General features: G+C 44.5%; 4 protein-coding genes across 7 annotated transcripts in view; 2 read left to right on the top strand and 2 right to left on the bottom strand.

Moving 5' to 3' along the window:
- The window catches only part of CADPS (calcium dependent secretion activator), a gene marked incomplete at both ends in the record, with an annotated part of 221,813 nt that extends 158,342 nt beyond the window's left edge, over positions 1–63,471 (top strand). For 2 of the 4 annotated variants that reach the window (XM_082487723.1, XM_082487724.1), the window contains 12 exons: positions 7,400–7,506; positions 13,082–13,238; positions 14,230–14,371; positions 21,027–21,173; positions 24,317–24,472; positions 27,357–27,504; positions 33,092–33,166; positions 34,233–34,316; positions 39,082–39,114; positions 42,237–42,344; positions 61,398–61,502; positions 63,292–63,471. In XM_082487723.1, coding sequence (XP_082343849.1) covers positions 7,400–7,506; positions 13,082–13,238; positions 14,230–14,371; positions 21,027–21,173; positions 24,317–24,472; positions 27,357–27,504; positions 33,092–33,166; positions 34,233–34,316; positions 39,082–39,114; positions 42,237–42,344; positions 61,398–61,502; positions 63,292–63,471 — 1,442 coding nt within the window. The remainder of the gene's footprint in view (positions 1–7,399; positions 7,507–13,081; positions 13,239–14,229; positions 14,372–21,026; positions 21,174–24,316; positions 24,473–27,356; positions 27,505–33,091; positions 33,167–34,232; positions 34,317–39,081; positions 39,115–42,236; positions 42,345–61,397; positions 61,503–63,291) is intronic. The other 2 variants (XM_082487726.1, XM_082487725.1) reach the window with 1 other exon arrangement.
- Positions 63,472–76,119: 12,648 nt separating this feature from the next.
- Positions 76,120–78,115, top strand: FEZF2 (FEZ family zinc finger 2; the record flags this gene model as incomplete). The annotated part of the gene is made up of 4 exons (XM_082487595.1): positions 76,120–76,920; positions 77,019–77,153; positions 77,262–77,394; positions 77,853–78,115. The coding sequence occupies 4 exons, from the start codon at positions 76,120–76,122 to the stop codon at positions 78,113–78,115; spliced, it is 1,332 nt and encodes a 443-aa protein (XP_082343721.1).
- An 11,811-nt stretch (positions 78,116–89,926) lies between these two features.
- Positions 89,927–100,240, bottom strand: CEP15 (centrosomal protein 15; the record flags this gene model as incomplete). Its single annotated transcript, XM_082487899.1, has 5 exons — positions 100,162–100,240; positions 98,458–98,539; positions 97,599–97,722; positions 92,743–92,817; positions 89,927–90,070 (listed from the first exon to the last, which is right to left on the bottom strand). The coding sequence occupies exons 2-5, from the start codon at positions 98,508–98,510 to the stop codon at positions 89,927–89,929; spliced, it is 396 nt and encodes a 131-aa protein (XP_082344025.1). The 5' UTR covers positions 98,511–98,539; positions 100,162–100,240.
- Positions 100,241–127,089: 26,849 nt separating this feature from the next.
- PTPRG (protein tyrosine phosphatase receptor type G) lies at positions 127,090–542,205 on the bottom strand (the record flags this gene model as incomplete). The annotated part of the gene is made up of 29 exons (XM_082487722.1): positions 127,090–128,340; positions 129,072–129,207; positions 132,328–132,470; positions 133,280–133,426; positions 135,769–135,897; positions 136,326–136,402; positions 137,689–137,782; positions 139,631–139,777; positions 140,118–140,253; positions 141,293–141,465; positions 141,871–142,005; positions 142,239–142,373; positions 142,601–142,683; positions 144,344–144,440; positions 154,502–154,593; positions 167,220–167,311; positions 194,279–194,411; positions 203,414–204,212; positions 206,622–206,671; positions 208,409–208,517; positions 210,541–210,725; positions 224,193–224,385; positions 229,095–229,252; positions 240,706–240,772; positions 266,803–266,898; positions 311,130–311,278; positions 316,289–316,468; positions 447,500–447,604; positions 542,121–542,205. The coding sequence occupies 29 exons, from the start codon at positions 542,203–542,205 to the stop codon at positions 128,194–128,196; spliced, it is 4,272 nt and encodes a 1,423-aa protein (XP_082343848.1). The 3' UTR covers positions 127,090–128,193.
- Positions 542,206–542,822: the final 617 nt, after the last annotated feature.

Here is a 542,822-nt window from a genome sequence, read left to right as displayed (position 1 = left end):
GAAATCAGCTACTCTTGGGCTATCCAGAAACGTCAGGTTTTTGCTTGTCCGGCAGCCGCCCCAGCCCCTGTCCCGGGAAGCGGGGCTCCGGGGCGCAGCATCGCACCACGCCGCGCCGCTGGCGTCCACCGTCTCCCCCAGGTCTGTCCCTCCAGGCCAGGCTGGCGGGGAAGCCTGCCTTCCCTCGAAAATGCACCGACCGTGGTGCTGGGGTGGGTGCCAAGCCAAAACCCGATCAGTGCCGGGGTGGGACCTGCCCACGGAGCGGTGAGGGGCGGCCGCGGTGCCTGTGCGGGTCCCTCTCAGGTGCCGGGGTCAGGCGGGGGACGGGGGGGAGAGGGGCCGAGCGCGGCGGCTTCGGCTGCGGCACCGGCCGTGGGGCGTCTTGCACGGAGCACTCACCCCAGCAGGCGTGAAAGGCGTCCTCGGCCGAGGAAGAGGGCGCAGAAGAGGTCGGGTTTTGACGAGAGCGATACAGCAGGTTGTTGAGAATGTCCCCGTGCTGACTTTACGTCACTCGCCTTCCCTGTCTCTGGATCCCCGCCTGGGAAGCTCTGTGCGCGTATCCGCATCTCTTTGTGAGCGCAGCGGAGGATCGGGGGCTGAGCTGCCCGTTGATTAACCTGGCCCGAGACGAGGGGAGGTCCTGTGCGGTGTGTCAGCCCAGCCACCGCCGGGCAGTCGCTCCCAGCATTTGTGGTAAACCACAGTGCTTAAAAAGAAAGTAAAATTACATTCTGCAAATAAATATGGACGCGAAAAGTATGAAAACATCAGTCTTGGTATGTGGGAGTGGAGACCGAAGCCATCGATAAATCATGCACTTTAACTCAGGCATGACTACAACCTGTATTCGTGTGCTGCCGAACTGCTGCTTTATTTGTTTCATCCCTTGAAATGGCATTCGGTTGTGTTTAGCGAAGAATCCTTATGCAGCTTTCGAGATTTCCTCTCACCCTCTCCGAGGCAGTGCTTAAAGCAGTATCGAAGTTATTACAAGAGCTTCAGAAATCACAAAGATCTGCATTGTGCCGTTATCTTTCCGCAAGTCGCTTACCAACTGCGGAGCAACTTGCTGCCTGAGGCGTGAGAGACGATTCAGACGGGCAAAAATTCTTCACTGGGCTGAAAGATCATCAGAAAGTCGGAAGATCAGTTCTCTTTTCAGTATGTTGAGTTTTGAGAGCTGAATTAGGGTCTCGTTGTGAGTTGAAAAAAAAAGCATTTCTATGAATTTTTCTTACTTTAAAGATAATACATCCTATTTGGAAAGAAAAAAAAATATAATCGCTGAAATCCCTTTCAGATACATGCAAATTCATTTCAGGAATATAATAAAAGGCTGCTCTGCCTCGTCCTCAGGCTAAGTCGATCATTCTTTATAGTTATCTTGAGAACAGCAGCTCTTTTTGTCATTTTCATGATTGGCTTGCAAATGAACGCACACAGAACACTTACATACCAAAGCCTTTGGCAGGGGTCGTATATTTTTAATTATTACAAGGAGATCATTGAGTCGGTGGCTGCGCTTTTAAAAAATATGAAAAGTCAATAATACTCTTCTATCGCAAGGGTAATTCTCACCGTTGCTGATGTGTTAGTAGCCCATCTAGCAGAAATCACGGTGCTGATTGCGAAATACATAGTTTGAAAATCTTCCATTCGGTAAAGAGTCGCACAGAATAAATTTTATGCAATGTGCGTACCCAAAGTAGCCCAGAGGTTTTAACAGACCTGTTATACTTGTTGCAGGCTGAAGCTGATTGCAAGAACGACCCCAGAATTTGCCAAGTAATTCGAGTTTCTGCGAGTATTTCATTTGCAAGTATCGCGCAGAAGAGTAAAAACCTTGGGCAGAAGTTTGTCCAGGAGGGCATTTTGTCAGGTTGTTACTAAGGCAGAAGCCGCTCCCGCCTCTGATGTCAGTGATGGAGGTGTTTAAATCTTATGCGCTTGACACACGTGAGCAAGGAATACAGGAGCATCTCTGATGCTAAACTGGCTGTGGCGAGGGATTAGAGAGGAGAAGGACAGGGAAGAAGGAAAAGCCGAAGTGACACAAAACCTGCCACACGCGCTGCAGCTGCTCGCTGGCAAGTGCCATAAACCCCATCCAGCGTTACGCGTCTCCCTCGCTCCCAGCAGGAGCCGAGACACCCTGTGAAAGGCGCCTCGTGTGTCCTCTCCGAGACCCGGACCCAGCGAAGCACATAAACTCACAGGGCGTTACAGTCACAGCCCCGTTTGTATTTAAATTTACGGATGAGATGAATCACTTTCCTTAGCCAGACCTTAATCTTTTAGATTTTCTTGCAATAAAGAGGCAATAAGGAAAAGTGTGGATTGGGGCTTACGAGGCGTTCGGCGCCCCGAGGAAGGGCGAGAGCTCTTCATCTCCTCTCCCCTCCTTCGGCTCCAGGTGGTGGTGCAGCCATCGTGCAGGAGCCCTGGATTTGGGTCTGAAACACTTAAATGAACAAAAGAGCTGAATATGTGTGCAGATTGGGCCAGATCAGAATTCTACGCAGAGTATTTTGCTTAACCTGCTGTAATCCCCTGTGGAAGCTCGTTTCTGAGAGCCGGCGGAGAGGTGCCAGAGGCAGGGTTGAGGCACGGGGGGGATCTCTCGCAGGGCCCCCGGAGAAGTGAAGGCCACCCTGGGGCACTGTGCTGACAGCTGCAGAGCGGGAGCCTCCTCCCAGCGGTTTCCTACGAGCTGCACTCGCCATTCCTGAAGCCCCCATGCTGCTGCACCTCTGCCTCTTCCTCCTCTTCCCTCTCGGCTAGTGACTTGTCCCTAGGGCAGGGAGCACTTGCACCACTCGGGCCCATTCTACGCCACGGGGTCTGGTCGTCGGTGAGGTCTGAAATCTGTTTTTGGAGGGGTAGCTGTTGGCGACGCAGGGGCTGGAATCACATTTAAGGGAGCTTGAGGGTCGCGGCGCTGAGAGGGGCGGTGGGATGCAGTTCTGGGATGCGATTTTCCCAGTAAATCTGTGACGCTCTTAGGAGGAGCTCTGTCTCTGACTCTCCCAACTTTGGAGGCTGACAGAGGGACCTGGGTGGCGAGGGCTCCCCACCGAACGGGTGCCGGGTGCGGGTGGGAGATGTGGGGTCCCCTCTCCCCACAGTCCCTTCCCCTCCGGGGACCTTGGCACAAGCTGCTCTCCATAGGGATGGGCAGGAAAACACTCTTCCTGCTTCTACACATTGAGCTCAGGAGCCATCAGCGAGTGGCCGAATTGAATTCTTGCTTGTGTTTTAAATTAGAGTGAAAGTCATTAGGCCGATGCCCAAAAAGCGGTTATTTTAGTCACTTGAGGCTGAAAGATTTGTTTCTAGGGACAAAGCCACCCTTGGTAAACCCTGAACCAGGATCAGGGTGCCTCCAGAGATGAACGAGTAGGCTTGCTTTTCCTGTTATCAGAAAACAACAACAAAAAAAGCCAGAAAGCAGTAGCTCGAATCTAAGAGTCTGAATTAAATTGTTACACAGCTTAAGAGACTAAAATTATGTGTGTGTGTGTGTGTGCGCGCGTGTGCACGTGCGCGTTGTACGTGTGTTTATGTACGTATGTATACCTATCTCTGTGTACGGAGAGGAGAACAAACCTAACTCATACTCTTTAACTAACGGTTTACTCAAATATTCTTTATTATACTTGGATAAGTGTTATAATTCTCCGAGAATTACAAGCAATCAGAAATCTACTTTGCACAAGCCAACTGATTTTTTTTTCCCCCACTGGAAAATGCAAGCGAAATGGCAAGGACTTTTGGCAATAGAATGTCCAGATAAATATGCCAGATTCCTTCCAAATGGCATTATTAAAAATAGTCACAATGCTGCTAAAAAGTGTTATTAAATGAAATAGAAACTATTGTGTTAATGTATTCACGGTATTTAATTTATTCTCTGAGTGAATGTAAAAGGAAAGGCTATTTTCTTTGAATTTTTCCTATGCCGATATTGTAAACTATATGACAGATGGGTCAAGTCCTGATTGCAGTATTCTAACATTTGGAATAGCAAGTAACATATTTGATAGAGCTGGCAAGTTTTTATATATGATTCAACCCAGAATATAAAAGCCACTAGAATTCCAAGTTGAAAATAATTAAATGAGCTGGAAACGATCAGGAACCACACATTTTTAAGTGACAGATTTTTTTACATGTTTAAATTGCACAAGAATATTTTATAGCTCCCTTTAACCAACAGTGACGTTTAATTCTGAAATGTGTAATTGATATTTGCACAGCAATTAATTCCTGCGGCTCGTTATTCTATTGCTAAATGTACCTAAGCGCCGGGGCGCTGACTTAAAGTCATCTTTTTCAGTTCACCTTTTCCGAATTCCGGAGTTTTAACTGAATTAGCCAATTTCGGTTTCCTCGCGTGGCTGCCTGAAGTGCAGTTTCGTGCTCGCCTTGCATTTTTCGCTTTCTGATTGCACGGTACCGTAGGGTGTTGGAATCTGCTGGCTTCTAGAGTACGTGTTGTCAAATGGTGTCATTACCGTGTAATAGTTCAAGTACCGATAAGCAAAAACCCAGCAGCTTCTTCCATTTGTATTTGATCGTTTCTGCTTATGTTCCTTTCAAAGTTTCCATCTTTTTGTCACTGTTTATGAAGTCATTTGTCTCTTTACTTTTGGCGTCTCTCTCTGTCATGCACAAGCAGCCCGTCCGCCCAAGCCTAAGCCGCCGGCTGGGCCACCACCGTCTCCTCAAACGCAGACTAACATGATAAATCATATGCTCAAAGGCATGGCCAAACAGCCGCCAAGTACTGTAATAGTCTTTCTTCCTTTTATTCAGTGGTTTTCTAGTCTAGCGGTGGCTTGCGTAGCAGTAGAAAGCTAGTTCTCACGTGCAGCTTTACACCAAATACCTAGCGCGACGTGGTAGGTTTTAGAGCTTTAGAGGTAGCATTTCTTTCAAAATGTCCACATTTTTTTGTCTAGCGATGTCTGACATATGCAACATTTTCAAATATCAACGTCAGCACAAAATAACATTGTTGTTGCATAACATTTTGCATGAAAACTATAAATATGTATGAGCTTTACATGATGTTGGATGAAATGTTTGATAAGTATATCGTATACGTTTCATGTAACTGTCAGTGCTCCAGCTATCTTAGCAGAATATTCTGATGTATAGTAACTTAACCAGGGAAATATTTAAAATAAGAAGAAAAAAAATTAAGATTGACATCTGCTGGCTGCCAAAGTTGTATAAGCATCAATATTTTCTTTAAAGACAGCATCTCTGAGCAGTTGTTCTTATTAACACTTTTGTCTTTTAGTTGTATTCGAGAGCAGATCAGTGTTGCAAATGAGAATGGGCCTGATGCTGCTCCGATCAGTGGAAAGCTTCCCCTTGGCTTCCGAGGGGCAGAGTCAACCAGAGCTTACTAAGGGACGTGTCTTTGGACTCCTTTTGCAAAAGGAAGAGGTTCCCACTTCTGGTAGCCGGTGAGGTGCTGGGTTGAAGCGGAGAAAGAATGAGGAGTTAAGCAGCAGTTCTCCCATTTCAGTGTTGGCCCAATAAATTATCCTCGGGGGAACCTGCGTTTTTTTGTTTGTTTGGAAAAGGAAAACTGGAAAGGAAACCCCCAAAGCCCCTGTTTGTGGCATAAATCGGCAAAAAACGTAGAGTTTATTTGCATGGTGCATCACCAGGCTGCATCTCTCAGCCGAGCGAGCGGAGGACCTGCAATGCCACATTTCCCCTGGCCGGCTCGCGGAGCTCCTCTGAAACCCGCCCGCGTACCCCTCACTCGAGCCCCAGAGATGTGGCCATTCTGAAAAACACGGCTTTCCTTTCCGTGGGAAATTGTTTTACCTCTAAACGGGTGTTCAGGGGAAACAAGGAGCCGGCCGGGTTGTGAGGGGGAGAACTAAGTCCTGGAAGCTCGCCGAGCCTTCGGCAAGGCAGGGATTTCTGCCTGGGTGACGTGGTGGAGCCGAGTGTTGCCATCCGCCGGCAACCGCAGGGCTCTGTCCCATCGGTACAGAAGACCTGAACGCTAGCAAAAAGCCGAGGAGGTGCAGAAGGCCGGAGCGAGGCGCCCGGCCAGCCCCTCGCCTGTCGCCACCAGCCAAGCTGCTGGTTTAGCGGGGCCCCTTTGGGCATGCCGGGGGGGGGGGCTGCTCGTAACGCCGCCGCAGTGCTCGCGCTGCTGCCGTTCTGCTGTGTCTGTTGTACGCTGCTAATTGCAGACCGCTTTGGCTATTTGGGTGGGTTCTGAACCCGTTTCTGAATTCTCCAGCTTTGATGTCATGGAGAGGATACAGCGAAGGTCAGTGCGGAGGTACGACTGGGCTGGCGTAGCTGCCCAAGCGCCGTGCCGCTCTCTGCCCTAGCTGCGCCGGAGAGCCGGGATCGGCACCCGGTCGTTAACCGCGGGGCCACGTCTGTGGTTAACGCGGTGAGGTGCTGCGGCGCGGGTGGGTTCCCCTCAGGAAGAGGGGAGACATCGCACACCTCTGGGCGGCGCTCAGCCGGCCCTGCGGGGCCTGTCGCTCAGCGGAAACGTGCCTGTTTTCTTTTTCCCCTATACTATTTCTAGCAAAACGCTCTAAACGTTCCAGATCGTTACCATCTCCGATCTTCACTATGTTATTTAGTAATATAAATTACCTAGAAGGATACCATTTAATTCTTTTCGAAAAGTCTGCAGGAAACGCTGCAAAACAGCTCGACGTAGCTAAACACCAAGCTCCAGGATTTAAACTCTTTGGTTTGTTTGCGGGGTTTTTGCTGTAAAGTTGCATCTCTTCTCCCATATGAATCTTAGCTATGAACGCCTTAGCGGGATTTAGCACTTCCCACTCCCTCCAGCATGCGTAACCCCTTGACCCTTGTGGAGTTAAATCCTGGAGCGAGGCAGACCTGCACATTTTGCTTTCAGTAGCAGGTGACGTTTGAATTGCTCAAGTCTGACAATCTATTGAAAGTACAGGCAGACTTGTTTGAATTGGTCTTCTTAAAAGAATTTGAAAATAAAACGCACGTGATTTCTATAATAGCATCGTCTACATTGAAGGATACGTACTGTTCGTGTATTAGTGGCCAGATGCTGTCTTTAGGGAATGCGATGTTCGTACTTGAGCTAAGAGCGTGCCGCCATCTCACCATAAAGCAAAACAACTCTGACAGTATTGTGAAATTTGGAGCTGGAGCACTGTATTTTCATAGTATAATAACGAATGTGGCTTTCTGGTTTGCTCAGTACTAATTATATAAGCATTTTAACATATGCATGAAAAGATCTTTAAAGCTGTAGAGTATTATGGGATTTTTTTTTTTTTTTTTTAAACCTCTAAAATAACTTACTGTACGTCTAGCTTTTCATTCTGCCTCCCTTTTAACTCGAGTTCTTGTACTACAGAAAATGTAGGCCGGTTAGTCACACCAGCTAAAAAGTTAGAAGACACAATCCGTCTGGCAGAATTGGTAATTGAAGTCCTGCAGCAGAACGAAGAGCACCACGCGGAGGTGAGCAGCGGCGCCCTGCGAGGTCGTGTCCCCCAGGTCTCCCGCCGGCTCCGGCGGCTTGCCGGCAGCTTTGTCCATTCCTGTGATGCCTTCCCAACTGGTGCTGGGTTACATCTTCTTTAAGCATTCTTAAATAATGGTGCCCGAGGGCCATGAAGGCGAAGTTCAGTTCGGGAAGACTGCTTTGGCAGAGGGGAGGGAGGGCGAAAGGAGGGATTAGTTAAGTTCTGCTCTCCTCTATGTCGGGCTGCAGCCTTTCATACAGCGCCAGCAGGAGCCGAATCTGGCCAAACGTATTCACCGCCAACTACATACAAGCGCAAGCCTGTCCACTTTTGGCAAGGGTCCTATTTCCAAAAAATGCCATGCGTTTGTGCCTCCGGACAGCATTAGCGGGGTCCCTGCAGCAGCGCACCGCTCCTGCTGTCCGGAACTGGAGCAAGGAAAACCATCGCAAAACAAAACCTTTTTTTTTTTTTTCTTTTTTTCCCTTTCTGAGCGTTCAGGTTGTTTCCAGGGGTTTCCCTGGGCCCCTGCGGTACATGATTAACTCACCTGGTGCCCTGCTGGCCTCTTCTGCCTTGGCTTGTTGGGAACACCTCCATTCCTAACTGTGGAGGTTAGGATGAATTGTTCTCATTATTTGGGTTATCTAAGCCTAATACAACCACTCTTAACTCTTCGAAGCACTTTAATGGAAAGATTAATGTTTTAAAACCACTGAAACCGTGTCATGGTCAAACATAGACCAGAAAGTCATGAGGCTTGATCCTGGAAACGCTTGACCCCGCAGGCAGCTGACGTTGCTGGCTGTGGTCCCGCTCTCAGCACGTCGGGACATTTCTGCCCGAGCGAGTGTCGTTGCGGACCCGCGTAAGTATTTGCAGGATTGAGCCCTCTGTCCTCTGTAGATCTGGTGCTCTCGGATGCGTACTGAAAAGTGAATTGGTTTGAAATTCAGAGTGAACGGTTTGTGTTTATGACTGTAGGTAATGTAACACTCATTCGCTATTTTCTCTTTTCCTTCCCGTTGATATATATATATTCTCACTATATTTTGCATTAAGAGCATTTGATAAATAATTTCACGATCACCTAAAAATCATTCCGGTGTATATTAAATTTGCAGTATAATTTAAGTTATTGATAATCCACAACAATCCGCAACACCCAACTAATGCCTGATTGCATATTTAAATTTCCTCCCTGTTTTTCTACTGTTCATTCAATCTTGGATGATCCTGGCAGGGGAAAGAGGTATGTGACTAAACCGAATGAAACGAGTCACTCCTGTCATATTTCGTGCATGCCCTCTCAGTGCCATGTTTCCTACTGGGATTTTACCCGGGTTGCCCTCGCTTCCGTAACTTTGACCGAGGAATGTAACAGCAACTTCGAGTCGGCTGCTTGCGGAGCGGGTAGCCCGACACAGGAGGGTAAATGTGGCATAGCAGTCCGGTCCATGCATGTAGCAATGGGTATATTTTACGAGCGCTGCAGTTACATCCCAACACAACCCTACCTGCCTGGACTCTCCTCAGCCTGTCGTTACCTCTGTCGTTTTGCATTCACCCGACCTCTAGTACACTGTGGTGGAGATGGACTAAGTACTACACCGGTGCCCAGAATGGTAGCGGTCTTCCTCTGGTTTTGTCTGTATGTGCCTTGTACTGGATATACAGTATCTATATGTAGAGAGAGAATATACGGGGTGAAGAGTGAAATAAACGTCATTTTTACAAAAGCGAGGGGGTGCTCGAGAGCGCTGCGCTTGCGCACAAAGAACCTGTCCGAGGATAACCGAGTGCCTTATTCCACTCCTCACCAGCACAGGCTGGGCGCGCAACCAGCCGGGAAGGAGCCGTTATTAAAACGCAGGTTACTTTGACAATAGTAGACTTCTGAAGGAAGCGGTTCCGGGGCGGTCGCGTGCAGCCAGCCACGCTGCCCACATCCTCACCAGGAGGAAGACTCAAAACTGTTCTCCAGCATCTTTTGTGTCACGAGGCTTTGATTAGAGACAGAAGGTTAATGCCAACACGCGTAGGAGGCATCCCGGTCCCTTGTTCTGAACGGTGACCTGGAAGGGTGAAATTCATCTCTCTCCAGAAGCCCGGCACGCTGTCGGTACGCTATTGAATCCCTGTCCTGAGGGTGGCTGTGGCATTTCAGCAGTGCGCAGGCAGCTGGCCAGCTCTCTGCACACTTTGAATTGCACCCAAAGGAGGAGAGAGAAGAGGCTGGGTGGTTTATCACCGATTTGTATTACGCACTGAGCCACGTGATGCTCTCACTGTGCAATGAGGATTGCTGAGGTGTTGCACTTATTTTTTTTTCTCAAATTATTCCAGGTGAGGTGTTTTTTGACATGTTGTCCATTCACCTGGAGAAAGTTCAACCTGAGAGGTGCAACTCTTTGGTCTACTTTGGATGTTCAGCAGAGAATTAAATTGCTCCGCTTACTGAAGAAATGCCTCGATTTACCGCAAACCAACAGTTTTTGCAATTAAAACATGCCCCTTTTTTCCCCACATGGACATCCAGGCAGAGTCCCTAAAGAGAACCCGGAAAATAATATTCAGAGCATGGAAAACGTTCAGAAAACCTTACGACAGAAGTACTGTGTCTAGTCAGTTGGGTTTGTCTTACCCGTAAGGAGGAGGCAAAGCAGCGCAGGCAGCGATGCGGCAGAAACCGTGTGCCTACGTCTGTAATCTGGGAGAGCGGGAGGTCTCTGTCATTGTGTCATCTCTCCCATCAGATGTCTCCCACCCTTTCCCTTCCTCTGGATGACTGATGACAAATGCCAGAGACGATGCCATTCGCCTATTTTTAAACTGGCGTTTTCTCTCTCTATGTATACGTATGTGTATATGTATATATGTATTTTAACTCCTTGAGCTCATACATATATACATGTGTATCCATGTGTAAAATATACAATAATAGGTGTGTTTGGCTAGAAAGCACACTTCCCCCCCTCCCCTTTACCTCGTGTTTTGAGCAAAGCAGGTAAGTAGATGGTAAACAAATGAAATGTTACCATCTTGAAGGAGATTTCCAAAGTATGGTGTTACTGCTCCCACCGCAGGAAGGCCCTGCTCGCCGAGACTAGGGAGGAGGAGGCTGAGGATCCTGCCATAAGTTAGAGACTTACAGAGCTAAAATTTGACTTTTCCAGCAAAAGGGAAACTGTGACTGGTTTGGGCATTATTTTTTTTTTTTCCCCCCCAAATGATCACATGCTTTTCTTCACAATAGCTTTTTTTTTTTTCTCCTTTTTGATGGAAGCAGGTTTTTATTGCAGGACTCTGAAGTGTTTATGTTGGCATTTGTTGCGGAAGATATTCTTTGGCCTCCCCTCTTTTCCCGCCCCGCAAAACGCCGATTGCCGTTGGCCCTTCGTAGCGATCGCTGTTTGCCCGCGGACCTGTGGGCAGTGTCTGATGGGGACACAGCCCGGCAGGCTCTTGGCAGGCAGAGGCACCGCCGGAGGAACCACATCCAGGCAAGGACAGCCCCGGCATCTTCCTTGAAAACCACAGGCAGGAGCTACTAATTTTAAGAGGCCCCTCCCCACCCCCGTGGCTCAGCATCCGCTGGTTTCCCACCTGCGCTTTGGGGAGAAGGTTTGAGCAGAGCTGGGGCTTGATGTTTGCGGTTCCTGTGTGGTTTTGCAGCGATTCGACGCCTCCCGAAGCAGCGTTCCCAGGTGCCCAGCCGTGCGCTCGGTTGGACACCAGCACCAAACGTGGGAAGAGCTGAAGAGCATCGCCACACGTGCTCACCCCTCTGGGCTCCCTCATCAGTTTCGGCTTTCCCAGAGTGACGCCTCTGCAAACACCCAGGGCCACCGTCGCATCTGAGACTGAGCTTTCCAAGCACCCCAGGGCAGGTGTGGCCACCTTGTCCCCACACCGTGACCACGGGGACACCGTAACCTGCTGGTGTTGCCTCTTCGGGCACAGCATTTGCCCAGGGCATGGCCCACCTCGTCCACAGCTTCACCCCCAGGACCGGGCAGGCCCAACACTAAGATTAGTTTGGGGGTTATTCAGTTATTTTGCTTGTTTTACATCTCGGATGTGCTCTGCTCTGAGCGCATAACGCCCAGCGCCACGTCCAACCTACGTATGTCTTAGCACCAGGTTTGTGTCAACTCGTGGAATAATAGCAGGGCAATGTCAGTCTGCTTTCTGTTTTGGGGGGATGAAGGAGTGGAAATAGTCCCAAAGACCCCCTGCCGATATCACTGGCAGCTGAGAAGTCAGGCCAAAATGGGAAGGATTAAAGGGGTCCATGGCGGTAACCTGGCTGTGGGGCTCTGCTCCCTCTCCGTGGCCGAGTGAACCAGCAGCTGGAGTTGTGCACGTCGGTGCGGTTCTTCATCCGTGAATCAAAACTGAACCCTGAGAAAGTGAAAGTCCGTTCTGCTTATTCACGTCTGCTGAAATCTGCAAAAAATACCTCTCCCTGACCGGCAATTCCTCTTTGAACTGATTCATCAGTTCCCAGTCTTACCCGTTTCATCCCCAGTCTTGTGCCTATGCTAGAGCTTTCTTTTTCTTGCAAAGTGCCGGAAAGCTGTTTCTTAGATCCTTTTGAGTCCCTGAGTAATTTCCTATCACTTCAAAATGACAGCACATGGTCCTAACGACAGCACTTCTCATATTGCATGTTCCCAGCCAGAAGCGATTACTAAACACGCATGCATGCGTTTGCAGCATTCACATCTGAGCCATGTATGATGTGAATGTCGCGTCAGAGAGCCCGAACACTGAATTTTAAGGACCCATGTGCATGAGAATGAGTTACTTCAGTGATATTTTTTGGCTTTCAAGTTTAGATCTCTTTTTTTCCTGCCTCTACGAAAATCTAGGCTTGCCGTAGATATTTTTGTTTTCATCTTGGCATGTTGATAATAGAGCTTTGTAATCGGTTTCCTAATCAGTAGCATTATGAAGGTGGTAGTGTGTTTCTATGGATGTGTATAGCTAACCATGTAAAACGAACAGTGCTGTAATAACTTTTGCTGGTGATGCTTGAAATATTTCTAAAGAGGAGCGCGAGTGATTTAGGACAGATTTTAATGTCGTAGGCTTCTAGTTTTTCAAGACAAATAGAAGTAGCGAATCCAACTAAAATTTAAACTGTTGAAAAGTGCAGCAGGAAACCCACAAGCACAGTGAAGAAACTCCCAAATTTCTATACTTTAGAATAAGAATTAGTTGATTTTTCCGATAATTAGCATAATTAAAGATGAATGAAGTCATTTATTGTAAATTGAACAGCCGAAACCTTCTCTGCCATGCTACAGCTGCACGCCTTTACGGCGGAGCTCTGAACAGATCCTCTACAAGAAACCTTTGTACGAAAGTAGCGGTGCCTAATTCCTGCGATTAGCACTCTCTGTGCAGGCTAGCACGTTAAAGCACTGTTCTCTTTACAATAAAGGTAGTTCCCATGGGATGCACTTTTGGGTTTTGTTCTTTGAGATAATGTGGCCTAACGCCTTTCCCTGTGCTTTATTAGAACTAATCTATTTCTTTGTTATCTTTTTCTACCAACTCTGAAGGCCTTTGCTTGGTGGTCAGACTTAATGGTTGAGCATGCGGAGACCTTCCTGTCACTGTTTGCAGTGGATATGGATGCTGCGCTAGAGGTGCAACCCCCAGACACCTGGGACAGCTTTCCGCTCTTCCAGCTTCTAAACGATTCCCTCCGTAGTGACTGTATGTATTGTATTTTGATCGTTTCTTTTTCCGTGGGCAGCTCAGGTTACTGATGATACTTTCAGCCTCTCCGTGCCACGCAGAGGACTGAGATGGGTAGAGATGTACGCTGTGTGTTCTTTTAGCATCAGCTGGATTTTGTTCCGTTTCCACTAGAAAAAGAGGCACGCAGACACCCCTTAGATCAAATGCCTCAGTCGAAGGTGAGAAGTTGAACTTCTATTTTGCTTCATCTTCTCACGTCTCTTGGTAACGGCTGCCTGATAAGCAGGGAATTAGGTACTCTATCGCACTGTCATTAAATGTGCGTATCGTTTTCTGTGTGTGTACTGCATTGGTTTAACACGGAGTTAAACGGTCCCTGCTTTAAAAGGTTTTATTGAAGGGAGGAAAAAATTAAACGGAAGCAGTAGTTCAGAAGAACAGTGCTTTGTGAAATAAGGGTCTTCCCCGAAGCACGTGAGCCCGCGCCTTAAAAGCCGTCGGGGCTGTGGCACTCTGCCGGGTGGTGCTGCCGCTGCCCGGGGACCCGGTGGCAGAATTGGCATTGCCTTCAGCTGGGTCCCAGCCCCGGCCCCGGTCCGCTTTCTGAGACCACGTGAAAAAGCCGGGGGCTCGTCCTCAGAGCGCAATTTCCAGCATCGTGGTGGCGAGTAACCGAAGAAGAAATGATTCTCCTACCTGCTAAAGCCATGATGTTTGCCATGCTGTATTTCTTGCATCCGTTTGATTCACGGGAAGTAATAATGTATTTGTAAGTTTGACATTAATGGAGAAGAAGATTTGTTGTCTGTTTATTTGTTTGGAGTAAGAAGCCATTCCTGCTGTCTGTGTCGTGAGCATTGGTGCCTGGTGCCAGCTCCTGTTATGTTCTTGAAGTTTCTTCTTGTTCGCTGACAAATTCGTTGTGTAATGAAGTGCCACGCTGTGGTTTGTTACAGAGCTTTTAGTAACAGTAGTGTCTTACTATACTTTTATTTATCTATTCTAGATAATTTGTGCAATGGAAAATTCCACAAACACCTCCAAGACCTGTTTGCTCCACTTGTTGTTAGATATGTCGATCTGATGGAGTCCTCAATTGCACAGTCAATTCACAGGGGCTTTGAGCGGGAGTCATGGGAGCCAGTAAAGTAAGGAAACCTCCTTTGATACAATCAGAATTTGGGTGCAAATGGATGGAGATTCGTACAGAGATGAATTAGCAAACGTTAGACTGGACATGCAGAAAGTGCTTTAGATTTTCTAGTTTAATGCTACAAACAGAAGGCCTGATCTCTTCAGGGTTTTCAAGTTAATGGTGAGGGAAATGGTATTTGCTTTTTGAAATGCATTGCTGCCACAGTTTCAACCGTGTGCCTTTGGACATGGAAGCGTGAAAATGTGAAAACCTTCTTAGCTGGCATGGCTTTTTGGATCCCGTTCCAGAAGGCCTTTTCCAGTGCTGCTTTTGAACTCAAATAGCTCTTTTCAGAACACAAAAAAAAACCCCAAACCCCTTGCTTCAGTGTGCTCAGTCCAGCCCGATAACCTGTGTGAGTCATTGCTGTACTTACTCTTCCCAACACTCATTTTTTCCTCCACCACCACCCCCCACCATGGAGGGAAAGTGCCGCTTTGCGCTTCTCGCGTCAGCCCCGCGGCTCGCGGCTGCGCCCGTCCCCGGCTGCCGGGGCAGCTCTGCCGGCTCCCCGCTCCCTGGCCTGGAGGATTAAACGTGCGAAAACCAGAGTGAAACACAAGCCAGGTGATTCAAGCAGAATCAGTCACTAAATTTAGAGAGCCGGGAATTTACCAGCAAGAAATGAGTAGCCTGAGAAAAAACCAAATTGAACTCCAGAGCTGGTGAATGATAAAATTGTGGCGTGTGCTTTGGATTACTGTTGTTATTTCACAGGTTTGGAAGCATTGCCGAACCCTGTCAGGCTAGCTCTAAAGAGCCAAGTGGGATCCTACAAAGGAAAAGAACTGACTTTTCCTTCCAATAAAGGTATTAAAAGAGAAAGATCGACCCTTTGCAAAGAGCGTGAGTCTGGCGGTGGCTCAGACAGGGGATTCGGACCAGCTGACCCCTGGAAAGACTATTTTCCCTGCTTTTTCTGTGATTCTCGGGGCAAAGTCGAGTGGCGCTGCGCTCTCAGAGGTTGCTGTGTAAAAGAACGCGTGGTCTTTCAGGGCTTTTCACACCAAATATGTTCCGTTTACAAGGAAAAGAGATTTTGTTCGGCAGCCAGCCTCCCATATGCAACCTGGAGTCTGAGTACCCAGGTTTTTCCCTTTCTTTCTTGTGCATCCTCAGCAGCCGTAAGGGTTCTGCCTGCCAAATCTCGGGCCTTTTCCTGACACCTGACCATCCCCTCTGTTCTGAGGGGGGTTAAGTGGCTGGCATTCGGCATGCTCTCTCACTTTCCATTTGCTGGCTTTGGTCTGCAGGCTAACAGGATTAAAAATCCTAAAAAATCTTGTTTCAAATAAGCAGATGTGACCCAGAAAACATACAAGAAATAGATCTTCCGAGTAGGAGAATGCCATTTTTACAGCCACTCCTTCAAGCAGAACTGCACTTCGAAGTTAGCATTAACTTTCGTTTCAGAGCTCTGCTTCAGTAATGAATAGGTTTCTATTTCCTTGTCTGCTTCGAAACGGAGGCAGTTAACTCCCTGTACCTGTCCGCCTCAGGCAAGCGGTCAATAAGCAATTTGTTCTGCTTTTTTCTTTTGTCAGAAGCTGCCATCGTCTTGGCTTCTACTGACTTTTGTGGCTTAACTGTAGATGTCCGTGAGTACTTGACTGTGGTACTTGCCTGTCAAAATGCTTTATCGCCGGGTGTGCCGTTATCTATCATTTTCAAGTTAGCTTCGATAGTTATAAAAGATCTTTTCGCAGTTCTCTTGTAATGATTATTCCCTTCTGGAGTTCCAGTTGCAGAGTGCTTTGAGCGTTGCAGTTTCAAGCGAAAGCCCAGGATGGACTGTCTGTCTTACGGACTTGGGTATTTAAAAGATTTCTTCCAGCAGGAAAGTGGGTGCTCTTCACAAGAAGCTTGTGTCCATCTGGTGAAAAGATGCACTCCGGGGTTGGTTTTTTTTCACTAGTTGGTATTTTGTTCTTGTGTCTCGCGCACAAGAGTGCGAGTTGCAAATGCTGGCTTAACGCGAGGTGACCCGGTGAAGGCAGATGCCAGCGAACGCGCAGAGGGTGGCACCTACTGTGTGAGGGAAGAGAGGGGTGTCATTCCTAGGATCGAATGACAGTTTGGATGCGCTGTTCAGAACTAAATGTTAAGGCATCTTCATCTTTTGCCTCCTGGGCAGACCACCTGCTCCTCTTTGTCTGATCGACAGCGAACTTGCAGGAAAGCTCAGGTCAGAGACTTCCTTTGTTTGATTTTCCCTCATGTATCTACCTCCTTCTCCCCCATATGTCCATACTGCAGCACAGCTGAGCTGCTCAAACGCTTTGGACCGGCCAGGTCCCATCCAAGTCCCGGCCTTCCATTGCCGCCTCTCCAGCAAAGCTTCTGGGGAATTGGGAACACTGTGCAGTATGTTTTTCTACGGCTTTCCTCCGCTTTGAAGCAAGCCCTTCAGGTTGGCCAGAATCAGTAGATCATCGTGGCTCTCTGTTCCACCAAGCTTACTGTTGTCCTGCTTTGGATCTCTACAGTGAATTGTGAGAAGGAAATCTCATTATCTCCTGCTAACCGAGAAATTATTCCACAACGTGGAGTCTTTTGAAAGGGTTTCTCTATGCTTGTGCTTGCAATCAAGGCTGAAATACGTAGCCCTCCATAACCTGACCAGATGGCAGTTTGCAAGCATGTATTTCTTCTATTTTCATTGCTGAATACTCTGCACCTTATGCTACGAGGAGTTAGGTATAGAAATCGCAAACGGTGAAAGAGATACTGTTAAGTATTGAAGACATGGAGGGGGGGAAGCATCGATGCAATGTGCTCATGAGGGCTATGTATCTGCCTCTGCAGAGCTGCTGAATTTGCAGGGGGTCCGTGCCCTATAGCTCGAGCAGCTGGTGTGCTTGTATGAATCCACGCAGAGAAACGTGGAACGCTTGTCCTTCGCACAGTCATCCAAATACGCAGGATACAGAGTAGGTCTGTTCTCTGGTGAGTTGAGAGGTCTTGGACAAGTAGGGGTTGCAGTAGGGTTGGGTTTTTTTCGTGCTAGCTTCTCAGAGAGCGCTGATTTATCTTGCAGCCAGCAGACACGTACGTGTGTGTGTGCGTCTCTGTGTGTGTGTCTGTGTTGAAAGATCTTTTTGAGCAAATGCTAAAGCCGGCGGCGCAATGGCAACCAATTTCAATCGCTTGACTAGGACGTTACTCATTGACCTGTGGCTGTCTCTACCGCACTGTAGTCCTGGCTTTAGCATCTATTAATTGCTCGCTAACCCTTTGCAAGCTATTTATAAATGTATCATTAATATAAATGTAAGAACTTAAACAGTATGATTATACTAATCATTTGATGAAGTGGTACTCCTACAAAATGCTAGTGAAAAACGTTTCCCCTTAAAAGAAGCACCGTTGTAGTGAAAATGAGTATTTTTTGTTACTATTCTGGGTGTCAGTCAGAGGAAGAGCACAGATTTGACTGCCTACTTCACTATCAAGCTCTTTGCTGCACATCAAGGCTTTCACGGAAAGATTTGCTCTTGAGCATTCGCTCAGCCTAGGCAGTGAGGTTGTGAGCGTTTATAGTGATGGAAGAGACAGGCGTTTGCATCTTCCATCACTAAACCATTTCAGGCATCCCGCAGGAACCGAGCAGCTAAGTACGGACAAGGCCCTCGTCTAGCTCTGTTCTGAAGCCAGGACACAACTCAGTAAAAATACGGTGATTTTCCTGCCCTCCTTCCAGTACTAGGGCAGCTCTGCAGGAGCAGCCCCGGTGCAACGGGACTTGTTTTCTGTGGTCGGTGCTACGGTGCAGCGCGAGCCGCGGGATGTCGTCCAGGGCTATGTTGCCAGGCTGTTTGCACTGCAGGTTTCCCAGCAGACAGCACAGGTGAGAGCCATGTACAGAGCTACCAGGCGCACACGGGGGTGAATCAGAAGAAGCCAGGAAAACAAGCAATACAGCTCCAGAGAATGCGTCTTTTCCCAAACGTGTCAGGATCCAGTCCCGAAGCTGAGTCGTCTTAAATCAGACAGCCCTCATCTTGTTGATGCAAATGCCCACGTTCCCTGCCTGATGGCTGAGGTTATATTTAGCCATCTATATTAAATAGGCATGGCTGGCTTCTAGAAGCAGTTTCTCATCTTGGACCTGTAGTTTTATGGTCTGAGCAACTGCAGGCTGGAACATTTGTTGGGAATATTAATCATTTCTTACGGGTCTCACTGCAACTGTTAGTCAGATAATTAGATTGGTTGAACCTGCAAAACTGTGCATGTCAATTCAGGAGAATATTTTTAAAATTAGTTACTGTATGTTAACATAATATACTCCATTATTTTGCTGTTTTGTTTTGTTTTAAGAGTACTAACTTATTCTTGCAACATAGCCTTGCATCAGCAAAATAATGTGTTGTATAAAAGAAATATGTTTCCGTGTGAATATAGTATACTGTTTACTCTAGAAGTCATATTTTATTAATACAGTGTTTTTATTAATATAACACTGTCACTTCTTGAATTTTAATATTAAAACCAAAGGTCCTCTGATTTATGTATTTACCATCTGGCTAAGTTATTTAAGTTGCTTTTCCTTATACATTTATATGTTGTCCACCTCTTACTATTTCTTTATTTATTCCATATCGGTATCTAACCACATGCACTGCCATTTCTGAAGATTTAACACTCTCTCAATCACTATGGAGTCTGTGTCTCATTCAATAATCATACCATCTCAACAGCGGATACAGTATGAATGGAAACAATGGACAGCTTTGTTACGTTAGTAAATTCTCATCTCTGCTTACTGCCTCACAAAGAGAACAAGCAGATAGCGGGAAGTCAAATCTACTAAGAATCATAGAAACAAAAGAAAACAAGAACGTACCTTTTTTTTTTTTCCACTAGGAAGACTCTGGATTGCCATTTTCCTCCCCAACAAGAGATTTTATTCACAAAGGCAGAATGAGGATAAAGTCCATTCCCTAAGACTTGCCACCAATGACAAGCTGAGCTCTTGCAGAGATGTGGTCCAAATCTTCTGTTGCGTTAGGAAACATCTGTTCAGTATAGCCAGCTCAATTCCATTGCTCTGGTTCTTGATGTACAAAACTGCCAGTACGAAATGGAGTTCAAAATATGACTCAAGGAAGTTGCTAAGACTTTAATATTCCTTGGAAGACATAGTGTAGCATTTGATAGTTTTCCAAGAGTCCGGGTAATGGTGCCTGTAGAGGAATTTCGTCCACGCAGACCTCCTGTGGTGGCAAGTCCCGCTGCCCCCCTGAGGACAGGGTAGTTTGAACGCTGAAGCTGTGCCCGTGCACATCCGTTGAAAAGCTTTCGGTAGCTCCAGCAGTGCAGGGTGAAGCTGAAATCCTGAACTCCTGATTCCCCTTTCCCTGAGCCCAAATAAAGATCCAGTGAAAACGGTGTCAAAGCCTCAAATGGGACAGCGAAAACCGTCTATGGACTGCGTCCCTGTGTGCCACGTAGTATTACTGGGTCAAGGCAGAAACGAGATGCACTTATGAAACTGGCTTCTGATTCGCAAATCCCATGACATTTTTATTTTGCGTGTAAAATATAACGGTGATGAGGTATTTATTAGAACAGAATTAGACCCAGTATAACAACTAGAGACCTGGCACACTAAAACAGATCAGGGTGTTTTGCAAACTTTGGGCATGCGGTGCTGTTACGCCGCACGCTGTTTCAGGAGAGTACGTCACATTAAATTAATACGCTGGCCCACTTTTAAAAGATTATTTATTTTTTTTTTGCATAACAGTTGCATGGCTGAAGATATTTGTTGAAGTCATAATGCCCAGGCGTACATGCTTCATAAACTGACCTTTGAACGTCTTAGTCACCCCATGGCTCATTTCCAGCCAAGAAGCGTTCCCGTACCAGTCCTGGATTTATGAAATGCGATTGGTTGGCAGCGCACGTGCAGAGCTGGGCAGCCTGCGGGACCCCTTTTCTCCGCACCCAGGAACGCGAGGGCAGGCTCAGGGCACGAGTCCTCACTGAGGAAGAACCTTGCGGTTCACCGTTCCCTTGCTCCGGCTCAGCCCGTCCTTGTTGTTGGCAGAGTATAGGATAAACAGAGAGGTTTTGGAGCGAAATCCTGACGAGCTGAATTTGGTGGCAAGAAAAACTCTTACGGACTTCTGCAGGGCTGGAATTTCAAACTCTCTGTTTATTATTTTGAATCCCAATTCCCTAGTAGATCTCTTAGTTTAGCTCTTTCATCCAGCCTGAGCGTGTAAGAGCCGAGACTCGCTTCCTTATGAGAGAGAGATTTTTCCGAGGAAACGCTGCTCTCTGCACTCTGAAATGGTATCAGGACTTGAAGGTGGAGTTATTTGCTGTGGGCATTTGAAAGCTCTGTTAATTTCCTACTTTGTGATTCTTCTTCTTTTCATTCTGTTCTTTTTTATTTAAGTAACTTGCTTTTTACTGCAGACTGCGAACCCAGTACACTTAAGCTTCCATACTCATGCTTCTTCCTGAAGTGTTTTGCTTTAGTTTTTTAACTGTCCTCGTGCTGTGAACTTTGCAGATTTGTTTATGAGTGTCACGTGCTTCTGCTACATCTGCATTGTCACTGTTATGGTATTTTTTCTTTCTGTCTGTTTCTTCCACAGGAGTTTAACAAGTAATCTGCCCAATGTGAATCTACCAAATGTGAATCTCCCTAAAGTACCAAATCTACCAGTTAACATCCCACTAGGCATCCCACAAATGCCTAGCTTTTCCGCACCGTCATGGATGGCTGCTATTTATGATTCTGAGTGTGTATTCAGTTCAAATTAGATCTCATTTAAATTTAAAGTAATCTTGGCATGGATATGTATTGTTTGTTTCTGTGCATTATATAAAACTTTAAAGAGTGATACGGTTAATTAGACGCTTTCTGAATGAGACACTAGTGAATTTCTGGCATGTGTCTTTTGAGGGTTTTTTGGTATAAATCTTGAAAATTTGTCTTACTCCCACTGAGAGTTTGAGCAAGTCTCTTGCTTTACAAAATAGCTGTCGACAATGGGACGTGGTCTGAACAGCGTACGAACCACGCAGCTTATAATGCGACATTGTGTGTCTCGGCAAAGAGTTTTGTCCAAAAGAGAAGATGAACCAATTTCAATGCCAGTCAACCAATTTCTGTGGACCAGATGTAGATCTAAAAGTGAATTATTTAATGCAAGCTCCGCGTTTCCCAGATGATAATTTTTGTCTTGATTTTGATGAAACAGTTCAACAAAGAGGAACACCCTGCAACGGTTTTTATTCATGTTGGGGGAGCCCCCAGAGAGCAACTGAAGCTCCGTAGCCATCATTACAGCCTGAATAATGCCGTGAGCGACTAAAGAAAGGTATTTTCAACGTGAGCTCTAGATTAGGGCCTGGAAAATCCGGCACAGCCTCAAAGCTGTCGATCTGTAGGAGCCTCGTGCTCCCAGGTCCCCGTCCGAGCGTGCCGGGGTGCACAGGGGGAGCTCAGGGTGGACGTATAGCAAATCCTGAGCACAGATTAGGCAACTTCTGTTTTTACAGCAGATTCCCCTTAACAGTCCCGGCCGCCAAGCAGCGTGGAGGATGGTACGCCGTGGGCTCAACCCGAGTCTCGGCATTTGAGGTTGCTCGTCTCCCGAGATGCCCCAGCACAGGAATGGAGATCTTGCCAGTTCTCCGTCCGAATTCCCAGAGGGTTATTTGGGGCTGGCATGGGCTGATCTCAGCCAGCGCTACACAGATGGCTTGCTTTTTCCCTACCTTCTCACTTCAAAGGTAAAACTGAAGAAGCCCCCCCCAAACTACCCCCGTCACTGTTACTGAAACACCCTCGATTACATCTACACCTGGAGTCCACCAAAATGCCGCTGCCAGCAGCCTCGCGCAGGCTGTACGGCAGAGCAGTGGCAACGAACCAGAAGTAAAACAAACACTGATGTTTGATTTTTTTAACGGATTTTTAAAACCTTTTCGATATGAGCACGGTCGTTTATCTTTCAAAGCTATACAACTCATATTCATGCTAAGATAGCTGTATTAAAGGCTAGCTTAGGCAGTTGTCTGTAAAGAGTACTTGAAAGTTTTACTCTTTCTCTGTGCATGCTTTGTGGTATTGCCCTTGAAAAGATAAGAATCATGTCATGGCAGAAAATCGAATAATCCCTCTGAAAATGCTTGAGCATCGATGGTGTATTGCAAGCTGCCTGCGGGATTAAGTAACTGCGGTGCTCACAAGCAAAGTATCAACAGTGCGTCTTGGCAATTGATATACTATATTGTCTACTTGCACGGAGCCCTAATCAAAAGTGAGAAAAACGCCAAGAATAATACTTCAAAAATTTTGCAACCAAATGGGTGACATAATGTTGCTGTAGTAGATACCAATTGTTGTATTTGTACGTATTTAATTATTTAAAACATAAATTCATGCCGTTCCAAAACGGGACTTAGACTGTTAAAGCTCACTGATACCCAAGCACAGGTCTGAACCAGGCGAAGCTGAAAACTGGCGGTAGATGAGCACTTGAGACCGTTGCACAAACCGGCCCCCTGGTTAAAGGAAATGCCTGATTCTTTATCTTTTCATCTCCCCGGTTTCCTCTTACTCACCCTTCCCCTCCATCAAGGGCGTGTTACCTGTTGCTTAGTGTCAGATACGTTTCTCCTACAACCGAGGCGGTTCATCCTTTATCTCGTTAACTCCGTTAGCGCAGGACCCCGCAGGACCCCTCTAGCATGTTGGGACTACGGTTCTCACCCCGCAGTAGCCGTGTCTGCATTAGCTCCGACCTCCTCTAGCATTAACTCAATGCAGCTGGCATCTGTCACAATAGAAACACCCTCCCTCATCTGTTTCTATAGATGATGTCAGCACGAGTGGTAATGCATGGTGTGTTAAATATCTTCTAAATTACCGTGTTAGCACTAGTGGTATGCGAGGAGGGGGTTGAAACTCTTGAAGCTCCCTTGGTAATTGTTCTGGAAAAAAAAGTGAGGGAGAAGGAGGGAGGGAGAGAAGGGGGTTATGGCTGCATAAATTTCTCTCACAAACAGAGCGCAATCCAGTTCTGTATTTTTATTCTGTAAGTGGAGGTTTGAGATGTAATTATACTGTGAAAAGAGCCGGTGTAGCTACACACTGCAGGACCAGAGACTTCCATCTGGGCAGGGGTGTGGGTACGAGAATATACACTTGGGAGAGAAATTCAGAGTTTTGTCACAGAACAAAGATGTTGCAAAATAATTTTTTTTTAAAAACGGAAATTCGTTGTCCTATAGATGCCTTTGCAAGAGGCAGATCTGTGAAAAGGTACAGCGGTCGGTCCTGCTGAAACTCCTGGATATGAGATGTCTAGTGCCCTTAGCTCAATTGACTTACCCCGATTTTTTTTCAGCTGTTCAAGAGATAAAGCGTGTCCTCGCTCACCACTTGTTAGCACTGTCCCTTACCTGGAAACGGGGGCCTCACTGGGGGGGGGCAAGGCAAACTCAAGGTATAATTTGGAGGGGGGTGAATTGCATGAAACCCTAAAACTTAATAACTGCATACGGTCTAGTATGGCAGTTATTATCGATCGAGGATTTTCTACCCCAATTTCTGGCCTTAATTCTTAATAATCACATACATTAATGTGGTTATTAACTAAGGCTGATTTTTACCATACACACATTCTTCCTGTTAATATGTGTAACTCATAATGTTGTCTTACTCATCTGGTCTGGAAAGTTTTGTGGGTGATGACAGCAAGGTAGATTAGGCAACTGTATGGTAAAACTCAAAATCCTGATGGTGGAGATTGCCAGCGTTGTCCTGTGTATGAAACTACTGTCTGCTCTACACTTGTTGCAGGAATGGTCTCCACATCAGGTTACCAAGAGCCTGATGCCCCTTATGACTTTTGTTCTCATTTTGCCCTGCCAGCAATGGATCAGGCACCTCGGAAGATCTGTTCTGGAAACTTGATGCCCTGCAGACCTTCATTCGGGATTTGCACTGGCCTGAGGAGGAGTTTGGAAAACACTTAGAGCAACGCTTGAAGCTTATGGCGAGTGACATGATTGAGTCCTGCGTGAAAAGGTACGTGCCCATGAGCGAACTGGTCACGTTTCTCATAGGAGCTCACAGGATGCAGTGAATGGTTTTTTCTGTCGTATTGTCAATGAAGCTTCACTTCAACCACCGTTTATTGGTGACGCCAGCTCACCTCTGCCCAGCACAGACGGGGTGGAAAGCCACCCGGTTGCTGTGACCTGGGGGCTCTGCCAGGCAAGCACTTCTCTGTTGAGGCTCTGGAGAGTGCATATGGAAAGTAAGGCAACAAATCACCCATTCTTTCAAGCTGTATAGTTACTATAGAGTTACTTATTTTTGGTGCCACGCATGAGGTGAAGTCTTTGTAAATGCAGTTTGCTGTCGACGAGGTTGAGTGACAGCCCTAAGTAAGATCCCAGCACCCACCTGAAAAACACAGATCCGTGGAAAAGCAAGCAAAAAAGTGAAAAAGGGGATAGCGTGTAGCGTGTAGCGTGGCACACAGGTCTCACATCTGCCGCTGACTGAGGAAAGGTGGTGTATCATCAGCCCCATTATAGGATATTCACCTGCAGACATTTTTTTAAAAAACTTCTAAACATACAGGCAGCTGTCATTTTGAAAGCAAAATGTTGCCGTTAAATTTCCAACCTTTCTGCAGTAATTTATGTCCATTTGGAATCAGAGATGACGAGGCAGAAGGAAGGAATGAACTTTGCATTCCATTGTGCAGAAATTAATAGACAAAGAGGCGAACCAAAGGAAAACCGGGTGCCAAATACAGCTGGTAGATGCTAATATTAGCTGCGATGTGTGATGTGGCTGTTCTGTACCACAATTGCCTGGCCGCTCTGCAAGTGCGAGCGCGGCATTTATCGTTCACACGTTCCTCACAGTCTGGATGCGCGACGTCACCGTAGGAGAAGGCGCGTTGAGTCCCCGAGGTGTAGGCAGGAGGCTCGCCCGCTGGAAGGCAGGCAGCTCCAGGCTTGCTCTCTCACCGTTCTGGAATAAGCCCCCGTGCATTTTAAGTGCAGTGAGGTGGCCGTGATGGCTTTGGCATTAGGCAAGTCCCCCTTTACTGCAGCAGCTCAACTGGCTGAGCGTCAGTTGCCCTCCAGTTGTCAGACCATCCTTGAGGAGCAAAGCCAGTGCTGGAGCTCTGCTCCCTGCTCTTCCCCCAGCACCACCAGCAAAACACTTATTTTCTCTTTCTTTTTTTTCTTTTTTTTTTTAAATTGGAGCCACGGCACCTTTGCTACACCTGCAGTGCAGTTATAGCTGCGCTGACCTATAGAAGTCAGACCAGGTCAGCTCGGCTGAGGTGACTGGGAAAAATAAGCAAGTTCCCAGGTACATCTGAAGAAGAGCTTGTGTGCCTGAAAGCCGGGGTTTTTCTTCCCAACTGCTTCAACCTTTCTACAAATATGTTGGCCCTCTGTAAAAACCTGGCCCAGCTTGCAATGGTGTGACTATATATAATGGTTCTGAGCATAAGTAAGTAGGAACATGCTCATCTCTGCAAGGAGATGGAAAATCCCAGCCACTTTGGGTCCTTTCAGTAATTATCAAGATTCTAGTCCCCGAGTCCAGGCTAAATCTGGCACTGGTAATTAAATCAGTTCAAATGCCACTGCTGATGTAAACCAATATGCTGCCTTCCCTATTTATATCACCTGCAAACAGGGCCTGGCTAAGGTTTCTTTAGCAATTTCAGTTTGACACAACATTTTTCTGCGCGTCTGTCTCTGAACCGTTGAATACCATGGAGGAGCCACCCCGCCTTCCGCACTCGGTTGTATTTCGGTGCTGTCAGGGAAGCAGCCCTCGCAAGGGAGGCCCGTTTCGCTAATAAATCCGGGCAGGAGGACCTACCTACCAGCTCAGATCTCATCCCAAGAACAGGAGGTTCACATTTGTAAATGAGTTTTCATTTGCATAACCCTTGGGGGGATCTTTCAAGATCGGAGTTATTCCTGAGCTGCAGCTGATATTATTTGTTATTTCTGAATTGAAGCTCCTCGGTTAATTTGCTGGCAGATTCTGCTCGATGTGATAATTGTTCTGTGTTGGGTTGGATTAGCGAAGTACCTCAGGAATCTGCAGAGGGGCTCCAGAGGAAGGCAAGGCCATGCCCCCCCTACTGCAGAGTGATCCCCACGTCCGAGCCGCGGCTGCCTTGGGATTTCAAAATACGACGCGGCGTCAAATCCTGTAGTCTTTGGCCCGACAAAGCTCGTGGTGTAACGCGGTTTGTAACTGCCAGGGGTGTCAAATTTGAGCACAGAGAAACCTCAGGATTGCGGAGAGGTGCGGGCTGGTGCGCTGCGGGTGCGTGTGTTCGTACGCGCCCCACGGCGCCCGTGCACGTCTTGCAGATGTATTGTGGTGAGCGCACGTGCTTCAGAGAAGCCACGTCTGTGAGCTTCTGAGACGATTAGGAACTTCCAGCAAGCAAATAAAATCATGTAGACCTAAAAGTGCAATGATCTGGCAAAGTCCTTTCAGTCAAGCGATGAACATGCTTCTGTTATTTGTAGTTGATATCATGGAGCACCGGGAGCTTCCTTTAATGCGTCAGGCTTGCCACTTGGCTGTGGTTATAAATCAGCTAATGCAACCAAATTATAGGTGTACATTGACACTGCTGTTTGTAACATCATCACACTGTTTATCAAGCATGAGAAAGTCATAGTTTCCCTGAAACCGTTGCACACTTTATAAATAGGGTGTATTCTGGAAAGCGGATTTCTTTTTAAACTGGAAAATCATTTTTAGAAAAAGCACATCTGTAACAATTGCACTATAACGCTCCCAGCAGCACGCGGCTTTCTGGTTTGTTGAACTCTTCTCAGTACTGTTTCACATTATTATTAGCTTCGGTAGGTTTAAAAGCAACTGAAACGTCTTTTTCTACTTCCCTTAACAGAACCAGGATTGCATTTGAAGTAAAGCTGCAGAAAACCAGCCGGTCAACAGATTTCCGAGTCCCTCAATCAATATGCACCATGTTTAATGTCATGGTGGATGCCAAAGCTCAGTCAACAAAGCTTTGCAGTATGGAAATGGGCCAAGAGGTAAAAATGCAGGTTCTTCCTTTCACAGCTTTTTAAGGCAATGTCGTGAAATCTCCCGTTGTGCTAGTTTCAGAGGCATTATATCAGTTGTGGATTTAGCCTTCCGTATAGAGCGTGCAGATGAATATGCAGGAGGTTGCTCTCAAATGAATGTAACGGATATAAGCATTCGGAATCCCGGGCACGTAGGAGTGACTTTTTGCAAGGACTGTGGTGTGTGTAAGGTATCTCTTAAGCTTGGTTGGCGCATGATGACCGTATATATGGAGCCTGCAATTAACTGCACCTTGGAGCCAGGTGTCGGCAACACACTTTCTGTGTATGACTGTTTTCTGTAGACAAACATAAGGAAAATGGAAGTGCCAAGTTGTTGTTGTGATGCTTGTAAGGAAAAAAAAAAACACAAACAAAAGAACAAAACACCAAAATAGATAACTTCCAAAAGTAGATTGAAATTCCAGCTGCTGTGACTTCCTTGAGTACTGGCTATAATCAGCACGCTTGATGATCCTGCATTTCCAGGTCCTTAATGACTCGAGTTGCCAAACAACAAGCCTGTTTTAATTAACTGCTGAGAGATTAGGTTTTTTTCTGAAGCCATAGTTGCGGGTTGAAGTTTCTGTGAATTGATCTATGAATGAGAAAGACATGGGAAATTGGACTAGATCAAATGCATTGTAATGATCATTTTGCTGCAGTGGCTTCAGGCCAAATTAGATATTCGTATACCAGTCTAGAATAAATTCACAAATACTGTTGGGCTCTCCTGTCCTGCTGCCTATCAGCATTTCCTAGATAAGCCCTTTCGCCACAACTTTCCGTGGTCAGATTTTGCAGTGAATCATTGCAAGTTGTTGGGGTTTTTTTAGTCGTTTACCTCACCCTGTTCCTCAGGGAGGACTTGCTCCAAAGGCCACTGGATGCAGCAGGGATTCTTGCCCTGATGTCAGTGGTGTTTGGACCAGACCCAGCTGTTCTTTTTCTTTTTCTTACACGTTTCAGTTATAACATTTTATTTGTGACAATCACCTTGCAAGAGAGGTTTCGAGCTGCCCATCATCAGGTTCTTCCTTCGTCCTCCAGGTCCGCTGAGGCAGATGTTGAGTGGGCTTTTGTTGTCCGAGCCTGGGCATGAACTTCTCCACCATTTTCTATTCCATATTCATCCCCATTTATCTCTCCAAATCCCTCAGCCCTCAGCTGCTGCAGCATCTGCCCTGGCAGGGCCCCGGCAGCCGGGAAGGGCCACGGTTGCGATGATCCCCACAGCAAACCAGGATCAAACCCTTGTGCGTTATACTAGCACAGTCCCTGGGGACCGGGATGTTGTGGACATCAAGCAGACTCCAATATTGTGACAAAGCAAGCTCATTACATTCATAAAATTGTCGGGTTAAGTATTCAGATGGCACGAGACTGGTACCGTCAGCTGCGTCTGGATATCGCGTGACCAGGCACTCACTGCATCTTTCCGTGCGAGCTTGTGGTGCTCCGTGCTTGCCACAGTTCCCTCCGCATTTAGAGCATCGGTCCCGTTGCACTGAGTCAAACTGCAAGTGAGAGGGGAGCGGGCGGCAGCGCGGTTGTTTCTCCGCTGGTCTCAGCTGCGGTCGGGATCAGCTCTGCAAATCTGCCTGAGCCGCTTCCAGGAGGTGTTTGGTACGGCAGCGCGGAGACAGCCTCTCCTGTGGCAAGCGGCACTTGCTGGGGCATGAGGTGTTTAACAGATAGCTGAACTGATAGACCTGTAAAGCAGATGTAAATTATCGGTGCATAAGTTACCATTTAGGGCTGCAGTATTTTATACGCCATCCGCCATCCCTTTTTCTTTTCTTCTTTTTAATCAGTGTTCCTACCTCGCCCTCCATTCGCTCATGCCACTTCGCATTTCGGCTGCCTCCATCTCCTCTTCTTGAAGCTGTGCGCTGAGATGGTCATGCTGGTGGGGGGGTAAAAGTTAAGATATAGATCTGTCATCACAGCCCACGGGGGGAGGACAAAATGCCACCCCACCTCTTCCCATCCCCAGTGGAAACGATGAGACAGTCAGATAGACAGCAGAGGGATGAGAAACCGGGTTTCGTGCCTGTGTCTTCCTCCGTAATTCCGGGGGCTGGGTCTGTGCGTGGCTGAGTCCCTCTGTCCCCGTCCCTGGTGCACGGGGACGGACGGGGAGGAGGGATGGATGCTCCTCGCTGAGGGACCCTCGCTCAGTGCCACTGCCACCGCCTGGCTCCTAAAATACGTGGTGCCTTTGCAGACAGTTCAAAAGCAGCAAAAGGGGCCCAAATTGCCCTCCGCGGTGCGCAGGCGGGGGCGTTTGCCCAGACCTCGCTGGAGAAGACATTTGGATTAGAAACAAACCACTGATTTTTCCGACGGCCCAGGCTGTACGTGAGCGGAGACTCTCTCGACGCGGTGTTTGACCTCACTCCCGCAGTGTCCCTCCCACCCCGATGGCCGTCCCTTTAAGACTACCTTCGGTGACACTTTGACAGATACTTGAATACATTTTGCGAGCATTACCCTGCGAAACAAACACCCATCATTTCATTTCCATTTCCTTGTCTCTAAAGGCAGCTGTTAAAACATTTGGTAAACATACTTTACCATCTTAAATATTTATTTTTCCTCTGAATTTTTAATACATCTAAGGGGATAAATGTATGTATTAAATGTTTCTCAGTTGGTCTAGTATGTTTCTATTTAATATCTAAGGTCAGATGGTCCTTAGAGAAATACAACGTACACACAATCTGTTACATGACAAGGCAAGATACTCATCACATAAAGTCAAGTTGAATCATTGTGGTGCACTGATTATGGATTGTAATAATTGAGCTAATAGAAAGCTGCGATGAACTCAACCGAAAGCAGGGGCTACGCTGGGTAAAGCGAACCAGTTATGCGATCTTTAACCTTGGCCGTTCTCATAAGACATGTGGAAGGAGCTGTTGGAGACGCTGGTTTACGAGCCAGGCGTCTGGGAAAGCAGCACCAGGCAGCGGGTTTCCCAAACCGCTGTCTCCTCCGGCCCCGTCCTGGCCGAGGCTCGTCTTCCCGAGCTGGAACTGGGGCCACGGGGCGGCCGGCGCTGGGCGCCCATCGCTGGGGCAGGACCCACGGCCTCACGGGCCCTATTCTGCGCAGCCGCTGGCCCCGGCACCGGGTCTGAGTCTGCCCCGGGGACTGCGGCCGCAATGGGAACGAGCGGTCAGAGTCCTGCCAACACCGCCTCGGTGCCCGCACAGGGTCCTCTCCCGCTCTCACAGCTGCGGTTTTATTCCATCGGGGCGCTTACTTGCTTTTTAAACAAGCTTTTAGTTGAAAATGCATTGGTCAGTGTGTTTCACAGTGTGTTGTTTTGCACGTAGCGAGCCATTTTTGAGTGAAAACTCACGATGCACCCAAGGAAAGCAGTTAGTTAGCTAAATCTTTGGTTGCGAGGTCTTCCACGCACACCGAAAACGCAGCAGCAGCAGAAAAACATCATGGGAAAGACACCCCCAATACCCACACACAATCCCTTCTTCATCTCCCTTCGGAGGTCCTGCCTGCATGTGCCGAGGACACCCGCGGCTCCTGCCCATGGCCAGCTGTTACAGGTCCCCGTCAGCCCACAGCTATATCTCCAGCTGTGCTGGGAACGGCCAGGGCAATCCTGGGGGCTGATAAGGGCTAACTCTGCGTTAAACAGATCCATCCTAGCGATGGTCCCTGTCAGGGGCTCATATGTGTCTCAGCCTGCAAAGCAGGACATGGAAATGCCTCCTGCAAATGCAAATATCACTCACTTGCTGATGTGTGGTTTTTCCCGGCCGTGGCGTGGGGCTGCCAGCCTGTCCCCCCGCCGGCGTGAGGCTCCGCGCGGCCCCAGACAGGTCCTTGGCCCCTGCGCTGCCGCAGGGCTCGCTCCCGGGCACCTCCTGGTGACGGGTGTGCAGCAGCCCCGGTGCCGAACCCTGCCTGTCAACGGCCGGTCGCCTTCCCCTTCGGGGCGAAATAAGGCCATAAGGGACTGCCCGCAGTTGGCTGCAGTCCCGTCCCTTCCCCCTGTTTTACTGCCTGCAAATACTGCAGGTAGCGATCTCCGATGTTTCGGTGAAAGGAGGTTTTGATCACGTTTCGTTTTCCATTGCTTATTGTTTCTGTGCATGATGCTGCTGTTCTCATATGTCCCTTATTTTTCAACGATTTTGGTTTATTTATTGTTTATCTTCATATGTTCTTTTTCCTGTCTTTTGCACTTTCGTCTTTATTTCTGTCCCCAATCATCTGAAAAGTTTGCTAAAGAGTGGGTAAGTGTGTCCTACTTTTATTTTCTTTTTCCAAATCCCTGTTTTAATATGTTACTGTCGTAGAAAAAAATCCCTCAACCGTAGAGCAGTTCAGAGACTACTGATCAGACACTGAGACCAACATCTAGCATTTGTGAAGCCCTCGCAGTCTTCCTTCCCAAAGTCTGATTAGTATTTAAAGCAGATTTGTCTCTTTCAATGTGATTTGATGTTAACATTTTAAAACAATATTAATGCCAAGTGGTAATGAATATAGTGACTAGCACCAGTGCTTGAAATGTTTGACTGAAAAATCAAATGTTTTGTGTTGGAAAGCAGTCATAATCAGTATTTTCTCAGTCCATTGAAAATAAGAATATACTGTATGTTTTCACTAATTAAATCTTGTATTGGAAACAGGTCTTTTCTAAATTAGTAGAAGACTGTATTTTAGTACCTATTCTAGCCATATTGCAGCTGATTGCATCAGAGCTCCCAAGCTAAGCAAGGTTTGGCATGTGCAGAAAAAATTGGGCTGAAGACGCAGAAAGAGGGATGCTGCAGTCACTGGCGCTGGTCAGCCGGTTCGGAGCTCTGCTGCCGCCCGGGGCTGGGGCCGCCCTGCCTGCTGGCTTTCGCGTGGGACAGAAAGGCTCAGCTTGGTTCATTGGGGGCTTTTAAATCTGTCTTACAGTCACCGAGCAAAGTGTTTAAACGAGTGCTTGATTGGCACCGTGAGCCTGCCGAACCCAGCGCGTGCTGTGCGTTTCGGGTGCCTTGCTGCAGGGGATGGGGAGTGCACAGCATCATCATCCCCAGTGGTTCGACGCACTGGCAGCTGCCCTGGAGCAGCACATCCCCCTCCCGAGGGCCGGGCGGTTTGCACAGCCCTCAGCAGGTGCAGCGCAGTGTCAGGTGTGATCCCCGTGTGAAACGAACAGGATCGTGCCCGCAGAACTGAAGCAAAAGGACTTTGGGGTCTGTAGGAGCACTGGGTGCCAGCGCTCTCGGGCATGGCGAAGCCTCCCCTCCGACGTGTGCCGGTGGCTCCCGGAGCTGCGGGCACATAGAAGAGGGCAGGGTTTGCCCGTGCTTCGCAAACTGATGTCAGATTCTCCCGAATTCAAGGTCTGTCCGGCAAGTGTAAGTAATCACCGGCCGCTGTAGTGGAGCACAGGGTAATAAGCTGCATAATTCTTGGGTTTAATACTGCACGTTGTGGTTTGCCAAGGGAAGAGGCTGACAACCGTAGAGCTCTTGCCTGGGATCAATGCTAATATTTTCCTCCCCCTCTTTTTATTTTTCTTTAGCACCAGTACCATTCAAAAATAGATGAACTAATTGAGGAAACCGTCAAAGAAATGATAACACTCCTAGTGGCAAAGGTAACCTTCGGCTCCAGGTGAAGTGATTCACTGTTAACATTGTGGTTTTTGATATGTGCGTTTCCATTAAAATGTGACACATTAAGATGTTGAATTGGCTTCTTGTTTCTCACAGGCAAGATCGTACATCTCCCAGTCCTTTCGTGGTGACTCTTTGATGATTAGGAACTGCGTGAGATGTAATATGCTGCTAGCAGGATTGCCGTGCTGGGCCAGGAGGGGTTTTAAGGAACGGGTGTTATCTTGATGGGGTAACGCCCATGGTCAGCTTCACCCCACGGCACCGAGGGTAGCTGCAGTCAGGGGGTGGCACTGCTAAATGCTGCTGCGTAGACGTTGGGGTGGCACGCCGAGGTGGTCACCACTCCTACGCATAAGGTTGTGTGGACAGAATAACTCATCTGGTGCAAGATCGCCATATGCTCTTCTAAGAAATTAATTTAGAGGTGACGGTAGTGGGAAACACATTCCAAAATGTCAGGTTTAATTGTTTGGAAATTGTTTTTCGTCAGAGCTGGCTCCTCTAGCTGAGCTGCCAGCATTCCCCATGGGTTGTTGTGTAGGTCTGCCGTGCTGCGCTAACACGGAGGGGAATTGGTACGTAGGGAGAAAGATGGTGGCGTGTGTTTTCCTCTAGTTTCAAACTTTCTGAGAACAAGTCATCCCTATTATACAGTGGAGACCTTTAAACATAATCCGCCAACATATGCCGGTTCGATTCTTCTGCAAGAATACCCAGCGAGCTGCGTGTTTGACACTGTGTACTGGGAGCAGGCACCACCAGCTTCCCCGTCCGGAGAGGCTGCGCGGGCTTCCCGGCGCGCTGCAGCCACCTCCTGTCCCCAGCATCGCCCACAGCACCGAGGGGTGATTCCCACCCAGCGAGACGTAGCGCCCGAAAGGCAGCGCTCCTTTCTCCCCGCTCCCCGGCCTGCTGCGCTCGGGGACAGGTTGTCCCTTCCTTTGGCAATGCTGAGAGCTCCACTGACTTCTTTGAAGCTGACGCTGATTTCTACGCCCTTGTTCAATTATTAAAAATAATTGCAGTATTTTTTTGTCTTCATAGTTTGTCACCATTTTGGAAGGAGTCTTGGCCAAACTGTCTAGATACGATGAAGGAACTTTGTTTTCTTCTTTCCTGTCATTTACTGTAAGTACAGACAATGTTCTCCTTTCTTCTTTTTTTTTTTTTCCCCTGAGTTGTAATCTCCTGCTCTCCCGGGACTAAATCAGCTACATAATAATTCTGACATTCTGTGATGTTTGAGCACTGTAACCCCCACAGAAAAACACATCCTCTATGCAGATACACAGTACATAAACACCCAAGATGCATAGGCCATCTTATACGTAGCACAGTGTGAAGCTATCTCTAGTCATCAATCAGGCTGTTAAGGATGAAAAAATCCTGGAAAAAATAATCATTGCACTGTACACGCAGTTTGCTTAACTGAAGAAGTTGCTTCGTTGGCACCTTGCGTGACAGGTGTGTTCCTTTCATTCTTCTGGCCGTAAGAGTGACCATCTTAAGAAGTAAAAAACAAAATAAGGGAGGTCAAGGAGTGCCTTTGTGTTTCTAAAAGAGAACAAGGTGAGGGAAATGCCATGAGGTCACTCAGCACAAGGTGCCTCTCATGACACATTTCTCCCTGACATTGCAGAACCAATCCACAGCTCATCCCATTGCATATTTCCTAGTAAAGTACAGGACAAGAACAATATCCGTGCAAAATTGGCCTCGCTGTCCACAAGGGTTTAGCAGTCTGAGCTGTAGTCCAGAAAAGTGTTCCAACAGCTTCTTAGGACAAACAGCAGCCGATTTTCAAAGGTCTTCTGAAAATGCATGCCAGAAAGTTTACAAGGGTGTCTGTTGGCAAGCGTGGCTTCCCTTAGCTCAGCTCACAGGCAGGTGTGCGCCCAAATGCAGAAGGCACTGCTCTGCAAACTGGGGAGGGTTTCCAAAATCTCTTTCAGGCGTTGTCTTAGCTACGTGCGACTGTCTGGTGTTTGCTGCTCTTGGGCCCTGTGCTGAGTTTGAGGCAGTTTTGTAGGATCCGTTTGGAATGGGGACGGTAAGAATGGATGTAGGAATGGCTATAGGTAAGAAGCTCTGCTCGCAGGCAGCTGCCTGCGCACACGGTCTGGCAGCTCATCTGCACTGCCGTGGGGTTCAAACTGAGCGTCACAGCTCCTCAGGTGTGCTGGAGGCACTTTGTTCTTCGGAGAAGGAGGGAAAAAGAGGGTGTCCCACTCGCTGCCCCGCAGTGCAGCCCTCCTCCCAGGACAGCCCCTGCGTGGTTACAGCCCCGGGGCTGCGCTCGCCCCGCTCGGGGGGACGCAGGGGATGGCTTGGGGAGGATCCCTTCCTGCATTCCAGTGCTGCTGGGGGTTAGGAGATGCTCGCGTGCCAGCAGCAGAGGATGTGGAGGCGGCAGCTTTTCAGGCATCGGAAGCACCGGCATCAGCCCGGGTAGACGGTGTAATGCGCAGCCCTTCCTTCTCCCTGAATCCAGGCTGCTCCTCGGTCGGTGCTGCGTTGCTCCCACCACATCCTACTGTTTACGCTGCTGAGTGCTGTTCCCTTTGGTTGCTGAGCAAAGCCCCCAGCGGTGCTCAGGCTCCGGGCGCCGCTGAGGAGGCAGCACGTAGGTGCATGGGCACCGAGCGGCCTCACTCTGCTGCTCCGCAGACGCTTACTCAATTAACCGCCCCAGCAGCAGCAAAATGGTCCGTACCGCTCCAACGGCCCCGCAGCCTTTGAGCCCAGCTCCACAGCTTCAGTTGCCCGAATTTCCAGCCGGGAAGGGGTGTGCATCCAAATAGTTACTGTGCGTGGTGTGTGCCCGTCCCCAGGAAGGTGCTGAGCCCTCGCCCCAGCACGGAGCTGGGTGCACTGCGGAGGAGCAAGATTGCTCCTTTCTGGGCAAGGGATGGTTCTCGCTTTGGCCCGCTTGTTTACTGGGAGCCACCAGCGGCAAGAGGAGGCAGAGGAACAGCCCTGACCCCTCTGCCGCTGGGCTCGGCAACTCTCCCTTCCCTGCAGTAGTAATGGCATTTGCTGTGTTTAGTCCCTGCAACGATAAATAGAGAAACTCTCTATGTTACAGCATGCTGGCACCACCTCCCACGTTTTCCCCGTCTGAACAAATACAACAAAGTGTGATGGTCCAAGCCGCTGAGCTCTAGAAAGCATTAGTCTCCCACCCCCTTCCACCGACTTCTTTCGTGGCGCGTTTTCCAGGCGCTCTGCGAGTGACATGTAATCGGGGGGTCTTGTGACAGACAGTTTTATCACCTAGTAGGATATCCTCATTTCCAATTCCTGCCTCGAAATTCAAGATAAAATTAACGCATCTGTTGTCCTAATAAATTCTCACTAGCCACTTCTCCTTGCAGAGCACTTTGAGAGGAAAATACCCTTCTAAATTTGGCCAGACTTTTTTTTTTTTTTTTTTTGTTCTGTTTGTTGCTCCATTTCAGTGCATCTCAGCGGCAGCAGCCCAGGCCCTGGCTGGGCGTCCGCGGGTGCGGATCCACTGAGTCACAGGAATGACAGCTGCTAAAATTCCCTTTAATCTGGATGGCCTCTGTAGGCGGAGAATTACACCTACGGTAATTAAAACTAAAGACTGCATATTACCCGAGGGAGACAGAAGTAAAAGATCTTATTTTTGTTCTGCGCAAAATTTGTATGGTAAACTGAGACGTTTCATGGCAAAGTCACATACTTTGTGAAAAACGGCAGCCTAGCGAAAATCACACAACATCCGGCAGTTTGGAAATTTCACTAAATGTAGCCAAATCTGAGTTTAAAGAAAAACAAGTAATTATTCTGATTAAAGGGGAGTGGGCAGGAGAAGCAGCTCAGTTTTTTTGTGGGAGGAGGGGGGGGGAGAGCGCAGGAAGCCGACTGAGTTATTCTCGTCGCCTCTTGGCTTTGGGGAAGAAGGCAGCTCGAGCCGGTGGCGCTAGGCCGGGCCTACGGGCGCTAAATCCACGCTCAGCTCGCAGTTCTCCCGGGGCGCCGCTGCAGTGATTCTGTGCCTTGTGTGATGTTTGACGGTACGGGTGCACGGCTGAGCGCGGCCCCCCCGTTTCCGTGCTGCGGGCTGCGGAGCCGCATCGTTTTCCGAGTTTGCCTCCAGCTTGCTTTAGCTTTGCCGCTGGGAAAAAAGAGCTCGTTTGGAGAGAGCCCGGGTAGCCGGCGTGGCTGTGCCGTGAGTGCCGGCTCCTCCGGAGCTGCCGCCGGGGGCCGGGCTCCGGCTGCCTTCACGCGTGGAGGCCGGGGCTCCTCCGCTCCCCTTCGGCAGAAGCAAAGCATGGCGCTTCGCTGCCTCCCCAGAAAGTTGTGAGGGTAAAACGCAGTGACAGGGCGAGGTGGCGAGGCGTGCGGCCGGCCAGCCGGCCCGCTGGAAACGGGGATACCTGGAGGAGAGGCGAGCGCTGTTTTTGCTTCCTCCTTCGTAAACGCCTGTGCTGGGACGTGCCCCGGCCCCCTCCGGCCCCTCGGAGAGCCAGGCCCCGGCGGCCGGCGCTCGGTGCCCTCCTCCTGCCCTCCCCTCGCTTCTTGCCCCCGGCTCGGCAGCCCGGGCGCTGCCATTACTTTTGCAGCGTTCACCTCGGCAATTACCACCAGTCTGGTCTTTTGTATCGCCTCATTGTGCTTAATTATGCGCCCCCCACACACACCATATGAGTGCTTCCACCCACTCTCACATTCTGTCTCACACATACATTCATTCTCTCATTCGGGACACATAATTTATTCATCCCAAGATGCAACTGTGTGCGTGTTATATTTAGGCTGTTTTAATGGTAGCTTTAGAAATATTTAAAAGCAGGTGAGCTTTTACACCCAAACAAAGATGGCCGGCAACGCTTCCCCTAATTAAAAGCAGAAGCGTTGCGGAAAATCCCAGCCGTACTCTTTCGAGACAGGGTGCCTTATGCTACAGTGGGAAAAAAGGTCTCTCTGGCCAGCTGGGCGCTGCTCAGTTGGAAGAGTTGGCCCCGCCGTCGGGGGCCACCTCGCCTCCCCTGCCAGGCGATGCGCACCCTGCTGCGCGGCGGACCGGAGACAAAGTGCGTTTGGGGTCTTGCAGCCCCCGCCGGCTTGTGAGGACACCGCAGAGAGCGACATCCTCCCTCTGGTGGCCTCCCTCAAGTCACATCTTTTAAAGGGGGGGGGGAGTGGGGAAGTCATAGGGAACTCCAGTGTAGCTGTTGTAGTCTGGGAAGCAGAAACGCTTTGGGGCACTTCTCCGTGGCGTGGCGTGAGCACGCTGCCCCGACACGGTCTGCGAGCTCCTGCCAGCGTCAGGGCCGGCAAGAAAAGGAGAAAATAACGCCCCAGGCTGCAGCATGCAAGGCCGGGGGAAGGACGCCACGTGGGGGACTATAGACAGGGGGTGAAATTAGGGCCCTCTGGGCACTTTCTGGTGGCCACCCTGGTGTGGGCGCCTGCCAGCCCCGCCGGGCCGTTGTGCCCACGCTGCCGGGGTCTCCCGCAGTCCCCGGGATGCGGCTCCCGACGGGAGAGACACGCGATGCCTTCGGAGACACGTGGCATCGGGCGGAGAACGAGGCCTCCCAAGAAAATAGCGATGTCTACTTACGAACCCCGTCTTCCCCCGCTCGCTGAAGTAGAAGAGGGAGAAGCACAACTCCCACACTATCATCTGTTGCTATTAGAGCTTTAGCAGCAGCAAAGTTACCTCTCCAAAACAACAACAACAAAAATACCACCCTTGCCTATTCTTTTAGACAGGAAACGTAGTTTTTATCACCCTTTTTCCCCCACTCAGCATTACATTGTCTCAAGTCTTGGCTGGAGAAGCTCTTACAGGTGTTTAAAGAAAAAGCAAAGGCCTGAAAACGTACTGATGGTGTAAACTCTCTTCTTGTTCCTTTTACAGGTGAAGGCTGCTTCCAAATACGTGGATGTACCCGTAAGCACAATTTAAACAACTTCTGTCATAGTAATTTGCATTATGCTTTGGTTTATGGCATGTGTAGCAACCCACGTTATGCATTAACAGCCAGGATTGAACCGTGGGCCTTCACGCTTCTAACATTTGAACTGGAAAGAGTATCTCCATGACGTTAATAATGAGCAGTTACCCTCTTATGGAGACCCACAAGGCTGTTTAGGCAATAATTTGCAGATGGTGTCAAAAAGGTACCAGATTTATGCAATTGGCTTGAATCACATTTTAAAAAAATGGGAGCAGTGCATTCTGTTAATTCTTCATTTGGACTTGTACAAATACAGTATAATTTCCAAACAAAAAGGTCCAGACATGTTAGAACTGAGCCAACACACATCTAACACATTAGCTAATCTATTTTATTTTTGTTCTTCTAATTGTTGGTTTATTTTACTCTTTCAGAAAATGACTTTTTTATTACTTTGGGGAAATGGTGATGAGCTAGCAACATGTGTTTGGGAAATTGTTAATGAAAATAATTTTTTCCATTTTTCTGTAATTGGTATAGGAAAACTGTACATCGTCTCCTCTAATTAGACCTTGATTCATAAGGAAAAGAGCCCTTAACGTTCTTAGACAGAGCACTTAACTTGCCAGAAATTTACATTTAAATTGAGTTGAAGTGTAATATATGAATGTTGGCTGGAATAAGGGGTTACTGTAACATTTACAGGCGGAGAGATCCTGAGCAATTATAAGTCAAAAAAGAGTAGATTTTAATATACCACAGCAGTTCCTGAATCCAGTTAGACTGGGCAGCGTAAATCAAGAGTAACTCAGTTGCGTTTGCTGACCTGTATGTATAATGCATATGTACGTACATTTAATGCAGACACCATTGCTCTGCATGTTCTCACGTGACAATACGTGATTCATTTATCAGACATCTTGGACCACATCACCTGCGTTTGGTGTTTCCATCTCTTTAGCCTAAGATAAACCTTGCCTACAAAATTACCCTATCTTGAGCCCAGCGTGGAGACGACAAACCCTTGAACAGTAAGAGATCTCGCTTGGTTTAAAATATCCCAGTGCAGAGATCGGCATCCTGTTGTCTCTGAGGAATAGAAACGAGATATCGAGAGCATTAGAAAGAGGGGCTCTGAGTTCATTTCTAGCCTAGAAAATGTGGACATCCTTCAGTTGAAGCTCCTAGTCATTCGAGTGCATCTTAAATATTTAGTCATCAGGAATTTGAGCACAGAACAGTTATTTTTAAGTAACTTTTAGGGCAAAGCATGGCCTTCTCTGAAGCCTCTACGTTTCTGGAAAGTAAAGCATCTCCAGGGAAGTGGTCTCGGTAAAATGCTATATAACCCTTTCAGGCTTTTCCAAAAGCATGTTCTCATTGTTCCTGGGAGACCCTTGGGAGGTCCGTGGCATCGCGGCTGTGCGGGAGGAGCAAGGCTTGGCTCCCGGCCTCGCACCCACTCAGACACTCCGGTGCTTTGCGTAAAATAGAGCAGAAATCATTCGTCTGGGTTATTTTATGATTGTTTCCCCACCTCCCGCTGGAAACGAAGCCACGTTACAACGGCTTCCTTGACAGCCCCAAAATTTTTGATTAAATCAGCCACCAGCTCCGCACAGCTCCCAGACCTTTGCGGGAGGCCACCCCGCGGTCCGTGAGCCGCTGCCGTTCTGGGGGAAGGAGAAAGAAAAACTTGTTTGATTAGAGGCTCTGCTTTTAGGGGACGGAGGGGAAATGCTGGTGTTGAACAGAAAGCCATCGGTTAAATCTAATTCCGCAAACGTTGTTGCAATTGTCTGGGTACAAACCAATCCGTTTAATGCCACCTTGAAATGGGCACGATCGGAGTGCTGAAAATTGCTTGAAAGTGTAACACTTGACTACTGCCACGTTTGTGTTGTCCTCATTGTTTTTCAAATTAATACCTTGTCATTGTTGCAGTAGGTGTTAAGAAATGTTACTGGCTTCCCAAGGGCCAAGCACTGGCCCTTTGCTTGATAATTGTTTGCTTTGTATTAAAAAACTCCCTTCCCACTGCTTTCCAAACTGTCCTCATTTTCACCCTGGAAATTACACAGATGTGTTAACTAACTTCAATTTACAGCGGCTGACAATCGTATCTTGCAGAGAAATGATACTCTGTGATCTGAGGTAAATCACAGTAATGGAAACTAATGACACTAGTTATTAACAAACTTACAATGTGCCATGGAAATTTAAGATTTTGTGGCAGCTCTTGTAATGACTCGTGTTACAGTATTTTAATGGGTTTCCTTTGAGGTAAGTTTGATTCCAATATATCAAGCAATGTGAACTCAAACAAGATTATTTTTTTTTAAAGTAATTTCCCTTCCACCTGCTTCAGTTCCCATTTTCTTTAAGGAAATGCCGTTGTCCCCAAAGTCTTGCACGCTTGTAGTTTGCTGTTTAAAATCAGTTAAATTCTGCAGAGAGCCGTAGAGATGTGACAGCGCGGGGAAGCTTCCTGCAGTTTGGCAGCAGCTTAAACGTTCATGTAGACATACATTCCCTGACTTACCATTTACCCAATTTATTCTTAAGCGCAGCACTAAAGGTGCGCTAATGTCGGGGGTCTAAACAGAAAAAGAAAGGTGATTGTGGCATGCCTCCTGCAACGCCAGCTGCTTTCCGCACACATCCTCACACCGTAGAAGAAGCAGCAAGAGCCCAGCTCTGGCCATTAGCTTTCGACCCGCAGAAACCAGAGGGCTTGCATAGAGAAGATGACCCAAGAAAACAAGAAATCCCCATCCCAGCTTGCTGGTTCACTCGTTAGGTCAGCAGCACCAAAGGCAGCAAGACAACTTCCCGGCATCGGTATGTCGAGGAGGAGCTCTATTCCTCCGGCCGGCTTCGCTCTAGGCGAAAGAAGAGAAAGAGCAAGTGTCTTTGCGTGATCTTGTGCTGCGCGCAGTATTTTGTTGGGCAAAGCAGCGGGACTCGGTGTCCGTCAGGTAAGAAAAGGGCGAACTGCAGGAGGACAGCAGGAGATGGAGGAGAAGGAAAAGCAGCGACGAGGCTACGCAGAGGAGCTCTCCCCTCCACCACTATTCATGTTTCTCTCTCTCTTCTTCTTCTCTCCCCCATGCAGAAGCCGGGGATGGATGTTGCTGATGCCTATGTGACATTTGTCCGCCACTCTCAGGATGTCCTGCGTGATAAGGTCAATGAGGAGATGTATATAGAAAGGTTATTTGATGTAAGTAAATGCCTTCTCCTCCTTGGACACCAAGCAGGAGAGACCCAAAATGTGACAAAATAAGACAGGAGGATAAGTCACATTTTGAGAAAATTTATTGGTTATAGCTTTAAAAAATAAATAAATCTTTCCTTTCTTTCTGACTAAGGCTCGTATCTGCTCTCTGCCTGCTTTAAATCTCTACTCTAGTCTACTGTGTCTTGGTCTGTCTGTGCGTGGATTTTAAGGGAACAGCATCTTCTAAGAGAGCCCTTTACTATGTTTAAGCTTGTGGAAAATCTCTCTCTGTAACAGAACATCTTGGTCATTGTTCTCGCTGTTAAAATTTGAGCCGGGTTTTTGGCAGATGCGCTTGCTAAGGGCCATCTCTTCCGCACATTCTGCGGTGTGTTTCATTGACAAGCACTCCAAAACTGACAGTGAATTAAGTGCACTAAATTTTAATTTTAAAAGCTAACCAAAACAGAGCTGATTAGGAATAGACTTCCGTATTTCAGGAGGACCATGTTGTGGTGTCTGACACCGAAGGTAAAGTCGAGACGTGGTCTCCTTGATGAAGATGGCATGGTAGGAACTGACCCAGATGCTCAGAGCTGTTTTTCTGTTGCGCGAGAGAAATTCATTGGACTGTAAGAGAACAGTGACCTGTGATGCCTGTTTGTTTTGGATTTGGATGCATGTTAACCGATATCTCTGTTTCTGTTGCTCTTGTTGCGTTATAGCCTTTCTGTCCTCGTAGCTGTTCTATAGCGAAGGTTTTCTGTTGACGGCCAGCCTGTAGCATTAGTGTTTCAGTCTCCCTTAGGGTATTTGTCCATATATCGATTTCTGTTTGAAGCAGCTTCTGTTCCTACTTTCCTTCCTTTCATCTCTCAGCAGTGCCATTTCTCAGTCTCCCAGCTCTGGAACTGTAACAGCCTTCCTCGCTTTCTTTACTCGCTCCTTTGCTTCCTCAGTGTGCAGGGAAAGCTGCTTTTTTTCCCAACCAGCCTCCTCCTTCACGCGATACCTCTCTTTCTGCGCATTACCTGTCCCTTAGAAACCTCTTCCTCCTTTACAATTCCCACTCTTTCTTTCCCCCATCCCTAATCAGATTAAAATGGAACTTATCTCTCATGTCAAATGTTTTATCACATTATATCAAGTGGCATGAATTAGAGTCAAATAATCTTACTGTGTACATCTACTAGCATGACCCATATCCACTGAGAATGCCTCATTCATGCGCGGAGCACGGCAGTGCCTCCTCCGGGCGCCGCGCGGGCTCGCTCCGGGGAGAGTTTGCAGCGCAGAGCACCAGACGCAAATCACCCATCAAGCAGGCACGGGGAGAAAAAACAAAACATAAAACAAAAGACTGTCGCTTCCATCTGCAGCGGGCCTGCGAGTGCATTGCTCGTTTGTGTTGAAATTTATTCCATGAGCAGTTAAATTTCCAGAGCTCATCTGGACTGTTCTTTTCAATGCCTACACCGCCTTTCCCTCATCCTTTCCCTATGAATCACAGTTGGTGTGTTTGTACCCTTTGGGCCATTATTTCCAATTTTCAAAAGGCTGTAATTAGCACAAATATTGGTTTCGGTTTGATCCGCTCGTACTTAGTTTTACCAAGCCGTATCTTAAACAAATTAACAGTTGACATGAAAAAAAAAAAGAAGAGCAGCTACCTTGGTGGCGAGCAAAAACTGCAAACCCTTTCTTTCCCTCCCTGCTTTCCTCGAGTCTCCTTGGTCCGTGTGGAGTAAAATAATCCAAGAGTAGGGCTTTTACATTGCTCCGCCTGTTCTGACCCACGCCGGCTGCTGGCGGGAGCCGCAGCGTGTGGGAGCTGTTTCCGTTCCCATTCCCATTCCCGTTCCCGTTCCCTTTCCCTGCGTTGGCGGGGTGGCACTGGGACCCAATACCGGCAGCATCTTCGCCCGTGTCTCACGTACGGGAGCGTGGGCCCGCGAGCGGGGCGAGCTGCGGGGCCCTTGGGTGGCGGGGAGGGGGGGGACGCGCCGAGCCCCAGCCACCCGAAAACAGGAGTCGTGTTTAGAGCGGTCGTGTGTGGTCTTTGCCAGGCTGCCGCTGAAGAAGCGAGTTGCCCCTGCGGTCGGCTCTCGGCACGGCTGAGGTGCTGCTGGCAGGGTTTATGAGTACACGGGGGTCACCCGCCACCGTGACTGGTGCTGTGTCCATCTGCGTTTTGCTAAGGACAGGAGCAAATGCGTAACGGTGTTGTCCCCAGCTCGATCGCAGCCCTTTGCCCCCCTCACCTAACGCAGCGAAGCGGCGCGGCCACGGGGTCTTTAAGCTCCTTTGGTCTCTGCACTGATGGTCGTGTTTTCCAAGGACGCTTTAGGTGCTAGCTGCCTTTTTAATATGAAAGAGGGACAATCAAAAATGGTCTTTTTGATGCTGAATCAGACTTGGGCCTGACTTTGTTCTGGCTTCCCCCGGCGTGGCAGAGGAGCAATCCTCTTAGCTGCAGAGTTTCTCCAGGCAAGGAGATTATTAACACTTCGGAGGGCAGCTCCTCCCCTGGCTTCGTGCAGCCATGCTGGCTTACCCCAGCCAAAAGCTTACTCCAGTTTTAGGATGTTATACCTTAATACGTGCGGCAATGGCAGGTAAACAGCGTAAATCTGCCTGCAGGCAGTTCCTCTGCTCTCAGCGTGATCGCTCTAGAGACACTCGCAATATAGGGCTAAATCCCCTTTCTGTGCAGTCTGGAAAAGGCTTTTTTTTTTTTTTTTTTTTGCTGTGAGTAGCGCAAGAGCAGAGTTGCCCAGTGCGAGGCTGCCTGTCGCATGTTCGGTGGTGTGTGCAGCTCCCGGGATGTTCCTAATCCCCACATTTCTCCGCGGTCCTGCCCGGCGCTTCCACTCGTTTCCCCTTTGTTTCCTCGGAGGAGCGGAGGCTGCAGAGTGCGTTGGGCCGTCTCCCAACAGAAGCTGGGTTAACGCGTCTCTTTTGGTATTTGCCATGATTTCTTAGCTCAGACAGCATCTCTCTCCCCCTGCATTGCGTGCCCTGCTCGCACCTGCAGAACCGGCCGGTGGTCTTCGGGAGATCCCGGTGTTCGTGGAATATTAGTGTAATATTTCTGTGTGGTCTGTGTGTTAATCCTCTTAATTCTGCAAATTAGTCGGGGGGGGGGGGGGGGATGGGGTTTTCCCCCCCTGAAATAGAGTCATCTTCATTTCAAAAATCTATATTCTTGGGATCATTGAGTGAACAGATTGATGGTGGAGTTCTGGTGGTGATCAAAACCTAACTAGCTTTTTGGCAGTGCTGTTTACTGCAGGGTAACATGACTTATTTGCTTGGCCTGGCTCACTAATTTGATAACATTTAAAGCTAAAACACTGTAATGAGGCCCGTTGGTAGAGAGCAGTGGTAACAGAAGAGTTTCAGAACAGCAGCACAGCGTCCGCTCCCTGCGATCCCGCGCGTGGCTGAGTGCTTTAGGATTTAAACCGCTGTGATGCTCTGCACGCAACGTAGAAGCATCGCGAACCCTGTGTAGCGCCTGGCGGAAAGTAAAATTTTGTCACTTTTTCCCGGGAAAGGGGGCAGAGTTGACATGCAGAATGTGACTGTTTATAGGAACGATGGGGCAGAGGCGGGCGGGTGTATCTTAAACATGGGAAAATACTTGCAGAGTGATCTCGAGTCTTCAGACCAATCCTGCCAAATTCAGGTCTCCTTTGGCTCAGGACACTCAGAATTTTGTAGGATCAGAGGTTATAAATCCGTAATTTTGTATGAAGGCAGTGGGAGTTTTACTTGTAAGGGTTATGCTCTTTGGTGGAAGTTATTTATACATATTTGTACGTGTGTATATCTTTACACACACCCTTAGATAGTCACAGTATAGGTTTCGACCTGTCAGAACATATGCGATCCAGCAAGTCGATGATTGACTAGTAGATAGCGTGAATGCCAACCTTTCTTCCTCATAAATTGGTAAACAGTAATGTAAAACACAGCGAGAATATTTCCTCCCCAGCCGCAGGCGAGTAGCACGTACACAAAAGGGTACTGAACGTCGAGTGAGCTCCCCGAGATCCTGCGAATTCCAGCATCCTGATGCAGTCCTTAAATAGCGCAGATGGCATTTTTCTCTCTGATGATTAATTCAATATCTTACCGAAAAAAAACAAAAACATGCTTTTGATATGAGAGATCAAAACACCAAGAGAAGCTCCTAAGATTGCGAGGACCTAAAAAAAAATTAATTTATTTTTTTCCTCCTTGTACTTCTTGAAGACACCAGCCTGAGTAGAAGATAAGGATTAAAACAGATGTGCTTAGTGCTCGTTCATCTGCTTAAATCTAGCAGTCTCTGAGATCAGTGATTAAAAAGCCATCTCTAACTTTGATGAAATCCACTGCAATAGTAATACTGTGTCTCTGATCGCTTTCTTACGGGCCTCATGTCTGCCTAAACCGGACATAGAAAACATTTCACTGGAGATGATACATGGATTATATGGGTCAATTATACACTTAATCTGCCTTCGGGGGATTAAATGTGCATAGATTGACCCTGCGTATTTGGCTTGTCCTTGGCAGTTATCAGATCAGGAAGGTTGCCTTTACCAAAAAGTCTGGTAAGAACTTAATGCCGCAGTGATACAGCCCGCTGAGGTGGCAGCAGTCACCGTGCTTTTTGCAGAAGGCAGTTTTACCACTTCACTGTCACTGTGTATGTTCGCCTTCCTCGAAGGTCTGTGTCACAGCCGGGATACCAGACGGAGTCTTTTCTCCTGAAACGAGAAAGCGAGCCCGTTCCTGCCCGTTCTCTGCAAGACGGAGGTGGTTTCTTTGCCTTGACGGCAGGCTGGGATGGTTTGGGGTCCGGGCGGGCGTAGCGGGGAGGGCGATGGGGGAGATGGGGGCTTTGCTCTGCCCTGTGCCGTCCCTGGTGCAGAGGGACGGTCACTCCAGGTCCTCTCCCAGCAGCGAAGGAGAAGCCGTGGCTCAAGTGTTAGGGGAGCCAGCATCTCCTTCCCCGCGCCCTCGGGGAGGCCGGAGCCCTCGGCTGGGGCTCTGGCGCCGGGTCCCGTCCCTCGGGCTCAGCTCCGTTGGGTTTTTAGAAAGCCCGGGCGATATCCCGAGGCTGATGTTGCAGCTGGTGGAGTTTTGTTGCCGTTCCCCAGCCCAGAGCCCAGCAGGAGGGCTGAGGACGTGGCTCAGGACTGTCCTTGTATTTCCGAAGGTGGCCGCCCTCGCTGGTAACGGACTGCTGAGTATGAGGGATATTGAGTAACAAGGATGCGGGGCACTGTGCGAGTCTCAGACTTCAGGAAAATCCTTCTACAAATTTGCAGGAACCTGACTGAGCACTTCTCGCTGGTTTACTGGAGGATCCACAGGCAGCTCAGCATATGTTTCAGTACCTACTGATTTGGAACCTGCTATCACACCTGAGCGCGCAGAAAATATTACAAAACACAGACTGACAACTATACCAGTCAATTCAGCAAGTCCTCTGCAGCCATTAAGGCATGAGCTTATTCTTAAAAATCGAAGCTTTCGACTTCAGTGAGGTTACCCACTTGAACGTTGGCAGCTCCTTCAAGGCGCGCTCGCAGGATCGTGGCATTTCTTGCTAGAGTGTAAGCCTGTCACAGGCACAATCAAATGCCAAGAGAGAGCCCTTCGCACCCTCCCTTCTCCTTCCCCTCCTCGAACCCAAAAGCCTGGTCGTGAGTCAGTGGAGCTACTCGCTGTGAGTTAGAATTACTCACAGGAGGACGGGTTGCAGGATCAGGGGAAGAACGGATATCAGACTGTGCGCCGGGCTCCCATCTAATATCTGCTCGCAGCCGCACTCACCGCTTTCTCTGAGACAGACAACAACCTGTTTCCCTCCTACACAGCTAGACTGCTCATTAGGGCACTAACTCTCTCCCACTCCCATCCTGATATGGCCTCCACTGAGCTATTTCTTCTGCGTTGTTTTCTGCTTTTTTTTTTTTCTTTCTTTTTCCCCCCTCTCCCCCCTTCCCGAGTGAGTTGTGAAATGAAGACAATTAGGCAGATTGATCTCAAGGAAGTGCAGCTTGCTTTCCCCCCCCCCCCCCCCCCTCTCCATGCATCCCTGGGAGAGCCGGAGCAGCACCGCTTTTGCTGCAGAGGCTGCCGCAGCCCTTGGCTGGTTCGGCAGGACCCGGACCCGGACCTGGACTCAGTCCCGCTGCGGGGAGGGACCTTTGCTGGGAGAAAAGTAAAACTGTGATGGCATTTATCCATATAACTTCTAGGAGGGGGCAAATTCTCCCTGTCCTGAGGGGGCACAGCGTGCACCATCCTTCCGTCGCCTCTCCCCACGTGCCTGCTCGGAGCCGTGCAGGAGCGGGGAGAGGAGCTTAGCACGGACATCGCTCACCGGAGCCATCCCTCGTCCTGTTTTACTCCCATACGTGAGCTTCACACGGCAGCAAGCACGCGCTCGTGCGTGGCCTCCCGCCTCTCCTGCATTCCCCTTAGCAAGGTTTCTTTTCTGAAGTGCTCATTTAAGTAGGCTCCATTTAATTTATTTTGGGGAGAGCCTTAATAAAATAAGTCCTAGATCTGTCACTGGATTTTACATGTCGTAAGGGTTTTTTTTTCCCTCCTAAATGTCTTTATCAGAACAGCTTTTCATGTTCCAGTAGACATTTGGTTGAAGACAGTTAATTTGATTTCTTTTCCAGAGGAGATTTTCCATTAATCGTTCTAAGAAGGCAGACTGATTGCTCCGTTACGTTAAGGTCAGCATGGGCTTGCTAACATCATCCACACAGTGCTTTTGAGCGTCGCAGATGTTTGTTTTAGGGCAGGCGCTGTGTGAAAGATCATTTATTTCCCGGTAGACGTGAGTAGCCGAGGTAGGTTTTGGGGAAGAGGTGCCATCGTGCTGTATCGCGGGCAGCGAGGCATCCTCCATCCATCCAGAGAGAGCTTTTTTCTGAGCAGCCTCTCCTCTCCCGGACCGGGAGCTGCCTGTGCACACGTATAACTGCGTACGAGTCGCGTCGTGCGCTCTGAGCTGCAGCTGCCTTCCAGCTCCGTCGAGGGGTCCTTAGCTAATCGGCGCTCCAGTCTTGTGGGTCGTCAGGGCCTGAAGGGGCTGGATTTCCCTGTGAACCCCAACCCGCGCGGGTGCCAGCTGAGGCCGGGGGGTGCGAGGAGCGCGGGAAGGGCCGGGACGCCCCGGTGCACGCAGATGTGCGGGGCTGACCCCCCCCGGCCCGCCGGGGCCACGGCTGCCAGCAGCTCCGCTCCCCCCCTCCGGGCTGCGCAAAGGGCCTTTGCCCAGAGAAACTCACGGTGCGCGCAGGGGTGCGCCGACGGCCCCTGCGCGGACAATGACAAATTGTCTGCTTTCCAGCGGCGCCTTCGACCCCTCTTTGCCTTTCCCCCCCCTGCAATCCCGCCCCACACAATCGCTGCCGTTGCCCGCGCCAGCCGGCGGTGCGTGCGAGATTAGCCGTCCCAGGTCACTTCGTTTCTCTTGATCTGCGGCTCTTTCCTTTCCCGGCGCTCCTTTAAACCTCGCCCTGGGTGTATGATATCAGCATTCAAAAATGCTGGGCAGGACTCGGGCAGGGAGCGCGTTTTCCCCAGCGTGTAACCCCAGGGATGATACAGGGGAGCTGCTCCCTCCCGCCCTCAGGACTGAGATGCCCCGGCAGCCTCTAGCTGCTTTCTTTTGAATTTGCAGGCTATAAAAGAGCCAGCTAAGGTCTATCGACTTCATGACAGCTTTCAATTCAACCTGATAACAAGTATAATTAACGTATTCCGTAGCACGCATTACGGTATCGCGTCTTATTGAGCACCTTTGCATCCAGTGACACCGTCGCTGCCGTGCACTAACGGGGCCCTGGAATGGGGACAGGAAAAAAGCAGCGCGCTGTGGGGATACTGTGTTTTACTCAGCTGCTTTATATAGAAACTGAGATTTTAACATGTCAACTTGATTTCTTTTTTGAAAAATGGAAATAAGCAGAGAATATTTCATAGGTTAAAAAAAGTGTTTGAGAACAGGCACCCATACAGAAGTGGGTTTGTGTGCGCGTGTGTGCGCGCGCCTTTATCATTTTTTATGCAGAAGCTCTTTCGTGTAGAAAAACCGTGGTCTGCAAAATCCTGCGAAGCAGCAGGTGTTTTTGAGGGGGTTTTATTTGGCGGTTCCCAGCGAGCGCTGTGCACTTTGCTGAGGTGTATCCACAGTGAAGGGAGAGAGGCTCCAGCACCCAGAGCCATCCCGAGGGTGCACCCAGGGCGCCGTGGGGAGCTGAGTCCCCTGCCGGCAGGTACGTGGGGTGCCGTGTACCAGCACACCCTGCACAGGCGGGGACGCGCGTAGCCGGGGCGGGCTGAAAGGCAGTGCCTTCTGCAGATGTATAAGGCGGTGCCCGAGGATTGGGGCTGTCCCGTCTCGGGGAGGAAAGGAGGCACCCACTGCGGCTCTCAGCCCGCAGGTCTAAGCAGGTGGGGTGTCCCTGGTTTGATGATGTTGTGAATGAGAGCGAATGTAGAGGTGCTGCCAGGACCGATGTCAGCGGCTCTCCTTCCTGGATCACCGTGAGCATCGGCTGCTGCATCCCCCCCGCACCCTGCCGCGGATAAATAGCTGCTCCCACGCAGGTCTCCCTCGCAGTTTTCTCTGCCTGCTGCCCTCCATCCCGCCCGGACCAGCGCGCGGATGGAGAGGAGTGCCCCGCTCCCAGCGAGTGTAGCAGCACCTGGCCGGGGTTTCTTCGGAGGTGGTCGGCGCGCCGGCTGGCGCCGCAGTTTGCTCCCAGCAAACCCCAGCGTGCTCAGACCGGGGCGTCCCCGGCTGTAGGAGGCGGTGAGCCAACGTAGCAGTAGCTCTTTCAACGAGATCCCCCCCAGGGGAGGGAGCTCAGGGAGACACTGGCGTGCCCACCTGTGGCTCGTCCCCAGCGCCACCCTGCCCTCAGCTCTGCCAGGGGTGTGAGTACGTGGCTCTTGCCCAGGCAGAGACTTTGGCATCTGGCTGGCGGGGCAGACCGCCCTGACGCGCAGCTTGGGGACGGCTGAGTAAGTCCAAGCCGTTGTACCCCCCGCAGCAGGGTTCCTCCTCCTCCGGGGAAGGTGCAGGAGCATCTGCAGGTCCCTTTCTGCCTCGTGTCTGGCTGTGTACCTGCGGTGGGAAGCCTTTGCTTGTGTGACGAGAGCGCAGGGATTGCCTGCAAAGCCACTGACGGGCAGAGTAAACGGACCTTCGCCCTCCGCGGCGTGTGGATTGCAGCTGCACGACCGCGTGTAGGCGTTAACCGGTTTTGTGCAGCACGGAAAGCAGAGAGCGTTAGAGATGATGTTCTTGGATATCTGTTTGCTGGGGACCTTAGCCCCACTGGCACGAAAGATGCCGATCCTCCTCTACCTCCTCCAAAAGGAGCAAAATGAAGGGCGGAGAGAAATTTGCAGCGTGCAGGATGAGTTGTGCCCCTTTGGTGAGCGAGGGGTTTGTGCACTCCCACCAGCACAGGCAGAGGACGTGCCCACAAGGAGCCCCGCGCCTCTCCCTCCCATTAACACCCGTGGCACCGACCTGCCGAGCCCCGTCGGGTCCGACTTCCAGCCAATTAAGGGGGAAGCGCCAGCCTGAGCGCACCCTGCTGCCGAGATCCCCAAACAGTGGGTGATCGCAGGTACCATATGTACTGCAAAAAAGCGTGCGGCACTTCAATGCGCCGGGGTCTGCGTTTCAGCTTTCATTCTGAATTCTCTTCCCTGTTTGAAGGCAGAGCGCTTACGCGATTCAAAGTTTTTTTGTGGTTTATTTTGGGGAAGAGAAAAGGGGGGGGGGGGGGGCGAAGATAATGTAATTCGGTGATGCCATTTGCATCCTAGACAGATGATGAGTCGCTCTGGCTAGCAGCTTAACCCTATTATGCAACGCTGGGACTGTGACTTTATTAAATAATAATACAAATTATTTTAATATCGAGCCCCTTTGACTTTGTAAGTTCCTCATGTAGCTACATTGTCAGTGTGAATGAAATTTCATAGTTAAGGAATACAAAGTAGAGTAAAAGGCATGCAGATGCCACAGCAGCGGGGTGGATGTTGAAGAATACACTGCGTGTAGTTACAGTGATAGTGTTATAGCGATACGAAAAATCCCAGTGTGGCCGTTTATTTCAGTAATAGCTCAGTGTGAGTGTGACCTGGGAGACTCTAGACAGATTCAGGAGGCTTTGATAGAATAAAGTAACATAATTCAGGAAAAAAAAAAAAAAAAAGACCCTGGGGTTTCAAGGGATTTTTCTTAAATCGTTAGCACTTTACTAGATCTCTAGAATTTAATGTAGAGTTTAATAGAGGGGTTTGATTCGGAAAACGAGGGGCATGTTGCCTCTTGCGAGGAGTGCTTGCCCGGGCGTAGGCAGAGCCCAGCACGGCTGCTGGGGGATTTGCTCGTGCAGGCAAGAGGCAAGTGTAGAGTCCAGAGTTTGGCAAAGAGTTCACATATCCCAAACACTTCGGATTTGTGCGCGCTGCTTCTGAGCGTCCCAAGCCAAAGACCCCACGGGGGAGTTAAATTAGCCCACTGCGATCTGTTACCAAAACTTCAATTTGTTTTCTGAAAGAGAAGATACTTTCAAAAGTGTGTGAATTTGAGGGGGAATTACCTTTCTAACAGCAAAGCGAGGGCTGCCCGGACCCCTCGCGGTGCTTTGCTGTTGTGCGCTCCGTAGAGCTGCACCAAAAGACCTACTTTTGATGTCGGCTTTCGCATAACTAACGAGAGTGTACACACTTAAAGAATTGCGTGCACGAGAAAAGCTACCTAATGATCGGACAGTGTTATTATCTGGCATGCGGCGGCGTAGCGGGACGATAACTATTTATTTACTCTTTGTGGATAATGTTCTGTTATTTTCTAGTCTTTGGCAATAGCAAGAGAGCATCTGATATATACAATATTGGTGTGTATCCAATTGTTTGTGAACATCCCAAGTTTTGAAACATGGTTGTGAGAGAGGAATATAAGCTTAAGCTTGAAAGGCTAAAAAGCAGAAAGCCCCACACGTAAATGCTATTATGCACTTAATGAGGCAGGGTTTAAAAAAAAAAATCAGCCACACAAGTTGGTTTTATCAAAGAAAATGTATAAATAACAACCAGTGATTCAAACTGCCTCACAAAGGGAAAAGCAGGGACGGGAAGCTAGCACTTCACTCGTGGCATTCAGATAATAGTATTTACTACACTAATCTTTTGGACTTAGCAATTGACAATCAATATATTATTATCAACAAGCGTTAACGCAAACAAAAAGCTTCCATTTCTTTTTTAACTGTGTTCCCTTAAGTCCCTTAAATTTAATTAAAACCAGACAGCTCTCCCTCTAGTACAAATTAGAGTTAAAATCATATTAAATATTTGTTCTATGGGAAAACAAAAGTGTCGGCTTGTGCTACTGGGTTTGGCTGCCTTTTTTTTTTTTTCTTTTTCTTTTTTTTTTTTTACACACAGAGGGGAAAAAAAAAAATACCAGCTACTCAAAGTTAAAATAAAGTCTCTCTCCCTCCCTCCCCGTCTCCCAAGACTACTGTCTATAACATGTTGTTCCTTATAGAAAGTGGGATATGGTGGCATTTGCTTGATTAACTTGCTCGACAAAAGTGACAGCTGCTGTGGGTGCATGTAGCTAAGCTGCACAGCGCAGTTCCGCCTTTGTACATCTGTCAGCAAAAAAGGAGGAATAAAGAGTGAAAAGAGACAAATTGGTCCCAAAAGGCAATCCATTCAACTCAGGAGGTTTGCTCTATTCAAGCACTCGCTGGGAATCTCAAGTGCTAGGTAGCTTATTCAATTTCATTCATTCTTTAGAATGAGCCCACAAGTGTTTAATTTCTTATTCTGTTGAATAAAAAGGGGGAGCGCTTTTTTTTTTTTTTATTGGAAGCATTAATTGTAAGACTAGCTGATCAATGCCTGTGATATTAACTCATTGCTTATTTTCTGGTTAGCTGTGTGCTCTTAGATCGCAGCCGGTAAACTTCATTTCTGTAACGTGGGCAATGTCACACCAATTTCTCTGCTTCCAGGCGTGCTCGGAGGTGCAATGTGGGGTCCCCTGAGCCTTGGCCCCTGCAAGGCTTGGGGGAAGGGGCCAAATCCTCGGCAGGTGTAAATCCAGAATGTCGCGGGTTTATTATCGATGCCACCCGTGGCCACGGCCGGGACACAACTGAGCCAGATGCTCTTTGCCTGTGGGGCTGAGCCCCTGACCCCGCTGCAGGTTTGGTCCTCTGCGCCGGAGGAGGTTTTACGGCTCAGAATGCTGAGCTGCCTTTGGATGGCCCTGCGGGTCCCCCAGCGAACGGCAGGGAAGGGGGAGACCGACAGCGGGGCGTTGTGGAGTGATACCCGGCACAGAGGACGGGTTTTGTTGAGTAGTGGGAAGAGAAGTTGGTGAGCGCGTGGGCTGGGGACTGCTGTGTGGGCAGGTCTCTGCTCGCCATCCAGAAAATGTATGCTTGCAGGGCAGACAGGTGCCTCTTCCTTCTTCATCGTGTGGCAGTTCTGTCCCCATCTCCTCATCAGCAGCGGGGACCTGAGCTGTGGGTGCGCCTGAGGGACCACAGCTCTTCACTCTCCTCGGCTGTGCCACGTCCTCCTCTGGGGCCACCACCATGTATCAGCTCAAGGGTTTCAGACAAACGTGTGTCACCAAGGCTCTGTCCCCACTATTTCCTCACCCTCCCGGCTGTGGGTCAGCCTGGGGGATGGCCCATCACCTTCTGCAGCAAACAAAGCCCGGGACCAAACTGGGATTGTGTACGCTACTGTGTATGTTCAGGCTTGCTGGGAACCTCTCTTTTTTTTTTTTTTTGAGTAGGAAACTGTATTGTCCGTGAGGCTCTGTGCTTCATGCTTACTGTCTTTACCAAGTTTTTGTAATTGCAAAGACCGCCTGGGATCAACAGCGAAAGAAACATTGAGGGAAGGTGGAGAGGAACACCTTGGTGGCCACGGAAGACCAGAGGGAGAAGAGTGGTCGTTCCAGCAGCCTGGTTGCAGGCTGTGTGTACAAACGTGGCTGCGTGAGCGTACGGGGCGCACCATGAGCAAGGGCAGGAGCAGGCGCTGGTCCCACGGGCAGGCGGCCTTCACCAGAAGAGCTCCTGCTCCCATCCCCCAGCGAGTCCGCGCAGCGCTGGCAGCTGCCCGAGCAGAGGTGGTCCCCGGAAAGCGTGGTCCTGAGCCGCCGTGCCTGCGCCCCCACCTTCCCTGCGGAGACAACACCTGCCAAGGGGAGGTGGCTGCCGTGGATGCATGTGACAATGCCGAATACCGAATTTGATCTCAAGAGCCACCCAGGGTGGGGATGGACACGGCCGCGTTGGCTGCCACGTACTGTCGGCAGTGCTGAATCAGCACAGCCCCGCTGTGCTTCCCACCAGCTCAGCTCCTGGCCCACTGGACGGCGACGCAGACACCAGATACAAAGAGTCGGTAATTTTTTACTCCTTTTTTTGGTGTGTTGTTTTTTGTTTTTTTTTTTTTCCTGACTGATGGAGTCACTCTGAGAGAGGGCTGTTGCCTGAGAGCGGGTTCCGTTTTCCTTTGGGCAGCAAGACTCGCAGTCGGCCCGTTCCTCTCTCCCTCCCCGCCGCTGTGGTCCCCTGGCTCCGTGCCGGCTGGGGGATGCTGCGGAGGCAGCCGCCCGGCGCCCAGTCCCTCACCTTTGGAACACCTTGAATTCGGGGCTTCATTGCAAAGCCGCCTTTCAGCATTTCAAAACAAGTCCGTGTCCCGGACAAAGAGAGGGAGGCAGCCGGCGTTCGGAGCCTCCTGCTGCAGTGTGTGTCGCAGTTTTAAATAGATTTGCCCTGCTTGGATTGGTTCTGGTTGGAAAGCGAGTACTGAAATGAGAGGTCATAGGGGAGAGTTACTATGGTAATTGAGTAGTATCACCAGTAGTTTTGCTCTTATGAGCATTAAAGCGCGTAATAATAGACAAACAACAGTGGTTAAAGCAAGCAGGTAGGATTACTATGTTCTTTTGTCAGAAGTATATAATGTCTTGTAGTCAGTTTTAAAGACTTCTCAACCCCCAAATCCACCCAGCAGTCACCTGCTGAGTAATTTTGTATGCCTAATCTCTAGCCCTTAACTACAAGCTTTCTGCTAATTTGAGGCAAATGGGTATTTTTGACACTAAATAGGGCAGTAAAGAATCCCTGACCTAGAAAAACTCCATTCCAAGGCACTGAGAGCAGAAAAATATTCTTTCAGCATCCTTGTGAGACCTTTGGAATGACATAAAATAGCTTTGACTAAACTGCGCCGCAGCCTTCGATTAATGGTTCGCAGAAACTTGCTGAACATCCCTGCTACAACTTCCCCCATAAAACTTGTCACTTCAGATTGCCATCAGCCACCACAACAATAATCATTTCATGCCTATTGCTAATTGCAAGCACAGCTGAGGCTCAGCGGGGTGCTCTTGCACAGTCCCAGGCCTTTATACCAGCCTCAATCTGTTGTATGGCACTTGTTCACACACAAAAAAACTACCAGTAAAGGCAGAAAGAGGCAGAGTCACAGGTTTCTTGTAATCCCTCCGCTACCCTGCTGACAACCCGGCCCTATAAGCATTCCTGGTTTTGTCCCACTCTTTACAAAAGCTGAAGTGACCTTAAGCTACTAGTATGTAAGCTTTTGAATGAAGAATACGGCTCCTTCAGGTGCCTTAAGAAGCAGTGTTGCATCTGGCTTACGAGATTCTGTTTGCAGCACCCCTGGGGTGAGCTGTGGCTTCCTGTAACATGTAAAATATGAGTGTGAACTCAAGGTTCATGGCAAGGAACAGGAGGTCATGCTTCCATTCAGCTCACACCAAAGAAGACGGGGCTTTGCAGATGTTCCTGGGTATGTGTAATGACACCACCTCCCGGAAAGCGCAGAAACCCAGCACAGGGCTTTTTTTTTTTTTTTTTTTTTTTTTTTTGATGAAATGTGCCACACTCAGTGTGTTACTTGCAGATTTATTCATATCAATTTTTGCAATTTATGTATTCAGAGACAAACTTGCTATTTCAGCAACTTATTGATCATGCCTTTGCATTCAAAAAAAAAAAAAAAGGCTGGAAGGGAGGAGGAACCTTCTTGCCTGAGGTGGTTGGGGCGTTGCATGGGCAGCCATGGATGGAGGCCCACCCCTTGGCATGCTGCAGCTCCTCTAATGCCAGCCCAGGAGCATCCCGGCCAGCCCAAGGCGATGGCAATGAGGGTTGCTGTGAAAGACAGGCAGGGAACAGGAAAACTAACCTTAAAGAGGGACTAAATTCCTGGCCGTGCAAATACGGTATCTGCTTGCTGTTGCTGGGTTCTCGGAGCATCTAAAGAGCGTCTGTTTGCATTTCCTCTGCTGCTGGCCAGGTCACACCGCGCAGCAGGGGCTGCGGCATGCCTCCACGGGAGCCCTCGTCCCTTCCCTGCTGATGTCCCAGTGGATGCGTAGCATCCACCAGGATGCACCCTGCGCAGCTGCCCCTCACCCCGTGTCCCCAGACTGAGTGTAATTGTCCTCGGAGCGCTGGACGGGGATGCCAGCTAGCATCAGTAACGTGTGTGTGCAGCAGCGAGTTGTATGTGCAGTTGGGTCCACGGGCCCGGCAGCATCGATGCGGTCTACTCATTCTTCACAACCAGATGGGAGGAGTTTGGAGCGTAGCTGGCCCTGGGGCTCCAGAAATGTGCCTGAAGTGTGTTGCAGCCCCATGGCACAGCCCCAGAGTTCAGCACTTGGGCTGTGCCCTCTGCACCTTGCCTACGGGGACAAGCCGCAGGGCTGGCGCCGGCGCCCCGAGGATCCCCGCGTCCCCGGCGTGCTCCCCACTGCCCGTCGGGGAGCGGCAGCCCCGCACGGGGGGAGCGAGGCGGCCGGTGCCCCGACAGGACCACACTGCGCTCTTTTGTCTGAAATCGTCGCGTTTCCGTTTCAGAGCATTTGGCTTTGTTGTTGTTTTTTTAATAATATAATCATATGCAAATGTTATCTTCTTTGGTAGGTTAGTCATGAATCAGAGGGCTTGTGCGTCTTATAGCACATCAACACTAGTGATAGCTAAAGGGAACATTTAATTTATGGGCTAACTTATTTTTATGAATATGCAGGGCTTAAATTCAGCAGTTGGTGCGTGCTCTATGAAGTGACGTGACGGTTTTGTGTATCAAGATCAATGAATTAGACTTTGTCTTTTTCTCATAAAGCAGAAAGTCTTTGGAGTAACTTAGCTTTGAGAAAGAGAGCTCCTTTCATGCAGCCGAGCAATACGCCTGGCTGAGCCCTTGTCAGCCGGTGCGCAAGAGGAGAGCTGTTCAATTTGGATTCGGCTCGGCAGAGTCTGCGACTCCCCAGAATCCAGCGTGCTGGAGCGCCTACCAGAAACACAGCAAAATGTTTAATTTAGCTAATCTGAAGGTCTCAGGGCAGCAAAGTCACCTTCCCGATAACTTCCAGGCAGAGGCTATCATTTCTGTTCCGGATCCGTACAGCCGTGTAGGGGTGTGTGGCACAAACAGAAATGGCAGGACCGGGCCCCGACAGGGACTTCTCCTCTGATTTAGAGGTGACATAAACGCCCGGCAGATCGTTTCGTGGAAGGTGAGAGGCAGCAGTGGAAGGGAGAGGGAGAGCATATGTAACATAGGGGCGCTTCGTTCCTCCATGGGTTTTGATTTAAAGAGGTGGTGGAAGGAGGTGTTTGGGTGACCTGGGCGTCCGTGTGCCAGCACGGCCCTGGGTCACAGCTAGTGTCACTCAAGAGCATGATTCAGTAAGCAGGTCGGTTGCACAAAATGTTACATTATAAACATGAACGATTTCTCTCTGTTTTGCCCGCGTGGGCCCGCAGCATCACAAGGGAACCCAGCCAGACCCCCCCAGTGACAGCGGTCGCATCGTGCCACCCCCCCGATGGACGCTGTGTCCTGAGAGGTTTTCCCAGCACCCGCAGGCAGCCGGGACTCTCTGGGGGATATCCAGGGATGCTCTGGCCTCTCAGACTAGTCTGAGGGATTGGAAGGTGTAAAGACCCACCAGACCTTCCCATCTGTTCTTTTGGGCGGGCCTACACCAGCTAACCAGGGTGCTTCACTCACAGTTCAACCCCAGTCTGACGCCAGGACCTCAAGCGTCCGCTAACAGTAGCTGAGCTTGATTTCTGTTACAGATTTCTGCTTTCCTACTGGAATTAGTTTCATTCGAGCTCTTAGCTCCTGCCGGGTCTCCGTCCTGGAGGTGCAGGGCCGGCAGGAACCCCTGCCACAAGTCGCGCAGGGTGTACGCGTCGAGCAAGAGAGCACCACGTGCCATTTCTCTGGTGCCTCTTCCGTCCCTTTATTTCCTCCATTTTATTAAGAGGTGGTGTAGGAATAGAAGTACGGGAACATCTTCATTGAAGTGGGGGAAAAACCCTTCCCCGTGCAGCTCGACTAACCTCTGCTCTCTGCTCCTGGGGAAGGATGGCAGCTCCCGGGTGCGTTACCGCATGGTTCAACGCGTGTTGAGCCCACATTTTTTTTTGTGCCACTGGGCTGGTTTGGCTCGGACTCCATTTTCGGCTCTGGTCAGCCTTGTGCCAGCTCACACACTTGGCCCGTGGGTGCTCCGGGACGGCGGCGCCCGCGGGCGCTGGTGCTGCCAGCTGAGCCCCATGCAGGGACAGGTTACGGGGCCGGAGCCGCAGTGCCAGCAGTGCCAGCAGCGCCAGCCTCACCATGCCCGCAGCCACGCGCCGGCGCCGCACACGAGGTTGGAGGGTGGAGGGTAACGAGTCACCGGCCGCGGTTTTGTGATTGCAGAGTACTCTGTTGTCTTCATTTGCCGGCAGATTCAGCAACCAGAGGGACGAGGGCACGTTTCTGCGTCAGAGCCCCCTGCCCGAAGGGGCGGTGACGGGAGTTAGACTGGTGCGAGGGTTTAGCGGGGAGGGAGCGGCATTGCAGCCTAACCTGCAATGCGTTTGATCAGGATTTTTATAAACTGGTACGGTATTATTATTTTTTTTGCCTTTAACTGGTTCTAGCTGAATTGCAGCGGGTCTGCAGGGTAGGCTTTAATCTGTGTGTAAGAGAGATGGTGAGGTGAAAGGTGCACAGAGAGGCGTGATGGGTTTCTGTCCGCAGACTACTTTGCAACCAACCCTTGTGCTGAGCGCCGTGGGGAGATATTTGTGATTCCCCCCCCCGCCCCCCATCCCCTCGCCACAGCCCCTGCTTTTCCTTCTCTCGAGGGCTCGCTGCTCGTCTGTGTGGCGTCAGACGTGCAATGCTGGCCCTGCGTGAGCAGGGCGCTGATCCCACCGGAGCCTTCCCGCGCTGCGGGGCTGGCAGGCTGCTGCCACACAGCTGCAAGCCTTTTTTTCACCGACAAGCAGGAAAATTTCAGCCCCTGGAGGGGCCCTGTGAGTTCAGCAGCCTGAAACGAGCTCATTTGTTTGCTGCTTTTCCATCTTTCATACTTGTGAGAGTGAAACCAAAGCATTTCCCGCGCAGCCCGTAGGTGCTCACAGCAGCATCCCCACCCGCAGCCAAACCTTGTCCCGCACGAGCCTCCCCTCCGCCCGCCGTCAGGGCGCCCGACTCGCCCCCGCGGCTGGTTATGTTTGAATTGCAAGCCGGTAAGTAGCTTGAGTGTGGGTCTGACACACTTAAAGGCAGGACTGTGCTCTCACTGGGGCGGGGAACGGGTAAAATAAAAAAAATAATGGATTGGGCCAAGCACACACCGCTGCCGGCGAGTCCCGTCAACGGCAAAATCGGACTACAAAAACCCTGCGGTGTTGCTGGTGGCCGTTACCCCTCCTGAGAAGTTTGTTGCTGTTGTTATTAAAATTTAAAAGCTCATGCATGGAAATTCTGTGTGAAAGAGGGTGCCTGCGTCCCCCTCTAAGTCTGTCATGTCCCACGGAGGGGCGGCTGGTGGGAAGGGTCGGTGCTGGCTGTATGGGGGGTGCAGCCCGTGTTATTCGGGGCACAGCGCGCAGCCCTAACGTGGTGGCTGGAGAAGTCCTGTCTCTCTTGCAGCAATGGTACACCAGCTCGATGAATGTTGTCTGCACCTGGCTGACAGACCGCATGGACCTGCAGCTTCACATTTACCAACTGAAAACTCTCATTAGGATAGTAAAGGTAATCGTCCGATGTGTTTTCGATACAGTTGTGCTGTCGGAAGGAGCGTGTGTGTGCCTGCGTGTGTGCGGCGTGTTCTCTTAGGCAAACTGTTGCCGGCAAATAAATTGAGCCATTCATTGAAATTCTTTAAAATTAAAATACTTGAGTGTATGGCACGTAGCGAAGGCTAAACAGGAACTTGAAATGCATAGAGATGCAAAATACAGGTGTGCAAATCAGAACAAAGTAACTGCTTGCATGAAAAAAAGGAGAATCTATTGCAATTCGACCCTGCCTGTATAATAAAAGCGCACCAAAATTAGCCTTTTTGTGGACAAACACGTTGATCACACCAATGAACTCCAGTGTTAAAATGGGTTAAATCAAACCAGAAGTTCTTAACATTGTTTTACTAGAAACATTTAAGCCCAGCTATGGCTTGTGATTATTGTCAGAATGCAAATGAGGATTGTTCTCATAGTTAATTGAAGTTGTTTCTTTTACAATGGGTGTATATAATCAACTCTAAGAGATCACAAAGGTGAGATAACATACCCCGAAAGTAACATTTTTTTCCTTGAGTGCACGTGTATGTGTATATGTGTGTGTGTGCGTGCCTTGGACTAATGATAATTATTTCAGTGTGAAATCGCAGTGGTTTACATGAAATAATAAGATCACAGAAGGGGGTAAATATATTTTTGATCATTTTAGGTTCTATCTAATGCTTTTTGGTCTAGTATTTTATAATGTTTATGGTCTTGTGTGCAGCGAACACATTGAAGGCATGAATAAATTAAAAGTGAAATGTATTAAATGTGCTTTTCATAACCGAAAACAACAGGCACAGGCAAATTATTTCTACTTGTCAGCTAGCTGAGGAAAGCTTTCTTCCTTGTGCTTTATTTATACCAATATTACATTCAGAAGCAGCTACAACAAATCCAAGGACTTTCTGAAATAGCAGAACAGTAAATAGTCTGCACACAGAGCGCAGAGCAGAATTAAATGAACTATGAGGCCAGAGTTCTATCTCGCACTCGAAAAGTTTTTAAACGTAAATTCAAATGAGAGATATTAATCGTAATAACAAGGGAAATATAGCCAACTATGGAAATATAACCCCAGTTTCAGAATTAGGTGAAGAAAGAGAGATTTAAGAAACACATGCCATGTGCTTATGTTTATACATCAACAATTTTCCCCGGTCTCCTGGACTTAGCTTATTTAATCCCGATACTGTAGGTGGGATTATTTAATACAGAGCATTCCGGGAACGTGTAATCACGTCTGCGGTTACAGGCAATAAGCGTTCTGCTGCGTGAAGAAAAATAACTGACGTTACAGGCAGATGAATGCATCCAGGAGCAATGAAAGTTAGTTGGGGCAGAGCCCCCATCTGTTGTTTCGACGTCTTTTTAGACCCCAACCTACCATCCGCAAGGGAGCAGCCCCCAGCACATCCCTGCTTTGAAACCTTTACCAGCCGCACAGCCCGGCCCCCCTGCAAAGGCAGGGCTGGAGTCGCAGAGCTGTGGTTTCTTGCTCAAGGCACCCTAAAGGGACCTCTGCCACGGCAAAGCGGTGGCCGGCAGAGACACCCACCCCCGCTGTGGCCTCTGTGCTGCCCAGGGCAATGCCACATGCCTGCGGGGCTGGGACTTCCTGGCATCCCAGCCTCTTCCATTAGTGGCCCCAAACTCCAGGCATGGGGACACGGGCTGAGCCCCGCGGTGAGCAGGGGAGCCGGTGTCGGCCCTCACCTCTGTGCTGTCTCCTTCCTCCGTGCCTCTCCCCGCTGCTTTAGAAAACGTACCGGGATTTCCGATTGCAAGGCGTGCTGGACTCCACCTTGAACAGCAAAACCTACGAGACCATCCGGAACCGGCTGACGGTAGAGGAGGCCACAGCGTCGGTCAGCGAAGGCGGAGGGCTCCAGGGCATCACCATGAAGGACAGCGATGAGGAAGACGAAGAGGACGACTGAGGAAGCTGGCCTGGAGGACCGGCTGGGGGTCGCCTGGTATCCGTGCATGTACCTCGTCTGTAACTCAGTTAGCCACATTAGGAATTTTTATGTCAGCTCTAAATGCCCATGAGAAGTTTACCAATACAAATGCCATGTTAGCTGTGTGGTAATAAGATTAGCACCTCTCTTTGATTCGTCGGTTTCCTAATTTCATATCTATATGTTCATAAGCAATATGGAGCACCATTGTTTAATACTGTTAATGGAAAAACTACATAGAAAACATGCTAGGTGTGTCCCTGTTATAATTAAAGTTTAAACAATGCTTCATTAATGTACTGTATATACATTGATGGTAAATTGTTGTGAAGATGAGTGAATCGAGTCCTTTCATTTCTTTGTTTCTCTTCTGTGGATGCCAACTGCTTAAAATTAATAAATAAAAAAAAACAGCTTTGTTTTTAAAAGAAGAATGAGGCAATTACAAATGATTTTTTTGTTCTCTCTGTTCATTTAAAAACCAGAAAACAAACAAACCCAGACAGCCGTTTGAATCACTCTGCATCCTTGTTAATGTACCAGGCTCTTCCCTTCAATATGCAGTTAACTCCATAGAGGCTACATCCCAAAGGATTAGTCATTCTAATTGCCACACCAGATTAATCCTATCATTATGGATATATCATGCCACATTACAAGTCCAAAGCAGTTGTTTTATGTTGACGTTTGCTCCTCTAAATGTTACATTTTTGTTTAAATTTCAAATAACCGTGTATGTACAAAGACAACTTTAATTACAATCTTAGACTATACAAACGTGTTTATAATAATATATTGAATATTTATTTCGGTAGATTGTAACCATAATTTACAATTCCTCTGTTTCACAATGGTTTTTATATATGTCATGTACATTGCATTTTGACCAGTAACTGCATGTCCATCAGTCGCCCCTCCGGAGCTTTTACTTTCTGTGTAAAATAGTGATCCATCTTGCTTTTTTTGCCTTATACAAGCCGACAGTTGTAAAAGTGTGAGAACTGTGGCTTCTCAATAAATAACTATTCAGATGTCCTAAGAATAAATTACGGAGTCTTTTTATGTCTGCCTTAGAAAAAAAGAAATTACAAGCTGAGATGTAAGAGCCCCCACCTCTCAGAATAAAGGCATTTTCTTTTCTCATGGGTGTTTTTACAGTTTATTAATTAAGAAGGTGGTTTCCTGATTTTCTCCTAAAGGTCAGGGTGGGACCAGACTGACTGTTCCCCAGGTACAAGGGCATTGCTGCTGTCACCCCCGCAGTTTTTTCCAGCGTTATCTGCTCTCTCCATCCTGTGATCTGTCTCTGGACGTCTAATTGACAGTCTGCTCTGGTACAGCCCCTGTTGTTACATGGTCATCAGTCTCGCCCAACACTTACCTTCCACTGAAAGGCTTCAGTTTGTATTTTAACTTCTCCCAAAGCTGCCAATTGCAGCAGCCTGCGGGGCACTTACAAACACACGGCCGGGGCAGACCCCTAGCTGAAATTAAAAAGCAGGCTGGTTTGATGGAAACCATGTTAGGTTGGGAGTTTTCTGAGAGGTTTTGCAGTCACTCCCTCCCAGCAGCCAACTGAAACCAAAAATGATTCCTGGCTAGCCCAAGTTTCAGTCATTTGAGAGAGAAGCAGAAGAGCTGATGTCCTTCACCCCCAGGCACGGCAACCTGTTGCCACCCTGGGGAACAAGGAAAAGCGTTCACCACCCACAAATAAAAGATGGGCAAATGTTGGAAAAATATCCAGCCTGGACGAACCTGCCTGACATAATGAACCATTAAACTAAACCATCTTCCAATGCCCAAGAGCCACTCCCTGGACTTATGGGAGGAGGAGGAGGAGGAGACCTCAGGGAACAGCCTGTGAATGGGGTGTTGAGTCCCAAATTGGGGCTGAGATAGTGATGGAGCCTGGAGAACATTCACCTGCAATGGTGGATTTTTGGGTCCCTTCTCTCTGTGGCAGAGTTTAGCACCTGGCTCTGGAGGTGGTCTCTAGCCCCGTCTGGATGACCACATCCTACACATTCAACGCCCACCTACCCGTGGTGACCTGTGTACACCATCTTCCTTGGAACAGGGACATTAGCAGGGTCTTTAAGAGTGGGTGGTAGGCATGCACATTTATCACCATTGATGTGTTGATAAGCCATTTGATGCACTAGGATAGACAAGTTTTGAAACCTGACTGCAGCCCAGCAGACCACTTCTTGGGTTTTGTCTTGCTCCATGATGCGGGTAGAGGGAAGCATTACCAGGAAAAGCCACATCTCGGGACTTAGACAGGAACGTGGCCTTGTGGCCACTGACACGGGAAGCTCTTCCCCCTTCTTACTCACCCTCCAGCTGTGCAAATACTTGGTGCTAAATCCCTGGAGGAACTGAGGTAGCAATAGAGTGTTTAAGTCACATTGAGTCCACCAAAACCAGTTCAGGTGCCTCTCCAGGTGTGTCATTGGGATGCATACAAAAACCATCCATATCCTGACCGTTATACTTGGAGCCTTCAATCACACCCTGAAGCCCTCACAGGACTTGCCTGACAAAACAAGGCTCATAAGACATAAAGCAATGAACAATCCACAGGCACCACCTGATCACCTTTCTAGGTGGCTGAGAACCACTTGAGACCCATACGCATACTGATGCATAGTTGTGCTTATGCCTTCTTCGTCCTCTCCCTCAGCTGTATCAAATATTTATATGAAGGGCAACAGCTCCAAGAGGAAGCACTGGGAAAGCCTTTCCTGGGGTGGTCACCAGGCTGGTAGCAAAGAGCACTGGGGGGGACCCAAATTTGTAGCTCTGCTCCCAGTCAAGCAGAGCAGAGCTGGAGAAACAGCTTGATTCTGCTCTGGAACTGGCTCCCTCTTTTTTTTTTTTTTTTTAACATGAAATATTTATTGGATAAAAACACAGCCCACTTCCACCTGCCACCTTTCAAAATAGTGAGCCCTGCTCAGTTTTTTGAATGAAAGAATGTGGGCGCAGCCTTCAGGAGATGATCCTTGGCTGTGCATCACTAACACGCATAGGTGCCCCCCTAACACACATAGCTGCCTCCCCGAAACAGCAGTGATGGACACCCTTGTCTGAGCTTCTCTGTCATTAGCAATGACTCTATGGCCTGTGACAGCTTTTCGCACGTCCTCAAACCCTGGTAAAGCACCTCAGAGACTCTGTAACAACTCTGAGGATACGTCAGGCTTGACCACACATTCAAAACAAGGAACATTAGCCAGCTAACTTCTTTTAAGGAGTGTGGACCCAAATGATGAGCTTCAAGTTACATATTTTAGTGTGAGCAGAGAGAATTCCTCATGTACGAGCAATGCTGCAAAGCAGGATTTAACTCCCACTCCTCAGCCTCCAGCCTGTGGTCGAGCAAAGGAGCGCATTGTACCCTGATCTCCGCTGCCTTTAACCCTGCGCATGGTTATGTGGGTGCTGGCAGCCCGACCCTGTCCTGCATGGGTGCTGCACCATGGTAGCAGGAGCAAGAAGTGCCGGCTTGGGTTAATCCTGCAGAAATGTTGAATCCAAAATGGTTTGGTTTTGTCTGAAAAACATAAATCCGGGTTTAAAGCCCTCCTGGTCACAGACTACACTTTGGACAGGACTCAGGCTCCCGCAGAGCAAAGCTACACCTCGGGCGGCATCTAAAAGGGCTGCTGATGGATGGGAGCACTCTGGCAAACCCCGCTGAGGAAAGTCAAGGTCTGCTGCTGGTTTCGCTTCAACCCATTGCTGCTATGGAACGAGCTCCAACAGTCAAAGGACTTTCTGCCAGTACAACTGCACCTAGATGAAGAATCTGCCAGTACAGTTATGTCAATCAGTTTTGGGGAAAGAGGAAAATTGCATTCCTCTGCCAGCAAAATCTTAAATGATAGATCAGGCCAAAACTTCTCTCATATTTACAGGGAAGTCCAGCGAAAATATCCTTTTTTTGACAGACTTACTTAAAGCATGTGGCATGGAGACTGAAAATGCTATCAACTATTTGACTGACAAGTGTCAGCAGCTGTTCATCCAATTTGTTTTATATTTCAGCAACTAACAGATTCTTTCCCCTCTGCTGTAATGCATGTCTCCTGGCCCATAGGCATCTTAGAAATTGCTTTTCTGCCTCTCTAGTGACCAAAACGTCAAAAATATTAGAAGACAATTTGTGTTCAGAAGCATAAACAGGCACGCAGCAAAGCAAAGATGATTTTGTCAATGTTCAGGCTGTGTTCTTTTTTAAAAAAGTCACAGCAAACCTAAGGCAAAAATTACTTCTCTAAGCTTTGAAAGAAAAGCTAAAGCAAACAAAGCACCCGATAAATCAGCACAGGTTAAACCATCAGCGACCAAGGGAAAAATCACTCATCTAACGGCCAACCAAACCGCAGCTGAGCCATATTTCAATCATCTCTGCACTTTTAGCCTGTGAAGTTCGTGACTCTGTAGTACCACCACCGTCACCAATGTTTGTTCAAAAACCGGCTCCGCGGTGTCACCATTCAAAAGAGCCACCGCTGCGTCAAGCCGAGTCCAGCTAGGACAGTTCCTTAAGCCATTGACAAACCCCAGCCTTCTTCATCTTAGGTCTAGCAATGCTTTCAGAAACCGCATACAATGTAAGTTACAATTATTGCAGTTGCCACCCATTCGGAGCTTGCTGGACTAAAAAGGCCGCGTGACACCTCTCTCCAGTGACCAGTATTCAGCCCTAGCTCCTTTATTCAAGCACATTTAGGCTCTTGAGCTAAACCTGAAGCGATATTTTCCTCAGCCTTTCTAAAAGATGCATATTCCATTTCAAGTTGTAAATCTGCATTTGTTGTAACTATGCAAAATATGGGAGAAAAAAAGTGCAGAGATTATATGCAATCTGCCAGCAGAGTTGTGTGCCATGAGGAAAATGCCTCACAGGTCAAAACAAAGAAAAACACTGAGCAACAAATTAGTTGCAGGCAGTAGCTAATATGGAGATCAAAAGATTAAAATCAACATGCAACGATGAAATCACTGGAATAATAGGAGCACTTAAGAAGATTAAGTCAATAACAAAGTCCAGTAGTACAAAAATAAGATTTTGATTATACTGTAAAATTTGATATTGGGAGAGCAAAAGCAATTACAACCACAACATGCTTCGCTCTCCCCGCCTTAGACCATCTTGGCTCATTTCCTATGCAAGGAATACAGTTGTTGAAATAAACAGAAATGTTATGACTCGAGTGCTCGATTCAAAAACAAACCAGGTGGTCAGATCAGATTGGGGACTGACAAGACGGGGTCTGCAAAGGAGGACTTGTTGCGGATCGTGGAGGATACGACAGCTGGGGGGAACAAAGGCCACACCGTTTAGGACTGCTTTCGGCAGAGAGAGCTCCACAAGCAGCCGATCTCGGGGGGCTGTCCCGGGCTGTCAGCTGGAGAGGAGAGGCAGGCACTGGAGGGGAGGAAGGAGGAGAGGCTCAAAGGCTTGAAGTGAATGTGGTGGTGAACTCTGATACCAGGGATGGGATTCTGCTATCCAGCTAAAACAGCAAAGATTGCAGGTTTGGTTTTGCAACGTACATCAGAGGCAGAGCACGTGGGAGCCTCCAAGCCCATCTGGACCCTCACAGAAGGGACAGAGACATGTCCTGGAGACACGTTCACCAGCGCTGGGGGTCACCAATGGGGACAGGAAGGATGACCCGCTGAGGGGCAGCTAATGCTCACCACAACAGATCTACCTTTAGTCAACCCAGGTGTGTAAGCAGGAAGAGGCTAGCCAGTCCCTCCAACACACACTGGCCATGGCCATGGGACACCAGCCTCATCCATGGACTGCAGAGCCAAAGGCCTATAGCTCCCTCAGGGAGAAACCCCCTGGTAGGGGCCTCCTCACCCGAGAAGTCTCAGAGCCCTTGGTGGGTTCTGCAACGCTCCGCATTTCGTAAGGAAGAGCCTAAGTAGCTCCCCTGCTCCCCAGAGCTGATGACTCGCCTGGGCTTTCTCTAAATTGGTTTTTCAGCATCACCAACTCCAGCCCTGGCCCCACCCCAAAATCACAAGCTAGGCTCATAATTAAATCAAATAAATAAATTATCAGCTATTTTTACAGAATTTGTGGGTGTTCTTGAACATTCAGGGAATACTTGGGTCATGCATTGAAGATTTTTCCTGCAATAACGAGGTCTGGATTTTTAGTTTGGGCTCTGATTGTTGGGGGAATTTTTAGTGATTCTTATAGATCATATCTTCTGAAGTGAAACCGGCACTTTTCTTGTGCCCAAGTGGCAAAGCAACAGTTTCATGAGTCAACCTGGAAGTCCTGCCAGGCTCTCTCCAACTTAGCCACCACGACCAGGGACAAGGATGCTGCAGCCCAGCTGGTCCCGCGTGGTCCAGAGGAAGGAGGTACCTTGCTGCCGTCCACTGTCCCCTTGGTACCTTGCAGCCCACAAAGTCCTGCTCTGCAGCAGATGGGGACAGCTGCAACAACCGTTCAAACAAGGGCACATACAAATCTTGAACAATGGAACATGTGGCATAGCCAGAAAGACCGGTGAACACCGAGTGGAGAGTGAGCTGCAAAAAGATGGTGGAAAGATAGGCTTTGGGAAGATTCTCACTCTATTTGATTTTTTTCATTGAAAAAGCAAGTAATTTTGAAAAGTAGATGTTTTTCTGTCTCATTAAAGGGAGAATAATTCAAAACACGTGGGGTTTGTCCCACTTATTTTTTTTGGCCATCCTTCTTTCAAGCAAAAAAGGGAAGGAATATAAACACAAAACTGAAGTGGGCTTCTACCCATTTTCACTGCTTTTTGCTCCTTTTCCTGAAACGTTTTCAGTAGGAAAGTGAGAACAAGGCCATCCCCCCATTATATTCTCCTTCTCTACTTCCTCCCACCTTTTCTCCTAAATAGAAAATAAGGGGAAAAAAAACCCACAAAACCAGAAAAAATTCAAAGCTCCCACTCTTCCAAAACAAAAAAGTACAACATTTCAAAACATTAGGAAGGGACATCTTTCAGTTTCAGCATTCAGAAATGATATGCAGCATTGCTCCATTACTGCAACGTGAAGAATGACTATTTCCGACAATAAGGACGGAGAACAGCAGCTCACCCCTTCAACAATTTCTTGCTTGCCTTACTGGCCTTACTGACTTCGGACACGATGTGGACTCCGCCAACTCCTTGATTTGCCTCCTGGGCCAGACCAGACTCGCACCAGGAACTAGACTTCACCCATGATGTCTCTCTCCACTCCTCGCAGGCAGTGTTTTTGGGGCATAAAGCCTGGCTGGGATCGAGCCGTTAGTTACCATTCCTGTTGACAGGCAAACTAGAATAGGCTCTGGCTCACTTTCTCCGAGCTGCGGAAGGAGGAATGAGCCGAGAAAAGAGTTCATTCAATTGCTTCTGTTTGGCAGCTCTGCAGGACTCTCCGCATAGACAGAAAGATGTGGCAAGTGAAGAGTTGCCATTTTTAGAATTACATAAGCCAGTTTGATTGCCATCGAGGCACTCCGTGCAGCTCCTGCCACAGTGCCCTGCCGGTTGCTCTGCAGCGGGGCTAGATTTCAAACAGCTTTAGGAGCACGTCAGACACCAGCTCTTAAAATTAGACTCAGGTTAAAAATGCCAATGTTACTCCTGCCATCACTGACAAAGTCAACCAGTACAGCCATGTAAGGACATTGGGCCAGTGCACTTCCAAAATTCCACTAACTACATTTGCTCTGGGAGCCATGCAGTGCTACAAAACCTAGCTCTCCAGCAGTGTTTCACTATGCCAAAAAAAAAAAAAAATCTAAATAAAATAAATTAAAATTATCTGCCTATGTATACGAGTAACGTGTGCATAACTCAGTGAACGAGCTGAAAAAAATAGTCTGGAGGGACTCACCACCTCTGCTGCAGCCAAGGTGCAGTGCATGGCAGCCATGTGCTGCCCCTATCCCATGCACAGTCGTGGCAGTCTCCATTGGGTGACACGGCAGCGGGGTCACCCCACCGACCCTAAGGGCCCTGCAGGATGAGAGAGACGGCCCGCGGGGGCTGAGGCATTGGTGCTGCTCCCATTACCTGAGGTACTGTAGTTTCAAAGGGTTAACAGGAAGCAGTCAAATAGGCAACAACCCCCTCTTCACCCCAGCCCCAAACTTTGCTATCCTGATTTCCCCATTCATCGCTTGCTAATTTGTCCAAAAAGTGTCTGTGTCTGACCGCTGCAAACCAATCTGGCCAAACACCTTGGGGCCATCCCCGGGCAGCGCTCTGAGGGTGTAATCGCCACCTTTCACCCAGGCAGACCCAAACCCCGCATAGTGGGGCCAGGGCCCAGGCAGCGCCGCAGCCCAGCTCTCCTCCCAGCCCGACCCTGCGCCCCTCTGCCGCACCTTGCACCAGCCACAAAGCCACAGCAGAAGCTGCTCACAAAAGGCAGTTCCATCCTAATTGCCTGCACTGGTGGCTTGCACAGTCGTCCATCACCTTAAAAAAAAAAAAAAAAAAGTATTGAAAAAATACATCTAAAAAAGCAAAGCAGCATAGAAATCAAAGCCACCATTTCAGAGAGATCGAAGCATAATGCTAATAACTTTCGGCAGCTTCCACTGTGGAGTTTAAGCAGCTGCCAAGTTAAATAACTAGGAGGATCCTAAGTTATCTCCCAGTGGACCATAAATGCTCAGCGCCGACTCTCCAGGCGCGGGCGGCCCGAGGGGTGCGGGGAGCCGGGCCGGGCCTGCGGGACCCTGCGCTGCTCGCCCGCCCGGCCGGGGCCCACCGGACGCATCCCCGGGAGATCCTCACCGAGGGGGTCCGGTTGTCGGAGGGCGAAAGGGAAACCCCCGCGCGTTTTCGATGTCAGCGGGGAGCGTTCGCGGCCGGGGCTGCAGGCAGGGCACGTACGGGACCAACTGATGAAAAGAGGCGTTCGATGAGCCCCGTGGGGAGCCCGGCGTGTTCACGGGGGGGGGGGGGACGACGACGACACACCGCAGTCGTTTTTCTGGGGGGAGTGGGGGGAGAGCAGCCGTGCAAAAAACACCCGTAAGAACGATCCTGCCTGCGTTGCGAGAGGCTTTGCGGCGTGCCCCTTCCGGGGAAAAATCCGCAAACCATTTCTCCCCTCTAAACGCCGGGGGTGGGATGGGGGGCGGTGGTGAAGGATTAAAACCCCACGGGAGAACAGCCTCCACGGGAGAGGCAGAAAGCGGCCGGCGCCGAGCCGGGACCTCGCAGCCCGTCCGACGTGCAGCCGTTCCTGCCGCCACTCAAAGCCGTTTCGGGCCACCTCGACCACCTCCCCAAACCCGCCGGCCCCGTTCAGGGCTCCCGGCGCGGAGAGGGGGCGAAGGCGCGGCGGTGGGCAGGGCGGCGTGGCGGGGGCAGCTGTCTTAAAGTCAGTCATTTGTAATATGCTTGCCGGAACAGCAGAAGTCGAATCGATAGAGACAGCCTCCAGCTGTGCCTAAACCTGCGATTTCAATTAAAATACTGAGCTCCGATGCCCGGGTCTTAGCTGGGATCCCAAAGCACTGATGCACAAGGCGAGCAGTAGCCCCGTTCCTCGCCGGCCGGGGAGGCAGCGGCACGGTACAGCCAAGGCCGGGAGCCGGTACCCGGCCTCGGGCTCCGCGGGGGCTTCTCCGGGCCGCGGGAAGGAGGCGGCGGCCCCGGGGATGCTGCACGGGGTCCCCGCCGCCGCTCCTCGCCCCCGGGAGCCCCGAGGCCTGCGGGACCCAGTGCCCCGAGCAGGGCCGGTGGGTGCGGAGCGGCGAGCCGGCAGCCGTCCCCTCGGCCAGGGAGGGAAGGAGGGAGAGGACCCGGCCCAGAAAACACCCCGGCAAGGACGAGGGCGGCGCGGGGAAGCTGGCAGCGAGCTCCCGGCCCCGGCTCCGCAGCCCTCTTTTATCCTGCCCGAAATCATCTCGTTTACAGAAAATATTTGTTTGCACTATTAGTTGGTACTGGAGTTAATTACTCAACGTGTGAGCGGGGAGTAATATGGATAAAAGCAGCCCCAGTGTTTATTGTGTGGGTGAGCTGTTGAGCGGTGCTTGAATAAACTGCAATTAGGGTTAGATAGAGATTAATTAACATGTGAGTGGCAAGGTGTAAAATAGTTCCCAACCCTCCACTCAGTATAATCTGCAGGCGAGGAAAAGAAGTTTGTGGAGGCTAATTAAATACTTTGCTAAAGCCGGCGAGCCCCGGGAGCGAGCGGAGCCCAGCCGCCGCCTGCCCGCTGCTCGCTGCCCGGCGGAGGCGCGGGCTGGGCGGGCGGCTCGGCTCGGCTCGGCTCGGCGCGGCTCCCCGGGGCTCAGCCGGGCTCTCCCGCAGCCCAAACCACTGCAGACGGATTATGCCGGTGCATGTGGGTTTCCACGGTCCCGTCCCACCCTCTCCCCCCAAAAAGCGGGACCTTTTCCTCCCTCTTTTGCGCGCTGACCCATCGCACCCAGGCGGGGAGGATGGAGCGGGAGGGGCTGGGGGGACGCCAACACCTGATGCTCCAGGCGGAGACACCCCCCGTCCCCATCCTCGTCCCCCGAGGCGGGGTGTCCACCCCCAACCCCGAGCGCAGCCCCGGGGCAGGGCGCTCCCCTCCGCTCGCCGGCAGCCCCCGCGGCGGTCGCCGCTTTCAAAGTTTGTTTCTGGAGCGTGTTGTGGTTCGCAGGTGAAAAAGCCTGTCTGCAAACAGCCGCCAGCGAGCTGCCCCGGCGGGGAGAGGAGGCGCGGCTTTGTCAGCGCCGCACAAAACCCCCCGAATTCCTCCAAACTTTCTTAGGCGTGCTAGGGAGGCGGACAAAAAAAAAAATATATAGGGGCCTTTTCATTGCTTGCTTTACCTCTGGTCAGGCTCAATCTAAAACCTTCTCTCCCCCCCGTCCCCCCCTCCCCCGGATAATCCTCCCCTTTATTTTAGAAACACACAAAACCAGGTTCCACGCAGCGCTATAGTGGCTACAAGTGAAAGAGAATTGAGCGCCCTGAATCGCTGGGGGAAAATTGGTTCGGCTGAATAGCCCCGGCGAGGGACGGGGCGGCTAATCAGGGCCAGGGGAGGTGCTGCCGCTGCAGCCGGGCCCCCCCAAAACAGGTGGGCACGGGACTCTCAATTACCGCGTCCTCGCATCTGAGGTTTCTGCAAATCCTCCCCTCCCGCATCCACTCGTTTTAATTAGAGAGAGGAAGGGAAGAACCCCCGGCGTCCAGGCGCTATAATGTAGCGTCGCCTATTTTTGGGGGGAGAGGAGGAGAAAGAGTGTGTGTGGGGGTGTACCATCAGGGCTAGAAGGGAAAGGGAGAGCCGCCCGGCTGCCCCCCAAGGAAGCGGGCGCCTTTCGGGGGTTACAATTTGCAAAACTCCCGTTCGCAGCGCACGGTTCCTTTTTTTTATTATTATTTTTTTTTTTTTTCTTTAAACAGCGAAAACCCAGCCCTGGACTCGACTCCCTCCGCGTTTATTTAAGGCTAATCACCAGCTACCCTGAGAGGGGAGGGGGGTGGAATTAAACTTAGTTTAATTAACATTAATACACTGTCCTAATTAATGGGTTGGCTATTAATTTATACATGCTGGGGAGGCTCGCAGATAAGTGACAATTTATTAATTATCTTCCAGCTCGGTTGCAACGGAGCTGATTGCAGATGGGTTGCCAAAATAACTCGAGCATGGTTGCGTGGTAGTTGCTTTTGGAAAAAAAAAATTCATTCTCCCTCTTCCTAAAAAAAAAAAAAAAAAAAAAAAAGAAGAAGGAAAAAAAAAATCCTCACGCTCACTCGGAGTGGCTCTTCTAACCCCAGCAAGAACTGGAGCACTCTTTTCCACCCAACTTGTGAATCGCACTTGCCTTCTAATTTGCCACATGCAAAACGATTCCTCTGCTTTGCAAGTTGCTTTTTAAGAAGGGAGAGAGAGAGGAAAAAACCCAGCTCGCACACGAGCGATTTGTGCGTCTTAAACTGGAAGGAAATTGTGCGTGGAGAGGGGGGGCTCCTCTTCCTCTCTCTGCCCCAACCCACCGCGCTCCAGCCCGGCGCCTCGGCTCGGGGAAGATCCATGGTGGCATCCCCATGTCATTCTGCTCGAAGTGACTTCATGTGATGTCAGCTTTAAATGTACGAGACCGTGATCTGACGCTCAGGAAGATGTTTGCTATCAAAATGTGACTGTGACCACACCGCGCTGCTTGGATGCGTCTCGCCGGCGCTGGGCAAAGGTAAGTGGTCCCAAGGCGAGTCCCGCCGCCCCTCGCCGTGCCCCCCCCCCCCGCCCCTGCCCCCGCATTTTCCGGACCGCGGCCATCGGTGGGGCTGGGCTGGGTGGCATTGGGCTGGGGGAGGTTTTTCTTTTTCTTTTTTTTTTTTTTTAAATACTAACAAGGTCTAGCTTGTATGTTACTTTAGCGTGTTCCGCTTAATGAGCAGTAATCTGGTACCCTACGTGCCATTGTTCTTGGATATGTTCATTTGAATGTAAATAGGGAGGGGGTGCCGGTGGGGGGGGGGGGACTGTGGGGGGAGAACAAGGTGCTTATTAAATTGATTTGTCTCCTGGCTTTTCTGGAATGCAGAGCCGAGAGCGGGAGCGAATCGCTGCTCACACCAAGTTCCCGCACGGCGGAGCGACATGGCGAGCTCGGGGTCGCTGGAGACGGTCATGCCTTCCTCCTGCCCCCGGCACGACGGCAGGGCCGCCGCCGCTAACCCCTCCAAGACCCTGGCCTTCTCCATCGAGCGGATCATGGCCAAGACGTCGGAGCCCAAGCCAGCCTTCGAGCAGAGGCACGGCGGGCCGGGGCCGGAGCCGGAGCCGGGCAAGAAGCCGTTGAGCCTGTGCTCGCCTCTGCCCTGCGTGATTCCCATCCCGCCGCTGGGCTACGAGGTGCCCTCCAAGACTCTCCTCAACTACTCGGAGCTGTGGAAGAGCAGCCTGCGGGGCAGCGCGGGGCTCTGCAAAGCCAACTGCGGCGTCTGCTGCAAGGCAGAGCTCGCCCTGGGCCAGCCCAGCGGCCGGCTCATCAAGCCGCAGGTCATCCATCAAGCGGGGGCCGTGCCGGCAGCCCCCCGTTCCCTCTACTACTTCAACTACCTGGACGCCGCGTACCACCCGGCCGACATCCTGCACGGACAGCTCTTCCCCGCCGGCCTGCTGGGCGCCCCGCCGCCGGGGGGGCTCTCGGCCCACCAGAAGCTTTTCCTGCTGGAGAACGCCAAACTGGCGGGGTTGGCGGCCGAGAAGCTGCCGCCGCCGCCGCCCTTCGCCCACAAGGAGCGGCTGCCGGGACACCTGGACCAGGTGATGAAGGAGGCGGCGGCGGCGGAGCGCGGCGGTCCCCCCAAGGGCCACGCCAAGCTGGGGGGCGGCGGCGGCGGCGGCGGGACGGCGGAGGGCAAACCGAAAAACTTCACCTGCGAGGTCTGCGGCAAGGTAAGGTGGGCGCCGGAGGGGGGAGCGGGGGGGCGGGAAGGGAGGGTGCCGGAGGGCCGTGCCGTGCCTGACCTCGCCTTGCCGGCGCTTCCCCGCAGGTGTTCAACGCGCACTACAACCTCACCCGCCACATGCCGGTGCACACGGGGGCCAGGCCGTTCGTGTGCAAGGTCTGCGGGAAGGGCTTCCGCCAGGCCAGCACCCTGTGCCGGCACAAAATCATCCACACACAGGTAGGTGGGGGGGGCAGCCGGGGTGCGGGAGGCGGCGGCCCCCCCTTCCACCCCCGGCTCTCCACGCAGTCTCCCCCCCTTGACCGGCCCTCTCGCCCTCCGGTGCAGGAGAAACCCCACAAGTGCAACCAGTGCGGGAAGGCGTTCAACAGGAGCTCCACGCTCAACACCCACATCCGCATCCACGCCGGCTACAAGCCCTTCGTCTGCGAGTTCTGCGGCAAGGGCTTCCACCAGAAAGGTGAGCCGGACCGAGCCGAGCCGGGGGGCCCCCGCGGGGCCCTCGCCCATCATTAGCGGGGATTAATCGCGGCGAGCCCTGCCCGGCTGGGGGAAAAGAGAGAGGCGCGGGCAGAGCCGCCGCGCTGCTCCCAATTACTTTTCCTCTAAGGCGGGCCGCATGGCCGGGGACTGCTGCTGACGGTTCTCCCTAAATGCTTTTTAAATGAGAGGTGCCGGGCCCTGGTCCTAATCCAGAGCCCTCCATTTGCCGCGGGTCAGCGGGCTGACCCTGCCTCTCATTTGTGCTGTGCCAGTTGTGCGCTGCTCCGCGGTGACACGGACCGAGTTTGACAAGTCGGACGGGGTGCGGGAGGGAGACACTTCCTAATGCCCCCCCCCCCCGTCCTGCCCTGCCTCACCTGTGTGCCCTGAACCCTCGGGTAACCCCCCCTTTTCCACCTTTTTCCTCTCTGGCAGGCAACTACAAGAACCACAAGCTGACCCACAGCGGAGAGAAGCAGTACAAGTGCACCATTTGCAACAAAGCCTTCCACCAGATCTATAACTTGACTTTCCACATGCACACCCACAATGACAAGAAGCCCTTTACGTGCGTCACTTGCGGGAAAGGATTTTGCAGAAACTTTGATTTAAAGAAGCACGTCCGAAAGTTGCACGACAGCGTCTCCAGCGCGCCGCCGCCGCCGCCGCGGGACCCTGGGCGCGGTGGGCAGAGCTAAGGGCCCGGCGCAGCCCCCCCCGTCCCCCCCGCCACTCGGACCTGCTCCACCGGGACAGCACTATTTATCCAAACCAGCCTTTGCTTCTCTGTCTTTTCCCCAGCGAGCTCAGCCGCCGGTAGCAAGCGATCCCGAGCCGCAGTTGTATATAAGAGGAATCTTATTTAACGGCGCCTTGCGCCGCCGGAGCGGGCCGGAGGGGGCCGGGCTGGCCGCCCCCCGCCCGGCGCCAGGACAGCGCTCTTTATACGTGTTCTGTAACTCTCCATTTTAAATGTACGCTCGAATAAGTGAGGAATATATATATATCTATATCTATCTATCATGGGACAATAAACCGGCCCTTCGCAGGTGTATCATTTCCCACCTCGGCCCCGGTCCGAGTGAGGACCGGGCTGAACGGCGACGTATAGATTCCCCGTGTAAACGTGGCTTGCGGGAGCTCCGGGAGCCGGGCCGGTGGCGGCGGGGAGCCGGGCCCTGCCGCTCCAGGGTCTGCCGAGTGCCCCGGAGGAAGCAAAAGGAGGGTGGGAGGGAACCGGGCGGCTTCAGAGGGCTGCTGTGCCCCCCCGGGAAAGGGGCAGCGCCGGTGCGGGACCCCCGGCCGGCAGCGCGAAGGGCGGCACGGAGTTTCCCAGCACTGCTCTCCCGGGTCGCTTCATTACGGCGTATTTAAGCTGCCCCTGAATGACTATCTTTCCCTGCATGCAGATGAAATGATCTCACGCTTGCTTTCCGAGTAATGACCCAAATTAAGAGAGAAAACACAGACCCTTCAAACCGCATTACATTAATCTAATCACTCCCAGCAGGCCTCAGAAACTCTTTTTGATCAGAATATGGATAATCAAGCACTTGGATTACACTAAATATTCCCTTCTCGCCTCCCCCCCTCCCTCACTTTTAATATGCAAGTGTCTATTCCGGCCACGTCGTTAGGAACAATATTATTCTAGCGGAGCAAGGAGAGGGAGCGGGCCGTGCGTGTGCGTGCTGCTCGGGCCGGGCTTGCCAATGAAGAGGGGAACGAGCGAGACACCAAAATGCCTGGGGACGGCGTAACGGGGAGTTCACCTTTCTCCGCTTAATTGAGTGGTTAAATGGTGGGAGGCGAGGACGAGCACAGCTCGCCGCCGAGCGCAGGAACGGGAGGCGACCCCTCGCTCCGGCTTTCTGGATTCATTATAATCGGCTGCGATGCTCCGCCGCTCCCCGAGGAGCGGGCTGGGGCCGGGGGGCTGCCGGGCGCCGTGCTCCCGCTGGAGGAACGGGGGCGATTTCAGAGTTTCTCGGGCTTTGCATTTTTAAGTGCCAGAAGTAGCGTTTCGATGGTTTGAGCCGGGTGAAGAGCGGGAAAGGATGCCCAGCGATGCTGGCGGTGGGGGAAGATCGTGCCGGAATTTGTTAAAAAGATTTTGGGAGAGTTTCAGGTTAAAAGGAAATAAATAATTAAAAAAAATGCAACCCCCGTCGCCATAAATCACCGCTCTAGGAAATACAGGCGAGGGGGGGACTGTCCCCCAAGCGAAGGGGCTGTAGTTCAAGCCCTTACAGGCGGGTCGCGGCGGCAAACCGCCGGCCAAGCCTGGCTCTCCCGCCGCCGTAACAGACGGGGCGGGACAGCCCACGGGCCGGGGGGTCGCGGGAAGGGACCCCCCTCTCCGTGAAGACACTGTGCGGGGGGAAGCCACAGCAGGACGAGGTGCTGGAGGAGGGGAGCGGGGCGCGGAGGCGAGCGGCGTATCCGGCGGGGGGTGCGCAGACGGTCCCGTTGCCGGGTCCGGGGGAAGCGGCGCTGCCTCCGTAAATCGGGCGCTGGGAAGCGGTCCGGGCTGCCAGCCGGGTGCCGAAAGCAGCAGCCCGGCGCGGCTGCGGGCCCCACAGACGGCGTCCCCAGCCCTCCTGATAGGCGACAGCAGTGCGAAACCTGCTCCCGGGAAGGGGATTAAGGAAGGGCGTTCTTTTCCTTTTTTTTTTTTTTTTTTTTTTTTTTTTTTTTATAAAAACCGACGTTGTTTACAGAGCCGTCTGCGAGAGGGGGAGCAGCATCCTCAGGGCACCCCGAAGGGCCGCGCCGGCCGGGTTTGGTGGCCTCGCCCCTCCTGGGGAGCGGCGGACAGCCCTCCCCGGGCCGGGTGTCGCTCCGGCTTCCCCCCCGACCTCGGGCGCAATGGGAAGGGGCCACCGCAGCGCACTGGCCACCGGCCGGCCCCGAACCCACCCTTCCCTCCCCCCCCGGGATCTCACCCGGATCCCGGCACACACAAGCCGCAGATCGCGGGGGAGGGGCGGCTCTGTCAGACACACACACGCCAGAGACTCCAATTATCTTCTCCCTCACAAGATGTTTCTGCTGTCCACGACTGCTCACACTTCGGCACTCTTGCCAGCAAGCCTCAATAATAACACAAAACCCGCACAAAAAAAAAAAAAAACCACCACAACCCTCTCTCGGCGCCGCAGCCGCGCACACAACAGATTGAGCGGTGCCGGTGCCTCGGGTGGTGGTGGTGGGGGGTTAGAGGTGCCTCCGCACAGACAGCGACGTGCCAGCGCCACCGGGCTTCCCCCCTCGGCCCGCCCGGCCCGGCCCGCCGCCTCCCCGGGCTCGGGACCGGGCGGCACCCAGGTGCGTCCCGCCGGACACCGGGAAGCGAACAACCCAAAGGCAGCTGCGTTGCCCTTTTCCCTGCACTCCGCTCTCCAAACGTCTGAGCAACCAGTTTGCTGCTAGAAACATGTTAATTGCCAACGGAGCTCATTAAGGCATGCACATGCAAAACACAGCGAGGGAGATTAAATGGACAAAAGCGCAATAATGAACTGTCAACAATCGGACCCATCTACACGACCAGGAGCACTCAAGAATGAGGCATTTAGAGGCAACAAAGGATTGTCTGGGACAGGAAGAAAGGACGACCTAGACTTTTGTTTAGTCAACACAATTGATTACAAATGAGAGATTAACAGGATAGCTTCAGAGTTTTTTTGAAGGAGGCAGAAGAGAAAAGTCCAATTAAGTGCACCGAATGTTAACTACATTGATTTCCACGGCCAGCCCTAGAGAAATTCTCATTAAACCATCCCTGGCGATCCCTTTTGGAAAGTAATTTGTCTCCCTGATGGAGCAGAGAAAGGGAGCCGTGTAAAGAGAAAGAAGCGCTAGTTCTTGGCACAATGAGCTTAGGAGACACACTGGAAAGAGCCAAAGGGGGAGTTAATGAGCATCTGACAAGCCGCTTGGACCCGGGCCTGGAGAGCAGCGATGAAAAGATGGAATTGGCCAACAACTATTCTTTATATCAAACATAAAAAGGCCAATCTGAAACAGGGCTGCTCAAAGCTGGTGGGGAAGAAAAGAAAGGCCCCCACTGGGGGGTGGAGTGGAGGGCTCAACTGCCCCATTGGGACAGGGGAAAAAAAAATAAAAATGCACTGGCATGTCCCTCTCCCGAGCGAGCGGAGCTGCCGGACCTCGGCACCAGCCCTGTGTCGGGCCCGGCCGATGGGTCCCAACAGCCCCGCTGCAGCCGCCCCCGGCCGGGAGGCGTTTGCACAGCCTGGTCTCGCCCCATACCCGCCCCCCGGGGAAAGCGGACCCCACGCCAGCCGAACTAGGTAGTTTTAAGAGGTTATATCCCATAGAGGTAGACCACCGGCCAGCCCCAGTCACACACACCCCCGGCTCTCCGCAGGAGACAGCGCCTCCTCGAAACCCGCTTTCCTCTTCCCCGGGGTTGCACTCACCCACCTGTGCCGACCCCCTCCGCTGCCCGGGGCTGCGGCCCCCCCGCGGACCGGGCACCGCGGAGCGCAGCGCAAGGCAACGCGCCTCCTCTCCCCTCGTGTAGACACGGCTCGCTCGGAGGCTCTTAAATCAGATTAGAGGTCGTTAATAACAATTTTGGCTTAAGTCTGTATTGACTTAGGTTTAGGAATGGCTTAGCACTTTCGCTTAAGTCAACACTACGGCTAAATTGACACATGCCTTTCCCAACCCGCCGGGTCCCCGCGGATGCCCAGGTGCCCACAGGACTTGTCCTTCTCCCGCTTTAAGCGGTTTTACAAGACTATTTGCATTATTTTATAGAGATCCCACCAGGCCTCGAGCGTGCCGGCCCGCCCCCGCGTGTCATACACGAGGCTCCCCCCCCCAGAAGGGCTTCCGTGGGGCCTCCCAGGGTCGGGGCACTGCTGTCCTTCAGGCTCTCGCCCCTCCCTAACACCTCCCCACCTCAGGCCCCCTCTTCCCCTTCAGATTTCGACCCTGGACACCCCCAGAGAGCCCGGGGCTGCACTGCCACCCGTGCCCGAGCTCCGCGGAGAGAGGATGGGGCCGGAGGCAGTTGCCCCCGCAGCCGAGTGAAAGGCGGCACGGCAGGTCCTGGCCCGGGCATCGTCCTTCGGCCAGCACTGACAGCTACCGGCTGCGTTTGACCCCAAGGAGCAGCCGCATGCGGACGGGACAGCGAGGGGCTGGGCAGGCAGAGGGGGCGAGCGGCGTGCCACGGCGGTGGGGGGGAAGGGCACCCGCCCCCGGGCATGGACAGGGTCACCCCGCGTCCTTCCTCTCCCGACGGCTCCTGTGGGCGGGTCTCACACCATGGCCAGCTTTGCCCTCTCACTGCCACCAGCCCTGCCACTCTCCAGGGCAGCCCCGGTGTTGCAGGTCCTGCCCTCCCGCAGGCACAGCGCTATTCTCCGACATCCCAACGGGGGTCTTCGGTAGACATATAAAGGGGGTGAAAAAAAGCTCTTACCAGCTCACCTCTACCGTTCTCCCTAACTCTCCAGGCGACCCTTCCCCTCTTTTTAACCCCACTCCTGGCCCACTCTCACCGCTAATCCTGCCAAAGCCTCGGGCTCGTATTATTCATATTTATCTCATTTACCTCTTGCAATTGCTTAATTGATTGAATCACGGAAAGGTGAGCCCAACACGTGCCCCTAATTAACAAAAAGAAAGGGGGGAAGGGGAGCATTTGGACTTCTGTGCTGCCTGTTTTGGAGCAGGCGACCTTTCTTTGCCAGGTGGACTGCAGGGAGGCACCGAGAACTCCAGCTTCCCTCTGGTCCCTCCTGCCCCTAGGCTGAGGGAGGACGAACTGCCTTTGAGTGCGGGTGCTAAAAGTCACCGGTGCTCTTAAAATCCGTTAAAATCTGCTTTAAAGCGATTCCGGTAAGCCACGAAAAAGTCTACTTGTCCCCAGCGGGGATGGGGACAAAACGCTGTCAAACACGGAGCTCAGAAAAAAAGGTGGTGTCACGGAGTTTATAAACCTGAAACAACACAAAACTTGTCTTTTCCTACAAATATTTTCATCTCTGCCGTGCTCTGCGTTTGCAGAAGACGTAGACTGATGATTAACTTTAAAAGCGATGTGGTGCCGGGGGCAAGAGTACTTCCAGCCGATGGGGCAGGGACCAGACACCTCGCCGGAGCCGCAGCGCTGCGGCGTAGGGCAGCACCACGGCTTCGCCTCTCCCGGCTCTTCGCCGAGCCTTTGGGAGCACCCCCGGCCCCCTCGGGCCGCCTCAGCCACCGGGCGAAACAAACAAACTGGCCCACAGCGGTGGTTATAGCGGGGCTCTGTCCCGGCCCGCCCCGCTGCTCCGCCAACGGCGGCCGGCGGCAAAACCCTCGCCCAAACGCAACGGGGATGGGGGTTCGGAACCGCTTAGGAAGACCGAGGCCACGGGAGCCAAATATTTCCCCAAATCGGCGCCGCTGCAATGGGCACGATTGTCCTTTGAAGGGCGCAGGCGTTTCGATAGTACAGAGAGCACCTGAGACCTCCTGCAGCCGCGTTCCCAAAGTCCCGCTAACTGTCTGATAACTCCTTCTACTGTCTTCCTCGCCGCTGCCAGTTGCCAAGATATTTCACATAAATAGAAGCTTTCTGATTTATAATCAGCCTCTTCCTTCTGATTCATTATGTTAATGAATTGAGATATTACCAACATTGGATTATCGCATCACTGAATGAATCCAGCAAAAGAAAGCTGATTATAGAGGAAAAAGCCAAGTGTACCCAGAAACTTAATAAAAAGAAACGTCCGAAAAATAGTGTAAAGCGACCGCAGTTGTTTAAGCTCACTCTAAACACCGTTCACAGATGACGGGGGGATGCGACAGTTTCGTTCACATATACCAACAATTCCCCTATGGATTTACGGATACGTTTTCCACCGTTACGGTTATTATCACACACGTTTCCGAGGAATCAGCCCCGCTGCCAGAGCTTCCCTGGGAATCTCGGCGGACACACACGAGGTGCTTCTCCTTCACTTTTCTCAGCAGCCCCACCGCCCCCAGAACGGCCGCCCGCCCGTCCTCCCACCCGGTCCTTCCCCGCTATCTCACTTCGCGCTGAGAAACGACAGAGAAATGCTCTTTTTCCCCCCCTCCTCCTCTCTCCCTTTCTCCCAGCGGCTTGGCCGGGGCTTTCCTCCGCCTGGAGCCGCCCTACCCCTCGGGCAGAGCCCGGAGCTGCCGGGGAAGCGCGCAGGTTAGATGGCGCTTAACAAAGCTGCGGACATGCGGTTCGCTTAAGCAAATTACCCTCCGGAAGCTTTTAGTGAGCAACAGTTAGAGCACCGTGAATGGAGCTATTGGGAACGCATACAAACTAAACGGGTAAAGAAATGCAAGTCTGGAAACTAAAATTACGTTTCCCAACACCGCTGTGAGGCAGGTACTAATTTACCGCGGCTTCAAGCTATGTAATTAGTCAAGGAGACTGTAATTTACTTAAGGGACGGCAAATTTTTCCTTTTATTAATTTGCAATATATTTGTAAAATAATCTTACGGCAGCTGGCTCTGCTTGAATCTGTTTCAAAAGTGTGATGTAAATACCGTCTCACACTATTTTGTTGCCTATTAGGGCTTTCTGGTAGGTGATACGACTGAGAGTAAGGAGAAAGCACACCACACATTTATTTTTAAGATCATCATCACTAGTGATAAAACTTATGGGAAGAAGCGAGCAGACTTCCTATCTGTATGCGTTAAAAACGTATGCAAAGTTACTCAAATTAAAAAGATACAACTGGAAGACTACATACACAGCGGGTACAATTTAGGGCGTTTTCAAGAGCTGTTTCAGCTGTGTTTAAAAGGAGCAGCAAATGCCCAAATTAAATCACCCTATTTACGGCAAAGACAAAGAGCTTCACACAGCAGGAGGATGCACTAAAGAACCGGGCTTTTTTTCCACCTGTTTCCTTCACAAGGGTTTAAGTATGTCTATCCAGATCTTGCTAGTAATCACGTATCTGAAATAATTTAGTACACAGCTATTGTGAAAAAATAGGAAGAGTGCAATTAATTGATCTGGGATTTGTTACATTTGGATTTTTCAGCAGCAAACTTCTGAGATTCTACTCTTCACGCAGCAGATTAATATTTCAGATCAGTGTCAGAGGAAAACTGAGGAAAATAAAACACCTTACCTAAGCAAAGTATTTATCACTGGTGTACTCACTGTCCACACACTTGGCTACAGCAGGCACCAATTTACATCCAGCTCACACATGCAATAACACTAAAATTCAAGAGGCAGTGATTACAGGATCAAAGCTTTATTCAGCTGTAACACATTATATCCATGGATTATAATCCTTGCGTAAACAGAATATTACAGTAATGAAGACCTTAGCATTACAAATATGTTAAAACAGCTTGCATTTGGGGTGATATTTAAGGTCAAGTTGTATCTGAACACAACTATTAAAATATTATGAAAATTACCATTATGGAGTAAATACTGTTTTCTTTCAGATATAACCTCTAAAAGTACATTCCATTTCAAATTTGGGTTTCCTATTTTTCAGTAACAACAAGCTCAAACTGAGCATCTACATCCCTGATCTGCTCTATGTGCATGAAAAAGACAGGAATGAAGAACTATAAGCTCAGCCTAAAAGCTAGCTCCCAACTTCTATGAAACATGACCCTGAATAAATACAATCAAGAGGATCCCATAGTAACTGTCAAATATCACACGTCTAAACCCTCTTATTATTTCATATGCACCCTCAAATTTAATTAATAGGCTTGAGAAAGATTCTGCAGAGTAAGAAATTTCTTATCCTAGGGAAAACTAACATGCCTTCTGCTACTGCCCCCACAGCCAGAATAACTGAGAAAGTAAAAAGCTCGGGAATGTGATGGTAGAGGTGACAAGATGGGTGAACAGGCTGTGCTCCTGGGTTAGTACTGCGGTTACTCATCTGTGCATAAACCTAAAAAAGGATGATTAATTATTTCTTCTTGGAAGATACTCAAAGATTAACTTACAAAGAGGAAAAACCTTTGCTTTTCCTTACTGCTCTTCTCAATTACTTTACCCCAGCCACCAGAAAAGCACAAGAAGCAACAGGCTCTTAGGACCATTGCAGCTTACACGTACACGTATTTTAACACAAAAGGGAGAGTAGCAAGTCAAGAATGCAGAGTAGCGGGTTATGTTCTGAGGAAAAACAAACATTTACCCAAGATGGGGAGGAAATTACATATGATATATATAATGTAATATATATGATATAAATTATATTCATACACATAGAAAAGCTAGGTATGAGATGGGGGATAACTACATAGAATCAGTATGTGTGAAGTAACAGCTTTGACTTGGTGAAGAATATCCATTCAAGATCTCACTTAAAGCAAACATTAAGCCCTACTGGTATCAATCAGTTTTGGGGATTTAAAAATATATATAAATAAAAAAAAATTAAAACCTTGGGTTTTTAAATACTTAAACTTAGCTAATATTTGCTTTCTCAAATTTATATCTATAGAAATGCAAGTGGCAAGCTAGCTCAGCCACAGTAAAAACTGTGCACTCAACAAATCTAACAGGAGATACCACATAATTATGTTCCCTGCCACTGCTTGCCCCGAGGTCTGTGCCAAATCAGGAAACGCTCACTCCTGTACCTTAATGGCCCTGCTGTGTGCCTCCTTGCCCCTACTGCTGTGCTGTTTCGCAGTCATATGTAATTGCATTTATTTATATCAGACCACAGAACAACATGACGGCTCTTGTCTCTGAGAGCAGTCACCTATACACATTCCTGCTTTAAATGTTTCTCTTGTTTTTTCCTTTTCTGGATATGTTCCTATATAATTTCCCATGCACTAGCTGCCCTATTGCTTCTAAAGTTATGCTGCAGGGAACAAAAAAAAAAAAAAAAGTAATTTCCTCCTTCAAAAGAAGATAATTTAATTTTAATCGCTTTTCCCAATAACAATATAATCAGAAACACAGTATCCGAGCAGATAACTGTGGCACAGAAACTACACTAACACCGCTTGCAGGTGCTTTTCACAGCACGCTACCAAATCCTCACCCGTCCAGCTGGCCATGCCCTCACAGTCCACACGCTTAGCTTTCCTTCCATGGGAAATCCAAAGGGGCAAGGAGATAGTAAGCATCTGCATTGTGTCCCAGTGTTTAGGCGGAGTCCAAAGAGATAAAGACCCAGATTATTCACACGTATAAAGTACTTAGGGGCCCAGATTTTAGTTTAAGTGATTTCCCTTTGGATGCAAAGACCAGGATGAATCCTAGTCTTTGTTAGCAACTAACTGCTCACCCATCCCTTCCTTTTGGGTAGTGTGCAATAGCTTTTCCCTTCTTGTCTGCTCAACTGATTCCAATTATTTGCTTTTTAAATGTGAACTCTACAATTCTAAGATCCATACACGTTCCCGCTAAATCAGATTGAGAACCACATTGTGATCTTACAGAAGAAAATATTACCAAGTTGTCTTTCTGACAGAACACTGAGTAGGTATAAAATTGCAATGGTCTCTATGCCAGTTTTTTTTTTTTAAATCTCTGCTTGTAAGATGAAAGCCTAATTTGATATTTTTGTAGTTATATAACAGTTCTAATATTTTGTGACATTTTGTATTGTGACACTATAGATGAAATTGTCATCGGACTGACACCCTTTACTGTTTATTCCTTAATTACAACTGTTAACAACACTGCAGAGAAGCGTGCTAATCTGCCATCACATATTATGAAAACAACGTTATTGTTACAAACACCAACACCCACTCAACAGGATATTTCTAAGATGGCAGTTTCTGTAAAAACTTATCAGTTTAATGGACACTTCAATAGAAAAAGTTTTAAATGAACTCTTAATATTCCCGTTGAAAACATACAACAATTTTATATCGCAGCTGAAGTTTTGATTTTATTGTACCAGTGATTCTCCAGCTAATTTCAATTCAGAAAAAACTGAGTGCCTAATTTCAGGGAGAACAGCATCTGCAGATGTTGGTACTTAAAAACTACCCAGACTTCCTATAGTTTTCAGCTAGTAGTTAGTTCTCTAGTTCTGACTGGACCATAAACTCATCAACAGCTGATCAGTGAATAACTTAACTGTGTTTAATTAACTAAATGAACACAAGCTTTTAGCACACAGATCCAAAGCAGTCGGGACATTTATAAGAAATGTTGCTATAAAGTACCTCAGTTTCAATAAAAGTCATTAAAACATCCCTACTATTAAAATATTTCTCTCTATGTACCATGGAGATGCACAGATCAGTTCACTAGCAGCCTAGCAAAATTTGTAATAATTACATTTTCATAACCTCAAACACTGGCAGAGGTAATTTTTTTTTTTTCCTCCTACTTCATGGTTGGAGGTACAAGTTTGTTGTTGTATATATGAGACCAAATTTTAACAATATATTAACTTAAGTCCAGGTTCTTAACTTCAAAAAATATATTTTTTTTTTTCTAGACTATCTTTGCTTAGGAAGGATGAATTTTTTGCAGGCCAAGTCACACACCTGGAAAGATCTTCCACTGAACTGATACTTTAAAAAGCACTGCACTAAAGCAGTGAAATTTTCATACCGAATTAATCCACTGTACAATCAAAACTCACTGATACTGCACCTCTGTGGGAGGAAGCTAAGGAGCTGTTCAATGGCTGAAAATATTTATCTCCTCAACTTCTATATATGCTTGGTTCTTGGACAGCCACTGCCAGCTACCTTTCCAGTTTGCTTCTTACAAACTTTGCATGCCTAAGCGAAAGTTCTCACTTGTAAATTATGTCTATGTAAAGCAAATAGCATCAAGAGCAGCTTAGAAGTAGCAAAAAACCCTAGAGATTTGTTTTGTTTTTCTTGTCTTTATCCACCCATTAGATGGGAAATACAAAGCAGGCAGCAGGAGGTTGGGAAAAGCAGCAGTGGTTACTGGAGTGAGGTGTAGAAGCGATGAAAGTGGCGACAAAACTCAGGGAAAACAAGATGTGGAAATTTAAGGTGTTCCTTCTACAACTGTTCTCAAGAAGGTAATTTACACAGGTTCCTGTTACTAAACCAAGGCTACTCTGCCCGATGCAAACAACCTGCCTTTCCCGTTAATGGTAAATTCCTCCCTTCTCCCTCATCCACAAAAAGAGACATACAGCACAGATGACTGCAGTAAAGAAAGATAATACATGAATCTGTCTTATCACACTTATTTGTAGAAGCAGACGATTAAAAATAGCATAAAACTCTTCTTATACTGCAAAAACAACTGCCTTGGTGGGTGTCTATACACCAGTGTTTCTCACCTTTGATCCTAAAAGCCCCTTTGAGGAGTGCTTCTCTAATACAGAATAAAGAATTGTGCACAATGCAACAATGGAAGCAAATTATCCAATATAGTTCATTTTCATTTAAATGATATACATTATAATTTAATGGCATGATATTCTGTTGCCTGATCTGGATGATCTTGTCTGCTTAAGTCATAAATTACAAAACAAAATGAACCTAGAGTGTTTATTTTTGTGAATCTTCTTTTGGGTAGCTTATGTTCTTTTTTGTAGTTTTCATTTTCGTAAAACCAATAGGAACTTCTGCTCTTCCCAAAAGAAACTGCTCCCACTTGGGAAGAGATTCTTTTATTGATGCCCAATAGAGAGTCTGAGAAAGATATAAGAAAAAATAATTACAAAATCTGTGTTAGCCTGTTTAAAAACAATATAGATAAGCAACGCGTTATTAAATCTCGCCTTACAAGTGAAGGATGAAATTTCAAATCTCTTGTATGATACAAGATACCAGCCTGGAAAGATTTCATTCTGCAGCATGAACTGTGAAGTGACTGAGTATGCCCTCTTGTGGTAAGCAATTAGTTTAGACCCTCACAGTATTTTTAATAAAATATTTTCAGTGATAATAAACTTTTCCAAAAGCAGCTTTTGTTAGTAGAATTTAATTTTGAAGTGGAAAAAAAATTTTAATGAAATAAACGAAAAGTGCTATGTAAATTGATTATCCTAGAAGAGTTTGCAGTAATATAGTTCAAAATATTTGAGTAAAATTTTAGGCGTGATCACTGACAAAGTAGTTGGCTCCAGTATTTGGATCACAAATTAAAAATAAAAAAAATAAATAAGAATCTGCATACTTATTCTGTGGTCTGGGAAAAGCACTACGGATTATGTATTATCTAACCCTTTCTCTGCATAACCCTGTGCCTCTGAGTAACAAATTTAACTTGTTTTTTATCTGTGGAATGGACATACCACTCATCATTTTTGTGCTCGTGTCCTAAGGATAACTTTGTTGTTGGTAGGATTTTGAAGAAAATTTGAAGTGCCATGTATCATTTTTTTTACCCCAAAATAACGTGATCAAAGAGCTGCATTAAGCAAACACTTTAATCCATCTACCAATGTAAGTATTTTTAGACATTGATGTCCATTCAGAAAAAAGTAATTTTGTAGTATATGGTACTTATGTACTGAGCCTTTTTTTCTTTACTTGTTTAAGTATGTAATATAGAAGCAGCGTACCACAAAACTGAACATCTCCCTCCAGAGTATTAGATTCCTGGCTAATCATTTTGATCTTTACATGTAACTCAGATATAACTATGGCTCTTGCAGATTTACAAAAATATTTTCTTCAACAGATTTACTCAAAGAATCTTTTTTGACAAGCATATGTGCTGTCACACAAAACTACTCCGACTTAGCAAGCTGGGGATCCATTATAGCCATAACTTTCAAAAGTATATTAATACAGACACATATATGGCTGAGTGAAATATGCTCAGAAGTGTTTTGGAACAAAGCACGCACAAGAATTTTGTACCATGAAAGAAAGTTTTCTTTTTCCACTATTTATAGCACTCTTCTCTAGAAGTATAAAAAAGGCTGAAATAGCATCTTCTCCTTCAAATAGTAGCTCTGTTCTCTCTAAAATTCAACCTCTGCTGCAGAGTGTAGACATCTCTGCAGCCATAAGCAATTGCTCTGCATTCTCCAATTTGTGTGGACTTTGGTCTATATGCCGCAAGCGGCTTAACACCTAACACAGGACAGAGGGAGAAACAGTCCAAAACTGATCCAAACAACTCTAGAGGTGTCTTGAAAGTCCTCGAGGAGTCTAAAACTACTTCTGAACGCAGTCAGAATAGGTTCAATATCAGTAGCTTGGCATCTTTCTTAGCATCATTCAAGATGTACTGATGACTACGAAAAAAATGTACCCTTTTGCCTAAAATTTCAAAAAAAGTTTTATTTTTTAAAATCACTGAATGGGCATACTCAGTGTGCATCCTGTCAGAGTGACAGGAATAGGCTATTTACAAAATGCAAAACCAGACAAAAACTTTAAACAGTAACCAGAACAAGAAGTGATGCCTCATTTAAGTAATAGCCTAAGCACTGCAACACTTGCCCAGCATGTGTGAAACTAATGTACAATACACCTCTCTTCACAGGCTGACAGCACTAAAATCTATACCTTTCCCCTCCTTTGACAGTGCCCTAGCACACAAACTAGTGTGGGACACCCCATGCTACTATGCCTGTGGAAACTAAGCAACCATACAACGAAGAACCTGCAAACCACTGGTGCAAGAAACACAAGTGGGAATCTGACTCAGTGGCCTTGTGTCATTAAGATGTTCGGTTTCCATCAGGAAGAGCTGTGCTCCAATTCCCGTTCCCAGGACTGTTGCTGTCATACATCACTGGGTAACACTGATAAAACAGTTTTGAGACTAGGGAACTGAACTGGGTATGTCGTGTCAGGATAATATTTAGTGATTTGCTGTTCAAAATCTTTATCTTTAAATACTATTTTAGGACTACAGGTTGAGAAGTAAAAAATCGAGTGTCCTTACTGTAGCAATACTTTTCATAAGTTCCCAGACCACCATAAAATAACCCTGAGAAGTAAAAATTTCTCTGTTCCTGCTGATAAACTGTTGACCCTGAAATGTAAAAATGACAGTCTGCGGCAAACTGAAAATGGGATGACCATATAAAACAAACTAAATAGATCTAACATAAACACAGTAATCTGATATTCACAATATCTATTTTCATATTTGACTTCATTTTTTAAACAGAAGTTCGTGTAGATCTGAAAGCTGCTAAATATTTCCACCAGAATGCTCCAGAATCTAGGGACCTTGCCCCAGAATTTAGGTTCAGCTTGCTACACAGTACACAGGCCTTTGGCTATACCAGTCACTGGATTTTAAAATCAATTATTTTCACTTTAAGAACATGCTTCAGGGAGAAAAAAAAAGCAAAATATTTGGTAAACAGCAAATGAAATGACAGAGTTCTAGGACTTACTTCTAACTTAACAGTATCGGGATGTGGAAGTAAATACACTCTTTCTTGCAGCTTTTTTTCTGCTGCTTCTATATCCTAAAACACAGGCAAAGTACATTTTAAAAACAAACACTGGGAATATTAAAAGGAAAATGTACACTCACATAAAGACATTCAACTAGATGAACTCATTACAACATTCAAATAAAAACACTGAAGTTCAAATCTTTCTGTTTAGTCATTCCAAAATCCAACTTGTACTAGTAAGACTAATATCCTACAGTTTCTAAATATGTTTGCTGTACCTTTTTGATACAAGAATAAATTTTGTGACCATATAAGACTGTTGCTGCAAAACACCCTTATTCTTTCTGGACACTAGGGTACATTACAGTTAAATTCTGTTCTCTAAAACTTACAAAAATGGGGGCGAACAGAATGGTTTTCTCTGTGCTGCATGAAGACTGAAGTATGTATTCTAGCTACTGTAACTGTAAAGTAACTAGGCAAATTATGTGCAAGATCTTTACTCCTCAAGACAAAGATGACTTGCTAATATGCATGCATAACATGTGCACAAAAATGTAGAGCTGCAGCAAGCTGTTCACCAGACAAACTTGGATGACAATGCACCTCGCATAGCTTTTTTACAAAAAAAAAAAAAAAATAAAAATCAGTATTTGGGTTTCTGCTTGTCCAGTGGATGCATGCTAGATTCACAAAGGCCTGAATATTTTTTTTTTTAAAAAGAAACAACCAAAAAACCAACATCAACAAACAAATCAAAACATCCCCCCAAACTAACCGCCCTCCCCCTTTAAAGTTCTGACCCATTCTTGTGGGCTTAGTTCCATACCCAAACATTGAAGAGATTGAGTGGTGGGCAGATGAAGAGAGACAGAAAGGGACGTGGGAGTGGGGTGTGAAGAAGCCAAAGCTGAACAGAGTGGAGGGGGAAAGAAAGTATAGCAGATGGCAGAGTTGGGAGCAGAGAGCGGGTGTGAAGAGTACAACAGAAAAACTAAATGAGAGAGGAAATTCCCCAAAGGGACTTCCCAAATATTCACCACCACTGCTGCTGAAAAGAAGAGTGAGATTCTGGAGGAGCGTATCCACAAGAGAGACCAAACATGATTACTGGTATTGAATAATAGCCAATCTGAATACATCAATAAGTAAACAGTGCTCGACTCAATTTTAGTTTGAAAAATATGACTCAAATTCAGTGGAGTATGATTAATAAAAGCAAAAAACAGCCTTACTGTTAGCTGAAGTTCAACTTAGTGATAGATACACTCATTTCATTCAATTTACAGTGTTCATTTTAATCTATTTCATTAATTACTTTTACAGCATGACTGTATTCTTTTTTACGTAAGTACAAACCAAATCCAAGCAAAACTGTTCTCCCTTTTCTACAGAAAAGTACATACCCTTGTAGGAAGCTAAAGGATGTCTGAGAAAGAGCAATCTGAAGTCTCAGATTTATCGAAATCCTCAGAAGCAGCAAGTGACTGCCCCTTTTCAGGTGAAAAAAGACTAACAGGGAGTAAATATAAAGGGGGGGATATGGGCAAAGAGGGAAGCCATTTGAAGTCACGATGTCAAAATAACAGAGGACAATACAGATTTAACTACCCTAAGCAAGGGATTTCTGTTGCATGTACTTAACACAGATATACCACAAAGAGCACCAAATGAAGCTAATTTCAGCTTCTCTCAGACCAAGTCTGGAAAAGTTATCACCATACTGAAAAGAAGGGTCAATCAGAAATATTCACTTCATATTCTTTCATAGGATTTTCCTCCTTTCTGATTCCTTCTTCCTAATTCCTGGAGGAATTTTCACAGGAAGGAAGAATACCAATCAAGATCATTATTTCTTTATATACTCTGCTAAGTCATTGGAATGTTTACGGTGATAGGAAATGAGTGTCTTTCAGGCAAGAAAGAAGACAGCAGTTGTGCATATATGTTTAGTAGAGAAGGTCACTTTGGCATAGCCTAGATATTGGATGTGTCTTTTTGTTGCTCACTCTAGTTTGTATGTTGTGCACCCTATTGTCATTCAGAATACTGATTTAATGACAGACAGTGAAAGAAATTTTTGCTGGAAGGTGTAGATGCTTTAGAAAATAACTGGAACTACTGAAAGATTAGATGGCACTTCTTGTGTGTCTATACAACTGGTAAGCTTTGTAGGGAAAAGAAATCCCCGTCACCAACATAGAAATAAATACATCAGCAGTGTAAACTTTGGAAAAAACAGCAAATCTAATATGTCACAATACTGAAAAAAGAGAGCATCTTACAATGCTTCCCCTAAAACCACAAGGACTTGAACAAAAACAATTCAAGACCCTTCCCCAGAGGTAAAATGGAATGCATGACACATACATCACTTTTAGGGGACCAAATTCAGCTGTCATTTATATTGATATCAGTCTGGCAGAATCCCACTTAAATAATTCTAGAATTACATGCCTGTGAAGGAAAGCAAATTTGGTCTAAATTACCCTCCCAATACTAACTACTATGTAGCATGTTCTTTATTTTCTATTTCATGTTATAAGTTGTTGCACGGTAATACATATCTCTAAACACAAGAGATATTACCAACAAACAAATGTCATAAATTAGATTATAAATCCTAGTCTAATTCCTGCTTTTATTAAAACAACATTATATAAGTACCAAATGATACAGATTTCCCTAATCTGCAGTCTCCCTCTAAAGACATCAAGGAAAATACTATGATAATTATGTTAAAATGCTGAACAAGTGTTTATAATGTTAAAATTTCAAAAAAAAAAATAAATATTTAGTTCCTTGCTTCCTACGGATTAGTTAATAAATTAATTTTGAAATGCTTTCCTGTGCATAAATATCAACTAGCACAGAGAAAGAAAAGTGTCTTTTGCTATGATCACATACTGAAAACAACTGATTCTGCTTACATGCAGGAAAAACAGAAATGCAAATAAAAAAATAACACTTCATCATGTCCATGTATTTTTGAGTAGGCCAAATCAACAACTCTCCACATGGTAACTGTGAAATGTACAGTGCCTGGTATCAGGAACAATATTCTGAAGCTGGCACATTAATCAGTCTTGTTTTCAAGCTTCTCATATATTATTCTGCATAGATTTTTTTTTTCCTGTTTTCTTCTGTTATCAGAAAGCATCTGCAGGAATGCATGCCTGTTAAAACTAGTATAAAATTAATAGATTTAAACTGATTTATGCTACTTTATCCTGCAACAGAATTTGTTTTGATACATATGTTTTTGCTTTTTTTCCCCTACAAACACCAACATTTTTGACACTTGAAAGGAACAATTTCGAGGATGTGACAGAAGATGGCAAATATCTGTTTAACTGCAAAAATATTTACACTCTGTATATGTCTGAGCTATTGTTAACATTTCCAATACAACAAGCTTTCAGCATGCATAAATATACCTGCATTTATTATGTCTGCCTGTATATGTTAACTGAGAATGCATTTATAAAATACAAATAATTTATACAAAAAAGATATTTATTAAATAAAAATGTTATAAAATGGATATGGAAAATGGGAGTCATAATGGCTCAAATTACTAGACCAACGGAGCATGAACTATGGACAAACTAAACAAGCCATCCACCTGTCCCCAGCCTCCCTCTGAAGCACCTACACTTGTCTATACCCACTACAGCATAGTTTGATTGCCCCAGCCCAGAATGCACCAGTTTACCAGAGTCCAAGTTGAAAATTCCTCCTTGTCTCAGAATAGTTAGGAAGGCATCCCTAATTAACTGTTCTGCCTTGTCTGCCACTCCCTAAATATAGCTTCAATCTAAATACAAAGTGGCCCTGCAATAGAATTAGAGCCATACAAAATGTGAACATTTTAAATCTTGACCAGGCTCTGCATGAAGAAACAAAAAATTTTCAGTGACACGAATTAGTATTGTAATTTTCCAGAGTAAAACTTATTGTTTCAGTAAACACAATACATGCAATATGGACCCTTAATAAGTAAGAGTTTAAAGAAAATGCACGAGAGGTATGGCTTTCTGCTGTTTCCTGAACAACCGACGAACATTTTTCAAATGCATGCTCATGTCAGTGGCCAAGTGCAATCTCTTCAAACTCAGATGCCTAAGCTAGGGGTTCCAGAAGAGGTTTCAGCATTCCAGTCCCTGCCATCAAACCTAGATCTTTTTAACTGCCCATTCTCAAACGTCTGCTGAAGGAATATGTCATATTTAGGTAAGATTTACATTTCCTATGTAAGACAACAGGTATGTAGAACAGCTATTAACATTATTAACAGTATCAGCAGTAGGAAGAGCCAGAAACACCAAACATTGCTTTTACAAACTTGCAAGTCAGATTCTTGAAGTCATTCTACACCTTTTCAAAGGAAAACATTAAACTGAGAACTTCTTCCATAGTTTCACACAACCATAGTGGCAGAATAGTTCTCACCCTGGACTAAAAACAATATATGGTCAGCCCCTATTTCCAAACGTATCCTGGGATTTTGAATCAAAGCGTAACGGTACTGTGAGTCTTGTGAGACTAAGTTCTCTTAGGCAGACATGTAATAGCATGTGTTGCATCTCTACATGTACTTAAAAAAAAAAAAGATAGTAGCAGCTGCTACCCTGCCACCACGAGGCTCATACAAGAAGGGCATGGGAAATAGGTAGTGATACCACCAGATAATAAAGACTTGTCATTTAATACTGTTGGTCAAGTTCCAGAAGAGGGAACTGTATATAGGAGAATTCAAGTGACAACTATAGAGCAAAAACTTTAAAAAATTCTTTAAGATACATAACCATGACATTTCAATGCGGTTCCTGGTACTTGCAGAAACTTACATTTAAAAGTGCTGCATTCCTTTTACGAGCTGCATCAGCTGCTTGAGTTTGCCATGTCTTTTTAGTCTTTTTGTCTCCTAGATAAGTCTCCATCTGCTGTAGCAGCTCTGATCTCTGAGACAGTCTACAAAGGAAAACATTTTGCTAAGTGGGTAGAACATTTTGCTCAGGAGCTAGAAAATAACCTTTTTACCTTACCCAGTTTTCTCAAAACTATGGGGCTAATTAAGCCGGCTGTAGGGTGGGTGTGCTGGGGGAGGGAAAAGGTACAGGCAGCCACCACCTGCTGTGCTTGTATGAAGCTATAATGTTGCAACCAGCAGTCCTCATATGCTAAGGTGCTTAGAAGCACTGTATCTCCCAGCACAGGAAAGGCAGGGTGGGTTGGGGTGACTTGATCACTACTACTCTTCCTCATGGGCAAGTACTAGTTGTTATAAGAAAACCAGATTTTTCTGAATCATTACTGTATTTGCTTCACAGTCTGAGTTTATAGGGCAACAAAGAAGCAATTCTGTAATTGAGGCATAGAGCAAGAGAATCCAATTACCTTCCCCAAATAGGGATTTAACGGTGACAGGAGGTTAACAATGGAGATCTTAAACCAGTACCACCATTGGAAGTCAAACCCCTCATCAACCTAAATACCCTTAACAGCAATGAAGGATGCTAATTCCAATAGTTCCTGAAGGAAGAGTGCCACCTCCTGGAACACCAACCCCTTGCTGAAATAGCACCGCGCCCTGTACAGAGCTCAGATTCACTGCACACAAGATGGTGGTGTGCAGTGAGGAGGGTCCCACAAGACCGCAACACGAACTGCTGTGGGGCAGGCTGCCGCACTGAAACAATTACTTACATCTCTTCATGTCTTCTAGCAAGGTGAACCTCCTGAGCCAAATAGGATGACATTTTCAGTTGTTTGCCCCGGTTTTGTCACTCTGTTAAAGGAAAACCAAGTGAAATGAAAATCTTCCAAAGACATACACGAATGTACACTTTTCAGCATTAAAGAATTCTGTGTTAAAAAGCTGCACACATGATATTCATGTATCGGCTATTTACACAAAACCTGCTATAAATTTCAATACTCACTACAAGATATTATTACATTATGCTTTAAATACATACACGCTACTAATGTTCACTATTTAGGAAAATCTTACTGGATTCTAACAATTTCTGAGAACTAAAATCTGACTTTCAAGTTTCAGCTTCCTCATTAAGTTTTCTCAGGTTTCAGATGCTTACAACCCCACACAGAAACTATATGCTTGCATAATTTGTGTATTACTCTTAACATTAGTGACTTCTGGCTTTTGGCGTGTTACTCTGAACACAAAGTTATACTTGCAAGGATCATTTATAACTACCTCTGACAGACAACAGTGCCCTGTTCATAGGACTCTGTTTAAGTATAGACAGGATTAAACCAAGTAACTTAAGCTACTAAAGCAGTTTAATTTTTGAGCACTTGAAAAAATAAGCAAAAACTTCTTGAGCTCAGCTCTTCAGCAGCGTGACACAGCACATGATGGGATACACACCTTAAACTGTTTAAATCTGATTTTTTTTTGAGATATGAAGGAAATCGACTGCCTACTGCATGTAAATCAAGATCCTACAGCACTTTTCAAAGGGCGGAAAGCGTTTTACAGTCTAATTTCTTTTTTTCACCTCAGCGGTGACTGTTGTCACGTTAATTAAAGAAAATTAAGACCCTATCACATGGTCACAATGTTGAAGGGTGGGAGAACTAAAGCATGTCACCAAGATAGGAGAGCATTAGGAAAGGCCACCTCTCTCTGAAGAGATTCACACGTACTTTGAAGCAAATTATTTACATGTGCACTCTACCTTCAGCAGAGCCCGTTTGCCAGGGGTGTGTGTTTCACCACACTCTGAAAACTATTTCTACACAATTGGCCTATTGCTTCCCCTTGTTTTAATTAAGAGCACATCCCCTCTGCGCTCTTCCCCTCAGCCCGGGAGCTCCATGCCCTTCGCCACGATCTCTGCTCATCCAGCAACGCCTTTACTGCCAACGGGAGAAACTAAAGTCCGGGGAGCACAACCGCACGCACCTCTTTTCTGTGGGGGCGCGTAGCTGACAGACAGCGGCGATAAACGAGCACCCGGTGCGGGCACCCGCAGCCCCGCGGGGCAACCGCTTCACACGCGGCTTCCCTGAGCAGCCGCCGAGGCGCGAGGCGAGCCGGCCTGGGCTGAGCTGGGCCGCTGCCGGGCTGAGCCTCCGCCAGCAGCCCCACGCTCACCCCCTGTCCGGTCAGAAGCCCTCAGGAGGCCCCTCAGAGCACGGGGGACGTGTGGGGATGGGCGTCCTCCCCCCCCCTCCCCTCAGGCCGGCAGCCCTTGAAGAGGCGGGAGAAGACCGGCCACAGGCGGCGCGCGCGGAGGGCAGGCCGGAGCCGCCCTTAGCCCTACCATTGGGAAAGGTGTATGGGGGGGGGGAACTGCGAGCCTGTCGGAATGTACCACTCTGTAGGATTGAGGGAGGAGAAGGCAAGGAAGAAAAATAAATAAATACGGAGACCTAGTTTACCTTCAGCCTCGCCGGCTTCGAAAAGGAAAGCAACCACCCACCATGGTCTCCACGACGCCTTAACCTCCCTTTCTCCCCCCTCCGCTGCCATGGAGACGGCCGGAAAGGTGGAGCCTAGCCGTAGGCGCTGATTGGCCCTGTCGCGCCCCGGTAGGCGGAACTAGGCGAGGTCGGGATCCTCCTTCGCCACTGTGATTGGAGGAGCGAGAGGAGGCAGGGCTCAATCATTGCCGGCGGGCGAGCTGGGGCTGGAGGGCTGGCTCGTGCGGTGACCGTTATCACTGAAGCGCCGCGTGGCTGTGGTGGGAGCCGGGGCGGGCCGGAGCCCGGCCGCGCCTCAGGCGCCGTCCGTGAAACGTATCGCTTGAACCGCCCCGCTCCCCTACGCACGCGCACGCCCGATTTTGCAATAGTTTGGGTAAGCTTTTTGGGTTTCGCAGCCCCAAAACGCTGATGGAAGAGCGAACCCGGTCAGAATGACGTTGATGGTTAGCATTGCCTGTTCTGGCTCCTTCCAGAGTGCTCGTCCCAATGCCATCGTGTTCTCTGGTGAGGGAGACTTCCACTTGAAGGCAATTGTTACTTTCCTGCACAAGGCACAGCGTTGCATTTTTGGCAGGGGAAGCGTGCTGCGCGCGCCAGCCGGGTTCTCCACGTGCATTTCCAAACCCTGCGGTGTGATCTTGCCCTCGGTATACTGGAGAGCAGAATTTCTTCCAGACCTCAGAGCTGAAGAGTTACTGAGGCTCACTCTAGTCCCCTACAGTCAAATTTCCATCAGAAGGTACTTTTTAAAAAAGCACAGTTAATCCACTTTTTGGTGAATGTGTTGTCCTTTGCAGAAACCATAAACCAAACAATTCTAAGCCAAATACAGCTGAAAGTTTATTTTTCTTCATTTTCTTCGTTCTTGCCTGATAGATTTACGCACGTTTGCAGCTGCGGGTGATTTCTAAAAGCTGCCCTGAAAGAGCTTGTCTTCCCCGTTTCCTTTCTAAACAGTCTCTGATCATAGCGTTTTAAGACACCTCATCAGGAGCCTTTCTTACTGCTGATCAGAATTTCTTTCTTGTGATTCTTCAGCTCTTTATCTTTTCCATTTTTTCTCTGCTTTTACATTTCTACAACAAACTCACATTAATTCACTTTATGACATATAATTAAGTAGAAATTCTTTAATGTACTTGTCAGCTTATTGCATATTGCAGCAGTCAGGATAAATAGTACTTAAAATCTTTTTTTTTTTTCTTTCCCCCATTGTGATTTAAAGACAAGACTTCCCAATAAATGATATGGAGAAATAGGAGCGTGTCCTCATTTTTAATGGTGTGAAAAGCTAATGGTTACGGTCTCACTAAATTTAACGGAAAGCCTAAGTGTTTTGCATATTCTACTTTGAGCTGCACCAGTTCTCTATAATGGTGGCGATCTTTCTTTCTTGTAGCATTTAATGAATTTCAGAAAGAATAGAGACAAATTGAAGTTTGGTTTACGTAAACCATTATATATACTGTTTGGGGAGAGAATGCAAAGAGCATTTTTTTTAAGCTACAGATACTATCAATTGTTCGGTGTTGCGGAAACAGACAGGATGGAAACCATAATTTCTTAATGACTGCTTTATGTGACAGTGGATGAAACACTCTGTAAGTTCATAGCTAATGAGCTATAAACTCTGCATTTAGTTTTTCAGTATTAATGTTCTTTTTTCATTAGAAGACCAACCTAACCTAGATCAGCTCCCAACTTGTCAAGAATATAGGCTTTACTTACTTTTTTTTTTTTAAAAAGACGACTGCTAGTAACAGCCAGAAATCCCTAATAGCCTACTGTTTTTAATAGGTGGTTCTTTGTATCTGCAAAGCACCCACAATGAAGTCAGTGATGGCCATTGCAGAAATGGGGCTTTATAGACAGGAGCCACTTACATGGGGAAAAGCATTCGCTTGTATATCTTAATGCATTGGCATCTAATTGTAGCGTGCTCTATAGATTGTTATGTCATCTGCCCCCTGCCCCCCAGTTTCCAGTTATACTGTGCATCTTACAGAAAAAAATGCTTAAAAGTTTTTATAAGTGTGTGTCTTCATTAAATACTTATATCTTTCTGTGAATTTACTGTTTGATCACTGGTATAAAAATTTGAAGACCTGTATTTACCGTCCAATTTTGCTAATTGTACACTTTAACACCAGAGTAGTCTCTCTGTTGCTTGGTCGCAGTTTGCAGTAGAAGTGTTTGGCCTGAGATTGTGTACTCCATGAGTGCCTAGACACGGATTAAGGACTTACTGTTAGCACTAAAATGTGGGCATTGTGACCCTAGGTTTTTCTTAAGCCCGCAATTTGGTTTTAGTCTGAAAATTTAGGAGGAAAGGGTGTTCTGAGAGAAACTGGTGAATTGTAACACTAGGTGGCACTTAAACACAGCTAACAAAGACTTTTAAATCTTGCAACACACAAAACCAGTCAAACACATTCTGTTCTAACACGCAGTTAATTATATCCTCAAAATGATGTCTTGGATTGATATTACTAAACAAACATGTATAAAATGTAATTACAGACAAGTGAAATAAATACTGTAGGCTTGTAATTGCAAGATATGTTTTTTGCTTGTAATATGCTACACACCTGTGCGTAGTTTATATAGCTAGTATTTTATTTTGTCATTTTTACTAACATTTAGAATGGTACGATTTAGCTTTATGTGCTTTTATTTACTGGTACCAATTTTTGCCGTATGTAAATTTTTAAAAAATGGAATGTTTTTATCTACTGGGCTTTTAAAACAGGAGTATCTCAAAGGGAAAACAATAAGAAGGGAATGTTTTTTTTATGAAACCACTTCAAAACTTTGTTTTAGAAATGCATATATTTTAGGTTTTTTCTACTTGCTTTGCTTTCCTCTTCTTTATTTGCTTTTTAGAGGTACACCTCTGGTGCTATAGTATGTTAATATTCACATGGAGATCCAAAGTCTATCTGTTCATAAATGTTTCTTAAGTGACACTGTTGGTAAAATATACCAGGCCTACAGAACAGTCTAAGAGCCATGAAATCCCATCAGAGCAGCTTGGGGCCATCACCTTGGGTTCTGGCAGTTTTTCCTATCAGCTGCAGAAGTGGCCTGCAGCATTTCAGTCAACTGCACAAGCCCTGTGTGAAGGTCCTTTAAGTTACAACAAGCTAAAAAGGCAAAGGCATGAAAGGAAATGTCCTCACAGTGCAGGAGCAAGCTAATAAAGCATCGAACCTAGAAAGTGCAAAAATGGACTTCTGGTTCCTCTTTCTTCTCATGTTCCAATATTCAGGGAGTTGCTCTCATCCTTACTGTTGGCAGGTCCCATACCATTTTCTGTTCAGGATTACAGTTGTCTTCTCTGTGGTAGTAAGATTAGAGCTGAGATGAAACTCATAAGTGGTAGGACGTTCCTGTATTTGCATTTCGTTATTTGGTAGCTAATGGTGTGTATTTGATGTGGGAAACACTGGTACATGTGTGGAAGTCACACTTTGTTGGAAGAAAATGGCCAGTGCATTCCTGTACGCTTAGACAAACTAATGAGAACAATCCGTGTGTGCTTGTTGGAATTGTCCCCAGACATCAGGACACCTGTTTCAGGTGACCCAGAACCCAAGCAACAGACTGGGATGGGCTGAGCACCCATCAGCCAGTGCAAAAATAGTTGTCCAAACTAGAGACAGCTGTGTCAAGTTCAGAACAAGAGTTGGAAGACCTGCAGGAAGAGTAAGAACCAACAGCTGTGGGTCCAAGGGCACAGAGGTGGTGGGACTCAAGCTGGTTCGTGCGCCACTGAAAGTGCAGTATAAAACTGTGGATTGGACCAGCCGAAACTCTGTCCAATGTCAAAGAAAAAAATAACAGTTGTGGTAAAAGGACATAAGGAAGAGAATATTTTCTTCATGCTTCAAGTAGAGATAAAAACCTGATAAAAAGGACAAAGCTAAGAAAATCGATATTCAGCTGCAATTTTTTGTTTTCCTTTTGAGAAAACCCTTTTTAGGTTCTGGAACGGTCTTTCCAGGTACTAGTAGATATAACTGTGAAATATAAACTAGCCTAGACAATACAGTTTACTGATACGCCCATTCAGTATCATCAAAGGGGTACATGCCCTAACAGGTGCTTTCCATCAGTAGTTTCTATGGCATAGCTACTCATTTTTGAAGATTTCAATAGTTTGGCCCTTGAGTAATAACATTAAGCCTTCTCTTAAAAAAAAAAAAAAAGAAATCTGCTGGCCTCGACTGACAGATGTACAGGTAGTAGAATGTTTTACAAGTAATTATAAAAACTATTTACAGTAATGAGCTTGAATCTAATTGCTTCTCAGCATGTTAGGATAGTAAATTACAGCTTTATTTCAAACAACTCCTGTTTTCTGTTTTCCCTGAACTGAACATAGGAAACCCAATAAAAACAAACACTTGGAGAAACCACCATTCTCAGCTCCTGTTTGAAGTATGTCGGATGGGGATGCTTAGCTTTGATCTCACGAGCAGCACTTCACTTACCTGTGTAGACTACATCTTTCTTCCCTTGCACACGGAGAATGCACTCCTCCTGGAAGCAGCAAGAGCATGCATGTGAACAAGAGGGACAGAAATACACCTTTTCGGCTCTTAAGTGAGAGGGTCACGTTGTATGATTTATACATGAGAAGGCTGATTTTCCAAAACTCCCTCCATAATCCGCGCAGAGACATAAGCTGTCCTCGACAGCGATGCAGAGCACAAGGCTGAACATTTGGAGTTGCTCTGAAGGGCCAGAGGTGTCTTTATGGGCTGTATAGGAAGCTTTGAGAAACTGGCTTCCTTGGATTGGTGCCTATAATTATGTACCTGATCAGTGTCTGATCATCTGCTTCAAAACTAACCACAGCTCATGTCGGTCACACCCTAGTGGAGGTTCACTGGGCTTCCTTGAGACTGATCTTGCCTGCCATGCGGACAGAGAGCCTGTCAGCTTTGGCCTGATTTGAGGTTCCTATTTGAAACTGTAGCAAATTTATTGAGGAGCAAGTCAGTGCCTGCTAATGTTCATGTGGATGTTATCTACCTGGATTTTTGCAAAGCTTTTGACACCATTTCCCACAGCATTCTCATGGAGAAACTGGCTGGTGATGGCCTGGACAGGTGTACTCTTCGCTGGGTAAAATACTGGCTGGATGGCCGTGTCCAGAGAGTGGTGGTGAATGGAGTTAAATCCAGTTAGTGTCCGGTCACAAGTGGTGTGCCCCAGGGCTTGGTGCTGGGGTCGGTTCTCTTTAATATCTTTATCAATGATCTGGATGAGGAGATTGAATGCAGCTTCAGTAATTTTGCAGATGACACTAAGCTAGGCGGGCGTGTTGATCTGCTTGAGGGTAGGATGGCTCTGCAGAGGGATCTGGACAGTCTGGACCGATGGGCCGAGGCCAATGGTATGAGGTTCAACAAGGCCAAGTGTTGGGTCCTGCACTTGGGTCACAACAACCCCATGCAGTGCTACAGGATTGGGCCAGAGTGGCTTGAAAGCTGCCCAGGAGAAAAGGCCCTGGGGGTGTTGGTGGATGGCTGTCTGAATATGAGCTTGCAGTGTGCCAAAGTGGCCAAAAAGGCCAACACCATCCTGGCCTGTATCAGGAATGGTGTGGTGAGCAGGACTGGGGCAGTAATCATCCCCCTGTACTCGGCACTGGTGAGGCCCCACCTCGAGTACTGCGTTCAGTTTGGGCCCCTCACTACAAGAAGGACACTGAGGTGTTGGAGCGTGTCCAGAGAAGGGCTACAAAGCCGGTGAGGGGTCTGGAGGACAAATCTTATGAGGAACGACTGAGGGACCTGGGGTTGTTCAGCCTGGAGAAGAGGAGGCTGAGGGGAGATCTCATCACCCTCTACAACTACCTGAAAGGAGGTTGTAGAGAGGTAGGGGCTGACCTCTTCTCCCTGGTGACAAGTGATAGGATGAGAGGAAATGGGTTCAAGTTATGTCAGGGGAGGTTTAGATTGGAGATTAGGAAACATCTTTTCACTGGAAGGGTTATTAAACATTGGAATAGGCTGCCCAGGGAGGGGGTGGATTCGCCATCCCTGGAGGTGTTTAAAAAAAGGGTAGATGTGGTACATGGGGACGTGGTTTAGAAGTGGTTTTTGTCAGGGTAGGTTAATGGTTGGACTTGATGACCTTAAAGGTCCCTTCCAACCTCAGCAATTGTATGGTTCTATGATTCTATGTGAATCCAATCACATGCAGGCACTGATGGTTATTAAAACAGTTTTCCAGCTGCTTTCCCATACTGCTTTGAACAGACTGGACAATTTAACTTTGTGTCCACTCTTGCTCTGAGTTGATGATAGACACCATCTTCAGTTTGAGTCTGTTTGCACTGGGTATAGAAGCCAGCCTATAGCTTTTATTTAGTGTAAGTAAGTAATGCTATTGCCATCTGGTCTTACATTAAAATTGTCTTATTCTGTAATGATGATACATCTACAGAAGCAAAAAGTACTTTGAATTTTAATATATGCATTTATGTGACTGTCAAGATGCCTGATATTAATAGCTTGACTTTTACTGTAAGCAGAGGTAGAAGAAATAACACCACCTTCACAATTCTGGCACAGTTTCCTTATGAGCTGAATTCTCAGCCCATAGTTTCTGTCTCTGTTTTTTGCCATACAAACCTGAGCAGGAGTGCTCTATTTTTTATTTCAGTTTAGATTTTGAATGCTTTTATTATGAGTTTCTTCAATCCTTGAGAGAAATTAGAGAGGCAACAATGCTTCTCTTATTGGATAACACCAACATTTATTGACAATAAAAATAACTGAACTTGCACAAGAAGCCAGTTTCTAATAAACCCTTTTACTAGGTTGTTGTTATGAAGGTTGTGCTTTTCATTTTTTACAAAAACCCCACTCTTTTTAAAGAAAGGTCAGTCAATCTTTATAGAAAGATTTAATAAATGACTTTTCCCACTTTACCAAATTTAGTCTTTTGTTGAATTGTTTCAGTTCCTATTAAAGCTTCACAAAAATGTACCTTCTATTATATTTCTTCTAATAGGTTTCTCAGCCTTATAACTATAATAAATTTGTCAGTCTAGCTTCACTGAACACTGGACTTGAAAATCCTACCACAACAGATTATAAATATAACCATTTCTAAACCTTTTCAAGAAGTTTTACCCTTTCTTTCGACACATTTTATGTACTCAGCAATTCAGTGAAAATAACCTTTCAGAGTCATTCTTTAAACTCTTTCCTGGTGATAGCCGAGTCAAGTCATTTGATCAGTCAGTCAGAAAACCCGAGTTCTGTTCCCATCTCTGCCGGGGTGGATAGTCTGCACCAACTCGCTTAAAGACAATGTTTTCTTAAGTGTTCATTCAGAGGAAATGACCAACTTGACCCATATAGGGCCTGATTTTCAGAGTAGCTGAGTGCTCAGAACTGCAATTTAAATCATTTTAAGTGGTGCCCTTAGCACTGCTAAAATAAAAAAAAAAAAAGTCTAATGGCTTCTTATTAGGTAACCAGAAATGAAGAAAGACCCTCAAAAGTAGCTTTTATACCAGATTTTAAAAGGTATGCCTTTTTTTTTTTTTTTTTATTTATTAATCTCTTTCCTCTATTTTGCTTCTATGAAATTTGGTTGTTGGTTTGGTTTGGTTTGTTTTTTTTTTTTTTTAGGAGAGAAGTTAGTTACTTTTTTGTAGAAACACAAAATACTGTTCTGATAAACAATTATTTTCAGGACGTTTTAAAGTTTGAATGAATGAATGTAAACAGAATGTAACAAAACCTTTAGAACATTAATAACCATACTAAAAGCAAAGAAGTAAACAGCATGGTCACATAAATCTAAGAAAAGCAAACAGAATCTAAATATCTCAAGCCCTGTGTCATAAAATGAATCAACTTGGCTTTATAACACTATGTAAAGAATAAATAACAATGCATCATATTTGCTTTGTATGGATGAATGGGAAACAGAGAGAGGCAAGGTTTATCTAAGTAATATAAAAGCATAATTAATACATGCTTCCAAGGGATGCAAATAATCTGCACTAATCCCAAATTACATCATATACTCTATCCTTCAATTTAAACATCCTTCTTGGGTCTACCCATAATCAGCAAATGGAGAAAAACATGGACTACCTCACCTCTCTCTCCTTTTGAGACAATTGTTCAGCTGAGCACCTTGCAAGTCTGTTACGGGTCATTCTACTTATTTGACCAGCTGTGATGGTTATGGTGTGTTTCTGGTCACCTGAGTTCAAGAAAAATGAAGAGGTATAGAAAAAGCTTTTAGCATGATCAAGCTAGTGGAGCAAGCTTGTTTTGTGAGAAGGGATTAAAATGTTTGTCTTATTTATCAAAACAAAAGCAGGAAGAGTATCTATTTGGTTTCTACTAATACTTGAGTAGTGTTAACATCAGAGAAAATAAACTTTTAATGCAAAAAGATAGACCTAGCAGAAGGACAAATAGATGTAATGAATAGACCTCTTGAACAGAGAAGTTTGAGGAAAGTGCTTGAGCATCAGACAAGTGAACTTCTAAGGCAGCCTCCCAGAAAGAGCAAGGAGGGAGGGAGAGCAAGAAAACGGTTTCATTTTAACACTGACCTTCATCAGTTTGTGACTGGGAGTCTGCAACTGGCTTTCTGCATGACCCTCAGAGGGAAGCCTGACTTGCAGACCCTTTCCAATGGCAAGTCTTTCGTAGCAGCCATGTTCCACTGAGCAGTGCTGGTGTAAATTCCAGAGTCACATCCCCAGCATCAATATTGTAATCAGCTGCTAGTCATCTTTGAGAGAAAACTCGGAAATTAAAGCTCCGAGTCACCTGCTGCTCTATGCCTCTGGCTATGAATAGTATTGCAGAGGGAAAAGTAGCGATAAACCATGTAATGCAGAACAACTGCAGTCTGCTTGGCTTTGCCTGCCAAACCAGCCTGCTTGCTGTTGACACCGATGCTCTGTAGGTGTGTGGAGTATCACTACACCATTCAGGCACTGAAAGGAGAATGTTTTTAACAAAATACCTCTGTGTTGTGACGATCTTTCTGTCTGTGTAGGTTTCCTAAGGTAAACTTCTGTTTGCTGTGATCTCACTATGAGCTTTATGTTACAAAGTCCTACATGACATAATTTGTAGTTGGCTGTTTCTCTGAACCTATTTCATAGCCTAAGGTACAGAAAGGCAGGTGAATTTAAATTTTAGCTTTCCAGTTGGTTTTCAAATGCTGTCAGTTTAAAATATTAAAATAACAGCAAGTTTTAACAGCATTTTCAGATTTTCTTGCCCAATTGACTGTCTTTGAGTTTCCTGAGCAGGGCTCTATTTGTGATCAGAGTTATGGACAGCACTATAGACTCCAGGCTTTAAAATAACTGGGTAAAAATGTCAGTGCTGCCATTGACGTGAAAAGGGTCAATGCTTAGTTTTCTGTCATTCGTGTCTCAGCTTAGCAATAATGTAGTAAAGAAGATTTTCTTTGGAAAGATGAAGCAGTAAGTTCATTAAGAAATATGAGAAAAGAAGTATATTCCAAGGAATGAGAAAATTACTTTCCTTTAGGGAGTATCATCTGTTTTCTTCATGAAACCATGTCACAGAAGGATATCAGTTGATAGTTAGCTCTTCAGTTTCTGAAAATGGACAGGACTGTGACAAAAGCTGTAGAGTTACAGCACTTTATATCAGTTTTTTTAAAAAGCATGTTTTCCTAGTTAAATGAGGTTTATGTGGTCATGCTCTGTGTGTGTGTATGTACATGTAGCTGCACGCGCATGCACACACACATTTTTCATGTCTCCCTTTTCAGTAATTTTTGAAGTTGAATAATTGCAGCCAAATTCAACACCAAGGTTGCCAGTGTCAAAGACATTGCTGTTTCAGAAGTTTTGTGAAAATAGATGGATACTCAGAGAAAAAGAAAGGCTATAAGGAGGGCTTACCATTTACTAGATGTTAGAAGGTCCATGTAGGACTTTTTGTTACCAACTCAAATCCATAGGAAACCATGCTCCTTGGTTCTCTTATTCATAGAGCTGCTTATCTACTTACAATTTTTCTGTACTTAAAGCAACTGAAATGAAATCAGTTTATATAAGCAATCAAACGATCTGTTGTTAAAATATGGGCTGCTGTATAAATCAAGCTGTTAGTGAGATGCTCTAAATTTCCTGTCTGGAAATGGCTCTCTGTAATTGGCTAATCTCTCAAAATAATTTGTGATACCTTTTTACACATTGTGCCAACTGGAATAATCAAACAGAGCTGATTAAAATTATGCTTCCCCAGTTCTGTTTAAAAAAAATGTAGTTCATAACTTGTATATACTTTGAATTGGCTTAGACTGTTAGACTCTGAGAAGGGACCGTTGTCTCTGTACTAGAGGACATATAGCCAAGTGAAGAAAATGGTTGTTAGTCACTGTTCATGTACAAGAGGCTATGGGTGTTACTTGTAGGAAGCATCACTGGGATCCACGGCCTCAATCCTGCACAGCATGCTGAAGGTAGCAAGGTACATCACAAGGTGCTGAAGGTACCTCACAAAAATGTAATCTGCTTGTTCATGTGATCATAATTATTTTTTTTTTTTACTAAAGTGACCTGGTTAAAAATGTAATTTCAAATGTAATCCTGGCACTAAAGGATCATTTTCAATGTAATCTGAGTATTAATTATCAAGTGCTCTTGGACAGTAGTAGAGTAATTTCTGGGGCATATCTCCCACTGTAGATATAGTAACAGCCACTTAAAATCAGACACCAGATGAAGAAAAGAAACTGTATAAGAATTCATTCTGAAAGGGAAGTGAGTATTTTTAATAAATAAAGAGCCAGCTAATTTAATCTGGGATAGTAAAATTGGAATGATACAAGTCAGGAGCTATTCAGTTACTGAATCTTTCTAGACATGCACTATGAGAGAGAACCAAAGTGAATCAGTAAAGACGATTTTTAAAGGACTTCAGCTCTACTCCATTGCTTTTGGCTATTCAGCTAACTGCTCTTTTCCATGTGCCTTCAGTCTTAGCCGGTGAGGTGGTAGGAGTGGAGAAGAGCATGCACCCCAAACCAGATACCCACACCAATACCCACTACCCATGCTGACCAGAAGCTGCAGCTGGTGATCCACTTTGTCATTCCACACCATCTAACACTAGTGTCTGTGTGTGTGATAAAAGCAATATATTGCTCTTTATCTTCATCCTTTTTTGTGCTCTCCATAATGCCCAAACCAAGGGAAGCCTTAAAGGCTAACAGCCACCAGTACTATGAACAGCAGGATGTACTTGGGACCACAGCTTGAGCAGCCCCTGGCCAGGCGATCCCTGTGCCTCCATGCGAGTCTGCAGAGCTGAGTGTGTGACCCCAGGCTGTGGGGCAGTGTCAGGAGTAGTTCTCATCATGAACTTGAACCAGCAGCTACTGCAGAATTTGTTCCTCTCAGCTAAGACAACATTAATTGCTACTGTTTAGAATAGAGCAGAAAGGAAATACCTATCTAAGGATGTGCTCTCCACCTTGTTATGACCCACCTTCCAAGCTGAGGTGCTTTGACTGCAGAACCCAAGTGCTCCTGTCTCAGCCTGATAAGTAACTAACGAACCAGGTGTTTGCAAGGCCCACACAAGTTCTAAGAAAAAAAAAAAAAGGAGGTATTTTTTTCCCCTGTAGTTTATTGAAAGTTTTTGTTTGTTCTCATTGCATATGCTTGCTATGAGGAAATACAGCCCTTTGGTAAGCTGGGAAGTTATGATAACTTACGCCTTCCTCCTCATCATCTTCCTGGTGTAGTCTGTGTTTAGATTTCATTCACTTGCTTATAGAAAAGCAATTGGATTAGTTTTAGAAAATGACTCAGCATGATATGGAGGGTGAGGAGGAAGGGAGACAGTGAAAGATCTCACAGCCACAAGATTGAGATTGACAATAAATGTGGCTTGGGAAAAGGATTTCTTTACTTTGAGTAAAATTTTTAAAAGGCAGTTAGATTACTAGCTGCGTTCTAGGCCAAAATATGTGCCTGAAAACCAGATTAATCTCAGTGGAAACGCTAAGTTAGAAATGGCATCATTCTTCTTAAACTGTCAAAATGTTCTACAAAGCCCCATTTGTAGTAATGAACAAATAAGACACACATCATAGAAGAGCTTTAGAAAGAACCATCCTTTTGCAGTCAGTGTGCGAATTCAGATCCATTTACCATGATACCACTGATGTTCCCAGCAGATCTTCCCAACATAACACAGGCAGTAAAATCTGTATTACTCAGAGTGTGGGAATATTCATAACGTATCCTGTTTCTAAGGAGGGACAATAGAGGATATCCAGGGAAAGTGATAAAGAGCAACAGACATTAATTCTTACCAGGCTCTGACAGTCTCCAGACTAGGAACATCCCGAACCAGAGATTGTATCCACATCTTTGTGTTTACTCCTCAGTTTAAACTCCTTTGCGTGAATGTCTGAGGATAAGGTAAAGAGCACCATACATAAATAAAGAGCAAACCTGTCTCTTTATTATGCATCCACACACTGCTACTGATGACGCACATGGGTCCGCAGCTAAGGTCCCAGGATACTACTACAACAGAATAATTACTATTCATCGTAAATATCTTTGTCGGAAGACTGAAATAGATATGCCTAAAATTGCTCAGGAAAATACGCAGAAATGCTGAAAGCCAAGAGATTTAGTGATAAGGTGACAGTAAAATCTTGGCTCCACTGAAGTCAGAATGACCCCAGTAAAGCCCAGATTTTTGCCTTGAGAATCTGCCCAGACCAGCTGCTCTTCCTAGATGTCCTGAGAGTGTCTCCTGCCTGAAGGGGCTCCAAGGAAAGGAGTGCTGTCATGAATTCAGAAAAATGGGTTTTAACAAGCATGTGTGCACCACGAACGGCTAGGCTACTCTGTTTGGGAGCAACCTACTCTTTCCAGCTTTGCTATTCATTTTCAAAAAGTCAGGTAATGCAGCTGAGCGTTCATGGTTGTCAGTGTTTGCATTCCACCTTGTGAGGGAGAACTGGCAAAAAACCATACAAGTACAGAGAATTTTGTGAAGAAAAAAAAAAGTTGGTTTACTATTTAGGTAACACTGGAAAGGGACTGTTGTGAAAAATGAGAGACTTGAGCATAAACCGCTTTTTTTTTTTCCCCCAAGCTTTCCATCTTCTGTACATACAAATCAGGAAAAGAACCACTCCCAGTCCTTCTTTGGCAATTTCTCAGGCCATTTTACAGCAAGTGCGCCTGCTTTTAGGTTTAGTACTTTATGTTGTGGCCATTTTAGTGGAATCAATCTATTAAGGGCACGTTTGACAGGGACAGGAAACACTGCCTAGTGTACTGGTGAAGCTGTATCTTCAGGCACTAGACAGAACTCCTGTGAAAGGAGGATTGAAGGTACCAGCTCAAAGATGGGGATGAGAGCAGTCCATCGCTGTGGCTTCACCACTGCACTCAGACCCACAAACCTGTGTAGAGCCCTGCTGACTTTGAAGACTATTGGCAAACTCTTGGTCTTGGTCCCAAATCTGCCTATACTGATACAACAGTAAGAGCTAAGCTTCTGCTACAGGTATCAGTTGCCGTGTGGGGAAATGCAGTACACAGATTACTGACAACCACGTCCTAGGAAGAACTGGAGCTTTCCAGAATATCAACAGCGTGTGATAAAATCTAAATGAGGAACGCATAATGAAGCTGGGATTAGCTGCACAGAGAAACCTCTTAGTGCTTGAGCACTGCCTGTTTGTGCTGTAATCCGTAGCAATCCATACTACAACCTTATAATGAGGTTAGTTTATAAATTATTAATAGATAATATGAGCACCTAACAGATAAGAATAACATGGGTTACAAGCTCATCAGCAGATAATGCTCTATTGTGATAATAATCAACCTGCTGAACTCTGTAATCACCTATAACAATTGAGATCTATTTGTGAAAATATGTATTAATTCTTACTAACTAGTATAAAAGGAAGTTTAATACAAAACATGGCAGTAATGGGCATATAATGTGAGATACCTTTTTTAATGCTATTTTGTCTTTCAGCGCTTGCTTATGCTTGACAAGATCCTTCTGTAAACAGGAAAAGTGTCAGCTAGAACTCAGGTGCGAGGAGAGGGAGAAATTTATTTTTCCTCTACCACTGCATTGTTAGGAAGCTCAAGTTTTGAGCTGGGTAGAGGCAATAATGGTTTCAGGAAGAAGAGCTTTGTTACAGCAGTGCATAGAACAGCTGTGCAAGTAAGCTGGGTGACGTGAAATGACATCCTCTGGAAGTCACCTTCCTTACAACAACTATTCCGTATCAATCAAATCGCATCCCTAAACTGTAGGTGGAGAGCTAGGGGCATCTAAGCGGGGCAATGGCTTCCTGTGCCAACCTGGTCACTAAGTACCTTGTACCCACCTTGCATCTCAGGTTCACCTGGATATCTGAGAAAGACTTAACACAAAATTCGTAATTGCAGGAAGGCTAAAAATCCGCTCAGCTGAGGCTCATTACCTTCTAAATTGCCCTTCAAATCTGGGACTCAAAACAGTGCTTTGGTGCTATAGCATAAGCTGTAAGTTGTAATGGCATGGTGTGAAACCAATCGTCATCCTGTTTTACACAAGTTGAAAATTAATTTTTAAACTCCAGCAAGAACTTAAGAGTAAAAATAAAATATCTGGAACTGACTTATTTGGAGGTCTGCTGCCATTCAGTTCAGGAAGGCTACGAATGTCCCCAGTGCTGTGGAGGTGTGACCCTCGAGAGGCTATGGATTTAGTGCCGCTATTTTCCAAACCCAGTGTGGAGGAGCTGACTATATAGCTTTACAGCTACGTATATATTCTCATCTCCTATGAGAAGCCAAACTGCAAGGGCGCTACCCGCTCTGCGCTACGGCTGGGACAGACACTCAGCTGTGTGGATGCAGCCTACCTTTAGCAGAGTAACTGTAGGACTTTCTTCATACTGCTCTGCAAAATTGCCTTGTATCCTTCACCGGAAACTGAAGTCAACAAAGGAATGGATAGGCAGGATTTTAGTGAATAAATTGGCTTATCTTCTGATATTATAGCAGTAGATAAAATTAAAGAGGAAAAAAACCCCAAACCCACAAAAACCAGAACAAACCCCTTCCCCCAAGCAATAGCATTTTCAGTCATTATGCTGGGAATAACATGCAACAATAGGATTATGATGACTGCAAATGTACCATACTGAAATAAAATTAGTTTAAAAGGCAGGAACAATATCATCATCAGGTAGCTTTCTTGCAAGGTGGAAAATAGCTTTAATAACTTTATTGGAACTAGTCTAAAAAATAATAAAGGCTCTACCCTCCCCCAATACAACAGTGATTGTGTTAAAAGCAAGACCTCTGGGTCTAGAGGGCTCTTTTGGTGTTCCTAGCCTATGAAAAATAAGGGCTATGACATGCAGCTGAAAATCAGGTATGCAGAGTGTTGAAATCTCATTCAGAGATGGGTGTATTTCAGAGTGCAGAACCAAATGGGAATATTCATTATATGGAAAGTTAATGCATCATGCTGCCTAGGAAGGATGCTGAGAGGTGGCACAGGAAAATCAATAAAGATTGAAGTCTCTATAAGTGCAGGCAGACTGTGGAATAAGAGCTCCAAAGGCAAGGAATCCAATTGCCAAAGTTAATATTACCTTTTGGGGACATGCTTTTTGGACTTAGTAAGAAGGAAATAACATAATGGGACTTTGCTCATACAGTGGAAAGGGACCACTGTATAGTCTGAGAAAGAAAAGAGGGTGAGAGATGATTCAGGCAGAAAATTTGGGTGGAAGGGCTCAGGAAGACGTCAGCCCTGATTAGGGCTGTTCATTACTGAGGCTGTGATTAAGTGCCTATTAGTAACAAATATCTGGTCAAAGCACCCAAAGTGGTGGGTTTTATGCCAGTTGTGAGAGAATGAACTTTCCTCATCTGATGTAAAGTCTGTGGGGACACAGCTTCCCCAAAACAATTTTTGGAACAAACTGGAAACCACCAGGAGGGCATTGGACTGGGTGAACAATTTGTGCCATGCATCTGTGACTTTGTGGTCATTTGCAAAATTAGCGTTATCATATTGTGGAACATGGTCTTCCTCCCAGTCATATGCAGTGGCAGGAGCATAAAACCAGGCAGGGATCACCTGAAAGAAATAACAGCATAAAAAGTGGCAGTGGGGGGACTACTAATATCCCTTGTTTGTGAACTTTGGTATAATTTGAACAACTTTATGCCATTTATATTAAATCACCGTGTCCTTTTCCCTTGTCATTTTGGAGCTTATTCTTTTTCTTTTTGTCATACCTTTTATGTGACAAACTCCAGCTTAATTTATTTTTTTGGCAGTTACATACTTAATCTTCCTGATTCCTGTGGATACCAACACAATAATGTGTTTCAGAAAATATTGGAGATGATGAATCAGAGGCCAGTCATTGATCTTTGCTGGGGACTGGAAGGTGCTGAGCCCTGGTTGATCAGGCACCCATGACTCAAGCTGGCGTATTAAGAGGAAAATTTTGTTAGATAGAGAAAACTGTGTTGCAACAGGCCTCTGCTCATCTGACCAGGTTATGTTGAATTAGTCATTTTTCCTACACAGTCATAAAATGTTCTCCCAGTTCACTGAGTGAATGTTATGACGGTATAATGACAGAAGAGCTGGCTATGCACTCTGCTATTGTGGAGCTGTTATGATTCAAGAAAGATACAGGATATTTTTTAACACATGTAAATTGTAAACATAAGTAAAGAAGTAAACAAATGTTGTAACACTCTTTAAACTGATACCCTGCATGAAACCAGTTAGGTATGTTTCTGGTGCACCTCATTCCTTCCAAATATGTTACACAGTAGACTACTATGAGATATGTAAACTTAGTAGATGAAGGAAACCCTGCCCATTGCAAATGTACTTGTGATGACAAAGAGCAAAGATTGAGAAGAATTTAAGTTTTTTGTTACATAGTGGCATTATCAACAAATGCAGTCATCTGAGCTTCATAATACAAGAGCCTACTGCTACAGATTTCAGAGGCTACATCATTACTAAGAGGTCAATAGCATTTCAAGTGCATACAGGATCTATAACCTCACAGTAGAACAGCCACCTGCATCCTTTTTATTTCAGAAAAAGAAAAGAAAATAGGGGAAAAAAAAAAGAACAAAGATTTACTTATAGCCAATTTCACAGGCTGCAATCAATTTCCAGGTCACTAGGAGACACTCAGGCAAAGGCGTAACATATGTCTAACAGGCTCAAAGTAAGAGGCTATCTAGAAAATTGGATTTAAGTAATAAGGAAGCTTATTTAAGAACTAAAATTCAGATGGCAGAGCCTTTCATAACCTAAGTTACTGAACTTTTAAGAGTTTTTATGATATCCCCCCCCGCACTAATGGTGTTTTTCAGCCGGAAGGCTAGTATTAAGCAAAGCTAAGGACATTCTTTGCTAGTTGCAAAATGAGATAACTTTTCTATACCTAGCTAAATAAAGTGTTAAATAGCTTAACCCTTTTATTCTGTGTCACCTATTTTTATACAGCTTGCTATGTTCCAGCTACAATAGCCAACAGCTTGTTTTGCTCACAGCCGCACCCACGGCATTTCAACACACCGACATTCTGCAACCTGATGTTCTCCACAAATGCCAATTCACAATGTCATGAGTGAAATTATATTAAATTTAAATTACATTAAACAATATTTTAAATTTAAAGTACAGCTTAGTTTCAGAATGTCCATCTGATGATTGGTCTCAGAGTTCGTCCAACAGTTCTGATACTGAGCCAGTCCTGTTAAAGATAATGATTTGAGCCTGTTGTTAGGAAAAATTCCTGTAGGGTGAAGCTGTGTGGTGCTGATGGTCCCATCAGACTGCATGTAATGAAGGCCTCAATTTATTGTTTTTCTATGGTTTTCTATTCTTCTTGATCATCTGCTGATGAAACCTGATAAGCACCTTGTTACAGAAAATTGCTCATTTATCTAGTACATGCAGGACATTCCATCCCTCTTGTGCACCATGTAGGAACCTCTTTGCAGAGAGAAAACACCCAGGCTTTCTTTAAGAGATCATAATTTTCTCCCATGCATTGGCTGAGAGAACACTAAAGATCTCATTTTATCCTGCAATCAACCTTGCCAGCTCTTCTCTCGTTTTTCCTTCTCAGCAAGGAGCTGAAGAGGATTGCAGTCTTCCCCTCTCACAGAAAGAAGGGGCATGCGGCATCTCAGAGCTCTGGTGCTGACCTCCAGAACTTGCTGTGCCATGTGCCAAATGGATATTATTTGAAATAGAGTTCTCCCTCCCTTAAGTCTCATTCTACAAAATTCATGGTGAATGTCATTGTCACCAGTATTTCCTGCCTCACTGTCTGTGTGAAGGAAGCACCTCAACCAATGGGTGAGAACATGCTGACCACCGTAGGTGACTGTGGGGCATGCTGATTTCTTACTCTTGGAGACTATCACGTCTTCATCTATGTCCCACGCACAGCCTACTGATTACCCAGTGAGAAGTTAGTAAAAATGGGCTGGTCAGATGTTACTGCTGTTTCCCCCCACATAGTTGCTGGAGTGGTCACGTGCTCCATAACAGCACACGGAGATGTGGCAGGCAGTTGGGCAATGGATGGTGCAGGGAGGGACCGTGGGTCTGTGTCATGCATGGCTGAGAAGCCACGGTTTCTCGATTAGGATATGAAAATATTTTTCAACAGTCTGCGCTGGATTTCTTACAGTGTCTGGGTTTTGTTTGGGGGTTCCCTCTGTTGTCTTAGTGTCTCATTCCCCCGGGTCTGGCTTGTGAGGGCTAGCCTGACACTAGCTAACAAGGCTGCACATCGCCTTCTGTACACACACGGTACCTATGACAAGAGCAGCAATGCATTTTATGGAGCAGTAGCAAAAGTAGCCATCAGCTGTCCCAAACCCATAGTAGGGCAAATTCACGTGTAGGAAAAGCTTTAGTGCTCTGTTCACTCCTGGCTGCTGGCGTTATCCCCTGATGGACCCAGAGAAAGCTGGGACCCATAGACCCTAAATACGGTGCAGAAAAACATCTACATTCCATAGGAGCCTGTGCAAGCAGAGCCTGCTGGCCCTCATCTTTCAGATGGGGCATCATTTTAGATCATGAAAAAACAGCAAAACAGCTGGTGGAGGGTTGTGCCACGTTCCCTTCTATCAAGCCGTGGGCTTCCAGCCAATAGCGCCATCCTTCCAACACAAAACACACATACCTTCTGGCTTTTTCTGATGTTGACTCAGAAACCCTCTCTTTCAGTGGCTCCCTAGATACAGGAACAAAGTATTTCTGATTAGATATTGTGCAAGAACATCCTGTGATATAGGACATATGACCAACAGGGTTTGAACTTGGGAGTGACAGAAATTGTGAGCCATACAGAAAGCGTGGCTCACAGACACAGAGACAGTGAAATATGAAACATTGGAAACCGCTGCCATAAGAGACATGGAACTGAAATGCAGAATCTTTTCAAAATTCAAAACCATAACATAAAACACCAGCAAAGGAGGCGTCAACTCCTAAACAAGGATTTCAAGACATAAGGAAGATAACAACTTTAGAAAAGAAAAGCGAGCCCAGTGACTGTCAGATTAATTGAACACAGTGTCAGGAAAGATTGCTTTGTGAAGTGTTGCTTCTTAAAGCATTACAAAGTCAGAAAGACATCAAAAACATTGATTGGCAGCAAAGGGAAACAGAATCCACAAGTGATCAATAAGGCAGCTGCCAGCAGGTGGGGGTGACACGTCAGTGCATGAAGCACTTCATGGAGCTTGAAGTGGCTAAGTAATAGGACTGGGACCAAACTATTGATCAAAATTATTTTTATGTTGCAAAAGGTCTTGAAAGTACACCTTCTGGCATTTGAATCCATTTAATAAAAATGCTGCTATTATTTGTGCCTGCTTAGCATGACTGCTAGCAGCCTCGGGAAGCCTTAAAGGCTAAATTCATTAGCTATTTATTCCAGAAGGAGTTGGGATCTCCTGAGACCACCAATTAATTCAGGCGTATTGTTAGGAGAGGGAAGTACTGGTAAATCATATCTTTGTTGCCACAGTATTAATGAACTACTTGCTATGTGTTTCCACTCTCTGTAGGTCTCAGCCAGGTTTCTTCCCCAGCACAAGCACAGAATCCAAGCACTTTCTCCAAGGCTTTGCCTTTCCTCCTGTCCTCCACTCCACTCCCGCCTTTGTTGCTCACCAAGATGGCTCGGGATGACCAGGGACTCAGACGCTACACTGCCAGAACAGTGACGAGGACTGCAGTGTAGAGGCTGCTGCAGAGCTCGGCTCAAGGCGAGGGTAAGTCAGAGAACAGCCACCCTGTACGCGCAGCGAGCTCTGCCCCGTGTTTCGTATGTGCGCACGATGATCTGGCCAGCAGCAGGGAAGGGGCCCCACTTCAGAGCTGCTGCTATCTAATGAAAATTTCTGTTTTTCATTTAAGGGGCTGCCTTGGGCTGTCCTGATTTCTGTAGATGCTACAGACAAATCTTTGTTGCATTACTGTCCCAGGCAACGTCCCCATTGCCCAACCCTTACCTTCCTTGTGGCTGTTCAAGCTTTATTTCTTGCCATATCAACCAGAGATGTTGGGACATTACACCCTTCCTTCAGGAGTGGTGTGCTACACACCAGGAGAGAAGCCCCACAGCCTCTCCTCCACCCCTGCCTCTCCCAGGCCACCCTGGCCACCATTTCACTAGGCAACATCCCAGTTCATCCTGTCCTTGCTCAGAGGATTTCCAGATCACTGACCATTCCCACTGCTCCCTTTTGGCCTGTCTTCAGTGCGGTTTCACTTTTTTTTCCTGTGTGGTTCTCCCTCCCTTCAAGTTTTAAACCTGCTGTGAGTAGGATGGGAGGTTTCCTTACCTGGTCCGCGGGTAGCCCGGCCCGAGCTGCGTTGGTCTTTCTCTTGCAGCAAGTGGTGTTGACTCCTCTTCAGCTCACCTTCAGCTCGCCATCAGCTCCATCTTTCAGGCACTTCCCAGACAAGGGGTCGTGATTTTAAACTAAAAGAGGGTAGATTTAGACTAGATATAAGGAAGAAATTTTTTACAATGAGGGTGGTGAAACACTGGGACAAGTTGCCCAGAGGGGTGGTAGGTGCCCCATCCCTGGAAGCATTCAAGGTCAGGTTGGACGGGGCTCTGAGCAACCCGATCTAGTTGAAGCTGTCTCTGCTCATTGCAGGGAAGGTTGGACTAGATGATCTTCAAAGGTCCCTTCCAACCCAAACCATTCTATGATTCCGTGAAGTGGTATTTAAGCAGCTTTCTCATACTGTTATGAAGTGCTATGATGTACCCACTTACCTGTGCGTGCAGGCGCTGCTGTCTTCTCCATGGAGATATGGCAGTCAAGCTGGGCAGAGGAGCCTTCCCCGGGTGCCCGGCCCCAGCTGCCTGCTCCTGGCCTGAAAGCCGTGCAGACGACACTGGGCTTTTCTTGCTGCTGTAGCATCCCCAGGGCAGGCCGGGCAGGCCGGGAAGCAGCTCCCTGCCCTCCCACCTTGGCTCCCTGAGCAGCAAGGCAGGTGGAACGTGCCTGTGGGACATCGTCGGGCTGTTACCGCGATGCAACATGAGGCAGTGACCTGGAACAAGGGCTGGAGGAAGCATGCTATGAAGTCAGGGACGTTGCAGGAACCAGCAGGCTGTGATGCTGGCACCGCGGTGTCAAGTAGTTATAGTCCCCATCTCGTGTCCCAGGCTCCTCCTTTCACCCAGTCAACCAGAACGTGGACCTTACAGGTAGAGACTTCAGCAACGCAAAAGGCAGCAGACATCTAGTGTATCATTTTTTAACCAGCAATGTTGTAGCAACAAGCAATTTGAGTTATTGATGTTTGTCCACGTGCAGGGTGGTGATCTAAGTACGGCCCCGGTCCCGCTGTGGAGGCTGTGTGCTGCCGTGTTTCTGGCGGCGCCGGCAGCTGCCCTGCCCGCACTGCAGGCAGGTGTGCCTCCGCGGCTCGCTGCTGGCAGCGGATCTGAATGAGAACATTTCCACAAACCTAAGCGGTTTTCCCACGGGAACAACAAAAAAAAAGCAACACAAGCACTCAGCGCAGCATCAGCACGGGAGGCGGTATGTGGAGCTGTCAAGGTTTTGTTGCGAAACACCGAGCATCGCTGGTGTAACACGTGCCCATTTCAATGACAGCTCTTGGCTCGGATGCAGCGGGGAGGTATGACGGCTAATGCGCTCCTCGGGGAATATTTGCTGCTTCATCTCTAGGATTTGGAACATCTGTCCCTCCCTCCCAGTCTGCCCGAGATGGGGATGAGTACTTCTGCTCTTCCTACCACTGCTCTGGGGTTAGTTGAGCAATGAGTAGATGCCGGTTATTGCAGTGAATCGGGCGACAGGGGCTTGGTGGAAGCCCCTGTTCCTCCAGGCAGACATTTGCTGATAAACCAGGATCAGCCCTACGGAAGGGAGCAGCCAAAGGAGCTGGCAATGAAGCTCAGGCTCTGGGGTCCCATTCTGAATGGAGAGCGTCCCCCTTCCAAAAGGGATCTGGACGGGTCACAACAGCCTGGGGAGGCCCAGTGATGGAGAGGGAAGGGGGTTACCGGCAGCTCTCCAATAGTCGGAGACAAATAAGAAGGGAACGCTGATCTCCACTGTCAAGTGACTGAGAGACAGTTCCCAGCTGAGTACTGCTTGGAAATTTGAGATCTAATTAAAGCAGGCCTTAGATCTCATCATTCTTCCTGCACGACTGGGACAATGAAATACTGACTTGCGCATCTGTTCTGTATGTGTACTTGATGCAAATAAGGAAGAAGTCTGTAAATACATCAAAAACCATACTTTATTTTATGTATAGCAATACAATTTACATATTAAATAACACTATAATAGAATGATTTGATATAGTTTTAACATAACAAAAAGAAGATTCTTCAAGTTACAAAAAAACCCCAAACAAAAACCAAAACAAAACGAACAAAAATTCTCCCTCAAAATACTCCCTCCCACCCTCTCCCAAAACCAAACACCACATTTTTTTTTTTTCTGAATGGATCAATGAGACAAACGTATCCAGTGACTGGCTAAGTCTAATTCCTATTGCACGCACTGACAATGGAATAAAAAAAAAGAATAGTCCAACTTTCACAATCACTGCCCCAAAGAAATGACATGTGTGGAAATCTTTTCTGGAGTGTGATGATGGTGTCTCACTACCTCGATACACAGAAGGTATGTATTCACATAGCCACCACAGAACTAGGAAGGAGGTGAAACTAGAAAAAAATTAGCTTTATATGAAAATATAAAATTCTATGATTATATACCATAGATACAAAGTTCCCAGAAGATGCTTATCCAAGCAACAAAATATTTACAGTTTTAATGACTTTGCTATCTTAAAAATGAAGGAAAAGAAAATAGGAGTACACATGAATGCTTCGGTCTTTAGAAACAATGGCTGCTTGCTAGTTTCAAATGTTCTAACAAAACAAAAAGAGTCACTACCCCAAATGTTGGAGAGTTGTGACATTGTATAAAATTGACTATCTCCTCTTTTGGAGACATGTTTATTCTTAAAACTCAAGACATTTTTCTTGAAATTAATTATCCTCTGTAGAAAATGCTTCCCTTTGCAAATAGTTAACAAAAACACTAAAAACAGCTTAACAGCTAAGACAAAGCAGAGGCCAAATCTCTTCATTACAGTTCCTTCTCTTTCTTTATTTTTGCATTCCTTCTCCTTTAATAAGTAAAGCCAATGTAGTTCACATTGTTAGAATGGCAACAAAGAGAAGAAGAGCAAAGGGGTAACAATAAGAGTTGAATTACGTCTGAAAAAAAAAAAAAGAAGAAAAAGAAGAAAAGCAATGCAGTGGATTAACAAATAGGCATTTTCCCTTCATATAAAAAATCACTGGCACCACTTCAGAACACAAGATCTGATGTCAAAAGACATGAATTTGAGACAGAGTGCTAAATCTTTAAGACAACTATGTTTTAATTTTTTCTTTTAAATTAAGTTGGTTTTGTTTTGCTGAGAATTAGTAGTATGTATCTTTGGTAGAATCGATATCTGTATTTTTTAGCTTTTAAATAAAATATATCAGCTTAAAAAAAGATTAATAAGAAGGCAATTGTGCTGTGTCATAAAGATTCTTCTCCTAATGTTCCAATGTATTACTCTGGGTTCAAGCAATTCAAGCAGTCAGAAACCGGAAAAACAACTGAAATTTTGCAGATCCCGTAAATGATTCTACTAAACTAGAACAGACCCACAGTACAGAAACAGTCACGCACAAGAAGTAGTTTAAGGGTTTGGGATTTTTCTTTTTCCTGTTCCTAAATTAATATTTGGAAACAGACACTGTGAAATACTAAGGACAAATGCTGTTTAAGGTGAATGTTCCTTAGACCTTGGTCCTGCAGAAGAGACGGTGCTTAGCCTGCCCGCCCGAGCAGTCCCACTGGCTCTCCCGCACCTGCCTACCGACGCCAAGTTCCTGGACAGGAGCGTTTGTGGGAGGGGGCGTTCAGCTGAGACTGTCACCCATTTTAGATGTTAAGATGACCCAGCGGCTTGCCAAGCACCCCCTCTTGGAAAGCTTGGCTGCTCTTATGGGCTCAACGCACAGAAGTCTTTTATGTCTTTCACATGGTCTGCGGGCGCAGTACACATGCAAGACATGGCGAAAAATATTTTCTAAATGTAGACACACGTGCACGTGTACTTCAGTCCTTTATTTCCTTATTTCTCAGGGCTGGTGCTGAGGACCACATTTTATAGCCATGTGATATACTCAGGTTCTTTTAACTTGCAGGCGTGCACATTGTCTGGCAACTCGTGATGCTTGAAAGACATCCCAACCAAATCCCAAAAAGTGGTTACAGCAGGGGGGGGGGGTTGGTGTGGCAAAGCAAGGTTGCGATGCAAAGAGCAGGACTGTGGCCAGAGAGACTCATGAGAGCATCTCTATGAGCACACACCTCTGAACACACACTCACTCCTTCTGCCCGTCTCGCTCAGCCCCGGGGAGAGGGTGCAAATCCACGTGAGAGAGCAGAACTGCAGCTGCGTACAGCGGGAGAGATTTGGCTCTTCCAGGCTCTTAATCCTGACCTTCACAAGCAATTCCTAGCTTCATCCACTTCAAGCCTAATGCATCGCTACGATCTACATTGGCTACCTGACTGTCAGCACAGCACTTAACACACAGCTTGAGCCTCCCGAAGAAAAAATCCATGGAGAACTCATAGAACATCAGTGTAAATTATTTCCCCATGGATTAAACCCCAAGCAAGTATTTCAGGTGTGGGAAAATGCCAATGCAAATGCATAGATTTCCAAAGCATCTACCGATGTTCAACCCCCACAGCCGCCTTTCATTGAATTTTACGACTTGTGAGAAGGTAAGGGATTAAACCAAGGATATGCAGGCAGCGTGTCACGAACCACAGTTATCTTCCATCATGCCACTGAAATGAAAAGTAATCAGCTGAAAGTACTGAACAAATCCAGCCCTCTTGATGCCTGCAGTAATCTTTGTGTCACTAAGTTCTTGTCAGGGTTTGACTTCTTAACTTCTCCCTACACCTTCCCAGGAGCTTAACTTCAGAGTGAACTGATCCAACTCATCAGAATCCCTTTGTGCCACCAGCCGGAATCGCCTGGGGCCAGAATCACTTGCATGGGGGCTCCCCAACCTCTAATGCGGATGGACACTGGCCAGCAGACCACTTGGCAAAACCTTCCAGCCCTGGCAGGCAGCAGTACTTGAAAACTTACTGAAACAATTCTTGTTATTGGGGTGTAGCGGCTGGAGAACCAGTCGTAACTCCTACCAGACATTAACTGACTCCCTCCTCCGTGCTGGGTTGTCCCAGTGCAAAGGGGATGCAAACTACAAAGCAATCGTTTGAAACATTTTGCACATTTTTTTATTTGGACTGGACATGGGATTTCCTTACTGAAACCACGGACGTATTGTACTGTTCAGCATTAGCAGTTATTTGGATCACTTGTATAGAGGGATTCAATAAACTGCGAAGTAAAAGGTGACTGTGTAAAGGGTTGCTGATGAATTCTTGAATACTTCGGTGTTGAATTAATCACGTGTGTTCATACTAGGAGATCTTTCCCTTATTAAAAATAAACGGCCAGATGTTAGCACATACCAGTTTGCATAGCTCCTCTGCTCTCAGTGAGGCCATATCATTTTGTACCTCGTGAGGTTCTGAACCAAAATACCTCCTCTCAATATAATTTTCAGCAGTTTGCTTTCAGCTTCCTTGCGTGTGAAAATGCACAGAACCTTGCCAAGTGTCTATATTTCAGCGAGAATAGACTGGCAGAAATTAATAGGTTTACATTTAAATGAAAAAATATGCTGTAACTTTTTGACAAGTCCTGAAAAATTACAATGCATGTTTTGTGCAATCGAAATTCAAAAGTAGAGAAATTAATGCTGTATGCAAGGGATAGTGCCTTTAACTGTATACCAAACGTCAGGATGGTTGAATCGACGTATTTCCTTTCCAGGGCACATTCAATAACCTCTCCCTACTCAGCCAAGCTATGAAGGACACGATTAGCTCCAATTGTCAGGAGAACTAAGTATGTGCTTACTTCTTTTGTTAAATGGGGATAGACCTTGTTGAATTGCGACCAAATACAAAAGAAAAAGGAGCCAGTGAAGATGTAGACTTAAATGCTCCAAACAGTAATTCAATTATTTATATAATCTGGGGGAGACCGTTTTATTGGTGTGGGAGGGGAAACACAATAAGCTAGGTTTGTGCTAAAGAATTAGTCTGGCAAAAAAAAAAGAGGGAGAATGTAAATTTATAGGTAGTTTTTTTATTAGTTTGCTTCACCAGTAAATATGGATCAGTACTTTATGTTTTAGCACTAAAGTATGAAAATTACACACCTGTAAAAATGGCATCTAACAGTTATGAAATTAAGAAACGCCTGTCATCATGTAACATACCATTAGGTGTGAGGTCATATTCAAGAAAGAGTAAGGAAATTAATGTGTTTAAAATATTGAATAGCTTAGTAATGTAAAATATTGCTACCTTCAATATATCTGCAAACAGGTCTGATTTTGGGTTGTAGTAGATTTCTCACTGTATTGGCTCTGATGAGAATAAAACCAAAATACTTTCCCATCATAGGGCTGTTTAAAAACTAAAATTGACATTTTTCTGAATACACGGGGAAACTTGGAAATCGTAAATTCAAAACCTATCACTGCTTCCTGCAAATGAATTGCATCTAATTTATAATTATATTGTATGTAATTTACATATTCCGTGTGAAGCAAGTCTTAGGCCTGCAAGTGTACAAAACAGCACTTTGAAACAATACAGAAAAAATTGTTTCAGCTCCACAAGGCTGTTACACCTTCACTGTAGCTAATAATCACCTGCCACGTTTTGTCAAGAAAGGATGAACGCTGCTCATCCACTCCACTGGAATGCAGAATACCGTAACCAAAACTGTGACATGATAATTAAAATAATAAATATGGTATGAAGGGGTACAGTATCTGTTGTGGAAAGAATCCATCTGGCCTAGCATTCAAGATTTAAGATTCGAGGGTCACTGTAGTTAGCAAAACTTCACTGCATTTAAACAAAACAGAAAAAGCGTACGTGTGTTGTCATGGAATGTCACATCAGGGCTTGTCTTGTATTAGAGTATTATAGGCAGTAACACTGATCATATAGTGCAAACTAGATAAAATTGCGTTTCACTGTGTGAAATAAACAGAGGTGCAAATGCTCAGTAGGATACCATTAAGACATAAAATGGCAAAAAATAAATATCAAAACTTTTATCAGTGTAAAAAAGTAATTGGGTTATTGTATAACCTAGAGTCTGGCAAAAAAGGCCTCAAAAAAGTTCACTCAGTCTTCAGAAGTTCTACAAATTAAGTGCCTTTTCAGGTTTCCAATTAGACAAGAGACTCCATGCTTTCTGCGGGATCAGACTCGTCACTGCCCATCACAGCACCATTTTTGTCCAGTGTCATGGGACCGTTTCCATTTTCCTTAGTGCTGACCAAGCTTAGCATTGCCTTGTAAAGAAACTGGTACTGTTCCTGGAAAAGAAAAGAGAAGTTATTTCAATCCCTTCAGTGTACATAAGCGAGTGGCACTTCAATTTGGCTTCTCCAGGGGAGGTCATCGATATTCATTACAAGACGCATACGTGTCACAAAGAAAAAGACTTAGAGACCAATTACCTCTGTTAATCTAGTTTAACCTCGTCAACCAAACATTCCACTTTGGGGTAGGTTACATTATTCCTGATACATTATTAAACACTCCAGGAGGGCAGGACAGTACCTGAGCCCACAGCTCAGCCCAGGCTGTGCCCTCGTCCCGGCCGAGCCGCGCACAGCGAGGCAGGGGTGCTGCTCTGGCTGCACACCGAGCGAAGAGCCCCTCTGGGGAAGCTTTATCTCCCCGCGGCTCTGCCTGCCCTGCTGCACCCTTTCGGACCACAACGTGCCAGGTTTAAATAGCAGAGCTTAACTTACGGGGCCGGCAGGGCGACGAGCTGGAAGGTCCTTCTCTGCTGGGGCTGCCTGTACAGGGCCCCCCCGACTGTGCGAGAAATCGGCTCAGCTGCCAATCAGAGCCTTACACTGTGGGTCTGAGATTTACCAAAAAATGACAACCATACCAAAAAAAAGCCCAAGTGCAAATTCTGCTCGGTAGAAGATGCAGTAGGGCTTGAGAACGTACGCAGTGCGTGTTTTAGTTCATGCTTTTGGTCTCAGATGAAAACCTTGCAAACTATCCATTTATACTCCATTTAAAGACTTACAATGTCTGTAAATACTCCAGGCCGCATAAGATTTATCATCTTTGCCACCTGGAAAACATCGACAGCATTTTCATTCTCCAGCTGCTGGGACAGAGTGGTAAGGGCACATAGCGTTCCTGCTGACACAGCTCCGTACCTGAAAAACCACACCAAAGTGATAACATACTCAGAAACACACCTGGGCACCGACACAGAGACATGAAAATGTTGGTATAGTCTTATTTGATTACTGTCGTTTATCTTTGTATCTATTAAACGCTTGTTTTATACTGGCTAATTTTCAGTCATTTTAATTTATAGAAGAAATTTGACAGTACACAGTCACCTCCGGATATCTGCAGTATTCAATACAAAGAACCGTATCAGCAGCAGAACGAGAGCCATTTAGAAATACCCAGCCTGAAGAGCATGACACTGAAATGGGTTCTCACGTGCCACGTGTACTGAAAGCACCTGCATTATAGCTGAGCGTATTTTAAATTCATTAGTGGGAGCTCAAGCAAAACATAAACGATTAGAAAGAAATGAGACTTTGCCTCTTCCTCCACATCTGACAATTATATAAAGCTAACAGGGATATGAGGTGCTCACAAGTAAATGGGGCACATCTCAAAGTGTTCCTTAGGTCTGATTCATCGGCAAAAGGCAACATCCCTGAGTTGGGCACCCAAGAGACATTACGGATTCTGAAGAGTTGAGCTGTGCTGTCATTTAGTAAGAACCTGAGCAACGGTTATTCGTCAGGAGCGTGAATCAATGTGTCCTTGAGATACCGGTCAGGTAGAAATCTCAGTGCTGCTAAATCTGTGGCTATGCTTGAATCATGAGTGCAGTTGTGGGGCACGGGAGAGAGGATGCTAAGCAACAGGGGCTCGTAACCGCTTCTGAGGAGCCTCAACTGTCCTCTGCTCTCCCAGCACTCAGGAGACTGAAATTCTGTCCTGGCTTTGCTATGGGTTTGCTCTGTGACTTTGAGAAAGTCTGTGTCTAAATGTCCCCAACCTGTAAAGGGGGACACTGGTGCTGACTGGCTCTCTAAACCGTTTGGAGAGCTGTACGTGAAAACTTAAATAATCGGCAAGTACTGCAAAGCCATCTGGTATCATAAGATTACCGCTAGGACTTTTTACAGCATTCCTGTGGAAATCAAGACATATGCTGACTTAATTTTGTATGATTTTTGCAAACTCAATTTGCCTAGAAATGGGAAGCAGAAATCAGATTACAATAGATCTGCTATATTTGATGAAAAGTCTACAGAAGAAGCAGAGCTTCTGCAGAACTATAGACATGGCTGGGACTGATCATCTACCGGGATAGTGGACACAGTGGTCAACGCTTGTGCCTGATGGGACACAACTAAATGCCTCTGAGGCTCTAATGGGCTCATTTTCACTTGGGCTGATAACCTCCAGCTCCCGAGAATCTGAAGGCTTTTCTCTCAGAAAATTATGCAGCAAATCTTTATTTAATCTTTAGTTGCCTACATATGGGCAGTTATATTTAAAAGTCTTGACAACTGTCTCACGTTGGAATTTCTGAACTTCGAAATGTTGTTATCAAGTTCATCCCACCATGTACTTCCTAAATACCACATGCACTTAGTATCTGCAAATTCATATATTTGGAATTAATCTGCAGTTGTAATTATTAGTGGATTATGTGATATAGTTGTTGCATGTAGTAAAGGGAAATTTTCATTTTCAGCTACATTTGCTTAGGCTCCAAGGAAAAGCAGGATCCACATTATGTATTAGGCATAAAAATAAAATCATTGAATATGACAAATAAACCAAAAAAGCAATTTACAGAAAGAATGACTCAGCACTGTTAGGAATGCGATTTTGATTTTTTTTTTTTTGGTCTAGCATGAAATGCCCAAATCAATAATGGTTCTAATTTTGTAAAACATAATCTTAAATACTGCAAGAGTAGCAAAACCTCACTTCAGACTACCCAAAGCATGAATATTAAACCTAGCCTGGAATTAATCAGTGCTGGCAAAAGGCAACAGAGCTTATGCTGTGCATTAGCAAGGCGGGAGACGGTGGGAGAAAAACTACTTGCTGCAGCCCCAGGCACCATTTGCAGGAGTCTGCTGGGAAAAACCTGCTGCAGCAGCAACACACCGGTGTGAAGTGAAAGCTCTTTCGGCAACGGCAGATACCAGCGTGCAATCGCCCATCAGCACAGAGGCTGATCTGACCACTCAAATCCCACAGTATGGTAATAACGCTTTTGCACGAAAGGTGAAGATTTCAAGACCTTCCCGCTAATTCTGCTTTGTAGCAGTGACAAAAAGCCAAACGGACTCGAGCGCGGGGGCGTTGCAGGTATAGCAGTCGTTTCTGCTGGCTTGAGGTTTGCTCTGAGGGCAATTCAAGCAGTGTCAGAAATTGGGCTTCCTTGGGGTTTTAAAGGCAGAATGACTCCAGGAAGCACTCTGCCCGCCAGGAAACAGTCCCTCCAAAGAGATCCTGTTACACCAAGGCTCCAGCTTCACTATAACGGTACTTTGCAGCTCCATAATGTGTGCAAAGTTATAATATGCGATGCAGTATTTAGCACCCTGTACATTTGGGCCTTCACGCCTACCTGGCAAGACAATGCTCACCGCTGCACTACGAAAGAGACAAGTGTTGGGCCACGCTGGCCCTGTGTTAGCAGGATCCCTCCCTCCCTCCCACTTGGCACCATGTGGGCCCCTTGGAGTGTTTTTGGGGAAACAGGAGGAGGAAAAATAAATCTGTTCTCATAAAACCTGGGCCCTTTGTCACAAGATACTTCTGCTGCTCGTCCTGAGACACATGTGCATGTCTTACATGGCACACTGAACCTGAGCTGTTAGACTGGAGCTCAGGGCTGTTTTGAAACTGGTTTCCATAAGCCCATATTGGGCTGCTTAGAGCCTTATCTAAACCAGGGCTCTGCAGCCTTCTGAAACAGGCTGTAGGATTTGTTTGGGATACTTCCAGGTGCAGAAGAACCCAAAGTGCTTACAAAGCAAACACAGCCTCACTTTCTAAGTCCACCTAAGATTATGACCAACATAAAATTGGCGTTAAGTAAAACATATTTGGCCTCAGATGCCAACTGAAACCTCATCCCTGGAAGTTTAAATACTCTGATCCTGTTCCCCAGACCACTAAACCCCATCTGCTCCATGCAAGAATGCACGTCGGTCCTAACAAGTGTCCTGTAGCCGAGTAACTCCTTGTACAACCTGCACACAAATGGAAGAAAAGAGATGACATACTCATCGTGAACTATGGTGGGGCCATCCCTTGTTAAGGCCTCTTCCTTGATTACGTTGATAAGTTCAAAGGTACTGCTTATGGGAGCGTCTGGGTTTGGCCATTTAGGACACTGAAAGTGGCGGACTTCCAGAACGTAGTCATCCTGCAATGAAAAACCAGCCCGGGCATTAGCTGCTTCAGTTCCACATCTATCCACTCCAGGTAGAGAGAGGGAAGAGCCTCACTACACACTGAAGAGAGACCTTCTTCTCCCAAACAGTTTATACAGAAAGATGACAGACACACAGCTTTTGTATCTCTGTAACAGTGATAAAATAATGCAACTTTAACAAAATGTGGAATTGATAAAAGATTTTGTATTTGAGTTCAGGGCTTATATCCATATAAACCTTCTCTCAGAGCCCTCATAGCTCAAAAGTCAAACAAGAGAAGAGGAACCAAGGAATTCCAATTCAAAAGGGCTTGCAAACTAATGTTTTGCAGCAAAATCCAGCTGCAATCCCGACAGCAAACTATAGGCAGGTTTACAGCTCAAAAGAAATGTGCATAAGTAAAACCCCTTAATTAAGACCCCCCCCCTAACAATTAAACTATAAATGCTGAGTTTTATAAGCAGAAATAGGACGATAAACGGTGGTGCACTTTACAAAGAACAATTCAATCTGCTTGTGTGATTTCAAAATGAAAAGCCAATGTCTTCACTTTCAAATAAGTCAAATAATTAATACTACGGTCTCAGTAGCTAGAGGAATCTACCCGGAAGTAGAAGAAGATATGAGAGGAAGAAGGAGCCAACAAGAATACACTTCCCCTGTGAGCGACACGCATGCACACGCATTTACAAGCAAATCCTTTTCAAAACTGTTTCTGAACTCTCCTTCTTCCGTATTTAAATGACACCAGTAGCATTTTGGTGAAAAGCCAAGACCCACATTTGGAGTTTTATTTTACCTGGGTAGCTTCAAGGATAAAGTCATGGATGATAATTTGCTCTTCGTTAGAGAGGCACAGTCTGTCTTTGCTGATAAGGGTCACAGTAAAGGCCTCACAGTTCATGGATTCCTCGCGACTTGGCCAGTACACAAACTCATCTTCTGCCTGGAGGAGTGAAACAACACACTACTGCAGCCTTTCAGATACCTCGTGTGTGACCGAAAAATCCAGTGGATCAAAAAATTGGTTTGATAAATAGAGATGATCAGGATCTGACCTTTAAAAACCGTTTCTGTCTAAACCAAATTTACTGTTACAGTAGGCAGCAAGCCTGCCAGATCCTTCCTCCGTGTGTCCAAACAGGTAACGTCTGCTTTTTAATTGGTTTCATAGGGAAATGGTTATCTTAGCTCACTCGTACTTAACCTTTGTGTTGTATCCCGGGCTTTATTACCTCCTGCCTACAGAGTTTTCTGTGGAAGTCGGATAGATGTTTAGAAAAAACTCATTGACCTTTAAAAATTAATTGCTTGTTATTTTTAATTTGTGTTTATTGTGGTCTACTCCAAAACTCAGAGTCTGTGGATCAGGTCTGGGTAGAAGACTGATGGATACTTATGTGGGGCTTGAATTTTTAGGAGCGAGGTGGGGATTGAGGAGGAAGGAAGAAACCCAAATACTCTTAGCCTTGAAGAAACCACTGGCTTAACTTAATGCAATTTCTCCAGCAAAACTCCTCTACCAAAGGGACACTATAAAATCTCACTGAGGCTATGAATGGTAGAAGCGGCTCAGTGCTGAAGCAGCCTAACTGACAGGGTGCAGGTACCATACTGTCAAAGCTGTTCTTTAAAAAATAACCGTGTATTCCTAATTCACTGCAGAGAAAGAAAATTAATCTCCGTAACCACGTGCATAGAACCATAGAATGGTTTAGGTTGGAAAGCCTGTTTCTCCTCCTGGCTTCAGAGGTCTACTGTCCCTGGAGCGTAAGCACAGAAGCGACCCTGGCAGCACCTCCGAACAACCTGGGTTTTACTCGTGAGAAAAAAAGAGCTACAAAGCCACTCATCCTGCTGCGCCCATGAGCATGTCTGTAAACCCAGATTGAGTTTGGTGGGCCTGGAGCCTTCATGCACATGATGTGCAAGATACCGTTGAGATTTGGGCCTTAAACATTTATTCTGAAAATTGGACTTAGGGTCCCAACTCCTCTGAGTGCTTTGAAAATCCTGCGCTCAGCGTGCAGAGATGCCAGCGAGCGGTGTAAGATTGCCGAACACCAGGGAAGTGACCTGTCCTGCCAAGTGACAGGTCCTCGTGCAGCAGTAGTGTACCGTATCATCTCATCCTTTGGCATTAGGCATTCAGCACCTTTCCAGGGTCTCAGCCCTGTGCCACCCCTCCTCGCCAGCCAACACCCCACACCGCACGCTGAGCCCGTGCACGGATGCTATTGCCCTGATGGCCAACCTCCCCCCTGGGAACGGTGAAGGCGAAGGCAGGGACCAGGCGTCCTTGCAAAGGCCGTGTTCGGCGTTCCTCCTTTACCCTTTAATCACTATTGTTCTGCAGAGCTATTTCATGTACTTGTAAAGACAAGATCAGCCTCTTCATTTCCACCTGACACGCTTTCATTTCATTAGTGCCTTCTGATTCGATTGGATTTCTCTGAACGCTCTTCGCCTTGCAGGGCCCGCAATCCCTTTCAGCGCGCCGCGCACAGGACGCGTATCGACTGCTGCCTCTTTAGTAGCCCCTCATGACTGCTATTTTCCTGCTGTAATGAAGGTGGTTTCTCTTCCACTCTCAGCTACAATCGTCTATTCACCTCAGTGATGCGTGCATGAAAAAATGAACCGTTTAGTTCTTAATCCTTTTCAACGCGCCCTCTCGAGACGCGCTAGTAAATCTGGAAGTAGCGATTAACACTTCACCTGTGCCTCCTTATTCTCTCTCTCTCTGTCTGTCTCATTATTTCCACTTAAATTAACATACATGTTTGCTTTTCACTTTCATCAAAAATAGCATGTGTAACCTTGCACAGACGTAGTCTTGCGTGGCCTGAGCTTTAAGTCCCCGGGCAAACAAGGAACTATCCTACCGTCCCTGCTTCATGTTTCTGCTCCTCCCCGAGTCTCTACCCGTGTCCCTGCCCACCCCGTGCCCTCAGTGCCTTGCCCCCTGCCAGCCGGGCAGCCCTCAGGAGCTTCGCAGAGGTCGTCATCACCGGCGGGCTGCCCGGGAGCCCTGTGGTCCGTCCAGCTCAGGGCGTCTTTCCCAGGGGGGAGGGCAGAAGGGGAGAGCAAAACAACCCACAACCCATGCCCACCATCTCAGAACTTGTCTTTTTGTAACATGCTTACGGCAAAGTTTGAGACGGTGGCCCAAAATTTGGCTTTGCTTTCAGTCGGAAAACAGCCATAGCATGTAACTAAGTGAGCCTGCGCCGGTGCGCAGGGGCGGAGTGACCGCGGTAGCGCGCGGGGGGGACGCCTTTGACTCACCAGGCTCTGGTTGTCCGGCAGCATGACGATGATCTGTGCATTGTGATCCCAGATCATTCGCCAGAAATCTTTAGTCGTATGTGGCAGCGGATGTTGGGTTATGATGAACTCGTTACTCCTGTAGTAGCCCTTTTGCAGCAAAACAAACCACACAGTTACTTACCGCCTTCGATACTTTTAAAGCATTAATTTCATCTCTGGGGACACATAATGACCCTATTTCATTTTATTCCACAATATTTTCACACAGAGTATAATTTTATAACTCCATTTCCACTCTGCAGAGTCCCTGTTGTTTTCATTTACTCTAAATCCCAGTATTTATTTGACGGTATCTCATGGAAATACACATTCCATCTAAATGCATCTTGTATTTAATTTTTCTAGGCAACAATCTTTAATAAAATACAGTTAATAGCTTTACATTATGGGGAAGGTGTTAAAATCTCATCTGTTAATACACAGCCATTACATACAGAATTAAGACAATTATAGGCATCTGGTATTTAGCACCTTAGAATTGATTTTACTTTGTAATTAGGTGTTGGCTTCCTCACCATGATATAAGAGGCATTAATGTAATCTGTTCCCTTCATTCCAGGCAGCGGTGCCAAGCCCACTCTAGCACGCTCAGCTATAAGATTAAAAAAAAACAGAGAGGAAAAAAAAAAAAGAAAAAAGATCAAAGCCTGGTCATGGCACAATGCGGAAAGTAAGAATTTCTCAGACGTTAACAAACCAAACAGTGTTCAGCTCCCATCTCCCACAGGAGCAGGCCAGCACTTTAACCGCGTTAAAGCATTGCCTGCTAACACAGGATATAAAAGAGAATGTTGCACAATATTCCCACAAGGACAAAGTAATTTCAAGAATCAAATTTTACTATAGCAAAGATTTTCACAGCAGGCTGAATTGCCAAATAACAGTATATGCAGTGATAACAGGGGATTTCAGGTAATTCGTGACTGTAGTGTTCCATTTGTCTCCAGCAGCACACAAACCCGGCTGATTTATTTTGTTTTCTCTACCACTCCGTAGCTCTACCATCACTCACTCCTCCCAGCTGGAGGGTGAGAGAACCTCCAGAGACAAAACCTTTCCCTCTGGGTAACCACCCAGAAGAGCGCGCGTGTGTTCTTCAGCAGATCTGCGCTCCCCCGTGTTCGAGGGTTGGGTTCAACATCATCCTCACACCAACTGACAGCTCCGAGCGCCGCGCTGAAATCACTGCAGCTACCTGACACAGTGAAAAGTTGTACAGACTATTTCTGCCCCCGTCACGTTTGCTTTTGAGATACACCCTGATGACTTCCCTTTTTATTAACAAACTTCACGATGGACTGTTTCTATGCCGTTATTACTTTGTGCTAGCCTGGCTCTCATCCGGCCTGTATGTGCTGTGCCCCGGGTAATGTGATGGGAATGACATTGTGCCCGTGCTTGGCCTGGTGCAAATCCACACCGCTTGGCAACCAGGCACAGATTCCATATTAATGACTGTGAAACTGTGTCCTTGGGCACTAAATACCCTCAAATCTAGGGAAGGCTCACAGGCAGAAATAGAGCGTAGTAGCTGAATTACAAACAACTTGTGCCAATCGCACTGGGAGATCTCACCTGAGCTGGGAGCGGTATCAAAGTAATTCTCCCAGTATTCCATAGATATATCCCCTACCTAATTATGCAAATTCTTAAGCACTTCAAATTAACATTTCACTCGGACAGTGTATCTGGCTGACACTGTAACTATTTTCTTTTGTTCGGTTTCATCAGGGTAATTCTGAAAGACAAGACAGCTTGGTCTGAACAAAAGATTACATTTCTCCTTCCTAGTGGCTATGCCTCTTCATGCATAACACCGGGAGAATTCAGTACAAAAAGTTACGCTAGGCAATAATCAAACCGAAGATGTGATCTTACACGGCACGACTGATGAGTTCCTGTTCTTCTCTTTGTTGCAGTCTTTCTGAGCACTGAAGCATTCCACGTATTTTGCATTACACTGTGTAACCAGCTGAAAGAGAATAAAGTAGTAAGTCAGTCCTCACACAGAGCTCTAAATGAAGAGAGGGGGTTTCTTTGCCAACTCCTGCGAAGATGCATCAGTAGAAGAATAAACTGCATTGTTAAACTTGTGTAAAGTACTCAAGATGCCAATGGAAATCGTCCTTTTCATACAACATGTTTAATGGATAAAAAGATCTCTGCAGCTCTCAGCTTCGAAACTCCCTGAAAATGAATTTCCATCAAAATGTATTTTCACAGAACACTACGTTTAGTTATCTTTGAGAATCTATTTCAAAGACTTGCAGATATGTTCAGTCAGAAGTGGGTCTCAAGGAAGAAAAGCTAGCAAAATAAAACAACAACAAAACTTTTATGTTTTCTTCTAAAATAAAAGCCAGATTATTCCTGCGGAACGCCTTTTTCTGCCAGGCCTTTGGGGAACCCACCACACCGGCATCTGAGGTCGGAGGCCATGGGTTACATTCTGTGGTCTGCCAAGTTCATTCTGGGCTGCTTATGAGGCACAAAGAAAAGTCAGGGAGGCAGATTTGTATTTGAATATTCCCCCAGTGTATGGGGAAACTCCACCAGAGCAAAAACGGCGAAGGCGGCTTTTTCGTCTCCCGCATTAGCCACTCAGTACTCAGCATCATTTTGCTCTAAGATGGCTGAATTTAACTACGGTACCAGGGCATGAGCACAAGTTATTTTCTGCTGGCTCTGTGGTAGCAGCAGAAACGAGGAAAGATTTAATAACTGCCGCTGGCCACGTCCCAGTTTCGAATGCACTCTAAACAAGATAGCACTCAACTCATCTATGTACTGGCGTAAGCCCCATTAGAAGTTATGGGGTTTCTAAATACCTGTGCAACGTTGGCAGAGAAAGTAATTTCTGAAAACGGCATTTACGTTTTTGAAATTTTGCAACAAGTCATCCGAAAACATCTTTATACATATAGTTCAGCATTGTTTGTAAAAGCGCAACATTTTTTTTTAAATAAGAAATCTTTTTCTCCTGCTGCATTTTGCGTGCATGCGCGCTTGCACTTGTTTCTTTAATTTAGTAATTAAGCATCTGGAATGTCTTGACTGATGGAGAAGTACTGAGATTTCTACAAGTGAATTCAGAGAAGAGCCTGTTCATTTTTTGAATCGCTTAGCACCTGGTATAATTTAACAGTTTCAGTTCCTTAGGTAGTTATCAACTGAGTGAGTTTAGCTGTGAAAACAGATGCCACGTATAATTTTCTTATGATACATAGTCTCACAGAATATGTTCAAATGCATTCAAATAAAATGCAATCAGAAAATCTTCGGTTTCAAATAGCAGATCTGGGCAAAAAAAATTTACTTTGGCCAGGCTGAAAGCAGCTATGACATAGCAGGGAAAAGCAACAAGCATAGTTATTAGCAATGAGAAAGGTATATTGTGTTTTCTGGTCTTAAAACATTTTTAATTCTTTATCTACAGAGCTGAAATAAGTAGGTGGTGCTAAGAACCTCATTTCACGCCTTTCTCCATATATGCGGGTGACAGCCACAGTTTGGAGGAAGACTTCCAGGCAAGCTAACCGCAGACTCGGGAACATCCAAGCCCCCTTGGGAACAGGGACACCAGCAGCACACTCCAAACCAGTGTCCGTGTCCCTCTTCTCACCTCTGACTCCAAGAGTGTTAGCGCTGATTTCCAGCGGTGCAGCCAAGACTGTTGAGGACCGAACTTCTCAAGATGCTGTGCTGTGCTAATCAAGCGTTCTGGTTTGCTTCCTTATCTATGACAACCGACAGTGAAGACAGACCGTACGAAAGAGAGGAGGGAAATTAAGTCCCTCTGGATGGCAGTGATAAGCCTTACCTTGAACTGTTTTTCTAGTCGTGTCTTCCCTCCTATGCCAGGTATGAGGATGCTGTTAACATAACTATGCAGCTGGTTTGCAGATACTTCAGTCTCCTTCCCAAGGATGGCTTCCAACAAGGCATCATGAATAAAAATGTACTGCTCCTAGAAAAATAACAGCATGTCACGTAGGCGCTTGGAATAAACTAAACAGCTGGCTTTAACCGAGGGGAAGAGCACACCAAAGGAAAGGGTGTGCAAAACAAGCCACCCATGCAAATACTGCCAAATCCAGAATAAACATTCTGTGTAGCACATACAACTCTGGATAAGTCAAAAGCAAAATCTGAAGTTTCTGGTCTAGAAAAAGAGAGACATTGCAGTGCAAAAACCACCTGGCGATATATTCCATTTTTACAGGGACGTAACTGAAAAATCCATTTTCTTTGTGATTACAACAAGAAAATGAACATGGCTTTAAATTCAACCCAACTGCATTCTTTACCTCTGTCTGGACGAGGTAGTTGCGCTGTGTCCTGATATGTTTCAGGAAACCCAGGACGTTGACTGTGCTTTTGTCTTTTATCTGTTGCAGCATACTGTCTATCACAATGTAGGTACCAGTTCTGCCAACACCAGCACTATGGAAGACATAAGAGAAAGCCCTGTAACGCAGCCGGACCAAAGTAAATGTTCACAACAGCAGAACAGAACAAGCAAATACTCCTGCTCACAGAGTTTCATTTCCACGCTAACCCCAACCGTGAGAGTTTCTAAACAAAATATTCTGGTTTTCTGGGAACTTTACCAGGTATATATTTCATGATCTGGCGCTTGGCTGTCCTGTCTCCACTGCTGTTGTTACTGGTGTTGGCTAGAAGAAGCCATAGAGAGATCCACCCGACGCCAAACTGCTGCTATCCTGGACCACCAAGGTTGCTCCAGGCTGTGGGTCTGCCCTGGTCGCCTTCAGCCTTGGGGTAAGGCTTACGCTCACAGTGGAGCTGTAATCCTGCTCTGGAAATGCAAGTGGTGCCAGCGCTACGGCAAGGTGTAAGAGGGGACTAATCCTGTGCAGGCAGGACTCCTTGAAGGGGAAGAGGGTGTTCCTGGGCCCAACACAGAGGGAGCAGAGGGGAACTGTTCGGAGCTCCTCAGTTTCTGCTCAGGAAGGAGCTCTAACCCCCACCATCCTCTCCTCTTCACTAGGGCGCTGTACGGCCCCCTCACCCACAGTGATGAAGACCACGTCCCTTAACTCGGTTAAGGGAAACCCTCTCTTGACCGCAAGTGCCGGCGGATGTGAGTGTGCTTCAGTGGCAACTGCACGCCCAGGTGCCCGTGTGGTCACAGGGCTGGTTGCCAGCAGAGGGGATCCTGCCCTGCCCTGCCCCGGCAGCCTACAAACAGGCTTCGAACAAGGAACTGCACAGCCACATCAGCGTAAAGCTCAGCAGCTCAGTATCCCGGCACGGGGTTTTGCTAATGCAGCTGGGAAGCTTTTGCATTGGAGCTGTCATGTGGGCAGATGTGGGCAAAGCAAGCTCGTGCCTCCCTGCGCTCCGCGGGGCTGGCACACTCCTCTTCATAACGTACGGCGTTTGTCGCAGCTGGCGGGTACGAGCACACGCCATGCGCTAGGTATGCTCGCCATGCAGTAGTTCCTCACACCCATCATACCTGCAGTGCACCACCACCGGTCCCATGTCCGGCGTTCTGGCCGCGGAGGATCTCCTAACGAAGGTTAGCACGGGCAGAGCGTACTCCGGCACACCCATGTCGGGCCACTGAGTGTAGTGGTACTGAATAACCGTTCTCTCGTTCTGCCGCCCTTTGGGGTTTCCCTTCTGACCCTGTGTGCAAAGCGTGCGCAGAAAGAAGAGAACGGTTAGGGAAGAGGAGCATGGAAAGGTCCTCGGTCCTGCTGGCTCGCTCAGCTGAACAGCGCGGGACTCTAACGGAAGAAATCTTCTGCAGCTCTGCCTCCTGCTAGGTGGAGACAGAGTTCAAGGAAAAATACATGTGGGAACAGGTAATAACAGCAATAACTGTGACACCAAAGCAGCAGTGAACTTGAGAAAAAGAACTGCAGGCTAAACCTTTCACCGGGTTCCCTCTAATCCCGGCTTTGTTTACTTATTTCCCATCCACCTGCTACTTCAAGTCGCGGCTGCAAACGCTGAGCTTCGCTCCCGGGTGCCTCGCATCCTACACAAACCAGAAGGCATCTGCAGGAGAACAGAGGCGGCTTTACTCACCTTTTTCATCTTTGTGTTCCTGACTGTGAAGCGGCGCACGGTGTAGCAGGCGTGAACGTTTGTGCTCTTCAGCGTGACGATTATGTTGCCATACTCCTCGCTGTTCTCCGACGGCCAGTACTGATCGCATTTTCTCTGAACAAAGACATAGTTGGGTGAGCAGGCTGAGGGTTTGAGCTGCTTCTTTACGTTTGTGTTTAGAGCATTTTAAAAAAGTAAAATTGTGGGTAGCTACGTATCCCTCTGTTACGTTCGTTATCTATTATACATCAATATATATCATCCCAAACCCTTTAAAACCAAATTCTGCCCACGTGATTTGGGGAGGTGGTAAGGGGCAACTGCTAACAAACTAGAAAATCTCTTACTCTTCCTTTTTCAACAAGGTTTGTGATCATGACAATGATTCCAGTATTTTGTTCCCAAATCATCCTCCAGAAATCTTCAAAGGTAGACTTTAAAGGTCCCTGGGTAGCAATGTAGGCTTTTGCTTTGTTGTAACCCTTCAAAGAAAACCATAATGCTAAGTGAGATGAAAGCAATATCATGGCAGACATATTAATATTTTAAAGGTAACAAAGAAAGGCGCCTTTCTCATTCAGAATAGCGAGGCATCTGTAGCAAAATTTTCAGGTGCACTTGGAAAACGCGACCACTTCACAAGCGGCAACACTTCCTCCTTGTGGAAGGATTCAGAGTTAGAGAAGGAAAAGCAATTTAACCAACTTACATCAACATAATTCGCGTTAATGTAGTCACTGTGCTTAGAATCTTTCCCTGGTAAAGGCCTTAGCTTCACCCTGCTGTGATCATCTGCAGGACAAAAAACAGCAGAGAAGCATTAAGGAACCACGGTGCAGAACTGCAGGTAATTATTTCCTAGGTACCAGAGTAGCCCTTATTAATACACGAAACAAATTGGCCTTGGATTGGTGTCAAGGGGGAGGCGGGAGTATCTGTTCTTGGTCATCTGTTCATGGTAGCAGGTCCTCAGGCTTCACATCCCTTAAAAGTACGTGGGTCGTGCTGGGACAGCGTCTCTTGAAAGAACACTGGAGCCTCGGAGGCACCATCTCTAGGATCACCCCCGTCACACTGTGTAGGGCGATTCCAACAGCCAGGACACCCCACAGGGCCGTGGAATGCCACGGGGAGACACCGGCTCGGCTCTCGCAGGCAGCAAAGCTGCCTTCACTTGGCTCAGTGTCTGAGCTCGTTACCCTCCGCTCGGTGCTGGGCTCAGACAGCTCTACTGGCTCTGGAGCTGAGCGAATGTCCTCACTGCTTCACCGCCCTCATCACACCGAGAGGTCGTGCTCTTTAGCTCCTCTTTTTGTTCCACCCAAACACTCGACTTCTGGCTTAAATCAGAAAAAACCTGCAGTCCTCCTCCGGCTCGTAGGCAGCAGCACTGGGCTGGGTGGTGCTTCCAACACACGCGGAGATGAGACATGTTGGGTAATTTTAAGCATGAAGAATCTGGTTTCAGTTGCCTTCCTTGAGCACCAATAGAGAGAGAGGTTCCTCCAGGGGCAATCTGGAGGACTGGAGTGCCTGCTCCAATTCTCCTCCAATGGTACTTCTCTCTCTGTGCCTAGAGGGACCAGACATCTGCGTCTACAATCAGAGTTGGGACAACCACAATGAATCCCCTTGCCCAAGGCCACACAGCAAGTCTTTTACAGGTCTGGAGCCGGCACCTTGATTACTTCTGAGAATCTGTTAAAGACACACATTTCCTTCCTATGCCATCATAAACATTCAAGATTTATTGCAATGCTTATGAACATTGTGAGCTTTTTATGGGCAGCTCTCCATCTTTGTTCCTAAACCCCAGCGACTGCTGTATCTGCCATTCGTTCTTCATCAGAGAACGATATGGGAAAAGTTACCCCATTTCCATCCCAGACCTGCAATAATTTGCATTCTAGAGCAGAGTCCAGATTTGCAGTTCTCAGAGGAATACAGGCAAAGCCTGCACCGTGCTACAAAGATCACTGTTTGTCCAAGTCATACACACAGCTGAAGCAGTTTGAAACACAGCAGATACATTCTGTAAGATTTAGCACCTTTGGGATTACAAGGGAATCCCAGGCATCATCAATAAAACTCTTTGCTCCACCATGCGCTTCCCTTAGGCCGGTTTTCAGACATTAGTGGGCAGAAGAGCTCTGATCAGCAATATCCCAGTTATTCCTCCACAAAGTTTCATACCAAAGTGATACTTCTAGAACAACACTTGGAACATCAGCTGCGAAATATTTTAAAGCAACGGCTGGAGTGGAATCCTGGCGCCAGCAAAGACACAACGTCCACCGCCTTTAGTAGGGAAATGATCTCCCAGCCACGCTTGTACACGGTTATTAATTACTGTGCAGTAACGTAACTTGAAGCCCCGTGCCTTTTCTGGTGACATACAGGCACAGGGTGACAGGAGCGTGCCCGTGTGGGTTGACTCACTGTGCTTACTTACAGGCGAGGATGTTGATGTATCTGTTCTTGTGCTTGTTGTCGGGGTGGTTGGAATGCTCTGCAGTGATGTTCATGTCGGCCGTACAGCGCTGCACTTCCTAGGCGTAAAAATTATTTGAATGGAAAATGCATCAGCCCCCAAAATTTAAGCTTTATCTCCTTTTGCAACAGCTTACAGAAATCATGCTTAAAATATCAGTATCTTAAGTGCTGGATTGAACGCGGAGTCCTTCAGTATTGTCCTGTATGACATGGTCTGCACAAACCGAGCCGGGTGAGCTGCCCCGTGGTGCGCGGTTGTGCTCCTCTCCACAGACGTGGTGACAGATGCACTCGGGGCACCCTGGGGGCTGACCGTCCCCCTGACCAGCAGTCCATCCGTCTTCCGGACTGCACCTCCTGTGATGCCCCACTCTGCCCTCTCTTGGGAAGGGAAAACAGAGTCCCTCAAAGGCAAGAGTGGCCACAGCAGTGTAAGAAACTACACTCAAAACCCACTTCAACGGAAGCCTTTGACCGCTGGACAACTCATCTGCTTATAACCTCTCAAAACAGGGTTTCTGACATTTAAGTTTGGCACTGACCTTTTGTTAGTCCTCTGCAGAGAGATGCCTTTTATAAAATATAAATAAAACAGATCTCTGAAGATAACAGCGAGAGCTTTAAATACCACTGCTTGGACACTGATTAACAGCCCGCGATACAGTGAAAAAGATAAAAGGTTGTACCCACGTATATGCACGATTACAAAGCAGAAAGAAGCCAGGCTCGCCAAGGCGTTCCCCAAGCGAGAGATGCAGATTGCTGTCTCGTTGAGGCTGTAGGTTAGATACCCAATTCCCATTGACTTTTTTAGTTCTTAACCTACCCCTTACTGACACTGTCCAACAACAGAATACGGGGCTATCAAAATGGGGCAATGGAGCGTCTGATCCTAGAGAAGAGCAGCTATTCCCCTTGTCCTAGTGAGCCACACACTTCAGAGACTCTTGCAAACAGAATCACTAAAACTCATGTGTGATACCACCTCCGAGATTTTTTTTTTTGGCATCTATTTAACCACAATCTTCCTGAAAAAGCTATCCCCCTTTTTATCACTAACATAAATGTTCTTAGTTTAAAAACAACTTTTTGAAAAATACATCAATATTTGGAGTTTACAAAGTTGTGGAAGAAACGATATTTATTCAAGTCTTTCGCAAGTCCCAGAAATCACACCAAACAGAACCAATTTTCCCCAAGGATATGTGGGGAAGTGCCAAATTACTTTGTACTTCAGGCTTTAAAAATAACAGTATAGAACCTGCCTAAGAGGGAAAGTCATTAGGAGCTCACAGCTGCTACAAAGACCACGAGCTAAGTGACAGAGAAAAATTATCAAGAGAAATGCTATACAAACAGCAGATGTAACAGAGTTCAGCATTATGCAGACATTTCACAAAGGACTTGCATAGCAATTTTGATATCTTCCCCAGCATTTACATTTTAAAAGTGCAAAGTATACTAAAACCTTGAACATTTTATAGCTTTTATATCCACATGACACTCCCAAATAACAATTGCTTCTCTATCCCCCCTCCCCTGCATAGGGAGAAATATGCTACATTCAAGGAGATGAGCTGAGCTGAGACAAAGAGGAATCAAGCAAAACTCTCAGCTGGCCCTAATAGAATTTTCATAGTTCCATTTCTATCACAGAAATAAAAAAACACATTAAAGTGTGCGCTTCCCCTAATTCTGCCTGTCAGCTCCAGTAAGCAAGGGACTTGTGATTACACAACGGGCAGGATCAGTTCAGCCTAAGTCATAACTGGAAAAGCAGCATTACTTACACGTTAGGTTGATTTAATGTAATTTCATTTTACCTTTTTTTTTTTTTTGCATTTAGAAATCATATAACATCACTGCTGTACCATTGGAGGTCGCTCCTAAAAAATAACCCCCCGCTTCTGAAAAGCCTCACGTCAAGCCCTACATCGCTACCAAATTCTTTTCAGAAGTTATTAGCATTGAAACATTTATGCCAAATGCTGTAGAATTTAATACAGATGAATCCAATAAGGTTCTGTGGAGAATACTCTAAAAAGTTATAGAATTTAATAGGGAATTACCTCCCTGCTAAGGAATTTTCTCTGACAGTTTAAATACTACATAGTAAATGTATCACTTTCTATTAAATTCTATAGGATTCTTCCATAAGGGAATTGTTGGTGAGGTTAATCATTTTAATTAACCTTTTTATGTTGATGCTGACTGTTTTCTCCACTGTACATGTTCCCAGCTGGCCCATATAAAGTTAATAGAAGAGGAAGATTAAGCTAAGACGGTGAAAAACACAGCGAGGGAAAAGGTCTGATGCTGTGAGAGCTGATCATCTGCAAATGGCTTTTCTTAACACATAACGTCTAAATGATTCTTAATACTCTGGAAAGCTGCTATAATGGTGGATTCCTATGTATGCACAGTGCGAAAGCAGGGCAAAAGGAGACTGTTCCAGAAAAGCCTCCCCCTTGCCAACGTGCCTCAACTATTTTTGTCTTTTTAAGAATCGACGTAGAACAATAAAAGGCTATTTTGACTTCGGCCCTCCCTCTTGCCCCCCGTCCAGGACACAGCCAACGCTTTGGAACACTGAAGCTGCCCACCAAGAAGGGGCCTGAGGACATCCTCCAGCTCTGTGTGGGCCACTGACAACGTTTGGCTGTGCCACGCGGAGAGATGAGGCTGCAGGCAGAGGGCGGTTATCCACGTTCCCTTACCCTCCTGTGTTCATCCCCCCAAATTCTAGTAGCACGTTACTAGACCACAGGCTCAGCCCACCAGACAGTAAGGCATAAGTTAGCATTCCTTTGTTATTAAAGCCAAGGTGGTTGTCTTTCATCAATGCACAAAATGCTGCAAGAAGACAGGACTAGTTGCAGCCTGTTATCTGTGCCTCTGTTCGGAGTATTATTTGTATTTCTGCCCTTTGGCAGAAGAGGTCAGCCCCGTGTTAATAAACACCACCCTGGAGAAAGTTCCAAAAAGTCAACATCCTAATTATGCCATTTTACCACATTTCTGTATGTTACATATTTACTTTCCCAGCATTTTCTATTGCTGATGCAATGAACAACCCGATTTCTAAATCTCACTGGCTACCAAGTCCTTCATTTGCCTTTAAAACATGGCCATGATTATATTCTTACTACACCTTAAGGCTGCAGGGAGGCCACCAGGTCAGGTCTGATCCCAGGCTGCTCATTGCAGCCTAAACAAACTCCTCTCCAATTAGCACAAAACCGCTACTGGCACCTCGGAGCGGGACAGATAGCGTCCGTAACACCACAGCCGTCATTCATCCACAAACTTCTCGGCTCTAGAGTCTTTTCTTTGGCTTCCCTTAATCCCGCTTAGTCTCTTCCGCCGATTCTAAGGGCAGCTGGCCAGCACACCGCCGCTCTTCATGTTTAACTTTGCAGAACACATTACTGTCCAAAGATGAATGGATACAGGCTCTTATTCTGTCCTTTCAACTTATCATTGACAACCCAAGAAACCAAAGTACATGGTTTCAATTGACCGTTAGTTACTGTAAAAAGTGTTCTAGTCTACGCTATTATGGCTAATTTACCTTTTAATTATATTGTCCATGCTAATGCTAATTGCAATTTGATACACCCAGGTTTAACGACCCGTTTTCATTGCCTTTCTGAAACAAGTTACAGATTAGTTTCTTCTAAACTTCAAAGAATTTCCATTTAAGTGTAAAATCAAACTGCTCCAGCGTCTTGCTGGCAATATTAGGTTCTGAGCAAGAATTTTTGCTACAGTGACTGAGCAGGAACTCGGTCTCTTGATTTGGCCTTACGCAGTGCTGCTGTTGTTTCCCATTACTTGAGTCTGATGTCCTGGCAGGGGCTGAACTGTGAAAGCCTATGAATAGCAATGAGGAGGAATCGTGAACAAAGAAAGGATCCTGACCTGAAGGACTAAATTAGACAAGATCCACAGCTACGTTTTGATATTACTGTGATATTTTTCAGCATGAAAGCAGCTAGTCCATCCATCCCTAAAATCGTTTTTGATCTATTATTTTAATCCCAAATTAGAGAATTCTGTGGTAGTGCTCTTGCTGTTTGTTTTATCACAGCAAACATGAAGACAGCATACCAACAGAGACAGAAGACAGTATTTGAAGATATCCCACAGGAATAGTGTAGATTTTTGCAATAATTTAGCACTAGTATAAACTCTCCGACAGCACTCAAGAGAGAGGTGAGCTGGGGACAGCCTGGAAAGAAGGAGAAAATAAACAAACCGAAAGGACTCAACACAGGAATAACAGTGGGGGAATCATGAACAGAGAGCTAAAAATGCATATAAACGAATGAGAGAGGAGAGGATGGCGGAGGACCGTTTGCTTGCAGTATCCTGCCCTTCATTAGGCAGGGAGGCGTCAGCGTCCGACTGAAGCCTTGGCATTGCCCCTGGGGGGCTACGGCTCCTCTGAGCGGGGCTTCCACGCAGAATCTTTGGGTATGGCTGCGGTACTATGGTTAGTAAGAGAAAGCCCATGTATCTGAACTTCTCTCGCTGCTTCTCTTCAAATTTCTCTCTTCATTCACAATACCATTTTCTTAGGGTAGGTCAAGCGGCGAGATAAGAATGGAGCGCTCCAGGAAGACCCTCTTCTGCAGCAATCCTTCCTCCTCCAGCTCCGCGGTGCTGCTTCCCTTTGGTTTCAGTACAGCAACGCACAGGCTGGGAATACCTCTAATTATGGCAGTTTGGGGCCAGGGTTATAAAACATCTCCCAGTGCAGTAATGTCTGCTAGCAGCATGCTTTTGAAATGGCATCTTTCTACTGCCAAATTCCTCGGTGTAGATGCAGTTGTAAGCATGTGTCTGGTGTAAGCTGTGTCTAATCTGTAAGGGATGCCAGTATAACTACACAGCGTTTTTAGTGTCTCAAGAAATGTGCAGAGGGCAGCGTTCTCTGTCTTCAATGCAGCCCTTCGCTAGAGAATAACATGCTGAGGTCAACGGTTAAAAAGAGCGAGTGACCCCTGCCCCAACCAGCAGCAGCCATGAGAGTAACGTTAGCAACTCCCTGCCACATCACTGAAGATATAGATTTATGTTATTTTCTTACATTTCAGGACATTTAGAAGAAGGTGCCACTGGAGTATAAAGATATTTTCAATTTATGTGATGAGGGAGCTAGACAGCCTGCCTCCAAGTTCAGCCAGCCTGTTCAGACTCCAAATTGGCAATGAATCATTACACTCACACGGCCACGGGCAGGAGAGGTCTGCGGAGATTGCATTCACCCACTCTAATCGCTCCCGCAGCAGCGCTGACCGACCCACTCCAGAATTAGGGAGGAGGGAAATAAAATTGTCTGATCTCAAAAACCCCAATACCGCATTATACCATAAAAATTCACAGTTCGCTTTGGGGATGGAGGGCGATTTCTTGGCTTAGCGTTCCTTTCTTAGAGCAAAAGGACACGGATACTCAAGAAACTTACTGTGTTATTCCAGTAAGCGGCCAGGGGGAGGGAGTGAAAAGCGTTACTGTGGGAGGTGGCACTTCACACTCTTTTTGAAACCAGAATTTGGAGGGCACCCTATATGGTCAGGCTATCAGGGGAACAGAAGATGACAAATGTGACATCAGTTTTTAAAATGAGATCCAGAAGGGATTTCAGGCACTACAGCCCACTCAATCTGACTTCTCTGTGGGGCAAACTGCTAGACGCTGTAATAAATAGCAGAGGTAGTGAACACCTCTAACACACTATGGAGAGGTCCCTGAAGAAGTCCGTAAGGAGTCTGAAAGAGAATAGCATATTGGGATTTCCAAAATGTTTGTGAAAAGGCCTCTCAGAAAACATTACTTAAAAAAACAGATCTGTCTTGGAGCAAAAGGAAAACTCGCCTTGTGTACCAACAGGTTAAAGGTGGGACTCACAGCCCAGGAATTGTCAGCGTTCGGATTTCACCAGTGGGAACTTAAGAGAACCCAATTCCATTCATATATGGACTGCAGAGGAGACAAAGTCTATTCGTGATACAAAATTATTCAGGATAATTAGAACAAAAGCTTTTTGTGAAGGGAAGCAGAACAATCTCGCAATACTGAGTGACTGAGTGATAAAATGGCAAATGAAATTCAATGTTGATAAATGCAAAGTGATGTACTTGGGAAAAACAGCCCTAACTATACATACGTACTGACAGGTTCCCAATTTGCTATTCCCATTCAGTGACGAGACCTTGGGGTCACAGCTGATAGTTTTCTGGAGGTGTCAGCTGAGTGCTCAGTAGTTGTTAAAAAACAAATAGTATGGTAGGAAGGAGGAAAGTAATAGAAAAACAAACAGAAAACACCACTTTGCTCCTGCAGAACTCTGCAGTAAACCCACTCATTAAATACTGTGCACGGTTTTGGCTTTCCCATCTCAAAAGGATACGGTAAAGGAAGAAAAAAAGGTACAGAAGGAACAAGTCATCGTGAGTCTAGAATGGCTTTCTCAACCAAACAAATTAAATAGTTCTTCAGATTTGAAAGCAGATGATTAAGGGGCAGACAGAGTGAGGCAGACAGAATCACGTGAGGCTTTTAAGTGAATAGGGATGTACTTTGTAATGCAAAAACTAGGAGGCACCCAGAGAAGTTATTAGGCATGAGTTAAAAGCAAAAGGAAGTCCGTTCTTGTGGAACAAATTGTAGAATTCATTGCCATGGGATGCCTTGCATGGGATGCAGAAGTCTAAAAGAGTTCAAGAGGCAATTAGAAATTTGTGGAAGATCTATCAAAGACTATTAAACATAATGATGCCAAGAGAATCTCTGGCTAGACAAGGAGCAGATATAATCTCTGGCTCCGGAAGCCTCTCAATCTCTGTTCAGTCTTGCCACTAAACCCTGCCCCAGCACTGCCCTGTAAAAATGTGGTTCCTCACCCTATATGCCATGGCAAGAGGGTGCTGGAGCTGCCCAAGAGCAAGCCAAAAACCTCCTTGAACTTTTTTCAGTATTTGGTTAAACAAATTCCAAGGTGGAATACAGAGTTATATGAGAGAACAGCACTGGCGATGCAGGATTGTGGACTTTATTTTAAAAAGCTATTTGTTGCTCAGTATTAAATTGGGCCTTATATTTCTAGTTTATATCAAAAATTGAAAAATCATAGGACTCAAAGGAAATCTTAACAATTCTGTATATACAAGAAAGCCCAGCTATCACCAGACAATAAAGCTGGCTACTTGCACTATGGTTACCCAAAGGGAATAAGGATTCATTTTGGATCTACTTTCCAAGGAAAGGTTTATGAGTTCGAAGTCCTTTTTTCCTCTGCACATAAATCGCTTCCTGAGCACATTCACAAAATATTTAGCTGTAATTACAGCTCATTTTAAGAGGAGGAGGGAGTATTCACACAATTTACCTTCAAAGGAATCTTCTTCATGTAAAAACCAACTCAATACAACCCACGACACGCTGCCAAAAACACAGGAAGAGACTTACACCAAAAACCAGCAACAAACAAATGGAGAATGTTTACTTTCTACATCGGGCAGAATAGGTGAGTGCGTAGCTTAGTCTTTCCTTCCACAGGCCCCACCATCAAACCTCCTCTCGCAGAAACTTCTGTAGAATTTTCTTGGTCCTTTTCTCATTTAAAAAAAATCCCATGCATTGGCTATCTTTGGGAAGTTCCATTTTGTCATTTTTCAGCATCTCCTTGCCATCCTCTTCTCTCTTCCTTTCAGATGTAAAGAGCAGATTTTTTTTTGTAAAAAGCTCAGATGACTGCAGAACCTAATACCTCTTTTCAGAAGTTCCCCGGGCATGAAGGCACGATAGGCTGTGGTACTTTCCACCCAAGGCTGCAGCCCTGTGACACCGCATTTTCTGCTTCAGCTGGAACCCTGCTGTTTCTCCCCAAAACATTAGCTAAGCCTTCACCCTAGCTGGCAGATACGATTCCAGCACATACGCCATGGCTGGATCTGACTGGACGTGAGAGGTAACACCACTAGCCGCTTCCAATAGCTGCTGTATAAATGTAACCTCAGGCTCCTCTACCCCTCAGCCACTTCTGAAACTGGGATTCTGATCTCTGAGTCAGTTTAGGCACCTGAGAAACATTTTACCCACAGGCTCTGTGAAAAACCCTGGTTTAACTCTTCTGTCCCATCACTGGACAAAAATCAGGCCCACGAGGCGTCAGCAGGGCAGAACATAAGCAATGAAAGGGAGCCGGATGGTTTACCCAGACAGGGATCATCTTGCTCCCAATCCTTCTCTTTGCTCTAGGAGGACATTTCATTTACTCTTTAGGAAGCCGAGTCCTCAGCCACGGAGAAATACACCTGGAGTAGCTATACTGACTTCAAAGGAGACGCTCCAAATTTTAAGCCAGCACAGAGAACAGAATGTGGTGTGTGCAGTGCAGTCGGTGGAGTTTAACTTCCTTTCAGAGGGGACCCCGCGCTCCCCAGAACAGGACTAATTGGCCAAAGCCATCCCTCCGACTGGCTGCCGCGGCCTGGCACACGCGGCAGGGAGCTCCAGGAGGAAGGGAAAAAATAGGGCCATTAAAGCTGTGTTTTTCTTTGCTAAAACACAGGCGGAAGGTGTCCAACATTTGTTAATAGCAGTGATTTTGCGACAGCTGAAGCAAAGCCTGCTTAAAGCCAGACCAAGTTTACAGATGTGTTGCTGATTATTTTGAATAATTAAATGGTGTAAAACCCAGCTGTGATGAATAGCACTGGGGTCGCCATTCATAAATAATTGAGAAGAGTGAGTCGCATTTGATCATCCTGATCAAATTCTACTCCCTGGAGAATAAATGTTTGTCCTGAATACCATCAACATTGTTAAATGCCTCAATATTCCTGCTCAGCCATCCAGCCAGCAGTCAATTGAACTAAATCACTTTAACACCTTACACATTTGCCTTCCTCATGAATACAAAATGTTTCTAACTTACACAACGGTTTTTGGGCATGAGACAAAGCAGCCACTCTTTATAGACAGTAACCAAACAGCAACAATAAATGTTTTAAATGATCCCATTAAAAACAATTCCTGCATACAGTCTTGTCTTTACTGCAGTAAGTGAAGCAGCCGTAGATATTAGGCCACCTATTGTGCTTCATTGCCTTGTTTGTAAGCAGAGCTGCCTCTCTGATCCACATGCATCGCACAAACACACCTCCTTTTGCTGGCGGGGATGCCGGCAGCGCAGTTTCCTGGGGCTCCTCCTGCTTCTCAATACCTCCAAAAGTTCAGCAGTGACTGTGATTACACTGAATGAAATAAATGCCTAAAATCTAGCCAGAGAATCCCAACCTCAGCTTATTAAGGCTTGACTCTGCAGCCCATCCGCACACTGCGGGATGTTTACTGTGCTTGTGCAATACCCGTTTGGTAACCCAGAGGTGGAAAACTGTTTACGCTTCATTGGAATTGCCTCCAATTTATAGCAGATTTAGAGGTCAGAATCTGTCCTAAACAGGTAACAAGATGCAAAGTTTAAAATAGTCTAATTAGGTAAATACTACCAACTAAATCCTGAAGCCTTTCTCCTTGGTTTTACGGGAACCAAACAAGCAATGACTTCAACAGCAATCTTTCCTGGCTGAACAAAGGATGAACAAGGACTCCAGGAACCGACCCATAGTTTGGGTTTTCAGAAAAGACCAAATTCTACTACTCTCACTTATAGTGAGCACTACTTTACTCCTTTTGGGCTACTCAAGAGGTATGTGACTTCTCAGTGTGATTAAGAGGAGCAAATTCTGGGCCAACAAGAGTAAAATAAGCTGCAGATTGTAAGAAAAGCCTGGAGTTAAAACCAACTGCTTTTATCTCCATGTCATTCCTGAGGGACTGCAGGCAGCTTTTCCTATTTAATAAAAACCTAGGAGGGCACCCCCTCACAGGCACCAAATCTGTGACGGATACAAAGCACCTGTAGAGGTCCAGTCCCACATTGCTTGTACCTGGTGGCAAATTGGTATTTCCCTATTTCTTCTGATACATTTGAGCATTGCATTTACCTGACGTGACAACATCACACAGATGTCGCGCTGTCCCTAACTATTAACAGACAATTAACTTTAGGAAAATAACATTTTATTGGTGGATCATTAAATCGTACCTCAAAGTCTTCCGAGAATCCATGCTGGTTATTAGAATACAGCTCACTGATGTGTTTAACAAACTGCTTGACTGGAATTGCTTCCATATCATCTGCAGAAAGAAAGAGAGATCAGAGTTGCTATTTGTTTCACACAAAAAGCTTCAGGAGAGAAAGTCTTCACTCAGTATCACTTAGATCTGAGTTTCCAGGGGCAGAGCTAGTTCAATAATAAGAAATCTCGATGAATCTGGCCCATTTTAAAGTAAACTCTTCATATTATATTTCTAATTCTGTGCACTGCAGTTATGGATACTGATAGTCTATTCCCCATGATGATAATTTACAAAGCCCAATTGAAGTTCAAGGATCATTTAGTTCTTGTTCGCAGTTCGAAGGTGGCTGCGGATGGCACGAAGAGGCCTCCTCTCCTTCCATGTTGCATAAAAAGAAGAGACCCAAAATATGAAAGTACAGTTGACAATTGCCCCCAGTAAGTTTTTACCAGACTGAGCAGAGACACAGGCTTTTCTCCTGAAAGTTATTAACGTTTTCCTTTTTACACAATGATGTACAATCCAAATGGACTTGTCACGAAACTGTCGCTGAGCAAAAGAACAGGCAACGCAACACCCACACTAATTTGAGTTCTCTCTCATGCCAGGCGCTATTCATAACGTTGAATATGTATTCCGCTGGACCATTTGTTCTTGCTCAGCACAGTGCAAATTCCACCCAATATACCAATAAATCACCCACAGACGTTTTTGTAAAAGAAAGAAGTCAAAGGCCTGAATTGAATTAAAGACAAACAAGACTGTTTTGAGCACCTGGGACTCCGGACAGATTCTAATAGAGCTGGGGTGGAGGACGGCTGCCTTATTTCTCTCTCTTTCTCGCTCTCAGAAAAGGCCTGGATGTTGTTATAAGCGCCACTGCAGTTGGTAGAAACACTGTGCTTGCCAAGATTCATTAGTTAATATTTTCAGTCTGGCATTTTGAAAATGTAAATTGCTATACAACTGTGATTAGTTTCAGCATGTGAAATAATCTATTGCCTGATGGCTACTATTGTCTGATTGCATGATTTTATGGCAATACTCTGGTATTTATATATCCCATTTAATATTCTTCTGAAGATCGCATCCAGTTTATGTTTACTTCCAGTAATTCAGTGGTGTATTTTTGCTCCCGTTTAGCAGCCATATGGTTTGGTGCTACAGCTGCATTATAATCTGGATTCTTTTACTTTTATACATCTACATTATGATAGAAAAAATCCAAATATTTCTACAGATACTTAGCAAAATTTAACGATAAATAAATAGATGTGACATTTACTGTATTCAGAGTGAAAGATCTTTGGCAGCTAAAACCTCTAAGCTGTCACATATGCTTTTCTTAGCAAAGGGTAGGAAGATCTGTATGTGTAAATGAGGTTCTACTTTGGCAAGAATTTTATAGATCCCTGACAATCTGATTTCTCTCCATCTGATGGCAGTTAATATTGACCATGTCATTACTTCTCTACTCTTATTTTATCAGGTAACGCTCTAAGGTGGCTTTTTGCGTCTACTGACGTTTTCCGATTTCAATCAACTCTCTTCTATTTTATTTACAAGAGCCAATTGCTAAAGATACGTTTGCAATCTGATCACCTCCCAGTATAGTAATGCTACTTTAATTAACCACATGCTCGTTTACTGAATAATAGAGAATTCAAAACATGATGAGTGTACGCTCATCTTAGCAAAAAGCTGCAGCATGCAGAAATGCTGGCATTTTACAATATTTAAGTGATAACATTTATTCTCTGTAATATTGAGAGCATCATCATCTCATAACGACATTTGTATTAATATTTTTGCAGCCAAGACACTTGAATGGAATGATCTATAGGAACTGCAGTCAATAGCGAGAGTCTGCAAAACAATCTTTCTTCTCCTGAAAAGCAACCCATACATCGTAGATTTCCTTGAAAATAACTTGTGCTATGATAGCAATTTCACATGCTCTCACAAGAAAAGTTCCATAGTTATCATTTGGTCTTTTTTTTCTTGAGTAGTCTAGCTCAACTGAGACCAACCAAGATCAAGGACTCACTGCAGCAGACCAGTCTGTCCAATTTAATTTTGCAGAAGGCAGAATTTAATTTTAATTGTGATCCGTGAGCCAAAAAATACATTAGAGATAACGTGCTCTCTGGTCCATTGAATTCCCACCAATTTCAAGGATGGGTCTGCACCAGAGATCCACGGCAAAATGTGGTTAGTTTTCCTTTCATCATCATCACTGCACGGTGGCAGTACGACTCCTCCGTCATAGCCACTGCTAATTCACTTCTCTGTGGTTCACTATCCTTTATTGTTTCTCCTCCCTTTTTCCTCTTCTGCATTCCCACTTCCGATTCCCTCCAGAAGCCTTAACCCAATGCAGTTTCTTGCCCTGCTTGATAACATGGGCAACAATTAAACGTTAAATAAGTTAAGTAGGGAATACTGTCAACATATGAACTCACTGGGGAGAGGAGGCTTATGTTGTTGAAGCCGCATGAGCGTAACTCGGGAAAACCGTGTTGGAGCACATGCAATTGCTTCATATTAGGAAGAATAAAATCAGAACCCCAAACGTCAGAAACGCAAAAAATCGCTGATGATTTCTAGCTTTCGAAGCGCTGGGATAACACGGCCCTGCTGACTGCGCAGGACGTGGCAGGGCCCGCGCGGCAGCCATGGGGAGGCCGCCCCCCGAGGCACAGGCCGCCCAGGGCAGCTCCCCGGCTGCCGGCCCGGCCTGCCCCTGCCCGTAGCCGCAGGAGAGCAGCTGCACCTACGCTACAGTCTGTTACACTGCCCAATGGAACAGAAACGTGCTAAAGTAATTTGGGCCTGCATTTTTCTGTTCGTGACCTCCGACTCCAAACTGCCAGCCGGGAACACAAATTACTTTAGCTGGGGTATCCGCATGCTTAGCCACGGGCAGCTTGTCAGGCCTCCGGTAAAAGATGTACTAATATACTCTGTACTCTTGAATGAGATCTGCTCTGACATTATCTGAAGATGGCTGTGACCTTCTCCAAGAAAACCAACAGATGTAGCTAGATGCACAGAATATGCTTTTTCCTTGCACTATCGTCAGCCCAAAGGCTTTGGTTAAGCCTTCTTTCCATCTTAAGACAAATAGACTTCGATGACTATAATTCTTTTAGTCGATTGAAGAGATTAATGGAATCCTATAATGGCTAATTAGGAGCTCTCATAGTTCTTCTGCGCATATTCCCTTTTGCACCATATACTTCTTCCCATCCAAAAGGTAGAGTGACATTTGATATTGTCAGTATGATACTTATGTTTTGCAAGACCTATACATCACTCAAAGAGAAGAGGGAAACGTTTTAATAACATACCTTCCCCTCTAACACCGCAGATATAATTACAGTTCTGCCTAGCTTGGGTTTCGCCATCTGTTTTATCAGTGTCAATAAAGTGATTCTGAATTTACACCGCTACAAAATATGAGCTGAATCTGGCACCGTACTAATGTACTCACCCTTTGTGTTATGCAGAGAAAGAAGTAATCTTAGATGGACAGGGGCAAAAGGCTCCAGAACTTTAAAATAATTGTGTGTATATAGAGTTATTACTATGAATAATATAACTGATAATAATATTCTTTGTAATGAGGCACTACTGAAGCTGACGGGTGGGGGTGTGCTCAATTACTGTGCTAGATATTTAACACTTTGGTGGCGTTGCCATCTTCACTGGCTGGTCCAAGACAAACACCTGAGAGGAGTATCAAACCCAAAAAACCGAAGGGGACCACAGTGCAGCTTATTTCCTGCCACAAAGGGAGAATGCCAAGAAGAAAGTCAAGTTTATTTAAAAAGCGATAGGAGAGGAAAACCGTCACTTACATTTTCTAAGAAACGGCAACTGACAAAGCAGAATACTTAATACATTCCTGCAGAAGACAGCCACCTTCAAAAGAAGCCCAAAGTGTATAGGAACAATAAAGTTCAAACGGGGCTACATTTAAAGTTTGGATAATTAGTAATCCTACCAGCAAGGATTTTCCCCTATCTCCCACTTAATAAGCTGCCTTTGTAATGTTAAAGCAATGGGGGCCAATTTCAAAAGAAAAATGGGATATTGTAGCAGAGATGGCATTTTCCACATAATAAGATCTCAGATTCATTTTGATTCATTTATAGCCTGAGAGCTCACTGGATAGTTTAGTGGCATTGGATTGGAATAGATGGGTTTGGGTCAGGAATTAATCCAGAAGGTCAAAACCAAAGTGTTTCCTCATATTACCTTTTCTAGTTTGGAGCTTTGGTGTTTCTGCAGACCAGATGTTTGACACACATGAAGAAGTCTTGGTAAGAAGATGCTCCCAGCTCTTTCATTCTGTTGGTAAATGCTTTCTGGTTTTCAGCTCTTATCTTACCCAGTCTACCAACTCCAATATACTCCTTGTATCTTATGCCTTACTTTTAACGTGAAAGCTTATTCCATTTGTTTGTTAGTCACCGCACTTCAGTCTCTCATTTGCAAAGCCACCTGGATTCATGTGCCATAGCTCTCACGTGGCTTGGCCCATCTGCTCCACCAGCAGCCACTTACTGTGCCGCTCAGCAACCCTGTGCCACCCCTTGCATCTCAGAAGCACCTCCATCAATTCTCAGCGTGCTCTTCACAGCTGGCTTCAGCCAAAGGACGAGGGGATTCTCCCACTCCCTCCTCCCTGCCTGCGGGGCTGAGCGGTGAACTGAATCCGTCTGCTGATCTGACCGATGACTATAAGAAAGGATTAATTGATTTGTGGGGAAGGGGAAGAAGGATTAGTTGTCAGTGGGGTAGATGGGTTGAGCCTACTCATTACCATGAGGTATAGTGAGGTGACATGGAAACCGCCCTTTCTGAAGGCGGCACAAACCTAACCTGGCTTATGACAGTCGTGAAACCGGTGACATTGTTAGTGACATTAATCCTGGAGAATCCACTCTCAATAGCATATCCTCACAGTTCTCATCTTCTGCAAAATAGTTTTCCCGATTGGAAAGAAATATCTACCAGTAGGCTCATAGTGGGACTGGATTTGACCTTTTAACTCACTGAAAAATAACATATCTGACAAATGTTTTCCCATATCCATAGCAAACGAGCACCTTTCTGTTCCCAGCAGCACTCAACCCTGGGATGTCGATTCATCTTCCACCCTCTTATTCTCCACTGCTGGAGAGAACATTGAATGCAATCCCAGGACTTTTTTTTTTTTTTTAAATATTTCTTTTATTGTTAACCACATTCACTGGGGTTCATGGATTTTTATTTTTTACAAAGAGGGTGGAAAAATCCTACAAGCAGCTGGAATACCTAGCATCAATATTTAGGATGCATATTACTTCAAACTGAGTTTAACAGCCATTCTATAAGCTACAACACGTATCAGAGTGAAGGCTGCAGAGCTATAGCAAAAGCTTGCCTTCTCAGGCAGCGCTGCAGCAGAACCATGTGGAGCGCAATTCCAACAGATTCATTCCACAACGAGCAATGGGGCACTCGTAGGATGGATTTAAATAGGGTCTATGCAGCTGTACCACGCAATGTGAGAGCGCACACAACGCACAGTACTCAATGGGGGTGTAAAGCCCAACTATGTCTGTACTCGGTCTGTCTCTAGAAGACTGGCTGATCATAAAGAATATTGCAAGGAATAATAACGCGCCCTCGGGTAAAATTCTGCCCCGGTAGAGATCACTGAAAAACTCCTATCAACTCTGCTGAGGTGAGGTGTTCACCTCTACAGAGAAGCTGAGACAAAAATCACTAAAGCTACAGATTGAGTGTACGCTCCGAAGTGCAGACACTAACAGGGGTCGGAAGCTTCACGGGCAGCTCAAGCTTTGGCCCTGATTGAATCTGAAATGTTTGAGCGGGACAGTCCGCAGCCAGATCCTGCCCTGACTCACGCGAATACTGGACTCCACGAGTAATTCCACACATCAAAAAGGGGGGTACCCAGCTTTCTGCAAACCATTTTAGATTCAATGCATTTGAATTATACACATTTATATAGTCGGAGCCTTTCATTCTTCATTATGCTGGCTTTCCTTGCTGAACTATTTAAAATAAGAACACAACTGAAGCCATCGTGTTTCATTTGGAATAATTAATTTTTCTGACTGATCACATTGTTTGCTGTATAAAAAATGGGCAGAAATACAAGAACAGTTTCATTCGTATAACATGAGTATCAATTAATTTGTAATAAAACAAAGTCATTTTAAACCCCTTAATATTGAGAAGGCGTCTGCTTTCTGTGGAGATCATATCTGCATAAATACTAAAAAGACAACATTGTAGGTTTCTTTCTAGGAGCTCAAACTCCCTGCTGAAACCCTTTAAGGCTGGCATCCTCCTGAAGGCACTGACCTCAGTAATTAAGACAAATTATAAATTAAAATAAATTAAGAAAATAATAAATTACTAAGAGTTGGACACTATTCCTCACGAATGCTCACATTTTTGTAATCACGTGTTTATGAAGTACCGGTTTTAATAAAAACCACCTTTCAACATGAAACGGCACAGAAAACACTTTGAATACATTTTAGAGCCCGGGGTAGGTGGGCACGTTGAGAGAAAACCACAGAAGTCCTTCCAGCAAGATAATTGCTATCTATTTGTTATAATCAAGTCAAATGAACACAAGGGCAGGTTTCTGATAAAGGGGAGACACATGAAAAAGCAGAATATGAAAAATCACCTGTGTGCTATTGTAGCTACATTCATCTCTTGCTTCAAGATTTAATCTACTACAATGCTATTAGCCATGTGTCAGTCAGCAATATAAAGATGTTAATGATAAAATTTTATGTGTGTCAAAATAAGAGCTCAGTTTAAATCTGCCTGTACAAATCTGCCTGTAGATTAGGTTATCGTTAATTATAAATGTAATAGCAATACACTTCTTCCCTTTAAGCAAAAAACCAATTTCAATCCAAGAGAATGAAATAATGTGAATTTTCCCTTAGCGCAGACATTAAACACGATCTTATTTGGTATTGCCTGCTAAGGAACACAATTTTCATCTCACACATTTCCATCCTCAGGTCCCAGTCGTGCCATCAATTACACACATGCCTTACATTTAAGCACATGGAGGTTCAACTCCAGGGCTCTCCGCAGCCCAGTGTGGTGGCTCTCAGAAAAGGATCTGTCCACATTTCACATAGCCACCATGAAAACACGTCTTCAGGTGATTTAGCCAACTCCTGAAGCTTCCATTACAAATATCATGATTAGATATAAACCCATAAATACTTCAGTGTGCTACAGAAGCAGGGTTGGTAGCAGATAAAAAAAGGAAGGTGGATGTTCCCTAAAATACCTTGATATTTTCTTGGCTTCAGAGAATGGCTGTGTTTGCAATATTGCATTCACGAATTTAATTGAAGCTGAAGATAGGTACAATTCACAATATGGTGCTGGAACATAAATCCGCAGGGAGCAGAAAGCAGAAATAAAGCCTTAAACAGCTGAAGAGCACTACCTCTGTGCTCAGTGAAGAGCTTCATGCCCTTGAGAAATAAGTCCTCAGCTGCAGTTAGGACTTTTCCCTGTACCTCGCCAGTCCATAGCACAGAGGATCACTGTGCTCAGGACGCTGTCACTGGAGTGGCCACAGACGTGCCCCGGCACTCTGCTCATTAGCTCTTGGGATGCAACTTGAGACAGCTACGTCTTAGCAGAAAGCAGTAAGATACTAAGCCCCTGTTGGGAACCTGCAGTTTCCTCATCAAATGAGATACCTCTTGTTAGAGACTCTTAATAGAAACAGTTTGTCACAGGGTGGATGCTACCAGACGATGCCATAAGTGCAGGAACTGAGCTTGTAAAAAACACATCAAGTCTAACCTCTGATGTTGATCAGGAAAGGCTCAAGGCAACCATGGTTACTGAAGGAATAAGGAAGAAGTTTTCAAAATTCTGCAGAGATTTAACAGAAGCTAAGAGTTAATAGGATGGACACTTGATGGGACTCTTTCTTGTAACCATGAGGAGACAAGGGGGAATAACGGAGGATAATGGCTGCACTGGCCTCCACGCCCCCGCATGACCGCATGAGGTGGTCAAGACACCCTTTCACTGCAACCTACTTGGCTACTCCACTATTTCCTGGGCTCATGCACCCACACTGACTCATTCTTGAAGATGCACAAGAATGTTTCTCCACCAGATTCTGCCACTAGTTCCTTTAAATACACTATTTATAAACTCCAGTACTAGTTAAAAAATGAATTTACTGCCATTTAAACCTAAAACTGCACACATCTTGATCCAAGAACTGGGAAGTGCCCCTTCATCTTGTAGTCTAGACACAGCTGAAATGACTGGAATCACATCTGAGGCATTTTACTTATACGAGAAATGGTGAAAGACATCTGGAATAATGTGCGAAACGAATCAGCTGCATTGGCCAGCCACTGCGTTGTGTATGAGCCACGTTTCTCTGGACTTTGGTGAAGACTATGCAGAGTTTTGAGTTTTGCTATAGGGTCAATCCTCAACTATCACTGTACTGATCTCACAACAAGCCCTGCTGACAGCAGTGCCACAGCATCCGTTGGAACCAGTAAAGCCCCAGCAAGATGCAGAACAATGCACCACCCAAGAGCAGGAAAGCTCTGGAACAAAGGAGAAGAGGAGGAGGGTAGAAGCGGAATTTGTGCTAGTTCCACTGTTTGATATCATCTAAGTTGCACAGAGGAGCACTTTGGCACTGCTGTTGCGGAGCAGGTCTTGTGATGAGAAAAAAGGGAAACTGATAAGGGATGCACTTTGTTTTGCAGTGCTGCAAAACATACGGGTATGCAGCTACGATGCAGACCTTGTTGAATAAGCTAACTTATTCAACTCTACCAAAAAGGATCAAGCCCAGAAATGTTTTAATCCGCTACTGACCCAGATAGAGAAAAAAAAATACCCTCACTGAACAGGAGCTGGTTTGCTGGGAAGAGATCTTGCCAAGACCTAATGATATAGTGAATAGATCCAGGCAAAGATGATATGGATGTGGCCAAAATTAACTGAGCGTAGAGGCAAAGAGAGAAGACAGGAGAAATAATGTTGTTGGGCTGAATGGCAGGGGAGTATCAGGAATCTGCCATTGATTATAGATGCACAAGGCTTATGTGAGTTTAGATTTATACCTCAGTTGTAATATCCAGTGGGTGACTCAGTTAATGATACCTCCTTTGTCCTGTGTTTCTCTAGATCAAGCAGTGCAGATAATTATGAATAATGATAATGATTTGGGTCTCAGAGCAAATTTGCACAGATAGGCACACGCCTATGGGTGGTGTGGCTTCATGCACAATAATTAAACACGTACGCCATGGGGAGTGAAATAGAAAATGAGTAAAATCATTCCTTTACAAGAAGATTTTTTTTTTTAGATTTTGGACCTGAAAAGTTGCACTATGTGCCTTCTGCAGGTAGCTGGCAGATTGATTTGAGAGTTCATAGACCTGAGAAAACAGGGGGCTTGCCCAAACAAGAGCAGAATGTGGCGCAGAAATAAACGCAGAAGCGCCCCCCGAGCGTGCCGACACGTCACGGAGCAGAGCGGCGGCACGCAGAGACACCGGCGCCGCTTGGGAAACCTCGCGAGCCGCGTCAGGACATCGCTGCGCCTGGCGCCCAGACACCTGGCAGAGCCACCCCACGCCTGGGCCAGGACCAGCCAACCCAAACCCGCTCAGCCTCCTCCACCCAGCACCTCACCGCACGCGGCAGATGGGCCCTGGCAAATCTGCTACACGTCCTCAGACACGCTGCTCTAAATTGCCGTCAGTGTGGTCGCTCGCACATAATTGAGAGTAGAAGTTGGTCCATTGAACTGGAGGAGGTGGGCGCATGGTTCCACGGGGATCTGCTCAAATTTCTTTTGTGAGGATAGGGTTTCACAAGATAACACGGTTACTTTGAAAAACTTGCCTTTGTGAAAATGCCACTTATATTTTGCTTCCAGGATCATCATGGCAAGTAAGACTTTCTCACACCCTCTGGCAGCTTCCAGAGGAAAAGTTCAGAGGCTTATCATTTCATCAGTTGCAATCAGTTCAAGGGAGAATTTTGTCATTTAATGTTTTTAAGGCATATCAGTGGGCTGCCTATGTGGGAGCAGCAGCTGACGTCAGAGAAGACTGTCATTTAGCAACAGGTATATGGGGGAAAACAGGCCTCTTCTACATCTCCAAACAAGGAAAATGTTTAGGAGAGCCTCAAGATCTTTCTAGGCAGTATCTCCCATCTTTGGAAAAAGCCAGCATAGCTGGGATTTATCCCTACTAAGTTTGAGCCTCATTACAGGTTCCGTTACAGACTCCCTGTACCGGTAATAGTAACAGAGAGACAGAGAGGCACTTCCAGAGGGTGAGTTGGTGGCCTCAATAGCTTTGCTGTCAGTGCCAAGATCTTCAAGTTCATCAGTTCATTCTCTCTTAACGCCTTCTGGGCATGATTCACCTTCAGACTAAGGCACCTCCATTTGGATGTCTGTATTCAGGTGTCTAAACATCCAAAAATCGTGTCATTAGATCAGGAATTTGAGGGCTGGATTCACCTTTGCATCCAACTAGACTAAGCCCCTGTCTAAGGCCCCGTTCTTCATATGCCTTAGAGCTCATCAGCCGTCCTTGCAGATTTTTAACTACAACGCTTCTCGAGGTGTCTTGCAGCACTTGCTCAGCAGGTGCCTTAATCCCCCGTGCCCGTTATCGGGGTGAGCACCTTGCTCAGAGCTCTGCCGAGCCTGAGCAGACCAGAGCATGCACTGCAGTGACGGTAGCATCACATCAGTCCCAAAGGTCCAACAAGACCAACAAAGACCCAAAGGTCCAAGCCAAGCTGTGGTCCAACAGCTTGGCTTGCTCTGGTCACAGGAAGATGTCCCCAAGTGGCAATGTTGTTCTGTTCTCCATCACTGCCTGCTGGAGAAGCGTTAGGGCACGTGCTGGCCTTATGGTACCTGCCACCTGCACAGTTTTCATGGAACTTCTTCAGCCTACGTTACAACTTAAATGAATGCTGTCCAGTCTTTAAAGGACTGACCATGAAAACATCCCTGCGAAACAGGAAGGAACCACTGTCTCGACAACACCGACCGCAGCATGAAAAGATGGAGCTTTCTGCTGGTTTCTTTATCTAAGAAAAAGCTGTCGCAATTACAGTAAAATACCTACACATTGGCCAAAGAGGCTTCTCTCTGGGGGGAGAATTTCTGTCCTCCCGCTGCCTTGTGCCCGTAATCCCCTGGGTTTTGGCACAGAGTCCATGTTAGCCCATCCTCCCCTTCCTCACAAGCTCTAAGGAGGTATCACAGGAGAGCAAGCACGGTGGGACCAGTAAACTGACCGCCAAAAGCAGACCCAACAGGGAAGCGCTCCTCCTGGTGTTAGAGTAGGAAGAACGGAGTTCTCCAGCTGTCTGGGTTCTTTCGTGAAAACTCATCGCAGGTGGTCTAAGACTAAGACCTCCCATCTCCTGTTACCCTAAAGGAGAAGGAGAAGGGTGGCTCCTTGCTGAGGAAGTGAAGTGGCAAGGACACGCAACTTCGTCTGCCACAGAAAGGAGAGGAGATGATAGCCTGTGTTCTTTTATTTTCAGTGGCACAGCATCAGACTGCAAGGCAAACTGCCTAACGTTTTCTGCAGCAGCGTAATAGCTAACCTTTCATATTAGTTCCCATGGGTACTTTGAAAGGCTGTCTAGAAAGGAGTTACACGTCTACTGAATAAAATCAAGGAAAATGTAACTGGATTCTTTCACTTTTCTCGGACAAGTGTTTCTTCAGCATCTCAGAGCTGGCTTTGAACTTTTTTTTGGTAAAATGAATCTAATTAGCTGCAGATTGAATCCTAGACCAATGACACACATTACAGAATATGACAAGGAAACTTAAAACACCTTGAAGCAACAAGTACAAGCGTTTGACAGACTGAGGTCAATACAACATTTTCGTTATCTTAATTCTGCCCGTGAAACTGAGCAACATCAAACAAGGCAGAGGCTGCAAAGGCCACTGTAGCACCCAGCTGCTCTCTGTCATCACGGCTTAGAGGGAGCTGGATCCTGCACTTAGTAATTCCCCGGGGAAAATGCCTTATGAAGAGAGCGTAGTGCTGAACTCGGCTTCCAGCTTCGCTCTCGATATAGCCGAGAGGAGAATTTGACCTTTGCTAACTTGATTAATACCAAATTAACAGATGGCTTTGGACTTTACTTGAGACCGTTTGCTTACCCTTGTGTCTCGCTTTTCCCCCCGAGAGCCAGCAGACCCCACTCTGCACGCGCTGGAAGTGAGGGGCAAGTCCCCCAGTCTCCAGAGAGCAGTGGAGCTGTACATCCCTCGTCCACAACCTGCCCTGATGAAGCAGCTGGCTTCACCCTGCATGCAATGCCTTATTGTATTTAAGAAGTGTTGCTCATGTTTTTGACATTTTGCAAAGGTTATTCTGAAATTTCTATTAAAATAATGTGGGAGAGGTGCCTATGGAAAAATACAGCATTGGCATTCAGAGCCTCATCGCAAAGCACCTTAAATTAAATGAAGCAGCACTGATACAACAAATTTCTACCAAACCCCCATGATTTATCACAAGCATAACCTTCTTTATGTAATTAAAACAGACTTCAAGTAGCACAAACGCCAGAGATTAAGCCCGTCTTACCTGGAATAGGTATAATGGGAATACTTTCATTGGGGACCACACGGGGGGAACTGCTGTCCTCCACATAGAAATGGGCAGTCTGAAAACACTTTCTGTTAAAGGAAAAAGAAGAAAAACAGATTCAGGGTGTGAAAAATTGCCCTCTCGAAAATCAGCCGAAAACATCTGCACGTGTTCTACTTCTCCATTTCTGTTCCATTTCTGCTCCATGCTTTCAGACGTTATAGTTTTAAAACATCGATGCGTGAAAAATTACAATTACAATCCCAATTCCAGATTCTGTTGTGCTCTAATTCATTGACATCTGACATCCACCCATCATAAATGCCTCTATATATTATTGCTAAGTACTATTGAATATGAAATTATACTCACAAAAGTTAGTGGCTGCAAAACAGGTTTCAAATACATCATTCAGAAAGAAACTTTGCACACAACAAACATACTCAGCATACAGTTCAAGCCAAAGTCCGCCTAAGACACGAGCATTTCCAGGGAAAATACCCTCACTGTAAAAGTTTCTGCTGTGTAACAGCCAATAGACAGTAACACAGCATCCGTAACTGCTGCACGTCATGATGTTCTGCCATGAAAGTTATCCTTCAAACATTACGGTTTTTCGTTTGTTTTTTTTTAACACTAAAGCCATATAACCCTCATCCCGTCCTCCTCCTGCAAACTCGTATACAGATGCTGCTACAGAAAAACGCAACAGACGCTTCGCGTGGGCCCCAGGACTCATCTCTGAAAAGGCCTATAAAGAACAGGAGAACTTAAATCCACCTGACTCTTTCTTTACCTGTATTTAATGCAAAGCAGGGAGCACAAGCTGGTCATCACAGACAAGGTACTGAGCAGAATAACATCAAGGGATCCGAGGAGACTCTGCATGGTGATGTACACTGAGGCAGGGTTTTCCAACACCGGCGTCACTGCTCATTGCTGACTTAATGAGCTGCTTGAGGCTGGAACTGAATATTTAATGAGTCTTGCTCGGTGTGAGCAGCTATTGTGGCAGGAGAAGGGTCTGCTCTCATCTGTCGGGGCGCTTAACAATAGCATCCCCGTTGCAGAAAGATCCCCCTCGTTGCAGCCCTTAATGAACTGCTCCTCAACACCTGGGCGAAGCTCGCAGGCGGCCTCGTGAGCGGAGCCCTCTGCCAGGTTGCCGGCTCCCTTTGCTGAGACACATTTGCACGTAGTGGCTTAGAAGTTGCTGCCTTGCAGTCTGCGTCTCCCTAATTCGGGCACTGTGCTCCCCACAGAGAGCCCGCCCCGCACAGCCGCCTTCCCGGGCCCGGTCAAAGCAATTTGTGCTCCCTTTGTTTTCAACATCCGTACACGCCAGAGAGCAACAAAAGTCACTGAAAATCAAACCACTCTCTCGGGCAAAACCAGAAACCGAAATAATGGCGGGCACTGGCATTCTATGCATTTGCGCTTTCCACTGCACAGTCCCAGTGCTTCATAAGGCAACCACATGCTGCGGCAGCACCAGTACAACTTAAGACAATGGCGAAGCAGAAGAGAGCGGATTTCACAGCATGGAGCAACTGTCTGGGAGCAGCTTTCTATTTTCAGGCCCGACGTCTTGCATTCTGCTGAAGTTATTTATTTAGTGAGCGTGCTTTTGTTAAGAAACACCATAAGGTGAATTCACACACGAGGACGCAGGACGTGCCATAGTCCCGCAGCATTTAAAAACGTCGGCTGAACTCCCCCCACCCTACTTGCTCCCTGTTCTCATTTTTTTTTTGGCAGCCTTTATTTTGGACAATGCACACCCTGGGGGCACGCAGCAGAATAAATCAGTCACACATAAAGAAGAAACTATGAATATGAAACAGGCAAAATGTTCCTGATTTTGATGTATTTGGGGCTCTTTCCCTTGAGTCAATACTACAAAAATCCTTGAACGGCTTCTCCCAGTAATGAAGGCCTGAAGAAGGTGTTTGATAAAAAGACAGACCTTTACGTAGGGATTTACAGGAATTTTTAAAGCTGATGATACTTAAGGAAAGCAATTATTTTTTGTAATTTGTTATTTTATACTCCGAGAGGCTCTGATAGGCTGGCATTATGGGGTTTTATGCAGCCATAAGACAGCTTTTTCTTAATAGCCTCAAAACATGTAATCGTGTCGGATAATCACATTGTGCGACATGTTAAGGCCCACGATGGTGATAGCTGAATACCCAGTCCGGCACATCTCTGCTGAGCACAATGTTGGAATAACAATGTATTAAATGAATATTTCACACAGTAAAGTTTTCTGCAATCATTAATGTCATTAACAATTCCGTATTTTATTCCTGGAAGATGTACTGTAGCTGTTTTAAAAAGGCAGTCACCATGGAATTTGACTAAAGGTTTTCTCAAGTCACAAACATCATGCAAAACCACACTCGTCTTACGTATATACGTCTATAATACAGCATACTTATTACTTTACAGTGCTGGATTCTGGCACGTTAGATGAAGACATGCCTCTCAAACCCTTTTTTTCTTTTCACTTGCTTGTAACTGCTGTAAATATTCCAAGTTTAGCCTCTACAGCTGAGCTCGCTGTGCACGGGCCATGGCATGCCTGTCCTGGTGACTCCCTCCATGTCTCAGGGGCTCCCGGTGACAGCAGAAGGCACCTCTGATGGGACTGTGCCACCTCAAAATTGAGAGCAGGATAAAGTGGATTGATCTTTAAAAGACCTTTTACGATAGGTTTCACAAAATCGCTGGATGCATTTTCCAGCAAGTTCTGCTCACTGGGTCCGTTTCCCGCTCTTGCACCTCTCAGCGCACGCGTCCCAGGGCACCAGGCAGGTGCCTCCAGGTCCCCAGTTTGGATAATGTCCTTTTTTCAGCCTGGGACTGACTGGGTGAGGAAATGCCTGGGCCCAAGAAGAGCCTTTTTCAAACTCTTGCCTAGTTTGTAGCAATAAATACTGATAGCTGGCATCAAGGCTACTGAAAGGCATTTCGGCCAATTTAGTATCTGCCTTCTCCCCCGCTTTAGAATGCTCCTTCCCATCCCCTGGCGTTTCCCCTACCCATTACCTTTCCCTCAGTATACGAACCTTAAGTGGCAGCAGTTGCTAAGGCTACGAGAGGCTGCAGTCAATCTGTGTGTATATGGGGAGGGCTGGCTGAGGAAAAGGAGAAGAGCAGAAAATTGCTTGTTTCGAGTCACTGGAGAAGCAGTGATGGAGAGGTGGGAGCGGATGCGGGGCTAGACAAGGTGCGAGTCTCCAACTGTTTGCACATGAGCACTTCAGCCCGTAACTTTTAACCCCAGTGTGTATACACGTGCAGGTGTTCGCACCTGTGTGCCCATTTGCTCAGGAAACCAACACCGCCAGCAGAAAAAAAGAAAAAGACTTTTTTCTGACAGAAGCGTTCCTTAGTGAATGAGCAATTGGGACTTGTCAATGGCATAAATGATTATTAAAATCTTAACAACCGAAACGCTAATTTTAGAATAATTTTTGCGTTTCTGCAGCACTGGTTGAGGAAAAGCAAATCACAGCCTCGATTTCACTTCCAGAATATTTCAGAGAGCCCACATCTTTTCCGCAAAATACCACAGAGTCTGTTGTCTCTGAAATACGCCTGTGTGCAGTGAAGCACACCGTTTTCTCTAGCCCCATATGTTTTTTTGGCTCCCCTTCCCTGGGGTACAATAACTGTGCGAGATTGTGGTGATCAGACACACGGTTGTCACATATGGACCAAAATGCAGTAAGTAAAACACTTCGAGATTAGCATCTCCCCCGAGAAGGAGCAGAGGCAGAGTCTGGAATGCAAAGCCGACAGGAGGGAGAGCATCCCCCTGCCCAGAATCTTTTTGCAGAGATACCAGCAGCGGGTTATTAAAGCAAACTAACAGGATGCAAAGTCCAGAGCAGCAGCACCTTATTATCGAGGCGCACGCATAAAATTATGCCAAGAGATGGTCCTGATTAGCCGGGTTAAATGCTTGTTCCATCTCCGCTGAGCAAAATACCGGATTAGCTTCTGTAGAAGAAGAGATGCCTCATGAGATTTTGACACTCAAAACAGGTTTCCTTGGTTATTAGTTAATAAACCTCAAGCAGCTTCTCCTTTATACTCATCTAAAAGCGAGCGGGAGAACCAGATCACATAATGGCCTGAAAGCATTTCATTTTCCTGTAGAAGATAGCGCCTTAGTGTTTAGTTAATGCTGCCTCCAATACAAACACACGGCGCGCGCGGCAGTCGATGGGCGCACTGGGAATAGCTCCGAGGGCGGCGTTTGGCCTTTACTCCTCCGCACTCCGTCTCGCACGGGCGGCATCCCCCGATCTGTGCTGACAGGAGAGGGATCTGCGCCGCTCCGGAGCAGCGGAGGGGGGGAGAGAAGGAGCAAGGGGTTATTGCGGAGGGGCAAGCGACGGCCTCTGCAGCGGCCGGCTGAAGCCACCGGGACACGGGCTGAGCACGTGAAATATCAAAGGGGGCCGCTTCGCTTTCTGGGGACGCCCAGGAGCCATGTCCGGCCTCACACGCTGAAGCGACTGGCGCACTCATCGCTCCCTTGTTCACTCGGGACCTACTCCTCCTTCCAGGCGCTGCTGTTGGCTGAAGCAGAGTGTATTCCCTCTCCAAGGCTAGCCCGATTTATACTACTTTATTTCTCTAATAGCATCTCGGAGCTCAAGGCTCCCGGTTTCTTGCAACTACTCTCTTCTTGGGTCATTACCTCCCAAAGCACGACCGCCGCAGGGGCAGATGGTTTGAAAGGGTCCTGGAGGCCTATTCACCACTGTCAGAGCAGGGCAAACCTTGTCCTCTGGGTACTCTTCCTCCAGGAACAGCCTCCAACAGACAGGAGCTCTGCAGAATGTACATTTATTAACAAAGAGGCCAACAGTCCCTGCAGCCACCCTACTTGCACACACAGTCCTCAGCTGGTGGGCAGAACAGGCAAGATCGAACAGGAGTCAAACCAGCACCTGTAACGGACCTCTAAACCGGGCTGCGCAGGGCATGGCTTAGTCTTCATCAGATGCAACCTGGATACGGGCGTTCACTCACCACGCTCCTCCATCGCGGCAGGGTCTGCAAATAACTCCCGAACAAGGACCCAAGGACAGGAAACGATCCCTTTCACTACCTCTGCACATTCATTCTCACTTTCAATAGAAGAAAAGATGCTTCAGATTCTCATTGAACTGTTTTGCATGTTTTCCAGGAGACACAATTAAGATTGGCTTCTGCTGGCACCAAAACCAGAGTATGTATGCAGTCAAGTGCACTGGTAACACATGGCTCCGCACTTTAAACTAGCTCCACTATGCCTTGGCAAGTATTTGTCACTGTCAGAATTGGCAATGACTCCTCAGAAAAGAGCCGCAGACTACGGAACAACAGAAGCGCTGCAAATCACGACCATGTCACCAGCAGAGCAGTGGATGGGAGCCTGGACAACAGCTGTCTGCAGTCTGCACTGCTCTAGCTGGGGTCATCAGTCACTGATTTTTATGAGCAATAAAACTGACTCAAGCGTTAAGAAGAAAAAGAGAAGAGAAAAAAACACACGAAAAAAGCCCATCTTATGAATATGAATAAGTGACCAGCATGGAGCAGGGATATTGCGTTCATTGTATCGAGGGGCATCTGCATTTACTCTTTTTGGCCAGAAAATGGCTTATATTGCCCCAATTTTCTACAATTATTTTCCTTCCCAGGTCTTAACGTTTAACGATCAGAATTCAAAAGCTGAGTTATAAAAGAACCTATGCTATGCTGGAGGAGTAAGGCAGTGAACGCTGACCGAACTTGAGCTATGGGAGGATATACAAAGCAGGAATGCATAAAAGCCAAGAGAATAAAGGAAAGCTGAAAAAGGAGGAAAATTTCCCTACAATAATGCTGATTCTCCTGCATATCCCTCCCGAAGATGATTCGCCTTCTCCCCACAAAGCAATTTCTGCCTGTGATCTTCTTGAGCAGTGTGAAGCATCGCACACACATGATAACTGGAAGGGTCTGACAGCGCATGGACAGGTTTCAGGAGTTCACAGCGCGCCAAGTCCTTGGCATCCTTTCCTAGACAGAACGGTGAAAAGTAGACTGTCCCTTTTCAGGGGACTTCCTCTGGGCTTTTTCACACTAGTGAGTCGCTGCGCACCCACACAGTCCCACAAAAGCTAAAAGCATCCAAATGCTAATCGCCAGTCCAACCACACATACTCACAAACCACGCATTCTGCAGTACCATGGAGAAATAAAGATGGGGAAAAGGCTGGGAAAAGGCAGATGGAGAAACAAGAAGGTGGACAAAGCTTTGAGACGGTATTTGTGATGAAGAACACACCACTAGTAAAATTGTCCATCTGAAAAACTAATCTACAAACGAGACGAGGGACTTTTGACACAGGAAGACAGCTAATTTAATATTTATGGCCTAAATTTGCCAGCTGACTACACAGCTCTCCACAAAATTAAAAATCCTCTTCTCCTCATCCTCTGAGATCCTATCTTGCACCAGAGACTAGACAACCCATTTACATCACACACGGTATTGTACTCAGACGCTATACAAGAAATAACAATTTTTAGAAGGGTATTCAAATAATTAAACAGTTAAGAAACGACAACACACACCAAGACGAGCTGCTTTCCAGTCCCCCCACCTTCATCAGCTGTGTGACCAGAAAGTGCCCAGGTGGCCAACGCAGAACGGCACTTAGAAAGCTCTTTAGCTGCAAATTGTAAGTGGATAAATCTTAGTTTAACTCAGCACAAACATTTTCCACGCTTCCTTGTCCCATCCTCCCGGTGTCCCTGGAGAAGAGCGAGGGCAATGGTGAAACCTTATTTGGGATGACACTTGGCCCTGTAACACTTGGTAGCTAATTACTCTCCGGGTGCCCTCTGACAGGGTTAGCAGCATCAGACCTCCCCCTCCTGCTTTAATCAATACTCACGACAGCTGTGTTGGATACACTCAGCAATTTTACAGATGACTGAAGGGGTTTACTCATCAGTATTTTCTACTGCAAGAGAACGAGCTCCCTGGTTATATGCATTACCACTCGAAACTTTAATGTCTTCAGGCAAAAACGGGGTAGAGAAACCTATAGGTGGTATCTTAAAATGGTTTAAAAATTAGACATGGTCTTAAAAACCAAAGGGAAGCCTGACGTATTCATTTTCCTCTCCCTGAGCCAACTATTTATTCAATGCAACATTCATAACAAAGACTGGAAAATCACAGAGGAAAACAAAGACATGCCTTTTCCAATCAAATAATACCTTAGGCAGTTCCTATAAAATGTGTTCTTCCAATGCCCTAAACATCATGTAATATTAAAAAGGAGCCTAAAACTTTCTCACAGAAGGAAGCTAAATTTAACCAAGTGAAGAGTTGTTCTGTAATCACAAGAACTGCGGCAATCAATGAAGATTGCCTCTTGCTAGAGAGGAGCTTTTAGTAGCACCTCTAAGAACTCAAAATTGGGCGTACTCGATATTATCATTTCAGGACACAAATTCCCTTTGGGACGAAGCTCAGGAAAGGAAAGCATAAAAAGAGGGTGACACACTGCGAGTTTAAAACACAGGTATTTTTAAGTGCAAAGTGTAATTCATCTGGATTGAAACTGTATTACAAGAAAAACAGTAGAGGAATGATCCCACCTAAGAGAGGACAGCAGAAACTGTGTCCCTCTTTGGAACATTCACGTAAACTTCCCTAATTACTCCCGCCTAATTACTCTCAAAATAAAAGAGCCCTTCTCTTCCCTTTGCAAAAATATTCTTTCCTTCCTCCAAATGGGACATCAGGACATTGAATTGACAATTATTTTAGGTATGCCAAGCCACAGCCTGGGACCTAAACGTAACACAAAAATGTGCTAAAAATTTAGGCATGTTTTTCCTCTGTTTTGATGGCCCTGCCCACCCTCTGGCAGGAATGCCAGTTTGTTAAATATAAGGAAATACTCCATGGGAAGCTCCCTCTTTCTCATCAGACATGTCCACGTGCAGCCGGGCTAAAGCTGCATGGCAGAACTAGGAAGATTTCCCAACACTGCTGGACATATTTCATGTTTGGCTTATTTGGGGCCAGGAGAAAAGATTTCAAGCGTGCTTATTTCCTTTCTCTTTTCATCACCGTGTATTTGGAGGGTGGGCTTTTTTCATTGGCCATTTCAAAAAGAAACAGCTACTTATAATTTTTTATAGTCTCCCTGTTAAGAACACAGAAACGGCACAAAAAGATACCTTTGGAAGCGCAGCACAAAGGAGAAGAAAAGAGCAGCTGGCACCGAGAGCAGAGAAGCAAATTATTTAGTACCTGGCAGATAATGAGAACACTGAAAATACACTACTTAATGCTAATGCTCTGACAGGGCTCCGCACGTCACCTCATCGTGCTAATACAGACAGACCGGGTGGCAGCCAGCTGGTCCTCCCTCCCCACCCATCTCCCTGAAAGCAAAGATTTGTAAGCCGCCAAATAATCAACCCGGACAGAAGTCTTGAGGATCATTAAGCTCGCTATCAATCAACCCATTTGGAGATTCGCGTCTTGCTGTCGCTGATACTAACGCGGTAGTGACTCGAGAGCTCTGGGGAAGCCTGGAGTACGCGTGCCTGAGGAATTGCTTTAATGAGTTTCTTGCATTCAAAGGTTAACAAATGTGACAAGGAAACACAAATATCAGAGACAATAAACTACCGTCCACTGAACCAAACCACCGAGAAATACCGTGCTGCGTATTCTGCTGTGGTATGCTGAGTACATCCCTAACTAGCTCTGTAAAAATACCCGGGTCAGACCCCAGTGACCTATCTCAGATGCCAGGAGAGATGCAGGCGTGTTGGCGAGAGCTCTGCCTGCTCCAATACTCCTTATCTGCCGGGCTAAGTACCTTGGGCATAGCTCTGCATTAATAGAGCTATACCGCAGAGAAGCAAGTTGTGCTCACTGAAGTGGCCTTCTGGTTAAATCGGACAATCGGTACGGTGCGAACATCTCCACTGGGCTCCCTTCGCTGAACACAATAGACCCACATCAATTAATACATCAGAATAAAAAGTCCCTGCATCAGTGGCATCCGTCCAGTAGCACTGCACTGTTTAAGAGTGCAGCATTTTCTGCGAGAATGTTTCTGAAAAAGAAATAGCAGCAACCGTAGCAATAATAGCAAGGAAATCCCAAGATAACTAATACTATAAGAAAAATCTAATTAATACCGAAAAGCGGTATTAAACATACTTAGGCATAATAAAGCAGCATAGAAAATAAAAACAATGTATGTTTCAAATTACCATCTCCCACAGACCAAATAAGCCATAATAAAAAAATCTAGGAATATTATAAGCAAGTAACGGAGGTAGAATCCACCACACCGAGCGGCAGAGGGAACTAGAAGGATGACCCTGAAACAAAGTGAGCTTGAAATGAAGTGAGGGAGAATTCCCTGTTCAAAATATTTATTAAGAAAAGGACACCTTTGAATTTTCCAGCTATAACCCATTCAAAGCTCTTTGAATTTTAGTGTCAGGGAAATACACATTCATTACACAAAAAAAGACTCAAAGTATGAGGCATACCAGAAAAGTTACCGTGAAGTCTATTAGCATGTCCCCAATTAGAGTCGAGAACTGAAAAGTCATAAAGTAACAGACGTAGAAGAGACTTTGCCTTTAAGAAATCAGTCAAAATTATTCTGAAAATTAGAAACTGCTTTCATCCTCATGACAAACTCTTTTTCAGTAAGTGTACACTCGGGCAAATGATCTATTGCTTTCCCGTTGCCTTAATCAGCGTGTAGAAACGTCTAATAACAAAACTAATCACAGCGAGGAGAACATTTTGATTCAAGATAAAAGTTCATCGCAGATAAGCGAAACAGGAGAAATTCAGTCAACCTGTTAATTATTAGATCCCTTAACACCAGATACAGTTTAATATATTTTCTATTTATAGACTCTCCTCTTTTATTTGCACTATTTCCAAAGCTTGAATCTACCTTTTATTAAGCTCTTTATAACCTTTCAGCGTTGATAAATGCGGGACTGGGGAAAAGGAGAAAAAAGCCCACAAGAATTGCAGTTTGCATCTTGAACGCTGCTTGAGGTATGAAGAAACGCGCCTGGATCCATCAGGCGCTTGCTCAGAAGCAGACACGTAAATTAAACACAAGCTCTTGGCTCCGTATTTCCTTGTCTTGTACAGCTCGGGAGGCGATGCGGCTGCACAGGCAGACACGCTGTCCTCGAGGAACGTGGGAGGTGTCTGCCCCTAGGTGAATCGTGCGGCGCCGACACCTCCAGCAATTCAGCTTCGTTTTCCTCCTACTGTATCCATGCATTTCATTTCCATGTTCTGATGCGATCTTCGGTGGTGCTTTTGCTGCCATGAGCGCAGCAATTCGACAGGGAGCTCGGGAGCAGACAAGACAGCAGCAATCCTCCCGGCCAGCAAGACACGGTCGGGTCCGCAGGCAAAGGGAGATGCCGGCGCCGGCCGGGGTCCCGCTGTCAGACCCACCGCAACTACTTCCAGCTCTGCTGGGAACTGTAGTAACAAGTTCCTGGTTTATTCCAGTATTTTAATTCAAGGAGCTTTGTGAGCTAAAAATGTTTAAAATGCAGCCTAAACAGCAGAGTATTTTGCCACTATTTCTGGTAGTTTTGTCCCAGACATTTGGTTTCAGATCTGTGATTTCCTGTCGAGAACACACAAGTGTGAAATCCTTGTTGATCCATTTATTCATTTGCCTCCTGGCTGATCATAGCCACTTTGACAGAATGGATAAATTGACTTGCTCTTTCTTGTTTCCCCCCCCCCCCGCTTCCCCGTCAGCCTGGAAGCGCCGCCCCAACTTCCCAGATGCGGTGCTTAGGCCTTTATTGCTCCCGCCCCCCCAGTTCATACCCCGCACCCCCCTTTCAGAGGCTCGCAAAGCCGATTTCACACAATACCCAGGTTATCTGGAACGCCACAAACTCTCGCTATAGCAGCTTCTGCAACTCCATCTGCCAGATGAAAGCTATTTAAACTATTTTTTTTTTTAACAATTCAAACCCAATGAACACTTCAGATCACTCTTTAGGACAGGAGATATACCTGTGACAACTGTATTTGGTTACTCCAGGCAGCATCTCACCATTTCTCTACGACGCATCTCAGCAAATCACCTATTTTTCCAAGTCAGGGACAAACCCTGCACTTTGGAAAGGGAACAGCTCTTGATCATTCTCGTTGAGGAAATGGCAAAGGTAACAGCTTCAAGTGATCAGGCAAAACCCGGGAACATCAGCGTAAGATTTGCAATGGAAAGTAATCTCAGCGGGCTAACGAATGAGTCACTTTTCTCCGACAGACATGTAGCAGAACACGGCGCATTTAATCGATGTGCCCTTTTATTGCAAAACATACTGTCTCCCCCCGGTTTGACTCGAGCAATGGGACGCAGCACTGCCAGCAAAGGGCTGAAGAATGCAAACTTGGCACCACAGAGTAACTAAATGTTGATCCACGGAAATTATGAGACATTCAAGGGGACAGGTCCCAGGCTCCAAATTATGCTCCACTCTTGTATTGCCCCCGTGTGATTATAGCAAGTTTGCTTATAATTTGCTGCTCACTCTTCTAATTGGATTCCTGCAAAGGGCAGTTCGCCGTGCCACGGGCTTGTCACTTTCTATCCTGCTTTAACTCCAAACCACTCAATTAATATTAAATTCCATTTATTATAAAAGCATTTGTTTCTACCCATACGATGCTATCAGCAGCCATCTCATTAATATTTATTTCCACAAAGCGGCCCACTGCCGTTAAGATCTCGGATACAGCTAGTATCTTTGAGAGGGGAAAATATGTGAAGCCAAAAGGGTCAAAACAGAACATGAGCTGTAACAGAAAACATCCAACCCCTATGAATTTAACTCCTTCGCAGAAAGCTGAGTAAATACAATAAGGTTGGCGGAGAGCAACGACAATGTTAAAGTTAATCCAGATACCAGGGAAAATCGAGCGAGGTCGCCAACGCATCTTCCCCTGGGGCGGGGAGTTGCTGTCTGGCGCACCAAGGAAAGAAAGATGCTGGAAGGAGGCACGGAAGGGGAACGCTCATCCGCTGCCTCGCTCCCCCGTGAGCTGAGCTGTCTATTTTCCAGGCTTCAGAAAACCCCCGAGACCTGTAGATAACGTCAAACCCTGGGCTAGGGTTGGATTAAAGCCCCTTTTCTTCAGCACCCTTTTCTGTGCTCAGCACACAGGGAACACAGCCCGTCCCAGCTTGACAGTGTGGAAGTCGATGGGACCCCGTACTCACCACCCAAGGAGTGAAGGAGGAGACGGCTGCAGATGCCTTAAGTGTTTTTAAAAAAGCTGGCATAAAGCGCAGGGATTCTCTTGCACGCTTTCAGTCCAAGGAAGCATTGCTAAGGAAAGAGACGACATCCAAGTGCAAGCTCAAATCCTACAGACAACACTGCAACCCACCGAAAACTCAGGGTCGCAATGAGGCACAGACTTTCCATTTCCCCCAGGCCGAGCTGCAGCTTGGATTCTCACAAATGCGGGAGAAATGGGAGCGTTCCTCGTACGTTCAGAGGCGCCCAGCTGCTTCTCACGCAGAACGCTCCTGAGAGTGAGATTACACATTCAGACACGGTGAGATGAAGCAGCTGCTGAGAATGTAGATAAAATACTGTGATTTCTTCTCTTCGGCTCTCTTATTCCGTGCACCGCGAATAAAACTATGCTGCGGGGACAACAGGTCTCTTTCTAGTAGTTTCCACCTATTCCTTTAAACTATACAACAGGGAACTTGTTCCATGTAGCTCTGTGGATAACAAAACCGGTGATGTTGAACTCTAACCTTCTGCTGCCACGAAGAGCTAAATTAATTCCCTACAGCACATCAGCACTGCTTTTGAAAAGGCCCAGACTCTGCAAAAACAGATGGAAACTAAACTTATGGGCCTTTAAAGATGTCAAGCATTTCCTCGCGGTGATGGCATAAGAATCGTTCTTCTTCCCATCAATTTTTTTATTAATCAGAGCACACATGGCAACTCCCTGTGTGGCACCACTCAGGGCTCACCCCATCAACATAAAACCCTGCGAAATTATCACCTCGGGTTTACCACTGGGATAACAGTGATTTTATACCTAGAATTAAAAAGATGAATTGTCACAGCCTGGCAAATCGATATGCAATGGCAGACACCTAACTCCACTACTATTTTGTCGCTCCTTTTCTTCCCACAGGTTGTTCCCACATTTGCTACAGGATCTGCCTCAGAGACCCGGAGAAAGGACTCCTACTGGAGTGTTGTCGCCTTCGTGCTTTTGCTTTCAGGACCAGCGTTTTGGAGACTTCGAAGCACAAATGCGTTCTGTACAGCAGCAAAGCCAAACCTGTGGGCTCCTGCTTTGACAGCCAAATGCACTCCAGAGAGCTGCAGAGCCCCCGCAGATCCCCAAATTCTCCTCTCCGCCACCACGCTAGGTGGAACACAAGACTCTCGATCACCCACTTTCTTGAAGTGATTTGTGTGAGGACCGGAGTCAAGTTACTCTTTCTCCCCCAAAGAGCTGAACTGGCATTTTTACCATCGAGAGGGTGGTGCGGTCGGGTCGTGAAGTGCCCAATCATTTCTGAAGAGACATCGGGGACCTGGTGCCAGGTCCTTATTCACAGACGACACTCATTACCATAAGCATAAGCAAAAGGGTTCTGCCCTCCCGACTGCAGCCAAGTGCTCCGCCTGAGTTGGCTTTGCAGTGATAAATGTCACGTTTACAACGGGTTTTGCAACATGAAAGTCCATAATTTGCTTTCCAGGGACCCATGCTTGATTATCAGGAGAGTTAGAAGCGTTCACTGAAGTCTAATGAATAGAATTAACACATCATTTAAACAGGGACTAATATGTATGCAAATGAGAAAAAGTTAAAAATAAGAGTTCAAGCCATAATTTCAGAAAATGTAGACTGCATCCTTATGAAATATGAATGTTTCAATTCACCTCATATCTTTACATCTATGTTAGCTGCTTTGCATGGGAACAATAGGGTGCATCAAGCCCATTTTGATTTTTATATTTGAACTTGGACTTATAAAATGGATTATACTGAAACATGAATAATATATATGCTAATTAAAGACTCCATTTAATGACATAAATAAAGACGAAGACCAACACAGGCTAATTTCCATTTGCAAATTTCCTCATTATTGTATTTTCCTTTGGAAAGCAGAAACTTTTTTTTTCCACGGTCTCAGAAAAAGAGAGAATATTTTCTTTGCTCAAATTATTTTAAAAATCTTTGCAACTTTTTTATTCTTTAGGATTGATCTCCACAGAGATACAATTGCTTTGTGTAGATAGGTTCAGTATTAAGTACCGCTCAAGTCAAATTATGGTGACTTGTGCACGCAAATGGTGTTACTTAATTATTACTAGATTTTTCTCTAATAAGGAATTATTGTTGATAAAGATATCACAATATCACAAAGCATGTTCAGAGTAACTCTGGCAGATGTAAACCAAGTAAATGTCCTTGATGTTTGATAGGCTGTTAATCTCTCTCTCCCTTCCTCTTCCCCGTCCCCAAAATTAGACAGAACAGGGGCACAGGACAAGCGTGCAGTCGTGGGGAGACAAGGCATCAGCAGGAAACATGACTACAACTTCTGTCATGCAAAGCCTACGGAAAAGCTTGCTGATGAATAAACAGATTGCAGGAAAAGCCCTTTTAGGTTAAAAGTCTCGTTTGTACCTATAACAGTGAGGAAAACGGTGAAAAATAGTTCATTCAAATGAATATGAAGCCTGTAATGATATCAGGGCCAGGAGAATCTTTTTTTTGCTGTTGTGTAAATGTTGGTTATGTGGATAAAGAAGCCTAGATTCAGCCTTAACTCACAAAACCAGCATTTGCAGGCTCTGAAGAGCAAACTGGGAAGCAAACCCATTTACTCCCTGATTGAAATAGCACCCTGAATGCTTCAAAAATAAGGAGCTGTATGAATGGGAAGAGACTAACCATTCTGGTACACTTATGTCCCAGGCTTTTATTAAAAAAAAAAAAATCCCCCAAATGACAGGCACGAGGACTGCATCTTCACAACTTTCCCTTTGTGTCTGTAATACCATTTGCTATTACCAACGAACACTGAAATTTAGGAAACTTCGACAACTCTGAAGAGCAAATGATCATCTTTCTGGGTTATGATGTGGTTGGAGGTCCTCCGCGCCCGCAGCACTGCTAGCGCTCTACAGCCGCTGCAATCCTCATCCGTGCCGCTGCCGGTCCCGCACCGCCACCCTCTGCCCTTGGGGTGCCCATCCGACCTCACTCCTCCTCTCAGCACTAGCGGAACCGGCTGGGAGAAATAAATGCCTTAAGGAACGCCGGAAGGCGGCTGGAAAGCTCGCAGGCCGGTTCACTTTGATCACTTCTCTAACAGCAGAAAATCCTCTTCGCTGACGAACCACTCGGCTCCTACTAAACGGTGAGGTTGGCAGCCGTAATTTCCCATGATGGGTTTGGGAGACGCGCTCCCTCTGCCCGCCTCGCAGAGGGCTCTTCTCTGACTCCCATTCAAACCCCACATTTATGCCGAATATCCGTCCGCGGGGTACACTCCATTCCCTGGCTCCGGCCACTGCTAGTGAGGGCTTTGCTCCAGCTGAGGAGCACCTCGTGCCTGTGCAAAAGGAAAGACGTCCCTTTACACGCAACTTGCACATGCCCCCATCCGCAGGGATTCAGCATCGGAGCCCCGAGTCCGAGCCGTGGCGTGGCAGAACGTGCCTCAGTCCGTAACGGCTTAAAACGTCTTTGACATGGGGGGAATAAGATAAGCGCGTGCTGCTACAAAACACGAGGAATTTTACCAGCGCTCACTAGGAACTTTCTGATAATGGTTAAAAAACGTTTTTTGAGAGTGAATCGCTGCACAGAAATATATCCATTTAACTGATAATTTGATCAGAAGGAAAATAAAAATCAGATTTGAGCCTTCAGGGAATAGAACATTTGTCATTATTGAGAAATGTTTTGATTTATTTTCTTTTTTTTTTTTTAACATTAACAGTGGTTTTAAAATTCAAATTGGGCTTATTTCTATTACTTTATAAATGCCACTTCATAGGGTATTTCAAAACATTTTTGTTCTATTTTGGAAAAGACAGGATTTCCAAAACATGAAACAACCCACCAACGAAGAACCAGGCATGCCACCTACGCCTGGTTCAGCTTAAAAGTTAGAACTCAGAGGGATTTTAACCTGTAAGTCAGTCGAGTAAAATACATGCTGTTCATAGGAACAGAGGTAATGTTTTGTTTTAAACAAACAAACTCAGCCTTCTACAATAAACTGAATGAATTCACATGCTTGCAACGTTTGTAATACCAACACAACGCGCGTTGTGCATTCCAAGGGGTTGTTTTTTCCCCAAACTGCACAGGTTTTAAGAAAAGGAAAATTAAGTCCACCCTTGCTCGTTACTGTTTAACTGGGCTGCTGATTCCTAGTATTTATCCGAGCAGTTAAGATTGCTGAATTGATTTAATATTCTTACCCTATAATTTTACACTCAGACCACATCCTGCTGTGAAATAGCTGGTGCTAATGATAGTCCAAAATGCTGCTGTGGGACTCAGGACAGCACAGGGCCCTTCAATAGCTATATTTTATGGTTACAAGGAGAGAGAAGAAATATAATTTATCTGGATGCTGTGGTTAATTCACAGTTTCACAGTAGAGGTATACTGTTCCCTCTGGGTACATCTACGTGTATTATAGGATATTTCTTTGACAGTTTGTCCGACGGATTCCTCTAGCTCTGAGCCTACCAATTTATGAGAGTGAATCTACTCCAGAGATACCTGTACACCCTTCAACACATACTCTTACACACTAAGAATGTTATAGAAAAGAGATAAACTAGCAACAGATCAAACGAGTTAATAAATTGTTTCTTTGAGCTGAGAAGCAGAACAGAAAAAGAATGCATCCACCTTCTTAAGAAAGAGTCTGTTTTTTACAGTGATTAAATTTCACAAAAAAGCATTTGTGAAATTTCTTTCTGTTTCAAAATACCTATCATAGCTTTAAAAGACAGAGTTCAAAAATTTTGAAGTTGTATAAAAGCTTCCTGTAGAATAGCTGAGAGAAGACCTAACCGATGAGTAGGAGAAGCCAGTGGTGCCAGGCATCCTCTACAGCCGTGCTTATCAGAAAAGCCACACTCCTCATGGCATACTGTTTCTCAGCACCCACAAACCAGTTCCTAACGCAGCTTAACTAAAACATTCGAATATCTACATAATATTCGTTCAAAATAATGCCTTGTAAACTACTACCTTTAATCCAGTTAAAATCTTGCTCTTTTCTTCAAGCCCTCACCATTACAGCAGCACTGGGGAAGGCATTTCCAGAAAAAAACAATGTCTGCAATTAATCCATTTAATTAGCTCCACAGAAACAAACCAGAAAGATCAATTGCAGCCGTGCCGCTGATCCCTCCTTGCCCGCCCCCAGCTGCCCTTGCCTGCTCCCCTTTGCTCTCTCTGCAGAAAGAAAGTACTTCTGGAAATGTCGGGGAGATGTTGTTACACCTCTAAACACAGCGGTGAGGAGTGTGGCAACAGCAGTTTTCCAACTTGCTGCCAAGACTTTGGCATAAACTTCATCCCCTTTAGGGACGGCCTGTGGGCAAAGCATCGCCTCAATGCCTCAGCTCTTTTGGGACACATCGTATAGCAAATTAAACATAAAGAAAATATACTTTTTCGTTTGGGAGTTTTCAAGGTCACCGACACGGTATTCTGAATTCTCGTCTTCCACAACTGAAGCACTTATTCTCCTGTTGTTTGACTTACGATTGCATGCCTGACGTTATCTTTTAAAATAAAGGTGATGCAGATCTGGGCTCCCGCTGAGTTCAATGGCCACAGCCACAAAAGTGCCCGCAGAAAAGTTGTTCACAGAACTGACCCACATGGTACGAACGTCCCAGGAGCTGAGGAACACGCACAGTTTCAGAGTGAGAGTTCTCATTTAAAGGGACTGTTAAAAATAATCACAATCCATCAAGCACCAGGACCGCCAGCACTGGGACGGGTGGTTTCACAGCTGTGAAATCTTGGTCCTTCGAGCAATCTCCATTGCCCGTTCCCTTTGCAAGAAAATACTCTCATCTAACAGCCTCTCCAGGGCTGTCTAGACTCGGTCTCCCTGGGTGCTTGCCCCCTGGGCACCAGGGGTGGCCTCACGTGGCACTCACTGCTGCTAACGGGGCAGTACTGACACGCGCGGTCGGGACGGCGCCTTAGGTAACGCGCAACGGGGGCAACAAACCCCAGCTATACCAACCCCTTCTCCTCCGTTTTGTTTTTAAACTTCAATTCATTGTTTTACTCTTAACTCTTCCCTACTCTTAGGCTCCCTGCTGCAGGAGAACAGATGGAACAAAACTCCAAACAGATTTTTTTTCCACCAACCTGTGGGTCTCCCGACACAGTTGTCCTCTGCAAGCTGCCTTTGCAGTTTCTTTCCTGCCCGTTTGTATCTTCCTTTCGCGCTCTCTCCAAAGCTGGAGCCCTCCCTCTCTCCTCCCCCCAATTCTTAGATGCGCTCTTTTACCGGCTTCGCGTTATTCACTTCAAACGTGATGCGTTTAAACTGTGTCTTCCAAGCGCTTTCCCAGGCTTCTAGTCTGTGATTCACAGGGCAGTTTATCACACTCCACCATTCCTCCTCTTTTCTCACACCTGCACGTGTGCTTTAAAGCTCGCCCCGCAGAGCTACGGAGATCGGGCCTCGCAGCTCCCGCGCAGGATCAACGACTCCTGCGGTGCTCCTGACGAACGGATGCTTAACCTTGTTTTGGAACCTAGAAATGATGGAAATTCTGTAGACCACCGCTTTCCTGTCTTTCCTCTGATGAGGCTTTTTCGAAAGTCAAACCTAATTTCTCTCTTGCTGCAGTTTAAGCCGAAGACTCCTCATCCCCGGCACAGTAAGTGCAGAAGATCACGTACTCCTTGCAGACGCCTTGAGAGCACGTGCTTGCCCGCTCTCTAACAACCCTGCCTGCCCCTCTGGTCTAACCAGCTTCCTCACAGGGAAGGTATATTGCACAAGAACATCCATAGTCCTCTCTTATTTACACCTGGAGATCCACCAGCCTGCTATACATCTGGATTTGCTTTTCCTTTACGGGACAGCCGAGAGGAGAACACTGCTTCCTGAAATTCAGATGAAGGCGGGACACGCGCGGCACAGGAAGAAGCTGCCTTCAAATACCTGGCAAGAATTCACTTGCTACTGCAACTGCATACTCTCGAGAGCCCATTTAAGGCGATACAGGTTCTTCAGTCACGTGGACTCAAGTTTACAAGGGCAAGGTCTGATTTAGCCGATACCAGTTATTCAGGAGTCGCTCTGTTAACATCAATGGGACCGCCCGGGTTTAGACTTGAAGCACAATCTAGACTGTGCTATTTCTTTGAAATGGGACGTTCCTGAGTCAAAATGTGCTTACTGACTTTGTGATGTTGCTCCTGACGCTGTATAATTAGAATGAAAAGTACTATTTTCTGAGCTTTGTAGATATCCTGACAGTTCTGGAAATCACCACTGATCTGCATTTAAGCTTGGCGAATCCCTCCCTAACTTCTTTCCTTTCTCAAGACCAAAACTGTTGGCTTGTAAAGCGGCAGCTCGCTCCTAGCCTCACCGCTGAGGAAATGGAAATCTTGCAGAATTCTGGTTTGCAAGAAAAAGTAAAACTAGTGTTAATTAAAGAAGAGTAAAAGTAACAGGCATATAATGAGAGAACATGCCCCTTTCCACAGTCTAGCTCTTAACAGATCATCCAGCATGCTTAAAAAGCAACTTTCCATCTGCAAATCTGTCTCTCTCTTTTTTTTTGTCTAATGAGCATGAGTTAGTCTGTTCAAAAGCCCAAATGGGCATCTCAGGGCCAATTCAGCAGCAGGGGGTCCGTTACTATAACAACTGACAACTCCTGCGATTTCTGAAAGGCCCTAAAGTAGCCATTTGGGAAATGATTATTGAGCGAGAAGGTGGGCAGGGACGGCCGTGCGGGGTGCGGGTCCGGCACCGCTGCGCTCGCCTACCTCAGCCCTTCATGCACAGAGAAGAACCCGGCGCCCCACCACCCTTGCGAACAGCCGGGACGGATTCGGCTCCCTAGAAGAGGAGAAGATGAAAGCCCACGAAGCGACGACGGGAGGAGCAGCAGCAGCACGCTCCGCTTTGGCGTTAGCGCATCTCCTCGAGGGCTCTTCCCCCCCTCGCCCCAGGCTGCACGTTGCCGGATGAAAGAGCAGAGATGCTGTCAGAGAAGTTTTCGTATTGATTTTCCTCATAATGGAAGAATGACAAGCGCTCAAAGGATACCAGGAGCTAGAACAAGTAACCGGCAGCTGCCCTAAGCTTCAGGCTTGAAAGCGAGCTGCCTGCCGTCGGCACAAAGGACGAGCGCGGTTCCCCACATGGCATAAGAGGGAGCTGATCACAGGCCCGCTCCCCTTTAACGAAAACGAGCAGCGCTTTGAGATACAGCACACAAAAGGGCCCGATATTTCAGTACCTTTACCTCCGGCACTGGCAAAATCAAATACAACCTGGATCTTCTGCAATAAAAGCTGAACTGCTTTCCCTGCATTGCCTGGGTTGAGGCAGGGAGATCAGAGGGCTCCGAATGAGGCTGGGCTGCATCCCACTTGCCAGGCAGTGATCTGCCCTGTCCCCATCCCTCTGAGGCTGTTTGTCATCAGACGAGACTAGACGCGGCCGTTCCCAGAGGAAAACCAAGGCATGCCCTGTTCAGGACGCGCAGGGCGCATCTGCTCACTAAGAAGGTGACAGAAGAGGTTTCAGCCACACCACTCACCTCCACGTTTTCCCTCGTCTCCCCGTGGCGTTTCCCGTCTCCCAGCTTAGGAGATCTCTTGCCCTCACCGGCTAATTCTCCTCTCTGCCTGTGATGACATGGGTTGTGCCCTGGGGCACTGCCGTCCCCAAGCTGAGCACAAGCGCCCGGAGGTGGTCCTCAGGCATCCCTGGGGGCAGCGTCAGCGCGAGCATCCCCATCCCTCCTGCTCATTCCTGCCTTGTGCTGGTCCCCCAGTTACGCTGGTACAACTCACTGTTTACCGCATGAACCAGCCTGGGAACTAATCTGGCTTAAATCAGGGGACGAAAGCCCCTCTCTTCTTTTTTTTTTTTTTTTTTTTTTTAAACGTGGATTATTTCTCAATCCAGCCCCTCACATGGTTGTACAAACATTTGCATTGGTATCACGAGGGCAGAACAAGGGCAGGAACAGAGGAGGCTGCTTGAGCTGTTGCTGCTGAAATAAATACTCATGCAACTGCACCTGAGGCGTTCTTAAAATCAACACACAGGCTCTCAGAAAATGGTACCACCTAGCATCCTCCACGAGGAGAAAATGAGCAGAATCACGAATGTTTTAGAGTAAGCTGAAAGCAGCTTTTTTCATTGTAAGCAAGCAATTTTACAATGGTCTGTAAATTTGCAATGTTGCTTTTTCAATCAGTACAGTAGATGAACAACACATTGTGTACTCATAAAATAAAACCTAGAGATAGGTTCAAATAACAATTTCAGCACTTTTTACAACCTGCTGCAGGCACAAGTTCTTTTTTTTTCCCCAGTGAAGTTTTAACACTGTCTTAGCTATGCAGCAGTGCGAGTTCCCTAGAATTTAACAGGAAAAGGCAGTTTTCCAAGGCATGGTTAGCAGACACGGTAACCACAACGGTCCCGGGTCTTACGTTGCAGCTTGCGTTTCTATATTGCAAACTGATTTACAAATACGACCGACCAGCCTTCTTCAGTACTGTTTTACCAGTGACAGAACTCAGGCGCTGAAATATTGAACACCTGAGCTTGCTCCCAGTGAGGTCTTTGCCACAGAGTTCAACAACAATACTGTCAGACCGTAAGTGACTTGGCCCCGGGTCACACCGAAAATCAATGACGGAGCCAGAGGAAGAACCCACACCTCCTGGCGCTCAGTGCCATTTCTTCTGCACAGAAAGGCACCGCCAGAGGAGTGTGAGGCTCTGCCACAGGACCCGTCCCAAGGATTCTGTTCAAGTCAACAGGACGCTTAACAAAAACCTAAGAAAACTCTTACTTTCTACTAAATTCCATAGGGTTTTGCCTAAGGAAAATTAAAGGCATCTTTTTCCCAAGCTGTCTCATATACACACATGACTATAAACAAGCAATGCAAGCTTGCTTGCTCTTTGAAAGGCAGCAGCTGTGTTGTTCCAAAAATCCCTCCTGAATGTAAACATATTAGCACTGTATAAACAGCATGATTTAATAAGAAATGCAATACAATATTCCTGCTTTGTCTTTGGGATCAAAATGTTGATGGCGGCAATAATTCAGAGGTGAATTATGATATCTGCTGAAAAGAAAGAAAAAGAAAACTCTCCAGCTATAGTTGTGAATTAATTTCTTCCTCTTAGCTGAAAATGAGAAATGGCTATAATTTAGTTCCCATTTAAAAGTTGCTGTTGGCTAAACTCTAAAATTTTAATTGCTTCTTAATATTCTCCGCTTATTTTTCCCTTTGAAACCACCTTCTATAGCATTATAGTGTTTAGATCAAAAATTAGAATGGAAAACAAACAGTGGAAGGTCACCAGTCACTCCTAAAATATGTTGGGTTTTTTTTTTCTAAAAAGACAGAAGTTAATGTGTATCAAAGTATTTTGGTTGATTTCCCAACTTTAGTCACCCTCCTGCACCTCTGCGAAAAAGTAAGTGGCACTGACCCTGGATTTCCCTTGAAGTGTCAATACTCGGGACTTGTTCAATTTTCAACCGAATATAGTAGAAGTGCTAGAAAAGACAGGTTTCAAGCCATATTATGGCTCAGCATGCTACAGGCACTTGCCTTGTTGCAAAAAAACTGAAGTCACACTCAATCCCTAAATAGTTTGGAGGTCACTACCAAACACACTCTGAAATTCTCGCAGCTCGTAGAAAAGGCTGTGAGAACAACAGTGGCAAAGACTGCAGACAATCCAAGTCAAATTTTAAACTGACCTTGAAGAACTGCAGAAGGATCTCACGATACCGAGTCTGGGTATAAAAAACACAGATGCAAAACAAACGCCCAGAAAGGCAAAAATACCGTGCTTGGGAAACCGCACCTTACGATGCACACGTTTTAACGGGCTCTTAGATGAGCCAGTAGCACTCCAGCGAAAGCTCCTAAAATCCCAGTGAATAGTTCTCAGAAATACTCAGGGGTTGCCCCTACAGCACACAATTTCAGGAACCAGTATGAAAGGAATGAAAGCAGAAAAAGAAATACCACTGTGCCACTGCAGAAGCAAACGGTGAATCCACATCTTGAGTAAAACGAGGATCTGGTCTCCTCACCTTAGCAGCCAGGACTGCTAACACTCGAATTCTCGACTCAATGCTAAAAGAAATCAGTTTCAAGCACTCGAGGTCCTGGGAGCAACCCTACCCTTCAGCGCGCCCATGGCAGCTCAAGGATCAGCCAGGCCAGCTTGTCCTCGCGAGGAATCAAAGACGCACAGAAGCAAAGTTAGATTACAGCCGCCACCGTCCCCCCTGCCCAGGAAGCCCAACTGCCAACCAGCCCCAGCGAACTTCGTGGCCCCTGGTCACCCCGCGATGGTGCTCCCGCATTGTTCTGGGATAAGAGGCAGCACAATTTTTGCAGCTTCATTATGCTGACCTAGTTTATTTTCCACTCTACCAACTTAAAATCACACGGCCCTCTTTGCACAGCAGTGCCATTAAAAGTACCGAACTCAGGAAACTTCAGTAGAAAGGTAATTCAGAGCTGCTGCTTGCCTGCAAGTTCCCATCCCTTTTCATTACTGAGATGGCCATCGTGCTGAAAAGACGGAAGTGACCCTTTCTCATCAACATCAATCATATTCTTTCGCCATTTGTCCAGGATCCACACAGAAAAGGAACTGAGAACAGCAAATTACCTCTGCAAATAAGGGAGTCTCGTTCAGAAACTGCACAGATCATTTCCAAATATATTCAATTACAAGAAGTCTCTAATGAACACAGCATGGAAGCTCAACAGATAAATGGAAAAGCTTCATCAAACAGTGACTGCTTCCTATCACTCTCCTTTTCAAGTAAAGGGAACAGAAAATGAAGCTTCCTTAAAACAAGACACCATCACAGAAGTTATTTCATTGCTGTATCGCCGAATGAGTTACGAAGGATCCAAACAGAGATAAATGCTTTGCCAAATCTTCACGAGCAATCTCCCCAACTCCTTATTTTGGTCCCTGGATAACAGGGCATCGATGCAATGCAAACAAGCAGAAGGCTTCGCTCTGCTTCATTGTTCTACTTATGTCACCTCTGGTCTCAAATCATCTAATCCCACAGATGCTCGAAACCACAAAAGTGAAAATATCATTTGTTTTACCCTCAAAATGTATTGCCAAAGGGTAACCGTGTCTCTTCTGCATTTCCTAGTTCTCTGAGTTTTGTTTCGTAATGCTTTTTCTCACACCAAAACAAAGAACTGCTGTGCAAGAAAAGACCCCTTGGTCCAACACGCCTGTCCCCTTGAGGGTTATCCTTTCATAACAAGTGTTTCTCTGCTGTGCACTTCAATACCATGTTTCCCTCACGGAAAAATCTGTCTCAAACTCGTTTTCATGCCATTTGCTTTGATGGTGTTATTTAGCAAATTATTCCATATGTTGCCCATTACATTTTAAGCTAAGTATTTCTTCCTGAAAATCCAGATCACTGTTCCTTTCAAACTCGTAAATTAGACTCCGCGGTGTTTGAGGATCTGTTTTTTCCTTACTTTAAAACACTCGCAGAGATAAACATTTTATTTTTCCTAAGGAAAGGTAATCACACTGAAAAGGGCACAAAAAAATGCTGCGTTGCCACTTCGATGAGACGGGCTGCACAACGTGAAATGTTACTGTGGACGATTTGTGTTCTAGCTGCTTGTTGATTTATCCAAAAACACCCACGTTGACATTTTTATACACTCTCAGTATTTGTTAAAAAATCCTCAGGACTCCAAAGGTAGACGCAGGAGATTATTTTCAAGCTAGTACACATGTGCTCTCGAGTTTGTTTATTCTTCCTCAATTTGTTGCTTCGGATTTTTCACAATCTTTTGACTGCTACAGGACATACTATCCATGTCTATGCTCATTTTTAATCTCCATCTTTTTTTAGTATCAATTATACACAAAAAATTGATCCGCTGCTGTCAAGGGTATTAATGACAACGCCTATAATATTACCAAAGCCACCGATGAATGTTAACTACTCATGTGTATTAAGGAGAGCAGATAAGAAACAATTGCTGTCCGTATACAAAGTAGCAAACATTACCGCAAAAGTAATTTGGTTTCAGTTAAAGTCTATTCCTTGATTTATGTGCATGTGTGTTATTGCGAAGCAAATAAAAATTTTACAGGGTGGTTGGTTAGGAAATTTGAGGATAAAAAGTATTTAACGGTAATTAACATATCATAATTTTAGACTTGAGTGGTACTATGATCTCTAATAAAAGCCAATATTTATCAAAAATTAGTCCCTAACGACTGGTCACTAAGTCAGTACTTTTCAACTTTAGTATCTTCACAGGGACAGTATTGTTACTCTTTGAGTGAATTAAACACTAATTTTGCAACTATTTCTCTCGATCCATTAGTGAGATGGCAGGAAATGGAAATGTTTTCCAAACAATGAGAGGCACCAACATTCTTCGTGATAATAGCAGTTAGCATTTTATTTCAAAGCCTTTCCTCCTTAGAAGAGCACTTGGTATCTATCAACACAAGGTAGATATTAGTAACCCCCCATTCCCGTGCTTCAGGATATACCATATCCTGCCGGGGCTTGCCTCGTGGGAATGCGACCAAGCGCAGTCCTTCGAATGAAGAAAACATATACTGAAGGACAGAGCACTACAACGGGATCTTCAGAACCTTTCCAATTTCAGCTTTTGTGCACATATCACTGCAATTTTGTTGATGTTAATTACTTGCAAATGTTAATAGAAATGATTTCCATAAGGCTATTGTCATCTGTTTATTAATATTCTTTCAAATGTTCCCAGCCTCAACAATTTGGCCAATTAATTGTCAGCAAAATGGGTGTACTGAAAAACAGCTTGGGAGTTTTTGAATTGATTCTGCAAATATAATGATCAATGGACTGCTATTTCTCACCAAAGCTACTTCTCTGTGTCCCACGTAATCAGATTTTGAAGTAATTCCTAAATACCTTCTAGGAGGCTAATCCCTGGGTAATTTTCACTGCCAGACAAACGAGGTGTCTCTGGGTTCTTGATCTGGCACAAGAAGGTGCTGCGGGTTTTAATTTACTCTAAATCGACCGGAGGTGGATTTGTTGATGCCAATCCCAGTCTCCACTACTGGACCAACGCCCGTCGGTGTAAAGGACAGTATCTCTGTAAGAGGCCATCTTCACTTTCAAGGCTTTGCAGGTTGTGCTTCTGAACACTTCACCCGTGCTAAAGAACTGCTACTCCGAGCATTGCCATGTAACGTAAAAAAGCTTATCCCCCTTCCTCGAAGTACAGTCAGAGGAAGAAAAGAGCTGCTTAAGACCACACAGCAAGTCGGCGGCAAAGCCACCCATGGAACTGAGTCCAGTCTCACTGGGCTTTTCTCCCACACCCGCCTTTCCTGAAGGCCAAGAAAAAGATACTTTTTTTATAGCTGTTTTAGAGGGACTAATTGTGAAAATATTTATTGGCACTACAGCTGGACTTACCGTTGCTAGAGCTCTACCAAGCTCATTGTCACGACACAAAAATCAGTATTTAAGACAGCTTAATAGTTAACCAACGGAGCTGTTCTAGCATCCAGAGTTATCTAATGCCGTCTCTCACCGTAACATCTAATAAACTATAAAACACAGGACCACATTAAAAAACACCACCTGAAAGGCGTTTTAAGTCATAATCAGTCTCCAAGCAAAAGGAAACAGGCTCACCTCCAGTAGACAAGCACAGCGATGAGAAGAATGAGGCACACGAAGGTCAGTGCTGAGACCACAATAAGCGGGATGATCCATTCCATTTTCCCAGGAGAAGGTCTCGTGGCCATGCTGGAGCTGTTCTTGTCGGCTGTGTGTTAAACACATAACAAAACCAATCACTAAATGGAAAGAGAATTACTGTATGGAAAAATGCGCAAGCAAAACAAATAGCTTGGCCATTTTACATGGTATGAGTAAACAGAGCAAAGATCTTCTAACTGCAGGGTGGGACTCCATTTGTCTTTAGTCTGAGACATGAGAGCACAGAAGTATGGTGTTTATTGCCACATATGGCTTGGATTTTACTACTGCCTGTAATTACAGTCTCATAGACAATTTTAGGACTCTATCATGCAAGCACCTATTATCAGATGTGGAGTACCCCACCGAGTCATTTCTCCACGGTAACAAAGTAAACGCTTTGCTCGGTCATCAGCGTTTGCAGATAAACCCGCTCCGTTTCTCAACACTACAGGACAGCCCTGTTTGCAAAGCTCAGGGTAATACTTTGCTTCAGAAATAAATTTCTTGGTAACTATCTTAAAATAAAAAATCCTCAACATGTTGGGTGTCATGTCACATCATTTGCGGAATTGTCACAATCTGGTGAGTTACTGCATACGAAAGCACTTTTTAGCATATGGATTGTCAAGATGGATGGATGAATGAATGGATAGGATGTGTTGTAACTGACAGAAGAAATCATTATGCCACAGCTTTTGAACAAAATTAAAGTTGGTCAATATCCTGAGATCCGGGCGAGTAACTCCGTTCCACTTTTCACATGACATCTTGTTAAAATTATAGAAGATGACCATCTAGAGGTTCTGCAAGTACCGGAGCCAATGAGCATAGACATCGCATCAACATATTTCAAAAGACATCTAATTTGTGCAAATTCATGTAGACTCGATGAATAAATTTTTTTAGACAGAATGATAAAAGAAAAATACAGAAGCGGATTCTGAATCTTGTTCGTGTTTCCTAACAAACAGGCAGGAGGTGATCAATACCCGTCAACTGGATGAAATGGGAAAAGATTAGTGTAAACAGCTTCAGATTTGAACGCGGATTGAAATGTACGCACTTGACTTCTGCTTTTTAGCCTACGTGAGTCCTTCCTTACCAATGTGCTTCCTTGCCCCCGTTCAGTATTGTATTATCGTATCTTCTGAAACTGCTGCAAATCCTACCAGAAGAACATAATTGCCTTTTCACCGTAGGCAGGCAAAACACAGATAATTGGAAGTCACCAGATGTCACATAATATGAAGTCATACTCTATTTTAATAGCATTTAGATTATACTCCTCCATAGGCAGGAGTAAAATTCAACTAACATGGAAGTAAAGGTTAATTGTAAATGCTTTTGCCTGACTGCTGAAAACAGAGCAAGGCTGCAGGCTGCTGCAAGCCCAGCAAGGAATCTTTCTAGTTTTAAGAACTAGGCTGATGGAGGTAATGCCCTTTAGCAAGCAGCCTAAATGAGGTGCTAATCAGAGGGATGTTTGTGGGAAGTGAGCGTGGACTGGGTATGGAAGGGATCAAAAGCGAGATGAGTAGCCAGTTGTCTCCACCTTCAGCAAGAAAGGCTGCCGAGGTTTCGGAAAGTGCCACTTTGCAGAACAGGCGCACAACACTGTACCCCGAGCACCTGGTGAGCTTTCATCTTCACCGCATACTAATAACATACAACATGCCGGCTTTAAGACAGGTCTTTGATTTCCTCGACTAGCAAAGAATAAGGAAAAGAACAACCCCAAAACCAGAGCAAAGGCTTAGTCCCTGCATTTGCCAAACTTGCAAAAATCATAAGCCCTGAGGCATCGGTTTTTATCAGTGCATTTCAAATCATTTAACAGCATGAAAAAATTAAGCCTGTTGAGGTAAGTGTTACTAATCAGAACGGTAAAAGGGACAAAGCAAAAAACCATGCAATGTAATAAACCTCAGGGGGAGAGCCAAACAGTCCCACCACCTCACATCCATTAGGGCGTTGCTTCATTTCTCTCCAAGGACAGTACTCTGTTTAGTTTCACCTCCACATATTTCGACACAAAAACATATGTTTCTGTTTGCACGGGAAGAAAATTAAATTCCATTGTAAGCACAGCATGGGCTGGAGGCCCGATGCACACTATTAAATTCTGCAGTGCTCACGATGCTCCTCGTACTCAGTCTGCTGTGGAGGGGACACTTATCTGACCCTGCCGACTCCCTGTACCGCAGCTGTGAGGATAAGAAAGCGCTCAGTGTGCCGAGTGCTAGAATAGCAAATGCCATTCCCACGTGCTGATGGTTGGCCCCGAAATTCCAGTCGGGAATGCCCGAGCAGCGATGTGCTTCAGAAAAAATGACACTGTTCTGTGCCGTCTCCAAAGAAAAAGTCTTAGGTGTTTTCCGCTGCTTAAGGGAAGCGTTGAGAGAGCTCAAACAAACCAACGCCAACAGAAATTGTACCAGAATGACAGCTGGGGCCAGAAGTACAGCCGCACAGCTGGAGCGCCGGCGCCTGTCTCTTGAGTGTCGTGGCAGAAGAGCCTACGAAAAGGCAGCACACTGGGTAGCTTGGAAAAAGAGTTGAAGAAAATACGCACACAAAACAAGACAGATCTGGGCCTTTAGAGCTTCCTGTTCTCCTACATAACAAAATATTATAAAATAAAAAATAGTCAGCATTTCACTCTTTTCCAAGAACGTTCAGCCTTGCTAGTGTCAACAGCATATCCTTGTAACGGTGCCCACCATACGCTGTACTTTGGGGGGGGGGGGGGGGGAGAAAAAAAAAAAAGCTTAAAAATGGACCAGGAAACTCCATTTTTGCTAAGAAATGTAAACAGTTTCCAGTGGCATATGCCTTCGTTGAATTAATTCAGTTTGCCTTTTACTGGCTTGGAATTCATCCCAGTAGGAAGGAACAAAAATTATTACAGCATCTCTGTTTCAGGAGGTCCCACATGATACAAGCCCTGGCACCGCTAAATCCACTCCTGCGTCTGGAAAAGTCCGTAACGCCCGTGAAGCGCCCATTCAGCAGCTCCATCCGGGCCCGGCAGGGATGAGGCCCTGGCACAGAGTAGGAGAGGGCCCGGGGCAGCGAGGGGCCTTCGGTAGTGCAACGCTTGCACAAAGGTCAAGGCACAAAAGAGGCATTCTACAACTTGTGAAATGTACTCTTTTTCCGCGTATTCTTGGTAATGGCTTCCTGAGAACAGAAACGTGTTTATTTTCCTTAAGTAACACTGCTTGCTATAATAAGCAACTGTCGCTGTAATATATAACCTACCGACCTTTATCACCCATTGCACAAACCGCCCGGACAAAGTTCTGTTTGTTGTACCGTTACAGATACCGTTAACTACGACAATATGCGTGTTCTGGGGGCCAAAAGAAAACCCCCCGCTGCCGAACTGCCGCGGATTATCCCGTCACTTAAAAGAAAGTCACCTGCTTATCTTTCCTTTGAGTACACAAAATTATGGAATTATACGAAGGTATTGATTAATTCTGGAACATAATATTGTCCATATTATTCAACTACGAAAAGGCAAAACCCTATGTTTTTCTAAAAAAGTATTACCTTTGATACAAGTCGCATGTCATTGTGCTGCTATTTCCTCCCTATTTCTTTGAAGCCATTCCTGCAGTAGTCTTATTCACAGGCCCCGCACAACTAAGCCCGGCTTTCCGCTGTTTTGTAAACAGATGCCAATCATGTTTAATCCCGATGTCAGATATCTGAAATTCATAGTGTTTGCAAACATCAAATAATTCAGTCCTTTTACTTTCAAGCCATTCTGCTGTTTGCTCCTCTAAGTCGCCATGCAAAATGGCTCAAGCGCCACATGAAAATACAGCTTAATAATCCTTGCCACGTATGGAGAAAGAAAGAATTACACAGATGTTTAATTATCTTAATGAGGTTATCCCCAAAAGGCTTCTGTAACCTCAGACCTGGCAAAGACTGTTCGAAAAACCAAAATTCGGCCTCTGCTAAAAGCATACAACGGGCTTGCAATTTAACCCTGCGCATCGCGATGTGTCTGCAAAGCGCCCTCATGGGAGGAACGCGGCAGACGCGGCTGAGCGCTGAGGGACGGGAGGACCTGGGTGAAGTTCGGACGGAGGGCCAAACCCACGGCTCTCTTCTCAGCCCTGGCCCATGCCTCAGGCAAAAGCCCCAACTGGACAGCTATTACTTTGCTCCCAACAGCTCATTCATTATCTCCTGCCAAATAGAAAGGATCTGTTTAATTGTCCGGCACAACAAAGCAAAATTCTGTGGGATAATATCTGCTCTAGCCTGATTTAACTGAATCATGCTGGTTTTCTTTTTTTTTTTTTCTTCCTGCTTTTTTTTTTTTTTTTGTGGTAGAGCATCGTTCTAATTGCTGTTTTTCTAATTTTCAGGTTTCAGAGTTGCGGACAATGCTGAGCAGCTGTGTGTGTAACAGTTGCAGATCAAAGGTACAATTAGTCTAATGTGGGCACCAAAACAGAGAAAAGGATGATCAGGAAAATGAAAGAGGAGAATGCAAGCAAGCGTTCAGTGACAGAAGAAAATCATTAGTGTTGGCCGATACCACCAGACAAGAAGAGGCCAATGCCATTTTGAAAATAATGACATGGCCTCAGGAGAGGTGTGTGTGTATGTGCGTGTGAAATAAGCACTAAAAGAAAATGAGCCTTGCTGTACTAATTGGCCTCGCACTTTCCCTGTAATTTCTCATGTGTTCCCTCTTCTCCTCTAATCATCCACACTCATGAGTACTTCCCCATTCAGTTATCTCCTTACAACTGCTAATTTGATGCTATATAATTAATTTTACAAGTGTACATTGTTATGAAACAATTTTCTACTCTTTAAAATGATTAAACTTTCTCCTCACAAAAACATTTTTGAAACCTTGACAGCTTTTTAAAACCTGCTTTCCTGGAGAAAAGACGCATCCAAAAAAGTTTCTGCCCTCTACGGGACACTGTCAGCTGCCGGGGTTCCTTCTGCTCACTTTGGCAGTGGCCGCCACCCTCTTGTAACTGCCCTGATGCTCAGGAATGATTCCAGACACTTCTGGCAATGTCCTCTTGGCTTCGCTGGTCCTTGTCTTGATTTCAGCTTTACCTCGTTAGGGAAAACCTTTAAGGCCCTTTCTCATAGGAAAAGGTCTTGCTTATGTCTCTAGTTTCCCCGAACTCAACTCCTTTCGTGAGCTAGGTCAGGTGTGTCTGCATGAATTGCAAATTTCTGTATTACTGTGGAAAGCAATTAAGCTGAAGCAACTAGTCTTACGCTTCACGCTGGTGTTTGATGGGCCAATTCACCATCTGTGGGTTTTGCTGGCATATGTTTTGGTAACCTAGATCCAGCCTGGAGGAAAGCTCCTTCTCCTGCATTCTCAAGAGTCTTCTTACAGGGGGAGAACTCCCAGCAGGCCAGTCAGGACTTACTCAGACACATCTAGGGCAGTATTTGGGCAAATTCCGGGTTAGGTAGACCTCAGCTATCCACTGCAGAAGCCTGGGGACAAAAGATGCAAAGAAAAGAAGGACTTGTCTGAAGAGACTTTGAAGGACAAGGTCCTCATACACAGAATCACAGCATGGTCGGGGTTGGAAGGGCCCTCTGGCGCTCCCCCAGTGCCACCCCCCGCCAGAGCAGGGGCACCTCCAGCAGTGGCACAGGACACATCCAGGTGGGTTTGGAATGGCTCCAGAGGGGGAGACTCCCCCCCTCTCTGGGCAGCTGTGCCAGTGCTCTGCCGCCCCCACAGGAGAGAAGTACCTTCTCATGTTTAGATGGAACTTCCTGTGTTCAAGTTTGTGCCTGTTGCCTCTTGTTCTATCACTGGGCACCACTCAAAAAAAGACTGTTCTCATCTACCTGGCACCCTCCCTTTAAGTATTTATAAGTATCGACAAGATCCCCCCTCAGTTGTCTTTTCTCTAGACTAAGAAGACCCAAGTGCCTAAAGCTTTCCTCATCAGAAAGATGCTCCCATCCCCTCATCATCTTAGTAGCCCTTTGCTGGACCCTCTCCAGCAGTTCCCTGTCCTTCTTGACCCGGGGAGCCCAGAACTGGACACACTGCTCCAGACGTGGCCTTACCAGGGCAGAGCAGAGGGGGAGGATGACCTCCCTCGACCTGCTGGCCACACTCTTCTTGATGCACCCCAGGATGCCACCGGGGCACATTGCTGGCTCATGGTCATCTTGTTGTCCACCAGCACTCCCAGGTCCCTTTCCACAGAGCTGCTCTCCAGGAGGTCAGCCCCCAACCTGTGCTGGTGCAGGGGGTTATTCCTCCCCAGGTGCAGTACCCTACACTCGCCCTTGTTGAATTTCATAAGGTTCCTCTCCACCCAACTCTCCAGCCTGTCCAGGTCACGCTGTATGGCGGCACAGCCTTCCAGTGTGTCAGCCACTCCTCCCAGTTTTGTGTCATCAGCAAACCTGCTGATGGTACACTCTATGATTCAGACTGAAAGCCTCTGTCCCAAAGCCAATAAGAAACATCTCAAAATGTTCTCAGAGTTGAAAAACACTAGCTCGTCCCAATGTCTGGACAAGGAGTCACCACGTTTGTGACCACCCTAACTTCTTCCACCTGGAGGCCAAGGACAGGGAATGAACCTCTTCCCCAAGGAAAATGGCACAAGTGGGCCCTTCTTCAGCTCTGAATAGCCATTCCCAGCCCTTCTGCTGCCCAGTGTCCTCTTCAGTACACTGAGGGGCCTGGGAGAGGCTTGTCTGGAAAGCTGAAAATACAGTACCGTTCCTTCTCCTCATCCCAGGTACGTCACCAGAAGTTTAACTAAGATTTAACTAGGGTTAAATTGGGTGAAACAGGCAACTCTTTCACTGAATTTCCCCCAACTAACATGTGCTGGTTATTTCCGATGCCATTTTTGTAAGACATGGTGGTCTTAGTAAGTTATCCTCCCTCCATATATAAGCACAGAAAGCCTAATTTGCAGAGGCCTTTCAAGACTGATCGTCTTTGCGTGCAGTCTTCAGGCAGGGGCACTTCATGCCTCCAAGCCTGCAAGTGAGCAGAGCTCTTAAAAGAGGCCGTCTAGTAGGAGGCAAAGCTGTATTGAACCACTTCCAGTGATAGTTCTCTGCATGCTAAAAAGAGACAGAAATCGCTACAGACTAAGGGGATACAATTCACAATAACCAGTAAGTACTTCTTAGAGATATTAACAATATTTCCCCATGTCATTGATTTTCATCTTTTTCGTCTTAACTTCACCGTGGAATGAAAGCCATTCTAGTAACAATCCCTTTGTCATGAGCTAAGAAACAAGACCAATTACCCGTCTGTCCTCCAACTGATTAGGCTGAGAATACGCCATGAGCCCCTTCCTAGGTCTTGTATAAGGGACATTGTACTTGGGCCATCCAAGAAACGGGCACACGAGAAACAGCGACGCAGAAGGCAGGAAGAACCGAAGGCAACTATTCCAGAGGCAGGTTTACCCCGGCAGACTGAATTGCTCGGGTGTGAACATCAATGGCGGTGAATGCTTCCTCCCAACATCGCCAAGCGTGGCTAGGACAGGTTCCCTCCTTCCTGATAAAAAGTTGATTAGGGCAAGTGGCATGTTGAGAGCTGCCTGACAGGCATCTCACACCATATTCAGTGGGAGCACTGGACTTTGAAGAAGATTTCCAGTTGAGGAGAAACAGAAGCGTATTTTAAAAAAACCAGCACAACCTGGTGCAGGTTTCTTGGCTTCTGCATCGTTCATCTGTTCTCTTACAGAATAGTTATGATTCACAGCATTAGAGTCAGGTCAGCATTTCTGTAACAAACGTTATTAAAGATTGGATTTAGCTTTGTTTTTTAAATTGGTTTTGAGCTATAACCGAGTGCACAATGTCGGCATTTTTGTGTTTATAAATGTAGGGAAAAATAAATATGTAAGGTTTTTTCACAGTACTCTAACTCTAGAGCAGCTTTGATGGAAAAACACAATTACAAAACAGTTTATAGATTAGCAAAATAAACAATAACAGTAAAAAAAACCCACAAACAAAAAAAAATGTGCACTATCTTATAAATGCTGCGGTAATACACATAATCACTCAGATAAACTCGTCACTGTATCTAAATCTCAGTCCTTACTCTGCAAATAAATCCATACACGTGTACCCCATTTGCTCCTTGCAGTTATAAGATCCGTTTTCCTCGCCGGTGCCCGGAGCTCCCCAAGCAGAGACATGGGCATACCCACTGGACTTCCAGCACAGTGAGCTGGGAGCACCATGAGATACCTGTTTGCAGAGGCCAGGGCAGCAAATCCTGCCCAGGCAGGGCTCGGTGCACGTGCGGATTACCTGGGCACGCTTCCAAAAGGTCGCATTTGCTGTGTACATACTGTGGAGTTGGTACATACACCCAGAGCTGGCGTGTACAGGAGCATCGGTAATTCTCATCAGGACAAACACAGAAAAAACGTGAACTCTGCCTGACTGAGGTTTTCTCTTTGTTTTTTTTTGTTTGTTTGGTTGGTTGTTTTTTTTTTTTTTTAACACAGGGAAAAAAGGCAATCCTAGTGCAAAAGGTGCCTTGTCTTGGAAGATCAGAGCATGTAGGTTTTGTGGTGAGAAATATACCAGCGATGATCCCGTATTTGGGAGAATATCTCAAAGCCCAATCGGAGAATCCTGCAGATAAACTAAATTAGCTTACAGCATATATAGCAACCTTCCCATGAAACACCAGCTCAGCACAGCAACTGCTCTTCCAAATTAATTTCACAGCTACAGTTCACCGCATTCCCCTCTCTTTTTTTTTTAAACCAAAATTCTTAATGCAGCGTGTTGGGGGTTAACATCTTTTCCAAATTTTCTTTTCTAGTAAGCACTACAAGGAACATGAATCTGTCCCAATAAAACAAAAGGACGTTCCTTTCCCCTCTCCTCCCCCCAGTAACAATTTGCGGGTTGGGCCCTGTGATGACCTGCCCGCCGGATGAAGCCAGGCACCACAAAAATGTATCTACTGGAAATCAGTAAGGAATTTGGATTGTGTAATTTTCCGACAGTCCTATGCTGGTAAAAACAGTTTCCCCGGAGGTCACTCACCTGGGTTAATGGTGATGAATTTGTTATCTGAAGGGTACTCCTCTGGAATTCTGTCCTCCTTTGGAGGAGGTTTTCTTGTTGTCTCTGGTCTTCTTGGGATCTTCCCCAGGTAAAGGTCGTTGGTGAACGCTGGCGGCACTTGGGTGGAAGGGAGCGGCTGGGGCCGAGCGTCTGCTTCGGCAAAGCTCTCCTCCTCGGGACCTCCAGCCGTGGGGGCAACGTTTTGGTTTGGCTCTTCACCCGGTATGGTTTTATTTCCTTCCTCCTCGGCAGTCCGGTTGGGGGAAGCCGTGGCCACGTTGGACTCTGTGCTATTGCGTGCCTCTGTGGCCGCCGTCACCCTGTTTTTCTCCTTCTTCTCGGCATCCTTTTCTTCCTCTTCCTCATGCTCCCGCTCCCCATCCTCGCTTTCACTCTTTTCATCCTTCTCCCCCTCCTCAGTTCCCTCGCCGTCCTTCGTCAGCGCCGAGTCCCGCTCTGGCCCTGGGGCGGCGGCAGCGGCAGCCTCGGTGGTGGCCACCACCGGCCGTCCTGCCTGCTTGCTGGGGGCGGCCGCCGCAGGGAGCCGGGTGGGCCACACGCTGCTGGGGAAGGAGGAGATGCCACCACTGCTGAAGCCCAGCCCCGCCAGCAAGGTGCTGGTCACCACTGAGGCCACGGTGGCCTGGCTGCCGCTGGAGGAAGGCCCCATCCCTGTGGCCATGGACACAAAGGAGAAGGGGAGCCCCGAGGAGGTCCAGGTGGAGGAGCCGGAGCTGATGGGAGCCATGTCAGCTGAGGAAGCAGGAGATGCTGTGGGCTTGAGGAGGTCACCGGCAGCAGAGGGGAAGAAAACACAGCAGAGAGCATCAGCAGGGGCCCTGACATGCTACCTGGGTCATTTTTCTTATGCTTTTCCCTCCCTTTCCACACACGTGCCATTCTGGTTGCTATTCTCTTAAAATGAGAGACTTACGCCAGCTGGATGCAGGGCTGAGCCAGGAATGGGACACGCCACAGAGCTACATCACAAGCCACGAAGGGAGGAAACCTCCCTGCACTCACCACTTCCAAAAATCATTATCATCAAAAACATCTTTATGCTTATCTTTATTTTACAGCGGGACCTTCTCCACCCACGTCACCGGTGACTTGTGAGTAACGTTTCCTCTCGGGGTGAGGAGGATGTAAAGGAGTTTAATGAGTTTAGCTGCATTACTCACGGTGCTTTAATCCTCGGAATACAGAAGTTTAAAAATACAGCGTTACATAAGGGCTGTCCCAAAATAAGGGCTGTGCTGCCAACGTGAGCATCGGCGGCTGGTGGGTCTGCTCTGGCAGGGAACTCTGGGTCTTCCCACACACATTGTGAGGGCCTCGAATGGTACTATTTTTATTTCTTTAATTTACCCACCAGCACTATTCTCCTGAGGACTGGTGCTGCAGTGAGGCATCACTGTCATTAGGAAAGACCTGCAGCATGGCCAGCTGGGCGTTCGTGAAGGACTTGGAGAGCATCGGGAGCCCTTCAGCAAGCCACCACGACCTCTACCAGGACCACCAGGCTGTGACACCCACGTATAGACTCAGCTTTCCCCATCCACAGGGCTCTCCCGGGCCACCACCAGCAACCCAGAGCCGGGGCTGGCACTGCCCCCTTCCCTCGGGGAGCTGAGAGGAAGCAGGGAACGAACCATGGGCTTTCCACCCCCTGCACCCTGCCACTGTTATTCTACTATCAACCCAGTGCATGTGTGCTCACACGAGGGTCTCTGTGCACACTTACGTATACTCTACGGGAAATAAAAAACCTCGGTATATACTTAAAGAACTAGGCAAATCATTCCCCTTCCTGAATTACACGCAGAAAAAGACACTGAAGTGCGTTGACTAAGCGCAAGGAGTAATTCTGTGGAAGAAGGGGTCAGCAGTTCTGCCCGGACAACCTGACCACTCTCCCTCCCTGACTTACTGAAAAATGCCTCACCTTCCTGAATTCATCAGGAAGAGGAGCGTTAGCTGGAAAAGTACGCATCAGACAAGGACAAAAAGGGCTAAATAGGTGCTACTGAACGTTGACCAAAACTGTCAAATGTTTATTTTTGGAACTGAAATTTGTAACTTAACAGTATTTCTGCACCTCTCTGCAATTCCTGGTTTCAGGCAGGCTGTGTAGTCGAAATGCTGCAGCAAACCAAGAAAGGCTGCTTTCTCACGTTATTTTTGACCAGCTGCAGTCACAGAGAACCTGAGATCTCAGAAGAAAACCTGTGCTTTAGAGATTTCAAGCCAAAACTTTAAATAAGCAACTAAACATTCAGATACTTATCAGTGCGAATCCCTAAGGCACTGTGAGATTTGCTTTTCGCTGGCACGTACAGTCTCAAAGCTGGACTGAATATTAAAATTTGACAGCAGGTTTTATATGTTTAGAATACCTCTATACATCATTGAACAAACATTAATCATTCAAATTCAAGCTTTGTATCTGTTATTTGCTTACTAGGGAGTATATCAAACTGGAGCAGAATAAAATCAGGACCAATGTATTTAGAGTAAATTCAATGGTATGAATTCAGTCCATAAATTTGACTGAACGATTCAGTATACCGGATGCCAAGAAATGTAGGTTATGGATAGTTTATGTTAAATAACCTAATAAGGTGCTTTCAAAACTGAAACAGTGTATTCCAGTTTTTCTGTAAATGTATCAACGTTCCTGATTCTGGAATACAAAAGTCAGCTTCAGTGACTCGTTACAGCCTCACCTGAACTAAAATTACAACCAAGAGCTTGTGAAGGCTTTATTCACACAAGAGGAGGTATCCTTAGAGCACTGGGAGAGCAAAGATGCTGCGCGTGAAGCCTTATTCCTGTTGCATATACCTCCGGTCACCCAGTTAATAAAAGAAACTAAATTTATTTCCACAGTTGTCATTAAGATTACAAATCCCCTCTAAACGAGTTCAATAGATATTTGGGAAGACTTTTTTAACACTTGGCTCTCCAGCGGTCAAAGCCTCCCGGAGCACGAAGCTGGAAAACCCAAAGCCCTCCAAACGGTTTGGGTACGTTATAAAACTTTTTGTGGCGGGTCCGAACAACCCCCTCCCCAGGACAGCCCGGTCCTGCCGCAGATTTACAACATCGTGCTGCCACCTGGTGGGAACGCCACCCCAAATTCCCGCTGCCCGGCCGCGCTCCGCGGGGGTTTAGGGCCGCGACTTACCACTCCCGTTTTCACAATCCTGGTCCCCTCGAAAATTCGAGTGGTGTTAGCTGGGAAGCAAAGAACAAGAGGGCGTCAGCGGGCTGGGAAGGGAGGCGGCCCTACAGTTGCTAAGCAGTCGCTGAATATTGCTACTATAAAATACAAACGCGGGTCTCGGTTCGGAGTAAAAGCGACTCCGCTCGTTTGCTATTACTCACCTTACTTTGTACTCCCGTGTAAAGACAGATCCTTTTGTCTTTAAACCTGGCAATGCTGGTTTAAGTGCACTGTCAGAAAACACACGCTCTCCTTCAAACCCAAGTTGGATGAAACATCCCGACTGACGCGGGAAGCCACAGCAGCGGATGATAGCAGTTTTTTCTGCCCTTATGATGATGTTATCATCATTATTTATTAATGCTTATCTCAACTACGACTATAATCAGCCTCTGGAGAATGTTTTGAAAGCTCAAGTGGATTCTTTTCCTAAGTTAGAGCTTGGGTACAGCCAAAGATTAGAAGAACGGCTGCTTTTTGGGGAGACGTGGAAAGAAACGCAACACCTATTCCCGTTGCAGATGCGTGTATCACTTCCGCTGCTTTGAACACTGTGTTAGAGTATCCAAAGGATATCTGGCAAAACTGTCAATAATGATTTACTCTTAACTGTAGTTAAATAGGTATCACGGTCAAATTTCAAGGAATTTTTCCATTCTATCACATCTGCCAAAAGAGGCCGTAATCAATTAATATAGAAGTTTCTGACTTCTGCCTGGCACTTAAAGTGAAGTCCAAAACACTGTGCTGAGGTACTATGAAACGGAGAGCTCCATATGAAAGATACTGCTTGGACAGGACGTTTGTAGTCCGATCCCCGCTCTCCCGGCAATGCTGCTAACGCCGTGGTGTGACACTGGAACAGAATTAAATTGTGCCCACAGCACGATATCCTTGAGATGCTAAGTGCTAACAGAGCAGGACTAAAACCTCCATGTTTTCCAAAAATCACACTTAAAAACACGCTTCTCATTTTGTTCCATATGCAGCATCAAATCCAAGTGACTTAACTCTTTGCTTCACCTTAAGGATTTAAATTTTTAACTCTCTGCTTGTGCTGGTTTTCCATTACCCATTCCAAGGTTTATATAATTGTGAACTGGAGCGGGAGGGAGTGCTCTCAGCAGAATTGAATTTTGCCCTACTTAATAAAAAAAAAAAAAGTAGTAATAAATTCCTAGGAAGGAGCAAAATTTCAACATTTAAAAACCTCAAAAAGCATAAAGTTCTACCAAGCCTCAGCTTTACCAGATTCCTCCAACAAACTTAAAAGGAAATCCATGACAAAGGACAGCTTAGCATCCGGTTCTTTAGGTTTCATTTAAATATGTATGTTTTGGAAATCACTGAGGTTCTGTGCAAGGTAAAACCCGAACGTCTCCACATGTGGTTGTCAAGGTAGGACTGATCTCCTTTCCTCTTACATAAAACAGACACTGATCAGACTCACATTCTGCTATCGCTGTGCCTCTGATGCATAAGTATCTCTGATGAGTTCGTTTTAGAAAACTAGTACCGAGAATAGCTCTGAATTCTCCTAAAACCTGAAGTCTGCCAGCAGAGATGTGTAGGCAAACCCTCATCACTACAAACAGGACCGATAAAGTCACTGGCCACAATCTGAAATTAGCATTATCTACGTGCATTCAAACAGCTTCTGAAATCATTCCGCACATATTGCACTCTGCAAAGAAAATGTTAAACACACACAGAGTCATAATGCGAAAATATGTATGTGGTTGTTTTACCTTGAAAGAGCATAGTCTGGCTAAAGTCACTACGCATTTCATTTCGGCAAACTGCTTGAACTCTGAACAGATAAAGGATGTCAGGTGAGACATGGCTAATGATGGCCTTCTGTTTAAAAAAAATAGATGTTATTCAGTTTTTTACCCCCACAGTAATGTCCACGATCATTCTGAAACATAAAAAGCATTTGGCTAACACAGGACGTTTCTGCCATATAAGACAAACTTATTTCTAAACAGAAGTATTCGCTGGTCCCCTGGAAGAGGGTAAGACCACGGTCAATGACTTCCCTGGGATGAAAGCGATGCACCCAGACTCTGCTCACGAGAAAGAAATGAACGCGCCCCACACCCACTCTGGTGACAGTATTCATGCCTGAAAGTCTCTGCTGTCCTCAGAAAAAACTGACCTTACAGGAATTAAAATGATTTTCTTATAGGTGGAGATGCAAGTCCCAACCTGGAATAAGCCCAGAAAAGTCACTGTGTGTTCAAACTGACTATTTATTTTGCAACAAATTCGCTATGGCGATTTGATGCCGGTGGCCTGTGTAATATGATGGCTCAGCACCCTGCACTGGGATGTCCCTGTGCACTTTTACACCTGAGACACTGCCTTGCTGCCTGGCAGCTACTCTTCTGTGTTGCCTTAGTCCATGATCACATCAGTTCGTGTCTTGCAGCAGACAGCACCGGTCACTTGAAGTGCGTTTTCAATTTCAAATAAAAGTGCGGGTCACTTGAAATACCAGCGATCTCTTTAGCAAACCACTGTCTAGCTCTGTTTCAAGACGGGACAGCCTAGCTGCCTCTGCTAGGGCACAGAAAGCAAATTGCACTTTCCTCTGAAAAAGAGGTTTTTTCTTTCTTTTGCCCCTAAAATAGACTGATCTGTCATTGCTTTCTTAACCTCCAAGCTCTGCTGCACCGCACAGGGGCTCACTGCAATTTATTTCCAAGCTATCACTCCATCACATCCTCTGCACTTTTAATTATTTCTTTTGCATAAAACAGGACACTGTCACTGTGCCCACCTCATTTTTGCTGATTAAGGCTCTCCTCCTCATACCTGATTAAAAAAATCTCCCTTAAGAGTGTGAAGTTATGACAAGAGAGAGGTTACAATACATCATAACCTTGGGTGCCTTTCAATAGATTCCTCTCTGATTTCGTGAGGCACATCGTTCCCTAATGTGACCCAGATAACAATGTCTAGTGGGGAAATTGAAAATATAAATGGAAATGAAGTAAAAGAATCTTCATCTAAGGGAATAAGAGCAGTATTATTGTGTAACTGATTGAATGGGCCCAGAGGACTGTGTATTTGAAAAAAAAATACGATAACAGTCATTAGGAATAACACTCTGTGCTGCTGCATTTTTCATGTGCATATACAATTACTGATTTCATTATTCTAGAGGCTTTCTTTGATTAACAATAAACGGAGGCCTTTCAAACCTGAGTATGTCACTTTGATTTTATATGCAGAGAATGTTAAAGACCGGTACAATACTTGCTTCCACTTAGACAAGAATGACAAGCAGATCAAATCCTAAATGGAGGAGAGAGATCGGTGTTTCCATCTGTGCTGGAAGCATCTTGCTCTTCCCCTCTTTTTCTCCCACCGCCAGCCGTAGGCAGCGCTCGTACAGGGCCACTCCGCAATAATCTTCGCGCCCTGCCCGGGCAACTCCTACTGCTGGCGGCGCTCACTGCCAGAAGCTGCTCCAAAGCCTGCAAGGGGCTACGCACAGAGAAAAGGCTGAGCCCGGGAGCAGATTCTGGGGGGATCGGGCTTTTAATGTGAAAATCTGTGAGCTGGACACAAGCCAAAAGGTATTAAGAGCCTAACTATTTCCCGAGCCAGCTGCTTCTCAGCAACTGTACATGAAAAGGTGTCTGCAGATTTAGTCCTTTATGCGCTCACATAAACTATAAATTCACACGCCAGTGTTTTGGGTAGTCTGTTAGGCAGCATTCAGCTAACGCTGAACATTTTCATAGCAATTCTTTGCGAGTTAAACTCTAGCCTGTCTTTAAGGTAACAACTGCTTTCCGCCTCTGCTTCCTTCTACTGCGAAAATAACAATATAGCTCGATACGTATGTCTGGGGTTGATGCTGTGGTTTTACCAGGTCCTTGTCACTGTCCTTGGTGAAAGTCTTCTCTTTTTCGTCTTCGTTTTTAGTCCAGCTGTAGGAGATCATGTAGTTCATGATCGGAGGGTGGTAGATGGTTTCTGGCTGGTTCCAGGTTACAAGCAATGCTGTCCTGTTCACAGGCTGCACTTTCATGTTGACCGGGGGAGTGCTGCACGCTAAAAAAGAGGAGGAACAAATATGAAGCTCTCCCAAATAAACGAGAGAAAACAGACAAGAAGAGCTGTGCCTCACTCCAAGAGCCATTTTTTTTCCTTAATGCCCTTGCCTACAGGAACAGCTTAGACTGCAATCTACGGAGACCAATGGGATTTAACACCACCTGCAGCTGCTTTCTGCTCTCCAGAGCAAAGGCAGCGCCCGTTCTCTGCAGGCAGGCTGCTCCGTCCTCAACTTCTTCCCTGGCCCACGCTCTCCTGCTGTATGAAGGGGATAAACACTCCGGTGTGCTCTGCAGGCCCCGGAAAGAGTTGGAACCTCTGAGAATGTGACGCTATTGGGTCAGTAAGTGTTCTCCTCTTAACCCAGTAACTTTATACACCTCTTTCCGTATGTTTTCCGTCACAGGATTCTCAACTGTTTTGTCAGTAACGTACCACCAGCACAGGGAAGAGTGGCACTTGATGGTCCTTGGCCATCTCCTTCTCGCAGAGGCAGAGGAACCCTCCAGCCGGCCTTGAAAGCTGCGCCTCCCTAACCCTGCCCGCGGCGGGGAGGCACAAGTTACTTCTCCCCCAAGCTTACGTCGGTGCGGACCTCCGCACAGCAACAGCTTAACCAGCGCGCCAGAACAGGGCTCTTGCTTACTGCGGACACCAAACCCCAAACCTGGGCAGGGAAGACCAAGCCCCGGCGCCAGCCCAGCCCGTACGCCCCGGGAGGAGCGGGCGCTCAGCCCCCTCGCAGCCGCCGAAGAAAACCCTTTTCAAGCCGTTGGAATGTAAAGGTCAGGGTACCGAGGAAGAACGCTAGATGGCACTCATATGCTACCGAAAAAGTGCATCGTGCACTTCCCGACCGTAGAGAGTTTAGATTTTTCCCCCAAGCTTTAAAAATCATGTTTAAAATACACAATTCAGGGCAGATTCTCACATTCTCTTTCCCGATATAAATTCTGAACCAAGAAAAATCACTTGCAATGATACCTAAACGCATGTGCCGTGGCAAAGGAGCTGGTCTCTCCTGCCAGGGAAAGTCAAAAGTGTCACCCAGCCCATCACGCTGACACTGTTTGCAGAATTATTTTTCCCAGTACGACTTTTCCATTTAAAGCCAACACATTCAGCTTGTTTGCACTCTGCAGGTATGTGACTGCGTGTGTTTTTGGCCATTATTTCTCTTCTAAGGAGTCCTGGCAGCACTGAAGGGGAGGAATGTCCATTCCTGTGCCTGGACTGGCAGGTTGGTCATGTAGCTCTGCTGTTACATTACTGAAATAGCTACAGTTCCTAAATAAAAATGATTAAATGCAGTAAACACCAATATTACCAGTACAATAGAAAAATACCTGTCAAATGCATTTGTGCAGTTATAACTCACATTTTGTAGCTTGCCTGAACAAGAGAACATATACTGCAGAAATACACTTGGGCAGGAAAGATCTTTGGTGTTTGCTCCTGCCATGAGCGGTGACAATCTTGCAGTTTTGCCGTAGATCCTTCTGCTCAACCCTGAAGGATGATCCAGCAAAGCAAACAGACTCTGCAGTACCTCATATCGTTGACAAAACAAATATGAGTTTCTATTTGCACTGAGTTGAAGGGACTAAAATGACATTCTGCTGGCGATGCCGCGAAGCCCCAAGCAACACCTTGGTCTGCTGCCCGCAGACCCCTTCCCTCCTGGTCTCTGTAGGGTGCCACAGAGCACGGCATGAAGGTGGCCAGGACCCGGCTGAGAGGGCACAGCTGAAAGTAGTTGCTCTTGTCACTATTTAAGAGCTTCACGATCCTTGGTATGCCTCTCCATGCTCACCTCTTCCCGCTGAGATAGTCAGATCAATTCTCACTGACATCACTGTTTATTGATAACTGCACCAATAAATCATAACTGCCCTCTTTGAAGCTCTTTGTCATCACGGAATTACACTTCAAACGGCCAGGCCAGCCTTTATCGCTCCACCTAATCAAACCCTAGCAGAGATAGGAGCCCAGGGTGAAGGACTACCCAGACCTAGAGGTCTTATCCAGTCCTCCTCCTCCAGGAGGCCGTGCAGAGATTTATATATTCAAAATAATCACGCATCAAATTGTTTTAGAAATAATTCACCTCACTTCATGAGGCACAGAGAGGTCTACCTCTCTGCAATACCCCTCCGAACCATGGCCAGCCAGCTGTTTGTCGGACAAGGACCCCGAGCCACCCCTGGGAGAGGGGACCGTCACATCCTCTCTTCCATGCCACTCCTTGCCGCCAGCTTTGGTGCCGTTCAGAATAGCTCCGGCCAGAGGAGAGAAGTGGGTATTTCCCAGGGGTAAATAGGAGACTCACAGACTCAAAGTTAGAAGACCCTCCCTGACCCTGCACCCCGATCCCAGAAGGTCATGAGCACTTTTCAGCAGCTGAGTGACCCCAATGACGTCACCAAGGCAAGTTTAGACGAAGACAAACCTCATTCACAGGCAGCTAAAAGGAGACTGAATTTACAACCCTGCTGTTTCACAGCAAATATCACAAAATTTTCATGACTTAGCATGACTGTGTTCCAATTACTCCAAGGCACGTCGCAGTACCTGATGTAACGAAGGAATAACCAACCTTTTCTGTTCAGCCACTTTTTTGGTTTTTAACAGATTATGAACAGGCAAAAAAGAAATCTTTTTTATAAAATGAAACATATGGTTTTATTAATTTAACCAAACCTGCTCAGGACCCAATGGAATAAAAAAACATTTGAGCCAATAATTCAATTTGATAATTTAATTAAAGTGATACATAATAACATAGCAAATGTCTGAAAGGCAAGAAAAAAAGTGTAATGATTTGACCATCTATAAAACAACTGGCATTTTCCAGAGATCTAATTTTCCTTTCAATACGCTGTGTGCCTCGCATTTTTGAAAGAAGATAGAAAGAACTGCAGGCTCCTTGCCTTTTTTTTTTTTTTTTTTTGATGCTGAAGAACCTCTACTGATTTTGCAAAATGTGCAGCTGAAGGACAAATAGAAATGCAGGAAGAGGTTGGGATGGAGAAGTTTGCATCTTCCTCTCAACTGAATCAGGACACACTAAAGAGAAACACAAGCTTTTTTTTTCTTTTTTTTTTTTTTTTAAAAAAAACAGGCTAAATAGGCAAAAAAGCCTGTGAATTCATGATTGCTTGAGGAAAAAAAAAAAAGAACCAAGACCAACAACCAGCATCATTTCACACTGAAATAGCATTGCAGCTATTTTTAGAAAAAATATTACTAATGCTGTCTTTTAAATTCAGATCCTAAGGGATAATAAAAATATTGCAGGGGGGTTTCAGGATAACTTTCTGTGGTGTAATGCAATAGTGAGCTGAGAGATACCTGACCTGGCCCTGCGAAGGTCTAGTGGGACACCAAAGCTGCTACGTCCTGGCTCGCGGACCGCCCCTGCCAGGACTCCCGGAGGCAGAAAGGCTTTGCCGAGGCCACAGGTCTACATCTCGGAGGCGCTCAACGTGGGCAGCAGCAGGGGCATGCCCTGCAGCAGGCGGCGATGCCCCGAGCGTGGCACGCCTCGGATCCCTCGGAGTGGAAAAAACCCCAAACGCTCACCCTCCCGTCAGGGATAACCTGAACTGGGAACCCGGCAAACACGCTGCCTCCTGCCTCATGGGAAAGTCGCGCAGAAGAGGGAGGGTGGCGCGGGTGCATCTGGAGGAAGCCCTCCGACCTGACGCGGGGCAGCCTCAGCCGGCGTCTCCAGCTGTCGGCCCTGTGCGGGGCTGTCTGTGAGCTCCACACAGTCTTTCCGCTGCAGATCAGCCCGCCGGGGAAGGCAGGGGGCAAGCCAGCATCTTGGCTAGCTTTGTCTTCCCGGGCTCACTCAAGCCTGGAGAAAACCTGTTTGCCACTCGCAGACAAATGTGGCACGCTAACGCAGTCCTAAGCGCTGGCCAGGCCAGCCACACAGCGGAGAATTATTGTCTTCATGTTAAAAACATTCCAATGGGCTGGAACAAACAAAATTAATTTAACAACTCTGCATTCATCTCTCCCATAATTTGATTTGTATGTCGTATTTGGCTACGTAACCTCCACGAGGCTTCCCTAACTGAAGCCTGATAAAGCTTAATCCGAAAGCTCCTGGCAGCTCCGTTTCAAAGAGCTGAAAGGAAAAAAGGGGGCTCACTGTTCTGCAAAAATTAACCACTGATATTAAGATACACCCATGAAGATACACCACGCAGAAATGGCATGTAAAAAGAATATTACAGCCTTTTTTTTTTTTTTTTTTAAAGCAGCCTACATTTCTCTTTCAAAGACAGAAATGCAAAACCAGCCAAACTTTCTGGGTTTCATCACGCTTTTTGCATATGCTACCTGCGGTTATAAAAAGGGCTATTTAGGGAAAGTTAGAGAGCGCATAAAAAACATGTATTTGGTTATTTCCTGTATACCTTCTCCCTCTAAAACAGGTGCCTCATATGATGAATCCAGCGGCACTGGGCTCAGAGGGATTTATAAAATCCTCTAAAAATGTTCTAAGTTAGCTCTTCCATGCATAAAAATGTCACCACTTTAAAGGCAGTTATTTCTAGCTGTGCTATGCCCTCTTTTGGAAAATACCACTCTCTCCCTCCTGCTGCACGTCTCAGCAATGCGAAATTGCCGTTCCTCTCTCCAGTACCGTGGGATACACGTTGTGTGATGAAACCCGGACAATTTTCAGCACAGAAAAGCAACGTGCCAGCGAAGTCCCGAATCCCTCGTGGCGAGGTGGGCAGGCATCTTCTAAGGCAATTCCTACGCGGAGGGAGGAACCATCGGCATCAGGATGTGCCCACAGCACATTCCTGGCTCAGGACTGCTCAGAGGTAGCTAAAAGACAGGGAGACGGCTCTTGTCTTGCTCCGGGAGGCTGCTCCTGGCTGTAAGGTGAGAGGGGCTTCACTTCTCCTCCTTTTTCTCGTACGTGTGGGATGAGCGGCAGGAAATAGCGTTTCTCCCTTACAAAGGAGGAGGACAGAGGATGGTCGATGGGGCATTTCTTCCTACATGCTTAGTAGGAGGGAAACTGAGAGGTCAGTACGGGGGTTTCATGCCCTTCTTCCCCATAAGGGCGAACAAGTTGGTGCCAAAGCTCTTGGGGAGAGAGGGTATTTCTTTCCCCTCTGCCCCAGCACAGGGAAGGAGCTGGAAGGGCCAGTCCCGCAGGACAGAGGGACCACTTGCTGCTGTTGCCGTAACGACACCCAACTCAGCCACAAGTTTCCCTGCCAGCCGATTTCAGAGGAGCCCGAAAACTGTCATTGATGCCTATGTTATCTGCAAAATACTGTGCTGAGTTTACTGAGCTCTGCAGCCCCCAGGAACCCGGCTGCAGACAGGACAAAAGTGATGCCAAGAGAGAAGAGAAGAAAAATACTTTCAACTATGTGTATCTATACACACATGCATATATAGTCCTTCTCATTATTAGACCCTCAAACTTCAAATAAGCCCCGAAACGCAAAAATATGGGTTGTACCGCAATGAGAAAACTCACACCTGGTTTCGGTGCCGTGCTGTCGGTGCCACGGTAAGGGAAGGGCTGCGGTGCCAGGCTCAGCTGCCTTGCACTGGCGTGGCTCAGTGGAGGTGCCTGGGAAGAGACTCCGATCCCTAACAAACAACAGTATTCTTTGGGCTGTCGGATTCAATCTCAGAGTTCAGCGAGGGCTGTGCTCCCAAAGGATAACAAATAGACTACGAGGCTCATATGCAGAGACAACACAGGCTTTAATACATAGAAAAGTGCTAAGAGGCATACTTACAACATTTTCCCCCTTCTCCTTTTACTAAACGTTCGCAATTTTTTTGCTTTGCTTTAGTGTACATTGTTAACGTCTCAGAGTGCTTATAAATGACATTATTAATATATAAGGATAATTGCTTTAAAGAGAAGCACACATTTTTCCTTTACCTTTGCCTGCACTTTGCCAGCAGGCATTCGCAGGCTCCGGAGCATGCCGTACACACAAATATTTGTGTTGATCTTCTTCAAACCACAGGCAGAATGTAGCTAGGAGACAGACTATTTATCTTCCCTGCTCTTACCTTTCACTATGCTTCAGACAGACAGGGCTGTTCCTTAAGGTGCGAGGGACACCGACAGCCGCCGCGCTGGTTGTACGAGCCCTGTGAAATAACCTCATAGGCAAACCGGCGCGTGGGGCGCTGCCCAGGGAGGGGGGCTGGGCAAGCCGCATTTGGCCCCTCTGCTGCCTGCCCGTTTCCCGAGGTGAGCGCACAACCGGCGTTCGGATTCATCCCTGGCACGGCTTGCTTTGGAGCGTCTGAGTTTCCCTGGCATCACAGCAACAGACCCCGTTTTACTGCCAGGCACGGACTGGGCGGTTCACTACGCTGTGCTTGAGCCCAAACATTGCATATGTTTCACAAATACCGTTTCTCCGGCTGCGGCCCGAATCCTCAGCGGGTGCACATCAGCCTTGCACCGTCAGAGGCCACGCTGGGCTAAACTGACGTCCGCCCAGGATCTGCCCTGCAAGTGTTGCGTCTATGTTGCACGCGTGCACGCCGAGGGCGGCTTGGGTTTAGAACGTACACCTGTCCCCGTATCTATACAGAGCGTCTGATGCAACACGTGTGATCGCATTCAGTGGCCCGTGCTGCCTCAACACAGGGAGAAAGGAGGAAGCCCTGCCAGAAGGACGCGTATTTGCCACGTTAGCCAAGCCGCCCTTTCCAACGTCCTGGCGAGGATGGCTGGGACCGGGGAGCACAGGAAGAACAAGCCAACAGGGCTGGTAGAGCATCCCAATACGTGCCTGAGGGATGCCCCAAATCAGCCCGGGACAGCAGCTTCCCTTTCATAGCTTCTGGAGGCTTTTTCCAACGCAAAGGATGAGCTGCAGGCACTCGTGGTCCAAGGTACCATCAAGACTGACATTAAAATCAGCGCTTTTGCTGGACCGGCAGGTAGGCAGCGCAGAAAGGAATTCCCTGCAGGTGCAAATGGAATAAATCATCAAGCTCCCTCACAAGTACTCAGCTCTTCCAGCTTCGGCGGCAGCTGTGAACCCAAATCATACTTCAACTTTGACACTGAATTCCTCTTGCTCTTTTGGTTTGGGCCCTTTATGAACTCTACGCAAGTGCGAGCAGTTACTCGTTGTTCACTAATAAATGTGCTGGGAAGCTGTCCGGGGCCTTCAGGCACAGGCACACGTGCCGCTCACGCTGCAACCACACAGAAGTTACTGCAGGCGAAACCGGAACCCTGCAGCGCAGAGCCACTGCCAGGGAAAGCATGAGACCCGTGTCAGGTATATGCACCACAGCTCTTTATACCCGAGTCCCCCTCAACACGGGTCAAGGGTTTTTCCTGAAACGCTTTGCCCGAGACTCTTCAGAAGGCAGCAGCCCGTCCTCTCCCGCCTACACAAGGACCCAGCCCTGCAGAGCAAGGCACGGACCAGACGGAAGGGATGAGATGTGCAGAAGGAGCGCACTGATTTCTGCCTAAAACGTGGTTACAGCAGGCACGGGAGGTGCACGCCAAAAGAGACTCTGGCAGCAATAGCTGAGTCCACTTACTCGGAGCACTGGGGCACAGCGGCAGCCGGGCAGGTCCACAGCGCGAAGAAGATGCCGGGCAAGCAATTAGCAGCACGGTGTTCCCACCCCAAGCGCAACCTTTCGCACCCAGCCAGTCTGCCGCACCACCAGAAATCCTGATAACGATACACCGATTCATCTGCACCAGCACACTGTAGTAGGGCACTGACCTGATTAAAGGGGAACGGAATCGGGAAAGGATAATCTTCGTCACAAAATGAAATAAAAAAGGAAAGCAGGAAAATTCTAGTTATCCAAGGAAACTGGGAAGAAGTTGTTAATTTATGAAGAAATCTTCCAAGATTCTTCCAAAGGACAAGAACAACCAAGTGTAATGGTAAACGTATTGAAAATTAACTTTAAAAGGTCCTTGCTTATTTTCATTTTCCCTAAGATATTTCAAGAAAATAAATAGTTATCATTTTGTTTTAGCAATCCCAAGTGAAGATTTCAATAACGTATCTCTTTAAATTTACGTTTACTACGTTGTTGTTTTAGATAGATTACAGTTATTGCAACGGAGTATTTTTTGTGGTCATTTAGGTTTGACTAAAATACATAAACCATAATCTGCAAGAGAAGAATTTTTCTGCCTAACACTCTTTTTGGCCTCCCAGAGAGAACCCGAGGGCACGAAGAGACTGCAAAGTTGTTTTGAGAGAGTCCTCCTAAAACAGGGGCGTTTAGAAAGCAAAACCAGATTACCAGGAGTAATAACAGAGGCTATAAATGAGACAAATAATGTTCTCATTCAGAAATGCTGCCGCTGATGCTCTAAACTGTCTGCCTCAAAATGATGACGTCGCTGCATCGAATCTCCAGAACTTTGGATGCTGCGGCAGCGGGGACGCGCTCCAACGCAAGGATGCCACGCCATGCAGAAAAGGCAATACTTTCGCGGGAGGCCTGAGCTTCATTTCTGGTGCCAGGAGCCGCGAAATGGCGAGTATGAACTCAACTGCTTTGCTTGAGCAGCGCTGTACTTTGACTGCAGGTCGATGGCTGGAGCCGTGCCTCCAGTGCAAAGCACGCGGGAGGGAAAATCCAAATATCGTCTATCCACATTTTAGTGGCATTAAGTTACACGGACTTCCAAACTGTGTATCACTACCACTTAAAAAGAACAGTAAGGAGAACGATCGCCTGTACACTACTAGAGAAATGTCCCAGCTGTTAATTTAGAGTCCAAAGCTAAGTAAGTTTTACTAGAGTGAATTTATGACTGCTCATTATTTAACTTAGTCTAGGATCATAATTAAAGATGGTACTCTAAGGCGAATTCCCACTGATGGGAAACAGCATCATTTGAGACTCCAGCAAAGAGTAATCAGACACCTTTGGGGAAGTAATCAGGCATCTGTGAAAGAAAACTCTGATGTCAAGAGCCCCTCACATGGGATGCTTGTTTAAGTGTTGTGAGCCTTGCAGCACGTTTAATGAGACAGAAAGGTTAAAGGTTTTTTTTTTTTTTCCCCCCAGCGTTAAAAAACATAAAGAGAAAGAAACAACGCTTGATGGTCCTAATCAGCGGCAAAATAAAATGGGCAAATATGGTCGCACATGGGGTACAACCTAAAACAAGGAAATGAAACACCTTTTCCTCCTGAGCTTCAGTGCCTACACCTTTGCCGAAGAAGGTAACGTTTTGTAAATACATTTCTGCTTGGTGGGACAACTTGTGAAAGTAGTAAGGAACATGCAGACTCGGGTCCTCGAACTGGATGGACTTTTATGTAAAGATTCTGTCTATTTGTCCCTGAAGAGCAATGCACACTATTAAACTGATAAATAATTAGGAATCCCTCTAGCACAGCTGCTTGAAAGCCGCCCGCAAAAAGGCAGGAGCACAGGATGTGATGTGACGGAGCAACACGGTCCTGAGCCACAGAGCACAGGCCAGAGAAGAAGGGAAGCAATTTTAACAGAGATGGTCATGTGTGACAACTCAACACTGCCACTGTCACCGATACTTACAGTATCTCATGAATATTTTACAAATACATTCCCAGTTTAATATGCCTGGGCAGAGAACCTCTAACTTTGCAAAACTTCCTATAAATCAGTACTGTAGCACTGGTGAGCCCTCTTGTTAAATTTTCCAGGGCTGATGTTCTGCGTGAGTTGACAGCACGACCCACTGCCTATCTTGAATCTCTGAAAGTTTCATCTTCTTAAAAAATATTGTTGTATGATGGTTTATCATCAATCCACCAGTTGCTACAATTACATAGCCGAACAGCACTCAACCTGAATGGCATATTTCAGAAATAAGATATTTAAAGATGATCTGTATGGTTTCTTGAAATAGCTCCAGGGTCAACTTAAGAATTAAGCTCAGCTCATGGGCTCTGATTCAGCAAAGGTCTTACGCATATGCTTTTACTCCAGGCATACAAGCGGTCCTCAAGAGGACTGTTTTAAATCAGCTTTTGCCGACAGGAGGAAGGAATGAGATAATGGAACCAAAGAAAACTCTTCTTGCTAAATACTAATACAAAAGGAAAACTGCAGTTTTCACTCCCAAGTGAAAAATTAGCCCTCTACACTATTTCAAAGTGGCTAAAATATTGTCACCGAATTAAAATGAAAATCAAAAAAAGAGGAGGGAGAGGAGGGTAGCTGCAAAACAAAAGGCTGGTAACGTTCGTATGGGCTAACAAAATGGATCCAAACACACTGACAGTTTTGGTTGACCTAAAATAGCCTTTCCCAGAAGACATTTTATTTACCAAATGCCACGACTTACAGGGCTTTGCTGAGGAAATACCCAGGGGACTGGCATAAAGTGAGAAATAGTTTTCCTCCAGTGTATCTGCAGGTTATGCTACTGGTCACGGTTCTGTGACCCGAGATAGCGTTGATAGCTGGGAGAAAAGACATTCCCGTTTGGTGCCAAACTGCTCAGGAGAGCACGTTTGTCAGTGGACAACTGCAGAGCTGCATCGCTTTGTGCTGATCTGAAATTCCCTATTCACCGGGGAATTCTGAAAATTATTCTGAACTTTATGCAAATTGTTCTGGGCACATTTTCCTCCAAAATAAGAAAGGCTTACATAACGAACGCTACACTGTTTTCTAGATTAGCAGCACTGCCCACAGACTTAATAGAGTGTGACAGAGGAAACAAATTGCAAAAATTCACACCGACAAACAAACCCAAACTTCCCCTCCAGAGCTGAAGACCATCACAAACCATATCACCTTGCAGTCAGTAAAAGACACATTTTCGTGACCTTGCCTTTTTCTAAAACACACAAATCTAAGCACGGGGAGGGGAGACAAGAGCCAGCGTGCGACAGCCATTGGTCGCATCGCTTAATGTGATGTGGAAAGCATCGAGATGCAGCCATGAGGTGTGCAGAAGAATCTGCATAAAATAAATTTGTTATGCTAACCCTACACTCTCATATTTGTATGCTAGGCTGCCTGGCTGGAGAGCGCTCCGCGCACTCGGCTCCTCAGTACTTTTGCATGAATGACACTATATAAAGAGGTACTGTATTTACTAGCTGAATAAACAATAGGTTTTGCTTTCACTCAAGTATTACGACTTCAACTCATTTTATTTATATGTCAGTAGTTCAGAATGTGCAGTGGACCAGGCACATCATCACTGTTCACCTTTGTCAAAGAAGGGGCCAGAAACATCCACGTTGTTATATCTCTGGAACAGCTATAACTCACGCCGGTAACCTTTGGAGGATATGCTACAATCCATTTTGTGTTAGCAACACTGCAGCAACCTATTTCTTTTTAAGTTCATGAAAAAAATGCACCTATTTTCAGTGTCCCCTGTCGTGCACGCAACCCAAAAAGTGACAAGTTGACAGGGCCGGTACAAAAAGACTGGCTGCCCAGCCATTAGCCTCCGATAGCAAAAGCTCAAGGGAAGAAAAATCACGGACCCTCGCATCATCCCTGGCTTTAGATGGGACGCTGAATGTTGTCAGATCACGGGAAATGCATGCCCCCCACCCGCGGGTCTCTGCTGAGCATGTCGTAAGCTCGGATTCCCAGGCAGGTACCAGCACAGAGCATTGCAGGACCTGGATCTGATGGGAGACGACGCAGAGAGAACCTGCTCTGGAAACCAGTCCCCAAGCACAGAAGGTGCCAAGCACCCAGGCGCCAACCCATCCAAAGGTGGGCTACCGGCCGTGCAGCTCCCTTGCTCCTGTAGACTGGCTCACATCATGTTAACTACGCCACGTGCGCCTGGTTGGATCTGGGCCTTAGAGCTCTTAAAGATCGAAGTCCATGCGAATCTTTCCAGTTATTCAAGCGCTCCTTCAGTACCGACACTTCCACCTTCCAGATCAGCCCGTTAACTACAGCCCTTAGCGTTTGTAATGCTTTGTCAAAATTGTGGGTTTCAGCTGTTTACTATGAGGGTGTAAATCACCTAAAGTATTTTTATTATCTTAAAAACTCATCCAGCGGGGCGAGGAATATGCAGGCATGTGGCCAAAGCAGTAAAATCTTCTTGAATATTATACCACATGTACCAGAGGTACCTTGGCTGCACTCAAAATAAAAACTAGCCAGTTTTGTCACTTTTAACATACGGTAACCTGTTAACTTTCATCACTGTTCTGGGTAAGTAATATGTACACAGGATATAACTGAAGAAATAAATATTGACACATGTTGCTATTAAAACACTGATTGAAAATTGCAGGCCAGAGCATCAGAGCGTAGCAGGGTTTCTTCATTCCCAAGATCTCCTTCTCACTCCTGATGTAAATTCTCCGTCCCAAGGCTGCCTTTAATGTACACGAGGTTTGTGTACGTGTATATTACATATATATCTAAATAAGCATGCTCACAGAATAATGAGCCCTGAGAAACACACTCTGCCAGCGCTCTCTTGGGAGGGTGAGGTTGCTGAACGCAGCTGTTTTCATGATTCACGCCTCTCAAAACTACGCTCCCTGTGCCTGGCCAGGTGAAAATGCCAGGTACGAGAGGCGAGCTTGTAAATCTGCTCAGCTGCTTCCTTCTGGCAAACTGCCCCCCTCTTCTTTACCTCTGCCCAGAACTGGTTAAGCACCAAGCACTGCTCGAGACTGCAGTCTGGGAAGTACGTGTCATTCCTCCTACCTATAAATAACACCATCCAATAAAATAAAGGCAAATAAAGGTAGTAAATGATATTTATCTCTCGTCTTATTTTATCCGGTACGCATTTCTCTCAGAATTCTTCATGTGCTCCTCTAGCCAGGGCTGTCTGCGCCAACGCAACGACTGCACCCTCCCTCCCGCCCCCCCCATCCAGCTCATTATCCAGTGTCTGACAGAAGCAAGCGCCAGCTGCTCTGCAAAAAGGCACATGAAACACTTCAGCAAGACATTAGAAAATCACCTGCCTATGAGGAAGAGGTTTTTTCCCCCGTCACCATTACCAACAGATTGATAAAAACGCTGAATTCAAAGGTTGACGGTTCTTCAAAAGCCTCGTTACTGTAAAAATGAAACCCATAACCACATCTGGATACTGTATTCCCATTCAAACACCCAAAGAGTCAGTGCTAATGGGGCTGAAATTTTACCTCTGACCTTGTCCCTCCACGTTTCCCTTTTGTTGGGCATCTCTAAGGCCCTACAGCCAGTCGGCAGAAACAGGGACATCACCGGTTTGAGACTTGCATATTCTGGGGCTTTTATTGCCATGGCACCTTGTGACGGCGAGCTTCACAGGTAATTGCAGGCACCCACAGGATTAGTTAATTTATTGACACGTGCCAACAAGGAACGTCTGCGCAACCCACATTATTTCTTTGGTAGCTCACAGCTATCCTTGACACCGTTTGATGACAAAGTAGACCAAAAAAATTCTCCTATTAGTCAAGCGCAAAATTCGTAAGTGTGATCTACCTTTGGAAGCTTCTGTGCCGAGTGGATTTTCCAAGATGTCTGTCATATCTTGGCTCCAAGCATCCTTCACGGCAGACTTGGACACCTTCCTGTTGTTCAGGCTTTGCTGTGGTCGGAAGTTATTCCTCAGGTACTCCACGGACTTGACGTGGTCTTGCTGCTCAGTGGTGAATATGGAGTAGAACGCCTCCAGCTGATGGCAGCCATCATGGCAGGGGAGAGAAAGGACATTAATTAGAAAAACAATGTGGTGAAATACGGGTCCCTGATAAGAAAGTAAAATGGCAGGAAGCAAAACGTTGATGCCGAGACTGATAAACCACACGGGAAGTCGGGCTGCCCACTGAAATCACTGCCAACCCTCTTATCTCAGCACAGTGCTTATCCTGTCCAACGAGGGAGAAGGCCTTCTGGCAACCTGTGGATGTCTGCCACAGGCAAGGAAACATTTGCCCTTAGACCCCTCGTCTGGAAGGATTTCATGTGTGACACTGCCACGCCAAACCCTCCTCACCGCTGGCACCACTTCGTTCACAGTATGGCCTCAGAAAGCGCTTCCAGGTCGTTCCACCCCAAACGCCTCCTCCAGGACAGGCAACGCTACCTCATCTCCGCATACCTTACGAAGTTTAGCCGCCGGGCTAAGCTTCACAGGCAGCTCTTGCAGCGCTTCCACAGGAAGGTCACCGCAGTTGTCACACCTTTACGAGATGGACACCCAAACCCACGAGCTGGTGTGCCCAGGAGCAGGTCAGTAGCAGAACGGAGCTATCTCAGGATGTCCAGCTCCAAGCGCCCTGACCTCCCTACCGACCACGATTCCCTCCGATACCTAACCACAGGGTGAGAAAAAAATAACACAGAATAACTTTATTTAGGCACAGTTAGCATAGACTCCTCTGGGAATAAGTTTCCTCTGTTGGATTCAGATCTGAGCTATTTTTAATAAAATGTATTAACTTGTAAGAAAGAACTGTAATTGGAAAACTCTTCTGTTACTTCGTATCTCAGTATTTCTTAGAAAGAAACTTTTAGCAAACTAAGGTGAAAATATTTTCACCTAATGTTTTTCCCGCAGCTATCAAGGTCAGCGTAGCATTTACTAACAGCTTGTTACCATTCAGGTCAAGAACTAGAATTAGTTATGTGGCTGCCGGAAAGACTGAGCGAGACAGAGCAGAGAAGGATTCAGTCCTGATATTGTTTACATCATCAATTATACATATTGATTGTATGGATTTTGGGAGCACGGAATCTGGCCCAAGACTTCCAAAAGGGACTTGAATTACACTCATAGCTTAATGACAGGTCACTTTGAAAGCTACACCCTTTTCATCAAGTGCATCTGCTCTAAAAGCTACGGAGAAGCGTGTGAGTGTCCTGAAACATGCAACTGATAAAAATAATCAAAGGAAGGTGTAGCAGAGCAGTTAAGTATCCTCCACTGAACCAAGAGGCACTCCCTACCTTAAAATTATTTAATTTCCTCTCAAACCAGTAATCTGACCCCTGCTTTGCTGTTGCTGCCCAGCTCTCCCAGTCTGCTGGGCTTGACAGCCCCAGTTATCAGGCTTCTCTGATCCCCAGGCAGAAGCGAGTCAACTTTTACATGTTTCAATTCAAAAGTAAGTCCCCTTGGAGTGGGCGGTGCATTGAACTGGCTAATGGAGATATGCGTAGGAACATCATGACTCGGAGCAGCACACGGATAGCAGCAGGGAGGAAGGATGGACCCGCGCAGCACTAATCCTGAGTTTGGCAGCTCCGCACTAAAACAAAACCCCACGGGGAATGAGTCCCACTACAGGCAATCACCTCCAAGACAACAGCACAACTCAGGCTCGTACATTTTTAGCAGTAGCTTCCCCCCAATCACAACTACGTTCACTGTACAAGCAGGGAAACTGAGGCAGGGGGGCAGCAGGTGACCAGCAGGGAGGGCTGACAGCCAGTGACCCGGCCCAGGCACCGCTCCCTGCCTTCCGGGTTCTCACGCTGGGATTGGGATTGTATTTTTTTTTTGCATCTTAGATGAATGCCCTGTTCTCTGGTTCCCGCTCCAATTCTCTCTCCGATTCTTCAGAGAAACATCTTGAAAAATCTTGAAGACCATTTTCTCATTCTTAGCAGGAGCCCTTCAGAAGCATTGACGGATGGGTTAAAAAAGGGGTAAAGGGACTACTAGCTTTCACTTTCATCTTAAGAAAAAACCCCAACACGTGATCCCGCTATGCCCTTCTATGAAAGCGCAGACCAAAACTCTTGTGAATATTTACGTATCTCTTGCACTTTATGCACTGGAAGTAGCTTTGACGAAGCCAGCCAACAGGGCTTAAGGTTACTTCATAAAAGCTCAAGAAGTTGGGTAGCAACTGCTCCTCTGAAGTCAAGTCTCTAGGCTTACACTTCTATGACATTAATTGAATTTTTAAACTTTCAGAGAGAACTTTTAAAATATTTTCTTCTGCCATGCTACCTTGGGGACGTATAATTGCATTTTAACAACTGCCAATTCAAATATGATTTTTAACCTTCCCCTTTTTATGTGTTGAAGTATGTATAAGTCATTTCAACTTCATTTTTACTATAAAAATATTATCTACCACAAATGAGAAATTAATTTATCTATAGCTGCCAGAAAAAAAAAAATAATATAAGAGCTGCAGTCAAGGAGCTACATTCCTGCTCTTCACGGAGTACAAGAGCTCCCGTTCAGAAGAAGAAATGAAAAGCTGTTATAAGACTATTGTAGATACAGGGAAACCTGATCTAAAACTCCGACTCATGTAATTACAAACCATTAAAACCTGATGTGCACAGTTTTCTAAAGGCTGGATATACAAATGGCAATTAAAAATATCGAAACCGTTATAAGCACAATGAGATACTCTGAGGTGTGCGTTACGAGAGATAATGCCATGCTTTGGGTCATTGAATGCACTTAGCTTTACAATGCATCTGCAGGGTGACACAGCTTGTCCTGTTTTCATGTCTAATTATTGGGAAGGATGACGATGATGGAGCACTGAGAATAAAATAGAGAAGCCTCCTCAAACAGACCGCTCCAGTACTGTCCTTTTTCCAGCAAGGTATTTTGCACAAAAGCAAGGATTTAATTGGAAGAGCAACAAAGCTTAAACAATATCACTTTCCTCCTCTGGGATTACAGGCTGCTTCACGGCGTTCGTGATAAAGAAGGTTAAACTATGGCAATGGATTACGTTGCACTGTTTCTGTTAGAGGAACAAACAATAATCAGAGCAATGGCAGGGCGGCAGGCTCTTAAAAATACACCCATCTAGAGCTGCCAAGGGGAAGAATACCATTATTATTCCACATGTGTTGTAGTATCAACGAAAGTCTGTCTATACACAGAATTCCCAGCCCTTCAACCACACACGCACGCATAAAGCAGCACAACGCCAAATTTTAAAGGCTTGACTTGGCACAGTTACTATTGTACAGCACAGGAAAGAAGCTATACCAGGATAAAGTACCTTTCTACCGTTAGAATGATGGCCGTAATTGGTATTTACCGGTTTATTTGGATTTGTTACAAAAGAAAACCCGAAGTCATGACCCACCTGGTGCGTACGCAGGGTATAAAACTGAGCGTGGGCCAGGCCTCGCAGCCACCAAATAATAAACAGTAAACGGATTGATGTAGTGAAAAGCTACAAGGGATTGCAAGTACCCTGCGGGCAAGGACAGAATTCAAAGTCATCTCGACAATGGGAGAAATAGCCTGAGAAAAAACAAAGGGTCCGATTCAACCGGGAGCATGTGCAAAGAGTGCCACGCTTCGGCCAGAGCCGCGGGCTGCGCGAACGCGTGACCTGCTCAGCACGGCCAGAGAGCGCCCGGGGAAAGCCGCCGGCAAAGGGGCTCCTCCCGACCGGGAGCCGAACGTGGGCAACACCGTCACGCTTCTGTGAGAAAGGCAAAATAACGCCAGCATGGGTGGCCGGACACCTGGATCCTGCCATGTCCCTCAGCCTCAGGAGGGCCCCAGCTGACCCGCTGCCACCGGTTTCGAACACAGCACTTCAAAGAAAAGATGAAAGAGTCAATGGGGTCTAGAAACACGAAAAAAAGCCTGGAGCGGGGGCGCAGTGATTGCCTACCACCTTTTTGAAATCTTTGAGAACCAGCCCCTGTCAGTCACGATCACCCAGTGAACTATTCACCTACGCCTTACAGAATTCGTGTATTTAAAAAAATTATTTTCAGTGGCTTACTCCAGATGAATAAAAGGAAAGACTAACTTCGGCAGGATGGCTTTCTAAACACAACAATCTCACAATGTCAAAATACACTTAACTGGTAAACATCTGACTCCATCTAGCCATTACTTTATCGGGAGCATTCTTCTCCAGACAAATCCCAGACATTGCGTCTATTTGCATTAAAAGCTGCTCTGTGCTAATTTTAAAGATTTGTGCACCAGCTCTCTAAGCACATAATGGCAGCTTTACTGTGTTATAAAAACAGTTAAGCATGGAGAATTAATGGAAAGACGTCCTTTCTAATGTAATTAGTTCAAATTACTAAATCTGAGCAGAACCGAAATCACTCACTTTACTTTGAAAAGAAAGTTTCAATTAAAAAGAATAAAAAGGAACTCCATGTAAATATTTACACCATAGCTTAATTTAATCTTAACAAAAACAATACCAAATAAATCATTGAAAGGAAACCGGGTTTCATGTTGTACTGTCTTCTTAAGACTGATGGCTCATGTTCAGAAACAATATTACTTAAGAAAAAAAATAAAAATCACCGACACTTCCTTTTTTGTCAACAGAAACATTTCTGTTCTCAAAATTAAAACCTCAGGTTTTGAAAACACTGTCTTCAAGAGGGTAAATCAAGGGATGGACTTCACTAACAAAAGAAACGCACCTGATGGTAAGAAATGGGAACGGGCTTCCGAAAAACGATCCACTCCACGATCTCGCTACACGGAGGAGTAGTCAGAGAACCTGCGTAGCGGTAGTAACTCCCCAGCGATGTCGGCAGAAGGTCCCTCAGCACAAAGGGATCCAGAAAGGTCTCCTTCTCTGCGGGGAAGATTGACAAGCAGAATTACACGTTTTTTTACGTGTCTTTAAAACAGACATCACATTGATAGGCAGCCTAACAAGGTGTAATGGCAACAACATATTTTATCATATATATATATATAAAATGAAAGATGAAAACACCCTATGAGGAAGGCTCTGTAAGAGTTGATGCGGTGATTATTAAAAGAGCAACCAAAATGCTAGTCAAACCTATACCGGAGACGCACACTCCCATTTAGAAGGCGTGCAGGTGTGAAATGCCCTCGTTATCCCACTGGTGTATGTTAGTGTAGAAACACCACCACCTTCAGTGGTTTCAGCGCACAGCAAATGGCTCTTCAGCTTGACGGCAGCGAGGGTTCGCCAAGACCCAGCGGGGACACAGCCGGGCCCCAGTGGTCCCGCTCGCTGCTGCCCGACCAAAGGGCATCGGGTAGCGTATCCATCCCATCCCCCCCAGCGGGAAAAAGGGATGCAGGAGGGGGGGCAACCCCTCCGTGGGTAGCCGAGATGGAGGAGGCAGAGCCATGCTGCTCATCCAAACTTCTCTGGGAGCCGCCGGGGGACGAGCTGAGGAGCGGGGCTGCCCGCTGGGGGTAGCCTGCCACCACCAACGTGGTGCTCAAAGCGGTGTCCAGCCAGTGCTCGTTTGGGACTGCCTGCTCCCGGCCACACCGGCATCGCCGGGGCGCCGCTGGGTGCAGTCAGCGCAGCCCCAGCGGTGTGTTCCAGAGGTAAAACCTCCGCCTCTTCTCCCTTGTCCAAGAAACGCCTTCCCGCGGCCCAACGGCTGGGCACAAACTCTGTCCTCTGAGAAGCTCCTTGGACAGCCTGAAATGCAAACCTCAGCACCGAAAGCATTTAGCTTCAAGTAACAGGGACAAGCTGGTCATATTTAACACCGTGAAGAAAAATAAATAAATGAAAGGAGGGAACAGCTGCAGGCAAGACAGTTTCCCTGCCATCCCCGAGCATTTATCCTCTGCAATTTATGTTGACTCTCAGGCCGAAGCTCCCTCTCAGCCTCTGCAAAGGTGTTCACTGCCTCGGGGCACGCTGACACGCGAGGCTCTCCCATGCATCTCTATTCCTCACTTCCTATATTCTTCGTGCCTCAAACAAGCGTCCGCGTTCGGGTAGCAGGAACTCTTCCCTCTGTGTCTCACCAGAGCCGCTAAGCGCAAGCCCGCTCCCCTGCAGCAGAGCCGAGAAGCAGGTAGGCTGGTGATTGACACACGCGTCTTCCAAAGTCAGAAGGAAAAGCAAAAGGATGAAGTCTGCAGAATTCACTTCCACAGCATCCCACAGTTTTCTAGAAGTCTTGATCAAATCAAGAGTTGCCTATACCTCTGAGCGGCGGTCTGAGAATCAGGGGGATTTTGTTCCTCCACCGCTGCTGCAAGGTGCAAATACATGATGTACTTCAGACATCTTCTATCCTTCTGCACAGTATCAACAGGTGTGCGATGTTTTCATAGCCGTTAACGTTCCAAAATATTAACAATTCTATTAAAGTCAAAGTATACATTGTAACAGAATACTGCAATCTCTTCGTTAACGATTTATTTCCTTCTCATCCAGGCAGATAGCAACCGGTTCTGCATCTCCAAAAAGGAAACAAACAAGTAGCAAAACACATTTTTTTCTCTTCATAGCATACTTCTGGGAAAAAGTGTGCTTATGTGGTAAATAGTAAAATATATATGATTGGCCAAAGGTCAAAGAGATTCTAATCAAGAAGTCATAATCACTGCAAAAGGTCGTATTTAATTTGATTGGCTTATTTTTATGCAGGAAAAATTGGGTTAGAAAAACTGCAAACTCAGTCACAGGATTTGGTTTCCAAATGCAGCACACGTGCATCTTCACAGCGAAATGACATGGGGTTTCTAGTTAAGAAACTGTCTCTCTCTATATGGAACCTGAGCACACAGCGGACCGCTATGAAAGAGTATTTGAACATGCAAACCATCCTCTTCGCGTTAAGAGCTGATGACTACGCATCAAATAGATGGGAGGCAGAGGCACATTTTGAAAAGAGCTTTCCTCTTGTATTTAAGAAAAAATGTTTCAGTTAAAATTAACAATTTAACTATTTTTAACTTTTATAAACTTTTCTTTAGAATGATGGAATTACTTACGATGCCGGACAAACATTCTGTGAGAAACCGGGAATACGGAATATCCCTTTATCAAAGCATGGCAGGAGAACGAAGCTCATTTTACACTTTCAAGGATTTTTTGTGCCATATGCTGACAATATTATATTTTAATAATTAATTGTTCATCAAAGGAAAAGATGAAGAACAGGGATGCTAAATTCAAAGTTATTCAAATTGCAAAAATGAATAATGCATGACTTTTATATTAAATACACACTGTATTAAGTAGTCTACATTTCATCCAACTCTGTCTTTCATTTTTAAACATTTTGAACTACAATATGAATAATCAACCAAGGGAAGCTTATTTAGACAGAGAAATACCTTATTTGAATGCAAACTGGAAGTATCCGACTATGATTGAATTTTGGTTATCAATTAGGGAGGGTTTTTTCCTAAGCACTTGGAGTCATAGTCAGCCGCGGAAAAGAATAGTTCTTGAGGAAAACGTAGCTTTGCTAATACACAGTCTAAGTAGGGCAGGGTGTACTCGATCTAATTTTTCATGGCTACAAGCAAGGCTGTAAGTTTTCAGTAATGAATTCCAAAGATTAAAATTAAAAAACACATGTAATTGGATTAAAATGACTACTAAAATAGATGATAATCAATTGATTATGCTTTAATAACCTAACACTTTTGAAAAGAGATAATTCATTTGTATCACTTTTATCTAGATGCATGGGGCAGAGTTTTAGAAACCAGAGTCACAAACTGATCTTCGCGTGAAGCTTAAAGAAAACGGGACTTAGAAATTCAGGAGTCTGCCTCCCATATCCTTCAAGAGCGTATAGAAAGAGTAAATGCCATGAAGTTATGTTCCTAAGAACTTGAGACATTTTTGAAAATGGGATTTTGAAGTCACGTCACTTAAAATTTCAACCTTAAATCGGTTATTGTTGGTGGTAAAACTGTACGGAGAATAATTTGCAAGCTAAGCCACAGAGTTCACTGTGAGATATTTTAGACACATATACATACACACATGTGTATGTATATGTGTGTATATATACAATTCCTACTAAATGGGCAACAGCAAGGTTGGAAATAATATCAAACCTTTCTTCACCGTCTTTTATGACCAGCTCCTCTTTCCCATTTTCAGTGCCTGTGCAGGAGTTGTGCCCAGGAGGCTGGGACAGACTGAGCAGGGGGAGCAGTTTCTAGGAGGGAGAAAGCGGACGAGGATGGGAACTACTTGATCTGCAAGGCAGCGTTTGCTGACAGGCACTAGGAAAGAATCGGTGCTAGCAATCAGCGCTGCAAAACCGGTCCATGAGCCACCTACTCGTTCTTACGCATAAACCGGAGCCACCGAAGCGGTCTCTGCTGCTGCTCCTCGTCCCGCTCCCATCTCAGCACCCGAACGCAGACGGGCACCCAAGCAGAAGAAGAAACAACCCGGAAATCGGGAGCCCCCGAGATGGTGACCCTAAGGACAGGCCCTCCAACTAGAGAGCGTTCCTCTGGGAAAGCAGCAGTGAACGTGCTGCTGCGGCCGCCGCTCCCAGGCAATGCGGGAAAGAGCAGCGCCCAAAACATCCACCGAGATGCCCCGCTAACGCAGCACAGCCCATTTTATCAACAGTTAACAAACAGCGATTCTTTGTTTACAGCACCAAGGCCCACAAACAAGTGTTCTCTGTAATATTTCCAAAGGAAAAATTAGCAAGTACCACAGATTCACTGTTGACAATTAAGACAATGAATGTGACATTTAAACTACTGAGTGTTCCACAGCATAAAAGGACAATATTGTATTTAAACTCTTACATTCACACACAAAAAAAAAGAATTAACAGAGCCAGCTGGTAATACATTTGACCTTCTGATACAGTATTCGTGTCTACCTCCCATAACAGCAATGTGAAAAGTAACGCCCAGCGCATTCTCTGCTCGGGCTGGAAATCCTCCCCCCCATTTTGCATGGGACCAAGGGCCATTTTTTTGTACAACCCAACCCAAAGGCAGAGCAACTGCAGGCACGCTTGAAAAAGCTGACCTATTTACACTCTGTATTTCTCAAGGCATCACCAGGAGATGTGAACTAATACTGAATCGTGCACAATAGTTTTTCAAGCAGAGGAAAAAGTCAGATCTTAAACCAGATACCAGTAATGGGTCTCCATCAAGTACTGCGGTTTCCACAAGCTGATGGCAACAAATACTATATTGCAAGAGCCATCAGTTGAATGTTTTGAGTTCAAAGACTGACTTGCTAAAAATATATTCTGTAAAATGCTGGATAAAGATAGACCTGAATTTTAACCAAATCACTTTAGAGTAAAAGGCTTCTTGAGATACGCAGGTAAACAGCACACAACTATCTGTGATCAAAACCCTTTTTAAATCTAACAGGAACTTGGATTGGAGATCACAAGAAAATAACTATATGCCAAGTCCATTTATATCTCATGGAATGCTTTGAGACTTTCATCACGCTTTTCTGTAAGAAAACAGGAACTTGGCTGCATTGAAAACAATATCTTAAAATGAGCTTATTTCCAAAATTAACGTATGTGCAATGCCTGATAGGTGGAAACGTTACCCAGCTACACTTTGAATAACTGAAATCTGCAATACCAATATGAAGAGCTTTGAAAGTCTCCCAAATTTGTTAAACAATGTTACTGCCAATTTCATTTTCACAATGAGCCAAATCATTCTAAAGCTTCTTCTGCATTCAAACATTTAAAAAGCAAACACACAAAAATAATCAAAAGGACACCATGCCGCACACCCGCTGAGCCAGAACTCCCCAGATACAGCACGCTGCACACCAGAGCCAGGGACCGGACCCACGGTGGGGATTTTAAAGATGACGCTACAAACATTAGAAGTTACTTTAACTGAAAAGAGCAGCCGATGAGTACTCGCTGTGTAAATCCAGCGTGAAGAGCAGTTCCTGACAGTCCTCTGTACTCGGGGTAATTCTTTTCATTTATTGCGCAATTATTTTTCTCACTTTTATTTAGTTTTTTAAAAACCAGCGCTTCTGCTGAACAATGTGAGGAACCTTAAGGACACAGAAAGCACAGCATGGCAGGGAGGAAGGGAATGAGATAATAAAGTCCTGCAGACTAATTTAATCTGAGCCAACCAGTGAGTGGCACAAAAAACAGGAGGAAAGAAAAAAAGGCAAGTCTCGTGACAAAAAAAAAAGAAATGGAACATTTCCATGCCAGGTGTCAGTCTCAGGCTTCATTTTTCTCACTCCCTTTCTTAAAGCAGTTTAGGCTGAAAAGGTTTAGCTGGGGAGAAGAGGTCTTAACTCTTAAAGAAGTGAAAAATAATTCTGACCCTCTAATGCTGAAACAGCGCTGCTGCGGGGCTCGGCAGAGCGGCCGTTGCCATTCGAGCCTGGGGTGAGGCTTCTCCGGGTTTCGCAAAACCTGCCTGGAGGCAGAGGTACCCGCGGAGACCAGGCTGGAGGGATACAGAAACTAACACGTACGGAATGGGCACCAGCGACAGGAGGGAAAAGAAACTGTGACGGGGGAGCTTAGAGGGGCAGAGGATCCCTGGAGCAACGGGGCCCTGGCGGAGGTAGGGTGAAGGGAGGCAGAAGTGGCCAGAGGAGCCTGGGCTGTTCGCACCTGCTCCAGTGGAGCCGGAACAAAACCGCACGGTCTCAATCTTCACCACCCCTCTCTTCTCAGCAAAGGTCCTCAAAACCCACCAGCAAAGCACCCATCGCCCTGCAGATGCTTTGTTCCCATTCACCATCAACCTTAATTCTTAACTTCTGAGGTCTTATCCCCGCAATCTTCTTTTTGTTAGTTTGAGTTTGTTTTTTCTGTGCAATATATTACTTCTATGTCCGCTTGCCGGTCTTTACTCAGCCGTGACCAGCACCGCTTTCCGCAGAGCAGACGGGTGAAGGACCAGAGATTTCCAACACTTCCATCATTTATTCTTTTAAACGATACAGACCCCTGCAGCTCTGCACACAGCTGCCCTATATAAAGGTGTGAACTTATCACCTCTGCTCTCATCTTCATTCCCCACTTCCCTCCTCCTGCCCTTTGCTCCACAGCAATCGCGTCCTGGCCCCTTTCGCACCGCTACTCTGACTGCGAACACAAGAACAGATCAGAAAACAAAAGAACAGATCCAGATCGTCCCCGAGGAAAAAGAAACGCTCCTCCACGTTTCCTGCTCAGTTTAACACATCGCGCTGCTCTCCCTTTGATGGCCTTCCTTGTTCCAAATTGGGCTACTGCTTTCTTCAAAGTTGTACTGTAAAAGACAGGGTCCCGCGGTAGCAGATCTCAGCCTCACCCTTCTCCCCCGCCTTTCTTCTCTCCAACCCCTGGATATTTGGTGCAGAGAGCACACAGCTTGTCAGGTGCTGTTACGGTTAAAGGTAAAAACAAAAGAAAAAACCTGTCATGCTGCTAATGGTGTTTTCTTGTTATTATGCCTTCTGGTGTGACAGATCCACAGGGTAACTAACACTGTCTGCATTGCTTCCTTTTTAGTGCTGATTTATTTTAACAGGTTATTCACTGCCTTTTTGCCTAGGACAACTGGAGAGACGTGCAACATATTTATTGTCTATCCTTTTTCATTATTAAAGCAATTGTGTTTCTGCTGCATTTTGCTACGGTCTCCCCAGCAGCCCCTGAAACTTCGGTGGTCACCACCGACCTCCCTGAACACCTCTCGCCCACCTCCAGGGAGACCCAAGATCAGACTCCGCTCCACGCTGAGCTTAAGCTATGGCATTTTAATAATACAAAGGCAGAAGGAAAAAAGAAAGATTTTTTTTTCCAAACTCCCTTTTAAATAAACAAAGGTTCCTCTCTTCCCCTCACCCCACCCCACGTTCCCAAACAAGCAACAGATGCCATCGATTCACTTTGTACCTCAGCTTTTGATCTGGCTGCACTTTGATTTTCAGCGCTCACTTTTGACAAGGAAGGGAATAAGAGTCCCATTTTTGTGACATTAATAGAGGCTTTTCTGCTGTGGTAATTTATTAGTGCTCTGCTAATAATTTTCTGCTGATCCGTGTAGATTCTGGGTGACAGACACGGAGAACAGGACAGAGTGACAAAACACGGTTTCCATCACCCGGCGAGATTTTTCCAGGGGCCCGGGGTAGTGTGGGGGGATGCTCCCTCTGACCCCCGTCTGCCTGCAGGGTACACCAGGGCCGCGCAGAGCATCCGTGCCCAGGCTGGGAGAGGGCAACCACCGCCCAGCCCCCAGCCCGGCCCTCAGGACTGACACGGAAGAAGACGACTCATTGTAAAGCCTTTCAGGCAGCTGGTAAGAACAAGGAAAAGGCATCTCTAAGAGCCTTACATACAAAACGGTACTAAAAAGGGCAAGTCAAAGACAGCAGAGGTGGGAAAAGCCATGTTTGTGCAGCAGCTCCATCCCGCTAGGTGCTCCTCTGGGATCTTGCTGCAGCATGTGGCAGCCAAAGGCGTTAGTAGCCATTTTGATGCAAATCAACTGTGTAAGACATAACCTGGTATTTCACCTTCCCCTATTCCCACAAGGGCACAATCGCTCTCTCTGAGGCCTCAGGAGCTGCCGCAGCCCTCGCACAAGAGCCGCTCCGTCCTGCCCCGTGCTCCGCAGCATCACGAGGAAGGACGGGCAGCAGAGGGGGGCGCAGGGCAGGACACCCAGCCGGGCACATCGGCAGCAAAGCAGAGGCAGAAAAGTCCGATTTGCAGCACCACGACCGGGCCACATGTGGTGCACGCGCAGCCAGGCACTACTGGCTTTATTACTTTACCTAATGCTCCAACTTCATCTAAGGACGAGCATCATCCCAGCAGCACCAGCGTCGCTGGTGACTTTTCCCATCAGCTTTGGTGATGAGAAGAGCGTTCGCGGAGGAGCTAAAAAAGACCCTCAGCGGTCAGAACAGAAAGACACCGGCAAGTCGGCCCCCGAAGATGCGTATCACGCCTGCCCGTGCTCCATCCCTTCTGCAGAGCGGGCTGCAGGCCGCCAGCTGTCAGTCCCTGGCGGGCGCCGCGGCAGACGCACGCTCGCGGCAGGGAAAGCAGGAGCGAGAATAGCAGGCACCTCGCTGGCGGGAGGTGTGACAAATCCTTGGCAGAGCACAAAACCAAAGGCAATTTTAAAATCAGCAACAGGCATCTGACAGCTCTGAACAGAGCCTCCTTGGCGCTCCTGTGCCTTTACAATGCTCTGCGAGGGCGGATGCGGGAGCTGAGGAGCGTTGACGTGACGGGAACGTACTGTTCGTCGGGAAGATGCGGGGCAAAGCGAAAAGCATTATCATTGATCCAAACATTGTTAGGCTGTTTGGTACATCACTGGTTTTCCTTCCAGCTAAGAAACTTTATATGGTTGCTCATGTAAAATTAAGCTTAATGTGGCATTAAGATTCTACAAAATTATGCCTGGAGATGGGGAAAAAAGTGAACTCTGAGCAGCCACTAAGCCGGTATTGATTTTTATGCGTGCGTTTCTCCATCACTGTTACTAAGCCGGTGACACTGTGAAGGGCACGATTATTTATGTTCCATCAAATTAGTAAGTAATTCAAATCCCTGACGAAATCTCAAGCAAAAATTACTTTCACTTCCACAGAAAGTCCTTCTGACACTTAAATTGTTCACTTACCCCTGGAAGGGCACCGTAAGAATATGCAAACTTCCCAGAAAAAACCAAAAAGCTACGCGAGAAAAATAAGAAAACCAGCAGTACCATCCCTACACCTCACTGAGGGTCATTGGAGCTGTCACCGCCACAGGGACAGACCAGCACGGGTGCCCCGTACAGCGTGGTCCAGAGTGCAGTCCCATATAGACCAGGCCTTCTAGTACCAGCACAAAGCACGTGAAGAAACCGAGCGACTGTGAGGAAGGAGTGACTGTCCAGCGCAACTCGGGAAGGATGCTTGGCTGGTTGGAGGGAGAGGGAGATGAGGCAGATGGGAGGAGCAAAGCTGAGGGGCTGGTGACCCCTCCAGCCACCAGAGGATACACGAACGTGGTCTAATTTAAACGCAAGGCGGTTATCTCAACATTCATCTGTATTCCTGATTTCTACACTACAGGCATGTGCCTCTGTATTGCGGTGATCACCCGAAAACAACGGGGGCACGGAAATGTTATCAAATGCAAAGAAGCTTCAGGTTTCAATTTTGCCTTGCTCCAGCTCCTTTTGTCGGATCCCTGCTCGATCCAACCACTCTGTCCAAAAACCACAAGAGTTTTCCACTGTATTTCAGCCAAAAAGTCTGTGTTGCCTAAGGGTCCCTGGCGAAGGCAGCCAAATGGAAGGCAGGAAGAACCTTTTCAGATAAATTCACGAAAATGTGCTCACGCAAGATGTAAGTAAATTACCTCAAGAAAAGAAACGAGGGTGTCTGGAATAAAAGCTCACATCTTTACTATTATGCTATATAATGACATTAAAAGAGAGATAGGTACGAGAATTCTTCACTGAAGCGTTCCATCAATATTTAACTTGAAGAGAACAATTTCTTTGAACAACTACTTTGTAGGAGGAATTTCCCTTACTCTAGCCACCAAAAGAGCCTTAGCAAAGGCCTTTAATCAGGGCCTTTGAAACAGGAAGGAAAGCAAGATTTTCCTCTTTTTCTTCCTTAATGCTTTGAAAAGGAAACAAGCTATTGAAATATATCAAGCGATTTCCTTTACTTGAAACACGAGCAGCCTCCTGTGCATTGTGAGCAAAACAAAAATAAACGCCTTTTATCCACCCAGATTTTGCTGCGGGTAGGCAGCACCCAGGCGGACTAACCATTATGTGGCCAGGGAATCACAACCTCGGGACCGTGCCACATCCTACCCAAACAATTATTTTGGGGAACGGAATAATACTCTCAGGGGCCACTGGTGTGATTATCCACTAGTGGCTGTGTCGGCTGCAGCAGCGAGGAGCAAGGCAGGGAGCAGGAAAAACCCGACGAGGCGGCTGAAACACTGTCGCGCTCGCAGGGGGTAGAGAGCCTCGAAGCAGAGGCAGGTAGAAAACAGAGCTAAAGAGAGACCCTGGCCCAGGTACGTGGCAGCTTGACTTCAGTGTCGAATTACTCAGGCACCGAAAAATCCTTGCAGCCCGACTCGTCCTCGCTTTATTTTTGCTAGCGTGTCTTGTTACCCAGTGGGAGCTAGATAATAACATCTATTTCTGTGGAAAACAACACAGTTTTTCAGCTCAGTGTGTTGTTTTTGTTTCACAGCAGAACACTGCAATTTATAAACGGCAACACCTATGGAAAATTCTCTAAATGAAGGACTTACGGTACGTTATCATTTAACCCCTATTTTTCACTTTCATTGGATTTACTGGTGTTCCCAGTTGCAATGTTAAATGACTCCGAAAGTAGAGCAATTAATTCAAAATCCTATTTGTTTTAATCTAGCACTGTCAACTAGTTTTAGGTTTGCAGTCAAGAGAAAAAAAATGTTTGCTAAGCTCTACAGCACTAGCTAATGTCTAAAGACAATCCTCGGAAAAGGTGCAAAGATGTTTTATCACAGCACTATAGATGGGACGGAGATTTATTATAGTACCTAGCACCATTCCAGCAGATGCCTTTTGAATTACAATGAGATTATTAAAACTTTACAAATCATTATATTAAACCCTGACAAGAGTACTTCGGGAACCGGAGCATCTTGATGTCGTTGCTAATGATGCATTACCCGTGATAAGGTTTCAGGAAAATTCCTAAGTAAAAACTGGTTATAAAAGTATAAAATATATTAATATTTATTTCAGTACCTGCTATAAGTTCAAGGATAATAGGTTTATATGCATCAGAACAGCCGAATGATCGTATTTATGTCAGCATTAGAAAGATGTTCATCTGCTGCAAAGTTTAATTAATTTTCACAGATAGTTAATTTTCTGTTTCATTATCAGCTCCCTAAATTTGAAAGACAAATAATTTATAAACAAATAGAAACTTCAGAGACGAGTATTTTTAGAGCAAACAGAAGATAAATAGCAGGAGTGAAGCATCAACGCTGCCTTCGAAGTACTAATACGAGTGATATATTGTAGTAGGTTTTGATTGATAACTTACGCGTTCTGGAGCACTGACTGAAAAGAAACAAATTGTTTATTGTTAACCCCAACCCATTTTCAGGTAACAAATGACTGCGATCTTTACCAATCAAATAACGGCTGTGATGCCCTTAAGCATCAGTGAATGAGGAATGTGCAGGCTCACCGTGTCCTTTCAGGGGTGACCTGATCCCTTAAGGACAACATTCCTGCCCTTCTCCCCTTCCCGGCAAGAGGAAAGTTTAAGCAGCTACTTACCGTGATGTACGACGCCCTTCAACCCATGGATAATGGGATCCAGCGCTGGATTGTCCCTCTGACTGACCTACATGCAAAGGATACAGGATTGGTTACATCTATTCTGGCATCAGGCAGAACAGTCTCAGTTTAATCTTCTAAAGACAAAAAAAAAAAAAGATGTTATCTAACAAGCTGCTCAGTTCTCACATTTACAATGCCTCTTCACCAAATGCCAAAGATACATAGCGCAATAAAATAAAGTACGGAAGGTTAAATCAAATGAAAGCGTCCTCTGAATTCATTAAAACATTAGCCATACTATCAGCCCAGCAAAGCCTAAAAACAGAGAGCTGGTTTTTCTCCATCTACTTCTGCTTTCATAGAGGAAAACTCCTGCGATAAACAGAAGTTATCGCGGACCAGTTCGTCCCTTACTGATATGAGAATGAATCTGGTGCTGCCACTGCAGTCAGTGAAGCCGGACCCCTTTCAGCTGTAACGGAGTTGGGCCTTGGCATCTCTCTGCCATTCATATTTTTACATTTATTTAATTTAGTGTCACCTGGACCAGGGAGAGGGGAAAAAAGCTTTGTGAGAGGATCTAGAAGAAACCTCTGATTTTTGACAATGCAATCGCCTGCGCTGCCGGACCAAAACCTGGTGTCCTGCAGCATTTCTTCCATCACCAGCAATCGCCCGCGTCCTCCGCAACGGTGAGAACCAGCACCAGAGAGAGGAGGGGAAGGCAGCAGGAAGGATTAACCCTGTTTAGCACCACAACTTCCAAATTAAACCCACCATTTCAGTCACTTGTACCACAGCCAAGGAATTTACAACCAATAATGCAATTTATTTTTAACCTTTTGCCTCTTCAGAGGTATTGAAGGCATAACTCACAATTTCTCTGAACATGTTCCTTTATTTAAGGTACTTGCCAATTTACTTTTGGGAGATAAATACTGGCATGCACCTCACTCACGTGGCACAATTCCCTTTTTTGTTTTTGCCACCAGTCAGTATCAGAAGCCTGAGCAGTGTTGATCATTTTTGGATGGACTTCTCCCAGCGGGCAGACACACTGAATGCAAAAGCGCTCCTCTGTATTTTTCTGCCCGCCCAAGTTCTCGATGTCATGAGGAAAAACAGAGTTTAATCGCGTTATGGCCATGTACTAACAGATGAGGAAAGGAGTGGAGACGAAAGAAGAAATCCCCGAGAGAGGCCGTTGTGCCCAGCAGGGAACACGCTGTCACGTGGAGCACAGAACCGGCTTGGGGCGCGCTCTTAGGAAGAGGACATCATTGACCGCAGCACATCCAAAATATGTGTTATTGTAAAAAAATCACAGATTTTAATGGGCCGAGGAGAAAACTGGAATCCACTGCCCAAGGTTCACAAGCACGTCTCTTCTCATCCTTCCTCCCCATGACTAATTAGGAATCTCAGAAACCTCATTATCTCCTTAGCCAACTGCATTGAGAAAAAACACAACAAACTACCTTTCTTTTTTCTGTTTATTTGGCCTTTGAACTACTCTGCTGTGTTCAGGATACACTTTCATGCTCTTGTCTAGAGACAAAACGGTTTGTTTTGGCTTGGTGTTTTAAATGGAAATTGAAGATTCTTTTCTCATCACAGTACTCCAGAACTTGCAACAATCAGGTAGGGCGAGATATGCAATAAAATTGTGAAAGCGGCAACAGCAGCTTTGAAATATATACAGCTTAGATGTTGCTGGCAATAATATTATTAGCCCTGAGGGCTGTGAGCTCTTTGAAGCATGAACTTTTATATGCCCGAAGGGGTGCTCTGTACACTTTGGATTCGGTATAAATAATAATCACAGTACACCCAACCCAATGACCCACTTTGTAGGTTCTCTCTGGCTTCTGGCAAATCAACAGTAAACACTAAAAATGCCGAGCTGCTGCAAGACACGTTCCTGCACCTTTTCCATTTATTCAGGTTTCTCCAAGACATGGCTGCCACTAAACCAAACAACAAGAAAAAATCATTAAAAAAGCTACCAGCGATTTAGTAAAACTTGCACTGGACTTGAGAAATGTTTTATTTATTGCTGCCTAACCATAAGTTGTAAGGAGTTTTATTTTGTTTGCTTTGTTTTTATTTCTGGTGACAGCTGCAATCAGTTTGAAGAAAGCAAATAGACGGAAAGAATCCGAAAGGTTAAAACTTTGGGGATTTTCTGTCCAAGTAGATCAATTCTTAACCTCAGCCTTCGCAGCGCCCCTTTAATCTGCTGAGGTGGTACGCCTGTATAGATTCCGCTACGCAATCTTTTTGATAGCATATTCTGCAAATGTGCTGTGTTCTTCAATAGCATGAAATCAACAGTCACGTTAGTTCTTTGGGGGCTGGAAAGCAAATGCTCCATGCATCTGTAATCATGTTTCCTCCAAGGCTATGGGTAGCGGGATCTCACGTTTCTTTAAAAATCACATGTAAACAAGTACCACTTGCGGAGACATCAGTTCAGACCTGTATGGAACAGTCTTCTTTTCCTTCCAGATGCTTCTCTCCTTTTTTCCTTATACTCACAGACTGTTCTCCCACACCTCACTACAACTGTTTCACGATCTTGGCAAGACCATTAGAAAAGTGCCCAAAAGTTTTCTCATTTTGTGGAATGGTTCAGGCTTCAGAGCAAAACTTTTCTTACATCTTTTTTTCTTCAAGTTCTTAAAAAAACCCACCCCACCTTGAATTTCCTCTCTATATTTTTTGCGCTTCTCTGTAGCCTTTTTCTGCCTGTGTTCATAGAGAAAAGGAGGTTTCTGAAACCCAAAATGTCAAGTTCTATCCCCATTGCTGTACGTCTCTGGTTTAACTGGCCTGGAGCTATCATGCTGGTTGAGATCAGAGATTCGCCCATACAAGAATCCTGTCTCTGACAACAGCTGATACTTAAAAGAAAAGAAGGGCAAAAAAAGCAGAAGGAAGAAAGGACAAAAATCTCTAGAATAAGAAGTGTCCTTCTGACCTCCTTTATGATTCCATGTCATGAAGCTTGAGCTTATATCCTTCTACAAACTGTTTTTATCTGTCTCTGTTATATAATCTGTATTAGAGCAGCATATTTTTTATTATCTTATGACTGTATCCTGAAGGAAAACAGCAAAGAATTCTTCAGATTGACTTTACCTGCCACATTTCTCATGATGCGTTGGCTGCGGAGTTAGAGAAAGACCATACACCTGTACCCGGGTCTCAGCACTTAGGCTTCACCCAACACCCGCCTGCCAAAGCTGGGCAAAGCTTTTCCTGCCAGAGAAGAGGAATGAGTTTCCCCCTCCTCCTTCAAGAGGCTAACACACAAGAAACATCACGAATGAAAATTTCTCAAGCTCCAACACAAAGCTGCTATGCTGCTGGTCACGAGCGTGCTGCACAGCAAGTATTAATGGGACAGATGGAAAACCATCCTGAAATTGCCCTAAAATATCCACAGTACCACTATGACAAATGTTGTTTCCTGGACAAGATGCTTTTGCTCAAGACTGACTAACACTCTATGGGTCTGGAGTAAACAGGATAAATAATGCTTGCGTGCATCATTTATAATTGAAAAATGCCTGTAATCCTCTTCAGCAGAAATAAATAGGTAACTATCATGCTAAGCACAAGGCAAAAATAAACACGGAGATATCATTAAACGGTATCCTGTGCTGACAGAGCTCTCGCCATAGGGTAAATATGGGATGAACATGACATGAAGAAGTAAAATCTCTTTGTTTTATCGTACCCTTTGGGTGACTTCGATACCTGGTGCACATGCCATTCCGAGTAGAATGAACGGCTTGACGTTAACGCAATGAATAAAACAAGCATTTGCAATGTAGGAAAAGGTAATGCACAAGTGACCCCATTCTGCAGTCATAAACCAGAGATGTTCTTCAAGTGAAGTCACGGTGGAAATCATTACCCTAGACAGGGTGCACTTACTTACAGCTCCCGCATCCAGCGGGGGGACCGAGAAATGATTGATTCCTCAGTGAGCAACAAGGTTGATCAGTCACGAACTCTATTGACAACAGCATTAACACCTTTCAGCAGCACACCCTGTTGTCCCCTTGCTCGGAAGCGCTGTTCCTACAGCCTTACCCTCGGAGCTGCCAGGGTAGGAGGCAGGCCAGGGAGCTAAGCGCCTTCTCAGGATAACGTTATTAACACTGCAAAGAGGAACGTTCCAGCGAAGGAGCAGAGCAGGAGTGTGACGAGAGGGTAGACCCCACCACCAGCAGGCTGGCCACGCTAGCACGGGCACCGAGCCACAGCATGTAAAAATAGACTTGACTGGGCAAGGTACTACTCCACAGACAGCCCCTGTGTTACAGCAGTAAGAAGCTCAGCAACTCCTGGTGAGTTAAAAAAACCCCAACCAGTTCTCCTTCTCTATCATTCATTGTACATTAAGCAGCCAAAGCGCTCTGCTCGTCTGATTATTTTATAGGACAAAACCAGAACCTCCCGAAGTCTCTGATTTTACAAAAATCACCAGAGTTGGAAAGTGTTAACATTTATACCACGCGCTATATAATTTAAACCATATGCTAAAGTCATATAAGTAAACCATGACCCGTCTTTCTGCTGGAAACAGTTCTATAAAGCAGAAAAAAAGTCTCAGGCAAAAATTTTGAGCCTACCATGCTTATTTTGGGAACGGTAACAAATAAAACCAGAAAAAGAGGGGAAGTCCCAAATACATATTGAGGCAGTTATAGAGGCCACAGAGCAGCACCCCACCTTGCCTCCTGGACCCCTGCCCAAAGGGCCGGACTCCCCCCTTTCCCGTTGCTCTGGGCGGCTGCTCAATAATAATAAGGGTTATTATTATAATATATTATAATTATATTAATTATATATTATAATATATAACCCAAAGGCGGGTTATTCTCCCACCACCCAACAGAAGAAGGGCTGGGGGAAGCACCACGAAGCTCTCTAATGCTTGCTGGTACCGGTCACCTTGTGAAAAGTGGGGGAACATTAACAGCTTGAACAGCTCAGGAGTGAGGAGTACACTTTCCTTTTAAAAATAGGTATAGAAGAAAAGGGTGTGGGGTAAAAAGAACAGACGACCCACCTATTTAGAGTGATACAGAATACAAATTCCTCTCTCATTTCTGCCTTAAAAAAATCTGGCATTTAGACTTATTAAACTGTCATAAATTTGCAGCAACTGCTTTCAAGCTCATTAAATGGGCTCACAGACAGTATTGCAAAGCATCTCAAAACGACGGAGAATGCCACAGTCGGCTATATTGAAAGGTGAAATGACATGCATTTTGTGCAAGTCAGAGGAAAATGAATGGCAACAATTTCGTGATACAGTACCTGAGCCTTTCCCCTCCGAATAGTGATATAATTTACTTTTCTCTCCCACTGCAACATTTGGCCCTTGACTTGGAAACTAAATCTTCAATTTATCAAGCCTTACCCATCTGCTAAGTAAAATGGCCAAGACAATCTGCATGCCTTGAATTCGATATAGCCAGCTGCTCCCAGAGTGCTGTGGCATTAACATCCAGAGACCATCCTCTTGTGCCGTAAAGGACGGGGTCTGCCAAGGATGAATGACTACATACTTAACCGTGGCAGCTGAAGCCAGCGACAATGGTTGACACAGAGAGATGCCAATGTGTCAGATTCTACTTTCAATTACAACGGTGAAAGTCAGGGGTAATACTCCCCCAGCCACGCGCCTTCGGCTCCCTTGCAGCTTGCGGTTAAGATCTACAGCTCACCAGCCAAATACTGCAATCTCCAAACACTCTGTACAAACTAAGAAGAAAAAGAAAACTCTGCTAAATTAACTATGTTGCAGAGATTAAATTGTCCTGTAGGGTTTCAGGACGATCAACGTGGTTAAACAATTTATTCTCTTATCAGCTCAGTAGAGTTGGACAGATGCCAGTCCTCAATCCCTACGGGAAAGGACCTGATTTTCACTGTTTTAGAACAGAAAAATGAGAAGAATCCCGTTAATGTGAACATTATGCCACACAATATGCATTTTAACATCACAGCAGCGGCATTTCAAAGAATCCAAGATAATCGCAGTCAAAAGAAACATACTTTCCTCAGCAAAGGGAAAGTAGTTGGCATATTGCTTTGTGACTCTTCAAATTCATGGCTTTGGGGCCAAATTGTCTCAGAGTTAGCTAACAGCTTGGGTAGGTCCCACCCCTAACCCTTCTGAACGATGGTGCTTTAGCCCTGCATTGGTCTGCAGCACTGAGAAAGGATACACGTCCTGGCCTTGTGGCACGCACCCCTGGGCTCCGCACAAAGTCCATCGTCTCACCTCTCTCCCTTTTGAAGTCCGCACTGTAAAATCGGGTTGTGGATAAATATCTCATTTCTTAAACATTTATGAATAAAAGGAAGTGAAATATCGCAGCTGGATCGGCAATGTGGATGAACAGAAGATATGAAAAGTTTACTCGCGTTTTGCTTTGCAATAAAGTAGGAAATATTTATTTGGTCGTTTTCAGGAGAACTGATGGGTGAGAAAGGATACTGGTCAACACTACAGCACACCGAGCTATCTGCCAAGGCAAGAAAACGCCCACAGAGCTCCCAACGCAATGATAAGCTAGATTTGGTGCTCTAAGTTTTTCACCTTCACAGGCACTAAATGATCCAAGAATGATATATTCCTGCTCCTCCACAGATGATATTTTCTGCCATCTCCCCCATATATGCTATAATTGCACATCTCCCATACGAGCTGATGCAAAAGGACAAATCTGGCCCAGAGCCTGCAGCCTGACAGAGGTGAGCTGGGAGCTAGAAAGCATTTGCCGTGTAATGAATGGACTGCCCAAAGTAAGTATCCTGCAGAATGCATTTGTAAGGGAAAACAAGAAGTGGAAACAGCCCCCTTAATACTTCAAGTTTCCGCTCATGTGTAAAATCAGAGAGAATAACAGGTACCCAGGCAAGATGTGACACTGAACCTTACGCTGGCACACGCGCTATTTCACACAGATACTGCCATGACCTTTGGTTTTTTTAAAATGTGGATTAGAGCTGAGTTCGCCTTTGCCTACGGCAAATGGTTTCAGGTTCAGTGATTTGAAGGCAAATTCTGTTGAGTTAAATCTGGGTTTTGGCCTTTAGGTGTTAAACTTGCTATGGATGAAAATATACTGAAGGCAGAGAGATGCATATGGTGGTGGAGGGGATGTTCCTAGACGTCTCATTCACTATATTTTTTGAAAAGAGGGTAAAAAAAAGTTAATGAGTCTTCCAATGATTATTTTAAATGGAGTAATGGGTATGCATTGATCCTCCTAGCTAATTCCACTTTGAATAATACATCATTCTGACTGAAAGCTTGCTAGTCATGTATTAACTTCATATTTCATCACAGCTTTGGGAGGGTATCTACAGTGAGATATTACCTAGCAGTGCCAAAGAGGAAGCTGCCCTTTCCCCCCTTTTTTTAGTGAGGGTTTGTTTTTTTTTTTTTTAAGTCCAAAATGGTTTTAAAAGCCACTGAACCGACTTTGGGGTCAGGTGTTCTGGCTGCCCCTCGTCTTTGGTTGAGTGCAATGCATCTGCTTGCAACCACAGCTCCTCTCAGCCTTAGCTCGCCGCCGCCTTTGCTTCGTACCGGCTGCCTCTGCACCCAAATTAGTTACAGACATCCTGGGACAAACGAGGTTATAGATCAGCAGCTTCCACTTTTATTATGCCCAGTAGGGATGCTTGAAAATACAAGAAGCACCAAAGGTTGGCTGAAATATGGGCGCAACGGGGCAGCACAAGCTACCTCAGGAGATCATACAACAGAATTTGCATCAGCACGTCGCAAGCCAACATATAGGACACCATCCCAAAAAAAGGAAGAACATAAAACCCAAAGGTAGAGTTAAGTACTGCTTAATAACTCAGCTCAGAGCTCGTTGTGTTTGTGCACACCGAGTTTCTTTGTTAGCGGAAAGAAACATTGATCGTGTATTGTAGTCACGCTGGCGGCTGACGGCTCAGCTCACCGGGCTGAGGAAGACTTCGCAGCCTCCCCCCGCAGCATTACCTCCATTCACTAGCACAAGATTTGCAACCACCAGGATGGTAAGAAACAGCCAGCAATGTATTTTCCTTTCTTTTTGTAAGCCACTCATTTGCCCAAACTTTGACTCACTCCATTGATAAGGTAGGCATTAATTTCACCGAAGTATTCTTGCACTTCGAAAGTACGATGCAGCTAATTTACTCCAAGTGAATAGCACATTAAATTAACAAATTATTGAAAGATGTTAATACGCATATATCTGAGGAAAAACAAGAGATATCTGCAGCCCAAAAGCACAATCTGATTAGCAGCAGCAGAATATCTAAAATACAAAGCTCTGTAAAAGAAAAAAAAAAGTAATTGCAACACAGAGGAGAGACAGCTTCAGTGGCAGATTCTCAAAGCTGGAAAAGCTTGATTGATAGACTGTACCATCTGCAGCTGCGCAAAAAGAGGCTAGAGTAGCTGCAAGTTTATTTAAAGCAATTTTGGTGCACTGAGCCTACTTGTTCTCCTTTGAGAAAATAATATGATTTCTTCATAGAGCATGTAGTCTACTTATTTAAGCAGCAGTGTGCAAGATCTCTCAATCCTACCAGCAGTTCAGCTGGAAAAATGACACACCAGGGGGTAACATTTTATCAGGATGGAGGCTATTTTATAAAAACTGCCATCAGTTATAAACTGTTCTCACCATCTGAGTTTAAAAAAAAAAAAAAGAAAAAAAAAAAAGAGTTGGGTCTCTTAAAGTTTCCACAATCTGCCCAATTTAAGGGAGTTTTTAAGTAAAAATAACCACTTTGACCTAAGTAGGGAGGAAAATGAAATGGTGTAATGAAAAAATATAACGAGCACTACAGCCAGATCATCCCACAGCACCCACTCTTTGATATACGGCTTCACACATTTGGAGAGGCTAAACTCCAAACTGTGAATCCAGGAATGGAAGTTAGCTTTCATTTTCTTCTGGTCCTGGCTTGTATTTGGTACAAACACGTGCAACTGAGAAAAAAAAAAAATAATCTTCAGCCTTTTTTTTTAATTTCCCTTATTTTTGAAACTAAAACAATGAAATCTGGTGGCTAAACAAGAAAATAAAACGTGCTGGGCAAAACGCAAAGGGTAGAAGGGAACAGCTCAGATGGGCATCTTGAACCCCAGCATTGTGCAGGGGTTTGCAATTTAATTGCTCCAGCTAAGTTCGCCTAGGATGCAGCAGAGATTTCCAGCCTTCTTCCTCTTCTAGCCACCACAAAGGATTTTGGTGAGAGAGGTCACAACAATCACCCCTTTAAAACGAAGAAAAGGAATCGTCTCAGCTTCCCAACATCTTTCATTCATTCTACATGAAAAAAGTCCTCGTTTTTTTCTCTCCCAGCATCGCCCTCGGCTCACTTCCCCACAGCGGCAGCGGCTCCCTCCAGCCCGCCAGTAGGAGATGACTCAAGCCGGCTCAGATGAGTCACAAACACAAAGGATGCAGAAATGTCAATTAAGTTACACAGCCACTTCCCCAATGACAACCACACCTCAGTTCACAATTAAATTAGAAATCCAGTGAAAAGAAATTGTGCAGAATTTTTATCTCCTGCTTTGAAACATCAAACTCCAATGTAGTTTGCTTGCTGTTCCTTTTATCTCATTTTTAAGGAGGCTGTTATGAACCGATCTACTGAAACTGCTGCAGGAGTTTTTGGCTACTGCCAATTCCCCGTATCTAACGCAGCAGCCATGGGCTGGCAGGGCTCGCGGGCTTCCAGGCATCTTTGCAGTACAAGAACCCAGTGTTAGACCAGTGGGGTTCATTAATAGCTTTCTGGCACGAGGGGACAAGCAAGTGTCAACTATGGTACGTGTGTCTATTTGCAATTCTCTTTCAAGCAAGTTCTTCCATTTTTACTTATCTTTTGTAAACTTTCAGTGTCATTTAAGTTCTTGCAGATGTGTGCAGCTTTGCAAAACGCTATGAACTTGCACACTTCAGTGCTCGCGGTACCCAAGGCAGAAAGCACCAGCTAATCCTCAGAGTTTCCTCACTTCTGCCTCCGCTCTCATTTCTGAGTTGCCTCCCTCTTCCATCGCCCACCCGCCACATCCTCCTCGCTCTCTCTTCCCACCCAGTGAGCTGTTTCTGTCTCCTCCAACGCTACATCATCTTCTCTTCCCAAACCGTTCCACGTACCCCCTCTCCCTTCAAGCACCCTTGCATGGCTCTGCCACCTCCTCCTCTCCGCCGCCAAGGAGATCCCTGTGCCCTTCCACCCCCACCTTCCACGTCCTTCATGGAGACAGGGAAAAGAAGTAGCCTTGGCTACCGAGGCTGGTGAGTGGGCTTGTCCAGGGCAAGCTTGGACGCCAGCAGAAAGGGTGCAGTGCCCAGCGGCGGGACTGCCGAGGACTCCCTAGCTGGCGCGCATGAAGCGCAGGTGCGCCGAGACAGGTCCTCGAGCCGGGGTGGGCACCGAGAAGCAGGTGCGATGAGGCAGTCCTCATCTCAATGTCCTTCAAGCCACCCAATTAAGAGTGGCAGGATGAGGCCTGCAATGTTCTTCTCAGCTGCTTCGAAGCTGCTCAAGTTCCGGCAGCAACAAAAGTACAGCTCAACCCCCCCATTTCACCTGGTGTAACGCTACACACAACAGTGAGCATCATATGTCAAGCTGTTTATTTTTCACTTGGTTAGAATGACCCAACAACTCACTCAGTTCCTTACAAAAACATTTCAACGAGTGTCATGGCTTGTGTTTAGAGGAAACGGGGAAATTATTGTGCAGGAAAAAAAAGGCACTTAGAACACAAGTGCATTAAAAACCTGGGAAACATTCGGTTTGTGGCAGCAGTCTCTTCCTCTTGAAACACAAAGAAATAGAGAAAACTAACATGACACGTATGCTTGTTTCACGATGTTCTACATTTCAGCAGTAGCAAAGTGAATGCTATTCAATCACTGTGAGTAGGTGATAGTCTTAAAGCCACAGAACTCCTCGGGATGCTCTAGCCTTCGTGCCTCTGCTCCACGGGCTTCTTACAGCTTTCCGGTGCTCCTGTGGAGCGTGACCCATCTATGGAGGGGGTTTTTGAGCTCTGTCTCTGGTCAGGAAGCCCTCCTCCTGCACAGGATATAACTTCAAAATTGCCAGAATCTCAAAATCTCAGGGAAAGGTACAAGAGAAGAAATAAAATGCAACTGAATACTATCTAAAACAAAACTTAACACACGGTTAGAACAAAAGGTTCTCTTTGAACAAGTCTAGTCTGACCCAGAGCAGCGAAGACGCTTCCTGCAGGTGGGTGCACACAGGAATGTCTCAGGAAGAGTCTTCCATCTCCTCTCCTCTCACACACTCTCTGACTCTGCTCGCCAGAGGACCTGCCTATTAATCCGAGTTGTTTATTTCCTTCTTTTTAACCTCTTCTGTTCGCACCCCAGCACTTTAACTCCTGGGTGTCCACAGACCACATACAGCGGTTAGGATCCATCGCCAGTGCTGTGCCCAGTCAGCTGGACCATCCGGGCTCCTGGCACATGCCTTGCCACGACCTCAGTTTTGGTATCCGCCTCTAGAAAAAGTTTCTTATCTCTCTCCTCAAAAGCCGGCGGGCTGCACGGTCCTTTGATGGCACCACCCTCATGTGACCACCCGCGACTGACACCACAACCCGCCTGAGGCTTTCCCCTGCCAAAAGCTTGAGCTGGTGTGGCGCGAGCTAAAAAGCCGGTGCTCTGGAAGGGCAGTCCTCAGAGGGCTGGCACAGAGGGACACGTTCACTGCCAGGCTGCATAGGCAATCCTCCCCAAAATGCCTGAGACCCAACACAGTTTGAATTCCAGCCCAGCTGTAACGTGCACCCGAGGAGCACTGATGGCTGCTGCGAGGAGGAGACGGTTTCAGAGCTAATGACACGACAGCAAGTGCCAGTGCCTGAAGGCTCGATGCTGTAGCATCCCATGTTCGCTGCAGACTGGCCTGCAACCCCGGCACGCTGGTAGGACACACCTGCATTTGCGGCTCTGCCGACACTCAGATTTGAGGGGGGCAGCAAACATTTTAATAGAGGGCATGATAAGGAAGGCATAAAAAAATCTTCTCTTTTTAGGGGTAAAACACCAGTGACATGCCTCAGATGCAGTGCAAGCAGTAACGAGGGAAGAAAGCGAGTATTTCCTAAAAGGTAGGCATAGGCTGCGCACTTACAACATAAACGCAGCATTAAAAAAAAAATTCCTTCTGACACTAGAACAGCTGACAGATAATCTCCATAGCTCCGCACGAATTTATACAGCCTTTCAGCAACTCTATTAGACAGGTGTGGTGGCAGCAGCGGTACTGTACTGCCGGCACAGACCACGTTGCTCCAACACCCGAGTGCCCACATGGCCCCGCGGCACACCCAGGGGCGGCCACCTGCCCGGGCATCGCCCCCCTCTCCCACCACCCTCTGTCCGCAGAGAGGTATCGGTATGGACCCGAGGGGGGGCGCGGAGCAGGTCTAGATAACCAGCGAGCGCAGCCTCCAAAATGACGGATGTTTCCATCCACAAGGCAGGGACCAGCAAACAGCTCCACCTAGTCAGGTTTAAAAGCCAACTTTACTTCTGGCCTTTAATTCTCTGCCCAAGTTACGAGAAGAGACAAGCCCAGCCATAAGGCGGGGTGGGCCGCTTGCTATCAGAGAAGGTAAGCTTATTAGCTGAAATATAATAAATCTCTGTAGGTATCTGGAGTAGCAGAAGGCAACAGTTCGCTTGGCCATATCGCTGGGAACGAGTTGGCAAGGGGAGAGCATTCCAAAACGTTAACCTAAAGTTTAATTTGACTGGTATGCTCTTTGGGAGAGTACTCAACAAGACTGGTTCACCCAAGATGGGGAACTGTCTGCTGCTCGTGTACTCCGTGAAACGCAGCAGGATGTAAAAGCACGTGTTTTGAGCAGTTTAGAATACAAAATGCAGAAAAAAAAAAAATCTTTGAAAAATGATTGATGCAGTCTAATCATGTTTCACACAAGAGCATTTCAAATTATGTTAGATGTTTTTATAGGATCTAAATATGATAAAGAAGGTTTGCCAGGTGGCAAGGTAGGCAGGGGGGAGGAAGGAGTAAGGAAATAATTTTATGTTGACTGCTTCTAATACACAGGCATGTGCATAATGCCATACAAACCACCGATAAAATACACAAAAAAATTACTAGCTTAGCTGTTAGGGTTATGGAGCTTTGCTTTCTAATCAACGCTTACTCATATAGCTGTTTTTAAATATTGATCTGGTAGCACGATCCTGAGGGAAAATAAATATCAAAAGGGGAGATTTAATTCAATCACCCTGATTCCTGCCTAACATGATCCTATTTCTTCAAAAACCCAGAAAGCAGTAAATTAAGTGAAGCTTACAGATAAGCTAATATATTTACAGCCTTAAAATAACCCGAGACACACTATAAAATACACTGAGATCCAAAGTTAATCTCTTTTAGCAATATTCTTGCAGCGAGTAAAGATGAATTTTATGCTGAAAAAAATCCATTTTATGAGGAGCAAGACTGAGCTTTCTAATAACCAAGCTACTTTCTAATGCGGTACATCATTTTACTTTACTCATAAAGAACAGTTTGCCAAACCTCCAGTTAGGCTTCATTTGATACAGCACAGATGTTGCAAAACCAATACCTCTTTTTCACAAAGTCGCTTTACTCTTGATAATGACTACATCACAATGCATTTTTGATGCGCAGAAGCAGCACGGTTACAATCAGCGGCTAACCACTTCCCCGATGGTATCAGCCAGGCACTCTTCCGGGGCTTCTCACTGCTCCCAGAGCTGTGACGCAGCCGCAAACACTGTGAGCTCGTGGGAGAAATCCTGCTCCATCTTGCAAGCCTCTGAAAACTCACCGGTCAGAGGTGCTGCGGACAGATTTAAGCAATCTTTATTTAACACACATTTCGATTGTCGGCATAGAATAAGATGGTGATTGGCGTTCTTGACTCCCACCTATTGCCAGTAGAGATTAACGTGCGCAGAAGCGCCTCCCAGCTTCTTTGCTGGTTTTGTTCCGGGAACTCGGCTACCAGCACACCTGAACTTAAAACAAAGGGAGGTTTAACATTATTCAGACCGAGACTATTTAGCTCATCTCAGACTCATCCCCTCAGTGGGATTAGGGTGCTTTTCAGTCAATCGCAGATGTGGAAGATAAGGCTGAAAGCTACTAAAATTACGCTGTAAAAGGGTTCCCAGGTTTACACACCCTCATCTCCACCCTATGAACTTGAAGATTCCTGATTTAGATTCACAGGAGGTAAAACATCAGATACAAGGATTGCTCTGGGCAAGCCGCCATCTCGGCTGCAGAATTATTTTGGGGGGTGACACGCCATCAGCATTATCAGTTAAGCCATCAGCCATACATACGAATGTCTGCCTCTGTACAAAGACATAAAGAAAGGGAGCAGACCAGACTCTGATTTACTTTCCTTGCCTTTCTCTGACCCCTGGAAAGAAAACCACCGGCTCAGAAAACCCTCAGTAATCATCGCTCCCACAGCTGTCCTGCAGCACACGAACTACAGATGACAAAACCCAGCGACCACGCGACCCTCCGGCAGTAACCTCTAACACTGGATTTACAGTAATTTAGGATAGATTATAATTAAATTACTGAGGGATATTTTTCTGCACGCTTGCTCTGCATCATGCGTAATGCTTAGGAATTACACAGGAAGCCACATGTATCATTGGTAATAACTGGGGTGGTGCTTACACGGACACGCCAACCCGACACCAATCCACGCTGTCCCCAAAAGCGATGGGCAGCACCCTCTGCTCCCGACAGCTCCTCTTCCCTCCCTTGCACGCTTCCATGCTTTCACATCACATACCCCCTGGGAAAAACACACTGACAGTTCAGCCGGACCTGTTCTGCGAGGTGGCTAAGGACGGACGGGGTGGGCAGCGCAGACGAAGGCCGAAATGGCGTGGCTACGTAACCACCTCACTGACTGGACAAAACCGACATGTTCCATTTATTTGTACAAGGCGAGCCCTAAGTGATTCTCAGATCTCACAGCACCCTATTAACAAAAAGACTTTGTGAATGGAGTATCTGGGTAAACATTTCAAACAAATACATAAATTATGCATAGTCGGTATACTTTTTTCTACCTTAGGGATCAAACTGAAACGAGACTAAAGAATTATGTTTTATTTGTATTAAAAATGTATTAGCTGCTGTCCGAGAAGGTTTTCTAGAACATTTGGTATGCTACCCAGGAAATTCTGTCTGAAGCTTGCATTGTTTATTATTGCCAACACTAGCAGAAACTTGGCACTGTTATATCTGAGAACTACAGTAATAATTCTTTAGGCAGAACAGCTTAAATTTAATAAGAATAACTTTTTCATCTGAGCCAGAAGATCTAAAGGCAAAGGACGCCCCAATTTTGCCCATCTATTTTATATATTCAGACTTCACAACCGGTCTCTCCTTTGCGACACAAAGGGAAACCAGGCAATCATTTATGAATAGATCCTGTGCTCACCTTCACTTAAATTGTGCCATAACACTAACTGGTAACCAGAGACGTACGAAGGCTCTACAGTTTCATGGAAGACACAGAGGACGAAAACAAGTGTAATTTTCCTAAGGGATGCACAAATCCTGTGCAAAATCCTGCGGAACTGGGCAACATGCGGACTGGCGAGCCGGAGCTTCCCGATTGAAATGTTAGATTTCTCCATCTACGTCCCATGAATGTAAACCACATGTAATACACTCGATTAGTCCTCTGGGAGACAAATGGGTACGAGCCCTGGATGGCTACAGAGAATGCTTGTTGCAGAAAAAGAAATTGAATTAATTTTAAAAAAGAGGTACGCAGACAGGCATAAAAAATTCTCTTCCTGGAATCCAGGCTGGATGTTTAATAACAGGAGAAAACAGGGACTTACCAGAGCCAGCTGCTGCGCTTGGGAAAGAGGAGAAAGGAAAGGAGATGCACGTACAGCTTTACATCTCCTTTGATTCTGTAACTAAGACCAATTCTAGCAAAACTCTCCAAAGACCTGGGCAGCAAAAAATAGAGGCTTTATTTCCAGCTTCTCTCTCTCTCTTTTTTTTCTTAAACAAAAAAGGTCGAGTCAAAATGGACCAGATTTGGAACACGTAAGGAGGAAGGGGATGAAGCAATCGTTGCTAACACAGAGAGGAGCAAAGGTACTCGCCGCAAAGAAAACAAGCCACGTTCAATGGCTTCTCGAGGCTCAAAGACACAAAGAGAGACTCTACAAGGGGCCGTTGTCCCCTCCCGAAAGCCGACGACAGGCGAGTGACGGGCGCCTGCGTGAAGGCTGGGGGTGCCTCCGCTTTGAGCCAGCTCTCGTGGCATCCAGCCCCGGGGCTGCCTCGCCGTGTTTGCTAAAGTGACATAGTGATGCATCAACAAAGCGCACCAGAGAGTAAAATGCAAAAAGCATTACTGTAGTTAGGGAACTAATTTGTTTTTTAGTCTAATGGTTATAATCAGCAGACTTCCTGAGTATCAATCTTCCTGAACCACAGAGGGGGTGAGATTATAGACTGACAACTGTAATTTTTACATATTAGACATCTAAGTGTCATTTTCAGGAGTCTGGTAATGAAAACTCCACAAGATATTTTTCTATCAATTTAAAGATTTTTACAGCGTGGCTACAAAAGTGATTATTTTTTTTTTTTAAGACAGGATATTTTAAAATCACAGAGAAGTAAATTACTGTGTTTGAGACGCTGACTCCATAAATATTCCTAAACTGACTCCACTTTTGAACGTCAAGGGTGAGAGGAAGGAAAGGGGGGCAAAAGAATACACAAATGCATGCTGATCAAGTTCATAGGGCGAGTTATTCAAATAAAAGCACTAAAATATAAGGGGACGATTATGAGAATTAAGGCTAATAAATTGGTATGTAATTTAATGAAGCAAGTTAATAATGGCATCCCACTTGGGATTAATTGTAATACATTAATCAATTATGAAGCATTGGGAAAGCTAAAAAACTGCAAGTCAAAAACATTTACAATGCTGTAAATTGAAAGATAGTGATCCTGACATTCAGATGAACATTAAACTCAAAGAGCGCAGAGATCTATTCCCCCATGCAACGCACGCAACCAGCTCTCATTAACGGTTACGACGGAGAGCTCGAGATATTGAGGAGAGACCCCATAAAATACACAGCGTTTTTCGAATTTGTAGCGTTGCACAACTTTGGAGCCCAAGTCCTTTCAAGAGCAAGAAAGTTTACAGTTCCTTCCTAGCATCAATAATCGTGATGTTTCCGTTAAGTAAGTTGGAGCAAAGGACCATGATTTATCACAAGAAGCAAAAGTCACTCAAGAACCCATCCCCACTGTTAGCTACCCTCCTTGCTGCTGCATCCAAACCAGAGAAGCGACAGCACAAGTTGTGAGTTATGGGCTCAGACTTTGCAGTTAAGAAAGCATTTACAGTGCATTTGGAAAAAAAAAAAAAAAACAAAACAACAAAAAAGGATCTAATTTTTACCTTCAATTAGAGTTTTTTCAGACGCTTTGGTAGTTGCATTTCTCTAGATATATCAGAGATTAAAAACAAAATAAAAGTGAAAAACTCTCTGTGCATTCTGGTATTTTGCTCTGCACTGTAAAAAGAACTGTGTGACACCGCTTTCTGTACAGCCCATGTCCTTTACAACTCAACCTAACAGATCGGCTTTAAATGAAAGTACTGCATTTTGGAGGTCATCTGACAAAATGAGGCTCTCCTGCCTTATTGGAAAATACCACAGACGAGTTCATAGAGCTGAAGAGAAGAAGGGAAAGGAAGCCGCCCGCTTGGGCACTGAAGAAGATAAGTGCGCCTAAGGTAGATTATCCTTCTACACTGCACAGTCAGCCTGTGGATAGAAAAGTTTCAACACAGCAGGTTGCAGCCATCATGATCTAGAGACTGCAAATGCCTCTTGGCAGAACACAGGCAAGCAGAAGCGGAACGATGTGTTTGCTTCCAAGAACGATCTGTTTCAGCCGCCCTGTCGGTCTGTCTGCCTCCAAATCCGGCCCCCCCGTTCGCTCACGCGTTTGTACCTCGTTCCTCCAAGCGCCCCTCGCTCGGGGCGTTGGGGCTGCTGCGAGAACACCTTTGCTCTTCGCAGCCCTGGGTTTACCCACGCGGGCTCTTCCTCCTGGATAAGCCATGAGAAACGTACGGCCATGCGAACCCGCGGTACCCTGCAAATCAAAGAGAAACTTTGCTCGTGTTTGTATGGGATTTGACACGTGGCATTAGCAGGAGCCCAGGCTCTGCACAGGGACCCCACCAGCAAAGGTGGTTGTCAACAGACAGAAAATTTGGAGTACTGAAGGTTATCTCGTACAAACCCCCCACTGGTGAAAGGGCCAGTGTTTCGTCAGTGCAATTCGGCTCACTACCAGAGTCCTCGGTTCGCGAGCCCGGCAGCACAGAAGCGATGACCATCACTGGGCTCACAGCCCCGACCCCTTCCCGGCTCCTGCTGCTCCCGAAGCGCTCACGGCTTTTGCTCGGTGAAGCCCCAGGGCTCTCCCCAGCGGCCGGCCGCTTCCTCGCCTGCCCCTCTGCCCTGCTTCCCGCAAGGATCTTCAACAAAGGGATGCTGCGCTGCCCAGCGCGCGGCAGCACCTCACTCCACAGCTAAAAACCTTCTGAAGCTTCTCTGTTAAACTCAAGGCTTCATCAGGAATTGTCTGCTTAGTACTCTCGAGAGTCAGCCTACTCATTTACGTACTAAACTAAAGGATGAAGAACCTTATTACAAGAAACTTTTGTTTTTTAAAAACGTCTCTGCTGTAAACAGAGAAAGTTTTACTATTAGACAACATCTGAAACATGACCAATCTGGGCAAAGGTATGAATCAGAATAAAGTTGAAGTCTCATCGTCAAGCACTTGAAACTCAATAAGCACCAAAATTGAAACTGGGTATATATATATATTTTTTACTCACAGAGCTATTCCCCATCTGTTCTCCCCTTTCTTTCTTCTTTTACATAAAATATTCAAAAATATTCATATTTCCCAAAGATACTTTCAACAGAAGTTGAAATATAAATCTGAATTTTGGGCTTAGTTTAAAAAATTAGTTTTGTTTTCTTTAATGGAAAGGTAGGATTTATTTTTTACAAGCTGACACCTTCCATGAATTCTTGTCTTCTACCCAAACCCAATTTCCAATCAGCATGACTACTTATTGTTAGGCACCCAAACTTGCGTGTTTTGGCTGAAGAGACCACCTTTGGAGGCTGTTCGGTGCCGTTCACATACTGAACTCAACTCAAATCTAACAGACTTTAAGAAGTTATCATCATTTTATATTTAAATTCTCCATGATGCAAAACCACTCGTGTCTTTTGATAATTTTATCTCCATTTATTTACTGGAAAATGAGGAGAATCGTTTTCTGCTCCAGAAACGCTTCATTTTACTATACATCATTACATGTATTGTACAAGGTGTTTCCCAGAAAAACGTAGTCTCGGTGCTGTACTGACCATACCGACCTACTGACTTGCTGCCTGCGTATGTCAGGGCAGCTACTTTGTACCGCTACACTATTCTTCGACCATTTAAAGGCCTTAATACTGCTTTTGTTAGTAACAACTCATGGCTGTGACAATTGCAAAATGCTAGGAAACCGGACTTGGTGAGTAAGAACACACTTCAAATTGTTTTGCTTGTCTTCTGTTGCACAGAGCGTCACCAGTACACACGCGCACACTTTGACAAAATACAAAATATACTTTCCAAGGGCATTGCATGAGTAGCTTTAGCCTGCATGCATTTTCATGTTCTGAAGATAATAAAAAATACCTGTACTAATTACTAAATAATACTGCTAATCAATAATAACAGTTTTATTATTCATAAGCTACTATTAATAAAACACCACGGGTTCTAATGTAACCATTAAAAGAATTAATACTGTAATTTAATTTTAAGGTCTTTACATGTATCTAAAGTCTATTAAAATAAATGAAAAGCCTCTCAATGACTCTGGATGATGCCCTGCATGTTAATGATGCTACGTGTTATTTGAACTACTGCAAATCACCTTTAAGATATTGCCCAAACACCGAAGCCCTGATTATGCTTCATGTAGGTGGATATAACGTCTCAGGAAGAGCACACGCTTCCCTCTCCATTCGCATTTTAAAAGCAAGCTAGTTTTGCTCAGACTTTCGAAAAGCATTATAGTAAGGCAGAGGTGGAATGAGGGAATTGCCAGGAATTGAGATGGGGACATGGGAAGCTGGTCTCCTACCAGACATGGTTTTCACAACAGCCGCTGTATTTAAAGCACTTATTCACTGAATTTATTTGGTCACGACGGCAAACCCATGAAACAGTTAATGAAAGGGATGAAGAGGGAAGAAAAAGGCTTCTAGGGAAGTGAAAAGCTGAATTCTGTTATTTGAGAAATATACATTGAAAAAAGCATATTTGTGCCAAATATTCAATGGGTTTGATGGTGTTTCACTGATTTATTTTGTGTTTAGCTTATTTAGGTTCCTCTGAAAAGTGAGTTACTGATCACCTTCACGAAGCACATCAAGAACTACTACCAAAAAATCTTACAAAAAGCAAGGTCACAGTCACTATTTGTTTTACTGAAGGACAAATCTCTGCATATATGAGTTAGCAGTACATATAAAGATACTTACACACGAATAGCAAACAGATTTAAAAGGGCTACACATGATTTTTTTCCAACACCTTAAAAAAAATGTTAGTATTGGAAAAGAATATTAAGAATGGCATCCCCGTAAAAGACCTGTAAAACTCTTGATTTTTATCCCATGTACTTTTGAAAATACTGTTAGTTGCATATTTGCTGCCAAGTACCTAATTACCTTTAAAAATCTAGCCCTGCCCTGCTAAAGCTCTCGAGCGATCAAGGTATCGACATCACTCATCATTATGAAGATAATTTTAATGATGAAAGCGTTGCTAAAAGTTATTTTAAAATTCATTTTTACTTTAACTTCTTTAGAGATGATTTGTTTGAGTACCTGAGATACAGTAACTAATCACTGATGGTTTTCTTTGCAAATAATAAAATAGATTTATATGCCCTCCCTGTAGGAACAAGAATTCCATCGCCTCCTCCTGAATTTCTGAGCTATCGAATATTTGATGAGCGCTTAGGGAATCAGTATTGTGTCTTTTCATGGCAGTAATCAAGGAATGAAGTATTCTCTGCTGTAATGAATCTACCGCAGGCCCAAAAGATGAATATTTCAACGGCAAAAGCAATATGTTTGTTTTGAACACATTTAACTTTGGCTTTAATAAAGCAAGTAGAGAAGTGTGCAATGAATTATATCGTTAGATGGTTAAAACGGAGCCGTGCAATATGTCTGACTGCATTTAATCCAAGTAACTACTCATTTTAAATGCGACTTGTAAATATGTATAACATGTATGTATACGAACGGATGACTCTGGAACCTGTGAGAGGTCTGAGCCTTCCCTTCCACTCCCGGCTTGCTTCAAAACCGGCTCAGCCCGACAATTAACCAAGGCTCGGAGCCAGATGTCGTTAAGTACACGTTGAACCTTACGCGGGCTGAAACTAAGCACGTGCCCCAGCTGTTCCAAGTTAGGATGCTTTAAAGGGAGACCGAAGTGCCCGCTGGAGGGGGACCTGCGACCTGTTTCAGCGCATCGGTGGGTCTCACCCTGCAGCCGCCGACAACCGTTAACGGGTCCCCGAAGCAGCGAGCCCCGGCAGACAGGTCCCGCCACCGCCGCGTTACCGTTTCTGCAAATCCAGAAGCCTTTACCGCAGAGCAGGAGGACGCTGTTGGCGGGAGGTAAAGGCTGCGCGAAGCCAAACGTCTTCCACTCGCACTAGCTTCACTATGAAAAACACCAAGTCACCCCAATACTGACAGGAACGGTCATATTCTTTTGTCCTGAAAGCTTGTCCGGAGGCAAAGAGAAATCATTGGCATTACCTCGTTTGTCTCCAGAAGATTCGTATTTTTACTAAAATAACAAGTGAGTTCTCGTTAACAACAAAAAACCAAGAGCTTTGTGACTCGCGTTGCTATTTAATACTTTGAACCCCTCTCCCTCTTGAAACGTACTTTTTTCCACAGGCATTCCCACTTTAAGAAAAAAGCCGTTTTCCCCACTGATTCCCCCACCCTCAGTGCAGCACCTTTACCGGCTTTAATAACCATTACAGCTGACGCCAGCAGGCCGGAGCTGCCTTCTCCCCTTTTCAGCTTGTTCCAGCTGAATAGCTTTTAAAACAATTTGAACCGAAAAGATCAGAGGTTCCTAAGTCACTTTGCTCCTCTATGACACTCACTGCGGCCTCAGTGGGGACAAGAGAGGATTTTGAAGGAAACCCCATACCACGGTGCAACATTTTGATTGCTGTTTGTTTTCTTACCAAGCAAGGTACCTCATTCTGCCCCAAATACGCAGCTACAGAACAAAAGCCTGCAGGAATCCTCAGCAGCACTCCCCCGTACGATGCTCGTCCCCAGCACGATGCTTGAAGTGATGCTACGGTCAGAAACGGGACCGAGTATCATGGGACCCTTTTCCTCAACGTACGTGTTCACTTTACAACTTGTACTCCAATGCAAAAATCAGCTTCCGGAGCCCAGGTAGAGATTTCAGGGCAGCTCAGCTCATTTGCAAACTGAGAATATCTGCTACAGAGTCCCCACAGTGCTATTCTATGCGAGACCCTCCGAGTGTCTCTCCACAAAGAAATACAGAGAAGAGCAATTACAGCAGTTTGTATATGCAATAATTGTTTCCTGATTTTAACTATTAATTTTTTTTTTTTATTATTTGTCAGGTCAACTGACCTGCAGCACGCAAACAGAAATAGAATTTTTTCAACAGAGTTTACAATGAAAGCTATGAGAAAAGCACAGATTTAATTAGCAATTACAAAAAAGTTCCAAACGCTTCAATTACCCAAGTTCAGAACCAATGTGCTTTACCTGGAAATTGCCCCTGAAACAGTGAATTCAATAAGGAAAATTCTTATATAGTTCAAGTTAAATTATTTAAAAAGGAGGAAAGAGGGTTCTTAATTATTTAATGTTTCACCAATAATTATATAGTTCAGTATAATGTTCACTCACTGGAGAACCTGATTTTCAAAGGAACATTTGTGAACATCAGTCAAACAAAAAACACCTGCCAGACTATAAATTCAGTTAGCGCAGTGCACATTCATTCCAACACAGCATTAACGCATTAGCAAAAATCCAAGTCTTGACTTAATGGCAAATCTATCCAATAATTTCTGTGTTAAAATATTTACATAGAAAAGCATGCACAATTCAGTTTTCTAATGTATTTGTAAAAAACATTATGACCTCTATTGCTACAATTTTTTAAAGCTGTATTCTAGATAAATGAGTTAGAGATGGGACTACAGCTCTGGAAAATAGCGAACTATAAAATTAGTACTTGAATAGGCAGAGCTGCCAATCAAAACGTGGCCATGGACATCTTAGGGACATTTCATTCAAAAGTTACTAAGAATTGGTTTAGAAGACAGCTTTTAAATTACTTGCATGAAATACTAGCCACGGTAAGCTTACCCGCACGGGGCCCTGGGGAGCAAGGCTAAAGGAACACCGAGTATTTCTGAACAAAACTGTCTGTGAAGGCTTCTCCAAGCCGCGGTTCACCAGCTCAGCGCAGGGTACGCAGCCGAGGGAACTAAACTGGCACCTCGGTCGAGCACAGTATGGATCCGCAAAGGATTATCACCACCAATTAATAACCCAGTGTACGAAAACTCAACCTCTAAGGGACAAACTCTGGAAAACCCTCATGATGGCCAAAACAGCAGTTGCCACGCTCAAGTCCTTTGAGTTTACTTACACGGGCCACGATTCAGCATGTGCCCTTCCAGAATGGGGACTTTGGGCCCTACAAATCTTCCTCGGCAGCTTTCCATCTCGGCGCTGAGCTACCCAGAAGGAAGACCTGATACACTCCAAAATTTAATGGAATGCCACAGATTTATCATTTCAACCCAAAGGCAAGGACAAAAAACGCAAAAAAAAAAAAAAAAAAAAAGAAAACCATTTCCTTGCGGCCACAAAACAGGTTGTCCCTGGGTCACTTTGCCAAAGAATTATCTTACCCTCAACTCTCTGGAAGAGATCAGAGACTGTTTATCAGTAATGGCTTCAGATTTCATGGCTCCTGGAGCAGAGGAGCCCAGCTGCACCATCATCCAGACTTTACAGCCTAACGTCCTGCGGCCTGCAGGGCTAGAAATGATGAAAAGTATAGATTTCTGCTTCCCTGAGGGGACCGCAACACTCAGTTGTGGTCTTAAAGAGCCTGAGGTTTCTTACAATCAAAGATGGTTTTTTTAACAGCGTTACAGACTATTTTAGGTTATTTTTAGTGAGTTTAATGGCTGCCTCGGAATCGTGCAAAGTGGGACTTGCAGTAAGTGCAGCACCTGGCTTTGCAGGTGGGGAATACAAAACACAGTCCCCCTACAATTTTAAGATCCTCTAAAACCAGGGTTTGTGGAATAAATGTCACATACAGACTAGGAAACGGTGCGACACGGGGCAGTGCTTCACGTGGCTTATATGAAGCACATCAGGGTAATTTAGCAATTAAATTCCAGACGCACGATGCCACAACGTGTCTTACACACCACAGCGTAACACACTCCTTCTGACACGGCACACGCACGGACTGTGCAGCTCTTCACTGTGGTATAAACCAAGTAACAGCACCTTTGGTTGTTCTGTTTCTAAACTTCTGTCTTGTAAGGCCAAATTCAATTTGCCCAACGCTTCCCACAGCACATCAAGATTAAGAAGTCTGGGGGATCAGCCTGCTCTGCCACTGTAAATTATCGCAGCTCCACCAACTTTACCCTAACGTGAAACGCCACAGAAGTGCTCAGAATTCAACAGTGATGAACTTAATATGCCTACTTCCACTAGCCTGGTGTCAGCAGAGTTACAGCAATTTACGCAACACAAGGATCTGTCCTTTTCTCCTTATCAAAGCTTTGGATCAAAATCAGTGACGTGGAAAAAGACAACCTTACTTAATTTGAGCAGCAGAGTCAGGCTTGTCCCCCTAACATCATAAGAAAAAGGGAGGTATTTACATATGGGTACTTGCATATTCTTTTTTATCTGGCTTCACAAAGACAACAGTAAGATCGTTTTCTTCCGCAGTAAAAGCTAGTGCGAAACCTCACAGAGGACCACAATTTTCCCTTGCTCTTCCCTCCCCCCTTTCCTCTCCTTTGAAAAAGCAACACCTTGAGACGTTTCAAAATCTGCACCAGCCCATTCTCCGCTTGTGACAGCGTGGTGGCATGGAGCTGCTCCAGCTCACTCCATCCAATCCACCCTCGAGCCAAAAGAAAAACTCCATTTCTGATGCAATATGACAAAAAGCCCACATTGCTGAACACCGCTGCCACGCGGCTCGACCCGCCAGCCACCGCAAGCAGCGGTCTCTACCCGCACCGCAGATCTCGAGCGTGTCGAACCAACACATGAGCAGTCACGCTCTTGAGGATGCATTTTAAAAAAGGGGATGCATAAATTCACTCATTCAAAAACCTGATCCGTTCAAGAACTTGTTACTATGACAATTTAGAAGAAGCTTGATGAAACTTATTGATTAATTTTCTCTCGAGCTACGTTTCAATTTTAAGTTTTCTCTAAACAGAACCAGAGCACGTCGCTTTGTTAGTATTCCAGGGACCCCAGCAATGCGCTTCAGCAGTGAAGGAAGTTCCATGACAAATGTGTTCTCCAATCTGCATCTGTAAAGTAGCTATAAAATCAGAACAATTCATGCAAAATTTTTCATTACGTTTCTAAATATACTTATTTACATTTTAAATCACGCTTAGACAATATGAAATATCTTTCACTTAGACAGGTGGGAACAAGAAAACAGATGCGTCCATTAAGCTTGAAACAATTCAATGAATTAAATAGTACTTGGTGAATGCTTTGGTTTACGGATATAGCCCTTGTTTAAACTTACTTGAAAAAACACGGCCATGGCTCCTACTACCCTGTTTTCTAGAACTGCTGTTCCAAAACTGTCAAAGTCATCAGGATTGTAGAAGTAAATCTGCATCTGTGAAAATTAAAAAACAACAACAAAATCCATTAGTGTTGATTCATACAGCTTTCAAATGAGGTAACGCATACACGTTGTACGTAAACCCAGTGTTACGAACCTGAGATAAAGGGATTCTGCTGAACAATACTGTTTAACTAGCATCTTGATTAATAGCGTGACTGCCCCACTGGGACAGTAACTGGGGAACAGAGTCAAGGCAATGCATTTTAATAACAAACCCAAGGATGAACAGCATGGCCGGTCTGCTTAGACGGTAAACTTTGTGCTTTCTGCCAGGATCTCTTCATTTCTTTGCTCATTGCAGGCTCATCTCCTGCTCTGTTAAATGTGCTAAACATATTTATCTCAAAAACCGTAGAGAATTTTTGAAAAGGATTTCAACGTTTAGAGTTATTCCTTTACTCCTAAAGCAATTTGTAAGATAAAAGTCTGTCTCTGTGGCAATGCATTTTTATGAGCCTCTGATATCCAGAACTATCAGTTAGGGTCAGACTTCTCCCTGACTTCAGTTAAATTTCATGACTTTTATTTCCAAAGCATTAGTACTCGGCAAAAAGTATAAGTGAGACAAACCCAGATATTTTGATGTCATTTTAGGACGAGTATTAATAATTAGGCAAACCCAAAGTGAAAGCAGGTGAGAACGACGATTACCTTAAACCAGCACATGTCCGAGTTACACAAATATAGGACTGAGAAACAGCTTCCTTCATCCGCTCTGCTGTCGAACAGTCCCCCTTTGCGACACGCACGTGCCACCAGTAAGGGCAACTCACAGCGGCCCGTGGGCGCTGCTGCTCTGAATTCCCTCTATGGTTCTTGTTCCAATTACTGCATTAGCTGAGCCCCCACTTCCGCCAGCCGCCCTAACACGCTGCTGCTTCTCCGGCAGTTCCTCAACCCCCCCGTTCCCAAAGCGGCCCCCAGCGTCAGCCCACCTGTACCAGCCCTGCCTTGCTCCAAAGGATCTGCTTCGCACCCAAAACACACACCGCTCCCTTCTCAACGTTACAGCATGCAGGTGCGTACGTTGTCATAGAGTAAGTTCCGGCTTCCCTCAGCATTGCTAGGTGATAAGAAATAGCCACGCAATACCTAGTTAAATGGAGATGTAAGGTCTAACTGAGGCTGACACGCGGCCGGTCTGACCACGGCTCCCTCCTGCTAGTCTGTCTGCAGGCAGATGCTCTGCTGGCATCAATGACTTGATTGGGGCTGTTTGGGTTTTTCCAAGATTGTGCTGCACGAGAAATCCTGCCGTATTCACACACGCAAGTATTTTCCCCATATTCTGGAATTTTGTATATTGCCAGATGAGACGATACCCTTTTGCCTTGCTCAGAAGTTCCTACTCCTATTTACTGATTCCCAGGCTTCTGACCGTATATATTGGCCGTAATGTATAATACTGGCCGAGTACCTCTACGTCTAATAAAACATCGCCATATAGAGAAAAGGCCAAGATGAAGATCAGTCTCTCCAGAGGCAGAGGTGCTTTTTTCAGCAGGAGGATAAAATAAGGCCACACTCCAAATGGCTCACAAAAAAATGAAAAAAAAAAAGGCTGGCACTCACTCTAGCTTCATAAAATTTGAAAGCAATTTTCTTCCCCGATTTTGGCCTTCCTATGCCCAGTGTATTCACAGCACACCCAGAGATGCTGGCAATATCTCACAAAGGTGGTGGTGCCTCCAGGTTCCAACAACTCGTGCTTTGAACAAATGTAGACTGAAGTACAGCCATTCGTTGATGTAGAAATTAGAAACAGTTTGTTTCAGGGAGAATTGCTCAAACTTCAATTTAGCCAGCACAGACAAAGCTCACAAAACACTCACAAATTACTTTTTACTCCCCTTTAAAATGAAGCCTAAAATTAGGTATACCTTATATAAACCACTTCACTATATAGTCCTCATAGGAGTTTATGAAGAAAAGTATCACTGAATGAGTTCAGCATATGCCAGAATCATTTTGGATCAATTTTGCTCACGGCGTTTTGAGGGAATTAATTTTTACAATACACTTTTGGATAGCAGTGCAAAGGGCTTTGGTAAAAAAGTGCTTAATTCAGATCCCTCGTCTCAGCAGTGCAATTTCACAGACTAATCAAGAACCACACTCTGCCTTGATTACCATACACATTGAAACATTTTCCCGCTGCTCCCTGGTGTTTTTCCAGAGAGCGTGGTTCCTCTCTCTGCATCCATCAAGTCAAGGGGAACTGTCTCGTATGAAAAATAGTCGTCATCTGTCATACAGTAGCTTCCTTATGTGTTCATACAGCTAGAAGGAACGTTTTAGGAGCCGAATCTCCCGGGAATTGCTATTATATAATTTACACACGCATACACTGCAAAAGCAACGTTAAGGAGATGGTAGAGTTACGTCCTCAAAGCCACACGGTTCAGGCTGATCATAAAACCACACCTGGCCACCAACGAGCAGTAGTACCACGACAGTTTTCTAATTATGTGATCACATATTGTTCTCTTCCATAATACACGCTCATCTGTTTCCCTGCAATTTACAAAAAAAATGTAAATGCATCTAATGTATTTTTGTTCTTTTATACATAATATACATAATCTTGAATGCATTTATCAGTAGATATTAAATTTACCATTTTCTATGGATGGCATAATGTTCTTTACGTACAAATCAGGAATAAGACAGTTAACCATAAAATTAATTTCACCGCATACTTAAGTGGCCTAAACATGCCAGAAAATTTTCATTATTACTCCTTATTATATAATTAGTATATACAATACATGGTGCATTTTGCATATAAATGACTTCTACTGTCTCTGCCTGGTTGATACAAAGCAGTAGTACAGAATGCAACAAAGGGGCATTTAAGCTAAAGAAAATTTGGATCTTATTATGACATGTTATTTGTGAAATGCAGAACGGAACATCACCCAAGCTTGCACATCCAACCCGAAATGTGGCCGTGCCTGGCTTCAGCACCATAAACCATCATTTTCTTGTACGTTGTTGCATGTGATTCCACAATAGCGTCTATTTTCCAAAATTTAGAAAATACATATATTTTTTTTAGGCTCTGAATCCCTTAGCAATGGGAAAGTCTGCAATACTCTTTGTAGTTTCTATAGTGTGACACTAACTGTCTGCCGTCAGAAAGCTCTGCTCCACACATCCCTGCTGACAGTGCTCCAAACAGCCGTCCCGATGGCGTAGGTCCCAGAGGGCATAAGAATCCTGTTCTCTCTGGCACAACACACTAGGTCTGTAAGGCTTTCACAACCAGCCCCGTGGCAACTAACAAGGCTGGGAAAGGCTTCCACGAACTTCCTTCATCTCAGATGTGCAACACAGCAGCGTGCCTGCGCGTGCCTTGTAAAGATCTATTATAAAAAACCCACGTCGTGCCCAAGCAACTTGAAATTTTCAGGATTTTGATAAGGCTAAGCTGAAACAAACCGTCCCCGGCAACGCAAAGGCACTCTCTTGCAGGAAGAGTCTCTCCATCCTAAAATGCTGCCAACAACTGCTGCAGCTACTGAGCTTTACCACGGCAGGGAGAGGGCAAGAGCTTGCTTTTAAAAGGAAAACTTTATGCTTTGACACTCTTCACACTCTAGAAGAGTAGAATTGTTTTCACTCAAACTTGAGAGAGATTTGTTGTACAGCACAGATTAAGCCTGAAAAAAACTCACTGAAAGGGAAAATCTTCAGAATGTTACAAGTGCCTTAAAACAGAGGATTAGAGAGAAAACCCTCACTCTGCCATAGCCCAGGAGATAATTGCCAGTCACCCTATAAACCCACGTCATGTTTTCTAGTCTCTTCTCTCCAGGAAGATTCAGTGCCCAACCATTACAGTTTCCAAGCACTCCCGGCCTTTTTCCAGCTGACGACACTTACACAAACGAACGCACCATATACATCCAACACCTGAGCGATTCCCCAGCCTGGGGCACCTTCACCTCCATGTTCCGACCACCTACAACACCCTCCACCAGGCCACGGGGCGGGGATCCCCTATTCCGTGGGGCCAACCGAGTCTCTCCACGAACACCTTTCTTCAACCGCGTTCTTCCAACCTCTACAGAAACCCGGTGCTCTCCGGAGCTGGCAAAATGGCGGGTCCTGCTCCATGCTTAGGGGAGTTGGACTCGAAACTGGGCTGCCACCACGCTCATCTTGTAAGGACAGGCTGTCCAAAACGTGCCTGCGTATTACTGAGAAATACTGCCCACCAGAGATCAGTTCTGATTTTATTAAGTACAATTGCCTCTGAGTGACTAAACCCTCTTTATGAAATGTCACTGGCTCGCTAAACTTGAGCCCGATTCAAATGAACGACTTCTCCCTGCCACAAATAAAAGGCTCCAGCTCTCTGCTCGGATGCTCCTCCTCTGCTTGGCAAGACAGCCATCCAGACAGAAATCACCATTCCTGTGCATGACATGTTTTTGCTCTTATTGCCCCACTACAAAGACTGAAGGTTTACATCCAATACAGACTACCATGGCTAAACTCATTCAGCACTTCGGAGAGAAAAGCCACAATGAGCATTTGATAGATCCCAGAAGATGTGAGCCAGTTCAAAGCAATTCTCAGAGACTGGAAACGAAGCAAGTACATTTTTCCATAGACAGATGCCAAGTATTTTAAAAATAAATAATTGAGACTCTTAAATTGGACTGCTATCACCCTGTGCAACCTCCTACAGCAGATTTCTCTTTAGATTAAAAAATGAACAAAGGCTCATTGTGCTTTCACAGATGCGGAGTACAGAATATTCAATAGTATCAGGAATTCTGGTGGAAGGGAAAAGATCATCAGAATTAGCTTTCCGCTCGTTTCCTTCCAGCAATCCAAGGACTACCATGCAATTTAAAGCCGAAAAAGAAAAAGAAAAAGAAAAAGAAAAAGAAAAAGAAAAAGAAAAAGAAAAAGAAAAAGAAAAAGAAAAAGAAAAAGAAAAAGAAAAAGAAAAAGAAAAAGAAAAAGAAAAAGAAAAAGAAAAAGAAAAAGAAAAAGAAAAAGAAAAAGAAAAAGAAAAAAAAAGGTTTTACAGGCCAGCCAATTTTTGGATGAATCAGGCGGCAAGACGCAGAGGCAACAGATATGTGGTTTATTACGTACCGCTTCAGAGGCTGAGAGTATTTTCAAAGGAGCAAAACACACAGGCATCGCAGGTAGACTGCAAATCTTTGCAGAGTGGTGAAACAAAAATTTTGAAATGTTTGCTTTAAACGATGGAGTTAATCACTGAATATACTAATTCTTAATTAGTACCTTTGCTGCTTATATTGTAAGAATAAATTATTCGCAGCCACTTCTACAGCTGGATTTAAAACCTCTTGCACAAAAACAAATTCTGTGCTAGGATTATGAATCATACATGATTTTTCTTAATTGAAAGCCCGTATGTAACGTACTTCTGCTTTAAAATATGTGCATAGATTTATAGCAAACTGGATGATGCGATCCATTTGGCTGGAATAAAAATTTTCTACATAATGTAATCTTCACTGCAGCACTGAAAATTCAGAATAACTGTCCTGCAGTCTGTGTGTTTACTGGAGTGTGAGATGTACACTGGGACAGTAAAGTCTGATGTTTGACTTCTCATTATATTCTCTTTAAAAAAACCCATGAAACTTATCATTTATAACATATTCTAAATCTGCTTAGAAAAGGCGGGGGGAAGAGCGAATCGTGATGTTTTCCAGTTCTGCTACTAGAGCTTGATGTAATAACATAGAGTATACTGCATTCTTTTTAAAAGATAAAGTTGAACAGGAGCAGATAATGGCATGTTTTTCCTGCCTAGTCTATTATTCATCAGTGAAATTTTAACTATAGTTAGGCAGGTACAGAGATGTATTTTGAATGTCATAACTTAGTATTTCACGGTGCCTAAAAGTGTGCTGGGTAAATTGCAAAACAAAGAGTCAGACAGAGTCTTTGCCCTAAAGTAATCGCAACTTGATAATGAATACAATGCTCGGCTGAAAAAAAAATGGAAGGAGTCGAAACAACAGGAAGAGCAAAGATCATACAAGCGATACAAGAGAATTTAACTCAATTTAGACGTTCGCATGTCTTAGAAGTACGGAAAATTTCCCTTTAATCTTCTTTAATAGTAAGCATTCATTATTGCTCTGTTGTCTACAAACAACGCAGTAGGTAAATCTATGTTATAGGGGGAGACTAAGCGATTTCAGCCATTTTCAACCTGAAAGTTGTAGCTGTTGCACGTTCTGCCCCTAACTCTGAACAGCGTTTAAACCTGTGAGTGGCCCAGTAACAGCCCAGTAGGAACAGCGAGGCAACACCATGCTCGTAGGACTGCCCCGGGCTTCAGTGCACTGCTGGATCGCGGCCATATCACTCAGTATCTGGAGCGTTAAGTCCCGAATGCTAAGAGCCAGGTACCTTGGCAAGCCAGAAACTCCCCCGATTTCTACTGCCAGAAATAAATACCCCTTAGGCCCGCTCCCGTCCCAAACAAGAAAATCCATCTCGTGTACATACACTGAGTCATTACACAATGAAGGCATATTTGATGCTAAAAAGCTGCATGTTGCATTCATTTGTATTTCCATAATATGAAAATAACGGTTTCAGTGTTTATGCTTTCCATAACATGAAACTTTTTTGCGATTGCTTTGTACTCCGAGTAACAGCCATATGATTCACCATGAAATGAAGTCTGGAAAATCGTTTTGGATAAATGGAACTATAAATTCAATAGAATTTCCATGACAACATGGATTGCAACGCTCCGCCACAAGTAAAATGTTATAAATCATTCAAAACCAACAAAAAATCAGCAGTAAGTCTTCTCTTTCACAACACACAAGACCCCTGAATTATAGAGCTGCGGTTATTACCTCCCCATGCAGTGCCTCTCATTTCTGACCCTCTCCCTTGTTACAAGTGTTGTTTCATATCTGACCTCCTTCCAAACACAGGAAATCATAATACTAACACTTTAATACAAAGATGTAAACAAGAACTGAAGCATAATGAGCAGGAGGCTTTTTTGAATCTTTCCTCCTTTTCTCATCTTCTAAAAACATTTAAATATCTTCATCCTGTGGTAATTATACCTATGTATCCAGATACATCCCAGCATCTTGTTAGACTCACAAATTTAGGAGGCTCTTTTTCTGGAAACGTGGGTGGTAAGTGTACAATAGGGTGCTCAGTCAGCTCGTAAAAAGGATGAGAACCACATGTCCAAGGGATGGAAGAGATCCAAGGAGAGGAGGAGGTAAAAATAAAAAAAGGATAAAAGATTACACCACACAGTGCTGCTCATTCGTACCCCTCCATCAGAGGGTTCCTGACGTAGGGTTTTTCACTTAAAGTCCAAGGATCTGGAACAAAGCGATTCCAGGGGCACCCTCACTGCAATTTAAAAATCACTGTGGCTGCTGCCTTCATGCCTGTGAGAAAAACCTTGAAAATGCAAAGCTCCTCTCCCCCTGAAAAGATTAAGACGACCATAAAACCAAATAAGAGACAAATAGCTCAGTGTTCTGATTTTGGGGTAGAAGTAGGGGTATTTCTTACAGATCAAGTCTTTGGGTAACTTGAGAGGCCGCAGCAACCTGCCGGTCCTTGCACTGCAAAGGCTCATCTTCCCAGAGCTGCTGCCGTCTTGCAGAAATCACTGCCCATTTCGGGCCTCCTTTCCTCGTGTGTAAACTATGGTCATTGCCTGTCCTTCCTTTAAGTGGATGTTTTGTGAAGAAAAATATGAAAAATAAATGGGAAGAATGACAAGCAATTGAAACACGTGAAATAAACCACCATTTGGAGTGGTATTGGAGAAAAACCTTTGGGGCTGCTGTTCATTTGCTTGATATCGCGATAAGGAAGAGTCACACGAGTACCTCACGGAGACAGTACATTGCCTCTTAACAGTGGTACCAACTTCCAAATAGCTCATGTCTGACACAGAGCTGATGAGTTCAGGGCAGACGCTTATTGCAAGGCACTGCGTCCCAATACCCCTGAGGGCATCTTCCCGGGCTCCTGGAGGTCAGCTGGGGTCTTTCACTGGTTTTTAACTCTGCTACCACGCTCTGACTCTGCCAGAGACCTTTCGGTTTATTTATCGAGTAGCTCTGAGTCTCACCCACAGTGCCTTTGTCTAATCACGGCATATTCCAGACAGCGCGCGCGCGGGAACACGCAACGCTGAGGCTGCCATTTCAACAAGAGACAAACTCTGCTTTCTAAAACTGTCCAAATGGAAAAATTAGAAGCAATGCTTGGCTGCTGGCAGGGGTGAAAAAGTGAAACAGGCAATTTAGGAAGCGGCTAAGCACCAAATGCCACAGCAATTGAAAACAAGGCGCGTGGACTGACGGTGTGAGCAGAATAGCTCTGAACTCTACCCAAAAGTGACTGTTTCAGATGTTGTCTTCAGCTGTTTCCACGTTCAAGGAGAACTAAACTAGTTGTAGTCAGAAGAGGCCTAGCTAAGAAGTAGAGTTACTGAACAAAATTGCTCCTGTTTTACCTCAAACCAGGCCACTCGTGAAAAAAGAGTTTTAAACTTCAAAATACCCAAACTGTCCATACTTCAGCTCGTCTTTCAAGAATCCATTTACTTTCTTAAACATCAAGAAGCGCTGCCAGAATGGAGAGGACTGCTGGGATTTCCTAGCAAAAACACTCCAGCACTCTTCAGGCAAAAGAAAGAAGCCGCACTTTAAAAATAAACCCTACAAAAGCACACTTTTCCTAGCTTGTGTGATTAATACAATTTCATATACCATTCACTTTAAAGATGCACTCGCACAAGTATTCATTCCTCTGAGACCTCACATCTTAGCGCAAATTATTCTTTTTGTACTGTGGAATTCAGAACGTCCTGTGTGGTTTACTTGTTTTTTTCGTGGTTCGGGGTTTTTTTTGGTGTTGTGGTTGTTTGGGGTTTTTTTTGAAATGGGAGAAGCCGAGCTCTTCCATGAGGTTTAATGATCTACAAAACGCCTCAGAACAAATTTTGAGATATTTATAGTTTTGTTGCATCTCTAGATTCAAAGCCATGCAGCAGATGGGGTACATTTTCGAAAGCATTTTGCTGGGCGAAAGGCCATTCCTGTCTCTGAGGGGATGTGAAATCCTCCGGGCTGTACACTTGCAGAGTTATTTTTATTTATGAACTGTGAAGTATATGGGCAATTACAGCAGAACCAGCCCACGAGAAGAGCTGACTTTGAGGGCTTCATAACAGAGGGTAAAAATAATATGGGCTTTCCCATATTTTGCAGAAAACACATCTATCGAAGGCAGCGTCGTAATCCCAAAGATAAAGCAAGCAGGGTGCTCCGCATCAGAGGTCCCAGCAGCACCTTGCAGATCGCTGGAGGAAGGTGGGACCGCTTCTGCCACAGACCTCCGCTTTGAACACAAGAGGGATTTTTCCAATGCAGCTGCTGAATATGGGTGTTTTGCTTCAAGTTTCTCAAAAGAGCTTAATGTGCAAGGAGCGAGTACACTATATCCTTTCTAAAACTCAGGATCTCTTGAAAATACCTCAAATTGAAATCCTTCCCCACCATGGGGTCCCTACCCAAATTCCCCAGTCTCCTGGAAAACCTTGCAGGTAATGTCTCTGTACTCTGCCCCTAATTTTCAGCTTTCTTTACCCTTATCCTCCGACTGTTTTACCAGAGCAGAAAGTGAAGTCTGCACACATCTGAAGCGCGGTGCTAAGAAATTTGTAAACTTCTTGTCTTTGTCACTTTGTGTACAGACACAGAGTAGCTGAATACACCACCTTAACGGCACCAACTTGTTAAGGACGTGATTCTGTATTAACACTAACGAATCAAAAAGAACTGGACTTCAAGACAGCAAGAAGCAGAGTATTCAAGTAAGCAGCAAAACTGACGGAAAGGTTGAAGTGCTAGAAATTGTGCAGCCTTTTAAAGCTAAAACCTTGTCCGCTGTTACATCTGCAAACCCATTTGCCAACACATTCTGTAATGGTTCGTTGCTAAATGTCAAAGTTATTCTTCCACGCCTATGAAACCGAACCAAATCTGACTCTCACCCCCTCCCACGCTGGTACCTGTCCGGAGGTGCCGTGCAGAGCCTCCCCTGGTGCACCGGACTCTGCCGCTCGCTCGGGGCATCACCTTATCGAATGCGAATAAAACAACCTCTCAGCTTTAACACCTCCCATTTTTTAAGGGCCCGTTGATGTTGAAAGAAAAACATGTCAGAACTTCTTTGGGCTCCTGATGAACACAGCAGTGCTAAGCAGATTGGCATTTGCATCCAAATGTTCCAGGCTTTGGTTCAGCACAGTTTTCAGTAGGCACTCCTTGTGGGAGGCACGCACAGTTGTGTCCCTGCTCAGCCAGGCTCCGGGCCAGCTTCGTCCCTTCCCTCTGCTCTACCTTTTAATACCAGAAACGAGTCTCATGCCAGAGAGTCACATTTCCACCCTGGCTCGCACCTGTGTATTTCCGAAGGCACCTCCGCTGCCTCAGCGGCTCACACTGGAACAACTCGCCGGGGCACCGGACACCAGCTACCTTCGGGTTTTCAGCACGGCAGCTGCTGGCTTTTCTCCAGACTGTGGGTGTCTTTGGCTGTAGAAGTGCCCAACCACAGTAATTCTTGCTCGTGCCACTGCTGCCTCCACCAGCCCAGAGGCCTGGTTTGTGCCTGCAACCGCGAACGGAAACTGGAAATGCTGCAAAACGGGGCCGCCTCTCCCTCTGCCGGAACCCGGCGCGCGTTCCCCGCGCCGCCCGGGGCCAGGGCCGGGGCTGCGGCGGGCAGGGAAGGTACCGCCTGAGGTACAGAACCACACCGTCGCACGCCTTGCCAGTACGCTCACCTCTCCTGGCGTTGCTCTGTCACAGCACGAAGCGCCTCAATGGAACTTTTGAAATATGGGAGTTGCACAAGTAAAGTCTTTACCATAAATCTGATAATTAACCTGCATAACTAATTTCCCTTCTGGCAGCAGGCATACGTTGGAAGAAATAGTCTATTCAATACCTACTGAGAGAAGACTCCTATATTTCATGTTTACTTTCAGCAAGTATAAAACCTAGGGACAAAGGGCCTCAAAGAGTCAAATTCCTTGCAGTTTCAACCGAGTACCCTGAATAATACATGAAGCTGCTACGCTCTTATCCCTAAAACCACAGGTGTGAACCAGATGTCATGCTTATCTTCTCTTGAGATTACAGCAAACAATTGCACGCCTTCAGAATATAAAGTAAGCTTTGGATCAAGAAGCCTGAAATATATTAAAAGTGTGGCACTGAAGTTAAAAATTCAAATATTAACCTACAAATCACTGATTCATTTAGGAGTCTGTTTATAGCCTATGTTCTATAAAAGTTATATTTCTTTTATTTAACCTTTTTATAACAAGATATACTACGAATCACAAATCTGAGATAAAACTACTTGCATAAATCCCAGTCTTGGTCAGCAAGGTATTGCCCAAAAGATTGTTCAAATATACCACCGCCTATTTAAAATACACCAGAGCTCAAGGAACAGAATTAAAGTTAAAACCTTGATTTAAATTTTAAACTTTCCTTTTATTGTAATAAAGGTTTGGAAAAAGGTGAGCAAATGCTGCACTGAAATATTGAAAGAGATTAAACCCAGAACGGTATGTCAAAGAGAATTTTAAATTTAACTCACCGCACAGCAACAAGACATGGTGCAAATGGTGCTCTAACCATACAGCCTTGATCATAGCCAACCACCTAAGAGGGCACAGCCAGAGAATATTCCGAAACGTCCAGTTTCAAGAAAATAACACTCTCCTCACTCCAGTAGTGAACATCACTAATATGCTAGTGTTTGCTACTGGGGGCATTTCCGAAAAAGAACAACAGGGTCCCTCTCACCAGATGCACAAACCAATCATGCCGCAGCATGTTTTAAAGGTCGTACTCGTACGGCAGTCCCGGCCCCACCTCCTGACTCCTGTGTCGGCACCTCAGGAGCAGCAGTGCTTGCTGCGGAGGGCAAGGGTCTGTTGTCGCCGACAAATGGTTCAGGTCCTATTTCAGTTATTTCGTAGCTTTCTTCTTCCACCCCGGCTAGCTTCGGTCTTTAATCCAGCGTGCCTGGTTTCCTTCCGCAGCATCCCCCGTCAAACACAAACACTCCAAAGGCTGTCAGCATCTAATGCTAATGCTTCACTACGAGAAGTCTTCCAGGTCAATCTATGACAGAAATATTGCAGCTTTGTAATTGGAGCCCTACATAAGAAAGTCTTGTGTTTACTTAATAATCCCCGTATTCACTTAATAAAAATATGCATCTCGCTCTCACAGCTGTAGAGAAATGGTGGTGAATGCGACCTGAATCCGACAGCTGTGATGTCATCTGCTTGATCTTGAGGGAGTTGAAGGACCCTGTTCATATAACAGTATTCACCAGTGACCCGGAGCCTCATCCTGCCCTCCAGCAGCAGAGCCTGGGACTCTGGGGGAAAAAGCATCCAACGGCTTGGCTCACTCACGTTCATAAAATGGAGAAGGAAGGGTCACAGGCTAAGGTGTTAACATGACCCTGTCTGTAACGCTGAACAGTCAAACTTGGCTTGAGTTGAGAGCACGGACTCAGGCTGCTCAGCTCCATGGCAACACTAATGATTTAAACATCTTTATAACCTTTTATTAAAGATATAGGATAAAAGTTAAGGACAGTACAGAAAAATAAAGAATTTCTAATAGAAACAATCAGGTCTTTGAGCTTCACCATGTGCCTTATCCCCATCTCCATTAGTGAATGGGGTTTTCTTACAAGGACAATCTTTGGATGGTATTCAATGGTGACGGATATTCTTCTTCAGAAAAACCGGTGAGATAATCTAGAGTAGTTCTGGAGGCCAGTCCTAATTTCGGCAGAAAAAAAAAAAAGTAATAACAAAAAGAAAAGAAGTGCACAGACAGATAAGACAGATTCTGTGACTGATGCTTGCAACTTCATTACTGTGGAAAACAGGTAACGAAAGCGGCCGTTATCAGCCACTCCAACACCGGGTAACTCCTGTCAGGAGGCACAGGGCACAGCTTCTCCCCGCCTCGCCAGTCCCGGGATCCCCGCGGTGCTGTGGAAGGGCCTCGCTATGCCAGGCTCGCATTAAGCAGAAGGGGGGAGGAGATAGGAAGGAAAAGAAGTGGGATGGGGGAAGAAGACGACTAACAAAGAAGAGACAGCATCTGTATCTCTCACGCCAGAGGGCTGTCAAAGATTTAGGTGAAGTCAGTGGCAGCTCTGGTAGCTTCCCACACGGCTGCTCTGAGCAGGTCAAACCTCGTTCAGGATCATGACCGTCTTCCCAGAACACCCAGTCACGTGATGGTTGGTGTGGTGGTATTACAGGGTCCTGAGATCCCAGGAGATGGTGGTATTGCAAGCATTGTGTTTTCTCTCCTTCCCTTCATTAATACATCATCTGGCCTTTCACTCTCCAGAGCCTCCTTTACACAGACTGCCCGCCAAGGGCTACCGAAGGCACGAGGGTATCCATTAATTACGTCCACCAGTGATTTACAAAACACCACTTTTGATCTGCTAGTGTCCAGCTCCGTTCCCGTCTCATTCAAGCACGTACCTCGGAAGGTATCTTGACGGTTCGTAGATTATTTCAGTCTGCCCTCTTTCTGCAGGGTTTCTTAACAATGCCACACACTGATCTTGTCTGGAGCAGCGCTGCCGTGGCTGTCGTCTGACACTCAAGGCTGCATTAATACAGCCCTGGAGAGCCCTCGTGGAAACACTTGGCTCAGGCTACAGGTGCATCTAGCTCTGTATCCTGTCTCAAGTACCAAACTCTAACGCAAAGTAAAAACAAGACAGTGTGTGTTTACATGGACGAGCAGCAACTGTCCCCTTAGCTACACCCCTGCAGCTTCCAGCAAGCCCCAGAGGCCTTCTGAGCTGGAAGATGCACAAGGACCAGCCTGTGACTGGTTTGTCCAAAACTCTGTTAAATCCTCTTCCCAACCTGCATTTCCTGCTCAGCACTAGAAGATCATTTCACAAGGGGTTCCACCGTTCATGCACTTTGATACACTGCGTGAAAAGAATTCCCTTCTGTTGTACGTGCACCTTCTGTCTTTCTGGGCTCAGACCCCTAGTTATATCACGGAGCATAACAAGTAACATCTATTTAACTTCTTTGAGATTTTATGGACCTTTGTCATCATGTGTCCTGAGTCACCTTTTCCAAGCTGGGATTTCACAACAACTGTTTAGTGTCTTGTCTCATGGAAGGTGTTCGTATCACCTAAGGTCCTCTATGTTTTCGGGACATACAAAGCATTTTTGAGGGTGGGCAATCAGAACTGCCCAAGTCATACGTACCATGCAGTAGAGATTTTTCCTGTTGATTGTACTAATTTCCTAATAATTTCTAATCTTCCTATTTGCTTTTTTGCTACTGCTGAGCAGTGAGCTCACGTGTTCAGATAGCTCTATGGAAGGACTCCAGGAACACTTCCTTGAGTGGCAATAACTAATTTAATGTTCATTACTATATCTGCGAACTCTGAGTCTTCTTTTTAACCTAGTTAAACTAGAAAATGAGATTGATAGGATCCTGCTTTGTGTGTGTGTCTGCATATGACACGTCAGTCCTCTGTAATACCTTCAGAGCGCGTTGACCAGTTTCATCCAAACCTGACTGCTCACTTGGGTTCTCAAAGACTTTACAGCCAGGCAGGACTTTGCAACCAAGTGGGGAAGTTAAAGAGACACCCGATTAATTTCACAAGCATGGATCAAACACTGACGACTCTCCCTGTCCTCCTTCACAAAGCACTTCGTCGTCACGCCTACCACGGGCAGCAGCCACTTCAGCCGCTCTCCCGTTGCCCCCAGACTCAGCAGTGCTGTACACAGGTAAGCTGGGGCTTTTTTGACTTGAGAGCCGTACTCCACTCATTTCTGCACCCGGGGATGTACCAGGACACACATTGTACCTACTTACTTTTACTCAGTGGGACTGACATCAGTAGGTGCGGATTCCTGTGAGTCACTAGGAAAACACCAGCATCTGGATCTAAGCACACACGATATTAATGGAAATCCACCGTTCTGTTAAATATTGTAATATGGTAACTTTAATCATAAAGCCTCTCAGTATTTAAATACTTCAGGCACTGCAGACATTTATACAACTAGGAGTAGATGAATTTTCAAATAGATACTTCTGAGTAATTATCCTCTTGAGACAGCACCAATTGCTAAATAATGCCTCAGTTTAATAGCACATAGCTCTTAAGAAATGAACAATTCTGGGGACTATTAAATCTCTCAGAAATGTAACAAAGATGGTGATAAATACCTTGCACTCCATTTTAGTCCTCGTGTGGATGAGGAATAGGCTGGTTTTTTTCTCACCTGTTAGCTGGGCTTCAAGGACAACTCCTTGGAAAATTAGGGGGTAGCCCCTCCCACTTGCTCTAATAAGGCAGGGTATGCAGAATTGTTCTTCCAGACATCAGCAAAGCTCCCTTACAAGCAAAATTAATACGCAGACTCACAAGGAAAGCTGTCTTAGAAAAACGTATCAGAGGAAGAATAACTGGGTGGGATAGCTGAGTGGGAGCTCCTGAAGATGCCATAATCCTTACGGATTAACTGGCGAGGAATAATTGGTCTGTCCCTCCAGAACATCCCCCTGTCACTCCGTGGAAGAATTGCTGAGCAGAAAAATACAGGCAACAGAAAGAGTATTCAATCCAAACCCACACCAGTGAACCGAGGCATGACTGGGGAGAGAGTTTTCAGATGAACCTGCTTTTATGTAACACACAAAGCTCTAGAATATCAGGAAAATGCAGACCTCTTGTTCATATAAAATGCTGCCCTTTATTCATGCTCCCTAAAGATGTTTTTCCTAAAACTCCTCCTGCTTGCATATTACTTACTGCTAATAAAAGAGCCGAAGGAAAGAAATTTGCATTCTCTGGTCACCAGAGGTCTGTGAACAGAGTGATTCAGCGCATCGCTCCCTAGAAGAGAAGGTTGCCTTTTCACAGTCAAGAGCAAAAAGATGGAAGCAAAAGGCATAAAAATACTCGTCTCCTCATCCTGACACCATTTTACCTCTCAGGGGCATTCAGAAGCCTTTAGAAACGATGAGCTCTCCAAAGCAAACCATGTCAGATTGTGTTTACCTTCATGCTAGTTCACTCAGTGTCCCAGCTTCATTTCAAAAGCAGCCATTAATAACACACAGAAGAGGCAATCTCCCTATACGGAGAAAGCAGAAGTTAAAATTACCGCAATAAAGGCAACCTGTAGCAGCTGACTCTCTGACCCCTAATATCAAGTAGTTTCATCATCATTTGACAGCGCGTCATGAAATGCTCCTGTACTTAATTCTGCTTTGAATGACGAATGAAAATAAGATGAATGATTTGATAACTTGATGATCAAAAATTTCCATTGTACTCTCTTCCTCATTACACAAAGTTACATTAAAAAAAAGAGAACGATTAATGCAGAAGTGCCAGACCTTAAGCAATGATTGAGGACTTTACATAAAAAAGCTCAAAAAGTAAGGACGGTGAAGTATTTTTAGGTGTGCAATAAAACACAGCATTTTAACATATATATATGTCACTTTGGGTTCAGTGTGCGATAAATTTCCATTAGTATCTCACTGACAATTGAAGCCCGACTGAATACTAAATAAAGCCGCGTGGCTGTTCTGCTGAGTCCTGCTGTGGAAAGGAAGGAAGGTCTGAAAAACACAGGAAAAACAGTCTGTGTGTGAGGTTCAATCACAAATGCTTCCTCTGCGGCCGCTACAGGAGTAGAACCGGAGGGATACAGCCACCCAAGGGCAGATTCCCACCGCACGACGTAATCACGTGTCCTGGACTCAATATGGCCTTCATCTTGAATTGTGAAGGGTTTCCCTCCAAGCAGCTATACCACACCTAGCCTCAGTTTCCCCGGGTCAGTAAGTCATCAAGAGAAACTGAAGCAGCAACTCCCCGTGTCTTCCCATCCTGAAATTAATTGAGGTTAAATAAACGCGTAAGTTAATTTTAAGAGCCTTACATGGAAAAGGCTTCTAGGGCCATTGTGCTGAGACCCGCTGGAACGAAGCTCCGGTGCGTTCCGACGTAAGTTTGTCCAGCTAAAGTCTCCTTTGAACGCTGTCTTATGATTTCAGTTATTGATGGTTCAGTAAGGGAGGATATGAAGGAAGACTACGTCCTCAGCCAGTACAGTGACTTTATTATTCTGATGTCTGGACCCACCCTGTGAGGTTTCAGACTTGGGATCTCTGTAGCTCCAGGCCATTGCTCAGAAAGCCACACTCCCATTTGTAGGTGTTCAAAAGCTGGTAACGCTAACAGCCTCCACACCAAAAAAAAAAAAAAAAATCACGCTAGCTATACTACGTGATGCCAAATTTAATCTTCCAGACAAATGCAAGAGTGTTCATGGACACATATACTCAGTCCCGCCTCTATTAAATTACCTTTTCAGAATGGAAAGCATTCGACCAGTGCCACCTGACAAGAGCCAGATGAATGCAGTAAGTTACAAGCAGAGTAACACAGCACAATCAATAGCTTTCGGTACGTTGTCTTAATTGTATCACTTAGATATTCCCTTTTTTACCCACACACAGATAAAACAAGTTAAACCAGTGCTATGCTAGGCAGGGATGAAATCTTTAAAGATGGATGCTGAGAACAAACCCAAGGGCCAGCGAGAGCGGGGGCTCGCCGCGGGAGGCTCGGTCTGAGGCCACCCACCCCTGCGCCGCGCGGACGCGGGGCAGCCCCCTCGCTCGGTGTTCGCACGGCACGCAGCCCGGCAGGCACGGAGCAGCTTCCAAAGATGCCACAACCGCAGAAGCCAATAAACCACAGGGCTTCGGCACAGTATGTTCAGCTCCGATAAAAGAACCTTAAAAAAGAGGCCAGAATTACTTGGATTTTCTCTGGCCTAACTCGACGCGCAAACGCTTCTGGGGGAAAATGGTTTAAAGAAGACCTAACGCAGAACATAACGAACTACTGGAGCCGACTTAGCCTAGGTGAGATTTCCTCCTCCTTCCTTCCACATCACCGCCCCATTACAGTCACATACAAATCTGAGTTTGTAATCACTATCATCTTGCTCTTTTCCACGTTAAGAGCAGCAAGGCATAAATAAGGATGAACTTTCCTCCACAGTAATAATGTCAGGCATTTTACTAAATTCGTGATATAAAGAAATCTCACCCACTGTTAGATCCTCTTTATCGCAGGCAGAATTTTGTCGAGTCTCACCAAGAAACAGTAGTTATATGCATACGGTTTTAAGAGATTCAGAGCTTCCACATAAACAAACACACACATACACCCACAGGCTCGGGGAAACAATAGATTTTTTTTCAGCAGGATGCGGTGAAAAACAATGTTTATTTCCCCTTAAATGCATGAAATTACACTAACTGATTGTCAGGCCACTACAGCCTACTTATAAAACTCTGAGAAATTTTAGCTGTTTGCAAACTGGTCTTGAATGCCTTCCGAAGGCCTTTGTTAGTGCCTGTCCCCAGAGAGGATGGAGATAATGCAGGAATCTCTCCTGCCACATGAACAAATCGATATTTTAACATTCTTACCGCGATACTGTTGATCGAGACCTCACAAAGAGCCACCAGTAGAGTTAGCTACAGCATATTCTATAATTTTAAACCCATCACAGACCAAAATAAAGCTGTATACCTGTTATTTTGGTTATTTTTGTCTGTATTTTGCTAGCGTATTTCAGAGATTGGCATCCTTGTCACTTCAGGCTTTTAAAAAGGCAGTGACAGGCAGCGATCTGTTTGACCAGACCTTAACTCCTCAGATTCCAAAATTTGGCTTTTCTAGGAGGGGTAATCGTTGGGGGCAAGAACTGAAATGAAGTTGTCAAGTGACAGTAATGGGCTCTCTTTCTCCCTTCCCCTCTTCCCCAAGACTGATGCTATTCATTTAGAGCAGGTCTATACACAAGACCATCTCATCTAATCTGCTGAAACCTCAGGGAGACTTGGCAGTATCTCAACTGGAAAATAGTTCTAAAATTAATAGGACGACGACCTTTCAGTTTAATGCCTTGGCTATCACAGACACCTAATGGTGCACTCGGCACAAGTCACACTCAGACATTGGCAACAGCAGAGGAACAAAGACAAGAATCGCAGTAGGCTCCTCACCGCCATGCAAACACAGCCGCTTTAAAGGCAGAGTTACATACCAAGCAGCCAATTTTATTTCACAATACATTCTGTTTCTGTGAGGCTTCATCTCTGCCTTTGCTCATGTAAAAACGTCTTCAGACAATTCAGTGGGAGCAAAGGCTCCTTCTCTGCTCTGTGAATCCACATCAAAATGAGTTGAGGCTTGTCCAGGGACTGCAAGACTGAGGTGACAGGGCACCACTTCTGAACCCCATCGTCTCCAACTAAGTAGGAAGAAAAGAATGAATATCTTAATTTGTTAAATTCCAATTAATTATAATTCAATCTGGCAAGCCCTAATACAGGAAAATATCTTTACTTTCCCATCCTGAAAGTTTTTAGAAGAATGTGAGTCTATATGATTGATGGAAGCTTCCAAGCTTTTAAGCAGTGGATACTATAACATTTCCCTCAGATAAATGATTTCCCCAATGTGAAAACGTTAGTTTTAATGAAATGAAATAGCCTTAATTGGTTGTGATGGGAAGTAAACCCTGAGATAAACATTGCATAAATAATTCACATCCTTCCATCTGGGGAACTTCTTCCTGAATCGCAAAGTGTCTCCAGTCTGAAATGCTACAGACATTATTTTAGCAGCAACTAAAAAAACGCAGACTTCTTCCAATACGCTGCATCTGGAGTGGGGAGCATCTGCTATTCTGGAGTTGAGTGCATATTTTAAGACTTAGTTTTAGAAAGTTTTTTTTTGATTCCGGACTAGAACATTTTCTCCTAACACATGGTCTTCCACAGAACTGGTCTCCACTGTAACTGAATCTAACTTTAACACCTTGATCTATCTGTGGAAATTCACATTTCCCATGCTGTCCCAACTGGAATATGTAAAACCTTTTCCTTTCCTTTCCTTTACACTATGCTGTGGCCAAGGCAGCATCTGAAAGGCACCTGGAGATAGAGCTGTAGCATTCTTCATACTGCATTACGAACCTGACGCTCTCGTATCTGCGCTTACTGCTTATTCAGTTTAAGAGTTGGTCTCCTACCCAGGAAGGGCTTCAGGAACAGCCTTCTCCCTAAGGACTTGCTGCCAAAGTCTATTGCTGGCAGAGGCACTCAAGGTGGGCCCCTTGTTCTAACAGAAAATACATCTGATTGCAAATTCTCTGCGGAATTCGTGGCAATTACTGCACCCTGCACAAAAAAAAGGGGGGGGGGGGTATAGAAGCAATGAAACCACGAAAACTCATTTACACTACTTGATTTGACACTATAAAATTCACCACGGAGAACATACGCAACCATAGCTTCTATATGGTGATCTTCCAGGCGTTCTGCTAATGAAACCTAATAGCATATCACAAATGATTTTGCTCTGATCACATCTCTTATTCAGGACAGCTACTGACTTCCCCTGAGTGCCTGAAGGAAACTTAGACATTTGTGCAAGCCACTAGAAGTAAAGTTTTTCTTTAAAGGTATTAATTCAGGAAAGATCACAACCTCTGACGAAAATAGTGCTGATTTAAAACATGAATGTGTGAAACAAAACCCTCCGAAGGTAGAATATACTATCTATATATAACTTTAAAACAGCAAATATATATTTAAATCAACAATAATATTCCTAAAAAGGGAAACTGCTAGACATACTTATTTTTTCTGCCTATTATACAAAATAAATACGGAAGCGTAATGAAAGAATATATTATGCTTGCTTGTGTTCATTGTCACGACTTTTATAGGATCAAATCAAACAAACAATGGAAATGAGTTTTGCAGTTTCACTATGCCTTCTGGTTATCAAGTGATAAGCTCCTAGCTGATGACCATTTTTTTTCTCTTTTAATGCAGCCTCCAAAATAAACAATTCCAAGGCACGGCGTGAAACTTTCAAAAATAAATTTTCTTCTCTCTCTCTGCAAAAGCTTAGAAACGATTGCACTTACAGAACAGGGTAGGATATAATTTTTGTAGGGATTCACTCGGATCGTTTCCTTTTCATACAGCAAAGCCCAACGTACCCTGGGACTGGACTCAAAAGGCAGAGTTTACTGAGCCCGGCCCTACCCGCTCTGAAGTCTGCTACGCTTAAAAGGTTTCTCCAGGCTTGGGTAGCTCTTAAACCTTGAACACAGAGAAGTGCTACTAGATGAGTCACAAATCATTTAACAGGATTCTGCTCTGCTTCCAGAGTCGCGAGCAATGCTCGCAGCTTTTTATACCTATCAAAGAGCATCAGAAAGGTGCTGAGATTCTCTACTCGTGGAAGGGCTGAGAAAGGCAACAGGGATTGAACACGCCAGGATTTTTGCTTGCTTGCTCCCACTGAAGCCCATGGAGAAAGGCACCTCAAATACTTAAGCCTTTCACACGTCACTCCATGTAATTAGCAAAAGGTAGCCTGAATTAATTTTTCTCTATTATTTTCATGCAACATGGGAAAGGGGGAAAGAGAGGAAAACGTGATTTTTCAAACCACAATAGCGAGCCAGGGTGACTCAGAACAGGTACCAATTAGAAACAGCAAGTTCATGTTTTGAAACTGCCTTGATTCCGCCTGGTGACACCTGCATTAAACCAGCTTGCCGAGAGAGGACGTGCACAGAGCCCCTTTTAAGTTTCTTCAGTCTCAAAATCTAAATCTTCAACACGCAGAGCTGCTCAGCGGTTTCAAAAGGAGGAAAGAAAAAAAAAAAAAAAAAAGTCTTCCATGCTCAGAGTCATTTTGCAGAAAATCCCCAAACCACAGAAAAACAATTGCTTAGAACTTACATTTAATGTTAAGGGCTATTCAGGAAATGCAAAATGTTTTTTTTTTTTAAGTGTTTAACAATATAAACAGCGACTGAGAAAGCATTTCTTATTAAGCATTTTTATGGTTACAGCTACTCTGCTGCTGAAAAAGCAACTACTTATAAAAATAAAGCTAATATTTATGGGCACTATAGCTCAGGAAGGGATCTCTTTTATAAGACGTTTACTGCAGCAGCCATCGCAGCTGAATCATGTTATTGCACAAAAATGAGGGTTTTTTTTTTAAACTCAGGCTAACATTTAACAACTTTAAGTAAATGATAACGTATGAAATTAACTTCCAGCAGTACTAAAACCAGACTAGCGAGGACCAAATCTGTGAGATGCTGATCATCCTCCCACCGCGTAAGTGCCTGCAATGGGGCCAAGAAGTAGGGAACGTTGTGACCACCACGAAAGCAGATGATTTACAGAAGTGTGTAGACGATTAACAAATTACTGAGCGCAGGACACCTCTCCTTGGGTGGCTGCAACCCTGGCGAGTTCGAAACTCCCCTCCCCATTGCTCTCCCCCGGTATGAAGCACCAGGTACAACACACCTTGTCTTACAACCACCGTGAAGTCTGCAGGTAAAAACCCCGCCATCCCTGTCCTCTAGGACTGGGAACGGCCTGACGTCGTTCTCCTCGCCTTGGTAACTGCCGGCAGCCTCATTTGTGAAAACTTCTGCTCTACAGCACTCATTACAGAAAGACCTAATCACAGGAGTAGGGAGTTACCCTCCCAGTCCTAGATGGCGCGACCTTTAAAGTACAAGTTCAAGGTCATACTTTAATTCACCCAAAGTCCCCAAGATGATTATCGTACAACGTATGCACTAATCAAAGCCATGCTTTAGGATTTGGCAGACAAGCTGTTCTGTCTATCAGAATAACTCACAGATGGTATGTATGTGACACAACATATTCATCATGTTATATTCTTAGTACATGCAATTTTCCCCCTTGCTAAATTTTCCGGCGTTCAGCGAGGGCTCTAAGAAACTGCCGGTGCCTTGGAAGAGAGACCCTTCCAGCCTTGTTGTCTTTAAATTAACTGAATAAAGAAAGAATATAAAGGTTGAAGAAACTCATTCTCCTGTGTAATTGTAAAACATATTGAATTTGATTTTTTACCTTAGGTACTATTTTTTAACTTCTATTTTGTAGCTCATGTTTGTTTTCTGCTCTTCAGTTCACATATTGTACTTTCTTTTTACTTGATGTGTGCCATATTGTTTTAGCTTTTGCTCTTGCTTCTGCTTATTTATGATCCCTTTTTGACCAAAATCTCAGTAAGATTTGCTTTAGGGGCATTTTTTTATCTTTTTTTCCAGGTAGTTGCATGCATAAGTGAACCATTAAAATTGAATCAGTTCAGTGAATCAAACTGAATGACAACAAACTAAAATGAGCAGAAACACGCCTAAAGCAACAAGCAGATTACTTATTTTACTTATTTGTAATGTTGCTTTCTTTTTCTCCTCTCCTCTAGTTCTTCTTCTGATGAAATACAGAACCACATATTTTTTTTAAATACCGGGATGAGTCTTCAATCCTGAATGCCACATAGATTTCGTAAAGGAACACGCACAAAGGGAAGATGCACCCACACAAGGTTAGGTTTCGGACGCTGGTGCAGCAGCCTATTTAAAGTTCATCATCCAGAGGAGTTAACCAGCAAGCACGGGCACGAGTTCATGAAAATAAACTTCCTGCTCCCAATTTCTCCTGCTCCTTTTACATCTGTCTGTCATTTACTCCCGCTTTGCTCGTGTTTTAGAGCCTCAAGAACACAAGTCACCTCCACCGCCGATCTCTGTTTGGCGCAGCGTGCCGGCTTGGATTAGTCCTTGTTAAGTGAGGACGAGAGTTGAGAGAAAAATAACTGAAAATTAGGTTCTCTGCCTTGGAAAGAGCAAACCAACAGCCAGCACACAAGCTACCGTGCTTCCTGATACAGAATGAAAAATGTACTGCCACGGTCAGAATTTTTCAGTGGTTTTCAGCGTTTTAGCTTTATGCTGAAAGCCAAAACATTAATAAAGCAATTGAAGTAGTAGGCATGTAAGTCCATGAATGTCAGCAGCAAGGTTTCACATATGCCACTTTGCAGTAATAAAAGACTTCATATATAGTGCTAGGACTGGATGTTACTATTTTTATTTTTCATATGAGGAACTAAGGACAGGAATGCAAGCAAATGGAGGAGAAAGATGAAGGCAATTCCAATTAATCATTTCCCCTAGTGACATTTTAATGCATTATTGTTACAATTATTCTAAAATGTCCTCAAAGAATCATCACGCCAGCTTTTCAGACTCCATTTTTCACCGAGTGAAATTTTAACAAGCAACCTTTCTGAAAAGTTTTGATCTCCGAAGGGGCGATACCCGTTCATCCCTCTCCCTTGGTGGGAAACAGGGCTACTGCACTGAAATACCAGGTGTGTTGCGTTACAAGGGCCTCTTTTCATTTCCTTATATTTTCACTGGCTTGAGGTTTTCCCTGCTTCGGTTTCTTTCTTACTCACTCCCCAATGGCCGCCTTAGATTCTGCATTTTCAGAAACCGACTCAAAGTATGGCGAGACAAAATGTATCAGCCAGGCTGGGGGGGGGATGGAGGAGAAGCGGTGTGGTTTTTTCAAGTTATAAAGTTACTTTAATATTTTTTCCATTTTACAACATAGGAGTAAAATAGCCTCTTCTGTCTCAGCATAATTAGTTCCCCAGTCCTGGCATGCCTAAGAGCCTCGTGTTGTTTGGGGTGCTGTTTGCCAGGGAACACTTAATATTCTCATCTATCACATGAATCAATAAAACACAACCCTGTTTTTCACAAGGTGGCAGTGTATTAGGAAGAGTCATATGGGCTGAGTTAATTTAAAAGTAATAGACTGAAATTGTCCACATGACTTTTATTGAACTGACAGAGCAAGTCCAGTGCTGCTAAGAAATTAATCCCATTTCACGGAATCGCAGAGCAAGGCCATAAAAGTTACTGGTTTATCTTAAAAAATATATAAAAAAAATTAAACTCGAGTTCTGATTTTTACTTCCAGAATATAAGGATTTTTTAAAGACACTACTCAGGAAATGAATAGGAGAATTAGAGCTATGCTAAATCAACCATATAGCCATTGGGTTAAATTCACATTTATCAGAAAAAAAAAAAAAGTCTCCCTGATGATTACCAAAAAGTCAAAGCCCGAAAATTAACTTCAGACACCTTCGGTGTATGTGAAAGTGAAGAGCGGAGTTCCCATAAATTCCCGTAATCCTCACTGGAAGGAGGGGGTCCCTTCAGAGGGCAAATAATGCCAAGGGCTTGGTGACCCTCGGGAAGGTGCAAGCTGTCACTGAATGAAAAGGAAACGCAGGGTGAAGAGTCTTAAGTTAGGGACCCCGGTTTGGTCCACCTACTTGAGCTGGTCCTAAGAGGACAAAAAACCAACAACGAAATCTCCGCCAGATCGAGAGCAGGCAGGACGCTCGGTGCTATGCCATGTTGGAGAGCTTCTGCCTGCCATCATTCAGTCCCCAGCCCCGTTTTGGTTTGTTAACACTTTTGTACCTTTAACATGTTTTAATGTTTTGCCCTGAACAGATTTTTACCGTGCAGGAGATGGAGGAGGCAGAGTGCCAGAGAGGAGCGTGGTGAGCACCGCCGGACAGAAGCGTTATCGGGATCTGTGTCAGCAAAGCAGATTTCACCTTTGAGAATACCTGTTTTATCATTACTGGACCCTGTATCGGAGGGTACCAGGCAGGAAACCTTCACTGCAGCATGTGGTGATGCACTCATCATAGCCGCATCCCCACACCATGCCCTGAATCTTTCACCCTTGCTTTCTGAAAAGTTTAGTCCTCAAATTGATAAATTTCCTCAGACACGAAATTAAAATCTTCAGCACCAAAAATATATTTGCATCCGAGGATACATGTCATTTCTCATATCTTGCTATTTAAATCATTTGCCTTTGAGTGCGATACGGGAGAAATTTAAGTTTCAGTACATTTTAGTCTCTATCACGTCAAATTTACAACCCTGGAGTAAATCACACTGCCAAGACAAATGTCTTCACTTAAATCAGATTTGTTGCTTCCTTCCATACTGCAGAACATTAATAAAATTGGAGTTCTAGTTCATAATAATAGTTTAATCCTCACTGTGCCAGGAAAACCACAAGAAGTTCACGGGAACCTTAATTCACCCTCCACACACACACGCGTCTCCAGGTTAAGCAATTATAGGCCCTGAGTTTTATTAGCTATGTGAACGCACGTGCATCTGACTCAAATTCTTACAAGTGTATCAGCATGAACACACTCGGTCCAGATACAGTAAGATTTGCTTTAAATGTCTCCTCTAAACAGCTGGTCTTATCTTCAGACTTCCTGAAGACCGCGGGCAAAACAGCTCTCTGGGAAAGGGGCAAAGGCACCTGAGAATGAGCAAAATGGCAGGAATGTTTACAGCTTACTGAAATTACTTAAAGTTTCTCCCCTGAGTAAAAGAAACTTAAACAATTGTTTTTCCCTGCCATCTTTCCAACACCTCTTATATCTGTGCTCTCAAGAGAACCAAGTCCGTCTTCCGTTACTGGATCTCGTGCGCAACTGTAGGAGCTGCTACCGACGAGGATTACGGGTCCAGTCCCTCCAGTAAATGCAAAGGAGATGGTCGTTTTACCTTTCCCCATCGCAGCAGCACCCTCAGACCCCAGCCAGAGGCCAAGGCACCTCGCTCTAGTCTTCCTGCAAGACTGCTCAGCAGCCCCCGCCGAGGCACGCGGCAGTGGGACAGGGGTGGCAACCAGGGAATAAACCGCGCTCGTGCAACAGCGGCTCACGGAGAAGACATCTCAGCACATAAAAAAAAAAAAAAGGACATCACTCGAAGCTGTTTTTTTGAGCCACCGCTTTCCTAATCGTTATTCCTAAACCGGTACAAACCTGGATCTCTAGCAGGGGATAAGGAACAGGAGTGCCTCCTTCTAACTGCCACCCATGGAAAGCCCCTCTGACACACGTGGCTCCGGCGTTACATATGGCTTGTCAAGAGCCCTCCGTAATGGGAGGCACATGTCAGTGGAATGTTGCTGGGAGCTCTGTGTGATTCAAAACGCTTACTGCAGCATTATTACAGTAATCTTTCAGCATGCTTTTACTCCCCAACCTCTCCCCATTTTAACAAAACAATCCTAAGCCTGTATTAACAACAGGGTTTAATGAAAACCATACATTTCATGATGAGTGTTTGGTCATGCATGGGAGATTTGTTTGGAATCGGGTTCACTTCTCTCTAGGAATATGACAAGAGATTAAATCATTAAAAATGTATAGTCTGTAATTAGTTTATCATTGCCAGAATTGCAGGAATATTTTACAACATAAAACTGATGCCACCAGCAAGAGATCATTTTGAAAGATCAATGTTGCTGAGATATCAGAAAACAAAGTAATTAGGAGACAGCATGCACGCTGTTCTCCTCTGTACTTCTTATTTTTTTTTTTTACATACGCAGACACACACACGTATATAAACTATATAACCCCCCTCTTTGTAAATCCATCCAGTGATGGGGCGGATTCTGTGAGCCACAGAAGCAATGTTAGTGATTGTCTTAACTGACACGGTGATGTGAGATTATTCTGAAGCACCACCATCTTCTGAGCCTTGAGGATTTATACTAACTGCATATTTCTGGAGAAAGCAGCACAGAGCGCCAAAACCAGGATCCTGGTATTAGTTAATTCTGGCACTGCAATATTTTCACCGGAGGCATTTTAGAAATAAACTGCAGTACAGTGATGCTGTTTGTATTGCAATAGTTAAGGTGGTTTCAGACCACAAATTATAAACCTCATTTTTCAGAGTTTATGACAGGGCTATAAAAAAGGAACCGGCCCTAGCCAGTTTTCTTTTATGACATAAAAAAATTAGCTATTTGAAAGCTATACATTTATGCATGAGTTGAATGGGTTTCACCCTCCCACGCTCTCCTGTTTTCAGTATGTACAAAGCCATGGCCACATTTGATGGCTGTTCTCCTCTTCCTCCATACTGTGCCCCATCCCCTCAAAAAATCTTAAAATCAGATTCTTTTGGTTTTCAGAGGGAATGAGCAATCTTATGTGAGTCAGCATCCCTGGACAACTCTCTGTAACTATTTAGTAAGGAAATATTAAAGCTGTCATTTTCAATATGAGGATCTCAGACCCCTGGGGGACTAATTTAAAGGGGTCTGGAGAAGATAATTAAGAAAAGTCAGTGCACTGTCAGTAGGCTTAAACTCACTGAAAAAGGGCGTACACTTCAGCAGGAAAACATTTAGGAGACTCACAAATGAAAAAAATGTTCCAAACTGCACTGAAATACCAGATTATTTTTTTCCAAGGAGAATATGAATTTAAAGCAGCGCAGAGGGTTGATGTCAGCTTCCAGTGCAGACAGTTTTATTCAAAAGCAGATGTCAGCCTTATAGGCTCAAGGCTTATATGCAGCAGTCGTAGCAGCACATGCCAGCAGCCTTCAAATGCCAGCTCTGCCTCGGAAAGGATCGGTGAATCTGCACCATACCCACTCCTCCACTGCCAAGGTCACCACTTCACCAAGCTGCCACAGAGCGCTCCACCTCCTGCCTGTATATACCATCACGCGGGGTAAACACATCAGCTTAACGCCCTTCTGAACTGAAACTGAGTTACTTTCTGGATCTCAGTTTCTTTGGAGTCCCGTATCAGAGGAAGAAAATGTCCTCCGCTGTTAATAAAACCCAGACTCTGTCCTTGTATCATCTCGCCCATCCTTTGTGCCTTTGGACCGCGGTGGCACAGGCTGTCTGGGACAGACCTTTCTCTTTTTAGATACTTCTTTGCACAGGAGAGCTAGGCTATGAACGTAAACACGTACCAATGGGGAAGACGGTGCCAGAAGTTGAGATAAGGCTCTTTCTGGACCAACAGTTGTGTTGATGCTCTTGGGCTTTGACTTGGAGGAACTGAGGAAGCCGCCATATATTGACCTGCAAGTATTCAGGAGCCGTGGGCCACGTCACTCTGCAGACGGGACACGGGATCCTAAGTCACTTACACACTTTTCTTATGTTCTTCCCACTGCTCACTAATGTTGCCAGCGCTCCGTGATACCGAGTTGGAAAGCTCTTCAAAATGCAAAATGTTCTATGATAATCAAGCAAGTCTTTTAGCATACAGTTTGGTTTTATACGTGCTTTTCATGCTCATAGAGTTAAACAGCTCTAGGCAGCAATTACTTTGTTAAAGATAAAACAGTAGGTAACAGTAAAAATATAATCATTTTTCCTCACCCAAAAGCGGATCGCTAAAGAAAACCAGTTCAGCTGACAGCATCGGAACCCTTTTCTGCTGAACTGGGATGAAACGCAATAGTTTTCCTTCCTCGCAATTACACTTCCACAGCTAAGCCCTTTTCCAGTCATGGCCTGACCCTGGCTCCCCTCACGTTCTCGCACCCCGGGCTGCCACGCTCGAGCCTGGCCAGCCTTCCACCCCTTCACCCAACGCAGCTCCTTAGCGTGGCGGCAAACCGCTACCGAAGCAGCGTCAGCACAGGTAGACGGCGCATCTCCACCTCGCCGCAGTAACCCACCGTGCTCAATGATCTTATCTGCCCCTCTCTCACAGAGGCCCTGAAGACCCCCGGAGGACGCCTCTGTTTGGGCTGTGCACTTCGGGCTTGGCACACGCAGCAGTGCCAAACACGGCGGGTGCCCTCCAGGGCAGAGCCCTCCCCTCCCGCCTTCCGCACAGCTCTGCAAGAAGAGGCGCCCGGCACACGCCGGGGGAACGGGCTTGTTTTCAGAGACCACGGCTCTGCTCCCGCTCCCTCAGCTGGTTACCTGCGCTAACAATGCCCGTGTTTATGTGGGTATTTCTAAAGGGAATAACTGAAGCCATTACTCAACTTGTGGAAACATCTGCAGTTAAAAAAAAAATAAAAAAGAAATACACTCAGCAAGAAAAACCCTCCTCCCTCTTGTGGCAAACGCACGACTCCCATTAACCCCAGTGAGAGTCACACATGCTTTGAGAAGGGTGAACCCCTGAGTGTTTGGCTATCGCAATACAACACCAAATATTGCTCTACAGAAATACAAAACTACAGAAACAGTAAAGCTTACCACTCCAGGCTGACACCGAATGTGTCACCAAGACTTCCTAGGTGCACAAACATCCTTAATTTATATATAATCTGTATGTATGCATACATAAATGAGAGCAAACGTAGAGCAAAATCACTTATCGGATACTGTCACAACTTCTTGAAAGGAATATGGTATTTCTGTTTGAACCGCACTTTAAGTACTTTAAATTGAGATACCGAAACCTCTTCAACATCATTAACCTGGATTGAAAATAATCAATAAATAATCATTTTGCATGTAAGTATGAAAGGCAAACGTCTGATACATTAATTGTGAAACCCCTTTCTGTACTAATGGTTGCCATAACCTAAGGGATCGATTCCATTATGGATATTTACACAGTGACCTATTAGGGATACACGGAAGTATCATTTTTTTACATTGATTATCCATCCTTAAAACAGATAGTAATGTATACTTAAATGCATGGATTGCAAAAATCATTTTTAACCTTTATTACGTACTCTTTGTTGAAAAGGAAATCGTTTGAGCATCATGGTATGAAGGACACAATTTCAATTTATGTCTTAAGAACAGAGGACAATTATGAATGCATATGAGAAAAAAAATAACATGTCCTACTTGCAATAGCTGGACAAGCGAGAGCTAGCTAGAACACAAATGTTCCTAATCTGAACCCAAGCAAACAATACCGACATTGCTGGGCAACCAGAAAATAAATGCATACTAAACTCTTACAAATGGTATCGCCTTTCCGAAATGCCTGAAGCAAAATCCTCCTTCTGAGTAGCTCCAGCGTAAACTCTAATAAGTGTGCCTGATGCTGGAGGCAGTACTTTTTAATTTGACAGGCTTGTCCTTTGTCCAGTTTCCGTGGTAAATAGCAGAGCTACTGCGGAGATAACTGCGAATCCGACCCGCAGCCGCACAAACGGCCTGAAGGTTAGACGGAAACGCACCCGCGGGAGTTCACCTCCAGCCACGGCCCCTGCCCGCCTTTCCCGCTCTGCAGCGCCCGTCACCTGAGCCACCAGCGACAGCAAAAACCTCCGCTGTGTGCTCCAAGCGGAGGGAAGGCGGTCCATGGGCTACAGGATGGGCTGGGAAGTGGAGCAAGGCAGGCATCGCAGGCTGCCTGCAACGCGGATGCTCTCCACGTGGAGGGGCCAACGGTGGTGAAATACTATAGCCCCCATGGGGGGGACACAAACGTTACAGACCTGGTGATGACAGCCACCCCTCTTTGGGCATAACTGGAGAAAATGGAGAGAATTTAACCTGGGACAGCAGCTTCCCTGTACAAGTGAAGTCTGGTCGTCTTCTGGTGAGTTTTAAACCAAAGGCGAGAAACTGCTGCTTTTAATTGGCACTAACTCTGTGTAGAGCTCTCACCGGGAAAAAAAAAAAAGAAGGAAAAGTAAACTAAAACCTCCTAGTACATTTAAAACAAGCTGTCACTACGTTAACCAAGCCCCAAAGAAGGCACGCAGTACCTGCTCTTAGCAAATTCACTTACTGATTATCAAATCAACTCGGCGATTCACCGAAGTGCCCATCATCCATCCCTCAAGGCCGCCGCCACACCTGTCAACAAAAACCAGGCGCCGACTCCTCTCTTAAGGACATAACATGTGTCAAATTGAAGGTCCTATTCAAATCACAGCTTCCTGCCAGTTCTGATCTCCTCTGCCATCTTTCACGCCATAATCTGCTTAAAACGAACGAAACCCACCGGTTTTGAAAGCGCCGAACGTCACAGCCGGCGGCGGGGACGGCCCCGGCCCCTCACGCTGCCGCAGCGAAGCGCCCGTCAACACCAAGAGACAGAGGGACGAATAATCCCTTCCCCGGCACTCGGAGGGCAGCCACTGATCCTTCCAGTCTTTATCAGAAAAAGGATTCTTGTTGTTGTTGATGTTGCAAGATAAATAGGTCTTTTCCAACGTGAGTTTCTCCCTTGCTAGAGAGAACATACGCGTGGCGCAGTCACGGGAACAATGCTACCCCGCTGTACGGCTCCTGTCCTTCACAGCAGCACTCATTAAAAATAACATTTTCAGTCCCATTGAAATTCTTTCAAAACGCACGCACGTGGGGGAAACTGGTGAGTCTGTACAGACAAAACATAGATCCAAATCTCTCTCTGTACTTACAAACACGTTACTTATCTGCATGAGCACTATTTCAAGCGCGCACACGCTATCTCTGCGTCCTGGGGTGTGCATCACAGCCCCACAAATAACTCCCCGTGACGTGCAGAGATGTGGACCACCAAGACACATCAACAGAAAGCAGCAGCATTAGGCTTAACCCAGCGACACGTTGGCATTATTAGCCGTGTGAGAGCCTGGGCAGAATCTCAACCTACGAAAGCAAACTCTGAGCTGCGCCCAGCTCCCCCTCCTCTCCTCGCCATGGGGTCTGTGGAGCAGCACCTCTGAAGCTTTATGTCCGAAATAGCTCTCGCACAAAACGCCCTGCCATTGTAAGCGCTGCAAAGGCTCCAACCTGTTCTGCGCGAGGCCCCATTTTAATCTTTTGAGCATCCTTTCTTTTTCAAGCATAAGCAGATTAAGCTCACCGAGCATCCTTCTTCAGCAATCACGGTAGACGCATTAAAATACAGTAAATGAAGAAGGGCCGATAAGGTTGTAATGAATGCATTATCTCACATCCCAGATTGCTGTAACTTTACAGAAGTAAAGAAATGAACCTAAGAACAGACTTTAAATACCGTTTCAAGGATAAAGTATCGATGTATTGATCTTATGAGTGCTATTATCAGATGGCTATGTCTGGGTGTCAGGTGAATCCATTCACTGCTGAAAGACACGCCAGGTTGTCAAGGCCCCAAAATTATCCTTGCTAATTTTTCCTCTCCTACTGCCCTTTTCAGTTCCAACTTCTGACTCCTGCCAAATTATTCCTTGTAGTGTTCCTGAAGTGTTTTCCACTTCTATCTCACTTGATCACAATGGGAAAACATCGAACTAACTGCTAATAAAGCAGCAATGCTATGTCAGAGATCACATGTGGATCTTTTGCTACCTCGAGCGTTAAGCAGGCCAAAACGGTTTGCTGGGAAGCTGTCTTTGAAACAAGAGCTTGCTTTTCTTCTACAGAAAACATTAATTTCCTCTTATGTGGTCCCACATTCAAACTCCTCAGAGTTGAGCCCTGCACTTCGGCTTTCACAGGTTTCATATATATTTCATATTTCTCTTACTTAAAATGCACGAACACAAGAGCTGTTTGAGCTGCAAGCATCCAGAAATCGCTGGTTTCAGTTTTTTGAAAGACTAACTTGTAACATTGCACTCCTGTACCCTGAAAATACAGCAACTCTCTTCAGGCTGTGCACGCACAGCCCCTGTACTACAAAGGAATAGGAACGTGAACGGTTTATCAGAGGCACGTAAGGAATACCCATTTTCAGTTTTGACCAATTTGGGCCTTGGTCTTGCTACGACTGAACTGTCTGATAAATAACATATGGTTCGGTGGGAGGGCTAACGGGCCTCTCATAAATGGTACGCCAGCAACAACAGCGTGCAGCTTTCAGCCTTACTTAGGAAACAGCGTGTGGTTTAACATCAGTGACTGGTATGAGTGCAGGTATCTACTTCGGGTATTTCCTCGAGGCAAAGGCCCCTAACATTTTTCCTAGCTAAACGGGCAGCAAGGGGAATATTAGATGTGGTTGAAGAGAAAGACACGAGTATGGATCTGAGGATGGGTAACTCCATTTATGTCCAGGAAATAATGGGTTTTACTTTTCTTCTCTTGAATTTTCATCTTTTGAATGCAGCTCATTAAGCGAGTGCTCACATTCCTGCCTCCCAAACAGAATGAGACCTCTCAAGAAAAGAATTTCAAATGAACCTTTTTTAAAACCTTCCCGTTATCTCTGATCTCCTATTTTGAACTGGATGTAATGACATTTCTTTTTCTTAAGGGATATTATGGTCCTGCCTGGTACATGCCATCACAAGATTAAATGTGTCACTCAGCTCTCAGCAAGCCACCTTCTCCTCAAGAGCACTAACGTGCCCTAAGAGGACCTAGACCTCAGCGCAAGGAGAACAGAATTTCCCCCTCAACCAAGGGTGATAAGAAACTAGAGAAAAGAGGTTTCCTCTTCTTTTTGGGTGAATTTTGTAATTTTGGGTACTCACTGTGGGTAGTTTTGCATTTAAAAAGTTAAACCTGCTACTCTTTGAGAATCCTTGAGCACTGCATGCAGGCATTGAGCACTGAACTTGTTATCTTAGACACTGCCACCCCGAAGGAATGGAAGTGCTCTATGTAGGAACAAAAAAAAACCCAACTGAAATCACCCTTACAGTAATCCAGTTAAGGTAAAGAGCAAACACAAGCAGCGTTGCAGTCACGAACTTCAAAACACAGAAGGTAGTTAAAAGCTCTGTAAGAAAAAAATGACAAAATTCAAGAAACTTAAATTTCCATCCCTGGCATAATCGAGTCCCAAAGATGTCTCTCCCTTCTGCAACCAGATGTGTGATAGATCTTGTGCTAACACGCAGTTTTAATTCTCAGGTTGCATTCACCACCCACGGTGAGCAAGGTTGCCTTTCCGCCCTTTATTTGGTGTCTGAGAGTCGGTTCAAAAATCGAATTTGCCCCCAGTCCCGGAGGAGAATGATTCATCCATTCGGGAGACACTTTTCAATCTTCTTTCCCTGGACAATCATCAGCCCCCTCTGGAGACACTAGTGTCCTTTTGGCAGACCAGGTGCTGTTTTCTGTGCTTGACTAAAGTATTAACAAACTGTTAGCCCACTGCAGTGGGAAAAGCTCTTTCCCACCTGGTAACACGATTTCTAATTCTGGTGGGAAGTCCAAAATTTGTTATTTCTTACACATGTGTACATCAGAAATTACGTTTTATAAAAAAACCCAACACCCTCCTGAACGGTCAACGGCCGAGGATACCCAAGCCCCCTTTGCGGGCTGCGGTAGGAGAGGCTCTCCTGCCCAGGCAGGGCGCACGCTGCAGGCAGCCGCAGGCGGGAAACACAGGCGCTGCAGATTTCCTGGAAATACGAACCCGCTTCGCCTCCTCTCCGAAGCTGGAGGATAAAGGAAAGCCCCCTCTGAGGACAGCCAGCCTAGGTGGGATGGGGACAGAAAAGAACATTATTGGCCTTTCGAGGCATGTGCTGAAAAGCCCAACTAATTAAAGAATACAGATTTTTTGCTTATTAAGCCGGGTAGAAAAACAGAGAGCAAGAGGACACATGTATTCAGGGATACGGCTATTTTCCCCTATTTGTTTTTTTCTTTACAGAAAGAGGAGTGCTGTGTGTCTCAAAGCATGAGCAAACACATACCTTTTTTTCTCGTTTTCAACCACTTGATTGTTATTTCATTTCTACCAGACAGTAAACTCTTGCTGTGTTTTAGATCCTTTTTCAACTTTAGTTAACCTTCCCATCCTGTCTGGAAATACAATGCCTGTGAACTGGGGAAATAACAGGGACTACACTCATATTGCTGCCTGATCTCTTACATCATGTGAAGCTTTATCATAGGAAAAACAAAGCAATTCATCCCTGCAAAGCCCGCGGTTACAGCAGCGGCACTGCCGTATCCCGAAGCAGGAATTCCACTGGGGCAGGCACTGCACAAACCCAGCAAAGAGATACTCTTTGTCCCAAAGAGCTTTTAAACTCAATATAAGAGACAGCAGGGTTCAGGTGGGAGGGCAAGAACGGAAGTGCGATACTACTGATCAGCACAATCGGCAGCGAATGCATTTCACAGCCTGCCTGCCCCCAGAGCTGAAACGCTTTTCAGTGACCCACATTATAAAATCTATTTTAATGAAAACCTTTTTGGACACACGAATAACCAAACAGCACGATGCATCTTCCCTTCTGGTTCACACAACCTTTCGGTCGTCGTCCCTCAGCAAACAGTTATTTAACATGTGATACAACAGAAAAAAAAAACCTGAATAAATGTACCGAGTTTTCTAACTGCGAAAAACATGTCTGACGTAATTTATTCTCTTGGCGTGAAATTATAGCAACTGTTTAGAATTCTTCAGGAAAAAAAAGTACAAAAATGCAATCAGTAAAGCACTAGTATAATAGACAATTTAAATCATTTCCTGCTTGCTGCCTTAAATCACGATTAACATTGGTGAAATCTATTCCCACTGTTTGAGACCCAGTGAAATGACTTCCATGGGAAATACCGGCAGACAAGCTACCAACAAGCCCATTAACCACATTAAGGTTTTGTTTTGATTTGTTGTGTGCCAAGGAAATATTATCACTTCTTAACACATTTGTGCAATGTTTCTTTTCTTTTTTTTGCCAAACGTTATCTATCTTTATTTCCAGAGGGCCTACGGAAATAACTACGAGGGGTCATACATCTCCAGGGGAGGACGTCCCGAAGTCCCAGGACTGTTAGCCTTGCCCGAAGGAAAGAGGCAGTGCCGAGCATGTGTTTTTAACCAGTGTCCCTCGCGTACAGCCGCCCCGGCACAGCGTGGCACGCAAACACGTGTCCCTACACGTGCTCAGAGCCCGCAGCCCAGGGACACGTGACCGACCTGCAGCTCATCTCTCTCTAAGCCTCACGGGCTTCATGGCTGTGTGCGCGGCTCTGAAAAAAATTGCCCTTCTGCGTCTAAGTTCCCAAACTTAAAAAGTTATGAGCAAGGTTGGAACACATGGCTCTGGTTGAGACTGAGGTGGTCATTTCCACTGAGAGCAGGAAAACAGCCCTCTAAAAGCTGCAGGAGCAAGGGTCTTTCTGCAGTGTTACTGAAGTCCCCGTAGTCAGCCATACTAAACGAAGTGGGGCTTCTGTCCAAGATGCATTTGCCCAGAGGGATGCTGAGGTTCACCCAACTCCTCGGCTCTCCTCTAACCTGGGCTAGAAAGCCTCCACGCACAGCCACCCTACCGGCGCCCATGTCCTGCCATCATCACTGGGGGAAGGAGGCTGACACGGACAGAAAAAGAGAGAAAAGCTCCTGCTAAATGTCCCTTCGAGTCTACCACAGTGCTACCCTGTTCCTTACAGCTTGGGCCAAATGAAGTCACCTCCTCATAATGACACACTTCACCCTGCGGAGGTCTGCCAGAGACTCTAGCGTGGCAGCTACCTGATGTGGCGAAGCGGCAGAAACAGTTATCACCTGCTGTCCCCTTCCTTCTCCTCCCATAATCAAGTAACTATTCCAGAAGAACAGAATTTAGCAAGCTCCCATACACGCCTTTTTCCCCTTTTCTTGTCACGCTGAGCATCCGGAGCGAATGCCAGTAAACCCAGTGGGCTCAGCACCCAGTAAGCTCAGCACGTAAAGCTCACCTTTACAGCTGGGGAGAGACAGCCTCATTTTTTTAACCCAGACAATCCCACATTTCAAGTAACAATCCTATTGAATCTGCTACCTTTCATTAAAGTAGCTCTTATAACTCTGTCAAATTCTCCAACCTCTGTATTGATTTTTTTCTCCTATTCAAAATAACTCTCCTTTACAACAAGAGCTGGCTGTCAGCCTCTTATCTCTTATTTTCACCCCATCTGATCCTCCTTCTCCTTGTCAGTCTTTCCAGATTCCAATTAATCATGTAGAAAATCAGGGATTTATGTTAAGAGGAATGTATAACTCTTAGCTCATCATTAACATGCTGTAATTGCAGTGTAGTGCTACTGCTGCAGACCTTTTCAACAAGGCAGCGGAAATCCTTTGGGGAAAGCAGGACATTCCCATCCAACCTGAAAGGAGTTATATCTGGTTCGTGGTACCGGATAGTTATTTCAAAATAAAACTCTGGATGCATTGTAACATTTGCGACTCACTCTAGAAATTACTGGGGCCTGGCAGGCAGCGGGAAGCTGCTGCCATAAAACCAAACTGCTGTTACATCCCTAAATTTTGTCTGGGTCTCTACACGAACAGTCCCGAGATACGCTAACCCCTCCACTAAACATATTTTAATTTCAGACCATCCTCTCATGTTTCTTCTTAATTATCACGGGGCATTCACAGAAAAGATCAGCCAGATGGAGACTAAATATTTCACTACTACAAGATGAAGCATTCTGCACTAAAATGGAACCTTGATTGCAATAAAGTCATTAATTACAGTCTCAACTGATTCTCCTGTCAGTATACGGGAGGCACTAAAGACAACTGTGAGGAGACAGTGCATCAGCTACACTAAGGAAAATAAAACAGTAAACCAGACAGTTATAAGATGATATTTAACCGGCACTGCTCACGGTCTTTGCAGTGTAACAGGATGGAAACTCATCCATGTGCTCAATATATCCATCCATCTTTGAAAATTGACACACTGATTTCCCGACGATGAGAAACCTGAACAAGTTTTAAAAGCGGCGAAGAGCAAAGAGGAGTCAAGTCTGGAGAATCCTGGAGTAAAATCTTACTTTACTGGAGATAAGACAGAGCAGCTTTTATGGCTTTTTAGCATCTCATATTTGTAGAGTAATTTATGGCTATCTGGACCCCCAAAGACTGTGGGGAAAGGGGAGACAGAACACTATAAGAAAACATACCGAAAAAAGCCTGCTAATTGTCAGTTTGAAAAAAAAAAGAAAAAAATAATTAAATGTGAAAATCCCCAAGCCATCTCCTTGTCTGAACGATTAAGTCAGGGGTGCTGTAAGGGATGTAGATGGAATAAGCAGCACATGCTAAATTCTCCGGACACTCTACAGCACAGACAGCGTGAGTATGGAGCCAAATCCTCACTCAGAGTTTCACCAGCACATCTCCCATCAAAGTCACTGGGAGCTCTAAGTATCCCCCTGTAAGTGTGGATTTGGTCCTCGGAGAGAATATTACAGTAAAATCACTTCAGACAGTCGAAGTCTCTCACTGTGATATATTCCCAACGGCATTCTTCAGGTCCCTCCGTCATTTACTGACTTCTACTTTGTCGCATCCCGCCAGATGGAGGCAAGAAATTTGAAGAGCAACTGCTACACGAAATATAAGGAAATAAAACCAACGCTGGCTCCCGGTTTCACAATCAGTCTTCACTTGCGCTTGAAGCCAACACCAGAGATCTTTGCAAAATTACCATTACCAGATACGCTGGATGCCAGAAATAATAAACCCCGCTGCAACACAGTGACATATCAGGAAGACATACTGCCGTACGTTCATCTTTTTAACATGTTAAAAAAGTGCACCCAAATCTAAACAGACTTCCAAATGCACCAGAAGTAAAACTAAATAACAGAAAAGGCCCCGATTCTATCATTAAAAAGTAACTATCCCCTGCCATCCACGGGTGGGCAAAAGGCTGGACATCTACTGTACATGACTCCAGAAGCGCTAGCCAGACTCGACATTCTGGATAAAAGCAAAAAAACATTAACTTGTCTCACTTTATTCTCTACAGTAAAGGTTTTTGTGTACTCCATACCACACGTTTCTTCTACATTAACGACATTGATAATATAACCCATCAGAATTTAAGTGATATAATGAGAGTCAGGATAGCACACAGTGCCGAACTTTGGCAAGGAGATCTGAGCATTCAAATTACAGCAAGTAGCTGTAGATCTAGACCACGCCGAAGTTAGGACGTATATTCAAAGGGAAAAGGAAGAAAATCAAAGAAGTAGCAAGAACAAAGACACCATTAGAACCTGGAAAGTCTTCTAAGAAACATGCTTAAAGAAGCACAAGAATTGTTAATGCAAATGATTGTTTTGTAATAATAATTTAGTGAAATGAATCTATCAACATAATGTAAAAGCTCGTTAATCGACATGAAAGGGTGTTAGCTCTTAATTTTCTGCTGGGATGGTTTGTGGGGGTTTGTTGAAGGTGGGGTTTTTCTGCATTTTTTTTTTCTTTAATGGAGAAGAACTCGAGATCTCCAAAAACATGCATGTTGGCACTTGTGGGTACGAAATCACACTGCTATTTCAGAAGCCAAGTTGATGTTCCTGTTACCAATTTGGCCTAGACAGTGCAAGTTTGTTCATGTAAGATTAAAGGGATGAGGTCTCTATGGCATATTGCAGTATGGTCCTTGGAATAAGATTCTCATTTACTAAATAAATTACTGTATATTACTGTATAATGGTGTTCACATTATAACTGACAATTAGCACCATTAAAGAGAAAGCTCATAAACAGCCAAAGCTCACATCAAATTAACACAGTCATGATTAAAATCACTCTTCTGATTTCTGCTCTTCACAGAAATAATCAGCATTTTGCATAAAAATGAGTACGAAGCAGCTAAAAAAAAAAATAAATGAAAAAAAAAATCACAGTTACGCTGGGACGGTGTTACCCAACTCCGCCAGCACGGCACTGCCGCGTCAGCTCTTCGCTTGCCTATGAAATATTAAGCTCCGGGTTTCCCTCCCAGCAGGGAGCGCGCACGGCGTGCCCTGCCTGCCGCGAGCTCCGCGCGGGCAGGGCTGGTAACTGGTGCGGTGACACTGGAGATTAAAGCACTGCAATTACTCCTCTTGGCTCTAATGAGGGGAACCTGGGTTCTCTCCTGGCCTGAGGGAAGCTCATCTTCTTTATTTTAATTTTGTCATTTTGCCATTTAAATGGTTTCTAGCGTTTGCATGTTCATTTATACTGCTTCGACTTCAGAAAGAGAAAGAAAAACCTGAGTAATTATAGCAGAGAAGAACAATAACAAAATACAAAGGAGTCAGCAATTCATTAAAATTTAGAGAAAGTGACGTTAAAAACTTTTCTTAACTTGAAAAAAAAAAGGAGAGAGACTTTTTCTAAGCTGGCGCAGAGCCCACATCCTCATTAGGATGCGCGCTCCACTCACACAGCAATGCACTAATGGTATCGCTTTAATCTTCGGCATCACAGCACTAGCTCCTGGCCTCACCCAAGATGATTGTGCTAAACTGGCAAGAGGGAGAGGAAAAGAACCTTCATGCCAATGCTGATCAGGCCCGGTATCATGAACTGGAACCTGGCTGTGGATGAAAGGCACGTGGACGTCTCCATTCATAAATGCTGCTTCAGAGACAGCCAAGCTCTTAATGGCTTCATAAGGCTCAAGTATCACCAAAGAAAATCGAATCAATAAATAAGCAATCAAGACCACATAATGAAAGAATACCATTACATATGCCATGGTTTGAAAAGGAATCACAATATGCTACATATGCATAAAAGCACTGCAAGATAATCCGCCTTTGATCCAACATGCCTTTAAAGCAGGAAACAAAAGGATGTTCTCATATATCTTACCAACTAATTTAACATATACATCACAAAAAAATATGATCCAGATGGGCTTCAATGAAGGAAACCAATTAACGTAGACAGCCTTACCATCTGACACATTAGTTGTAATAATAAAAACCAAACAACATGGTCAAACAATAATGCTCTGTATTATATCTGACATTTCTAATTAGTTTCTGCATCCTCTTCAAGAAAAAAGACTACCAGCAAGCACTTTGTTTCCCAGAGGAAAATATCTAAACTTCATGTGCACAGAGCACAGTCTATGGATGAAGCTGATCTATCTGCATTCCCTTGGGATGTGCTTTGGAACTAATGGGTTTTGCATAGTCCACATCTGGTTGCACAATTAGACTCAGAAAATGTTTCCTTTTAGCTGCATCATCACTGTAACTGCTGCAGACCTGGAATGCCAATACCTACCTGCGTGCTCCATAAAAGCTTCACCTACATCCACAGGCTCAGAATAATCAGAATTATTCAGGCTTTGCTTTCTGTAGGATAGGATTGTGTTTTTCCCTTTCTACAGCTTTCCTAGAAATGCCACTTCTCAAATGAAGTACAGTATTTCTGGCACAGACCTCCCAGCATCAGGCAATTAGGGTTGCATCAGACAGTTGCAAGCTGAACTACAATTAGTATCACAAATTAAAAGCTCCACTATGCATACATGTACAGTTACTGTCTAAGAGCTCAAATCCCAACTACGAGAGCTGGTTTTGCATGTATTGGCAAGAAGGATCATCGCCTTAGACCTACTGGACCCCTCAAAATCCACCCATGAAAATCCTCTCCAGCGCACGACTGAAATTTGGAATTTTTGGGCAGGAGGTAGATAGCATCACAACAGGGAAAGGCTTGGTTTGGAAACTGCTCTTCCTTTAAAAAATAGTAAAGAAAAGACTGTGGGAATTCTGCTAATGCCATCGTACCCAGGAAGGTCAGACAACAGAGGTTCATGACATTGCAATAAATACAAATCACTTGGAAAATTACATTTTCATTATGAAGATTAACACTAAACCTATCTGATACAGCAGTTTATTTCGCACAACATTTATAAACAAGTGACCTAAATTCAGAAAGGCAGTCTCCTCTTTTTCTTTTTCCAACTTTAAAGTAGTAAAAATTAGTATTCCAACCAATTGAAAATAAAATGAAGGATATTTAAACCAAAGTAAAATTATTTCTTAGGAATTTGCTTTTTTCTAAAGTAAAATAGCTTCCATTCATCAAGCCAGCATCAAATAGCCTTGGCATCATAAGAAAGGGTTTCTGAAGTGGAAATACTACTTCTGACACAAACAAGAAGGCCCGGGCTCCTTTACCATCTCCGCTCCCTGAAGTTTCAAAAGAGAAGTTGAATGCCTCTGTAGACTTCCCGAGTGCTGCTTCTGCCACCCAAATAGAGGGTTACAAACGTCAGTATTGCCAACTGAGACAGACAGGGCAGCATGAAAATGTTTGGGCCTTCGCTCCACATGTATGGGGGTGGCTCCTTGTAAGAAACCACAGCTACATCAAGCCAGAAAGCTGATGGAAAAGCTCGTCAAAAAGGAAGAAAATAAAAAATCTTTGCCTCACAGAACGTCCAATGTACAGGTTCAGAACAGGGAGATAAAAAATGGCATCTAATTCTCATGTGATGGGGCAGCTGGAGCAGGGAGGTAAGAATCGGAGGTTTTGGTCATGTACCAGAGTATATGACAAGCTCACTTTGTGCTTTGGAAGCCCCTTCCCGCCTCTTGAAAAATAACCTGGCTAAGGCCACACGTGATGAATTATGGCAAACCAGGGGCTGAATCAAGTTCTTGCGAGACCCAGCTCACAAGACGACCATTTCTGCTCACCCACCCATCAGCTTTCTGGGCCAGCACAGCTCCCCGCAACCTGCTCATGTCCACGTGCCACGCTCTCAAAGTGCTTATCTGCTTACCGACAGGCAAAGGCAATCCCAGATAACACCCGCTTTATCTCACCATGCAAAACCTCAAATATAAAGTGAAAAGTATCAACACACTCTGTTGACACAGAAAACATTGTACTGCCGACAGAGCGACCCAGGACTACTGGTCACAAGCCAAGACCCAACCGCGCCGGGCTCCACAGCAGCCTGCGCTGCCGGGACTCTCCCTGCCATCTAAAGACACATCCTTGCGGTCAGCTGCAGATGGTCTCCCAGCCCCGTGCCCTGAACACGGCCACGTTGGCAGGGTGCTGTGCCCGAGCCGGTACCTTGCTCCCGCTGCGGCGCCGCGCTCTGCTCCCATAGCCGGCCGGCAGACGGGGCTGGATCGGGTCCAGCTGGCTCCTGTGCCGGCAGAGCAAATGCAGAGCTGTTTGCACAGAGACACGTGGTCATCCTGTCGGTAGAAGGCAAGGGACCGCAGCTGAACGCAGGTAGGGAGCGGGCCGTCCGCGCGCAAGGAAGCAGTACCGATGAAAGACGGCGGTGTCGGCCCAGCGGCTCCCAAACCGCTGCTGTTTGTTTGTAAGCGTCATGGGAAAGAAAAGATTTGGAGGACAACGAGGTCACTTTGCAGATATTTGCAAGGAGATCCTCCCACACGTGAAAAGCTTATGGGAGAAACCAGAAAAGTGGCTGTTTGCAACTGAACCCATGGGATGAGAGCGCTGGCGAGGCGGGCGAAGCACAGCCAGAGCTGACAGTGCACGAGCACATAAGAGATGATAGATAGAGTGCTGCGGGGGCCGGAAGGGCCTTGAAAGTGATATGTTCGCTGAAGGAAACATTGCCCTATTTCACAGTCGTCTCAAACTACAGCAATACATTCCGATTTTATTTTTTTCCAGAACATAAGCGCATGTCTTTCCACTCACCTCAACGGGGAACCTCTTGCCATTGATGCTGTGCTCAGAGCCAGCCGATCCGTTGCTTTGACCCCAGTGAAACTCCACTTTCTCTGCCTTGAATCTGCCCGGCAACCCGGCACCACTGACAAAATAATCGTCCTTCAGCAGGATAGCAACTGCACACACAGAACAAGGAGAAAGATGTTCTTAGCACAGTTTTTCTGAAGCATTTACAGTTTTTTCTCATTACATTAGAAAATTTCTTCTAATGCAAGTAAAATGTCAGGTCATCATTTTCTTCTTTACAGGGATTGGTTTAAAAAAAATAATCTACAACTAATGCTGGATAATTATGGAAGTAATTATGAAGTTACATAGACTACAGAAAACCACAAAGTCCAAATTTCTCAAGGACTTTTTGCCCTCCTCATTGGACTTTGATTAAAAGTTAAATGGTACACTCCATCAAAACCCTTTTAATGTGGTTCCAGGGACTAATGGCTGACCATGTTCCTTGGCCTTGTAAACCACTGAAGGTCTGTAGATCGCAAGTTAGGAAAAGCACATTGGATTTCCTCTGTTTTGTTGGGGGGAGCAAGGGGGACAGGATGGACCCCCGTGCCCTGTCCCACCTCTACTGCTGGACACGGCACGGACATACCTTAACCTCCCTGCTCCTCCGTTCTGTAAAATGGGGAGAGTGACAGTAACGTTTTTGGGACCCACTCATAAGAAGTCCTCCATAAGAACTTGGGTTTTATTACAGTAACTCTGACATTATTACTATGCGATTCAATACGGGTCAAAAGGATCTTCTTTGTATTTTCTTTTCATTTCCAAAAGCCTTTGTATTTCATGTAACAATAAAAGCTGTAGGTCCAAATAGAGGGCAAAATCGTATGGTAGAAGCTGGTACATGTTACCCAGGAGGTCTATGGTCCAGCTAAGAACTCAATCCAGCTTTCCAAAAATTCCTGTCTGCTGCTCTCACCACAAGATCACCTGTCTTCCTAGCATCTCCCATTTTTAATATGCACGATTCCTAAAAATTACTCCGTACAAAATCCTTTCTTCTCATCCCTTACAAAAACGTTGCTTAAAAACAGAACTAAAATTAGATTTTTTTTTTCTTGTAAAACCATTGCAGACCACTGCTTGCTGTGCCCAGAATCCTGTGATTAAAATTTTTGGGTTTGTTTTTTTTTTTTTTTTAATGGGAATAGCATAACCCACAAGGATTTCTCTGTGTTCTCAAGCCAACTGTGTGATCACAATGGGAACATGAATATAAATCCAATTTTATTATGTAAGAGGGAGGATTTTATTCACTGCTGAAAAAACAAAAAGGGCTAGTTGTGAAACAAAAGTTATTCCTCTGCTGGTGACTCAGTGGCAGGCTCTGCCGCAGGCTAGGCTTTCTCCCGCACCAGGGCTGCCCCCCGTGAGTATGCACCGTTGGCTACAGCAACCTCAACTCAGGTGCAATTGCCCAATTTAGAAGCATCCCAACTTTAAATTGTTTACGTTTAAACCATCTAAATGTTAAATTGCATGAGATGTTCAGATATTTCCAAATTGTGCCAGCAACATCACAGGGCTATTTTTTCCCCATGATTTCTGGTTCTTTCAGCACTCCCTTTGTATCAAAGTGTTTGCGTAAGACGACGGGTGGTGCAGGACTGGCTATAGACATTGCTAGTACGGGTGGCCACTGCCTTCTTACACCAAATCTGTGAAACACAGGTGACTGAAAGCACCTCTGCTCTCTTCCTCCCATAAAAATTCTCAATGAGCTCAGCAGTATTTTAAATACTGAAAATCTCACTCAATTGGTTATAAATTCCATAGATAAAATTGTAGGAGATGAGGAATAAGGAAAGCAGATTCATGTGCATCTGTTAAAAACCTCTGTGGGGATTCAGTTGCATCTGATAAATATTTGATAGTTCCTAAATCATTTATGGCTCTGTCAGGGATCATTTTACTTGTTTTAGATGAATAATTAAAAGGATAATTAGGAGGATGTACAATCTGAAATGTTCATCTAATTGTTCATTTTACAGTATTTCTTCCACTGCTGAGCTGTACAACACATGTTCCCATCACCTTCCTATCTCAGCAGCATCCCCCTACCGCCAGTGATTTGGGGGCTTCCCTCCCCTCCATGAGATTTGCAGGACTGGAATAACCAAACATCACCTTACTGGGCTTTGGGAGCCACTGCTTTTATCTCACGACTTCCGTAGAGTGCACAGCAAGGAATCAATCCCCAAAGCCCACTAATTTAAAATACCGTATCATCGGGATTACAAAACCAAAGGAGGTGGTCCACAGCCACCAAGATCACAATTGCGTGACGCCACTTGCAGAACCGGGGCCGGAGCTGTGTGCCTGTCACCTTCTTGAGATCAGAAGTAAACCCGGATACACAGCAGCTCTTCCCCTGCCTTAGCAGAGCAGCTCTGATGGTCAGGACCAGCCAGAGCGAAGCACGTCACGTAGGAAAGGTGCTTAACAAAAACACACCTCTGGTAGAAATTTTAGACGGTTTCTCTAAACGGAAGGAGTTTTTAAGAAGTTCTCAGTGATCTAAAAAGGGGCAAAGTGGCAACGTCTGCGTAATGCTGGCAGGGGCACTGCTGCTACGGGGGCTCTTCCCACAGGGCAGGCCGAGCGCAAAGAGGCCTCCTCAGCCTCAGGCCCGGCTGCCGCCAGGTAACACTTAATTACAAAGTGGCACAAGCGAAAACACCTAATGCAAATACACATATGAAATGTGCTTCTAGTCTCCAAGTGATCTTTACCACTTGGGAACCAACCACCGCAGTGATGAAATCGAAGCCCCATTAGCGCCTTTGCCAGTGTAATCGTGCCCAAAAGCACTTCTAGTCGAGACGGGGACTTAATGAATCCCTTTCCATTTTCTGACTGAAACACTGTTTTCTGTACATCGTCTGCCCTTTACCTGATATGGGGGGACGCAAAAAACAAGAAAGAGCACAACAGATCTAAAGAGCAATAACCTCTTTACCTTTTAACATTTCAGAGCATAAAAATAACTAATTGTTCTATCTAAAAAAAAAAATTACTAGGTCCGATAGCAATAACAATAACCCGAGTAACACATTTCCTGCCAGTTAATGAGCATCAAGGTTACGAGCCTTTGGCTTTCCCTCGGACCCCCGTCTCTCTTAACCAGTCATTAATTGCTGAGAAATGCCCTCCACATCCGTCACCATTGCTTAAACAGATATTTAGTTTACTGTCTCTGTCAGTCTGCAATATGAAGGTCTCACGTGGCCATCTGCTCCAGGACTCTGCTGCCAAAACGCATCGCAATTTATGGCACAACCTGCCTCTGTGTTCTGCCCACGAGCCAAAACACCCTCCTTGGTTTGCTGCTCTGCTGCTTACCACCTTAAAAAATAATCCCAGGCAAGTTTCTTCAGAAGGTCAGAAACCCAAGAAAAGGAACGGGACTTGATAAAATAAGGGAGGAGTTAAGAGCTCGGCAGAAGAAATCAGGGATGACAGCAAGGCAAAGAGAGTCTTCACGTTACCAGTAAAAGGCCGTAAGTTACCAAGAAAAGTGACAGTTACTGTTGCTCTGCGAAGCAATAACTTGTCAGCAGAAATCCATACCCCAATGGGTGAGGAAATCAAATATAGCAGCAGTGCTAAAATCACCCAGCAGAGGAGACTGAAGATACAGCTTTCGTTGCCAACTGCGTGGAGACTGGAAAATTTGCTGGCACGTTTCGGTTCAACATGGCTTCCTATTGGACGTGCAGCAATATGTTCCTATTACACTTACAGCACAGCATTAGCGGCTTTCTTAGAAGGATCACTTTTTCGTGGTATTTCTAATTACGTTGATTGCTGGTTACTACAAACACCCCTCTGTGACCAAAAGGGCAGGGTGCATAACATGAATAGATTAATTAAGCACCGAATTTCCATGGCATTCAGCTCTGCCTGAACCCCGTGTTGCTACAGAGGGCAACAAAGCGAGGATTTCAAAGCCAACAGGAGCATTTCTTAGTGAAGCTGGAAAAAACCCTCAGTAATGCATCAAAAACCCAAGCCGTGCTCGGTGGCGGTTCACTTTAACTGGATTTGCTTTGCGCCGAAAGCAAACGGCCCGTCACGCCATCTCATCCGAGGGGCGATGACTCTCAACTCCTGCTAACATCCCGAATCGCCGGAACCGGATCTGAAGCGCTCGCGGGCTCCAGGTTGCAGCTCAGATCCCAAGTCCCCTGGACACGGTGGCCGCACACGAGGTCACGCGCCGTGCACAGGCGTGTGGCAAACTCCCCGAGCAGGTACCCGCCCTGGGTCTCGCTAGCAGACCTCTGCCTGGGGACACGTTACATAAAGCACTATAGAGATGCATGTCGAATGTTAATAAAGATAAAAATATACTTCCAATAAATAAAATTGAATTAATTAGTGGTTTAATCCAATTCCCTAAAAATATGTGACCTTGTCAAATGAAGAGGGTGGCCTTATAATTTCTGCTTTTTACATTTTTAGAATTAAAGAGTAATCAAATGCATTCGGCTTTGCATATAAATCAACCTTGACCTTTCGGTGAACTGTTTTGGTAAAAATAAGCAGTACTCTGACTGTTCTTTTCTCTAAAAGCCAGAACAGACAGAGCAGAAGAGGATTCAGTTCAGTGAAGAACACAGTGCTATAATCATATCAGAAACACATTAATAAGCCCCCCCTACTCTGAGCAGTTATTGCTCTTTCTTCTCTAAAACCTTCCAATTTCTAAGATTCCCCTTTTCCTACAAAAGTCTGAGCCTTGCATCTCAGCACTCTTTTGGATTAGATGTTACAGCCTCCCAAAGCTGATAATTCAAGGTTACACCTTGAAACACTTATGCGGCTTTTTATTCTGAGGAACAACTGACTACCAAGAGAATTATTTTATACTGAGAACCTAAAAAAAAAATCCCTTAAAAAAAAACATCTTAAAATCAATCTGCAGAACTAGCTTTGCACAGAATGCAGAGGCAGAGATAGGTGCCTGCTGCTGGAAAATTATATTTAAAAAAAAAAAAAAAAAGGCAGCAAAACCCAAACAACAGAACAATGAAAAAGGAGGAGGGTGGAACATGGCTTGCATTTTTAATTGACTGCAGGCAGGCTATGGAGACAAACCAAAAAGAACATACCCGTTTTTCCTGTGTTTTTCATCCAAGTCTTGTTCGAAGATTCATTGTCAAAACCATCAAGCTGCAGTTCTTGGTACTCGTCTCCAACATGCGCCTGATGGTCTGTGATGTCTATGGGAGACTGGTGAGACCCTCCGCACTTCTCGCTGGAAGTAACCCAGTGCTCGGGACCATAGGTACCTGTTAAAAAATACCAATGCCAATTAACATTCCAGTGGCTCAATAGTTCTGGATAACTCTTAAGCAAGAGGATGAAGCACTTGAGCTCCCCAGATAACTCCACCGCAGTTACACCTCCAGCAGTTGAAAGAGGTTAAGACTTGTAAACTTAGGATAAGACTGAAATCCATTAGCTTTACGGAGTACTCCAACTTAGCCTCTAGCAGTAATGAACAATGCCCCCTTTTTTTTTTTAATTACTATTCTATAAAACTATCTGCAATTCCCAAGTTCCCTTAGTGCGTATGTTATGAATTCGCATGGTGTTACAGGAACTTTCCTAAAGCTTCGGCCTTAATATATTAGTGTATCATTTACCTTTTCACATGAGACAAATAACGTACCGGTTATCCATTACCTCGTGTTTGTGTACCATTCTGCTTAGATAATATGATATTTATTAATGACCTCATGTCTTTTGGAGGTTTTGCAGACAGAAAAGATGAAAAGAAAGAATTCACCTAAATGTATATTAGTAAATTTGAAGAAAACAACAAAGTGGGGAAAAAAGTGCTCTGGATGGAGGAAGCAGAGAGGACAATGACCTGTCAGGAAAATACTGTAAATTTCTTTTGCTGCTCCTCTTACATGAGTTTTCTGTTTTCCTTATTAGCACAGCCTCTTCTCACCTGACAAACACTACTCTCTCAAAACAAGTCAAGTCAAGTATTAGCAGTGAATGAGAAACTCCAAGGACTGAGGGGCAGTGTCTCGCACATGCGTCTGTGCCCAGGCGTGTCAGAGCCACCCGTGTCACACGGCAGCTAGCCAGAAGCAGACACAGAGCAAAACGCTGTCACCTCTCCTCCCCTCTCTTTTTTGATTTAAAAAAAAAAAAAAATTACAGGGAGGAGTTTAAGTTCTGAAAAGCAATATAAGCTTCTATAATTTGTGAGCCCATCAGTAGCCACTGTGCAAGGTCAGGAAGAGAAGAGCGTGCTGCAGCTGCAAAGAGAAGTGACACCAGCAGCTTCTGTCGCCAGCACGTCAGGGTCCTCATGGGCTCAGCATAACGCTTTCAAGTATTTTTCAGTAGTTTAAGGCATCGCTGTTATCACAGCTGCCCACCCAACTCACAATGCACAGGAGGAGGAGGGCACCCTGCTCCCGTTCCGGAGCTTTCACCAGCTCCAGATCACCTTTTGGTGTGTTGATGAGTTCTTTACCCCCCAACTTGTTTTACTAAATTTCGGGACAGGATTGAGCCAGCACCGCTGCTGGGAGAAGGAACGCGGCAGTATCTTCCTGTGTGGCGGTGGAGCTGCAGGATGTAGTACCACAAACCACCGCTCAACCTGCCCGAGGGCGTCTGCCACGGCCCTACCTCGCCCGGCCCAGTCTGGGAGGTTCTCCAGCACGAACAGTCAATAAAAATAACCCATAAAAATAAACGGTTTCAGGCAAAGACCTTGTCATCCCCACCGCACACCAGCCCTATGTGCCATATAACACAGGGACCCTCAACAGCACACGCGGGAGGATCTCCAGTGAATTTCAAATTTTTTTGTGGCCTCCCTCTCCAACTCTTAAATTGTATTAACAGAGACTAAGAGATTATCTTCCTGTGAGTGCAAACAGTGGTTTAAGCTCCTGAAATAACAGCACAGAGTTCTTGTAAAGCACTTTTCGCTCACAGTTCTTGAAGTGCTTTACAGCAGGGATCAGCACCATTATTCTCATGCAAAGACAGGGAAATTGATGGCCTGAGAAGGGAAGCAATTTGCCCAAGCTCATCTACCAAAAGCCAAGTTACAGCCCTGAGTTGAACTCTGCTCTCCTGAGCCCCCTGACGTCATACCCGCACCGTCCCTCCCAACTCCGCAGGCAGCATGTCTGTTCCATAGGCAGACAGCAGTAAATAACGCAGCGATATGCATTTATTACCCTTCCATCGGAGAAGCGTATGTAAATTCACTTAGTGCTATCCAAACCCAGCAGTTGCGAAGGCCAGTTTCTTCCGCCCCCGGGTTTTAATCCGTCTAGTTGCAAAGTGCATTCTTCCGCTCTTCCCATGGGCTACTCCAGGACACTTAATCAATAATAAGATTTTGTGCTATACTCATCTCACACAAATGCTGAATGGTAACCAAAACAACAACAAGAAAGTGTTTTACTTTCAACTACAATTAGGCAAATCACAACATCCTTTAAAAATCATTTACATCATCTGCCCAGGTTAAAAAATCAGTTTCGTTTATCTCATGGTTCAACGTGTGTTGTCAGCAGAAGCCACTTCCAGTTAATTTCCCAATGTACCACAGTGAAGGAGAACAGAATTAATAAAAACCCTACATGGGGGAGACCAAATACGTTCCACTCAAACACAGATTTTTTTCCTGATTCAGGATGCTCTTAGTAATTGGTTTGCAGTGAATTAATTGGCAATTCAGATTTACTTTTCATATAACCTTGCATTTACTCCATGAAATTTGGGAATTTGCTTTAAAATGTTTCGTACTACTCATAATCATCAAACCTGCCAGCTCTCGTTCTTTGGCTTTGTTATAAACATGGGGTGAGCTTTTCAAAAGCACTCTGCTCACAGAGGCTATCGCAGTGGTTTCAGCTGTGCGTTCAAAAGGAGCTGTGCACTCAAATTTTTCTTTTCTAAGTATTTTGGTGACCCTTCAGTCAATGGGGAGATTTTTTTTTTTTGAGTAGACGGATTTATCTTAATAGGGACTGTAGGGTTCCTTCCATGCATCTTCTCACAAAGACTTTTTTTAAAGAAAAAAAAAAAGAGTATAACCAGTTCTCAACCAATTTGCAGTGAAAACTGTCTTGTCAAAATGAATAAAATAAGCCATAAGTGCCAACAAACAAACAAACCGCCATGTTGAATTAAAACCTCAAATGACTTAGGTACCTGGACTGACTCTTGCTGAAACGTAGTTTTTCAAAGACCTTTAAAGGCTTGTATTGCTTTGTATCATTTTAAGAAACATTAAGTCTGCTTTTTTTTAAAAATTAAAATTGTTTGGATTAATTTAATAGCAATACCTCTCTTTCTATAGATACAGTAGCTTCACTCGGTTGTAACTCTATAATTTACAAAAAAAGCGCCAATAGTATCTGCTCTCTTCATGTGATGGTATTAGTTTTTATGCATAAAATGTTTCCATATTGGTGCTGAATTATTAAAGAAAAATCTAATGCAATGAAACTCTCAGCAATTCGAAACCCCAACTTAGTGCTGGTGCAGTGACTCCAAGTCCTGACATCCCAAATTACAGTCATAAGGCTAAGCTCTGATTTAGAGGTTCAAGACCTGCTAGTTAAAATCAGCAGAGGATTTTATAAACGGCTAGGCTTTCCATTAACTTCTTTCAGAAGTTTTTGATATGCAAATTGTTACATGCAATATGACCTACACCATTATGGCAGCAATTCTAGACAGAAATAGAGGCCGTGACCCCAACATCTCCGTTCCCGGCTGTGCAGGATTGGGGCCACCCCAGCCTTACCAATTAGCGTGACAAGGCAAAGCAGAGCGAGAGGGCCGAGAAGCAAATTTCTATTTTTGAGTTTGAGACTGAAATAAATAAATTATATCCCCTACCCAGAAAAAAAATAAGCTCAACAACCTATAAAATGTAATCAAGATCAGTGCAGTGGGATTCATTTATTCCCTGGTAGCCATCGGAAGGTTTAAGCCTAACTGCCTGCTTTTTTCCTTGGACATTCAAGTGCAGTTTTAATTGAAACTGATCTTCCACTACAGATTTCAAATTAATTCTTCTTCCAAGTGTCTCATGCTCCAGACATCCTTGCCTTGCAAAAAACCCTATATCATTAGAGGAGGAAATAGAACGCTTTTTCTAAGCTTGCAGGTATTGATTACCTATTCCTTCCATCAAAGCACAATTGCCATTCTGCACTGTATAAATCTCTTCAGCGTTAGACACTTTATAAAGTACTGAGAATTATATCATTAATCATTTGCAGTTGCACCTGTCTTGCTTTATTGAATTCTTTGTTTTTTAGAACTTTAAATAAATGCTTTTAAATAAAAACATGACACTAAATAAAGACTCTGTTTCACTTAAACCTAGTAAAAAAACATCCCTTCATTCCCTGTGTGACATTTACCCATCTGAAACGGGGTAACTTATGGCTATTTGTGTTTCATTTTTCCAACAGTGAGCATTGCGACTTTAATCAAATAAAATTTGGAATGAATTTGAATTGGCCTTTTAAGAGCTGACAAATAATTTGGTTTTCAAAACCCAAACAAGTTAAGAGCCCTCACCTGTGTTAATAAATCATACACTTCTCCATTGAGATGGTGGGACGACCGGCAGGCAAAGGTAAACGTCGGACAGCCCCATCCTGGAGCTGGAGTATTTGATGCACGAACACCACAACGGGACTGGTAGCGCGTGGCACGCTCAGACATTGAGATCAGTGTCCTGCCTGCAGGAAATCACGCCATCGGGTCCAACAGCTACGTGCGTACGTGCGCACAGCGGGGGAGGAGGGCTGCGTTCCCCCCCCAGATCAACCAAATGCACGGCAGCAAGACGAGATGGCGACCGGAGAACTCCTGAGTGATGGGACGGGGCTGGGGGCTAAGGAAAGCAGTGAGGAAGGGGACTTGGGCCGCAGTGCTCCCCTGAGCGTTGCAGAGAGGAGGCCACCCTCTCCCAGCCCCACCACGCAGAGCTACACGGACACTCGCTCGGTTCCCCGGCCCGGGCTGGCGCAGGGCACACGGCACTTCTCCACCGCAGCCCCCGTGACTCCAGCTCCACCGAAACCCTGCCCCGCGTCCACCGGCGGCTCAGGGAGCTGCAGAAGCAACCCCGCGGGCTCATTGTGGATGGCAGCCAGGGCTCTGGGGACTTCACCTTATCTCCGCCGAAACCTGGGGCTGGGGCAAAAGGGCCGCAGGCTTCCACGGGGCGAGAGCAGGGCTGGGGTCAGGGACCTCAGCAACAGCGCCCTTTCTTACTCGCCAGGTTTCAAACACCACGTAACGCCAGAGGTGGTGTCATCCATCCTAGTCTGAAATTACTTGATGCTTCCTAGATAGAGTCTGCATTCTTTTCTCATGCAAAATCTTCCTGTCAATGACTGCAGTATCGTTAATAGGTTTTTTTTTTTAATACACAGGCTGCTCTTTAAATAGAACCCAAGATTACTTTTTTCTTCTTTTTACTGTACAACCGAAACAATGAGCAGCCTTCATTAATGAAACAGCATTAAAATAATGTATTCCGCCAAAATCTAATTAAAGCTTGTATAAAAACTTCCACTTTAAAAAAAATTAAAAATCACATATATTTATTTTTCTTCCACAGTCTTTTGTATAAAACATCTCTTATTAAAACCACTGGCATTTCCTTGATTTTAAATCATTTTCCAATTAATGGATCGGTTATTCTCATACAGACTGGTGTGTAACACATATGCCTTTAGACAACATCCAGATACAGTATAACAGACATTGCCAATTTTTGAGTAATGTGATCTTGATCATTCATTTACAACTAGGGAAAGAGGTAGAAATATCAACACTTTTTCTTTTTAATTTCACTTGGTTTTAACATTTTCACAAAAATCTGACTTTAAATCCCAGGCCTACTTTAGGGGTTTTAATTTGGGGGGGGGGGTTAATTTTGGAGAGTTTTAATTATTTGTTCTTATGGTTTTGGGCTTTTTTTTTTTTTTTAAGAAAATTATATCAGACAAATCTTTATCTGTATTTGATGCCTCTTAGCTTTTCATTTTTGAATGAAAATGGTAGTAATGATTGCAAAGCAACCAAACTCTCTCACTTTGGTAATTAAAGCAAATTAACTGGTCACTTTAGGACATCCTATCCCATCATCTTAACAGCGGAGAACATTTGTCCGTAATTATGTGCAAGGCAGGTATTTACTGAGCCGTAAGAAAAAGGGCACTGCAGAAAGACTGGGATCCTTCACTCCTTTCTAGCCCCACTTTGTCCTCACTGCCCCACATGCAGACGGCTCTTGCTGCTCACTTGCACGGTCAGTTTTGTAAGGCCGACGGAAGCCTTCTTTAGAAGCCACTAAAGACACGCTCTACACTAGAAGCAGCATGCCAATAGTTCACGTGAAGTAGCAAAGGCTCTTTTCTTGCTGGATTAGAAAGATGTGGGACCAGCTCATCCGAAATAGGGCAAAAAGCTTGCTAAGCAGTGGCTCGATATCTTCTTGGATGGCCGTGGTATTTGGTAAGTGTGTCAGTGCTGCCACCTGAGCTGGTTGCCTCTAGCACCTACCACAGGCTGCCTTCCTGCTGAAAGCACAAGAAGCAAAATCGGAAAGGATTCAACTGCTTAAAATTCAGATCTCACTTAAAAGTCAGTGGGGACAGCCTCTGACGCAGAATTTCCAAACGTATCTCGCGATTTCAGATGTGTGACAGTATCGTGCCACAAGTGGGTATAAAAGGGAAAATTCGAGGCTTCTCTTATGGCAAAATCCAACCAGTTATTAAGGATAGATGGAACGAAATACAAAAACCTCTGCACACAAAAACCTGCCAACCTTTGCTTGCACAGCTCTGATGGTTAGCTCAACTTGAAGGACCAGAGCAGGTCCTCTGCAAGTTTTACAGGCTTTGGATAAACAGCGATGCTTTACTTTGCATGGACCGGCAGCTATGACCTGCCCAACCACCTCAGCATTTCGCTGAGCGACACTAAAGATGCGGATCTCTGCCTCTGAGTCCCTGTCATACTTGAACTGCTCCATCACGAGCCAGATCTCAAGAAACACTGAAAAGAAACGCCACCACCAGTAAACAAAACTGGTTCCTTTTTTCACACTGAGAAAGAGCAGGGAAGTGGTGCCCTTGCTCAGCTATAAAGCAATGAATTTCAATAGCAGGCTGAATTTTCAAACAGGAAAAAAATGTTTAAAACAATCAAATACCAGCAAAATTCACTACAGAACGGAATGCATTTTAAGATCCTTCAAAAATCTCAGTCTGGGGCTTCTCTCTGTTACCTGGGACAAAAAGATCAAAAATGTTACTCGATGCCACAAACTAAGATTTCACCGTCACTTTTTGCCATTTAAAAGCAACTCTATCCAGGAAGGCACCAAAGGAAGGTGCTGATGCCATGGGAGTTATGACAGGACGCAGGGCACGTACTGCATATCCAGATCAGCCGAAAAATCAGCCTCCCTTCACCCCCTCCTCTCGCCTCCAGTTCCCTCCTCCAAAGAGGAAATAAAGGGAACCCCATAGGATGAAGCCGGAGACTGCATTTAGATATAAGGCAGAAAAGAATGATTTGAATGACGTATCTCTTGCCGAGTGATTTACCACGAGGCTGCAAGGGTAAAGGTATAAAAATCCCTGAAAGCTGTGATAAAAATCAGTGGCATCTTCCAGGGGCCTTCCCATTGCAGAGAAGGCAATCAAGTTGTTGAACCATTACATTAGGGGGAAAAGTTGCTGAAATTATACTGTCCTGCTCTAAAATGCTGGCATACCAAAATCAAAGAGATGGAGAAGGAGAGCCCTTAGTTAGAGTTCACAGTGCTGTCGTGAACAAAGATTTCAGGATTTCCTACCCTGAGGGAAAAAGGCCTTTCATTTTATTATTCTCTGTCATCACTCTGTTTAACATGAGACACTCATGCTTGCAGAAAATTCCAATTACTGCTTGAAAAATGAGGCCGAATACTAAGAGCAAGATCCTGACGAGCTTGCTGAGACCCAAACGGGTCCAAGCATCATCCAGTCTGCAAGCGCCGTCCAGAAAAGTGCGTGTAAGACACGTGAGAGTCGTAAACAGCCAAGGACAATTTTTTGGAGAACTGAAAGAAGCCGAAAGAAATTTTTCCCAAGAACAATCTCTGATAAGGGATATCGTAACCGGCAGTTGTTGGAACAAACACAACTACAGGAAGACGGAACAAAAAGGGTTTGGATTTAGATAACCTTTGAGCAACTGCTCGCAGCAACATCAGAAGCACCAACAACCCCTTTCTGCCCCGATGCCACCACACCTACAGAAATGCCCAGCCACGGGGCTGGAAAAGCAAAGCTGATCTTCAAAACCGATTGTGTCAGTGATGCTGTCTCACTGCCAGAATGTGGCAGGTGCAAACAGAGAAAGAAAGGCTTGAAACCATGCTCCTGAATGTAAACTATCCTATAATGTCTGCAGCTTTTAAACCTGAAGACAGAGTGAGGTGCCTGTTCTCCTTAAATTTTCATATCCGCAGATGCTACAATTATGGCCGGGTTCTTTAATTAAACCTTATAACCTTAAATTATCTGTGGCAAAATTTTTTTGGTGTATGTTTTCAAAACCTTTGCATTCCTTAGCATGTATGTGAACATCTGTATTACATAGTCACAAACATCTTGGGGTTTTTTATACAGATATATCCGCCATACATATACATACTTTCTGCATCCTAATTTTCTTCCTCAAAAAAGTATGAAGCTGCCATGAATCTTGTATGAAGCTCCCACTGTACCTATCTGCCTGCCAGCGGCACAAACGTATGATAAATATCCAACATCGGGAAACACCAGGACCTTATGACAAATGTTGCAGGAAGCTCACAATAAAGTGGAGTAAGTGTAATTACTAAACCAAGCGTTTTCCATAAACATTTCAACTTTTAGCATTTGTGAGCTGAATAATTTACCACCACACAAAAGCGAAAATACTACTAAGTTTAGCTGTGCTGGCAAAATAGTTTGGGGGTTTTTAAGGGGTGTCTCACGCAATAAACTCTTGACAGACGCGACTAAGGAGCTGTTGAGTTTAGTAACGCTAATATTTCAAAAATATTTATATTGAGCACAGAGCACAACAGTATCAATGAAATTATTATGCAGAACTCACTGAGTGGGAGGATAAATTGTGGTATAGAAGGTGCCTGCTGGTGGCAAGTGACGGAGACAATATACATCTCCAGCCTCTGTTTTTTATAATTTTCTGCATTTCTAATAAATGTATCTGACATCTCACACCATTCATTTCATAACTGTCTGCGGTCTTTTTAAAGCCGCTCACCCCTGAGCTGCGTATAATAAACGAGGTGATAACTTACAATATAAGGAGAAAACAGGAGATTAATTTATATGAAGACATTGTAAATTAACTTTCTTCTATTCCTACATGAGTTGAGTAAAGCTCCATGACGGCTAGGGACAGACATAAAAATAGATTTTTTCCTAAATATAATTTTAAAAAGTATAAATCCTAATGGAAATTACTGAATGAAGATGTATTATGAATCAATGCAGTAGCTCAATGGCAGCACTTTGCGTTGCTGGGAGGAAGACATACATTTCAGTAACGGTGCCTCGGACAGGGCATGTCCGGGACAACTTTCTTTGTGGAAGAGCCTCTCTCTCTCAATATCGGTTTTTTTTTTTTTTTTTCCTTTAGAGGGTAACAGCTGTATAATGATGGACCTTCACAGCAGAAACCGTTATATTGCTGTAGCGCCCAAATACTGCAGAAAGAAGAGGGGGTCCATTCTTCCATGTACAGAGCAGCAACCAGCTCCTGCCTTGAGAAGCTTCCAACCCAACAACGTAAGAGCGAGCTGCAAGCAACCTAACACGAAGCACCTCACATTTGAAAACATGCAGTCCTCCTAGGCTAACTTTCCCTATTTTGTAACAACTTTGCTTCATGCTGTCTTCTCCAAAGCCATCTCCCCATGCTGGATAGCCCACTAGCGCACCAGAGAGGCGATCAACCTTCCTTGCCATGGGACAGAAGAGAAAAGAAACGTCAATTCTTCCAAAGAGCAAAGATAAAAGAAAAATGTGAGCCTGGCATTTCATGAAATTAAACAGATGAAGAAGGAGCACAAGCATGTGTAACAACGTAAACTACAGTCCCATCTGGGCTACTCTGAGGAGAAGGCACAGTGTGAATAAAGAAAGCTCTGAGAAAATAAAACAGAGGAAACGAGGAAAAAACTGGGCAGGAAACTTTCCCACCCAAGAGCTGTTCGATGCAGATGGAGGCCTGGGAGGGCTTCAAGAAGACTTTGTTGAAAGAAGAGGAAGGAAGAGGATCTGAATTTGGCCTGGGGCTAATTACAGCATCCCGTGCCAACACCCAGCGCAGGCAGAGGCGAGGGGGCCGAGCAGACAGCTTGCGGCTCTGTGCCGGTGACCCTACCGCCGGACCCAGCCCGAGCCCAAACTGGGCGGCAGCCTGGGAGCGGCTGCTGAGCTGGAACTGTGGTAGAGAGGCCTCGGGCTGTAGGAGGCGAGAGGAACACCCACAAGAACAAGCATGGTGGGCTAAGGAACCCTTTCATGGGGGCATTTTGTCTTTAAACCAGAGATCTGGGCTTGTTCGAGGGCTTGACTGAGACCCTGCCGAAGCATCAAAGCTCCCATGCTGCTGAACCTGCCCAGCGGCTCAGAGATGAACGCTGAACGACAGTGACAGTAATAAGCCGTGACATTTAAGTCAGGAAATCTCAAATTCCCATCTTGCTTCTCTGTCTCCTTCCTACCACCAGGAGCTACACGCTCCATTTCACTCCCTTCCTTCAAAAAGGGAGAAGTTCACCTGTCTCATCAGAGCATCTGCAAGGATTGCTCAAAACTCGAGAAGAGCTGCAGAGATAAAAAGAGCAGCAACTGCGCAAGACTCAACTGTCCCACTCCGGACCTCGGCGCCAGGCTGCCTGCAAACACGGTTAGGAAAAACACAGTTCCAATTATTTCTCAAAGCGCCACAGACTTGAATCCTACTACTTCTCACATGTACCCTTAATAGCCTTGATCTCACCAAAGAAACTGCTAACGTAAACGATGCCTCACTGTAACTTAATTACCTCCAATTTAGGTGGGTATGGGAACACAAAGTACCTTTTCTTGATTCCCATCTGTTCCTCGTAACCAACCAAAGGAGCCTTCCCCAGAGCTCTGTCTCTGAAAGCCAGCAGGAAAAAAAAAGAAAAGGAGGAGGAAAGAGAGGAAAAAATTGTATATTTTTATTGAATTTTTGCAGGATGCAGGTTAATAAAACACCCACGGAGAGCACAGAGCAATAGAGAAAGGGAATAAAGGGAGGGAGGGCTGATATCAATAAAGCCTATCCAGAGGCACTGGTAGAGCGAAAGCACTCATGATTTCAAAAGAAACCTGCTACAGAAATGATTTTCACTTGTTGCTTTGGCTCAGGTTTAAAATTTACAAAAACCAGACGTGTCCTAAGCAGAGGGTGGCTTAAAAAATAAAATCGGGAAGATAAAATTATCTGTTGCTGAAACACATGTCACCTTCAGCTTTCCAATACTCCTCGTGGATCCTAACCTGACCAGAGGACGGCCGCCATACTAGGACCTTATTGTTTAATTATATCACAGGCAACACTGCAGTCCTGGAAGGCACACATTAAACCCTGACAAACACTGGCTTTGCTACGGTATCTCATTTTTAGGCGAAAATCAACTTTTGCCCAACTAAGTTCTTAACGGCATCCCTGTTACAGCAGCCTTCTCGATCCAGCTGTCCCTTTCACTAACATGCACCAGTAAAATAGCTCCCGGGAGAGCTTCTGGGAGATTGCCAGCTTTTACTTAACGACACATTGTGAACCCTGGCCTCAACTTCCATTAACATTCAGTCTATGTTTCTACCATTAATTTAAGAGCATCAGGAGTAGGAATAAATAGGAAGACAATAAGCGGCCGTAGCGTCCAGCCCGGGGTACGCTGGCAGACAACGCTGCTTCTGCAGCTGACAGAAGACACTTACAACCGTTTTTCTCATTTTTGTTCCATATCTGCCATTACCGGTATGTTACGCTAAATGGCTTGAACTGTTCAAAACCAGCTTTAGTTTTCCAATTAGGGAAGTCCAGATTTGAACAAAAAACCCACAAGAAACCCCACAAACCAACAAACCCCAACACACCAAACTCGTGAAAAGGACTTGACGTGCCTAAGGAGGATCTCATCCCATTGCACCCCTCCTGCCTGCACGACTTTTAGGTAGAAGCGCGTTAGTGCTGGAGGAGAGAACCAGCAGGACTCCTCCTCCTGCCGTGCTGTCCCCTGGCCCCACAGTCTCGCCCAGCCAAAAACGGGCAGAGCCTCTCCCCTCCTGCCGGCGCTGCCCTGCGGCGGGTAACCTGCACGCGAGGGCCGAGCAGCTGCTGTGGGGAAAAACCAGCTGCTGCAGAGAGCTGGCGGCAAAGCGACTGCCGTGATGGATGGACTCGGGGCGAGCGCTGCAGGAGAATCACTCCCACAGTACCACTGGTGCACATTCAAACCCTGAGTTAAAAAAAAAAAATAAAATATATATATATATATAAAAAATGCGGGGATAAATGTTCCTTCCTCCAGCATTGGACGAACGCTTCGTTTAGGGACTGTCACTGTAGGGTCAACCACCCCGGCGTGCAGCGTGCAGGCTTTGAGCCTCAGCTTGTCACCAAGACGAATTTTTCCCAGGGCAAGGTAAGAGCATCACCTGTCCCTTCCCCTCCCTTCCTGTGGCTCACACAGCTGCCCGCTCCCTCCGACGGGAGCATCTTCACGTACCGCTACCGACGGGAGCATCTTCATGTACCGCCACCGAGGATGCTCGGGAGCAAGGCGGGTGCTTTCGCGCAGCGCTCCTGCGCCTCTCGGCCCGACGCGAGGAAGGCAGCAGCCAGCTTCGAACACGCCTCCCTGTGCTGTTAGTCACAGCGGCGTTTGGGCAGCCCGCGGTGACATATACCATAAAATGGCATCCGGAGTGTGTCACTTTACTGTGAAATCTGTAAGATATTGGATTTATATGGTGTCTGCAGAGCACATTAGAAGATCATCATCATCATGTCTTTTCAAGACAGCCGTAATTATTCAGGCTCTTATTCTATCTCACCGGTGCTTTTGAAAAACTATTTAATCCTAGCAAACCCTCACTAAAAACAATGTTTTGGTTGAGGGACTAATCTTCATATCAGTACACAGCCATACCTGGTCTTATCTACATTACCAATTCCCTGCTGATTGAGCGGATTCATTAACAACACAATCTCTGGCGACTGAAATGAAGTCTCATTCTTCGTATCACTGGTGCCGTGCTGTTTGCTTTTCCTTCACAGTGTGCACACAAGTAATTAACTTACTATGCTCCGCTAGCTCCTGACACGTTACTTGGCATAGAAAAATTCACCAGCAGGTAGTTAAGCATGCAAAATATTTTCAGTCAAATGAACTTCATAACAAAGCGCTGCCTAGGAGAAATGCCGTTTTTTCTGATACCACGCTAACACGCACCATACCGCCCGCACCAAGAGGAGCTTCTCCAGCGGTGAGAAAAAAAATGCATCATTTTTATCACTTTTGCTCACTATGTAGGAAGTTTCTTTAGGGGGAAAAGCTGGCAAGCAGTAAAGATGATCACTGAAAGGATGAGCACGGACATCAACCTGCGTGGCCCTTGTGAAAGTCTGACATTAACAAGGACAGACACAAGATCCATATGGCGTAGAAGAAAAAAGGGGGAAAAAAAACAAAACAAAGAGGAGATTCGCTTCAATGCAGCATTACCGAGATCACTGGTGTCTGGCAGTGCAGAAGAACAGTGCATTTCAACTTTTATATCAAACAAAAAAAGATAATTTGCTATTTTAAGCCTGGAGTGCTTTTAAGCCTAGAGTTCAGTGACTGTGTAAACTCCCTAAATAACAACACGTGATTTATTATACAGCCCATCTAAAAGACTCCACCCAGGAACATGACTTGAAATATTCAGGTAATCTCAGCAATGTCAAGAGGTAAAACCGGAGCGAAGTTACTCATGTACTTATCCGTCTGCAGGATGAAAGGTTATGGCAGAAATAGATGGTGAGTTAGGCAGAGCAGAAGCAGCGCAGGGCTGCGGGGCTGACCCCACTGCGGCCTGGAGAGACGACACACGAAAGGCGGTCTTTGCCTGAAGTGACAGGACTGGCACTGACTTTGACAGCCCCGGGACCTTCCCTTGGGAACGTAAAGACACCAGAGCCTTTGCGGAGCGCTCCTCTGATCTGAATGCGCTCTGAACTGTGACTTTCATTACCTTCCTAATGTGCTCAGTTCCAGAGACCGGGAAGCACCTGATCTTCGCGCCACGCTGGGGTAGTCGGGATAGTGTCGTACTAAACAACGGCACTCGCTCTACACTGTCCCGGTCCCTCCTTTAAACCAAAAGTAGCTGAAACTCCAAAATATACATGAAAATATGTATATATTTATTTATGACAAATTGTTGCTCAGAAGTTCTATGACTGCGTTGACCAAAACCAATGGAAATTGTGATTGTTAAGTTTCCTTCTACACAAGGAAAAATCCCTCTGAAGTCTTGGAAAACGAAACTTTTATCTTCTTCAGTTTTGTCCAGAAGACATTTGTTCCTTGCCCCTTCATGCGCCACAAGACATGTACCCTTGCCAAACTCAGACTGTTGTTTCAACTCATTCTGTCACAGAAGTTAGTTCCTCATGTTCCATCGCAGCAAATTTTGCCTGTGACAAAAGAAATAGATCTGCGGAGGCCAGAATTCACTGTGATTTGTGTATATCATTTTCCTCTATTCGTGCACTGCTTTCAACTCGGCTCATTTAAATATAGCTCCTGTCATACCCATCATTTTCAGTTCACCTGTTATGCAGAACCACACACTGTACCTCCAACAGAGCAGTCTTCGCCTCAGCTCCATAATTTATACGCATTCTCTAACTCTACTCCAGGCCCGAAATCCTTATTCAGTTACAAGCTAGATGTTCCCTAAACAATATTTCCATTTGCTTGACAGGCGTATTAATGCTTGGAATAGAAATCAGGTTTTGCTATATCTAATTTTCATCAAAAATTAACGACCTCACTTAATAGCCACTGGCATCCTTGATGGTTACTCAGGTCTGTACACAGTCCCCTACCTCATGGAAAACCTCGTTATACCTCCAAAAGGCTGTTGAAACCTGCTGTGTTCCAAGGGGTGGAATCTCAGGTTTTGTTTGGTTTTCCACGCTTATGGTATCAGTAAAAAGTAACAGATTTTCATGCCAGAGGAAACAGTTGGATAACACATCCTGACATGACGAGCATGAGTCATTACACTTCATAAAGCTGCCTCTCTACAGAGCCTTCAGAACAGTTTTCACCTGGTTCAGAAAGGTATTCAGCGTTGAGGAAATCAAGACTTGAGCAGTCACCGCTTGTTTGATTTATTTTGCTTTTTAAAGATTGTTTCAGTGTTTAATTGCTCTCCAGCTTCCGATCTGCAGCTCACTTCTGTTGCAAGCTCATCAGGTTCCCAGCCCAGTCCTTCTTCGCCTCTGAGTGGTAGACTGCAAGAGGTCTTCAGGAGACAGCATTAGCATCCGAAGATGCGCGCTGCTCAAGGGACTTCTCCATGCACTTGCAGAGAGTCTTGATTAGTAAATGCGGTTTGTGAGGCCCAACAATTTTCCTCCTGGGGGAAGGTCTTGCGCTGCCCAGAACTATCATCCTATCGTCCAGGGAGGAAGTCACCAGGCTGGAAATTCAGTGAAAACACTGAATAGACCTAAGCAGAGCCCTCCACTACCTTAGTTAGAGGACATTCCTTGGATCAAAGATGAGTAAAGGAATCCCGTCCCTCCTAAATCACAGATATCCTCCGAAAGCCTGGATTTCTTCTTTTGGCTCTGATGGAACTTGCCAATGGACGTGCAGCCGCCCAAAGGCAATGGAGAGGGAAAACAGATAAACCGATCCAGACTAAGAATCACTTACAAATATTCACAAAAGTTCATTTTGTTTTTCCTTTAGGTCAACCCTTAATAGTTTCACCCTCAAAAATCCGGATGCCAGTTAAGCTCGCTGGGGGGGGGGGGAGATCACTTCCTACTGCGCTAAACAACGCTGTCCCACTGCACCGTTACGCTTCTCTGTATTCCTGCGTTCTCTCTTAGCTTACGCTGAAGCCCAGAGCTTTTTGAGGAGCAGACTGACTTTCTGTTCTTGTTTTGTTCAGAGTAAAATATAGAATAGGTTTCAATCCACGACTGGAATTTCCTGCCAGTACAAACCTGTAGGAACGAGTTTGAGTATTCTGAGTATTATAAGGTGATCGCAGAAGCAGTGTTTGGGAACGTGAACCAAAATAAGTAATTAAACACAACCTTCCTGATTATAGAGCATGTCTTAAGTAATTTAATGGCTTTATTAAAGCCATAGTTGGTAGACTTGAGAGACTGCAGTCTTGGTCTCATGAGAATGAAATATGTCCAGCTTTTTAAACTAGAAAGTTTCCAGGCTCTGTGGCTTCAGAGGAAAATTTGAAAACACAAAAGAAGAAAGGTCCAGGAGCCAGAAGGCAAACAAGAACCTTAAAATTACTATCTTTTTTCAATCTCCCCTGATTTGTTTTGGTCGGTCTCAGTACTTCCGTGCAAGTGATCCCGGCAGTACTCCAGCGTACCCGAGTTTATTGACAAACACCAAACAGAATCTAATGCCAGGGGAAATAACAGAAGAAACCCAAACCATCAATACCAAAAGCTGCACTAACACGCAGGTGCCCAAACACCAACCACCCTTCAGCGCTCGGCTCAGAGCCGCTTCTATCATCTTTATAAGCAAAAGGGTGAAAAACCACAGACTGCTGTTTACTTCAGGCTGCCTTTCCTCTAGATGACACCTATATACTTCATACTATCTATCAGGAAAAGAGGTGGGTGTTTTTTGTAAAATCTGAGGTATTTGGGTCTGCTTTTTTAAAATTAATATTTTAGAAGCGCACATAACGCTTCTGTTTCTTCTTTGCTTGTGATGTGTGCTGTACTCTCAGAAACACAACCTGAGGCACGCTTTTGGGTGGAGAATATTATTTGCCAACGGACAGAAGCTCATGCAAATTAGTAAGATTTTGTGAAAGTGGCGGCACCAATTATTTTACGTCTCTTTTTAACTACCAGTGACTGATGCTGGCTGACTTTTACCTACATAATACACCTCCTGGTCTCGCTGGTCTTGTCAGATTTTCACAGCAGCGAAATAGCGAGCAGGGATAATTCTGGAGTAAGTTCTGGATATAACCACCCGTAAGTCCACTAACACAGAGAGGCGAGTAAATCACTAATAGAAGTTTATTAATTTAGTAGTTACTGAGACAGATCTTATTGATCTTCACTCACACTCAGCCTCTAGAGTTTACCTCCCAGCTCCAGTTTACGCCTCGATGAAGCGGTTCGGAGAAGCCTTGCGTTTTATAGTATGCACATCATGTGGCATAATGCTGCCGGTGCGATGCCTTGCAAGCTCAGCAGTGGAGTTATTGCCCTAGAAGAGACCCCAGTTTTACTCACCCAGGGCAGCCAGCCCAAACGCTCCAGAGCAAAGCTCAGTCTACAGCTTTGCCCTGAGACGTACGGCGCTAACTCATCCGACGATGGTCTCAATGGTATCCAGCTTCAGTTCGCTTCCATTTGCGACACAATGATCAGTTAGCTAGTGATTAGTTTCCGTTTTCAGCATTCACATGTTTTTGCGAACATTTCTTTTTATAGGCTCTGATTCAGCAAAGTACTTAAGCACATGCTTTACTTTAAATAGCTGAATAATCCAATGTCTTTTCAGCAAATGTTTAACTTTAATTGTGTGAATAGTTCCAGTTCAAGGGCTCCTCATATCTTGGACACTGAGCGCTCACTTATGCGCTCTATTCACTGCACAGATATAATATTATTCATGGGCTTCACATTACGTGTTTACTTAAGTGCTTTGCTAAACAAGGTCCTAAAGCAAATACGCCACAACCAGAGTTTGTTTAATAACGCTTCTACAAATTCAGTTCTAAACTGTGAAGCATTTTAAAAAGGAAAACTAAATAACCATAGGATTTATGGCAATTTCTTTCATATCTGTACCTTGACTTAGTGCTGACTACAATTGTGGCAACATGGTTCAATAAAGCATTTGGATATTTTTTCCCCCTACCCATTTTAGGAGATGCATCTGCTCCTTAAACTAAATAATAACAATTAAAAAAAAAATAAATCCTGTGTCAAAACTACCTCTGCAGAAGCTTTTGCCCACAGCCCACAAGCCCCGCAGAGCCACGCTCTCGCACGGGGGCTGCAGCCGGGGCTCCGTCAGGAAGAGCAAGGGGATACTCTCTTCGGAGACCTTGCCTCCCGATTTACAGTGTCCCCAGTCCCACCACGCATAAATAATAATAACTCCAAATAATAATAACTGATTACAAAAATATGACCGCAGTGTTCCGAGGGCCTTTTCATACGAGTTTTTTGTTGTCAGTCAGAAGGAAATACTTGGGACAGACTTTCAAGTTCCTCTCCCATAACCACTGCTGCATTTTTACATAGAAGCTGATGAATTTTCCTCTCATTAGAAGACTCCAGCAGCTGTGGCTTTAAGAAAAACACCCAAAACTGCGAGACTAACAATAAAACTAGCAGAGCTGCCTTACCCCTTTGGGCCATTTCCATTCGGAGCGGCTCCCCGCTGAACCACACCATGCAGGGCCCCTTACTGGTTTGTTAGCTACTGCTTCAGACGTTTCAAAGTACGCTGTTTTAAATTATTAGAAGGCAGCATGCCAAAAAAAAAAAAAAAAGCTGCCAAAAGCACAGCTTTGTGAAAAGCCCGCTCTCTAAATTTGTTAGATAGAAAGGCGAAGAAGGAACTTCACACTTTGCAGGCATCTGCTCTAGAGCAGGCGGCCTCCCTTGCCCAGCGTTCAGTCCCACCATTTCAGACGAAAGCCCCTGCCCCAGGCCTGCAGGTAAAGCGAGTTTATATTCTAAGCCGGCTGGAGGAGCCAAATTAAAATGGCTAAAAAATGCAAACAGGACCGGATGCACCTGAGAAAAGAAAGAAACTAAAATTTCCTTAAAAGATAAACGGATTAAGCTCTTCTGACCAGTAGCTGTAAAACGTGTAACGGATTTAGACATTTCTTTTCCAAAGGAAGAAAGCTATTTAATGAGATAAGTGTTATTAAGATAGAGCAGAATAACTATAATGTAGAAAACTGCTCATTAGTTGGGGCTTAATTGCTCTTATAGTTGGTGAAGCAGCAGTAATTACTACACCAAAAAAGATCTATATTTAGAGATTATTTGTTTATATGTATGGACAAGAATACTACTTCAATATTAACCCAAAATTTAGCCGGGACATATCCAGTGTCATCCCTTTGGAACTGAGCATTGACAACTGTATAACTCTGTGAAAGGAAAAAAGAAATATTGATTATAACGAGGAATGTAATTGTAGTTTGTTCTGAAACAGGACTTTGATACATGTATAGTTATTTATTCACTGTAGTCTCACCGTTTGCCTGTTGTGTTTATAAATATTTACCATGCACTATCTTCACAAAATAATTATTATTGAATGTGCCCCGTAAAGAGAAGACGTTAGAGAGCTGGCTGTGTGTTCTTCCATTCTAACCCGTATGACAATATTGTAATTCGGTTTTAACGCACAAGTCCTTACAGGTGAACGTCCTGAGCTTTATTTGCCAGGTTACGTGGGCAAACATTTACAGAAAAGCAGCATCTCTGCTCCCGCGGCTGCCCATGCCACACAGCCCGGAGGTCACGTCGGGATCCCTGCTGCGCTTCACCGGTTCCTGCAGGAGAGCTGATGTTCATTTTGGTGACATTATAGAGGACAGCAGCGACGGCAACATCTTCCGTTCCTACAAGCACTCAGTAATTCTTTACAGGGGTATTTAAAAGAGTAACTTCAAAGGCAGGTTCTCAGTTGATACACAAATTAAATCTGCACGCAAGCGCTGAGCAGGGAAAGGCTTCACCCTGCAACGCTCCCGCGAGCAGCTCCGCCGAAGCTCAGGGTGAGGACGCGGAGTCCATCGTTTCCACGCTAGCGGGGCTTTCGTGCCAGGTTCACATGGCACAACGTGCCTTCAAGCGATGAATAACCTGTTGCTCTGGAGCAGGCGACGGTCTGCGCTCAACACGGAAGGCGGAGGTGTGCCTGTCCCCGCAGGCTCCCAGCTCGGGTGAGCGCTACAGCCTCAACCTCTTCCAGGCGTGCAGGGCTCTTCATCAGAAGCGGCAAGCTTCCTTCGCAGGCGTTGCAAGGACACAACGCTTAAAAGGCATGCCCCTATCCCACTCCTGTCCCAAACAGCATCCAACTTCACCAATGCTAAAAATGATAAAAGGAAGATGTCTTTGGATTTATCATCAGGATCTGGCTGGGATCAGCAGCACCAAGATGAAGTACAACCAATCTGGTGATATATGTATCACCTCGTTCTCTCATAAATCATGGTTATAAAACAAATACTGGCAGGACAGCCAAGGTTAGAAACAATGAAAGACTTTTAGGCCAGGTTTTTTTACTTTAATTGTATTTCAAGATAATGATACCCCTTTAGCTATGGGAAACACGCTCCATCTGTTCTCCAGGGCCTCTATGGGTTTGCAATTTCCTTCCATGTGCAATTCCAGATGTTAACCAGGACCCTGAAAGGCCCCTACGACCCAGGTTCCTTGTTCTCACTCCCTCAACAGCACAGGGGAAGCCTACAGCAGTGATGAAGACGGCTTAAAGCCCCAAGCACCACACCAAGGATTTAAATGAGACTTTAGCAGCACCGAGCGTCTTTTGCAAATCCTCATTTGGTGCGAGCAGAGGAGGTCAGCAGCATTCTGGCCTTCTGAGCCCGACGGAGGGACCGGGGCAGGGTCTTCTAAATGCTGGAGCACCATGCCTAGATCTACAGCTGCCTTTCTCCAACAAGTGTAACCAGAATAACCTCACAGACATGGCCCAATGCTTTGCCCTACATGGAAACACATAAACGTGTTTTTTGGAAGTCTGGAACTCATGGGAACAACACCTCTCTGAGCAGCTTTTGGTAACTGACACCACACAAGCGCTTTTTTTTTTTTCTTTTTTTTTTTTTTCTTAAACCTTGCACATATTTTTATCAATTGAAAATAATGTTCAAGAGAAATGAAACACTGGAGATTTCCTCTGTGATGATATATAGAAATGCATAAATATATACAGCTTAAACACCATTAAAATATTTTTAATGTAGATTCTGCAATCCCTTCAATAATAAAAAAAAAATAATGAAAGCTCTGATGTGCAGAACTATGAATTTTAATTCCTGGAAGATCATTCTGTGATAATTACTAATCCCCTTCTATTGCTCAGGTAAACTTAAGGGAACAATATTCCAAAGGAATAGGTAACTGCAGGTTTGCTATTCTGTTTTTACAAAGTAGGAAAATTTTCTAGCTATTTTCAATGTTCAAACTTGCATATAAATAAATTCCAGTCCAAACAGATTCTTTATACCGCTTTCAAATTCGTATTGCTTGCATAAATCACACTTATGCATTTATATTTATAGAGATTTTTTAACAGAATCACCATTAATAGCACAGCAGATCAAATACTATTCTAAATTTAAATAAAATCTGTTCATCATTATGGTCATTAGCTAATGGTTTTGTCTTCCTTTGGGACCATAGTAAACATTAAAATTCGATTTATTTAACATTTACTTCTCATAAAATAAAAAAGAGCATCATTTCCTTGCTACAATAACAAATTCTTGGGGTCACAAAACTCCTGAGAGCCAGGTTTAAAAAAAAACCAAACCACATCTTTTGAAGACTAATGAGGTACTGAAGAAAGGATGTACACATACGCAGGAGCCCTTACAGGGGCTGTGTGCCCAATCCTGCAGCTACTAGTTTTCCTACCACTGCGATGCTGTCAGGCGCGGGGTTCCCAACCTTTTTGATTTGTACACTGCAAAACGTCTCCCAGGGGGGTGCCGGTCCCAGTACTTGTGGATTTAAGCCCATTGACAATCGGTTTTCTTTTCTTAGATACCACTCACGGACCCCCTCTAAAAACCCCCGAGATCCTCGAGCGCCCCAGAGCTGGGACAGACGACAGCCGGTGTATCAGTGTCCAGTATGGCAGAACGGCCATAACAGACACCAGCACAAACAACTGTCCTTACCACGGCCACAACTTTAAACAGCTGTGTGAAAGCCTTTGTTTTCCCTTTGATATATTTGCGTTTAATCAAACTCTGATAAACGCATTCTTTCCACCTGAATTGATTTTCTTTTCAAAGCTCCCTTTGTCAGCCGATTTGTTAAGTGCTGGAGGACCGCACATCTTGCTGACGGGTGCTCCCCTGCGTATTCATTCTCTTTACAGGTTCCCCTGCAGGACTACCATGATTTCACTGATTATTTTTCAGTAGACACTTTGTTAGACTACTTATAAACATACCGACCTAATTGCTTTTAATTATTCCAGTGGAGTCTGCTTTTACAGCGGCTATTTGCTTCCACACAAAAAGAGAAATACTACTGTGAGAAGCATTGAAAAATCCATATCCCGGGCCTCTCTCTGAAGGCTAAATCAATCCGAAGTTTAATGCACACTGTAACTGTTTATGTGCGTGTGTAGCTATTGTGCACGTATGCACTATATAGGCCCATTGCACATCTATACCCATCTGGATATCGCATCAGAAGACAGCAAACCCATTGCGTTCTCGGCTTCAGAGACAAAGGGTTTTCTTAACAGCTCCGTGAAGGATCCAGGCAAATTTGGTGGTTTCACTTTCTTTCCTAGCACATGTTTAGAAAATGGTTTAAATCTTAGATGTCCATCCCACCCGTGCTTATTTCTTGTGTGGTACCTGTATTAACAATGCTTCTTCAAATAGATGAAAAGTAGAGCTACGCAGAAAGCCAGTGACTCTACATCTACCCTTTTATCAGACAAGCCATCTTCAACTGCCATAAAATCTGCAAAATACCTCCCGTGAACATCAGGGTGGGTGGGACTGTTAGTCTCAGTCAAGAGCTTTCAGAGAAATAGTTCACCAGCAAAGTGAAGATGATGCACAGGTCCACAGGGAAATTCGTGAGGGACAAACGCGGGAAGCGATGATCCATGCAACTCTGTCCCATACACACCCCAGGGAGAAATCTCAGTATATTTGGAACTATCCAACAACTTCCCCCCACAACCCCCCAAAAAAATAAAAATTGGGGTTTAAAACTTCAACCAAGGAAAAAAGAAAAAAAAAAGCAGCAGAATAGTGAAAATGATAGTGGATGGTGGAGGCGTCAAATAAGGTTCTGCTAACTCCTCATTTTGCTGTGAAAGGACTGCACAGTACAGAGGAAACACCTATTCTGATAACAGTATGCTGCCCAGAAGAAAGCAATATGCTGAAAGCAGGCCTAAGCTTCCTTCAAATTGTACACTCAAATACCAAAGGAAAATTAGCATCGTCCATGAATAGAAATAAACTCACTTTAGAGAATCTTTTTCAGCCAAAGACCTTTGTGAAATGAGCAGCTTGTGTGTTATTCTTCTCATTCAGTTTAATATTTTTCAGCAAGGGAAAAAAAAGAAGGAGGCAGAACGTAGCCTTTCAATTAAAACAAACACATGAAAACAAAACAATACACACAAGATGTCTGTGAAACTGTCCCTCCTGGTATGGAATAAGATAAGGTTGAAACATCCTGCTAGCTAAGGTTTTCAAAATCTTTTTTTTAAAATGTTTTATAAAATAGTTTGCTTGCAGCAAAGCAAATTTTTATCTTGACAATTACTAAAACATTTTCATAGCATTTTAATTCTTAAATAATATTGTTCTGGTACGAATCGTCTTTTAAAGCTGCAAATAAACATCGTGGCACAAGACAGTATTGACAACTTGACTACTGCATTAGTCAGTGCACCACTTCCAGCGGTTGGATTATTCCCGGCACATAACTCGACACCTCGGAAGAAATTTCCTGAAATTCACCAATGTCGTTCCACATACGTATCGTTCAGAAGAAGTGCAAGTCCTGTCAAAAGGGTTTTCACTATTTGTACCCCCTGGGAGCTCGGACCTAGCCACCTAGACAGCTCTGGTAGGTGATGAGAGATGAAGGTTCGTACCTTCTAGTGTCTATAGTGAAGGGATTTCTTGGAAAGTCAACTTCTGAAAGCTTTGCCAAATACATAATCTGGGGGCTGAACATGGCCTGACCCCAATCCACTCACTCACCGTGCAATCCCACAACACTCGAAACATCCTCAAAACCAGGTTTTTGGCAGTCTTTCACTTAAGGTCTCAGTTTTCAATTCTAGTGCCTGACATGATGCAAGATCAAATGAATAGAAAAAAGTTCCCCTTCACCAGCTCTCAGGCTGCAGGAGTGTAATTCACATTTAAAATGCAAAATGTGCTTTCTAATTAGTGTGTCTTTTGGGTCTCAAACCTTTCATATCTCCTGTTACTGCACTACTGACCACTGCCCAGCACTGTCATATACAGTGATCTTTCAGGTTTGAAGAAAGGCACGTGCCAGTCAGGTTATGCAGCCTATAAAACTTTTACTGTGCTTGTAGCATAACCAAAAAGAAAGAAAGAAAAAAAAATAAGAGTCATCCATAAATTTAATTATTCCTGGCTTCTGTTCTTGGAGACATCTCTCCAGGGCATAGTCTAAGATTATTGAATACCACTCGGTTTCCTGGATCAAGGTGATACAAGTTTTTTAAAACCTCAATGGCAATTAATAGAACAATTTCCTCCCCTACACGAGCCTTTCCTAAACACGGCGCTGTTATTCCCTGACCTCACTGCGAACAGGCAGATTCATAGGTGGAAGAAATGCCAACAAATTCCGCGGGCTGCTTCGCCACGGCCGGCTCTCGCTGCTGTCCACTGCCTCCAATAAGCCACCGGCCGACAGCGACTGATGCCTTATTTCAGGTATTTCCTGCAACTCTCCTTCTAATAGGGGAACAGATGGTTCCCTTTGACTATAATATTTCCACCCTGCTACCAAAACCACCTCCACCTGATCGGCAATTAAAAACACGGGATTGCCAAATCCCTCTGTCCCACACTGTACTTCACTTGGAAGTTTGTTCTTCCTTTTCAAACGTTACTTCATTCTCATCGGAAGACAAGGGCAGAAGGATCTGCCGCGGATGCACACAAGTTAGTCTGTGGGGTTTGTTCACATACAGAGTTTATTTGCTTAAAAAGGCCAGTTTGAACTGGACTCCAACAAATCCAATTCAAATCTGCCAAGTATTTTCATCTTAACAAAAAATGGTAAAATTAGAAAAGCTAACACGTTCACTTTCACCAGCCTTAAATTAAATGGTTTACTTTTTTGTTTCGAAGAAATACTTATTTTTGCAGTGGAGCTACATGTTAGAAAAGGATTAAGAACACCGTTTAAAGGAACACTTTGTTCAGCTAAAAACTTTTTGGTTTGTTTTACATTTCAGCATGAATAAACGGTATTCTTCCTTCAGGATCAATCCATTTCCCATGTTTGGTCACTGTCTCAAGAAATGAACTACTGACCCAGCTACCCAGCAAAGACATAATCCCAGCTGTAAAAATTTAGTCTGAAGACACAGCGAGATAAAAGATGAGAGATCTTCATTCAAAAAACAACCCAACGGGCATTATGAGGAACTCACAAGGCTTTGCTACGTGGATTACAACGGATCCATTTTAAACAGCATTAATGTTTAAAAAAACAAAGAAAAAATCATAGGGAAAACCATCCATTACAGTCAGGGATTACGGAAGGAAAGCGGAGTAGGAGACCACACATTTGTTGCACTCCGAGGACACAGCTGACATGGTCCTGTCCTTGTAGGCTACACTCCCCCTTCCCATCGACCGGACCTCCGCCTTCTCCTACCAGTTACAGGACAGCCAGAGCCTTCCCCTCATCCCAGTATATAAGTCCCAGCACCAAAAATGTACAGGTTTCTACTGCGGCAACTCATAGCAGATGAGGGTATCAAGCAACAAACAGATATACCAGGTCTACAGTAATTAATAATTGCAAAATTGCCGCTAGCTGCAGAGTTCCCTGTATATTGGCTTTCTGCTGAAACTTAAATCATGGTTTCCAATAAAAACACAAAAACTAGAAGAAGTTATTTTGGCTCACTCTGAGTCTTTCTGTTCCTCAGCAACATTACCAATAGTTTAATCTCATTTCCTTAGAAATAATCACTACACTACTTAAATATTAAAGTAGAGGAAAATATTAACACGCTGTTGGGGAAACGAGACGAAGCCGATCCCACACCCAGTAAAGCTTCCTGTCCTTAAACAATCCTAAACCCCATTACAGCCAAATCGGGATTCTGAATTCTCAGGAATACACTCAGAGCACGTTGGCTCAGCTAACTGGCTCAGTTACACAATCCAGCACGAGCTGTCTGACATTTGGGTACTGTCAGAAAAGGTGGCCCCAGTTCTCCCACCTCCCACTCCCTGGAGAGCTGCTCCTGCAGTGACAGAAACCCCACACGTGTCTCCCGCCCCTCCGATTTCACAGAGGCACCCACATCCCCCAGCACCGGGGAAGATGTCTGACATTCCCCTGCATCGAGAGTCTCATCACGCAAAATCCTTTTACAACATCAGATTCTGATTCTCACAGAAGCTCCTAAGGTATTTTCACAGATTAATTGAAACTGAATAAATTTCCTTGACATTTTAAGCCCAGGTACTCCACGTGGCAGTTTGCCATCGCAGCCGGCCCAGCAGAGCACAACTAAGCTGCCCGCCAGCGGTCAGCCAAGGTCCCCAGCCTCACTAAAGGCTCCGACTTCAAACTCCCCACGCAGCGAGAGGCTGCAGGAGCAGTGCTGCTCTTAGGGCGGCCATGATCTCGCTGTCCTCTCCAAAGGAAAAAGAACAAAAAGGTCCGGGGTGCAGGACCAGCAACGGCAGGCAGAGAGCCAGGAGATTGGTGGCAGAAAGGGAGCCTTCTATGGCTGGAAACGCGACGCTAGCATGCAGAAGACGATGGGCAATTCCAGAACAGAGGTCTGATGGGATGAGGCTTGTTTTGGTGGGGAAGAGACACCACGGGGGAAGATGCTGAAGCTCAGGAGGAATCAATCTGTGGCCCTAAGGGGATTCTTCTTTGCTCTTTGAGCTACACAGGGTGAAACACAACACACCCAGTCCTGCTTCGACCTCCCTGCTTCGCCCCCAAGCACATCTGCCCCAAACAAGGAGCCAAGGAGGTGACGTTCAGTGTTTGTCGCTCCTTTGGGAGCTGCATTATCATCTGAGCTTTCCCATCTTTTCTTCCTGCTTATTCTCCAGCAATGATAATCTCACTCGTATTAGTGCTTATATTTTTCAGTCTCACATAGGTGGCACAATACTATCAAGTTTGCCTTTGAAGATGGGAGATAAGGCCCTTTTTTGCAACATAAACGCCATGAGGCTTTCTCCCTGAGAAGCTTCCGAGATGAATTCTCTCTCTGTGGTCCAAAGAAAAACAGTTACCTGACAACAACGCAGCTTGTGTTTGCACATGTTGGTAGGAAAAGGGAAAGAAATCCCCATCCAGACACAAGCAATATCTATTTTTGGGTTACAATCTTCCAAGTAATAACGGCTCATGCCAACAATACCAGTACATACTGGTATGAACAACTGCTACCTCCAGAGGCAGGTTCACAGCAGAAGAAAAGCACACAGTCCAGTACATCGGAATAGCATTTCATATTTTAGAGGTTCAAAGGCTCACGTAAGACATCCCTACAAATTCACACCAGCAGTCCCTTTGAGAGCTAGGTTTTTATCTTCACTGAAGGTCATTTCTGACCTACTTTCAAGGTCTTATGAGACCAAAAGGGTGCGCACACAGACCATCATGTAGTATTAAGGCTCAGACCTTCAAAAAACCTCAGAGCCTTAGTGCTAGAAAGCAGATATATCCCAAGCTTGTACATGTACGTATTTGTATGCCTGCAGGAGTTACTAAAACAACTACATCACCTTCCAAAAAGTGCTCAAGACGCAGGAGAGGAGGGCGAGACGGGGACAGGAATGCCGGGTTTTGTTTCTGTGACTCCACCTTGTTCATCAGACATATTCAAGCCAGCGCTTCTTTCTCTCCCAAGTGAAATCTGTTTCTACAATTTTGCCAAAACTTTTATATATGGCAGTGGCCAGCTGGCTGCTCGGAGAGCCATGTGTCAGTGGTCCTGGCGAATGCCTAATGTGTGATATGGATCTGCGCAAACTGCAAGCACTTGGTTTGCAAACATTCCTGGTTTATGCATTTAGAAAGCAGCTAGTAAAAGGAGAGGCTTCCGAAACAAAGTAATGCAACATGGCAGACGGCTTATATATTAAGGCAATTCCTTAATGTACAAATACATTACGGTAAGTCATCCCTTCTCCCTGGCATGCTCTGCCCCCATGGGCTGCAGTCAACCTATTCCATCTCTCCCTACAAAATACTGTCACCACCACTGCCACCATCGTTTCTACAGAGGCAGGAACTCAACACCGCCCAGGTTTCACCAACCAGAGAAGATGCGGGAAACCTCTGCAGCCTCTCTCCAGCCCTGCTGGATGGTTGGATCCCAGAAGGGGCAGTGCCAGCAGACGTGACCACCGGTGAGTCTCCTCCTGTACCCGAAATGACAGCACCCTGGCCCCTGGCCTGCTGGTGGACATCTATCAGATGAAGTCGATATCCACCCATGGGGGGGTCAGCAAGTCAGTCCACACAACTGTGGGAATCAAAGGGGGAAGAAGGCGTAAAGCAGGACAGAGCTGTGTTTTGAGTCAGAGTATGTAGTCCCAAAATACATTGACTGTAGCATCCCAGAGCAGATGTGAGAAACGCATCAAGTGATGTGGGTTTTGCAGAAAAAAAAAAATAAAAAGCAGAAGCTGCATATTGAAAGAAGTCTGACTACATTCCCCACGTATATAAAAAGTGCTCATTAAGTTTAAGGCAGGCCATCTATTTCGGGATTTGTTAATACATCATCCCATGTAGTCTGTAGGCCTGTGTACACGAATATATATGGCTTATTGACTAATGTCAGGGAAAATAGACTTCCCACCCTAGATTAAGTTTATCACAATCTCTGCAATCAGCCCAGTGAGCAAAAGCACAGGTGATAGATGAGCCTGCCACAGTCTCCCGAACGCCAGCAGATACCGACTGACAAGCCACAGGGGAAAGGTAATTCCAAGCTAAGGCTGCTCGAGTGAACAGACCCTCCTCCGGACATATAACAAACGGGCGTCCCGTTGATCTCCTCCATCCTGACAGCTCTTGGCCCCAGAAGCAGTCTCGCCAGCCAGGCCCCAAACTACAAAGACCACTGCAGATCAGTATCGATACCATGACTTGTCCCCGGAGACGAGGGGAAGCCAGGCTGGGCTCCACACCGCTGCCAGGACAGGCTCTGTACAGCTGCAAACAGCTGCCTTCTGCACAGCCATCATGTCTGGGGGCTGAGGGTTTACAATTTGAGATCAGTTCGGCAGATATCTTGACTAGAAGCAGTCAGGAGGAGGCTGCATTGCAATAAAGCTTCTCCCTTTACCCACAAGTAGAATCACTTGATTTTGCCATTTCCAATCAAGGTATTTCAATGCTTCAGGTCAAAATTATATATCAATTACAAAAGCACAGGAAAATCATAATGCAAAATGAAGCCAGAAGTTCTAGTTTGTCCCAGAAATTGCAGCCCAAATCAAATTTTCCACAATCTGTGCACCGGAGTGGTGCTCACGTCTTCTCCTCGATATTTGCAAAATAAGAATTCTGGTGACACTTCCACTGAAACTCACAGTTGTTTCCAAATTCACTATAAAAATCAAGTCAAATCTAAAACGTAAGAACCTAAGAGTAACTGTAAGGAGAGGGATAAGCAGTTCGTATAAACTTAACTGTCTAGAGAAGGAAACAGAACACTGCAATAGACACCGCGTCAAACTTAATCTTGATTTAGACAGGAAACCAATATGGGATAGCAAGTAGGACAAAATGCTGGTGTCCTCCGGGTTATCATTAAGCACTTGCTGCAAAGAATCTGTTCTTCCTCAAAATTAAGATCAAGGATTCCTTTTTCTTTCATTACATTGCCTGAAATCTTCCTAGAAGCACCAGCAGTTTGTAAAGAGGAAAAAACGTGTTTAATCCGTAATTGCAATGGGTTTAGGAACTGCTAATAAATACACAAGGAAGCCTGGAAGAGGAACACTCACTCGTTCAAAGCCACTAGTGCCACAAAAGTCAATTCTATATGTAGTTGTCAGCCATATGACCAAACGGATTTGTCCCAAATAAATTATTATACAGAAAATCCTATCTGTTGACATTTTTCAAAAATGCAGCTACAAATGGAGACTTGCAAGGCAAGAGCGCCTAGTGTCTAGGTGGGATTTCATCTAACTTAAAACATTTCATTGCTCCTACACTACAGTTGCACAAAATTTTGGCCGATACCACTACAAAAGTCAACCTGATAAACACATTCAGCACTAACTCCAGCTGTAGTCTCGAGAGGAGCTGTAATTCATGATGTTTATAGGTTGCATCTATTATGTGACACTCTCAAAGCCAAAAGTGGAAATACACGCAGAAACCCCAAAAGGAAGCTCCTGCAGATTAAAAATGACATTCAGCAACATAGGAGATGGGTTGTTAGAACGGTGAAAAGTACAAGAATGAGCTACATAATAGAACGGATCACCAGCGGTGACACAGGCAGTGGGGATTACAGCTGTCTGCTCAGCCTCTGCTACTACATCTGGTTACTGTTATGTGCCCTATGGAGGAGAAAGAAAAAAAACAGTCTACATCTGATACGACTGCTTTGCCTGTTTAAGATTCAAAAGCTCCATTGAAAGCTTTCACAAAGCTGAAGGGAGCATGATTTATACAAAGAGCTACAAGCCTTTTACAGTCCATTTTGAGCAGAATGGACATCAGTGCTACCTCTCTTTTGAGAATAGTGTTTCCTATTTTATTTACATTTGCTCTTCATTATGCTTTCAGAGTAACCTACCAATCCAGCCAATCAATTCAAACTATTTTGCAAGCATTTCAAGTCATTTCTTAGCATCACCCCGTAGGCACTTGCTCCTATGTAATTATAATCATTTTTCTGCAGAGATTTTCTTCATTCAAGTGGCTTTGCCAAGCAACAAGAAACAAAAGAATAACCATGTCTAAAAATAGGTAGGAAAAAAATGTAGGAATCCCACAACTATATTGAATAGGGTCATCAGGAAGAGAGCAGGGGATAAATGTGTCTCCCCCTCCATGTCCTTCAAGTCTTTGCTGACAGCCCAAAACCAGTGCTGTTCAATATTTGATAGGTAGGGCTCTATATTATAGCTTAAACTTGTTTTTAAAAAAATTTAAAATCTACCTTAAAATTCAGCACTTTCAACTCTTCTTGGGAGACCAGAAACAATACGGCTAGTTGGTGCTTTTCATTATCCTTCTATTGCAGAAGCAAATTTAACTATTTCTTTTAGGAAAAAAAGAACAAAACCACGTCATTAAAAAAAGTGCCCCCCACAGAAAAGGTATTAAAATTTTGCCCTGTTCAGGTAAACTGGAAAACTGTGATCTCTTTCCTTCATTTTAGCAGATAAGGTGGCATTGGGCTCGAATTAACCTGTCTGTTGAGAGGTGCACTGCTCCAGACCTGCTGCTCTCACGCCCGATCAAGACCCTGAAATGCAAAGACGGGGATTTTAACAACGTGAGCCCAGAAAAGGGGGACTGGGAAGAAAGCCGCAAGCCTTGAATCCCAACAATCTCCCAATGGAAACAAAAGATAATTCTTCTTTAATTCAACAAATGTGATTTTCCAGCTGCCCCATGATAATTTCAAGTCCAATGTTTTAGTTAAAAGTAAGAGGTACTATTTCCTTGCTGGCACATCCCCTCTCTTTACTGCTTTCACATTTATTTGAGACTGACCTACTCAAAACCTTGTAAACTATTGGCAGCGCCCAAGTATCACACAGCACCGGCCTCGTCACTAGTTTTAGGGCTGCCTTAAATAAAAGCAATCAGAGCACTTCTTAAAACTGAATATCCTCCCCCCACCCTACATGTTGACGTGGTCACTAAATCCCACTGGGTAATCTCCAGAATCCATCTGTTCCTTTTCATTCTCATCCCGAGAAGCCTCCCATAGCCCCTGATTATTTCTCAACTTGTCTGAAGAAATATCCTGTCTTCGGCTTCCCAGACGCTTGCTTCACCCCCCCCTCCCCAGAGGATTGCTGAAAAAGGCAGCTGCAAAGATTATCCACTCCAACGCCGTGCCCAGGCTCTCCTCAAATCCCTTGAAGGAGGAGAAATTTTCTCTAAAGGGGAAAATGTTTAACAGAGGAGGACGAGTGTCCTTCAAAAGTCAGTTTCTTTCCAGGTTCATCCTGGAAGCAAGATCCAGTGACAGATAGCTTTTAAGCAAGCATCCCTTAAAGCATGGTTAAGAGAAGGAGGAATTAGAGCCCTACACTGACCACATCTGGACCCTCCACCAACAAGAAGGAGATGGACCGTGCCTGGCCATGCTGCAGTGAAGCACTGCACGACACAGCAGCATGCGTTCATGGGCTGAGAGGTACTGGGAGCATTCACCAAAGGTCATCATCAAACGGCAGATGTAAGCATAAAAACAATGACATTTTCCTAATGACCACAAAGCAGCTAAAATTACAGGAATGCGTATCTTCTCCTTTTTCAGGTCACTACAGCCAGCATGTCTGTGCATTTAATGTATCAAACGCAGCTGCACAAAACACTCTAAACGGTTCTCATTTAACTTGAGGGCTGTTAAAAGTGGTGGAGGAAAAACATACCTCTCTATTACTTGTGTTGATGCATAAAATCAAAACACAAGAACCAAAGCCACAGAGGATTCGAGATTTAATTGTTCAGTTGTATTTTGTTATTGCTTTATCTGTAACTTGAAGCCCCCCTAGGGCTACAGCTATCGTTCTACTTTATAGATTCCCACCAGCCCTCTACGTGCTCCCGCACCAATCAAAGGTACCAAAATTCTAAACAGCAAACAGTACTCCACACAAGGTTTTTGGTTTCCATACAATTTCAACATCACTGCAGCTTGAGTTTAATTCCAAGATTTATGGGGATGCCAAAGGGTTAACTTTGCTTGAAATTTTCCTATTTATCGTCATTTGCTTCAAATAAGGCAAGTACTGAAGGAATTTATGATGCCCAAACCTGACAGTCACTGACTGGCTAACAAATCTTCCCTTCTGTTTTCAAAATAGTTTTGTGTTAATCTCTCAGGTCACTATCAAAGACAGTTTAGCATCTAATTTATCACCTTTTGGGCAGAGATCCATGCTGAAAAATTCACATCCAAACTGTAATTTGGTTCAGTTAATGGTCTTTTCTCAGAGGAACCGGACAATTAAAAACATATGGAAATGGAATAAGCTACTCACTTTTCAACTAAATGTTTGTTCTATGTCTTGGGAAATAAATTTAGGACGAACAAGCTGAATTCAGTCAATAGATTAAAAAAAAAGTATTCGACTACTGTTATAAATCAGTTGTCCTCCTTTCACAAGCTATGTGGCAGTATTTTATATGTTTTTTTTTTTTTTAACAGAACATCATATCCAACAATGGAGAAAAACCTTCAAGAAATTGCAGGTTCAAACAGGATTAGTGCTATTTTAAAAGAAAAGATAAAAGCTCTTTATGCACTATAAACATCTGACATATTTAGGCACCTAGATACAGTGATCAGAAATGTCAGGTTAAACAAGAAAAGCATAAAGGCAAAAATAGTTTAAAATGCGCGCATCAATGTACACTGACTTTCATTATAGTGGCAATCAATCACAGATTTTTGGTAGAACTATGACATTCTATTATGTCTGGAAAATATCATGGTACAGTTGACACCTTTACGTAAACACAAAGCTTGGAAACTTATATGGCATTTTAGCAGTGTTTCTTTCTCCTTTTTTCTCTCTGAGACGTGCCAATGCCCCTGTAACAATTCACAAGCGACACAAGCCCCCAGCACACATGCCGCTGAACTCCTCCCATGGGCTTTAGCGGGTGCTGGACGAGGACAGAAGGAGAATACCAATGCCACCGACATTGCTTCACTGGCCAGTTATTTTCCTGTGTTCACTGCCCTGAATGGCTGTCCCTAGCCATTAGGAAAACTCATTTGTGAAATTCAACGTGAATTCGTTTATTCATTTTGTACCTCAAAGTGACGTAGAAAATTTAATCCTGGTTGCCTTCCCAGCTTTAGAAACATCCCAAAGTGGGAAAGTCTTCCATTATATTCTAGAACTGTTCTGTGTCACATACCCTCTCGCTTCTTAGTCCCACGCCTGCTCTTAGTCATCGTGCCCCGTGCTGTGCCGTGCCAGCTTCATTAGCAATTAAAGCTACTGAGCACAGCGCGCTCCAGCAGCTGTAGGAGACAGACCCAAGGACCTCCCAAGTGAGGAGCACGTGCTGAAGATGAAGGCCCCGAGATAACACCTTGTGGCAACTGCACGTAGGCACCATTACAACAAAAAGAAACTGGAAAAATAAATGACGCTTATCATGCTTTTTTGTTTCTAACGTTGTTTCGGCCAAAACAAGGGACTGAACTAGTGGCTTCCAGAACTAAAATGATTATAGGTGTATATCCCGAGCTAAAGACCCAATACTTCCTGAAGCACGGCTCTGGCAGGCCAGCGTTCTCCAGGGGCACAGCAATGGGAACACGCCAGCGCATGGTCTGCACTGAATTTTTCAATTAAAACCAGAAAATGTAGCCCTCAGCAACAACAGACGCAGGATAAAAATAAATAATAATAAAAAAACCACCACACAGGAGGAGGGTAGAAGGTACACCCTTGAAATGCTTTTTGATGTTAATACACTGCAATGAGTCTTAACATAATCTGCTTCACGAAATACTGAAAGTAAATAAAACCCAGGAACACAAGCTTATCTCCCCCACCTTTCAAGAATACCTAATGCCTTCAGTATTCCTTACCATCGCATGGGTTTTTTAATTTTAGCCAGTGTGAAAAGGCCCTCAGAATACCCTTTTCAATTCTCCTCCTCAATGAAGAACTGCTGATAAGATCAATTAAGTGAGATGAAAAACAAAACCCAGGCTGTTGGTTCAGTAACTTCTCTGCTTACTGTGTGTTTCATAAAGACCAAAGGTTTGATGTTAATTTTCTGTGATGCATTTCCCAATAATCCATGAGTATGAGCTTGAGCACTGACAGAAAGAAGCGTTGTATTTCACAGCCACACAGGAGCAGACAGTTTTAGGATCATTTATTTAATTATGCAAATGCTACTCTTGTGACAACAAGAGAGAGACTCAAGCTGAAACCATACATTGGATAATAAAGTTCGTATCCGACTCAAGATTCATTACCTGCTGCGTCAACTCCAGCTATTACCCCATTATTACAGCTTATGCTACTGTGTAGTTAAAGTTGAGCTAACACTTCCAATCTAAACTTCTATTTTTAGGACAGTTAAAAGTAAGTGTTCGTTATGTATGTTTTCTTTAATTGGCTATTCTATGAAAGACTCTGAATGTACAAATTACAAACAAAACCCAACCGCTGCTCGGAAGCTAATCACCGCTGAATAAACAAAGAGGCTTTTTAATCAACATAAACTTCACTTCTTCCCTGCGTTTTACAGCAACGTACACCCAGAAGACACGCAGTGTTCTCCCCAGTTCTCACCAACAGGTGAATCAAAAGCAACCACAAAATACCACCCCAGCAGAAGACTCACGCATCCCCCAGTACGCATGCGATGTAACCAGTACGGCTTGGCCAGCACACTGATGAGCAGGGAAGAAAGCAGCAGGTGCTCAGTTCGTTTCCCCACCGGTATTCAATCAGTCTGGCCGCCCTTTCCCCACCTTTCCGGGAGCCGTGCTGCAGCCCCCAGCGAAGGACAGGCCGGGCTACAGCGTGCTGCTCCTCGGCCCTACCCACTCCTCCCAAAGCGCTATTCTGGCTCAAACACAAATCAGGTATTTGTACTACAAAAACTCCGCTTTCTTTCAACTCCACAGGGTTCCCAGCACAGTGACGAAACACCCGCCACGACAAAATCCCGAGACAGCACGGGCAGCCGTACCTAAGGGTGAGCCCCGACCCTACGGCTGAGCCAGCCTAGTCAGGGACCGCGGCTGAAAGGACTGGACCTTCCTCTCCCACGTCCCTGCCGCCCTCTCCACTGCCCCGGCTGCAGCGCTGATCCCACGGGGGCCCAAAACTATTCCCTTATTTTTTTCCTCCGGTGAATTCTTGTCTGTGTCAGGAATGGTGTGGTGAACAGGACTGGGGCAGTGATCATCCCCCTGTACTCGGCACTGGTGAGGCCCCACCTCGAGTGCTGTGTTCAGTTTGGGCCCCTCACTACAAGAAGGACATTGAGGTGTTGGAGCGTGTCCAGAGAAGGGCTACAAAGCTGGTGAAGGGTCTGGAGGACAAACCTTATGAGGAACGACTGAGGGATCTGGGGTTGTTTAGCCTGGAGAAGAGGAGGCTGAGGGGAGATCTCATCACCCTCTACAACTACCTGAAAGGAGGTTGTAGAGAGGTGGGGGCTGACCTCTTCTCCCTGGTGACAAGTGATAGGATGAGAGGAAACGGGTTCAAGTTATGTCAGGGGAGGTTTAGATTGGAGATTAGGAAACATCTTTTCACTGAAAAGGTTATCAAACATTGGAAGAGGCTGCCCAGGGAGGGGGTGGATTCGCCACCCCTGGAGGTGTTTAGAGAAAGGGTAGATGTGGTACTTGGGAACGTGGTTTTTGTCAGGGTAGGTTAATGGTTGGACTTGATGATCTTAAAGGTCCCTTCCAACCTCAGCAATTCTATGGTTCTAGAGAGACCACAAGGGGGTCAGAGAAGCAGAGCCGCCAGAGCCCCGGGAGAGGCAGCAGCACGTGGCTGGGGCAGGGGACAGAACCGTGCCTTCCAGGGGTGGCACGTGCTTGAATTGGCTCAGGTGCACCACAAAACTGTGACTCTAAGGTAATTACATTTTTAAATCTTCCCAGTGAACGAAAAAGCTTTTGCATGTAATGGAATGCTGCTTTGTAACTGATAAATCAGCAGAGGATAGGAGGCATGTTTCAGCTACACCTGGCTGTTTAAGGCTTAAAAGCTAAAGCATTTCATCTTGGGTACCACATATACCACGAGGCTGGGCACGAAAACCTCTGCAGCACAATTAGTTTGTCCAAATAGAACAGCTCTCTATCCACAAATCTTGAGTCTTTTAAACCACAGCATTCAGGGGTACTCTAACATGTAGGGCTGGTATCTTTTTAATTAGTATATATACTTTTCAATATATCAGTGTACAAATGTTACGTAGTAAGTATTTACACTGGGCTTTTTTTTTTTTTTAAATAGAAAAAGGATTTTATTATCAAAGTGCTTTTGGTAATCTGCAGCTATTGCATGCCAAACACTGCGCATGATATACCTTCTTGGATAGGAAGATTAATGTGCTTGCTGTTATTCTGTGGACAATTTCTTTAATGTCACCGAGGAATAAGGCAAATACTTAATACAAAGCACCAGAAAAATCTATCCCAGTCTACTTTTCTCAGGGCTGAGAAAATGCTATTATATGCATGTATGTTTAGATACACAGTCAGATCTACAGTATGTAAAGAAAAACCTTTCAACAAGATGAACGATATACAAAACACACGTCTGATCTCCCCGCTTGAAGAACGCTCTCAGTGCCGAACTCCCGTCTCTGTTTGTTACGAGCCCCTCACGTCCCTGCTCCCCCCGCTCCGCACAGCGGGATTTAACCCAGCGCAATGGCTGCTCAGGATGCAAGCGCCTGACTTCACGAAATCCGAAGGTAAGCAGATCCAAATCTCACCAGAGCTAATGGATTTGGCCCTTATCTCCTCTTGCTAAAGCATCCTGAGTGCCAAGAGACTTATCTAAGCATTAGGAATCAATATTAATATTATAATGTAATATTCATATATTATTCTTTCATCAGTGTTTTAGCTTATATACAAGATTTCATTGTAGCCATTTCCTCATATTATGGCTTTGTCATCTATCTTATTACGCTTTTTCTACTGAATACAATAAAAATATGTGAATGCATTAGCTACGTCATCTGCCAAAGTCTGGTGAAGAAGAGTGATTTTTTTTTTTTTTTTTTGTAACCTGAGGCAGTTCCCAACGCAGTTCATCAAATAGCTCAAGAACAGGCACAAGAGGAGTGCACGTGGCTGGGTACAAGCTGGGGGAGGAGGGGTAAAAACCACTCGTACCCAATTTGTCATCAATAAATACAACCAATAAAACATGTCCTACAGCCGAGAGAAGCTCCAGGCCCAGCACAGACACCTGATGGCACAGACACACATCTAGTTGGGATTTCAAATGCACCCCTGTAGCTCAGGCGCCGTTTCCAACAAGTCCATGGGATTTAAATGCCTGAATCATTCAGGTGGTTTGTGAATTCCCCTACAGACCTTACTGCATCTCTTTCAAACTTGGCCCTTATCGACCTTCAAACTCTGAACAAAAGGTCAACAGCAAAATTCACAGCAGACCATGTGGCTTCCCGAGCCTGGGACGGGAAAGAGCCCAGCTAAGCCCAAGCCGGCAGAGCCACGCCAAACGTCACACCACAGCGCCAGCTATTTTAATTTGCATGCCTTGACCAAAAGAAGAATGCTTAGAGAGTTTTACACAGGAACAGACAAAAAGATGAAGCACCTCAGGTCTCTCTCGGGACTGTGGGTTTACCATACATCTCCAGATGAAAATGCAGCTTGCAACCAAGGGCTGAGGGGGAATGGCTTCAAAATGGAAGAGGGGAGATTTAGATTAGATGCTAGGAAGAAATTTTTCACTCTGAGGGTGGTGAGACACCGGAACAGGTTGCCCAGGGAAGCTGTGGCTGCCTCGTCCCTTGAAGTGTTCAAGGCTGAGTTGGATGGGGCTTGGAGCAACCTGGGCTGGGGGAAGGTGTCCCTGCCCAGGGCAGGGAGGTTGGAACTTGATGATCTTTAAGGTCCCTTCCAACCTAAACCATTCTACGATTCCCTCCGTAAGCATCGAGCACCGTTTCATCTCCGCACACGAGACCTGCAGGACGAGGGGGAAGCTACAGGAAGCGCAGGCGGCTGTACGGCACGCTCATCGCTTAAACACTCTATTTCATCCCAAGGTTCCAAAATGATAATAGACTTTATTCTAATTGGATTGTCTGCAATGAGCCAATTTAAGTGCTAAATGCTGCGAATTATTCAGCATGACATAGCAATGCAATGATCTGAGCCACTGCAGGGCAGGCGGCTTGTTGAAAGCTACAGTTCCTGAAGCATAATAAGGAGATGCAAGTCTTACTTGGCATGTCTCCACCAACCAAATTCATACTGTTTCAACAGCTGCAGCGCGCCCACTAAGCATTAACTAATGCTTTGACCAAGAACGCAACCACTGTCAGCCAGCACACCTGATTAGAAGATGATTTTTCTGAACACACCTTTAAAGTCGGTATCACTCTAATTGCTGGCATGCAAAGAGGCTAAGTACCTGCGACATCCTATGTACACTACGCAGGGCCGTGAAATATTGATCTAACCACAAGCTTTAAAATATTTAACCAGCTGAGCCTGTACCTTCGTCATCAGGGTAGGAATGTCACATTTATTCACAAAGATTTAAGGGACGGGAAGAGACAGACATTTAAAGCTTTAGATTTTATTCTGGTGCAATTACAGCAACATGAATTACAAACGCAAATGAAGGACTCCTGTGTTACTGCTTCGTCCTGCGCATAACGCACAGTTCAAAAGACAATTATTTTTAGTAATTATGTGTAAAGTGGTTTTCAACGTAAAATGTATTAAAATTCTGTTGTTCTGTTAGCACGGAAGAAAAAGTAAACTATCGGGTTCTCTTCTAATTTAAAAGTTGAGATTATAGCAACAATTCGTCAAATGGAAAGAAAAGAATAAGTAATCCATGAATTATATTCCCAATTCTAAAGCAACACTTTCATTCTGCACAACCACCACAAGAGGCCATCCAGAATTCCCGTGACCTGAGTTTTATAGGACTTGAGGTTAGTTGCAATTAAAGTCCAGACTGAAACAGCAATGTCTACATTGTTGAACGTACAAAGTACGGAGTTTTACACCTAATTTCTGGTCATGGAACTCTGAATCTCCAGTCCCACAGAGCTGGAGAGACAAGAGCCTCAGAACAGGGGAGAGCAGTCTCACGTCAGCTGGGTGTGCATCTCCTTCAGAACAATTTAGCAGCACTCATCCTTAGTGGAAATCAACTCCTCAGCTCTGCGAGAACTCTTGGATACAAGTTATCTGTCCCCACTGATATAAAAATGATGGATTTTAATACTTTCTGTCCAATATCATGCCTACTTGTCAGTGTGATGGTACGTACTTAATCACCAATATCTAATATGAATACATCATCTGATTTACTGAACAGAAATCTTTATTAAAAATTTCAGCCCTAACTTGACTTTGCTTCTCGGCTTCTGGATTTATTAGAATTAACTCCAGTAGATGAGCAGTTTACTGTATTTTATTTTCCCACATATTTTCTAATCCACAGAGGCACAGGAACATTAATTCAGGAATTGGCTGCAATTATTTTTTGCTATTCAGCTAGGGGCAGTAAATGCAAACAGAATTGGCTGCGGTTCAATGTCATTGCATAAGATTTGCTCTATTGTTCCCTTAGATGCAGATGTTAGGGTATATAATGCTAAATCAAAATAGTGACAGTGTCATCCTATGCACTTTCTAATGGGTTCCCAGTAGGTTGGTTTTCTTGCTGGAAAATTAATTTCCTTTTACCTAAAAACAATCATGAAATTACAGAATTAAGACCACTTCTTCCATCACCAAAATTTGAAAAGGATAGAATGCCTCAGCTGTTCATTTTTCATGTAAAGCTCAGAGTGCACTGCAAAACAAAGACTGCAAGCTTCAAGCGTTCACCTTAATCATGAAGGCAGTGAAAATGATAAGATAAATAAGATATTTCACATTGCTATTTAAACAATGATTCTTTCTCTTGCAAATGCCAATTCCTTTCACACTGAAAGCACTAGAGAGGCTCGAAAAACTTGTGTGTTAATCAGGATTTCAGCACAATTCTCCAGGTTCTCAAACCAATCATCAAGAAATTCTCTCGCTCTTTGGAAACATTGAGGGCAACAAAAAACAAGCGGAGGCAGCTTCTCCTTTCCTGCCGTGTCTGTTGGAGATCGTTGTTTTGTCTTTTAAAAGAAATGCAGATGACACACTGCTACTGCTGTCTTTTTTTTTTGGGGGGGGGGGGGGGGGGGGGGGGGAGGGTAGATTAACTGCAGATCAATATTATGGCTGTTTATCACACAAAAGCCTCTTCTCCAAGGAGCAAGCTGTGTGGGGCAGCACAGGGACTGAACAGATATTATAGGTCCTCACTGCTGTAGATGTAACCACAACTGAAAATACCAATTATCTTCCCAAACAAAGCTCCTCTGAAGCTGCAGTAGCCCAAAGAGGGACATTAACGCAACACCCCTGAGGGCAGCCAGCCGTCTTTTACTCATTTCTGTTTGCTTGTTTTAAATGCTGGGGGAAAATTAAAGGAGGAAATGATGAGATTAAAAAAAAAGGCTTTCACTGCTTGCCCCTCCCCACAGAAATAAAGATACAAACAATCAAACCCCATCTATCTTCCCTCTGCTGGGATGCTCCCGACAACAGTTATTACAGCTCCCAGCTGGGAGCTCACTCTTCACCACCTCCCGAAGACTGTCACAGCCGCAGGTTCCTATCAGATTAGCAGGAGGAGGAAAAGACTCTGCCAAAATTTCCCACAGCACACCGTACGTACGACCCTTCACACGCTGGCTGAGCACTGCCAGGCAGCTGCGAACAGCCCAAGATGCATCCCCAATGTCAAAAAGAAGCCCATGTAAAGATGAGCACACTCAAGAGATAATGAGCTCCCCAGGGAGGAATCAAACATCCTGGCTTGAAAGAGGTCCGCCTAGAATAAGTTTTTATTTACACTCATTTCAAATGTCCACAATTTTACTGCAGGAAGCTATAATCTTGACATTCTCAGGTGTCGGCTCCCACCCTTCCAAGCATTTTACTACTGACCTTCAGTGGCTCTTTAATTGCGGCTAGCACTCTTGATAAAATTAAAATATACATTTTAATGGATCAATCTAGCTTTTTAAAATGAAGATGAAAAGCCATGCATTCCAATTGAGAATCACGGCCTGCCTGCCTGGTCCGATCTTCTTGGTAGTTATTTTCCACTGCAGTAATGCAGAGAAAACTAATGCTTTCAATAAAATGTCATTGCTGCTTTTTACTTAAAAACAAAACAAAACAAACAAAAAAAAAAAAAAGAAAAAAAAAAGAAAATCCAAGTCAAAGACTGGGGGTTTGAAAGCGGTGCAGGCCAAGCAGAAGGGAAGGCAGCAAACCTCCCTCTCTGGTGTCAGGCTGAGCCCCTTCCTCCAGAGGAGCACCTCACAGTCGCAACACACCACCACGAATTCAGCCATAAGGATCCGGCACCTCCACACCGCAAAACATTAATTACTTTTCTTGCATGTCATTAAAAGTTGACAGGGCACAGCCCATTTCAGGACTAGAGTCCCGAATTCCCCCTGCAGCCTTCTGGAGCTCCGAATTGTGCAGAAAGGGGCTACAACTGTTCAGCATCTCCTAGTTCCAGCTCAGGCACAGGGAGAGGTATTGCAGAACACGCACAGAACAGGAGGGAGAAGAGCATCCAAGAGGAAATCACCAAATTCAGTAATTATAAAACTAGATAAAACTCATGCTAACAAGGTTAACCCATTACATTATATGAATAAGCTCTCTCTTATGAGTCTGCTTATTATCGGACTATTAGAGGAGAGTCAGTCTTTTTGCATGCAACGTGTTCCATCCCAACACCACACTCCGCAGGTAATAACACAGAGCTGTTGGTTAGAAGCTGCACTGAGCCCTTCCACACAGTCCTCTCCCCTCTGTGCTACAAGGGTTTTTCATTTGTTTATCCATTTATTAAGTCTCCAAAAGAAAGCGTGTCCACCAGGCATCAGCAGAAGCATCCAGCAGAGCAGGAACAGTGCTTCAAGTGGGCAATTATTCTGCGACACGTGCCCGAATTAGCGTGGCAGAACCAAAGACTTCCTTTGGGGAACAAGGCATAAAAGGGCAGAGACTACAGGCAGCAAAGGGTCAGACACGTGTCCACCCAAAGTAAATCTCAAGCAGGGACACACAAAACGCTGACAAAAGGTGAGTGAGGGTGTGAACTTGGAGAACATCAGCTGCCGCTGCTTACAATCTTTTCAGAGGCCAAGTGCACAGCAAACAGGTCCTCTTCACTGCTTCCTAAACACACCTCGTGGTTTCTGTAAGGGCTGTAAATATAATAAAACCATCGAGCAGATGACTTACCTGGTCGCTTGCTCGTGCATTTGTGCCCCGAGTTTCCAAGAAGCCCTTTTGTTACACACTGGTGGGGACCAAACGGGCGAAGGATATATTTACCGAGATGATTATGCAGATACTAAGAGAAATCCAACCAAGGAAAAGAGAAACTGTAACAAGTGTACAGAGGTAGAGTAACTGAAAAACCAATGCTAATAAACAGTGTTTATTGAATAAATGATAAAGTGACTGAGAGCTTAGCTAAACATAATTCTAAGGAAAATCGGATCAATGTGGGACTCCCACATCTTTACGCGTTTTGCTTAAGAATCTGTTGTTTTCTGCATTGCAGAAGTCATTCTGACTGTATACTCTGCCAACTTCTGTAATGATTCAGAACTTTACAGATCTATGATGATTTGTTAAACAGAAAAAAAAGAATGATTACAAATGTTTATTTCTCTCCAAGCTTCTAGCCTTGATTTAAAGTTAAGGATATGAACAAAAGAATGAAAATTGTCTTTATTGTTTATGCACCATTCTAAGAAAAAATACAAACATCAAAGTGTCTTCAAATCTCACTGGTTTTTAGTACATTCAAGTCAATCATAATGACAAAAATCTGCAATCTGAAATTAAAGGGCAATTGTTTTGTCCTTACGTGAAATTTGTGGTTACAGTTTAATAAGGAAAAACTAATGCTAAAAGATTACAAACTCTGGAATGTGAATCAGTAATTAAATTTTAATTTTAAAAAGGAAGCAAGAAAAAAATCTATACACTATCAGTTTGCTTTACTTTTAAAAAACACAAAATTAAACATTTATTTTCTCAGTAGTGCAACAGCATCATTGCTTAAATATAATCACTGGCTGGTAGGTAGTTCAAAGCAGTATGAAATACTGCAGTAAACATTTCCCCTCACTTAAGATGAAAACATCCCCAAATTCTTCCCCTGAACACTGTCGCTTTCCAATATTGAAGGAAACCTCTCGAAGAACATTAATACATAAATATTTAAGATTTAAATGCCACTGGGTCAAAGGGTTAGTGTAATACAACATTACTGTTACACTTTGCATTATTATCATTATAGCTATGCTTGGTTTGCATTTTTACAGCATATGAAATCAAATTAGTTTGCTCTTCTGCTAAGCGCACGGTTCCTGGTGGCCATTAGTGTGACTCACAGGTCAGGAAGAACCTGGAATTTGGCAAACGTGTGTCTTATTTCCAGAGGCTCCTATCACCTATAAATCTGATTGAAGAGAGAGAAAGGGAGAATAGCTCAACATATTTTAAAATTAAGCTACTGCTACCCGAGAAACTCGGAATGTAGAATTACTTGGGGCTGTTGGATGAAAAATGATACTGATTCAAAGCATCGGAACCCTTACAGAACGAGCAACTCTGGCTTACCAGAGCAATGAAATTATCTGGCACTTCTCCTGATGAGCTTTCTTTGCATGTTATCTCATGGACAGAAATCTTGTAGAATTCACAGAACCCTTGCTACAAAGATTTTGGGCAGTTCCAGCTGAGTTCTCTAATGAATAACCATATAAATACAAAAATCCTAATCAGACCTTGTGAATACACCATACAACCACTCCATCCCTGCTTGCCCTGCCCGAGATGAGCAGCTACAATGGTATGACCTCAAAAGGAGTTTAGTATTCAGGTCACACTGATATTGCTTAACATTATTTTTATATCAGTATCATTCATTTTTAGGTAGATTAATTATAACAAATATGTGCTATATCAACAGACTTTTCATTATGGTCCATTTAACCTCGTAAAACATAATTGATTCCTATTTGCTCTATCTGATCGATGCTCAGGGCTCATAGCTGAACTGCTTTAGTAAAAAAGACTAGGCAGAAAAGGGCCATCTCCGTAGGATAAATAGCATGGTTCATATCCCATGTAGCTCTGATTGTCTGCATAAATATATGTCTGTGCACTTATGGAGAACACAGAAATTAATACTGATGCTTTATTAACTCGAAAATCGCATCCAAGAAACCTGTAATTTATAAGCCTTTAGTATTTACTAGGTTGCATCTTCAAGGCATGAGCACTAGAACTGGTCTTCCCATGCTACATAAATAAAAGGACTACTGGTACAATATTCAGCTTAAAGAGGTCCCTTCTTTGGCTCACATCTCCCGCAGTGCTTGGGAAGACTGGTCCAAAAGGAGGTGCAACCGTTCGGTCTTCAGAATATGTCACAAAATGCAAGATGGGAAAGGGAGAGGGGAGAGGAAGGCATCTGTTTCACCCTGCTGTGCCGCACCTCTTGCTACAGGCTGCTGTGTTCTCAGTAACTGAAAACCTCTGAATTTAATTTATGAATAAAAGAACAGTGACCACTGCCGTACATGGACCTTCAAAGCCCGGACCTGCATTGAAAAGCAACAGGAATGATCACGTGAATGAACGAACTGCAGGACGGGCTTCACGCAGCCTGCGTTACTGCAGCCCTTCTGCGTTTGGGTTTTTCTGACAGATGTTTGGATTCTGGGCAATCAAATCAGTGTCACAAGATGAGCAATGTAGGAGCCGGTAGATGTGAAAAACGACTCCGATTCAGGCAAGGCTGAAAGACATTATTTGCATTACTGGGATCACAGTCTGACTTTGATCTCTCGTAAAAAGACGTATGGAAACACATATAAAATTTAAGTGCTTTCCCTGAAAGAATACAACAATGGCATATCCCTTTGATACCTCAACTACTCAAGACCATGTATAGAATTCAGCACCTTGTAACTATTAGTAAATAAGGTAATTGTAATGTATATTAATGCAGTCTGCTGGAAGTAGAACCTTCCAAAAATATTCCACTACTAAGAAATGAGACATTAACTTCACATCACTGACGCTAATTGGCTATTGAGCTCACCTCTTTAAAGAAAGCAAGATTGGGATGAAAAACATCTTTTCTAAAAAGCCCAAAGAGGTTAGTCTAATGCTTTTAATAGTGGGTAAATATTTCATAGCCAAGTTCTTAATATTCATATTTAACTATGAAAGAAGCCTATTCAATATTTTTAGGAAGAAATAATGTTTTGCGGAACTGACTAATTTACCGCTTGTTGCATAGAGTTGTCGTGTGACAGACGGGAACAAACTGAACAAATAGATATATAAAAAGAAAATGACAGAATTGTATTTCCAACTGTTGCTTTCCATAATTTCTTGAGTATGGAAAGAGAGGAGGATGTGCATTTCTCATACAAAGACTGGGAGTGAAGGTTTGCCTTTGAGGTCAGTTAAAACCCACTTAATTCAAATCTGAAATAATTTTTCACCTAAACTTACATGAAGATGTATTACTAACAAAGACTTGCAGTTACACAGGTATGTCAACTAAATCATTCTCAGTCAGTTTTACCATACAAAAAACCAGTCTCCAGTACGTATAAAATATATTTAATGTTTCTGAGAAACCATTATTTGAAAGCTCACCTGCCCTGCATTTCTCTTAATGGGTTTATCAATTTTTAGAACACCCAGGGTATAGCAATATTTAATACTATGTACTAAACGTTAACGAACATTTCAAAGCAATAAAAAAATGCCAAGAGACAGTTTCAGATTTCAAGATGCCAAGCCTGTCCAGCCAGCTAATCATCTCACAGCACAAGAAAAACAACAGGAAAACAGCTACGGCACTGGGACTCGGTGATTAATTTAACTCTTCCAGGTAAGCACTTCAGAAGGCAAGTCGAAAGGCACAATTAAGGGATGCTGAAGCAGGATTTCTGAAGAATCCTTGCTGTGAGATGATGCTAAACCCAAAAGCTTTTACTTTCCTCTCCACTAAGGCAGAAGCAATTTCCTTTGATTAGGGACTCCGACGGCCCCTTAGGTCAAGATGAAAGATCTTTTTTTTTTTCCCTGGGTGAGTCTGACATGCCAATCACCCAGCCAGCCTCAATGGAGTAACATTTGGCAACTAAGGCACAAAGAAGTAGACCCAGCTGGGCAACAGCTCGTCACGGGGGGAGCCGGGGCAGGGTCTAGAGACAGTCAGCCCACTCCAACCATGGCGATGCCCGCACACCCCCCAGCAAACCTGCACTACATTTCACAAGGGCCACGGGCAGGGAATTGGCAACAAGTCCTGCTGGTGTGAAAAACCCGGGCAGGACTCACTCTCCTAAACTGGGAAGTTAGTTATTCTAGCAGGACGTGAAGATCAGGTTGATGTCTCCAGACAGCAGCAGAAGAAAAATAGGAATTTAACATTTGCTGTTACAGCACGCTGGCCCTTTAGGAATGAGAAAGAGAGAGCCACAGCGCCCTTTCCTCGCTGTAGCCACAGCTGCTATAGGGCATTAGGGGTGCAGAGCATTAGGGCTACAAGGCTGAGGGTGCACACCTCAGTCTGGACGCTGAATTACCCTCACATATGAGAGGCACAAGTACCCACATTCACGCGCTACAGACGCAGCCAGCTCGCTACTTCTACAGGAACATGCTATACCTCTGCATGAATTTGCTTTTAGCAACCGAAACGTGGATTTAACCGTTTGACTTGAAAACCTGCAATCTGACTAGAGAGTCATTTTGCCAGCGTAATGCCTCTAATGGGTTGTAAAAGACAACCTCAAAGGTTATAAGGGGTTAGAAGCCGTAGGTGTTAGGCAAGTAAAAGGAGCGTCTCCTGTCCTCACCGCTCATCTGCTCTTGTCCTTCAGGGAAAGTATTTCCTGCCACCTTCTCAAATCACACTCACAAATAATTCAATACTGTTATCACCGTGATTCCGCCCCCCCGATTTCTGAGGTAGATAAGCATGTACGGCAACCCATACTCCAGCATCAAAAGAAAAGGAGAGAAAAGCCAGTGATAGTTTGGGCAACTCCTTCCATTTCCTTCTCTAATCACTGTAGAGCCAGTTATCTTTCATTACTTATCCCAACAAAGCCACCCAGCTAAAGAACTTGCATCCCTGGGTCCAACGCTGTTCAGAGTGGTCCTCCCTGTCTGAGAAAGCCCCTTTGCGGCCAGTGCCAAGCAGGACACCGGGGCTAAGGCCGGGTCTCGCGGCATCTCACGCGCCGGCGCCCATCCGCGAGCAGAGCTCAGCGCTTGCCTGCCTTTTTCGCAGGCTATATTCAGTTTCCCACGTCCCATATCCAGTGGGTGTGGGAACTAGCACCGGGGCGGCAGAACTCATCTTCCGGCATCATTTCCCATCTGCGTGAGGTCAGAAAGTTGTATAGCAGTATATGGGGTCATAAAACTAGATTTTATCTGAATCTGTAGGGATTCACATCTCTATCTGCACAGTCTATTTGCCCTAATTGCTGCTTTGAATCAGAGATATTCCAGCATTTGTCAGTTTAAACAAAACTTTTAACATTGTTTGAATGTATCTAAATGCATTCAGGAATGTAATGAAGTCCCGCTTCCCCTAAAAGTCTGTGTCTATTGCCCCTAAATAGTTCAGCTGAGGATTTATTTGAATTTATAGGTAGCAACCAAGTCATATATTGCTTTCTTAAAGGCCTTATATAAGCAAAAACACATAACTGAGACATGAGGAGTTGGACATAATAGCAACCCAATGCTTCATAAAAAGCAGTAATTTTATAAAGCATCTTTTTAAAAAGCAGCTTTCAAAATAAAACACACTTTTTTTTTTCTTCAATAACCAAAGATGATCAAAACCAACCTAATGAATTCCCTGAGCTACAGTATTTCTCACAAAGCACTGTTTGGCCATCCCCTCTACCTCGCTCTATATCCCAACACCCATTACGGACCTGCCATTAGAAAGAACCGAAAGCGCCACAGAGTCCAGAACTTAAATTGTAACAAATTTCTGTGTACGATTTTCTGTCAACAAAGCAACACGCTAATGCTCTACCAAAGTGAAGTCAGCTCTTGAAATCCGTTCTACATTCTCTAGGCTTAGGGCTTTCATTGCACAAATGCAAGGTCATGCACTATGGTTCAATTTACAAAATTAGCTACTGATCATTATTTATTTGTACCATATCAAAATTGAGAAAACATGAGGACTCGCATCTGTGCCTCCGAAAGCAAGAGAAAACCAAAGAAAATACTTAAAATCTAATGTCTACATAAAGCAACAAAATCCACAACAAACTTTTGATTATTTTCCAAGTCCATGATAACTTGCTAACATAAAAGACTTGGAGATGGTGTAGGAAGTTAAATGGGTCATTTAATTTTACCAAACTTGCCAGGATCAGCCAACTTTATGTAATATTGCCCAATGCTGGCATTGCATGCAAGTCAACACATATACTGTTTTGGGGGAGGGGAGTGGGGAAGAGAAGAAAAAAGAAAGGAAGGAAAAAAAAAAAAAAAGACTCCTAATAACTCTGATAACAGCTTTTAAATTTTAAACACAGACAGATGTAAGCGTGTTCCAGTGAAGGCTCCGTCACCTCTACAACATAATGCCCCTAGGGTATCAAATGCTCTTAATCAACAGTTGTTGATAATGATGTGTCACCTATCAAGATAAAAGTCTGAATGCAAAAAACATCTGTTACATTCCTTTGTTAGAAAACTGGTAACATAGTTTTTGAACACATAAAATTTGACTTTTAATTACCCTCTTACACCTTCTGTTCAGTTATTAACCAGCATTAACCCATAAGGACATTTAACGTATTAATAACTATAAAACTAAATGTTTTCATAGGAACAAAGCAGAAACTTTAATATAAAAGTAATGGCATCTATTTTAGAGTTTTGAATCAAGTTATGACTTTTATGATAAATAAAAATAAATTGTATTATCTTAGGTAAAACAGTTGGACAAATAGTTTAAGCATCAGCATATCCCAGTAACCTAAATAACAGAAGGTAACTTTTCATAGTTTTCCTTAGTAATAAAGACACCTTTTAAAAACGTACTCAGCAAGAAGGAAACTAAACAAGTAAGTACAAAAATTAAGAAATGAGGTATGTTACACTCACAACACATGTTATTCCCTTTCTTTTCACTCAGGCCGAATTCTCCATTCATAATTACAGTGGTAACAGATAGGTAACTACACAAAATGCTTTTCTTGGCTTTCCAACACCTGCTCGCACACAGTACTGTTTCACAAAGAGGACAGGAAAATGCAATGCCTTAAAAAATATCTATAAAAACACAAATGTGTATTTCAACAATACGATATCTCATAGGAGTATGAGAAAAAAGATTTGCTATGCCATTTGCTACACACACCCGCCAGGACAGAACCATTCCCTAGGGTCTCTCTTCTACCGCTCACTTCAACCCTATTCTCATGAGTCCTAAGCAATGTGACTTTTACCACAGACTTATGACTTCGGCTTGCTGTTATCCAGAACACATACGCTAGTCTCGGAAGATGGCATAGTACAACTTATTTTTCCGCATAGTACAACTTATTTTTCCATCATGTCACCATATGTAATAGTCTTTTCGAAACAAATACATATATAGACAACAAAACTACCCGTTTGGACCATAGAGACATATTGATGTTTAGATATAAGGGATAAAAATGTTCAAGAAAAAAAATAAATTACAACAACAAATACTTGACACAAATCTGGCATATTCCATGTTGAAATGCCAGCCATTCGCCATCACGTTAGCACTGAATGTTACTCTATTCTGTTGAGTGGGGAACTGCTCACAGAGACCAAATCTGTGGTTTTCTGTAGCCCAAGTGCCCCACAGGCAGCTGCAGTTGTATTGCCCCAGCCTCGTTTCACACACACCAAACTGGGGTCCGGCCTCACCTAAGCTGAAACATCTACATCGGTCATCTAGGCGTCTTCCCAGACCAGCAGAGAGAAACAGGAACCTAGAAAGACTATCTAAATCTGTGTTACCTTAGGGGGAGAAAAAAAGAAAAAAGAAAAAAGAAAAAGGAGTTTCCATTGTATTCTGCTCTTATGGTAACAACCAAAATGCAGTCAGCTCCAGTTACTGTAGTTGAATGATGTTAATTATATTTTTCTAAAAAAAGTGGTGATAATATTGTTACTAACCTGCTCTCCATGCACAGCAATTCTATCTATTGATAGCTCCTTGCCGCTCGACAAAAAAAAAAAAAGCACAGCGCACTGCAATTTCTAAAGCTTACTCCCAGCACCTAATCCCCCAGTGATTTGACAAGAAAAAAGAGCCACATTCCACCATTACCACATGCCAGCCGGGGAATGCACAAAGGAATCATCTCAGCGGCTTGTGCAGAAAAGGACTGCTACGCTGCAGGGAACGCCGAGCCCCCAACCACCCAAAGGATCGGCCATGAGCTGGGCAGCACGAACAGCCGTAGCGTTACAAGTATGAAATATCTTGAGTATATACATACCAGCTTTTGCTAGTAACACACACACAAAAAAAGATGAAAGCCCTTTTTGTTAGCCTTCACTTACTTTTCCAAAAACTCTCAACAGCAGAAATAAACATTTTGAAATGTTGGAGCATTACTGTTAAATTTCTACCACCAACTACAGGAATAGTCTAATGCCAGTAGAACTATATAGACGTTTCATCAAAGCTAAAAGAAGAAGGAATATTACTGTGAGATTATCAAAGGACATAATTTAAAAGTGCACTGCAGTTATATTTCCAAGTGGAAGGCCAGGAAACTACTTCTTTTGTATTAAAAATGAAAGCTAACATACCTGTACCATCACTTGACTATAGAGAAGTTAGAGGTGGCAAAAAACAAGGATCAAAATCTTCATGTAAGTGTACTACTTCTAGTGAAAGATTTTTGCTTATCCGCAAAATCTACACAGAGGCAAGAGAGGGTCATCTGCGGGACTTCCAGATAAAGAAAAAAAAAATATATATATATTTACTGTGAGGAATTGGGGAATAACTAGGCAGAGCATAAAAAGTTAAAGGAATTTGTAAATGTTGCTTTTTTTTTTTTCCCCCATTTTAATACTACCTGGGATAATCAGTAAGAAGATAAAAAGGCTTTGTATTTAATGCCATATTAGTTCTTACAGGACACATCTATATCCAAGCATCCTGTGGCTGCTTTCCATGATTCTCTTAAGACTGCAAGCTTAAGAATTCACTATCTCATTGCTGGAAACAAAATGATTAAAAAGTGTCAGAGAAGAGCAGTAAAGAGGTCTCCAATTTCTGCTGTACCTTCTCCGTCAACCTCTCTGCAGACTCCAATTCCTGTATAAATCTCAACCCTATGCAATCCCTTTCGGAGTTCAGTGGCTTGTGGCCAACGCAGTCCACATTACCCAGCGAACACGACAACAGATACATTCTTCACCCTCACAATACACTTAAACTTGGGCTCCCAGTAATTTGGCCAAAGGAAGGCTTGTATTCATCCAAATTCTCAAGCAACTCCTTGTCATTTTGGCACAAGCACTTTATAACTCAATTTACAAGAAAAGTGGCAGTTTAATTCCAGCTGCAAAGCTCCAAGAGTAATATTAGGAAAATAGGAACCATATTTCACCTTTTATTGGCAGGGTACACATAGCACTTCATTAGTTTACTTAGCACCCAGGAACCGCGTGCGAGTATCGATTGGTGCTTTGATCAAGCTTTCAGTTATTTAAAAGAGGCCAGTCCCTCCATAGATCAATTTTCCAGCACAGACCAAAAGCAGGCATGTAAATAAACGAATAAAAGCCCAGAAACATCAAAAAAAAAAAAAAAAAAAAGAAACAGGCAATCACTTATTTACACTTAATTAAGCATAAAATAACTCCCCTCCTCCTTTGGGAAGTATATAGATAAAATATGAATGGAAATAAAAGAGTGGCTGAGTAATCACCACAGTTCAAACGGTATTTCACAAGCAAAACAAGTGTGATAAGATTCAGTAGCCTGTGGCAGATGTTTGTTTGAGTGAACAAGATTGTATTTTCATACTTTTGGCCATCTCTGTAGTCCGAGGCAAACCGCCAATTCCTACTCTCTACTGTCAACCCCCAGACCTAATGGAGATGAAAGGCAAAATATAGCTCAGCTCCAACTGCATTATTGATTCCAGCAGGGCCAGATTCGGGCTGACAGGGCTGAGGTCATAATTTAGCCATTAGCACTAGGAACGGCAGGATTCGTCTACCCAGAACTGCAGGACTATGGGCCATGCTCTCTCTTTTATGTCTAATCAATATTATATTTCGCAGTTGTCTCACTGGGCTAATGGAAGAACAGCCGCAGCGTTGGTTTGAAGAACAGTTCTAGCAAAAGGCAAAGACAAGATTCTCCCTGTAGACTATCAGTAGTCGCAAACCTCGTCCCACTCCTGTTTTTCTGCTAGAATCCCTTGGTAACATTAAGCTCTGTCTTCTCTCTACAAAAATCCAAAAAGAGCATACAATACATTAAAAAAAAATTGTGTTGGTAAGAACAGCCTTGCCTCCACCTTGGGGTTTCCATTACCTCTGCAATGCTGCAAGCAGCTTCTCGTACCTAAAAATGAAAAACCTCAAACATAAAATACTATAACCCAAAATAAGCCCTACTGCAATATAATATAATGACGTTTGTGGCACGAGTACAATTTATCACGATCCTACAATTTTTTACTTGCCTGCAGGCAGCCAGATCTACAGGTTCCCCGCAAGGGCCTGTTCCCACAGCCATTCCCACGCTTGACATGTGGAGCACAAGGCCTGCAACCCACCTTCATTGATTTCCTCCTGGAACTACATTTACCTTTTCATGTTTTCCAACAACTTTCAGGTGATCATTAAAAAAATCTCTAAATATCTCTAGCTACTAAAGTATTTCCTTCCCCCCTTAAATGGACCTTCCTTGCCAGGATGTCTACTGGAGGTGGAAAGTCCCATGGGACAATCACTTCTTGCATTCACACCTACTTTGCCACTCGGCCTCGGACATCACTTCTTCCAAGGACTGCTAAGTGGACTACACGTACTGAGCAGGTCCAAGGTAAGGAAACTCAGTTTTACACTTCTACAGACTGCAAGATGATACCTGTTTTTAAATACCCACTTAGGATGAAAGCGGTATCTTCCTCACAGCTCCTCAACTCACAGAGACTTCTAACTTCACAATTTTCTTCTGTGATTTCTCTGAGGACCTTTCATTTTCCTCCCCAGCCTTTTTAGATCCAGTCTGCTTTTACTGGCTTCATCAGAGCCTGTATACGCAGGGAGAGCTGAGGATTTTGAGCATTCATGTGTCATTGGTTATTGTTATTTGTTTTTAAAATTACAATATAGAATGACCAGCATTATCCTGCCTTTAAAATTGGCTGCTGTAGTTCACTGTTTTTAATTATTTGATGAAGAGAAAGAGATCTCCAAATGACAGCTTCTGAGATCCTTAAAAAATAATATACGGTAGGGTTTTATTAAATGCTGAAATATTTAGCTGAATTCGGTGACTCAGACAAATCTAGAGAATATAAATTCAGAGCAGTAACTTTATATATTAAACAGCTGCCTTAAGGCCCCCATTTATTTAAAAATACATTTTATTGATTTTATTTATTTTTTTTTGCACATTTTGGAATTAAATGTTACTGTCAGCTCCACATATGCTCATCTCTGTAAAGGTATCTCATGTACTATGTTATCAACTTCAATTAAATTCTAATCCACTTGCATTAAACTGGTACAAATCCTGATACGAGAAGCATGAGGGTAAGTGAATGTAAACATATTCCCGCTTAATTTAATTTGCAACAATATGACCTACTTTGACCTAAAATAAGCACACCCTACCTAGGAGGGGCAGCGCTAATGTATGAAAATAAATACATGTTCACATGGCATGTTAAGTTGATGTAACCCTGTTTAAAAATAGGAAACTAACAGTGATGATAAATGGACAGGTTTTTCCATGGAAGTTGACACTCAAGGGATTCCCACTCAAGACAGATGCTCAAATCTTAATTTAACTGGGAAAAGGAGTTTAAAAGTTATCTGTGGATAATCTAAAAACAAACAAGTCTGGCGATCAGCAGATCTTGCCACCTGTCTTGCACCGAAAATGACTGCAAAGAGTTGTACAAGGATCTCACAACACTGTGCAATAAATAGAAGACAAAATTCAATGACAATCAATGCAGAATCAACCCTAATTATATATACAATGATGGACTTGAAATTAGCTGTTAATATTCAGGGAAGACTTCAGAGTAATCACTTAGGCCGGCAGTTCTCTATGTGTCACCTCCACGCTCCACAGCAGTCTGAAGGCAAACACAATCCAAGGAATTACCACGAAAGCCTTAGAGAAGAGTGAAACACCATCACAACCATCTTACAAACTCACGTCCCAAACACTGGGAGCAGTTCTGCTCCCTCCTCTCAAAAAAGATGCAAAAGCGTTATCAGGAAAGGCATGAAGGACGAGCACAGGTATGCAATGGCTTCTCTTCCAAAGAGGAAAAAAAATGATTCAGGATGGAGAGGGAGGAATATACTAGCAGTCGTTAAATATCAGAAATTGCACGGAGAAGACGAACACAGAACTACTCTTCACGCTTTTGTGCCAACACAAGAGCGCCACAGCATCAGGTAGAATCACGAGGCAGCAGGTTTAAAAAAAAAAAAGTGCTTCTTCCTTTTGCCTAATGCACACAATGCCACAGAACATTGCAGAGGCCAAAAATATTTAAATGGTGCAAAAAGTCAATTAGATAAGCGTTTGTGAGAAAATCCAATCAAAGGCTATTAAAAATAATTATGCAGCTAGAAGGGCTGGCTGAAGCAGCCCCTCAACCACAGACCACCACCGGCCGGGTAGGCCGCAGCTGCGCCGCCGCCTTAGGCTCTTCCCTCATCAGTAGCCCGTCTTACTGACTTAAAAGACCCAAAACACTGGGCTAAACAGCCCCTCTAGTTTGACCCCTATGGCCATTTTAGTATTTTTATAAAGATGAAGCTGACACGCCAAAAATAGTGATATCTACAGCTCCATCACCTGCACTGGAATAAGCAGAAAATGTAAAGAGCCACTTTGAGGCAATGTATAATTCATGCAAATTTAGCCATCTAAGCTCTTTAGGCTTTTCTTAAATAAACAAATAATTCATCCTCCACATCCTTCTGCAGTCTGAAGCTAGTACTAATTATGCTGATATTCTGGTAGAATTTACAGGGCCCATTGTGCCTTGCCTCACCGAGCCAGCAAGCAATATTAAAAAACATAGTAGAAGGATCACAGGGAGAAGAGAAGCAGAGATGAGGCAGCTCTTCCCCCTCCAAACCAAAGCGTCAGCAACAGAACTCAGTTTTTTCAAGTTGATGCCTGTACACTTGTCCCAGACTGTCTCAAAAAGAGACCAGACGGGATTTTTCCACACAGGCATACTGCCTACCGTGGAGAAGCATTTGAGAATCTCATGCAGGTAATATGCCCCATCTGAAGAAATGTGATCCACAGAAACATTTTTATTTATCTCACATATGCATAAACCATGACGGACCCCAACAGTAACCCTCTTGGATGTTTCAGGCAATTTAAATGGAAACAGTGTCCATCGGTCTTGGGCTAACGCTGTGAACTCTCAAGAGGAGGGAAACACCAGTCAGTACGAAGAAGTACAAGATGTATATGTAAAGACGTCTGGTATAGCTTTCTCTAATTTCAAACTTCAGCACTGTCATGAAGGAACACAGCAAGTTTCTTTTCTTGAGGGATCTGATTCTTCACTGTTTTTTTATCGTATAATTTCTACTGTCCCGAGACCATCACAAAGCACATGATAAAGGAACAGACACCGCCTGCTACATAAATCAAAAAAGATCAGCTTCAGAAAGGAACAAAACATTGAAACTCGGAGAAAAATAACAGGGTCCGTAGACATGTCAGTGGTTTTTTGAGGGGCTTTTTTATCAGCTTGTATTTATGTAGCTACCTTACACCTTAAGCAATGGGCAACACAGACAAGGTCCCAATGGTGTAAAGAAGCACGTGATTCTGCACAGAATCAGCCTCAAACTCTGCAAACAGGCTGGTTAGCTTTTGTTATTTTTCAAACATCTTTGACATCGAGTTTCAAACAGTCTAGAAGTGACACGAAGCAGCACTGTTAGCATTCCAGTCTGAAAACACAGAAATATGTGACCCATCAGGATGATGCAGTCTAGCATTGTTTTAATTTAGGTGACAATATGAACGAGCCACAGGTAATTGCCAGGTAACACGAGGAGCACAATTACCTTCAGTCAGCACTGTAGTCCCACTGCCAGCGACATGCATCGGAAATAGTTTTCTGCAGTGGCAAAGCAACCCAGAGAAGCAGAACAGAGATAAACAGTCAAGAATTCATATTAAACTGATGTTTAATATGAGTGAAAATATTTGATGAAAGGATTCCATTATTACAAATAAAGCACAATAGTATTCACTGCAAGATTCCCGTTCTCCACATTAAGAAGAGTAATTATTTTGCAACTATCACCAGCAAAAAATGGATACATACCCCTTCTTAAAAAGTATTCTCTTTCACTGATCAAGGCAGTACTAATTGCACACTGGTTTCGTCCCAGTTTGCTCTGAAAGAGCTGCTAGATTGCAGATACGTTTCTGAGCAAGGTGTGAAGTCCAGCTTCTAGCATCTGGTAGAAAGATGCATCAGTATCTCTTTAAATATTTAGTTTCCTGCCCAAAATTAATACTGGAACATCAAAAAGAACCCTGTGACACCTCCAGTGAAAATCTTCTCCTAAAAGAGTCCCAATTTTAACAACAGAGATCTCAGGAACTACTTCTCTAACTTAATGAGCCTTGGCAGCCATTCAAATTAAACACTCTATTGTGCAAGGAGCTAATTATGCTGAGATTAAACCCAGAGAATGATAGGGACATTTACTGTACTTCTGGCAATTATAAGAGCTCTCAGTATTGGAGAATACAGCTTGTATTTCATAATTCTGAAAGATGTCCCTGCTAATCCAATAAAAAAAATTGCACGCGCGCGCACACACGTACGTGATTAATTAAATTTTTAAAACATTTTTCAACTATTTCCGACACATACACATTCGCAAATTATTATTATTAATATTATTTGTTTTGCCCTATTTCTCCCGTATCTGAATGTTCATCCTGTATCCCACATATTCATTTGTCATAATCCTCCACCATTACTCTGAAAGGCAATTAATGTTAAGTTATCTCTTTTCCTAGGAAAGCTTAAGTAATGACAGTAAAATATTTGCTCATTTAGTATTCTAATTAACTTTTCCAGTACCTTCCCTGATAATGCCCCTTTCTTTCCCAGAAAACCAAGCGGTCAGTTATCTTTTTCATTGCTACCCAAAGACAATGCATGCAAATATATGGAGCTTTCCTTACTTGGCACACACAGGCAAAAGCACTTTTGAAATTTCGTGACTAAAACCTGTCACAGGATGATTTCCCATGTCCTCTTCACTAATGCCTGCTCAGAAGAGGTTCGATTATACAACATAAAACCCTTTAAATCCCCAGAAGAGCCAGGAGAGGCTGAAGGGAGGTGAACAGCAAGGATCAGACTCTACCTTAGCTCAAGGTGTCCAGCATCTCCTAGGACCAGACCCTCGCCCCCACGAGGGGAAGCTGGGTAGCAAACCTAAAGGAACTGCAGTCGATTTTGCATCTTGTGGTCAGCTTCGCTGGTGTCTAATAGCGTGTGTAACCCGATTTAAGGCTCCCCCATCCCAGAATCAAGGCACTCGCAACAGCTGTTTCTCCAGGGGATTCGCTGACGTCTAATGACAGCACAGTCCCTGCAGCACCATTCCTTTCAGGGATGGGCCTTAACAGAGCTGTGTTTCTCTACCCTGGCCTCTGTTTTCACGAAACTTGTCAAAGTGCAGCGTATTCAACACTCCTAGCCCGGCCCTTCCTGTCCCATCACATTCAGGAGCCTTTCCAGCAGATGCAAAGATTTGGGGGAGGACAGACAGGTGGACAGAAGCATCAGCCTGAGAAACTAAGCCACCTGATCTGCGCTTCAGGTTGCGATATTGGTCGAAAGCAATTTTTCAGCCCAAACCGATCACCTAGCAGCAGGAAAGCAGTCCCTATTACCTTGAGCCAGTGGGGAGCCCCTGAGGAAGCCTCTCCAGAAGTTGTGAGGCAAAGCCCTTGCTCCCATGGGCAGCGTTCGCACACAAATCCTGCAGTACTTCTTGTTCGTATTCTGTTCTCTATCAACATATTGTTTTGCTTCAAGATGGAAAACACAAATGTGAAAGGCCTGACCTCACCGGGGCTGAATGGGTGTGAATCAGGGCACAAATGAGCTGCATCTGCAAGTAATTATTACTTAAACAAGTCTCTAGAGGGCTGGAGGCAAAGCAAGGTTGCTATTATTAAATGTAGCTTACTGTAAAACAAGATAAATCAGAAAGAGTTACAGGTAATTATTAGTATGTTGTCATTGGTCAATCAGCAAACTGCATTTAAGAAACTGTGATAAAGTGATTTCATAATTAACTGCTCATCACCAACACTTTTAGAGAGACTAGTGGGGGTGAGCTAACTCTTTTAGTAAAAACAGAAGATAAACAAATTACAAGTGTCAAGAAATAGATAGTACAGCAATACACCGAACGCATGCATTTTCTAAGCTTGCACTTTGCTCTGATCTTTATATAGTTTTGTTTCTATCGCAGAGCAGGACACATAACGCACTCACTAAATCTCATTCCATTTATGAGAAATATTCACGCTCAGAAGCATTCAGGAAGCGGTCTCTGCCTTTCCCCCTACAGTAGTATTTTAACCCAAAGGACATTTCACATTTATTTCTGCTTTCCCTCATGTCACCTCCCGCTAACCGCCCACGTTCCCGTATTTCTGATGGCACGAGGTGCTGGGAACAGAGCAGGGACAACCGAACCCAGGCAGCACGACCCCGAGCGTGACGCCATTTCACCTTCCCATCTGCGGCTCCGTTACAGGGCAATCACTAATTACAGAAGCAGCATTAGTCCTACTACACTGTGGGACAATCTCCTATTTTAAACTTGTACCTTTTTAATTCTGGAAGAGCAGTGTCCAAGTGGGTACAGAGCCACTGTCGATGCTCCTTCTGCTTCGCCAACAGCCTTCTCAGAACACACGTTCCAGACCTTTTGGCGGCCGTTATAATCATGACCTTATTAATACCACCTGGAAAACTCTGGCCACAAAGCTGTCTCAGCTGAATATACAAGTTTTGCTAGTTTCTCCCCTCCAAGGTTTTATACGATTGCTTTTAAAATAAAGATAAATGAAAAATGCATAACTTTATGAAGACAAGTCTCTTAACAGATTAGTTTCATAAAGTCTTTGTTACATTTAAAAAAGGCAAAGATTGCAGAACACCACCACTCTGCAAAACTTTCCTCTTAACTACGTAATCAAAATATTTCAATAAAGGAATGAATTTGGTTAATTAAAAATTTATAGAACACTTACATGCCACCATTCCCAACAGTTGTTTCTCCTGCCGGGATGCAAATCTGTGTTTAAAAACCTTTACATAACTTGTGAATTTTTCCATCTAGCTCCAGCAAGCTAATATAATCTAACCACGCACTCTTCTGTGTCCCTGTGCACATACTTGCAGTGAAGTGTGAATGCTGCATGGGAATAGTTTTAAATATTTCTTCAATATTTTATCATAACTTTGGTTGATGTTCATTTGCGTCCCCTCCAATCCCAGGTGTTGGCAGCTGGAATTTTTCCCTTTTTAACTACTAGGAGATGGAATTTTCGGGTTTGTTTTCCTCTAGAGTGGATGCACCCTTATCTAAATATATTTCAGTAATTTTTCTATTCCTCACCCCTCCCTTGGAGATCGACTGCTTACCTGAATGGTAGTTTTTAAATAATAATGTTTTTATTTTTTCTCCTTGGACAGACAGACATGTTCTAACACTCTTTTCTTTATATGACTATTATATGTTATTCGGTAATTACCAAGTAAGAAATAGGTAATTCTCCTATATCAGTATATATAGTATATCAGTATATATATATTTTCATATAATTGTATTTTTTTTAAAAAAGACAAATACATTAAAATAATACTAAATTAAGTAAAACATCAATATTCTACCAAAGCCATACGCCAGTAAAACTGAAGTCTTCATCCATTCTCCAGTCTGCTGTAATTGAAGCACAGTTTCCCAGATTAATAGATACAATATCACTATTTAATCCTCTCCTCAGTGACAGGGTATAATGATCCGATGAACATGCTACTTAATGGACTACCTGAAAATGTTCAAATACCATGGTGATGAACACAGGCTAGAAAACTACAGAAAATATACTAGAATAAAATGAGAATTAAGAAATAAATCAGCATGTAACGAACAAGATTTATTCAGGGATATATGGGGCTTTTCCTTCCTCACAAGCATTTCCATTTTTAAGTCCTTTATTAATATTTTTATTTTTCCCACAGCTTCATGTGAACGCACCGGAATCGTACAGGGAATAATCTAAATTATCTTGCAGAGCAAGGTTGATGTCTCCCACAAATTAATATTAGCTCAGTAACTTGGCAGATAGTGTATATAAATCACCAAAGATACATGGTGCCTCCCTGTTTCAGTATAAATATAATTTACCATGAATTTATTACTTATATTATGACGCACCGTCACCCTGTGGCAATTATTTATTTGTTTTTAATTTCAATAGGGCAGAAATTAATTTGCCAGCCATGCAGGCTCCTTCAGCAATAGCTGACCGGTGGGCTCTTCAGAGCTCCTGGAAGACATCCAGTTTTAACCTACTCCAGAGCGGCTGGGGCAGAAATGAGCTTAACCTAGCAGCAAGGGGAATTAACCAAGCTGCTATAAAGCCAGTCTGTAGAAAAAAACGGAGTTTATGCAAAGGACAAACAGTAGCAAGGACTACTTGGCTTTGAACGCACTGGACAGGCTTTTATGCCCATCCTCCACAGGGACTCAGACTACACAATACTTCCAGTATCCCTAGAATTTATATGGATATGAAGATAGTGGCATCCAGTCCCTTATGCAATAACACAGTTCTGTAGAATTCACTACACAACCACTCGCAACCATCTATTTCACGATGCCACCCCCCAAGAAAAAGCTTAAAAAAAACAGTTACACAGTTTACTGCATGGCACACAGTAAACATAGCCAGACCTACATGGGTCTTGCCACCTGTATGCTCACATCAAAATCTGTTTATCTAAAGAAAAAAAAACAACCAACCAACTTCAAGAAAACCCCATGGATATAAGATTCAACTTTTTTGGAATGACTGTGAAATGCTGACGTAAACCAAATCTCCAAAACATTACTGTTCTAGAGAGGAAAACATTGAATTACCAACATCCTTACATCTCAATCAAGTACCAAGTTAACTTTTTTTTTAATTACTGATGAGATTAAGACCATCAGGACTGATTTAATATACAAACATTGCAGAATCCCTTCAGGTTTTGTCAGTTCCTATATAAAATTACAAAAGGACATATAAAATAAAGTCTTTACACCCAGACACTAATCAAAAGCAGAAGAGAGTTTATGTAATAAAAATCTAATCATTAGAAACATTTTGTGAACCACAGCTCACATAAAAAGCCTTTTTTTTAACACATTCACAATTAGGTTGTCAGTTTACATGCACACGCACGGAACATACCATGCAGAACTCCTACCCAAGGATGCTGTGTGTCTTAGCTCCTGATTCAACCTCTGTTTAAGAGGAAAGACATCCATCAATTTCAGTGGACACTATACTACTTCCCATGTGCCTTACCCTTACTTACTTCACTCATAAAATATCCACCACTTTCCCCTTGACAAGCTCAGAGGACTTCATAGAGATAAGCGAGAATCCATTTCACCAGTATGAGAACCAGCACAGGGAGCTGAGAAGAGACTCGAGGTCACGGTCCCAGTGCAGGAAGGGACCTTCAACCTACGAGCAAATATGCCGCCTGTGAAACACACCTTTCTATGAAGCACTAAAAGATCATGAAGCACGAGCAAAAATATTCACTTAAACAGATGGGCAAAATATTTTGAAATCACAGTTCCTAAAGTTGAAAGTTCAATATGTTATATAGGTGATTTGTACTTCGTACTATAATGAAGGAGCAGGAATTACCTGTAACTTAAAGCATTCAATTTAGTAACTTTTACTCAGTTCAAAACAGGAATGTACTCGCATGGTTACATCTACGTGGTGCTTTTTCAACATAGTCTTCACTTTTCTGTTCCAAAACCTAAAAAAATAACAACTAAAAAACCTAACAAAGCAAAAAAAGGTAATCCATCACAAAAGATAAAATCAACAAGGCTTTCAAAATACAGAGGTGATGAAAGGCTGCTATCTTATTATTAACATAGTCCTTTCCTACCTAACAGAATGCATTTGAAGAATCAGCATGTTAGCCAAGTTTATTAATAAAATAAAAACGTGCTTTGCAATTTGTTTTTTAATTTTAGTCACTAAAACAAGTAAGTATACTAATCCACTTGCAAAAATGGAAACCATAGCGGTTTCCAAATCCTTTCCTTATTAAAAATACCATAATCACTTCACAGCTTTACTTAGATTCATTTTGTTATGAATAATTGTGTTTAATTTATGTCGGAGATATATAGCCAACAATACACCACTTAAACATAGCCATGGGTATAAGGTTATAAAAAGTTACTGTCAAAGTATCTGGAATGTGACTCAATATGCACAGTCAAGTTATCTGCAAACAGACAGAGGGCAGAAATTAAACCGTACAGCTGGCCTGCATACAATTTATCAATGATTAACAGCAAGTGCTCGATGTTGAATATGGGTGTGAATACACGCAATTCCTTCAGGTGTTCAGTGCCTGCGTTACGGGGTGAACTTGCAGCAATAGGGTTGTGTCCTTATGCAGAAACAGAAGATGAATGTTCATGAAAATGCTCAGAGATATAGTAATTGCTTTTTGTCAGCTCATATATCCCTACAAGAGGAAGGCAGGCAGAAACGCCAGGAGGCCTGCATGGATGAACAAGGAGCTCCTGGACATGACCAAAAGGTAAAAGGAGGCCAATAGGGAGTGGAAACAGGGGCGGGTAGCCTGGGAGGGATACAGAGGAATGGTTTGAGCAGCCAGGGATCGGGTTAGACAAGCTAAAGCCCAGACAGGACTAAATCTGGCCAGGGACATTAAGACAAACAAAAAATCCTTCTTTACGTTTGTCAGCGAGAAAAGAAAGACTAGGGAAACTGTGGGCCCTCTCCAGAAGGAAACGCAAGAACTGGTTACCCGGGACAGAGACAGAGCTGAGGTACTCAATGACTTTTTTGCCTCAGTCTTCACTGGCAAGGACCGCGGCCGCACTGCCCGTGACGCGGAATGCAAAGGCGAGGAGTGGGAAAATGGAGAACCGCCCACTGTAGGTGAAGATCAAGTGTGAGACCACCTGAGGAATCTGAAGGTGCACAAGTCCATGGGACCTGATGAGATACATGCGCGGGTCCTGAGGGAACTGGCAGATGAGGTCGCTAAGGCACTAGCCATCATATTTGAGAAGTCGTGGCAGTCTGGGGAGGTTCCTGCCAACTGGAAAAGGGGAAACATAACCCCTATTTTCAAAAAGGGAAACAAAGACGACCAGGGGAACTACAGGCCAGTCAGATTCACCTCTGCCTGGCAAGATCATGGAGCAGATCCTCCTGGAAACTCTGCTGAGGCACACAGAAAACAAGGAGACATAGATTCAACAAATGGACCACTCGGTGGATACAGAACTGGCTGGACGGTCGCACTCAAAGAGTTGCGGTCAACGGCTCGATGTCCAAGTGGAGAGCAGTGACGAGTGGCGTTCCTCAGGGGTCGGTACTGGGACCTGTACTGTTCAACATCTTTGTCAGCGACACGGACAATGGGGTCGAGTGCATCCTCAGCAAGTTTGCCGATGATACCAAGCTGTTTGGTGAGGTAGACACACTGGAGGGGAGGGATGCCATCCAGAGGGACCTGGACAGGCTGGAGAGGTGCGCCCAAGCCAACCTCACGCAGTTCAACAAGGCCAAGGGCAAGGTCCTACATCTGGGTCGGGGCAATCCCAAGCACAAATCCAGGCTCGGCGAGAAATGGCTGGAGAGCAGCCCTGAGGAGAAGGACCTGACAGTGCTGATTGACGAGAAGCTCAACATGAGCCAGCAATGTGTGATGGCAGCCCAGAAGGCCAACCGTATCCTGGGCTGCATCAGAAGTGTGGCCAGCAGGTCAAAGGAGGTGACTCTACCCCTCTACTCCACTCTCGTGAGACCCCACCTGGAGTACTGCCTCCAGCTCTGGAGTCCCCAACAGAAGAAGGACATGGACCTGCTGGAGCACGTCCAGAGGAGAGCCACGAGAATGATGCGAGGGCTGGAGCACCTCTCCTATGAGGAGAGGCTGAGAGAGTTGGGGCTGTTCAGCCTGGAGAAGAGAAGGCTCTGGGGAGACCTTAATGTGGCCTTCCAGTCCCTAAAGGGGGCCTACAGGAGAGCTGGGGAAGGGCTTTTTACTGGGGCATGTAGCGATAGACGAGGGGGAATGGCTTTAAACTGGAAGAGGGCAGGTTCAGATTGAACCTTAGGAAGAAGTTTTTCCCTGTGAGGGTGGTGCGGCACTGGGACAGGTTGCCCAGAGAGGCTGTTGAGGCCCCATCCCTGGAGGTGTTCAAGGCCGGGCTGGATGTGGCCTTGGGCAACCTGCTCTAGTGGGAGGTGTCCCTGCCTACGGCAGGGGGGTTGGAACTCAATGATCTTCTGAAAATTCTGTGATTCCATGATTCCGTGATTCAAGGTCCTTTCCAACCTAAACCATTCTATGATATATATTTGGTAAGTTAAAATCATGACAACCCTAAGTTTTATTTCCAGAAACAGATGCAGCCTGAGGGCAACAGTACAAGTTGTGTCTTACTATCCCATTTACCAGTCCCCACACTGATCTCCATCTGCTTGGCCCTTCCATTCAGGCTTTCTTTGGATTTTAATATGTGCCTTTCAGCCAAGCTTCTCACCAGCTGGCAAACAGACAAAGAAAATCCCAGATGCTACGGTTGGTTCAGGACCTAAGCAGTCCCACCAGGCAGCCAGCTCGCATGTCCGGATTAGATAACCCACAGCTACCGGTTAATAAAGAGGCTTATTAGCTCAAGGGATTCACAAACAAATGGTCCTAAGCAGGAATTTGCTCCCTGAGACTGAAAAGGGCCGGGAAGAGACACCCAGCTTTGTTCTGCATTGAATTAGCAGAGGTAACTTTGCAAAGCGTTTCCTAGTTCTTCCGCCTCAGGTACACGGTACCGCTGGCCCGCAGTCATCCTGCACTGCATCCATCAGCAAAAAGCAGGACCCCAACACCTTCGCTCCTGGAGAGATGACACAAGAACCCAGGAACATGAGAAACATCCCACTGGCACAGACCAATGGTCCACAACCAGGCATCTTTTTTATTTGTGGGACTTCAGCTTCTGAGTACTGGTTTTCATTCCACCTCTCACAGATTAAAAGGCCTGCAGCATTTCCTCCCTGAAGAGCTAACGTTCATGGAAAGTTATTGTCTGCTCCTTGGAAAGAGGGCTAAAACATCACCCCATTTCACACAAGTCACTGCAAATGTCAGGATGGCACAGTTAAAATCAAGGCCAAAATTAAACCAGTGACAAAAGGACAAGAAATACGTGATTTCCATACAAAGCAAAAAAAGTACTATTGTCATAGCCTACTATAGGAGCACGTTTCATTCTGAGAAGTTTGAAAACATTTTATCAATACATAACAGATGACATTAAGGTAGCGCATTTCATGCAACTCACATTTCCCATCTCATAAAAAAAGAAAACTCTATCACAAACCCCTTTTGATCAGAGAACAATGGCCTGAACAGAAACAGCTTCCAGGGCTGTTTGTCCATATAATTAGAAGACTTAACTCAATTTTCAGTCAGCTGCATTTAACGACAAAACTTGTGTCCCTGCTCAGCTAGTTAATAACTCAGATTATCTTTGAAAAAAATATTCTGAACAAAGGTTGCTAATATGTTAACCCACTCTGCAATATTTTACTTAATTGGTAACCCCAATGGTTTTGGGTATGGCATGATACCATCCTTTGAAATCAGATGCAGAGACGTGGAGATAATTGGGATTGATTACAGCACTCAACAAAGTAGGAACAAAGACAGACAAATTATGGTCTCGGAGAAAAAAAACAGGAGCTTTATCTGAAGAGACCATGAATTCACACATAAGTAGGAAAAATATATTCTGGATTGTGAAAGATCACATTTTTGTCTAAGAAGCATTTTCTGCTGTACAACTGCAGGACAGAGGTACAGCAGTATCATTTTGTACCTGTAACAGGGATGCTATTTACTATGTTTTATTGACTTGAATTTTATTTATTTTTACTCACACAGATTTTAAGCACAGCCAAGTCACTGCAGTGAGGAAAAAAAATACTATATGCCGCTCCAGGTGATTCTGCAGGGTGTAGAGCAGGTGACTCTTAGGCAGACCAGCCATGCTCAATGGCCAAAGGAGGGCATGATATTCCAAACAACGCAAGGAAGAGTGGGCCAAGGCAAACTCCTGCACCTGCTCTCTAAGCTCAGCAGCGTTTTTCGAATAAATATCTACCTTAGGAAGTCAACCAGAGGATTTGTTCCACTGCACTAGAATTTAACTACGCAGTTAAACTATGCACAGGCTTTTCAAACCTCTCAAGAGTGGGCTAAGCTCCGTTTGACCTATGTTCGGTTAGGTGAAGAGCCTACCTTGTATGTCTTAAGCGTGAGGCAAGGGTAATTATTTCTTGCAAACGCTGTTCTATCCAGATTCCCAAGTACCTGCACTTGCGTTAAGCAATCCTGATCCCTTCTCAACTTTTTACAGGAATAGTTTCAATTGTAAAGCAAGCAGACACCACACATAAGCAGAGGAAAGAATAAATCCACCTCTATCCAGCTTCACCAGTCATACTTCAAGCAAACAGCTACAGAGCAACTCAGCCAGAGCATGTCTATCAGTGGGAGTCCACCACCTCCTTCCATACAGGTACAGTCTTCCTTCTGCCAAATTCAATTCTCGGGTAGTAACACTTCAGCTAAACTGCAAAAAGGAGGATATTCCGAATTATAAGAGATCTGCAGCAGTTTAACTACAGCAGGATGATTAAGACAAGCAAACCTGCTGGCACTTTCTTAAATTTGCTAGGCAGCTCCTGTTGTGTGAGCCATGCTACAGGAGCAACACGTGCTCAAAGGATGACGACAACAACCCAAAGGCTAAGATAACAACTAGTTCCCAGGTTCCTCCAGCAAACCTAGGAACATCAGAAGTTTGCATTTTCAAGGACTGTTTCAGCAGGAACTTGAATAAGGCACATAATCAGCTTGAGGATTTATTAAGATGAGTAATGCTATCAGAAGCTATCATCCCTCCTCTCCCCTTGCCTGGCTGCTGAACTGACTATTTTTCCCTTGGAGAATCAAACACCAGTGACCTATTTCTGACTTAGGATATCAAAGATAGTAGACACATTTCATCCACGCTATATTGCATAGAATATGGCCTGAAATGATAGAGATTGGGAGAGGAAAAGTAACTTAGGTTTCTAATGCTGGAATCAGACCAATGAACTTCCTCCAGATTTATAGCAGCATAACTACAAATGAAATTGGACCGTTATCTCTGGTTTTATAGCCATTGGAGTGGCATAGCAGGTATCGGGCCAGCTGCCACAGACCATATTTGTTAGGGAGGGCTTCTTTGCCTCATAAACCATATGAACCAATTTCACTAGTCAGAAAATAATTATATGGGTTTGCATACTTCAAAAGCCTGTGGAAAAAATTACACATTGGCTGTCAATTTAGAATTTGAGTCTATTGTTTTACTACTTTATTTTGCTCAGAGTATAAAGCCATTACATGACTAAAATTAAATAAAACTGTTTCCTTGAGAGCTGTTTAAAATATTCTACTGTATTTGTCTTAGAGCTTCATTAATCCATTTCTAATTCATTCTGCAGGTTTGCTCAACAGCTGTGCCTGATGTAAACTACAAATCTGGATAAAATTAAAGCTGCTATACCACTAAATCACTTTATTTTCAAAGACAACAAAAGTCTGCTACTTCGGATCACAACAACATCTTACCCATAGGCAAGAAAAGGTATCTTTGCTGTAACATAAGAACAAGCAAGCAGAAATACTAGAGTTTAAGAGCGAAATTAATTTAGATATCAAGCACAGAAAGTATTCTATCCTGCCATCTATGCCTCTTTTCAGGTTGGAGATCAGTTTTCATTTTTAAGCTTCCATGTGCAGTATTGCAACAAAGCTGGAACTACCATTTTATTATTATTTATAGTGTTGTAGCAGCTATCACAACCTGCAGTTTTTCTTAAAAGAGACTGGATTTCACAGAACAGTGAAAAGCAGCTGTAACTAAGTATTGTTTATGTCTAAGATGATGTACTGTAACAAACACCCATTCCTCTTTCTGTTTAAGTAAAAATATAATTAAGGAGCCTAGTTATATAACATCATCTAAATAAATGAAATGCCGCCTTTCAAGCAATTTTGGCTGTTCCCAGCACTGCAGTACCTACAATAGAAAATCACTGTGGGCTCACCATTCAACAGTGTCTTGGGGTGCAAGTAATGAGTTAAGGTAGCTCATTATGAATTGTATCTCCGCACCCTTCAGGCTTTGCTATAGTATTACTGTACGGCAGAGCTCCTTTCCAATTTAGGAAATGTTACACTAATTGAGTATGCAGGCACACGCTCTCCCCATCCCTGATTAATTAGCACCACTCTAGCTCTTCACATCAATCTCGTGAAAACCACTGTGACTGATCTTGTCTCACTTGGAGCTGAAAATTACTTTGCCAATAGCATAACATAATACTTTGGTATAAACAACAACAAAGACGGGACTCTTTGGTGGCCCCATGATCGTTCCTTTTATGTTGCACATCTCTCCAGTGCTTCTGAAGACAAAGGATGGGACTTTAAACAGCAGACAAATGCAAGTCAGAAAAATTAAGATGCCACACTGGATGCCCTTTATTTTTACAGTGGTGCCCCTGATGAACAGCGACGCATTTTTTGCAGCCCCTGGTCTAACAAGATCACTTTGGCGGTCACTTTTGTCTCCCCACCCTTCCTTGCAAAAAGGAAAAGGCCTGTTTCAGAAACCATTCGGGAGCTCCAGGCATTCCAGAGTAAGCAGGAGGATTCCTGCTAACGCTTGACACAGCCAGACTACACAGCATGACCCAGGGCCACTCTGCTGCGTTTCCCTTTCTTAAACTTTGGAAAAAGACTTTCTCTCCCTTGCCTGGCAGCCATTTTGAACGAACACAAAGGAACAACATGAATTGCAAAATGTTTTTTCTCACGTTGTCTTTTGCTCCTGACAAGTCAAATCGTTGAGCCAAGAAATGTCAGCAATACAGAGATGAAGGCTGATGATTTCAGGGCAGAAGTGAAGTTTTCAGGCAGCATTTCCCTACTGGACCAGGCTGCTTTCATCGCATGCATCGCAACTCCCAGGCTCGCCTGAGGCCACCTTCCCCGCCTGCTGCCAGCCCCATTGTTTTACACATTCTGCTCTCTCGAAGTCATCAGCCCGGATTTCACAGGCCATATTGTCTGCCTCTGAATTCACTTATGAGTTTTAACCCAGAATTTACTAAGCTCCTCGAGCTGTACGTTTCTGAACAAAACCTCAAGAAAGGCTTTGCAGCCAACACCGGCCTTTCTCTCATCTCTTCAGAGCTGCAGCCCTCCAGCTGAGCATCCTTCTATCGCAGGCTCGTGCTCCAAGATATGAAATACAACAAGTCAAAGGAGACGAGATCTACCCCAGTTCTTCCACCACCGTATTTTAGCAACACCGCCAGGAATTGCTGCAGTGCTCCCTGCCCGGGGAGCCGTGAAGGTGCAGCACACCAGCGGGGGCCACAGCCGTCCTCGCTGGTTCACGAGCGCTGGGCTACTTCTGCGCCTGCAAGTCCTCCCCCTCCCCACGGTCCCGGTGGGAAGGAGCTCATTTTGAGGAGAGGATGTGCACTCTGCCCACAGCGGTGCGAAAGCAAACAGAGCTCCCTCCCAAAGAGGCAGCCGGATCTCCGCAAGGTTGTCGCCGTGATCCTCTTCCTGCTTGTTCTGGCTGCCTCCCTCGCCCAGTACTCTGAGGGAAAGCCCTTTTATAGTTGTAGAAACTGGGTGAGAAACAGATTTGCCATTAAGTTGAAAGTGAAAAGATTTTAAAACCAGCCTTCACCAGAAGGTTTACAAAGGCTGAGATTTTGAAAGTGTCCCGAGGGAAGCAAAGAACCTCTCAGAAATTAATGGGAATTAAACGTCCAAAACCCATGGGCGATTCTGAAAATCCTATCAAAGTATCTAATACTTCTATCTGCCAAAGACACTAACATTTAAAACAAAAGTGATTTTTATCACTGGCTAAGAATCAGTTTTCAAGTGATAGAATTGCAAAATATTAAACCGATTAGTCTGTTTGACAATTTGACATGATTCTTCCCAGACGATGAGAAGGCTGCAGCACGGCAGGAAATAGGAAGATCATGACATAAAATGAGAAGCAACTTCCAAGAAGCCTCAGAAATCCATAGGTCAGAGCTCAGACCTATGTGGGAAGAAATAAGCATTTCTTCGTATTTGGCAAGTATAATGTGGGCATTTACTACCTAGGCATAAGATTAATGATCCCCTTAACTACTTGTTAACTTGCTTTGAAGTGCTTAGGTTTTATAAATGACGTGATAGCTCATCATTTTTTTGTGTGCTTCTGTCTTCTTTTTTTGTTGCCTAAAACAAAGGTCTCATATATGCAATATGGATATTTTAAAGTAGGCCACACTAACCTTTCTTAGAGCCTCTTCTCATATAACTAGCTCCAGCAGATTACTCACTCGAGGCAGGGATACTTGTTCAGCTTGTGTAAGACTAAGCCATGCCAACGTGAGTGGTATGGGAAATTTAAATTTAAGCTTCATTTTACATGGGGAAAAAAACCCCACCACATTTGAGAGCTATATAAAAGGTCACATCAGTAAACAACAGGGACTCAGAGACACAACTGTTAAGTGTTCCCTATGCAATATAACACATAGAGTTTCTAAAAGAAAAGGAAAAATGGTGACATTAAGAAACACATTTCCTGCTACTTCAAACACTATGGTTACATTCAACCTCGCTTCCTTGTTTGACCTATGAAATTAAACTGTGTGCCTCCCAACCCACATACGCGCATTTTCATCCAGTCAAGGTTTATACGAAAATGCCTCGCTTGCCGTTAAGAGTGACTGCCTACAATTGGTTTCATGGGGACCCGAAGCAGGCTCATCCCCAGCCCAGCCCCCAATGAGAAAATGCCAAAGCAGCATTTTACCACAAGTCCCCAGACCTCTATTTTCAACTACTCTGAGGCGGTAAGAAAGAAGATTCAATTAAACAGATTCTTTAGGCTTACTCATCCAGCATTTTATGAACCATCTCACCTCTTATCAGGCTAAACCAGATATTTATTATAACAATAAGGAGATTTCATACTAATGTTTCACATTCACTGAAGCCCTGAGATATTAAACAAGATCATTTACCGCTGTCTGCTGCCATTTAAAAAAATGTATTCAGAAAACGTGAGGTGTTCAAAGGTTAATTTGGATTAATGTCAATGGATTTTGCTAGCTTCTCCCAATCCTTGAGGCCATAGAGGCCTTTCCAGTTCATGTGGAACAGAGCCCAGAGACGCGGTGACAGAAATGGCTCTGCCCCGACTACCTGCTGTAGTGCTCTCGGCCAATCCAACCCAACCCAACCCAACCCACCCCACCCCACACCGTCCTCCCGAGCAGCCTCAAAATGGTACCTGAATCTTCAAGACATTCAGTTGGAATAAAGCCGAGGAGACTTCTGGATTTCTTGACAAGCCCTCATTACCTGGATCTCCCCGCTGTGCCCTGTCACTCCTCCCAGTGCACCCGGAGGGGCTCAGTCCAGGACCCATCCCTGACCACCTCCACACAACACCCTCCGCTCCGAAGGGTTTACATCGCAGCCATCGCTCTCCCCTTCCCTGCGCTACAGGGGACTGAAGGAGCTCAACGCAGCCTTCAGCACGGGCCATTGCTGGCACTGCCTTGGCATGCAGAGGGGAGTCACGGGGAAACCTCTCACTCAGGAGACTTTCTGGCACCACAGCTCCTGAAAACGAACCAGTGTCTCTGCACAAAGACCAACCCTGAGGCTGGCCGGCCTACGGGCCGCAGCTGGTGAGCCTGTGCTCAAGCCACAGAAAAAGCCTATGTCTCCCTGCTGCACAAAGGGTTAAAAAACCAACAACGTTTAGCCAGCAAGCAAAAAACGAGACCCTGTGCACCACGCGTGTCATCTCCACGCTGAACTAGCAACCATCAGCAGGCACTAACACAGAGTACAGCCAGGCAGGACCAAGAACCACGTAAAGAAATACAAATGAAACTAAAATCTGACTCCAAATAGAGGATAAGTAACTACGCAAAATTAAATATGGAATTTCTTTGCCTCCCCTTCTTTAGAGAAAGGTAGACTAGCAATGTACAACGGGCCAGAAAATGAGAAAGCCAGATGGCTGGATCTTGTGGAATTGGGGAAACGAGAAATGAGAGAAGCGTACAGAGAGGGAAAGGCAATAGTATTTAAAAACCATTCCGCTGCTGGAGACAAATTTAACACATTAAAACCACATGCCTTTTCTTCCTAAAACAGTACCAGTCACTAGGCCCCTGAATACAAAACATGCTATATGTGCTTTAAGTGCTAGCTTGGCACCTATTGTTACAAAATATCAAGTATCCATGCGATAAGACACTATTTCCACGTAAACCAGTCACCACCTTTGTATTTATTTTCCTTTTGGTAAATCTTCTAATGTCATCATTTCCTCCTATCAAAGAGAAAAATCAATGTATAAGCATCCATGCTATCATTTGCCCCCCTGTATCTTGGTTCTCAGTAGAGCTCCTGTTGGCACAACAGTTATTTATGGGAAATTGCATGTTCTTTTTTCCTCCAGCTGCTCAGGCACAGCACTGCACACAGGCTGTAGGAAGGATTTTATTCATGAAAGTCGGTTTCAGTTTAAAAATAAGCTGCACTTTACGACCAGAACACATAACCAGTTTACAATGGCAATTAAACTGTGTATTTAGTAACAAATAAACAGAAGTGTTTTGCTAAGTCGACACTTGTAATTCAGTATGAGGACATACTCTGGGTCAGGCTGCCTGTGCGGGAGGGCAAGATCATCACCATCGCACCATTTTATACCTCCCAACGCCCTCGAGATGAATCACACCAGAGAGGGAACCGAAGGGCCTTTGCGCCCCGGGGCAGCGCGGTACCCAGCTGCGGCACCGAGCGCCGGTAACCTCCACGGAGAGGAGCAGCGGGAGAGGGAGAGTCCTGCAGGAACCAAGGTCATTTCTGCAGACGTCTCTGGCTTGAAAGCTGATTTCATAAACAACAAGGGTAGCTGGGGCGGAGATCGCGAGAGGTAGGTGGGGCGATACGCAGGGTTTCTGTTCGGTGAGGAGATGTGCTGCACAGCAGGGTGCAGGAAAGGATGCGTTCGGCTGCCCAGTGCATAAATTGCTTTGGTGGCTCCTGAAGTGCTTAAACCATGGAAGCGCCCTCAGACAGCAATGCAAATTACGCTAGTGTGCGAGCGCTGTCCCACTGCGGCAATTGCCGAAGAAATTCATGTTCAAAGCGCTCTTCCTGAGCTAGTGAGCGGTGAAACGAGCACCGCTTTTGCAGGGAACAGAAAGTGAGAGGAAAGCAGGCACTTAAGTCACTTACCTGGCCAAGAGGGTAATTCCATAACACAGAAAACATACCATAGATGTGGGAGCATAGCATTCATATTATTAATATACCGTGGCCTATGAGTCTCCATTAGCATTGGGCTTCCGTGGGCTAGGTGCTCTAGAAACAGGCAAGAGGAAAACTCTGGTAGAAGAAGTGCGAGTGAGAGGTAATCTGTAAGGTATTTGTCCTTGATTCAGTGGCATTGTCTTTTAGGAGGCAAGAAGTGAATGAAGACTTCAGAAAGCATCTACTAACCAAAGTAAAAACAGCTTCTCTGTTTCAAAGCCTTTCCCTTCCCCATTTAGAAACAGCCTTCCCTTCCCCCCTCTGCAGAAATGCCATGGTATAAATCTATGGCAGCAAGACACGTCTGGCCATCCGGGAAGGAGCTCAGCCAGCACAGCAGCTCAGTCACCACATAGTCCAACCCCATAGTTTTCATTCTTAACTTAACCATCAAATAGTTTCCAATGCCGGAGAGCATTTACCATCAGAAAGCTATTTTCTGCTTTGTACTCATTGTTCAAATAAACAAAACAAGGAAAGGAAGGAGAAAACAAGGAAAGGAAGGAGAAAACAAGGAAAGGAAGGAGAAAACAAGGAAAGGAAGGAGAAAACAAGGAAAGGAAGGAGAAAACAAGGAAAGGAAGGAGAAAACAAGGAAAGGAAGGAGAAAACAAGGAAAGGAAGGAGAAAACAAGGAAAGGAAGGAGAAAACAAGGAAAGGAAGGAGAAAACAAGGAAAGGAAGGAGAAAACAAGGAAAGGAAGGAGAAAACAAGGAAAGGAAGGAGAAAACAAGGAAAGGAAGGAGAAAACAAGGAAAGGAAGGAGAAAACAAGGAAAGGAAGGAGAAAACAAGGAAAGGAAGGAGAAAACAAGGAAAGGAAAAAGAGGTTAGCATAAATTTCTGGAACTCCAGAAACCAGCAAAATGTGATACACTGTTTTTTAAAGTATGCTTACCTAAACATCATATAACACATTCTAGTGGTTTGGAGAGGTTGTTTGCTTTTTCCTCCACCCCCCCACCCCCCAACAGAAAGCAGGGACTCTCCTTGAACAGTCTTCCATGGAATACAATGAACCAAGAACATACTGGTGGCAAAGTTCAAAAGATTACGTTCCACTTCCCCCAGAACTAGTTCTTAGTAAGAAGCTTCTGTCTGTCTTGGGCCCATCGGATGTAACTAACAGTCTCTTTTTAATAAAACAGTGCAATTTCTCCTAACTCTGCAATCCTGAAGATTCTCAATAATAGCACTTTTATCTTCAAATCACTCACTGCATGTCCTGCAATCTTGACCTGACACTTCATCTTCAAGGGCATCCACTTTGACTAAAATTGCTAGTTCAAACTTGGCAGATACTAGGAATTTGGCTCTAGTGCTGAATCATGTTATTCTACTGTATGGGCTAAGAATGTCACAAAATTATTTGTCATCCTGTTGAGTGAAGACGGAAGTTTCAGTCTTGGTCCCTGTCTAGTCCTCACCACCCAGAACAGCAAGAAGAAATACAAGGTCCTCTGCGATACCACTTGGATGTCTGTGTGTATCAGCATGCGTTACGTGTACTTAGTACACCTCAGATACACACTAAAGTTTTTAGAAATTACATAGGCATTTATATCTGTTCTCAGACCACAATGCATGATTCCATGTGCAAAAATGCTTTGATATTTCGTAAAGTTGTGGTTATATTTAGTTTGTTAAGTTGCGGTTACGTTTAGTTTGCATTCCTGAAATGTTTTTATGACCTACACTCATCTGCAGATACAAAAGGAGAAAGTTCAAAATTATTTTGTGCAACACAACTGTGAATATTTGTTCCTTTAATTCCGTCACTTCTTTCCTTAAGGACTCATACTTTCATCCCTAACTGAAGAGCTTACCTTCTTTCTAACCTATGCCTAAACCCATTACTCTCAACACTGACTAAACACTGTCTATTCCCAGACCTATTTCTTCAGAATGTTGTTTTTACATACGCAGTTGGTTGCCTCAGCCGTTCTTTGTAACAAAAAGCAAGTTCAAATACCATATGTTCAATAAGAAAGTTGGACAACGGACTAAACTCGCCCATATAAAAGGGGTAAAAGGGTAAAACAACTAATAAATTACTATCATAATCTGAAATCATTACTTGTGGTTAGCAATTTAAAACAGGAATGTTATCTATTTTCATCTTGAAGAAATTTAGGAGAAGCCATGGTTTCCTGTTATAGGGTGTTGTCCAAAACTGCTCAACAGAAGTCTGCAAAAATAATCTTTCTAGTTCTGTTTGAAAAGAAATGCTTGGAGCTTTTCCCATTAAAAAAGGAAATGGGCTTGTCTGAAGTGCAAACCCTTCGTGTTCTTCAAAGAATACAAACAACCAAACAACTTAAACCTTTTTTGGGGGAGTCCAGGGAAGAGAAAGGAAGTGCGTACAACGTGGGATGACTGGATTTTTATCTTGATGCCATAAGTAGACTTAAATTTGCAGTCTGACTAATATTTGTTTAACTCAGCTTCACTAAAGTAATTAGTTTAATATATAGCACAGTTAGATGACAAAGCAGCAGGAATGTTCTGTTTTAAATACAACAATGAAATGAAACTTTCCCAAATAGCTCCTAATCTTTAAAGATAAAACCGCTCTCTAGGTTTACACTAGCAGAATACAAAACGGTTTCCTGAGATATTCTGGTCAGTAACTATGTGTTATAGAGGAGCTGCTAGACAAGAGCCATTTTTTATTTTAAATGACCCCAGCCAGTCACCGCTCTGCATTCTGAGGTTTCTCTTGTTGCTATTCATTCTCTCGGTTTGAATGTTGTAGGTGGTTTTCATCATTCTGGTGCTGCTCTTCAGAAACACGGGATGCTGCAGCCAGGAACGGAAGACGACCCCAAGTCTGAAAAGCGGCCACCACCCATATGGTCCTAGAGAAATCCGATGCTCAAGCACAAAAGAAGCGCTCCATGTACATAGGTGTCCGAGACAGAGGGGTTGAAACGGTTCTGCCTTTCACAGGAGCATGCATGCGTGAGGGCTACGTGGTGCAAGATAAGACTCAGGACGCACTTCAGATTTCTCATGAACCGTCCTCCCCCGTTCACACTTCCCTTCCACACTTAAGAAAAAACATATATGTTTTCTGCCAGCCACCCTTTCACCCAAAGGAAACGCCAATACATTCATATCACTACATAGGAGAGATCGGGTCTTCTGCAACAAAAAAACCAACAGGAAAATCTCAGCAGCAGAAGACTACCTCTGTAGGGTGTAAAATGACTAAAAGCAAAGCTAATGAGTGCCCAGGAAGAGGGCCAGCCATAGCTGAGAAATAAAATCTGGAACTGGGAATCGGGGGTACTTTGCTGCCAAGCATATGTCACGAGCTGTTCCAATGACTGTCTGTCTGTTCTTCTGTAGGAGCCAGCTAAAAAAGGCAGTCAGGTCCCTGCAAACATTCTTCTAGTTTTGACCTAGAGACTACAAAAGCAAAGGGATTACTCCATTTGCATGAAAGATTGTGCTTGAGGCAGTTATGAGAAACTGCAGCAATGAAATTCTCATCTGCTGATGTATTTATAGCTGAAACATGGCTTGCAAATAAGAATTCCAAAACATTTTAAAAGATTCTTGCAAACAAGGACAATTTCATACATTTCGTATGATTTCATAAAGACACAGCACCAAAAAAATGAATCGTAAAACTGGTGACAAAGACAACCAATTAGTTCATCTTCTTCATTTCCTGCTATAGCAAAATTTTTCTCAAGAGTATATTTAAGAGCACATTCTAGATCTTAACAAAATTAGTTAACCCTACAACTATGTGTGACGTAGCAAGAATAAGTGGTTTCTTGCACAGAAATGGTCTAAACAGTAAGGAAATAAAAAAAATAAAATAAAGAGTAAAGATCTTGCTCGCCATGGATCTCTTTGTGCTATGAAATCCCAAAATGCACAATTCTGGGATACCGCAGCTGCCAGAAAGTCTGTTCAGGTTGCAGAGCCAGCCCATTTCACAAGGTTATGAGAAGCATGACAGAGGACACTGGAACAGCAAAGGACTTCAAAGGACTCCAGTGAATGGGGAGTCTAAAATTTTCGGAAAGCAATATATTGAAAACTATTTACTTTAATCAACTGATCAGACTTCTGCACCCAACTTCAGCCCACTGCTCCTAGTACATATTCTATCGCTAAACAACTTTTTAAACAACCTCTAAAAATCCCTGCATTGTGTAGTGGCCCTTCCTGATCTCCTGGTCCTGGTCAGAAGTTACAAGTCCACCTCTACAACCCAGGTTTTCTATTCTTCCACCCTTTGTATGCCACTGTCTTCTTTCTGAGCATAAGACAAGGATCTCACTCTATGTGTATTTAATCACTTCACCTGTAAGAATTTTACTCATCATCTTTGTATTGTTTCAACGTCCCCCACGCTGCTACGCAAGAAAACATTACCTAACAAATGGATGAGACGAGGTGTCTCTTCCCTAAGGCAACGCACAGCAGATGTGCCCACCTCGCTCGCCAAATACATGAGGCTCGTTTGCCTTTGCAACTTCTCTGGGGCGCCCCATGCCCTTTCGGCGGGACCCATGAGATTAATGAAACATGGTTTGTAATCCACAGCTCCCTCCTTAGGCAAAAGCTGTACAGGAAAGGACCCACTTTCTGCCTGAATTTGAGTCAATAGAAATGCAACTGCTTCACTGAAAGGGGAAAAAACACAATGCCAAATATCTTCTCCTCAGTGCATTTTTGACAGCGCTCTCATACATCTCTATCGGGTTTCCACCACGCACAGAAACGATTTGGCATATTCTGGAAATCCTGTAAACAAAGTAGTTCTAACATTTTGGCTTTTATTGTGACAAAGCAAAGCCAGAAGACAGGCAGCTAAAAGAATAAAGGTATTTACGAAAGAGGTATGTCTGGGATATTTCTGTTGTCAGCTTTCATTTAAATCCCTCGGCGCTGTTAAATAGCGGGCATTCCAGTATGTGAAAAATACATACAGGATATGAATGTTTTTCCTAAGCGTGTAAAGGGTTCACACTCTCTTTCTCAAAAAGAACATTCTTGCTGTCTTTGATGCTGTAAATCTTATTATGTAAAACAGACTGTTGTGTAAAATAAATGATGGTGCATGATCCTGCAAGAAGCTGAGTATCCATAAGTCGTTTTAAAGCCAACAGGAGTAAGGGGCACTTGGCATCAAGCAAATTTCTACCGTGAACTTTTGCTAGCCAGTTACTGAATGAAAAACCTCCTGAGAGAATAAAAATTTAAGTAAACACAACTTGCCCAAATCACAAGTTGGCACACTTGAGGAAAAGCTTGCGTTCAGGAAAAATTGCACAGATCCTTCAATTGCTCAGGAAACATCTGAGCCAGCAGGAAGACTGCTCCTCTTCAAAGCCGATGCAGCAAGAAACTAGCACACGGTTAGCTGGCACTGTAATCCGCAGTGACCCAAGGAGAAGACTTGGGTCTCGTCAACATGCGCGGCATATTAAGTCACTGCCGAAAGGAGCTCCCAAGGTGAGCATCATTCAGCTCCATCAACAGCTGTTTGATGACTACAATGAAAGATCTTGAATTCCAGATCCATGGATGCCAGTGGCAAAGCTTCCACTGGTGCACGGAGGACCAGAGGCCACAAGAAATGCCTTTAAAGAAAGTGCTGTATTGCCTGTGAAAAGCGATGGACTGATTGATTTCACTCTCAGCTGAAGCCGAGCTTGGAATACAAGCTGTTGCGTGGCAGTCTTGCCTCCAACGCGCTCGTCCGCTCCTCTGAGTCAGTGACTTCTAGTGGCAGAAGAACAGTTAATCCTCTATGTTCTGCCAAACATTTCTTCTCTATAGAGAGTCTAGAAAAGGACACAATTAGAGCAAGTTGCTCTATTAGGAGCTGGAGTAGAGCCATCAGTTCATGTTTACTGTCCCCACAGAGCCAGCACTGATAACGGCTGTCCCCCTTCTGCCGCAGGTAAGCTAGTGGCCCAACGTGAGAAGACGACTTGAACCACCTACCGAATCATCCATCTTTTTCTCTTTCCTGTAACAGGACTCTAGGCACTTGCTGAAAGGATAAATATTGTGAATCTTCACCTTTCAATCTAGGCCACAGCAGGAGACCATGACCCTGCCACAAGCAGCGAGCTTCTATTTACCCTGCTCCATGGAAACAACGTATGCCAGGCAGATACTTATTTTTAGCTGGTCACTTGGCATAAAAATGCTCACACCATGTTTATTTGCATTTTTAGCTTAATTACCTCTAGCCTCCTGTTATACTTGAGAGAGTTCTAATAAGATGTTAAGAGAGAAGCAGTTCCCTACATACATTGCCTCAGGTTAGTTCAATGCCCCATTAGCCCATCTAATGGCTTCTCATCTGCAAGCTTGTGGGGGGGTGTCCTGAAGTCAACGTAAAGAAAAGCATGGAGGCTAAGGGAATATAACTTGTCTTCCCGGACCTTACCTATTCAGTCATGCATGTTTTAGCTATCAATAGCATCATTGGTCAGAGTTAAAAACTCGCCCCAATTAAGATTTTAATAGACACCACCAACTCAGAAAGATAGAGAGTTTCAAAAAATTGAAGTTGCTTTTGGGAAAAACAAAAACAGAAACCCAAAACATAATACATCACTTAGGAGAGTACCTCTTTCCATGGTATTTTTACTAGATGGTAGAAACCATCATATTTTGTTATTGAATTCTTACACGGCAGCTTCATTGCACTGCTCTCGGACACAAGGAAGGTACTGGTTTTCTTCATTGCTTTTGGTAAGGGAATCCTTTCTGGTTCTACTGTGGTAACAGATCCTGTTCTATGGTGCTTATGACCAAGACTAAGCTGCTTACGACTGATATTTCCCACAGAGAACCACAGCAGGAATTGACTTTGTTCCTCATCCATTCTGATAGCTCTGTGAAATAACTTCTAATCCCTACCCACCCTCTCACCTTTCACTGTATAGACCAAGTGGGAATAGCAGAAATCACATGTTTAATGTCCACTGTCCTACTGTTGAGCAATGAATAACTGAACTTCTGAGCTCAGCTCAGGAATGAGCTCTGCAGCAGCCAGGGGACCAGAGCATCCTTGCTATCAATCACTGCAATGCAAAAAAAAAAAAAAAAAAAAAAAGTCAGAGCTGTGCTCTGACTGTTGTCCTTCTGCAAGGCTTAAGATGTTATTATTGCATTGTCTCTCATCTGGATGTAGGAAGAAATGGCAAGATGGGACAGAAGCCCAGGCCTCAGTACTCTGCTCCGTGACTTGGCTTGTTAATGCAAATATGTGCTATTGGTGCCAAGCAAAGCCCACGTTCTACGGAGCGGCCAAGGACCAGTCCTGCTGCCTTCTACCAGCTCTGGGACAGCACTGATGGTCTCCAAGAGAGCAGAAGGGACAACCATGCCTGCAAGCTCATTCTCCACATTTAGGGAGGATATCTGTGCAATAGCCCACCAGCCTGAGCAGCGAGCGCGGTGGGTTCCACGCTCTGCAAACCCGGGTGTGAGAAAGGAGAGGTATCGGCAGTGAGCAGCGTGTTGGCAGGGAACAATTTTCTGGAGACAAGATCCTGTGGTACATATATTCTCTGTATTCTGACAAGGGCGGTAACACCACCCTGCTTCCCAAATCATAAGTATCAGTGCATTCCCTTATTTACAAGCTCCCTTGATTTCAAACAATTTTTAAAATAACTATGATCAAGAATCTAAAAGTGCATTTCTGAACCTAATTAGATGCTTGCCCCGCTTTTAACACATACATCTTTCCAGAGAATTCAGCTCTTTTACTGACACACTACAAAGAATCAAAATGAGCAGGGACACGGCAGCCCCACTTTCATTCATTTGAAACAAAACCACTTCCAGTTACATATTTAAGCATCACTTGTAGGATAACCCAGTTCATCCACACAGAACACTTATCAACTGCTGTTACGTCAACAGATTTATAGATTACCAGTTCATTATTTATTCCAGTAGAAAAAAAAAATAACAATCAAGATGCATTCAACAATCAAGATACATTTATTCAAAGCATAATTGCACACATAGGGTGTGACCTTCACAATAAGAGGCACCTCTAACTCCAAGTGGTTTGGGTGTAAGCAGGGAACAGAATAAATAAACCCAAAACATTCCAATAAACCAAACCACCAACAGCATGACTCCTCCCTAGCAAATAAGCCTTTTTTGTGTTACAAGCACTTATAAAGAAACAAAACATTCACTTGAATCATACTGAAGTTTGAAAATACATACTTAGTCTATATCACTCCAAATCATCTCTCCATCCCCTCGCAACCCCAGATACATCAATATAATGTTTTGTGTTCTCCCACAAATCTTGCATGTTACTTCCTCTTGAGTAATTTATGATGAAACCTAAAAATCACAGAGTATTTTGCTTCGTGGAAACCTGAATAATGTTTGGGTAAGTCCAACATGCAACGTAACACGCACAACTCTCCTGAGCAAAACTTGGTAATAGAAAAATATCCCTGTTCCTTTTTAATTCCCTACTTCTTCTGGCTCAGAAGCAGAGGGAATAGTGCAGTAAGAGAAACACTTCACAGACATCAATTCATAATGTCGTTTAAATTTTCTACAGTATTTTTGAATTCACAAAAAATGTTGAAAATAGAGACTAGTAACATTATGCAATGCATTTACTGAAAAACAAGGTAAAAGCTAATTCCAAGTAGCAGTTACTCAAAGGAAAAATTAAACATTAAAAGATACACTTAGAATACCAAATAACTCTTAAGTTTCTCAGACCAGCCCTGTTGGATGTTTTTGAAGTACCGGCAGCAATGCAGTTTAACTTTAAATGTGGCCAAAGAAAAATATTGCTGTTTTTTTGACAAATAAGGGAATAAGAGCACTGTGGTAGATGTTACACAAATTGAGGTGACGACAGTATGATACCATGGTTTTCTGCAATATGTAGCACAGAGAGACTTTAAGTATAATACAAAAATCACCAGTTTCAACCGGTGAATAGAAAGCAGCAGACTTGTTGAGGATCGCAGAAATACGCACGGATTTCGTAAGAGCCAAAAACTGTCTGTTTGGTTCCTGGGAGCTGGTCAGATATTTATGCTAATACAGGACAGCCTCGGGTATCTGAATGTCACAGAGACGGGATGTGTGCGGAGAGTCGAGGTTTTGGATAACTGAGGTAATTTTCAGAGTAATTAACTAATGTCAGGGGACATGACCGTGTTCCAAATAACAGGGAAGGTTAGATAATCGAATGCTGCTGTCTTACCACTTATCTTACTGAATACTGTAAAGGTTTTTATTGAAAAGCTTTTACTGAAAAGGAGTTCAAGATCAAATGAGCACAGGGACCATTAATTTCACATGCGAAAAGCACTGCTACAAGGTATTTTGTGCCAAACCACATACTGCTCGTCTGCCAGACAACAGAGAAGTGGTTTGTACCTTGAAAAGTGAATTCCTCCCTCTGCAGAATTTACTGCGCACCTCACCCCTGCAGCAGCAGGAGCCGCCCCGAGCCCCCGAGCCCGGTGCCAGGGGAAGAGCCTCCCAGCCTTCCTTTCACCTCCGCCCCAGCCTCCCTCTGCCGCCTCCCCGGCAAGCGCTGGATTTGCCCGTCTCGGCCTCATCGCCTCCGTCAGAAAGACCCTGCAGAATCTGGAATTCGCTGGTCCGAGGCTGCAAGTGCTATCTGGAATGACAAAAGCTGTCCAGGAACAAGCTGGCTGATACAGCGCTGCCATCAGGCAGGTAGTAAAAAGTTACCTCAGTATCCTCTGCTCTAACTTTGCACAAATTCAGCCTGGACCACGCGTGCTGCTGCCACTGCAAGCGTGGCCTCGAGACCAAAACTCTCTCGGTAATCTTTCCAATCCAACGGTCCGCGCTGAAAGAAGCGCGAGTGCCTCCTGGGTCGTGTTCTTACAGTGGAGAAGACATCCCCATCCATGTCTTTACACACGGGAAATGCTTTCTGTAGTTTTCAGTTCTCCTAGATGACACAGGGTGAATGCTGCTCTGTTGCAGCCTTCCATCTCTCTGCCTTTGCTCAGCTGCCTCTCTTGTTTACTATCTCTGAAACATTTGTAATAATAGAGCATAACAGCACCGACACCATTGTGCCTATTTTATAAGGCAATAATCCACTTCCCTCCTTGAGATAAACTACTGGGGGGAACAAGAGCTGGGTTATTGGCTTGTAAAACAGTGTGATGATAGTATTATTGTCTAAATTAATGTCATTTAACGCTTTATACCACAGTTCCAGAGGTCCCACCTCAAGCATTAATAATGCATTTTGCTTTTTAACATGCCGTATGGGAAAAGACCGACTTCTGACATCCAGGGATTGCACCAGTAAAACATAACTAATTGGCGCAATCTGCAAGAACAAAACAGGAGACCTCAATCGTTCCTAAGATCGGTTCAGTTACTTCACTCTCCCACCCCATCCTAACCTCTCCCCTGCCCTTCCAAATACAATCTTTTTTGTTCCTTACATTATTCATTTCTGACGAGTATGAGGAGCTAAAAATGTAACTTCTTCATATACCTTTTCTGTGCTAAAAAGTATACGCGTTACCTCTTCTGAGCTACCTCGTTCTCATTCATATATTCTATCCCATTTATCAATGTAAGAAATTGAAGCTTTACAAAGGAATCGCCAAAAAAAGAGACAACAAAACAGGCGCTGCATTGCTAAGACACGGTAAACAAGCCCCTGGCTGATAAATTTGCTTATGACAATATTGGCAGTAATTTGATTCAAATTCCAGCAAAGTCAATTTTGAATTATAGCAGCCAGGGACAGAAAATAGCTGCTTTTCTTTCCTGTTAACCCCATAAAAGCTCCCTTTTTGAACCGCAACGTAAGCCCAGGATATTTCCCTGGTGGTGCAGCTTAAACCAGTGATCAGTATAAGTGAAGCATGATAAATAGCTACTGCGCTACACCCCCATCAGCTGAAGTCTGTACAGGTCTAGCTGTGGAAACAGAAAGGTCATTCATTACTCAGTGTGAACAAACAGACGGCACATTTGTGATAAATAATAGCTATTACAGAGCTACAAAACACACTGAGGCTTTCTGCTCCGTAGCTGCGCATGACTTCCCCCGTACTACTCTTGAAATAAAATTATTTAAAATTGGCTTCCTTGATAAAGAACCCCACACCACTATGGATTAAACTCATAAACCTAAGTATGAATATATAGAGATGTGTGTGTATATATATGTATCTACAAACACATATATTTTTTAAAACAATTTGTTTGGTTATGGTAAGCAGGGCACAAAGTCATCTGTCTCATCTTCTACGAAACAAACGGGATACAAGGGGCATATTTGCCCTTATTTTCACTTCCCTCATCAGTCATGATGTGGATGTCAGCATCGTAATAAAAACAGTAATTAGTAAGCCAACCCCTGGTCAGGCAAGTCCTAAGATGTCACTTCTCAGTGGTCGCTTCAAAAACCGTGGCAAGCAAGCAAGCAACCTCGGCGCGGTTTTCTTGCCCTGCCACCACGACCAGAAGCGCAGGTTATGCCAGCACAGCCTTCACTTGCTGGTCAATCTTCTAAATAAAACATCATTTCTTAAGAGTATGAAAGGCTTTAATACCAGCTCAACCCTGGTGAGCACGGCAGGGGCAGAGGCGCGTTCTGACACGGAGAACGGACGGATCGTCCTCACTCACACAATATGAGCAACTGCAAAAGCCACAGTCTAAGACGACTCATCACACTGAGAAACACTGTGCTTCCCAAGTGCTCCCAGTAAAATAAAGGGATCATTTGCGACCTTTTTGTGAAGGAAATCACTGCCACAGAAAGTTAATATACTGAAATACATTTTCCACTTATCTACCTTTGTCCAGTATGAAGTAAGGAGAAGCATCTGCAGTGCCTGCTGCCCCTTCTCCCTTGCTGGGGCACAAAGCGAGAAACTCCCCTTTAATTATACCAATTTAATTTACAAGTCGGCTGGCTGTACTGCCTCCCTGAAATCCCTGCCTTGCTGCGCTTCAGCTCTCTGTGCCACAATCCGAGCCTTTTGTGGCAATGCATGAGTATAGGGTAGGCGGACAATTAACTTCTTTCAAACCCTATTAAAAATTTGGAAGGATTTTTACAAGTGGTTAGGATCAAATTGTTTTCTCTCACCAACATACCTAGTCACATGTGTTCAATCTCACAATACGGCTCGTACTTAAAGCAGCATTAACTATAATTTTGCAGTCTCTGCTGGTTTCCAGCCCTGCACTTCTGCCTGTTTCGGTGGAGGATGACGTGCCCTGCTCACGAGGAGCACCTCCAGCCACACGCGTGCGAGGGAAATTAACTGGTCACCGCGTGAGCGCAAGGACATGGACGCCCGAGTGCATGAATCTGATCACAGGAAGAGAGTCCAGGCAGCTCCGTGCTCCGATATTCGGCAGGAAATTAACTCTCCCGCATTCCCACCCCAGGTCTCTGCTGAATATGCAGCAGTAGCAATTAACTTTTACGGAGAGGGGGAGGGAGGAGAAAGGGTGAAAGTTTTGAACTTTCACCAAACTTATACCATTAATCACAATCTGCAAATTCAGATGAAGAGCCCAGAGAAGCAAATGATTCCCTGTAAGTTTCAATTCTTCATTTACATGGCAAACAGAAAACACAGGTCGTAACTCACAGCAACTGGAGTGCAAACTATCAAATTAGCCCAATAGAGTATGTCATTGCGCAGCTTCAGAAACAAACAACAGCCAGCAACGAAGCCTCCTGAAAGTCAGAGATATTCAACTGAGCATACTACACAGTGTGCTAGGATGAGTGCGGTGATTACTGGGAGTAATGACATGAATAGCAAAATGATACAGAGCATTTATTTCAGCCATGGAAATCAAGGAAGCCTGCAGCAATTTAAATTTGAGGCTTTACAGCTAAAGGCAAAGCAAGCCTTATAAAAAAATGCCTAACACAAAGAAAACTAGAGCTGCTTACTTTCTGTTGGGTGTATATTTTTGTAGTTCTCTGTGGAAACGGTACAAAACCATGAAAAACAATGTTCAATTACAAAACTTTGAGAGCTACATATAACATTTTCTATCTATATGCAGCACAGATGTGTTAGATACTCTATGCTCACGTACGTGTGTGTGTACATGCGCTCAAGTGTACACAACTGGCTAATTCTCATAGCTTTTTTTTTTTTTTTTAAAGCAAAGCACATATTTTTGACGTGTAACTGATGGAAAGGCTTTAAAAGTTTTTTTTCTCCTGGGTTCCCTTCTGCATCTCTCAGCAAACAGTGCTGTAACAGGAGGTTCAAAGGAACAGGAACATTTGCCTAAAATATGGAGGCTTCCAGCTCTTTATTCAGCTTATTCAGCCTGGCCTTGCCGCCGAGAAAGAAGCTATCGCAACACCCAACTTGAAAGCACCAGAACTTCAGGAGCGTCCATTTCCAGTATGATTTGTCCCGCAAAGAGAGACGGCTGCAGCGGCAACAGCTTCTGCTGCGGTTTCCCAGGCTGGGCACCAGCTCTGGCCGCTTTCGCAGCTCACCCCCCACCCCCCTACAGCAGTCAAAAGGCAGAACGCCCCTCGTTGTCGCAGTGGGTTGGTACCTCTCTCCTGACGCCTCAGCCCCAGTACGTGTCTTACTGACAAGCAAAGAAAGATGTGGCCCTCACCCTGGAGCAGGCGGCCAGGTAAGCTGAAAGAAGGAAAAGGCTGGGTCCAACTGCAACAGAAGCTATTGCCAACGCAGCCATCCCTCCCTTTTTGAGGGCAAAAGGGTAGAAGCCGAGAGTGGCTCCGCTGATTTGGCATTCGATGGGAGGGGTCACTGCAATTATCAACTTCTACCCAAAACCAACCCCCTCCCCGTTCTGTAGGCATTGAAATATAATTGGTACACTGAAAATTTTTCTCATTGAAACTCTGAATCCTTCAACAAGAACTAAATTTCAGGAAGCTCTGGTTTTCCAGGCGATGAGATCCAACTGTCTCAGTCGGTCCAGGCAACTGTAGCAGAGTGGTGCTCACTCCAGTTCAGACCCACAAGTGAGAAACGCAGCTGGGCACGCACTGGTGAGTAAAGCCAAAACATGGCACTCTTTTTAGGACAAATGTATTACAGCAGTAAAAGCAGAAATTATTTGTTGTTCTAGGAATGCCTCTCTCTCCTGCCCTCTTTTCTTAAACCAAGCTGTAAAAATATCAGGAGGAAAGAAACAGTCCTGAGTAAAGGAGGAAATACCAGGAGGAAAGAAGCAGTCCTGAGCAACGTGCTCCGGGCAATCCTGCTTTGGCCTAGATGATCTCTAGAGGTCCCTTCCAATTCTGAAAGTCCGTGATTCTGTGAAACAAGCACAGGGGCCAAATTATTTTTCACGCGGCAGGTCAGCCAGAAAGTGGTTTACCGTGTTTGGGGACCCCACAAAAAAGAAAAGAAAAACAAGAGACCATCAAATCTATCTGACATCTGAAAGCTACAGGCAAGTTCAACAAAGCAAACCCAAAAAACTTCCAAGGTCTGGAAAATACTCTTCCACATAATTTAAGAGTAACAAATGTCTGGACCACTAGCTCTAACGGCACGCGTACAATGTCGAATACCTTTCAGGATCTCTCACCCGAACCATCTCCTTTCTCATAAATGCCCCATTTCTTGTCTGGTTGGTCCATGGAAAGACTCCTTGGAGCCTACAAAGGATTCTCCTTTCATTTGCTTAAAAGACTTATTTGCAGAAGTAATAAGATGCCGTTCTGAGAGGATTTTTTTGGAAAACTCTTGGAGGTACGGTTTCAGGGCTCAGAGCTGCAGCCCTGAGACACACTTTGCAACCACATTGACTGCAAGAAGCCTCAGGCAGTAAGACGCAGGGAGCAGGCTGGCCAAGCTGGACCTTGGGTACGGCTCTCGTTTACATTAAGATCATTTTAAACCACTCCCAAAGGGCAAAGAGCAGCGCAAATGGCTTCTGTGTGGGAGTAAATTACATGTGTACAAAGGATCAAAACAACGGCGACGCTATGCATACAGAGTGGCACACTTCTTATTCAGGATGTGCAGTGACTTTAATCTGTACCTTGCTTAAAATTTCTCCTAACAGGCCTCTTTTTGCCAAAGGAACTGTGGACATACTTCTGCACAAACCCTTATTTAACACTCGTATTTACTTGGTTTTCAAATCTTTGCTAAAGGAGGGGAGCTGAAACAGCCATACAAACTTTCTGATGGTTCTCTGGAGCAAAACAAAACCGTTCTAGACAATTTCAGTTCCATCGCCTTTTAGGATATTGCTGGGCCACACAGCCAGAAGCACGTTTTCAGACTCGACTCCAAAACACCAATTTCATCCCCAAGTCCTGCAAAGTTTCCAAGCTTTCGCTCTTGTTCTACAAATCTGTATTTTCAATACAGATGAATGAATGTCTCAGCCACGCTCTGCTTTAAAATAAACTGTTAAACATGAATCTTAATTAAATTAATTTATTCAGTTAGCTCAGTTTTTAGTTCACAACATGAGCAAAGCTGAGAGGACTCTGAAGTTCTTCTAGGTACGCGCTTCGACTGTAAGCGTACGAGCAGCCCCCTTAGTTCCACGGGATTTACAGCCACCACAGATACCTGTTTACTCCCAGAGCTGAGGATGGCTCCATTTACCCACTGCAAAAGTCAGGGCCAGAACACCCAGGTAATACACTGGAATTCGGTTCTGGGTTATTACTCTGATCTTAATGACATAGTTACAGCAACACAAGCGTATAGCGGAAAAGTTAACGCAGAGACACAAAAAAATCCTGAGCCATCCAAAACCGGAAAACAATTTTCTGCAACGAAGGTGCATGCCATGAAATTTAAGTGGGTTAGTTTCGCTTACTCCCAAATCCTTTCATTCAACAATCAAAATCTGGAAGAAAGAGGCTTTTTTTTTGTTTGCCATTAGTGGGGGTGGTTTGTTTTAGGAGTAAAATAAATTACACTGTGAAGAACGGTGCCTGACCAGGAGCTGGCATACCACCAGCGCTTAATGGCAGTCTGAATGGCTCACACGCTTTTCCTTTCAGCCCAAGTGTCCCGATGCTCCTTTTGGAGTTTCTTCACAGATTTCTTTAAAAAAAAAAATAAATAAAAAAAAGCCTGAGGACTTAAAAAGTTTGCTGAGTCATCTCTACATGATTTGGGTGAGCGAGTCTTTCATTGCCAGTCCTTTTCAGAAATAAGAACTCCCTCACGGAACACGGTTAGGTCTGGAGTGGACTTTGCTGTTTGATCAACTAGAGATGTAGAATAGGGAGGTCTGACAGTGGCAAATTGACCTTCTGCTCGGGGTAACTCAAAGTTCAAATCGGCACTGAAAGAAGCTGAAGTGAGGTGCAGAAGGATGATCTCCCGGTCAAAGCCCGTGCCTGGGAGACAGCCTGCACCGCTCGCTTCCCAGCCTGGCCAGCGACTCGCTGGACCCGCTTCCACAAAGCGCCTGCAAACGCTCAGGATGCGATAAAGTTATTGCACTCCCCAAAGAACCTCACCGGCTCCAAGCCTGGATGACTTGCATTTGATTTAACTTCTCTGTACCTCAGCCTGTGGTGTACGCAGTAATTCATTTAATCTGTAATACGATTTGAGATCCCTGAATAAATATGCAATTCTCATAAATATTAATACTTTATTATTAAGTAAGTACTTCTTGCTTGTAACTGACCTGGTAAGTTCTGAAAGATCTGTTGCTGACATCAGTGGGGAAATTTTTTAATTTACATGAAAACCTGTTAGCAAGTTCAAAAAGGTATGAAAAATCTGCCACTTCGCTCTTTTTACAGCAAATTTTACTATACTGATGCACCACCCAGAAACAGCCATTTTCCATGCTGCACTTTTTCTCAAACGCCCTCAAAACCCAATTCGCAGACCCAGTTCCGGCCGTCCAGACCACCAGCAAACCTGACGAACAGCCCAACCTGTCTGCGCCCCTTTCCCTGCCCAACACACCGCGATGTCCCGGGAACAGAGCCGCCCATGAAGCGCACTGCGGAGCCGCTCATTCCCCGCACTGCCCGCGCAGTCCCACCGCAGCACAGCGCATCTGAGCAGCAGCTGGAGGGTTGCTGGACGCGTAACTGCACTTCATAAAATAGCATCTGACCTCCTGCACTCCTGCCACTAGAATGCTCTTAATTAGCTGCAGCCTGGGAATGGCTGGAGATTCCTAAAATAGTCAGTTAATGAACACCGACGTGCACCAAACTGTAACAGCAAGGGGGGGCGAATATGGCAGCGAGCTTGGGATTTAATGCATTGCTCGTCTCCAGGACTGCTGGCAAAGCTCCAACGCTTTTCCCAAGGTGTATGACCTCCGTAAAACTAAAACAAACAAACAAACAAAAAAACCCTACAATAAACTTGATTTCCTAAGTTACTTTTGTGACATTAGCAGTTTATGTATAATGACTCACTGGGTAAAGCATCCCTGTGTTTACATAGGAGTCACCCTGGAAAGCATGGTTATTGCCAGAGGTAACCAAGAACCTTTATCTCAGTATCTCCTACAAGAGGCAGCAGATTTAAACAGTACCGGTGTAATCCACAATCATAAAGGCAAAAGCAAATAAATAAATGAAAATAAAAAAAAAATAAATAAAAATCAAGGGCCACGCTGCTCAAAACTTCATGCTGAGATTATTACAATTCAAGACATGACAGTGCATAAAAAGAAATATATCATTTCAAAGTACTGCAGCTACAAAGTGTGGTAGTAATAGACACAGTAGATGAGAGAAAAAGGTCTCTGTTATTAATCAGAATTCATATTTAAGAAACAGTGGTTGTTAAGTAACTCCTCTGAATCCTAATCACAACCAGGGAGGTACCAATTATTCTGCCTCTGTTACTATTCATTATTATCACGCTGAAATCTTATTTGCTTTTACAATCTGAGGGGTGGTGGGGTCTGTAGGAAGTCAACTTTGAGGGGGTTGCTTTTGGTTTTTTAAACTGCATCTGTACCTGAACCAGCCGAGCCCAGCGAGATCAGGTAATCAGGATACAAACACGAATCCACATTTGACTAATTGGAAGGTCAGGTAAACAAAGCTCTATTATCATAATGACACGATATGTACTTCCTTGCAGACTTGTCATTATTTTTATGCATCTCTTGCCCTGACAACAAATACAATCTCTACTGAAATGAAAGAAAAATTCTAATACCATTCCCTACATGTTCCTTTATGAAAAGCTTTCTCCCCTCCAAGGTTGACCTAGTGTTTAATTAAAGCTACACAGAGCAGCAGAGAAGGATCTAAAGCTGCGAGCCAGTGACGACTGGAAACTGTTATATCTGATTTTCAGTATAATGATATTGTCTTACTGGCACAGGAAAAATAAACAAACAAACGTGAGCTGTAATAACGGTCAAGGTGTGTTAACACATTTTGGGGAAGGCTTTTCGGTTTTGATTTTAAGCCTCTGCCATTTTGGAAGGTAGCCAAAGTATAATTCTGCCTCCCTTGATTGACAAAGCCTGCTATACCTTTAATTAAATCTGGGACTGTACGCCACCTTTTTCAGTAAGAATAAGGAATTAAAAATTAATTTGCTAGAGGAAGAACCCCTTCTTCTTACAGACAAACAGTATAATTTAAAAAAAAAAATAAATATATATATAGCATGATTAGCTGAGATTGTGTGTATGGCATTTCCAGAATAAAACTAATCAGTGTTACCATGTGCTCCATCACGCTGCTCTATTTGCATTTTTTCCTGGAGGGCTTCCAAAGAAAGAAGAAAATCTGCTTAGGAAGAAACAAAATGCCCTGAAAGTACTGTGAGCGGGACAACCAGCAGAAAACCACCAAACTGGAGCCCGCTAGACCTCAACTCTCCCTCCACGCTACAAATCGTGCCTCTGACTATTTTTATGAGAACATCACTGGACATAGGCAGATGCTCTTGACCTGAAGAGCACATGCAACGACAGCAGGTCCACTCACACCCCTCACAGCTATGGAGGGAGAAGTGGAGCAGACTGCCAGCTCACCCTGGCTCTCAGCTCACAAAAGACTGACCCCCTCCCTCCTGGGGATGCACCCATGGAGGAGACCACCAGGAGTATTGTATAGAGGAGCCACCATTGTGGCTGAGGGCCACCATTTCCCCAAATGCATGACAGCCAGCAGTCATGGCCATGAGCCGACCACCTTAGAAGAGATGAGGACTTTAGTAACTCCTCTTCAAGCTTGTGACAGTGAAGGGAAACTAACAGGAGATACTTCATACCGCATTTTGGAAATGCAATTGGCATATATGTGCCGGTTTCTGGGATCTTGTGGTTATGGGTGGATCTTCTGAACTTCCAACCAGAAACTGGGGTGGGGGAGATAAAAGTCAATCCTTTCAGGTTTCACAGAAAAGCTAAAGAGATACCACCCAAAAAGAATTAAAGAAAAAACTCAAAAGAAAAATCAGAGGATTACTTTTTTCTTCCTTCCTCTCAATATTGTGATTTTTAATACCAGTCTCCTGATAGATTGGGCTTTTCAAGGACTAGGACTGAGAGAACTGCCAGAATCTGAATACTTTCAGCTTCAGTGGGGAGATGGGCAAGACACCAGAAGGAGGAGGGAAAGTCTTCAGGCATCTTTCACTTTTATTATGGGCTTATCAGGTCTGCAAAATCCCTCTACTTTCATGAGTACCTAAGGGAATAAACAAGCTAAGGACACGGGAGGAGAATCCTGTGCTATCTAAATGTCTCAGAAGAGAGAGGAGACCTAGTCCTAAAGCAGCAGTGAAGGTCCCTAAGGAAGCAGTGAGGGCTTACACCCGTGCCTCCGCTACTCCTGGTCCTCTAGAAGCACTCATTGGACCGGGGTACACTGCAGCCTTAAAGTGCACATCTTCTGAAGCCAGAATTACAGGGTTGAGGAGACAATGCTCATCTGCAGGCCCATCGTGAAGGGGAATGAGACAAAGTCTGGTGCTTCAGCCATGTCCTGGCGAAGAACGTTTGCTCCTACGAGCAGTTGCCAAGTGACAAATATGCTCACGGGGATCAAATGTCAGATTCAAAGGGTGTGAAAGAAACCTGACATCAGCTTTAAGCATGAAGTTCCCCAAGGCATGTTCTGGGGGCTCTTTTGAGCATTATTTGCCGCTTTTTGAACCAAAGTACTGCTCTGGGAGGCTTTAGAGGGTGCATCGAATGAAACTTGTACCCATAAAACGGTTCTCACTGAACAGCAACTACATTTCTGCAGAACGTAGGTGCCAGGATTCAAAATCAAGGTCATGCAAAGTGAACCTTTGTGATTTAAACATTAAACGTGATTCCTCCGTTAAAATCATCAGAGCAAAGTAACATTTATTTACCCATCCCTGTCACAAGCCTTGCTACTGCAGCTGATCACTGTAGGACCCGGGAGCTTTTCCACAGAACAAAACTGCTGCAGCCAAGTGGACAGGAGACTCCAAAGGAACTTCTCCCTTTTCAAGTTTCAGCTCTATCTAAAGCAGTTCTTGGCTAGGGAAGAAAGAGAGGTCTGACGCAACTGCTGTCTTGAATGGAGAGCTTTGCAGGCGGCCTTGAGCATGGCTGGACTTCAGGTTTCTCCAACCTCCGTAAGTTTATAAATACCAAGTTACATATTCAGCTCCTATAACCAAGACACTCATCTGATAACTGCAGGAACTAAACACATCAAGGTTTAGACTAGTTAGATAAGATCACAGTTTATCTGAGGAACCTAGTACTTGGCAGCTGAAGAGAGAAAGCAACCTCACGCTCCTTTTTTGAGGTGGACAGAAAAGGGGATAGGTGAAAGGGAGGAGGACCACACACTGTCTTATAACACGTGAACTGTGATTCAAAACACAAAAAATACAAGAATTGAATAAATTCTTCACAGTCTTAGGATCCCGATGAACTTTAGAAGAATCTGTTCATCAACTACATTTACCCTCAGAACTCAGAGTGATATAATCCTTTATTCATTCTCAGGAATTACTTTTTTTTCCCCCCTTAAATGACTGTCAAATTCTTTTATTTCCAGATATTATGCTAAATTATTATTTTAATTCCTTGAGAAGTCTGACACACTTTTATTTTGATCTTTAATGTATAGCAAAGACAGTGTTTGTACTACTTTATACGTGATACAAACACACATGAATGAAGAAGTTAAAAACAGGGAACCAAAATTAAAAACTAATCCACACAGAGGAGGCGAAGAACCTCCATTCTGCTCTCTAATGCATACTTACTAATATCCACTGAACCACCCCCGTTCATCATGATTCTCTGCTAAGCCTACCTGTGCTGATGCCGCCAAACCCCACAGCAACACGCTTTGCCACCGTTCACCGCGGAATCCTAAACAGGGCTTATTTTCATCCTAGCGAGGCTGATTACCTGACTCCCTGTAAGCACCTTTCACGGGAAAGAGGTCACCAGCATGGTACTGAAGGTCTGACCATCACCCATGTGAGTTACAGAGAGTTAAGAGATGCCACCAGCTTACACGGGTACCTGGAATCCAGATGGCGACAGCAGAGCCCTTTGGCATCCAGAACTGCCTCAAAGCAGCAGGAAACTGTATTCACATATTTCCCAAGTCAAATGTTGTGTCAGATGTTGCCTAAAATCTAATAATCTGGACTTGCACATCTTGCTTCCTCGAGGAACCAGACACCACATTTTTTCCAAGTGATCTGACAGTCCACATTCAATCCCATATACATAACATCGTTAAACTCCCAATCTCTTCTCCGGGGTGAGTAAGCTCATCCACAGGAGCCTGCAATGATTTACAAACTACAGGACATACCAAATGTGGAAAGGCTACTAACAGACCAGTTCTGACAAACGTTTTTTCCTGAAGATAGGGAGTTTCAGACCCCAGTGTCCAACCCTTCTCCGTGCTGACAGCTGTCATCCTCGAGCACTGCCTCCAAAAGATGTCTAGATAGATAATACGTCAATCTAATAAGCGACAAATCAGCACAAATACTAACTTGTTGCACTACCAAATTAATACGTGCCTTCGTGAAGCTTAACACACATCCTTTCACCATGTCCAAGCTATTTCTGGCACGTTCAAAATAGTCCGAGCAGAGGATCCACTGGGCAGAAGGACATACAGGAGAGAGACAATTAGCTCCAACGCTCAGACTCCCCCGTTACCACTGAAGCTAATGGCAGGGCAATAAAGGAAAGAGATTCAGATTTCACGTGTCTCATCTTTCAAATACGCGCGCACATGCATAATGCAGTCAACACACCTGACACGAGCAAAGCTGTACAAACACTTGAGCAATTCCAGGATCAAGCTCCTAGTTAGCACCCTGCCAACATGAGGTTTTACGTACTAGCTTTCAACATCTTCCCCCTCCATGCCCCTTCTCTTCTGTAGGCTACAATATTTAAAGAATAAAAGTATCTCTTCTTTCACTCGACAGCCCATCACTACAATGACCTCTTATAAGCAACGAGATTCTTCAAACAGCTAAAACTGCCTTTTTTCAAGAGGTTGGCAGGTTTTGATTTTTGATATCAAACAATTAGTTTTTCTCCCAGAAGTTCTTTGCACGCAGGAAGGCAGCCAGAGGGTCATTTAATTATTTATCTGCCAGAGGTCTTTTAAGGTGACTCTTGGAATATCTGAGCGTCTCCGTTTGAGAAAGTATTGATTAAGACAAAGTCATTAACAAGTGAATGTGTAACTGCAGGAAGAACCTTGGCAGGTCTGTAATGCACACTCAACCACTAAAAAGGGGTCTAAAGAGTATTTTTAAATATATAAACAAATCTATTTAAGTATAAGACTTTTTTTTTTGTAAATTTTATTCCTTTTTTTTTTTTTCTAAAAGTTGTGACATAAAACTTCTTAAACTCAAGCCCTTATGTCTCCACTAACTGCGAAGTATTATACATTATATTGTTAATCACCCTGAATGGTCTGATATTTTTCTAGGTGTATATGACTGGGGAATGATTTTTTCCTGGAATTTACTGAGAGCAGTCTCCTTTTTATTTTTTTCAAGGTATTGATGAATTAAATCAAGAGTATCTTCAAAGACAGGTCTGAGCTAGAAGCTAGGATAGTTTTTCAGATGGAAAGACATGGTTTCTCTGAAGCTAAAAAATCTCTTTTATGTATGGCACCACTTAAAACAAAAGCTAAGAGCTGAAGCAAGGAAAAGAAAAATGTTCCAAAATAGCAAAACCACAAGGCTTACATCCATTAAGGTATTTAAACACTTAATTCTTATTTACACATGAGTTGCTGAAATGAACAAAGGATTTAGATTTCAGGGACCAGCTGGGAAAGGGCTACCAGCAGCCTCCAACGAATACAACATTTTTATAAACACGAAAGAAAATGTTGCATTGAGTTTTGTACAACTATGCAGTAGAGTGTGCTACCTTTGATAAATACTAACTCATGAACACATCCTAATTTCTTAAGCTGTCAAGTGGTGCAATGGTGCTCCTTCACTGCTGACAACGTAGCCTTGGCTACTGGTCATGAAAAACCCAGAGAAAATACAGGATTTCCAAAAAATGTTGTGGAAACTTGACAACGGGCCAGTTTGAGACAGAAGGTGAGGTCGCGTAAAGGAGATGCGACTTTCCTGTCCAGATTTCCATCAGCATGTGAAAAGCGTATCAAGAGGCGCTCAAAGAGACACGAGTATTTTGGGAAAATAACGGCCCTGCGTCTTGCAAGGACTTTGGAGGATGCTGCAAGGGGGGGAACTCAGAGTTTACTGAGGCAAAACAAATACTTAATATGATGTTGTCTCTGTCTTTCCCATCCCTCAAACTTAGCTTTTTTGGTTCTTTCATGCCAAATTCACCTTATCTGGTATATGACCTCCACCAGAAGAAACCTGCTGTGCTCCCCTCCAGTCTGCTCCAGCAGCATCTGTAGATGAAGGACTCGATTCTGCACTGTGACCCACAATTCATCGCAGCTCGGGTCAGAAAGAGAGGCCTGTTTGTAACATAACTCTCTTCTGCTGTTCCTTCATTTTGTGTTGCAATTTCCTGGTAATCAGTGCTCTTCCCTTCTTTGTTTTAAGCCTTTCCTATTTGAAATGGGGACAGGTAGTGGGTGTGCTACGCATAGGAACCATGCGGGGTATCCACCCAGCAGTGAAGAGGCTTTTCATCAAGAACAAATTGTAATTACTGTCATATTTTGAAAGATCCTCCCTTTCCACCCTAACAGCTTCCTTTGCAGACAATGGACGTTCAAAAAAAGAAGATACATCTCTCAAATTCATTGAAAATTGCCAGTCTTAACTGCCCATGCAGATGCTCCAGGATAGGGTGCACGACACCGCTTGTTAATCACTTTGTGATTTTGCTCATGTTGTCAGTCAACCAATTATTTACCAGCACATCCTGCAGCCATCTATTTTAGGAAGATGTATTACTGTCTCTTGACACACAGAGGCAGCACATATAAAGGTTAAGAGGAGGAGACTGAAAGTCACCACTGCTGGGCTCCACCAGTAGCTTTCCTGCTGCCTCATGGTGGTAACTGGGTCAGGTATTTAAACCAGTGGTTTTAAATTGCGGTCAGTGGAACACCATTTGCAGAAAAAGCATCTGCTGGTTGATGTTCTGGGAAATTGGCTGGCCAAGTACTGCTGGCTCTCCTTGCTCCCACACACGTATGTGGGATTTATTGCCAAGGCAAAGGCAAAAAGGCATCAGATATTTTCCTAATTATACTCCACATAAACAGCTACTATTGTTGTTTGAAAGAGTGTCATAAAATGGCAAATGGCAAACCCCTGGAATATGGGACTTGCGAACTAATATATTCAGTCATCGGGGAAAAGATCACAGTTCTTCCTCTGAAATATTCCAAGCTTCTATTTATTTGTACAGGAAAAAAAGGGTACACTTCTGACATGCCTAATGGGAAGCTATCATTCTTAATTGAGTTCTGGTTGCTCCATCCTTTGAAAACCACAGGGTCTGCAGAAAGAAAACAAGTGTTTTGTGACCATAAATGCCTTCCAAAAGCCGAACTGGGAAATAAAGCAAAGACTCGAGTAGGATTCTGCTGAGCTGATGTTACACAAGGGCTCATCTGCGCTGATGTGTATCAGCAGTGCTCTATTGATTACATTGATTTTACCCAGCTAAAGGTTTGACCCACAGTCTCTGAGGAAGAGCGAGAGCTAAACAACCTCTAACTAACTAAAACCAAACAATAACTATCGAAACAATAACTATCTTTAAGAAAATAAGAGGGACAAACCCCAATGACTGTGCAATAACAGCAGCACAGGAATAAACAATGAACGTGCCTAAGCCATACAGACCCACCCAAACCAGAAAAAGCTCAAAGTGGGAAGAAAATACAATATGCTGAGAAAACATCAGAAAACTCTGAGAGACTAAGGGGAGGGGAAAAAAAAAGGGAGTAGAAGCAAACGGCTAACGCTGATCCTGAACCAACACAATTTCATCTAATACTGAGGTACAACATACATCTTCATTAAGTTTCTCATTTAAACCAGGAAATCAAGACTAAGGACCACAGTCTTCAAAATCCCTTTTGATACATATTTTAAATCCCCAAATTACTTTCCATCTATCAAACTTTCTGCCAGTATGAGCATCAGCGCTCACAGTTTACAGACACGGCCATATCCTTTTAGGCCTTGAGCCCAAGTAGCATCGCTGCCTGTGCCGACCGCAGTCTCCAGCACAGCACAGCTTATTCCTTCCGCGGCTCACCCAGTCCATGCCAACGCTCAGGGCTTCTCCAAGCCAGGGTCACGACTCCCAGTACTCGCTTTGCAACAACAGCTTTAGCTTAGCTGTTACTTCTCTACTAGTGCCTAACCGGGGCCTGAGGAGCTGTTGAGCACGAAGAAATTTGGAGAGTTTTTCCGTATGCATACACAGGCCGGTTTACACACGCCGACAGCATAGATATGATAGGAATGCAGCTTTACACTTGCATGTAAACGATTGTCCTTCAACCTGCTAACATATAAATGCTACAAATATGTGCTGTTATCCGGTAAAAAACCCAACCAACCCCCCTCAAAACTCCTCAAACACACTATCTACGCTCCATTCACATTTAATCTCTCTGTAGTGCAACAGAATTCCTCAAAACAGATCTGTAGACACAAACATCTTCTATTAAGACAGTGCCACGTATCTCTGTCCTGAGCTGAGTAACTGATTGTACACAAGTTCTGCCACATCTCTTCCCAGAAAGAGGCCTATCGGTAGAATCAGCCTCTAGTCTACGCTCCGTCAGCATGAAATGACATTGCCAGACACATTTGCTGACCATACAACCGTATCTTCAAAAATACTGAGATGAAACAGATGATCAAAGCAGCCTAATGTTCAAACACAAGTTACGCCCTGCTGTTTCTTCTCATTTGGCTTTGGTCAAATTTTACTGTGACTGGGTTCCAGCGCGACACTCTTTAATGGGCCGTACGGACAGAGGAGATGTCCCGGCGGGTCAGAGCGATGCCCAGCCAGCCCACTGCTACCCCTCCAGCAGGAGCAGCTGAAGGAGCTATTCTGGGAGTGCAGGAAAGTGTGTTGGACCGGGAATGGCAATAGGTGCGTCTCTGACAGTTCCCGTTAGCTCTTGTTCACAGCCTGTTCTCTTAGTTAGCACTATACCTTTCTTGAGGTGCAAAGACGGGAACGGCACAGAGCACCCGAGATACAGGCACACCAAGGTTTGATGTAGCAGCAATGTAAAGTAAACATACAGTAGGTCTTCCCGAGACCTCCTAGGCTGGCCATACTTCACTGTCAGGAGACTGTAATTACGTATATAGCATTACTACGCTACAATAATGCCTATCGACTCATGGCTCTACTGCCACCCGAAGATTACTGGCACAAAGAACAGTAACCACTTTAAGCCCATCGTATCAATCATCTTCATCTTAAGGGGTCTCTGAGAACGGTCTTTAACCTCCCCGCAGGACAGCGATGCTGTATATTCTGCCCAGGAGCCAGATAGAGGCATTACCATTAAGGATCATAGGAGCTCTAAAGGCGCTGTTCCGGTCCACGGTCTCGGTGATCTGGCATTAGAGAGTTCCCAGACAGGCCTTAATATGAGCCTTTAATGAGCAAGTCGCAGGTTGTTGTGTCATATCCTACTCGGGGACACTTTAGTTCACGGATCACTTAAATGAAAGGCAGTAAAGGCAACTCTTCAGAACTCCTGTCAGCCAGCCAGCCATGCCCGAATGGCAGCTCCTGCAGCCCCTACAGAAAAAAATAACGGCCTCCCGGTTCTTGCTATCCTTTTTCCGCCGGTAGAAAGGAACCTGTATCACATATGAAGCATCCCTTCCTCCCATCCTCCTTTAGCCACCAATAGATGACAAGACTGTAAAAATACCATTAATAACTAGTTTGCTCACTGTAATTAACACCTACACTACCAGAGAGAAATTGGCACACTTCAATATGGCTCAACAAGGTGTTATTTACTTAAGGAAAGAGAAAAAATTAAAGCTTTATGTGAAAGAAAATTATCTGTTATCTCTCATGGCTCTCAAATACATTTACAGCAGTGACTTTTCAGCCTGTGTTTAAAAAAAAAAAAAAAAAACCACAAACAAACAACAAAAACACCCCACCAAAAAAAGCTTTTTAAAAATCCATTAGTAACTTAAAGTATTATCTACCACTTTGCTACACTCTCCCTATTGAAACTGCTAACAAGAAATTCACAGGATTTTTTGGGTTGTTTATTTATTTTTCCCTGCGTTGATGACAGAGACAAAAAGCCTCAACCATACTTGACGTTTTTAATGTCTCATTCCCAATGTCAGCCTGAGGGAGTTCACAGCTGCCCCACCAACCCATTTACAGAGGCGGTACACTCAGCCTCCAGTACAGGGATGAGAATGGAGTCTGGGATGCGAAGACCGCGATGACGGGTGGGACATGATCCTCTGCCACTGAGCCAATAAGTCTCCAGCGCTGTGAGGATCCTCGCCGGACCATCAGAGAGGCGCCGGGAGAGCAGCACCAGGCTGGTCGCACCGAAGGCCCTGGCTCCTGACTGCACACCAGTTTTCTCCCTGTGCTGCAATTACAGATTAGTTTTGTTTACAGATAAAGTGAAAATGGAGAAGTCAAAGACAGGACGCTATTGATCTCCATCCAACACGGCCACGTCAGACAGATCCCACTGCAGGCTGGACCTTGAACGCTCATTCCTCACAGTCAGTGGGAAAAGGAATTTCCTTATTCTAAGGGGTTTTGACTTTCGGTAAACTTTTCCCAGTTGGGCTGGTCTTAGCATCTCCTGTTGTCACAGGGCACACATCTGCCACCTGTTGAGACCCATCTTTCCTCTATGCCATGGGTACGATGAACCTCACGTTTAGTTATTTATACAACATGCCAAAGCCCACGGTGGACGTCTGCTAACCATCTAAGACCAAACGAAAAAACAGGAAGGTGACAACCCCTTATGTCTGGGCTTTCACCAAGGCAACCAAAACATCAAGCCACCCAAAATCACATACGCAGCCTTCCCATGGCTTGGAGCAAAAGCGTGGATGTCACGGACAGGCTAAGCTGGCACACCAGGGAGCCTGGGGCAAACCTTCTCCTTCCTTCCTTCTCTACTGGTCACCAGAATCTGAAAAGGACGTTTCCACAAATCTGTTGTACTTGGTTTTGTTTGAATTCTGTCTTTGCTGTATAAGAAAATATCTTTTTAAGAGAGAGGTCCTGTTTATATAAATCCAGAAGATAAACCCCCAGAGTTTATTATAATTTCAAATGTTGTTTTTAAAGTAGCTGACTGTATCCTCTTTTAAGAGAAACACCATCTTCCTCTAGTTGTACACAAAATATAAGAGATTCAAATATTTTTTTCAACATATTCATACAAATAATGGAATTCCATACTAGTCTCAGTAATGGCATGAAAGCATAAAAACTTCCCCCCACCCTTACTGCTGCACAATGACAAGTGACAGGCAGTTGATCATTATTGCAACCAGCTGTCAAATACCACAATGAGTTTTCCCCCGTTTCATGAGTTAAAAGGGTTTATAAGCTACAAAACTGTGCAAAATACAAAGTGCATTAAAAAAAAAAAAATCAATATCTATTTAGATACCCTCTTAAGGAAGCTTACTTTTGATTAATTTTCTTGGCTCTTGAGAAATCTGGTAACAGGAACAGAGGAAGAACACTTGTATTTAGAAATTGGTTTGTCTAAAAGTTTGAACATTTTCTTTTTTTCAGCTCTCGTTTTGCATATAAGTGCTTCTCCTCCTTTGCAGAAGGTCTTCTGCTATATGTTCCTGTAAAAGGTGCTCTTTCGAAAGCCAGAAAAAAAAAACCTAGAAAAAAAAAAAAACTAAAAAAAAAACTAGAAAAAATTTTCCTATTCAAGCAGCAGATTAGCTCTTACACACTACCCCTTTTTGTCAAGACACAGAGAGGTGTCATGTTTTCAGCCTGGCAATGACCACATTATGCAGTTTGCAGTAGACCTATGGGAATAGTACAGAGACATGGGATTTTAAAGGAGGCTCAAAACCTCCCAAGTTCATTGCCAAATTCCAAAAGATTTTTAAAAAAAGCAAACCAAAACAACAACAAAAACTACCCCAAAAAAAAAAAAAAAAACCCTCAACCTAAGTTCACCTTTTGCCCTGAATATTTAGAAGCGTACCAAGAAGGGGATACCAAATCCTCATCCCACCACATCCAACTCATCTAACCACTACAGTTCCTCTCTCTCGAGATTTCAACTCTACAGTTCAGGCCATTGCCTGTGATACAGAGCAAAGGACAAAGTGCTGCTTTTGGAGCAGGATAGTGTAAATGCACACAGAAGGTTCACCTAGCCAACTACAGGTTGTTTATCATTAATTCAGGTGCTAAGTCTACTTGGTAAGCAATTCACTGGAATTTGTAGATAAATGGCAATTTTGATATGTTTTTTCCCCCAAGTAAACGTTGCAGTCCCTCCTCATTCTTTATCTAGTAATCATGGGACCCAAACTGACCTTGTCCTTTAGTCTCATCTTACGCTTCTTTAGGGCAAGGCGTGCTCCTTTCCCAAAACCAAAGGGGCAGATCATCTTCATGTAACTGATGGACAACAATTCACAGTACTTATCACATCTTTTCTTTTAGGATGATAAGGGATAATCAAGACTCTGAACCCTGCAAGTCGAAGATTTCCCCAGCCAGGCAACACAGCTCAGAAGACAGGGAGAGATAGCACCCAATCAACCAATGTCCAAGAAATCCCTGCCAGTACACGCCAGACCTCTGCCTTGTAAGACATCCATGCATGAACTTTTGCTTCTCAGATCTGGAATAGATCGAACGCTGACCTGTATTAGGCTAGTAATTGGTGTTAGTGTTCTCATATCTTCATGCATCGTGTCTGATTTGGTCCGTCCATATTGGAGAGGCAGCAATAATTGTCAGTCCTTAGGACACACTTTTGATTTGAGAACTAAGCCCACCAGAAACAAATCAGGTATTTCCCCCCTTCCTAGTTCAGTGCTTTATAAAAAAATGAGGCAGTAAGCTGGTGCACAGAACCGGCTGAAGGATGGTCCAGGCAGTTCTACTGTGGCAAGCATTGACTGTGGTTAATGCTTAAACAATATAGTTTGCTTTAGTCAGAAGAGAATAACGGTTCATGACCTATCAATTCTTTCAGGTGCCTCACTCCTGAATTTTCCTATACATTGTCCGTATAATACCCTGTCTCTTTCTCCCTTAGATATTTGTCAGTGCACAAATGCATTCCTACCCTATATAATCACGGCAGGCAGGGACAACATATTGATATACAGCACTACTTTAAGACCGAGGCATGAATATTACATTAGCTGAGTTATCGCTATAGGGTTCTGACCTTCAACTGTCTAATTTTAAATTCACTCATTTTCAAACTATTAAACTCTTCTCTATCACATCACAGAAATTGACACCATGATGGTAAGTTTTCCTGACAATGTTTAACTAAAAAAAACAAATCAAACTATGATGTATTAGTAGAATTTGTAAAAAATATGTTTGTGCTATTAAAAATCTGGTAGAACTCAGTAGCCTGCGGTCATGGTTTGACCCCGAGTAGTCAAGAAGAGAGAAGTGTCAGGTGTGTGACCAGTTCTCGTTCTTCCTACCCCACACCTGCCTGTGGGTCAGAGAGCTCTGCTGTTCTGCCAGAGACAGAAATCCGGGCACCATTCCCATTCCCGGCTCCTCGCTGAAAAATCTTTCATGTGCGGATATGCCCTGTTCTCAGCTGCGAGTCCCAGATGAAAGAACAAACTAGATTAAGAAAAGGGCAGAGGGAAAAGGTTAAATGTAACTTTTTCCAAATACATTACTGGCAAACAGAGGGAGGATGAGGGAGCTGAGAAAAGCCTTCTTCCTCCGGTTGCTGCCCTCAAACCTCCTAGCAAGCTCCAACCTGGTAACCTGCCTCAACATACACACTTTTCCCCCAGGTCAAATTAAAAGGCAGAGAAGTTATTTCTTACAGAAACTGGTAACACTCTTCTGGCATTTAGCTAGCAGCGGCTATTTTATCTTTCTGAACTCCAATGCATTAATTTAAAATGAAAAAGCCAAACCAATGTAAGGTCTCCCTCAGAACAACGCCAACTGCTCGCAAACGAGCAGCAGGGAAAAATTCAATTAGAGAGATTTTTTTGCCTGTTTTTCTAAACACGCTTAAAACAGTCAGCACCTACACCCATCAAAAGTTTAAGCAGTGAAAGCCTTGTTAAAAAAAAGAAATCATGCAAAATGGGAGCGATTGGCTAGGGAGGTGTGGCATAAAAATGTTCTGACAAGCATCGGAACACAAAATTTTTGTTTCTCTTCCACTACCAAAACCAAAGGGACTCAAAGGTGCAAGTCACAGGGAACAAGCCACCGCCGCTTTCAGCAGCTTTCTACGGAGGGCCGTAGATCTGACGACCGCTTCCCTCCATTCAACAAACAGTGCCTGCAAAGACAGAAATATAATCACATGGGAACAGAAGCCATTATTTTACCGAATCGATTACTGCTGAAACCTTGGAGCTCTAAACAAGTCTTCACTACAGTCCTATTGGCATCTAGGTTAACAATTATCTTTTTTTTTTCCAAGTTCTGAAGACACACTGAAAGTTACAGCACCCCCTGGTCACCAGAGAGCTAACTGATGCAAGAAAGATAGGCAATGGGATTCTGGGATGCTACAATTAAAAACAAATCAGTCAATCAGCCTAACTTGGTTCTGAACAACAGCAGAAGAAAAGAGATTTTCAGGATTGCCTTGTAAGGAAGGTACCACACACGACACCGACAGGAAACCTTATGAAGTCCTAGACAGCCCAGTGAAAAAGGGAACCACAACCTATGGAAATGTCAGTCTAGTTTAATTATAAAAAGAGAGAACAAGAACTCGAGAGGGGGATTTCCCTTTAGGAATTCAGGCTTTAGGCACGACAGAGCTCTAGCTGTCAGGTTTAGGTGGGTGGCCATTTTAATCAACCTGTTTAGCATATATTTTGCATGTCTATATTAGAAATATGACTTCTTCCTCGCTGCTTTCTGAAAAGCCCTTTTAGTTGAGACACTGTCGCCTCTGCGATGTCTTCTCTCAAGAGTCAAAAGTCAGCTAGAATTACAGGAATCTAGGCTAAAAAAATTAACTCTTCTACTTAACGCCTTTCCAGAAGCCCAGGAACTTCACCTCAACGCAGAAAACAATTCTCGAATTCTTGTCCAATTCTTGAACTTCAGTGTTTGGCAACAAAAACTTCTCAGCTGAGGATTTATCAGCTCTTAAAACTACAAAACTGTCTTCCTCGATCCACTCCTCTCTTTTTCAGCATCTTCCTCAGACAACACAGCTTCTTCCAGTTTTTATAACCTTTTTCTAAGGGGTCTTAATTTATGCCAAGAAAAACACTGTCTGTTAAATGGCATCATTAGACTCACATGATTTCTTGTGGTGCATATGAAGTTTTTGGTCTCCTGCATACTAAATGATCCTTACAGAACGAAAGAAATTGGTATAAACAGCTGCTTTATTTTGTGCTCTGATAACTGAGGAAAAACAGCCCTCGATGAAGTCATCCTCTGCTCAGGGGAAAGTAAATGGGCAAGTAGGAAGTACATGAACAAAATTAGCAGGTCAGGCACCGATCTCTTCACCTACGTGCGCGTGGTCTGAAGGTGGATATCCCAGCTGATGTTCTCGCAAGCAGAGCTCTACCTTTTCTCACAGGTTAATGGAAGTTAAGGCTCTCCACCTGCTTTATTTCATTGCCCCCAAATGCTCTGTAGATCAAGGAGGAGGCAGCAGAACGAGGAAACACAAATTCAGGTTTCTTTCGGTTTCTGTACGCAGGTGCAGGATGGGTTGGCAGCAAGCCCAAAGCGTCCATCCAGCCACGAAGTCACAGGGAATGGGACAACGGGCAGGTGTCGGACATCTAGCAAACAGCCTGTGATGATGTCCATTTGCAGTCTGATGACACAGGTTCATAAAGATCTGCAAGAAGCTTTCAGGGTTTAAATAAAAACAACTGGGGGATCGCCTCCGTGCGTCACAACATCATACATTCAGTGCCAGTGAGCAAACTGGGAAAGGAAAGAAGTGAAAAGTGGGAGCACAGAGGAAGGAACAACACGAAGTCAAACCATTACTTTCTTAGAGGACTAGGGTGACAGGCAGGGAAGAAAAAGTAGTCTTCTCCTCCTACCTCTTCTGAGCACAGGGGCACACAAGAAATTAGGGGGACAGACCCAGATTTATCTGCAATATTCTGCTGCCAAGGAAGTAAGTTTCTCATAAACATCTAAACTGTTTGGGGGATTTTTCTTGGCACGTTTTGGGTCTGATCCAAAAGCCTGACACAGCCACTAGAAATGGTTATTGGATTAAATTCTTAGACAGCACAGAAAATAGCAGGGTAAAGAATCTTAGCAGACTTTCCAAGAGCATTCATTCATCTCTGGCTTGGAAAAAGCTTGTGAAGTGTCAGACTGAAGGAGAATTTTGCCAGCAAAATCTGGGTTTGAACCACAAGAGTGGCTAGCTACAGTAGGATTGCCCAGAGAGGTATCAAACAGGTGCTATAACAAAAAAAAAAACAAAACACCAAAACAAAAGACAAGTAAACAAAACAATAAGCCAAAATTACTTACTGCCCTGCAAGTAAGTTTCTCCATCATGCATAACAAAGCAACAACTCAGAGGAACTTCTGAAAGGCATAAATGTCAATTCAGCACCCCGCTCAGGCTGACCTTTACGAAAGAGTTTTTCATTTTCACAACCATTTTCTATAGTAATAGAGAAGTCCTTTGAAAACCTCCTCCTGGAGATTGCTGGAGAAGCACAAGCCCTGGGAAAAGAATAAGGTGCCCTAATAACCCTACTAGTCATGAATTTCCAAACCAGCCCAGCTTCTTGCAAACTCCGCTAGTGATTTGGGCGGGGGGGAGGGGGGGAAGAAAATTAAAAAAAAATAAAAATCAAGCCTTCCCCTTCTCATCCACCTTTCCAGCTGTCCCAGTCTGCATCTGGCAGGCGTCTCGGTGTGGCCGAGCAGAGTTACACCCCGGGAAGAATCTGCTCCCGTGAGTCACGTTTCTCCACAATTGCTAGCAAAGGGTGAAACAACGACAGCTTTCAAAATTCCCATGGCAACAGCTCCTTCTCTCTGCAAACTCTGACTCCGCTGGCAGCCTCACCATGGCACAAAGCAGCAGCATACAGAGGCGACTCGAAGCCTGTAGTCAGGTAGCGTTACTTTTATATAACGAAAAATTCACCAGCACTAACCACCGACCGCGGCTGGAGATGTAACCTTGAACTAAGGCACCTAATCATTGCTCCGGTATGGATCTGTCCGTGTTCCTATCTTTGCAATAATGGGCTTATCTAAAACGTTGGAAATTGGGCTTTTAAGGTTAGTAGGAGACCTTTAAAAGCTCTCCAAATAGAACCGAGGTCGTGACTACTTGTGGTCATTGACGTTACAGCAATTTTTGTAAGAACAGGGATATTAATCCCAGGAGCCTGACAATTTCAATTTTAGTAATGACATTCTGTCCACCTAAAACTTTTAGTGAAGTTTAATATTCTTCACTTCACGTACTGATCTGTTTTGTGCTGTTCTTAAGTGTTGTTAGACGGTTGTTTCATTTCACTCTGGAGTTGGCTGACCAAATTTCAGCTGTGCATGGCATGAACTCTGTACATCGTAGCATCATTACTCTCAGAGGATCCTCGGTAGTGGGAAAATATTGTAACTTGATTTTCTTTTTCTTTAAAAGCAACCACATTTTGTAAGAGCAGCCAATTATTTCTCTCCCTGGAAGTAATACAATAAAAAAAATAAATTATGCTATGTAGTGTTTTAATTGAATTTTAAAATGGAAAAGGTCCACTGTAAAAACACCTACTGTATCGGTTATGACATTACTTGGGTTGAAGCAATAATTTTTAAACCAGCCTGAAGATTACAAGCGTATTCTTATTTATTTTGTGCACAATTGGGTGTTAGAGCCCTGACATTATTAAGAGCATATATGCAGTATATATTCACATGAATAGTTTTACAGAATTATTTATATAAATTAAATTTAATGATTGCTTAAGTGACCACAGAATTTGAGCTCACAAATTTATTCTATGTAAGTAGTATATGAACCAAAATATGTAGACATTTTTCCAAATTTAAATGCTTCTGTTCTGTAGCAAGAAACACCTCCCCTGAGACATATATTTGGCTGAAAAAAAGGTGTCCTCAGCACAGTTAACAGCATCAGCACGGGCATCTAATCTCTGTATCATGCTAAATATTTTATTCTTTGAAGTGATAAAAATCCAACTGTCAAGCATGGCTTGATCTGACGTAACGCCTGGGGAAAGCTAATCAAAAGGAAGTCTTATAGGTTCCCCCTACTTAAATCCACCCACAAGTTAGCATTTTTATGAGGTATTAAAAAAAAAAAAAAAAAAAAAAAAAAGAGACTGTGCTGTCACAGCCCAATGTTAATTGGCACAAAGGTTTGAGAAGACCTTAGTTTTACTGAACTGCTTTGATTTCAGGACTTCTGAGCTGAATTTTCTTGCTGCTTTATAATCCTGTCTTAACTATCACCGAGTCTGAAGTGAGAAAGGAGCTTAGACAGATCTATATCAGTGTTCATTCATGTCAGACTGTTGCATTTTCATCGCAAACAGGGCTTAAAAAAAATTCCGATTGAGGGCAGGAGTAGCAGGGGGAGCACAGGGAACGCTAATCCCCTGTTCAGCTCTCGTGGAGCAACAGGTGATGACTACTCATTGGCCACCAAGTCAACAGCCTCTTATTTTCTTCTCTGACTACTCCAGACAAGGGGGGAAAAAAAACCCCAACCACCACCCCAACCACCACCCCAACAACAAAATCTCAGCCCCTTTCCCCCCCCTCTCTGGGTTTCTATAGCAGATGCAACGGTACAGACAGTGCGCGCTTGAGGCCTTTGCAGGACTATCTCCCAGGACACTTCCCAACTGCAATGTGAAATAGGAACATTCACAATTCATCTGGGAAATACGCCAAATACAGCAAAAGAAGGTGCAGTTCTGGTTGACATGCATCCCCCCGTTTTGATGCAGTGGCCCTTTATCTCACACCTTTACCCTTACGGTGTTTCGTTTACTTGTGCTAAACACTCCTTTGCTGCTTGAGCTCCCGGCCCTGCCAGGGCGCTTCACAAGGTCTGGATGTCCTCTGTTTTCATCGGGGGAAAAGGTTATTATCGAGATTGTAGAAGACAAACCCCCACAGGTCTCCACCTCCCACTGAAAAACAAAACCCAAGATGCAAAAGCAGGGGTACATGCTACACCCGGGTACGCGCTTCTCTCCGACATTAACTGGCTTCGGAAGAGGTGCTGAAACCCCAAATTAACCTTGCGCTACTATATCAACAGGAGGACATGTCACTGCTTGAGGACTGACAGATGTTTCGCAGACTACCTGGGAAACTGCCAACGATGGATGAAGAACCGTATTTCACATGTTGCACTCAGTTTCAAGAGCTATGTTGGGTTTTTTCTTTTACGTTTTCAGCCACATACATTTTACATTATAAAATTCTCTCCGCAATTACAAACGAGCTAATGCCACTTTGCCTGATCCCCGCACCCATGATAACCAATGAAAGATGCAAGCCACCTTTAGGACTAAGAATAGAATCCGCAATTTTCATAAAATGTCTTCCTGTGGGATTTCATGATCACCTTTGTTTAAGCTCGCAGTATCCGATGAAAGGAGTTCAGTGGCCACACTTCCCACCATCTACCATGTAGCTTTCAGTTTGTTTCAATTTGTTGTTATTTATGCACTGAAAGGGATATATTTTCTTCCTCCTTGTTTTCATAGAGCTGCCTTTACTAACAAAAACGTAAGATCCCAATTCTGCCGGGCTTGCTTATCGTATTAGAGCCAAGGGGACAAGAGTGGCTGTTGGACAAAGATTTTAACAAGGTACCCAAACACTGTCATTTTCATAATATTACGCTCCACTAATACCTTTCTCCCAATATTTTCTCAAAAACTTATTTAAGCTACAAAGCCTTGCAAAGATTGCCCACGTTTTACAGCACACAGTACACAAACTTTAATGTTATTTTACCTTTTTCTTTGTAAGTACTCAGGCAGCTTCCAGGGTCTAGTAAATATTATGTCTTGTCACAGATAACCAGCCATTCAACTAATTGGAGATTTCTATTAAGATTTCTCCTAAATTCTCCCTTCCAGTAGCATTTATTCATCCAAATTCATCTCCCTGAAAATGAAGTCCTACACTTTCTCTGTATTATCAATTTCTGTAGGAGATACTGGTATCATTTTGGATTAAATAAGCAAAAAAGCTTTAAGTCTGCAGAATTTATTCATACCGTAAAGGTCTTGAAAGCGCCTTCTTAAGCCATTGAAGACAAAACTCTCAATCTATTTTAGTGCTGTGGAATACATATTTCTCCTTTCCATCAATTGGCTTTGCTTTAATATGCATATTAAGTAAAAACAACAACAACGAGGATCATTGAATATTAGGAGAGAAACTGACTATCGAAGGAGGAACTTCATTTAAATTAATTTATAATGCATTTCCTATATAAAAAAAGTCAATATTTAGTTCTTTATCAGAGCATTAAACACAGAAAACCTAATTTCACATTCATACACGAGTCACCTATATGACAAGAAAGGAGATAAGGTAAGCACAAAACCAAACAAACGTGCTTTCACTGGCTGGCTGGTGACTTCCATCCACTGTGGCAACGTTACATTCTACCTGTGTCAATTCTATCAACGCTAATTAATCTAACAGTAACCTTTTCCTGAATCCTCTCCTCAGTATTTCAAATGTAACCGTTATCTCATAAATCAAAATCCTTGTCTGATTGTCCTGGAGGTCTGTATGTAATACAATTCCACTTGTAGAAGTTGCCTGTGGGAGATGCTTCTTCCTTTATCTGTCCTTTTTGTAAGTGAAGATGGACCCAGTTTCTGACAGTTCAGTCTCTGTGCCATTTAAGTCTGCAGCCTAACAGTTTGATATGAACCATGCCCAGTTTCGACTCAGGGTTTTGGGGTTTTGCCCACCTCCCCTTAGCGGAGGGAGTGAAACCCTCCTGGAGCACACCTTGCCACGGTCCCACAGCCCAGCCTACCGTAAAACGAGCTCTCCCAGCACACGGTGGCAGACTGCGCAGGTTTAAATCACACCAGGAGGCAGACGGGACAGGTGGCTGCAAAAAACATAGGCTTCCAGGGAGCCAAAACCTGACTTTTTGGAACTGATTTTGTTTAAGAAGCAAAGCTTTCCCTGTCAGCCCCAGGAAGGCAGCTCGCTGGAGAAACCCCTCTCGGAGGCACTGGATGGCAGGACGCTCTCAGATTCTTTCCAGTACTTTGGTTTAAAACCATACAGGAATGGCATTTATCGTTTCATTGATTAAAAATAATTTGCCCTTCATTTAGGGAGACAGTGTCTTTGCATCAAGATAATGGGATCTAGTGCCTAAAAAGTCAGCAGTATATCCCTTTGTGAAAGCCGCTCCTGGGGAGAAAGGGCACAATTATTCAAAAAAGTTTGCAGGAGAGACTGAAGAGCGTAGCTGGCTGGAGATCTCTGCCTCGTTAGGGATATTCAAGGAAGAAAGATGCGCGGAGGCAAGGAACGGAGCATCGGCGAGAACAGCTAATGAGACCCGAGCCTACCACCTCCGGCTGAAGCCTGACCGAGGCTAAAAGGCAGCAGAAAGCAGAACTGCCACGCGCTGGGAAAGAGAGGTCACCTCAGCCGACTCTGCCACACACCCTCACCTCGAGAGACACCACTAAGGCACCGGAGGCTCCTCTGAAGCCTGACCTGTCTCTCGGCCGGATAGGGAACCTCTGATTAGGACAGGGGCCTTCCGATGGGGTTACGCAGGTGACACTTGGACCGCACATGTTCTACGGAGGAAGGACCCCACACCCGTCCCTTCTTGCTTCTTTTCACAAGTGCAAGTGTCTGGATGGGAGCTCCCTGCTTCGCACCACCACTGCGCTCCCAGCACGGGTAAATTCAGCCAGCAGCACATTACCGTATTATTTATTCATGCAAACACTCCACTGCAAGGGGTCACAGAAGTCATGATCCTCCAGAAATAATATGACACTGTGCCCGTATATGGCCATCGGCATGAGGGGGTGTTTTTGCTTTCCCCAGACAAGCCAGAGGATGTTGATAAGGGTACAAGGCTTTTCCAAGGACAATAGAAAGCTTGGGGATTTTTTATTATTATCATTATTATTATTATTTATTTTTCAAAGACCTGAACTATGCAAAACCTCAAGAGTGATTTAACAAACAGAGAGTTTCTAAGAGCCAAGCAGCACCCAAAAAATGCTTTTATATAAAGGTATTAAAGTCAGTGATTTGAAAAATATGGAGAGATTATTCTAACCTACACTTCTACAAGGGAGCTACGAAGCATTTTTGAGTTTTAAGTTGAAAAAAAAAAAAAAAAAAAACACAAAAAACCAATCCAACCAACAAACACATCCCAAAGCTATTGCAACATCTTACCAAAACCAAAACCCAAACCTAAAAGAATTGTGCATACAAAAGCAGTCCACCCCAACCCTTCCCACTAGCAGAGATCCAACACTAAGAGGCAGGCAGTATCCTCCTGCCTGCTCTGCAGCTTCAATAAATACTGCGCTGCGAGAGTAACGGTTGCTGCTCCAGCTAGCTACAGCCTCGCCGATGATTAGAAAATACACCTACCTGCCGCCCTGGGTGGATGAGAGGAGTGTGCTACCACCTACAGAAGTAGCCTGCAACTTGAAAGAGACGAAGCACATCTACGAGCCCCAATTTCGACTCTATAGCCTCAGCTTTCTCAGTCTTCTGGATGGCTCAAGACAGATAATGGTTTTCTTTATTCCCTTACAATGATGGGTGGGGGGCAACAACCTCTGGCCTTACAGAAGTGCTACAAGTAAGGATATCTTAAGACATTGCCTCAATGAAATCAAAGTTAAACATAACAAATGCAAAAGCCATCGCGAGCTCCGTGTAATTTTTATGGCCAGACTCTACCTGAAGATTTCATGGTAAGAAACAAATATTTTCCTTGTGAAGAAGCACACTGGAAACAGAAGTAATGGGTGCACTAAAGATCTTTAAAACAGCATTATTGCTGTGTTCCGGCTAATCAGGCCCATACAATCTGGTACAAAATGAATCATCTCGGACTGTAGTAATAAAGTCTCACTTGGAGGCTGCATCTCTGCTTGGCATAGGTCCACGCACGCACACTATGTCAGACCGCCGAGAAACCATGGGGAAGAAACAGAAATAGTCATCCTCCCTAGCCAAGTGCCTCAGGCATTCTCTCCATCACACCAAACAAGGAGACACAACATCTCCTGTCACAACTTTGCTGGATTTAGCGCAGGTACAAGACATTTTTCTGTGCTCTTTCAGTCATGCGGCAACTAAGAGTTTCATTACAACAACGTATCAAATTTCTCTTACAATTAGCTTTATTTGCTCTCGGTTCTTGTTCCCAAGAGGCACGCTGGATACTAAAATAGATAAGACTGGTCTGAAATAAAACATTAACTCTTATTGACTGAATAATTTTCTCATTGACAGTGAAACAAACGCAAACTACATAAAGTTAAACAGTAATGACTTCTCTCTAAAACTTCTAGTAAATGAATATTGGTGCTGTTAATTGCTATTAATTCCAGCTTAGTTATAATTTGTGGCATAGGCACAGTTGTAGTACTTTTCACCAAAACCGCATCAAACTCAGACATGCTCCGTTTCCTATTAATGCCATCCCTCCTCGAGCCGGGGGCACACAGGGGCCGGAGGCACCTGGTACCCACTGAAGAGGCACCGCGTGCGTCTCGGCTCGGGCAGCCAGTGCGCAGGGGTAGGCTGCGGAGGAAAAAACACATTTCAGCCTCACTGTGCCTCTTATCCCCTTTCAGCTCCACTGAGGATGGCGGAACGCCCTTTCCCTTGCATGTCGGGAATGCCAGGAGGCCGAAACTGCTCTCGGTTATCGTACTGGTGGCAAAATATTTAGAAGCAGAGGAGCGAGGAGTATTCATGCCTTCTTCCTTTCTTCTCATCATGAGCAGAACTAGACATAGGCTAGTCCCAGCTCTACACAGTAATTTAAAATCAATATAATCACAGTGAACTTTGTCACCTCTGCTTCAGCTGAGTAGGTTTTTCATTTGGGTCCCTTGCCATTTTTCTCCCTGAAAATAAGTTCTTCAGTTTCTAGTCTGCCTTGAAATGAAATAAAGCCATCCTTGGCTTCAAACACAGCACGTAAGCAGTCTCTCAAGAAACGCAAGATACGGAGCAAACTTCCATCATCTGCACATCCCTACATTCAAACACAATGATTTTCATTAAATATTTAGGACTCAAATATTTATATCCAGTCAATTAAATTGAGCATTACTTATCCTCCACTCTCCCTCAGGACAGAAGAGAGGACCAAAGTGCATTTCCTATACTTACTAATAACACAGTAACACCTCAGGCTATAAAGGAATCCTTCCCACTAGATGCAAAGACCTTGGAAGCAAACATATCCAGTATAAAAGAAGATACAAAGATCTTGCTGTTAGCCAACATAAACAAACAACCGTCCCTGCCCCAACAAGCTTACAGTGTAAGGTCCACGAGGCAGTAAAAGGTGGGGGGAGAAGGTGAACGATGTAGGAGACCTTTTCCAGAGATGTACCTTCACTCTGGAATACGGGCAGGTGGCCAGTCTGACGGGCTCCAGAGTAACGCCCCAGGAAAGGAAGAGTTACTAGTACCAGAAGGTCCTACCACAGACCTTCTGCTGTAGGTCCTAGCGGGAGGATTTACAGCTAGCATTTTGTACAGAAGAAATCACCAGCTAGACTTTGTTAATCGTGTTATCATGCGCACTAATTCATACATCTCTCCTACAGCAAAACCTTTTTATTACAGAATTTCAAAAACCAATACTTGAATTTTAAACTTTAATATGAACTTACATTTTAAAACATTAAATTATCCAGCGAAGCGGACGTGAATGTGAAAAAAGGCCATTTCCTCCATCATTTCATTAAATTTGAAAGTACTTATTTATTTTAATAAGTTGAGATGTCCATATGCCAGGAAATTAACATCAAAGAATGTTAAATATGCCCAGTATCACTTAAAAGCCTATGGAGCATTATGCATTTTCAAAAATAGCGTAACTCAGCAAAACTACTTTCCCAGCAGTTACTTTTTATTACAGTTTCCAATAGTACTTTGGGGAAAAAAGCTGAAAATATTTACTGTGCTCCACGCTCCAGTTCGTACACAAATCATAAGATGCAATGTTGAATCACGTGTCCAGGCACCACACCACACCCACCTTCCCTAATTTAAGGTCTTCTGTTAATACCAAACAGATGGTTGTCTACCACGTGCTAGTCCAAGGGATTCTGCGCAGACCTCCTTCATTGGCACGTCATGATCGAGACCATGGATGGCCTCAAACGGGAAGGATGCAGGGACCTGGACTGTTTCCTCTGAACAGTTATACTTCACTTAGCACAGCAGGACAGAATTGGGATGAATATTTTGATCACTTGAACGACCCAGATGTTCTCTGGTCTTAAGACTGGAGAATGTCTTAAGAACTCAACTGCTGAAATTGCAGGGACTTCCTTGCAGAAGCAGGACTTAACTGGCATGTACTCTGAACAGCTACTCGTGAGAGCTTGCAGTTTTCACTAGGGGCCCATAGTGGATTAGCCCAATTTCCTAAGGAAACAGGCTTATGCATTTGAGCCTTCTACTGCATCTACTCTACCAGTTCCCCTTCCCTCCCCCACCACTTTTGAACCTGCTGGCTAACTCTGACCAAATCTGAGAGAAGAAAATCCCCGGAGAAGAGAAGGCTCTTCTAAGGATCTTACTGCAGCCTTCCAGTCCCTAAAGAGGGGCTACAGGAGAGCTGGGGAAGGGCTTTTTACTGGGGCATGTAGCGATAGGACGAGGGGGAATGGCTTTAAACTGGAAGAGGGCAGGTTCAGACTGAACCTTAGGAAGAAGGTTTTTCCCTGTGAGGGTGGTGCGGCACTGGGACAGGTCGCCCAGAGAGGCTGTTGGGGTCCCATCCCTGGAGGTGTTCAAGGCCAGGCTGGACGTGGCCTTGGGCAACCTGGGCTGGGGGGAGGTGTCCCTGCCTACGGCAGGGGGGTTGGAACTTGATGATCTTGCAGGTCCCTTCCAACCTAAAGGATTCTATGATTCTAAAAGTGGGTGATCTCACAGACACAGCACAGCCATCGGTTTTGCAAAGCACAATTGTCAACACGGGTAACAGTGGCAGGAAGCACTACTGAAGGCCATGAAAGAAGCTCAAAGCTTCTTAGGCATTGGAGACCTTTCACAGCAATCTGAAGCACTTCGCTGCCCATAGAGCTATGCTGTTCTGTTTGTTTGGGGTTTTGTTGTTTTTTTTGTTTGTTTGTTTGTTTTTGTTTTTGTTGTTTTGTTTTTTGTTTTTAACAGCAGAGAAAGGGAAGGCTCTCAGTACCTTCTCCTGCTCACAGTCCTCACCTCATTACACCCGGCTTCAGCCATTCATGCATTTAAAACCAAGCCATCCCTCAGATGGCTTGTACAAATTTTAGGGTAGAGGTAACTTTTCTGTGTTTGCACTGAGAGCAATTAAGTCCTGCAGACATCTGGGGAGCCCTTGTGCAATACAAACAGTAACTGAACTACATACACCGAACCCTTCTTTACAAAAGTCACATCCAATTCCCTCTGCAAACTTATCTTCACATGGCGAATCCCCTTCCTCAGAGATCAGCATGTGATAATACTGCGTCATGCAGATAAGTGTCTCAATTGCAAGTCTCCAGCAACAGAAATAAAAATTAAAAACATGATCCGCAGAAGCTTCCGAGCTGGAATCCATCTGAAAAGTTCACGTCACCTCTGGTTAGGAGCAGACTAGCATCTGGCACGTAAAATGGCTTTTCATACCCCAAGGGGCCAGAAGGCTTCAGCAGCAGCCTGAGACGCACCACCACACCTCGGGAACGAAAGACAGCATGTAAAACTGAACGTGAAGTGATCCAAGCTCTCCGTGACTTTACTGCTGTCATTACCTCAGGGTAAATCTTATTTCTGTATTTGAGAAATACATTCACACAAACGTAAAGCAAATCATGCAACATTCAATTCTTCATTCTGAGCGCGTCCACTTACTGGTTTGTTCGTACAGGAGCTCGGCACGCGGGACTGACCCCAGTGCTCAAGGACCAGATGGTGTGAAATACAGCAGAGGAGCTCTGTGAGGTCCTGATCCAGCACAGTACAAAAGCAGGTGACCAACAGCGTTTAAGGGACCTTCATCACCTCGGCTCTAACTGTGAGCGTATTACGGGCGAGTTGGGAAGCAGACAGGAGACATTTGTTTTACTATTCCACGTAGGAAAAGCAACAGAAACTGCAGTCTACATGCCAATACTGATCACCTTCAGGCATTCAATTGCAGGGTTGTTTCCTCTTTTGTTGGTTTCCGAGGAAATTTATACACTAAGACAGTTGAGAAAGTCTGGGAAGCGAGTCAGAAGTAAAGAACCCCATGTGAAACAGCTCCTCCTGAGCTTCCTGGCAGCTGGACAACTCAGACGTTGGCCTGAATGCTCTAATTACAGCAAGGGAAAAGAAGCAGTATGGGCCAGCTCCAGAGACCCCAGTTCAGCCCTCTGCTCAGCCACGCTTGGGTAACCTGAGACGCAGCCCCTCTGTGCCCTCCTGGTCTTCACAACTCCCATCACAACATGACCTTGCCTTAGAGCAGCTATGCCAGGCTAGGTATGGCTCTGCATACATGCCTGCAAGGCCGTAATCCTATAGCAGCGTGGAGCAAACCCGCATGAAGTAAGAGTGCATTCAAAGAGAAATGTAGGGGAGGGTTTACTTCAACCACGGGGAGAGCAGACTGGCTTAGGTTAAACTTGGCAGGACCGTTTGGAACACAACGGGCAGAATTTTCTTGGAGATGGAGAAAGACAGAAGGCCTAATACTCGTGGCAGCAAAGACTCCTTTGGTGGAAGAGTTGCTCGCTGATCAAGTCACTCCACTTAGGTATTTTTAAAGCAGTTTCACATCTCAAAGGTATCTCACCCTACTGAGGGTTCAACCCTGAGGCCTCCGTGAGTCCGCGATGCCCACCCGTCCTTACTGTGTCAGTTCAAGTTGCAATCTTCATCTCTGCAACAGGGACATACATAGAGCTCCTAATTCTTCATGAATGAAATCAGTCATGTCACTAACTGTCCTGAAAACATTATCAACCCACAGCCCACTCAACTCACAACTGGGCAGCGTTAAGAGATGGGAGTGGGTGAGAAGGCATACTTAGGAAACATTCATTCAGGGTTCAATTGAATTAAACCCACTTGCTTTCCCAGCTCTACAAAACCAAAAGCTTGATACTCAGGTTCTCAGTAAGGCTTGACATTACTTTTATACCGCAGAGCAACATACCTCTTCAATAAATCATTCCAGTGCCAATAGCCTCCCTCAGATAGGATGGCTAGAGATGACCCTTAAGAGTTCAGAGGAGAGTTAAAAACATTTCCAGAAAAATCATTCAAGTGCTGTTTAAAGATGTAATTTATATGCACAGCTCTGCACTCCATTGCAGGATTTCATATTTATTTAATTTGATGGTTAAAAGTGTGCCCATCCAACTTTTTGGGCACATGCAGTCTTTAATAAGAAACTTTGCAATTTAGAGCCAAATGTTCAATGTACTGAGTAGAAAAAGAACATCTTCTTACTCAAGCCCAACATTGTCCCAACCCCAAAGTTTTGAAAAAAACCTGAGAGCACCAAACAGACCGAGAGCTTCAGCGAAGCCACCAGCACAAGGAGAAGTGCAGTTTGCTGCTGAAGGAAGAATTAAGTTCCAGAGCTGGATCACCTCCAGGAAGGCCTCCTGTTAGCTCAGCAGCTTCACAACACCTGTGGTATTGACATGGTCTTCCCCAAGAAGAGGCAGTCTCCAAGGCAACCAAGATCTCATCAATTAGCATTTGATAAGGTTGGATGTGTGGCCTAAGAAACACTGCACAGCACTGGGACTCGGGCTGAATTTCCAACTCTGCCGTATGCCACGTGGGGTCTATCGAAGAAGTTACTTAAACCGCCCTGTCCTTGACTTCCTGCCATGTAAACACACCTACCTCAGCGGTATGAGAAGAAAAGAGAACTCCCTCAACTGCTAAGCCCTCACACTGCAGTACCAAAGGACACCTCAGAACATACATAGATGGCACTCCTCTTAATTCTGCCTTTCTCTAACAGGCATGTGACGTTCAACATAGAAGCAGCGCATGGCACCTCTGCCCACCCCCGGCACCGGGCTGGGTGGGAACGCCCTGCCCGCAGCCCACCGCTGCTGCTCGCTCTTCCCTTCGCAAGGGAGCCCGGTGGGGCAGATGGACTCCTCTTGCAGGCAGGGGCTGCGTTTTCGAGGATGATAATGATTAAAAACCACAAGTCTTCTATGCTACATTCTGCAAGATGGAGGCTTTCTGCGAAAGGGGAGAGATGGGGCAATTCCTGGGGCAGAGATACTGAAAAGAATATTATCTTCTAAACAGCGACTGGAATGACACAAAGCAGCCATCTGACATCTCAAAAATAATTGAAGTAATTCTACATCTACTGCATCAACTGCAATACTGGTCTTGCTCAGCCCTTTCATACAAAGACTCCACTCATATCCCACAACTAGAATTCTGATTCATTTCTTGATTATTTCGTTCTCGGGCTATTGCAATAATGTTTGTGCCAAGATACTTTCTTTTTTTTTTTATCCACACGCTACAAGGCTGTTCAGAGGTTCCCTGCTTGCTTTGTTTCTCACTGCAGTACCCTTGCTGTTCGCAACCTTTATTCCCCATTGTTATTCTCCTATATGCATTCAGTTACATATGAAATCAAAATTGGAAGTTCAATGTATTGCTGCAATCATTCAAGAACCTCAAGGCAAGAGCAGACTCCAACCTTCTGTGTATTCTCCAGTCCATTTACTGAGCTTGTATCACAGCTGCTACCTAAATACGTCATCTTTCTTTTGTATGCATAAAACATAGGTGTTTCATGTGTTTTTATGTCTCAAGAAGAGCTCGAAATATTTTATACTGTTTCCTGACAACTTTTTGCTGCTCTTCAGCACACTTTCAGTTTTAGGAAACAGTGCACTGGTTGTTGTGATTCCAGAGGTTTTCTACAAGTGTCCCAGTGTTCACACTGAAAGAAAATGCAACAAAAAGCAGAGTACATGTCTAAAGAAGTGAGAGGCTCCCCTCCCCAGCAAAAGCAGCTCTTTGTGCTTCCTCATTTCAGCATAGATATGCAGAGTAGTGCAAAGTAAAAATACTTTGATGTAGTATTGGAACAACTGTATCTGAAGCCCCGAAGATTTCATCTAGCATCTGCTGCAGTTATTTTATACTTTTGTGCTGTGGTAGGGAAAAACTTCATAAGAGAATGAAAGTTGAGGGAACATTTGGTTCTTTGCACCTCATATTCAAGCTTCTCAAAGCTGTTCATCTGCCAATGGTCTACCTACTCAAAAACACTAAAGAAAAAAACTAATCAGTGTTCAACAAATCAGAGATTCTTTTTAATATATTTAAGTCATGAAAAACAACCAACTTCCAGAGAAAACCTTGCCAAAAAAAAAAAAAAAAAAAGCAATTTCACCATAGCTGTGTCTAACACTTAAAAATTTAGTCAACCATTTCATTATAGACTGGATACCAGGATTGACTATGACAGTACTTAGAATAAACTGTAAGCATAGCACACAAGAAAATGTGGCAAGAAGAGAGAAAACAGTATTAATGGTATTCAATAAGGAAATCGTGTCTGTGTCTAAGTAGAAAGTAAATTACTATCTGAGGTTTTCTTAGCAGATTATTTAGAAACTTGCCAATAGACAAACAAAGTAGATGACAAGACTCTCAATCAGAGCTGCGTTCCCCAGCAATATGGCTTAGTAAAAATGATACAGACTACTTGGACTGCTTCTGGCAAGGCTGGCTCTCCCTAGAGGACTGCTAATGTTAAATACTCAAAACAAACATGCGATTGTGAATTCCGTATTCACACTAGCTTATGGTTAGGAAGAGGTATCCTGTTCTCAGGGATAGGAACTTGGGAAATTACTTCTTCATTCTCCTAACAAAAACACAAGACCGTATTTTGTATTCGCTATTTGACAATGCGGAATAACTAACGAAAGATTAAAAGCATTCTTCTTGACATCCTCCTAGTAAGCGCACATTTTGATACAGATTCTGCAGAGAAGTACGTGTCTAGCGCATGTTTGTACAGTGCCTGCCCAGCTCACGGACATGGAGACGCATGACCCAGTACCGTCAGAACACAAACAATCAAAACATACGCATGGTATTTCCTGTGTATTTGAGAAAACACACAGCAGTATACCACTGGGTTTAGCTGTGCACAATATAAATCAGAGTTCATGCTTAGACAGTAACAGCAAACTCTCAAGCTATGGTTTTCCGTGTTTCTCTTAGGAAAGAGTGTAGCATTGATTTCTGTAACAAGCGTTACTCTAATAAGATTGCACACGGAAAGGAGTGCATGGCGGCTGGTTTCAGCAGGGCTCAGTGAAGACTACCATGGCTCTCTGATGAACGCAGATAAAATATTCAAAGCTCGGTTTACTGATCAGATCAGATATTAATGGGAATATTTTCCCATTAAGTTCTCTCAGCTTAGTTCCTCTTTAGAAAGTCAGCTTGAGAGAGTGAGGAAGGGAGAGAGGCAGAACCTGCTCATTTTGACCATCCTGCATTTAACGGAGATGAGTACTCTTACAGCGGAGCAATAATCGTGCACACGGTGTGCCAGAGTTTTGGTCAATACCAAGATTTATTATTCTGAGGGACAGAAAGAGTGAAATACTGGCCACAGCAAATAGGCCATTAGTTACCTCTCAGTTCAATAAGTCTTGATGCTTTCCTTACTATGTGCTGATTATTTCCTGTCCAATTCACATTAGCAGCTTATTTAATGAGAACAATCTAAGCAAAGAGAGAGAAATTCACACATTTACAAAGGACATCACCAAGTTACATTTCATCACAGTTAACACCATTTGCTATTCTTTCAGGAAATAACCTTTACTGATCTTTCCTGTTTTAATACCAGCAATTGCTTTTGAGAAGAACACTCAATTCTTACATTCACCACCGGTTATATTTTAAATAATAGCATCTTAAAGGACAGATAACTGCCTAAGTGTTGTAGGACAAAGCATTCACACACTGATAGTGTCCACTAGCATGAAAACGTGGCCACAGTTCCTGTTCTTAATGGACACTTTTCCCCACTCATGGGGTCAGCCCTGATCTTGTGAAGCCTATTTTTTTTCTTCTATTAACTTCTACTAATGTTCATGGTAGTTGCACAGAATCTTGGCGAGAAAGGATCCAACACTTTAGACCGAAAAAACATCAGTAAGGACACGCATAAAGAACAGAAGCATCATAAGTAGCACTAATAATTTCACACATAAAATGAGAGATCAAAGGTACAAAGAGGAAAGACATGCCTTGAATACACCGTAAGATTAAAGAGAAAAAACAACTGTATGCATTTTCTACACAGGGTTCTCTACACAAAGCCATCGTTAACTAAACAAGTGAAAATAACACGTATACATCCTTGGCTAGTGTCTGGCTTTTGTTCTCCAAAAAACCCCAATGGTTTTGATTACTTAAAAGAGAGTGTTCCCTGAATGAGTCAGCTTGCAACACTGAGGCTGATGGGCAGAACAGCCACCGGGAGAGCAGGGCACACCAGCCCCGCCAGCGCCAGCACCACAGCTCAACTGGGAAACGCCAGTGACAAGAGCACCGTCGCCTACAACATCCTGCCCCAGGACAGTGCAGCCTCCCATTCCACACCCATTGATCACACGTGTCAATACTGGGAATAATGAGACATCACATTTATATCTGAAGATTCCAAGAGGAGTTTCCCGATTTGAGTAACAGAGCGAGGAGCAGTATTTCCCCATAGCCACTTGGGGTTTTCCACAATCTCATGCAATGATCAGCACATTAATTTTAGATAACAGTTTTTCAGAAAAACAGATACAAGTAGGTATAGGCCCTTCAGAGCTACTGTCACTTACGCTACGAGCATCTGCGTCAGCGTCTCATACTGTAATCTCCTCCTAAGGTCCTGACCCTCTCGCTACCCATTTTCGGGGCTACTGCAAAGCAAAATAGGGTCTGCTGAGGTCACCGGCAAAGTGTTCTCAGCACTGACAAATGCAACACTTGACATTGAGGGGCATCTTTAAATGTCTGGAATATTATGCTCTGTGAAGTAGCATACATTACACAAGGGAGGGCCAGTCAGAAAGCCCTGGCTCTGGTAGACGTTTCAACTGCATATTTCTGTAGGGTTTCTTTTCAAGTTTTGTTTTGCATTTTTTTTTAAAATAGCTTATTTATTTACAAAAACATTTCCACACTGATGGCAAAGCACCTGAACTACTATCTGTCACTATTATGGGCATTAGAAACACACTGAGTTCTGTGGCAATTGTAAGGATGGGCTATGAATAATTTCAAACTTGTCCATTCGGCCGTTAGTCGAACAGAAGTTATTATTGTGAAAAGACAGGACTGCACTGAAGCACATTCAGGATCCACACCTACTTCTTGCTTTGACTGCGCTGTGCCTATTCCACATTCCTGTGACACTGCGAGTACCGTGGCCAGTCACAGTTTAGGAAGTCTTTGGCAAACCGTAAGACACGATCATGAAATAAATACTTTGCCAAAACATACACGAACACACAGGCGCAGAGAAATCCCCCTAGAAATGTAGTCTGAGCTTCCTGAAAAATCCTAATACGAACATCTAGATCTCAGTCTCTGTTCAGCCTTGCAGTTCCTATTTAAAGACAAGCTACTCTGCTGTTCCCTGCGTTTGCTCACTTCTGAATTCGGTTTAAAGAGCTGCTAGCGTAGAGTTAACGAAGTTTCTTCTGAAAGGCTGATTGTGTTTCCTTCTGTCTTTTTGACAGAACCCATTTAAAACGGGCCTTCTTCATTTCATTATCGAGTCTTTATTTTTGCGAGTTTTATTTCTGAACAGGAATAAATGTTATAGTCAGAGTTGTGTCTGCAGGCAACAGGCTTATTTTTACGGCTTAAAAATCCTTTCCTTCCCAACTGGACAGTGACGCGAGAGCTCTGTGGTGCAGGCTGGGCGGCTTTGCCCAGGGCACGCGCAGTACGAGCGCAGCGCTCTGAAGTTCACAGGGTCCCATCACAGGGACGTTTAGATACGTAGGGGCCTTATACAGATGTTACAGACCCTAGGCTTGTCTGACTCCTGACCAACATCTGAAGGTTATCCTCTCTCGTGCCCAAGAGGAGCGATATTACCAGGCAGTACATGGTAACGCCATCGACAGCTCATGAAACCAGGAAAATTCCTGATCTCCTGCAGCATTCACCATCCACAAGAGCACGGAGCAGCAGAAGGGTTTCCTACAGGCTACAGAGAAATTACTCTAAAAGCACAGATATATCCTGTGGAAGATAAAGACTTGAGAGCCCTCTGCAATACGTCTGTGCCCTTTTCCCACCCCCAGGCAGGAAAACCACAACTGCCTGGCAGCCTTCAGACCTCTCCACCCCCACCTCAGGATTTATTACAGAACACTTAGGCCCCAAAATACAAAGGCCCTGCAAGCAGGCAGGCACAGCCATAAACTTAAGAGAAGCCTCTGCTGCTATAAATTAGTACAGCTCAACGGAGATCAATATAAAGCCATAGTTCAGCTGAACGTAGGCCCAGCAGAGACACGGGCGCACTGGTCAATGTTGGGGTTCGACAGATGGCCGTCCCCTGATGGTTGGCAGAAGCTGTCTCGGCCTTATTTACTCCAGGTGGCAAATTCCCTTAGAAGAAGCTTCAGACTCACCAGCACAGAGTCTGGCATATCTGCCTTCCCTGCCCACAATTGCTGGGACTGGGCCAGCAGATGATGTACAACTAACTGGAGGGGAGCTGGCCTAACCATTTGAGGATAGGGAAGGGAAGCAGCCTACCAGATAATGTCTGTAAAAGAGCTTGGAAACCACTGACACAGACTAATTGCTTACTGCAGACCATAGTTTCCACTCTCTGTCGGCTCATTTGATGTAAACTTCCCAGTCACTTCCAAAACCCCTCCCGCAGGACAAACATTGTTAGTACATAAACTGCTTCGCCAAGCCCTGCTCAGGGTTCCCGGGAAATATTCTGGGAAACGGTAAAGCAAGGAGAAAGAAACAGATAACATGATCATCCTCCTCACTGTGCTCGGCTAGAAACAAACATCTGTCTGGCATCTGGGCTCTGCCACCCACCATTTATTCCCATCTTCAACCTAAACACAGCAGCTAGGTGTTTTCATTACCTCTGGCCCCCTCAGTGAGCAAATATGGACAAAAGACATCAGACAAGAGAGGCTGAACTGGCTGAAAATCCCACATGGAGCTGGACGGAACCAGGCGAGGGGAGGCGAGAGAGACAGACTCCCAGGTATGAAAAGCCACGACAAAGCAGCAGCCTGCAGAAACATCCAATGTCTAACAGAGCACGGGCTCTTTTCCCCACTTAATTGCTCATCTTAATTTCTTCCCTTTCCCCAGCAGATGCCGGCAATGCTGAGACTCCTGTAAGGCATAGCGTCAACCCAGGAAAATTCCTTTAGAAATAGCCATGTCTTTCCCGAGGCTCCACTTGCCTTCGCCTTTTCCCTGTCAGGCACAACCCCAATCGTTGCCTGCGTCTTGGCATCCTCACTTTGCAGGCGGCCCGGCCCCTCCTGCCCTCATGCAGGTCTCCAGGCACGTGATGGGGTCTCGGCCGGGCAGAGCTGCTCCTCCCTGCAGGTGGAAACCACGAAGCGGCTCAAGAGGACACCAGATCTCCATCCGTGCCGGGACGGGCTTGCTCAGACGCAGTGCATGCGCAACCCGCACAGCCGGAACACGCAGCACCCAGGCTGTGTGCTCACACCTGTATTTCATGTCACAAAAACTTTGGTGAAGACCCACCTGGAATACTTGGTCACCACATTCTCCCTGGAATGGCATTTCAAGTCACTGTTCAACCAGTAGCCTGACAAAGCATCCTGAGAAAACGATATTATATCCTCTTCTGGTTTCCTGACAAGTGCTGGTAAATATATCATTCCCACCTTTTCCGTCTCCTAATTTACTTTTTATCAGCAATAGTGACAAAAAGGTTCTAATTAGATAGCGCTAATCAGGTAGAGTGGCATGTGATTGACAGCTGAGAAGTCACTAGCGCTTCTCTGAAAAACACATTGGCTATTTTCCTCATAGTAGCAGGAGATTTATCAGTAGACAAAAGGATGCAAACCCCCGAAAGGTAAGGTATAATTACATATCAGGACTATGCATTTTATTTTGACACAAATCTAAAAGGATTCGTGGGTGGTAAAAGCTTTTTTGGAGGGGTGAACAAGCGATATTACTCATAAAGGAAGAACAATACCATCACCAAAATAGGATTAGGAAAATTTCCTATACATGAACTGGTGTGTGGCGGGTTTGTGGGTTTTTGTTGCTTTGTTTGGTTGGGGGGTGTGTTAGTTTGTTTTGGGGCTCTCCCCCTCCCCCCCCTTTTTTGTTAAACCAGGACTGGGGTGTTTTGTTTTGTTTTGTTTTTTAAAAAAAAAGGTCCAGTAACTCAAGCAAAGTTTTGACACATATGACAACTCAATAATTCCACTAGTGTTTTACCTATTTTAAAACATTTTCATTTAACTACCTGCAATGAATATTCCAAATACATTTTTCAGTAACAAAAACAAACCTGCCAAGTAGCACCTCACTTGTAATATTTTAGACAAAACAGCAGATAGGAATAGCCCATTCATTCCAACAAACACATTTTTCCTCTATTTGCTTATTTCTAGTTTGAAGGCCTAAAATCTAAAAAAAGTTATTTTAGGCTGCAATATGGAAGTATATTTTGTGGCAATACTTGTCCATCTGATAATCTCAAAGTTTAACAAGAAGTGGTCATTTGTCCTACATTAGTAGAATGTTTAGGTTTATTTTACTTATGTGACCTCATTTGCAAATGAGATCTAATAGAGAAAACTTGTGACATCTGGTATTTTGTGTATTAATGGAAAAAACATCTAAGCTTACCTATAATCACTCATTTCCAATTAAATTTATGGTCTGTATAAAAGACAGGAGTTGGCAGTCAAAAATTAACATTTGCCTGTTTATCTGGTATCAATCTTCAGATTTCTTAGAAAGTAGTCTTTTTCCTTCAGCTAAACTAGGCCTGCACAACGTTCCTCTTGGACAAACACAACATGTTTGAAATACTTCCCAGATCTTCCAAAAAAGCACTCACAAATTCCTTCATAAAAGCTTCCAAGATATTAGACCTTTTTCCATAGAGTCAACATAGCTGTTAACATGATTACAAGTTGCTGGGTTTTTGTAACAACTTCAAATACAGACCTGGAATTTTCTAGACCTGAACCAACTGTCAAACCATACATCAAAGACATCATTCTAAAGTATATTTTGATTCCTGGCATTTCAAAATTGTGCAGACATATCAGGTTTTCCATAAGACTTAAAAGAGCAGAGGGACAAACAATAAAATACCCTCCCAATATCCTACCTTCTCAGCATCACACATCCCGGTGTGATGCTCACTGGCAGGTCTCATTGTCGTCATTATACACTACCACAAAAATAGATGCACACAAAGACATAATTGTAAAATTTCTAGTTTGTGTTTTTTTTTTTTTTATCTGGAGGCATATATGGATGCTTATAGTCTTTCTAGAAGGCTGGTGAGCTCAGAAATGTACTAATTGGACAAGGAGAGTGAAGAGAAGTTTGTGGAACTGTGCCTTTTTAAGGGTGTGTTAAGAAACTAAAGGAAGATTGAGAGAAGGAGCAGAGTAATAAGGCAAATCCTGCAGGTAAACGGCTGCAGTGCACGAAAGGAAAGGATGTGTGTAGAGCGAGTTTGCAAGGAAGTCAGCAGAAGAAAATACACTGTAAAACTAGTTTAAACTATTTCTGGGTGTAGTCGTAACAAAAAGCAAGTAAGCAATTTGATTTTGGGGATATTTCACGTTTCAAGTCCTCTGAAGAAGTCAACTCACCCGAGTATGCCCAGTAAGGATCCCCCGAAGCCTTCCGCCTCCGTATCTGCACAGAACTACCATGTCTGTTTTCATGCAGAGAGCCAACGTAACCTTCAGTCAGAGCTGGGAAGAGAAGCAGCAGGAATCGTTAGGAAAGTGGTATTTACTCCCTGGAGTTTACACTGCAAGGCCTAAATCTTTGCTGAGCAGAAACTACAAAATGGCATTGCTTAAAAAAAAAATGTAACAGGCATGTTCCTCACCCATGAAAACCCACCATCCAAAAGAGGATTCACAGAAGCCAGGAGTCATGGATGCCGTTATTCTGATGTGGCACGTGCCTACGTAACTCCATTAATTTCCACGAGGAAATTCTGATATACACAAGCAAACAAGTATGAACGATGACATATGACCAAACTTCCTCTGTCTAAACCCAAAAGTTAGCTTATTTTCCTAGTGACTACCAAACTACTAATTGTAATTCAACACAAAAATTATCAAGAACCTTAAAAGAATACAGATGCGAGCGTGTGAAATATGCCGGTACAGTGTTGCCCTGATGATCATAACTGCATTTATTTTAAACCATATCTTAAAATTCCATGTAGAATAGTTTCACCAATAAATCTCCTCCATGTGCTGGGTAACAGTCTCAACACGAGCAAGGCCCAAAGAACATCACCTTACATCATTCACTCTAGCAAGGCGGGCACGTAGCAGTGCCCTGTAGCCAGAGGAAGGCTGCGTATGTCAGGCAAATATCCAGCGCGCAGCGCCAACGCCTTATGACACGGAAGGGAGAGGCCAGTAACAAAGAAACTCTTGTAAAACTTCAAAAGCTAGAATGAATTCAATTCACAGAATGGCTTGGGATGGAAGGGACCTTGAAGATCATCTCGTTCCAGCCCCCCTGCCCTGGGCAGGGCCACCTCCCCCCAGCCCAGGTTGCCCAAGGCCCCGTCCAGCCTGGCCTTGAACACCTCCAGGGATGGGGCAGCCACAGCTTCTCGGGGCACCCTGTTGTCTCACCACCCTCACAGTAAAGAATTTCTTCTTAATATCTAATCTAAACCTACCCTCTTTCGGCTTAAAACTGTTACCCTTTGTCCTATCTCTCCACTCCCTGATCAGGAGTCCCTCCCCAGCTCTCCTGTAGGCCCCTTTAGGTACTGGAAGGGATTATAAGGTCTCCCCGGAGCCTTCTCTTCTCCAGGCTAAAGAACCCCAACTCTCCCAGCCTGTCTTCATAGCAGAGGTGCTCCAGCCCTCTGATCATCCTCATGGCTCTCCTCCGGACCCACTCCAGGAGGTCCATGTCCTTATGTTGGGGGCCCCAGAGCTGGACGCAGTACTCCAGGTGGGGTTTCATGAGAGCGGAGTAGAGGGACAGAATCACCTCCCTCGACCTGCTGGCCACGCTGCTTTTGATGTAGCCCAGGATAGGCTGGCTTTCCAAACCAGAAAAGAAAGCATCCCACATTGCATCCTAGGATTTTTCTTTTATGCCCCAAACAATATATTTCTTTTCTTGTAAAGGAATGCATAGTTTCCATGCGAAAGTAGGTTGTTTGGGGTTTTTTATGTGCAAATTTTGTTTATTGTTTCTATGCATCTGACTGAACCAAACCAGAGGTGTGCGAGTTCACAAATGTCAGTAAAAAGTCTGTAATGAATTAAACTACCTTTCTCAGAGCACCACAGCCAAAAACTTTTGTGCCATAATAAATGCACACAAACAAAAAGCCGTTAGATCCACAGACACAGAATATAAAGAACCAGTACGCACCACCTGGCTCTATGGAAACTGAAGTGCAACTGATCCCAAACCACTTATTTGATCAGTAAGAAACTAGCTGAAGAATTGAAATTAAAACTTTACAAAACCACGTAGAGCACGGCTACCTGCATGCAGGCACCAAGCACCGTATTCCCTTCTATTCCCCGGCCAACTACAGCTGGGCTGCAACAACGCTCGTAACAGGACTTTATTGAACATCAAGTACCAGTAACTTAGAATTCGGCTTTCTTTCCCTTCAGAAAAGCTTCTGGGTGACCCCCTCTTTGTACCACAGTAGCAGGGAGCATGCTGTGTCCGAGGGTTACCCACGTTCGCTGAACAGCTCTATAGACAACCTTCGCTCTGCAATGTGGATCATGGATTTCTGCAGATTTTGGAATCCTGAAGTGGTAGGAAAAGTCAGGCAATCTCAGGAAAGGCATTACAGGGTTGCCCTGCCAAATTTCTCTTGTGCGAGCAAAAGTACTAATTGTGCAATTTATTATGAGCCTCTGATTTGAATGAGTTCTCCAGATTTCTTGGCAACTTTCTAAATGCTAATTCACTCCAGGTTGCAAACTAGAAATGCTGGAACACATCACGCTACCAGGACTTGCCGGCAACACTGTATCACGTACCTTATTTTCCTCTTCTGATTTACCCTAATATGCCTCCCTGGTTGGGAGGCAACAGGCACTCATTTCAACAGGAAAGAACAGGGAAGTGATGTGCAGTGGAGACCCAAACCCTCTTGGGGAAAAAAAAAAAAAAAAAAAAAATTCTAAGCAAAGACCAGAGACCATGAAAATCCCCAGGAAGGTAACATACATATAACCCTGGTGGATGGCTGGAAAGGCTGTCAGAAAAAAAAATGGTCCGATTATTCACTTAATCGCGTGTGCTCAGAACTACACCTGAAGTCCCTCCTTATTACAAAGCGAAAGACAACAGCAGCTTTCTTCCCAGCATCCTCTATGTAGAGGAGGCAAATAGTTGTGGGGTTTTTGTAACCCAGAAAAATTGATCCCTGCAGGCAGAAGGAAGATTTCTCCCTGCCTCCTCCAAGGAATAAGGTAGTCCTGCAGGTATGTGCTCAGTGAGCCCTTCTGCGTGCCTCACCATCGGAAGAAAGAGACCGCGTCTAAATAATCCATATTTGTTGAAAGTAAAAAGGCTCTGAGTCGGTGTGAAACATCTGAAGTTGTAAAATCCTTTGTACTCCTAGCTTGGACCATCAAAAAGCCACATGCAACCCTGGTATGGCTATGAATCATACAATTGATTTTCAGTATCCTCTGTGCAGAAAATTAAATTATGCAAATCCAAGCCTTTATGAATGCCTAACTTTAATGTGAAATTGAACAGTTGCTTCAGTCAGCATCTTATTTATGCAATTAAAAACCTGACATTCTTGTGAAAATATGCAGGTTTTGTTTTCTGCATAGGAACTTAATAGATTTGTACATTCAGCTTTACTTATAAATGGTGAAGAGCCACGCTGTACACAAATTTATTTCCACCAGAAAAGATGTTACAAACCAAGAGGGCAGCTCAAGTATTTGTCAAGAGAACTGTGGGAAGGAACTCGCTGGTTATACCACTAAATATCTTCTGTAGGACTGAAAAAGAAACAAATGAGGACATCCTGTTCTAAATAAAATCCTGCCTCGCTTGTTAGGCAGCCCAACATTAATGTCAATAGTCCCCTTACAAACATGCAATAATTCAGTAGTCATTAGCAATTTAGAGAAGATGTATGTTTACTGGATAGCTGCAGACACTCTGGGAAAAGCATGACAGGTCGAGATCTCCGGCCATGGTGTGAACTGGAAAGGTAATGGTCTGTCGCTATCAAAAATCATGACACCACCTTCTTCCCTAAGCTGGCTCAGTTCTGCACGGGGCCACGCAAACACTCCAAGAAAACACTGTGGGAACAAATAGCTATTGTTGGCAATGGCTTATACTGGTAAAGTCATCAGGAAACCACAGACTCAATCTCATGGTGCTTTTGTTCTGCGGCGTCAACTGGGGTCAACAGACTCCCTCACATTGAAGAGGTGCAACGTACGGAACAGAGCATACAGTGGCTTTTCAGATAAAAGTCTGGAAGAGCCAAAGCATTCAAGTCATTTCAAAAAAGAAAGTGCTTCACATATTAAAACCATCTTATGTTTCAGGCAGAATCATTATTTTTTTCCAGTTTTTTTTTTTGGGGGGGGGGGGGGGGGGGGGCACTGGGGATGTACCTTCTGACCAAAGAAGAGTTGGACTAGATGATCTCTAGAGATCCCTTCCAACTCTGAAACTCCGTGATTCCGTGAAAACCAATTTGATCCCACCAATGAAAGTTTAGCAGGCATCTCAGTGTTGCTAAATCTGCTTCTTTCACTGAAAATATATACAGCAAACATATTTTGTTCAGCTCCAACCATTAGAGTACATTTATTCATTTTTGTGAAATGCTCCAATTCCACAGTTTCAGAAGCTGTACACGCAAATGAGTGACTCAACTCAACCCAGTGTTTCTAACATCCAAACAAGTTTTGGAGAAAATATTTAAGAAAGTTACGTTAGTACTAATCACTACGGGTTTCCACAAGCCTTTTTCAGCTGGGAGACAGTTAACAGCTCAAGAAGAGAGAGCAGCCAAGTGGTTTCCTGCTCCCCTCCGGCAGAACTGGACGCTGGAGAAAAGCCAGCAGTTGGACAGGCTGGTCCAGCACGGAACGAACACGGGGAGGCTCCTCTCTTCTGGGAACCCGGGAAGAGTTGGGGAAGTGGAAATCGGGACAATAGGAGGGGCAGGAACCTGCTCCAGGAAGGCTCAAAAGGGAGCAGCCAAAATAGAGGGGTGGGGTGGAAAAAACAGGCGCGCGCACAGAGCGGGAGGCGGCGAGGAAGAGAGGGGGCAGCAGGAGCCCCGACCCTGCGCGCTTTCCTTTGATGCATCGGGCCAGCGCTGATGGCAGAGGAGTAATGGATAGCATAATATACGGTCTGAGACTTGCAAATACACGATTAAAAGAGAAGGGGACCAATCTTACACTCAGATACACAAGCGTGAAATTAAACCCCGAGCAACTCCTCCGGCTGCTGGTGCAGCACTGGTGTCCGTGAAGCGCAACACCTGCAGTCAGCGGAGCTGTGCTGTGCCTATCAGAACTACTTCGGCAAGGAACAGAGCATCTTTCAAAGCTAACACGGAGAAATCTCTTACACACAATTTCATATAATTTTAATCGGTATTGAACGCTACATGATTTTAGATGATGCGCTAAATGAATCAACCCATGCCGCATATCTGCAGACAGCAAAAGCAGTGCAATGCCGGGCTATGCCTTAACATTCCGATCAGCTTTCCATTCGCTCTGTCTCAACGTATTAACTTTCCAATAAAAATTACTTGATAAGAGCCCTCAAAGGTACGATAAGGTAATTCCTGCCTGAATACCATACTGGTATTCATAGTTCACATGAAAACACAAAATTTTATCCCCAATCTACCTTAAATATAAAGCTATTATACTATTCAGAGAGATTATACCCTCGGCATCAGTGTTTAAAAGGTATCAAGCCATCAGCTATGTAAGAAAAATCCTTTAAGGTCAATACCTTATGTCTGAATGGTGAAATCATTAGTTATGATGGTAGATTAACTAGATTGTGTGCCAAACTCGGATTCTTTTAAGCCTTCTCTGAAGACAAGGGCTGCACACTAATCTGTTTTCAGCTGTTCCGATGAAAACGGTACAAAGTCAAAGGTACGCACATTGCCCAGCTCATCATCATTCTGTGACTCGCCACTAGTGGTAGGACCCCTTCCAGTCCCTAATGCGGGGACGCTTCTTAACTGATGTAGTTCAGCCTGGTGCTCCTGCTGGAATCCAAGGCAGTCTTTGGAAACAAGAGACTTGACTATTGGAATCTGGAGTAGTGTCACGCTATGAAAACTCTTAAAGCAGTGGAGTTAAAAATAAAATCTTGTTCGTGCATAGCGAAAAAGCACTCAATCATAAGGAATGCTGGCAATTAGTTCCGTATCAAATCAATGCCTGTAGAAAGGAAACTTTTCAAAAACAAGAAAACCACTGTTTTCTTGAAGGCTGCACAACGCCACATTTTAAAAGGGGGAGAGGGGCACAAGAAACGTTACCTGAAGGGCTTTTATATCATCCCTTAAATGGAGTTTAAGGGATCAGTGAGCCAAGACACTTAGCCATCTGCAAGCCTAAAACTTCAAGTAAACCTTGCTGAAAAAAAAGCAGCATCTTTACCTAAGTGCGTTTACTGTATTGTTAATTGGACTGTGCTAAAGAGAGGCAGGTAAGCTGAACGCACTGCAACGCTACGCGCTGTAACACACGCTCTGCTCAACAGAGTTTAGGCTTCTGGGAAATTTCTTAGAATAAATGTTGTCAAATGGGCCAGAAGGGAAAAAGAGAGGAGAAAAAAAAAAAACTGACAGGAAATACATTTATAATATTAAACAATTAAAATATTTTTGTACGTTTATAATAAATAATGGTTAAATTGATCTCTCTAGACTCTTTCACGGACAACTTCCTTAACAAAACTAGACTATTTGCCTTAAATATTTTACCACCCTTTGACAGCAGATAAATCTAGCGATATTTCAGCCACAGCTAATCCATTTTGATAGTGCATTACTTTTAAAAAGACTCTTCAGCCATGGATTCCCATATTTTGCAGATTATTTTATATCTTGCCAAAGAAGGATGAAAGTTAAAACAACATATGGTGGTCGAGCAGCATCAACAAACTATATTCTGAATGAGACTACTTCCTTTGATTACACTGCAGAGATTTCTTCTGATTGCGAGATAAAAGGCAAAATCTATTCTCCTATGAACACACATGCAATTTTCACAGCTTTCCATTAATAAAATATGGGAGTTACAAATCACAAGTTTCTCGCAACTAAGTGAAATAACAGACACCCGGACGCTACATCTGCCAAGAGACATATATCCCTTTCCCAGATGACAGTCACCCAGACAGCCCCTTAATTCCTTCGTGAGCACAACCCACAGGTCTGTTCCTAAAAATGACACGGGGACTTTTCACACCATTCATCCTCTGTTGTTCACGTGTCTGACAGGATTTGTGCTGTTACCACATCATCTAAGAACAAGAGCGTAAGTGCAGAGCACAGCAGGCCTTTACGGGAACTAACCAGCGGACTGCAATTTGAAGATGAAAAATAGTCCAGGGAAGACGCTGTCAAACTGTGGGGATTAAAGTAACTAGTGGAATTAAAAGCCCTTATCCCAAACATGAATACGCCAGTCACTCGGTGCGGTAACCCTTGGTAACCTGTTGAGTTCAAAGCCGGCGAGTTAAGTGTAATGCAATCGTACATTACCCCGACGGATGAACACAACACAAGTCCCAAAGCATCCGAGCTGATGTAGACAAGCAACAGAAAACAGATTTTCAGTGCAGTCTTTTCTTGACATTACAAGAGTTTAAAGGGGACAGGAAAACCTCCCACTTCAGAGCAAGCCTCGTGCCAGACCAGAACAAGGACCCGCAAGTGTAGCGCGATGCCCAGTGCTGCCAGCTGCTCTCCAGCACAGCCGATGCCCTCCCGAGGAACAGCAAACCAGTCTCCTCAGTCACGAGACCCCACGGATCCTCCTCTCAGCCTGCCTGGCTTTATAAGCAAGATGAGCAAAGCTCATTAGCGAGACAGCAAGGCAACTTCAAGTTGCATTAACGATGCCCCATTAAGGGGACTCAGAAAAAGAAGCTTGGGAGGCCAGGAAGAGACAGATGCTGCCGGGTGATTAGAAAGACCTTTGTTTTGCATTTTCATGGCTTACACTCTGCTGGCATCAGCTGTGCAAGATGTGAGACAGCGAGTGAATTTGGACCACTGATGTCAACTGGCATCACCTTCAGCACTTCTGCTAGGAATACGCAAAGTCAGCCAGATAACCGACAATGCCAGTGATTTCCATCTCAAGATAACACAAATTAAACCAACTGCAACATCCCCACCTTCCAGGAGGACGGTGCCCAGCAGCAAAGATTCTGCTAGAGAACTTGGGGAATACCCTCAGACTAAGGGTTCTCAGACTGCAGTACATGAGCTCAACTCTACCCATGTGTGAGGAACACGTCATGAAAAAACACCCAGTCGTTATCTTTTCCCCTGAGAAAATGCAGAAAAAAAAAAAAAAAAAAAAAAATAGCCCAGGCAACTGCACTCCTCCTCTGGGATGAAGAGGCTGCTCTTCATGTCACACTGCAAACAGCATGTGATGGTGATAGTTGCAGAGAAGTTTGAGGACCCCAGCTACAGAAACACTCATCCCCCGTCGCTGAGAACTGCAAACACATCAAAACCAGCTGTGTTTGATCCAAACCCAGAGTAAAACCTTCATCCCACTGAACTGTTCCCTGACACTTCCCTACACGCAGAAATACACTCCATTTACCTTTAAGACAAAGTTTTCAAACAGACTGGTATTCTAGTCATCTATGTTGAGATACCTTAAAGAAGAGTAATGCACATTACATCCTGAAAATCAGACTCCTTTTAGACACTTCTGACTTGGGTAGTCAGAGAGAAAAATAATTGGGAGCACCTGAAAACTCTGTAACCTTGAAAACTCTCGGTCTGTGCATCCTTCACAGTCCTTCAGACTTCTGTTAACCATCATTATCTGCATTTCTTAAAAGGAGGAATCCTCATCCTTGTTCATCACCTCTCCATGCTGTACTTCAGAGGGGTCACGTCACCTCTGAATTTTATTCATAACAATGTGTGATGCAAACACAGAAATAAAACTTCAGAGCAGAGGTTCATAAGTAAGGCTGACCTCCACGGGAAAGCTGACGGTCTCTCAGCCAGTGCTGACTGAATCACAGCAGATATTAGGGAGAAAACAGATAAACCGAATTCGCCAGTATCTAGGGTAGCCTGGTCAGAGCGAACCAAGGCAATGAAAGCCCAGGTATCGGGGCAAAACGACTGCTCCCACAGCCAGCTCCAATGCCTTTGCACCGTTTCCCCAGGGGCGAGCTTGGAACAAGCTGGAATCCCGCGGCAGCACGGTGTCTTTGTGCAGAAGGGACTTGAGTCCACCAGCACGGGTAGACTGAGAAGGGACCGTCTTGGCCTTTTAATTCATGGTATGGTTTATGCAGGAAAGGTGTAAACCCCATATGTATGGTGAGAGGCTTAATTGTACAATGAATTAACAACGGCAAAAGGGGGCTTTATTTCACTTCTTGCCTTATTGCAAGTGCCTAAACTTTACGGGTTTTACAAGAGAACACACTGCGGGTGGAACCACCTGTCTCCCTCTCTTTCTCACACAATTAGGTGCTGCAGCATGCACAGTGTTAGAAGAGCAGCCTCTGAACAGCAAATAAATGTGACCTTAATGGAGTATTTTGTACCTACAATTCCTAGTTTAATGCAGAATCGTGCCATTTTCATTTCACTAAACCCAGCAATACTCACAAACACACACAAACTCATGCAAAATCACCAGTTTCACCTCTCTGCTCTGCTCATAATTTGCTTGTATCCAGTGCCGGCATTTGTCATAGTATAGCCTTATTACGTTTTCAAAACAGATTCCCCTGGGTCACATAGCAAGAGGTACCTTGATTAAAAAAAAAAAAAGGTATCTACTAGACTCATCCAAATAACCATAGCAAGGACTTGTGATGCAGACCTGCTCTGCGCATGGTTTCTGTCCACCCGAGCTGCCATCCTCCTTCTCCATGGGTAGAGCCTGCGATTTCGTTTTCTCATGTCATCATGCCATTAAAGCCATCTTTGCATTACATCAGTAAAGACAAGCCTACATCTACAAATCAGGGCCTTCCCTGCTAAACTTACGCAGAGTGGCCAGAGGAGACTGTTCTCGCGTGCCACATCTCTCCCGGGGAAGAGTTCAGCGTTGACGCTGCATGGAGCCCTCACTCAGGGGCACCCCTGCAAGCTCAGCTGCCTCTAACACCGAAGGAGCAGCAAGCCCAGCATTCGTTCAGCAGAAAATTCAGGGCACGGTGCTGATTTCATTCACACGGAGAACGGCCGAGGCACTTGATGAAGCCAACAGAGCTGCTCCCACTGCATGGCACGAGATCAAACTTGCCCCATTATAAAGTCTTCAGAGACAGGGTCTCTGTCAGCTAATAAAAATCCCTCATTCTTTATCCAAAATGATTTTTTTAACCCGTGTCCTTTGGCCCATTTAACAATTTATTGACTGTGGGAAATAAAGTGAGGCCACATCAATCTCTTCCTGGTTATTTGGTTCAGGCTCTCAAATTAATGCAGAAGGTGGAAAGCTCAATAAAGAACTATTTAAGAAAAGAAAGGGGAAATGCTGCAGTCCCACTGTGAGATATCTTCCTCTCAGTTTGCAGTCAGGTCTCGCCATCTACGGCTGCACAATCTCCTGGAGGAAAGATGGAAGGGCATAAACCGGCGTGCTCCCCTGGATCCAGAAAAAATAACTTGAGATTTGTATCGCTCTGCACTGAAACAGATCGGCAGCGCTCAGGTAGCCAGATTTAGTGCCTCCGGCATGTGACAACAATTCCAGCCAGATCCACACAAATTATTTTAGGATCCAACTTAAAACCTGAGTAGAACCAAGCAAACAAGCATTCATTTTTATTTGTGTAAAACTGTATTTAATTTGGCTTATGATCTACAAAACAGGGGGTTTTCACCTTTTTTTATGCTGACAGCTTGCATTACATACAGATTTTGTAGCAAAGGGTTTCATCCACACTTAGTTCCCAAAATATAAATCTAAATTGGAAACTGAAATAGAGATTTTCTTGTGCTGACTGAACAAGTTGTTAGTCAGGGACATATGCCCCAAAAACATGACCTACCATTTTGAGGACCCTCTCCTTTCCTTCCAAGTAAGTTCCATTGTTCAAAGGGAAAAGTCGCTATATAAATACTACAGAGCTGATCTGTAAAATGAATCAAACTTCCATCTCTGCTTTGCAGTTCACCGTTAGTTTTTCAGCCCGGCGAGACTCTTTCTGGAAGTTTCCCAGCAGGAGAGTCTGGTGCTGTTTAGGGTCCAAAACCAATACTTGGTTCCTTGGTCATTTGTCTCTGGAGAACGCAATAAAGATCTTGACACAAAACCTCATACAACTAAGAGCAAGAGCACTAAGGCCTTTGGCAGCAAGAACAAAAAAAGCAGCAATAGACCTCAGATGAAGTAAATAGATAAAAGTTGCCAGCAATTGTGCGCACTTTGTAATCATACAGCGATGGTATGCAGCGCGGTCTGAAAAGGCACGGGGTCACTGTTCTTTCCTATTTACCAATTTAACCATCTGGAGGATAAAGCTGAGGCCACGCTCAGCGTAAGCGATGCTAAACCAAGAGGAGGAGAAGCAAGCAAGAATGCCTCAGAAATATTCAGCTGTTTGGCAAGCTCAGCGAAACGGGCTGATGTAAGTGAGACATTCCACCGAAGACAGATGTAAGGCAATGCAGTTGGGGAGAAATAATAATCAGTGCAGGAATGAAGTGAGAGACTGCTGTTTAGAAAGCAGTAATGCAGAGAGACTTGAGCATTAGGGTGGATAATGGATTAGATGAAAGTTCATGCTGCAATACCACTGCAGAAAAAGGCAATTGCTATCCTGGGGCACATGCACAGAGATACTGGAAGCAATAACTCAGTTTTAGACAGTCTTTGGCCAGACTGTCACTGCAGTGCCACATGCTGTTTGAGGCCCATTACTCAAAAAAAAAAAATAAAAATTTAACCAAAAATCTAAGACTTGAGGGGGGGAGGGAGGAACGACAGGGGATGACACACGACACATGGAATGAATCAAAGCATCTTTAACACCAACCTTGTGCCCTACGCCGTGCTGGCCTGGACAGCCCAGCCGGAGGCTGCTGGCCCTGCCTGGCCTTGCCGTGGTGTGCTCACGCTCCAGTCCTCTTGAGTCTCCGACGCTCCACTCCACTCTCTACCTCCTTGTTTCATGCATCAATTTTCATAACAAGCCTCATAAAGAGTTAGATTTTAGAGCACTCCGAAGTGTTGATCTTCAGACAAGAAGTGCTCTCACAGCACAAGAGTGAAAGAGGAGGAGATGAAGAGCTCCATAAGGAACAAAGGGATGCTTTCACCTTGCGGCGGGCACGGTGGAAGCTCAAATGCACACCATCTTTTAAGCAAGGGGCAGGTTTGAGAGGAGATGCTCAGTGCACACAAGTGCTGGGAACAACCCACGCTTCCTTTGAGTGCCGCTGCAGATCAGCTCTGGCTGAGAACAGAGACCATAGCATAAGTGATCATCAGCAGAGAGGCATACTGCCTTCCTGACCGATTTGAACAGGTCCTGCATCGCCCGGCCAACAACAGAGGAGTCCGCTCTGGCCGGGGTAGAAGAAAGCTGGAGAGCTGCACACTCGATGCCCAAACTTTCGCTTCCCCCAGAGCACCGCTTCTCAGGAAGGCTCCGGCACAGAAGGTCGCTCCCTTCCGACCCCAGTCTCAACCCCTCTGCAGCATCCTCCACTTTCCAGGGTTACTCATCATACAGTTATTACAAGCACTTAAATGACTAAAAAACACAACAAAAGCACTGTGCCGTGGAAGACAGATCTAGCATACAGCCCGCAGCCTGACAAACGTAATTGTTTTCTTAAGTGTTATAAGAATCCTCACGAAGACTTCCGCCCACCTGCAGAAAGCAAGGTTGTCGGCTGCTGCAGGTTTCCCACTTCCCGAGCAGATTGGCTTGGCTGCTTAATTGCAATACAGCTTTGTATCCAGTCCCCACTCGACTCAGACAGCCCCAGAATGGTCCTCAATACCCACAGAAAGTTTAATTACTCAAGAAAATAACTCCCCCCAGGCAAGTTAATTTCAAAGTTTGTGCATGTGTTCCGCAGTTTCTATTGCCATATTTTATGCTGCTTCTTTTATGCCTTCACTGAACTGCAACAGTATTCTGCCTCCCATACAGCCGGTGTCAGTGTTAAAAAACAGATTCATCCTGTTCTGCGATGCTTACAAGATTGGTTCATGGCAATATCCCACGTTCTAGTTTGTTCACAAAAAGGAGACATAAATATCACAACAAATATTCTTTCTTACTCTAAACAATTTAAAAATAGATTATAATAAGGAAACAACTACATTGCCAGCATGTCAGTGCTTGTTCTGTGACAGCATTAGTCCTATCCGTGACAGGGATCTGCAAAGCTGCAACTTACAACTGTAAAAACTTCTATCAGTACTGCACAGACTACCAAAAATGAGTTTTCCTCAAAAGAGTTGTTCACCATTAAATACGCTTTTATTGTTATTCTTTTTTACATTCTCCTTCTACACCACAGCCTTTGCTAGCCAAATCAAAAGTAAGACTATTCATACGAAAACCTTATGTCGTCTTTCTTTTTTAACCCCCAACTCGTATTTTGTAAACAAGAAGCTCAAAGCAATCAGTTCCAGTCAGGCTTTTCAGCTTTGGATTTAAATCCTTTCATGACTTCTTCAAAAAACATGCATCAAAATTTCAGGAAGGGGCGGGGGGGAAGAGGACTCCTGACATTGTCGTTTTCTCTGATGAACAAACTGATGTATTACAAAGCAGCATCTACATACTCGAGCTACGTGCCAGCTGACAACCAAATCCGCTTTGAACGCAGGACTTTAAATAGCTATAAAAAACGTTAACAATGATTAGTAAAATATCCTCTACCGTACATGATATTAGATGCAAAGCTGCAGGAAAATAAAGACTGATGTAGAGCGCATTCGGCAACTGACATTATCCATGTTAACGCAGTGTATTCAAAGACCACCTCTGCCCACATGGAGCGTATCCCTCTCATTACTGCACTGCTCCGAAAGGAACTAAAAGATACAAACATGAGATAAGAAGTTAGTTTAAGCAGATCTGCTGAAATACCAAGAAACTGCAAGAAGCTTAGCTTCCAGCGGAGCTGGCTCTGGCCGTTATCCTATTAAGATGGATACTAGGACCTGCCAGGATTTTGGAAGTGCAAAACACAACCACCCAACACCCACAAAAATCCCAGCAAACAATCCTCATTTTCACCCCCAAAAAGCACAGAATGCACAGAAAAGCGGCACAGAGGCTGAGGCTTCAAAACTGAACAGCAGCAACAGGCCAGAGTCAGCGGCAGGGGGGAACGGGGACGCGTGGGACAAGACTGAGCCACAGGGAACGTGACAGAGGTCGGCGCAATAGGGAAAGAGGCCCCAGATGCAAAGCGACGGGCTTGAAGCCGGTCTTCCCAGCAGCTTTCTCAATAGACAAGACCAGCGAAGATCTTTCAAACTGCTCAGGGACAAAACCCTGGGGAGGTACGTGGCTGGGCTGGACGGAGAAGGAGGGCTATTTCTTAGAGATGCCACGCAGAAAGAACCCGAAACGCTCAACAGACAGCCCGGCTATGCTGAGAAAGGTCTGTCTTGAAGAACACATTCAGGTGGCAGGTCTGCCAGGTCAGCGGGACAACAGCACTGCTCACAGCAGCTGAAAACCCTCAGGTGTTTTGGGACAGGAACCCACCAGCCTGTTCCGGCCCCCGGCAGCCCCAGCAGAAGGGCGCGCGCGAAGCCGAGACTGCAGAGCAGCAGTGCCATAGCAGGCCGGAGACAGGGCAAGGGGAGAGCGCCCAAACACAGGACAAGTTAACGGACAGAACCCTGAGGAAGGGCCGGTGAGGGGGGGTTATCTGCTCTCTGTTCCTCAGAAATGCCAGCAGCCTGCCTCTACACAAACAAAAGGGCAATTGTGGAGGTTCACCCTATCCTGAGCCCACCACAGCTGCCCATCGCATAGACCGGTACCACACTGCGGGCCAGGGACGGCCAAAGTTATTGCCGAGTACCTTGCATCAATTTCTGATGGCACAGAGTACTTTCTTATCAGTGACCCACTCATGTAAGTCTAAATACTATAATAACAAAAAAAGACACAGAGCGGCAGGTTACTTTTGCAATTTGTAGCCTCTCCACTGCAGCAGAGCAGTGCTAACTGCAAATGAATCGAGCCCCGATTAATCTGGGAACACTTCATTTGAAAAATTTCTTGTAAGTGTAATTTATTAGAGCCCGTTAAGCAACAGGTAATCAATAACTAGTCGTTATTTTCTGTATGGGTAAAGAAAGGAAAAAGGTGCTTTTCAGGTCACAGTAAGGAATATGTCAAGTCGGGAGGAAAGAAGTCCGTGGAAGAGCTGCAAGTTCTTAATGGCCGCTGGGGTTTAACACAGCTGAGATACTCAGTACACTCTGCATTGACGCCCTGAGAATCAGGTAAGTGAGAAGGTGTTGCACATACACTATGCCATTCACAGGCAAAGGCCTTGGGTCGCTGTAAGTTTATTTGTACTATATGGAAGTCAAGTGACAGTCAAATTGAGATTTTGAGAGATAATTTTGTTCTTACTCCACACGTGCAAACAATGCAGATTGCAATTACAGAGGTGAAAGGGGGCAGAAAAAAAATAATTTTTTAAAAACATTTTTATTTACAGTTTTAATAAATTTTAAATTTAAGAGCTTTTAAAAAAAATTTTAAAAATATATCGTGGTGCCAGAATTTCCTAGTAAAAGCTTGGCACTATCAGAAATTGGACTTCTACTAAATATAAATACTGAATATATCTACTTTAACTTGCTTTTTTTAAAAAATGACTATGCCCTAGTAAAAATCTGCAGTTTCCAGCCAGCTGCATTAATATTTCAATGCAGTAAATTATTCTTTTAAAAAAAGTTTCTAATAAAGTAGCACTTGCTGCATGTCTTTTAATAAGATTACATTTCTATTTATGATGTTATAATACATTGTATTAAAAACAAAAGAAAGATTACCATGGGAGGACTAGAGATGTCTTCCTTCATTTTAAATTTAATTTAAAGTGGAGGAAAAGGATTTTTTCTTTTAAATTAATATTTCCCTTGCAGTGTTATGAATCCCAGTTTCAGCTACTGAATGAGAAGCAGGAAAGGAAACTTTACCATTTTTATGCAAACTCAAAGAAAATGCAAAACTAAACTTCATCAAGCCTCACAGATACCAGAACGCCCAAACCTGCTTCTTTACGCAGTCTGAGGACAAAGGTCCTAAGCCAAGATGCACGTTCCTCCTGCCGTAGTACGGGATAATGGGGAGAGCCTATTGCTCCGTATTACTATGGCCATTCTTACGCCAGGTGAAGTGTGGAGCAAGGGAACAGAAGCCATCCGCAAATCACTCAGACAGTCAAAGGAGAAGCAAAACACCTGCAGTGCTTGTCCATCCTACTCCCTCTTCCACCTGGAAGGAAGGCATGTCTTGCCTGCAGTGCCAGCAGAGGTAAACTTCCCCTATCTGTTAGATATTTACATTTTCTGGCTCTGGTGGATGAGAGCAATGGGAACACACTGGAGCTTACAGACGGGGAGCTAGTAGCAGAAGGCCACAGAGTTTGTTCTACTCTACTGCTTGGTCAGCAAAGCAGAACCCAAGAAGCAGTCCCATGCAGCACTCCGAGACCTGACCCACACTCCTGCTGAAAGGATTAGGCGCCGCCGTATTCCACACAGCTCACGCCTCTCACCAAGGGGAAAGTCTCGTTCCCTCGCTCCCACCAAGTCACGGAGGGTTTCTATCGCAGCTCGGTAAAACTGCTCTTACACCGTCCTGTAGGATGTTAGACACCACGGCCTTTTGCAAAGCCGGTCAGCATTGGAAACACAGAGGTGCAGAGAAGAGAAATCATTACTCAGTATCATCTGACGGCTCTCAGCCAAATCAGGATTAAAACGCAGGATCAGACCTGAACGCCAATGGAATATTCCATCCAGGCAATTGCACGGAGTTGCCCTTCAAAAGTTAAGCACTGGGTGATGACAGAAGTTCAAAGACTGCACGAGTTCAGAAAGTGCATCCAGGTATTCAACCGATAGAAGATGTACATGAAACAACGGGGGTTTGGGCGGCAGAGGGATAACCTTACGCTGCACGAGCTTGTGTAACGCTTGCCTACAAGCAGGAGAAACATTTCTATGTGTATTTGCCATATTGTAAAAGATTATGACTTTTTTTTCCCCTTCTGTAAGGTCAGGAATCTTCTAGCTCAGACTCAAAGTAAAATAAACCTGTTAGCCATTCAAAGGAAAAATACACACTAAAATAATCACCTGTAGCCTGAAATGGGATTAAGGGGCAGAATTATTGTCTCTGCATAGAAACCAAACAAGCCCCCCAAACTCCTTCTGAACAACTGAGAATTCCCAAAATGAAATAAGCACGCGTGCTCAGGAATTAGTTAGTCACAGCAATGTATTCTTGATAAAAATCAATGCCCCCGATACACACCATACCGTGGAAATGACCTTTAAAGAGCCACAGTCTCGTACAGGAGGCCCCCACCACACTTAAGAGGGGGCAGGGAGGGCGGGGGAAAGTACGAGACCAAAAAGGATGTTTTTCAGATAGGTCTTTACTGGTCCTTGACGGTCAACAAATTTATAACAGATGTGCCTCATTCTGAGTGTGGAGAAATGAGTGCTGGTAACTGTTATTGTCAGGACAAATCAATTGGAGCCATACGTCTGCCGCGGCTGACAGCATCCTGAAAATCTCAAGCAACACACAGGCATGAGGATGTTGCTGAAAATAAGAGCCTTCCCATCGTGTAAAGGGCCTTTGGGAGATGCCTCTCTCTTCGAGATAGGTTTGTGGGAATTAGCTTATATGTTTTGATTCTTTCAAATGCTGGATAGTACGCCAGACTTTGCCCTCTCTTAGCGATTCCCCAGACACTAGGTTATAATTAACAGGAGGCAAAATGCTACACATTAATCATAGGACACATCTCATTAGGATTCTTATTTTATCTAGATTAAATAGGAAGCTGTCATGACAGAGGACAGGGAAGTTTCCTAACCTTCTCCACTACCCCACGCTCCCCAACCAAATGTCAGCCATTATTCCCAGTGACAGAGCCCAAGAGGAATGCACAACTCGCAGCAAAATCATAAATGATAATAAAAAGGAATAAAATGCTAAGATCCCGTTCTAATAAACTGAAGTCATGCTTTTAGAGCATTCCTCCTACAGTGCATTTCCTAGATTTTTTTCAGAATACTGGCTAGTGGCTATCAAATAGCTGTACTGTAAAATAGGAATAGACACAGTGGAACGGATCCATGGCCCGTTTCTTGGCCGGTATTCTAGACCAAAGCAGTGAAACATGCATTACAAGAACAGGAAATAACTAACGTCGTCAAGTCAGCAGGGTCTCATGTAGGTTAAAATGTAGTGCAAGATCAGTGCCATTATTATCCACACCAAGCGATTTTTTAGTTTATTGACTATGCTGCAGTTCCTGAATTTATGTCTCGGGGCTTAAATTGCAAAATATTACTGCAACGTGGCAGATATTATAACGCAGGTATCGGCAGCTGTGCAGGAATGTTTGGTATTTCTCTGAACAGCCAAGTTTCTCCAAAACCACTGCCTTTCTTTCACCAATATTAAGGAGCAAATCTGCCAGAATTCAAGCATGTGTGTTTCTCTGTAAAACGTACACACAAAGCAAAAAGACCAAGATTTCCAAGGAAGAACTGATTTTCGGAAGAATTGTAGCTAGCTCACAGACATCCAGCACTCCTGGATTCACACCACGAGGAGTAGCAGCTTGCAAGTTGCAAGATCTGCATATTCTCAGCTTCCCTACGCCCCCTCCCCATCTCTTCTCTACACCACAACTCTTCAAGGTTTTTCCCATTTAGGTCACCATTTCTGACGCAGCTCAGGTCCACCGAGCTTAGCATTAGAACAAAGGGTAACCATTATAAACTGAAAGAGGGGAGATTTAGATGAGATATCAGGAAGAAATGTTTCCCTGTGAGGGCGGTGAGCCCCCAGCGCAGGGTGCCCCGAGGAGCTGTGGCTGCCCCATCCCTGGAGGTGTTCAAGGCCGGGTTGGATGGGGCTGGGAGCAACCTGGGCTGGGGGGAGGTGGCCCTGCCCAGGGCAGGGGGTGGTACTGGGTGGGCTTCAAGGTCCCTTCCAACCCAAACCATTCTATGATTCTATGATTTGTTGGGTGTCTCATCAGGGAAGCAAGCACACCTTCCAGCCCGTTGTGCCAACAGGACCTTCACCGTTGCCTTTGCTGAGCACAGGGTCAGGCAGCACAAGAAGAAAGCCCCCGCCCCCGTGCTATTCTAGAATAACCAAGTAACAGATTTCAGCAGAAAAGAGGAAAAAAAAAAAAAAAAAAAAAAAAAAAGAGTGCTCTGCAAACCATCCTATCCTGCGAGGATAGTGCCTGGACATAACTAAGCACACTCTTCGGATCTTTCCTAAAATTTCAAAAGGAAGGTGAAAAGACAGGCTGATCAGCATCTTGGTCTGAGATTAGTCTGAAACTAAATGCAAGCCAGAGGCAGCGAGACAGTGAAGCTCCAATGACTTGAACTAATACAAGGCCTACTGCTAGTCGCCGTGTTCCCTCACGGAGAAGGAGCGCCCCATTTCCCTCATGAGTGGCAGTGCAGGTAAGGGTGAGCAGATAGTTTGCTCCACCTCCAACCCCAAAAAAACAATCCAAGGGTCCACAGGGGAAAGAAGCACCAAAGTGAAAATGCTATAACATTCAGTGGATCATCTTGAAAGTGACTATAAAGATTTTTAAAACAAAAATCAGCATTTTGTTCTTGGCTGTTCTCTGCAAGTAAAAAGACCGGGTTCACACGTCCCCATGGAAAGCTTGCTGCGGCCGCAGGAAGAGGCTCGGTTCGAATGCTAAACGTATTCTCAGCCTTCCAGATCTCTATCAGGGCAACTGCTACAAAATATACTGTAGTTTTTCGCCCTATCATTAAGAAGTGATGGGGTCAGAATACTGACTGCTGCGTGCTGTAAAGCAGTCCTGAAACTTGAGGCATCCACAACACATATCCGCTTCAAATGTCAGCCTGATAATATGGGAGTAACGGGGCAGAATTCTCTGGTCTGGGCTTTGCAGGAGGTCAGACCACAATTTAAATAATCACTCTAATCACTCTAGCCTTAACTTTTAGTTATTTTGTACTCAGGCAGGCATGCGGGGATGTCTCAATCTTGCCAAGAAAAAAAAAAAAAAAGAGGGAGGAATAATCAGAACAGACTCAAGACACTGAAGTGAAGAATGAATCCACACAAATAAATACTTGGCACAGGGAAAAGACCACATTCGTATTAAGAAACTCAACCATACATCTGCTGCGACCAAGTTTTCCTTTCCTTGGAGGTTGAAGTTTCCATCACTTGTGCTGGGGCTTGGGCTATTGACAAAGTTATTTTTCCTCTGTGTTCTTCTGTTGACATATGGTTTCAATGCTTTACTGCTGTATTAATCCTATTTTGTCTTTCAGATAATAAGGATATTGTTGTTACTAAGTACTATGCTAATTGTTTTTGTCTAGTATTAAAAATACGCTGCACTGGCTTATTCTAATTAACTTGAGATTATTATTGAAATAATGGTTTTATTATTTTACCACTGGCATTTTACTGCCTTGGAGTCTTAGTTGTACTCAAGCTATTATGACTTTGTAGCAATTGACTAACTACAATTATTCCATTACCCAGCTTCTACCATTTAATTGGGTGAGTGCAGAAAATGCTTTCCCATTACAAGATCTTTGCTTTCTGATTTATTAGAATTAACCTTCAATATACAGAATCTAGATTCAGTTCGTTTTTGCCCTCCGCTCAAGAAAAATCCCATGAGGATCACCATAAGCTTCGTTTGGTTTAATTAGGAGTGGAAAAACTTAAAATATGACGAGATTTATATTGATGCCCTCCAGCACACATTCTTCATTTCACACTTTATGTAAGATTTCAATAGCCAATACCCTTGGCCTCCTCCCCGGACAGGAACACACCGCAGGGCAGGACCCTTAAACGTCATTAGCGTGAACTATTTTTTATATTGATTTTTGTTACTCTGTTTCTCCTCTGTCCATTTGATGCGTTGCAGAGTTCGGATTTAAGTTTTAATTGAAATACTTGGAAGCCTTAATACCTTACCAGGCTGCATTTTTCTCCGAGTTCCATCTACAGAAATCCATCGGGTTTCACAGTGCTGTGTAGGTACAGCAGCAAAGTTCGGCTCGGCAGCAATATAAAGCCTTTGTGGTTGTTTTTACCGATCATAAGTATGGATGGATACTCCAAGAGGCTCCAAATAAGACCATTCAACTTGGTGCGCTCTTACTCCCAGTGGAAAACCTGTTAAGCTACCAGCTGCCTTCTAAATAAAGGAAGAAGTGGTTGGCATGCTACGAAACAACTCAATCCCCGACTGCCAACAGGGGCAGGGCAGGCGCTGACTGTTGGCTGAAGCAGCGGTGCAACAAGCAGCGTGCACAGAAGGTGCCCGAAGAACAGCGCAAATTGGCAAAAGAGATCAGAATATCAAAACATTTGTGCACTGGCCAGTCGGAGGACATTTCTCATCCTCTGATGTGTGAACAGCTAGTTTAGAATCTGGGCACAACGTGTGCTTTTGCGTACGGTCTGCTGCAATGCGGGGCGGGGGGAGATTTAAAAGAAATAATCAGTAAGCAAACAAATAAACCAAGCAGAAAGACTGAAGGCTAAAGAGTGCTACACTTTGAACTCCTACACCCTCATTTCCTGCTTTTATTGGCATTAAGTTAGGTCATTAGCATTTTATCAATATATTATGTGTATATAACATTACTGAGATTAATGGACATAGCCAGTGCTGTTCTAAAGGCAATCAGAGTTCTGTAATAAGTTATACGCTTGCTCTTCCAACAAGCTGCTCAGTGGTAGGGATGCATGGATTTTTAAACACCTCGAAGTTTAATATGTTAGAATTAAAAGTGTGACTACACTACAGAAGTAACCTTAAAAGAACAGATAGCTTAACCCAGATTTGTATGCTGCTCCTGACGACTGAAGTTTTGAAACCCAAGTAGTTCAGACTTCAGCATATGCTCTAAGTCAATATGTATTGAACTCCAAGCCTCTGCTGCAGCTGATTAAGGACAAAGAAAGGACATGATACAATGCTACAGGAATCAAGACCATTCTTTTTTGTGCTCCCGAAGAAAGAACATTGCTCATTTTTATTAAGTCTTAAACTTCCTGTTATCTGGCTACCTAATACCAGCTATGTTTACTGCCCTCGTTCCTACTGCACAGCTGGAAGTGCAGAGCCTCAATTGTCATTCTGCTCGTGTACTCTCGTTACAGGCTGCTCTCATTTAGTACATATTCAATTATACAAGTTTTATTAGAAGCCCAGGCAAAAACCCACTGCCTTCCTTTTCCTCCCTCCCCACTCTCCATCCTGCTGGTGTAGGTACACTCCTATGAAATATTTTTAAATTTATTACTAGGATAATTTACAATACCTGGGGGACGCCCTGCAGCTTAATATGTTGACATTGAAGCCGTTAACTATTAAATGCCCCGCAGTAGCACTTAGGATTTACATTACAGAAACGAGACATAAGCTCGTATCTCCTGGTTGGCTTCCAACCACCGCTGCAAAGGAAGGGAACACCTCTAGTCACGGTGATACAGCATAAAAGGAATCTCGTGTCACACTATAACAGGCATCAGCATGATGCATTAGCTCTTTCTCCAAAAGTCTTACAGACTTCTCTCCTTCCACCACAGAGCACATTCATGGAGAAATTTTAATTCAAAACCCTAGGGGAGGAGACTTGCCACGCTACCAGAAATACTGACTTTACACGTGCTTTTATGGCTGCCTTAACAGCAGGAACATTCTCCTTATTCCCACAACATGTGGTAACAGAAATGCTGAACAGACACCGAAACCTCGTGGAGAACTGTTAATCAAAGCTTCCTAAATAACAGACCGCAAATATATAGCTCATTTTTATCCAGAAGTGCCACCTGTGCTCCTCCTCGTAACCCATACAGGCCTACTGGGTCACGCTGGAGAAACATGCTGATCCCATTTTCTCAGCATACTTGACAGTTACGCAGCTCCGCACAACCGTTTCCGAGGCTCTCTCATCACTGTCCAGCTTGTCTCCGACTCTGCCTACTGGCTTATTCGCACTTTTCATCCAGTGCTAGGTCCCATGATATTGGCAGGGAAGGAGAGGAAAGAACTAGCTTTCAAGTTAAAATTGTTGCTTGGGAGATAAATTAGGATACTTCTCCCCCTCTTCAACATCCTAGCCCCATTCTGATTCACAAGCTGCAGTTCCCTAAAATGAATCATGTTGAATAACAAAGGTTCCCAGGCTGACTCAGATAACTTGGAAAAGGTAGTCTTCCCCCTCAATGTTTTTAAAGGCTGAGTTTTAAAATAGCAGTTCTGTTTTTTAACTTATGATTACCTTAAAGGTTCAAGAACAGTTTAATCAGTGAATTGCCTGATTGTACCAAGCAAACCACCTAAATCCCATCATCAGCTCTCTCACTGTCCTGGGAAATTTTTCTCTGGAAAGCATTGAGAAAAGTCAGATTGAGTTTTCAAAAGCTTCTGGGAAGTATTTCCTATATTTTAAGAAATTACCTCAAAACACCATCCAATATAGCACTGATTTGAGAAGATCGACACAGGGCTCTGAAGCAGGCAGTACTTAATCAGCACTCAGTAATTTTACCGTCACAGTAACCCCCTGATAATGGATAGGTGTTTTCCTCCCCTCCCTCGGTTTCTCAACGACTGAAGCTCCACTGCCTCTCACCATTCAGTACTGCACCTGACATCCAAGCGGTGGAGAAGGTCACTAGCATCCGAAACCACAGCACAAACAGCTAGATTATTTTTTCTGCCTTGTCCATCACAATCCCTGGATCTCCTACTGTGGAAGAACGCGGAATAAGCAGGAGCAATCAGTCAATGACAGTGCAAATGTATCTCCCTTGTGATCATAATGACATAGTATCTAAATCTGTTCATCACGGCATAGGTGCATTAAAAATATGCACAGATGTGTCTTTCCCACCACCGCTAGCAAGATACTCCCCCTGTATTTGCTACATTATGAGATGATACCAATTTGCATTTATATTTTGATTACATCTGACTGAATTCTATAATGTTCGGCAATTTGCAATGGATGAAATCTGACACCATCAAAATAAGCGGGAGCTTTGCCATTGACTTCAACAAGGGTATGATTTTGTCCTAACTGTTCTGATAAGCAGAGCTCTGAAGAAACAGAGGACCACAGCTTTTCTGAACAGCACAATTTTGAATCAGGATAACCCCGCTGAATCTACAGATTTATACCAATAAGAGTAGAATTCCCCAAACCATTGTTATACCTCAGTTAAAGTTTATTGCATCACAGTTGAATGATATTTCACTGCTGTGTCTTCTTACGATGTAAAATGTCATAGATTGCGAGTGCAGCTGGGGGCTCCTTTCGTACCTCCAGCCCCCTCTGCCTTTGCGCTTACCAACCTTTGCAGTTGTCTCTTCAAAAATCTTGGAGGACTTTGCATTCATTGCCAGTTGAGAAATGGGGGAGGGCAACAGAGTCTTTCATTAACTAAATCTTGAGTCCCTGAGGCCACGGATATATCAGAGCCACAGGCAACACTGCTATCCTGGTACCTGCTTGCAAAGTTCCAGATTAACTGTAACTCATTTTTAAAACATGTTCAAAGTATATTACCCTGATATAATATCAGCCACTTACCACCACGTAGGTCCAACATGGTTTTGACTACCTGCACAGATCCTTTGGGAACCTGAGCCAGACAGACTAAAAGCACTCTCAGAACATTATTTTTTTTAACTAAGAATAAAAAAGACTGAAGATGAACGTGCAGCATCTCATGTATCTTACACTTCATGACAAGAGAAGGTGGACAGACCTTTTCGGGAGCATGTTCATCAGTGACATGCTGGGAGCTCACCTGATATCAGGTTACCAATCCAAGAGATGGGATCACATAGTGTCTGTTACCAGCTTCCAAGAGCACCAACCTTTTCAAATTCCCCTTTGCCACCCCCCACATATAAATGTATTTATATATTTTTAGTCATACAAATGCAGATATACACACACATAGATATCTTCCTTTACCGTACTTTTCAGCAGTGCCTTTGGCAAAGGACAAAGGCTTGAACGGCTTTAAGTTTTGCTTTGTTTTGGTTTGGTTTTTTTAGCCTCAGAAGAGCTTCCCTACTCAGACAAACAGACCCTCCAGAAGAGCACCACCCCAACTGCCCCAGGCAGTTACATCCATTCAAGTTTAATGCCTTGCAATTGCTGGTCTTACGACTGAATCCACCTGTCAGGGGGAGAGCTGCAGCCGTCTGCTCCTCTCCAACAGCCCAACATATCACCTCTGAAATCCAATATATACGCCAGTTTCTGAGACCTGAATCAATAATTGCCATCAGGCATTCACCACCATGTTGCGCTGAGCGACTCACCTTACTGCCCAAGTCTTCCGTCCCCGTGAGACTACTGCTAGCTAATTCGGAAGTCAGCCAGGTTGAGCCATAGGTCTAATTCCTCCTATGCCGAGTGCCCCGTACTGTACCCACCACCCTGCCGCCCTCCCTCCCAGGTCTCCCTGACACTCCTTCCACTGCTCCTCAATCTCAACCTCAGTAGTTCTGCATCGCCTCCTGTCCCCTTTTGCAGCTCACACCTAAAAACTGAATGCAGTGTCCTAAGGAGCACAGGGATCCCTGCTACTAGCCTTGTCCCAGATCTAAATCTAGTTTTCCATGGCTTGGCCAGGTTTCAGTCCTGAGCTGCGAGGTAAAAGCACCGTGAAGCTTCAAATCTCCTGGAATATTTAACAAGGTAGGGAAGAGTTTAAAAGGCAATTAGAGAGTCAGAAACTGGACATCTGCTGGCACAGCACTGACTAAGTGAAGGTGAAACAACTTTGCAACATAGTTTGGCAACATCGTAGGGAAAGGAAAATTATTTTCATTAATAAAAACAAAAGTCAGAGACTCTTTATCTGGGCATCTTTCAGCAATGTTCACATTGAAGTCACAGAAAGTAGGCAGCACTCCTGTAAGTCACGGTGTCGATCCCATTCCTGCGAGACTTTACCCGGAGGAAGCCCAGGCAGAAGGGCTACCCTGTACCAGGCCGAAAGGTCAGCATCTTCCCAGGAAGCTGCACTGCATTCATTTATGTTGGAACAGCTCCCGAAATAGCTGCTAGGACGGCTGCTACCTCCACGTGGATTCTTATTCCAGAATAAGACCATTTAAATGGGATACTGGTACAATAGCAGCAACATAAATAAACCAGTGCAATTGTATTGTTTCATTTCCTTGAGAGGCCTTTAAAATGATAAAAGCCGCCTTGTCCTCCAGAAGACAAGAAGCTGGTGTCATTTTTTAATACATTATGTACACAGAATATTTCTGTTTGGACACTTCGACACGTAGAGAATCCTACTTGAAAAAAGCTTCACCAGCTCAAACTCAATACACAGAACAGCTGTATTCTATTAGGTATGGAATATAAATAAGTTTTTCTAGTTCAGAAAATACCATGTCAAACACACTCCTCTTGCAGGTAACAAACACATGGAAACCAAGGTATCTGGGACACCTGGGAAAAGCCTATCTGGAGAATAAGCCTGTTTATGAGAATAAAAACCTCACTCTCAACTAAGTTGGCGAGAAAATTAGGACAGCGGAAAAAAACCACCGGGATTTTTTTCCCCTAAACAAATGGCTTCATCCTTCAAACAAGCACAGGAGATGCCGGGGGGCTGGTGACAATCATCACTGATGCGAATGATGGGATATGTCAAGGAGACAGAAATGTCATGTGGGAAATGTAATTAACCACTATAGAAGGGGGGGGCAACACCTCCCCACCTACTCACATGCCAAATAGCAAAGCCCAAAATTTATTATTAAAGCCCCTATTCGCTCATTTGTTGTTTGATAGTCCTGTACCAGACATATTTATAACCATAACAACCTTTCTTGGAGCACCACAGCATTCCAGTTACTTCCAGTCCAGGTACAGTAACTGTTCATTTTCCTTAAAGATACTTAACCTAACGGGAAAGGGACACCAGCAGATCAATTGTTCCAAATTTGTTTGCGTTACTCTAAGACAAATAAGTTTCTTTCCTCATGAGGGTAGCTAAAGCAGCAAAATGTGTCCATGGCCATGAAACTTAAGGGATTCTTCCTGTGCAATAGCTTTTCAGACGTAGCTGATGTTACCCACTCATTAACACTGTCAGATCACATAAGCATCTTTAACAGCAACAACAGAGTGACAGCTGCATTTTCTGTATTAAAAACCCCTGGACAGATTTTCTGCTGTGGATTCAACAGGTTTGTAGACAGAAATGAACCTGGCATCCTTTGTATCTGCTCACAACTATCTGATGTTCACAGGACGTGGTTGAGTGTGACATACTCGTATTTCCATTCGAGGGTGAAACCGAGGGGGGAGAGAAAAATATAGATACTGACCTTTCAGAGTTAAGCTGGAGGTATGGGGAGAAGTTTTCCCCAAGATGCTTAGGAGGTATCCTGGAATCAAGGCATGCACATAGAGCAGACATGTGCTGACATGACCTTAGAGGAAGGTAAGGTGAGGACCCAGAGGCAGCCCCTTGCAACTGTGCATCTGATCGCTGTTACAAGCTCTGTAATCCCTTAGCCTAAGCCAGTTGCCAGGCAGGCCCACAGAAACTTAACAGATTTAGAAAAATCATCATCTCCAGCATCTCAAGAGGATTAGTTGCCATCATCCCCTCTCTGCCTCCCCTTCCCGATATACTGAAAGAAAATAAGGTTTGAACTACCTCCTGAATTCCTCAAGCAGGTAAGCAAGCCCTCGAGTCACCATGATATCGGTGCACTAAAATACTTACTGACTTACTCAGTGTCAGCTTTGTCAACCCACTATGTCCCCAGTGCTGTTGGGGTTTCAGTGCTGAAGACACAGTACATCTTCTCCGCACTTAGGTCTTTTGGCAGGAGTAAACTCCACCCAAAAAGATATCCCTAAGGAATAACCCTTAATATTATCTCAGACGCATGCAGGAAAGGCCCATTTTTACTAGACACTGTACTATATACAGAAAGGGACACGTTCCACCTTCCACAGGCTGACAGTCTCAATAGTTATAAAGCACGAGGCTTGTTCGGAGGTGTCGAAAACCCAGGAACTGGCCCAGATTCTTTAATTTCCATTAAAGCAATCGAGCCATGTTTTGACCCTTGAAACTCCTCCTTCCCCAAGACCATCCCATGCTCCCCAAGAACGCGCCACCCCTCTCACCGAGCCTCGGCCACATTCACCTGTCAGTCACTTCCTCGACATCCTTGCAAAAAGCAAGAGCCCAGTGAAACGGGTATCGCAGTGGCACAGACCCCGCAGAGCGATGCTCCACCACAGAGCAGCTCAAAGCCCTGAACGCTGCGGGGTTTGCGGCGCAGAGCCGCTGCTGCCACGACGCATAACGAGAGCCATGAGGAAGGGGAAGTCATGCATAGCTGCTTTCAAATGTCACGCAAGTAGGCTCCAGCAGCACAAAGAAAAGATAATTCAGGCAAAATTTGTTCTAAAAAGGTGCCTATGGTTTTAATCTCCAAAGAAAAACCTGTGTGGAAATTATCTAAAATACTCTTCCAATGCTTCAGTGCTCGTGTAAATGGGGTAAAGGGGCACTGCTCAGCAACATCAGTACCTGCTATTTAACCGCTTTCTGCCTTTTTTTAAATAGAGACCTTTGACTATTGTTTCCATAATCTTTCTCCTTCCCTTACTACATTTCTGTCAATGCTAGTTGATTCCTTCAAGTTTACTCATTTGGGGTCGTATTAATTTTTAAATAGTGCAGGGGAAAAATGACTGCAAATAACGTCCTTGTAAATACATTTGCCAAGAAACTGATCACACGCATCCAGCCATAAAAACTAGTTCTAGAAAACGACCCAAGAAGGTTGAAAAGATATATCCGCTCTAAATTTTTTTTTTTTTAAATTGTATAAAGCAAATTGCTGTGTTTAAGTTCTGCACAGTTATGTTACTATGCTGTCTTTTGGGCAACTTGTTATTCAGTGGACATAAACGTGAGAAACTGCCTATCAAATGCTGCATGTTCTGACAAGGCCACGAGCAAATATATAGTCCCCAAAGACTCAGGGGCCTTTGCATACAATCCTTTTAATTGCCAGAGGAAGGCAACCATATGGCAAGACAGTAGCATGCTCTATGAGTGCACAGTGGGAGATATGTAGCTTACTGGGAACTTTATAAAGGACAAGGGGAAAGAAGACAAAAACTGCTAAATCTATAGATTATTCATTAGAAATTCAGTTATAGACTAGCGCATTTCTAATTACCGAGGTTCATTAAAGAACAGGGCTTTTTCTAGATAAACTAGAAAACTTTCATCCTTATCATTACAAGAATAATTGAAATCTTGTTTCCATTAAAGTTTAGATGGCTTTAAATATCTTCCTTCAAAACTATAACAGCATGTAATTTAGTGCTTACACAGGCGGCAGAATACAAATTACATGTTTGCTACTTGACAGGCAATATACCTGCACGCTACGTACAGCCTGCGGCACGCCTGACGTCGACAGCTTCCAAAGTTGTTTTATTTGAGCCATTCGCTCCGGGTGTGGGAGCCTCTGGGCTGTAGCGAGGGAAGCTTTTCCTGGCACGAGTAAAAGTTCAGGCATCCTCCCAGCCCTCCCGCTCCATTCATTCCTCTGCCTGCTCAAGAAACCAACTTGGGCTGGTACGGCTCTCTGTGGGTTCAGGTGAGGAACCACACTTAAGCCAAAAAAGCCTTCAGCAAAGTAAGTTTTCTTTAATGGTTACGTCTGGTTTAGCACACTTCATTGACTCGGGTCAGTATGTGCGCCTATAAACATCACGTAGTGCCTAGAGTGGTGCCAACACAACCGGAGAGGAGGCAGCAGTAGAAGTGGAGGTGCACTGCCACCATATCGGAGAGGCAGCAAACCATGCCCCGAGCAGGGCCATAATAGACTCCTGCGTTTCCTCTTGGCGTGGACAAGAGTTGCCTCCTCCACCTTCATAGCACCAAGCCCAGCCATGACGAGCTCCCAAGGCAAGAGCTGGCCCTCACGGAAACCACGCAGACGCAAGCGCACCCTTCTCAGTGCTCCAGCACGTGGTACAGGCTCGCCGTGACACCCTGGGATACGCGCAACACTGCGAGCAGACACGCAGGTTTTAGAAAGTCTTTCAACACAACTGTTTTTATTGGGACTGGACAAAAGTACGGATACAGATAAATAAAACATGTACCCCCTCATCTCAGTTTGCCCAACGTTCACAGCATCGCTCCTTGAGCTCCAAAGGGAGTTGGCTTAGCGAGCGCTTGTCCGGGTGGCCCATGACACACCAGGCGCTGCTAAGGGCGGCTGTCATTCACAGAAAGGCAGCGATTCAGCAGGGCTGCAGCGTCAACTCCAATTCATAGGAAACAGTCGGAAGGCACCGAGCTCACCGTAAGCCTAACAGACCTCACCTGCCGGTTGTTAAAGGCTGTCAAACAGACCCCATGGCCTCTCGTACCGTCTAGCCCAAATCTTCCCAGCCTTACCATTTGGCTTTTCCTTGTACCTGACACCTGATTAAATTTAAGCTTCTTGCACCGGGAATACAGATTTCTCTCTTGAAGCCTATTATGGTACCTCCTGGCAAACTTCTTCAGGTAAAGCAGCCTCAAAGTCAAGTCAACTCGGCCACCCCACCTTTTCCCTTGAAGCTCAGTGCCCCAAACCAGCCACAATAACTTATCGCGGATCTTGGGAACAGCACAAAGCAGGATGACGCCAGGTGACCTGCACGCAGTCGGCGCAGCCAACATGACCGCTGCGTTTCTCACAACAAGGATTTGATTTCTGTGAGAAGTGTTCTCACAGCAACGGCATCGCTGACTCATGTACAGCTTGTGACATACCACAGCTCCAGATCTTTTTTTGCAGGCCTTCTGCACAAATCCAAGTGATTGTTCCTACATTTGTCTTCAATGAATCGCATCCAATTTTTTTTTTTTAAGATTATTTATGTGATGTATTTATAGCCCGTCCCAGCTTCATGTCATCTGCAAGCTTAATAAGTACGCTTCCTTCTGCATCATCCGAATCATTACAAAAACAGAAATACTGAACAGAACTGGCGCCAGGACAGACCTTTTCCAAGCCATGCTCAATACATTAGCCCATCCTTTCTGAAAATAAAACATCAGTAACTAAACTCTCATCACCATTACATAGCCAGGTTTGCATCCAGCACCCACCAGTAGGTCCACAGCAAGACACTGAAGGCTGTGTCACAGCCACTTCTTTATCCGCAAAGGGGATTATCCTACTGTAGAAAAGACGAGGTTGGCTCGACGTACATCTGTACTAGCAAGCTACGATGACTGTAGTACAGCTTTAAGTCAGTTATGAAGTTACACTGAAAATTTAGAGGAAAGACAAATGGCCAAAGTCATGCAGCTCACAGAAGTCTCCCGCAAGCAGCCTGGGGCACGCCGGCACTCCAGCTCGCCCCGCTGCGCGGAGGTGCCACCCAGGCAACCCTTTTAGCTCTGTCCTTCAAGCAGCCGACGGAGCAGGGCAGTATCAGCAGGCTCACTATCACTGCTTTTCAAGGAGAGATGAATTAATTATACGAGTCTAAACATGAGGTTCAAGCATCCGATCCCCTACCTGCAGCATCACCCCTGACGCCGAGGGGCAGTGCAGACCGCAAAGCTTGGTGCGAGCCTCAGTCACACGTTTGCCATTCTGCTCATCATTTCTTTCTATATGGAGCTTACAAACTTAAAAATAAAGCAACATACACAACCTTTAAAGAGAAAAAGTAGTGCAGTCAAGCTACTTTTAAGGCTTTGTGCAATATATTCTTTCCCATTTTCATAGGGAAAGTGGAGATCATGGGGTGTTTCTTGGACCGCTGCAGGGAGGTGCTGGCAAGTCTTTCCATACTTCAGCATAATACTGTAACACGCAGATTCACGTCCTGTGCTCCAGTCTATATACACAAACATGCACTACAGAAAGCCTAAATGTCTAAGCGTATGCAGGATCGGGGCTGAATTTCTGAAAATGGAGATAGCTTGCTACGGCCCAGGAACTATTCACCTGGCTGGTATTCACTTATTCATTTCATATCCAACAATGAATATTTATAAACAATTTAAGAAATGAAAACAAAATAGGAAGCCTTAGAGACTGCAAGGGCTAGACAGAAACTTTATATGACATTTTAAGACTGGTAGTGAGCTCTGCCTTCCTGACAGTGGTAACGCCTCCTAACTGCTTACCTCAAAGGCAACCTCTTCTTGAAAGGAAAATAGTTTCTACTACCATTGCTTTACCTAGAGACCTTCTCTCGTGTCGTCTTTTGGCCAAAGCCATGCCTTTAGTACCAACTGAAAACAGGGAAAGAGCAAGATTAGCCAACTGATTGACTTTCCAGAAGAGGAACAAAGATGACAAGAAATGAAGTGATCAGAAACTGGTTTGGGCCACGTCTGCATCGCTTAGTGGTTCTTCCCACATAGGAATCTCTTTCCTTCTCTGCCCAGCAAGACTTCTGGACCGACCTGCGGCCCCAGATGGTGCCTTCAGAGACCCTCCTTGGAGAACAGGAGGGTGGCTTTGCTCCAAGCCCGCAAACCCTTCCCCATGCTTGTTCCTACAGTTCCTGAGCCCTGTTGCAGAAGGGAAACACCCCTGAATCTGTTCAGTGCATTAACCTTATTTTAGGAGCCCTTTCAAGTTGTTACTCGCACGGAAATCACTGTGCTCTCTTGTCATCAATGAGACTCTTTGCTGTTCTGATGTTTTCCCTCTTTGTTCGCTTTTTGTTTCAGTGAGTTAAGCTTATCTTTTGCTTTTGTTTTCCTACAGTAGTAAAACTCTATTATGATGCTTGGCAGACAATTTAAGCTACTGTGACAATCATCTTTGAAAAGGGAATCGGCTTTCATAAACCCTTTCTACATGACTAAATATTAATTTCTGAGCTAGAAGCAGGCAAAGATTCCGCCCTCCTCACTACCTAGCTCATGGTTTTAAAGCTACTTAAAAATAAAACGAGGAGCTGCAGCTGTTTGCAGAGGAGCATTTTTTGCTTTTTTAAGATGTTCACGATACTCCCCTCCACAACACAGCACCTCAAAGGTTTCTTTGTTATTCCTCCCCCCTCCTTTTTCTTTTTGGAAAAGGGGTAAAACAATACAAGAAGATACAAATCTACAGGGTCTGCCCTGCACTTACCTCCCAGTGTACACTACAGCCCTGACCCCCACAAACACAGCTTAAAACAGTCTCAAAAGGATTTTGTCTTGTTGTCTGTTTTTATACAGAAATAATACATTATTTTTTAATTTTCTCTTCAGATTTTGAACCTTACCGGGTGACATTTTTTAAGCTTTTCTCTAAAGCTCTAAGGACCAAGGGATGTATTTCTTCTAGAAGGCAAACAACTCGCATGTAAACACAAAAAACCCAGGCAGGCTTCTGATATAATCCCATGTATCCAAAAAACTAGGGCTTTCAGGGAAGCAGTACTGAAGGTTTCTGATTAAATATCTCAAGAATCGGCACAACCAATACAAAGGAGTCAAACCGCAGTAGGTCGTTAAACCCTGGAGCAGCTTCCTGCCCGTCCCTCTGTCCCGTTCATCTCCAGTGAATCGTTCTGCGCTAACACGCGGGAAAAGCGCTGTGTAGCATCATAAACACCACACCAGGGAATTCCCAGAACACGCAACCATTTTTGTCACCAAAGGTGGCCCAAACTTCTCTCCATGACTTACAAAGAAGCAGCAGCGGCAACATGTGGTAAATAAAACTGAACACAGAACCAGCAGAAAATTAGTTGGACATAGAGGGGTGCAGGGAGAATAGAAGTGTGCTGAAACCCTTCTGGTAGCTTATATGATAAAAGATGGAAAGCTTCGCTTAGTGCTGCACAGAAGCGGCTGCTTGCACACCAGGCCTGTTCTCAACCTGACAGAGGCAGTTGTGGGAGCACTGATCGGATGGACACAAGGAGAGACGCAAAACCAACCGAAACGGCTGTGACTTAGCCAGAGACCTAAGGCAGCAGATAAGGATGAACCAGAGGGGTGAGAGGGGAGGGGAAGGTTCTTTAAATCTGAGAGTCCCACACAGCATATCTTAGGTCACATAGGAATTTAAAAGGGGAGGGGAACAAAAAAGCACCACCAAACAGGCTAACCCTCCATTAAACGAACAAAAAAAAACCCCACCATTAAAAGTTAACACTTCATTATACAACTGCCAAGAATTCCTCGTTATGGGGGAAAAAAAACTAGAACCGTCTATATTGAAATATTAAATTAGCAAGGAAAACCACTGAAGGATCACCTGTTTTCTCTCCTAGAGTTATTTTTCTAATACTTTGCCACTTGTTTTTGTTCCATCAGTTCTTTTACTATTAGTTATTTCATTTGTGAATTAAACACATTCTTAAAAATCAAAGCTTTCAGGCCCTGCCCATGACCAGAAGTCCACCCGGCTCAGTTTTGCATGGCCAGAGACTCCGGTGCCATCCCAAGGAGCTATTACTCTGCTTTAAAAGGAAAGGCAGTAGGTGAGGATGCCGGAGGGGAGCAGGAGCAGAGGACCGCATCATGCCCTTATGCTCAGTTTAGGTCAATGAAGCAGGGGAGAAGGTAAGAACTCGAAGGACTTGCTGAAAGTGTTTGGCAACATCAGCTGGAAGTTAAGATTCAATAGCTGATGAATTAGAACGGGCAGAGTCATGGGTCACTAAAAAAACCACCACCAACAAAAACAAACAAAAAAAAAAAACCAAAACCAAACAAAAAACAACCAAACCAGGCTCACCAAACTCTGGTACAAACCTGTCAGAGGCAAGTGCCTCTGCAAAAAAGCCTTCTCCATAATTACAGTGTAGCCTTAATTCCGCTCTGACCAAATTTACAGAGCTGTTTCATAAAATTTCAGTAGATGTCACTGGACAGTGCACACTGATTGCTCAAAACCTCAGTACCTTTAAGTTTCTACATGTTTATTCAGCCATTCTTTCTCCCTAGGGAGAATATTATCCTGTCTTAAAGGTTTGATGTAAAATCAAACAGCATGTTGTTTGGCTAGGCTTTGGTCTTCCTTTTAAGACTGCAATTTCTCAAAAAGCCATTTCAAAACACAAATATACCAGGGCATCTAAATATAACTGACCCTACTTGGACATAAGTTCTCCTCACATCTGTCATCTCTCCCTCAGATCTTTTTAAATTGCACCTACTGGGTAATAAACTATGCTCTCCCGCTGTACAAAGGCACTGCTGCTTTCTTCCCCCAGTTTGGCGAGAGGATCAGCCATAAGCTGTACAAAGACTATCTGCTGAGTGTGTGCTATGTAATTGCTCCAGCGAACACTTGGCTTAGACAAACTCAAAATTTATGTTTAAATTCTCTTCAAAAAGCCCCCTCAGCGTCATGGCTTTCTGGGCTAATTCTAACCAGCAGCACAAACCCGCTAAAGCTCCTGGCTCAGGGAGAAATTACCAACTGGAAGCAGCCCAGTACTCTGAGCTGGCGGTGCCACAGGACCTACAAAGCCTTCGGTCAGAAGGGCCAGGTTTGTGCATCAAGCAAGCTCCTGAGCAAAGCTGAATCCTCACCTTCTAGATGACCTGAGCCTTCAGCAACCAGCTTTCCCGGTAGTTTAAGCATACTAACCTCCAAAGCATCAAACCAATGCACAAAAACATATGCTTTCTGACAGAGATCTCCCAAATTGGTAAGGCACAAATTAAAAAAAAAAGCAATGAAGCAAACCTGGGAGCACCAGAACTCACTGCTGGCTCTAGAAAGCTGTTTCTGATGCACCAAAGTATCAGGTGTTAATACAAAGTCGGTACAAAACTGAACTGCAGCGTGAAATACCCCATCCTCGCTCTGTATCACTACACCTTTCACAGCCCAATTCCCACACTGAAATGGATTTGAGCCAACAGTTTCAAGGCTTTTACCAGCGATAAGAAAGTAAAGCTTTCTTATTTACAGAGCCATTTTATCAACCGATTTGTGAGATTACGCCATATACTGCTGAATATTAATAATACCTCAAAACTGCTTCTGTAATACTCTCATCTGTAGCATTAGAGTGCTGAAGGCATTCAAAAGCAGTCTCAGTGAATTGTTCTTACCCCTTACTAGTACTCTGTGCTGAACAAGTTTTCCTACAAGCATTGACCTAAAAATTCTTCAGACTTTTGTTAATCTTAAAAAAAAAAAACAACAAAAAAAACAAACCACACCACACACACAAAAAAACACCAACAGTTTTTCATTATTTTTACTCAAACAAAGAATCTCTACCGCCTGAATCTAAGTTGCTCCACCTTTACAGATGCTCAAAAGTTCTTGACTAAGCTCCCTATAATAAAGTCATTAATGCCAAGCCTCTCTACTGGGGATCCTGAAAAAGAGCTGGGAACAGAAATCCAGTGCCTCCCGCTTCCACTGGGGAGCCCAGCTGATTATCCTCTGAGAACTACCATGGTTTATCACCACACAATTGACTACTGATTGGATAGTCTTGGTTCTTAACGGGTGAGCTAAAGTGGTAGGATACGATGAACGTTCCGGGTTACTTTTCTGGAGGATGCTCAGAGGAGAAAATAGAGGACAAAATCCCCACTCCTTTAACATGGCAGCTGCTTTGGCTCTGTACAAGTATGTTATTGGAATTCTGGTTTTTGCTGAAGGCAAGGTTTAACTTGGGATTGGGGAGTAGTTAGCTTTAAAAGAAAACGCTTAGTTAAGCTTCAAAAGATAGTGTTTCAAAACTCGCCAGCTCTGGCGACTCTTCCAGCTTAACCAAATCTACTGAATTAGAGATTTGGTTTTGGGAAGGGCTTTTGTTGTGTCCCTTGTTTCCACCCCCACGCCTTGGCAGAACAATTCAGAATTACTGTTAGTTTCAGCCAAGACAAATAGACGGTCTTCAGAAGGAAAAGTTTTCTGCAAGTATTTTTGATCTAACGGAAGATATACGCATTGTATCAGCACCTTCTTTCAGTGATTGATGAGTCTGAGCCACTGATTTCAATTCAAGGGTATGCAGAAAGAGTAATACGCTTACTGGTATGTTTTATTGTTTCCTGCAGTGTTGCTAGCAAAATGATTGCCAGACCTGCCTGTTCGTGGAGGTATGTGCTTATTTGCTGAGAAACGTCTATATTCAGTGCCATTAACAGGAATAATTAATAGACAGTAAGATAACAGGTTTCAATCCTGAAAGTCCAAGACTAGAGTGAAAAATATTAGACTCTACCCTATCGTCCAATGAAGAATAATTATCATGGGCAACAAAGACAAACCATTTTCTTATATAACCAAGATATTTTCGAAAAAGCCCTGTGGCCTGTGGCAGCGTGCTCTGCCACGCACTCTCTTTCATCGAGTATCTCAGGGCTTTATAAAAGAACCAAGTAAAGCAAAATCCCACACAAATGAGAACTTTGTTCCTTTGCTTTTTCCTCAGAAGTCTTTTTGTTCACTCTAAGTTTAGAGTTCAGTACTCTCCAGAAGTGGTTGCTTGACAAAAGACTGACATTTAAACACACCTACATACTGGAGCATAAAGCAGTAACATTAATTAATTATTCCTTTTGCATCCGCTAAGAATATAAACAATAGAAAAAGACTAGCCACTCCTTTTCAACCTAGTTTCTTTTATTTCCCTCTTGCTACTTATACTCCAGAAAAAAAGGTGTTATGGTAAGAAATTAATGGCTACAATGGCATTTGACTCCATACAGGTTCTTCCAGTATAACAAAGATGCCGAGTCATAAATTAAGCAATATAATTTAAATTATCATATATGATGCATTCTCATTTTCATGTTCTTAAAAAGAAGTGCTCAGAGTATATTGGAGCATTTCAATCTTACAGGTTTTTGCATTAGCACTTCCCCGCTCTTCGAGGCTCATGTAGAAGTAAGGAAGGCCTTGGAAGTACAGGAGACTCCTGTAGCGTAAGCTGATGAAGTCCAAAACGGTCCTTTTCAGCGCTAGAGTCACTCTTCCTCATCTCTCCAAGAATTAAAAAGACAAAAATGCAGTTTTATAGAACAAAAATTGTGCATGAACTTAACTCAATTTTAAAGAAACAATTTTAACATTCACCTGGAGGCTTAAAACCTCTTTTCTGGCAGATCTGGATCTCCTACTCACCGAGCGCCCGCACACTACTGAGCTACGGACTGCCCCGAGGGCAGACAGTCCCGCCAAAGCCCCTCACTCTGCCTAACTAGTGCTTGCAAAATCACGTGCTGCAGCTCCAGCATCATCCTGCTTCCCCACTACCAGTAAACCACAGTAAGCATCAGCATGTGCAGTTATTCTTGTTTGCTCGCTTGTTCTCAATTAATATAGAGCAAATATTTGTATAAAATATTTAAATATTCATTGGATCAGGAAATGGCTCAATTGCCTGGTACTTAGAGAATTTGCCAGGGGCAGAAAAAGAGGAAAGAAATCAAGCTCCCGGTTCTGCTGAAACGAGTATTTGAACTAAGCAGAGTAGAGCAGCGTCAGTGGAAAGTAACTAAGAAAAGACCAAACCTGGAAGAGCAGAAGACACGTTTGGTCGGCTTGAAATGCTTCATGTCCCTGGAACACTACTGTAGCAATCTAGGTTTTCTGTGGATGGGCTGACTTATGCCACCTTCATCCAGACAAATTGACGACTTCGCCCCAGTAATTTAAAAAACAAGTAACAGACACCTGTCAAAATACAAAACATTTCTTGTCCCTCTGACATAAAGAAACCTGGAAATCATACATAACTCTGATAGAAATTGTGCCAAATCGTCACAGCCAGAGAAATCCGCCGAAGCTAAAATGCTATTATTCTATACAGCCGTTGCACGACCCGATCAGAGACCGTCGGTATAACGGGGTGCGGGAGCGGCAACACAGAAGGAATAAGAGATAAGCGAAAAGGTGCGTTTTAGTGCCCAAACTGCAGTGCCCTCTTGAATAAGAAAAGAGACACCCTGCAAAGCTCCTGATTTTGACAACAGGTATAAAAAGAGAGCAAGGACAAAGAGTAAGAAAGATGACTAGTCAATTATTTTGAAAAACAGAGCTCAGTTTTCTGACTTACCAAATCACATGGGGAAGAAGAGCTACTTCCCTTGGGGCCAAGGAGGAGAGGAAATACACTTCCCTCTTCAAAGTAAGGCCAAACTGTATTTTGCATTTGCTTTTCACTCCTATCGCTGCTTGCGGTGCGGCTGTGAACTGCCTCGTGAACTGCCCATGAACAAGCAGCTACGAGGCTTCTGCAGGAGGAAGCAGAAGGGATCCAATGGACAGTACTTGTGGGTACCAGGACCCGCATTGATGTACAGGTTCTTTATTATCTTTCCATCACCAGAGCCATGTTCAGAAGACGCTCCACAGCCCCACAGCACTCCAGCTGCTGGAGCGTACACCTCCTGTGTCGAATCATTGGCAGCAGCTGCACTTACTGCTCCAGCTACACACAATCTCCCAAATTTACACAGCAGAAGACTTTCTTCTATAAGAGGTCACTGGCACTGCAGACACAAGGGTGGATTTTCCCTTGCTATGAGACAGCAAGCCCTCGATCCGGGTACATATTTAGAAGAAAAACAAAGATATGCAAAATCTGGCAGGAGACAAGTTTACTGTCTCTTTGAGTCTCCAAATTCTTGTTATTCTATCAGGAGAACGCATCCACTAATGTCGCATCAAACAGTCATTGGTGCCCCAAGGAAGACTTTGAAAAAACATTCTATTTACAGACAAGCCTGTTAATGTGTCATCTACAATATGCCTCTCTTACTCCTGGGAAATCTGCATGAAAAGAGGATTGTTATTGCTCTGACATTCTTGTGTTCCTGGTGCTTATTTCTCACTGGAAGAGGCATGCTACCTGCCCTGCCGTCCCTGCCTACCCAGGCTCCACCAAAGAAATTTAAGGGAGTTTTAAGTGCAATCCCTCTGCAGTTTCAGCTCATGTTCCTCAAATCCCAGTTTTAGTAGCAGGGAAGCTCACATGCCAAAGGAAACAGATGCTATGAAAGCCAATAAAAAACAAATAAACATAAATAAATAACATTTTGTCACCATTAGTGAAGGTTTGTGATTATGTGAGTATTCAATAGGAGCAAATACATTTCCAACCAGAAAAAAGCACCGATGCAAAATACATCCAATGAAATTAAATTGAAAAGGCAGACGAAATGCTCAGCCAACGGGGTAACAAACTGTCATTTAATGCTAATATTTCCCATGTACGTGATTTCTTTACTACTGTGTGTTGCCACATCTAACCGAAGTCCTCTTCGTAGGGGCAGAGGAGAAGGAAAGTACAAAGAGGATTTAAGGGACAGTGACAATTTACCTAAGCTTGATGGGTCAGCACCGATGGGAAGCTTCCATGCTTCTTTCATTGCATTCCTATCTCATTTTCACTGTTACATGTTAATTTTCTGCCTTTTCCGAGACATACATTCACAACAAAAAGAATCACAGAAGGGTTTATTGTTTAAGCCTTCATTTGAAACAGACTGATCCGCAATGTCAGTGCAGCTGCCTCATATGCAGCATCGCATTCTAAAAATCCTTATGACATTTCTCTTTAGACATGAATCAGCAGACTAACAGATGTCTCATTCACACCATGTTTGAGTTTCAGTTTTACTAATGAAATTAATTTAGGGCCAAATTGCATCTTGAGTCACACACAGAACTCTTGTTGACTTGCATGTCAGCCAAATACGTGCATGGGAGAATGGAAATCTGACCTTAATTTTAATTCGATCTTTGTAACAGATTGCTAATTTGGAGAGACAGATTGTGATGTCCCTTCCTTGTGTTACATACTACCTCACATCACAAATAATCCCACTGAACACAGCAACGTTTCCGGAGTACCGTATACTCCTAGGAGGATCAAGGTCTCACAACCTGCCTGTTTCGAGTGCAGACTGCCTCTGAATCGGAAGAGGCACCAGTCCACAGCCTTCCGAGCTCTTTTTCTCTGTGTGCAAACAAGTGTGCTGTCCTGGTAAGACCTGCTGTGTTCTCGCTGGGTTTCGTCACGCAATGCTCAGTACAGGCAGCAGCTCTCAGAAAGGCAGATGAAGCAGCAGGGAAGCCCGCTCGCCCCCACAGGTCGCTCACATAGTCTTTTGCAGGCAGATACCAGCTTGCCTGGACCAGTCTGTGCAGCCACAATGGCCAAACTGGACTTACTCACTTGGGCCCCTAATCCACTGTGTTTACCGCATGATCACAGCTGTCTGTTAGAGCTCAGAGTACAGCCACATCTGTCTGAAGCAGAACACAAATTCACATCTGCCTGCAAGCCCACTCTCGGGCCCTGCCTGAAGGCACTTTGAGAGACAGAGCTGCTCCATGAGAGACGAGCCGTTGCATTGAGGGTGGCTTTTTTAGAGATGACCGAACAGGCCTGCTAGCTTAAAATCATTATATGTTAATCGTAATGTGTTATCACCTCAAATACCTTCCATGACTTGGTAGAGAAGAAACTTCTGTGCAAGTGACACTTAAAAAAAAAATCCAAACCAAAACACCCCAACAAGCCACTGTTGGCAGAATATTCAACAGTTCCCGCAGGAATGACTTCAGATCCTCAGTTGCATTACATTTCATAGTGTTCCAGGAATGCATCCACAATTGTAAGTCTCATACTGGCTCTAGCAATGACGGGTGTTTATTTGGAATCAAGAGAAGTGTTTTCATGGGGTTTTGTTGGTTTGTTGTTTTTTGTTGTTGGTGGTGGTTTTTTTGTTTGGTTTTTTTTTTTAATGAAACCTTTGTCTTCCCAGTTAACTCTAAGGACCCAGTTGTACAAAGAGCTGGTCATGTTCCAACAAAGTGAAAACACGATTCCTTAACAGGCAGGATGCAACAAGAGCTGAGGACAATTTCTTACGTGAAAAATAAGCACCTGGAGGGCAGTAGGTTGTCACTACTAAAGACAGTAAGTAGGTAAAGTACAAGGGCAGTGCACTCCATGCATTCAGCATCTCAGGTCTCTAACTTTCTCAGGAATATCCGTGGGTATTTCGCCTAAGCCTGGCAACCAGATGTTATTTCTATACTTTCACAGAAGACCTACTCTTCCCGTGTTTGTTTCCCATCTAGCTAATGGTCACTGTTTACTCAGAGAAGAGATATCCAGGCCCTGTTCTGGCAAACTATATGAAAACTTGTACCCAAAATCTAGTACTGATATCAGCAACATTCAGAGAGCGATTCCTAATTCACTTACTCATCAGCTTAGGCTGATTCACTAGCATTGCTCTGGCAACCTTCCGTTATTCTCTCTACCTGCGGAGATCGCCGAGAGATATTACTGCTCCTTTTCCATAATATTCTGAGGTTGAATTCAACTATGACATTATGATAGATAGCCAAAAGGCAATGGCACCTTGAATTTTCACCATTTCACCATGATTACACAGTTAAAGATGCAGAACACACTATATGGCATTCACAGTTACTTTACGATAAGCTATTTCCCTTAGTATATGGTTTTCACCATTTTAGAAAATTATTCCTGATGGTATGTCACAAGATGGGAATCTATGCATTGGTAGCATATAAGCTGCACTACTACACTGTGCAATTTAAGAATACCAAACCAGAGGAAGAAAAGTATACAAGATATCCCAGGAACATAAAAGTTTAAACATTGTGGCACAAAAACTGCTACTGATTCTCACACGTGCCCAGTTTTCCTAGTGGTTTTGTTGCACCCCTTCTTCCCCAAACTGCCTTTCATACCCTATAACCTTCACTTTGGTTTCATGTCCTATTTCCCATTACATTTTGGATAGTTGCATTTATATTTAAAGTCAGTCTCAGATACCTCCAACATATATTAATGACCTCTTAATAATTTAGGAGGCATTCGGAGCAGAAGGTGCATCTCTACCAGCTACTCCAGAACTCTCTGACAGAAGGTCAGAGACTTTGCATGGTCTAAGCAGATACTGGCTCAACATCTTTTCCTTGGCCTGTATTATTTCATAAGCCAGTTAAGATTTCTCTTTGCTTTTGTACTTTTAAATAATATGAAATAGCTTTCATATAATACTGAACAAAAAGGAGCGGAGTGTATTGTTATTTTCTCAGCTGCACCTGGGCAGGCTCAAAGACATAACATCCAATTTCAAGTTGTTAGCTGGTACTGTGTATCTGTAGCTTGCTCGGACTTCACACACCACCTCACACATTATGCACGCATTCACAGAAATGCAAGGTACAAACACTGTCTTCTTGAAAAAAATACATACAGCTGCACATATATGCCTAAACGTGCCTAGATAAAGTAGAATCCTTTGATTCACTGAAGCCTGAGCTCTGTCCAGATCAGCGAAAAAAAAAAAAAAAATTCTTTAGGAGCTCCAGGAGAAGCTAATAACGTGGTTTAGACTTGAGCCGATTTTAGAGACGTCACAAGCAAAATAAATATATTAGGGAAAATATTAACAAGTGATCTATCTGAAACACAAGTCCTCACTTGAGCTGCACCAAACCTTCACGCAAGCCCATCCTGCCATGAACAAGTAACATCCCCAGACACTGGGGCTTAGTACACTTCAGGCTAAAAGCTCATAACTGGGTGGAGAGGAGCTGTAATCGTAGAGCAAATAGCTCTAAATCCTAAGCACAACCCTGTCTAAGGCACTAATAGCTCGCTACAAGACCACTATTCACTACAACAGATGTACAAGATGTACAACATCAAAGTTTAAAAGGGGTGGATTCCCCGACATTGGGCACTTTTAAGATTCAGCTGGACAGGCAGCTGGGCCATTGTGTCTAGACCGGGCTTTGGCCAAGAAAGGTTGGACCAGATGATCCTTGAGGTTCCCTTCCAATGTGGTATTCTATGATTCTATGAATGTTTTGGCTGTATTATGTAACCATCAATGATCTCTCACCTATTTTTAAACATGTGCTGCACATAACTACAACTGCCTCAACCCAATAATTGCTGTTCATTACTGCTGATTTCTAGCACCTAAGTTTGATCTCTCTCATCAGCGTGAGAGCCCAGCTTACTGGAAGACGGTTTCCTCTCAAAATACACACCGTACGGCTTCAGAGAGGTTTATGGGGGAGGAGACAAGTATTTGTGATTGCCGTGAGCTGCTACGTCCCCAGTGGAAGGAGCCAGGTATTGTGCCATAGGTTCTACTCAAAAATCACAAGCACAGCTTTATGGTCATAGTGAGAGCTAACAGGTCGGTTTGTGTTTAATAAATATTTGAGAAACAGCTTTGGTTCTTGACATTGTTTGGTATGCATAAAAGCCGAGAGTTTATAAAGCGACGTTGGGATTGCTAGCCACACTGCTTCCCCACGCCAACAGCAGGGCACGCGTCCCCATTTTACAGTGTATCCATAATGCATGATCAAGCTGTAAAAACCAGAATAGACGTTGCTGCGTTATAAGCTCTAAGCTATAACACACCAGATTTGTCTGTGAAGTTCCATGCGTATCCTGTAAACTGTTTCAAAATGTGCCCAATAAAAGTTAAGATTTTCATTTACAGTTTAACTTTGTCAACAAATCCTGATTTACTATATCTTTCTGTCAAACACTACACTACTCCCTTTCAAATATTACAGGAACTAAATTCCAAGTTTCTAATTAACTTTGTCATACGAATAAGACTTGTTCTAAAACTTCTCTCTTCAAAGTACTGAGATTTGAAGTAATAAATATTCCTTCAGAAGTAGGCCAGTTTGAATTTAATATGCACCAAATAAATATTCCCTCAATTAGATGTGTGCAAGTAAAAAGCTTTATGTTATGGCTTATAGCAATTTCAGATAAAGAGCTTGTGTGATGGAGTGAATCCAGCTACGAAATGATTGCAGTAGTGCAACATATTTTTAGCACAGGATAGCACTCGTCTCAAAAATAATTCTGAGAGTTTTTGCGATTTTGAGATCGCACTAGGTTTTCAGCAAGACTACCATGCTTAATAGATTTCACAAATTACTCCTAAAAAATTAATAAGGCAAATTAAGGGCCCTTGTAATGAATCATGTAACTTCTCATTTGGCAGAATTACGGCCTTTTTCTGCAGGAACCATCATCTAAGTTGTACCATTAGCCATAAGGCTGACTAAAAAGAAAAAGTAAAATAAAATCACCCATTACTGTGATAAAACTTCTACATTATCACTACTTTTATATTCCAAACAAAATTCCTACTCGTTGGTTTGACTGAAGTCTAAGTCTGTCTTCATGACTAATGAGGAGTACTGTTGTCACTTACTACTGCGATACAGCCTTACCACCAACTTTTTTTGATTAAAGGGTGCAAGTTCAAAGAATACTTATGAAAGAATCTTAAAAAAAAAAAAGCCTATAATCCGCAGCTGAATCTAACACTTTGCACATATCAATCACCCTGAAACTCCCTTCTGTATTACGTCTTAGAGCTAAATGTTGGCCATAGTAGGTCAGACACCATCTGGACTAAGTTTGCTTCTACCAAACATTACCAACTATTTTTTCTCTGGAGTGTCGGTGGCTCTGTAAATAAGAAAGCATTTGTGCAAAGGCTTATACGGTCCCTATTTGTGTCTATACCCAAAGGTCAGCAAACCGGCAATTACTTAGGGCAACTGCCGGTATTGGTACACAGCACGGCTAATCTGGGCAGGTTGTGCTAAAAGCCACTGAATGAAGCGATGGTTCCGCTAAGTCTCGTCAACACATCCACGGACATTGCCAAAAATGAGATCTTAGTTGGAAAAAGTGCGTACATCAGGAGAAAAGCAGTGACAGAATCCTCCAAAGGTCAATAATGGTCTCTTCTAGAACAGGGAATTATTCAAAAGAACAGTGACTTCTTCGAGCCATAAAAGTCAATATTCGGTCTGCTGTCTTCAGCAGCGATACCCTCGATTTTACGTGAGAAGTCCTCAGCCAACACAGCCTTTGACAGACAGTTGCTGGAGGAAGCAACTGGGCAGCTATTGCCAGCCAATACCTTAACTGCCGTGGGAGATATAAAACATCTGGACAGACTTGACCGATCAAAAAGCCAGGAGAAAACATACTGTACTACTTTCTTTTCCTTTATTTTCTCCAAGATCTGTTATGCTGGCCCAGATCACCTTTTCTCTGCAAGAGGTAGTACCAGTTTTGCACATTGAGAATAGAGCCCCGAGACAATGCAGCCGTCAGTCGGTTATTTGCAAAGGCACATTGCTGACTGTCAGGGCATCCCGTCATTTTTATCTTGGTTCTGCTTTCAAAGCAATCGCATGAAGACTGAAATATAATTAGTGCTCTATATACTGGAGTATGACGTCAAATGAGTACTAATACTCTGTGTTTCCCTTAAAACAGTTTGGGGAGAACTGTAAAGTAGCAGAGAGGGGGAACCAACCAACAAAAAAAACCAAAACGTGTCCACAAGGTTAACTAATCAATTGAGGAATAACATCATTTAGTACTTCCGGTCCCGTCTTACAACCAGGAACAGCTTTGTGACTTACCCAGGCACTGCAGACCCCTGCATTCTTGTCTCGAATGCCAGCGGATGCCGTGATCTTGGACAGTGGGGATCGCCATCAACGTCACCCCAAGTTTACAGAGGTATCACTGTCGGCAAACATTCCTAAAGCACACAGTTACCAGTACGGCCCCATACTTCTAAAATATTGAATTTATTCCTTCTGCAGCATCTTCCCCGAAGTCACAGTTAATGCTGTTTCTTCAAACATCAAGAAACTTTCCGACACAGCATCCAGTGCTGAGTTTGAACATGTCAGTGGAACAGCTGAAGTGAAAATGACAAGTGGCTTCGGCATTACTTTGGACTAGAGCTTCTGGGGAGAGGCAGAAGAAGAATTTCTGGCAGTGCTTTTCAGTCCCTTCACAGCCTTTTATTCTTGGGGATCATTGCCTGTTATTAGCCTAATTCAAGAAATTCAGCTTTGTCTCATTTACTTTTAAATGATTTCAAATTCATCTTATAAATGGAGTATAGTCTGCCGTGATTCAGAGCTGCAAGTCTACATCTACGACAGTAAGAAAGATATGACACGAAGTTCAATCTCAGGCCTGCTCATAGCTTCACTTTTCGTAAATTATTTACCATCTGTTCGCAGTCCTGTCTATTTAGACAAAGATGATTCAGCCATCCATGCCAGGAGTTACAAGTGGAGAAGTTGTACCAAGAAGTCAGACTGATTTCCCCTTCAAGTATTATTACTTTGTGGGTGCTGCCAGCAGATATAGATGCAAGGCATTTTCCAAACACTTTTCTGCACCTTGATTTGGAGAACAGTCAGCAGTTTGTACATCTGTCAGCTCAGTTCACCGAGCAGCACGGTGCACATAGGTCTTCAAGAAGGACCTATAAAGCAGGCAGGATAGGGACCTGTGCAGATGAACGCAGGGAGGTCCCAAATTAACATCTAGGGAGCCATAGAGAAGGCGGCACAAAGATGGATCATGAAGTATCTGACAGGCAAGTAGCAGAGCAGAAGCGACGAGAGCCCTTGGAACGCCTGGCAAGTGACGCTAAATGGAGAGGGTCACAGTTATGTATAGCTTTCACGAGTGACAAAAAGTATCCACCAGATACCATAACTGGATGAGAACTTTACAGGGGATTTCTAAGAAAGGAGTTTAGTGGACAAGTAGGTTAGTAGAAGTGCTGTGGCTGGACCAACAGGAGTAACGAGTATGACTGAGAAGACGGACTTAATGTATATCGATCAGAACAAGTTAGCAGAGAAAAGCCTGGACAAGAAAATACCCTGCAGAGATGGAGCAAATTCAAAATAACCTCCCTGGTGCCATCCTGAGCCAAAGGAAATACTGAGGTTTCTGTAACACACTATTTGCTCTGAGCAGACATTTGTAAGGCATTTTACAGAGACAAGACAATACGCAAGATCAAAAAGCAGAAGCTTAGCAGAGGACAAAGAGACACTTTTACAAATCATCTGCACAGAGATACGATATCATTGATTCAGCTATGAATTGAAGAAATTACTTGCAGATCAAGGTGAAGAGCAAAAGGGCCAAGAACAAAAGCCTTAAGGAACAACCTCTTCCCTCCCAAAATCATTGGGGAAAACAGCAACAGAAAATAGCAGCATCTCATAGAAGAGGAAAAGCGTCAAGGACCGAACACTTGGCCATTCAAAACAAGCCTATTATTATTTTTATTACAACACATCTAATCAGCAAAATTGGATGCCTAGTACTGCCAACAGCAACAGAACATACGACTACAGCTGTCCTCTCTGCCCTCAAGAAGTCCCCACACCAAACGTCGCATGAACAGCTGACCTCGAAACACTCAAAACACCCTTCCTCCGGGAGGCACTACGCAGCTTTACAACGTGGTCTCTCCCTTCCCTTCGCCTAGTTATAGTATGTTATTGCTAATCCCACTATTACTAATCCCATGTAGGGAGCACAACAACAGCAGCTCAGAGGCTGATAAAAGCAGATAACACATATCCCCTCAAACACAGCAGAATTTTCTCAGGGATTTGGGCTTATTTATTAGGCATCCTTATGCTACTTGGGAGATGGCTACATCTGCTCTGTATTGCAGATCTGACTTCTGTGCTAAAGTGTGTCTATCAATTGTTGCAAGTTTTTACATTTAAGTAAACATGGTTTAGAAGTGTTCTTCCATATCCTAGTTATTAAGCAGACAGAGAACAATTCTAAACAAAGGCACATTATCCTGTCCACACAGGATGGCAGTTGCCGCCACCACTCCAGGTTTTCTACAGGTGAAGACTCATACTAATGCAAGGAATCTTCCAATTCCACATATGCAAAACAGCCTCTTACAGGTCTTGTAAATTCCTACTGCCAAATACAAACACACACACTCTCTCTCTCACCCCCTGTCTCAAAATGCCAACACAAAAGCTTATTGGGAGACTACACGCACAAAATATTGACGAGTTGCAAAGTTGCAATTGCATAGAAAAATAGGATATTATTAACTGCTGCATATTCTAAATACATTGGGGACACTGAAAAATCCCAACCATAGATACGTAAGAACAAGGAATACTACCTTGGTGGAAAGCAAGAAGCTCCCTAGCAGCAAAAAATTGAGCTCAAGCCCCGTTTTAATAATCATGCCAGAAATAAAGTGCAAAGAATATTCTTTCCCTGTAATAAAAACCAAACAAACCTAAAAAAGTTAAGACAGACACTGAAAGTGCAGATACTTGAGAAAGTTCATAGAGCAATCTGCCATGGGCAAGAAACAAGCGCCCGTGTAAACAGAAAAGGCCAGTAAAAACCTGCATACATTGACAGTACTTCCTGAATAGGGAAAAATAAAGCTGAAGTAGTAACCAAAATTATGCCTTGAGTTAGTGGCCTGCTGCCACCCAGATCCCATCAACTGAGCAGTAGCAAAGAAAGTTGGCTTGATAGGAGATGCTGTTCTCATTTATGAAATGCTGATATTGGTACCAAAGTTAATAAAAATGAGCTATGGATGATGAGATCCAATTTTGCTTATGTGGTACCCAAGCTGTGCCAGGTTCATTCTAATATACAGATGAAGATATTTCCTGTCTCCATCAGCACACAGTCCAGAAACCGCATATCTAATGTGGGCAGAAAACACATGAAACTACGTAGTTTCTCACTCACACACCGTCCGAGATGCTCTAAGATAACTCACCAGGGCCCTAGAGGCTGCTTCAGAAGGACGTGGGTATCACAGCATTCCTGTGTCAGATTTGCTGACCCTGAAGCATTGTCTCAAACACCCTACACCATTTCAAAAGGTACTACAGGCATATCTATGCTTATGCAGCAGAATTGTGCCCAGACTACTGATTAAACAGTGTACACATGGTTTAAGCCTAGCTTTCCAGAGCAGGTCAAAATAAATTTGAGAGCAACCCCTCTCTTTCCCCCCCCTCCTTTCCAGCCAAAAGAAGTTGAGAGCCAAATTCCCCCTCTGGTAACAGCCCCTAACAGCCCAAGAGATGAGAAGGTTTCAGAGGTTACAACACAGACTCGCAGCTGAGACTGCACCCTCCGCATCTCTCTGGATGCCGAAGCCAGCGTCAACTACAGCATCGCTCTGCGGGAAGTTTCTCAAGTCAGCCAGTGGAGGGGGTGGTGTATTTCCTACTTCCAGTGTATGGAGCTGTTTCCGGGTAGGCACTTTGGTTTTTTTGGTTTTCTTTTTCTTTTAAGCTAGAATCATCTTTAGAAGATGAGAAACACACCAGAAGAGTAGGCAGGGATATCCACCCTTGCGTTAGAGCAATGGCTGGGAGGGCAGAGGCAGGCTGAGAGCCCCCTGGGCAAGGGGCAGGAGGAACAAGCACCACCTCCCTTCCAGGAGCTCCTGGTTCCCGGCCAAGACAGGTCACAACCCACCAAGCAGACAGGACAAGCTGGAGACTAAACATGCAGAAGGGATAAGAGGAGGAGGAGGAGGAGGAGGAGGAAACAATACGGCGAATAGCATCTAACAGAAGAATAAAATAAATACCAAGAAGAAAAACTCATAGTAGTGAGCGCTTAAATCTATTTCTGATCTTATTCAAGGGATGACAAATATTCTCAAGGGAAATAACAGTTCCTGACACCACACCCACACATCATTATGCTAAAGCTTTAGCATTTTCTGGCTGCTCAAAGTCATTCCAGTTTTAAAGAAACACAACCTGGAAAATTCAAAACACAAGTTGGAAGATTCCGGTCGCGGTTCTGCTCCCGCAGCCTCAGCCAGTTCTCACGTTTCTGAGTTATGTCACTCTAATTTCGATGTCTTTCTCCACTGCTGTACAAGACACAAATACCACTCCAAAAGGACAAACTACAAAGAACACTGAATGAAACAGAATGCCTAAATTGTAAATAGATATCGGACCCTTGCATTTTGTAGTCCTGTTTTTAACTATAATACTGACAATTACAATACGACTTTTTGTGGCAAGGAAGCATCTGATGTCAGTGGCACCCTGCGGTAGCAAGCCAGGCAGGTTTCAGAAGCTCAGCCCGTAATCCTCCGAGCTTTGCTTTGCTCGCAATAACCAGGCAGCAACCGCTTGTACTACAGATTGGCCCCCCAGCCCAGCCTATTTCGCAGGTCACGGGGCACCAGACCTTTTCAGGATGGCATCTCACATCAGCCTGCCGAAGCACAGCACTTGCAAAAGCAGTGACTGAAGAGAGCAAGACCCAAGTCTGTCCACAACATCTAAACTTCCCATATATCAAATCCCCCTTTCCCTACAAAAATCGATCCCCTCCACCCTTAACCAGTGCCTCCCTTAAGCACTCAATGAAAGCGTTGTACCCTCTTTACGTGGGGATGGGAGAGGAAAGAGTGAAAGAAGGTACGCCAGAAAGCACCCATGGGAGGCATGTATGTTCCTCAGCCTGCCGAGAAGGACACCCACTGCTTCCCAGTATGAGGCCAATGAGTCCTACAGCAGAGCAGGGCTCCCCCAGTCCATCTTCCCCAGCCACTCCACTAAATACAGCACTCTAGTCCACAGAGCCAAGTTACACAGCGTTTGCTATTGGATTCCACCTAGATGCGTGCGTTTCTGATGGAAAGTATGTAAGAGGACAGCCTGGAGAGAATCCAGAGTTGATATACTGGAAACTATTGCTCAAAAAAAATATAAAAAAAAATTGTTAACATCAGAGAGGTGTACAGCACTGCTTTCAGCATTCTTCCGTATGCACAGATGAAGCAGACTGTGTTTGCCTCCAGTTCCATCTATTCCCTACCATCTGAAAGACAGAAGTAAATTTCCAGTCTAAAGAAACAAAAATCCTCTTGCATCCTAAAGAGGATGGAGAGAAGTTAATGCAGCAAAACAGTATGAATTAACTTGAATTTTATACCCTGTAACTTGCATGTAAATACAGCTAACTTTATTATGGCTCTTGTGCTAGCATACAGTCTCTGAATACTTCATCATGGATGAAAATGGAAACAACTTAAAAATCCCATGCACATGATAATAAGGCTTTGCAATGTACTCAAAGAATACATATTCACAGATTTAAATTCCTTGTTGAAAAATTGGAAATAAAGCTGGAACAACTTAGAATTAAGCATTGAGTTTTAAGGAGGAAAGAAAACCATCATTCTGGTTTGGGGTTTTTCTTTGGTTTTGGGTTGAGCTTTTTTTTTTTCTTTTAAAGGTAGAACCATACTAAAGAGTCCAAAATCATACTAATACAGCTATTTGCTAATATAAATTGCTCTACTATCTCTTTCCCCCCAAAATCATGCTGAGGTAGTCTGTTCAGATCCAAAGGCAGAAATACAGTAACAGGAATTACAGCAGTAATCACACTTTGGATGGGGCAGAATTTCCTTTCATTGCCCCTATAGCCAGGCAGAGTTCCTTTGCAGATGGGTCAATTTTGCTCTACAGAGTCACAAAATAAAGCTTCCCATTTCACTTCACATTAAAAATAAAGAGTAAAATCTGCAAAAACACCCTTCAAAACTAGATCCTGGAGTGTTTCCCACTCTTGCCACATGTCTTTTTGCAGCAATTAATTATAATCAAACAGTATTCCTTTAAAAAAATTGAAAAATCTAGGCATGCTTTTTTTTTTTTTTTTTTTTTTTTAATTCCCACAGGCAGAATCCAAGATAACCGTATGATATCTACTCTAAAGGCAAATACTGTGGGGGATGGGGTAGGGAATTTTTTCTTTTTGTTTTTCCCCTACATTCTTGCTTCCCATGCACACAGTGCTTATTATATCAAGTTAAAAATTTGTGCCTATGCTAACAGTAACTTGGGGAGCAGAAAGAGGTTTCCAGCTCCACATAGAACAATTACTTATACAGCTAAACGCGAAGGTCAGATTTTTCAAACACACACCACCTCCCTTGAAAAACAATCATTTTTGACTCTGGGAAAGCTACCCAAACTTGTAATTGGATTCCCTGCTAGGCTAATATATTCCATGTGGAAGCCGGTACTACCAACGTTCATGGTTGGTGGGAGGTGTAGCTACGGGAGAGCTGCAGTGTAAACGCCTGTATATACTGCGATCCAGTACTCCAGTGCAGCACCACCACAGCCTCGTTAAGTAGCTGCAGGATTCTCAGCACAGCCGCACAACAATCCCTGAATATTTCAGAAAGCATCTGCATTAACATTGCAATGCTTCTGTATTTTTGGAACTAGCGCAGTTGCATCTTAAGTTGCAACTCAAGAACTGAAAGAAAATGACGTGGGGTTCGGGTTTTTTTGTTTTGGGTTTTTTGGTTTTTTTTTGTTTTTTTTTTTTTTGTTTGGGTTTTTTGGTTTTTTTTTTTTTTTTTTTTTTGAAAGTGAGAAATGTGTTGCTGCTGGCACTTATCTGGAATCTCTGCTCGATGCTGGCTTTAGCCAACGCCAACCGAGATTCCAGATGGGCTGCTGAGTGTTTTTGGTTTTTAAAAAACATGGCAGCCAATGCACCCATCTGGCTGCATATAGAAGTGATGTAGGAAAAGAGATCAAGCTCTACCCCTGTAATTGAGGTTGATAAATCAGGCGCTAAAATTGTGCACAGCAGGGAAGAAATATAAATGTATATACAGAGAGAAGAGCAAGCACAATTTATCTGCATCATTAGAGTAAGTGTTACCATCGAGTGACTGCCACCATGTTCCTCACGCACACACAGAAAGAAGCTTTAGACTGCTGAATCTCTGTTGTTATGCGAATGAGTTTTTGAAACATTTTTACTGGTATTTTGATGTAGTTTACAGCAAAGATTAGAAGCTTAGATGTGCAAAGTTCCTACAGAAACACCAAGAGCAAAGCAGCAGACAGTAGAGGTTCCTGAATTTACGCTCCAAGGGAAATCAGAGGTCAAATTACCTTTGCACCTTGCATTATTTTCAGCAGTGTTAAGTTAATATAAGATTATTTTTTTTTCAGCCAGCTTATGCTTACTTGTGGCAATAAGCAATTCCAAAAAGCGCAAACAGTAGAAAGCCCAGCAGGTCGAGCCAAGAGCACATTAACTCAATGGCACAACAGATGAAACCAAAGACCTCAAACTACTTCAATTTGTATCCGCAGCAGTAATTCGCGATGTGGCCAGATACTTCACATGCACCACCACAAAAGAAGCATTGAGCATATTTTGTCATTAATACAGCCTCTATGTACCCTCTATTGCCACGTATTGGAAAACGCGGTAGGTTCCCTGAAGGTGAGGAAGGTGAGGTCTCAAGGAGAGAGGAGATCAACATCCACTCGCAGCATGTTTAACAAGGCCACCGGTGGAGTAAAGATGTTCACTAAAAAGGTCTCTTCCTGAAGATGACTCTGTCCTGATTGAGCCCAGAATTCCCCGCCCCCCCGAACAGTTTCACCAGGAAGTGCAGAGCAACAACAACAACAACAACAACAACAAAAAAAAAAACCCACAAAAAAACCCAAACCAACCTCAAAAACCCCAGGCCAGTAAACCTCATTGGTCTTTGACCTTCAGTTTTGACAATACTTCACAGTCTGAGGGAGGTGAAGTTAAGCCTGTCATTCAGTTTAACAGGAAAACGGCCCTTCTCAGTTGCAAATTAGCAGACCTGTTATTTTTCAAAGAACTGTGTTAAAAAAATAAAAACCAAACCCTACGGTTTTGTTATTTTCATTTATTTAAAATCAAGAGGCACAAGTATAATTCTCCTCTCACTTAATGCTGATTTAGTTACTTCAACTTCAGTAGAGTAACTTCTAATTTACAGTGGCATAAGCAAGAGGCAAGCAAGAAGGACAGAACTCTCTGGAGGAACGCTGATTAAGCGTACTCTTGGAGCAGTCTCTATGGGTCCGAGTTCACCGTCAAGGCATATGACCAGAGTGTCACATTCCTTCAGCTGCCGGGCGGGACAATTGCCGAGTGACAGTTTAAATTACGTGGAGTTTGCTTGTTCTTCTCCTTTCCTTGAAAGGTTCATTTCACCATTGATAGGAGGAAAAAAAAGTCATAGCAACCAAGACGCAGAAGGAAAAAGCCCAAGCATATTGAAATCAGTGGGAGTTCTGCCATCCAGTTTGCTGGAGCCAGGATTTCATGCATTGTCTCATTCTATTAATATTAAAGAAATAATGAGTACAGATGTACCCAAAAGGACATCTCATTCAAACTCTTAGATCACTGGCATCTCCTAACCAGCCAGCCAGATGTTCCCAGAAGCACATGTCCTTTGCATGCTAAAGAACAGCGCATTTCATGCAGCGCTCACTGAAGCATTAACATAGAAAGGTTCCGGCCGTACTTTTACCAAGAATCATATGGTTTTGCCTCACTAAAATGGCAGCTTGCTTTGAGGCTGCATGTGCAGCAGTATCTAAGGGAGATTCATGTCTATCGGTACAGACTACTCTCTTTTCTTTACAGCATTTTAACAAAGCACCAAGGAACAAATGAAATTCTGGATTCATTGAAGGCAGTAACAAAAACTCCTTTTTATAATACATTTTCCATCTAATAAACACTTTGTGACTAATGTATTACTTTCATAGAACCACTAAAATTAGAAGTCAGACAAATACTTGAGTGATAAATAAAAGTAACAGTATCGATGCTAAGGTCTTTTGTTTGCTATGTCATCTCTACCACAAAGAGCACACCCATTACCAGCCTGATCCTGCTCCAGCTGTACCTGCCTCAGCCTAGTGCCACTGGGGCTGAGCACAGAGCTTTTTCTTTCTTCCTTTTTTTTTTTTTTTAAAAAAAAAAAAAAAGACAAAAAAAAAAACACCACCACAAACCCAGTATTGCTTGTTAACTAGGATTCAAGATTACTAAATATAGCCTGTTGCTCTATAAACAGAGACAATGAAATGTTGAGTCTACTGTCATTCTGACAACCGAAAACATCCTGCTTAGTTGGGATGTCAGACCCAGAACTGTATCAGCGGCAGTATTTAAGTCACATTAGCCGCCTTCTCAGTGCTCCTCCAGACAAAGAAATGACATCGGAAATCCACTGTATTCAGTCAGTTAACTCTTTTCCTATGTTAATAATAGTTTAATATACTTTATCTTCAGCTAGGTCAGGGCACTAACAATCTCTTGTAGGTAGATATTATTTCCAGGAATTTCAGCAGATCTTTGTAAAACATGCTTCACACTCAATATTTATCCAAGATGAAAATGGAATCAATCTGGCATCTATGTGCCTCCTCCATTTTTAGGTCCCAATTGGATATATAGAGATGTGGGATTTATTTTTTTTTTTAATTGATTTTTAACTTTCAATAAGCCTTAGCTGCTCCTTTGTAAAGCCACCAGACAATGAAAAGCAGTTCAAAGGTGAACTAGTAACTTTAAATGAAGCTGGTCCAGAAATAATGGACTTCTGCCCCAAATCATTCCTTTCACTGTGAGGGTATAGTACTGTACATATAACATAACTAAGGGTTTCTGCTCCACAGAGGTCACCCAAGAAATCTCAGCTGGCACTAGAAACTCATTGCAGAAGCTGCAAACAGCTTTGCTGGTTCTACATAAAACAAACCAAAAGAGAAATGTGATGAGGTACAATTATTTATACTTGTTGCCCGGCTCACCTCCCTGACGTGTATGGCAGGAGGAGGTCAGGGACCTCATGAAGGAAGAAACACTTTGCTCACGATCTTCTGCGATGGCTTCATATCACTCAGAACACTACGCTCACGTGGGCGATACCAGTAGGATCTCATACTACATAGAAAAAGAAGCGCATTTATCATGGAAAACAAATCTTAGAAGTGTAAGAACTAAAAAAAGCACAAAATGGTCGAGGCAATTAAACCTATGTAGGCTTAGATATTATGAATGCACAAGGCAGAGTCTGACTCAGCTTTGAGAATTTGGATTTAGAAATTCTGGGTTTTCCTTGGAAGAGCCCAGTTTTCATCTAATCTGAACATGTAAACTTTTATACACACATGCATAAGTGCATGAGGTCTTGCTTTTAATTATATTAACATTTATTTCTAGGGCTCAGACACAGAAGCATTGATTTCATTTTCATTACACAGCACTGCAACTAAAACCTAAAGTTAAATATTAATATCAGAGAAGAAAAATATCTTTTTCCATAATATCCTGCAGACTTTAGGCAAATTTATGTACATGGAGGATGATCAAATTTATTAGCAGTTGGTGGACTATTCAGGCTTTCATGAAACATCTCTGAATTACGGTGCAAAGAAACAGTAAGCCAGCTCCTCAAATACCCATTTCTTAACTGTTAATTGTCTAGCAGAAACCTGAATTATTGTCAGCAGCAAGCTGAGGAACAGCTGGACTCTTGGGTTGTTCTTTGTTACTCTTCCTCAGTATACCTCCAGTATTCACATTCCCGATAGCTAAATCCTGCTGTAACATCCAGAGGGTGTTAAAGGCAGACTCTTCCGTATCAGCACTAGCACCACAACCCACTTCCATTGCCTTTGTTCCAGTGCTGGTGTGATAAAGATATTGTTTAAGTGGGGAAAGAAAAATTCATCCGGGATGGGATTTTTACTCAGTTTCCAGGGTAGCTGTCTTCGCTATGGAAATAAAGCAGCTGTTTGAATTCACTACAGTGTTTTTGTTGGGGAATAACAACACTAAATATAAAAGATAGTAAGTAATTAGTAGCCAACAGATATTCTTCTCAACACCATGCATGGTTTATTTTACCCTGCTTGTGCGGAAGGCTAAGTCTGGTAAAGCAGTTTCTCCGCCAGCTCAGATCCTAGGGGTACATCCCGCTCTGCCATCCAGCTACTGAATAACAAGCCTCCGTGAAAAACAAGGGCTTTGTACTCAAGGTGCTCCACAACAGCGCTCCCAATTCTGGTGCACTGATTGAGAGAGACTCCTCTGCCTGGCCTTTCACTGCCAGGCAATCCCAACACCATCCCCAAAAGGCAGCCGTGGAAAACACATGGCCTCCCTTGGGGAAGGCTGAGAAAGGTCCCTACACGAGGGCAGTGAGCACCAAACTGCACAACGAGAGAAACTGAATGAACAGCATGAGCTCAATTTAACAATGCTTTTACAAATCGAAGGCTGAAGAGCCGGAGGCAAGAGAGGCACATATTAGACGACTGGGTCAACAGTAGTCTGATAGCGAGCAATTTCACTGTAAGACGAAAAAGAAATAAGGAGAACTGTTTTGGAGGTAAGATTTAGTAACATCTAGCTCCTGCACTTAAAAAGAACAAAATCTATCTGAAATGTGTAAGCACATAAAATTTGTCCACCAGACATATAGAAAAGGAAAGACTTAACACACATCAAGTCCTTTATGAGATTTATCTTCAGCTGAGGCTACCGAAGTCATGTATCAAACCATTCATTCGCAATTATCAGGACTCTCCTATATGAAGGGGACTTAGTGACATATTAAATACAAGCCAGATAAGAAACATCAGTTTTGCAGCACAGCTTTTGCTTACAGAAAAGTTTATTCATGCACGCACACACACACACACACACACACACACACACACACACAAAAACCTGAACAAATTAGAGCTACTGACATCACTTATAAATTCTGCTATTCGTCATCCCAAACGTTACGTTTGGGAGCAGGGGGAGGAAGGAGACTACAAACAGTCAGATTTAATCATAACATCTGCTAAGAACTCCCAACCTTCGATTTCATTCCAACAAGAAGTAACCTTTAAGAAGAACACACGAAAAAAAGCTACACTCTGTTCAACAAAACCCACTTGAAATATTTAATGTCAAGGCACTGATAAATTTAAGAGAAAAGGTTGGGATGTTTCAGTATCTGCACAAGGCAGTTGGAGCAAGTTGCAGATTTACGGTGTCTGGCCGGGGCTGGGGGATGTAGCATTAAGGATAAAGGGGCTCAATCCAACCACGGCTTAAATCCAAGCAAGCTTTGATTTATATTAATTCCTTCCGATTGTAAAGATTCTGTGCCTATCTAATACCTGTCAGTACACTAACTGGCTAATTCACTGGGGAGACACTACAAGCTGGGAGGACGTCATGGTGGGGACAGTTATCCTCAACCTACATCGAGCCTGGGAAACCTGTCAGTAATCCAGCCCACATACAGGTCGGGTACTACCAAGTAAATCAATGAAGGGCCAGAAAGAAATGAGTACGACAGAAGTACAGAACAAGGATTACCCAGGTGGCGATGGCCCCTGCCTGCCCCAGTCTTGCACCGATGTTTATCACAGCCTTTCCCTCCCAGCCCCATAACTAGGAAAAAAAAAAAAAAAAAAAGAAAAAAAAAAAAAGAAAAAAAAAAGAAAAAAAAAAAAAAAAGAGTTCTGCACATTGGATTGCTCATGGAGAAAAGGGGAAGAGGGGGAAGAGATGTGTTTAAAGTTACAGAGGAAGGAAAGGTCTGCCGACCAAGAAGAGCATTTTTCCCCCTTCCAAAAAACACACAGAGCTGAAAGTATATAGTTCAAAAGTTTCGTTACAGCTGGAACTCCACAAGGTTCCTTGCACCCAGCTGGAAAGGGACATTCCTTCAAGTGTAGCCTTTAGCAACAAAGCTCCTCCGTAAACTAGTTGAATTTCCTCTAGAAATACATCAGCATACACTGCAAACATGGATTGACAGATTAGCAAGAAAATCCCATACAGTAATTTAGATGGCAACGCACAGTCTCATCTTCAGTTAGTTCAAACCAGATGAGGTCTCCCACGGCCACCATTAGGTTCAAGGTCAAACACCCCCAACGCAGGCACATGCAAACGGAATGCTGCCAGCATTTGGAGGGCGACGGAGAACACCTAATGAAGGTAACCCAGATTCATCTCCAGAAGATTTCATGTTGGTGTTTCCCCCCCCCCCCCATCACCACATTACATTTCCAGTTTAATTCTGTTTCAAAAATACGCTTCACAGACTAAAATATTACACTTAACATTTGACACTACTGTGTTCAAACAAAGTTGATGCATTAAAAGGATTACACATTTACAGATTACTGAGCAGGTTCTTCCTGGATGTCTGCCGAAAAAATCCTGCAAATATGCTGGCTCTAGGCTCTCCCAGTTACACCCAGCATTCATCTTGATAGGTTAGTGTAATCAGTTTGCATGCCACGGAATGATCCGAAGCAAGCAATTGGGTGGCTTTCACGAGAGCCAAGCAGCGTTACAGGACCTGAATAAATTAAAAAGGAGGTTAAACATCAGCTAATTCTACTCACAACACATTGCTGTTTATTCTGGTGCTTTGTCAATTTAGTAATCCAGCAGAACCATATGTGTGACTTATCTTGTATGCACAAGCAAGAGATTATTAGGAGGGAAAGGAATTTAAGTTCTCTGTAATAACAAACCTTGCACATTCACAAAGAAAAGAGAAAGGAAGAAAGGAGAAAGTTACCAGATAAACTGGGGTTGCAAAACTGAAATAAAGGTTTCATGTTTGCTTAGTTTATTTTTAAGCAGTAGAAATCCACATGGTCTGAGGCCAATTTACTTCTGCAGATTTCAGTACTGAAAATGCGATGAGAGAGAAGTCACACGGCAGAAGGGTCTCTCAGAGGTAGGGACGGGGCTGCAATTCTCAACTAGGTGAATATATATTACAGCTCTCCTGAGGGCTTTCTGCATTTCTGTACTTGCCATTTCAAACTTTTAGTGTTAATTTGAACTCCTACTTGCTCGGGGGGAAAGCAGAATTTTGAAATAAGTCTTTAATCACACCAGGATACAAACACGTGTTCCACCAAGAAGTGTGTGTTCCTTTCAAACCTGGTATGGGGAGGGGGGAGAAGTATTGTTTTGTGTTAGTAACTCATCTGAGAAAGAATTATGAAGTAGTTAAAGTCATACACACCCTTCCTGCCTCTCTGGGAAAGGAAGAGTGCATTTATTTATATATCCCATTCAGAAAGCTATATTTGAAAGCTATTTTAAGGCTGCAGATTGAAATGTTCAAGTGGCAACATTAAAGCAGTTTGGCCAAAAGGAACTTTTTAGCCTGCTATATTTGCGTGATACTATAGTCTTTAGACGAATTATCAAATTATATATTTTCAAAAGATTCCCGCCACTAGCCTTTTACTGCGTCCTTCAACTTTCAGCATCTACCAAATTAAAAGAAGCGTTCAGCACGCAAGCTGCTAATCACCTGCTAATCACCTGCTTGCACTATTGATCAGCAGCTTTTACAACCTACTACAGCTGAATGAGAAACAACCACAGAAATTTCGCAGCACGCTACATTTAGACTTTTGGAAGCAGACATCCCCCCACGCCTTTCCAGTAGTTAATTCCCCCACTGTTTCAGCACAGCAGTTTGAACAGCTGTGCAACGCACCAGATAGAAACAGATCCGTCTGGAAAAGGATGCACTTTGCAGAGGGTTTTGGTGCTTCCTCCCAAAATCCGATCGCTGCCCTGACATGGGCAGTACTTGTGCCAAGGCAGCGTGGAAGACTCCCCACAGAGCCGAGAGCGAGTAGCCAGCGGCAGCCGGGACAGCGTAGCCCCCAGCAAACACGGCGCAGAACTACAGCCTGACAGGCGCGAAAGAGAGACCTTCCACCCACTCCTCTCCTACAAGACAGGAGCCAATAAATTTGCAGGAATAACTACTGGAGTCTGTGTTGATCCGGTACAGGGTAGTCAACTCCAAGACGTGTTGTGGTTTAGTGGCTGGACCGGCCTCTGAGGCGAGCGACAGATGCTCTGCCCCATCTCTCTTCAAGGAGAGGAGGGGGAGACTTACGAGCTTAGAAGGAACTAAACTACTTTAATGAAAATATTAATAATAAAATAAAAAGAAAACAATGAAATACATACAAAACCCTAGCAAGCTCCCAGGATGACAATTACATCACCGACTGACACTGGGGAAGTGATGGATGGGAACTGGATTCAGGATTGGGATCAAAGGCAGACAGACAGACAGAGTCCTCCTCAGACATCGGCCATTGAAGGAAGAGAGAGTGACCCTTTGATCCCTCAGCTTTTATACTGAGCGTGAGGCAGGTGGGATGGAATCCCCCGTTGGTCAGTTTGGGGTCACCTGTCCTGTCCGCTCCTCCCCGCAGGTGGGACCCCTCTACGCTTTTCTGCTTCCGACCCTCCAGCGGGGCAAATACCGAAGTGAGCTGCCCTGGGGGGTTACAGCAATGAGTATAAGCAGAGCCCCTCTGCACACCATGCCCGGGCCCCAGCTATAGACAGCGGTCTGACCTCTCTGAGAGAGCGAACAGCCTCTGCACAATATGCAGTTAGTGTCAGTGGTTAGAAGAAATTCAGCTAAAAAGTAAAGTTACTGAACAGAAAATGGTTCTGTTTTACCTCAAACTAGGACAAGACTCCTGGACAGTCAACACCTATGGGGTTTTGTTTGGTTAGTTTTAATCGTTGTCTTGTTTCCTAATAGTCCTAAGAAGGCATAAGCCACATTGTTGCAAAACCGCTACATTATTTTCCTTTCACAGACCTGCCACCAGTTTACAAACAGAAAGCTTTCATAGAATCATAGAATGGTTTGGGTTGGAAAGGACCTTGAAGATCATCAGTTCCCACCCCCCTGCCCCGGGCAGGGACACGTCCCACCAGCCCAGGTTGCCCACGGCCACCTCCAGCCTGGCCTTGAACACCTCCAGGGATGGGCCCCAACAGCCTCTCTGGGCGACCTGTCCCAGTGCCGCACCACCCTCACAGGGAAAAACTTCTTCCTAAGGTTCAATCTGAACCTGCCCTCTTCCAGTTTAAAGCCATTCCCCCTCGTCTATCGCTACATGCCCCAGTAAAAAGCCCTTCCCCAGCTCTCCTGTAGCCCCTTTAGGGACTGGAAGGCCACAGTAAGGTCTCCCCGGAGCCTTCTCTTCTCCAGGCTGAACAGCCCCAACTCTCTCAGCCTCTCCTCATAGGAGAGCTGCTCCAGCCCTCACATCATCCTCGTGGCTCTCCTCTGGACACGCTCCAGCAGGTCCATGTCCTTCTTCTGTTGGGGACTCCAGAGCTGGAGGCAGTACTCCACGTGGAGTCTCACCAGAGTGGAGTAGAGGGGCAGAATCCCCTCCTTTGACCTGCTGGCCGCACTTCTGATGCAGCCCAGGATACGGTTGGCCTTCTGGGCTGTGATTGCACATTGCTGGCTCATGTTGAGCTTCTCGTCAATCAGCACCCCCAGGTCCTTCTCCTCAGGGCTGCTCTCCAGCCATTCCTCGCCCAGCCTGGATTTGTGCTTGGGATTGCCCCGACCCAGATGTAGGACCTTGCACTTGGCCTTGTTGAACCGCATGAGGTTGGCTTGGGCGCACCTCTCCAGCCTGTCCAGGTCCCTCTGGATGGCATCCCTCCCCTCCAGTGTGTCTACCTCGCCAAACAGCTTGGTATCATTGGCAAACTTGCTGAGGGTGCACCACTCCACCCCACTGTCCGTGTCGCCAACAAAGACGTTGAACAGTACAGGTCCCAGTACCGACCGCTGAGGAACACCACTCGTCACTACTCTCCACTTGGACATCGAGCCATTGACCGCAACTCTTTGAGTGCGACTGTCCAGCCAGTTCTGTATCCACCGAGTGGTCCATTTGTCAACCCACTACCTCCAGAATGAGAACAGTTTAAAAATAAAAACAGCCCCCACAAAAGCAACTGTGGGTAGGAAAGGGAGGACAAACAGCCTTGCCTGCATACTTTCCCATGAAGTAGAAGAGAGTCCTTCCTATCATTGCCTCTCCCCCCCCAAAGCAGCTTTAAAAAAAAAAAAAAAAAAAACCAAAAAAAACCACACCTCGGTAAGAAGCTTACATATTTATGAAAAAGGAGGCAAAAAAAAGTTTGCATTTCTTAAAACATGCACTTTTATTTTTCTACAGTCTCAAAAAGCAGCCAATATATTTTTACTCAAATTCTCAGCAATGTTATTCTGCACTAAGCATGTATTTGTCAAATTGGTGCCCAAAAGAAGATATATTGCCCTAGGAGGGGCCATTTAGAATGAAACTATTTACAGAGCGTCAACTGCAGTAGTCACTTTGTACCTGAGCTATCACGTATTTGAAAGCAAACAGTTTATCAACAAGGAACCAACTACATGCATTTGTTCCCCTGAACTTATTATCCTACCAAAACCTGCAAAGGAATGCTTGTTGGATACAGAAGACAAAACATGAAAATCACAATTAAATTCAACCATCTAATTAAAAAAAAAAATTAAGAAAGATCATTTCATGTATCTCAGCACTCCCTCCTCCAATAATGACAAAAAAATGCTCATTTACATTTATACAGCAGATAGGGCACCACCATGTAATATCAACATAAAACTAAGGAGTGACCTGCCAACAACAGGCAGACAGTGATTTCACATTCCATTAAATAATTAAAGCTAAGTGTCCAAAGGATTCTTGTAACCATGCGGCGTGACAGGTTTCAGGAAGCAGAATTCAGTATTTCACCGCATATTCAAAAAAAGAGCTCATGTGTGTTTTACAAGGTCTCTGCACTCCTGTGAACCTCGTCCATTATAAATACAGGCTTTAGACATATTCTCACTTTGAGATAACTTACACAGTTGACTATTTGCAGGGCAAACGAACGCAATCAAACACTAAAGCTTCAAGGAGATTAGAGAGCTGCCAAGGTCTGAACTATATCAACAGCTTGAAGTCGGCTCATTCAATAAAGCTTTGACAGTATTACACTGGCAAAACAAACAAACCGATGGTATTCACATCGGGCATCGCTTCCTGTTGCACTACCTCTTTCCACTCTTGTAACAGGGGGGAAAAAAAAAGCATCTGTTAATTGCCATTTACTAGAGAAAGAATGTGATGCTGCTACCACAGGAATACTCCAGCAGAGAGCTGTTGGGCCAACACCCAAACTCAGTTACAACCCAGCGGGGATACACGGATTAAGCAGTTTTGCTATACTTCCAAGACTGAATTTGCCCAATTTTAGCTATTGCTCCCCTTCTACCCCACCCTCTTTTTCAAGTTCAGCTGTCACACAGAACTCAACCAAATGTCTTAAAGAAATCAAAGTATATCATATCACCGTGTTTCAGTCAAAGTTGAAGCTCTGTTGCAGAAAGGCTGACTGGTTCCCATAAAACAATGATGGTCAGCACGAATTACCTTACTGTCTTTTATTCACACTATTCGCTGCTTCCCACACCCGCTTTCCCTTATTTCGCCTGGAACGGATCGCAGGCCAACACGCTGTCCCTGGTTCATCCATATTTTAGCCACCTGAAAAGAATGGTTGTTCTCTCATCCCCTCCTGCTTCTCAGTGTCCTAAAAAGTACTAAAGTCTTTAATATTTTGAGGGTGTAAACTGTTATCTAAAAATGTTTATATTTAATGGTGATTGTTTAACATTCCCTTTAATTACTGGACAAAAGGTATGTTATTTTTGCAATATGGGAACACAGCATCCGGTTCCCCTCTTACTAGAAAAGAGACATTCATTCAGTATGATATAGATGAGTTGATATTGGCAAGTTAACCATCCTCATTCATAACATTTCAGGTTTGGTTTGTCTCACTTCATTCAAAATATTTCTTCTCATTAAACATAAATCACTTGACCAGTAATTCTTCATTGACACTTACCTTCCTTGACTGCTACTGCCTTGTTTGTATTTTTTTTTCTTGCAAGTTTCTCTTTTTTATTATTTATACTTTCTAGTCCCTCTAACCAGGGCTTTTATTTTGAAAACATAATTGTTTCTCTGAAAAGAACATTTGACTTTGAAGGGTGTAAAACAAAGCATTTTAAATGGTTTCCAACTATTTCTGTTTACACTTATTTTCCTCATTTGCACATTACTATACGCATGTGTGTATACAAACACACACTCAAGATCTCTAACTCGGGTTAACATTTTATTTGCACATAAACTTACTGGCTTCAAGCTCCTGAGATTGGAAATTCATATACAGAACTGGAGGTGCTCTTGCCTCATTTCTTTTGAGAGGGCTTCTAGATCTCCAGCACATTTGTAAGTGGCTGGAAAATCTGCATTCTACCTCCTTCTACAGATTTCACAGATCCCATCTCCCTAGGTTTTGTGCTCAAGCACTAAAAAAGAAACTAGACGACAGAGTACCTCGGCTGTTCTCCAACACCGTACAGCACACAAGCGTCAATATACAGCATTTCCAAGCAACCCTAAATCGCCCAAGTTCAGTTCTGATTCAGTACCTCTTGGTTTATTATTTCCATATGCAAGAATCTGCTCTCTAGACTGCTGCAGACTGATGCACTGACAATAAACAAACTTTTCTGTTCAGAACTATTAGAAGGAAACTGCAGGCAGCAACAGCAAAGTTGGGAAGCTTTGGCCACATAGAACATGAAAGCAGTGTGCTGAACAGCCGTATTCTCCACGACCTATAAGAAGTCATTTACTTACTGTGTAGAGAACACTTTCATACTTGGGAGAAAGCAGAATCTCCATTTCTATAGCTCATTAGTAAGCAATTTCCATAGTTCATTAGTAAGCAAAAGGAATGTAAACCGACACCTTGAAAAATTGTTCTGTGCTTAGTAATAAACTTCTATTCCTTTCCAGGGTTAAGGCAAATATGCACAGTACGTACACTTCAGATTTGCATTTCATGAATTTAACACTAGAGTGGCAGAACAAAAATAGAATAGCTTTATTCGTTCCGTGGAAGATAATATACTAAGTTCTAACCTTCACTAGAAAACCAATCATTTCTCTATCAGATTTTGGACATTTTAAGCGCTTGGGAACTCACAAAATTGTGATTCTTTCCTCTTGAAACTATAGAGCCTAGCAAAACACATAACCTACTTAATAAATCATATTTTTTGTAAGAAAAAAAAGCCACCAAAAACCCCCAACTTTCATTCAGGGCTCTCTGAGCAATTGCCAGGGAACAAGATTAAACTTTTGAGCGTTCCTGTAAAGGACAGAAGTACTGGAAACAGATCTTGAGGTAATAATAGTGCGAGGCATGACTATTAGGCCATCTGCTATAGTCCACACATCCCTAAGAAATAACAAACTGGAAAAGAATGTTTATAAAAATCCTCCACGTTTATTTCTTAAAAATTTCACTTTTCCACATACCTATTTTAGTGTGTATGGGATCACGGAAACCCACGGTGCAATTAAGTGGCATTTCAGCAGCAGAGAACACCGAGAATGTCTCCCCATACAGCACCAGACACTTAGTACAGTTCATACCTGAACACCACCAACAAACCGCCTACCAGTTTCTTCAGTAGTGAAAATAGGCACAACTCCACTGACTTCAGCAGAAATGTGCTTATTTTGGCTGATGGTAAATTTGATCAAGGCTCTGTGTGCAGGCTCCGTATTCAAACAGCTGCTTATTTTAGGCCTATCACCATGTTCATCTAGCAGTTGCGAAGTCAGTTGCCCTCCACTGTAAAAGAACATATATAGACACACTTCTCCCTTTCTTCCACTGAAAAGCACCCAAGCCAACAGAATCATCACTGGTAACAACGCACCAAGCGATCCTGTCACTTTGAGGAAGCGATTCATGGCACACTGTGGTTTTTAAAACTGTTCATCTATACCAGCCGAACCAGACAGTTTTTCTTCTACCATTTCCTAGCACTGTTAATTACTATTTTAACTTTTTAATAATAAATTCTCATCTCCCCTTCACTTAGAAATAATATTTCTGCTTTTAATGCTCCTCTGAATCTTTAATCTTGTCTTCAAGAACATTATCTCTTCCATTAAAATGATGTGTGTGTATATACACACAAATAGTCACTCAATCATTCATTGTAGTTTTACGCTTACTGTTCTAGAGATACTCCGGAAAGGCTCTTTCCATAGCTGAAATTTTCAGGTACAGCAGTTTGGCAACACAATACAACATGATCCGTTTGATGAAGCGGGCAAAAACCTGAAGTCATTTACTTCCGTAACACTGGTTAACATTGGAAGTCTCACCGAGATCAATTTTAATCTGCCGTTTATTACTACTTCAAGAACTCTACACGCCTTCAAGAGAATCTCCAGTAAACCCTTGCCCTTTTTATCTCCTTCATACCTGAGATCACAAAACTAATATAAGTCACAAGCTTTAAGAAGATATTGCTTTCCTGTTGACTCAGATTGCTTCCAAGCAGCTTTGCACACAAAGGTATCATTGCATTACATCACACGGACCTTTTAAACTTTCAGTAAGAGGCAGCAATAATGCATATAAAACAGCTGGAGAACAGGTTTCATTTCAGCAAGACATTTTGGCGATCCTCTGTAGAGGAAAACCTTTGTCTTCCTGTTAATGGATTGCTACCATAAATGTTTCATGAGCATAATGTTTTATGCGGGTGCTAAGTAAGAAGACGACGAAAAATACTTGCTGCTTCCAGTAAAACATCTGAACCCTGAGCCATTGAATACAAGTACTCGGGACAAATGTCTGCACATACGTAGATACACTATTAAAAAGAGTTTCACTGATCAACTGGAACATTGCTGGGTTGAGAACTGCACCATCACACTTCACAACGGAGTTGTAGCAGTGAGAACCTCTACTGAGTTGCGGGCGGCAGAAGACAACCCACCTCAGAGCAAAACAGAAACTTCACAAGAGCTCTTCCCCAAGCAAATTTGGTTTCAACGGCACTTCAGTTTTCTTCCCTTTGCAGTGTGTGAAAGGACCTTTGTAGTGTACATGCAGTAAATTATTAGAGCAACAAATAGATATTTTGCCAAAATAGAAGGGAAGTACACCAAGCAGTACCATCACTTACACAGCTTCATAAAGAATTTACTTGCAATTTTTGTAAAAAGAAGTAAATTAAAAGAACAATAATCTATTTGGTTAGTGAGAAGCTTCTCACTTTCACCATTTGGGATCCAATTCAATAACACAGAATCTAAGAGTTAAGTTCACGTTTAAGTATGTTCCTAAGTTAATGCCAAGGAGTGAAAACAGGCTATTGAGCCAATGAAGAAGGGACGGAGCATTAAACCAAGGGTTCCGACGGTTGCAACATAACACACCTAGCTGGAGAAGCACAGAGTATGAAACTTAAAACCACAAAGCACGAGTCTCTCCTACATTAGCTAAGAACTCCCGCTCCAGTAGTCAACAGCATAATGGTTCCATCCACCTTCATTTGGCTGTGCCTCGACCACAAAGTCCCCATGTCACATAGGCTATCTGAAGGCTTCTGCCACCCACGAGCTCACATGGCTTCCACCAGTGCCTGCAACTGTGTGACTCCTGAAGAGATGCCCACGCACCGTGTGTCAGATGAGCTTTGCAGCTACCAGTATCCGACCGTTCACAACACTCGCTGCCCTGGGGTGAAACCGCAAAGCGACTTTTTAGGGGTCCACCTCCCCCCCCAAGACCACGTTCATTAAACTTGCAAATTACAGCACAGTCCAGATAATTCATATTTGTGAAGCAGTGGTCTAGAACTACTATATAATAAGAAGGAATCGGCTTGTTTAGCAGCCAGTCCTAAATAGACAATAAAATAAAATTAAATCTCTCACAGAAAATATACTCCGTTAGAACCAGCACGAGAGATCAAAAAGGTACCATAGTATTTTTAAAGTAAACACTGGCAAATCTGGTTTTACTTTAATATTTGAAATTTCAGAGGGGAAACGTTTAGGAATTTCATAGTCAAAACAAAATTCTTTGATTCTTTCAGCGCTTATCCTTTAAGCACTCGGATAAGGACAGACCCGGCACAGGTTTCCTGGTGACTATTAGCGAGCGACAGGCACGTCTTGGTATTTGCCGCTTTTTCTTTATCGTTGTGCAAAACGGACCAAAACAATGGACCAGGATAGGAAACTGCCGTCCTTCACAAAGGAAGGAGAGAGCGAAAAGTACCGTCCCTGAATGCTATTTATACCGCCACAGCACTCGAAAGCTCTGAAGAAGGCTGCAGTGTGTTGAGCACCGTCCAGACAGGGAAATGGTCTCTGCCCCGAACAGTTCACACAAAGAGATGTCAGACTAACCCAATCCCCGCTCGGTTATAAAACAAACCGGCAGTTCCCAAAAGTCGATATTTAAAACAAACGGAACCCCACCCACAGCCCCCGGAGCCGCCTGGCTCTTTCTGCCCTTAGCTTATCAGGATAGCAAAGCCAATTAAAATAAACAGACTTATGAAGCTCACAGCCTTTCCGCATCAGGACCATTCATGGAATGCTTACAAAAAAAAAAAAAAAAAAAAGTCAAATACAAAAGCAGTAAGGCCTGTAGCCAAAATAGCTGAAGTTACATGGCAGGAAATCCTGAAGCGATGCTGCACACAAGAGGCATTTCCCGCGGTGCACCAGCAATCCCCAGGAGCCCGCTCTCCCCAGGAAAGGTCCGCAAGGAAAGGACCGCAGCACAGCTCGGCTGCCGAGCATGGCGCCCAGCTCTTGTTCAGAAAGCTCCCGCCTTAATCAGCGGCAAGAGGGAAACAGGGACAATATGAACTACAGGTAAATCAGTGCTGTTTTCCCCCCGCACGCTGCCTTTTTGTCTTCTGCAGCTCGAGAGCAGATTTCTTTACACGGGCACGTGTTTCAGCTTTTGCATCTGAACCACTGGCTGTATTGATGTAAAACAGAAAAATTTATAATAAGGAATGTATTTATAAAACCAGAAGCACTTTTCCTATACTCCATAATTACTTCTATTCATACTTTTAAATTATATGGCATTTAACAAGGACTATACTCCAGTTAAAATGGAAGGCAGTTTACAAGCATGACGTTCACTGGTCCAAAAAAAGGAAAAAAAAAAAAAAAAAAAAAAAAGAAACAAGAGGAAAGCAAAGCCAAAAATCCATCCACAGCATTAAATTATCAATTTCTTGTCACCACCAGTTTGTTCTGACCACAGGAACGCTGGCTTGTCATTCTCCCCTCGCTTCCACGGGAAGGAAGACAGAGCTCCACCAAAATCAGACCAAAACGGAAATTCCCATAAGGCACGTAAAACTGCACCCAGGATATAAAGAAAATTCTGCCGTTCCCCGGCAGCCCAAATTCAAATTCAGACTACAGGCTGAGGGGGTGAATGTCACACAGGTACAGCTACAGCTCACAGGAACACAAGTACGTAACCCAGAACCTCAATGTAATACATTAGTTTGATCATAGTTAGACTGGAAACTCTTCAGGGCAAAGTCTTTGCTTATCTAGACATTGTGCAAAGTGTCTTGTGCATTTGTTGTGCTAAATAAAGCATTTAGTAGGTTGTTACTACAAATCCATACTTTTTTTAAGATTTCACATCAAGATACATTTTCTTTTTATTATTTCTTGAATCTCACAAAGCAGCACTACCTTACCATTTTTTCTCCCCCTTACGAAAATAAATCACAGCATCCCTTCCTTCACCTAATGAAGTCTGTAGGAACAGGCTCAAGCTCAGACTTTGCATACTTATTATTTGCCATTAGCTATTAACTCCCACTCAGAGTGAACCTATGCTACTTTCATAGTCACCTGCATAAATATGTTTTGTCAAACCACAAAATTGCAGAAAAAAAAAAAATGAATGAATGACCATTACAAATCCATTTGGGCTACATCATTATCATTTCAGACTACAACCAAATCCCATTTTCCCTTTGCAAATTCAATTCCCATCAATAGCCCCATACATCAGTGGCTGCTCATGTTTGTGGCCTCATTTTTTACATTAAAAAAAATTGAAAGATTACTGCCAGTGTATAATAGGCAAACTGCATTTTCAATTCCCAACACATGTGCTTCAGGGAAAAAAAGAAGCACAAGGTAAAGGAAAGAAATGCAAACGAATGCATCGCTATCAGCTGTATATTACCCTAGTGACATTACCATACTTCATATCTCCGGTTGCATACTTCAGAGGAAAAAAAAACCCACTACGTTGTCATTCACGTGAATTCTTTTATCATTTTACTGAATATTAGTTTACTTCTTAAGTTTCTACTTTATTTACCCAGAGGCAACAAAACCAAGCAGAGATGTGTCTTTCTGCATATGTGGTTTTTATGTACTTTGGCAAAATTATTTTCCATGACCAACATGGGTAACACAAGCTAGATTTCAGCTGAAGCGCTGCTTTCCATGTGACAAGACAAATATCCAAAACAAACAAACAAAAAATCCCCACCACACACATATTGAAAAGGTTACACAACTCCTCAGTATGCCAAACCTTCTTTTCCACCCATTCTGCAGAGCATCACAGAGCAATGAAATCTGCAGGAATCAAAACTCTAGACTTCTCAGAAAAAAAAAAAAACAAAACAAAAAAAAAAACACACAAACAAACAAACCAAATAAAAAAAAACACACAAAAAACCCAACTGCGGTGCATCTTTATTACAGCTACAAGCACCCAGCACACTGTGCAACTTGCATTAAATTTCAGCATCCGTGCTGCATGGATAATGCGGGCGCGCTAGCTGGTCGCATCTGGAAAACACTTGTTTCATTTGCGATGTGCTGCAATGCAACAGAGCAGCTCTTTAGGGAATTGGAGCAGACAGGTAGCTCCTGCCAATCACTTCGAGGGTCCATTCTCACACCAACAGACAGAAGATTCAGACGCAACTCCAATTAGTGCTAATTGTAGTTCTCTCCAAGTCCCTCTGCAGCCGGAGATGACAGAGAATTCATACGTGGTTCTTAACATAAGTGGCAACACTAATTTTGTTCACTTCAAAATCCTTTCTGGACACAAAGCTCTAAGCTTGGTAAATAAGTTTACCAAGCTTTCAAAGGGCAGAAGTATGGTCTGTTTCTAAGAATTCTACGCAAATATTTTTCTTTACCTCCTGTCACAGCTATCTGAATAGAAAATGGTTGGTTTGTAGGTCTTCATGCTGCATTTCCCTAAGCACAAGGCTCTAAGTCTTAAGAGACCCCGACAAAGCGTTAAGAAGAAAAAATGATGAAGTACATACTGAGAAGTTACGTGCCACCCCACAGCTCCCCACTCTCGCACCCCACACACAGCCCCCCAGGGGCCCGCGCTCTGGTGCCGCACACAGGGCCAAAGGGACCTTCTCCAACAGCAGCGGCATCCAACGCTGCTCAGAACAGGCTGTGTCCAAAATACCCTTGGGGCAGAACAAAACAGCGGCTGCGAATGCACAGGCCCGGAGCTTCTTTCCCTCCGGTACCACCATCTTCTTCCTGGCAGACTGTCACTGGACACACTGCTCTGTGGAGCTATAGGAGCCCCCCCAGACACACTCAGGGGGGTTGATGATAGGAGCTGCGCAGCCCGGGGTTTCGCCTTCCCTCCTCTGCAGGCACTGACCTGCTCAGCTGTATGAGGAACCGCCCACGGCTTCCTGAAGGCCACGTCGGTTAACCACAGACAGCACACAACGGATCAACAAAATCTTGCAGAGTTAAATTCAGGTCAATATGGTATTGTCGTATTCATCAATGGAGAACTTTAAAAGCAACAGTCATTTGGAACAAAAAAAGGCCTCGTTTTTCTCCAGTGAAGCATCTCCACCATCTGTGAAACCCACAGTGAAAGACAAATACGGTTTATAAAGGACATTTTGGGAATAGAGCTTTTACACCGCAATTTCACACCAATCTTGCAAACCGCAAAGTCTGTCTACCAAAGATGCTCAAAGTCCGTCCATACAAACAGACCCTTTCAAGTAACTGATACAGCTCAGGCCAGAACTGTGTTTGCTGCCAGCGTTTCACACCTTAATCATTGTATGTTTAAACATACACAGCTACAAAATAAGTGTCAGTGTCCACGGACTACAAGCTTATAAACAAAGAAAAATGTTAAGTTTTAACAATTAATTAAAACAGTTCTCATTACCTCAATTTCCATCCGCAATTATAATCATTTCCCATTTAAAATATCTACCACATTTTATTCTTAATTAAAAACGACATCCTTGCAACGAAGTGCAATACAAATTAACAATTCAAATGTTATCTATGCAAATTTGTTAGTCCTTTGATTTTCCCCCCCTTTATGCAAAGTCATGTGTAGGTTTATTTTTATTAAGCTTGTATAACTTCACTCAACGTCTTCTCTCTTAACTGTATACATAATATTTCAATCCAAGGACGTAGAAGTAAGTTGTAAATGGTGCAGTTTCTTTTCAAGTCTCATACCATTAAGAATTGATACATATGTGAAGAGGTATCTTTCCTAAATTTTTTTTTTTTTAATTCTGTGCAATTTTAAGATTTGAAGACACTTCACACTTCCAATGGTTTTAACAACAGACATTTCTTCAGGCCCTGCTGTGCGAAGCCAATGGAGAAATTACTGCAGCACAATAAAAAGCCATCTTTAAATCAGCTTTGTCTACACCTAAAGTTCCAGTGACTCGACTCCTCAACATGACTCTCTGCCGTCAGCCCTCCCACGGGCATCTCTTATCCGATTTGGTTTTGCCTCCCTCCGCAGTGTTTTGAGCTTTAACCCCAGATTTAAAATTTCTCCCTGCTTCATCAGCCAAGAGCAGTCTCATCTCAGATTCTCTAGGCCAACAAACTCAACGCATAGTATTAATGCCTTAGAATAGAAACCCTTCGCCCCCAGGGTCTGTTAATTTCAAAGGAGTTCAGCAACAAAGTAGCACTAAAATGGTAACTTTTTCCCAAGTCTGCCTAGCAGAAAACTGAAGAGTTTAAAACCCATTGAATAGGAGATCGTCATTAGCATAATCTATTCATAATTACACACACATCCTACCAACACCGCTCACTGCCTTGCCCAAAGCTACTCTTCTGTCCCATTCCAGCAGGAAACACACATTCAGCGAAGGACCAGCTGAAACAGTGCCGCGCGCGCCCGATGCTCGGGGATTGTCTCGGCGAGGATCAGCCAGCTCCTGACAAGAGGATGCCTGCGACTGCTGCGTTCCGGCTTCCCTGCCAAAAGAGGGCATCCTGCAGCTGGGAAAAATTAAGGCGTCGTACAGTTGAGTTCTCTTCAGCTGTATGATAGCAAAAGGAGGTTATGCAGAGCAGCAATTAGCTGTGTATACTCAGTGAGGAAAGCAGGCAAAGGTGGCCAGCTGCTTCACGGGGAAGATCTGCGCAGAGATTATCATTACAGACCGGGAGGTGAATTTCTCAAGGTCCAGAGGGCAGTGCAATGGCTTTACACCGAGTATATACTTATGAGGCAATTAGATGCATCAACACGAGGCACAAGAAAAATGCAATAGATCAGAGGAAGATCTGCAGCTTCCCAAATTACAAGGACATATCTTGAAGTCAAATTACACAAACACAATTACGCAAATTACACTGTAACCTTCAAAGGAAGAGGTTTTCATTGTATTCCAAAAACCTCATTGTGTTTTATTAATAAATTCTGGCAAGACAAAGTTTGAAGTCATACATTCATTTCACTGGCTAGTTTAAAAACTCCTTTATTCAATGATCTTTTTCTGTCATAATCTCCTTATCTAATTTAAACAGAGTGCATTCTCTTGCTATGAGTGTAATTTTCATTTAAGTTGCTATAACTTGTGCACAAAGGAATATGTCAATTCAATTCACCAGCTAATACGTTCTTCTGTGCTATATGAGGCAAAAAGTAGACTATTTGCACATCCCAATATGAGGGTTGCTTTTTTTTTTTTTTTTTTTTTACTTTTTCTTACAAAAAGGCCAGATGGCATCAAGTCCCACATAGCACACCTGGGGAGAAGTCACAGGATGTTTTTACACAAATACTAACCCTTTCTTCTTCTGTCTTTCCCAACTTGCAAAGACCACTTGAGATTAAGGCAACCAGAAAGGTGTCTGAAGACAGTTCCCTGGTATTATCTTCTCCTTATCCCTCTCGCTCTTTTAGAAGCGAGCACGTATGAAGTCTCTCTCTCCCCCTCCAATTATGTCATTTGTCCTCTGCTAACTCTTATCCACATTAAAAAAAAAAAATCCTTCTATCCAACGTTGTAATTGGAGGAGCTTTAAATAGATAATTTAACCTTGGGAGGATGTTCATTTTCACTGAGCATCTCTCTCCAATCTATGAAACAGACAAACCCTTTCACCTGAGCATGCCGTTCTTTAATTGTGACAGCACTGTGAGATAATTCATTTCAAACAGTTGATCAACCCAGGGGGAGTATGAATGCCCAAATATTTAACAGACAATGAGGCCTTTTTAAATGAAAACTCAGGCTCGCAAAGACGGTTGTTGCATGATCAACAGCATACCAATACCATAACCCAGAGACAATTTATTTTACGCACCAAAAAGAATTGCTTTTTCATTAACTAGTCGTTAATTAGGGGATGTATCATTTTTGATCTCTCAGCCACTGCACATCAGTCCACCAGCTCCTAGCCTCTCTCAGAAGAGAGCTATCTGATCAAAGAAAAATGGAAAGACTACTGCTATTTGTCCTCTTTGAAAAATTCCACCAGCTCAGTATCAATACTGACTTCATGATTACGAAGCTCACGAGCGAACCAGATTTATCCTGAAGCCAACCTTACAGAAGCTCAAAGGGTGAAGGTGTAGCTGTTATGTCCTCTAGGTCAGAGAGACTCAGATAATGCTGAGGAAAGGCTTCTTTTTTTTCTGAAGTGTAGGGTGGTCTGATAGACAGGTGCATCCAAAAGGAATTCAAGCCATTAAAGGAAAAAAAAAAAAAAAAAAACCACAAACAATTTCTCTGGGAAACATACACCATCTCTTCCTCATTGTCAAGGTACTCATACTCAGCTCTGTCAGACATGAGGACCCTTAAGGATGTCTCCTAGTCGGATAAACAGTGTCCACACAGATACCACAGCGTCCTCACAAGCAGCTTGGATCCACTCAAACAGATCAACCCATTGCTGTGCAACAAACTCTTCTCCGCGTCTTCATTCCCAAGGAGAGAAATCAGCTAGGCTGATACCTGCAGGTGTAACTCCCAGGCCAAGAAGGCTTTCTGGCAGCCTACCATCACTGGTGGCATGGCAACGCACCAAGATTCTGAATTCCCCACCAGAAAGGTGCTCCTCTCTCACAAGATGCAAAGAGCTCCACAGTACCCTGGCTGCTCTCTCGCTCTTTGTCTCCGCAGGGATTAAAGCAGGAAGAAGTCTTGCCATTTGATACCTAAATTCAGCTGAGCCCAGCAAACTGGAGCACAGGAGTTCACCTCCTTTCCTGCAACAAGGAGAGAAGCCATCCTGGCTTCAGCACGCCGGCTCAGTCAGGCTTGACTGCATATGCCTGGGCATGCAACTGCTCGTCCTGGTGCAGCAAGTCTTGGAAGCACCATCAGTGACTTTGCCAGCACCCTGCTGAGCCAGAGTCTAGGAGGGAAAAAGCACAGCCACCTCCTCAGAGCTTCTCATCCAAACATACGTCTTCAGTTACCCAAGCTCCCACATTAACCAAACCAGAACCCTCAAGCCACAGTCACACAGTTGGGAGAACACAATGAGGAATCTCACAATGTTTCTCTGACCAAAACAACGTCACTGAATGCAAGGAAACAAGTGGATGCCTTCCTTCGTGGCTCCTTCCACTGCAATGTTTTGAGCATCATACACCATAGAGGAACATAAGGAGCCAGGACAGACTGTGTGCACGGGTATGTTGTGATGAACATGGTCCAAACCATTCAAGTTTAATTACATTTAAATTAATCTCAATCGGGAGTGACTTTGGTCTAAGGAGAACAAAGGAGTTCGGTTTGGCAGTCGCAGGTGCAATGTGTTCACACTGGCCTTCATTGCAAGGAAGACAGGGTATCAGATTCAGCTTTTCTGTAGCTGTCAGATCCAACTCCAGTAACAAAAGCTAGAGCAATTCAGCCTCGTTCAACATCCTGGAAGTGATGAAAATGCAGACTGTCATCTGAGAAGTGCTGGTTACACACAAGCCAACTCAAGAAGGTATTTTTAGCATGTTTGTCCAGCTTCGTCATTTCAAATATAGCCACGGCCCAGTCCATTGGTGCCCTTCTCAGGGATACTGGAACATCAGGAGACATTGAGGTCTTTAGGGGCAGCACACCCCATCGCTCTTAAAGTCCTATGTTTCTTCAAAGTAAGGTTCAAACCAGGACACTAGAAACTGTCAAGTTTAAGATTCTACAATACACAATCTCCTAGAAACAGCTGGTTTGGGTTTGGGCTCCCCCACCACCCACCTCGTCCTCAAAATTATCATCAGATCACTTTATTTTATGCCTTGGGCAAATCACCTATGGTCCGGTATATTATACCATGTCATTTCCTTATTTTGTCACTTGCAGAATTCTCATGTGTTGCACAGTGACAATTCTGAGCTTCACAAACACTCCTGGCATGGAACAGAAAACAGCTGAACTGGTGAAGAAGTGGCAAAGAAAAATATAGCTGAAGCTTATGTTAAGATACATGCTAAAATTAAACTGATTTTTAGAACACCAATATGTATTTTACACCGACTCTGTTGCCACTGTTTCTATTGCTTTTTCAGTCTTTTTCCTGAAACACTAAAGAAAATATATAGCGGGTAAAATGGAGCACAGGCTGGAAAAGGGAGCAATCTGACTGCAAACATGATGGTACAAATAGCTTGCTTCTTCACTGATTTTCCTTGTTGAAAAAAAAAAAAAAAAAGCGTCTATAGGCATTAGTGTTTGAAAACAAGCAGTCTCCAGACATTTCCCATCCATGACACAAACTGCCCAAACTGATGAAGCAACATGTACACAATAAAACATCAATGCCACTGTAGCTTTTCAGGGAAGAAACTGCAATGAAGTATCATTGTCCTCTATCAACATATCCTGTAGTAGATAGTTTTTTCTTCTCAACATTGCAATAAATCACTCACTAGTCAGATTTCATCTGACGTTTCACCAGCACACTCAGGGTGGAAATCTCCACTGAACTGAACAGGGAAGGTTTTTTCCAGACCAAAACGAATAGTCCTGTATAGCTAATTATCGATTACTACAGAATATAGCCTTTCTCCATACCACTTCAGTTCTGGTGCAAAATTAACAGGTGCTATCAGTTGTTACATGCATACATACATCTCCAGCTTCAAAGATTACAAAAAAGCATTAGCTAAAGACACTTCAGCCAAAGGAATCACAAGGCCATCTGACTTCACTGTCACCTGCCAAAGAAGTTTCCTACCCTATCAAGTAGCGTCATCTGCTCTTTAGACAAGACTATTCTTCCAAAAAATCTCATCTCGCAATTCTGTCTATAAGCGTGGATTCAGACACACATTATGAATCCCCAATGTGAAGCCACTTCTACTCTACTACTGCAACATCTGCTGAATATTCGTTCCACCTACTAACCACTTTACTGATGGAAGAAACATATTCAGGTATATAATTCCTAAGCTTAATTATTATTATGCCAGGTTTTAAATGCAGTCATAGTCATATATAAATATATTTATAGCAACTTGGATGCAAAATAGCACCTCAGAAGTGCTCAACAGACCAGACAGAGCAGAAGACTGATCCTAGAGCATCCTTACCAGTAAGGGTGAGACACAAAATATCTGAGAAACCAGGTCCCGATGTCCAGAAGACCACTCAGCAGCAAGAGGATGAACGACACAGCTAGCCTCAGCTTACGCATTCCCGCGCTGACGATTCCTGCCTGAAGCCCGCATAAGGCCTGGATAGCAAACATAAGGGGTAAACATAAGGGCCCAGCAACAGCGGAGAGGGATGGGGCAAAGAAAGGAGCCCCTAGCCCAAATGGGAGCATTCATGCAGATGAGCGGGAAAAACCTACAGCAAAGATGATACAATGCCCAGGAAGGCACTCTTGCTGGATTTTGGTTTTGCAGCAAGGAGAACGGCTCAGGAACCCACACAGCAGATCACCAGAATAATCACAAAGGCCAGCAACCATTGGAACACTTCATCAGCAGAAGACAGCCAAGACGAAAGAGCAAAGGAATGGCAAAGCAGCTTTTTAAAGGTATTGATAGTTCTGAATAATAGACATTTCTTCAGCCTAAGCTCTTTCTGAGAGATGCTGCAAATATTATCATAGAATCATAGAATTGTTAGAGTTGGAAGGGACCTTTAAAAATCATCTCGTTTCAACCCCCCTGCCCTGGGCAGGGACACCTCCCCCCAGCCCAGGTTGCTCCAAGCCCCATCCAACCTGTCCTGGAACACCTCCAGGGATGGGGCAGCCACAGCTTTCCTGGGCAACCTGTGCCAGTGTCTCACCACCCTCACAGTGAAGAATTTCTTGCTAATATCTAATCTAAATCTATCCTCTTTCAGTTTAAAACTGTTACCCCTTGTCTCATCACTACACTCCCTGATAAAGAGTCCCTCCCCAGCTTTCCTCTAGGCCCCCTTTAGGTACTGGAAGACTGCTATAAGGTCTCCCTAGAGCCTTCTCTTCTCCAGGCTGAACAACCCCAACTCTCTCAGCTTATCTTCATAGGCAAGGTGCTCCAGCCTTCTGATTGTCTTCGTGGCCTCCTCTGGACCTGCTCCAACAGGTCCGTGTCTTTCTTATGTTGGGGACACCAGAGCTGGACGCAGTACGCCAGGTGGGATGTCATGAGACTGACTGGCCTGTAGCTCCCAAGGTCTTCCTTTCTCCCCTTTTTAAAAATGGGGGTTATGTTTCCCCTTTTTCAGTCAGCAGAAACTCCACTGGACTGCCACAACTTCTCAAATATAATGGATAGTGTCTTCGCAACGTCATCTGCCAGTTCCCTCAGGACCTGCAGGTGAATCTCACATGGACTTGTGCACCTTCAGGTTCCTTAGGTGATCTCAAACCTTGTCTTCTCCTACAGTGGGCAGTTCCTCATTCTCCCAGTCTCTGCCTTTGCCTTCTGCAACGTGGGTAGAACAGCTAGAGCACTTGGTGGTGAAGACCAAGGCAAAAAAAGTCATTGAGCACCTCAGCCTTGTCCATGTCCCAGGTGATCAGGTCTCCCATTTCCTTCTGGAGAGGGCCCACATTTTCCCTAGTCTTCCTTTTATCACTGACATACCTATAGAAGCTTTTCTTGTTGCCTTTGATGTCCCTGGCCAGATTTAATTCTATCAGGGCTTTAGCTTTTCTTATTTAAGACACTATCAGTGTATTATCCTTACAGTCCAGCTTAAAGATCTCTGCAGTTTTGGGTTCTGTTTGGTTGGGGTTTGTTTGGTTTATTTTTTTTTTTTTTTTTTATATATCCAAACCCACAGCATTAGCTCCTTCACAACCAGCTTGGCATCCCTGAAGTGTCATCCTGGAGGGTAGGACAACGTAGTGACATGATAAAAATGCAAAGAGTAAGCAGATCTCTCATATAGCAGGTGTGTGAGGACAGAAAGGGCTTAAGCAGCAAAACAAATCGAGCTTTCTCCACTTTACTTGCAAGCACGAGAGCGAGGAGAAGGGTCCAATTTTTGTTGATGCTGCCTGTATCAATCACAGCAGAAGTCACTGAAAGGCACCAAGGGAAGCACTGAACAATTCATCAGCTTTCCAGGGCAGACAGGACAGTGTTACTGGCTTTGATCCTTTATTTTGCACAGTGTTGTATGGCCCAGACTGTCAGTGATAACAGAAGTGGTGTCCACCAAAATGATGTATTTTATTTCCAGCTCATCAAAAAAGAATAGTCTCAGTAAGGCCCGTGTGCTTCAACATACTTCCAAGGAACGCAACCAAATGCAGCAAACTCCGGGATGGCCTCTATTTCACAAACAGAAGCAAAAAGGCAAATCAAACTGTAAGCCCTGTCTCATACGGTGTAGGCAGTTTAGAAACATCTGGTTTTGCAAAGAAAGAGAGCACTGCTTTATTACAGTGGGTGCTCATAGTCTCAGTTCAACAGAAAGCACAACTGTCAGGTAAATTAAAAACTGAAGATCAGAACAGAATTATTTAGCAAGTAAACTTGTTACTAATAGAGTGCAAATGAGACAAGCTAGAGTTGTTACCCATTGACAGCATGCATCTTACAAGCCTCATCTGGCTCTGCAGATGCAGTCTGCACCCAAAATTCTTGATGATGTCTCCCAAATACAGGAGCAAATAGGGGAATGTAATCTCAAACTACAGAAATGAAGAGTCATTGATCAAGATAGCAATCAAAACTGCAAAGCGTGAAGGTGTAATCAAGACCACTGCAAAGCTGTAAGACTCCTCAGATCCAATGAAAAAAAAAGTTAATTTTCTTCCTAAGTTGGTTTTCACCTTGAAAGCTAATTGCTGAAAGAGAAAAGGTCATGCTGCTTAATAACATGAAATACAGAAAGCAGTACACGCAGATAGTGTTTGACATGAGGTATTAATTACCTTTTTGACAGGGAATCTGAGCTGTAATGTATTACTCCTTGTATTGAACTATGGCTTGGGATTCACTTACGATAGGTGTCACTAGCATGTGGACAAGCCACTCTTACCTTATTTTCCTGGAACACTGCGTGTGCTCATACATTTCTAAACACAGCTGGCTTCTTGGCACATAAACATAAATTCCTACGTGGTTTTAAGTGATTAGTTAAAAAGAAATGGTTTGCTGTTTTGGTATCAAATTCAAGCAATTCACACACAACCCTTACGTTGTCTTCAAGGATGAAGGAAATGTGTGCTTCATCAGTGTCATCTAGTTATTAATTATGTTTTGTTCCTACAAAACACTGCTTTAGCAGTTTACTTAAGGGAAGAGACTCTTGCTTTGATTACCAGGGTAGCCAGATCCGCCTCTTTTTGCCCTTGGTTTGCCCTCTTCCTTGACTCATTAACATAAATGAATCAAAGCAAGTGGAAGCAAAAGAAAAGGTGAGAGAAGTCTGAACCCAAGAGATTAAAGTAACAGGTAGCTCATAATACTCAGGATCTTCAAAGGAAAGTTAAACACAAACACAAAATGAGATTTAGACCATCCAAAAGGTTCCTCCATTCGGAATTAAGAATTCCAAGAATTCTTAAACATTTCTGAAATTACGAGAAGCACTGGGCAAGATCACAGCAACCCAGAGAACCCACCTGAGAAAGATATTGGCATTCACTTTTCCAGGGACTAAAGTTTCACCTTGCACAATTTAAAACAAGATGCAGAAGAATATAAATGCTCATATAGACACTGGCCCAATATCGTTAGATGCCAAACTTCACCCAGAAGAGGTAGAGCAAAGACTTTACCAAAAAGCTTCCATGCAAGGGCCGGGTTCTCCACTACAGCATATGGTCTACCCTTTGTGGAAATGCTGCTTCTGAAGATACAAACTAATCCTTCCAACTGGATACCTACATCAGTGCAGGAAGCCTTGCAGTGAAAACTGAACCCTTCATATACTTCGTGAAGACAGACAACCATTACACAGCAACGTGTCCATCTCTGTCCAGTTGGGCAGCCTGCACTGCAAACTGAAGAGGATCGTTTCCTGCACCCTGTGATCAACTCGCCAGAGCAGCAACACATCCTATTTTGGATACTTCATCACAGCATTACCTTCAGATATTTACTCTAATATGATGTTATGGCTCACCGTTGCCTTATCTGGGAAGTACCAGCATTGCTTCAGTCTGAATTCCGTGTTGAATTTGACCCAGGTTAATTGTAATTGCTGGCAATCTGCTGGCTGTGAGGTAAAAGCCAGCTGACATCATGACAAGAGCTTCTTACACGAATTGGTGTGATGCAGATATATCCAAGCCAAGGACTGAAAGCACAGAGACCCAGACTCTGCTTTTTCCGCTGGAAGTCATCCCTGCAGAACATTGCCCAAACGTGCCAGGGGAAGCCCGTGCTACCCTGCCAGCGCAGGGCTCCTGGGTCAACAGCATTCACCACAGCCCCCAAGCATATGCTTCCCCTCAAGATGTTTTTAAACTACTTTTAACTGCCAAGTATTCTTTACTGCATTTATTTCTCAGTGATGATTTAAAAGAAATGTTTATTTTTAAATTGTATTTGACATTTTGTTACGTACCTTGGAAAATGAACTCATTCCTACATATGCAAAAATTAGGCATTAATAATAAATTATCTTGATGAAAAGAACCACGTAACTTAGTTGAACATACAGAGGTTTACAAAAAAAAAAAAAAAGCCTGCTCTAGTAGTTAAAAAACAAACGAAATTGCTTCTTATTGATTTTAATTTAGGTTGAAACACTAGCTGTCTCTCCAACAAAGCCAGAAATGGAAACGGCTATAAATGAGTACAAGATGTGATAAGATAGACAGATTCTTAAGTAATCTAGTATAGAGATGACCTCCAGTTTAGACAGTAGTTAAAATATGATATCATATGTATGGATCAATAAGTAAGTTGGCATTTCTCTCAGCTCCAAAAGCTGGAAAGCTACACGGGGTTTTTTTTTCCCCCCCTGTTACTCTAAAATGTTGTCCAATTAAGCTATACTGGTTGGGGTTTTTTTTCTCTTACAGATCCTCTAGTTTCTAATTTACAAATAAAATCAAGAGAAGCAATTAAATGTTAAGTACTATCAGCATGTTTCCCCAAGTGATGCACATGTGCAACAGAATAGAAGTAGTCCAATCTTGATACAGAAGGCCAGGTTACAAATTGAAATACATTTGTGCTACCATTACTTGCAGGCTTCACGCTCTAGCAAGTAATAACATTGGGCACCGCGCTCCCCTCCCGCGCTTAGCAGAGGCTCTTTGACCACGAGTCAGTCTCTCATCAGCTGCAGCAGCCGCAGATACGCTTTACTCCTCCAGGAGAGGCACAGACGCAGAGCAGGGGCAAGCGGGGGCTTAGGGGGCACAGCATGAGCATCTGCAGCACAGAACGACGCTGGAAGGGACTTCTGGTGATGGCCATCAAGTCCATCACTTTAAAGGCTAGTTAAAGCCTTCCTGGCAGTGCGCCTGGGCACTCCTCCCGGCTTTCTGGGCAGCACGCACTGCCAGGGCCTGCCTGCCTCCTACTGCGCTCCGTCCTCCCCAAGCCCACGAGGATTATCAGTATTGATCAGGTTTATGGTCCTTTCAGCATGCCGGAACTTGATCCAATATGAGCTGATTGGTATGGATCAGGTCTCCTCAGTGTTTTTTGACGAAGGCTCTCACATTTGGAAGGTTGGATCCCCTCTCTAGTCATAAGGATCTCTACCTTCTCATCTACCTTCACAGGCACCAGCCTCTACCCAGACAGGATAATATTAGCTGGGGGAGAAGGAATTGTTTTGCCCCAGTTGTTGCATGGTGCAAGCTTGCCCAAAACAAACACCGCCAAGGTGGAAAGCTAAAAGCATCCCAGGGAGGCCACCCTGATGGAAACAGGGCCACAGTAACAGAGCAGATCTTCTAAATTCTTGCCACTAGCTCAATATCCAGTCCCCTCACCTGCATCCAGCAGCAGAAGAAAATGAGGACACTGCAAGAAACACTTTCTACCAAAACCAGCAGCATGAGTAACGGTAACGGGGTGAGGGAACGGATGGGGAAAATACACATCCCTAAGAAATCTATTGCTTCCGTGGGGTTACATCCAAATCATAATCCCCACCCCAGGTTTCCGACAAAGCTCAACTGTTTGCCTCGCGTGACTTCGAGCCACATCAGTGTTACGGCACAAGGGTGGTAACGGTGACCAGAAGGTCACAGTCATTTGCTGGAGCTGGGTGAAGCTTTCCGTTTACAATGCCTAACAGAAGCCAAACCCTAAGATACCCTTTTCAGATAACTGCCCAACAGGCACCTGGACTATTACAGGACGCACTGACTGCTACTCCTTTAAAAACTGTTGGGCTACACAAGGAAACAAAACCAGAACAAAAGATGCATCTAAGACACTAAGACTGCAGCAGACTTAAGTCAAAGAGGCCTAACTTCCTTTCTGTTGCTAAAACTGTCGTTCTAGCTGTATTCACATCCTGTGAAGAAAGGAGATCCATTCAAAGAGTTTATTTTACTAAAGTTGTAAACCCCAAGAAAGAGCGATCCAGGCCACATCCACAGAACAGCAGGCTATTTTGTTCAGCACTGACTCCAGTAACGATCTAGAAGTCATAGCAGGCAAACAATCAACGTGAGCTTTCTTGCTGTGGCAGAAAAATAGGCCACTGAAAATCCTTGGACAAACAGAAGGGGCAATAGCATCGTGCATATAGGACATGAATAAGACCAGCGTTCAGTTCTGGTGCGCACCTTTCTAAAAATAAGTTGAAAATAAAATTGGAGAAAAGGCAAAAAAAGATTGCTACAAAAACTACTCAAGGACTGGTTAAAATCCCACAGCAAAAGGCTTGTGGAGTTATGTCACTGAGTTAATCGGGACATCATGACATGGTTTCATTGTAATGTGCAAGTATTTTCATGGTAACAAAGTATCACAGAGCTCTTTAACAACTATCTTGTATCTTTCCGTTTCTCTACTTGTTTAAGTGGCTGTCGATTTGCAGTTTGGGCTTTGCAGCTGCAGTGAGTAATACAAACAACCGCGTTTGTTGGTTTATTTGTTTTTGTAACTCTTTATTCAAGGAAAAGAAGTTGGGTATCACTTCAAAATGGGCACCAAACAAATAACCGATTTTAAAAAGACCTGACAGCTGTTGACAGAAAACCTCAAATTCCTTTGCAACAGCCACAGCTTCGGTCAAAAAAACTAGGTACAACCCAACAGGCCAATTCCAAGGACTGATACACGTGACAAGCATCCCTCCAGAAAGCCAGAATTTTAATGGAAGCACTGGACACCTCTGCTTCACAGCAAGCAGAAACATACAAAGAAGCGGGTTTGCATTTCACCACACAGTAAAAGAAAAACCCTCCAAGAAGCATAAAGACAGTATCAAAAGTGTGCACCTTTGACACAAAGCCAGCCTACAGAAATATCGAAGAGAACACGCACAGTCTTTTTTCAGAATAATGTCACGATGAGGGTTACGGTGCAAATCCTCACCTGGTGAAAGCTGCCACAGCAACCGTAGCATCAATCGTGCTATCACAATTTGCAGCAGCTGAGGACCTGCCATTATGCCAAGATAAAACATTATAAACTTGCACATTTTGCACCCCAGGTTTACAGAGATAACAGTGAATTAATTCACAGTAAACAAAAGAGAATCGCTTTACAATGCATAAACAATGTAGTAAGAAACATTTTTAAAAGTCACAGCTTCTGAAACTGCTGTCACTGAGCCCATACTTTTAACACTTACTTAAATAGCTAAAACTGCATAAAGGTGTTGCTTTGGAACACAAACAGTTATACAGAAGCCATACAATCTGATGCAAAACCCTTGGGCAAAGAAGAAAGGAAAAATAAACAACTAATTTTAGAACCTGAACACTCCATTAGCAATTCTCACCAATTAAAATATGATGCAACTGCTGTCAACAGGCAAATTTTAGTTGTATTTTAAGCATGGATTTAAATACAAACTACACAAGCTACTGCACTATAAGAATAATAAGTGAACTAGTTACAAGTAGTGTGGAGGCCAACAAGAACTAGTTGGCTGATTCTCTCTGCCTACCTACTACACGGATGCAACATTTAAGAGATTCCTGCTGCACAAATGCTCATTTCTACTTTGACTGCAGTAAATCTATACCATAATCTCCAAAAGTCTGAAAGCACCTTAGGAATCAAAATACCAGTGAAAGTCTATCAGAAATTTAATCCCTAAACTCAGTTGTGATAGCAATGTAGATCTGCACTTAATTATTTGAAAGCTACTAGTTATCTTTACTGTCTCAGCTCGGCATTTCCAGGGGATAAGGACAGAGGGACACAACAGTCTCATGCTGAGGCCCACGAAACTGAGGCTTATATAAACAGACATCCATTAAAAAACAAACAACAACAACAAAAAACCCCACTAAACTTGCTTTAAAAAACTCTTAGCCAAGACTTATTTACTTTGAGATGTGTATCACTAAACTTCACTACCTCCTAAGATATAAAATGAGTTATTTCAAAATCCAGAAGGGAAGAAGGAAAAAAAAATAAAAAAAAGGAAAAAAGATATTTAACAGGATAGCATTTCCAAGCACAAACCGACACAAAGGCGGGCACTGGTCCTCAGTGGTGCAGGCATTACTTCATGGACATCCTTGTTTTAAAGACATGGAATGAGGTCCAACAAAAGTAACTTGCTTGCTTTTTAGGACCAGCAAGGGTCAGGACAAAACTGTTTCTGTTTACCTCTGCAACAGAAAAACATCTTATCCCATACATTAGCACAAGTGATTTTCCCTTCAAACCCTGCTTATTCAGTGCTCACCACTTGTGACAGTGCAGTCCTCTTCTACCCTGGGACAACTAACACTGCTTTTCAACCAGCCTGACCAACTGACCACAGAACTCCAGGTCTAAGACTTCAGACTGCTAAAAAACAATAATCCAAATCGTAGAAGCTTTTATAGGAATAAGGAAAGGGCAAGACACCGGGCATTGATTAAAGCAAGTATTATAGCATTTTTTATGTCTCTTACACGCCTCCTGCAAGGACAGAAGATGGAAAGAGTGAAGCATGGGAAAACTGAACAACTGTCCACTTTGCCTGCAAGGAGTTACCAGATAGCTTTCCTTTACTGTCAGCAGAATAAACTGATTCCCAACAGAACTTTAACAGCACTCTGTCAAGACAGGCACATTTTATTTCAAAAAAAGGGAACAAAACAGCTGCCATAAGACCAAATAATATCCCACATTTCGCTCCTAAATACCAATGCCGCTCTTCAGGGCTCAAGGTCTCATTCATTACATATCTGCAAGCAGAGAAAAGGATTTTTCAAAGCAGCTTTCCTAAGCTAAGCATCCAAGTCTCAAAACACCTAGGTTTTCTTTAGAAAGGCCTCCATGCTACGAATGCAAAGTCCCTCAAAGCAGGCACTGGCACAGGATAAACATATTCAGGCATCACTGCAGCATTTATGCATAGAAAAACTGCAACACCCACGTCAATCGAGATTTTATGTGTCAGTCCTGCTGGCAGGTGCGCTCTGCGGTCAAGTTTTAAGTTCTAGAAAATGGTTCATCATTATTCAAATTACTTGATAATTAAGAACGCCAGTACTTCAACTCCCAAGCAAACTTAAAGATGCATAATAAAACCACATTAAAAAAAAAAAAGGCCATGTAGTAATTGATTTTACTTTAACTGTAGTTCGCTTGAAGACTAATTCAAATTGCCATAAGTTGAGCCCATTCGGTGTAATAAAAATATATCTTACAGTGATTGCACAAACTTCTTAGTTTCTGCACTGCCCTGTGTCCTCCCTCCTCCTCCAGTCAGCTGGGGAGTTTACTCACCACCACTGTTTCCTTCAGCTTCCCATTAATACTGCGAGCAATCAGAGGAAAGGAGAAATGAAACAAGAAGAGCAATACCCATGGAGTACCGCAGTGGCTTCACTGCTGTGCCAGCAATCTGCACCCTCATTCATCTGTTCACTTCCAGGGTGGGAAGAGCCTTTGCTTAAGCTACAAATATGTGACAGCTCATGACTTAACCCAGGAATCCACCATGTCCTGGCAGCCGTGCCTCAACCAGACACCGTTCATTGAAAGACAAGCATTTGAAGACATGACCAGTGTAGCCCTGATGCATCTAAGAGTACGCCTGTCCTCACTGATGTGGGGCAAGCTCACTTTGGAGACCTGGACTACATGTTAGCAGCATTAAAACAAAGAAGCCAGTTTGACTTTCCCCGAGGCAAGTAATGTGGATGGATTTCTGTAGCCTGCAACATGGATAACATGATCATCAGCACTACCACAAGATATCGAGTAATGGAAAACTTAACAGCAACCAAGGATCATTTTTCTGTGATTTTTTTTTTCTTCAAAAGGTTTATTTACACACAAACATAAAAACTAGCTGCTTTCATCAAAAGTTATTCTCTAGTTGGGCATCTCCAGTTGGCCACACTCCAGGTTCTTCCACTTAGTATGAAAGTGTGCGGTAATTTACACCTTCCTTCTCTGCTTTGCTTCCAACCCCTGCGTGTCTCTACAAAGCTCATCCAGGCTATCCCTGGGAGTAACTCTGGCAATCAACGAAGTCACATTCCTGTCAACCCATGCAAGTGCAGGTCCACAATTTTCACTTGGAAGAAACATTGACAGGAGTTTATCTCATAAAGAAAGGAAAAATTTGTAAAGATATTCAGGCACCTAAAGCAGCAAGCAGTCCCCAGAAGGGATATATAAAACCATAAATTAACCCATTTGGTGCATATCTGCAACCTCACATGATTCCACATCTTTTAACAACACTTGTCTCTACCGATGAGATTCCACTTCCTAATATACTTAAAAATCGTTGCTTAGAATTAAACTTTAAGTAGCGTGGCATGTAAATATAAGTAATTACAGTTTCGTCAACACACAGGAACAACCCTGATCTTTAAAAACGGGAGCACAGAAACTTAGGCAAACAGATTTAGTCTCATTTTTTCATAATTTCTCAGATTAAAATTATATATTAGCTAAAGTACAGTGTTATTACTATACCCTTAGGCTTCAGAGCACATCATACCACATGTTCATTTGGCTGCTAAAAAGCAGCAACCAGATGATTAGCATTTTTTCCATGGACAGTTGAGATTAATAGTTTGAAGTCATTTCTTTAATTTAACCATGAAACTTGAACATTGAAATTAGAGTTAACATTAATAACATCTTATTTCAGAAAACTCTAAGTATGTTAGTCCTCGAGCACTGATCGTAAGATGGATAGAGTCCTCACTGTTATCCGTCTTCTCTGTAATTGGAAACAAACCCCAACTATTAAATTCACACAACTTGATAATAGTACAGCTTTAACTGAGTGCATATACATAACTTCAGACAACGCTTGTCCCCGCAAAAACTGAGAAACTGGGAGTGAAACCATCACCCTACTTAAATCGACAGGTGTTCCTCGGTGATTTTTATTGTGCCGAGCAGGACCAATTTGTTCAGCAGAGATGCCCAGCGCAGATGCGGGAGGGAGAGGTGAACGACATGACATCTCCGTGCTAGACTCACAGACATTTCTCACTGCTCTGACCAAGACGTCCATTTTCCGAACAGGATCACAACCCCTTTCATCCCCATTTCCCCGACAAAAGGAGAGAAGGTAGGAAATGAGAGAGTGGTAGCAGAAATCCTGACTCAGGCACACAGGCAAAAATCCTCCTCACTCTTCCAAGCAGAGCAATGTTCCCAACCTGAATACGGACTTTGGAGACATCGCAAACACCCCAATATGACTGCAGGAATTCCAGTTACCCTCAAATTGTGTTCCTTTCTTTTTTGAGTATACTGATATCCCTTCCTTCTGTGATGCCCCCTTCTTCCCTCCCCAACTCAGGAAGCCTTTGACTCTGGCTGCTATGCAGACAGCTGCTGGGACTACTTGAAGATGTTTGAAAGCTCTTGCGTCCAGGCTCTGGTAACCACGAATCAGCTCCCGCAAGCCTGCTAACGGATCGCAAAGCTCTCCCTTGAGTTTTCCCCCCAGAAGCGTACCAGCAAGCTCAGCTCTTATAACCTGGGAAGGCTCATTTGACATTCTTTATCTGCAAGGACTCCATTAGCAACTTCCCGTAACATATAGCATATTTTTAAAAGGCACTGAAAAGAAGGGATAATTAAAATGTAAGAAGTGTCATCTTCATAAAAGCCACAGGACTAAATAAAGTCTTGGAGGGCCCTCTCCTGTACATTCCGTATTTCTCGATGTGCACAACGCACCTTCCCCTGTAAAATCTTTACTAAACGAAGTCAGTCTTCTCTGTACCTTTAAAAATATCTGAAGTAGCATTTGATTAGTTCGTAGTGAAAAGCTCCTAGTATATTTTTCCTCCAAGCAAAGGACAGTTACATGCAAAATTAACTCTCAATTCAGAGCTACGAAGACTCAAAATCCAAAACCCACTTACAGGCAGTTACCAGGTCAGCAACAATTTGATCCATTACCAAAGAGCTAATCTAGACTCAAGAAAATGACTTTAATTTATCCATCTAGCCTAAGAGAATGCTAACAATTGTGACTCCTTAGATGACAGGATTGTCACAGCAACAGCTAAAAGCTGCACAAATGTGTACTTTTTCCTTTATAAAAAAATATTTATCCTCTCTTGGCTGAGAAACTACATAGTAAGGATATCACAGTAATGTTAATATTTATGTCTTACTGATTTTTGGTACTGTGAATTTAGATTAATGAGCAAACAGACCCCATGGAAACAACCTCTCTTACCTTGTCTCAGTTTGATTTATTAAGCAATGCAATTACCAGTGACAAGCCCACAGAGAAATGCACTAAACTTAACACTTCAGAAAGAGCAAAACCTTACCCACATATTTTTTTGTGCAAGAATGACTCCTTCCTCTGATTGCAACCAAAGGAACAGCAACAAAAATACCAACTTAAACAGTGAAAAATCTATTACAATCCTCCTAACAAAGGAATACTGCAAAGACTTATTTTCTACACGGTTCATTTATTGCTGCTGAACAAAGAAAAAAAAAAAGCCTTTATGTTTCTTCACAAAGTAAAGTGATTTGCAGGGGAGAAAGTAAATAGTGACCTCTCTTTCATTTAAAGAGAGCTAGATACGAAACAGAGGGAAGACAGACGCTTGTAAATTAACACAGAAAATAACAAATACCTTAATTCTCTAATCGTCTCTAGAAAATGCTATAAAAAGGTACTGAAACATTTGCGGTAGATACTAAACAGTTAATATCTGGCCGGGATTCCCCGCCAACACAAATTCCGATGATTTGCCATTGGATGTTGTCAGCACCAATGTCCTGTTACAGTCCACTGAGATCCTCCCTGCAGCTTTCCTGCCTCGGGCATCTCTGATGTACCGGATCAGAGTCTGGAGCATCCCTGGTTATCACCATGTTTCACTTACCACCCCCTCGCTCGCACGCACGCACACCAGGTATTACTGCTTTTCAGAAGAAGGCATAAAAGAGTACACCAGTCACTGAGGGCTAACATGGGAGCTCTGTACGAAAACGAAACGCCTGAAAGCCCTGCTGGAAAACAGTTTGCTTTCCAAGCAAACCTTTAGCAATGAACGGCCCTGAAACATTCCTAAGTATTACACAGCCGTTCTATGACTTCTAACCTTAAAGGCTTTACCTACGCACAGCGAATGTCCATAGCCCTACTACTCTTGGCTCGCATTCATCTTTATATTCAAGCCAGAATGCAAATATTAGCTGCTTCAAACATCACCCATCTAAATCGGCACGTCGTACAATACTGTCGTATTAAAGCCACATCACAGCTTGTTTTCCCGAAGCGTTCCTGGAGCCTGCCTTCTAGATGTAATTACTGTACAATATATATCAGAACCAGAGAGAAAGGCTTCACTCTGAGGGCTGAAATTGAGAAGAAATCAATACAAAGAAGATAAATGTTTCTTCAAGAGCTGCAGAGGTATTAACCCTCTCTCCAACTTATTTTCTTTCTGCTTCAAACCATTTTACCATGTGAGAAGCTGCTGGAAGGACTGGTCTATGGGAAGGAGTGGTCTATGTGCTTATCGCTGTGTTCAGGGCTAGAAAAAAAGTGTATTTTATGAAAAAAAAGAAAATAAAAAAAGAAGTAGAAGTGGAAGTTCCTACACAAAGCTTCCAGAATTCAATTCTTTCTTTTCGCACTTGCACACCTGGACGCAGCGCCCGGCCCGGGGCTGCATGGGGAGCCCACAGAAGGGAGAGAAGTCGCCGCGGGGGGGGGGGGCGTCTCGCCCTGCGCCCATCACCCCCACCCCCACCCCACGCGGGTCACACCCCACCGCGGACCCACCACCGCCAGGAGCGCGGAGAAGCCCGGGGAAAAGTAAACAAATAAACCACTTTGGGGGCTGCTAAGGCGTTTTCAGGACGATCCCTCCAGCCGCAGAAGGAGGGGCACACACACGGCGCGGTAACAGCAGCCCGCGATGCTCCGCAGGGGCCGCGCGCGGGCCGGGCCCGCGCCGCGCGCAGGCGGAGGGGAGCGCGCGGCCCCGCGGGGGCGCCGGCGGCGCAACAGCGCCCCTGGCGGGCGGGCGGGGACACGGCGGAGGCAGCCGGAGCCCCGCGCGGGCGCTGCGAGTTCCCCCGGGCCGGGGGCGCTCCCCGAGGGGACACACACACACGATCCCACCGCGGGGCGAGCGCCCACCCGGCCCCGTTACGCGCGGCCCCTGCGTTTCGGGGGGGGGGGGGGAGGGGGCGGCGAGGAGGGATGGACAGAAGCAAGCCACGGGGTGCGAAAAGGGGGGTTGAATGAACAGTGCCCCCCACCCGCGTAACCCCTCTCCCGCGGGTGGGGGGGTCGTTGCATAGAGCCCGGCCCGGGTGCGGAGCGGGCGCGCAGCCCCGCGCCTCCCCCCCCTCCCCGCCCCGCCAAGGTCAGCGCGCCGGCACGGCGAGATACCCACGGCGGACACGAGCCGGGTGGGGAGCGGAGAGACCCGCGCACCGCTAAGTTCTTGGCGGGGGACGGGAGGTTGCGGCCAGGGACGGGAGCACGGAGTCACGCTCCCTTCGGGGCGGCGGGCGGGAGTCCCGCAGCACAAAGGGAGCCCCCCACCCCCCCCGGCCGCCCCGCGAAAGAAGAGCAGCCCTCACGGACCCCCTCCGCCCGCCCCATGCCGTCGGGGGCTGCAATGCACCGGGGAGAGGGGACTCCGCGCCGGCAGCGCGCAGCCGAGCCCACGCACCGCGCTCCCGGCCCCACTCGCGGGCAACGCTGCCCGCAGCCGGGAGGGTGATGCGGGGCTGGGGGAAACCCAACGTTGGGGCCACCCGTGCAAAGGAACCCCCGCGATCCCTGGCGTATCCTCCGCGCTCGCGGGGTGCCCCGCCGGGACCCCACGGGGGTCGCGGAGGCACCGGGAACCCCCCGCCACCACCACTACCGCCGCCCGCCGGGCTCACTCACCGGGGAAGCACACCACATCATGGAGCACGGAGCTGGTGATTTTCAAGAAAAAGATCCACCAACACGGTTGCAGTAGCCTCCGCATGTCCAAAGCCGCACATCGAAAGGGGAGAGGGGTTAAAATAATTAACACGGGGGGGGGGGGGGGAAGGGGGGAGGGGGGAAGGTAAGAAGAAAAAAAAAAAAACACCCAAACTTGTTGAAAATAAGTTTTCTTCCCGCACCGCTCTTCCTGCGGGAGAAAGCGGGGGGCTCCCGCTCGCCTCCTCAGCGGGGAGGAGGGGGGGGAACGACCCGAGCCCCCCGCACGGCGGGGCAGGGGGACGCAGGAGCCGGCGGGGCGCGGGAACCCCCCGCGCGGCGGGGGCGCGGCGGGGCGCGGAGCGGCGCGGCTCAGGCGGGCGGCGGGGCGGGCGGCATGCCGCGGACGGGGCGCTCAGAGCCGCCTCCGCGCACGGGCGGGCGGGCGGCGGTCAGCCGGGGCCCCGGCGCGCTCCATCCTGCCGTACAGGAAGTGGCGGGCGAGCCCGGATCCTGGCGGAGACTTTAAAGCGGGGCGAGGGAGAGGAGGGAGCGAGAGAGAGAGAGGAGGGAGCGCGGCGCGGCGGCGAGGCGAAGCGGCGGCGCGCCGGGCGCCCCGGAGGCGCGCCCCCGCCGCCCTTAAAGCGGCCGCGGCGGCGGGGCGGGGGCGCGCGCGCGTGT

The sequence above is a fragment of the Vanellus vanellus genome (genome assembly GCF_965231255.1).
Source record: "Vanellus vanellus genome assembly, chromosome: 9".
Classification (NCBI taxonomy): Eukaryota; Metazoa; Chordata; class Aves; order Charadriiformes; family Charadriidae; genus Vanellus; species Vanellus vanellus.
Note: the sequence above shows the minus strand (reverse complement) of the source record. Positions and strands in the feature narration are given on the sequence as shown.